Source organism: Vipera berus, assembly GCF_964194415.1.
Source record: "Vipera berus genome assembly, chromosome: 1".
Lineage (NCBI taxonomy): Eukaryota > Metazoa > Chordata > Lepidosauria > Squamata > Viperidae > Vipera > Vipera berus.
This window is the reverse complement of record NC_138202.1, coordinates 74648010-75176102: the sequence shown is the minus strand read 5'-3', so window position 1 is coordinate 75176102 and position 528093 is coordinate 74648010. Positions and strand designations below refer to the sequence as shown.

General features: G+C 39.1%; 1 protein-coding gene and 1 long non-coding RNA gene across 7 annotated transcripts; one reads left to right on the top strand and one right to left on the bottom strand.

The window, feature by feature from the left end:
- Positions 1-59122: 59122 nt before the first annotated feature.
- LOC308672403 lies at positions 59123-474616 on the bottom strand. Of its 2 annotated transcripts, none has more exons than XR_014027414.1 (4): positions 474235-474616; positions 59916-60019; positions 59430-59518; positions 59123-59207 (listed from the first exon to the last, which is right to left on the bottom strand). It is a non-coding gene; the product is annotated as an uncharacterized lncRNA (long non-coding RNA). The 2 variants fall into 2 exon arrangements; XR_014027415.1 differs by lacking the exon at positions 474235-474616 and adding an exon at positions 61017-61484.
- Positions 133439-245373, top strand: FUT8 (fucosyltransferase 8). 5 transcript variants are annotated; one of them, XM_081335122.1, is made up of 11 exons: positions 133439-134857; positions 136757-136849; positions 175672-176083; positions 182363-182478; positions 182588-182753; positions 194788-194902; positions 196850-197087; positions 221469-221715; positions 226686-226862; positions 229727-229877; positions 241032-245366. In XM_081335122.1, the coding sequence occupies exons 3-11, from the start codon at positions 175881-175883 to the stop codon at positions 241347-241349; spliced, it is 1731 nt and encodes a 576-aa protein (XP_081191248.1). In that variant the 5' UTR covers positions 133439-134857; positions 136757-136849; positions 175672-175880; the 3' UTR covers positions 241350-245366. The 5 variants fall into 5 exon arrangements, with proteins under 5 accessions (XP_081191248.1, XP_081191250.1, XP_081191247.1 ...); XM_081335121.1 differs by lacking the exon at positions 133439-134857 and adding an exon at positions 134945-135232; XM_081335123.1 differs by lacking the exon at positions 133439-134857 and adding an exon at positions 136074-136138.
- Positions 474617-528093: the final 53477 nt, after the last annotated feature.

Sequence of the window (528093 nt, the reverse complement as noted above, 5' to 3'; positions counted from 1 at the left end):
AGATCCAAACTTTGTGACTGTAGTAAATCCCGCTGGTTAGATCTAAGAAAAGATAACATCTAATGCATTTCTCCTGCTCCAGTATTTAAGATTCTAATGACAAGAGGCCGAAACATGATTCGTGGTCACTTTCAATCTGAGAAAAAGCCTGTCAGTCATTGCAAAGACATGAAGTTCTGTACACTGTCCTTCTTTCACACTCATTAAAACATCACTCAGTCAGAAGGCCTGGAGGCTGGGTTCTCTCGTCTGCCATCTCTGTCTCTCCCTGTCACTTCAAAGCTGGTCTATTGACATCAACAGTCTACAGATTCAGAGGACTCCTTTCTTCAGAGCCAAAGAATGTCTTCAGTGGCAACTTGGTATTGCCGACATGCTACTGCCATATGCACTCATCCTACATCTAAGCAGAGAGAAATTCAGAGGAAATACTACTTACTCAGGGTTCAGTTTCTTTGGAAGATGTACACTGGAGGGTGACAGTATATCTTTGATAAATCCTGTATATGATGGTTCACCAAAGGACAATGCTCTCCAAGAGATTCAAGAGAAATTCCAGAACCAGAGGTTTTCTTAAGGGAAACCAGTGCAGCCTGATTCCTACCACACATTTCTAGTCTCAATCTCAGGGAAACAGGAGCATGATAAAGGAAGAAAAAAAGGAAAAAATCTCTATTCTTATTGGTTCATTCCACTATCCAAACTACTTTTGGGGGCTACTCCAATCATAAATCTCTGTGGGCGCGCCGGATTTATGGAACCATCTTCCGGTTGAGCTCCGGATGGCACCCGACCTTCGCTCCTTCCGGTGCGATCTAAAGACCTACCTGTTTGAACAAGCCGGCCTGGCCTGATGGGTGATGGGGTTGGGTTTTATTGCTTTTTATGTATTTTAACTTATTGTTATAGTTTTTGGGCATCTTGTTTAATCTCTTTTAATTTTTGTATTCTTGCCTTTTAACATGTATTGCCCTGTTCACCGCCCTGAGTCCTTCGGGAGAAGGGCGGTATACAAATAAAATAATAATAATAATAATAATAATAATAATAATAATAATAATAATAATAATAATAATAATAATAATAATTTATTATTATTATTATTATTATTATTATTATTATTATTATTATTATTATTATTATTATGCAGAATGGTTTTTGATTGAAGAATGTTAACTTTGCAGTACTCTTTTAACAAGCCATGATAAAGCTCATAACTGAATCCAAGAAAAAATGAAATAAAGATTCCACTCTTGAGTGTGCTTTATCCATCTTCTCGCTCTTCCTATGACTGTGCCTTGGAAAAGATATCTTGCACATTTCTGGTCTTTTAGCCTAGTTATAGGTTGGAAAGGACTATTGCAACAGCAGGATAGGGGTGGTGATGGAGATCTTGTCCCAAAGGTGCTTTTTCAAGAGGCAACTGGACTTTGTTTTTCTTTGAAGATGTTTCCCCACCATCCACTCAGAGCTGAAGAGGCTTCTTGGATGAGAAGCGAAACTACTTCAAAGAAAAACAAGAAAGTCCAGTTGCCTCTTGAAAAAGCACCTTTGGGACAACCATGACCTGGATGACTGAGAATCTCCATAGACATTTAGCAATGGAAATCTTGTTTAAGTGCTTTTCATTTGTAAACATGTTCTTTAGACCAACGTTTCTCCACCTTGGTGTAGACTTCAGCTGCCAGAATTCCCCAAGTAGCATAATTGGGAATTGACATTTACATATCTTAAAGCTGCCCAGGTTGAGAAACAGTGCTGTAGATCAGAGGTCCCCAACCTATGGTCCGCGGCCCAGTCCCGGGCCGTGGCCTATTGGCCACCGGGCCGTGGGAATAGCTGGCAAGCTCCCCCTCACAGTAGCGCCGCTGCACAAGTGCTAGTGTTCCCATTTGTGCATGAATGGGTGTGCCAGCAGCCTGTTTGCGCATGTGCACAGGCATCAGCATCTCATTTGTGCATGAGCATGGGTGCCAGCAGCCTGTTTGCATGGGTGCCAGTGGCCTGTTTGTGCATGTGCATGCACGCTAGTGCCGCTGTCGTGCATGCGCCTGTTTGCATGTGCGTGCGTGGGGACTGCATGAACGCACATTTCCTTGCTCCTTCCTTTCCTTCTGGGCTGCCAAGCTGGAAATGTTGGGGAACTCTGCTATAGATCACACCTCTGTTGGCAGTTTTAGGGCAATCCTTGTTTTCTTTTGCAGAGCAAATGAATTACACTTGGAAATATTGAAATAACAGGTTTCCCACACTTTGAAATCACTGCATGAAAGAGCAAGCTATAATTGAAATAAATAATAAAATATATGAGATCTACTTGACAAAAGCATAATGTAAAGGAAAAAGGTCATTTTTTTCACGTTAGATATTAATACTGGATTAGAGAACACATTTGGGTTCAACCAACTCATGTGTAATGGAATTAGAAGTGATTTGAAAAATGTTATTTACCTCAGCAAAACTTACGATGAATTCCTATTTTATGAATAGCAATCATTTTCTTTCAACTATCTTCTTCCTTTTGAAAAATCTCAGTTCATTTGGCTGAGGGTTTTTTGTGCATTCAGAGATGGTGATGGCAAGACTTTCTTGAAACCCAATGTCATGTATTTATTTGTTATATTATATTACCAAGCAGCTATTTTAAGATGGATTAAAGAATGGATAACACTTAGAGATAAAAGACTACTATACCTAGAGGGGCATGACCTGCAGATTGGCTGGTATGCCTTTCTGTGGTATGGGAAGAATAAAGTGCATAGATATTTCCAGAACCACACCATAAGAAATGCGCTTCTTTTAGAATGGGAAAAAATAAAAGAAAAAATTTATATTAAGATACCTGAATGGCTTTCAACAATGGAAGCCCTTGCTTACCCAAACTTAATTAACTATGATAAACTTGTAACTTATAAAGACTTACTGGATAATGAAGGAAGATTGAAATCTACAACAACAAGGTATTGACCTACCATGGTGGCCATACCTAGAAATCCAAAGAAGATATGAAAAAGACATGAAAACAATGGGACTCTATAAAGAACAGACAGAACTCGACCTTATATTGTTAAAAACAGATGAAAAGCTGATTTAAAAACTCTACAGATTTCTGCTTAATTTAAAGATGGAAGAAGAACAAGTCAAAGAAACAATGATAACATGGGCAAAAAACTTTGGACATACTATAGAGTTTGAAGAATGGGAAAAACTATGGGACAGAAATATTAGATTAACTAAAGCTGTATCATATAAAGAAAATTTGTATAAAATGTTTTATAGATGGCACATGACACCAGCGAGATTAGCGAAAATGTTTAAAAATACTTCAAATGTTTGTTGGAAATGTAATCAAAGACCAGGTACTTATTATCATATTTGGTGGACATGTCCTAAAACTAAAAGGTTTTGGCTTAAGATACACTTATGGTTGGAGAAGATGATTAAAATACAAATAGAATTTAGACCAGAATTGTTTTTGTTAGGAATGATAGGTCCCAACTATGATAAGGAGAGCAGATATTTAATATTACATGTACTAACGGCAGCGAGAATTGTATTTGCCCAATATTGGAAAAATGAAAACTTACCAACAGAAGAAATATTAATTAAGAAAATATTTGATTGTGCAGAAATGGATAGACTAACCTTAGAGATTAAAGAGAAAGAGCATTCAGTTTACTATAGAACTTGGAATAAATTTTATCAATGGCTAGAAAAACAAATTAGAGAGAAAGGAATGTAATATGTAATTTTGACATTATCTTAGCAAGAAAAATACTATGGATTGAAAACTTAACATTGTTTATGATAATTTACTATACTTACTATTGTTATCAATCATTAGTTTTATTACTCTCATTTATATGTATCTACCCAGACAATATGCTGTTTGCCAAATATTGAATGTTAATGTGGGAAACCTCAACCCTCACCCCAACCTCCCTTGTACCCCAACCCTAATCCCCACCCTACCATTCCTTTCCCAACCCTATAAAAACTAATATTTTTTTTTTTAAAAAGAAGGGGACGACAGAGAATGAGGTGGCTAGATGGAGTAACTGAAGCAGTAGGAGTGACCTTAAATGGACACCAGAAGTTGGTAGAGGACAGGAAGACCTGGAGGAACATTGTCCATGGGATCGCGATGGGTCGGACATGACGTCGCAACTAACAACAACAACACCTGTAGTTTTATCCACTGACTGTTTCCACCATATGCACAGTATAAACTCTCTTGTCGCACCTTGAAGATTAATTAACGTATTATGTGTGAGGGAGGGAAGTTGGGATCACTGTCAGCATTTCTGAAGAGTTGCTGCAGTCATGGATAACCCTTCCCATCCCTCCGCTTCCCATTCTTATTTTTGTTTAGTCACAAGCATCCATGGCAATGTTCCAGCTGCCGGGCTAGTTTAGCCTCACTTTGGTGTTTTCAGGGATGCACTGATGTCCACCCAGGTTTTTAGTTTGCAAAGCAAATGTTAAGACTGAGTGAGGAGGGGTGCATGTAGCAGTAAAGGTGATAGCAAATGGCACAAAGACGGGGAAGCGGAGGCAGCATCTGGAGGTTGGCAGCTACTATAAGCAGGCAAGAGGAATATTACTCAACTGGCAAGATCACAAGCTACAGTGAGAAGCATATCTTGTCATGGTGGTGCAGGGGTTAGAATGCAGATGTCATGGTTCCGATGAATGAGACAAATCAAACAAATTGCAGGCATATTATTTATCTAAAAAGTCTTAGCAATGAAACGAAACATCGGCACTCATGGAGGGATGCCAGAATCTGAAATCTCCTCCCCCCAAACCCATCATAACACACACACAACCCCCACCCTTATCTACACGTCATAAATCACATTATCCAATTAGTTTTACATATGAGGTCTCTCCTCCCATTCTGTACGTGGGCTTTCTAATCTTCTCAAAATAGTCGTTAGAAAATTCCCTCCCTTCAAGATTCAAAGTGAAGCAGTTTAAACAAAAGGCTGTCTCTTATAATGTCAGTGCAAAAACATGTCAATGTTTGCAGCATTGACAGCAGCATTGCAGGCTGACTCTGCCAAGTCTCACTGGCTCAAGGTTGACTCAGCTTTCCTCCTTCCGAGGTCAGTAAAATGAGGGCCCAGATTGTTGGGGGCAACGTGCTGACTCTGTAAACCTCTTAAGAGAGTGCTGCAAAGCACTGTGAAGCAGTATAGAGGTCTAAGTGCTATTACTGGGAGTCCTTCTTGGAGCCTGGATCTTGCACTGGAGCTCAGCAGCAACTAGAAAATGGAAACACTGAAACAGCACCCCATCCCAACTAGTGCAAGAACTTCTGGAGAAAAGGCAAATGCTGTATGCTTCTTTGAGACTTTTGTTTGACTGAGTATTAACAGCCTGAGTATTAAAGACATAGTTACATGGCAGCATCACCTTGCAAAGTCCTAGAAGTGTGGACTACACCCAGAGCAATAGACTATTGATGGGGAATGTGCGTGCTGCAATAAAGCATTGTGAGCAGACATACTACACTGTGTTCAGTAGTGGGATTCAAATATGTGAACAACCGGTTCTCTGGATGGATGCCGCTTCCAGAAGTCCATTCTGGGCCTGGGCAACAAAAAATTAGCTACCAGTTTTGCCAAAGTGGTGCAAACCGGCTGAATCCCACCACTGACCGTGTTGTGTCCACTCACTGGAAAGCAAAGAACCCTCCCATGACAGTTTATGTTTTGTGGTCTGATTATCAGAAGCCGATGACCATATGCGGTGCTTTTTTTGTAAAAGAAAAAGGTGCGGAACTCACACATGTCATACAACCCACCTTGCCTACCCTACCAGGTTCCATCCAAAAAAGGTGCCGGAACTCCGTTCTGAGCGTTCTATGAGAAAAAAAGCCCTGACCATATGTCACTAATCTATGTAACAGCACAGGACAATGCTTTGTTTACCTTTGCTGAAAAGTCCCAAAGCAGGAGTAATTCATATCATTTATGCCTGATAATAAGGTACCACATGGGATTTCAAGGTTAATATGCCACAGTTGAATGAGCAAATCCTCTATAAGTAGTTTGAAGAAAGCCTAATGCTTTCGCTTCAGCGTTTTTTGTACATTCGATACAATTATTTCAGCAGTTGCTGAACAGCTTTCTGGCCCCAGAGAGACCCTCTCTTCATATTAAACATTTTTTCAGTGCTTAATCAGGGCAGAAATTCTCAGCTGTTCCTTCTGGTACCAGAGGACCTTTAGGTCTCCCAGAACATTATTTAACTGATGGGAAATGCTAATGCTGGCAAAGAAATGACTTGTCTCTCTCTCATGAGAATTCTAAAGAAATCAAAATAAAATAAAACTCTCTCTTTACTCTGGATGTTTTCAGGATTTTAGAGCATGTATATAAAGAGACATTTTGCTAGTATTTGGACAATTCCCTCTCATCCTGTAGGCTTCTACAATTCCAGACAATTCTATATAGGAAAATTCTGGAGAAGATTTTTGGAGGGCAATTCAGGAAGAAGTACATTCCTCCCAATTTCTGCTGATAGGAGCATTTGGCTTGGAGAATTCTTCTCACAAGCTACTCACCATTGAAACCAAAGGCCAGGAACAGTGTGACTATGATGCCTTGCATTCTCAAACCTGGCTTCCTGTAGTTGTATTAGACCCACAACTCTTAATCATAATCATAATAGTAAAGTTGGAAGGGACCTTGGAGGTCATCTAGTCATACCCCCTGCTCAGGCAGGAAAACCTATACCATTTCAGAAAAATGGCTGGCCAGTCTCTTCTTAAAAACTTCCAGTGTTGGAGCATTCACAGCTTCTGGTGGCAGGTTGTTCCACAGGTTGATTGTTCTAACTGTCAGGAAATTTCTCCTTAGTTCTAGGTTGCTTCTCTCCTTGATTAGTTTCCATCCGTTGCTTCTTGTCCTGCCTTCGGGCGCTTTGGAGAATAGCTTGACTCCCTCTTCTTTGTGGCAGCCCGTGAGATATTGGAACACTGCCATCATGTCACCCCTAGTCCTTCTCTTCATTAAACTAGACACACCCAATTCCAGCAGCTGTTCCTTATATGTTTTAGCCTCCAGACCTCTAATCATCTTTGTTGCTCTTCTTTGTACTCTTTCCAGAGTCTCAACATCTCTTATCTGAGGACAGATTGTGTAAGCTTACCAATGACTGCCAAGTTTCATTTAGGTTTTATTTCTTGCTTTAACTGACAACTTAAATAATATCCACAAGACCAATTATTGTTGCTAATCGCTATCTCAAATATTCAAATGCAAGCTTGTACTGTATGTAGCTCAAACAACACAGGGAGATATTAACAGACTTAATTGGGGTGAGAGACAACCCAGGGCAGACTTCCCCATGAAGTAGGTCAGCAAAGACCGAGTACACAGCAGGAGAGGTTGTGAAATGAAGAGCAAGGTGAGTAGCAGGGGTGTCCGAAATAGACATGAAGAATATACAAAGCTTCAATTATACAATTTTGGTCGCCATCTTGTTTTGGTTTTTTTAACCTACTCTGTAGACTCCCTTGGTTGGTAAAGGGCAGAAAACAGAAGAGAAGAAAAATGAAATGCTATTGCATTCCATTTTCCAAGATTTGATTGCAGGTCACTGTTGTTTGTCACAGCACTATAAAGGGTCACCATTAATGTCTTGTTTCTTTGCCCAGAAGGTCAGTGGGCACAGTTACAAAAATGCTAGCCTCATAATTGGACTGACAGTCTAAGCCGGAAGGCCTTTTCTGTTCAATAACAGCTTTTTATAGAATTCTAAATGCTGTTATGAGTGTATCCAGATTGAATGGTTGCTTAGTGAATAACACAGAGGAGGATGCTTGTGTGTTTGTGCATGCGTGCAAAGTTTTTTCTGCCAAGAGGTGCAGATGTTTAGCATAAGGGATGAAAACTAGGGCAGTGATCTCATCAGTCCGCCGGGCCTAGCCTACTCACAGTCACCACTAGGCCTGGCCGAATCCTGTGAATAGATGTAAAATTTGATGCTTGCAAATCTGTTTTCTCCAAACACTCTCAGAACTGATAAGACCATTCAGGGTCGAGTTGGTTTAGTTTGAGTTTTTGTGGCTATTTTTTAAAATAATGAAATGTAGTTGAGGTGGAGATTTGTCATTAGATGAGGTACAGACAGTCCTTAACTTATAGCAATTCATTTAGTGACTGTTCAAAGTTACAACAGCACTGAAAACAGTGACTTATGACTTTCCCCCACTTCTGACCATTGCAACATCCCCATGTTGGGTGGGGATCAAAATTCAGATGCTTAAGCAACTGACTCCTATTTATTGCGGGCTGCAGTGTCCTGGGGTCATGTGATCTTCTTTTTGTGATCTTCTGACAAGCAAGGGGAAGCTAGACTCACTTAACAACAGTCTTACTAACTTAGCAACTGGAATGATTCACTTAACAACTGTGGCAAGAAAGGTCGTAAAATGGGGCAAAACTCACTTAACAAATGTCTCACTTAGCAACAGAAATGTTGGACTCAGTTATGATTGTAAGGCAAGGACTACCTGTATTAAGAGTGAGATACAGATTGTCAATTCTTTCTTCCTTTGCTGTTCCCACATCTTTCCCCAGATGCTGTATTTCAAGGGTATGCGGATTTCAGTACCCAAAATGTACCATGTGAAAACTAGTCTATGTAATTTAATTTAAAGGGCTTATTTTCCTGGATTTGCACTATAGCATTGTTTCCTCTGAGTGTTTGGTAAATTATTTGGTGGCCTCTGTGCACTGCTTAGGATTCTATATCTTTCAATAGAATACTGTTCTCTTTGCTTTCTCATATAATAAAAAACGGGAAAAATCAAATGCACAGATATAGTATAGGTCAGACATGTCAAACACAAGGCCCGGGGGCCGTGCTTTCATGTGGCCCGCGAAGCCATCCTGGAAACAGTGAGGGAATGGCCCCCACTGCCTTGGCCCTGGCCCAGAGACCCTCCTTCTGCCAGAGACCCCCAGATCTGTCCCACTCCTGCCCAGGCCCCCATAGGCACCCTTGATGCGAACGATGTAGAGCTGACCATGCTCACCCAGTAGGCCATAGGAACTCTAGCCACGCCCACCCAGTAGGCCACGCCCACCCTGGCCATACCCACCCGGCCCCCTGAGGGCAACCGCAATGCTGATGCGGCCCTCAATGAAATTGAGTTTGACACCCCTGGTATAGGTGGTACCTTGCTCAATAGTAGTAACTGTGAGAGGGATCTCAGAGTCCTAGTAGACAATCACTTAAATATGAACCAGCAGTGTGCTGCAGGTGCCAAAAAAGCCAACACAGTGCTAGGCTGTATTAACAGAGGGATAGAATCAAGATCACATGAAGTACTAATACCACTTTACAATGCCTTGGTAAGATCACACCTGGAATACTGCATCCAGTTTTGGTCACCACGAAGTAAAAAAGATGTCGAGACTCTAGAAAGGGTACAGAGAAGGGCAACAAAGATGATTGGGGGACTGCAGGCTAAAACATATAGGGAACGGTTGCTGGAATTGGGCATGTGTAGTTTAATGAAGAGAAGGGTGAGGGGTGACATGATAGCAGTGTTCCAATATCTCAGGGGCTGCCACAAAGAAGAGGGAGTCAAGCTATTCTCCAAAGCACCTGAAAGCAGGACAAGAAGCAACGGATGGAAACTAGTCAAGGAGAGAAGCAACCTAGAACTAAGGAGAAACTTCTTGACAGTTAGAACAATTAACCAGTGGAACAGCTATTTGCCTGAAATAGTATAGGGTTTCCTGCCTGAGTGGGGGGTTGGACTAGATGACCTCCAAGGTCCCTTCCAACTACTACTACTACTACTACTACTATTACTACTTCTTCTTCTTCTTCTTCTTCTTCTTCTTCTTCTTCTTCTTCTTCTTCTTCTTCTTATTATTATTATTATTATTATTATTATTATTATTATTATCACACAATAAGGCACAATACTCAGCTAATTGCCATGAAGTCTTGTTTGGTTGAGGACACAAAATTCAGAGGTTTTCATATTTAAATGACTTTACAGGTCCTGTTGAAACCAGCACACTGCCACAAAATTTCTCCTGCTCTAATGACATTCCTCCTACGCCTTTTGATCAACCGTCAGACTAAAGATAAATTACATGCTTTCTAGATCAAAGAATTTCCTTCAGCAGCTTCTCTCTGTCATCCAATACTCCCTCTTTCTCCAAATCTCCATTGAACCTTCTCAACTTCATGCTGTAGTCAATCAGCACACTTCCTTAGTAATCTTCCAGTTAGAAAAAAATCAAACTACCCCTTCATATGAATTAACATTTATCAGTTCAAGAGTAGCGCCAGTCTAGTTACTTTACTGTATATTTCTTACTTAATTCATGCCAAATAACCAGACTGTAACAATAAGTCAGCTCCATGAAATGTATTTTCTCAAATAGATTTATGCTTTTGGAAAATTTCAGATCTGAATCTGAGTCTTAGTAGTACAAATCCATTGCCCTTGACAGATACACTTACTGTACTAGCTCTTCTATATTATTTAGAAGAATATATTTAGGAATTAAGGTGTGAACTCCACAAGATTGTTGAGGTCAGATTAGCAAAAGATTCAATCCAGAGATGCAAAATATATAAAATTATTTGACTTACAGATCAGTTTCTTTTTCTATAAGAGTAAAAATAAATAATTAGTGATTCATCCTTATCTGCATTGTCCTTCTGATGATTTTGTTAGCAGCAATAGCCTTTATAAAGTTGATAAATAAATCAATCCATTTCAACCCCCCCCCCCCCCCGATTTTAATTTTTGGAAACTTAAATGCAGCATGTTCAATTTATTTATCAGTTTGAGAACTTAAAGGAAAACAATGTACACTTTCATACTGATGTTCTGACAATCCTTTTCAAAATCTGATTTTCATTAATATATTTTCATTTGTTACTCTCATTAATACAGGGATTTATGTTTCTCTCCCAGGAAACAGCAGTGCAAAATCCAAAAAGGCTATTTCCAAGCATAATTTCAAGATGAGTTTGGCTGAGAGACAGAATGTCTAGCCCAATGTCACCCAGCTGGGTTTCATGCCTAAGGTAGGACTAGAATTCACAATCTCCTGCTTTCTAGCCTGGTGTCTTAACCACTAGATCAGGGGTAGGCAACCTCGGCTCTTTTATGACTCATGGACTTCAACTCCCAGAATTCCTGAGTCAGCTATGCTGACTCAGGAATTCTGGGAGTTGAAGTCCATGAGTCATAAAAGAGCCGAGGTTGCCTACCCCTGCACTAGACCAAACATACAAACCTCCATGTGTTTCCATTTAGGAATGCTGGCCCAGGCTGCATGGATGCCAAGCTCAATCAGCAATTTTCCTGTAGTCAGCATCTATTCTCTCTTTGCCTGTTGAAACCTAATCAACAGTTGTGACCTGAAAAAGGTGTTTTCACATTTCCCAAGGGCTTGAGGCTGTCAGTGGTGTTAAGGTGTCAGTTGTGTTAAGATGTATGCGTGGATATGTGTAATACAATGATGAAGGTGAAAAATTTCTCCCTCTCTCCCTCTCTCCCTTTCACACACATACACACACAATCTGTCAGATGCTTTAATATTGTGATCATTTCCTTTTCCTGGCTGAGTTATTCCTACTGGAAGCCTCAACCCTTTGATCTGACACAGCAAGAATTTTCTTTCTTGTTCTTTACTCATTAGAGCAAAGGGGATTAACTTACACAGTGACAGTAAAATGTTGGAACAGGCTTGAGAGAATACATACATCAGTAGGCCTGGGGCATTTCTTAGTAGTATATTTTACATGGCTGAGTGTAAAAAAAGAAAAAAAAGTGTTCAACAGTCTGAATACTGTATTTGTACGTGGAAAGCTAAACTAATTAAGTAAATCTCAGACTCTAATGTGGCAATGTTGGCATTTCAAGATCCCACCCAGCATCCCATTGTGTTAATAGGAAGAGTTTTACTTGTCTTACTCATTGATCCCTCTGATTCTGCTCTAGGGCTTGCATCCTGACCCCCAATAGGATAAGGTTGTGCTACAGAAGGATCCTTGGCTACGCTGGCCAGGAATTACAATGGACATAGTGCAGGAATGAGAAAGCTGGATCATTGTCTTTAGTTCACCAACCTCTGTGGTCCTTTCAAGTGCCTCCTAAGTGAAGAAAAAAAAAGGTATGATGGGGGGGGAGGGAGGATATTCCCAGTCATTTCTTCATTATTTGGATAGGCTGCTATAGAACAAGGCACAAGATCAAGCTTTTAGATAGCAATATCTTTCTTATTCATATCACAGAGCAATCTGAGCTTAATTTCTGCTGGGAATCTGATGAACTCTGGAATTTTTCAGGAAATCCAGAAGAAAGAGGAAACAGGTCCAAACATGAGAGTGGGTATGAGTAAAGTCTGTGCTGATGTGGACCTTCCATATTCACTCTGTAATTGCAACTCCCTAGTAAGTAGCCCATTCTTACCAAGGCAGTGATTAATAACTTGGCCAAATGCAGTATTGGTAGGCTAACTTTTCTAATAAATAATGTGATGCCTACAAGCAGATGTGGAATATTCCCAAGCTTTTATTGTTGCCTCTTCTCATATCCCTTTTAGTTCTTCTAATTATTGTACCATGTTTCCCCGAAAGTTAGACCCAGCCCGATAGTAAGCCCTAGCTTGATTTTGGGGGGTGGGCCTAATATAAGCCCTACTCCAAAACTAAGCCCTAGTTTTAAGGTGAGGTGTACCCCTAAAAATCAAGCAAGAGGCGGGCGGGGGGAGTGAAGCTGCCCCATGTGCCCTGCAACCACTTATCTTACTGGTAGGACCAGCACAACCAGGTCTCCCACATCCCGACACCTGTCGTGCCGCTACTTGACTTCTTCTGCGGCCACTTGCTGCCACTTGTGGCTGGCCGCCATGTGGTGCATTGCACTGTTGCCACTCCTCCCGGCAGGATGCTGCATGGTGCTTTGTGTTGCTTCCACTGTTTGTGCGCTTCAGGCTGCTTCTGCTGCTTGCACAGTGCTTCGAGCCACTTCTGCAGCTTGCGCAGTGCTTCAGGTTGCTTCCGTTGCTCGTGAGCTTGGGGCCACTTCTGTTGCTTGTGGCAGGAGGCCATATGGTGCTTCAGGCTGTTTCCGCTGCGGAAACAGCCCAAAGAGCCATGCAACATCCTGCCGCGAGCAGCAGAAATGGCGCAAAGCACCATGTGGTGTCCTGCCAGAAGGAGTGGCAATGGTGCAATGACCCACATGGTGTCTGGCTATAACAGGTGGCAAGCGGCCGCAAAAGAAGTCAAGCAGTGGTGTGATAGGTGTCGGGATGTGGGAGGCCTGGCTGTGGTGGCCCTAAGGTAAGACATTCTCCGAAATTAAGACATATATATATATATATATATATATATATATATATATATATATATATATATATATATATATATAAGACCGGGTCTTAATTTTGGGGAAATATGGTAATACAAGAATATAGAAATGAAACAGGCAAAAATCCAATTAGGTGAAATCTAATTTCTGTTTGCCATGTTAAGTTGGGTTTGGTTCATGAAGAAAAAATCTTCCCTAACATGGTTACTTCCAGATAAACATGGACTTGTGACTCTCAGATGGAGTTCTCACCTCACAATCAGGAGGCTGTGAGCTCAATCCTAAGTAATGGCAGATATTTCTCTTTCTGTGTGCAGTGAGTAATTGTCTGCTGTGAACTCCACATAGGCATCAGGAAGGGCATCTGGCCGGTAAATGCTCAAGTTCTGTTCAGTCGCTCCAACTTCACCCCAATGCAAGGGATTATAGGGTTGTTAAAAGGAAAAAAATGGGGAAGTTCTGAGCATTTTTAGCATTGGCTAACTTCAAACTGAATAATAACACAAGAAATGCTACTTGTGGGTTACTTTAGTTCACAAAGAACTAGACAGCAGTGCTAAGTTCAGATTTTAGTTTCTTGAATTGAAAATGTGAAACACCTATAAAGTTGATTTAGGAGAAGAAGCATAAGAATTAGATGGTAGGCATGACTTAAGCTGTGCCTTACCCAATGTACTAATTGCTAAGTGCCATTAAAGTGAAATAACATAGAATAATAGTATTGTAGGACTGGAAGAGACCTTGGGGATCTTGTAATCCAATTGACTGCCCGGGACAAGAATCCTTGGACCATCCCAGACAAATCTCAAACTAGATGATTAAGGCGGTTGTTTAAGATTGGGCCATATTTGCTGTATTTAAGAAGCAGGATTCCCAGAAGATTTGCATAAATGTTTATGGTTGGATTCAATCAGAAGTGTCCAGTCTATAAAGTATTACTCAATTTTACATAATGCTCTTAACATATGGGCTAATTACAGAAGAAGCTGCTTGGCTTCTTGCTGCAATATTGTTTATTTTCATGAAGATGTATTAAAATCAGTGGGGAGATAATAATTCATATAGATTGCAAGACTTTAATCTGTTTTTTAAAGAAGACATTTTTTGCTGGTATGCTTAGAAATGCCTCATTGGTTCCAATATATCCAAATAAGTAGTAAAGTTCAAAAGAAATTATAAATGCAAAATGGAAAACATAGAGACTTGAGCAAATTTGAAAAACACAACACAAATTCAAAACATCTATCAGGGCAAATGTTATTGAATCTGTTTCAGAAATTGAATGAGTCAGAAATTACATTATTATAGTTTTGCAACTTAAACAGGGCAATTGATATACAACAATGGGAACACCAGCAGAAAGTAAATATTAAGTTTACTGTGATTATTGCACTCAGAGATAACTGGAACAAGATCCTTCTTTCTTTAATATAGAAGTCCAGTGTTGATTCCCAAAATATCTCCATATTTTTTTTAAAAAAAGAAGGAAAAAGATATAGCAAGGCTTTTTTTGTTTGTTTGAAAAGAAACTTCTTGACTATGAGATTTCTTAAGAATATCAACTTCCACATAAACATACAAAACAGCCCTTAAAGCAGTAGAGAAAAGCTTGGAAACATGTGGCCAATGGTTATATTCTTGCCAAATTGTTGCTGCCATTTCATCATCATCATCACCATCATCATCATCACCATCATGGCATCTTTTTGGACTGTCTTCCAGGATTAGGATTGTGGGCACTGTTTTGTAATGGTTCTGCTTCTTCCTTAGGTAGCAGTTTCATTTGGAAGAGCAGATCAACCCAGTAGCTGTTTTCTTGTGCGTCTTCTCTCTCATTTTCTGCTGGGACCTTTCTCCATTCCTATATAACTTTTACCTGAAGTAACTGGGAAAGATCATCTAGTGGTCTGGAGTTTGGTACCAGCAATAAGCTGATAATAACAAGACAGAAAGGTGATACTGTTGAAATCTGTGAGAGTCTGGATATGATGGAACAGGTCTAAACTGACATTTAGGATGGAGATGCTGTTTGTTCAGTAGGAGACAGAAATGCTTTTCAGATATTCTGTTCCGGATGGCTTGTCCAGCTGTAGTATTATTCACCTTGACAGAGACAACACTGGCTCTTCATCTCTTCCTATTTTGATCCCCATCCTTCACCTCTTCCTTCCACTTCATAACACTTCATTTTGCCAAGAAGTGATAAGACACAAACCTTAAATGGGCTGAATCATAGAAGTTGAGTAGATTTGCCTCCATTGATTATATACCTATTAATTCAGTTTACTGAAACTGGATGCTACTCTTATAAAAACAAAAGACAAAGAGTGAAAGAATGCCAGATGAGGAAGTGTGACTAATTACTGGTCCAAATTACTTAACCAAGATTTTATGGATTATATTTCAGAGAACTGAATGAAGTAACAGATGAGAGTACTACCATAAGTATGTTCAGAATTCCAAAATACCAATTTGTTATTCTGGTTCATGAAATCAGAAAATATCTGAGTTGGAAAGAACCGGATCTGAGAGGTTATGGATCTTTTAAAAAGATATTAAAAGAAGTTATATCTGCTAAGGATGAAAACCAGTTTGATGAGGTGGTGAAGGCATCAAGCTAGAAATGGGAAGGTGAATTCCAGTCCTGCTTTAGGCACGAAGCCAGCTTGGGTGACCTTGGTTCTGTCATTCTCTCTCAGCTCTAGGAAACAGGCAATTGCAAACCACCTCTGAAAAACCTTGCCAAGAAAACTATAGGGACTTGTCCAGACAGTTTCCAAGAATTGGATATGATCGAATGAAAAACAAAACAAAACACCCCAATCAGGACTGATTCCTGAGGACTCCTGCCTCTGCTTTCCCCTCGAATGTCAAAGGTAAATTTTAAGAGTCTCATAGTGAAATACAGAGCAATCTAGAGCAGAGGTCCCCAACACCCAGTCTGTGGACCGGTACCGGGCCGCAGCATGCCAGGAAACAAGCAAAGCCCCATCCATGGCATGTAGGCAGCACACAAAACTATGCACTTCCGGTCCATGGAAAAACCTTTTTTCACGGAACCGGTCCCTGGTGCCCAAAAGGTTGGGGACCTCTGATCTAGAAAACAATCCAGGCCCAGCTTTATTTTCTTACTATTATTTGCCCTTCTTTCTTTCATTCATTACAAACACTGCAACAAGACGGTTACCATATGGCTGAATGGGACTATAGCCTCAAAAAGAAAAACAAAAAACAAAACCCCATAAGCCTCTTGTTATACATCAGATCCTGGGAGAAGAGAAGCTGCTGGAAATGACCGTAGCATCAAAATGAATAATTGAAGCAGAACACATTCAATTCCTGCATTAAATACAGAGGTCAGAGCACAACTTCCTAATCATTTTACAGTAGCTGTGCAAAAAACTCAGGAAGAAAGTGCTGGATAATTGCCCCACCCTTAACCCACAAAAGAAGCTGACCTACGTATCTTCCCAGCAACTTTGAGAGAGTTGAGAAAGAGGTCATCGCAAAAACTGTGACCGTGTAATTCTGCATTTGACCAACATTTAAATCAGAAGACAACCCTTTTGTAAAGCTGTAGCGTGCTGGTGAATTAATTCAGTAAGAAACATCACCTTTTGCAGCTCCTTGACTGCTTGAAAAATTGATGCTTTGGATGATTAGGTTTAGCTCCAGGACTGAATGTGGTAATTTTCTGCTACAAATGAACAGAACTATCTCCTCCCTCCAGATATGTTCTATATTCTATCATACCCCAGAATGTCCAACCTCTCTCTTATTATAAATCCCAACCCCGCGTGAGAAAAAAGGCGAGCAAGAAAGGATAAAGAACAGGTGGTGTCCAGTCCCGATGTTACAGATAATAGTTTGGGGGTTCTTGAGTTGCCAAGTACCTTAGACATAAGATATGCTTTCAGTATTTTAGAAAAGGCTCTTTAATTTTATTGAAGTGATTGCTAGTCTGTAATGTCCACCTTTCCTGCCAGCTGTATATGGGAGGCTGGTCCCTTCTTTCTGCCCCCACCATCTCCTTTCGGTATGCATAACTATACATCATGCTTTCTTTTTGACATTTTATTAGGCAGCTTGCAGACAAGGAGGAGAAAGGCAGATGTAAGTGCAAAGGGGACACCAGGAGAAAGTGTCCTTGGGGTGTGTGTGTGTGTGTGTGTGAATAGATAAAATCCGACCTAAAGACCAGACATATATAGTTTGATGTGATAAGAGAGACAGAATGACCCCTGTTTTTCTCCTGCTCTGGCTCAGATGCCAGGAATCTGCATGGGGATTAAATCCATTTGATCCAGACCCAATTCCAGATAGAACAAAGCCCCATAAAAAACAAATCATGCATCCAACGGTAATCCCATCTGTCCTGATTTCCCAGGCACTCCCTCCTCCCCCCCCACCACCACTTTTTTCTTTCCTCCATAATGAGATGCCCCCTTCCCTTTAGAAGGATAACGGCCAGGAGAACCCCAGGTTCTAGGCAACCCTTCGCACACCCTTACACAAAATTCATCCGAGGAGGAAGGGACCACTATATGTGAAGAGGGGACGAAAGAAGGGGGAGGGGTCCATGAAAAGAATCCAGAGTGCTCGTGTGGGGGGGGGGGCTGTCTTTTTTTTTCCTTTTTCTTTTACCTTCCGTGCTCAGGATCAAACATTGGACTCAGGAGCCCCGGGAGCGCGCGGGGTGTGTGTGTGTGTGTGTGTGTGGGGAAGGCTGATGCGGCGGGGCTGGGTTTTGCCTACCTGCTGCCCAAGGCGTCGTTTTCACGCGCTACAGAGACCTGGAGGGAGCCGGCTGGAGAGCTGCTGCCGCTGCCGCTGCTGTTGCCGCCTCTCCCGCACTGCCTCTCTTTTGAGGCGCCGTTGCTAGGAAGGGCGGGAGGGAATGGGCGTAGGGAGCGCAGCGGCTCCGGTGCAAGATCGGTGACCGAAGGTGGAGCCTGCCCGGAGAAGGAACAGAGGTGGAACGGCGGCGGGGCGGGGGGGAGCGCGTCTGCCAGAGCAGACGTGGCTACACGTTACACATCTTGGAGATGTTGTTAGTTAACCCCGGGCGGGAGGCGCCTTCCAATGGTGCAAGGAGCCCGCTTTAGGTCTGCCTTCTCCCCTGCGGCAGATCGTGCCGGTGCAGAAAGCCAACAGGTGCAGCTCTCTCTGTAGCCGGAAGGTGCAGAAATGGGAGGCTGCACCAGCTGAATTTCCCGTTCTCGAATGCATAAGGGATGGCTGGTCGTTATCCCGACTTCTTCCTCCAGCCGCAAAGCGGCTGTCCGTCAAACACGGATGGAGAATTGCCACGAGTCAGGCTTATTTGGGGCGGGGGGGGGGAGTCGGAGTTGCTTTCACCTCTCCCTCCACACATGCTTTGTGACTGAGCCCGCTGGAGATGTGGCGTGGCAAATTCTCACTACACTAATATGGGTGCTTGTTACTGGCTGCTGTTGCATCTACAAGACCGGCTGAACCGCAAATTAGCCAAAGCCCTTTGAGCTTCCACCTTGTGCAGAGGTAGCCGTTGATGAATGGGTGGAAAAGCTTAGTGGAAGCAAGAAACACTGTTGAATTAAAAAAAGGATGAACTTAAGGTTCCTCCTCAAGTAGATAAGAAAAATATTGTTGTTGTTGTTGTTGTTTTTAATATATTTTGCTGTAGTGGATCACCAGAGGTACTACTCCTTCCTCAACACCCCACATACCCATTTTCTATATTGTACAATGAAATAATTAAACACATACCTGAGATGTGACATGTCACAATTATCTTCCAGCCACCTTTAATATCCAAGACATCATTCTGACTGTGATGGAGTTTATCTCATTTAGCTTAATCTATTAATATGTACAGTACATAGTGCTATTATTCACATTGCAATATAAGTATCCTGCCCAAAATAATAGAAATGTATCAGTAAATGTTTATTTTTTATTTTTATTATTAAATTTATTGACCGTGCATCTTGCCACAAGCTAACTCTGAAACATACATTCTACAATAGTTTTGTACCATTCCATATGTTCTAAGCTCTTGCATATGATAGCACTACATATTGCCTGTTCATAAGCTTTCTAGTAGCTGCAGTGCCACAAATGTCTTTTGCAAAATGAGTAACATAATGTAGTTTTCTTTAAACTTATTGTAAACAAGATACATATGCTGCACTTTTATTAGTGCTAATCAAGACAGCTTTGAACCACATAAGAAGCATCTACTGATATAAGAGAATATATGTATCTCAAGACAGTCCCACCAACACTGACAGAGTAAGCCACTTGTATCTCTCTCATCTATCTATCTATCTATCTATCTATCTATCTATCTATCTATCTATCTATCTATCTATCATATATCTGTTTGTCTGTCTGTCTCCTATTAAAATGTAGCAAATATATGAAATATTAAAATATATCACTTGCTGTATCAAGTTGGAACTATTTAAATGAAAAAAGGCTGGAACTTAAGAAAATGGCCTTACTTAAGAATATTGTGACCATCATAGAAGGAACTTGTTCAAGCCATATCTAGTTGATGTTATCTGCACTAAGCCATGTGCCCAAGTTGCATCTATTTCTCCCATTACTCAGTCTGAAATTGTTCCTGCATAAAGAAAATGAATTCATTCATTCTGATTAATTTCAGCAGCCCTGCAAAAAATTGGAAACTTAGTTCATAAGGATAAGAATTGTCTTCTTTCTCTGAAATCCTTACATGTCACTATAGATTTAAAATGAATGTGTGTATGTGTTTGTGTGTGTGTGTGTGTGTGTGTTGTATATTTTATTTTTAAACTTGACACATAGCATGCTGGATGCAGGAACACTCTGCTTCTGATAATTCTCTTTTCCATCATGTCGTAATTGTTCCAGTTCTCCATCCAAAATGCAGCTGAATTTTGCTTGCCCTTTGCACAATACTTGGAAACTATGTGAGTGGTTTCCGTTCGAGGTTGCCTTTTATACCTCCTAATAGTATTCTAGCCAATTGTGCTTAGTATGTTGACAAGATCACTGTGTATTAGTGTGCTAGTGTTTCAATTGTACTCAAAATGTCTTTTCTGCTATACTGTTTGCCTTAGGTAGTGTTCAACAAGCAACTACAGTAAAAGTAATACAACCAATGCACATAATTTAAATAAAACATGTATAAAAATCATTTCCTTCCCTAATTATTTGTGTTATTAACTTCAGTGTATGTTTAAACTGACAGCTAAATCTAGACTCTAAATTAGTTACACATAGTTAATGGTTAGAACATTGGACAATTCTAATTTAGGTTCCCTTGGGTAAAATAAGATGTTTTCATGAGTAATTTACCTCTTTGGGCCATACCCATCTAAGAGTTTCTAAGAAGATAAAAGCAAAGGCTTTATTTAGACATTCTTTTTGTATACAGCTATTTTACACATTCTTTTTGTATACGGCTATATGTGGTAATATTCTATTCAAATCTCTGCACCTTTTATTTTCATAGAAGAAGTACAATGGGATGAATATGCTTTTTCTTGTGAAGATTTGTCCCCTCCTTTAAAATGAAGGAAGCAACTCAAAATGTGAAGTAACATATATGAATCAGATTAATTAAACTCCTTACAGGTACAGTAAATCCGGCCCTCCCCATGGCTTCAGTTTAGCTATACAAATCCAAACAAAAGCTATTCAGCTTTTGGTTTATCTCCATTAGCAGTTGGACAGCTAAATGGCCATTATCCAGAGTTAAAGTACCCATGTAGAATCATCTTTCAAGATTAGGTATACATTTAGATATATAATAGGTTTAGATTTACTCCCTTTGCACTCTACTTGCCACCCATTCATCTTTTCGGCTGTCATATTGATGTATTATCATTGGGTTCTTTTTTATTGTTTATTTTATTATTCTAGTATTTTACTTCTGTTCTGTTTACACTCCTTTCATTTTCATTTACTATTGTAAGCTGCCTAGAGTAGCCCCATGGCAAGATAGATGGCAGAAAAATTTAACCAACAAATAAATAAATCTATGCCTAGTGGAGGCCTTGGAAAGTATATTCAGATATTCAAATGTGGTGATGTGTCTTTATCTACAAAGACCAGAACTGTGCAAGACATGGCATTTCCAATGTACTCTATGGAAGCAAAAGTTGGAATTTGAATAATAAGATAGGAAAAGTATTATTGCTTTTGTGTTGGAGAAGATTCCTAAAAAGACCATGGACAGCCAAGAAAACAAACAATGGATCATCAAACAAATCAGAGTTCTTACTCAAGGCACAAATGAGAGTTCAAGTTATTCTACTTTGGATACATCATGCAAAGCCCCAGCTCTCTGGAGAAGGCTCTAATGCTGGGAAAGATGGAAGGAAAGAGAAGAAGACAACCTGAAGCAAGATGGGTGGACTCCGTTACAGTGGTGATGTACAGTGGAAGTGTCACTGAAAATGCTGAAGGACCAGGTTAAGGAAATATTGTCATGGAGAAAATCTATGAGGATGCTAAGAGTCAACAATGACTTGATGGCATTTTGGCAAATATATACCAGACCTCACTATTTGCAGTAAAGGGCTTTGCACTCCCATGAGCTTAGGTACATAGTTCTGAATCTATATGTTCATCCTCATCTTGACAGAAAATTTTATTTCCTTCACAATTAGAGCACGTGACAAACAGAACTCTGCTAAAACATGTAGCAAGTACTATTGCAGAGTGGGAAAGTGGAGCTGTTGGATATGTTGATTTGTAAAATAATGTGACATCTATTACATGCCATTACAGTATCAATGAATCTACTGTCTCTTCCATAAGTAAAAGAAAAGCAAGTGTCAGTGTAAATATGGTGGTAGCCAGTGCTTTTTTTGTAAAAGGAAAAGGTGCCAGAACTCACACATGTCATACAACCCGCCTTGCCTACCCTACAAGGTTCCATCCAAAAAAGGTGCCGGAACTCCGTTCTGAGCGTTCTATGAGAAAAAAAGCCCTGGTGGTAGCATGTCTCAAGGGTATTCCATTCATATAATACCCACAGAGAACGAATGGACAAAGTTCTCAGCCTACAGATGGAGGTCTACATTCAGAAACCAGACTAGGATTTTCTGAGAAAGCATTGTGGTTCTACAAGCAGTTTGTGGCAGATGGTTATTAAGCAGAAGGAACATCTGAAGGGATACAATATGATTACCCGGCCAATAAAGGCTGATCTGAAAGATTTAAGCACATCTACAATCTACGCAACATAAATATGGCAAAGTAAGTAGCAATGGTGGACCACAGGATGGTACAAAGATTAGGGAAGGAGACTGAGGAAACCTTACAATATCACATTGTTGGAGGAACTAGGAGGACTTGCTGAAGAATGGAACAGCAGAAGTTCTGAAATTATCAAGGTACAGTGCTGGGTTCCATCCTTATTTTTTTTTGCTTTTGTCCTATATTTTGAGGTGGGGTTTTTTTTAGCCATTTTTCAGTGCTCTGAAACTTCATGTCTCAATTCTCATTGACTCAAGGTCGTGCTATCTGACGCTTCATTAACTGAAGTTGTAGGTTAGAACGAAATCCCCACAGACAGCAATAGCATTAGCTCTTATACTGATATACCGCTTCACAGCTAAGGTCATGACAATCTGCTTATTCCTTGAGAGAAAGAGAAAAAAATGTGATTGCCAGGTAGGGATGCTATCATTCCTTCGTTACAAGTAGAAGCTTCTTATAAGCTACCAAGGTGGAATGACAACAAGCCAGCATTACTGAAACCAGGAGCTTTTCCCGCTGTTGCAACCATAAATTATTGAGATCCTTGGAAAGGGGGAAATACATTGTAAGCAGTGGTGGGATTCAGCCGGTTCGCACCACTTCGGCAGAACCGATAGCTAATTTTTTGTTGCCCAGGCCCAGAACGGACTTCCGGAAGTGGCATCCACACAGAGAACGGGTTGTTCACATATTTGAATCCCACCACTGATTGTAAGCAATGCTTACAGACAAGCTTTCTGAATACGATGCTGAAGCTCTAGGGGAGAAATGAGGAGGAAAAAGAAGGATATTGCTAAGGCCAGGGAGACAGAATGAAGCAAGGGTTAATGGCCTGCCACGAGGTTCTGCAGCTCAATTTTTCAAGCCAATTGATAGCATGAGATCGGGCAGATCCAAGGCTGGTTCTAAATGGTTGCCAAAGCCACCTATACTTACAATCTGCATCTATTCAAGGTAAATGCTGTATGCATGTTGCATAGCACCCGATCCAGAGGACTTAAAACAACTTCTTTTTGATTTCCAGCTTTATGCAAGTTCTCTCGGGAAAGTTATTACTGGATTTCTGAGAATTTTTACTTGCTATTTTTCTAATAAAGCTGATTATCCTTGGCAGGCTGGGGAATTCTGGAAGTTGAAGTCCACACTTCTTCAAGTTGTCAAAGCTGAGAAACACTGAATTAAACAAATCTTCTTTTTCAGCATTTCATGAACTAGATGTTGCTCCCCAGAAGTTCATGTCACAACTACTCTGGTGCTAGCTAGAGGGATCATGGTTGCTTTTTAAAAACAATGTTCTCACTACATCCCAGGAGTTTCTTGACACCAGGATTAAAAACAACCTTTACATTAAACAACTTTTCTTAACATTTTCAGAATGTCATTTTTTTCAGTCATGTTGTCTGTTATACTGACATCCAGTGAAACAAATAATATGTTGTTCTTACAGATTCATATAGCTTGCTGTGCTACGTGCATTAATGTCTAAGTTTGAATCTAGCTGAGAAATTGGCTATGGAAAGGAAAAACAACATTTCAGCAATTTGCCATTAGCAATTGTCAATCATTAAAGCTACTTTTCTGTTATTGTTTAAGGTTTGTTTGTTTTTTTAAAAAAATACGATTATGGCATTATGTTGCCAGAAAGCAGTAATCTGTTATTATAGTATTAGATATATTTTATGTTTATAACTATAGTACCAGTGCTTTTTTTTGTAAAAGAAAAAGGTGCCAGAACTCACACATGTCATACAACCCTCCTTGCCTACCCTACAAGGTTCCATCTAAAAAAGGTACCGGAACTCCATTCTGAGCATTCTATGAGAAAAAAAGCCCTGTATAGTACCATGTTCCATTTTGAAGTAAATTTCAATTAATTTCTTTCTTGTATTTATTCTTTTGATTGGCTTGTTTTCTGTTAGTTTTTTTACATGCCCTAATGGAAGGTGGGAATGAATGAATGAATGAATGAATGAATGAATGAATGAATGAATGAATGATCCAGTCCTTCTAGATTGGCATGTCTGTACAGTTTAGATAGAGATTATCTTCTTGTTCTTTGCTTTCTTTTTCATTTGGAGAAAATTAGGACTTCCAGTTCTCTATTTATCCAGTCAATATTCATAGAACTTTTCCAGTGTTGTACATTAATATATTAATTATACCTAATATTCTGGCTTTTCTTCCAGGGACAATTGCACATTCATTGTTGATCAGCTCAGATCACATTATTTAAATGAGTGTTCCTATTGTTGGCTAAGGCAGTTGTTGGAACACAGCAATATTATTGTTGCTCTGTTAATGCAGCTATTGAAAAGTAGCAATGATAACAATCACTGGCAGTGTTATGCCTCCTTTTCTACCTTGCCATCCAACCTCATATAGTTATTCCTTGGTTTTGTGCATCTTTTGTTGCTCAGAAGAGAAATAATGCTTCATGTGCACAGAATAAATACATTGTCGGAGAATATTGTCTCGTAACAACAACAAGAAGAAAGACATTTGTCATACAGTAGGACTTATACTGATGTAAACTCTGCTGATTGTTTTTGTTCAACTAGCAGCTTTTGAATTGATAAAGAACCTGGGAACCTGACCTAGGTAATGCTTTGAGGTATCTTAGCAGCAGCTATTGAAAATATAATTTGTACCAACTGAATAGAGAATTAAAAGTAGTATCTTTCCTCAATCATCCCAAAGATGCTTTTTCACGAGGCAACTGGACTTTCTTGTTTTTCCTTTGAAGACATTTCACTTCTCATCCAAGAAGCTTCTTCAGCTCTGACTGGATGGTGGGGAATGGAAACATTTATATGATTTATATGGTATAAATCTTTCCATTCCCCACCATCCAGTCAGAGCTGAAGAAGCTTCTTGGATGAGAAGCGAAATGCTTTAAAGGAAAAACAAGAAAGTCCAGTAGCCTCGTGAAAAAGCATCTTTGGGATAACTATGACCTGGATGACTGAGAATCTTCATAGACACTTTGCTCAATCACTATAGCAGAAAAACTAAACTTTATTTATGTCATTATTATCTGTGCCAACTTTGGAAATGGTTTATTAACCATTTACATTGCTTGTAGTCCCTTAGTTGGAAGATAACTATATTGTTTAATGATTTTCTGTCTCTCTAGATTAAAGTTTTGTGTATATTTTCTATAGTACTGTAACTTGGATTACATTCATACTCTCTTGTAGCTGTAACTATGACATCTAATGTTACACAATATTTACTTATTTGATTTGATTTCTATTTCAAGAAGTGATTCTGGTCAGTGTAGATCAAAAAACAAAAACAAATGAAAAACAATTAAAACAATACAAAATATATACAAGCACAGAATAGAACTACTGCCATGGATGTTAATGCAGCCAAGAAACGGGGTCCTTAATGCACTTGGGGCCTTGGCCTGGACACACAACCAAATCTTCATGGCCTTACAAAAGGCCAACAGGATCAGGGTCATTCTGATCTTCGAAGATTGAATGCTACAGAGGGCAAGGGCTATGGCAGAGACTCCTGGTTCTTGCCAGCCAATTTTCCATGGCTGAAGGGACACATAATTACATAATAATTAAATAATTAATATTAATTTCCAATATCCAAAGAAAAATAAACTTTGAGTTCCACCACTATTACTGGGTTGCAGAAATCTTAAGTGATCACAGATACAACATATTGATAATTGCAGGAAATTTAGGGTTAATTTCTGAAAACGAGCTAAGAACATAACCACACAATCCTAAGTTTTGATGGGCCTAGCCACCATTGATTTCCAACCCAACTTTTGAAATCATTGAAAAATAACATTGAATTTCATTCTTCTCCCTCCCTCCAAAGATGTTTACAGAATTTAAAAAATAATAATCTAAAGACTATTACTGCTCTATTCAATTCTGCAGACCTTTTAGGTCTGTAAAGAAGTCCACATGAAGAAAAAAGTCTTCTTTGGTCAGTTTGGATATTTGATTACTTCATTGATATAGGCTGCTTTTTTGGCAATAGTACATAAATGGTTTGCTATTGCTTTTATCCAGGATGTGTTTTCAACTTCCCAGTTAAATTTGTAGCCTTAATATATACTTTTTTGATAGTCACCCACCCAAGAACTAATCAGCTCTGATCCTGCTTACTTTTGGCTGTGAATTTCATCTGAAAGCAATTTTCTTCTAAATCATGTTTTACTGTTAGAATGTTAGAATGCTTTTTGCAGCAAAAGAAGAAGCACAAGCTTTCCTTTATGTATTAGTTTCTTTACTATGTGATTTACTATGTGATTTCTTTACTATGTGATTTCTTTTAGTCTCAATCCAACTGCTTTTGTTATTGCTTGAATCAATTTGGTTGACATTCTGTTCTTTATATTTCTCTGAAGATCAGAGCCCAATTTTTATAGCTTAGACATGCATTTATTCTGGATCCCATTATATTAGCTAAGAAGTACTTATTCACTTCTTTTTTTGTGAAATTTTTACAATAAAAAGAAGCTTCATTAACTATATCAATCATCATAAACATTATTTGATTTTATTTAACAAGGAACTGCACAGGATGCAGAAAAGTTTGACTGGAGTTATCTGGAATTTGGAGTTCCAGCTGGGAATCCAAGGATCTTGGTTTCATGTTATAAGTCAGGGGTCCCCAACCCCCGGGCTGTGGACTAGTACCAGGCTGCGGCATGTCAGCAACCGGTCTGCACAAAAAAGCAAAGCCCCATCTGTGGGATGCAGGCAGCACACAAAACCATGCCCCCTCCGGTGGAAAAACCTCTCTCCACAGATCCGGTCCCTGGCAGTGGTGGGATGCAGCCAGTTCGCACCACTTCGGCAAAACCGGTGGCTAATTTTTTGTTGCCCAGGCCTAGAATGGACTTCTGGAAGTGGCATCCACATAGAGAACCAGTTGTTCACATATTTGAATCCCACCACTGGTTCCTGGTGCCCAAAAGGTTGGGGACCTCTGTTGTAAGTTATATGTGCCTAATATAGTGTTACATTTTGTTTTTTGTTTTTGCAAATCCACATTTTTTTAAATCCCATTTATATCCCGCCCTTCTCCAAAGACTCAGGGCGGCTTACAATTTAAAGCACAAATCAATGTGCTTAGCAATAGGCTTCATTCTATGTATATGCCTGCTTATTGGGGCTTTCGGCCCCATCTCAAGCGGCATTATTACAAAGTCAGCTTATTGCCCCCAACAATCTGGGTCCTCATTTTACCTACCTTGGAAGGATGGAAGGCTGAGTCAACCTTGAGCCTGGTGGGATGCAAACCTGCACTAATTGTAGGCAGCTGGTGTTACTTGTTGTGTATGTAAATAGTTATTAACAAGGTACTTAACAGATTGCAAACAGATTGCAGCCTAGCAGGGTTTAGAGCGGGAAATAAAGGTGCATTCATTGGTTGCAATAACCAAGGAGCGGGAAAATAGACTCCATTGATTGGTTACAGTTCACTCACTTCTCATATAAAAGGTTGCAACATTTGACAGTTAGTCAGTTGACTTTGTGTATTCAATAAACTCGTTCATTGTTAAACCACTCTGAGTCCTCGTCTGTCAGAACCAAACAATTGGCGACGAAGGTGGGATAGACAGAAGACCAGAGAATCGGCGGAATTGTCGCGCAAAGGCGGCAAATTCAGAACGAGTCACAGTCAACCGAGCGGCCGCGGCAGAATAAAAAAATTCTCCGAATGGCGCAAATCGGGTCATTGAAGGAATTCGACCCAAACTTCCCCGAGGATTGGGAAGAATACATCGGACAAGTCGAAGGGTTCCTGTTAGTAAACGGAATCACAGACGACCGTAAAAAAGCGGCAGCTTTACTAACGATTTGTGGCACACCGGTTTACCGAATCGCTGTCGGACTGTGTCAACCGCAACCGGTCTCAAGCGTGCCTTATGCCGACCTCCTAGCCAAACTAAAGGTCCACTTTACACCCAGGAGATCCGAGCTCTTCTGGCGGCGCATCTTTGAGAAGAGGAATCAGAGACCGGGAGAATCCATACAAAAGTTTGTCGCTGCCGTCAGGGAAGCCGCAGTACGATGTAAATACGATAATCTAGAAATTAGAATTCGGGACCGAGTAGTACTGGGCTTGCGTGACGAGCAGCTACAAAACAGAATAATCGCCAAACCCACCGGCGATTTACAGGAAGTGATCGACGAACTTTTAACTTACGAGTCAACCGGGTATCGCGACCCCCCCCGCAGCAGCATGGCAGCAACGTCCGAGATCAACCAAGAGGGCTATGTGGACTGCGGGGAGGTGGACCAGCAGTGGGAGGAAGATATCGCTGAAGTCTCCAGGCGATTCGGAAAATTGGCGCCAAGACAACCCAGAAGTGAAGGGCCTGATCCTAACCGCCGACAACAAACCGCAACTCCGCAAAGACAAGCGACGGGGGCACAACGACCATGGAGGGACACCGCAACCAAACCGCGAGACATCGACAACCAGAACCGGTGCGGCAGCTGCGGCGGCAACCATCCCCGCGTCTCTTGCCGATTCCGAACCGCAAAGTGCAGGGCATGCGGCAAGACCGGCCATATCCAGGCCATCTGCAGGAGCCGTGCTCGCGACAACCGCCTTCACGAAGTCGATGTGTGGCCCGAGGGTAAGGTAACCCCTAATTTCAGTGGCAAGGAGACCCCTAAACCCCGGGTTAAAGTCCCAAATCTAGGGGAGGTGGCGCGAGTCAACCGGAGGAGACAGGGGAAAAGTCACAATTTTCCAATAGGAAAATTAAAAATTACAGTCCAGCTGCAAGGGGTCCCTTGCAGAATGGAAATTGACTCAGGGGCTTCAGTGTCAATAATTTCCACTGAAACCCTTGAGAGGATTGAACAAATAAGTGGAAGAAGAATTCCACTTAGTTCAACAAATATTCAATTAACTGACTTCCAAAAAAGCCCCATAAAAATAAAAGGGAAGACCAGCCTTAACGTTAAATTTAAGGGTTTTAAGGGGGTCTTAGAATTAATTGTTACGGAGGGACAGAGGACTAGTTTAATTGGACTTAACTGGTTCCCTGCCCTGGGCATTTGGATTGGGGGGATAAATTCAGTGATTAAGAAGAAGACCCTCGAATCAGTCTGCAATGAATTTGCAGACGTATTCGATGGATCTTTGGGGAAGTACAAAGGGCCCCCAATTAAATTTAATCTAGACCCCTCAGTAAAACCAATCAGGCTTAAGGCCCGAAGGGTACCGTTCGCCTTAAAGGGAAAAATCGAGGCCGAGCTCGACCGGCTTGTAGGCCAAGGGGTATTAGAGCCTGTTGAGGGTGGTTTGTGGGAAACGCCGATTGTCACACCCCTAAAACCCAATGGGGATGTGAGAATCTGCGCTGACTACAAAGCCACCCTGAACATTGGAATGAAAAAGCATGCTTACCCGGTCCCGACGGTGAAGCAGGTCCTCGCGACGATCCAGGACGGCGCCATGTTTGCCAAGTTAGACTTGGCGCATGCGTACTTACAGTTGACTGTTTCTGAAGAGGCTGCAGAAGCACAGACGATAGTTACCCACAAGGGGGCGTTCCGGGTCCACAGACTGCAATTTGGTATTGCAGCTGCTCCAGGCATCTTCCAAGAAGTGATGGAGAGGACCTTAAAGGGCATACCTGGTGTATGCCCTTACTTTGATGATGTCCTGATAGCTGGAAAAGATGAAGAAATGTTAGTAGAGCGGCTGGAGCAGGTACTGGGCAGATTTAGGAGGGCTGGATTGAAACTAAAAAAGGAAAAATGTAGTATAGGGGTTAAATCCACTGATTTTTTGGGGTTCAGGATTGACAAAAGTGGAATCCACCCTACCCCTGACAAAATTAAAGCAATAAAATGGGCCCCTGAACCAAGGAACAAGGCGGAACTACAGGCCTTCCTTGGCTTGGTAAATTTTTACCACACGTTTGTGCCACACAAGGCTGCCATTGCAGAACCCCTCCACAGACTCTTAGATAAGAAGACTCCCTGGCAATGGCTGAACAAACACAAAGTGAGTTTCCAAACGTTAAAAGACATTCTTTCCAGTAAATCAACCGTAACCCACTTTATAGAAAACAAACCAATTTATCTGGCGTGCGATGCTTCGCCTTATGGTGTAGGGGCTGTGATCAGCCACTTAGACAACCAAGGAATACAAAGACCCATTGCATATTATTCCCGGACACTAACCAAGGCAGAGCGGAATTATGCTCAGATAGACAGGGAGGCATTAGCAATAGTGGCAGGAGTAAAAAAGTTCCATGACTACCTTTATGGTAGGAACTTTACCATATTGACTGACCACAAACCCCTGTTGGGACTGTTTACCACGGATAAACAGACTCCCCAAATTATGTCGCCCAGAATGCTGAGGTGGTCCATTTTCCTCTCAGCATACTCATTTTCCCTCCAATACAGACCGGGCAAAGACATGGGACACGCTGACGCCCTTAGCAGATTGCCCCTTAGCATAACAGAGGAGGACCCTGCACCTGTGGGACAAATAATGTCCCTACAGGATATTCCTGATTTACCCCTAACTGCTAAAGACATAGCTGAGGCAACAAATAAGGACCACACCTTAAAGAGAGTATTGGCCTGGGTTATGAGCGGGTGGCCAAATGCCAACCCGGACGAAAAATACAGGCCCTATTTTAGAAGGAAGGATGAATTATCAGTTCATTTGGGATGCTTACTCTGGGGAAATCGTGTGGTTATTCCAGGAATTCACAAATCAGCTATTTTACTAGAATTACATGAAGGACACCCTGGAATAGTACGGATGAAGGCGTTGGCTAGGAGTCACTTGTGGTGGCCAGGACTGGACAACGATATCGAGGAATGTGTTGCCAATTGCCATCTGTGCCAACGTTCTAGGCCTGAACAACAGCACATCCATACGCATAAGTGGGAGTTAGCTAGGAATCCTTGGTCCAGGATTCATATTGATTTCGCCGGACCTTTCCAAGGGTTAACATTTCTAGTAGTGGTTGACAGCTTCTCTAGATGGCTAGAGGTAGTACCAGTCAGTTCAGTAACTTCAGCAAGAACAATACAGGCATTAAGGGGCCTCTTTGCCACTCATGGGTTGCCGGATTTAATTGTGTCTGATAATGGGCCACAATTCACATCTATTGAATTTCAGGATTTCCTCAAGGCCAACTCGATTAAGCATAAGACATCAGCACCCTTCCACCCATCCACCAACGGCTTGGCTGAACGGAACGTGCGGACCACGAAGGACGCTTTAAAAAGAATCATTCGGGGCGACTGGCATCAGAGACTGGCCGAGTTCTTGTTGGCCCAACATACGACCCCATGTTCTGCTACAGGGAAAAGTCCAGCTGAAATGAGGTGGGGCAGGAAACTGACTACCAAATTGGACAGATTACACCCTGACAGACTTCAATCAAACACTGAATTGGACATTCCTAACAGAACATTTAAAGTGGGGGATTTGATCTGGGCCAGGAACTACGGCCAAGGGGATAAATGGATTCCCGGGGTGGTGACTGAAATCTTAGGTCCCCTATCGTACACTATTGAGGGGGAAGGGAATAGGATCTGTAAAAGACACATAGATCAGCTGAGGAAGAGATCCAGTGGATGCTTGCCAGTAGAGGGGGACCAAAGTATATTGGGGGGAAACAGCACATCCAGATTCAGGGATAACAACTTGCTAGGAAGTGCGGTAGAGGAATGGCAAAACATCTCATCCCCTGGTTCCCAACAACAACAACATCAATTTAGTCAAATTGACTGGGAGGTACCCTTGCGAAGTAGGCCAGTGACCACTGATTTTCAAACACAGACTAATACACAAAACAGCAGCAGAGAAACATCAGAGCCTAGCAACCCAGAGCCCAGGTCCAATAGTGACATGCAGCCAAGGAATCAATCAGGAAGAGAGGTCCCTAGCAGCCAAAATAACAGATACCCTTCTAGAATACATAGGCCACCAAAATATTTAAAGGATTTTGTAAAGAAATAACATCAACTGGGGGGTAAGGGGTGTTGTGTATGTAAATAGTTATTAACAAGGTACTTAACAGATTGCAAACAGATTGCAGCCTAGCAGGGTTTAGAGCGGGAAATAAAGGTGCATTCATTGGTTGCAATAACCAAGGAGCGGGAAAATAGACTCCATTGATTGGTTACAGTTCACTCACTTCTCATATAAAAGGTTGCAACATTTGACAGTTAGTCAGTTGACTTTGTGTATTCAATAAACTCGTTCATTGTTAAACCACTCTGAGTCCTCGTCTGTCAGAACCAAACAATACTTAAGGAGGCATTAGCCTACTGCTCCACCAAGGCTCTTTGATAGAGCTGTTGTTATTCTTGTAAAATATTTGTTTAATCTATTTGTTACAGAGATTGAATTTTCTAGATCTTTACAAAAATCTACCTATTTTGATTGTTAGAAGTCTCTGTCATATCAGTTTTCTAATCTATTTTCCTCTATTCTGCTGTCCTAGGCAGGGCTTTTTTTCTCATAGAATGCTCAGAACGGAGTTCCGGCACCTTTTTGGATGGAACCTTGTAGGGTAGGCAAGGCGGGTTGTATGACATGTGTGAGTTCCGGCACCTTTTTCTTTTACAAAAAAAGCACTGGTCCTAGGTATTGGCACATCTACAAAATGCATTGTTTCTTTTCAAGTACCGTATTATTATATCTGATGTATTCTAAATGAACCTAATAAAATGTTAATATCGTTTTCAGCAACCTTCCCAATTTTGTGCTCATACCACTTTCAAGAAATTTCAAAATTATAATTTTTCCACAGATGCCAATGGATCACAGTGGGTGATCTGCCATGACATTGTTTATAATCAGTCTAAGCAATTCAGCATGTACCGAATGGCAGCAAAGCAATGCAGATTTTGTGAAGAAAAACATTGAAACCACAGATCACCTAATTAGTAGATTAGGTGATTCATGGTTTTACCTTCTTCTTTAAAGACTCTGAATATGGTGCTGCTTAATACATGTTGAATTCTTGATTTTATAATGTTGGCATGCAATGTTTATTCTTGAGATAGCAATAGCACTTAGAATTTTATACCGCTTCATAGTGCTTTATAGCCCTCTGTGAGCGGTTTACAGAGTCAGCATATTGCCCCCAACAATCTGGATCCCCATTTTACCGACCTCAGAAGGATGGAAGGCTGAGTCAACCTTGAGCCAATCAGGATAGAATACGGGAGTGAGCAGTGAGTTAGCCTGCGATGCTGCATTCTAACCACTGTCCCACCACAGCTCTGGTGGATGCATAATAGATCCTTCTGTTTCTTAATGGTGCCAGCTTGTAAATATTACCAATTCCTGATGTTTTTAATTTGTTTTATTTCTCCCATTTTCTTTTTTTATATTTAATTTTTTTGCTTCTGCTTCTTTTAAGTTTTTTTAAAAAAACTTCAATAAGTGTTTTTATCTTTTGTTGTCTTGGCATAATAATTTGATCCATGTTTCTCTTTTTTTGTCTTACTTCCATTAAATTATAGCCTATGACTTTTTTGAATATATAACTTGAATATTTGCTAATATTCTACTTAATAGGATGAACATTGACGGCAAGCAGTGTCGTTGTAATTGCTTGCAATTACACCTTTGTCTCTTTGTTTAATATTAAAACTGTTCCAGTATTCTGCAGCTTTTCCAGTTTACAATATTTCATTAAATTGAGCCAAAGTTTAAGCCAAAAGAAAATCATCAGACTTAAGTCAAACTTATGCTTCACCTTTTCCTGGTTTGCTCCAGTTTTTATCCTTTTTTGCTTTTTTGTTCCTTAAAAAAATCCTGTCTGGTGTTATGATTTACCATTTTAACTGAGTCAATATTCTTTTCAATTTCTCTTATCCATTTTGCTTTTTTGCAGTTTTATGGGTTTTTTAAAATTCTCTCAGATGTTACTCCAAAATTTTAATGTTTCTTGTTTATTAGGGTACTATTTATAGCAGGGGTCCCCAACCTATGGCCCATGGTCTGGTACCAGGCCATGGCCTGTTGGCCACTGGGCTGCAGGAATAGCTGGCAAGTCCTCCTCGTGGTAGCACCACCACCAGTGTCACATGGGTGCCACTGGCCCATTTGCACATGTGCGCAGATGTCAGCCACCCATTTGCATGGGTGCCAGCAGCCGGTTTGTGCATCTGCACGGGCACCAACAGCCTGTTTGCATGGGTGTGGAGAGCCTGCTTGTGCATACTTATGTACGCTAGCGCCACTGTTGTGTGCGCACCCATTTGCACGTGGGTATGCAGGGGCCACACACACGCACATTTCCCTGCTCCTTCCTTTCCTTCAGGGCTGTCAAGCTGGAAAGATTGTGGAACTCTGATTTATAGTATCTCCCAGCAATGCTTTATAAAACAAATGCTGGTTTGTTCAAAACTGCTGATTTTGTCCAAACTGATTTCACATTTGTTTGAATCATTGTTTTAATTAAAAATTATTTGAAAACTTTTCCTTTATTTTTCCTTCAAATTCTTCTAATTGTTGATACCAGGTTGTAATTTATCCATTTTTCCCAGCTGAGTATTTGGAGGTTGATTTTGTTGCTTTTATTTAATAGCATTATCTCCAAAGCCTATTATCATAGCTACTGTGCAATAAATTATTTGATTTGTTTCTACCATTCAGTTTCTTTATTTCATAACTTTTCTACTTATCTTTTTCAATGGTGGAAGTATTTTACTATACTCTGAATTTTTCATGTGTTAAATGTTTCAGTATTGCAGGCTAATTCTGCTAACTGCCAGCAGTTCGTTCCTGACTGGCTCAAGGTTGAATCAGCCTTCATCCTTCTGAGGTTGGTAAAATGAGAACCCAGATATGCAACATGCTGACTCTGTAAACTGCTTAGAGAGTGCTGCCTGTAAATGAAGTGGTATATAAGTCTAAGTGCTATTGCTATTGTTATTTTATCCTTTCACTTCCATCTCTCTCTGCCAGTGTAATGGTAAGTGAGAAGGACCTTGAGAAATAGGACGACAATATATAAGAAAGGGCATATCTTGCAGCTGCACAATGGATGGAGAAAGAAGCTCCTTAATTTCTTTGGCTGTAAAGGAAACAGCAGGAGATTTGTACTTTCAGACTTGCAATACATCTGTTAACATAGACTTAACAATGAAGTAGAATTAGCTCATCTTGTCATATTTCCTGTCTGGTATATAAGGGAAGGTTGACAGCTAGACAGATGATGTTCTTTATTCCTTTCCTCAGCGTTTTCATGCCTTCCCTCGTTGTTTCAGAAGTTAATAAAATGTGATGTTGCTCTTCATAAATTTCATTCTTTTGATGATCTTGATCTTTTGTTTCCTCTGCATTGTTGTGGGCAATACTATTGCCTGATTGTCTAATAAAACTAGCTCATTCCTGCAGCCTGTTTATCAACTGATACTAAGGGCCATAGAGCCAGATGGAGTCCTTATTGGCCAGGGTGACAATGGATATTTTCTTTTGTGGGTTTACTATTAAAATGGTTTTTGGGGGCACATTTCTTTTCACCTCATCTCACCTTTTCTTTCTTCTTCTCTCTGCACACAGAGAAATGAAAGGGATAGGAAGTTGAAGGAGGAAGGTGCCTTCCTCAATTGCAAGGCCACTTCTAAAAGGGACCAGTAAGAAAACAGATACAGTGAGGTGAGGCCTGGTTGTGGTATGGCCAAGCAAACTGGATGGAGAAATCTAGAGGCCTGTAATGGTATGCGGGAATGACCTTAAAAGACAGGAGGAAAAACTGCAGCCTATATAATTGTTGTGATTCAGGGTCAGCCTGTGGGTTCTGCAGTTGGGTCAGACGACTCAGAGGAGGAGGAGGGGGGTGTTGAAGAGCTTGCTGAGAATAATATTGAGGCTCCACAGAGCCCTCAGCCAGGCCCCTCCCACCTGGTCACGACGCAGACCCAGCTGTGTGAGCCTGACAGCATGGATGAAGATGGCCCACAGCTGGCCCTGTTCAAGGACGCCTGACGCAGGAGACAGTCAATCAGGAGTAAACAGCGGAAGGCAATGGGGCACCTCGGAAGGAGGCAGAGAGAAGCCACGCCCTGAATTGTATAAAAAGGGGAATGCGTGGGAGGGCTGGTTTGCTGAAGGCAACCGCTTGAATAGCTCCTGTTTCATGGTTCGTGTCTTGTTCTGTTTGCTTTTGAATCCATAAATTTGGCAGGCTTAGTTCCAGCCTCTTGCCTTCTTGTAAAAGGGGTTGTCCCTGCCTTTTCTGCAGGGCCGGTAGCAGGCTGGTACAGAATAATAATAATAATAATAATAATAATAATAATAATAATAATAATAATAATAATAATGATAATAATAATAATAATAATAATAATAATAATAATAATAATAATAATAATAATAATAATAATAATAATAATAATAATAAAGTTGGAAGGGACCTTGGAGGTCATCTAGTCCAACCCCCTGCTCAGGCAGGAAACCTTATACCATTTCAGGCAAATGGCTGTCCAGTCTCTTCTTAAAAACCTCCAGTGTTGGAGCATTCACCACCTCTGGAGGCAGGTTGTTCCACTGGTTAATTGTTCTAACTGTCAGGAAGTTTCTCCTTAGTTCTAGGTTGCTTCTCTCCTTGACTAGTTTCCATCCGTTGCTTCTTGTCCTGCTTTCAGGTGCTTTGGAGAATAGCTTGGCTCCCTCTTCTTTGTGGCAGCCCCTGAGATATTGGAACACTGCTATCATGTCACCCCTCACCCTTCTCTTCGTTAAACTACACATACCCAATTCCAGCAACCGTTCCCTATATGTTTTAGCCTGATAAATGTAATCTGAGTCCAAAGGAGGGGTGGAGGTGGAGAAAGCAATTCAGAAGGGACCCTCCCTAGTTTTGGGCGACAATAAAAGTAAGAGTCAGGTGGGGAAGGGGTACTTTCAGACTTGCAAATTTCTGTTAGTATAATCTTGCAATAAAAATAGTATTAGTTCCCATGGCTGTTAGGAGTATGGTGGTTCACGTGGTTAGGATGCTGGGTTAGAGAGGTTAGCAAGCCTGCGTTTGAGAGCTGTGTGCTGCTGTGGGATGGGACAATCTCTCGTCCTTTGTTCCAGCTCCTGCCGGGGACATGAAAGAAGCCCCCAACTGGGCATTCACCAGGCAATCCTTTCAATCCAGAAGCACCTCGGTGTTTCTGACACCAGTGCAATGCGACCCATGGCTGGGGCTTCTTGGCTGAATTACCTCAAGGGCTGACAAAACCAGAGCTGACCATGAAGTATATAAGCCTTGTTGCTGTCCCAAGATTAATCAATTCTAGCATTGCATAAGAACATAGGAAGAATAAAACTCAGCCTACTTCAGAAGTGAGTTTCCAGAGTGGTCAGCCAGATAACTGTAAAATCCACAATAAGCTTTTATCACTTGTTGCTTTCTAGAAACTCACATCAGGAAATGTTTTTTTTCCCCTAAAACTAATCAAGTTCTATAACTCTTGGAACAGCAAGAGTTAGTGTCCGTTACCTGTGTGAATCCAGTCCTTTAATTTGTATGGAGGGAAGCAAACGTAGCACAGGACTACAACTCTTTAAAATAGCCATGAACATATGGCTATTTTAAAGAATTGCAGACAGATGTTGTATTTGCATTCCCACAGACTCTTAAACAATTATTTGGAATCAGATCTACAGTACTGCTTAACCCTGACTTATTCAATAACTCATAATTATATAAATCATCCTTAATGTGATCTGGGAAACCAAATAATAATAATAATAATAATAATAATAATAATAATAATAATAATAATAAGAAGAAGAAGAAGATGAAGAAGAAGAAGAAGAAGAAGAATAAGAATAATAAGAATAATAATAAGAATAATAATAAGAATAATAAGAATAATAAGAATAAGTTGGAAGGGACCTTGGAGGCCATCTAGTCCAACCCCCTGCTCAGGCAGGAAACCCTATACCATTTCAGACAAATGGCTGTCCAGTCTCTTCTTAAAAACTTCCAGTGTTGGAGCATTCACCACTTCTGGAGGCAGGTTGTTCCACTGGTTAATTGTTCTAACTGTCAGAAAGTTTCTCCTTAGTTCCAGGTTGCTTCTCTCCTTGACTAGTTTCCATCCGTTGCTTCTTGTCCTGCCTTCAAGTGCTTTGGAGAATAGCTTGACTCCCTCTTCTTTGTGGCAGCCCCTGAGATATTGGAACACTGCTATCATGTCACCCCTCACCCTTCTCTTTGTTAAACTACACATACCCAATTCCAGCAACCGTTCCCTATTCCCAATTGCAGATAACTCATAATTAAATAAATCATGTTTAAAGTGATATGGGTAACGAAATGCAGATTTTATGTGGCAAACCATTCAAGTAGAACAGGCACGTCAAACTCGCAACGTCATTTGATGTTGTGCAACGTATCACAACTTTTTCCCCATTACCGGCAATAGGGTGGGTGCGGTTTCAGTATGATGTATCTGGCCCGTGGGCCGGCAGTTTGACATGCCTGAAGTAGAATAATTTTTTTTCATATCCTATTTAAGGATATATTCACCTTATGGAAACATGCAACAATTTGAACTCAGGATAAATTATCACTTTGCCACTTACATAAGCACACATATGTTCTGCAGTCATTTCTACCTTTGCAGAGGTTCTTTCAAACCTTCCTTATAATTTTCTGCTCTATTATGATGATAATGTTCACTGAAGCACAAAGATATCATAATTTCATTCACTTAGCTTTCTCACTCCTGCTGTGTGTTTTTGCATTGTGCAAGCACATACTTACAGTAGCAACTCTTATAAATGCCCACATATAAAATCCAGGTATTCTGGCGAGATACATGAATCTGGTTACATGTTGTGCACACTATAGACATCTTTTTGTATTGCCCCCTGGATTGATGAACAATTTCTGTATAGTTTTCTATTCCGTGAATATTTTGGTTTTCCTTATTTTTTACAGCTCTGTATTGTGAAATGCTGTTTGTGAACATTCTCTGGGCTGACCTCGGTAAATTTTGTCCATTTTAGATTTTTTGAACCAGATGGTAGATGGATTTCTCTGACAACCATGGCTTTAAATAAAAGAATACTAGGTTTGCAGGGGTTGGGGATCAAAACATAACATAGTGCAATAAGCCATTTTTAAGAGTGATGCTGTTGCTAATGCTTTGCTTTTGTATTGTCAAAATTTGGTTGAAGAAAATGGTAGAGGGAGGACTGGCTAGGAAGCAGAAGCTGTGTGACCAACAAGAGGGAAGGATGAAGGAATAGACAGGACACAGACTAAGGGAAAACCAGGAGGGCCAAGTAATAAGCCAGAATATAAGAGCATACCAAGAATCAAAATCTATTTTACTGAAGCATCTGATGATCATCACCAGCTGTCAGGTTGATAGTCAGAATCTTCTGTAGGGTTACTGGATGTCCAGCAAAAGGAGGAAATGTTTTTGTCTTCATGTCCTCTGTCAGAAGAATAATTTGGGGTTCCAACTTGAGCTGGGTCTGCACAAGAATAAATAAAAATGAGATCAAGACAGCTGCGAGGAAAGAAGAAATATTTATTCCTAAAAGCAAACAGTTTCCCTTTAGGGGCAGCTGCAGAGAAATGGCGTACAGCAGCAGACTTTTATAGGGGTGTGGATTTTATAGGGGAAGTGTCTATGTACTGATTCTAGTGTGACATTTGAGGGTGTGTGTGCGTGTGTGCGTGTGTGTATTATTGTGAACATGCAGTTCTGCTGGGATATCTAATTTAATTAACTCTATTTGTGTTTGGAGACATTATCCTTTGATATGTGGATTAGGTCTGCATAACTTATTTGGAGGTTTGAGGAAGATTGAGTAAAGGATTTTCCCATTTGCTATTTTTACTTGATTAATTTAGTTTCAGCTTGACTGTCAAATATGTAGTAGAGACAATGATTCTTAGACCATTGTGGGTTCTGTTAATGTTTTAAGGGAAGATGGAAACAGTATAAAGAATAAAATATATTTGATATAAAACTTCTCATACCCCCATGTGCAGGCATAGCCTTAAAATCAAATATCATCCATCTTTTGAGTACCTTGGAGGAAGGGATATTTGGGCTGTTTTCACAACAGTAATCATTTAAACTTTCTAAATTGTCTGCTTTTTTTAAAACTTTTCTTCATCTATTGACAGCCAAGATTTATATAATTTAACTTATTAGCTGATTCCAACAATTGGCTTCAAATTTATGATCATTGCAGCAGATAGATCACATGGCTCATTATACATTTCTGTTTGAAAAGCACATTGTCAATTCTATATTATCACTTAGAAAATGTTCTAGAAAGGAAAGATTGGCTGGGAAAATGTTGTGATTGAAAAACCATTCTTTCTGATCCTGGCAAAAGTAATTTCATATACAGGTAGGCCTAGGTGCATTTTTGTACAGCTTTTTGCTGTAATTTTGTTGCAGAGTCCAAGAAAATCGAGCAGTTATTGTGCTCCCCCTTTCCCTCCCCCCCCTTTGTCCTCCTTTCCAATTGTCCTCCTTTGCTAGGAACCTTAATCAGTCAATGGGAAGGCAACTCCAGCTTTTGAAGAGTATTCATTAGATACTTTCTCTGAAAAGAGAAAACATTCAAGCAACATTTGGCCATTGAAACAAGGTGAAACAGGACGACACAAAAATCACAAGGCCTTTTCAGGCTACAAGATCATATTTGTGAAAGATTTCTGGGTGGAATATAAAATACTGTTTTTCACATCGTCCAAATCTAATATGTAGTTTGGAATTTGTACAGGTAATTCTTGACTTATAGCCATTCATTTAGCAACCATTCAAAGTTACCACGGCACTGAAAAAAGTGACTTCTGGCTAGTTCTTGCATCACAGCATCCTACTCATCTGATCGAAATTTGGGTGCTTGGCAACCAGCATGCATTTAGGATAGTTGCAGCATCCCAGGGATCATGTGATCTCACCATTGGTGACATTCCCAACTGGCTTCTGACAAATGACCACTCGACTCACTTACCAACTGCTGACCAACTGCCTTGCTTAGCAACAAAAATTCTTACCTCAATTGTGATTGTAAGTTGAGGAATACCTGTATTCAATCAATCAACAATCAACATAGTACTTGGCAGTAGAGATTTAAGCAATAAACTAAGGTACGTTAAATGTACCAAGACTCCATATATTCTGTGAAATTGGTGAAAGCAGATAAGAAATATTGTACATTCTAGCCCTATAGCTGTTTTCCCAAATGATCTCACAGCTCAAGGAAGTGTTTTAAAAATGTTTTTCATGGAGCTATATATTTTAATGATAAAATGCATATCACCCACTATCTAAAATTAAATCTGTGACATTTCAAGTTGAAGTATTTTTGGAAACAGACTCTTCCAGTTGAATTCTTGGAGAACGGCTTCATTCCAAGGTTAATAATTCTGAGTGGAGAATCTCGCAGACGTGGTTTGTCCTTGTCTTATCAATTCAGCACATATTCTTTGACTTTGATAATTTAATTACTGGACTACTCAGCTGTTCTCTTAAAATTGCTTTGGTTAGGTTTGTGTATGTTAGTTGCTGCCTACTGATATATTTCTATAGTGTGCTGGGATTTTATAACTCAAGATCCATTTTATAGGATCAGTTTATGTGAAATTATTTATTTATCTTGATATGCTGGATGATGATGATGATGGCACCAATGGTGATAAGGATGATTTGTTTAATTAAATCCTGTCTTTTTTCCCCCAGGCTCAAAATTCTGGAAATTGTCATTTTAGCCTTAAATGAAAGATTCAGGATAAATTGTTCGTATTTTAAAGTACTGAAGAAGTAATGAAAAACAGTTAACCAACTGTATGAATAAAAGCATATATGGAAGTACAATATTTAGTTGTATATTTTGAAAAAATAGTTGTATATTTAAAAAATAAAACCAACTCTCCTAAATCCAAAACTCAGGAGCATTTGTGGTAACTATCTACCATCTGCTGGACAGTTAGGGAATTATTTCTGGAAAATTCAATCCATTAAGCGTTCCTTTAAATAATAGGGGATAGTAATAATTTCTAGCTTTTCCTACAAACATAGGTACTACTAATTACAATCAAATGACAAAACATGTCAAAATGCATAATGCAAAACCATTCTGTGTCTCCACATTAGGTACAAATACATAAACGGTAGAATATGTGTGATGATAGCCAATGCACATTTTGTCCCCACTTTCTGCTACTATGCCAGCGCTGTGCCTGCAGAGCATTTTTAAAGAGGGATTTAGTGCTCCTAAATGAAGGGAGGGGGTTGGGTTCGGCTGAGGGTGGAGGATAGATAGGCACTTGAAGTTATTGGCGTATTTCCTCCACATTCACATTGCTTTGCATGCTGTCTGATACATACCGTGTTTCCCTGAAAATAAGACCGGGTCTTATTATTATTATTTTTTGCCTCCAAAACAGGCACCAGGTCTTATTTCCAGGGGTGTGTGTCTTTTCTACTCATCTCCGGCAATGACACCCCGCCCAGCCGGCTCACTTCTTTTGTGGCTGAAGGAGTAGCTTCATTCTGCAGCTCAGAATGGAGCTCAGGCCTGTATTTTGCAGTCAGGCCTTCCTGGAAGGCCTCTACAGCTGATAACTGAGCAATGGATTCAATCCATAGCTTGGTTCTCAGCTGCAGAGGGCTTCCAGAAAGGCTTGACTGTGAAATGCAGGCCTGTGGACGCCAGAGAAGAAGGGGGCTGGTGAGGTGAGGCCTGGCTGCAAGGTAAGTGGGTGTGGGGTGGGTGGGGCAGCTTCAGCCTCCCACTCCCACCCCAGCTTTTTAAGTATGTGTCTCGCCCCCAAACTAGGGCTTATTCTGGGGGAAGGGCTTATATTAGACCCACCCCCAAAAGTCAAGCTAAGGCTTATTTTGGGGGTAGGTCTTACCTTCAGTAGTAAAAGCTTTGAGTGTCAATGGGCGGTCTTGAAAAATCATACTAAATTGTTTATTATGTTTATGTTTATTTCAAACCATAGTTTGAAAATGCAGGATAGGACAATGACTAATTTAACTATTTTTACTTATTAGATTTTAATACCAACCTTTGTTACTTTATTACTAAGTCAAGGAGGCAAGCATACATAATACTCCTTCCTCCTATTTTTTTTTTGCATAACAACAACTCTGTGAGGTAGCTTGGGCTGAGAGAGAGAGTGAATGACTCAAAGTCACCCAGCTGGCTTTCATTCCCAAGGTACTCCAGCACTTAACCACTACACCAAACTGGTTCTCTATCTATCAGGTTCAAAGTTCTGTAATATCCATAATGGCACAGTGAAAAAACATTTTAGGATTTTGTAAAAACCAGCTTTAATGTATATAGTAAAAATAGCTTCTTGCATTCTACTAGACCCTTCAAGGAACATATTGTAGTATGGGATTTATTTGCTATTATAGGTAAAGGTAAAGGTTCCCCCGCACATGCGTGCTAGTCGTTTCCGACTCTAGGGGCCGGTGCTCATCTCCGTTTCAAAGCCAAAGAGCCAGCGCTTGTCCGAGGACGTCTCCGTGGTCATGTGGCCGGCATGACTAGACGCCAAAGGCGCATGGAATGCTGTTACCTTCCCACTGTAGTGGTCCCTATTTTTCTACTTGCATTTTTACGTGCTTTCGAACTGCTAGGTTGGCAGAAGCTGGGACAAGTAACAGGCGCTCACTCTGTTATGCGGCACTCGGGATTCGACCCGCCAAACTGCCAACCTTCTGATCGACAAGCTCAGCGTCCTAACCCACTGAGCCACCGCATCCCTATTTGCTATTATAAAGGGTAACAAAAAAAAAGTTTAGGCAAAAATGTTCAGATAAGATAACATGCCCAGTTCTCCTTCCTCTTCCTATTTTCTTCCACAACAACATTGTGAGGTGAGCTGGACTGAGAAAGGGTGTTTGGCCCAAAGTCTCCCAGCCAGCCTTCATGACTACAGCAATTCACAGTCTCCTGGTTTCTATCCTGGTGCCTTAACCACTAGACCAAGCTGTCTCTCTTGGTGTTATCCAGTATACTAAGCCTCACTTACAAATCATAATGACTGAAAATATATGACTTGCTAAGCTAAACTGACTCTTATATGTCTATACCACTTGAGCCAATGACAATAAAAAATAATGCCTCAGAACTCTTCTTTGGTAACATAACTACAATATCTGGATTGCAAAAATTCACATAACCTCTGGATGATAGAAAAGAGCTACAGTATATACCAACTACGTGCTGCCATGTAGTAATTATCTGGATTATTACAGCCTAGCTGTGATATGTTCATAGTTTCAACTAATTCAAGTTAATTTCTCATTTTTTGGAAATAAAATAGGATTACTAAAGCATGTGCTCTAGATGAGGTACAGAGCTATTGATTGTGTGTAGTCCAACTCCTTAAGCAATAAATAATTTGGGTAAAATATTAACATATTGAGTCCTGATATCTTCTTTTTTTCTGGACATTCTCATTCTGGACAGAGAGGACCACTGGTTTGAAAGAGGGGTAAAAGAGGCCATCTATATTAAAATTGAACAGCCCTCTCTCAACAGAGGGGGAGGGATACAACACCACCTATCTCCTACCTGTATATACAACACAGTCCTTTTAAGCAGTTCCAAGAAGATTCCACACCCATTTGCACTATTCAGGTGACCCCGAGGGCCCAGATAGCTTCTCAGGGGGCCTCGATGGCTCTCAGAAAGCTAATGACCCACATTCAAAATGCTAACAACCAGATGACTGATTGTTGAAATCCTTCCATTCCCCAACATATTCAGTCAGAACTGAAGAAGCTTCTTGGATGAGAAGCAAAACATCTTCAAGAAGAAAAGCAAACAAAGTCCAGTTACCTTTTGAAAAAGTACCTTTGGGACAACCATGTCTTGGATAACTGAGAATCTCCATAGACATTTTTTCTCTCTAGAACTGATAGTCTTGAAAAGCTATATAAAACTGCCATAGCCATCTTCTCTAACAATTGTTGTTTCTCTAACAATTCTGTATATAATGGGCAGGCACAAGGCTATCTTTAGTCAGGGCTGCACTAAGGTTGAATCACATATAATGAATGAAATCACTAAAGACGATTTTGCAAAACAAGCCTTTAGAGAACAACGCTATTTATGTCTATTTAGAAGTAAACTGCACCTACGTTTAATGACTCTTATTACAGGAAAAGTGCATATAAGATTGAAGCTTCAATAGTAATTTTGCAATTTATTTAGCTAAGTTTAGCTAAATGGTTAATTTGTGCAATTGTCTGAGAAACATAGTTCCAGATTCTTTCTTCTTTCCTCCCTCCCTCATTTTGTAATCTGGCCAACAGTAACAGGGGAAAAAAAGGAAATGTCTAAAAATAAAAAGTGAATCATAAAAAAATGATATTACTTGAAAATTAACAAGGTAATCCAATTGCCATGGCAACATCAATTGGAAAGGAAAACTATTTTATTTTCTAGTTTTTCTTTAAGCCACACATATACCAAAAGGTTTAAAGGTTTAAAATACTTGCCCTCCATGTTGTCCTATCTTAGGTCTCATATTTTATTCAGGCATATGGCATAACCATGGTATTTCAGAGTTGTATCAACTGTTAATGGCTGTGTCTATGCATTACTAACAGTTTAGTGTGATATGAGCATCTGGTTCTTCTAAAACAAGAAGTAAGATGTAATTATTCTACATAATACAACATATAACATAATCACAGGACTAAGTCATTTATCTTTTGAACAGAAAACCAATGTGTATTTAATATTTGTCAGGGTATGTTTGAATGTCATGGGTTGACTCCAAAGCCCTTAAACCATCCCCTTTTAAATTTATGACTTTGGCTGCTAACACCTGCTTGATCACCTAAACTTGTGGTATGAACAAGACCATTTAATTTTAATGGAGATTATATTGTGTTCAGCATTGTTTCCTTTTGGATCACATAATAGAATGCCAGCTGCTGGATAGCAACAGAAAAAGAGGATTATTGCCTTCTGGTCCATGATGCAAGCATTCGATATGCAGCTACATAAGCTCTGTGGGACCCAGAAAGATGGAGTAGATTGATCCTTTGGCCTATTTAGTGAATTTTATATTATTTTTTGGCACTAAAAAGAGCTAAAATTAGACTTTGTTTAAAAAGTTTTAAATAGTAAGGAAATGATGTTCTTGATTCTAAAATCTGATCTTGATTCTTTTATCTTCCAGAATGTAAAACAGATTCTTTTTCAGAAATACAGGCTGTCCATTCTAATCGAATGCAATCCTCATTGCCAAAATAATGACTAGTCTGGTTCTTTTTTTTTCCAGAAGAACAACATTATACTTTCCTATTTTGATTCATGTTTGGGGAAGCTGGTTGGGCATTGCTGCATAAAAGAATCTTAGGTGGAGAGGCGAAGAAAAGACATTTTTTTTGAATCTGCCAGAACTGATAGAAAGCAGGAATGTATAGTCTTTTTTTAATAGAAGGCCTTCAGTGTGACAAGGAACCAGAAAAGGAGCAGGATCCACAGTGAAAAATGCATTTGATTTCAATTACCGTGTAATTAAGTACTGCTAACATGATTTTTCTTGCAGACCTAAGAGGTCTACCTCCAGTCATTACAAAGGCACTTTAGGAGCTGCATTCAAGGGCTGTTGTAGTAGAAATAAATCTTTAAATATCTACAATGTTACTTAAACTAATAATTGTTCTAAAGCAGGGTTTTCCAACCTTGGCAATGTTTAGACGGCTGGACTTCATCTCCCAGAATTCCCCAGCCAGCATGGCTGGCTGGGGAATTCTGGGAGTTGAAGTCCAGTTGTCTTAACATTGCCAAGGTTGGGAAACTCTGTTCTAAAGGACCACCATTCATGCACAATAGCTTTCTTTGAATGGGGGCTTTAAATGTGACTTATTGCCACAGTCCTGTCCCCTCATGAAATGAACTCCAAAGAGATATTTTGAGATGATATACATCTTTCACATTATACTCTCATTGGTTCCTCCGCCCTTAAATTTTCCTCCTTGCTTTTCTGTTGGCATTCCAGCTTTCTCAACATTACTGGATCTTTTCCCCACCACTCAAGAGAGCAGGTCTCTCTCAGAGGAGTTCAATTCAAACCGCAAGTACACATTGTTTAGCATTCTTCTTTTTTATACTCCTCATGACATCTGACCTACATCTCAATATATATTGTGAAGAGAGAATCAACCTAGAATTAAGGAGAAATTTCCTGACAGTGAGAGAACAATTAATCAGTGGAATAGCTTGCCTCCAGAAATTGTGGGTGCTTCATCACTGGAGGTTTTTAAGAAGAGATTAGACAGACTTTTTTCTGGAATGGTATAGGTTTTCCTGCTCTAGCAGAGGATGGGATTAGAAGACCACCAAGATCCCTTCCAACTCTGTTATTCTGTATTCTGTGTTATATCTAGTCTGATTTCTGTTAACAGGTCAGCTTCTTATATGCTACATTTTATATTCTCATTGTCATTTTTTATTGTTTTCCTTCCTTCATTTGTATTGTCCTATTGATTCACCTATGCAGAAGAAATGCATAAAACCCCCATCCCACAATGCTGTGGGAAGGAGGATGTAGCAAGGTAGACAGATAAATATTTGTGCTATACTTCACCCAATTTTAAAATTTAAGATAAAGTATCATTTCCTTTACCTTGTTGGAAAGTACTGCAAATTTCCTTAAGATGGGCTACAAGAACTGTACTCTCTAGTAAACCTAGCTAGCATAAAATAATGTGAACATGCTTGGAATAAATCTGGGCTTTGGTTACATTTGTCCCAAATGTGCCAAAACTGGCAGGTATTGACCTTTGTGTTGTAGCGACTGTTCCATGACAAGCAAGGCCAATTAAGATTGGTAACCTTAATTTCTGTGAAAGTTTCAGTTGACCAAAGCCATCATGAGCAGTGGATGTCACATCCATTTGGTGACAATCCAGGCCTATGAAAGATTGAGATTTGGAATATAAGAGTATGACTTAATGGATGAAATTAAAGAAAGAACAATTGATATTTTCTTTGTGAAACTAAGAGAAATAGAAATAATGTCACAGAGCTGAGTGAATGGAATGGAGTTGATGAAAGCATGCAGGGAAGTGAAGGTGTACATTTGATGAAGGATTAAAACATGTGTCAGAAAATGTGTAATTTAGGATATTATGTGTATGTGAAAGTAGGAATAGGTTAGTGACAGCGGCATGTTAAATTCCACTGACGGACTAGCCTTTTTCTTGGCAACAAGATATTTGCCTCTGCCTTTTAAAGGATATTTTTCCCAACTTCCCCCTGTAGCTTCTATTTCCTGAGGTCTCCCATCCAAGAGCTAGGTAGCCTTCATTCTGTTTACAAGTGTGCCTGCCCATGGGTCGAGGATCAGCAATCTCAGAAAGTGGGTGAGAGATCAAAGTCCCATCATTTTGGGCATCACACCCATTGTAAAAGGGGCAGGCTTTGAACTTCCAGATGTGTACACCATTTTGACATTGTTAAACCTCCCCTTCCTATAGATGGCTTTTTTTGAACTTATCCATCACTAGATGCTGCTATTTAACTGGCTGTAACTGCAGAAACTGTAGCTAATAGAAATATGACTAAAATTGCAAAATAGTAGATTTAATATATAATATTAGAATTCAAGTTTAAAGTAGATAATAATAATAATAATAATAATAATAATAATAATAATAATAATAATAATAATAATAAGAAGAAGAAGAAGAAGAAGAAGAAGAAGAAGAAGAAGAAGAAGTTGGAAGGGACCTTGGAGGTCATCTAGTCCAACCCCCTGCTCAGGCAAAAAACCCTATACCATTTCAGGCAAATGGCTATCCAGTCTCTTCTTAAAAACTTCCAGTGTTGAAGCATTCACCACTTCTGTTGTTTATTTTTAACAGTACTTTCTACAATAATGATGGATGGAGATGAATCATCACCATATATGTTAAGCAGGTCTGTATAATATCCCTTACTGTAAAATGCTCAGGTTTCTCTATGAAGTGTGTTTTCTAAAATATCCATAAGATGGAGACATTGTATGGTAAATTTTAATTTGTGGTGATTTGTTTATTTTGCCCAAAGAAAAATCCGAAATGAAATAGTCTAGTGATGGTTGTAGATGTATAGTGCAATACTTTGAAACTTCCTAGGGGAAATTTCTTGAAATTAACAAGATTTGCAGTATTTTTTCTTTTGAATCCCATCAAATTTGTCTTATTCTAATTTTTACCAGCTTTATTTACTGCACTGAGGAAAACCTTCGGATGTGTGTTTGTGTGTGCTGGAAAAAAGAAATCACATCAATGTTATTGAATAGAAGAGTAAAATGCAGGTTAAATTCAATTATGCTGCCTGGAACATCTACCACTTTTCATGAGAAATGTAAGGTGACTGCTATTAGTGAACTGGAAATTAAAGACAAGGCATTAATGTGATAAGATTGTGCATCTGGAATTAAAATAATGAAAAATTTCAATGTTGTAAACTGGGTGCACATACCCTGGTCACTAACTATAATATGGATTATTGCTCAAATTGAATTGCTAAGTCAGTTCATGATAGTATTTCCAATCAATATTGTATGGAACTCTAGTAGGTTCTCTTGAAATTCTTAAAGAAAACTTCTGGTAGGATAATTTGAGATATGACTTTGATGAATCTCATTGGAATCCTTTGTTATATACTGTAAAATTTCTTTTAAATCCATATTAGCAGTTCATCAAGAATTAATCAAGAATGTAATCTATGGGTGGATGATATGGAAAGTGGAATATGAGATTAGTCCTTTTACTTTAAAAGGTTTTGAAGAAAATGGAAAAATCATCAAGCAGCCTTTCCTAATAAAGCCTGCTTAATTAATTAGCTCCATTTCTTAAGACCTACAAATGTGATACAGATTAAGAAATTGATTGCTATTGTCAGTTGCCACATTTGTTCTAACTGTGAAATTAATACAATAACACTGAGATACCCTATAGATCAGGGGTCTTCAAACTCGGCCCTTTTATGACTCATGGACTTCAATTCCCAGAATTCCTCAGCCAGCATGCCTGGATGAGGAATTCTGGGAGTTGAAGTCCATGAGTCATAAAAGGGCCGAGTTTGAAGAACCATGCTATAGATAGTCCTTAACTTACAACCATAATGCAAATGACCCATAACAGTCATTAAGTCATTGCAAAGTCATGTGACTGAGCTGATTTTAAGACCTTTTTTTGCAGTGGGTTGTAAAGTGAACTTATTGATCACTATGGACTGTTTTGCTGAAAACTGTTGAGGACTACCTGTATATATTTATTCAAAAACAATCTTTTTTCCATTTTGGGGGGGGTGGGGTTAGAAACAATGAATCAGAATGCTTACAAGTTACAAGTTCTTACAAGTCACATATGTTCTCAAGGTTAATGTTTCTGATTTCTCTTTTCAGCTTTGTGGTTGATGTCTTAATGTTTATTTAGTTTAAAAGTATCGCTCCCATCTCTGTTTTCATCTGTACTTCAAGTTATGCATTATTTATTTGACTTAATACAAATAACTATGTTGAAATTTCTTAATAAATTTAAATATAATGAAAGATTTCCTACAAAAATGTGTGTTATATTGGTTTAGGTAGAATTGAATGGTTAAAGAAAAATTTAATTACAGAGGCTATTTTTTCTTAATAAAATAAGTTGACCTCTACTTATTTACAACTCTATCACCAACTTCTTAATGAACGATAAATCATTTCCATTAAAGAGATATTATATGAATAAATCAGGTATCTTGGTACAGTACCTGATGCTGCAAATTATTAAAAGGAGACTACAGAATCTATTAAGAATACATTTGCATGATTTTATGTATGTCCTCAGAGGATCTGAAAGAAAAGATCAAAGAAAGTGTAGCTAATTCAATAATAAATTTAAGATTGAAGTTACATAGTGAATGGAACAATGGTGAAGGTTTTAATCTAGAATGATTAAAATTATCTGGAAAAAATTGTATGTTCTTGGCTACCTAGTAAATTTCATGGCAGAAGAGGAAGGTTAAATGGGACAGAATGTTACAATAAAATTTGGAATATGTTTCCTAATTGGAACATATGAAAACCTGCTAGGTGACTTAAGATAAGTACCAAATTTGGATGGCATGCATAGTACTATGCCATGCAGAGAGCTTCTACAATATATGAGCTAATTGTAATCCACAGCCTTGTAAAACAGTTTGGGGAAGATTGCTACAACATCAGCTGATATTATTTTCACTCCTATTGCAAGCAAGGAGAATGAGGCTGAGAGAAAATGATTGTGAGGTCATGTTGGCCTAGACATTAAGTAGTGTAGTACCTCATATTTGACAACCTAGATTGAAAGTAGGCACAAACAGGCATTCAAGGATGTAAACAGCTCAGCTAAGTAGATAGATTATAGGTAGTCCTCGACTTAAGACTCTACATTTAGCGACTGTTCAGATTATGATAGAACCCAACAAAGGGACATATGGCGCCTCCCCCTGAACGTCTGACCATTGCTGTGACAAATGTGACAAACATTTGGGGGCTTGTCAGCATGCCTGCTTTTTCAACTGTGGGAGCACTGCAAGTCTCTCGTTCTGCTCCATGGGTGGCCTCAGATGGCCTCAGAAGTCCAACAATACATGAAAACCTGGAACATGTCACTATGTTTGGAGGCTTTTTCTCTGGAAACATCACAAGACAAGTGCCAGCCCTAGCAATGTTCTGAGGCTCTTTCTACCTTCAGAAATTTTGTGTTGGCCAGCTTTCTATAATAGCTGTGCCTCACATTGGCTCAATGTGTTTGTCAGCAGCTGCATAGAAAGGGAAGGTAAAGGTTGGGCAGGGAGGGGCCTAAGCCTTCCAGGAGAGTGGGGGGATGAGGGGGAATCACCAAGCTTTCTAGGACGGTGGTGGGGATGGACAAGGCCTAAGCCTTCTAGGTGAGTGGTGGGCAGAGAGAAGTGTTAGATACTGGGTTCGTTGCTTCAGGGATGAGACGAGGCAAGTGAGTTCAGCAAAGATCATTGTTTATTGCTTGCAGGATCTGAACTGAGAAACAGGGCTGCAAATGCAGCAATTTATACCCTGGCCTCTAGCGGCCTATTGCCGCCCTAGAGGCAGCCAATGGTGGCACTGGAGACGGGTTGTCTGAGGAGCTGGGAGCTGTTAGCCAGCTTCCCTGCTTAAGCAACCTTCCAGCAATTAACCCACATGGTGTTCCCTTAACAAGACAAAGCCCAATACATTACAAGAAGATCCAAGCCTTCCAGGAATGGTGGGAGGGGGGAAGGCCCACACAAAAGTGGCCCTAGTTGGCTGAGGCCTACCAGGGCCTCCCCCAGCCCCTGAGATACACAGTCATTTAGTGATTGCAATGGGTGGAGATGAGCTTGTGATTGTTGAGTGAGGTGATCATGTGGGCACCTTGCTTAATGGCTGCAGTGACTTACCACGCAAATTATAGGAAATTCAAATTCAAGGACTACCTGCATAGAAAATGAAATTGCTACAAAACAATTCTATTGACCCCAAGCCCTACTTTTATGGAAATCAAGGTTTACATCTTGGATATTTCCTGTTCCCTGCCTCTCCTACAATGTAACAAGCTTGGAGCCCTTTTATTTTTTGCAGAATGGATGATTTCCACCTGGTTTGTTGGTCCCGGAGTCTTTGCTTTTGACTTTGTAAAGACTGACTCTCTCAGTGGTGTTTGGTTTTGGCTTAGTGTGCTTTGTAAACAGCCAATCTGGTTTTGTAAATCATAGTTTATGGCTTGAACTTTGGGGAAACTGAACTGTTCATTGTTATTTAATAAATCATAAGTTAAACAAACTATTGGCTAATGTAGGAATTGACCCCTTTTCCAAAGGGGAAGTGTCATTGTGATAGCTCTCTCTCTCCTCTCTCTCTCTCTCTCTTTCTCTCTCTCTCACACACACACAGACATTTTTAAGGTAAAGGTAAAGGTAAAGGTTCCCCCGCACATGCGTGCTAGTCGTTTCCAACTCTAGGGGCCGGTGCTCATCTCCGTTTCAAAGCCGAAGAGCCAGCGCTTGTCCGAGGACATCTCCGTGGTCATGTGGCCAGCATGACTAAACGCCAAAGGCGCACAGATCGCTGTTACCTTCCCACCGGAGCGGTCCCTATTTTTCTACTTGCATTTTTATGTGCTTTCGAACTGCTAGGTTGGCAGAAGCTGGGACAAGTAACAGGCACTCACTCTGCTACGCGGCACTCGGGATTCGACCCGCCAAACTGCCGACCTTCTGATCAACCAGCTCAGCGTCCTAACCCACTGAGCCACCGCGTCCCATACATTTTTAAAATTGGCTAAAATCTCATGAGTTTTCAAAGTAAAGTTATAGAAATCTCAAGAGAATTTTTCAACTTTGTGAGATAGTGGCAATTAAAAGAGAAATAAAGTAAAGAAATTACATAAGTTCCATAGTATGAATCCAATCTCTGATAGCTCACAGAAAAGACAAAATATAAACTGTGCCACTTCAATTCTGCTCTTTCAGGTATCATCCCAATGGGTCATAATGTAGACCTGCCTTCCATGGACTTGAATTAAAGCAATTATTTCAAAGAAAGGGAAAGCCTGTCAAGTGTGAGTGAAGTTGTGAAATTCATAGACAGCCTTCATAATGTGCAAAATGTGTACTTTAATACAATCACAAATCCTTGAAAGAAAAAAAAAACCTGCCTGCCATTTTGGTTTTTAAAAAGCAAAAAAGATTACATTTGTTCTGTGGCAGAAGTCGCATGCAAGAGAAGAGAATCAAAATGCTAATAATAGCTTAAGTTCAACTGACGGTTCTGAAGTGGATAGCAGACTAGCTTTGTTGAAAGATCATGAATAAAAGGTTGTCTTAAGTAGACTTTGTGTTACTCTAAAACAATAATTAAACTAACCCTATCCTAAGGCCTTCCTGCTGATGCTTTTATCTCTCATCCTGCTAGAAAGAATCTGTTCTCCTCACACCCACACCAGCAGGTAGGAGTTCAAGCCCACTTTGACTGTTATGCATTTCAGAAAGAGTTAGTATTTTCAGCTTCATAGACCGCGGGAATAAAAGCTTCACTTAGGTTTTCATTTATTCTCAGTCTTGTTTTGGGCGTTATAAAAGCTGTGTGCTCATTCTTTGGGCAATTCCACCACTGCATGCAAAACTGCACTCTTTCAAGCCAGCACGGGATGAGGCCAGAGTCATGACAAAGATAAAAGACTGGAATAACAACAACAACAACAACAACAACAACAACAACAACAACAGCCTTTTGATGACTCCTAAACAGATTCAGAAAAGGCACTGAACTGCTTCCATTGACAATATTTTCTTCCAGAATGTAAAAGACATAGTATTAATTAATGTATTAGCACTGGTACACATGACTATCATTATTTCAACTACTATTAAAATCAAGCTTATTTATAAATTCCCTTCCTGCAATTACAATGTTCCAAAATGTTTTTCAGCAGATAGGAAAAACAAAGATAAGGGTCACCTTGGATGGAAAGATGGGCAGCATATAAATTAAATTAAATAAGCTATTACCAATTGTGCTCCTTGCCAAATGAAGAATCAAAACTAACCTAAATTCAACTAATAGTTTTAAGAATCCATAGAGGAACATTAAGTCCTTAACATTTCATTATCTTGGAATAAGCAATAGCACTTCTGTGAATTCAAAAACAGCACTTTGCAATTTGTTTATCCAAATTAGCCAAAGTCTTTATCTTTATCCATGTATTTATTTTCATTCTTCCATTATGATTGCCATAAAGTTGGGGTCAACTCTTACTGACCACATAGTTTTTCTCCATAACAATCTGTCCCTAAGAGCTGTGGTGGCACTGTTGTTAGAATGCAGTATTGCAAGCTAACTCTGCTCACTTTGCCAGGAGTTCGGTTCTTTCCATCCTGACCTGCTCAAGGTTGACTCAGCCTTCCATCCTTCCAAGGTCAGTAAAATGAGGACATAGATTGTTGGGGCAATATTCTGACTCTGTAAACTGCTTAGAGAGGGCTGTAAAGCATGGTGAAGTGGTACATAAATCTGCTATTGCTATTGCTAATTTGGTCTTTCGGGTGTTCTAATGAAGCGCTCATTGCCATTGTAACTTCCATCTGCCTTGCTGCTGGTCATACTCTTCTCTTTGCCTCCATCAATCCTAGCATCAGAGCCTTCTCCAGACAGCTAAAGTCTACTAGTCTTCTGCCTTTCTGGTGGCTATTACAGTCTTTGTAAGGATTATATTTATGAACATGGGGTAGCAGTCAGAACACTTCAGAAAAACTTCTTAAACCGACAACACATGGACAGACTCGACCACAGTTTCAACTGGGAAATTCTTTTTATTTTAAATGAAGCCAAATCCAAAAATTCCTGACACCCTAGCATTTCAGACAAATCAGCCATCAATGAACAGATAGTGATGAAACACATTTACTGTGTTTACCATTCAAAGGTAAGGCCACACTTAGAATACTGCATCCAGTTTTGGTCACCACTATGTAAAAAAGATGTGAAGAGCAACAAAGAAGATTAGGGGACTGGAGGCTAAAGCATATAAGGAACGGTTGCTGGAATTGGGTATGTCTAGTCTAACGAAGAGAAGGATGAGGGGTGACATGATAGCAGTTTTCCAATATCTCAAGGGTTGCCACAAAGAAGAGGGAGTCAAGCTATTCTCCAAAGCACCAGAAGGCAGGACAAGAAGCAACGGATGGATACTAACCAAAGAGAGAAGCAACCTAGAACTAAGGAGATTTTTTTTTGACAGTTAGAACAATTAATCAGTGGAACAACCTGTCTCCAGAAGCTGTGAATGCTCCAACACTGGAAGTTTTTAAGAAGAGACTGGACAGCCACTTGTCTGAAACGGTATAGTGTTTCCTGCCTGAGCAGGGGATTGGACGAGATGACCTCCAAGGTCCCTTCCAACTATCATCATCATCATCATCATCGAAGGAAGGAAACAAAAAGATTAAAATAATCCTGTCCACCAGTCAACACTCAGATAAGAAGGGATCGATACCAGACAAACAATCAGGCAAAAAACAATATCCTAATCAAGGAACCACCAAAGAGGAAACCACACCCCACTGAAAGTGGCAGGGCAAGTTACTATACTGTACATAAACAGACATACTTACTTGTAGTGATGATGTTATCTACGTAGTTGGGTAATGAAATGTTTGTTAGCAACCAGCCTTCAGAGAACACCAAATATTCCATAGTTCAACCCAGAGCTACGTTTATATTTTTTTCTGTTGGATCCAAGACCCCAAAACAGTTATAATTTTACAATTCATAAAGCTCTAAATCCATTTCTAACCCTTAATTAATACTGAATCTAATCCCTAAAGACTCTTAAAATGCTTGTGATAAAATATATGTTTTCAGTTTCCTCTTACACTAAATTAAAGCCACCCAGAATCACTTGGCTAAGAAGGGCAGCTATACAAATTGAATATATATACACACACACATATATATATATTATATATATATATATATATACACAAATATATATATATATATATATTCAGCCTGGACTGAGGGATTTTAAATTTTAAAGTATTTTAATTAAATCATATTAAATTAATTTTAAAATTTTAATTTTATTGTTATTATGAATTGTGGGCTTGTACTAATTTAATTCCATTTTATTCTCTTTTTGTACTGTTTTCACTGCCCTGTGAACTGCCCTGAGTCCTTCTGGAATAGGGCGATATATAAATTCAACTAATAATATATATAGAGAGAGCCTTGGTGAAGCAGTGGGCTAATGCCTCCTTACATAACACCAGCTGCCTGCAATTAGTGCAGGTTCGCATCCCACCAGGCTCAAGGTTGACTCAGCCTTCCATCCTTCCGAGGTAGGTAAAATGAGGACCCAGATTGTTGGGGGCAATAAGCTGACTTTGTAATAATGCCGCTTGGGGTGTGTGTGAAAGCCCTAACAAGCAGGCATATACATAGAATGAAGGCTACTGCTAAGCTTGTAAGCCGCCCTGAGTTCGGAGAAGGGCGGGATATAAATGTAATAAAAATAATATATATATATATATATATATATATATATATATATATATATATATATATATATATATATGTATGTATGTATATATATATGTATATATATGTAAATTTTTTTGGATTGCTAACAAAGAGTTAAAGGGAGACTGTTAGCAATCGGGGAAAAAAATTACACAAATATGAGCTGTCACTGTTGTGACTACTGCCTGTGGATGGCCTTGGGTTAGGCTGAGATTTGTCCCGTGTTTGGGGCCTAGCAAGGTATTCTAAATACTTAACAAACACTCACTCACACACACACACACACAGAGAGCAAATGCCTCATGGGCTGGGGTGGAGGTGTTAATTAAGTATAGAAAGACAAGAAAAGCAGACTAACTACAAGTGGCTTCTGATTGTTCTTGGTTACAGCAGTCTGAGATGTCTTGTTGAGTCTGTCAAATGTCAGAAGAACACATTCAAGGCATTTGTGTAACAGCAACCCCAAAGGTATGTGGTTTAATACCACTCTCCCTGCCTTTTTGTGGTCAGTCATTATGAAAATGACCTATAGTATAAGATGACCATAACTAAGAAATATTAAGATATTCACTATTATAAGAAGAGGGTAAAAGGTTGTTTTTTTTAAAAAAAAAAAATGTCGCCGAATTATTATTTGACACTTTGTGTGAAATACATATATCATAGAGATTTCCATCAGCATCAAGCCGGAACCACTGAGAAGGAAATGCAGTAGCAAGAGTTATGAAAATTGAAAAAAACAGTATAAGGCTTTTTGTTTGTTTTATGCCCAATGCAGAGAAATTGCAATAATCAGGAAGAGATGTAGAATGGGAGCAGAGGCACAAGATCTTGATTTTCCAAGTGAATATCCAATAAGTGGAGTGTGTTGTTTTTTTAAAAAATCTTCTTTTTATACACAGAACTTGCAATATTTTACACAAATCATTACATATAATATATGTATATTACCTATATTATTACACAATGCCTGTATAATGCTACTGTGGGAGATGATTGCATTGGTGAGGAGGGCTAGCTCCATTTTTCTGTGTGTTTTTCTATATGAATGGCATTTCTTTGACAGATCATTGTGTTCAGGACAGCCAGGCAAAGTTTCAGCTTTCCCCAAATACATAACACGTACATCCTCCTCACTTAATTTCTCACCCAGCTTCGCTCATGAATATTATCTCTTCCATTTAGAAGTGCTTTGTCAAGGCCGGTGATCAGATAGGGAGGGCTGAAATGGAAGCGGTCTCAGATAAATCTTTTTATAAACTACTGGGCCCAGTGCTTTTTTTGTAAAAGAAAAAGGTGCCGGAACTTGCACATGCCATAAAACCCGCCTTGCCTACCCTACAAGGTTCCATCCAAAAAAGGTGCCGGAACTCCGTTCTGAGCGTTCTATGAGAAAAAAAGCCCTGACTGGGCCACTTGTCTCAACTGCAAATATAGGTAATTAGAAGGATGAGTAATTGCAACAGAATAGTACATAAGCTTTCAGAAACCTACCTGGGTTTTTGTTGTAGTTGAACTCCAGTATGGGTCTGCCAAAGATTGGACTCACTTTCAAATTCAACTCTGGATTTGAGATCTGATGTTCTAGAAGCATTGGAAACAGATGCAATTCAATAAATGGATAATTCAATAAAGATTGTTTATTTCAGACTTATTATTACTTTACTTGCTGTTCTTTTAGGAGTGGCTTTACATGGTCACTGGTAAGTAGGTATTAGTTTGTTGTCATGCTTTGCAATAGCTGAAAGATCTGAGTCATTTATTAGGGTAGAGTGTACTACTACAGTAATCCAAGCAGCAACTTACCAGCAGAGACAATACAGCAGCTGGTCCACCCCTCTGAGAAAGGGTTGTAATCATCACATCAGAATAGGTGCAAACTGTTGCCAGTTTCCCTAATGACAATATAACGTTTGTGCTTTTAATCTTGTACGATGTTATGTTAGCAATCACGCTCTGTATAGTGACCTAACAGTATGGCAAGAGACCTTGCCACAGCAGAATATACATGGATGTATGTTTGGGGCTCATAGAAAATAATCTCCTGTAGCATTGCCTTCTGCATGCACCAAAATTGACATGATGTTAAGCAAGCAGTACTGTTGTAACTGAGCTGAGTTTCATCTAAAAGTAATTATATCAGATGGTGCCTGGAGCTACATCTCTCTTGTGTCTGATTGTTGTTTCCTGTATGTTGCTAAGGAGAAAGAAATGGAGAAATCTATCGGTGGAAAGCAAAGATAATATTCATTTTTCCCCTTTAATAGTTTAGTCCGGCTTTGTTCCCCTTGCCTCACGGCTTTCCTTGACCTTCTGAAACACAGCAGGTCCCAGCCTTGCAGACGGCAACTCTCCAGTCAGATTCTATCTTCTGCATTCAAGATAGGATACTCTCCCTAACAAAGTAAACAAGAAATAATAAAGATGCATTGAACTGCCAAGAGAAAAGCCACTGAGAATTTTAGCATGTGAAACTGCTTCATGGATAGAGATAAAATCAGATACATAAACAGGTGGCCACAGAGATCTGTCTTAGCAGCAAGACTTCAGGAGCGTGCCTGCTTTTCTTAATTATGTCAAGATCAATACCGTAGCTCGCTGTGCAAGGCAAAAGATGGGCAGGGCAGATGCTAAAGCTCTTATATTAAGAGCAAAGGAAGCCATTGAATGACACTGTCACAGTCCAAGTTCTACCAATTGTTATTGCCAGGGTTATTCAGTGGCTTCTACCAATTTGGACCTGGCAGGCAGCTCTCATAATATTTTAGCAAGTAAGCCTGGCCAAGGAAGAGGGAAGGGAGCTCCATAAGGAATGGGAAAGCTTGTGAGCTGCCTTAACACTTGCTTTTTTACTTTTATGTTAAGAATGTGTTGGGATCACCCTCTTAATCAAGGAGATTTTGTAAGCAATGAAAGGGAGTGATTAAATATTTTGATCTGAATTAACACAGGTCTTAATACAAAGCTGTATTTTTTTAATAAAATTTTTATAAAATTTTTATAAACTATATAGGAGTTGTGTGTAGAAATGTGTAGAACTTCAGACTGAATTCTTATCTGCTTCAGAGAAGTTTGAAAAGCCTGCAGAAATTGCAAGGTTATAGGTCTTCTTTTCAGTTCCTGCATGAATCCTGAATCAAAGGGAGAAATTTCAGCCTTCAGTGGAAATCTCAATAATAGATCCCGAAATATTGAGCTATTACTTCCTGGTTCTAAATAATAATAATAATAATAATAATAATAATAATAATAATAATAATAATAATAATAATAATAAGAAGAAGAAGAAGAAGAAGAAGAAGAAGAAGAAGAAGAAGAAAGAAGAAGAAGAAGTTGGAAGGGACCTTGGAGGTCATCTAGTCCAACCCCCTGCTCAGGCAGGAAACTCTATACCATTTCAGACAAATGGCTGTCCAGTCTCTTCTTAAAAACTTCCAGTGTTGGAGCATTCACCACTTCTGGAGGCAGGTTGTTCCACCGGTTAATTGTTCTAACTGTCAGGAAGTTTCTCCTTAGTTCTAGGTTGCTTCTCTCCTTGACTAGTTTCCATCCATTGCTTCTTGTCCTGCTTTCAGGTGCTTTGGAGAATAGCTTGGCTCCCTCTTCTTTGTGGCAGCCCCTGAGATATTGGAACACTGCTGTCATGTCACCCCTCACTCTTCTCTTCATTAAACTACACATACCCAATTCCAGCAACCGTTCCCTATATGTTTTAGCCTCCAGTCCCCCAATCATCTTTGTTGCCCTTCTCTGTACCCTTTCTAGAGTCTCAACATCTGTTAAATACACCTTTATATTTTCCAGCCTAGGAAATAGATTTAGAAGTGCAATAATTGGTTGAGTTCTGCTGATAATACAGACTGGACCTACCTTCTCTACTAGAAGAAGAGAAAATAAATGGCAAGGGCTTTCAGACAATCTCAGCCAGTGTCTCTAATAAATTTAAAAATCTCTTCCAAAGCCATTATCCCTACTCCTGTGCAGGCTGCTATATATATATATATATAGCTGTATGTACACAATATCAAATGTCTATTGTGTGCCAGTACTGCTTCAAATGGATGGCCGTTCGGTGTTCAGCACAAGGCTTTTTAAAAGAAATTGATTTTAGGTGAGGGACATGTTACAAAAACAAGCAGATTTTTCTCCTGGTCTCATGGAGCTTCGCAATGGAGATTTGCTGGAGCTCAATCTCTTTGGCTTTGTTGTTCTTTGGGGGTAGATGGGGAAGATCTTTGGTCCTAAAAATAGTCTTCCCTAACGAAGGGAAACGTGTATGGTGCTTATTGTACTGTATATGGTTTTGCAAGCTTATTCACAGAAACAGCAGTTAAGGTTTCTTGCAGATGGAAGTATGCACAGCTGAGATTTTTACCCCCAGAATTGTTCGCCCGGTACATAGAAAATGAGATATAATGTAACAATGAAGAGCTTTCTCCCAGATATCCTAGTGTTATGTGTGCACAATTATATAGGAAAGAGACCCATTTTGGTCTAGTCTAGTGCTTAAGCCACCATGCTAGAATCCTAGATGGAGATCCTGCCTTAAGCATAAAAGCCAGCTGGATGACTTTGGGCACTTACTCTCTCAGCCCAACCCACCTCACTGCGTTATTGTGAGGAAAATAGGAGGAAGAGGGAGCACTAAGTATGTTCACTGCCTTGAGTTATTTATAAAAATAATAAAAGTGGAATAAAAAACTGAAATAAAAAAAATAAAAAGACCACCCAATAGGTCAATGCCACTAGCAATGGTTGTCCCAATGTTTGCTATATTATATTGTATATTTTTGGAATTTGGGTTATTGAAGTGGCTATTTCCTCTGAGAAAATAAATCTATCTAAGCTAAGACATAAAGGAGGTCACTGGAAGCTGAATTAGTTCATCCTTCTCAGTCTTTTATACTTTGGAAGGTCCAGAGATGTCAGAAAAATGTGACTTTTCAAGCATAGCCACTTAAAAAGCTAGAATGATCGAAAGTTGAAATTCTCATATTTACATAATGAAACTTCTCACAATGGGTTAACAATGCAATCTTCCGGTATCACTAATATAGCAAAAGCCATGCTATGAATATCAAGTGGATTTGTGAACAAAAGGAAATAGCCACAGAAGGACAGATTCTTAGCTAGTGCTCATATATAGTGTGAATTCTGCATGTGACTTCAAACATTATTAACTGGTAGAGATCAGTTTGGGCTGTTCCCACATAGCAATTTCTAAAAGGATGTTTCTGTTAGAAGCACTTTACATTTGCACTTTTATTGGGTTTATTGCTATGTCTCTAAGCCATCATTTGTTTTAAATTCATGGGCTGGTGCCTGGTACCTTGACCCCAGTTTCAGTCTGAGAGAGATGAAAATCAGAGACCAGCTGGGTCCTGTAATTAGGAATATGCTGGTGCATAATTGGGCAGATGAGAATCTGAATGAGCTCAGCATGACCATAACTGAGAAGATGGAGCATAAGAAGGCTGAGATCATAAATGTTCCCAATGACAATGGTATTTGTAGGGCCACTTATTAGCACTCAGCATCTTTTTTTCAAAAGTCTGGATGGCATGTTTACTAGGACTGATCAAAATAAATAAAAAGATCTCCAGAGAAGTTATCAGAAAAACAACTCTTAAAAACTGGGGTTAAGGAAGAAGCAAGAAAGCTCAGAAGTTAGACCAATGTATAAGCCATGAGATCTGCAATTCAAGCCCTAAGATTTTCCCCATGGATTCAACCTGGCAATTGTTGCTTTTTCTGTTTGTAAGAGATTCCTTTAAAAATAAATAAAATGGGAAGTTGGCATGGTGCTAATCACCAGTCTTTAGTATGATCCTTATTTTCAAGGAACATACTGGGCGTACATAAGCTCCAGATGAATATTTAAAAATAGAAATGGTGGTGGATGAAGGTAAGAAAGAAAGAAGACAATGGTCAGCTGGATTGGTAGAGAACCATCTTGTGAGGCTCAAGAAATGGCAGAGAATATCTCCCCCAGTTTGTCTTATGGCTTTGACAATGGTGGCTTGTAGGCTGCCCCTTTTAACCATGCTTCATCATTCACACATACATGTAGACTGTAGGCATAAATATCTGATAAAGATCAGACTAGAGGAATCTTTCTAAAAGGATGGCTATGCACCTGTTTCAACAACTATATAAAATGATTCTTCAAGTTGGATGTATTAGTGTGTGAACAATAACATATTGCAAATTTATTTTATTACCAATCCAAAACCAGACTTTTTCAAGGTGTTGTGGGTAATACACAGAAGAGTATGCTACAAAGCACTGCAAGCCACTTCTGAATCAAAAATAGATTTTTCTGATAGTGAATCAAGCAAATTAATGGGTAAAAGGTAAAGGTAAAGGTTCCCCCGCACATGCGTGCTAGTCGTTTCTGACTCTAGGGGCCGGTGCTCATCTCCGTTTCAAAGCCGAAGAGCCAGCGCTTGTCCGAGGACGTCTCCGTGGTCATGTGGCCGGCATGACTAGACGCCAAAGGCGCACGGAACGCTGTTACCTTCCCACCGTAGATGGTCCCTATTTTTCTACTTGCATTTTTACGTGCTTTCGAACTGCTAGGTTGGCAGAAGCTGGGACGAGTAACAGACGCTCACTCTGTTACGCGGCACTTGGGACCCGCCAAACTGCCAACCTTCTGATTGACAAGCTCAGCGTCCTAACCCAGGAGATTTTAAAGGAAAATTCTAAGTTTGGGAAAGTAGCCAAGGAAAGGGATTCTGCAGGCTAGAATAGCAATAGTGCAAGCAAAGGAAACAATGTGCAAGAGCAAAAATTCATAAATCATTTTTCTGCCAGTTGCCTTAATTGAGCTTTGCTGATTTATTATGGAAAGGCTGGCAGTGTTTTAAAAGCAGAAAAGAGAAAATGCATCAAAAACATTGGGATATATTATAAGGTTTACATGATTTTTATATTTATTTTGAAATAATTCCAGAGAAAATGACTAATATAGGAGGTTAATAGAGAAAGATTTCTTCCTGCTTTGCATGTAAAATGAATTCCCTGGTGTTTGAACTATGATCAGGAGCCTGTAATTGTGCAAAATTTTTAATGCAGCTCCGTTGGGTCTGTGGATGGGCAACTTTCAAAGCAGTGGCTCTCTTCAAGCTGACACATCAAAGAAGCAGATAAATAAAAATCCAGAATCATCTCACCAAAAGCTTGGCCACTACCTTGTCCTTTCTGAAGAGAAGAGGAACTTTTTATTTTCACTTGGGGAAAACAGGAAGTGCCAGCTAGTCTATTACTAATTAACTCTTATCAATTTCTTTTGTGTGGGTGAATACTGAACTCATAAATAAAAATTGCAAGAAAGGCAAGGCAAGAGACCATTTTGGAAAGAACTGAAACAGCCCAGATCAATCTTAGACTCGATATGGGGATCAGAAGACAAAAAGGCTGAATATCTGGAAGTACCCAGAGAGGCAACTGCAACTGACTTTCAGTGGCTATAGATCACAAAGTATTTTGCTAACATTAAGGGCAAAAACTGGGCTCCATTGTTTCAGTTATCAGATAACAGTGTTAATGAATTGCTGCTGCATTGTTCTCAAGTCAATATTTGTCAGGTTACTATGGCTAATTCTGTCATGAAGCATGATTTAATATCCGATTAATGTGAAATGCTCACTGCTGCATGTACTTGCTAAACATGCTCCATTTAAATTAGAATTATATTCTGTCTATTTCTCAAATTCTGCGTGCCCTGGTTCAGGATCATGGTTTCAGCTGGGTGGTTACTCCTTCCTATGTTAAACTGAATTGTATTTTCCAAACGGGCTAGGCAGGCAAAGGTGGACGCTGCAAATTTATTTATTTATTTATTATTTAAACTTATATACCGCCCTTCTCCCGTGGGACCCAGGGCGGTTCACAAGGCAATTAAGACAATGTAACAATACAAAGGTTAATAACAAATTAAAATAAATTAAATTATCCTTGATTAAATCTAAAACCCTTAACTCTAATTAAAACCCCAATTACAATAGGTTAAAAATTAAAAGTTCTCAGTCCTGGCCGGAAAGCTCAAAGAGCCAGGTCTTCAGGTCCCGGCGGAACGAACGAATGATCAGATGTTGATTCAGGTGGGAGGAAATAATAAGATAATGACCAGCCTGAAACAGAGAAAAAGTCAATAATTAGTGAATAATTAGGTGCATATTGAATGGATAGGAAATAAATACACGTTTCATATGTTTTTGTTTTATTTTCAAATACGCTGCATTTCAAATAAGGGTGGAATATATGTGTAGACTGTAGAGGATATATATTTTAAATGTAGGTCATTGAAGAATCCTATAGTACAATAGATCTGTACTATAGGTTGCCATGAAATTAAGTATCATCAGTATGCTGATGAAACTCAGACATACATTTCCACCCTTGTTGACAAAGTGATGTCCTCAGGATACTTTCCCAGCATTTGGAGGCTGTGAGGTTCTGGATGGCAAAGAACAACTTAATTCTAGTAAGATGGAGTAGCTCTGAATGTTACAGTCCCTGCATCCAGGGATTTTCCACCTCTAGCTGCCCCAGACAGAACTTATATGCACTTTGGATTCCTCTTAGACTTTTGGTCTTGCTGGAAGAACAAATAGCAGCTGAGGCCAAAAGGGCTTTGCACAAGTTCACCTTGTTCCTAAATCAGGATGCCCTACTCATAGTTACCACATTGTTTCTCCCCCCCACCCCCAGCAAACTTTTAAATCAATATTTTTAATTAACTAAAAAAAAGGAAGATTTCTCCTGTCAAATCATGTTCAATTCTAAATGCTTATTTCCATTTCCTATCCAAGGTAGCCAGCAATGTCTGAAGCCGCTTCAATGGCCATGTGGCTGGCATGACTGTTTGCTGAACTGGTGCGAACTGGCTGAATCCCACCACTGCTCATAACCCATAATACCAGCTTTGTTCTTCATCTATCACGGCATGAATTTCTGTAGAAAGAAGAATGGAATCTCAGAAACCCAGTCTCATTTGGCCGTCAGCTATAACAATGCCACATCGTGGTTTTTCTGGCAGGAGGACAAGTCATCCCAATAATATTTTCTTAATAGATGCTGTCAATATTTGCTATGGCATCAGACCTAGTCTCATCTGAAACTGGCTTGGACAATTTAAGTTCATGCCTTTCTTTAATCTACCATCAAACACTAAACCAATGACAACTGTCAAAAATGAGTCTAAGACTATTTGTGTCAATAGAGGCATGATTCATTATAGTCATTTGTAGTTTACCTACATTAAACTCACAACTTGATTGCTTCCCAACTGAACTATTACAATAGGATATCTACATGGGGCTCTCTTTAAGGCAGACTGGAAGCTGCAGTTGGTACAGAATGCAACCTTATAGGTAGTTATGGACACATCATGAAATGCTGATAGAATACTACTGCTCCAGAAACTGCACTGTTTCGTAATAAGCTTCTGGGTACAGTTCATGGTTATCTCCTGTAAAGCTCTTCATGGCACAAATCCAGGTTACCTATGAGACTGCCTATCTCCAACTGCTGTCTATCCCATGATATTCAACAGGTTGGGCATGTTCTGGATCTCCTCTATAAAGCCCTGTCATCTTTATTACGTATATTGCCTCTGAAAGGGCATATCTCTTGAGATTTGGATGGTGTTGATCCTATTCATATTCTGTAAGGCCTTGAGGATTAGGCTTTTCCTCTGGGCATTGGGCCAGGATGCCAGATAAGTCTGCCAGTAATAATTGGAAATTTAATTATTGCTGCTTGACCTCGATTACCTTATATTTTGAAAGCAGGGTAGCCATATAAATTGATTAGGTAAATAGGTGATAAATAGATACAGTAGATAGATAGATAGATAGATAGATAGATAGATAGATAGATAGATAGATAGATAGATAGATAGATAGATAGATAGATAGATGATAGATGATAGACAGACAGATAGACAGATAAGGAGAGGGAGAGAAGGAGAGAGGGAGAGGGAGAGAGAGATGGCAATTAACTGTAGCACAATGTCAAATTGCAACTGAACTTGAAAAAGCACTTTAAGATCACAAATAGTCTTAGACTCATTTTTGACAGTTGTCATTGGTTTAGTGTTTGATGGTAGATTAAAAAAAGGCATGAACTTAAATTGTCCAAGCCAGTTTCAGATGAGACTAGGTCTGATGCCATAGCAAATATTGACAGCATCTATTCAGAAAATATTATTGGGATGACTTGTCCTCCTGCCAGAAAAACCACGATGTGGCATGAGACTGGGTTTCTGAGATTCCATTCTTCTTTCTATAGAAATTCATGCTGTGATATATGAAGAACAAAGCTGGTATTATGGGTTATGAGCAGTGGTGGGATTCAGCCAGTTTGCACCAGTTCAGTAGAACTGGTAGCTAATTTTTTGTTGCCCAGGCGCGGAATGGACTTCTGAAAGTGGCATCCACACAGAGAACTGGTTGTTCACATATTTGAATCCCACCACTGGTTATGAGCCTAGAAATATAGCAGAAATTTTTCATTTCAGTGAGACTTGATGAATATTAATATTTTTGTGTTTTGTTTTACTTCTGTCTCTAGGACAATGTGCATATTATAATTAGTAGAAGGGTTCAAAATTGCAAGGAACTTTATGGGGGTGGAACAAAACATCCTTTTACAGATCTTTAGTCAGGCATTTGCCATTTTTGAAGAAGTTGATGCACACAGCATGTGATATGCAAAAACATTTACTTTTTGAGGTTCTCTGCTGAAGCTATCGACAGTAGTTTTACATTAATACAGGAACTCTAAAACAGTTTGCATGATACAGTGGGGAAAAGCAGTTCAGAGGGTGTTATAGCACTGTAGCATATGTTGGAATATAATATTTGCAAAACCTTTGGGATTCAAACTCTGCAATGCACTTGGCTTGTAATCTTGAGCAACTAACTTCTTTTCACTTAGCCAGCTAATCAGTTGTCAAACAGTTCAACCACAAGGCTCTTATACTATATAGATTTGCCAAGATCAGGGTGCAATTTCAGGGTTGCCTTTTCAGCAAATGTGTGTTGCTGCAGAAGATCGAAGACACCTCTATTAGTCCTGTATTCTCAGAAGATGAGGAAATGGCTTTGAAATGATCACTGCAAACTTTCAGAGATATACACCAACCTCAGTACTCTTGAATTTAAAGGGGAACTTCACAAATAGTACAACTGTTAACCGGGTTGTAAGTTACAATAACAATTTCAATTAATACCTCAACCAGGTAGGTAGAGCTGTGTCAAGTTACAACATACTTAATTTTTGCCTTTACTCTTCCCAAACAGCTCTGAACTGAGCAGAGGTTTGGAAGGAGACTTAGGTTCAGGGGGGGGCAGGGGGGGTAGTGCAGATGGGCTGCGTGGCAGAGATTGAGAATGTGGTTTACAAAGACAAAGCTCTATTCTTTCCTGAGACTTCTGGGTGGGGTTTGTGGGAAGAAATGCACAATGATGAAGGGGTTCAGTTATGCCACACTTTGCAGAAATTAGAACAACTATTCTTGGTCTATTTGCCTCTCAATATCAAATATTAAAAGTGGTTTTTGTTATGGCATAAAATGTGAGGAATTTTGTTGTAATAATATTTTGTTGTAATTTTGTTGTCAGGATTCAGACCAACTAGCTGAAAGAATTTTCTGCAAACGATTGTAATGGTTGTATTCTTTCACATTTCTTACTATGCTTTTCCTGAATGTGGTGGAGTCGATTGCTATAGATTAAAATGAATTCATAGATCTTTTTCAATTTTTTTTTAAAAATTGCTAGGTCACATTAAAATAGTTGTAGAACTTCCTCAGACAACTGCTTAGGACAGAGTGACAATATGGTGCAATGAATGCTCAAAGAATTGACCTTTTCAGTCTGAAAATGTTCCACATTGTAACACACTCTAGGATTAGGGCAACCAACGGAGGGCGCCTAACTCCATTTGGAAGGATCTTTTTGATTTCATGGCAAAACTCTCAGTGGTTAAAATGCAGTATTGCAGGATGATTTTGCCCACAGCCAGGAGTTTGATCCTGACCAGCTCAAAGTTGACTCAGCCTTCAATCCTTCCAAGTTTATGTTAAGTATTTGTTAAGTATTTTAGAATACCTTGCAAGGCCCAAATACGGGCCAAATCTTATTGCCTGTATCAGCCTAACCTAAGGCCATCAACAAGCTGTAGTCACAACTGTGACAACTCATTATTTGTGTAAATTTTTTGGATTGCTAACAAAGAATTAAAGTGAGACTGATATGGCCATTTCAAACTCATTTGTTCTCATCAGTCAGCCATACCCTTCTGAGATTCGAACCTGGGCCGATTGCACATACATATATCCTGAGTGCTGTGTAACAGAGTGAGCGCCTGTTACTCGTATATATAGGTATATGTATATATAGGTAAAGGTAAAGGTTCCCCCGCACATGCGTGCTAGTCATTTCCAACTCTAGGGGCCGGTGCTCATCTCCGTTTCAAAGCCGAAGAGCCAGCGCTTGTCCAAGGACATCTCCGTGGTCATGTGGCCGGCATGACTAGACGCCAAAGGCGCACGGAACGCTGTTACCTTCTGTTGTGATTCACGGTCAGCCTGTGGGTTCGGCAGTTGGGTCGGACGACTCAGAGGAGGAGGGGGGTGTTGAAGAGCTTGCTGAGGGGGTTGAAGATCTTGCTGATGAGAGCCCTCAGCCAGGCCCTTCCCACCTGGTCACAACGGAGACCCAGCTGTGTGAGCCTGACAGCGTGGATGAAGATGACCCACAGCTGGCCCTGTTCAAGGACGCCCAACGCAGGAGGCAGTCAATCAGGAGTAAACAGAGGAAGGCAATGGGGCACCTCGGAAGGAGGCAGAGAGAAGCCACGCCCTGAACTGTATAAAAGGGGAATGCGTGGGAGGGCTGGTTTGCTGAAGGCAACTGCTTGATTAGTTCCTGTTTCATAGCTCCTGTTTCATGGTTGGTGTCTTGTTTTGCTGTTTTATGTTAATAAATTTGGCAGGCTTAATTCCAGCCTCTTGCCGTTTGTAAAGGGGTTGTCCCTGCCTTTTCTGCAGGGCCGGTAGCAGGCTGGTACAGAACACCTTCCCACCGTAGTGGTCCTTATTTTTCTACTTGCATTTTTATGTGCTTTTGAACTGCTAGGTTGGCAGAAGCTGGGACGAGTAACAGGCGCTCACTCTGTTATGCGGGACTCGGGATTTGACCTGCCAAACTGCTGATCTTCTGATCGACAAGCTCAGTGTCCTAACCCACTGAGCCACCGCGTCCCTTAGTATATGTGTGTGTATATATATATATAGGACGCGGTGGCTCAGTGGGTTAGGACGCTGAGCTTGTCGATCGGAAGGTCGGCAGTTTGGCGGGTCGAATCCCGAGTGCCGCGTAACAGAGTGAGCGCCTGTTACTCGTCCCAGCTTCTGCCAACCTAGCAGTTCGAAAGCACGTAAAAATGCAAGTAGAAAAATAGGGACCACTCCGGTGGGAAGGTAACAGCGTTCCGTGCGCCTTTGGCGTCTAGTCATGCCAGCCACATGACCACGGAGATGTCCTCGGACAAGCGCTGGCTCTTCGGCTTTGAAACGGAGATGAGCACTGGCCCCTAGAGTCGGAAACGACTAGCACGCATGTGCGGGGGAACCTTTACCTTTATATATATATATATATATGTACACGCACACACACACACACACACACACACAAGTGCTATAGCTACTGATCCCATAGTTCCAACTGTCATCTCCATTCTAATTTGTTTTATCTTAATGATCTTGTCTCTTCCTTTAATTGCTAGATTACTGCCTTTAGCACATACTGGAACTTTGGAAATTGAAACTTAGTAAAAGCTCAGAGGTGGAACAAAATATGCCCTTTGTTACAGGGAAATAAAAATCTGCCCTGAATGATCCTGCTCTACTTGATGATCTGGACTTTAGTCAAATCTGAGGCACTGAGGTTGATAAAAAAACAATAATATAATTAAAGCACAAATAACAACTTTAACCTACAAAAGAATGAAAAAAAATCTAGGATTTCCCTATCTTCAGCAGCCAAAATCTGTTCTCACATATCCAGTAGAAATATAACACTGAAAGAAAGAATGGGACACCTGACAGAAAGACAAGTTTTTGCCAGGCTGCTTCGATCTTCCGAGTGTAAATGCAAACTATCCCGTTTAAGAGAAGAAAGTAAAATGGTAGACTGCACTAATGGAAAGAAGTTATGAGCCTTGGTGGAGCAGTGGGCTAATGCCTCCTTAAGTAACACCAGCTGCCTGCAATTAGTGCAGGTTCGAGTCCCACCAGGCTCAAGGTTGACTCAGCCTTCCATCCTTCCGAGGTAGGTAAAATGAGGACCCAGATTGTTGGGGGCAATTAAGCTGACTTTGTAATAATGCCGCTTGGGGGTGTGTGTGTGTGTGAAAGCCCTAACAAGCAGGCATATACATAGAATGAAGGCTACTGCTAAGCTTGTAAGCCGCCCTGAGTCTTCGGAGAAGGGCGGGATATAAATGGAATTAAAATAAAAATAAAAAAATGAGCTAAATCTGCTTCTTTGCTCTCTTGTTTAGAGATGCTGGGAAACCCTCTGCATAGTTTTATCTTGGGTTCTGTTTCTTCCTTGCTTTAAGTTAGGGAGAATATGGTCTGGTGTTAAAACTGTCAGTGCTGACTCCTGGTGGCTGATTGATATTTTGTAAAGTGACAGATAATCTTTATTTAAAAATATAAACCATTAAGGATAAGGATCAATATAAGAACATACTTGGGGATTTTTTTTTTGTATGTGAAAAAAGAAGTAATCAAAAGTCAAGAGAAAATCTCGTACCTATCACTGAGAAAGACTTCTGATTTAAAAGATAAGGAGATCTGCAGCTGCTCTATTTTATAATAATATGACCTAAGCAGATCTTCGGTTTTTCTAGAGTTTGGGACAATTGCTATAGCAAAGCCAGTTTATAGGTGGATTTCACATATTCTTGGAGGATCTTAATACAGAATAACATAAGAACAGAATAACAGAGTTGGAAGGGACCTTGGAGGTCTTCTAGTCCAACCCTCTGCTCAAGCAGGAAACCCCATACCATTTCAGACAAATAGTTGTCCCATTGCTTCTTAAAAACCTCCAGTGTTAGAGCATCCACAACTTGGGCCACAATTGATGCTTTCCTCTTTGACTTTTTTTGTTATCAGATCCCAAAGATGCTTTTTTTTTTCCCCCACGAGGCAACTGGACTTTGTTTTTTCTTTGAAGACATTTCGCTTCTCATCCAAAAAGCTTCCTCAGCTCTGACTGGATGGTGGGAAATGGATTTATACTCCTTGCAGACAGCTGTTCAAAGAAGAAAGTCCAGTTGCCTCGTGAAAAAAAGCATCTTTGAGATAGCGATGGCCTGCATGACTGAGAATCTCCATAGACATTCAGATATAAAGATGCTTCCCAAGTCCCAGAGAATGCTTGTCCCACTTGAAGGAGCTTTAATCATTCTTCCCAGCAGGGGGCAATCAAGTATTTAAAACCAACTGATAAGCATTTCTTAGTTCCAACTGAATCTGACTTCTGCTCCCCCCCCATCGGAAATCATAGCTGTTAGGTCTCTCATACCTGGATATCACAAATCTGGATAAAGACTACATACTACCAAGGGGATCAGAAAGAGTTATTCTTTGCTGCATCCCATTCCTGATTTTTGCAGCTCAGATATGGTAGCGCTAACAGTACTACACAGAACATAGAATCATAGAGCTGTAAGGGACTTAGGAGATCTTTTAGTTAACCCCCCCCCCCCCTGCTCAAGCCTTATGCCATCCCAATCAAATGATTATTCGGTCTATTTTGGAAAACCCACAACTCCTGGAGGCAAGCTGTTCCACTGATTAATTGTTCTTAGGGTCAGATAATTAATTATTGCTAGGTTGAATCTCTTTTTAACAAGCTTCCACCAATTACTTCTTGTCCTGCCCTTTGACTTATTTGGAGAATAAGTCAATCCCTTCTTCCCTGTGATAGCTCCTCAAGTATCGGAAGACAGTTATCATATGGATGATGCTCATTGGAACTTAATATTGTCTAGGACACTGATTTAGAGCATTTCTGTTACAAAACGATGGCCCATTTAGCATCTAGACTGGGGTTATTAAACTTGCCGCATCACGTGACGTGTTGTGATTTTTCCCCTTGCTGGAGCTGGGATGGACATGGCTTCCACATGACGCATCCGGCCTGTGGGCTGGCAGTTTGACACCCTTGATCTAGACAATGGATAGCTCAGATAATTAATATGGACAATTTATCCTATTTTGTGTGGGGCATCAGAGTAACACTATCTTCCATTTGGAACCCTCACATCTTTGTCACTGATCTTTTTCCTTTCCACAACATCAGAATGAAACCGATGTTGTCAGGCTGCAGAAGACGGGATAGCTGCCCAAAGTATTAGATCTCATCCATCAGGAAGTACCTGGAGAATGTTTGGATTCCTCTCACTGGGAGAATTTTCCTTGGGTCCAACAGATACATGTTGTCTAGATCAGAGGTCTCCAACCTTTCCGGGCTCGCGGGATGGAGGGATGGAGAGCAGCTTCAAAATTGGTGTGTGGGTGTGGGTGTGCGCGTGCATGGGGCCATGAACATTGGCACAGCATTAGCAGCCCCGTTCATGCATGTGGCATTCGCTGGTACCATGCGCATGCACAAATGACCATGCACCGCTGTGGTAGCTAGTGACCGATTCACACATGTGCAAATGGGCCATGCAACCCACACAGGCTGGCAGCGCATGCACAAATAGGCCATGGACACCTGCCCCTGTGATAGTGTCTCTGTTCGTGCCTGTGTGCATGCCCAAACAGCCATGGGCGCTAGCGCAAGTGGGGTGGAATGCACGCCCATGTGTGCACATACCAGCCAGCCATTTCCATGGCCTGTTGGCCAAGACCCCGTGGCCCAGTCCCGGGCCACAGCCCATAGGTTGGGGGCCCCTGGTCTAGATAGGATTGCCTATGAAACTGATCACATTTACAAGATCAGGTTATTAACATGTTTACTCACAGCTTAGAAATTGATTAATTAAACAGAGGCTCTAATTAACAGAGCAAAATGTTTTGTTTAAAAAAAAGACCCCATTTTAATACAACAAAATTTGAAATAGCAACAAATGTAAGAGGCATTCCCTCTTCTTTCTTACCACGGATAAAATGCTTAGAAGATCCATCCATTTCCATCTCAATATTGCATCTTTTACAGCCTTTTTCTACGTTAATTTACTGATTATGAAAACATGCATTGGTTTATGAAAACTTGCATTTGATTCTATCGTACGAATTTGTATACTTTTTGCTAGTTTTTCAAGTTGAGAATTCAATTGCATAGGGTTTTTTAAAAAAATAAAATAAAATAAAATCCAGAACTCTGAAGAATAACCGTTTGGTTTCCACTTTGTCAAGGAGATTCAGGTTCAGCTTAATACAATCTGATATATAGATCAGTAACAATCCTCATGAATTACCAGCTTGACATTTCTCGAGGGAATTCTCTTTCTGTAATGATGTCCACTGCAATTTTGAAAGTAATTTGGTTCTCATTCTAACACAAGCTTATCCATATCTTAGTTTTTGGATTTTGAATAATTAAAGACAATTTTTGTATTATATATACAGTTACAAATTAACATCTACATTGTCCCAAATATTGTAATGCAGTTCAGAATTTTAAGTTACAGCATTAGAGAAAAAGAGTTTAAAAATATAATTCTGGCATTATGAGAAATAGTTTGAAGATTGCCAAATGTGAAAGCATTTGGAGAACAGTCCTCTCAAAAAAAAAACAAAAACAAAAGAACAACAATAATGACAACACCCTATGCAAAAATAGGATTAAAAAAAACAACACCTATGACTGAAACCTGAAGAAATGGAGAAACTCAGACTTGGTAGATTCAACCATTTTTAGCCTCAAGCATATCTGCATCATATTCAAGCCTTTTTGCTTCTAGACAATGTATTTGCTAATATGCAATTACAAAGATATGCACATTTAACTCAAAGAAATATTTATTAATCAAATAAAACAAAAAAGGATGTTGAATGCAACTGTGTTTTTAGCATATCTGGTCTTTAACAGCTCCAGGATTAGCTCCATGTCCCATGGGAAGGGGGATTTAAACCTCAGTCATTGATCCTGTCCTGCAGCCTTATCTTAAACCTCTTTCTTCTCAAGAAAACACCTTTGTATTCAGGAAAAACCACTCACGTGTACTTGCAGTCCCAACAGACACTTGCATAATTGTCAATTGTTGAACTGCACCCAAATGGCATGTTTCTACCCAAACACGCACACTGTGTACAAAACATCTTGCCTTTGAAGTATTATTGGTTCCAATGGATTCCTAACTTGGAAGAACTTGAGAGAACTCGTTGCTGGCCTTTTGCCTTGGCTGAGCTCCTGAGGAAATGGATGCGGATAAGCAAGGAGCTATGTGTCCAGCTGTGAAAAATTGCAATGTTCCTGAAAGATCTGTCAGCAATAGATTTGGATGCCTTACTGCACAGAATAGTTTCACGTTTTCAAACTTACCTTCTTGTAAGGTACCAAACTTAAGGACTAGAAACTTGAAAGGGGTGCTGTAGAGTGTATTTGCAGTGGAGCAGGGGAGGGAAGCCTAAACAAGCTGCAGATGCTATGACACAATGTTCTCTAATAAATATATAATATAGGTAGTCCTCAACTTAAAACAGTTCATTTAGTGACCATTCGAAGTTGCAGTGGCACTGGGAAAAGTGAGTTATGATTGTTTTTTCACACTTATGACCGTAGCAGCATCCCCATTTCAAATGATTGAAATTCAGGGGCTTGGCAACTGACTCATATTTATGAATGAGATTTTTATTTGCCACCTTCCACACAAGCAAAGTCAATGGGGAAACCCAGATTCCCTTAACAACTCTTGTTACTAACTTAACAACTGCAGTGGTTCTCTTAACAACTGTGGCAAGAACGGTTGTAAAATGGGGCAAAATTCACATAACAAACATCTCGCTTAGCAACAGAAAGGTTGGGCTCAACTGTGGTCGTATGTTGAGGAATACCTATATTCTGAATCAAATCCTGAACTGCAGAAAATAACAGATCACATACAATGTTTAAAATAGCCAGAAAAACTCTAGAGATCTCCTCTGTTTCTACTATACAGGCTTGTTGTTCTGAATTGATTTATTGTATATGGCATTTTCTTTGCTAAGAGTGAGACATCCAAGATTTCTTATAGAAAAGGCTCAGGAGGACTAAAAACACTTCCAAAGCAAGGACAAGACTACCATAAATTCTTTTATTGTCTCTCCCTTCTTTGCAATTGGCTCAGCTTAAACCCCTACTTATTCCGATGGCCCTGCAGGCTCTTCGTTCTCTCAGTCTGTTCTCCTAGCTTGAACTTTAAATTTTGTCCAAATCATTCTCTTCTTCTTCTGCAAGACTTGCTTTTGTGGATGTGACATACACGTACTCCTCCCTTCTTCAGAATCCCTACTTTATCCATGTTTTCTTTCCATTCTAAGAGTCAGCATTTTCCTGGTGAGCAGATTATGCACGGAAGCCAATGGCCTGGGGTTTCCGTTCCTTCAGAACCCAGAGAGGCAAAGATCAACAGTTGGCTTAATGGAGGTCCCGACAGCAAATCTGCCACTTGTTGACATCTGTAATGGCTGCTGGACAACTGCTTGCAAGCATGCGCTTGGACAGGGGGCCCCATACACAAGAAGAAAGGAAAGCCATGGAAAAAGTGGGCTGCTACAGGATAGCAAGGGGCTGGAAGAAGTTTAAGCGTCCTATTGTCTGTTCTGGCCTGGCATTTTCTTTCTCCAAAAGCCTTCAAAACAGCTTTCTCCCAGCCTGGCTTTTGAGAGGGCTGTCAGGACCTCTTAGCTTCCCCTTGGTGCCTATCAGCTGGAATGTATACTTTCCTAGCTCCTTGATGTAAGGAATTATGGCAAGGGGATGGGAGGGAGGCAAAGGATAGAATGCTTTTGCCACCCCCTTGTTTAATTGAGTTTTATTCTCAAAGTCTGCTGGACAAGTCCCTGCAGTGTCCTTGACAAGGTTTTTCAGAAGCAGTTTTCCATTGGGCTGAGGGAAAGCGACTGACCCAAGGTCACCCAGCTGATCTAAGGCCTAAGATCACACTCATGGTCTCCCAGTTTCTAGCTTGGCGTCTTAACCACTAGACCAAACTGGCTTTCGCTGTGCATATTACCTAAGAATAATTTTAGAGTAACTCTGGGGGGGAAATTATTTTTTTTCCTCTTGAACGGCTGGGAAGTAGGGCTAACCCTCCATTAAAAGGGATGTTATCATCTGGGGGGAAAGGTAAAGAACCGTCTGCTTCCTCCTCTTCCTCCTCTCTTCCGTCATTAAATTTGTATACCACCTGATTCCCAACTGACTGTGGACGGTTCATGGCAGGTGATGGTGGTGGTGGGTTCAGGTTTTAAAGCAACCTCCTTGCATCTGCTCATCCTCAGTTTGGAGGAGGAGGGGGAGAAGGAGGAGGGGGATTAGATCAATATTCTGCCTTTATCTCATCCAACACAAAGTGATATTCATAATGTTCCTGCCCCTATTTTCCCTCAACAACTTCCCTATGAATTGGGTAAGGCTCAGAGAAGGTGACTGACCCAGATTCACCCAGCCAGTTTTTGGTCTTAAGAGTATCCATGACCTTCCATTTCTAGCCCAATGTCTTAATCCCTGTGCCAAAGTATATAACACAAATGTTGAGTATTTAAAGCAATTGTGTGCTGTAATCCTTGAAGCTCTTCTCTTGGGGTCATGGATAAAGAGTAGCCAACTTTTTGAAGTACACTGTATTGGCAAATAGAGAACTGAGATTTCACTGCCCATATGTCAACATTTCTGAATTAATGATCTCATATGGAAACAAAAAAATGAGGCTTTTGTAACAAATAAGACTTTTGTAAGCCTGTTAAAGGCTTACTCTGTGGTTTGGCAGAATGTAAGACATGAATGTAGGGGGAGTACAGACATCTCAGATTCCAGCTCTCTCTGAGGAAGGAACAAGTGTGTTCTTCTGTGGTGTATGTAGAGGTGGGCAGCCCTTTTGGTTCAAAGGCAACCAGATCCTTTAGAGCACAGAGGCAGCTCTCCATAACTCCTTAAAGCAGCTGCTACTTGATCCAAGGGATATTTCAGTTGAGGAGTGACTCTCAAATGCAATTTCTACTGGGCCTGCGTGCTCTTAAGCAGAGCTGCCCATTTGTAGAAAAGGTCAAGATGGTGGTCACACTTACCACCATTGAAGCCCTGCTGTCTTTTTATGTGTGATGCAACTTGCATTAAAGGGCAGGGTTTTGATCATATCGTTGTAGCTACCATCTTGACTTTTTGACTCCCCATCCCATCTTGAAGATGCCCCTACACTGAAGCACTTGTTTGCCTTTGGTAGCCAAAGTATCAGGAGTCTACTAGCACCTTTTCTGGCTATTAGATTTTATTAAAGGCACAAGCTTCCCAAAGGGCATATGCAGCAGCTCACAAAACTGCAGGCTTCTTAATGAAATATGGTGCAATAATAGAGAAAGAGCTAATGGACTCCTCCTGATTTTTGACTCTTGTAGGCTAACACAGTTCTCCTCTTATAAAGACAGCTTTTGAGTTTATAATCTTAAATGCTGCACAGTCTCTGTGCATGTGCATAGTGTCTATGTATATAGATAAATAGATGGTTATTTATTTGTTTAATACAGGGCATTTTGCTGAGTTGTATTGCAGAAAAGAAAATCCTAATCTCTAAATACAATCTAAAACATGCTGACTGAAAAATTCTGGGAGTTGAAGTCCATGTGTCTCAAAGTTGCCACAGTCTAAATTCTAGCAACAAAAAAGACAAAACAAAGCAAGAGAGTCTGTTTGGTGTAGTGGTTAAGGTACAGGTCTAGAAACCAGGAGATTGTGAGTTCTAGTCCCACTTTAGGCAGGAAAATCAGCTGATTACTTTGGGCCAATTATTCTCTGTCAGCCCAACTCATCTCACAGGGTTAATGAGAAGAAAAAGAAGTGATATCAATGTTACTTATACAGTAATAAATACAAGATAAAAAACATCCTAATAAATAAAATAAGATTATATGCAATTAGTTTTTTTATGTATGGTTATAATTTGGATTATGTCCTGACTCATATTTTACTACATTTATCTTCTCATTCTTCTGGTTAGCCCCAGGTGCCACACTTGCACATCACTGTAACCTCCTCCTAACAATGCCAGATATAGGCTAAGTAGGCTGTATAATAATAATAATAATAATAATAATAATAATAATAATAATAATAATAATAATGATGATGATGATGATGATGATGATGATGATGATGATGATGATGTTGGAAGGTACCTTGGAGGTCATTTCCTGCTCAGGCAGGAAACCCTATACCATTTCAGACAAATGGCTGTCCAGTCTCTGGGATCTTGGAATTTCAGTATATCTTTATCCTGCCCAGTCATGCAGCAAGAATATTTTTTTATAAAACAAGTTTTATTGGTTTTCCAGTTTAACAACTATATATTTAGAAAGCATCACGGTGACTGGGTAATCAAAAATTCAATAACAGAGTTTTTAGTACATTGTTCAGGTTACATTATCAGAACATCCTTCTCTATTTTCCTTAACATTTAATACAACATGTTTAAACTAATAGATTTGTTCATTCAGATTCCTAGGTTTCATTTCAGATTGTCAGTTTAATAATCAATTTCCTAAAGAGGGCTTATTTGCCTGTTACAAATCAGGCTGACACAGAGCAAACTTTAATGTTTGTCCCCGATTTCTGGCAGTCAGAGGTAAACTCTTAGCTCATAATTATAGGTATGAAAGAAACCTTGAAAAATATCTCGTTCAGACTCATGTTCTGCTACCCAGTTTTGGTCTGCTTCAATCCAGTGAATCCTTAAAGAGGGGCAGAATTAGAATTTTCTGAGCCTCTTTGCTACTTTTGGATTTTAACAACCAAGTACAGGTGCAGGGTGAGTGGACATTTTCCTTTTATTAGCTTAGTAATAAGTAAATAGAGGATCTTGTAAGCTATGAATGTACTTTAGCCAGATTTCACTGGCTAAAGTACATTTCACTCGCTGCCTTGGAAGAGTGAGGAAAATTCTCAGGGACGACTCACACCCTGGACGGTATTTCTTAATCTTTTACCATCGGGTAGGAGATATAGGAGTATAGCCAGCCACAGCAACAGGCTGAAAAACAGCTTTTATCCACGGGCTGTTAGGCTTTTGAATGGGAAATAATTTTTATAAACTTTATGCAGAATTAACTTGCGAGGCTGGTGTGTTGTGCAATTAGTTCACATGGTGTAATAAGATGGAGGGTTTGTTGTCACTGTGAGTTGGGGGTGGGGGCACGAAGGGAGGCTCAGCCAATCTCAATGTATACATGGTTGTACTTTGACAATAAAGGTTCATTCATTTAAAGTACATTTCACTGTAATGTCTTTGCCTTCACTACATTTTCACATAAAATCCCTGCTGAAATTCTGAAGCCTGATTTTTCCATCCTGCTACAGAGAATATCCCAGAACTTCCCTTTCGGAAACTGTTGTATTAGTCACATCATCCCTAGGTATACCAAGGGGATATGCCTACTAACTCATTCACAAGTTCCTTCAACACCAGGTTATCTGTCTATCCCCTCCTTGCCATTTTTTCCACCCATCCCAAAACTCTGAAAATTCTACCTTACCCAGCCCTGGAAGGTCACACAAAATGGAACAAGAGAGAAGCCTGTGCATCTCAGAGGCTGCCACAAAGAAGAGGGAGTCAAGCTATTCTCCAAAGCACCTGAAAGCAGGACAAGAAGCAACAGATGGAAACTAATCAAGGAGAGAAGCAACCTAGAACTAAGGAGAAACTTCCTGACAGTTAGAACAATTAACCAGTGGAACAACATGCCTCCAGAAGTGGTGAATGCTCCAACACTGGAAGTTTTTAAGAAGAGACTGGACAGCCATTTGTCTGAAATGGTATCGGGTTTCCTGCCTGAGCAGGGGGTTGGACTAGATGACCTCCAAGGTCCCTTCCAACTACTACTACTACTACTACTACTACTTCTTCTTCTTCTTCTTCTTCTTCTTCTTCTTCTTCTTCTTCTTCTTCTTCTTCTTCTTCTTCTTCTTCTTCTTCTTCTTCTTCTTCTTCTTCTTCTTCTTCTTCTTCTTCTTCTTCTTCTTCTTCTTCTTCTTCTTATTCTTATTATTATTATTATTATTATTATTATTATTATTATTATTATTATTATTGTGTCCCTCACTGACTGGTGCTACCAGTTACTGTTTCTCTGTTGTGGTAACAGAACGATGAGTTATCAAGTTCGCTGAGGATTTTGCAAGAAAAGTTACTGTATTAAATATTAACTGCATAGTATATGAAAAAAATGCAGCTGGTATTTTGACAATCAATTATTATGCTCCTTTAAATGTAGTGAAATATATGATTAATGCAGCTGCTTTTTAAAAATTAACTTATCTATGTCATATTCTCATTTTTCTTGGCATTGAAAGACTAGCATGTCTTACTTTCTAAGTAAGAAGTCATAAGATATTTTCTTTTAAGACTATACAAAGTTCACTTTTTATTTTATTTATTTATTTTTAACATTTCTAAACTACCTATCTCCTTCAAACAGGGACGCTGGACAATGTATCACTATAGCAATATAAATGTTCTGAGCATTTTAATTTTATTGCAAGCTACTTTGGAATTTCTATTAGCTTCGTTCTGATTTTTGTTACTGCTCTTGTGCTTTTTTAAAAATGAAGTCTTTGAAATATGTTATGAAGAAACCTTAAATATATAAGGTAAACATAAGAAAAATAAAATTGCATATTTTCTTTAGGTGATCTTAATCTATTCATAGATACAGATAAATTCTACATATAGATTAAATGGTGTATTATTTATTTATTTTTCATTACCTACTCTATTACTGCTATACATTTTTCTTTTTATCTTTTATAGTCTGGAATCTTGGAATTCCAGTATATCATCATCCTGCCCAGCCATGCAGCAAGAATCTTCATTCAGATTCCTAGGTTTCATTTCAGATTGTCAGTTTAATAATCAATTTCCTGAAGAGGGCTTATTTGCCGGTTACAAGTCAGGCTGTTACACAGCAAACTTTAATGTTTGTCCCCAATTTCTGACAGTCAGAGGTAAACTCTTAGCTCATAATTATAAATGTGAAAGAAACCTTGAAAGATATCTTGTTCAGACTCATGTTCTGCTACCCAGTTTTGGTCTGCTTCAATCCAGTGAATCCTTAAAGAGGGGCAGAATTAGAATTTTCTGAGCCTCTTTGCTACTTTTGGATTTTAACAACCAAATTCAGGTGCAGGGTGAGTGGATATTTGCCTTTTATTAGCTTAGTAATAAGTAAATAGAGGATCTTGTAAGCTATGAACTTACTTTAGCCAGAGTTATTGGTTGTACCTTTGCCTGCTAGAAATAATACTTTTTAATACCTGCCAGCAAAAGCTACAGGAGTTGACCATAAAAAGTTGACCATAAAATTCTACATAATAAACTATGCTTGCATGACATATACACCAAGTGACAGGATTAGCATTTAACAGAACCAGTGTTTACTCAATCCAATGCTTAGGTGCTCAAATGTCACTGATCTATTAACCAAACATAGTGGCCAGCTTCTGGCAACACTGAGCTACAAATGACAAGAATGACTTTTAGTCTAGTGGGGCATTGGAATCTAGCCAAAGATCCCACCTGTGTATGGACGGTGGCAGACTATGACCCTTCTCCCCCCAATACCTAGGTTTCTAGACAGAAATTTTGACCATACTGTTATGTACTGAGCTTTTGGGGGTTTAATCACATGTGCTGCTGGAGAACTACCGGTTCTCCAGCAACCCAGACAGGATGTCTCCAGTCCTGGCAGCAGTTAACTTGGCGGGAATAATGGGTTCAATCTGATTGGTTGTCATAGTACGTTGGACCATATATATTGTGCAACGTTACCCCAAAGCCCCAGTACAGTTCAGTCGCATTACAATAAAGCTATGATTCTTCTGTACTCATCTGCCTGGCATCTTCCCTGCTCTTCAGAACCAACAACACAACACATACCCTGTTCTTTAAGGCCTAAGGCAAAGTCCTTAATTCCCCACTTTCATTGGGATGGAACTTGGCATGAAGAATAAGAGAGCTGGTGGAAGTGGTAAGACATGCTAGCGGGGAACAAATCTGTTCTAGTTCTGTATCATATAATGAAGATTTTGAGATAGTGAAACTGGCAGATCAAGTATTTTATGGCACAGAGTTAAAGATTATTGCTTGCTGATTGCTCCAAACCAAGCTGCAGTGAGAGGGTCCATCTGAGAGGTGGATAATTCTAAAAACAAAAGGAAGCATTGTTTCCCTTTCACTGTATTGGGAGATCCAATATCCTAGTTATTTAGGGATGTATGAAATGGAAGAAACTTGGGTTCTGTTGTTCATATATTATGGTGCTTCATATCTCACTTGCTCAATCATGGTTTACTCAATTAATTTAACTGCCTGGCATATCAGAAGACAAAATTAACACATTGATTGGGCTAGCATGGGATCCCCATTCCGCACTGCAAAATCAGAATAAATACATGAGAGCAGCAAAGATGTGTGGATTTTTCCAGGGCAGATTGGTTAGTGTTACCAAATGTGGCCCAAAAGAAGGTCACATTTCAGTTTAGGTCAGGTTATGTCAACAAAAAGGAAGAGATTGCACTTGGCTTCTTAATTCCTGCTACCATCCAGCAGTCATCTGGGATTTTGCTGCACTGATGTGGGAGCTCTAGATTTGCACATAAACTTGTGTTTATGCCTTCAAGTCCATATGACCCCTGACAACTGCCTTGGACTAATCCCTGCAGGGGTTTTTGGCAAGATTCTGCAGAAGTTGTTTGCCACTGCTTTTTCCCAAAGGCTGAGAAAGGAGTGGCCCCAAATCACCCAGCTGACATCAAGCCTAAGGCAGGACTAATTTAATTTAATTTAATAATTTGATTTCTATACCGCCCTTCTCCCGAAGGACTCACGGCGGTGAACAGGGCAATACACTAAAACTCATGGTCTCCCGTTTTCTAGCCTGGAGCCTTAAACTCTGTAACAAACTGACTCTCACTGCACATAGACTAGTTAGCCATATTTCAACTTAGGGCCTTGTGCAGATCAGCTATGACCTTGTTGTCGACCCTTACATTTGTGCCTGCTGCAGTGGAGAACGGATGACAAAAGATCAGCTTGGTGTCAGAGGTATAAAAGGATGTCCTGTGAAAAAGGGGCGAAGAGGAAGAATGAACATAAAGATCAATCTAAACTAAAGAAAAGGCGTAAAAAAGCTGTACAGTCCAACAGAATCCGTTGCTGAACCTGCCCAGGTTGTATTAATTAGAGTTGGCTGATAATTCAGTTATCAGCCAAGTGTGAAAGAGCGAATCTCCATCTCTCTCTCTCTCTCTCCCTTTATTAGCATTGGAAGGTATTACAGGTAGTCCTCAGCTTATGACCACAATTGAGCCCAAAATTTATGTTGCTAAGTGAGAAAATTGTTAAGTGAGTTTTGCCACATTTTATGACTTTTCTTGTCACATTTGTTAACTGAATCACTGCAGTTTTTAAATTAGTGACGCGGTTGTTAAGTGCATCTGGCTCCCCCACTGACTTTGCTTGTCAGAAGGTCGCAAAAGGGGATCACATGACCCCAGGACACTGCAACTATCATAAATGTGAGTCAGTTGTCAAACATTCAGATATAAATCACATGATCATGGGGGATGCTTCAATGGTCATAAATGTGAAAAATGGTCATAAGTCACTTTTTTCAGGGCCAATGTAACTTTGAACAGTCACTAAGTGAACTGATTTAAGTCGAGGACTACCTGTATAAGACCACAAGGCATTATAAAAGCGCAAAATATGAAACAATGCTGAATGAAAAGCTTCCCACTTTTGGCAGAGTTGCCTATTCTGATCTGGAAAAATAAAACAAGAGATTTCTAAATCTCCTCGATGGAATCTAATACTCCTTTGGATTTTAGTAGCCCGAATCTAATCTGAATGTTTAGTTCAGAGCACATAACGAACGGTTGAGTAAGATCACCAGCTTACATTTTAAAACCATTTTTGTTGCTTTGTGCCGCCGCCAAAGTGAAGAAATTACCGTCAATGTTTTCAAGTAGCAGTAATTGTATGGTCACAAAGAAGTTAATACTGTATCTGTGCAAAAATCTGTAAACCAAGCTGTCATTAAAGGCAGAGGAAAAGAGTTTAAAACAAGTGGGCAACAAACCCAATTAATGGACACTGACCCCATATTCTTAGTAGCCAGCTAAAAGAAGCAGCAGAAAGAAGGATTATGCAGCTATGAATGGAGACCGCTTCACCTACTTTATTTACGCATATCAGGCTATTGGTAAAAGGCAGAGGGGCTGTCCGTGTTTCTTGAAGCAGGAGCTGTGTAACACCTACAGCTGAGGTCAAAGACACCTACTGCACATTGTCTTTGAATAGCTCCTCTCTAGCTAGGCTGCTCATTAAAGCAATTTTATCTGTCTGGCCTCAGATAATCTTCAAAAGAGTGGATCTCCACGTTCTGCTTCCTCATCTGTCCCTCATCAATTTTCAGGGTCTTTTGTGCCCTGCGTGTTCTGTTCTTGCAACATTTCATCATCTCACACAACAAGTAGGGCAACTGAAGAATGTTTCCAGGCCAGCCTGCCGCTACAACTACAATTAATTGCCCTGGCTCTTTGGACTTCCTAGGAGAGTTTTAATGTCCTGCTTTTAAATAATTAACTGAGAAAGGTCATAAAATGTAAAATATTCATCTTCCAGTACTCTGGGCCTCATGGACAACAGAGAATAATGCTGATGCCAGTCCAAGCATTTGTCAGAAAGAGCCTGGTTTGCATCGTGTCCTGAGGTTTTAGGATACCTGTTGGAGATTTGAACTGAAAAGGTATGAGTGACAGCAGGAGACCCATGTGTGTGTGTGGGTGCATGTGTGTGGGCAAGTTTAAAGTGTGATGGAGAGGCCAGATCTTCAGGCTACTACCAAGCAAAACTGCAGCTCAGCTCTTCCATCATTTTCTCCTTTCTGATAAGAGGAAAGAAATCATGATTAAATTAAAGGTCGGATTCAAATCAAGATATTGTTTGGAGTTGCCACCTCCCCACACGCACATAAAATTCCTTGTTGCATAATGGCAGCACAATTAAAGTATTGTCTGGAAGCATTCTTCTCCATGATTGCTAAAGGCGTTCTCTGTACAGATTATATTTCAGTTTTGTTTTAAAGGGCAAGATTTAATTATGGAAAGAACTTGTTTTAATTAGGCCTGCAAAATTTGAGGGTAGTCAAACTATATGCAGCATTCAAACAATACAGCAGTCCATTTGGGACTCAACGAGTATTCGTTTTTGTTCTTTTGCTCAATCAAGGCTACAAAAAAGCAATGATTGTCAAAAGCCAGCAGAAAACAGTATATGGTTGCTTTTGTGATTTTTTTTTAAAAAACCAGCTTCTGGTTTATGACCAGCTTCTGTGATCTCTAATGTGAGCTGCATCTCTCAGTGGTTGTTTCTTGATTCACATTTTCACAAACTTCACAAGATGTGATCAAGTCACAGACAGGAAATGATAAAGTAATTCCAAATACATGAAAAATTAAAATCCAATTTTCATGCAAATAGAAAATCATAAAGATGAGAGATATTTGAAAGAGAGACAGAACTTAAGTACTTTAATGTTTATCAGGTTTTTCAATTAACAGCCCTACAATACAGCTAGGCCAGGAAGGACGGGAAATGCCACCCATCTGTCTTACTCACCTTTTCTTTTGGAAGATGGCTGGAAATACTTACTAATCATGATTCTAGTTTTTAAAATAATTTTCACTTTCTGGATTACCTATTTGAAAAGCATGTTATCCCACAAAATGTTTTTATCCATGTTTTTGGGGCTGGAGCACTTTATAAAATGATTGATCTCAGGACGTTTCTCCTTAATTCCAGGTTGCTTCTCTCTTTGAGAGAAGTTTCCAGCCATTGTTTCTCGTCCTTCCCTCTGGTGCTTTGGAGAATACTTTTACACCCTCTTCTTTGTGGCAGCCTCTCAAATACTGGAATACTGTTATCATGTCTCCCCTATTTCTTCTTTTCTTTAGACTAGCCAAACCCAAGTCCCGCAGCCGTTCTTCATATGTTTTAGTCTCCAGGCCTTTGATCATCTTAGTTGCTCTTCTTTATAGTAGTAAACAGAAGAATTTAAAACATGAGATAAGAAAAAAAAAGAAAAGGAAAAAGAGCTAAATGTAATTTACCCCAATATAATTTCCTATAATTCTCTCCATCTTTCTATTCTTGCAAACCACCCTTGTTTCTATCATACCAATACCTTTTAGAAATCATGTATCAGCTACATATGAAATCCTTCCAGAATAAATATAGTTGTTGCTGTGAAGCATGGCTGCGTGTTATCTTTGTAAGCCACAAAAGAACACGAAACATGTCACAATAAATACAATGTTTTTAATGGTTGTCCTTGGAATGTACTTTTTTGGTGAGTGTTTTCTGTAATAATAAGTGGCATAGTTTGTTAAGTCAGTTATGTACAATTCTACATTTGTTTTCCTAAGCTTTGTAATTGCTAAAAGTCTTTGATGTTTTGGTATGCACTTCAATAAAATGTTTAGAATAAGCTGCATTAATGTTGAATAAGGGCACATGCTACAACTTTTGAAATAATACAAATCCCCTTATACAACTAGATTAACTGCATCATGTGCTTACCACCTATGAAGATGCTGTTTCACTGTTTCTCCATCAAAGCAACAAAACTTTTGGATTATTGTAATTAAATTTAATAGGAGTATTGTGTCATCTGCACATTGTTTGAAACATACTTCTTTTAAGCATGGGGATGCTATTTTTAGTGCTTTTTCACACAATATTCCAACTATCTTCAAATATATCTGTCCAAAATCTGTTTTCTGTACCTGTATTAATAATAGGTTATAGATTCTTGAAATAATACCTTTTGGATTATTTTTTAATTGTGCATACAGGAAATCAACTTCTGTTAAAGGCATTTAAAGGTGAATTATTGATTCATAGTTTATGATGTTTGAATGTGAATTTATTTTTATGTTTTTTTGGATGGCAGTGATTCTACTTCCATCTAAGTCTTTGGAGCAGCTTATTTATTTCTGTGCTTCTCCCCTTTTCAAATAAATCTTTAATATGCAGTGAGATTCTTCTGCCCTGTTTTTATATTGTCAATATTTGTCTGGATGATTGAAGTTGGATGATTAATGACATGGTATTCCACTTTGCCTCAATATTAAACATCATTGTTTTAAAACATTTTGATTTCAGGTATCATAATTTCTGGATAGTGAAAGCTCAACAGAGCACAATCATTAAATATATTTATAGCATGTATATTTTCATATACTGTAATGGCTTAAATTTGGGGGTTAGTTCAATTATTGTCCAGATTTTGATTATTACAACTAATAGCCTGAGGATAATGAACATGTCTGGTGCCTCTGTCTAGTTTATTATTATTATTATTATTATTAATTTTATTTATATACCGCCCTTCTCCCGAAGGACTCAGGGTAGTGAACAGGGCAAGAATAAAAAATACAGAGTTACAAAAGTTAAAAAAGGATTAAATATATGCCCACTAAAAACAGTAAATACAATATTAAAATAACAATAAAAAACCCCACCAATCCCCCATCAGGCCAGGCCGGCTTGTTCAAATAAGAATGTCTTTAGATCGCGACGGAAGGAGCGAAGATCGGGCGCCATCCGGAGCTCAACCGGTAACTGATTCCATAGCTCCGGGGCGCCCACAGAGAAGGATCTCCCCCTGGGGGCCACCAATCGACATTCTCTGATCGGTGGCACCCTGAGGAGGCCCTCTCTGTGGGAACATACAGGGCGGAGGGAAGTTGATGCCGGCAGCAGGTGTTCCCAAAGGTACTCTGGACCCATGCCATGTAGGGCCTTAAACACCATTACTAGTACCTTGAATCTCACCCGGAAGACAACTGGCAACCAATGCAGCTCACGGAGCAGAGGTGTGACATGGGAGTATCGGGAGACTCCCAACACAACTCTCGCGGCTGCATTCTGTACCAGTTGGAGCCTCCGGGTGGTCCTCAAGGGCAGCCCCATGTAGAGAGCGTTGCAGTAGTCTAGACGAGAGATCACAAGCGCGTGAGTGACCGTGCATAAGTCATCCCGGCCTAGATAGGGCCGCAACTGGCGCACCAGGCGAACCTGGGTGAAGGCCCCCCTAGTCACAGCCACTATGTGGTCTTCCAAAGTGAGCCGTGAGTCTAGGAGGACTCCCAAGTTGCGAGCCCTATATACGGGGGGTAATAGTTCACCCCCCATAGAGAGAGATGGAATATCCGGAATAACCCAGGATGCAGGTATGCAAAGCCACTCAGTCTTGTCGGGGTTGAGCTGAAGTCTGTTCCTCCCCATCCAGACCCGAACCGCCTCCAGGCAACGGGACATCACTTTGAGGGCATCACTGGGGTGGTTTGGGGTCGAAATGAAAAGCTGGGTATCATCAGCGTACTGATGATACCCAACTCCAAAGCCACAAATGATCTCACCCAGCGGTTTCATATAGATGTTGGAGAGGCGAGAGGACCGACCCCTGAGGAACTCCACAAACGAGAGACCTCGAGGTCGACCTCTGCCCCCCTGTCAATACCGACTGTGAACGTCCCAGGAGATAGGAGGAGAACCACTGCAAAACCGTGCCTCCCACTCCCAATCCCCTGAGACGCCGCAGCAAGATACCATGGTCGATGGTATCGAAAGCCATTGAGAGGTCTAATAGGACTAGGACAGAGGAATATCCCCTGTCCCGAGCCCTCCAGAGATTATTCACCAGCGCAACCAATGCCGTCTCCGTGCTGTACCCGGGCCTGAAACCCGATTGGTACGGGTCTAGATAATCCGCTTCATTCAGGACCAGAGGGAGCTGATGCGCCACCACACTCTCAACAACCTTCGCAAGAAAGCGAAGGTTGGAGACTGGACGAAAGTTGTTCAACACAGCTGGGTCCAAGGCAGGCTTCTTGAGGAGAGGCCTCACCACCGCCTCTTTCAAGACGGCGGGGAAACTACCCTCACTCAAATTAACTGATTCTAACACATTCGTTTTAACTAAGGTACTAGATTGGGAGTAAATGAAAAAGAAATGCTAAAAATTAAATGAAAAAGAAATGCTAAAAATTAAATGAAAAAGAAATGCTAAAAATTTATTAAGAAAGTAAACATTGAATACAAGGACCAATCCAAAGCTTCCTAATATCAAGGGTAACAGAGCTACTATGACTTTAAAAAATGAGATTGATAAATAATTGACCCTTGCTTATTTCTGTGGGGAATGTCTCCAGACTAGTTTGGTGGAAAAGAGGACAAGAGTTTAGCTAAAATGTTGGTTTTAGAGTGCAAACGTTGGGTTGAAACTTAACATTAAGAAAACCAAGATCATGGCACCTGGCCCTCTCAATTCCTGGCAAATAGATGGGGAAGAAATGGAGGTAGTGACAGATTTTATTTTCCTGGGCTCCAAGATCACTGCAAATGGGGACTGGAGCCAAGAAATTAAAAGACTCTTGCTCCTGGGGAGGAAAGCCATGGCAAATCTAGACAGCACACTAAAAAGCAGAGATATCACCCTGTCAACAAAAGTGTGTATAGTCAAGGCTATGGTCTTCCCAGTTGCAATGTATGGCAGTGAAAGTTGGACCATAAGAAAGGCTGAGCGCCAAAGAATTGAGGCCTTTGAACCATGGTGCTGGAGAAGACTCTTGCGAGTCCCTTAGACTGCAAGGTGATCAAACCGGTCAGTCCTAGAGGAGATCAACCCTGACTGCTCTTTAGAAGGCCAGATCCTGAAGTTGAAACTCAAATACTTTGGCTACCTAATGAGAAGGAAGGACTCACTGGAGAAGAGCCTAATGCTGGGAAAGATTGAGGGCAATTGAAGAAGGGGTCGACAGAGAATGAGGTGGCTGGATGGAGTCACTGAAGCAGTAGGCAAGAGCTTAAATAGACTCCACAAGATGGTAGAGGACAGGAAGGCCTGGAGGAACATTGTTCATGGGGACGCGATGGGTCGGACACGACTTCACAGCTAACAACAAAATGTTGGTTTCTCTTAAGATGAATAAATTCTCTCTCTCTGTCTCTCGATGGGTTAAATAGGTTGAAGGGATATGAGCCTAATGTTTTTTGTAATGGTTTATAAAATTCACAGTCCAAATATCACAACTTGCTGTCCTGTAATTCTTCAATTCTTTACTCATTTCAGTTAGTTTTCTACCCAGATTTGCTTGTTAAAGACTTTTTGATCATGCTGTCTACAAGGGTTTACATTTATAACACACAACTAAAATAAAGTTCTCAAATAAAATAAAGTCAAGCTCAGTTCTGATGATTTACATAGTTTTTTCCATGCCATGTTCTTGGAATGATGTAAAATTAGTTTATTATTCTGTTCCTGCAGGATGTTTTTTTTTACTTCCTATGATTCCCAAATACTTTCTCCATCCAAATCATCACAGGAGCCACTCCTATTTATTTATTTTTAGCTGAGCTAAGATTGGCTAAGTACAGCTACTCATGTACCTCAATTGTTTAATGTGTAGAATTTTATTGAAAAATACACAAAAATTGCACTAATATCTCTGAATTTGATCCATTATATGTTATTGTCATTTGGATACTTGATTTATTACTTCATTTTTTTAAAAAAACAACAACAACAGTGCTATTCAGCAGTTCTGAAAACTTATTTTTAAGTTGAGATTTATGATCATACATTTTAAATTCAGTTGATTTCCAGTGCTTCAAGGTAACACTTTAAAGAGCTTATGCTCCCTCCCACCTCTTTGATGAGACTCTTCAAATAAACCATGCTTTTTGGATGTACTGTTTTCATATCTGTATGCATTGTATTAGTGCATAACGTCTTAGAAATACTGTCATGATGTCCCAAATATTGCTGATTGCTAATCCAAGTTAAAGGTAAAGGTAAAGGTTCCCCCGCACGTGCGTGCTAGTCGTTTCCGACTCTAGGGGCCGGTGCTCATCTCCGTTTCAAAGCCGAAGAGCCAGCGCTTGTCCGAGGACGTCTCTGTGGTCATGTGGCTAGCATGACTAGACGCCAAAGGCGCACAGAACGCTGTTACCTTCCCACCGTAGTGGTCCCTATTTTTCTACTTGCATTTTTATGTGCTTTTGAACTGCTAGGTTGGCAGAAGCTGGGACCAGTAACAGGCGCTCACTCTGTTACGCGGTACTCGGGATTCGACCCGCCAAACTGCCGACCTTCTGATCGACAAGCTCAGCGTCCTAACCCACTGAGCCACCACGTCCCCTTAATCCAAGTTAAACCAGAATAATATTGAAGGTATTCCTAGGGACTGATCTTATATGCCTTTAGAGTTATTGGGGAAATATCAGAAATTATACATGAATCCTATTTTGTTATTTTTAAGATAGCATTACATAGGTACTGAAACTAAAAATTAATTTTCAAAGTAGATACTGTGTCTCTGACGGTAAAAAAGGACACAATTTCTGACATATGACTTACTACTTGCACAATACATCGCTTAGTCTGCAAAAATGTTATATCTAATAATTCAAGAATCGGGGCCATTCTTTATAAACAAAATTTTGGAGGAGCCATGAAATGCTAGTGGGTGTTCAGACTCTTAAAGGATGTTATATAGTAAACGTAATGTGAAATCCTCTATTAATGTGAGCACATCACAGAATGAAGTTGAACATTGTTGCCTATGAATCAACTAATAAAATATAAGAAGAACAATTCAGGAGTCTTGGACTCCTGCCTAGTATAACAAACAAGATTTTAGAAATGACATAACTAGGGGTCTTACAGACTGCTATATAAGTGATCTGTGGTCTTCTATCATCCTCTGAATCCCCAGAATTTAAACTTCTTGTAATTACCACACCCCAGGTAAAAATTTGCCACACTGTTAATTGATTTGCTGAGATACATATTTGACAATGCAACACAAGCCAGCTATAGTAATTTAGAAGCCACCCACACAAGAACCCAGTTCAAATACACTATAAATATATCTCCTATACATATGTATTTATCTATATTCATGTTTTGATTTTTCATTAAAATATCAAGAGCAAGTAATCAATATTACAACTAATAATTATTCTATCAAGTGGCAAATCTCTTTAAAAGCTAGCTAAGCTTTTGATATCCTTTCTTAGCTTTTAATCCCATGACTTCTTTTGTGTTCCCACCATTAACTTTTCGTTATCATTAATCCCTAATTTATTTTTCTCGCTGTGTTTCTTGCTATCCCAGATCAATTGCTTTTTAAACAAATACCTGTTAACTGACTTTCTTAAATTTCTCAATTTATATTTTATGACCATCTTTCCATAATCTTCCCAGCTGCCAATTATTTTTCCACCTAGACTGGATTCACAAATTGCACAAGGCCCTGGTTTGCTTGTGTACTACGGCAGCCCAGTTTCTGAGAACAAGGCAAACTCCCATTTCCCACTCTAGATATTTAATTTGTAATACAAGTAGGCCTCACTGAATGATGGTTAGACACTGCAATGGTTGGAAATCTGGGCCACTTGCTGAACACCCAGATTATGAACACATGACTGTGTGTGTGTGTTGCAACAGCCAGAACTTTGAGAGTTCTACGTGCCACTCATTCAGCACCACTGTTAAGTCTGAATGGCCACTAAACAAGCGGGCATTAAGCGAGGGCCATTAAGCGTATAATGTCTGACCTGTGATTTATTTCAACATATTCCATTTTCTCAATACGAACAGACAGTTCTCGTGAAGAGACAAGTCACATTAACTGCTTGTAATCAGCTTACTGATATTTATAATGGGTAAGATTCTTTGAAAAAAGAGCAAATTGTTCAAATATAAACATAAAGTTTACCTTGAATTGGGGATTTCCAAGTTTAACAGTAAGTGTGCAACAAGTAGGTAGGTCGAGTATGTTGTGTCTGCATTACTTGGCTAACAGAGCAAGACCTGTGCCAGTGGCTTAATATTTGAGAACTAGAAATATGTTCAAGGCTTTTAAAAAAAACTATAAAACGCAACTTATTCTCAATATTAACCTCCTAAATCCTTAATTAGGCTCCTGGTGCATGGACAAATCACATCGTTTATATTTAATGGGCTCACAATGTAGGTCTAAATGCCTAATTACCTGGAGTTAACTTTTTTCTCTGCCTCCAAATGTATTTTCACTGTGTCTGTTCATTGATTAGAGAAGAGCAAAAGCCCAGAGGCACAACCATTACTGATGGCAGTCAGAATGGTTGAATGCTGATGTTGGAAAAATGTTTTTGAGATATGGCCAAAATCATGGAAGGAATAAAGAGGATGTCAGGCTTTTCACATGACCCTTCAGGGAACTGGTGGTTTCAGTGGGGAAAGCATAAAAAGCAGGTCGCTTGGGGTGGTAAAGCGTTGAAAACCTTATGAGGTGCAGCTTGGAGAGAAAACATTCATTCACTGTTAAACTCTGTTTCCTTCTGCCCTCATACAATCTGGATGTTTAGGGTCTTGTCTAGATCCCTTCCTTTTCCCCAGACTGTCCTTCTCTGTTGCATTTTTGTTCTGTCCAAGTGATACATCACTGGGTGGTGGCCGTAACCCTTCCCTGTGGAAAGGGAAGGTTTTTATTTCTCAGCACTTATCTACAGGTAGTCCTCAACTTACGACCACAACTGAGCCCAAAATTTATGTTGCTGAATGAGAAATTTGCTAAGTGAGTTTTGCCCCATTTTACAATTTTTTCTTGCCACCTGTGTTGATAGGGCTCACAACTTGGGCGTCCTCCTGGATTCACGGCTCAATTTTGAAGATCATATAGGAGCTGTGACCAGGGGGGCTATTGCCCAGGTTCGCCTGGTGCGCCAGTTGCGACCCTATCTGGACCGGGATGCCCTACGCACAGTCACTCATGTGCTCATGACCTCCCGTCTAGACCACTGCAATGCTCTCTACATGGGGCTGCCCTTGAGGACCACTCGGAGGCTTCAGCTGGTGCAGAATGCGGCCGCGCGAGTTGTGATGGGGGTTTCCCGATACTCCCATGTAACACCTCTACTCCGTGAGCTGCATTGGCTTCCGGTTGCCCTCCGGGTGAGATTCAAGGTGCTGGTGATGACCTATAAAGCCCTGAATGGCTTGGGTCTGGGATATCTGAGGGAACACCTGCTGCCGGCATCAAGCTCCCTTCGTCCAGTGCGCTCCCACAAGGAGGGTCTTCTCAGGGTGCCGCCGATAAAAGACTGTCGGCGGATAACACCCAGGGGAAGGGCCTTCTCTGTGGGTGCGCCTGCCCTCTGGAACCAGCTGCCCGTGGAGTTTAGGACTGCCCCTGACCTTCGCACATTTCGCCAGGACCTGAAGACCTGGCTCTTTGAGCTCTCCGGCCCAGGCTGAGAATTTTTAACTGGGGTTTTTAATTTTAGGGATGATTTAATCTTTTTTAATTTGTTTTTAACTTTTGTACTGGTTGTTTTAAATGCCCTGTAAACCGCCCTGAGTCCTTCGGGAAAGGGCGGTATATAAATTTAATAAAATAAATAAATAAAATAAATAAATGAATCCCTGCATTTGTTAAATTAGTAAGACGGTTGTTAAATGAGTCTTATTTCCCTATTGACTTTGCTTGTCAGAAAATTGCAAAAGTAATTAAATGGATAGAAACTTAACAAAGAGATAGCCAAGGTAGAAATAGGAAGATATTTCTTGACAATGATTTCCAATGAATCAGTGGAGTGACTTGCTTCCAGAAATTGTGGGTGCTCCATCTCTGGAGATTTTTAAGAAGAGATTGGACAGCTATCTGTCCAAAATAGCATAGGGTCTGTTGCTTGAGCAGGGGTTTGGACTAGAAGATGTCCAAGGTCCCTTCCAACTCTTTCATTCTGTTATTCTAAGTATAAACATAAAGTATGTTTCTTTTCCATTTTCTGGTTTCTTTCATTAGAAGTGAAGGCCATTCAGCTAAAGCAGATAGCATGAGTGATATAAATCTTCTTTCTCTAGCACTGGTCTGCAGATGTCTTGGGAATTGGTTACAATCTCAGTACATTCGTAATGGTAGCATACATCATCATCAACATCATCAATAACTTCATCATTATTCTAATAGTAGAAAGTTGTAAGGTGGTGGTTGGATACTGAGGTTCTCACCTGGAACACTGTTTATCTTAGGACTATGTCTTGACAGAGACCCAGCTTGGTGTAGTAGTTAAGGTAGCAGGCTAGAAATGGGGAAACTGCAAGTTCTACTCCCACCTTAGGCACAGAGACAGCTGAGTGACCTTGGGCCAGTCACTTTCCCTCAGCCCCAGTAAGGAGGCAATAGCAAACTATTTCCACAAATCTTGTCAAGAAAACTGCAGGGAATAATCCAAGCAGTTACCAGGAGTTAAAGGAAGTACGTGCGTACATACAGTCTGGACAGGGAGCAAAGATCAGAATATATGGGTGGAATAACTAGCTTTCTTGGACACAGTTTTCTATTAATCTCTGCTTAGTCAGAAAATGTTGTGGATGGGTTGCTTAACAGTTTTTTCCATGAACAAACAAACATGAGCAACTGTCTTTTTCTTAGGACATTCTAACATAAAGCAATGGTTTTACAAAAATTTTGATAAGTATCCTAGTGCTTTTGATAAACTGATGAGATAAAATAAATACATATTTTGACCACTTACGTTTAAGAATGAACCAATTTTCCAGACAGCACAATCCTGCCCTCACAACCACTAATTTTCTGTATCCCAAATTTCTGTACAGAGGAGCAATAATAATTTTCTCAACAATTGCTTGTCTCTAAAAAAGGGATTTCTTCATTCATGATCCAGACTTTTCATTTATTTTTTCTTTTGGCATTCAGACAGATTTCAGATGAGATCAACCATCTGAGTAAACTCATGTACACAGGTGCACGTACACAAATCCCTTGCATGAAGGGCAACTCCCAGTGCAAATCCCATTCATGAAGGCTTTTCCAATTAGGTCCTTATGAGAATTTTGAGAATTTAGGATCAAGCCTTCCCCCCTGCCCCCGACTTGATTAAAATCAAGGTCACAATAGGTGGAGAAACACAGGACCAATCTTGACTGATTTTGATAATGATATCATGATGCATATAGCACCATCATGGCTTCTCCTGGATATCTGTGCACAGTATCCAGAACTGTAGTTACCAACAGAAGGGTTCAACTTGAGAGAGGTGATCACAGTTGAAAACTGAAAATATTCCAGCTATATTATTCCATAATATTCCATCTATAGAAGGTACATGTTGCTTCATAAATATATTTGCACCAATGTGCTTTGAAAAGTGCCCCCTTTTTACATGCTTTGCACAGCCATTTTGGGTATGACAAAAGAAATTCTAGCATTCAAAACATATTGCGTACAGATAACAAAAGGAAATGGCTGGATCCTTTTTTTGTAGCCATCTGTACCAATAAGTTTCAAACTCCCTGTCTTTTCAGATTATATATAAGTATCTACATTTTCTCCTTGTTAACTGGTACCAATCCAATCATATTCCTTTCTGTAGTTCTTTCTGACAATCAGTTTGGGCAAGGTCAAGAAAGTAACAGCTGGTGAAATTTCAAGTTCTCACTGTTCCTGTTCATAAGTTGTTATTTAAACAAACAAGAACACACACAAACATCCACGCTCAACAATCTGCTGGCTGTTATGTCCAGTATTGCACATCTCCCGTTTTCATCTTCTCCTGCAGCATATGCTGTTCTGTTTTAAGCTGCAGAGAATCTGTAAATACACATATTCCTCACTGCTGTATATGTCGGGAAATAAGGATGGGATATTGTTTTATTTTTATGTTTTCTGGTATGCATTTCCACAGGATGACATAGATGAAGTTCTCCCCTTTTTAATATATATATCCAACCCTAGCTTTTCACCTAATGGGTATGAGCCATTCTTTCACAAATGACATAGAGTGATTCTGGGTCAGTAGGATTCCCATCACTGATCTAGAGACAGTTAAGTTGAGGTGTTAAATTTAAGTTCTCCTTTGAATGTTCCAACTTCCTCATCACTATTGGTTCCCTTTCTCTCAGCAAAATCCTCACTACCTTCCACAGGGCACAGTATGGGAGACTCACTACTTCAGGGGTCTTCAAACTCTTATTAATGTCTTATTTTAGATATTATAATTTGTGCACTGACATAATGGAAATTTGGTTTATAGATTCCACGTTTGATGTTAAAAGATGTTTGATTATTCTATTTAAGAATTAAGAATTAGCTAAAATGGTGGTGGCTCAGTGGGTTAGGATGCTGAGCTTGTCGATCTGAAGGTCGGCAGTTTGGCGGGTCGAATCCCAAGTGCCACGTAACAGAGTGAGTGCCTGTTACTCGTCCCAGCTTCTGCCAACCTAGCAGTTCGAAAGCACGTAAAAATGCAAGTAGAAAAATAGGGACCACTACAGTGGGAAGGTAACAGCGTTCCGTGCACCTTTGGCGTCTAGTCATGCCGTCCACATGACCACGGAGACGTCCTCGGACAAGCGCTGGCTCTTCGGCTTTGAAACGGAGATGAGCACCAGCCCCTAGAGTTGGAAATGACTAGCACACATGTGCGGGGGAACCTTTACCTTTACCTAAAATTTAAAACATAATCTGGTTGTGTATAAATAGTCGTAGATTGATAAACATAGGCTGTGGTCCTGTCAGTAATGTGTGATATATTAGGATATGAAACAGACAATGTTTATTAGGTAGAACATAGCTACTCAGCCACTGTGTACATATTAGATGCTATAGTTTTTGCTGTAATGAAATAAGGGAAATTTGGGTTGTGAATATTATTTGGGATGTTAAAGGCTAAATTTGAATAATATAGTTAAAATCAAAATTAGGTAAAATTTAATAACAGGACATAGATATGTCTCAATGAAATTGAATGGACAAATTTTTTAACTGACCAGGCTATTTCTAGAAATTTATTAATTTAAACTGGTTGTACGAAATGTTAAGGGAAATTGAGAAGGATGTTTTGATAATGTAACCTGAATTATGTATTGAAAACTCTGTTACTGAATCTCTGATTACCCAGTCACCATGATGCTTTTTAAATATGTAGAATTTAACTGGAAAACCAATAAAACTTGTTGTTGTTTTTTTAAAAAAAGAATTATGTGATATCCTTGGAAAATGTCCATCTCTTGATAACTGGCTTTTCTTTGTGTGGGTTAGAGTGACTTCCTGGGAATACAATCCCGTGTAAATACAACCAGCTTTTTACCTGTTGAAAAAAAATGGCTCAAAGTTTTGCTTTTCATCATTGGAGAATGCAAGCACTTTGTTAATTGTTTATGAAAGGGAAAAGAAAAAAAATCATAGAGCCTGCTGGGTTGTTATTTCAACTGGGCATTGCATATGAGCACTGTGGGAATTGTTGACAGATATGAGAATCAGATAATTAAATGATTATATTCCTCTTTGTGGAGCAATAAAAGACATCTGCTTTGCCCAGCATAATACTCTCCATCTGTCTAAGACTGCAGTTCCCAGCATTCCAGGTTGGTGTGGAACAGAGGTAGGCAACCTTGGCTCTTTAGTGACTCATGGACTTCAACTCCCAGAATTCCTGAGCCAGCTTGGCTGGCTCAGGAATTCTGGGAGTTGAAGTCCACAAATCATAAAAGAGCCAAGGTTTCCTACCCCTGGTGTGGAATGATGGGAGTTGTTGTTCTAAACTTCAAGAAGGCATCAGGTTGGTCAGGGCTGCATAATACCAATGCCAAGAGTTTCTGGTTTCAGCATAATCTACAGTCCCTCAATGCATTTTATAACTGCTGATTTAATAATTTTTGAAAGGTCTCTCATCATCCTTTGTGAATGCTAATTATTTAAGGCTTTGTTCTCAAGGTTCACACATAGTTTACAATGCGTGCATATATTGAAACAGGTATGAAGGGCAGAACGTACTTAGACCTCAACCCTTTCCTTTAAAATATGCACAAACGGTGATCAAGAAAATTACATGCATTTCAAAGAAAAACTAATCACACAAATTATTCATGACTATATCTGATGTGGTTTGAATGTGTTCGGAACAAAATAGTAACTGTTGCACGAGAAAAGCAGACAACTATCATTTTTCATTTTTTTAAAAAAGAAATCACATTGGTTAGTATGATGTGGAGTCTCTAGCGCAGCATTTCTCAACATTGCCAACTTTAAGATAAGTGGAATTCAACTTCTAGAATTTCCCAGCTTAGCTCAGCATGATTCTGTCTCCTTAGTCTGAATGTTGAATAAGGATGACCACAGTGGTGGGATTCAAATATGTGAACAACCAGTTCTCTGTGTGGATGCCACTTCTGGAAGTCTATTCCGGGCAACAAAAAATTAGCTACCGGTTCTGCTGAAGTGGTGCAAACTGGCTGAATCCCACCACTGACGACATCCCATGTGAAGTCTGAGTGATGAAGGCTAGAAGGCAAGGCTTTTTTTGAAGGACCCTCTATAGTAGTGTTTCTCAACTTTGGCAGCTTGAAGATGTGTGGACTTCAACTCCCAGAATTTCCCAGGCAGTATTGAAGAGTTGAAGTCCACCTAACTTAAAGTTGTCAAGGTTGAGAAACACTGCTGTAGTGAGAATAGTGCTATTATATGTATGCAGATGCACATGTGGTCAGCATGCAATACAACTGAGCTCCAATCGTGCTAAAGAGACAAATAATCTTTCCCAGTGATATTTATAATTTTGAGTACAACCATCCAAGCTTTCAGAAGATGTACGGTATATTCAACCCAGCTAATATGGTGTCCTGATATCTTCCTGATATCAGATTCAATTCAGAATGTAGGCAAGAAGCATTCCTTCTTTACTTTGGACTGGCTTCACAATATTTTTTGTGACATCACCATGAGTTGAAATGAGAAATATTTTATGGCTGTAGATTCACAAGAAAAATGTTGACATTTGGCACAGCATTCCTTCAGCCTCTTCCAAACTAATAGTCACGTGTAACTGGTCAGTTTGTCACATTTGAATATTCCTAAATTGTTGACCATGGTCTTCTATCAAAAGAATGGCAGACATTATGCATAATAGGGTAATTTGGTGCTGTCACATCAGACTGACAGGAAGAAAACAATCAGAGAGCATTTTCAGTAAATGTGCATACTTCTACCTCTCTCTGTTATTTCATCTTGTGTGCTATCTGACTTACAGAACAAGAAACATAAATCATGGAAAACATGTTCATTAAAATTACATTGCCATTTAAAATGTTACTAATTATATTTTTGATAAAATTTATATTCTTTATCAAGGTGAGATTTTAAGGGGCAAATGAAATATACCAGTAAAAATCCATTAGGAGGGGGAATCATAATTGCTGTTATAATTTATGTTTGTTGCGTTTTACTACTGGATTAGAAAGAAAAAGCTGAGTGCTAATTAGCAATTATGGCTGCCCAGAGCTAGATATTATTCAGCCCCTGAATAACAGTGACATAGTTCAAGCGCAAAAATCTGCAGATCTAGATGATATTGGCTAATTAAACACCTCCTATTGCGAAACACCAACTCAGCAGTGCTGAATACCTTCCTTGGTTGCTTCTGACCAGGCAAATGATGGGTAAAACCTAACTAAACAGAATTGCAGATTAGCACTGTAGGTAGATCTGCTCTGTCCTTTCTGGGCTGCTGACACAGTGCCACCTACCATCCTCAAACATTTCAATTACAAAGAAGGAATTAAATATCCTGAGCCTGCAATCCAGGGAGAATAGTTTTTTTCTCGTGCAAGATCCATTTAAATTAATGGGGGCCATGTGGCAGTCTTCTTGAACCACTCCATGCCTTTTGATAGACATCCACAGAAGAACCACTCCCTGCATTCTGGCCTAAAGTCTCTATTCCTGAGATGTTTAGAGCGCTACTCAGCCTTTAGTGCTTGTAAATGATTCAAGATGAAATGATTTACAAGGGGAGGAACTTTGACTGTGTTCACATATTGCTGTTAGCATAAATGGAGTTTGTTGGAGTTTAGCTTAACATGATCTATGAACTGACCACTGTAAGTTATTCAATAAAACATACTTAACACCAAGTGAGTAGTAATTTGCAAACCTACTAAACTAGAGCTTCCATAATCTCTGCTGCAAAAACCAACAACAAAAAAACAATCACTGGGTAGGAGTAAAGAGCTACATAAAACACAAACTTTTTACCATCCTATAGTGCAGGAGTGTCAAACTGCCAGTCCGCGGGCCAGATGCGTCATCCAGAAGCCACGCCCACCCCATTGCCGGCAAGGGTGAAAAGGCTCTGATACGTTGCACAACGTCATGTGACGTCGCGAGTTTGGCATGTATGCTATAGTGACTGCCCAGGTTTTTGCAGTCCACTTATAGTGGCTTTCCATTGATTCCAGTGATTGGATAGCCATTTGTCTGGAATGGTCTCCTTGTCAGTCAGGGGGATGGACTAAAATGGGGGTCCCCAACCCCCGGTCTGTGGACCGACACCAGTCCCCGGCATGTTAGAAACCGGTCTGCGGAAACAAGCAAAGTGGCATCGAAGGGATGCAGGCAGCACACAAAACTATCCCCCTTCCAATCCACTGAAAAACCTCTCTCCACGGAACCGGACCCTGGTGCCCAAAAGGTTGGGGACCCCTGGACTAAAAGACATCCAAAGTCCCTTCCAAATCTGTTATTCTGTCTTCATAGATGGTCTACTAAACCAGTTCAGTTGGTTGGCTCAGCATTTTCTTTACATAGCCAAATCATTGTCGTCTATACCAGTAAGAGATTGGGTCATCAGCAACAATTTACTTGGGTGTTGTGTGAAAGCTGGCTATTGTATCAACACTTACTAATCATAGCATCATGTCTTACTGTAGATCTTCCCTTGCAAAATGCATTTTTGCCTCTGCTGATGGTTGGCCTAACATTACTATTGCAACATACATCTACTTGTAAAGCCATCCTAGGTCACTGGCTTTACCAGAATACGTAAATGAACAAAGCAGATAATTGCCAAGGCAAGGCTATTAAACAATTTTAACCCCTATGAAAGTGTAGGGTTGCTACCAGTGACCTGGATTTTAAGAGAAAGCAGTTTCATGCAAAGCAGGAATTCCAAAAGACAAACACTGTAAACTACAAGAGACTAAAAGGCAAAACAGAGACATGATCAAGGATTGCAATAGTTAAACTCTACACAAACTGCTGCACATGAGAATCAGGTTATTCAAAAATACAACAATCCAAGTGACCATTAGCTGGGATCAGATATACTGAACACCCTCACTCTTTGCTGCCATCTATGATGTTTTTGGTATTTCCACTGCCAATGTGGTGGGCTATTCATAGTCCTCAACTTACAACCACAAGTGGCACCAAATTTTTCATTGCTAGGCAAGGCAGTTGTTAAGTGAATCATGCTCAATTTTATGATGGTTTTTGCCACAGTTGTTAAATAAATCACTGCAGCTGTTAAATGAATTGGTGGTTAATCAAATCCGTCTGACTCCATTGACTTTGCTTGTCAGAAGACATCTGGAATTGTTGCAAATGATGATCATATGACCCTGGGACATTGCAACCCTGATAAATGCATGCTAGTTGCCATGCACCTGAATTTTGATCACATGACCATGAGGATGCTGTGATGGTTGTAAGTGCTTGGACCAGTCATAAGTCCCCTTTTTTTTAGTGCTGTTGTAACTTTGAACCATTGCTAAATGAATGGTTGTAAGTTGAAAACTACCTGTAACTTATATCCACATTCCACCCTGGCAGAACATGATGCTTCAAGGGCACATGAAGTCCTCTCAAACCATGAGCGTCTCCCTGCAAATTGTTATTCACACTTCTTTCCAACTTGGGTGGGGACAGAACCATCCACAGGGCCAAAGTGCTCTTTGAAGAAAGAATTTAGAAAATCTTCTTTCCTGGTCCTTCTGTAATCATTTCTATTCCACTGTTTACTGGAAGAAAAATGTTGCTTTCATATTTTGGCTGGGAAAATGGGACAGCAAAGGGTTATGTATGTATTTTGATGTATGTTTCTGCTGTGTATTTGGAAAAATCAAGTCATTAATTAAGAAAGGACATGAGTCTTTTAGAAGAACTCAAGTCACAAAGAGCACGGTTTTTGGAAATATCAATAATAGTTCCAAAGAGCTTGGTGAGGCTGATTGGGGCTCTCCAGAGTGGTATTGTGTTCTTAAACTTCAGTCTTGGTGGGTATGTACTTCACACGTTATGCTTTCCCCAAAATGCTTCCCAGGGAAGCTGAAGTTAACAAGTGGCAATCACACAGATAAAACTGTGCAATTGCTTGGCAGTAACAGTATGGAAGTATTGAAATGGTTTTCTATTGTTATCTTCTGTCAGTTTCCCCCCTTCCCCATCTAGTCTGTCTTGAGATTTCCTAATAGCCTCTTATCCAAAATATTAATCATGTCTAACTCTGCTTAGCTTTTTGGAGGTAAGCCAAGTTTGGCTGAGCGCTGTAACAGTGAAATACTGAGTTTTGAAATAAATTGTTTCTTTGTGATCTAACTAATAAGCCTTCATATAGAGTAAGCCAATTTTTAAGCAGTTGGACATTTTGCGGATGATCACATGTTATGCTCACCTGTAGTTATTTAACCTTGTTTTCTTCTGAATAAACCATAATGGATTGGTTTCTTACAACATAATTAAGCATATACCAAGGCTACCCAGTAGTAGCTATATGGCCACATGCCGTGCCCTTGATCTTTGGATGTGACTCCCCACTCAGGTTACTACCAAATTATAATGTTTGCAGTAATGTGTGAAAAGGCAAAATTATTCAATACATCAATAAGAGATAATTGTATTAATTATAGTGCAATTTATTTAATTTTCAATATAAATGAAATGATTTTTTTTGCCCTGGCTCCAACAACTAATTAGTCTCCGACATACTGCTCAGTAGTGCGCTGTGGCTATGGGAAAAAATGGACATCTTTGCCATGAACATGATTTATAATCTCAGACACAGACAAGCCACCTTGCAGTTTACTGCAATGTGCATGGCCAGGATCTTACCCAGGAGCAGGGGGCAAGAAGAGCAATGACCCACCTAAGACAACAGCAGGAAGGACTAAACTAAAATCACCAAATTTCCTCAGTGTAGGGAAAAATGGCATCAGTTGCCACTTCATCTGTTGTTTCTAAATAACCTCCCTTTGATTTCACTCTGCCTAGATTTCAGAAGCAGTTGAATAATAGGAGGAAATTCAAGCTGTGTGCATATCTTACAGAAATAAGAGATGGCTCATTTGTGTTGGCCATATCCTCCTATTCTCCTCAGCATAAAAGGTGAGGTTGGAGGAAGAATGGAAACTAATGATGCTTTTTCTCTCTATCTCCTGATTGAGAGCATTGGTCAGAACAATACCACCTTCACTCATTTAACTCCCCATCACACTTAAATCTTTGCAATTGGCTCAAGGACAGGATAGTAATTTTTTATTTTATTTTATTTTAATCCCATTTATATCCCGCCCTTCTCCGAAGACTCAGGGCGGCTTACAAGCTTAGCAGTAGCCTTCATTCTATGTATATGCCTGCTTATTAGGGCTTTTTGGGGGGGGGCAAGCGGCATTATTACAAAGTCAGCTTATTGCCCCCAACACTCTGGGTCCTCATTTTACTTACCTCGGAAGGATGGAAGGCTGAGTCAACCTTGAGCCTGGTGGGACTGCAGTCTTTGCTTTTGTTGAACAACAGCCTTAGATTTCTACACTGGGAATTCCTTGGACTCTACTAAACTTTTTGCGATCCTTTGTATGTAATTATTGTCTGTCTGTATGTAGTTATTGTCAAAAGGAAGAGCAAAATGTCATGAAATGAAAGGCAAAATAAACAATCTGATCTGCTTATCTCACTAAGGCATCACTGTTTACAGCAGCACAACATGCAGTGTCATAAATCTTGGTATACAAATAATAATATCTGGGTTCATACAACACACAAGCCAATAGCAAGCTCTTCTTATTACTATAGTAAGTGACATAGGCTGTATTCATGCTGGTGTGTCTAAGCAGTTTGAGATACTTGAGTAGGTATCACTTGGCTCCAACTCAACCCCAAAAAACTCATTTCACAACAAAGGCAAATTTTGCATAATTGGTGGCATAAAACATCAAACAACAAACAGTGCAACTGTATACAAATATATCCATGCAGGTCAATTGAATCTGCTATCTAAAATATAAACTGCTTGAATATTCTATATATGAAGAGCATTAAGGAAATCAGGTAAATTAAGCACACTGAAGGTGAAAGAATCCTGAGTAGTACTAACTAGTTGGTGCTAGATGCAGCTCCTTCTTCACTATGGCACATTGCTAAAGGGACTGTAATATCTAATCACATCTGTTTTCTTGCAAACTAAGGTAAATCATCTGGAAACAGAAGGAAAGCATCTTGACAATTGCAGGTAAAAGACATTTTTCATTTAGCTGTATCCATAATGTTCTTTTCCATCAAATTACTTGTCAATCTTTCTTACACTTAATTAAGCTAAGCCAGTCACACAAAGTTACTGCTATTTTTTAAAGACTTCTTGCTGGTTGCCAGCTCTTGACTTAATTTTTAAGATGGATAATCAAGACCTATCTCCTACAAGAGTTTAATCCTGCTTGTCAAAAACTGATTTCTTCAGAGGTGATCTCCCCACCCTGCAAGTCAAGTGCTTACTTTGCCTAATAGACTTTTTCCTTCATATCTACCTCTATTTCCATTTTTCAAACAGAGAGAGACATGTAAAACACCTTGATCTATAGTTCAAAGAAGTATGTCTTGAATTTGTAGCATAGAAGCTTTCCATTGGTGTCACTCTTTTCAAGAAGGATCTTTCATTTCTCATGGAGAAAGCTTAAGACAAAAGTCTTTGTTCATACAGTGATTTAACTTGCCTATGCTCTTTTGGCTCCCTATAATTTCAACAACACAGTGCATTTCTCTGTAGCTGCCAATCTGTGTAGGTGGGCTGAATGTAATTATCCAGAATGTAATTTGGCCAGGACACTGGTTTGAACATTCTCCTTTTCACAAAATTTAAAGAGAGTTTGAATAAGATCAGTCTACTATGGCTCATGTCCATGGTTAATCAAAATTCAACCCTCTACGAACATCGTGTTGCAGGATTGTTTGAGATAATGTCTCTTCCCACCTACTCCTGCAAAACCAACTACATCTTGTATTGCCAAAGTAATTTTCAACTTTAAAAGTTCAAGGCTGTTGACTCACCATCCATTTTATGCCACTTATAAAGCTTGAGGTGTTCATACCTAAAGCTAGGTTTTCAGAAAATAGGGCATTTTTTCTGAAGAACCATTCATTACATTTCTGGCATATTGGTTCATCACAACTGGTGGACTGGCTATTTGAACAAAATCACAGCAACTGAGTTGACAAATCTTACATGAGTGTTTTTAACTCTGGATTTGGAAAGAAATTTCTGTGGCTTTTGCTGGAGCTCATGTCTATGGAAGCATATAGAAAACACAGTCAAACAAGATTGGGTTTTTTGGGGGGGGAATCTGGAGTTTAGGGTATGCTCAGTTTCTTGAAAATTTGGGGTTCTAAGGTTCCCAGTTAAAATTAATTTATACTTACATCCTGAGTTCTTTGAACAAGTTGAAAAGAGTTTTGAAACTTCTGCTATCTTTCCAACTTTATACTGATGTGAACATGGAGAGAGGCAGGAATTGCTCCTGCAATAGATATGTCTATAAATGTCATAAAGGCAGACAGCAAGTAGAGAAAAGGATTTGTCTGAGATGGAGAGCAGCTGCTCTTCACTAGGACAAAAAGTATGATCTGGTGTAAGGCACTTTCTTATACTTCTTTCTTTGGGACGTCTTTATTTATATTCTCAGAGTACAAGCTCCGTATCTGTTTCTACATTTGTGAAAGAAGAAGGCAAAAACATTGCTTCTAGCTTTCCCTCACATTGCCTGCTTATCAAGTCAGGAGGAACAATGACTAAGAACCAAGATGGTCTAATTGTCACTTAAGCACACAGTCAAACTTGAATATGTTACACCCAAAGAGGAGACAGTTTAGATTTTAATGTCCAAATGTCTTCCTTGTTTCAAAGACAGTGTGATGTGACAGAGTTGTGTTTCCTTGTAGTTAAAATCAGGCCTCCCAGCTCCATACACTGCTCTAGTGAGGACTTTACGCCTAAACTGAAAATCTGATTCTATGAGATGTGTGTTTGTGTGTTGAGTTGTCAGACTTGTCAGATCTCCTGAGTGTCTATTGGAAGAAGTGGACCATCATTTCCATCCATTTCTTTGTTATGCTATTGGTTTTAATTATGGAATTAATTGGACTCCTTCTCTTAATTTGTTCAGTTCCAGTTGTCTCAAAGCAACTAACCTCCCAGTATGTTGTAGAAATTAAACATGCCAATGCCCCCAGGACACAGTACTTTCTCACTGTGGCTAATTGAAGAACAGAATGAAGCCTGGGGAAAAGAAGGTCACTCAGGATTAGCTTAATTCAAACAGTGCCCCCATTATAAAAATTAGCATCACCAGGATGGAAAAAAGGGTCTTGTCCCTTTGTCCAAGGTTTTGGGTTATAAAATACTCAAAATTTCATGGCTGTGTAGAAATAGCAACACCAAGTTTAGTTCAGGAAACAGATGTGTTTCCTCCTCCATTTTTCAAGAAAAGCTCTGTTTGTTTTGAAAACATTTTCACAATATAAAGAAAATAGATCATGTTTCATCATAAACCTTCATCAATTTTCTTCATTTACATGAAGCAAAAATTAGTAAGTACATATTAATAAGTACCCTTTGGTTGAGCTCTATAAATAGTGACTGCATGGACACAACAGTATGGAAATGGTTTGTTACAACTTCCAGTCCAGCCTATAGACCTGGTGTTAGGTGGTGGTGTCCCATCCAACAATGAACTCAACTTTGCTTAGCTTCAAAATTCATTTCAGTTTAGCTAAATACTGCCATGTAGAAGTGACAATATTCTATTCCTATGTTCTGGCAAATGGTACCAGTAATAGATATGAACTGTCAAGCCCCGTGGGGCCAACATTCAGTGGGGGGGGAGCTGGAGTTCCACATCGGAGCTGAAAGCACTGCCGTCGATCAGCTGTTCCAGGGGATGCCGTTGAAGGCAGCATGCCAGCCGGAGCTGGAGCCCGAGTCTACAACTCGTCAGCTGGGCCAGGGAGCGTCGGTGGGTGCCGCTGAGATGCAGATGATGCTGCCAGAGGAATGGAAAAGAGCTGATGTGGTTCCAATATTCAAAAGGAGCAAAAAGTGGATCCAGGAAATACAGACCAATCACCTGGACCTGGGAAAATCCTGGAAAAGATAATCAAGTAGAGGATTTGTGAGTATCTAGAAATCAACAAGGTGATTGCTGGAAGCCAGCATGGGTTCATTTAAAACAGATTATGCCAGACAAATCTTATAGCCTTCTTTGATAAAGTGACCAAATTAATGCATCAGGGAAATGCTGTGCATATAGTCTACTTGGACTTCAGTAAGGCATTTGACAAAGTAGACCACAGCCTACTTCTTGGTAAAATAGAACAATGTGGAATAGACAGTACCATCACCAAATGGATTCGCAGTTGGCTGATCAAACCCACTCAGCATGTAGTCCTCAATGGAGCTACATCTACATGAAGGGAAGCAAGCAGTGGGGTACCTCAAAGGTCAAAGTTCTATCTTGCACCCAATGCTCTTCAACATCTTCATAAATGATTTAGATCAGGGGATCAAAAGGGAACTCATTGCAGATGAGACTGAACTGCCAACACTTTGGAAGGTAGACTCAAGATTCAGAAGGATCTTGGAAGATTTGAGCATTGGGACCCATCCAATAAGATGCAATCCTGTGGTGAGAAAATTAAGGTCCCACACTTAGGCAGGCAAAATCAAAAGCATAGATATAGAATAGGAGGTAGCTGGCTTAAGAGTAGTAACTGTGAAAGAGTTGTAGGTATCCTGATGGATCACTGCTTAAATATGCATCAGCAGTGTGCTACAGCTGCCAAAAAAGCCAATATGGTTTTAGGCTACATCAACAGAAGGATATCGTCAAGATTTAGTAAATACTGCCTTGGTAAGACCCCACTTGATATACTGCATCCAGATCTGTATTGTACCACAATACAAAAAAGATGCTGAAGTGCTAGAAAAAACAACTAAGATGATAGGGGACTGGATGCTAAAGAAGAACAGTTAAGGGAACTAGGAATATTTAGCCTAATGAAGTAAAGGCTCGGGGAGATATGATATCAATCTTCTAATACTTGAAGGTCATGAAAGAGGGTGTTGATTTATTCTCCATAGCACCTAAAGGTAGGACAAAAAGCAATGGGTGGAAGCTTATCAACCTGAAAAAGAGGAAGAATTTTCTGACAGTAAGAACAATTAATCAATGGAACAGCTTGCCTTCCAGAATTGTGGGTGCTCTATCACTGGAGGTTGGACTAGAAGACCTCCAACGTCCCTTCCAGTCCTGTGATTCTATGAATCTAAGTATGTGGGAATGACCTTGGCAGTTGGGGGGAGGGAGAAAAAGAGATGTTGCCTACGAAACAAGCAGATAAGAGACAGCATAACCCACAGCTGCATAATGGGCAGAGAACGAAACTCAGAAGGGAACTTCACTGACTTATCAGGAAGATGGCAGGAGATTTGTACCATCAGACGTGCAAGATTCTGTTAATGTAGCCTTAGAATAGGTTGGAATTAGCTCATTTGTTTGCATTTCCTGTCCGATCTACCTGGGAATGCTGACAGAAGATGACTTCATCTTGGCTTATTCCCAGTATGAAAGAGCTCTTCAATCACGCTACCTGATTCATCAGCAACATTGTGGCTCATCCATGAACAAGTGCCTATCACGTCTGCCAGATCCAAGAGCCTCTTAAGAAAATAGGCATATTAATATGGCTACATGCACCTAATATCTATGTCATTTATACCTGTATGCTTTTTTATTTAAACTTTTAAAAAAGAAGATTAAAAACTAATACAAACTAAGATAAAGGAAGAAAAAAGAAAAAAACCGCAAAGACAAAGCAAAAAGTATAAACAAGAAAAAAGTATATCCAGAGCTTCTTCATGGTAGTTATATGTGCATTATATTGGTACAGGTTGTTCTTTTAAAGAAAAATATAGTATTCTACATGAACAATGGGCTTTTGTAGATATTCATTGAGACTGTTCAGCCATCACTAATATATCATGATAAGTTTTTCTGACACACACTCCTATTATTGGTAAGGCAGAATTTCCAGCAGTGACGTCTTTATTAACTATGTTATGGGAAGCAGAAATGGCCTAGGCTAAATTACATACGATCCCTAATTGTAGCATTTCAAGCCCCATTATTCTTGACCCTCCCCCCAGCCCTAGTAAGTGTGAGCTGTTTTTATCAACCTACTATGTGAATCAAAATCTCTAGTCTCCAGAGTAGTCTTGGGGGGAGTCAAGGACACAAATTCAGATTAGTAGAAGTAATGTCCAGTGTAGAGTATAATAAGAAAAATATTGCTTCTGAAATGGCTAGATTCCAGCTGAGACACTTTATAAGCAATTTTCTGCCTCACCTATTCTTGGCTTTTCATTAGAAGTGGTATTAGTAAGTAATCATAATCATAATCATAGTAATAATAGGGTCATGATCCAAATTATGTGTCTCTTCATGATTAAGATTTACAGATAACCATAATGCTGCCACCTGCTCAATGTGTCCCCTGCTTTGGACATATACTCTTAAGCCTGGATTAGACTTCTCCATCACTGCATGTTAGTACACTGCATGTACGTGTCTGTCATTTGGAAATGGTTGCATAGCTATTACATTTAAACATCTGTGAATGTTCGTTGGGGCTAGGGGGATACTCAAACATCAAAGCATAGAACAGGAAGTTGGATCAACCAATCAGCATGCAGGATGTGCACCTCTGCACAATGCACAGTTGGGATTTGGGATGTGTGTCAGCCCATCTGCAACCTCTGCTTACCCATCAACCCCTTTGCAGTGTAGCTATGAGGCGAAGCCTGCTACCACTTGTGGACAACTCTAAATCAAGCTTTACCTGTGTTCCTGGAATTTGGAATACAGTCTTGACGTGTTTGGAAGTGTGCAGTAGACCCACCCAGTTATTTTGAGTGCAGCATTGCCCTGGTGATATTTGGACAGAGATAATTAGCAGTATCTGACTCAGCTTACCTCTAATGGCCCTAGCACCAGGATAGAATCCTTTTCCACTAGATTTGGGGTTGTCCTATTAGGAAGGGGAAGTTAGGACACAATGATATGAAGTTGTTTATCAGAATCATCAAAGAAGCAAGATAATATTTTGTCCCAGGGAAATTCTCATCAGAGGACAAGGCTTAGCATCTTGCAAAAACATCTAGTTCTACAGGGTTCACAACCTGAAAATATCTTGGAGCCATTCCAAGGCACATTTCTGGTCTTTTGTGTGGAACGTATGGAGAGACAGTTCAAAATGACAGGCCCAAGCAAGTGACAGATGCCCAGCCCTTCTTTATGTCCATGCAATGTTTAACACATATTAAAAATGAGCAATGCTTTGATTGCCTGGTTGCTCTTGCTATTTTGATGCTGTTAAGCGCTCTTCTGGAAGTTCCTGAGCCCTTTGCCAAGATTAGAGGAAGCATTATCTAGTTGCAGGAAATGCAGGCATAAGAGGATGCATGGTGAAAATATAGTAGTAAACGAAGAAAAGCCCTCCTTGGAGTAAAAATAAATAAGATTCTGCTTCTGAGGAGGGATGCCTTCTAAATGCCTGATAACTGGTAGCTAAATTCCAGGTATGGTCTTGTGAGCCTGGGAAAACGTGGCTTCAAAGATTACATACAGGTGCTATATTTATGATTGTTTACTTATTTAATCACATTTATAGAACTGTCCAACTCAACTAACTCTATGTGGCTTACAATAAATCAAACAGTGCTCCCCCACCCCCAATCCCCCAGGAAGAAACCAAAAAGAAGACTTTATCATAGAGAACATCCAAGAAAAACAAGACCACATCCCGCGGCCAGAGAGCAGGTACCTTGATAGAGAAGTATGTTTTTTTTAGCACTCATCAGATGACATTGTTTCAAGGATGAGAACTGGATTCTGCTGGATCTTATTGGCTGGACAGAAACAATAGGAGAAAGGCAGTCCCTCAGGTATGTATGCCTGTATGCCATGCGGGGCTTTATAATTTTCCATCTACACATTGATCTGTATCCAGGAGCTCACCAGTGCAACTTGCACAGCGGAGATATCACATGGGCATGCAGCAGTCCAAACATGAGGAGATTAAGGCAAGAGTGTCTCTGAGAAGAAAGTCCTGGGCCAGGAAAAAGTGGAATTCATGCTACAGAGATATTCAAGACTCTCTTACCACAGCTGCTAACTGATTTTCAAGCTGGACTGAGAATCAGAAGGAACCTAAAATTGTGCACTAGTACTGTCCGAAGTAGCCCATATCCCTGATTCCAGGGAAGTTGGCATGCCACCTTATCAGTATTGAATTTAAGCCTGCTCCTCCTCCTCCTTTGCAAACTTCCAGCCATTGGGACATGACCTTGATAGCATTGTTTGATTGGCCCATAGATGAGATGTACAACTGAGTACCATTATTATACAGATGCTATTAGACCCTGTGCCAGCACATTACCTCACTCAGCAATGTCATGTAGATGATATCAGGAGAGGTAAGACAGTTGCACCCCAAATTACCCCCAGAAGTAAGGGTCTGAAGGCTTGACCTCCCCCCCTGCTAACACCAACCATGCTGACCAAAAGGAGAACTACCATAACCACCATAATACCCTGCCTACTTACCCTCCCATGTAGTTATCCCTGAAGGAAGGTGCTTTGAAATAAACTCCCAAGTGCTACATATCATCACTCTGGTAACCTGTTTCATGTTATGATTTCTGGGATGTGTTTAATTTGTACTTCACTGTTATAAACTGCCATGAGCACTATTCAATGACTAGCTAGGACTCAAAGGTATAGATTGCTGTTGACGGGCGATAAGGGAGCATAACTGATGGTTCTAGGAATGATGGTCTGATTTTCAGAAGAGGTTCTCTGGGATTTTGCTCATAACCTGATAGGTTTATTTGCATTTATACTGCCTAGACATTAAATGTGAACACTAAATGAACCCAATCATACTAATTTTTTTTTTAAATCAGGCTTCATGACCACATTTCTTTTTTTTTCCTTTTTTTTAAATCCTAGTGCATAGCTCATGATGTAGAAAACTGACACAAATTTTTGGATGCTTTTGCCCTAATGTCAGTCAGTTATGACATAATTTTTAGTAACTAAAGTTTTTGGAAAGTTCATGACATTACAGTACTGAACTGTTTAAGTATGTAATACATTGGCCTAGTACAGAGTGGGCCACTTAACATCCCACTGAGTACCACACTATTGAAATGCATGGAAATAATACCCTTGCCTGGGGAGAATATTCTGTAATTGGGCCCTATATTTGAGATGCCTTTGGAAAACTCTCACCCCACTTCAGCTGGCTGCAATATCCAGAGGAAATCCTTGGAGGATGGCAGATGGATGAAAGTAATCTTGAGATATTTTGACCCCAAGCCACCCAGGGCTTTGGAAGACAACACAATGAAGTTTATTGCTTCCTCAAATATGAAAGAAGCCTGAAGCATCAAAGTCTTCTCAAGATTAATTTTTATGATCAAGGCCTGAAGGACAAGAACGAAAGGGAATAGCTAAGCAGCAAACTTTTTGGTAAAAAGCCAAGAAGTTAATTTATATTTGTGCATTTCCTAAGTCACAATCACTATACTTACAACTACCTTAAAGAAACAATACATTACAGCATTTGGGACCTGAAAATAGAAAAGCAACTAGTGTAGATGACAAAGTACTGGCCTCGTATGGTCCAGTCATAGTTAGCTACCTTGCAGCTCCTTTTTGACAGTCTGAAAACTCCATACTGCCTTTAAAAGTAATCCACATAGAACAGATTGTCATCTCACAGCATGCATAATTGATAATACACTATTCTTGCCATACACAGATGCAGCTTACAGTATACATCAGTTTGAAGAAAAAAAACCTGGGGTAGGCTCATCTTTTCTACTACTTTCTGCTATTGGTATCTTATGATTATAATACTTTGTTGTTGTATGTATATTGACAGTTTGTGCACTGGAGACAAATTCCTTCTGTGTCCAATAATATTTGGCCAATAAAGTATTCTATTCTATTCTATTCTATTCTATTCTGTTCTGTTCTATTCTATTCTATTCTATTCTATTCTATTCTATTCTATTCTATTCTATTCTATTCTATTCTATTCTATTCTATTCTATTCTATTCTATTCTATTCTCCACAAAAACTCTTTGTATGTAAGGAAAGATCATAGTGGGTGACCAAAGCAGCTTCTGTTCCAAAGCCAGTCCAGAAGTCAGACTAAAATGGAACTAGAAAATGACATCACTGATCAAACATCACAATTCCTTTACCCATCTCTGGCATTCTGATTCATTTGATAATTTTAAGGACTTTTTTTTCTCCCCATTTAATTCCTTTTGCATTATTAATCCAAACTAAATGAGATTATGACATTTTCTCCAAGCCACAATGTAAATTAAGCTAAAAAGACCATATAACTGTTAAAGGCCATATCGGTAAATTAATGCTTGTCTGGAAGTTTGAACCCTGTTCTTTCTACTAAAAGTTTATTACTTTCTTCATTATTAAGCCTTGCCTAACCTGGACTCTTCTATATTTGTGGAATTACTATTCCCATAATACTCAATCAAGTTTTAAATAAAAGGATTAAATTACACTTAAGCTGATTTCAGTCCTGCGTTTTAAATGTTCATAAGCCTATATAGTTGATCTGTAATGTTCATTGATTCCTCAATTTTCTCTGTAGCTAGGCAGAATTTTGCAGCAAATGATCTGAAGAACCATCAGATAATTTGGTCAAGCAATTTCCCCATAACATTAGGAAACAATTACAACTGCATGGTAGCTGGCTTCAATTTCATTAAAACATTTTCACTTTTGGCTAATACCCATATTAATTAACCTCCAAGTATTTTTTTTATCTTTTACACATTTCAAGAGTTTACAAATGAACAAACTGTGTTGTAATATTCTCTTCTTGACTTTTTGTTGAAAAAGAAAAGAAGAAAGTCACATATCAAAGTTGAAATAGAGTTAGTTAAGTTCAGTTTAGATTTAAACAAGCTACTGCAAGTAGAAATAAATTCTATTACCATTTCACAGAACAGCCTTTCAAAGCTTAATATGCTTCAAAATAGCAAAGCAACTAATGAAGTAAACATTTACATTGTGCATATTAACAATTCCACCAGTATTGAGAAGAGTTCAACATTTTAATATTTTATTATTTTGGATGGTACATATACATTGGAATTACTTAAGTAATAAGATGCTTTTTCATATTATTTCTTTCCTTTATTGTTAATCTCCTTTAGCCTATTTTGTTGGTAATATCTGCCTGTGAGTATACCAAAAAAATAAGAATATAACTTAACCCAAGATCTTCCTGGATTTTCGTTATTTTTTTCTCAAGGATCCTATGCAAAAGCACTGGGAATCTTTTAAGATCTGGGTGTCTTAAATTTTATTTAAAAATTAATGTTGGTGTCCAATGAGTGCTATCTAGTAATATTGTGGATATCAAATTGTTGAATCCTGGTTTATTTAGCATGAATATATAATGACACTCCTAGCGCTCCAGTCCATGGTATAACTTTATGTGCAAAAAGAAATTCATGATTTCCCCTAAAAAAATTGATTGGTTGATAATTTTAACTTGTTAATAGAACATCTACTCAAGTTAGCATACAATTCCAAATATGCCATACATAGATCATACCTTGCTGCTTGAAGAGGTCAAGTAAAATCAATAGCAAAAGAATATACCAGCATACTTGGGTAAATCAGCACTGAAAAATATCTGCTTCATTTTACCTTCAAACTGAGCTTTTGCTGCACATATTTTTTATTGTGTTATTATAAAATATTTTTCCTTGAGAATTATAATTCCAAAATATTAGATAAAACAGAGATTAACAGTATATGAATATTACCAAAAAAAATCTAAATTGTGGTTTTATGTTATTATTGATTGAAAAATCTCACCTGTGTGGTATTTTATGAGGCTATGATCCAAGTAAAATTATGTTCTTAGTTTTGTTTTTAAAGAAATGCTCTTCAAATAAATTAGATAAGCTTTTCCCCAAACATGTTATGGAGCTTTGAAAAGGACTCATTTCTTTCTTGGTAAGCGACATATACTCTGTGAGAAGTTTTAAACTGAGAGCAAAATCATTCATATGCAGGTAGTCCTCAACTTACAACAATTCATTTAGTGACTGTTCAAAGTTGCAATATCACTGAAAAAAGTGATATTGTTTGTTTGTTTGTTATGATTGTTTTTCACACTCAGTTGTAGTCGTAAGTCGAGAACTACCTATATTTATCTTTTCAAGATCAGGAAAGATAGCCTCATTTGTCAAATACCTCACTAACCTGCTTTTGATTCCATGCTGTACAGCATTACTTATTTTATTTTATTTTAATTTTAATTCCATTTATATCCCGCCCTTCTCCGAAGACTCAGGGCGGCTTACAAGCTTAGCAGTAGCCTTCATTCTATGTATAAGCCTGCTTATTAGGGCTTTCACACACACCCCCAAGCGACATTATTACAAAGTCAGCTTAATTGCCCCCAACAATCTGGGTCCTCATTTTACCTACCTCGGAAGGATGGAAGGCTGAGTCTTAGTAGCTTAACTGAGTTCAATATGTATTCTGAAACAATACGTGCCCAATTTGAGATTTGAATATGAATTGGTAAATAAATGCTACAACCTAACGTACTCAATTTTCCATTTCCTTCGGGAAATGCAACCAAACTGTATCAGAACAGAGATATCATAATCCTTTCATACTCAGGGAATGGCATTTTCAGATGTCACCGAGAAGTCATGAACACTAAAATGTAAGAATACGTCTTTCTCACAAAAATGATAATTTTAAGAAAATTGACCCAATTTTCTGAGTTTAAGTCACTATGAAAAGCGTGAGAAGACTAAATATTTTTGAATGGTTGAGTCAGTTTGAAGGTGATTTTAGCGCTACCTCACTGCTCAACATCACCTTTTTCTTTTTAGAGCTGAATTGGGGGGGGGGTTCAACATTTTGGCTGATTCGTTTCAAAATCAGGCAATGTTTAATTTTTTTTCCCCTCACCTAAATAGAGCTTGTGGGTGCTTAGGTTTTTATAGGTGGGAATTCACACCTTGTCCCTTATCCTGGGTTCAAACAAACATTAATATTTTCCTCTTGCCCTTCCATCAACCAAGGTCCATCCTTTTATTCTTGAAGCCTCTCTTACACCATATCACTTAGAGTCTTAGACAGATTGAAGGAAACGCCTGACAACAAAAGTAATACATTCTTGTTTAATCTTCAAAGATTGCTAAATGTATGAAAGGAATGATATCAGGGCACCTTAAAACCTTCCTTCCTTCCTTCCTTCCTTCCTTCCTTCCTTCCTTCCTTCCTTCCTTCCTTCCTTTCTTCCTTCCTTCCTTCCTTCCTTCTCAAAATAACATGCCCCATTTTTAGTAAAAGAGGTCCTACCTCTCTTTTTTGGGAGTGGAGACTCTTGCATTTCAAGGTTTCTTCCTAACTCAGGGAATGTGCTATGGACTGAAAAACTATTCAGTGTTTGTGCTTACTTATTGTTCACCTAAGAAAGAACACTAACTGACTCATAGACCTCTGTATTCTCTTGGTGTTTGGGAGTAGGCAGGAAAGATATTTGCATGGTGGTTTCAAAACAATGTAGATGTTCAGAGCTTAAAGCCTTCTCTTCTCTCCCCCGCCTCCATGATTGTAACAAAGACTAGTGATCTGTTATTGCCCATCACTCAACTGATCGCCCATCACTCAACTGATCGCTGATCAACTGGGGCAGCAGGGGAAAGTGGACAAAGCTATCAAGACCCAATATATAGAACAAACACTGTCTTAACAGTACCTTCTGCTATAACTAACAATCCCAATCATTCAAATAACAAAAGTAGCACTTCTTTTGTCAGCTTTTATTAGTGCAGAATGCAAAAGTGAAAGAAAAAAAGTGCCATAATAGTGTGCAGTAATTTTAGATCCACCCAACAAGTTTATGTGTTAAATTGGTTTGCTTGATTATACCACAACCTTATAGCTTGCAAATGTCATTCCTAGAGTGAAGCTTATGATTAGCTTCATATTCATCAGTTCTCATCAAGGATTATGATTCACCTAGTGTAATAAATATGTACACAACCTTGTTCTCAAATTTTCAAGGAAACGGGAGATATAAATAGAATAGACATAGTTTAGTGGTTTAATATCTGGAAATAGCTTAGATTCCTTTGTCTTGACAGAAAAAAAGAAAGTAATGTTACCCCCAAAATATGCATGTGATATTTGCACATCTATTGCAATAGATTAGCATACTATAATGCAATTGTGAGGATATAGTTCTTACAAGAATAGAAAAACCAAGGTTTCAGTGAAACCTCCAAATGGTTTTGAACCCATCACTGTCTTGGTCTATTACCAGGTTATTATAAAGAACAAAAAAGACAACCACATACACCTTTTTGCTCATGCACAAAAGACCCTCATGCTTATTATTATAAAACTATCCAATTTGGTCATGCATAAGCAAAACCCAACAAAATTTAAACTACAGATATTTTCCAAGTTCATATGAAATGGTTTCATCATAGAAGGCCTCATCAATCTGGAGCCCTTAGATGTGAGATTCTAACAATTATATTTCCAATTTAACAAGATGGTAACTGACTGGGACAGGCTCCATTAGAGTAACACTAATTGTCTCAATCTAGGAATACATGAAAGCTTTTTGTCTGAAATGATTATATTTAAGTATTCCAACCATGGTTATGTAACAAGTGTGTTTTAGTGGAGGAAATGGCTTAGAAGTAGTTCCAAAAGAGGGAGGCACTTCAGGATTATTATCTCCTGTTCTGCAATCAGACATCTTTACTTTTGTATCATCTGCACAGACTGGGAGCAGAATTCTGACAACTTTGCAAATTAGGTTTAATTTTTTTTCAACATTCATGACAGTGTGTTTAATTTCATCTGTCATCACTCTGCTGCTTGAAAATGCACTCATGTAGAACTCCTTTCGAAAATTGCTGGGTATTGTTCAGCTGAAACTGTAATCAGAGAATACTGCACACGAACAACAATCAGAACAAATTCCAAAATAGCAATAGCAATAGACTTCCTTATATACCGTTTCACAGTGCTTTACAGCCCTCTCTAAGCAGTTTACAGAGTCAGCATATTGTCCCCAACAATCTGGGTCCTCATTTTACCAATCTCGGAAAGATGGAAGGCTTAGTCAACCTTGAGCCAGTTAGGATCCAACTGCGGAAATGCTGGCAGTCGGTAGTCAGCAGAATTAGCTTGCAGTACTGCATTCTAACCACTGTGCCATCATACCTGGGTAAAACGGGTACTGGATATCAATCCTGGAATCCTCTCTTTGGTCAAAGAATGGTAATAACCACTCACTAAAAGAAGCTGGACTCACTATTCTCCTCGTCAAGATAGTCTTTTGATGACTCCACTGCTAGATTGTATCAAAGGGCAGGTGACTCAATTATAAAATATTATTTTATAATAAATAAAATTAATAAAAAATATTTCAGTGCCTACTCAAGCAAATGCTGTACAGCCTGCAAGAGCCCTGGTGGCACAGTGGTTAAAATGCAATACTGCAGGCTACTTCTGCTGAATGCTGGCTGCCGGCAGTTTGGCAGTTGAAGTCTCAAAGGCTCAAGGTTGGCTCAGCCTTCCATCCTTCCGAGGTTGGTAAAATGAGGACCCAGATTGTTGGGGGCCCACAGGCTGACTCTGAAAACCATTTAGAGAGGACTGTAAAGCAGTATATAAGTCTAACTGCTTTGGCTATTATGTAGTGATTAGAATGCTATGTGCTCTTTTATTGTCTTGTGTGAAAGGGCTACAACATGCATGCATACAGTAGTCTGTAGCAAAGTAATGAAATGAGCTATTTATGCAATTATAAATGTACTACTCATAAAATAGTATTTATCTATTCATAAAAGCTCTGAGGAAAGTACCAAAAGTGCCATCGTTCGGGTTAACCCTGAATAGCTGAAGCATCATCAGAATTTGAATGCTTAAGGGCTACAGTGACTTGTGCAATTCAGTATTCACATTTTCAGTGAATAGTGAAACACTCTACACAGAGTCTCTACAATCTATGTGTAGACGTTAATTGGATCATCACCATTTTAAGAAATTGATGGAAACAGTTTAGATAATAGGCCAAGTGAAATCTTCAGGCTAGGACTGAAGCCAAATTTTTTGCATGTGTGCTCCTGGTTGGTTAGCATCAGAGACAGCAATAGTAGTGCCATGGTTTGTTAATAACAATGCAAACTTCCATAAACCTATTTTTTCTTGCTAAATTAGATGGGATTATCCTGACTTCCCCAAACTAGTTGTCTCAGAATCGTGGGATTGAACTCTTAAAACCTCAAGACTGAAATAAACTGCTAAGAGCACTAGTGCATCTGGATGATACCAGTTTAGGAGAATCAGTTAATCTATATATTACTAAATGCTTGTTGTCATGACCTTTAACTGGGTGAACAGTGTATCATAGAACAACGGTTTTTGAACCAAAGTAACTCAAATGGGCTAATTTTCAGAATGTGTCCAAAATGTGGGACCCTTGACTCCTAGGGGAATGAAATTTTGGGAAGTTGCTCTGTTGCTGCTGCTGTGATTATGTGATCTTCACTTGTAATGTTCTGTGACAGTTTCCCAGGCAATCTTGCAATCCCTTGCTCCCATCCGCATCCACCAGCACTTAGCTGCCTGCTGGAAAGGGAAGTGGGAGACAGGGAGGAAGGAACACCCATGCACCCATCCTGGCCCATGCCACTCCCTACAAGCCTTCCCTAAACTGTGCTACTTGTGTGCCTTCCCTGACCTGTGCAGCACCTCTTGAGCATTCCCAATGACATGCACCACTCCACACATGCTTTCCCTACTTGCATGGCACCTCTTGCACACTCTGAAGCACCCCCATGTACTCTTCCCAACCACATCATGTCTCCCATATCCCATTCCTGACTGGCACAGAACCTCTCACCAGTTACCCCACACACTCTTTACTTGTATTGCCCCCTATGCATCCCACATATCCTGTGTGGCATCTCATACACCCAATAACCCCTAGGTACCTTCTTGACCTGCACTGGCCCCCTCTTTGCCTTCCTTGACCCACGCAGCACCTCTTATGCACCCCCAGGTACCCTTTCTGCCTCCTACCATTGGGTAGGAGATATAGAAGTATAGCCAGCTGTACCAACAGGCTGAAGAACAGCTTCTATCCATGGGCTGAAAGGCTCCTGAATGGGAAATAACTTTACGTATGATTGACTTGCGAGGCCGGTGTGTTATGCAATTAGCTCACATGGTGTAACAAGATGGTAGGTTTGTTGTCACTGTGAGATGTGGTGGGGGGGCACAAAGGGGGGCTCAGCCAATCTCACTGAATACATGTTGTACAAGAGTACAGAGAAGAGCAACAAAGATGATTGGGGGACTGGAGGCTAAAACATATAGGGAATGGTTGCTGGAATTGGGTATGTGTAGTTTAACAAAGAGAAGAGTGAGGGGGTGACATGATAGCAGTGTTCCAATATCTCAGGGGCTGCCACAAAGAGGAGGGACTCAAGCTATTCTCCAAAGGACCTGAAAGCAGGACAAGAAGCAACAGATGGAAACTAGTCAAGGAGAGAAGCAACCTAGAACTAAGGAGAAACTTCCTGACAGTTAGAACAATCAACCAGTGCAACAACCTGCCTCCAGAAGTGGTGAATGCTCCAACACTGGAAGTATTTAAGAAGAAACTGGACAGCCATTTGTCTGAAATGGTATAGGGTTTCCTGCCTGAGCAGGGGGTTGGACTAGATGACCTCCAAGGTCCCTTCCTCCTCCTCCTTATTTTGATAATAAGTTCATTTCCCTGACCCACGCATTTCTAGTGCACACCCACACACCCTTCCAAACCCATGCACCTCTCACGTATCCCCTCACCCCCTCTTCCAGCTAGCAGCAGCCACTTACCTGCCTGCTTACCTGCTGCTTTCTCACCGATTTTCTGCCTGCAGACTTTCCACATGCAAAATAAATAAGAGAATTCTCAGGAGGGAGGAATTCTCTGGCGGGCGGGTGGAAGGAAAGGAGGAAAGAGGGAGAGAGAAAGGAAGGTAGGTTTCAAATGTTCTGTGCGTCCCACAAGGAAACTCAATGGGGAAGATGATAGGAAGTTGGAATTCGCTTCAGCGCCCACTGCTTTTTTGCCTTTCTGTAGTCATTTTGTTTCCTTGTTTAGGTAATGAAACATTAAGAATGACAACTCTGAGTGATAAAGAATGACGAGTTTCCAGTCACAGCCACACCCTTAGGTTGTACCTCAGAAGAATGCCAATATATATACCACACAATAAACTCACCTTGGCTACAAGTTATTGCTGCAGTAATCTGACACAGAGCTCATGTGAACTTGACCTCCTCAATATCTTGTATGTATCCTTCTCTTCCTAATTACTTAGTGATACTATGCTTCAGCAGTACAAAGTATTCCTACTCATTGTGTTTTGTTGTTTTTATTTTCTATGCTAGCCTATCTGAGTTTTCATCGGTTCTTCATAGAGTCACACAAAGGGGAGAAGAACGATCAAACATGCAACAGGTCCTTATTACATATGCTGATAAAATATTGTACAGGTAGTCATTGACTCACAACCCATTCCTTTAGCAAATGTTTAAAATTTTGACGGCACTGAAAAAAGTAACTTATGATCAGTCCTCACACTTACAACCATTGGAGCATCTCAATGGTAACGTGACCAAAATTTGGGTGCGTGGCAACTGGCACGCATTTATGATGTTGACAATGTCCCGGGGTCACCATGACCTTCCCAGCCAGCTTCTAAAGAGCAAACACAATGGTGGGAAGCTGGATTCACTTAACAATTGCAGTGCTTTGCTTAATAACCAGGGCGAAGGAGGGTGTGAAATCAAGTGTAATTCACTTAATGACCTCTTTGCTTAGCAACAGAAGTTCTGGTCCCAATTTTGGTTGTAAGCTGAGGTCTACCTGTATTGGAAATCAAGGGCCCACCATCCTGCCTAGTATATTACAAATTGGACAGTTATAGTTCTGAACATGCAGGATTAATCTTTTTGTCGGAAGAATCAAATACAGGTTGCGTGCTGTTTTTGCTTTTTACTAGTTGGCAGTGACTGTTTTGTAGTAAGGAAATTTGCCAGTCTTTATTCTTTTACAAAGCCCCTGATTCATCTGATTGTTACATTATTTTTAATTGCAGTTGTAGTAGTGCTGTATAACCTTTACTGTCTACCTTATGATCAGCAATACTGACAGTAAACAATAAATATGTTTATTAATAAATGATAAGCATTCTACCTATCCTTCTTTTCTAACTCCTTTGCATTCTGTCCAAAATCCAAAGTTATGTATATCTCTGCACATCTGTGGTTATTCTGTGTATGAATCTCTGTATTTACATCTAAAAAGCTGCAATATAGTAAGGACAAAAAAATAGTATGCCAATTTTTTTTTAAAAACCCAACTTTATGGCCCTTATATGCAAATAGCTGAGGAAAGGAGGGAAGCAAAAGGCAAGGGAGAAAAAGAAAGATACGCCCAATTGAATGCAGAATTCCAGAGAATAGCTAGAAGAGATAAGAATGCCTTCTTAAATGAACAGTGCAAAGAAATAGAAGAAAACAATAGAATAGGGAGGACCAGAGATCTTTTCAAGAAAATTGGAGAGATGAAGGGAACGTTCAATGCAAAAATGGGCATGATAAAGGACCAAAATGGCAGGGACCTAACAGAGGCAGAAGAGATTAAGAAGAGATGGCAAAATTACACAGAAGAACTATACAAGAATGAGCTTAACGTCCCTGATAATCAAAATGAGTTGGTCACTGACCTCGAGCCAGACATCCTAGAATGTGAAGTGAAGTGGGCCTTAGAAAAGCTGAGCAACAACAAAGCTAGTGGAGGTGACAGTATTCCAGCTGAGCTATTCAAAATCTTAAAAGACGATGCAGTAAAAGTGCTACACTCAATTTGCCAGCAAATTTGGAAAACTCAACAGTGGCCACAGGATTGGAAAAGATCAATTTACATTCCAATTCCAAAGAAAGGCAGTGCCAAAGAATGTTCAAACTATCACACCATTGCACTCATTTCTCATGCTAGTAAAGTTATGCTTAAAATCCTACAAGCTAGACTCCAGCAGTATGTGGATCGAGAACTACCAGAAGTACAGGCAGGATTTCGAAGAGGCAGAGGAACTAGAGATCAAATAGCCAACATACGCTGGATCATGGAGAAAGCTAGAGAGTTCCAGAAAAACATCTACTTCTGCTTCATTGACTATGCTAAAGCCTTTGATTGTGTGGATCATAACAAACTGTGGCAAGTTCTTAAAGAGATGGGAGTACCAGACCATCTTATTTGTCTCTTGAGAAACCTATATGCGGGCCAAGAAGCAACAGTGAGAACTGGACACGGAACCACTGATTGGTTCCAAATTGGGAAAGGAGTCCGGCAAGGCTGTATACTGTCGCCTTGCCTATTTAACTTATATGCAGAGCACATCATGAGAAAGGCAGGGCTAGATGAATCAAAAGTTGGAATTAAGATTGCTGGAAGAAATATCAACAACCTAAGATATGCAGATGATACCACTCTAATGGCAGAAAGTGAAGAGGAACTGAAGAGTCTCTTGTTGCGAGTGAAGAAGGAGAGTGCAAAAGTTGGGTTGAAACTAAACATTAAGAAAACCAAGATCATGGCATCCGGCCCTCTCAATTCCTGGCAAATAGATGGGGAAGAAATGGAGGTAGTGACAGATTTTATTTTCCTGGGCTCCAAGATCACTGCAGATGGGGACTGTAGTCAAGAAATTAAAAGACGCTTGCTCCTCGGGAGGAAAGCCATGGGAAATCTAGACAGCACACTAAAAAGCAGAGACATCACCCTGTCAACAAAAGTGCGTATAGTCAAGGCTATGGTCTTCCCAGTTGCAATGTATGGCAGTGAAAGTTGGACCATAAGAAAGGCTGAGCGCAAAAGAATTGAGGCCTTTGAACTGTGGTGCTGGAGAAGACTCCTGCGAGTCCCTTGGACTGCAAGGCGATCAAACCGGTCAGTCCTAGAGGAGATCAACCCTGACTGCTCTTTAGAAGGCCAGATCCTGAAGCTAAAACTCAAATACTTTGGCCACCTAATGAGGAGGAAGGACTCACTGGAGAAGAGCCTAATGCTGGGAAAGATTGAGGGCAATAGAAGAAGGGGACGACAGAGAATGAGGTGGCTGGATGGAGTCACTGAAGCAGTAGGCGTGAGCTTAAATGGACTCCAGAAGATGGCAGAGGACAGGAAAGCCTGGAGGAACATTGTCCATAGGGTCGCGATGGGTCGGACACGACTTTGCAACTAACAACAACAATGGCCCTTACAGCTACATGGACTTTTTAATATATATATTTTAAAAAACACACCTAAAAACAAATCTCCCAAACCACAGTGCCTGCTAGAAATAAGTAAAAAAAGTGAAGGTGAATTATGAGAAGGAAGCTTTCAAAATAAGCAAAAGTCATACATCATCATTGCTAGAGAGAATAGATTGGGAATAGATTCCTTTATAGATTCCTTTAGGTAAGCCTTAGTAAGCCTTGTGGCTATACTTAGTATAGAATTTGGGTCCAACATTTATCATTCTTGTAGACCTGGCTATTTAAGTATAATCAGTCTGGGGCCTTGCCGTTGTAATACTGTGCACAATTTTGTCTCAACAATTCTCCAAAGCATGCTGAGGAAGAGTTTGTGCCATTTACAGTAGTCTATACTAGGGTAGCTACTTCATGTATTTTTGAGCTTCACTTGCAGAACGTTTGCCAAAATGGTTGCCAGCTCCTGATGTGAATGTAAACACAGAGAAATTAACACAAGCAAAGGAAGATTAAGGAGGGGCAACAAGGGCAATTTTGGCAGGAGTGATACAGTTATGAAGACTAGTTTTGTCTTGAATGTGCAAGCATTTATAAAAAGTGTAAACAGTTTTAGATAGCATAGATTCCAGTGATTTCTCTTGGCATCCATCCTAGCTATCAACACTCTATGCTTCCTCCGCATGTAGACATAAGTAGGCACTACAGTACCATCTGAAATAAGAGAACAGAGTTGCAATAAAAGTTTTAAGCATCCTGCTGTTATTATCTAAATTTCCCTAACTGGAGTCATAAAATGAATGTTTGTTTAAAACAAACAAAAGGATATAATGGATAACTGCTGCTTTTGGATGGTCTCTATACCTAATTTTCACACATCTAGAACCATTTCAGGTAAAGACTAGATCTTTTTTAGTTGTATCTATGTGCTGATGGATATTGTACTGCTCGGCTACAATGCTTATCAGCCCCCAAGAGCATAATTAATTGTCAGGGATAATTTACCGGTATTTTAATAAAGGGATGCATAGTCTAATAATTGGAGACGAACAGCTTCTCTTTCTCAGTTTCGCTATTCATAATTAAGAGTATCTTCGTGAGCAACTTTAGCAAAAAATGTAACTTAGATCATTCTTTCTTTATCCTCTTTCTATTGTGTATTTTTTAGAATACATAACATTTCATACTCCGTGCCAGAAGGCATTTCAGAGCAGACAAACAAATCTAGCACCTTTTTACAACTCTTGTTTTCCTGTACAATCCCAAAGGAATATGTGGCTGCTTTAAAGAATTTTAGCTGTGTCTATTTCTTAGCATGTTGAATACCAAGTTACTTTTATGATAAAGATTCCTTCTTTCATCCTTCTTGAAATGGGCCTTAATGCTCATTTTATTAGCCTCTTGGATTTTATAGGTAATGTAATGGCATTTATGTCAACCCAGATATCATAAAATGGTTTAAGTTAAAATATACAAGATATAGAACAATAAAACCTAGTTAAGCCAAAAGAAATGAAATAATAGAAAACTAAATCAAATAAAGGTGTTGACTTAACTAAAATCTTCCTTGTTTAAATGTTTAACAAGCACATTTATAGGTAGATCCTGAAGCTAAAAAAAAATTGATGCCAGAAGAGGAATACTGAGAAATATACTTTATCAATAGTGAAACCAGAGTCATGGGCTGAACACCAAGAGCACAGGAAAGTGCACATATGATGTATCCTGCAATTTTTAAATAAATAATCTTATCTGAATTAATAGCACAACATTCTTAGCTACAGTTGTGATACAATGGGTCATCCCATTAGTATCAGAAGAGGGGGAAAAATCACACATTTTTAAATTTATTTTGTACCAGAAGCTAGTACCCCATACTACAAAAAGTTTCAGGATATGAGGCATAGTCATTCCATACCTTTGTGTTAACTTTTGGGAAATACAAATTAGAATGCTTATTCTTTGATTACAATTTTTCTTAGCCAGGATAATTCAACCTATGGCTCATGTTCTTGACTTGGGTCATACCAGATTGTGTGTGATGATCCAGCCCTGACAATTCCCAAATCAAACATATTCATACAATAAAATGGAAGATTCATTCGCTACACTATTTTTCAGCTGTGGAAATAGTAGGACAAATCTTTTTATATAGTAAGGATTTAATTATATGTTAGCAAACTCTGTAAGTTGAAACAAAATAAGTAATAAACTAGAAAGTGTTGAATTTTAATAATGGCTCCAGCCACTGATGCTCATCATTAGCTTACAGATTAATTGATATATTGGTAATATACAATATCCCCATAATGAATTAATTTGGTTTTTTTTTCACATAACTCATGTGCTCAATAATAGTTTTATAACAAATATTTTACATAGTGAATTTTAGCCTTTCATTGAATTCTCTCCGTTTCAGATACCCATACATACAGTATGAAGGAATAACAAAATGTATTTTTCAAATAACTTGATTATCCTCTTGGCATTGATTTAATAACTTGATTTTATACTGGGAAAATAAATAGTAACTAAAGGCAGATGCACTTCCTTTGGGTGACATGATTTCACCCCAAAGTATTTATTGTAACTGCAGGTGGTGATTCCTGCAGCTAAGATTACCCATGTCTTTATATGTTTGTCTGTTTGGCTTTAAATTAATACACAGAGCCTCAAACATCACTAGAATTTCTTTTCTGCAATATCTGAAATGTAGAAACAGCTTTATAATCAGAGCAGAAAGCAAACTTTTGTATTTTTTCTGATGTATAACAAAACGACTTAGTGCCATTAGAACATAGAGAAGCTATCTGATGACTGAATAACAGGACCCCTTGGTATCCTATGGACTGAGCCGTTAGTAGGCAAGAAAATAAAAGTGGCGGCTCACAGTGAGAAATCAGTGAGAATAGATTTCCAAGACTCAGGAAATTGTCCTTCAATGTCGGTATTCCAGCTGTTACCTGGTTTCATTTGTTTTGTTTGATTGAAATTGTCTGAACAATTTGTTTAGAAGATGACTGTAAGACATTTATATAGATGCATAAGAAAAGTCATACAAAATCAACCTGTAAAGTATTTTATTAGAACTAGTCAGTTTCTAGTCTATTAACAGTAAAAACACCCTTCATTATTTTTGCCTCTATGTTAATAAAACCAAGAAAAAGTTTTAAACCCATTTAGAACAAATTGAAATAGCAAAATACAAGCAAGATAAAAAATTAATTATAATGGGAACGTGCCAGGGAAATTACAACCAAGCCAAACCAAGAAGAAGTTGGCTGTTGCTAAACAGAATATAAAGTAGAGATGACACAAACCACCTTGGGAAGATACTTCAGAACCAAGGCATCACCAAGACCAGGGCTTTTCAACCAGTGGTACGGGTACCACCTGTGGTACATTGGCATCTGGCAGGTGGTACACGACTATCCTAGAAAAATGGTAGCGGGGGAGGGGAATGAGCTGAACTGGTGGCAGCACCGCAGAAGCCTGAGTGAGAGATGGCTGGAGCTGCAGGGCTGTCAGGGCTCAGCAGAAGCGCCAGGATCAGTGCCGCTTTCCAGCTGATTGGCACTTCTTCGGGGCTGTCAGGGCTCAGTGGAAGCGCCAGGATCAGCGCTTCTTCAGGGCTGTCAGGGCTCAGCGGAAGTGCCAGGATCAGTGCCAGGCTACAGCTGGAGCTTGGTGCTGATCTCGGTATGTCTGCTGAGCCCAGAAGAAGCTCTGATCAGCTGGAATGTTGCAGCATCTCCAGGGTCTTGTGATTTACATTCAGATGCTGGGCAACTGATTCATATTTATGACGGTCACAGTGACCCAGGGTCATGTGAAGTGACCAAAACCTGCTGCAACCACCCAGCAGAGGGGGGGAGGGAATAAAAACCAAACACCCCCCACCCCACCCCCCGCTACCAATCCTCAACAGAAACGCTCACAACAATGAAAACCTTGGACAGGAGGAAGAGAACCGCCAGGCGGGCAGGCAGCTGTCTTGCTCAGCTGTGGCTTGGGGGGCACTTTTTTCAGTGCCATTGTAACTTCGCACAGTCACTAAGTGAACTGTTGTAAGTCGAGGACTACCTGTACATCACTTTTTTTCCTTTTTTGGGGGGGGGTCATCAAGTTTTTGACACCTTGCTAGGCGACTGGTGGTACTCGGATGTTGCTATATCCTAAAAGTGGTACAATGGGTGAAAAGGTTGAAAAGCCCTGACCCAAGACAATTCCTTTTCTAGCAATCTAATCTCAGAGTGGGAGGAGGGGTGGTGAAGGTGGTCCTTAATTTTCTGCTTCTAAAATTCTAACAGGGATAAAATCTTGAAAAATATTAAAGAAGATAGGGCAGTATTATTTTTGTGTTTTGAGTCATACAGAAGATATACTGTATAAATTATATTTTGGTAGAATTTTATTTATTATTTATTTATTTTATTTATTATATTTTTATACCGCCCTTCTCCCGAAGGACTCAGGGCTGTGTACAGGGCAATAAATACAAAAACGGAATACAAAAGTTAAAAAGCAATTAAATATTATGCCCAAGTTTAAAACAGTAATTAAAAGAGATATTAAAACCCCAACCCTAACCCATCAAACCAGGTCAGATTGCTCGAATAAATAAGTTTTTAGTGATCTCAGCCCTCCGAGGTAAATCAGAGAGGAAACATGAGAAGATAAACTAATTCTACTTTAAGGTGACATTAACAGAAACTTGAAAAAGTACAACTTCCTGCTGCCACTTTTAGAAACTTGCAGGTGAGAAAGAACAACTCCCTGCTGTCAGCGTTAACTGCTTGATCCATTAGGCAGGTTTTCCTACATTTCTTTTTCCGACCCTTAAGCTAGGTGGCTCCTGCCCCTCGTCTGGTTGTTCCCTGGGCAGCATCTCTTTCTCCCTTTCCCCAAGGTCATGTGTGCATTCCATTACAGGTGGAGTCGGATGGGAGAATATTTACTTGTTTTCTTTTTCATATTAGCTTCCCAAATTTGCATTTCCTTAATAAATGTGAGCCATAATGCAGTTAAGCTTCATTGTTTATCCTTTAAAGGTTTTAAAAATTCATTTAGCATGCTCACGGAAAAAAGGAAAAACAGAATCAGCACAAGTATTTATTTATTTATTTATTTTATTTGCCTCCTATCCGGCTGTGGGGTTACTTGAGGCGGCTTACAACAATAAAAAGGAAGAAAAGTATGTGAACAGAAGATCTAGAAAAATAAAACAATGAATAAGTAACACAACAAGATTGACAACTATTAGGAACCATTGATCTATAATATGTCCAAATTGCATAAAACTCTCAAACAGATATAGAAACAAGGCAAATTATAGATTGGGGGGAAAAATGAGAGAAAACAAAATTACATGCTTGCCTAACTTTGTAACTCTGTAACTCTGCAGATAATTGAGTAGTTGGGACCAGATGGATAGGTAAGATAAGGAAAGTGAAGGGCATTTATTTATTTGTACCCCACCTAATTTTTACAAATAATTCAAAGTGGTGAACATATCCAACATGTCTTTCTCTACCTATTTTCCCCACAACAACAAATCTGTGAAGTGAGTTGGACTGAGACAGAGTGACTGGCTCAAAGATACCTAGCTGGCTTTCATAGTCAAGGCAGGACTAAAAGTCATGGCCCCCCTCTTTCTAACTTGGTGCCTTGATGCCAATCAACATACTACTGAGAAAGAGCTGAGGATCTTTTAGAATACTAATGATGTTTACAGTGCAGTCACATTAAAGCCTTTGGGTGGTTTAATTGTTGATTTTGATGCAAGGACAAAATTATAGAGAGAACATTGAACGTAAGAAGCATGAACAGGGAAAAGCTCTATACTGTGACTGACCTCTTGGCAGTAACCAAGAGGTAATCAGCACATTAAGATGTAATCTTAATGTGATCAGTAATCAGCACATTAAGATGTACTGGGACTGGACACTTCAGATCAGAGGACTGTACTAATCAGGGCCCCCCAAACAAGGAAGGAACAGTGTTGCTTTCACAATCAGGAAGAATATAACAAAGATGGCATACAAAAAGTATTGCAAAGAATAAACATGTGGTTTGAATTTAACGGTTTGGCGTTGGAGAGGAAATGACACAGAATTTACTAACCTCACCTGTACCGCAATGTGGCATATAGTTAGCTACAGAAGTCCATTGCTACAAATGATGGAGTCGGGAGTGCAGCAGTCAAGAAATTTCACCAATAAAGGCATATTGTTATTTAGAGAATATAGCACGATTTCAGCCGAAACACCCGCGCTGACTTTCACTTATCCCAAGTACAATTCAAAGTGCTGCTGTGATGGTTAACTTTGTGAATGGTTAGGACCGGACTCCGTGAAAAACTGACCTCTCCAGATTAATCCGCCAACGTATTGGGATCCACTTTAGAAGCCACAGCATCGATCTCCTTAATTCTGGGAGTCGGAAGTCCACACGCCTCAAAAGTGGCCAAAGTTGAGAAACCCTGCATGAAACGCAAGAAGGCACCACCGCAAGATGCTTGGCGACCTTGGCCAGTTTTAGAAGGGGGGGATAGATAACTCCGTCAAAGGGTGTCAGACACAACTCACTCTCGCACGGAGAGCGGGGGGGTGGGGGGGAAGAGAACCGACAACTCGCTTCCTGCTCCTTTCCAACAATAGTTTGCTGCGCGATCCCCGCCCTCTTTGCTCACTGCCAAAACGCACGTGTTGTCTCCAGCTGTGCAAGGCACCCCGGGGGAAAACCAGCACCGACGTCGGGGGGGGGGGGCTATAACACGCATGCGTGCTGCCAACGCTTTTTTTTTTCCTTTTCTTTCTTTTCCTCTCGCTAGTGCCTCCTTGGCCGCGAAGCTAACGTTCCTCCCGCATAGAGATTTTAGACTATTCTTCTCTCATTGGCCGCCTTCCTCCCATCACGCGCATCTAGTCCACGCCCCCCCTCGGGTCTATTCCCCTTTCGGAGGCAACGAGCGCCAAGGCCTTGCGTCCCTTCCCATCTCGCGCGCCCTCGTTTCTTTACGGTTCCTTAGCTCAGATTACTTCCTTCCCTCTCGCTAGGCTTTTCGGGCGCGCGGGTAGAGCCCGTCTGCGCGCGCCGTCTCTCCCTCCCTCCCTCCCCCCCCCGAGGGCGCTGTGTTCTGTCAGCGTCTCGCCCGGCTCCAGTCTCCCGGCGGCTCCGTTAAGCCGCGTTGGGTTCCTGCTTCCGTCTTCTCGCCCCCCCTCCTCTTGCCGCTGCTGCCTCCCCCGCTTCCCTCGCCTTCTCCTCGGGCGCGCCGCCTCCCGCTTGCCCCTCTCTCCTCTCCTCCATCAGACCCCCCCCCCCCGGGCAACTGCGGGAGCTTCGCCGGCGCGGAGACCGAAGCGGATTTTAGGTAAGGTGAGGCCGCGTCGAGGGCAATCTCCGAAGGGGAGATTTCCCGAAAACTTGAGAAGGATGCTCCGCTTGGGGCTGTGAGGTGGCTTTCTCTCGCTTCGAGCCGGCTCTTCGCGGTGGGCCCGGCGTAGAAGCAAGCGGTTTATTCAAGGCGCCGGCTGGGGTGCGTTCGCGCGCGCGCGCGTGCGCGCGGTTGTGGAGGTTGTCTCTCGTCAGCGAAGGCAGGATAGGAAGAGGAGATGTGTGCGGGCTCCGCCAAGGCTGCCGAGCTCTCCCGGGACGGGATCCTGAGGGAGGGAAGGAGGGTTGTCAGCCCAGCTTTAGGGCCTGGATTCCTTGAGAAGGCAAATGGGGGCGCTTGAGGCCAGAGAGATAAAGGTAGGTAGATGACTTCGCTAGCAGGAACGCTTACGGTTGCTATGTGGGCGCTGAATCCCGGAAAGCGGCTGCGGCTCAAGGAGCCCGGCGCCTAGAGAGGGGGAAAAAAAAGAACCGAAGCTTCAAGCATCATCCGTACAGGAGGCGCCTGGGAGAGTCGCGTCGAGCTCCGCAAAAAAACACAAAAAAGCCGGAAACAATCGGCTGCCGGTGTGCCAGCTGCGTTGTGCGGCTGTGGAGAGGGAAATGCGCGCAAACGGAGGGATGGGAAGGGAAAGCTGGGGGGGCTGCAGAAAAAGCGCCCTAAGAAAAGCTTCGGTGCTTGTTCTCGTCCTTTTTTTTTTTTTGGCCCCCGATTTCTTCTCTCCCGCGTCCCCGAAAAAGAGAAACCCTAAAGTCAGGAAATGCATCTGGTGGGTGGCTAGCGAAAGTGAAATGGGTAATTGTTCGGAACGACGAGATAAAGGATGTAATAATCGATAACCGGGCTTTTCTTTTTTGGGTGATTCACATTAAGAAACTTACGTTGAGTTTCATCAGTATTCACGGATGAATTGCGGTTATACCTATTTTATTCAGTGATCTAACCCTCTTTGGACAAGATGCTTTTGGGCTTCGTGTAATTAGATCTGTTTGTCTTTGGAGGTCTTTTACTTTGAATTTAAATTGTGCTATCTGCAAAGTGAACCTACCTAACACACTGAACTGATTTTTCAATAAAACCTGCTGCTATGTATTTTAAACGTAAGACTAGGTGTTTTTTTTTGCAGTGGAGGGAATCATGGCATGAAAATATCAAAGAATCATAAGTATTACATTACAAGGCCAAATCTTTTTTAGGGTCACTGAACTAGAAAAGTTTTCAAAACCACTGTTGTCTGCTGATCTGAACACAGCACTTCAAAAGTAAATATGAAAGTATACACTTTGTGTAATTCACTTTGGACCTTAAGTCTGCAAATATTTACATGCATACTTGTCCATTCATAGTTTGGGAGTGGTTCTTTTTAGTGGAATTGTCTACACTAAAACAAACTGATAGTATGTGTCTGAGGAGCAGGTTGCAACTGTTTAGAATTTATATTAATACCTGTAAGATTTGGTTTGGGAATGTTTTTTTTAATTTAAATGGTTTAATGATGCCTATTATTGTTAATAACAATTACTGGTATTTCTTATAGAAATTAATAATTTTATGTCTTATGTATCCATGTTTTAAAAATATTTAGACTTCAGCATCTAGTATGTAAGCTAAAAGGATGGCAATTAATCTTGAAAGAATATGCCTTCAAGGCTGTTGCCATGTCATTCCAAAATTATATTGATTATAAAAATAACACATTTTAAATTTATTAAAAGTAGATAGTTATAGATCATTTCTATAGTTGCTGATAAAAGAGATCTTAGAACTTTATAAGAAACATGTTACCCATTAATTTAGTATATGGTTAACTGTTAACTTTGAATAACAGTTTTGTTTATGCATGCTTAAATCTATTTTAACTCCATATTTAACTTCTGCAGATATATATACTTGAATACTGTAATGCCAAAGGAAAACCACCTTTCCCTCTTTCAGACGTAATTTTCATTGATTTCTCTGGAATTTATGTCTAGGTAAGTATGTACAGTATAGGACTGCCGATTGAATGTATTTTTTTGGAATATTTATGCCATCCATTCCCCTGAGTCTTGTAAACTAGAGTAAGATGGAGTTTTGTTTCAAGTTCAATATAAAATACTGTATAATACATTTTTCCAGTGTTTATATTAGGAGACTTGCTTGAGCTACATAATAAAATATATATAAGTGATGAGTTTTTATTAACATTGGTCAATAGCCACTTAGGCTGTCAAAAAAAGGTGTCATAAAATGGTCAAAGACCCCCTTGACAATGTAGGAATGCTATAAGATTATAGGGCAGCTAATTAATGTACATAAAATTGAATGTAGCAGGTATTTCTCCAGTTTGAAAGAAAGTTGTTTACTATTAGAACAAACATGAGTGTCAGAGTACATTTTGGTGTTTTGGAAATAAGGATAATATAAGTGATTTCTTTTAAAATATATTATTTTTTGAGACTGAATCATCCCAAGACTTGAATGAAAATGTGGATTTGTGGCTACTGTGGTGTTTATGATGAAAAAAGTAATTATAGTGTTAAGTTGGTCTGGAGGGGGAGCTAGTGCCAAAGCAAAAGAAAATTCAAATTTATGCTGCTATTTTTGAAACACAAGTTTCTTTCTAGCTTTATGATTGTATTGTTATAAAAATGTTTCTTGGCAAAGAAATCCTATGTAATTTATAACAGTAATATTTATATTATTGTATTTAATGCCCATTACAGTCAGTGCATTATTAATTAAAGAATTTGTATACAGTGTATTATACAATTCATAACAAGTTTGATTTGTCTGGATATTTCAGAACTCAATCTTTTATTTTTATTACCCCATCCCATTCCAATGGGCAACTACATTATATACTACATCATGATTATCAATTTCTTTTCAGAAATTCACAGTTTAAAACTACTTTTTATCGAAAAGACTTTTATAAACTGATAACATGAACTTAGAATATATTACTAAAATTGATTCAGGTACTTGACTACAGTTCAACTTTATTTTTATTGAACATGCAGCTTAAACTACTTCCTGGTTAACTGACTCATCTCTATATCTGGGTAAAATATATGATTTCCACGGATGCATTCTGTTAGAAAGCAGCCATTTTTTAAAAAAATAATAATCTTCCAGATGCCACAAAGAAGGTTGGGAAAATATCACTGTCTACCCTTCGGTTTTATTCCTCTTTGGAGGAAACGTAATAATTTATGGTGATATGATTAGGATCAGCATCAGTGTAATAGAGAAGCTAGAGCCACTGGGGGGAGGACTTATGTACCTCCATTCCTATGTGCTCCTTTTTTATTTCCCCTTGTGGCTGCAGGTAGCAGAGGGGAGTAAAAAAAATGATAATATTCCTATAGAAAATTTTGGGGGGGGGCTCTTTCTATGGTTTTATCTCAAGTTTGAAGGGATACTTTCTATGACTTTATTTCAAATTCAGAGGGAGAGTTTGGAGATCACACTTGACTGTGAGAGTCAATTTTGTCCCAACCATCTGAGCTGTTATAAATTAAAATTGCTCCCTAATGGTTAGCTCCTGGAATCACTTGACTAGGTTAAAGTGTTCTGACTCCTCCCTGACACAGTTAGGTTTGTTCTGTGAACAGGGTCATCAGCTGGCATGTTGGAAGATGCAGAAGTATGTTCTTAAAGAGAGGCCAAACTAGGTCTGAGCTAATATTGCTCATTACTTGTTTTATTTTGATTTTCATTCAGATAACTTCTTGAATTTAGTTGGGCTTTGGTCGCAACATTCCTTATAGCTCTTTATTAAAAGACAGATTATTGAGTTGGCAGTAGTGGTATATTTGTATTAATCATTTGCTTAATTTGGTTTACTGTTCTTTTTAAGAGATATAATATTTATTGTACTGGCATCTTGGTTTTGAAAAGTGATCCTGAGGTACAGTAGAGTCAAAGTATTTACAGAAGGCATTAGTGAAGAAGAATCTTCATAATCAGTAGCTCTGTTGCTATCAATTCTGACTTCCATGAGTTGCATTAGTGAATGCTAGGATATCCCTATTGAATTTAGAAAATGTCTTTTAAAGAGCTGAATTAATTTTTAAAAAATAAAAGTTAAGTTCTCAAAAATGACTGACTTAATCCATCCCAATAAACCACTGGTTTGTCTTAATCATGTTTTTTTAAAGACATAGAGGCCTGGTTTATATCATTTAATGTGGTAAACAAGCCATATTTGGAATCGACTATAATTCTGAGCCAATTAAAACTTGTATCTAGTTAAGGAATCTTTTGATTTCTTCTCTTTTAAGAAATGTCTGTTAATTGGTTTTTCAGCTAAGTAGACACCTTTATTTGCACTTCCTTGAACCAAACAAGATTTTTCTTGGGATTGTATTACAGCTTAGTGTAGAGCAGGCATGTCAAACTCATGATGTCACGTGACTTTTTCCCCCCCATTGCCAGCAATGGGGAGGGCGGGGTTTTGTCGTGATGCATCCGGCCCGCGCGGGCCAGCAGTTTGACATGCCTGGTGTAGAGGTTTAAGTTCCAAAAAAAAGAGAAGAATATTTGTAGCTCAGGGTTGAAATGAAGGTCCTTGGTGCTCTTTGAGATTAAGTTGCTGGCCTAGAAACCCTTCCTTAGCAGGTTGGTGACTTTGGCCAGTCACTCTTTTTCAGGCAGTCACTGTTGTTGTAGGGAAAATAGGAGAGGAAGAAGAACTATATATTTTCTCCACCTTGAGTTGCTTATAAATTAATAAAGATGGGATAAAAAAATCTTTAAAAAAAGATGTAATTGTAGGTATTATAGGAGTATATCTACTTGGTCTGGAGTACCATTTTGCCTTTAAATCCAAAGTGCTGCACAGTCCTTATGATTAAACAATCTTATTTTCAGTGTGCTCCACATACGGAAGTAATCCAACCTTAATAAAATTAACAGGTTAAAATTATACAAAAACAATATCCATATACATCATGATGCATATACAGTTACAGTAGAAATAATGAACACTAATTTATAACCATAACATTCTAAATTTATAAGCCTGATTTACCTGCCATCTAAATTTACTACTAACATTTACAACAAAGCAGTCTTACTATTTAACTTTACTAATTGCCATTCTCAACATATGCTTACAATCTTTTCTACCAGTTAGTTTACTTATTAAATAAGTTTTAAAACATTTCTTAATATTTGAAGTTATTTGTTCTTATGCTTTCTTCAGAGCAGTTAAATCAACCCTCATACGTCTGCCTTGTTTGCTTTATGCAAGAGTAAGGTAAATTACAGGATTACAGCTTTTACAGTTCCTTCCTCTTAACCATAATGACTGAAGCTGATTGGAATTGAAGTTAAAAACATGTAGAGGTCACCAGATGTGCATAGAGTTTTGGCTACTTACTGTGAACAAGCCAGTAAAATAACTTGTCTTATGGTTCCAATTTACTAAAGGTAAAGGTAAAGGTTCCCCTGCACATGTGTGCTAGTCGTTTCCGACTCTAGGGGCCGGTGCTCATCTCCGTTTCAAAGCCGAAGAGCCAGCGCTTGTCCGAGGACGTCTCCGTGGTCATGTGGCTGGCATGACTAGACGCCAAAGGCGCACGGAACGCTGTTACCTTCCCACCGGAGTGGTCCCTATTTTTCTACTTGCATTTTTACGTGCTTTCGAACTGCTAGGTTGGCAGAAGCTGGGACGAGTAACAGGCGCTCACTCTGTTATGCGGCACTCGGGATTCGACCCGCCAAACTGCCGACCTTCTGATCGACAAGCTCAGCGTCCTAACCCACTGAGCCACCGCGTCCCTTTCCAATTTACTAGGAAAGTACAAAACCTGAATTCTTCAGGTGAATAGGAATCTAAACAAAGCAGAGACAGTTCCAACTGGCTTTGTATAACTTGTGGCAGTAAGAGGACTTAAGCTTCTTGGTAAACCTGAACTCCTTACCATTCTGGTTTACCATTTAATCCCATGTTTTTCATTATGTAACAGATATTCTTAAATGTTACTTTAGATATAATACTTTTCTAGGCTCTCATTTTCTTTGCTATGTGCCAAAATACAGTATTTATTACAAATAATAAAAAAGCTTAGAAAATTCAACCTTGAAAACAATGGACAGGTTTTAGTCATTATTTACCAAGAAAAAATAGCCATGAAATTGTATAATGTATATACTTTTCCTCACTCCACAATGCTAGCACACATTAGTAAGCCATATAACCATCTGCCACATTAAAAAGTGGGGAACTATTGCCATCTGTTAAAGAACCTGGGGTATAATGTTAAAAAAGGCTAATAATTTAATATAAAAACTTATCACATAAGCTAACCAATTTTAAATGAAATAGTTAATATAGCTTCTGCAAAATGACATGAGGATACTGGTTTATTGTTGAACATTTTATTTACTTGGAACACTTGAGCATGCCAAATATTGTGAAATCAGAATAATTGTTCTGAGTTTTCTGAAGTTTTGTTCTAAGTGCAGGATTAAAGATTCATTCTTATGTCTATGACTGTGTCCCACCCTCAAATTCCCTTCCCCTCCAAATTTTCAGACTATGACCTTGAAAGTATATTACCCAATAAACAGGTCCCTATTCCATCTGTCATCCCTGGTTTGGGATAATTGAAGAGCAGATATGAGAATGATAGAGAATCAGTTAAGGCAACCATGTCATTTAGCAGTCCAGGTGACAAACTACAGTCCTCAGATTACAATGGCAAGTGGTGCTAGGATTGCCATCGCTAAGTGATGTGGTCAAATCAAATCCCTTTATTACAATCTTTGGCCAGCCTTTATAGTAAAAAATAGAAATAGTTTGACACAATAATTTATTATTGGGAAAAGAAAAAAAACAATTGGACAATAAAATGACATATCTGATTAGGTTTTATGCAGTTGCATAACTCGGTGAAGATATTTGGCCACCTGATGTGTGGGGCTAGCCTCCCTTAAAAAGTAATAAACATAAAATTTATGGCCCTCATATTTGAAAATCATTGGAGAGAACAGAGCATATCTTGGGGCATCACAAAAAGGATACCATATGAGGACATGTGCATGAGTTTCTACCATCCTGAATCCACAAGGGCAAAGTCTCTGCAAATAAGGAGTCCCATGGAATCTTCCCACCAGTACAGCTGATAGGAGGACATCAAAGCCAGCTCTGGAAAAGACCCATCTATATTTGCTTAGATTTAGATATCCCACGGTAGAGGACTTGTGACTAACTAGCATTTGGTGATAGAATTCAGTGGTATTGGTAATAACATTTTGATGATCAATGTCTCTGATTTTCTCTTTTACTATTGATTTGGCCTTCTCCAGGGTTAACTGGTGTAAATATTCATGAGAGATGCCAAGACAGCCAAGTTCTGTTACACAGATATGGTGCCAATGAAATTGGTAGCTAGCTGTCTGACAACAGCAGAGGAATTTTTTCTGCTGTTGGAATATAATTTGCCTCTGTTGCCCATGAAATTTAATTATTGTTTGTATGCTCTTTTGCGCAGTAGAAGTGGCATAATTTACCTGGGCTAAATTAATAGGTATGATATCACATGACCATATTACATAGTGACAGCAATCCCGGCAGTCCAATTGTCATTATAACCCCAGAATGTACAAGATGTTAAGGGGGGAAAGGCAGGAATCCTGGGGAAAGAGAATAGGTGGTGCACAGATTCTGTGGCAAGTGCTGGGGAACATGGGGGGGGGGTTGGGGAGGGGCTGTAGGAGGGCCAACAGAGACCTGTGGCTGGTCAACATAGTCCTTGTGAGAATCATAGCAATAGCACTGAGATTTATATACCACTTCATATTGTTTTACAGCATTCTCTAAGCAGTTTGCAGTCAGCATATTGCCCCCAACAATCTGGCTCCTCATTTTACTGACCTTGGAAGGATGGAAGGCTGAGTAAACCTTGAGCTGATCAGGATTGAGCTCATGGCAATGACCTGAATTAGCCTGCAATACTGCATTCTAACCACTGTACCATCATGGCTCCTAGGGTCTTAGCCAGGTCAGCTGAGATCATAGGAAGGGTAGTGGAGCCTACTGGAGGATTAGGTGTTATGGAGTGAAAAATTCCTGGATTTTCATACTCTGCAACAAGTTCCTTAGGAGGAAAAGCAGGAGTGACTTGCTGGGGTGACTTGTGACTTTCCCTGCTGGCTTCGCCATTGACAAGTGTCAGTCATGTGATGCAGCTCATAACTGCACACAACTTCAGCTAGAAATCACACACTTCTGTGTGATTTTTGCCTCTGGATGGTCAGCTACAGTGACAATTGGGTTCAAAGCCCATCTCTGAAGCACCTATAAAGCACAACTGTGAGAACAGCACCAAGTTCTATATTAAGATATAGAACTGTGAACCATAGCACAAAATGCACTGTTTCTAAACATTGCTTCCTGAGTGTCTCCATACCCTGCTAAGAGGAAAACTGGGATTTGTTGTCTAAGACTTTATTTTAATGGCCCGCATATGCCAGTATAACAGGGTCTATCTTATCCCACTAATAGAAATAAGAGGAGATACTAATTCTGTCATTTGCCGATAGAAATCTGAGTTTTATGCTTCTTCAGGCCACAGATTTAGCAGCTAATTATACCCATATCCAAAAATTCAGTTTAAAAATACAATAAATCACCGAACTGCAATCAATAATAATTAAGTCCTAAATAAAACAATACATCATAATTTTAACTGTCCCTCAAAGTGAAAGTCCTCAGCTAGATCCTAGAAATCTCTTAGCACCAGCCAAAACTTAGCACCAGCCACATTTTCTGCTTGGCCTAGGGTAGAAAGTTTCCTGCCAGATAACCAATACAGTCTCAATCCTGTACTGAGGATTAACTGCAATGGGAAAGAGGGTAGAACATCTATTTCATCTACTATAAAGATTTCTGTAATTGCTAGTTTGCCATCCTCTCAACAAGCTCTAAAAAGGGAAGGGAGTTCTTGAGGTGGCTATGAATCATTGTCTTCTTCCACACAAGCAATATCGCTTTGTCTCCCAAATAAATATCCATTTTAGCTTAGATACAGCCAAGCTATCAGGTCCACAGATTATGGAACTATAACCTGGGAATCAGAACCATTTTCGTTGTAATTAGTGCCTGATTACTCAGTATTTTGTTTTTAAAATAAATTGTTAAAATTCTTCATTGTGGATAAGTGAAAATTCATGAATTGTAATGTTCCTGTGTATATTGTGCCAAATTCAAATGTGTGCACCATGCATGTGCATTGTAATGTTATGCTGCTGATGTTTTAGGTTGTTATATATAAACATTATGTAGATTTTTTGAGCTTTTGCAGCAAGACTACTAAATGGAAAAAGTATACTGTACATGTGGATTAGAAAGAAACTTGAGCCAAGAGCCATAAAAGCAGTGCTTTTTTTGTAAAAGAAAAAGGTGCCGGAACTCACACATGTTATACAACCTGCCTTGCCTACCCTACAAGGTTTCATCCAAAAAAGGTGCCGGAACTCTGTTCTGAGCGTTCAATGAGAAAAAAAGCCCTGCATAAAAGTATAATTTTGTTGTTATTTTGTTGTGTGTGTGCTGTGATAATTTGTTAAAGGGAATCTATGAAGTTGTTGAAAAGAATTTGTGCTGGTGCAACTTTGCTGGACTGCAAGAAATTCAGGTTGCAAAAAGCATGCTAACTGTTCTGATTGTAGTAATGACAATTTTAAAAAGGTGTAAGGTTTTTGGTAAGTTTTTCTATAAGACAGCCTACCCAACTGTCTTCTCAGTACTTGCACTTTCATAGCTGTAGAATGAAAAGAGATTAAAAGGCTTGTTTCAAACTTCACTTGTTCATTATAACAGAATATGCAAAATGTTTCAAAATTTGTTCTGTCAGAACACAGAACAGAGAAAATATTTGTATAAGTTATTTAGTGAGCACAGAATAAAAGCTTTTTTCATCTTGTGCAGATCCTTAGGAGACTTAAAGTAAATCCATCTGCCAGGAATTATTGCAACATGGATTAACCAGTATGTAACTATGATATAGTTTTAATCTGAAAATGGGATTTCTTTTTCAAAAGTTTGTGTTGATCTTATCAATAATAAAATAAGGCAGCTACCATAGTAACCATAGTAATCTTTGAAAGGAAAAGTATTATACTTAGTGTGACTGATAGTATTAGAAGAAAGAATGAATAGTATTATAGTATTAGAAGGAAATAACAGTGAGAGGTGCATATTTTCTTAGTATGTTGGTTTTACTTTTTATGTATTCAGAACAAGCATCCTGAAGAGGTGCTTTACATTGTGTGGAAGTATGAACCAAGCTTTCTCTTCAGTTAACTAAATCATGCTTTTAACCAGATGATTAAAGTATCTATGTCTTTGTAAGGCTCATGAGGCTGTTTTGGAAATTACTATGTCTTCCTATTTGTGCATGTATGGATGAACAGATATTTCGCTTCCCAGAATGATATGTATATATACACATTTAGGATAGTTGGAAGCAGCTTTTGAAACAATTGTGTGAAACTTGGAAAAGACATGGATGCTTTAATGATTGAAGAGAAGAGCGGGGCTTACATTCTCATATAACATAAAGCATATATTTCAAATTATTTGCACAGCTCTTATATATTAGTATTGCTCATCTTAAGCCCTTGGAAGGTAGCTAGTTGAAATGTAAATAATAAAATACAGCATGCTGTTCCTTATCACTAGTATGCTTTGTTCTAAACACCTTTTAATAACAGTTGCTCTGGAGATGCTATGAGTCTTCTTGTCTCCTATAATTCTTACCATCTAAAATATTCTTGAGGGGAAGAAAAGCAGGTATTTCAACTTAATTACTCATTTTTAGGGAGAACAGAATCATTTTCTAGTCTATTCTAAAACCTTAATCTGTGTAATTTTAATGTTTTAATATTTTAATTATTTTTCTACTTGTTTTATAACTTGTAAGCTGCTCAGAGCCACCTTACAATAAATTTAATATTTTTTTTGCAGTAGGGCTATGCAGTGCTTTGAATTTAAAAGGAGAAATGTGGATCTGAAGATACATAATCATAGATATAGTACCTGTCAAACACACCTTAAGCATGCCTTTTCCCAGGATCATAGGTGTAGTTGTGTGTAGCCTGGAAAACATGCATCTGCGTTAAGATGCTGCTATACTCATAAAGTAGCGCACTTTCCTAGTAACAATTTTTCTCTTGATTCAGATGTTATGCCCCATTTTGTATTACTATATTACTGTAATTTTAAGTTTTATTTTCTTTTATGGGGAAACAGTTACTCTCCTATATTGGTCTACAAACAATGTTTTGTGAACATCTTTGCTTTTTTCTTATTATTTACAGTTCCAACTTATGACAGTGCTATACAAAGGGTGGTCCTTGGATTTCCAGCCATTCCAGCACCCCATGGTCATGTGAACATGATCTTGATTTACACTTAAAACTGCTTGTCAAGCACCCCAGAAAATCAATGGGAAAGTCAGCAGGGAAGATTGAAAATCTCCCGCACATGTGCATCCTCTATCAGCCCCTCTGAATTCACATTGTGTTGGCCACTAACTCCCCCCCCACACACACCCTCCCTGAAATGTGCCATGACTCTTGTGCACCCTCATACAAATCTCCTTGGTCTGTGATGTGTCTGTTGTGCACCCCCATGCACCTTTCCGGAGCCACTTGGTATCACACATCTTCCTGACTCACATGGTACACCTCTCGCACATGCCCTCACAATCTGTGCACCCTCCACCTTGACTTTTGCCCCTCATACTTCGTCAATCCATGCTGCGCTGCTCACAAACCTCTGTGTATCCTTGCATACCACTTCACATCTTCCCTGGCTTCATGGTGCCTCTCATGCTTGCTTTTACCCCCTTATAATATTGCACCCCTCCCCTGCTCCTCATGCACATGAGATAGCAAAGATGGATAAAATTAAAAGAAGCAGAGAAAATATAGAATGAATTTGATGGAAATTGTTTTGATGAAGAATGGATGTTTTGATGAATAGATGAAGAAAGTTAAAGGAGTGTCCAGAAATCTAAGTGGAATTAAAAAGTTAAAATTATTGTATAAAGTGGGATGAAATTGAACTGAGAATGTATTGGAAGGAACATTTTATAATTTATTAAAATAATATTTTGAAGAATGGAATGGAAATATGTGCTTTAAATATTAGTGCTCCAGAAAAAATATTGATGACAAAGAAATTCTAAATGCTCTGGGAATGTGGAAAAATGGTATGTATAGATGGTGCAACTAGAGAAATATTAATTCAGTTTTGCTTTGTTTATGGAATTATGGTGTGCCCAGTTTAATGTGTGTGTGAAGAATGCATCTGTGCCTGATAATTGGAAGAATGTTGTTTTTCACTTATAGGAAAGAATAGCAAAAATTAATGCAGGCAGTTGGAGGAAGTGGTACTTTGTTAAATGTGCCAGCGAAGGTATTTGGTAAATTTCTGATTTGAAGGTACCACAAGACATAGCAATGAGCAAAATTTGGAAAGACAGTTCTGCTTTTTGCTATGAAGGGAGAATTTTATTTTTTGGTAAGCCATTGAAAAACATGTGAATCTGAGAAAATTAGTTCATTGCATATTTGTTGATTTACACAAAGTGTCTGATAAAATTAATAGGCTTGAATTATGAAACCTTTGCATAGAGCTGAAGGTCAGTTCTGAATGCAATAAGAGTAATACATAAAGGAGGTAAAGCACATGTGACAACAAATGGAATGCTTAGTGAATGATTAACATGGAACAGGTAAATAAGACAAGGCTGCATGATGTCCCTTTGATTATTTAATGTATTTATGGATATAAGAAAAGCTTGTAGTAATATTAATGACATTAGTGTTTGGAGTGTGAATGAACAAATATTTTTAAATGTAGATGATACCAAGTTGTTGACTGAAAATCCAGTTGATTTGCAGTGAATGATAGAGTGATACAGTGAGGAACATGAAACTGAAAATTAATATATTAAGAACCAAGGTAATTGCATTTGAAAATGGTTTGAACAGGTACAGGTTCTAGTGAAAAATTCAATAGACTAATGGATATATGTACATTGGTAGAATGTTTTCAAGATGGGACAATGGATGAATAGATTTATAATATGCAAATGCTCATTGAGGGTAAAAAATGAATATTGCTGTAAAATGACTATGTATAAAAATTTGCTGCTACAGTACCCACTTTGTTATGTAGAAGTAGGACTTGGAGAAGTCATAAAAGTAAATTTAGTTAAGTTTCATTCCAACAGGTATATAGTACTTAAAAACTGTGTGTTATAAAAGGGTGAAGAAACCTGGGTGCTGAATGAATATAGGTTGAACTCAAAAGTGAGTGAACAAAAAGAAATATAACAATGTAATTTGGCCATATGGAAAGAATGAAGATCATATTGGAAGAGGATTATATGAAGAAAGGATGAATGAGTTTAAAGGAAGGGGAAGACTGAAAGCTATGGTGGATAGAGTTGATGAAATTATGAAAGGGGGTTAAGTAGTTCAAAGAACAAAATGCAGTGCATGAAGTGGTATATGGAAATGGCAAAAGCAATGATAATTTTTACTGTCAGGAAAGTATAGACAGGTATAGCGAATGCTCTTGGTATAAAGTAATTTTAAGTAAATTTCTTAATGCCTTATCACATGTATTTTAATTTATTTGCCTTAAAATCTCTTTTCCATAATTATGTTTCACATAATATTGCTTTCTCTGAAAGTGAATACACTGATGATATATATGTATTTGATACATTAATTCGTTATTAGAAAGCATGTTTTTCTAAGTTGCTTTCTAAGTTGAAGTTGCTTTATTTAATCTTTAAAAATACTTGATTAATTTAGAATACCTCAAATATACTCTAAATGAAATCTTTGGAGAGTTAAAGCATTAAGAAGTAATTTAGGACAGATTATCAAAAATACATTATAGAAGAAATATTTGACTATGTCCAAATTATCTGGGTTTCATTGGCTGCATTAAACAAATTTCCTTTGATACGTTTGTGACCTCTGAATTTTTAATTTGTAGTATTCAAATTTAATTCAGACTTTTTTTTGGAGTTCTTTAGGCGTATCAGTGAGGATTGGGATATATTTGGCTTTTTAAAACATTTTTTAATTCTCTCCACTTGCCCTGCTTAGCAATCAGTGATTCAAAAATATTGGTCTATGATAACTAAGTTAATTACAAGAAGGGGAAAACCATTATTAAAGAATTCTAGGTACTGCCAAATGTAACGTGCATGTCATGAATACTGAATTTAAAGTGTAAATTATGTTAATTAAATTAAATTAAATTTAAATTACTGTGGGTCTATACATATGTGTATATACTATGGTTAGGTGTGTGTCATGTATATGTTCCACTTTGAGAGCGAGCAACTAAATTTCATTTTTGATGTGTGCCGTTGTGCCCACAGTAAAAAAAATGACAAGGTTATCTTATCTTATTTTAAAATTTAAAAAAATTTAAAGTACCAAATTCAAGATTTCTCTTAAACCTTTGGTCCTGTCTGCATGGCTCAATAGCATCTTGCATATGGAAATGAAGAGGAACCTTTCCTGTTTCTTCTTATGGTAATAGACTAGTTTTGGATTAAGGCTGCTTGTTTGTGAGGTTGCTACCATAGAAAGGGCTGTGATGCCACACACGGATTCTAAATAGAATTTGAAATTCAAGGCAAAACAAGCCTAACGGCGAGCAAATATGGATTAATAATAAAGAATAATATCAAAGGGCTTAATGGAGAGGTTCCATAAAATAGTAAAATAAGAAGTAGGAAACTTAAATCATTAATCATTTTTGGTTAGGCATGATTACTGAAATAGCCACATAAGCAGATGTTAACAAATTATTGAAGTGAAAGCAGATTATAAAGTGTCCAAAACTAGGTAAATTAGCAATATGTGGCAAAAATAGCTCTATCCAAGTAAGTGATATACTTTGGGATAAAAATCAGTGTATCCTAATTTCATAGTCACTGTTGGGGTCTGAGATGTTAGTGGGTAATTGGGAAAATCTTGAAAGTATAGTGACTCAATTTAATAATTTGCTGTATCAAAGCCATGGTAGATTCATTTAAGAAAAAAAAATGAAATAAAGTTGCCAATGCTATAAATCTTTATACTTCTTTCCCCCTATCTTTTGCTTTCTAATAAATTTTATAACAGTCAAATTCGCGACGTCACGTGACGTTGCGAGACGTATCGGGACTATTTTGCTATTGCTGGCAATGGGTTGGGTGTGGCTTCCAGATGACATGTCCGGCCCACGGGCTGGCAGTTTGACACCAGTGTGATGAAAAACCACCTATGATAAGATTTGGCTCTTGAGGTAGTATTGAAGGTAGTAGTGTATCTATTTTGGTCACAGACTGTTAACAGTATTTGCCTAGATCAGGGGTCAGCAACCTGAAACAGTGAAAGAGCCACTTGTAACCGGTTCCCTCACAAAAGGAAAAACTGGGAGCCGCAAAAAATGTGTGCGCATGCACGTACATGTGCACATGCGCAGAACAGGGTTTGACTGAAGAGTGGAGCCAAGGCGAGATATGCACCTATCCTGCATATTTGAATTGACTGGTTGAACTTTTTTAGTCCCACTTTTTTTTTTTGGACTACACATAGCAGAGGACTGGGAGCCGCAGGAGATGGCTGAAAGAGCCACATGCGGCTCCAGAGCCGCGGGTTGCAGACCTGTGGCCTAGATGAAAAGACAGGTGTATAGTCCCAAATGTCCCTTTTTTCAAACTGGATTAGCTTGCTTCATAAAGATGGCCTTCTTTTAATCACCTATCAGTTTGCAGCACTAGACTGCCTATATTTGAATCCCTTTCTCCATTGCAGATTATACTCAGAACAGCCCCTCAGTCATGCAGGTAGACCTTCACTTGCCATTGTGAAGCTGAATTGAATTTCACACATAATTGCTTCCACCAATTTTGAGCTATATTTTAAGTATTCTTTACATGGAAATGGTAAGAACTACATAAGTTGCAAGCAAGTTGTATTCTTATCAAAATCTGTTTATTTTTTCTTTCCTGCCTTCTTCAAGGAAAGTTCTGAAATGTAATAACAAACTAAATAGTCTTATCCAATTGACTGAATGGTATAAAACATACTCTGATAAGAACACAGAAGCCATTTTTTTCTTTCACTGCTTTTTATTGCTGCTTTAATTCCTTTATCCTTAGAATTTTGTAGGCTGTCTTTTGCTCTTAGAGAACTGGCAGGCTGTAAATGTAAGTAAAATGGAAATATAGGTTTTAGTCATGATTTGTTAACCATGTCAGTTTTTCAGGATCTATTTTTCTGGATTAACTTTTATACTTTCTCTGGGACATCTTTAATTTTACTTTACTGTATTTATTAAATTATTTAGAACCTCATACCATACTATAAACTATAACAATTTTAACTATAAAATATACTATTATAAAACATCTCAGTCAATATGATTGCCAGTTGGGGACATTATATTGAAATATATGGCTAGGTTTGAACCAGTAAACTTTTTTAAAATTCTCAAATTTCTGATGAGCTGTAAAAATGCAGTTCATCTGCAGGTAGCAATTTGGGGAAAAAATCTGAGCTCCCTAATTTTTGTATTTGATGGTTTTAATGCTATTCCAGATTTTAAAAATATATTTAATTGACTTCCATGCTTTAGATATACCCTTCAAGTATTGGATATGCCCCCATCCAATGTCATCATAGTCTCACTTGATTACATACCAATCAAACCTGGTCATTTATTTCTGTTTATTAGTGTATGAAAAGAAATATAGGACAACATAAAAAATCTTTTATTTTTTTTTTAATTTGTGGAATCTACACTTTGTAATTAAAGTCACAGGTCTGAGTCGCTTGTTATTTTTCTATACTTATGTAGCAAGTAAAGCCAAACAAAGCTTAGGAATTAATTAAGAGAGACAACCTAGGAAATAAACGTCTTATAAGAAACAATAAAGATTCCTAATGAGCTGCAGTTGCAGTCTGACAAAGCTAATGAATACTATTTAAATTAGGATTATATTTTAAATTACCACAAAGCTTTCACTGTTTGGTATAGAATTATACCTTTTTACATTTTAGTGATCAGATTTTTTTTTTAAAAAAGCAAGATCTATAAGTGATAGGTTTGGTTAGAAATAAAAAAAAACAAAATAATGCTTTTCACTAGTTTAAGCAGTGAGGATTCCCTTGCTTTAAATCAGTCCATCCTGTTGAACACAATTACATGTGATAATTCAAGTATAGATGATACTAGTCAGTGTGGGAGCTGGTACTTGATTTATGCATCATCTTTATGACTTTGAAAAATAGATTGCTGTGTTATGGAAAAAATACTTGAACTATGTCAAGCACTTAATTTGTTTTTTTCTTTTTCCCATCTCTATGGGGGATGTGAATAGGTGGGTATTTGTGGCAAATCTTAACTTAATAAGTAGTTACAGCCATCTGCAATTACTTCCCCAGGGAGAAAACACCCAGACTATCCAAAGTTACCTTGGGCAGCTGTGTCATTCCCCATTCCCTCCATTTCCTAGTAAGTTTCCAGTTGACTAGTGCAAACTGCCAGCCCACGGGCCGGTTTCATCAAACTGAAGTTGCGCCCACCCCACTGCTGGCAATGCAAAAAGAATCATGATATGTCATGACACGTCATGTGACATGGCGAGTTTGAAACCCGTGGACTAGTGTGATCTATTCTTACAGAGGTTTTTTATATCTTACTTTGATTCTTTTTGTGTCTACTTCATAAACAAAACATGAAGTAATATAGAATGAAGCCATTTTAAAAATACTTACCATGAGTAAATGTAGGACAAACTCTTGACTCAGTTCATAAGTTTTTTAGAGTTCATGGTAACAGATTTAGTTAGTTTGGGGACACTGATTAAAAATGCTTTATCATAAAACATAAACATAAATTAAAACAATATAAAATAAATTATATAGGTAATCCCTGAGTTACGAACATTTACTTAATGCTCGTTCAAAATTACGTGATGAGCGCCCCCTAGTGCTTATGAGCAAGTCCCAAAGTTATGAACATTGCAGCACCACTGCAGTTGTTCGCCCTTATGAGCGACTGCAGTGGCTTTGCAACATTCACCCTGGTTATTCCCTCTCTCCCCACCCCCTGCCCCCGGTCCCCCTCGGCACCAGGCCTTCAATACTCACCCTACAAAGATCGAGATCCTTTGCTTTCTTGGCTGCTCCAGGCCTTTGGTGCATTCGCTGAGAATGGAGGCCTAAAGTAACACAAGATCACGCGAGATCAGTGGAATGAGATCTCATGGTACTTTAGGCCTCTGTTCTCTGCAACAGAGAACAGAACTGAAACTGGGGGACACTTCCACGTGCCTCTGAAGGCTGAATCCTGGTGTCGGAGGCCTTTTCCAGGCCACTGCCGCCTGGATCTGAGCCCAGGGGCCATTCTGTGCCCCGCTGTGGCCCGATCCAGGCTCTGGAGGTGTTTTCCAGACTGCTGCTGCCCAGCTCTAAGGTCAGGGAAAACTTCCGTGCCCCCCCACAGCCTGATCTGGGATCTGGAGGCATTTTCCAGGCCTGATCAGGCCACCAGGGGGGAGGGTGCGGGCTGTGGAAGTGTTCAGATCTGGGTGGCATTGGCCTGGAAAAGGCCTCCGGAGTGCAGATTGGGCCACAGGGGCCCACAAAAGTGTCCCCCAGCTCATAACCGCTTGGAGGCGGTTCGGGTCTGGATGGGGAGGAACAGGCTTCGGCTCAACCCTGACAAGACTGAGTGGCTGTGCGTGCCGGCATCTCGGGAAATATAGATCATTCCATCTCTTACTATGGGGGGTGAGTTATTACCCCCCGTACATAGGGCTCGCAACTTGGGAGTCCTCCTAGACTCACAGCTTTCTTTAGAAGATCATATAGTAACTGTGACTAGGGAGGCCTTCGCCCAGGTTCTCCTGGTGCGCCAGTTGCGGCCCTATCTAGACCGGGATGCCTTGCGTACAGTCACTCATGCGCTCGTGACCTCTCGGTTAGACTACTGCAACGCTCTCTACATGGGGCTGCCCTTGAGGACCACTCAGAGGCTCCAACTGGTGCAGAATGCAGCCGCGAGAGTTGTGTTGGGGGTCTCCCGATACTCCCATGTTACACCTCTGCTCCGCGAGCTGCATTGGCTACCAGTTGCCTTCCGGGTGAGATTCAAGGTTCTGGTAATGACCTACAAAGCCCTACATGGCATGGGTCCGGAATACCTTAGGGAGCACCTGCGGCCGGCATCAACTTCCCTCCGCCCAGTGTGCTCCCACAGAGAGGGCCTCCTCAGGGTGCCACCGGTCAGAGAATGTCGACTGGTGGCCCCCAGGGGGAGGGCGTTCTCTGTGGGTGCGCCTGACTTGTGGAACCGTTTACCGGTTGAGCTCCGGATGGCTCCCGACCTTCGCTTCTTCCGGCGTGATCTAAAAACCTACTTGTTTGAACAAGCCGGCCTGGTCTGATGGGTTTGGGTTTTAAATTATTGTTTTAATGTAATTTATTTATTGTATCGGGCACCATGGTTTAATCTGTTCTTAATTTTTGTATTTCTGTATTTTGATATTTATTGCCCTGTTCACCGCCCTGAGTCCTTTGGGAGAAGGGCGGTATACAAATAAAATAAAATAAATAAATAAATAAATAACTGGGTGGCAGCAGGAACTGTGGCAGAGAGGAGACTGATATTTTCCAGGTGAGTGGTGTGGCAGGAAGGGAGGTGGAAGCATATGGTATCTTAGTGGGTCGGGGAGGTCTTGGGGGCCTGTTCCATCACTAGGCCCTCCATGGCCTTCCCCCCCCGAGATATCTCATGTTCCCTTAATGAGCTGCATGCGTTTTAACGAGTAAGGGAGTGATCTCGTTTAATGTACGAGATTCACTCTACAAGTTTTCAAGTTATGAGTGGAATGGGTAGGCTCCATTACACCCGTAACTCGAGGACTACCTGTATGGTGGAATTAGTGTCATGTATTAATACAGCCAAGAAATAGGACCCTTAACACATGCACCTTTAGGTATAATAGTGGAATTGCTTGATTTGTTTCAATCTGTCTAGTACTGACTGTGTCCAAAGGGATGTAAAAGAAATGTTGAGTTCAAGCCACTTTTGTCAAACTGATTCCTCTTGCCCTTCCGGATTCAGCTGTCAAGTACTGGGACACTGTGACTGTCATAAATATGAATCAGTTGCCAAGCATCTGTAAATCACAAGACCCTGGAGATGCTGCAACATTCTAGCTGATTGGTACTTCTTCTGGGCTCAGAAGCACCAGGATCAGCACCAAGCTCCAGCTGGAGCCTGGTGCTGATCTTGGTGCTTCCGCTGAGCCCTGACAGCCCCGAAGAAGTGCTGATCCTGGCGTCTCCACTGAGCCTTGACAGCCCTGCAGCTCCAGCCATCTCTTGCTCAGGCTTGTGCAGTGCTGCCACCAGTTCAGCTCATTTCCCTCCCCTACTACCACTTTTCTAGGATGGTCGCGTACCACCTGCCAGGTGCCAATGTACCACAGGTGGTACCTGTACCACTAGTTGAAAAGCCCTCCACTAAAACACTGATAGACATGTTATTTGATACTGAAGACTGCAACTTATATAATGACATGTACAAATACCATAGATTAAAATATCAGTATAAGACATTGGATATCACACACACGCACACACACACACACACACACACACACACACACACACACACGAATATCCAATGAGTGTATGTATACCAATATGAATAAATATCAAAATGAATAAATTCTTTTTTAAATATATAGAAGAAGAACTGATCTTTCTGGACTTGAGATGTTTATGCATATTCCCATTCTTGTGTAATAGGAGAAAGTTGATAAAAAGGGAAAAAGCTGTAAATCCAGAATTAATTCTTCCTTAGCAGGTCAAAATCTCAGTTTTGAATATAATGGTAAACTGTGATTTGCTACAAATCAGGTAGTCAGCTGACTAAAGAGGGAATATAGAGATATATGCAAAATTGACCATTACTAATGTAACTTTGAATTGGTTCTTGATATGGAACAAGGCAAAAAAATATTTTTCATTAAAACAATGGAGAACAATTGATAATTTTTGTTTATATAGAATCTGATTTTAAATTCTATCCTTAAGATGTTGTTTAATTAGTGGGACCTAGATCATGCCAAATCTGTCTGATCGTACAGGATGGGCATAAACTATCAAAACATAGGTGACCTCAGATAGCCAGGCCCTAAGCTACAAAGGGTTTACTAGATTGTAATCAGTACTTGGAATTGCACCTAGAAGCCAACTGGTAACCATTACAGGTGTTGGAACAGTGATATTATGTGAAGATACTGCAAGTAATCCTTGATTTACAACAGTTCATTTAATGATCAGTTAAAGTTACAATGGCACAGAAAAAAGTAACTTATTACCGTTTTTGGCCTTGACACCTTATTTGGTGGAGAACAAGGACAAGCGTAAGGTGATATCTCATCTTCTTAGGCGGGCAGATAGACGGCCTACCCCGTACGTCCACAGGCAGTTTTTCCGGTCAGGATTAGGATCGGAGTTTGCTCAGCTCTCCTGTTCCTTCCCTCCCAGGTCTGACCGTCAATTTGACCGACCGGGGACCAGAGACAGACCCAGGTTGCAATTTCAAGCAAAGCAACCCTTTCGAGGCACGGGGGGCCGTCCTTTCAGAAAGTCTAAATGACTTCAGGACGGTCTCTCCAATTGGTGGTAGACTGGCATTGTTTGTTCAAAAATGGGAGGCCACCACCACAGAGGCTTGGGTCCTCAACACTATCAGGAGCGGTCTATCCCTAGAATTCATGTCCGTCCCTCCAGAGCACTTCATTCCTTGTCCGCTGTCAAAAAATGCGGTCAGGAGGGCTCTCATGTCAGAGGCTATTCAGCACCTCTTAGAAATAAGGGCCATAGAACCAGTCCCGGAGGGGCAGCTAGGAAGGGGGTTCTATTCCATCCTCTTCGTCGTTCCGAAGACATCTGGAGGATGGAGGGCAATACTCAATCTAAAGGGGCTGAACGCTCATCTCGCATACAAGAAGTTCAAGATGCAAACCCTACAGTCCATCTTGGCCAGCATCAGGAGGGGAGACTTCCTGACATCCATCGACCTCATGGAAGCATACCTTCACATTCCCATCCTTCCCACCCACCGGAGGTTCCTCAGGTTTTAATTTAATTTAATTTAATTTAATTTAATTTAATTTAATTTAATTTAATTTAATTTAATTTAATTTAATTTAATTTTGCTACAAGACTCACCATTTCCAGTACAGAGCTTTACCGTTCAGCCTTTCATCAGCCCCAAGAATGTTTACCAAGATCTTGGCGGCGCTGACCGCGCATTTGAGGTCCGTCCCAGTACGCATCCAGTGCTATCTGGACGACGTCCAGGCGGCTCAATCGGACCTGGCTTTGTCTATCAAGACTCTCCAGGACCATGGGTTCTCAGTGAACTTTCAAAAGAGCCAGATAGTTCCCTCAACCCGCCTTCTTCATTTAGGCGCTGTCATAGACACCGAACTGTGTAGGGTCTATTTATCTCAGGAATGTCAGGACAGCATCAGAGCTCTGGTCATTCAGGTCCAGAGGGAGCGTGTAGTCACCCTGGCCTTTCTTTCTCAACTGTTAGGGAAGTTGGTTTCCTGCATGGGAATAGTCCCATGGGCCAGACTACATTCCAGGGACCTGCAATGGTTCTTGCTCCCTTTTCAGAGACTGGGCACCAGCTCCTCCAACCAAAGGGTAAGGGTTGTGTCTCGGACCCTAAACTCCCTCCAGTGGTGGACATCGCCAGTGGTAGCCAATGGCTCTTTGTTCCAGGAGCCTGTTCAGATCACCCTGACTACGGACGCCAGCCTGTTTGGCTGGGGGGCGCATCTAGGGTCTCAGTTGGCTCAAGGCCGGTCTGATCTACAGCACAACATAAATTGGTTGGAGCTCAGAGCCATACATCTGGCCCTACGCCACTTCCGCAACAGGGTGGCAAGACAACATGTTCTGGTTCTCATGGACAACGTGGCGGCAAAAGCCCATATGAACCGGCAAGGGGGTACCCGTTCCAGGTCCCTTATGGCTGAGGCCCAATGGTTGGGCTCTTGGGCAGAGACCAACCTCTCATCAATCAGGGCCGAGCACATCTCAGGGGAGGCAAATCAGCAGGCTGACTTTCTCAGCAGGTTGACAGTGGATCATTCCGAATGGCGCCTGCATCCTGGTCTCTTCGAGGAGATATCAGAGAGGTTCGGTTGGCCAGTACTGGATCTGTTCGCTTCTCCAGCGAATTCCCAGCTTCCGAGGTTTTTCTCCTGGTTCCCCTCTCCCGGGGCAAAGGGAACAGATGCCTTCCGCAGCCCTTGGCCCGGAGGCTTGCTGTATGCCTTTCCGCCTCTCCCTCTGATCCCAGCAGTCAACTGCAAGTTACTGTAAGAGGTAATACTTGTTGCACCACACTGGCCTAGATGACCGTGGTTTGCCGACCTCGTGAGTCTGTCAATCTCTCCCCTGTGGAGGATTCCTTCAGATCGCATTTCACTCAGCCAGGGAGCTCTGCATCATCCAGAACCCCAGTGGCTCCAGTTGACCGCCTGGCACTTGAGCGGCAGCTCCTGACACATGAGTCTTATTCATCGGAGGTAATTACGGTGATTCAGGCCTCCAGACGGCCTACAACAAACAGGAACTATGACTCCACTTTCTGTAGTTGGTGTGCAAATAACCAGTTAGATCTTTCGGCTGTTACTATCCCGAGGATCTTGGACTATTTATTGGAGGGGCTCAACAAGGGCTTGGCACCCAATACCATCCACCAACAAGTAGCAGCTCTCTCCACCGTATTTACATGGGGCAATTCAGAGGCATTGGCTCAACATCCTATGGTATGCTCATTTCTCAAGGGAGCGACCAACACCAAGCCTCCAGTGGTTCACCGGTATCCCTCTTGGGATTTGTCAAGGGTCTTGTAGGCCCTTACCTCTCCTCCATTTGAACCCATGAGGACCTGTACTCTGCGGTTCTTGACAATTAAGGTGGCCTTCTTGATAGCCGTCACCTCGGCTAGAAGCATTTCTGAATTGGCAGCTCTCTCTATCAGACAGGACTTATGTGTTTTTCATGCTGACAGGGTGGTCCTTCAATTGGATCCCTCCTTTATTCGTAAGGTCAATACCTTGTTTCATAGAGCGCAGGAAGTCATTTTTGCCGGATTTTTGTACTCATCCATCTCATGCCTTGGAACGGCAATGGCACACTCTGGACGTCCGCAGGGCTTTACACCACTATATTAAGCGGACAGCATCTTTTCGCAAGTCTGAAGCCCTCTTTGTTTCCTTTCAACCCTCTACTATGGGGCGGAAGGTTTCTGCCTCCACTATAGGCAGGTGGATCAGGGCTTGTATTGCAGGGGCGTACCAATCTCATTCCCTGTCAGTTCCCAGGCGTATCACTGCTCACTCTACTCGTAGTGCTGCAACTTCTGCGGCTTGGGTTACAGAGGCGTCCATTGAGGACATTTGTAGGGTGGTGACATGGTCCTCGCCTTCCCCTTTCATGAGGCATTATAAACTAGATAGGTTTGCCTCCACAGATGCCTCATTCGGCCGGAGAGTTCTGCAACAGGTAGTGCCACAGGGTGGGACACAGGCCCAGACTGATTCCCTCCCATAGGGACAGGGCAGCTTTGGTATGTCCCATTCGTGGATTCTCCATCTATCATACTGGAGAAGGGGCGTTGTCTTACCTGAACGCCTTTTCTCAGCATGATGATGGAGAATCCACACCCACCCCTTACTGCCCGTTAGGTCCTGTGTTAGAGGTATGGGAACCAAGACGTCGGACTGTCGTCATTTGCTTCGCTTTTGTCATGACTGGGAGATGTCCTGGCCCAGGAGAGGCATGGCAAGTTTGACTGACTTAGTCTAATTGGGCAGGAAGACAGAGTTAACCCATTCGTGAATTCTCCATCATCATGCTGAGAAAAGGCGTTCAGGTAAGACAACGCTCCTTTTGTTTATTTTACAGGCCATAGTATTTTCTGATACTCATGCCTGATTGGAGAAAACATTATACAAGTAATATATGCTAGGAATTGTGAAAGTAAGCTAGTGGGATCAAGTCATAAATTGTTCAGAATATTTTGAATATTTCATATTTTTTGCCATGGTGAGATTAAACCTTGAGTGTTCTTCAGTATTGCTTAGATATCTAGGGACATGTCACACATTTCAAGGAAATTACAGCATCTGTCAAATAAAAGTCCCCCTCCCACATACTACTTGAGGCAAGTATTTAATTTGATATAGATAAAATGGGACTTCTAAGTAAGTACAGTGGTACCTCTGTACTCTACTTTTTCAAAACTGGACGAATTTGGTAGTCAATGCATTTTGAAATGAAAATATTGTTCCAGTATTCATTGTTTGTTTGGCATTTGATGTGCTGTGATAGGAAAAGGGGGATGGCCAAAGAAAATGGACAGGAAGTCCGTTCCTGACTGATTTTTCATTGTTTGCTTGCCATATTTCAGTAGGTATTCCATCAGTTCTGGTAACCTTCTGACTGGATAACAATTGGAGTGCTAAGCTGACTTCCTCTTCCAGTACGAGAATTTATTTATTGTAATTTATTTATTAGATTTGTGTGATACTCATTTTGTCTAGAGGTGACTCTGGGTAGCTTACAAACATTAAAAACTGGTCAACATTAAAATGCTAAACAATAAATAATAACAGTAATAACAATAAAAGATAGGAGGAATGGAACACGAAGTACATAGGGAGAGGTGGAGTCTTTTCTAATCTGATAGCCACCTTCATAGTCCCCATCCCCATTGGTACTCTAGGGCAACTGGTAGAGCCAGGTCTTCAGGCCCTTACTGAAGGTCAGGAGGGTGGATGCAGATCTCACCTCAGGCAGCTACGACATTCCAAACAGCAGGAGCCATGGCAGAAAAGGCTCTTCTCCTGGACCCCATCAGCCAAAATTCTTTGACCAACAAGGTCTCTCTTTCTGTTGGCATGGGTGGAATGGACCAATCCCATTGGGATGAGATGGTTGATCAGATACCCTGGAACAATGGCCTGAAGGGCTTTAAAACTGATAACCAACACCTTAAACTGTACCTGAAAAAAGCTGGCAGCCAGTGTAGCTGCGCGAGCTGCATTGGCTTCCGGTTGCCCTCCGGGTGCGATTCAAGGTGCTGGTAATTACCTTTAAAGCCCTACATGGCTTAGGCCTGGGGTACTTGCGAGACCACCTGCTGCCATTGTCAACCTCCCTTCGCCTGGTTCGCTCCCACAGAGTCGGCCTCCTCAGGGTTCCGTTGGCTAAGCAATGCCGGCTGGCGACCCCCAGGGGGAGAGCCTTCTCTGTAGGCGCGCCGACCTTCTGGAATGAACTGCCTCCAGAGCTGTGGACGGCCCCTGACCTTCGGTCCTTCCGCCGTGATCTGAAGACATGGATGTTCCAACAAGTGGGCCTGGACTGACTATGGTTTTAAATCTGGCTTTTATTGGGTTAAATTGTCATTTATTTATTACATCCATTGTTTTAATTCTTTTTTAAATTTTGTACTTTATGTTTTTTAATTTTTTATTGTTGTGAGCCGCCCTGAGTCCTTGGGGAGAAGGGCAGCATATAAATTTAATAAATCTCAAATCTCAACAGTGGTGTAATATGGAGCACCCTAGGAACCGCAAGAATTGCCTATGCCACCACATTCTGCACCAGTTGTAGCTTCTGCATAATCTTTAAGGGTAGCTCCTTGTAGTGCACATTGCAGTAGCCCAGGTGTGAGATGACCAGGACTTGAGTGACCAAACACAGGGACTCTAAATCCAGGAAAGCTTGTAACTGGTGCACAGCATGGAGTTGTGCAAAGGGTCTCCTAGCCATAACTGCCACTTGCTGTTTGAACAGGAGTCATGAGTCCAGGGAAATGCCCAAGTTTCACAACAGATCTGTCTGGGCTACTGCAACCTCATCCAAAGTCCTGAATCTCAAAGCTCCATCCATTCAAAGCTATTTGGTTTTTCCAGGGTTTAGTTGACGCCTCTTGTCCCCCATCCAGACTCCCACAACCTCTAGGCCAGGAGTGTCAAACTGCTGGCCAGTGGGCTGGATGTGTTACGTGGAAGCCGTGCAAGGGGAAAAAAGTCACGATATGTTGCGGATATGTCACGTGATGCGGTGAGTTTGACACTCCTGCTTTAGGCACTGCAAGAGGGCAGTGTAGTGTCTATTAGCATTTTTATTATACCAATGCAAGGTTGAAACGCTTTCCTTGTTTGCCCTCATCTTTTTCCTTCTTCTGAGTCTTTATAGCTGTTGTAATATTGCTTCTTGTCTCTTCCAACATCTCTGAAATATTTCGTTAAGTTGCTTTCTGAGATTTTTGTCTTTCTTGGCTTTGGCTTCCGTTTTCTTGGCAATTTCTATGATTCTTTTTCTGACAACCAGTTTGCTTTCATCTGTTTCTTCATCTTTGGTGATCTCTTTTCAGATTTATCCTTAATAATGCCTTTAAGTTCATTCCATAATTCCTCTAGTTCTCTGTAAATAAAATTCAGAATGTTAAAGTGATTCCTGATGCTCTCTTTGAAAATGATAGGTATAGGTTTAAGGTCATATTGTGGAAACTGACTGGCTTTCTCTTTTATTTAACCTTAATTTGGAGCTTGAGCAGTTTGTAAGATGTTCCAGGTCAGCACCTGGCCATGTCTTAGATGCTTTAATCAACCTCCTCCTTTCCTTTCAGCAATAATATAGTTAATTTGATTGCTGTATATACCCTCCATCTGGTGATGTCTATGTATAGAGGTACCATTTTGTTGTTTGAAGACAATGTTAGCTATGAAGGAATCATTGGGGTGGTAGTAATTGAGTATTCATTCTCCTGCTTCATTTCAGTTTCCTAAGTCATATAATTCAACTACATTTTCCTCTGTCATGTTTCCATATTTGGCATTCCAGTCTCCAATCATAAGCAATATCGTGTTTGCATGTTCTGTCCATTTCAGATTGAACTTTATTTTAGAAGTCATCAGCTTCCACTTCTTCTGCATCAGTGTTCGGAGCATAAATGTGAATGATTGTCATACTAAAGGGTTGCCCACAAAATCTAATCGTTATTATTCAGCATTGATTGCACTGTAATCAAGTACTGTTGTTGCTATATCCTGAGTATAAATGGTGTGATCTTTTAACTGGAAGTGTTTGATCCCTGTCTATCACAATTTGCTAATGTCTAATATGTCAATTTATAGTCATTTCATTTATTCTGTATTCAGGCTTGTTCTATGTTCCTACTGTAATTCTATCTTTGCAGCTTTGGATTTTTATTTTCTGTATGGCAGTATCAGCAGTTAGACATCCCAAAGACTTTAATCTAGCCTTGTCATGAACAGTATTAGTACTCCAAAACAGCCTCAGGACTTCTTCAGTAGCATATTGAGTCCCATTCCACCTGAGGGGCCTATTGGCCAGCATATTTTATATTTTCTATCCAGGTGGTTGTCTTGGTAAAAATACAGGAATGGTTTACCGTTGCCTTCTCTTTCATAGTGTGAATTTATGTCTTTGCCTTTGCTGCTAAACTGCCTCTGGCATCTCTTTATATCACTGCTGCCCATTATAGGTACCTGTTTGCTTTAGCTAGGCCGTAGGTGACCACGCTGGAAATATATACTCTTTACATGTACTCCCAACATTTTTTGTTCATCTCTCACAGGAGCAAAACAGGAATTTATCATTACCAGTAGAAAAACATTACATAAGAAATAGCTTATTTGGCCCTAAAAGCTAACCAGATTAGATTTATTGCATACAATCAGTTTCAGAGTATTGAGGATTATCTGTATTAAAATGTATTGTTCAGCTTGATCATATTATGTTGTTTTCATGTTCAATCACTTTTAGCAAATTGAAATTCTTCTCACACTCATTTCTCTTCCCGCCCCATTTTTTCCCCTTGGCCCTCCACAACAATACAGCTTTGAAAAAAGTACTATAGGATGTATGAGTATGAGATTTGGCGGTACATGATAACATTTCACTTTATCAGAAGACTAACTTTGTTGCTGCTGGCTGTATATCTTAAAAATTTGCAGTAGTACCAATGGAAGCTTTTCTTATTGTAACTCTTAGAGGCAAGTGCAATAAAGGAACAAGACCTCCCAGGAAGGGGTAGGGGGAGTTGTGAATATTCATTTCACTGCTTGTGTTTATGCAAAATTCCCATATCATATATATATATGGTAACAAAAGGGGACATATTTGCTTTTACAATATGAATTATGCTGTCCGCCAAATGTTTTGCTATCTTAGGGATGCCACAATTGATCAAGCATAAGCATCAATTGGAACATGGGTCACCAAGGGGAGATAATTGAAGATGAAAATTATGGCCCATAAGGTGATAAATGTAGCAAATGGAATTAATATCTGTAAAACTCTCTGAAATATATCCTTTTGTAAACCTGATCAACCTGTAAGATATACCATTATTGTAACTAAATATTAGGTGAAATCTTATAGTTTAATAAAAAAAATAAAATCCAAATCCTAGTGCCATTTATATTGTATTTGAGGTAAAAGGAAAACTGTCATTGCCTTGTTTGTTCCATATCCAGTTAAGAAAGATTTGAAAATATATTTCAGCGTAGATAGTTGTATTCTTGATTTATAAAAGAGTTTTCTGAGCTGACAAATTGTTTGAAACATCTCAGCATGAACTCTGGTGTGGTCATGCAGTGTAAACGTATTTCTTATGTAACAAAATTGCAGAAAAGTTACTGTTGTTTGCATAACCTTCCAGCCATTTTCTAAGATATATAACATAGGTGATGAAGATGGTGAAGATAGAATTGTCTTAATTTAGGGTTCTGATGGTATTCTCCCAGGAATTGTTTTGTTCTAGATGAGTTCTGATTCTCTAGGATAATATAGTACATAATTTAAATATCATGGTAAACATATTCCAAATTTTCTGGAACCCTCAAATGTCACAGAACCCAGTTATATAAACTGGCATAGGAAAACCAAGTATTTGTAGAATTACATAAAAGAATAATCCCTTACAATGGCTGTTGATCAAACTAGCATTTTTATATAAGTAACTGATTCATTCAAGGCATGGGTCAGCTGACAGACATGATGTCATCAGCACTGCAAAAAAATGTATGAAATAATGATTTGGGTTAGAAGCACATGTGTTGATCACAGCAAAAATAGGAAAACTATATTTGGAGATTTGCTTTGGAATGGGATATTTAAAGGACCATCTCAACCCTTCCATATCTGTCCATTCCGTCAAATCTGGCAGGAAAGTCTGCGAGTCCCATCTAATAAGGAAAGTTGCTTAATAGGACCAGGAAGAAAGCCTTTTTGGCTATAGTACCTACCCTTTGCAACTTCATTCCCCTGGAATCTAGATTGGCATCTACATTTCTTCCCTTTAGGAAAGTCTTGAAGACATAGTTGTGTTTTGGATTTCAGTAGGAATAGTGAGCCTCTTCAGTAGTTATACTGAATTATATGCATTGACTTTATTTGCCTGCTGATTGTGATTATACTCAGTTTATAGTCACATTTGTGACTTTGGGCAGCTTACTATTAAAATATAAATAGTTTTAAACCACTTCCAAAATAAAACAATTATATAAACAATACAAAACATTAAAAACAATTTAAAATCATACAGAATAATAGGGAGAGCAATATCATTCAAGAAAAGTACAGTATATTATGGGTGTCACATCACTGTCAGATCCCTAGACCAGATAGCGAAGTGAGGTCTTCATGCCTTTTTGGAAGGTTATAAAGGTCAGGGCTAGCCTGACTTAAGGAGAAATGATGCTTTATATCAGACGTGTCAAACTCGCGACGACACGCAACATATCGGGACGGTTTTGCCATTGCTGGCAATGGGGTGGGCGCGGCTTCCAGATGACACGTCTGGCCTGTGGGCTGGCAGTTTGTCACCCCTGCACATGGTGGGAACAACAACAGGAAAGGCTTCATCCTGGGTCTTATCAGATAACACTGTAGCGGACAGTAATCAGAACAAGTCTCTTCTGCTAGGTCTGATGGGACAAGTAGATGTCATTGGAGAGAGGCAGTCCCTCAATTAATTTTGCCACATGCCATGTAGGGCTTTATAAGTTATCACCAGCATCTTGAATTGGACCTAGAAGCAAATTGGTAACAAATGCAGCTCATGAAGCAGAGGTGTAATGTGCACAGTTTATGTTTTGAGTTTGAGTTTTTAATAATAGTGTTAGTATAGTTAGTATAGTATAGTTGTAGGTTTGTTTTTATTTACTATTATTGTTCTTGCTATCATTTTTCATTGTGAGCCACCTAGAGGTAAATGTGTGAGATGGGCAGCTATACAAATTGAAATAAATATAGTTTTGAAACAATATTAATGGACATACATTCTATCTGAAAATGTGAATCACAGAGTCTGTAGAAAGTAATAATCTGAAGGCTATTTTGGCTTTACTTAAGGCTTCTCTCATTATTTCCCAGAACACCTCAGAATATTCAGCATCTGCGATATTTCAACACTCAAGTATTAATGTCTCTGGCTTAATCCTAGGAAGTGTTGAAGATGGGATCCAAATCTGATTGTAACTAGACTCACTTGCTCTCTTATTTCCTTTCCCCCCCCTCTCTCTCTCCCCCTTCCCTTCCCCATTATTAGTTACTAATAAATATAAGTTGATGATGCAGTGATACTAGCAAACATTTTATTTTTATTAGTTGTGATTATGGTATCTAAAATTTATATCAGTTATTTATTGCTGAATTGGGCAGATTAGCAGATTAGTATATACTTTAAAAAAGAAACTGGATTTTGTAAATCAAGGACAATAGAAGATCAGTGTTTTGTCTTGGATTACTGGATGGGATACTATGTATATTAAGGAGTTAATTTCTGTGACATTCATAAACTATGCTCTGGTTTGATTTGGTAAATCAAGATTCTTTAATGTAAACTATCACAGATATTGATGAAAATTCGTGATAGTAATGCAAAACATGCAAAACAATTTTCATAAAAATAAAAGTGAGCTTCAGTAATTCCTTATTAATAAGATTTTGAGCACAAGGCATTCAAGAAGGGATGTCCATTGTACCAGTTTTTAATCTTTTTATGTAAGTAATATTGTTTAGGTTCTGTAATATTTTTAACATTTTTCTTACTCCATAGGTTTTTTTTATAAAGTGCTTGATACATTGATATTGGTGTTATTTCTGCTGCTGTAATTCCTTGGGTTGGGGACCATCTTCTTGATCTAAAAACATAATTAAATTTGAAGCATTTCATAATCAGAATGGTCTATTCCAATCTCACAGGAACTGTTGCGATTAAGGAGTTAATCTCTGTGACATTCATAAGTCTATGCTTGATTTGATTTGATAAATCAAGATTCTTTAATGTAAATTATCACAGGTGATGAAAATTGCTGATATTAATGTAGAATATGCAAAACAATGTTATAAAAACAAAAATGGGCTTCAGTAGCTCCTTGCAAGATTTTGAGCACAAGGCATTCAAGAAGGAATGTCCATTATATCACGTACTGTACTGAATGTTTCGCCACTCAGGTATTAATGTTTGGTTCCCAGACGTAACCCTGCCATTTAGAAGTGTTGACTCTTAAAGAGGGAAGTTGACCACCTGTAACTCTGATTAAGATTTTTTTTCATAAACTATGTTGAAGATCTTTTTTATTTTCTCATATAGTATAGAATGGTAAAAACATTTGAGTGTAAAAATGTGATTAAGGACCATAAAAGAAAGGAATAAATTAAAAATAAATTCTCATTCTGGATTTTTTTTTTTTACAAAACTGTTTGTCCAAAAGTGTGGAAGAAATATCTTGCAGAGAAAACTAAAAATTGGAATGGATCCAACAATCTTTTTATTCAATTTGATAAGCTACAGTGAGTCACTGAACTCTGCAGCTAGAATGAAGACTGCGAGGTAAAAGTTGTCACTTCTTTTTTTTTTTTTTTTAAAAATAAGTCTTTATTTACATTTCATGTTAAAAACACACACCATACACCAACAAAGACAAAAAAAAACATTTACAATATACAGAAAATGAAGAAATCAAAAAATTGGAAACCATTTCAAAAAAATCTAATTATATCTACTTCTAAACTGACAATTATATTCCACTCACTAAATCTCTTATAACTATCTAACTCCAAAGCTTATTCATTAACAAAAACTATATCACTTCATTTTTGACCAACCTCCAAGCCACCCTCATTTCTTTAATCTTTTATCCATCCAAATATACCATTTATTCCATGATAGAAACGCTGGTGTCTCTTGTTTACCCTTCAACTTCTTGGTCAATGTGTCTGCTTCTGCACAATCAAGTATTCTCCTAATTATAGCTTCATCCGGCGGGGTATGATTTGCCTTCCAAAATTGAGCATACCCCATCCTCGCCGCCGTTAAGATATGTAAAACCAAATACCATATTCCCCTCTTAATATTTCCAGGCCTGAAGCCAAGCAGATACGTCTCTGGTTTAAGATCAACTAAACACCCTGTAATTTCCTCTATCCATTTTTGGATCCTCATCTGATATCTAACCACTTCCGGACTTGTCTACCATAAGTGATAATACATGCCAATCCCTTTACCACACTTCCAACAATCGGCCGACAATCTGGGAAACATTTTGGAAAGTCTAGCCGGAGGGAGATGCCATCTATAAAGCATTTTGTATATGTTTTCCTTATATGACGTGGAAACCACCAGCCTCATATTAATCCACCAAATCTCTTCCCATTTCTCAAGTGGAAGTGCATAACCAAAATTCTTCCCCCAGGCAATCATCGTGTCTTTTACCACCTCCTCCCCTACTACCCTGATTAGCAACAATTTATAGCACTTAGATATCATCCCTTTCTCCGGACCCAGCAGAATCTTATCTAATTCCTGCAGATTCAGATAAATACCCCTTCCTTCCTTATCCTTCTTATACCTTGACTGAATCTGCAGGTAGGCCCACCACTCCAATTGAAACTCTTGCTGAGCCAGATCTTGTCGCGTTTTGAGTTCTCCCCCGCTATCTAAAAGTTCTTTGTAAGTTGGTCTTCTTCCCTTCTTGAGTAGGGTCGGATGGGTCAAGGCTTCCAAGGTTGATAACCAACACGGAATTTGCACATAGTACTTGGCCCTTATCTTATCCCAGTTCTGAATCAGTATATCCCTTATGTAATGACGAGTAAACTGTTTGCTTGGAGGAGTATCTTCCCGCCAAAGAGCAGCATGCCATCCCTGCAACAAATTGAATCCTTCCAAACTCAACAATCGATTATTCCTTAAACTTATCCATTCCTTGCCCCAAACTAAAAGGGCAGCCTGATAATAAAGTTCCCAATTCAGCAGGCCAAGGCCCCCTCTTTCTTTAATTTCTTGCATCATTTTTTCCCCAATCCTGGGCCGTTTCCCCTGCCATACAAATCTAGAAACTACCCCCTCTAACTCTTTTAAGAATTTCATCGAAAGTTTAACCGGTGCTGTCGAAAAGAAAATTCCATTTCTGCAAAATATAAGATTTCACCGTGGCTACCCTTCCTAATAATGAAGTTGTCACTTCTTATGTAACAGCAAAGCAGAGAGACATTGCTAAAGACAAAGGAACTGTTTTACCACTGATAAAGAAAACAGATAACATAATTTCAGTTTCACCGCATCCTGAGGAATATCTAGCTATTTGTTTTGAAATGCTGGATTGTTTGCTTTGAAATGCAAGTATGTGCTTGGTTACGAATCTGGTTTAACAATTTGACCCACTGCCTTACTTGTAGGGAGGAAGTAATAAACATAGTGGTTCTTGAGAAAGATACAGCATAAAGGTTCTTGAGAAAGATACAGCTTTCAAAGAATAATTTATTGCAAAGGGGGGAAAGGTTACATTGGAAGGTTACAATACATTGAGAGTTATATCAGAAGAGATCAAAGTTACATTCACATTCACTGCGCTCTTAGCATAGAGTAATCTGCTATAACCAAAGAAAATCTACATAGAAAGGGGATAAAGAAATTTTAGTCTCTAAACCGTGTCAACAGATGCCTGGTTTATGAATAAAATGCTACCAATAGATATTCCACCTATAAAAGAAATCTGGTAAAGATTTTAAGGGGTAGGTATATAAATTTTTAATGGGCATTTGCTTTGAACCTTGGAGAAAAGTATGTTTCTTAAAATTAGATATATTGTGGAGATTATTTCTTTTCCATGCTGACTTTCAGATCTGGGTATGCTATTATTGAACCTATTTTGTGAAGATAAATCATGTTGTGATAATTTTTTCTTTCATACCAGCCAAGATGTAATTCTGGCATCTGTTTGCTAAAAACAGTGTTCAACAAGAAGAAAAAGTCATAGATTGTTTCAGTGTCTTTTTTTTTAACTTGGGAAAGTTAATGCTATTAGAAAATATAAGTCTGTACCTTGGAATAGACTTTGTTTAGTAGCTGGTATTGGTTAATAGAATGAATCCCTAGATTGATTGCTTTGTATAAGTGACTGTGTGGCGTTACTTTGATGAATCATAACTTACAATAAACAAGAGACATGTTGGAGATATAATATCAGTGCCCCCAAGTGGACAAGCAGGAAAACTCTTAAATGAATCCCAATTAATATATAAGTTGATTTTACTATAAGATTTACTTTGTTAATTTTTAATGTTTCAACTATGCTCCAAAAGATTTCTAATGATTATTCTAAGGATAATGTGCATTAGTTTAATTATAATTTATGTATTGTATTGTTTAGTTATATGCAAATGGTTCTGTTGTGAGTATACATGTTTCAAATGTAGCAAGGTAATTTGAATTTATATACTTTAAGAAGTTAAACTAATACATTTCATAGCAGAAATTAATATTATATATGACTGTTTTAAAGAATTTATATTTTCTTCTAGAATATTTATTATTTATCAGACTAATTGTATAATTCTGCTCTGTTATGAGCTCATGACTATTATGAGAAAACACATTAAGAAAAACCTTAATCAAGAACATAGATAGCAGTGTCCCAAAGGAGATTTTCCAAAAGGTAACTGGACTTTCTTGTTTTTTTTTCTTGAAAATGTTTTACTTCTCATCCATGAAGCTTCTTCAGTTCTGACTGAATGGTGGGGGATTCCCTACTATTCAGTCAGAACTGAAGAAGTTTCTTGGATGAGAAGTGAAATGTTTTCAAGAAAAAAACCCCTCAAAAAAGTCCAGTTGCCTTTTGGAAAAGCACCTTTGGGACAACCATGACCTGGATGATTGAGACTCCCAATAGGCAAATAGCAATGTGAGTCTCAGGACATGTTGCGTCCTCGTTCGCATTCCCCACTGCTGTCTGGAGCCGGAGGACTTCCCCACCCCTTTTGCATCCCAAACGGCTACTATAAACTACTGACTATTATTGCCATGACTGCCTGGGGCTGCTAAGTACTGTCACGCACTGACTGCTGTGGTTGGGGCGGGTCATCTTTGTTCCTGTGAACCCCTCGATGACGAGTACCTGTCATCTCTTCACTCCGCGTGAACTCCCGCTAAAAGGAGATTGTTGCCAACGTTTGAGAGCGCAACTGTGAGCGAGACTAAAGGGGGAGGGGTAGGAGGACCTGGGCTTTGGTGGCCCTTGAGGGGGTAACGTTACAATTATATTTCAGTTTTTCTGTGTAGTAATTGCTAAAAATATAGAAAAGGTAAACAGACGCTGGCTTTTACCATAGTAAGAAAAGAGTCATGTTAGTTTATGGTGGCAAAAAAAATCGGGAAGGTGTTAGCACCATTTCCATGACTACAGCTATCAAAATGTTGATTTTTATCATCAAAATAATAATTATCTAGATTCAGGGATATCTTGTACAGATGGAAGAAAAGACTCAGGTGAACTCACTTTTAGGCTGGGAAAAAATGTATAATACTAGTTAAAATGGGCGGCAACAGCAACACAGACCCTTATACTCTGTCGATGATACAGCCTTTTACAAAATAGGGAACAGAATAAAGATGCTATTGGAGTAAAGAAAGACCTGGCTATCTTAGCAGCTAGCACAAGTGTTGAATATAGTGTTCAACTCTTGTTAAAACTAATGATGCAAATTGCTCTATAGAATGAAATATAAGGACAGTTCCCAGTTAAGAGTGTTAAATTCAGTAGTCTTAGACGTTTACTTCAAAAAATAGTTATTTCATTGAAGAACAGTTCTTTTATGTAAAATAATTTGGAAATCAACAAATACTCTTTGGATTTGCTGTTTGGCTTTTTTAAAATGGAATTTTGTGTGTTAAATTAGCCTCTGTTCTTTAAAAGATTTATTTAAGGGGTACTTTTGAAAGAAAGAAGGGACGCGGTGGCTCAGTGGGTTAGGACGCTGAACTTGTCGATCGGAAGGTCGGCAGTTTGGTGGGTCGAATCCCGAGTGCCGCGTAGCAGAGTGAGCGCCTGTTACTCGTCCCAGCTTCTGCCAACCTAGCAGTTTGAAAGCACATAAAAATGCAAGTAGAAAAATAGGGACCACTACGGTGGGAAGGTAACAGTGTTCCGTGCTAGTCATGCCGGCCACATGACCACGGAGACGTCCTCGGACAAGCGCTGGCTCTTCGGCTATGAAATGGAGATGAGCACCGGCCCCTAGAGTCGGAAACGACTAGCACGCATGTGCGAGGGAACCTTTACCTTTACCTTTGAAAGAAAAGATATATACACTTTTCATTGCTGTTGTTTCTCAGCAAGATAAACAGAGCAAAATATTTTAATATATCTTGATTATATTTACTATTTCATATCATCACTTGTGTTAAAAGTGAAGTATCTGATCCTCAAAGGTAAAGGTAAAGGTTCCTCCACACATGCGTGCTAGTTGTTTCCAACTCTAGGGGCCGGTGCTCATTTCCGTTTCAAAGCCGAAGAGCCAGCGCTTCTCTGAGGACGTCTCTGTGGTCATGTGGCCAGCATGACTAGATGCCAAAGGCGCACGGAACGCTGTTACCTTCCCACCGTAGCGGTCCCTATTTTTCTATTTGCATTTTTACGTGCTTTCGAACTGCTAGGTTGGCAGAAGCTGGGACAAGTAACAGGCGCTCACTCTGTTACGCGGCACTCGGGATTCGACCCGCCAAACCGCCGACCTTCTGATCGACAAGCTCAGTGTCCTAACCCACTGAGTCACCGCGTCCCTTGATCCTCTACTATATGGAAAATCTAATTCATTGATGGCGACAAAAAGAGCCATATTAAAAAAAAAGTGAAACAGTGTACTGGCTCTCAATAATGTTGGCAAAAAGATAACAGATAACAAAGAAAAAATAATGTTACTGAATCCTATTTTGTCTTTTTTTCTCCAACAAGAGATTATATGGCATTCTGAAGAATAGCAGGGTCAGGATTGAAGCTTCAAACTGATAAAAGCATGTTGGGGAAAAAGCTGTTTACTTTAAATAAGTTTACATCTTCAGAACTATATGCATTGTATTGGGGGTACATAAAGAACTTCATGAAAGCTTGACTGAACCATTTTATATTATTTTTGAGAACTCTTAGAGAATTGGCAAACTGCCCAATGGCTGGAAAAGAACAAATGTCACCTGAGTGGCATTACTGGTGGATAGAAACTGGCTTGAAAAATTGTAAGAGTACTCTTCATTGATTCTTTATTAATCTGCAGCAATATATCAAGTGGAATACTACAAGGTGCAGTTCTGGATGCTGTACTAAAACATTTTATTAATGTGGTCAAACCCAGCTTTCAATACAATGTTCAGTTTGGGGTATCATATTTTAAAAGATGTAGCCAATCTTTCTTTGATTTGGTCTGCAGAATATTATTTTGAGGTAGATGGAAAAGTGTTACAGTAGGTAACATGATAGGAGAAGATTATAGAGAGGTCTGTTTCATGCTGTTTCCAGTGGTAGGGGATAACGCCTGTTTTAGCTGTTTTCTGCTAGATTTGTTGACACAGTTTAATATTTGAAGCTCGTTTATTGAATCAGGGGTACTGTTTGTCTAGCCCACAGGTCTGCAACCCGCGGCTCCGGAGCCGCATGCGGCTCTTTCAGCCATCTCCTGCGGCTCCCGGTCTTCTGCCATGTGCACTCCAAAAAAAAAAAAAGTGGGACTAAAAAAGTTCAACCAATCAATTCAAATATGCAGGGTAGGTGCATATCTCGCCTTGGCTCCACTCTTCAGTCAAACCCTGTTCTGCACATGCACGCATGTACGCGCATGCGCACACATTTTTTTGCGGCTCCCAGTTTTTCCTTTTGTGAGGGAACCGGTTCCGAGTGGCTCTTTCACTGTTTCAGGTTGCTGACCCCTGGTCTAGCCTCTTAGGCAGAAATATTAACTAAGCTCAGTTCCCTGAGATTAGACTTTCTAAATGCAAATCTGTATGCTCTGTTAATAGCAAAGCTATAATTGTACAAGGCACATGTGATGTAATAGCATATGTCATCAGGAAAATATATACACCAACATTGTCTTAATCTATATCCTATAATATTACTATAATAATGGATATATAGTTTCCTTGGTGACTTCTCTGGTTAATTGAGCAGGGTTCATTTTATTTCTGTCAATAACCTTGTGAGAAAGAACTGGATTGAGGAAATGAAGGCTGACCTGAAGTCCCAGAACAAGCCTTATATGGTTAAATGAAGCTGGATCTCCCAAGCATCAAACTATCTCCTTAATCATTCCACACTGAAATTATCCTCAGTAGGTTCATGACATTGTTATCAATGTAAGTTTCCATTGTGTAAATGGACACAATGCCAGATGTAACCTTTTAGCAGTATTTTAGATAGGTTAAATCAATATAATGCTTATTATATTCTGTAACAATTTCTTATTTATAGTGGTTTAATAAGCACACTTTTAATAACTTGATACATGTTTTTTGCATTCAGTGAAATATTGTTGTCTCAAAATTAATGTTTTCTGTTCTCCCAGACTTTGCTATGAAGATAATTGCTGTTATTCTGCAATTACTGGAGACATGTTGCAGCTAAATATATTTGTATTTATTGAGACTTTCAACAGAATACCCATATTTATGATTAAGTGTAAGATCTTTTTGATCATATATTATAGCACAGTAACAGACCAGGGGGACTTTTAGAATATCTGTCTATTGGTGGTAGGGTAGTGTATTTGGATTAGATGTCATTTTTCTACCATGGTTCATAAGAACTGTTTGTCTTTGGTCAAGAGAGTTTGTTTATATCTAGCTGTATGAAAACTAGTAGTTTGAAAGTAGAGAAAAAATGATTATTGATTACATGCTATAGAGTCTTTGTCTTCTTTTAACAACCATATAAATTGATTTTCTCTACTGAATTACTCTAATCTACTGAATTAGGTTTCTAGTGCTCTCTGAACGTGGTTGTTTTCTTGCACACATTTCATTACCCAAGCTAGTAAATATCAGTGCTACCAAAGAAAACAATCAAGCTCAGAGAACAGCAAGGACCCCTCATTTCAACCCCGAGCTACAAACATTCTCCTTTATTGATAGGTTTCTTCTTATTTACATATGACTAAGGAATAAAGCCTATTGTTGTACAAGTGAAGGATGAATTCTCTTTGTGTTATTTTGTGTTTGTGTTATTATCACAGTATGTTATTCTTTGGTCAGATGCTGAAGTGGTATAAAGCCAAGAATTGATTTGCAATTCCATATGTAATAATTTGATCTCTATCTAAATACATAATTTTCATTAAAATATGACACTAACGTTTTGTTTCTTTTTTGCAGGCATAAAGCCAAAACGTCTGTGACCTGAGTACTTGGAATATTCATCATCCTGGATAATTATTCTGAAATTCTCCTATAGGATAAATGCCTTGAGAAGCACAAGATGATGATGAATAGCACTGAAACCTTGGAATCTTTGTATTGACTGAGGAATTACAATGTTTACTTTGTGAACAAAAAATACTTTGTAGTGGACAAAACATTTGAAAATGCGGCCATGGACTGGCTCCTGGCGATGGATTATGCTCATCCTTTTTGCTTGGGGAACTTTGCTCTTTTACATAGGTGGCCACTTAGTGAGAGACAGTGAGCATCCGGACCACTCTAGCCGTGAACTGTCAAAAATACTAGCAAAACTTGAACGATTGAAACAGCAGAATGAAGATTTAAGACGAATGGCAGAGTCTCTCAGGTAGGCTTTTAAAATCTTCCTCAAAACATGAGTGCTCTGGGATTTTGTTGTCTATATACAAACATAAGAACAAAGCTGAATTCATTATTAAATAATTTTCTGACAGATCCTGCAATTATACATTTAGAGCTGTGCGCATATTCTGTAATATTTTTTCTTGATATATATCTCTTTGTCAATGGTGGAAGCTATGGAAAGTTTAATGTTGATTTTTTAAAATATATTTGAAAAGTTAACGATGGCCTTAGAGCTAACTGAAAATTTTAAAAGATAGTAATTTTAGGCTACCAAAGCAACTTTATGCTCTCGATTTTAGGGATGTGCAGTTACGCTCTGCTTACAGTTGTGGCCAAAAAGTGGATGGGCAAACTTCCACTTTTTCCCAAAGACTACCAATTTGTCATGAAATAAGTTGAAACTGACATAAGTAAATGGCATCCACCATCCTTTACTCCATAGTCCATAGTGCAAATATTTGGCATTGATTTTTTTCTTTTCTTTCTTGGTTTGTATTTTTAATCTTTTCAAAAATGTCTTTTTTTAAGATTAAATGTTGTTTTGTTACAAAAAATAGAGATACCAAATGAATAACTGGTTCTCCTGGTTTCTAGACTGATGCCTTAGCATCACAACAACCTGGTTTTCCATATGTAGATTTTATCTTCCTGCATTTTTTCCTTACTGTTTTTGTTTATTCAGTTTGAGACATAATATATATCTAGTAAGTAAAAAATGGCTTTATGATTGAGATAAAACTTGAACTTTAGATATGCAGAGATATTTCCAAACAGTAGCGTTTAGTAGTTAGATGGATCTCTTTATGGTAATTAGTAAACTTAAGCCTTACACTGAGGTAGAATTTGCAATTAGAAATCTACGCAGTTACATTTATAAACATAATTTAATCTATATAATACATTAAATAAATCTGCGCCTTTCCATGATATTATCAAATATCATTTGAGGAAAACTTTGCTTCTTTTCTTTTGTAAATAGCATCTGATTTTGATGCCTTAAGATAGTTGGAATATTTCTGTTTTTTTAGTGAAGAGTTATTAATTTTATGAAGATATTTGTATTTAAACTTAGTATACTTTGAATAATGTCATGTAAAAATGCCGAGTTTTTAAAAAATGAATTATGTACATATGTGAAACTTTCTGGAAAGTTCATAAGGAAAATCTCCAAATTCACTTTTGTGAATATATTTGCAATTTTGTGGGAGTGCCACAGATGTTAATTTTCTCCCTCTGGTATTTAATATCTAGTGGGACATTCATACAGTATTTTGGATACCCAATTTTATATTGCCTATTTGGGCATAGCTACAGATGCTATAGGAGTCCTGTACTAGTACCTGGAAATTGTTAGATGTCTGTATGGGAGGAAATTGGCTAAATGTGAACACAAGCAGAATGTATTATGGTTTCTTCCTTGCAATTCTCTGGCAGCTGCAGTGTTACGTGGAGAGGATATATTGCTCTTGAGATGCTTTTCCAGGAGGCAACTGGATGAGAAGTGAAACATCTTCAAAGAAAAACAAAGTCCAGTTGCCTTGTAGAAAAAGCATGTTTGGGATAACTATGACCTGGATGACTGAGAATCTCCATGGACAGATTGAGGGAGAAGATTCGAATTTTGGGGGTCTGCTATATGAGCAGATGGAAGACGCCCTTTGCCCACATCCATTCATCATCCTGGAATGGGAGGACCTGACTACAATGATTCACATCTTTAACAATGCTCATAGTGTTGGGGGACTACATTTAAAGACAATAGGAAATTGTATTGGAGTCAACAGTACAATAGCTCACTTGTTAATTGGCATCAACCACTATGAACATTATACATATATTATATCTAATTGCTAGGATCTGCAGTGGTTGCTAATGTTTCCAAGTGTAAGTAAACTGCTAGTTTTCAGTGGAAAGCTCTATATGGCTTGGCATGTAAGTTCCTACAGAACTACTTATTCCATTTTGATTCAACCCAATATACCCAAAAGAAGTTACTTGAGATATTTTACTTACGTGAAGTGAGGAAGGATAAAACAATCCCTTGAGGAGCTATTGTGGTTCATGCTACTTGGATTTATTATTATATAGCTGTTGCCTCCGTTCTATGGTACATCTTGCAGTGAGGTTGGCCCCTACTCTGCTGCTTTTCCGGAAGAGTGTTGAGACTTGGTTCTGTCAACTAGCAAGGGAACCCAAGAGTGTGATGCAACCCTGGGTGGTGGGTGTCTTGAGGATGCTCTCTCCATCTTTTTAACTTTATTTATCTTTGTATGGATTTTTAGGAGTATAGATTTTGATCAATTTTTCTTTTAAACCCCCTAGTCACTTAGATAGCGAGATGGGCAATGTATAAATTTGATTAATAAAATAAATACATTAACAAATAAGTAACCATATACAGTATGGTGTTCCTGCCTGCATCTTAAACCCTGCCACTCTGTGTTGGACTGTCTCTGAGGCCCCTCTTCACAGTATCTTGTGCTGTATCTATTGTGGTATGCCTAGACCTCCACTTCTATGGATCTGGTGCTTAGTGCTTGTTCTTGTGCTGCTATCAGCCCTTTCCAGCCACTAGAAAGATATCAGCCATCTCAGCTATCTGTTAATGGTATATTCTATGCATGGACTAGTCTTGCCGTGACCCTTTCCCTCCCCCTTTCTCTATACGTCCGAGAGGCAGTTTGCTGTACTGGTTAAGGCATCAGGCTAGAAGCTGGTAGATTGTGAGTTTGTAGTCCCACCTTGGGTGTGAAGTCAGTTATTTGACCTTGAGCTAGTCACATTCGCTGAGCACTAGGAAGTAGGCGGTGGTAAACTACTTCTGAAATCTTGCCAAGAAAGCTATAGGAACCTATCCATGCTGTCTCTGAGAATTGGACATAACTGAATGGAAGAAAATATGTATAATTTACCATAATTATGTTTTTATTAAGTATTGTGTTTTAAGCTTTTATTATTCTTTGGTTGCTTTTATTGTAATTCTGGTCTGTTGTAATCTACCATTATATGTGCCATGATTAAAATATTTATTTATTTATTTATTTATTTATTAGTTTTTATAAACCGCCCTTCTCCCGAGGGACTCGGGGCGGTGTACAGAGGAAGGAAGGTATACAGATGAACAATAAAAATAATAAAAAACAATAGTGAAAACAAATTGGGACCCCAATTAACGCTATCATGCCAGGCCGGACTGCTGGAACAGGAAAGTTTTTAAGTCGCGTCGGAAGGTACGGAGGTCGGGGGCCATCCGGATTTCGGTTGGTAAGCTGTTCCAGAGGGCTGGCGCACCCACTGAGAATGCCCTCCCCCTGGGGGCCACCAGCCGACATTCCTTGAGCGGTGGCACCCTGAGGAGGCCCTCTCTGTGGGAGTGCACAGGACGGTGGGGTGCTGACATTGGCAGAAGGTGCTCCCGTAGGTAGTCCGGACCCATGCCATGTAGGGCTTTGTATGTCATTGTTAGCACCTTGAACTTCACACGGAAGGCAACCGGAAGCCAGTGCAGCGCACGGAGGAGAGGTGTGATATGGGAGTATCGGGGGGCTCCCAAGAGTGTCCGTGCCGCTGCACTTTGCACCAGTTGAAGCTTCCGAGTGGATCTCAAGGGCAGCCCCATGTAGAGAGCGTTACAATAGTCTAGGCGAGAGGTCACAAGGGCATGGGTGACTGTACGTAAGGAATCCAGGTCCAGATAAGGCCGTAGTTGGCGAACTAGTCGAACCCGGGAGAAGGCCCCCTTGGTCACAGCTCCTATGTGGTCTTCTAGGGAGAGCTGCGAATCTAGGAGGACACCCAGGTTGCGGGCCCTATCAACAGGGGGTAGTAACTTGTCCCCGATGTTAAGCAATGGGACGTTCAGAATATCCTGGCTTGCCGGAACGTACAGCCATTCAGTCTTGTCCGGGTTCAGTTGAAGCCTGTTCCTCCCCATCCATTCCCGGACCGCTTTCAGGCAGCGGGACATCACGTCTAGGGCATCACTGATATTGTTTGGAGTTGAGATAAAAAGCTGGGTGTCATCAGCATACTGATGGTACCCTACTCCAAAACTGCGAATGATCTCACCCAGCGGTTTCATGTAGATGTTGAACAGGAGAGGCGAGAGGACCGACCCCTGAGGGACTCCGCAAGTGAGAGGCCTCGGGGTCGACCTCTGTCCCCCTGTCAGCACCGACTGCGAGCGACCCTGGAGAAAGGAGGAGAACCAACGCAGAACCGTGCCTCCCACTCCCAGTCCCCTGAGGCGTCGCAGTAAGATACCATGGTCGATGGTATCGAAAGCCGCCGAGAGGTCTAATAAGACTAGGACAGAGGAATGGCCCCTGTCCCGGGCTCTCCAGAGATCATTCATAAAATATATGTGCCCTGTCATATGTGATTCTTCTGAAATGCAAGTATTTGTGTACATGCTTACCTAAAGAACATACTTTTAAATAGTTTTCTATTGAATATTGTTTTGTGCAGATTTTCTACATAAGATAATACAGTAATGCACATATTTTTGTTTAGAAAATTGCATCCAAATACAGAAAATGTGATTGTTTGTTTGTTTGTTTATTAAATTGTTAAGTTTATTTGCCACCTCTTGCTGTGGGGCTACTCTAGTTGGCTTACAATAATAAAAACAGAAAATGAAAAGAAATATAACAGTAACAAAATCATGGAACAGTGGAATCAACAATGAAAAAGAATACAATGAGAATACAGCAATATGAGAATAAAAGATGGGCAGATAGGGAAGCAGGTAAAAGAGGCGGAGTGGGGTTTGTTATCAGTATAGTAGGCACCTACATTGTGGTACTCCTGGATTGGGTCCCCAGGCTGACAGGTGTTCATGTTCTTACAGAAGGATGGGAGGATGGAGGCAGATCTCAACTTGGAGGGTAGGATTATTGAAGATTAACTGCATATTCCTTTCTGGATTTATTATTACATTGGGGAATTTGAGACCCTAGAGCTTGTTATTTTTATGTTGGGCTATACTAAATCTCAAAAAAAGTTTCTCATGCTATTTTTGATTTGTGCTGTACTTGCTCTATTCTGCCAGCTTGTCTCAGTTGACTATGAATCTGAATATGAAAGTAGATACTGATAAATTTTTACTATTTATTTTTCTCTCTAAGCTTGCTGTACCCAACTAAAGATGTTTAGAATGAACTAAAGGAATATATCATAGATCTTACCTTTTTTTGCATCCCATTGAGGTTGTTTTCATAGTGTTCCCATTTGATAAAATGGGCCTACTTCATTCCAACCTGACTGTTCCAAAGATGCAAGGGATTGGAGGTTATTAAATTTGATTCCTTCATTTTAAATGGGTGAGAAGGATTGTGCCCATTAGAACAGATGTGGGGCCACCCTGTTTTCCTTGTCTCCTCAATCGTAATCTGTTAAAATGACTTTCTTTTCAACTGTCAATCACCAAGAGAATGATCCTCTCCAACTCATTGTGAAATTAGTTATAAAAGCCTGTATTCATTGGTTACATTACCAAGCCAATGCTTGCAGGAAAAAGAATTTGAAAATTACATCATGTAAGGATATGAAGAGATCAATCTTTTCCTTAATTCAGATGAAGTTTTATTACTTTGGGATTCTATTTGTACTTAAGTGTTTCAGCTACTGAATGTAGTTTCCAGCTCCTAATTCATAGTATCTGGAGGTTTTCCTTACTAAATTCCGAATAAGAATATTAAAGCCAAGTATAACATTTAAGTTCTAATTTATGAATGTATGTAAACTGAATGACTCTAAGTATTTGGGATTACAGAGCTGATAGCACATAACCATCTACAGAAAGTTTGTCTAATAGAGAGGCTACTTTTGATATGTGTATACCTGGATAGTCCAAATTTGGAAAATTGTATCAAAATGTGGATGAGATAACATTATTTTATATTGAACTAAATTGTTCAGTAAGTGGTATTCATCCTGTGTACAATTATAAACAGAAGTGGCAGTTGTATGCCTTCTTCATATTTTATTGTGCTTAAAACAACATGAATAATTATTTCTCTTCTCTTGTCCTTTTATAGTGGTGTTGTACAATTTTTTTTATTTAGACTGCCAGATAATATTTACAAATTGCTCACTCCTCTGACATTGTAATTATCATATTGTAATTTATTATTGGGCTACACATTTTAAAAATTGATTGGTTAATTTCGTAATTGCAATACTAATTCTTGCAGTTTTTAACTAATAATGCAGTTGCATGTGTCCATTTAAATTATTTCACACACTTTTATTTTTGCTATAGGATACCAGATGGTTCTATTGATCAGGGCCCTGCTGCAGGAAGAGTACATGCTTTAGAAGAACAGCTAATAAAAGCCAAAGAACAGATGGAAAATTACAAACAGCAAACAGGAGATGGTTTGTATAGGAAAACATTTTTTATATTCAGATTAGTATTCAGTTTTGCAACATGTGTCCCATTTAGAGAATTAATGTTAACTACTCTTCACTTTCTTTATTTTATTAGTGGGCTTTGGAAAAGACCATGAAATACTAAGAAGAAGGATTGAAAATGGAGTCAAGGAATTTTGGTTTTTTCTCCAGAGTGAGCTGAAGAAATTAAAAAACTTGGAAGGAAATGAATTGCATAAACATATTGATGAACTTCTGTTTAACTTGGGTGATCATGAAAGGTACTAGTAGTTGTTATTAAATATTTGTTGCAGTTTCAAACTTGTTTAAATAGAGTAACATTATAAACCAGTGTTTCTTAAAGTCCTGGGGTCTTCTGAATGGTCTACAAAATCAATTATTTGCCAGCCTATGTTGAAAAATAATACAATATTAAAATCCCATTGAACAATTGTGAGAAGCGATAATAGCAGCGAAGGAATCAATTTTAATTTTTAATATGGTAAACATCAATAAATAGTGTCTGTTATGTTTCGGGTTCAGACGAGCAGGAAAGACGCCAGGCAGATGAGTACAGAAGAATAGTTGCTTTATTCATAACTTTAATTGTACTAAGGGTTAGGGATATCTATGCAGTCTTTATATTGTCTCCCAAAGTCTGAACAACCAATCAGATTGAACCCATCATTCCCGCCCAGTTGACTGCAGCCTGGACTGGAAAGTCCCATCTGTGTTGCTGGAGAACCGTTAGCTTTCCAGCATACACGTGATAAGTTCTTCCCAAAAGTTCAATACATAACACCCCTTCCCCTTTTAAGGAACAGACATTATAACCCTTGACATTTAAGGATTATGATTCACTCCCGACCTCCAATATTTAATTGAATGTTTGACCCCATTCAAGGTAGAATAATCATAGCGTGACCTTCACGGACATGCAATGTATAGGTTGCATCCAATGAGACAGACAGTTTTACTGTTCTGCCAGTAGTATCGCACTACCTAATAGTGTATAGTGGACTACAAAGAGATTAAAGAACGTCTCACTGAAAAGACTCTCTCTCAGTTAATCCCCTTTCAGTATGCAAATGCAACCTATTACATGTTGATTAACAAAATCCAAAAAACAATGGGCATGCTCACAAGCTGGTAAACCATTTACAATACTTTGTCTTATTTGACAACATAGTCAGCAAGGTATGCAGGTGGCCTGTGAGGCCGTGAGGAACGTCTTTGAGTTCCACCCACTTTGTGGTCTACCAACTTATCTGGCACGCCAGGTGTGTTCATGCTCTCCTGTGCTGGAGAATCTGAGGATGGAGGATTGCTCTGGCTGGCCTCACCCGGTAGGCCCACCCCAGAGTCAAAATTTGAAGCAGAGTGAGCGCAGTGGTCACTGGAGTTTGGCTGATCCGACTGATCAGGGGTTCCATGTTGCACCTCCGTGCTGTCTTGGTCCTCTTCAGACTCGAAACCTGCTGTGTGCTGAAAACACTGATAGGGAGGATAAGAGCTAGCCTGTGTGCCAGCTTGATAACTACGAGAGGGACTAGTACCCCCATACTCACTTAGTGACCATTCTGGAAATCTCTTCCTTGGTTGGCCCACATGCCGTCTTACCAGACGCCCTCCCTCCACCCCTACTGTGTATGATGGGGCCCTGATTTGTCAACCACCTTCCCCGGTACCCACAAATGTCCCGGCCCATAATTTCTGGCCCAGACCAAGTCACCAGGTTGTAGCCCCCTCAGGGGTTTGGGTTGAGCAGCATCTGACGCCACTCTGTCTGGATGGAGTCTGTCCAGCTTAGTGATGAGGCGTCTGCCCCAGCGAAGCTCCGCAGGACTTTTTCCTGTGGCTGTACAAGGTGTGGAGTGTTGACAAAGTAGAAAGTCTGCTAGTCTGTGGTGCCACTCACCTGTGATGATGTGCTTGAGTGCGTCTTTGGTCGTTCTCACCATTCGTTCTGCTTGTCCATTCGACGATGGGTGGAATGGTGCAGATGTGGCATGTCTGATCATGTTTGCTCTGAGGAAAGCCTGAAACTCAGCAGCTGTAAATTGAGCCCCATTATCTGAAACTATGACATCAGGTAGCCCATGTGTAGCAAAAAGTTTCCTCAGCACCTGGATGGTCCTAGCAGTAGTCATATTGGGGACTGGAACTACTTCCAGCCATTTTGAGTGGCTATCCACTACAACTAAGAGTAGCTGTCCTTGAAAAGGCCCAGCGTAATCAATATGAATCCTGGACCAGGGCGTGTGAGTTGCCTCCCATCTATGGACAGGTGCCTGAGGCATTTCAGCTCTTGACCTTTGGCAGATATAGCAACCGTGTACCTGCTCCTCAACAGCCTTATCTAAACCAGGCCACCACAGGTAGCTTCTAGCTAATGCTTTCATGCGCACTATACCAGGGTGTCCCTCATGCAAGGACTGTAGTACTCTGTCCCTCAAAACTGAGGGAATAATGACTATTACCCCATAACAAACATCCTTTGTGTGCAGATAACTCATGCCTCCTGATAAAATAACTCTGGAATTCAGGGCCTGTACTTCTGTCTTGCCATCCCGTGAATACCCACGACAATACTTTGCTTAGAATTCTATCTGTAGCAGTTTCAGCAGCAATGTCCCCAGCATGGAGGGGGAATTCAGGTAAATCCTGTATGGACAGTATTTGTGCAGCAGGGGCTAGATCAGGATCCATAAGAGGTAAGGGTAGCCTACTGAGGCCATCTGCATGGCCCATTTCCTTTCCAGGTTTGTGAATCATCTTGAAATTATAAGCAGACAAAAATATGGACCACCTGAGCATTCTAGGTGATAATATGTGGGGGGTTTGCTTATCTGTTGTGAATAAGCCCAAAAGAGGTTTTGTGATCAGTAAATACAGTGAATTTCCTTCCATATAAATAATCATGGAATTTTTTGACCCCAGCCACTATGGCTAAGGCTTCCTTATCAATTTGTGCATAATTTCTTTCAGCAACAGATAAGGTTCTAGAATAGTATGCTATGGGGACTTGCTTCCCATTTTTTTCTAAGTGGCTTAGAACAGCTCCCACTCCATAGGGAGATGTATCACAAGCAGTGCAAACAGGTTTAGATTCTGTATAATGTGTGACAGTAGATTTGTCTGACAACAGGCCCTTAAGGTCCTGAAAACTCCTCTCATGTACATTGGTCCAATTCCAGACAGCCTTCTTATCAAGCAGCCAGTGGAGGGGCTCTGCTATGGCTGCCTTATGAGGCAGAAATGTATGATAAAAATTCAATAAACCCAAAAATGCTTGTAATTCTGCTTTATTCTTGGGACTAGGAACCAATTTGATGGCCTTTACCTTTGATTCTGCAGGGTGGATTCCACTGGCATCTATACGGAATCCCAAAAACTCTGTTGCAGTGACCCCTATACTGCATTTGTTTCTTTTCAATTTAAGGCCCGTGTTGCGTAGCCTGTGCAATACAGCCCTGAGCCTACTAGCCAAAATCTATTCAGATTCTCCTGCGATGAGAACATCATCAAAGTATGGGCAAACACCCTGAATGCCCTTAAGTGTGCGTTCCATAATTTCTTGAAATATGCCTGGTGCTACGCTTACGCCAAACTGCAGCCGTTTGACCTTGAAAGCTCCTTTGTGTGTGACTATAGTTTGAGCCGCTGCTGTGGCCTCATCTACTGGCAGCTGCTGGTACGCCTGCGCCAAATCGAGCTTAGCGAAAATGGCGCCTCCCTGTAAAGAGGCGAGAATATGGCTGACTATTGGAACCGGGTAAGCATGCTGGTGTAAAGCTTTGTTTAGGGTGCACTTATAGTCCACGCAAATACGAACTTCTCCATTTGGCTTAAGTGGGGTAACGATAGGGGTTTACCATTCCCCCCTTCAACAGGCTGCAACACTCCTTGTTCCACTAATTTATCTATTTCTGCTTCGATTTTGTGTTTTAATGTAAACGGAACTCTTCTTGGTTTTATTCTGATTGGCATTACATTAGGGTCTAATTTAAACGAAATAGGCAGCCCTGTGTAAGTTCCCAACTTAGAATCGAACACATCTGCAAATTCCTCACACACAGTTCTGAGGTCAATACTTTGTGTTCGATTTATGCCTGTTATCTGGATTCCCAATGACTCAAACCAGTCAAGTCCTATCAGACTTGTTCGTTGGCCTTCTACCACTACGACATCCAGGTGCCCTAGAAACTTTTTAAATTTTACTGACAGGGTGGCTTCCCCCTTGATTTTAACATGGGCGTTCTGAAAGTTGGTCAGAATAATGCTTGAGGGCCTCAATTTCACCCAGTGATTGCTGCGGCTGCAAACAGTTAAATGTCTCATGCGAAATGATCGAGACTGCTGAGCCAGAGTCTAATTCCATGTTACATGGAATGCCTTGTAATTCGATTGAAAGTTTAAGCTTGGATTTAAGGGGACGTCGAGCCCCTGTGCGGCAGATACTCCTCCGGCTTTTAACCCCCCCCACACTGGTTGGACCCTGGGCCCCAGTACCTCTCCTTGTCGGCTCCCCCGACTGCTGCTTGTGTTGACCGTCTCTTTGATGAGCTCGGCATACAACTGCGATGTGTCCAGTCCTTCCACAGGCCTGACACGTGGCCATCCGGAACCTGCAGTTCACATGGGCATGGTTGCCGCCACAACCCATGCATCTAGGGAAGAGAACTGCCTTATAATTATTCTCTTTTTGTTGAAGTCTGCGTTCTTGTGTTCCTGCTTGCTTCTGTAGCTTGTCTATCTTTGTCTCTTCCTCTACTGTGGTTTTGCCGCCATATTTTGCGACCTCGTGTTGGATTGATTCTTCTGTTTTGAGAGGTTTGGTGGTTTGCACTACTTGTACTGCGCCTCCGGCTGCTTCGTCAGCCATTATTTCGTCTTGTGTCTCCAAAAGTGTTAATTTGGTTTTGCGAATAGTCTCTGTTGGAGGGCTTTATCGTGAAGGCCGCATACTAACCGATCCCTCAGGCGTTCTTCCAGGTTGGAGAATTTGCAAAGACGCGCGGCCTGGCACAGGCCTGCGATGAACTCCGATGCCGTTTCTCCTGGGTGTTGCACTTTCTGATCAAATTTGAATCTCCACGCCATTTTGGATATTCTCGGTTTAAAATGTGCATTCAACTTTTGCTTGAGGTTGGCAAACGATACTGACTCTATCGGCGTGGGGGCAAATAGGCTCTCCACTAGATCAAATGTTGCAGGTTCACATATGCAGAGTAGTGTTGCTGCCTTGAGGCCTTCAGCGATTTGATTTGCCCGTAGGTAATTTTCGATCTGCCCGAGGTACGACGGCCACTCTTTGGGGTGGCGAATGTCGAACTCTCAGAGCTTGCCAACCTTTGGCATCTTCTCAACTCCTGCATTCTGGATCCTGCTTTACGAGCTCAGACGGGTAATTCTGAGTGTGTGGCTGCTAGCGTATTAATACTAGCTGGCCAAAAGAGAAGGGGGTGAAAGATGCCTCTTCCCACCAGCATGTAAAGCCGACCCCTCGTGACTTCAGCTCTTTGCGAAGCAGGATCCCATCTTCGTTGCCACTGTTATGTTTCGGGTTCGGACGAGCAGGAAAGATGCCAGGCAGATGAGTACAGAAGAATAGTTGCTTTATTCATAACTTTAACTGTACTGAGGGTTAGGGGTACCCATGCAGTCTTTATATAGTCTCCCATAGTCTGAACAACCAATCAGATTGAACCCATCATTCCCACCAAGTTGACTGCAGCCTGGACTGGAAAGTCCCATCTGTATTGCTGGATAACCGTTAGCTTTCCAGCATACACGTGATAAGGTCTTCCCAAAAGCTCAATACATAACAGTGCCCATACAAACAAAAGCTCTTTTTGGAGCTACCATCTGTCTATTTATATGCTACTAAAACTCCTATCTGTAATCTTTACTTGGGCAAAACAGTGTCTCATAAGGCAAAACTTTTTCAACCAAGGTATATCCAATGATCTAATTTACAGAATGTATCCAAACTCCTGGACCCATGACTTCCATGGAACTGAAATTATGACATAAATTTCATAGATCAGTTAATTAGAAAATATGAAATTAACTGGGAAACTATTATATTATATGAAAAATACCCTGTATTTTAACAGAATGTAACATATAGAATGCAGTGGTTTTTAAAACAAATTTTTGTACCTTACAGGTGAAACTCAAAAAATTAGAATATCGTGCAAAAGTTCGTTTATTTCAGTAATGCAACTTAAAAGGGGAAACTAATATACGGTATGTGATAGACTCATTACATGCAAAGCAAGATAGTTCAAGCCGTGATTTGTCATGATTGTGATGATTATGGCATACAGCTCATGAAAACCCCAAATCCACAATCTCAGAAAATTAGAATATTGTGAAAAGGTGCAATATTCTAGGCTCAAAGTGTATCACTCTAATCAGCTAATTAAGCCATAACACCTGCAAAGGGTTCCTGAGCCTTTAAATGGTCTCTCAGTCTGGTTCCGTAGGAATCACAATCATGGGGAAGACTGCTGACCTGACAGTTGTGCAGAAAACCATCATTGACACCCTCCATAAGGAGGGAAAGCCTCAAAAGGTAATTGCAAAAGAAGTTGGATGTTCCCCAAGTGCTGTATCAAAGCACATTAATAGAAAGTTATGTGGAAGGGAAAAGTGTGGAAGAAAAAGGTGCACAAGCAGCAGGGATGACCACAGCCTGGAGAGGATTGTCAGGAAAAGGCCATTCAAAAGTGTTGGGGACTTTCACAAGGAGTGGACTGAGGCTGGAGTCAGTGCATCAAGAGCCACCACACATGTTGGAGATGTGGTGGCGAAGATGCAACGTATTTTCATATATGGTGGACCTGTAAAAAGGTTAAAGCTTTTTGGATTAAAATCTGGTGGAATATGCAGAAGATATTTAAGAAAAGGATAAAGTTTTGTCCGCAATTGTTTTTACTGGGCATAATTACTGACACTACTGTTGTGGACACCAAGTTGATGTTGAACTTAATTACGGCAGCAAGACTTTTAGTAGGTCAATATTGGAAGAAGGAGGAACTGCCGACTATAGAAGAATGGACTTTAAAAGTCTCTGACCTGGCGGAAATGGCAAAGATATCGGCGTACTTGAAAGACCATTCGCAACAACGTTATATTACGGAGTGGAAAAAATGGATTGATTACATCCAGAATAAATATGGGACTAAAAAGTTTCATTTAGCATTTGCATAAGTTTTGATGTGATACTAGTATTGCTTGTAGTCATTTTACATGAACTAGAGTGCGATAGACTTAATAGCTTATTTTTGTTAGCATATGGTTGTTTATGATTGTTTTTACTTTTATACCTTGTATTTAGCTCTGGGAAGTCGGGGACGGGGAGGGGGGAAGGGGAGGGGAGGAGGGTTGGGGAGGGTTGGGAAGGGGGTGGGGGGAGGGGTTGTTAAAGATAAAATGTATTGAAAAACTTTTCAATTAAAAAAAAAGAGACACCACACACAGACGGATCCTGGACATGGGCTTCAAATGTCATATTCCTCTTGTCAAGCCGCTCCTGAACAACAAACAACGTCAGAAGCGTCTTACCTGGGCTCAAGAAAAACAGACCTGGTCTGTTGCTCAGTGGTCCAAAGTCCTCTTTTCTGATGAGAGCAACTTTTGCATCTCATTTGGAAACCAAGGACCCAGAGTCTGGAGGAAGAATGGAGAGGCACACACTGCAAGATGCTTGAAGTCCAGTGTGAAGTTTCCACAGTCTGTGTTGATTTGGGGAGCCATGTCATCTGCTGCTGTTGGTCCACTGTGCTTCATTAAGTCCAGGGTCAACGCAGCCGTCTACCAGGAGATTTTGGAGCACTTCATGCTTCCTTCCACAGACGAGCTTTATGGGGATGCTGACTTCATTTTCCAGCAGGACTTGGCACCTGCCCACACTGCCAAAAGCACCAAAACCTGGTTCAGTGACCATGGGATTACTGTGCTTGATTGGCCAGCAAACTCGCCTGACCTGAACCCCATAGAGAATCTATGGGGCATTGCCAAGAGAAAGATGAGAGACATGAGACTGAACAATGCAGAAGAGCTGAAGGCCGCTATTGAAGCATCCTGATCTTCCATAACACCTCAGCAGTGCCACAGGCTGATAGCTTCCATGCCACACCGCATTGAGGCAATTAATTGCTGCAAAAGGGGCCCAAACCAAGTACTGAGTACATATGCATGCTTATACTTTTCAGAGGTCTGATATTGTTCTATGTACACTCCTTGTTTTATTGATTGCATGTAATATTCTAATTTTCTGAGATTGTGGATTTGGGGTTTTCATGAGCTGTACGCCATAATCATCACAATTATGACAAATCACGGCTTGAACTATCTTGCTTTGCATGTAATGAGTCTATCTCATATATTAGTTTCCCCTTTTAAGTTGCATTACTGAAATAAATGAACTTTTGCATGATATTCTAATTTTTTGAGTTTCACTTGTAGATACTTATAGCAATAAAAGAGCTTATCACAACTACAATTTGGTAAAAGGCTGTTTATGAAAAAATAATTAGTATTCAGTGTAATTTGGTATTTGTTAAAAATTGTATCATTTTTATTTATTTAGCATATGGCATCTACAGAGGTCATACAATCCTTGATATACAACACTAATAAAACACATGCACAAACATAAATATACGTTTACACAGAGCATCAACATATATGTAAAGTATGTGGACAATACAATAAATGAGATAAAGTATTAAATTAGGGTAAAACCATGATGAAATTGACACAGTATGGCGCCATAGAATCGCAATAGAATAGATGTTATAGTTCAATATCTAAGGAAGCTAACCATCTAACTGCTTCTGGTGTACTCTCAAAGAGATTGTTCCAGATACCTAGAATTTTCGTAAAGGTATATTCTCAAACTGTATATATATATATTTTTTTAATTTATATATTTAAACAGGTTTTACAAAGATAAATAAAACCCCCACTCAAGGTACAAAAAATAAAAAAAACACAGGAAATACAGTAGATGAAAAATCACCAACTCATTCTATTGCATATACATTCTATTGCATGTATACATATACGTATACATACATACCGTATATGTCTGTGTATCTCCTATCTATCCATCCATCCATCCATCCATCCATCTCTATCTCTATCTATCTACAAACATATGTGCATATGCATATACATATACATTTTTTTTAAATAGAACAGTGTGAGATATGAAGATGACGCAGTTGTTTAACATAATTTAACAGTTGATATGGTTATCTGGATTTAAATCCAAGGTACATAAAATCCCCATATCACTTTACTGATTGCTATTTTGATTTCTAAGTTCAGTTCAAGGACAGTCTCAGTAGTGCGTAAAGCCTTAAGCATTTTACAGGACCATCTATTTAAGCCAGTGTGTCCCATACTCTTATCATTAAATTACTTTTTTCAGATCTTATCAAGTATTTTTAATAAAATTATATGACTTTAATAATAAAAAAAGAAATAGTAGAACCAAAAAGGTGTACCTTTCCCAAAATAACAGAAAAAAGAGAACACAAACTTTATGTAGAAAGAAAACTATTCAATCCAGTAAATTTTGACTACGTGGAATAATACTGATTAATATATTCAATTGCAATTATTTGATTCACAGCCTGAGCAATATGTTGGTATTATTTCTGTAAAATCCTTAATAAAACCATAAGAATGAATAAATGCAGTAAAATATTTAATCACTTGTATTAAAGTATATTCTTCTGCATTACTTATAGCTGTTTTATCACAATTGTTGAGACTTCTTAAATCAAAAATATTATAACCATAACAGATCACCACTAATATATACTAGATCAACCTATCTGCTAGATAGGGAATCGTTTTCTTCTGAAAGAATATGAATTATAGAATGTATAAAAGAGAAAAGTTCCAGAAAAATAAGTTTAAGTAGAAAACTAAGATAAACTAAAAGACTTTTTAAAAGACATTCCTTTTTGTTTAGCTGCCATGTTAGAATAACTTCTATATCTGAACTATTAGGAGGAAGGAAAATTTTCCTTTCCTTTCCTTATGCTAAGGATGTTTAGAAAGCAAAAAAGTTTTTTTGTGGTAATGATTCTGGAGGTAGGTCACTTCTAAGAGATTTTCATTTTCTTTAAAACCTTTGGCACATCTGTTGCAAGTTGTTTGTTGGTTTTCAAACAGATTGAAAACAGATTTTTCAAACAGATTGTTACATGTGATTTGCTTATTCAGCTGTGCTTTTTTAAAAAAAATTCAAATGCCCTGATTTCTGATTCAGTTTAACCAGTAAAGTTTTATCTGTATATAAGTTTTATCTAAAATTTTGTATAGAGTAGGGATACTTTTACAGTGGTGAGGTTTTTCTTTTCTAAATTATTCTGAAGCTGTCAGTTGGCTAGGACTTTAGTAAGAAAATAAGAAGAGTCGACATTTGGGAGGGATCCAGAATTATAAATCAGAATATCCATAACAATCTGGAAGGCCTCAAATCCCACTGACGGCAATACTACACATTAGAGAGTACTCTTTTATCCTGGTAAAAATATATATTATAGGGAAAAAATGCCACGAGTTGAAGTAAATCTCCTGTTACATTTTTGAGGGGTCAAAACATATTAACTTTCCAGACATTTTAATATCACTGGTTTGCTTTTTCTGTTTTATATGTATCCTCTTTTTCCTTCTCCTTTTAATTTATATCTTACTTTTAACGCTTGTCATATATGTATGTATTATACTTTATAAACTATTCAGAACTATTCAAGGAGAGGAAGCATATAAATACAGGTAGTCCTCAAGTTATAACCACCTTTGAGCCCCAAATTTCCATTGCTGAGTGAGACAATCACTGCAGTTGTTAAGTTAGTAACACAGTTGTAAAGTGAATCTTCCTTCCCCATTGATTTTTATTGTCAGAAGGTTACAAAAGATCACATGACCTTGAGATTCTGCAACCGTCATAAATATGAGCCAGTTGTCAAGCATCCAAATTTTGATCACGTTACCCTGGGGATGCTACAGTGGTCATACGTGTGAAAAACAGTCACTTTTTTCAAGGCCATTATAACTTTGAACAGTCACTAAATGAATGATTGTAATAAACATTCATGGGATCTTGATCTACTGTGACTCAAGGCTGATACCTTCTTAGTCCTTTGACAGTTCAGTTTTTAATTTAAGATATTTCTCAGTTATTAAATTATTAAGGAGTTTATTAAATTATTAAAGATTAGTAGGAGTTATGGAAGATATAATTCTGCTTTCTGGAAATTGATACTAAAAACCAGAAGTTCTTAGTGTGTTTTGATTGATGGCCTTCTCTGGAATTTAGAGTGCCTGTTGTGGGACTCTTGGCCTCCATTGTAGAGGACTATGGGTATAACCTTACTTGAGGAATGCGGGAAGAAAGAAAATTAAAGGCCACTCCAGTCCTCGAAAAGGGAAAGGCATGAATTTGAAGCAAAACCATCAAAATACTGTAACCTTAACTTGATTCTGTTTGGTATAAACAGAAGGATTTTAATATTTTGTTATTTTGCCCTACAACAATGAAGTAGCATTCCTGTAATTCTTGCATAGATAGTGACCCATTCACCCATTCACAAAATAATGCCATAGTAGCTACGGCCATAGAATATTAATATCCCAGAACAGCAGTACTCAACCTTTCTGGGAACAGGGCCAATTTTGGAAGAAAAATTGTCTTCCACGGACCGGGGAGGAATGGTTTCACATGCAGTCTAGATCCTGTGCATGTGCAGATGAAGCTTCGCTTGCTCACCCACTGCTTTTGTGGCCCAAATCCTAGCATGCCAGGGTCCAATACTGGTCCACAACCTGGGAGTTGGGGACCTCTGTGCTAGAACATGAATTAATTAAACTAATTAATTGTGCAAGAACCTGAGTACATATTCAATACAGACATTGTTTTACAATCTTCCTATTATTTTGCTTGCTTTGACATGTTTCTGATAACGTTGAATATGTGAAGTGTGCATATTTTGTTTTGTTGCCAGTGACTCATTTCACCAATCTGCCCATCAAGAATTCATTCATTATGAATACTCTTTGGAATGGTTAGGAAGAAAAATTAAATCATGTGGGAATGTGATTGTTTAATAGAAAAGGAATTCCCATCCATTGTAATGTTACATCTTAAATGTAACTGTGACATTTATAGCAATAAAGTGGTAAATATATTTATTCTTATGTTAAGATGGTTTGGCAAGAAATACTTTGACTCTGTTACTGATTTTCCTGATAATTTCAAAGGTTGATTTGGAGTCTCTTTTTTAACAGGTCAATAATGACAGATCTGTTCTACCTCAGTCAAACTGATGGAGCAGGTGCTTGGCGAGAAAAAGAAGCCAAAGATTTGACAGAGCTAGTGCAGAGGAGAATAACTTACCTTCAGGTAACAATTCTGGGGAAAGACTATATAGGACATCTTAATATAATAATATACTCAAACAGTATTCAAAACTGTTAACGATTTAGAAAGAAGAACCCCATTAAGTAAATAAAATAATACATTTCATTGGTGGAATGAATTTCCCTGTTCCTTCCTCCTCCTTAGTCCAATCTGCTCAAAAATTTCAGGGGACTCTTCAGAGAAGTGTCAGGTATAATTGGAACTAGAGAAGAGAAAGGAGATGTCCCATTGTGTGACCAGATGGCCATTTGTTTAATATTGGATAGAATCTGATATTTGGTTAAAGGATACTCATTTTTTGCATTTCCAGTCCTTTCAATAATAAAAATCAGTATATTAATCGGATTCCTCAAGCATTTATTATTACTTAATCCAAAAAAGTGTCATTTTACAAAGTTCTGAAGCCACTCTGGAAATTTGTATACACAGTTGTTTGTGAATGAATAAATAGGACTGGAAATGCAAAAAAAGAGTATCCTTTAACCAAATATCAGATTCTATAGAAGAGAACTACATCTTACTTATTCTTCATTGGCAAAGAGTATATTATTTCATCAAGTACAGTTGCGCAGTGCTTTGGATTCAGATTCAGGAAGATGTTTTTTGGAGGTAGTATCTATCTGCATTATCCTAAAGCAGCTAAACTTTTTTATGTATTGCATGGCCGCAGCAGAAGACTGTTTGTTTCTAGCAAAAAATGCAGTTGCTTTAAAGGTTTGTAAAGAGGAATTCATTTCATGCTTCTATGTGCTTAGAAAAACTTTATCCAAAGCACTGCAGAGCCTATTACCAGATATTCCATGTTTGGTTATATCATAAGAATTATTCATTTCTTGGGAAGGTTCTGGAATTCCTAGTTCTAAGGAAAGTTTCATTTAGTTTTTTCTGTGTTGTTGTTGTTGTTAATAATAATAATAATAATAATAATAATAATAATAATAATAATAATAATAATAATAATAATAATAATAATAATAATAAAGTTGGAAGGGGCCTTGGAAGTCATCTAATCCAACCCCCTGCTCAGGCAGGAAATCCTATACCATTTCAGCCAAATGGCTGTCCAGTCTCTCCTTAAAAACGTCCAGTGTTGGAGTATTCACAGCTTCTGGAGGCAGGTTGTTCCACTGATTAATTGTTCTAACTGTCAGGAAATTTCTTCTTAGTTCTAGGTTGCTTCTGTCTTTGGTTAGTTTCCATACGTTGCTCATCTGAATGTTTATGAAATAGTGCTGCTATTTGAGTTAGATTTTCACAGTGAATTTCCGAGGTGAAATAACTTTTTTCACATTTTTTCTGTAACTCTCAAAACAGTTCAGGAAGCACTTATATATGTTTTAGATGAATTCGGATAATTTAATTGGTAATTAAGCATTTTACTCCAAGCATCTTCATATCTCCAGTTTTGTTTTGTGATAATTTATAAATACATCATAAGAATTGGAGGTGAACACAGATTATCCTAAGAATCTTCATATGTAAAGAAAATGTAAATTTAATAAATAACAATAAATGAATAAAATATATTAAAGCAAATGCATAACAGATGTCAAGGTTTCCTGTGAAATAATATTTTAAAAAGAGGTTGGAATAAATAAGAGGTTTTAAAGATAAAATTATTAATATCTGTATTTATTCCAAAGGCAAAATAGCATTGTCTTGTGTAAATTAAACATAACAGTCTTTTAGACAACCTCAGTGCAGGGACAAAATAAGTTCTAAAGTACTTTTTTTTTCTCTGTTACCTTAACACGTAACAGAGCAACAGAGGGAAAATAGCATTAAAAAAAAGTACAAAAAAATTCTAACAGATTAGAGTGTGTCATTTTCCAGGCAAATACATGGTAATTGTTAATTTTTGCTCATATTTATTTTGAAAAAAGTTCTTATACCTCTATTTTTTCTACATGTTCCATTTATTGTTCATAGAACCCCAAGGATTGTAGCAAAGCCAAGAAACTAGTATGCAATATCAACAAAGGATGTGGTTATGGTTGTCAACTTCATCACGTGGTCTACTGCTTCATGATAGCATACGGCACTGAAAGAACATTGATTTTGGAATCTCAGAATTGGCGCTATGCAACTGGAGGCTGGGAGACTGTTTTTCGGCCAGTGAGTGAAACATGTACTGATAGATCAGGAAGTACAACGGGGCATTGGTCAGGTACGTGTCATTGACTTATAGTTATTTCTTTGTATAATAGTTTAAGAGATATTTTTGTCAACCATTTCAGTAGTAATAAAGAACATTGAGGAAAAAGATTATACCTCTTTATTGTAGTTGTAAAGTATCAGATATTTTTATTTTGAAATAAAGAATTAGAAATGGAGAAAAATAACACATTACGGTATTTATCTGAATTTTTTAGCTTTTATTGGTTGAGTAGATAAGTCTGTGATAGGTTCAGGTGAGTGATGCAGAGAATTTTGTTATTTTTCTGTTGTATAGAACCATCCCAATTTACTGGGAAGACTCCATTTAAACTCTGATTTGTTATGATTTGTAGGCACTCCCTAAAATTTACATATTTGTACTTTTGAGAGATGGGGAAATACCTTTTCAAAATTAAAAGTAATCCCCAAGCAAGAAGGGCGGTATAAAAATTAAATTATTATTATTATTATTATTATTATTATTATTATTATTATTATTATTATTATTATTATTATTATTATTATTATTAAAGACATTTATCAAAGGCTATTTGGAGTACTTAAATTTGAGACCCTGGTCTGGGAAGTTGAGTTTTCCAAAGGAGTGAAATTGCCATGACTGGCTAAGCATAATGAATTAGTTCTTAATCTTGTCACTTATGTAATAATATTCTTCAGAACAAATGTATAAGTTATAGGATATAAAAATAAAATTATATTTTAATATGCACAGATGACATACCAATTTCTCAGATAAAGATGCAGTTGGTTTTAGGAGTAGCAGATTACTATGCAGTCTGAAGAACCTTTTTGCCTTTGAATCTAAAGTGGTGTAAAACTCATCCCATTGTGTTATTGACTGGAAGCTAGTCATACATTCAATAAATGTCATTGTAAAAGAGCGTGGTATTCTTTTTTCATATTTGGCCCAAGTTAAAGAGGTATGCCTCCTTGAACTCTTTATTTGATATACCATTTTCAAATGTTTATACATGTGAATCTGTTATGCTGTTTTTCTCTTCCTTCAGTGTGCAATAAGTAATATACAAGTACATTTCCATTGGTTTTCAGGAACCATTGCAAGAGAATGAAAAGGATTGCATAAAATTGTAAATCTCCTGTCTAACTCACAAAGTTTAAATGCCCTGCAAAATTTATAAATTATGTCCCAGTATTCTAAATAAGGCTTTTGGTTAGGAGTGATTAAATATAATTGACTGTCTTATGGAGATATATAATAAATTTTGGTATTTTGGATAAACTGAGGAAGCTTTCGTTATTTTCCCAAAGGTGTTTTTCAGGACTTGGATGATTGAGAATCTCTGTAGACTTTCATTATTTGTTCATACTATCTGAGGATAAGATGTATTATGCCTCTGAATATTTTGACTAATAACTATCTGTATTATCAATAGCATTTAGAATAATCTTCAATATCCTTTTTAGTATTAATGAACAGAAGCTTTTGGTATGTTTGCTAGAATTCAAAAATGCATTCAAATGAAGAATCTTTCTAATACGTCTTTATTGAAAATAAAATTTAGTAACAACATTGAGTGTTCAAACTATATAGAGCTGTTTTATATATCTTCCTCCTAGTTATTGCTATGCTATGGCAGGGTTCTGTTTTATATATAAAGTGCTTAAAATGAATAATAATAAGAATGACAATAATATCTTTATTTATAAGCCACCCAACTCCCAGCAACAACTCTGAGCTGTTTATAGTTGTTAAAAACATTAAACAGAATAGAGCTGGAAGGGACCTTGGAGGTCTTCTAATCCAACCCCCTGATCAAGCAGGAGACCCTATACCATTTCAGATAAGTGGCTGTCCAGTCTTCTTAAAAACCTCCAGTGATGAAGTACCTACAACTTCTGAAGGCAGGCTGTTCCACTGGTTAATTGTCCTCACTGTTAGGAAGTTTTTCTTTAACTCCAGGTTGCTTCTCTCCTTGATTAGTGTCCATCCATTGTTTCTTGTCTTGCCTTCTGTTGCTTTGGAAAATAAGGAGACCCCCCCCCTCTTCTTTGTGGCAGCCTCTCAAATACTGGAATACTGCTATCATGTCACCACTAGACCTTCTTTTCTCTAGACTGGTCTATCCAATTCCTGCAACTGTTCTTCATATGTTTTTGTCTCCAGATCCTTAATTATCTTAGTTGCTATTCTTCGCACTGTTTGCAAAATCTCAACATATTTTTCCTAATGTGGTGACCAAAACTGGGTGCAGTATTCCAGGTGTGGCCTTACTAAGGATTTATAAAGCTGTACTAATACTTCATGTGATTTTGATTCTATGCCTCTGTTTATACAACCAAGAATTGTATTAGCTTTTTTTGGGCTGTTGCCGCACACTGCTGACTGATGTTTAAGTGATCGTCCACTAGGACTCCAAGGTCCTAGGTCCTTTATTTCAAAATAAAGAATACAAAAAAAAAAACCTTGAAAAACAGCATAAAACAAAACCGCATACAAGAAAAGAACAACAATGGCAAAAAAATTGTTCAAGGAGGGGAATGAAAAGCAAGAAAGGGGTTTCAATCACTTTTGTCAGAGGCCTGGAGAAAGAACTACCGTAGGTCTTTAGTGCTCTTTGCGGTACCAGTAGCAGGGAGTTATTTGAATAATACAGTAGAAGCAACCAGTTTAGTAAGGATTGGAGTTGATCTTCTGCTTAAGAGAGGTCTGTAAATCATTTTCAACAGTTTCTCCTCCCCAATCCATTACTGCAATCTAGGCTCCTACTTGCTGCTCTGGAAGCTTAGTAGATTTCCTGGAACTTAGAAAAAGAGACTTCGTGGAAATTACTGCTCCATTGTCCTTTCTTCAGAGATATGTCTATGCTGTGTGCCAAACCCTGTATTCAAGAGGATCCAGCCCGGAGTACAGAATAGTTAAAATATAATTAGCAATCATTATGAACAAAAAATTCTCATTTTCGATGTTCCATTATAAAAAAAAAATTAGATCTAACCATGATCAATTTTCTCTCCTTGGAATTTCATTAGAAAAGTAGCAGAGGGTAATCATCTGTACTACTAGATAGCTGACTAAAAAACAATTGCATTGATGAGATTAATGTTCAGTAGAGATCTAAATGTGCCTATATTTTAGTTAGATTGTTTGTTGTTGTTCTTAACAAAGCAAGAGAACTAGCAGTCCCAGAAAAAAAATTTATTCCTCAAATCAAAGAAAAATAAATTATTTGTAGTTTGTAACCATCTGTTTTGAACCAGCTTGTAGTTTTTAAGATATCAGTTTGAATTCAATACATTTAAGATATTTTTGAATTGGGTTTAGTTCTGCTTCTCCTAAACAGTACTTTCTTGAACTGGTTTTCAGGTTTGTTTTCAGGTTGGGTTCCATTCCTTGAATTAGACTGCAGGATCCACCAAATGAAAAGCATCAACACATGTAAAGGTAGCTGGTACACATAGTTATCCTTATATCTAAAATATGTATGTATGTATGTGTATGCATGTGTGTATACACACACACACACACACATACATACATACATACATACATACATACATACATACATACATACAGTGAGGGGAAAAATATTTGATCCCCTGCTGATTTTATATGTTTGCTCATTGACAAAGAAATGATCAGTCTGTAATTTTAATGGTAGGTGTATTTTAACAGTGAAAGACAGAATAACAACAACAAAATTCAGAAAAATGCATTTCAAAAAAGTTATAAATTGATTTGCATTTTAATGAGTGAACTAAGTATTTGATCCCCTATCAGTCAGCAACATTTCTGGCTCCCGGGGGTCTTTTATAGAGGTAACGAGCTGAGATTAGGAGCACTTTAGTACAGGGAGTGCTCCTAATCTCAGTTTCTTACCTCTATAAAAGACACCTGTCCACAGAAGCAATCAATCAATCAGATTCCAAGGTCTCCACCATGGCCAAGACCAAAGAGCTGTCCAAGGATGTCAGGGACAAGATTGTAGAGCTACATAAAGCTGGAATGGGCTAGATGACTATTGCCAAGCAGCTTGGTGAGAGGGTGACAACAGTTGGTGCGATTATTTGCAAATGGAAGAAACACAAAATAACTGTCAATCTCCCTCGGTCTGGGGCTCCATGCAAAATCTCACCTCGTGTAGTTTCAATGATCATGATACCACCGGCTGAAAAGTCCTGTGTTAGGAATGGTAGCATACACCATCGTCAACATCATCAATAACTTTGTCATTATTCTAATAGCAGCAGAAAGTTGTAAGGTGGTGGTTGGATACTGAGGTTCTCACCTGGAACACTGTTTATCTTGTAGCAGGCTAGAAACTGGGAGACTGCAAGTTCTACTCCCACCTTAGGCACAGAGACAGCTGAGTGACCTTGGGCCAGTCACTTTCCCTCAGCCCCAGTAAGGAGGCAATAGCAAACTATTTCCGCAAATCTTGTCAAGAAAACTGCAGGGAATAGTCCAAGCAGTTACCAGGAGTTAAAGCAAGTACGTGCGTATATACAGTCTGGACAGGGAGCAAAGATCAGAATATATGGGTGGAATAACTAGCTTTCTTGGACACAGTTTTCTATTAATCTCTGCTTAAGTCAGAAAATGTTGTGGATGGGTTGCTTAACAGTTTTTTTCCATGAACAAACAAACAAACATGAACAGTTGTTTTTTCTTAGGACATTCTTACATAAAGCAATGGTTTTACAAAATTTTTGATAAGTATCCTAGTGCTTTTGATAAACTGATGAGATAAAATAAATACATATTTTGACCACTTACATTTAAGAATGAACCAATTTTCCAGACAGCACAATTCTGCCCCCACAACCCCTAATTTTCTGTATCCCAAATTTCTGTACAGAGGAGCAATAATAATTTTCTCAACAATTGCTTGTCTCTAAAAAAGGGATCTCTTCATTCATGATCCAGACTTTTATTTTTTATCTTGGCATTCAGACAGATTTTGGATGAGATCAACCATCTGAGTACACTCATGTACACAGGTGCACGTACACAAATCCCTTGCATGAAGGGCAACTCCCAGTGCAAATCCCATTCATGAAGGCTTTTCCAATTAGGTCCTCATGAGAATTTTGAAAATTTAGGGTCAAGCCTTTCCCGCCGCTGACTTGATTAAAATCAAGGTCACAATAGGTGGAGAAACACAGGACCAATCTTGACTGATTTTGATAATGATATCATGATGCATATAGCACCATCATGGCTTCTCCTGGATATCTGTGCACAGTATCCAGAACTCCACTGTAGCTACCAACAGCAGGATTCAACTTGAGAAAGGTGAATCACAGTTGAAAACTGAAAATATTCCAGCTACATTATTCCATAATGATCATGAGAATGGTGAGGAATCAGTCCAGAACTATATGGGAGGATCTTGTCAATGATCTCAAGGCAGCTGGGACCGTAGTCAGCAAGAAAACAATTGGTAACACACTGCCGTGAAGAACTGAAATCCTGCAGCACCTGCAAGGTCCCCCTGCTCAAGAAAGCACATGTACATATACATTTGAATGATTCAGAGGAGAACTGGTGTTGTGGTCAGATGAGACCAAAATCGAGCTCTTTGGCATCAACTCTACTCGCCATGTTTGGAGGAGGAGGAATGCTGCCTATGACCCCAAGAATATCATCCCCACCGTCAAACATGGAGGTGGAAACATTGTGCTTTGAGGGTGTTTTTCTGCTAAGGGGACAAGACAACTTCACCGCATCAAAGGGATGATGGACGGGGCTTCCTTCCCTCAGCCAGAGCACTGAAAATGAGTGGTGGATGGGTATGGCAATGACCCAAAGCACACAGCCAAGGCAACAAAGGAGTGGCTCAAGAAGAAGCACATTAAGGTCCTGGAGTGGTCTCGCCAGTCTCCAGACCTTAATCCCATAGAAAATCTGTGGAGGGAGCTGAAGGTTCAAGCTGCCAAACGTCAGCCTCAAAACCTTAATGACTTGGAGAGGATCTGCAAAGAAGAGTGGGACAAAATCCCTCCTGAGATGTGTGCAAAACTGGAGGCCAATTACAAGAAACGTCTGACCTCTGTGATTGCCAACAAGGGTTTTGCCACCAAGTACTAAGTCATGTTTTCCGAAGGGGTCAAATACCTATTTCTCTCATTAAAATGCAAATCAATTTATAACTTTTTTGAAATGCGTTTTTTTTCTGGATTTTGTTGTTATTCTGTCTTTCACTGTTAAAATGAACCCACCATTAAAATTATAGACTGATCGTGTCTTTGTCAGTGGGCAAATGTACAAAATCAGCAGGGGATCAAATACTTTTATCCCTCACTGTATGTGTATGTACTGTATATATATATATACACACACAAACTGTATATGCTGTAGCTATTGGGTCTGGTTGACCTTTGATGAAATGAAGGGGAAAGAAAACATACTTAATTGGAAATGACTATTTTTCAGTATTATTCTACACAATGTAGAAAATAATATATTGCTTATATTCTAAATCACATGATATCTTATGATGATGTATATATGAAGACCATGGAACAATTTTTTCTGGTTTTATATTTCCTAACATTCCATTGGCTATTAGGAATAAATTTTATTCCAGCTGCTTCCTAATGACACAAGAATTAAATTCTATGTGCTATAAACTTGCAGCTCTAATTCCTACATACAGTATAATGTTCTTCTGGAAGACAATTTAAAAAAAGTTATATTGAGATGCATAATAACTTCATTATTTGCTAATGATTCAGTATTTAATCTGGTGCATTTTGGGGTTTTTTTTAACTTCTGACTTGAAGTTATTTGTGTACAGTAGTTTCTTGTTTTATCTCAGTTTTCTTTTTTTGTTATTGGAATACATTATAGGATTGTGCTATCACTACAGTTTTTTTAATATAGAATTAGAAAAGTTTGGAAATCAAGTAGTAGCTTTCTTTCCCATTACACCTCAGGAAACTGATTTTTTTTTTGCTCCTATTTCCAAAATAACATGAAGTTAAGACATGACATACCGTATTTTTCGGACCATAAGATGCACTTTTTTCCCAAAAGTGGGGGAAAAAACGAGGGTGCGTCTTATGGTCCGAAGGTGATCCGTATGGCCAGCCCCAACCTCCGCAAGTGGAAAGCAAGGGAGATTGTCAGGAGCACGAATCGGCACGTGCTGAGAAACGCCAATCTCACGCTCCTGCACTCTCCCTCGCTCGGTTTCAGCTTCCCTTGTTACAAGAGAAAGCAGGCTGAAACGGAGTGAGGGAGATTGCCAGGAATGCAAATCGGCTGATCTTGCGCTGCTGCAATCTGCCTCGTTTCAGCCTGCTTTCTCTTGTAGCAAGGGAAGCTGAAACCGAGCAAGGGAGTTTGCAGGAGCGCGAGATCGGCCGATTCGCATTTCTGGCAATCTCCCTCACTCCGTTTCAGCTTGCTTTCTGCAAGACAAAGCTGGGCTGCAGGGCCGCCTCCGCGGGTACTGCTCTAATGCAGAGAGGGAAGGACAAAGAGGGAGGGAAGGAAGGAAGGAAGGAAGGAAGGGACAATGGGAGAGAGAGGGAGAGAAAGAGAGAGAGAGAGAAAGAGAGGGAGAGAGAGAGAAGGAGAAAGATTTTTTTTCTTGTTTTCCTGCTCTAAAACCTGGGTGCGTCTTATGGTCCGGTGCGTCTTATGGTCCAAAAAATACGGTAATTAAGCAACACAGTTCTTCGATGACTTTTCAAATTGGGCTATAGTAATGGTTTATTACAACTGGAATCTTTGGACTTAGTGTCAACTGAAAGGCTATTTACCATCTTCCCTCTACTGAAGGGAATTTCCTCTGAGAAAATTTGTTGTTAGTGAGGGAAAAGTAAAGATGATCCTCAAGTTACAACCATTCATTCAGCGACTGTTCAAAGTTGTGGCAGCATTGAATGAATGACACTTACATGCAGGCTCTAAAATGATGGCCACTGCAGAATTCCAGCAGTCATATGATCAAAATTCATATACTTGGCAACCTGAGCACATTTGTGGCTGCAGGGGTGCTTCAGCTCTGCCTACTCACCTATCTCCCACAATTTCAGATTTTGTGGCCATCCTGCACACTGGTACATGGGGCAGCACTGGACCTGAAGTTGAGGCTGGGAAGCCCCCAGTTGCACCTGCCTTCCAATTTCAACCATCACCACTGCCAAGGAGTGCTAACTCAAGCCCCATGCCACAACCAGCCACCCCAGTGCCATAACGCAAAGCCTCAGCAGCACCCATCGCCTTGCACTCTGCTCTCAAGGGCCAGCCCTGTCACTTTTTGCTCCAATCACCTTGCTGGCCTTACCAACCTGCACTCTTCTAGACCTACCAGCCTTGCAGCCTTGTTCTCTACTCACCCTGCTGGTGTCTGGAAGTGAAAGTTGGACTTTGGTATTGAAGAAGCCAAAAAGAAAAAAAGAGTCATTGAACAAAAGAGTCATTGAACAAATTAATCCAGAGTTCTCACAAATAATAATTATCCTGTTTCAGAACATTATGGAAACCATGCTCTCTGGAGAAGCTTTTAATCCTGGGAAAGGTGGCAGAAAGAAAGAAATTATATTAGTGCCAGGGTGGATGGATTCCATTGGAATACTTGAAAGACCAGGTTAGGGAATGTGGGGAAAATCCATCTAGAAGTCAAACAACACTTCATTTTATTTATTTATTTATTTTATTTTAATCCCATTTATATCCCGCCCTTTTCCGAAGACTCAGGGCGGCTTATAATTTAAGCACAAACCAATGTGCTTAGCAATAGCCTTCATTCTATGTATATGCCTGCTTATTAGGGCTTTCGCCCCCCCCCCCAAGCGGCATTATTACAAAGTCAGCTTATTGCCCCCAACAATCTGGGTCCTCATTTTACCTACCTCGGAAGGATGGAAGGCTGAGTCAACCTTGAGCCTGGTGGGATGCGAACCTGCACTAATTGCAGGCAGCTGATGTTACTTAAGGAGGCATTAGCCCACTACTCCACCAAGGCTCCACCATGGCACATAACCAATTCTATACTAAGAAATATGTAAACATTTCAACATGTTGTTACTGTAGTTATTTGCAATGTATATGCTTATACAGTGGCTCGCAAATTTGTACTTGGTTTGGGCAAAGCAGCACAAAAGATTTTTTCTGCAAACATTTTTTCTGCAAACAGCCTGTCAGAAATTAGAGGGAACATTCCCTATATCATTCTCATGACTTTTTGTGGGTTCATACTTTGCCTTTGGGTGGCCTTGTTTCTCTATCTCCAGTACTAAATTTGGAAGTGTTGTGCATATGTGCACATATATGTCTGTCTGTTTGTGTGTGTGTGTGTGTGTGTGTGTGTGTATGCATATATATGTATGCACAAACACACACATTCTAAATTTAGTGTTGGAAGAAATAAAGATTTTACTTTTAACTGAAATGTTTGCATTATTTTTATAGAAAAACAAAATGTACACAGTTGATCTCATTGAATTGACAGCAGTTCAGGTAATAAATTTTGTTTAATGTTGGACTTAAATAACTGCTACACAGCTTACAGTTGCCATAAAAAACAATTTTATGGCATATATTTGCCATAAAATTCAATTGTTTTAGTTGACTGAACTGTGTTATTACTGCATCCAGTAAGAAAACAAACTTTAGTTAAAATTGAATTTTCCTACCTATTGGGCAATTGAGCTCCTATAAGAAAACAAAAATAGGTGATTTAATGAGAGATTCTTGGAAATAATAAAGAATAGAAGCATCCATATTTGAGGGGCTGGTGGGGGGGGAGGTTTTATTTCTTCCCCACAATTTGTATAACTATCATACACCATACAAATGTCTTTAATAAACATACAACATTTCAGAAGAACCACAGTACTTAGCAAGCTAAAATTAATTAAAATGAATGTAAAGGTCTGCTCTGTTCTTTTCAGTAAGCACTAAAATCATGGAATAATGATCTAGAGCATTAACATGGTAACTGATGAAATATGAAACAATAGCCAGCATAGTTCTTGAAAAACCATTATTTTCCAAATATACATGCATTGTAGTAGCCTTCTAGTTCCCATAGACTCCCACAGAACCTTATTTTCAATGATCCTGTTCCTTAGAGAGGAGATGAGCATTTGTCTTGGATTATAACGCATGAAAGAAATAAGCCTATTTATGATGGTACCCAAATGCTGTAGGAAAAGGCTATTGAGAGTCCTTGAGGAAAAGGTCACAGCTATTGGAAGACAAAAACTGTTTTCATCAAGCAAGGCAGGGAAGATACCAATCATAGAACAAAAAAAGCTGCTACCGTATTGTGATAACACCAGCCTTCAGCAGGGTGTGAGATTAGTAAAAGAAATGAATTTAAGTCCCATTATGGGGAATTGGGGTTTATATAACTCTTTTTAGTTTTTCTCTGCTTGGTTAACATCAGTCACAGGGCAAAGGAGAGGAAGCTGCCAGAATTCAAACACGAAAAATAAATATAACTGTTCCCTACCCATTCACTCAGAGCAGCATATAGGAAACAGAGATGCTGACTCATAAATCAAGCACCCACAAGCTACAATTCTACAATGTAGGAAAGGTTTCACATGCAGGAAGTTCCATACTTAATTAACAGTGCTAGCATTGGTTTGTAATCTGTATTTTGTGTGGGTATTGATTTAATAGAAAAGTACTGTACAAATTAAATCCAAAATAATTTATTTTGCTAGAAAAAGTGGGAAGGTGTCTTTTTGGAGAATATATGAGTTTACTTAAAAATAGTTTTACGTGACCTAATATGTCTGTTGTAGAATATTAGTTATCTGTTTCCTAACTGTTTGGAGGACTACATTTTTGGAAATAAACTGTCTCTCCAAATCCACTCCTCAAAAGGTCAAGGTGGTTGTGCCTTTCCAAAGTTTTCCCATGTTGGTTTTCCTGTTTGCACATGTAGGAGACACTTCGTTTGTGAGTATCAATCAAGTAGTCCTCCAAATGGTTTGTATGATCTTAACTATTCTGGCTTATCCCAGCACTCATGTTGCCAATTTCATTTTGTACCAAAATAATTGTAAAAGAATAGTAGGTAGTGCTAATCAGTTCTGATGCCTCAAGACTTTTTTTCCATAGTAAGAGTGGGTTACAGAGTTTGAAGAAAATTCCCTTTATTTTCTTAATATTATTTGAAAACTTGTGGAATGATAATTTGTGAACCACCAATCCTGCTTTGAACCTCTAACCTTGATTTTATAATCTGGTAGTCTTCAGATAATTTAGACTACAATGTCTATCATCATCCATATACATTTTATTTATATCATTATTTGTTAGATTTATATCTCTATGTCCTCCAGGAGTTGAAGATAAGCTGCATAGAACCTCCTCTAATTTTTGTCCATAATCACTCTGTGAAGTAGACTGGGCTGAGAGAGAGTGGCTGGACTAAAGTTGTATTCTGAGATTTATTTTTATTTATTTACTTGCTTGCTTATTTTTACCCTGTTTTTATTATTTTTGTAAATAACTCCAAGGAGTCAACATATCTTATATTATTTGTTGTTCCTGTTTTCCCCACAACAGGTGTGGTGTTGAGGTGAGTTGTGTTGAGAGAGAATAATTGGCTCAAAATCACCCAGTCACCCAGCTAGCTTTCATGCTTGAGGTGGGACTAGATTGATGCCTACTAATCATTACAAGTAGTCCTTGATTTATAATCACAATTGGGATCAGAATTGTGGTCGTAAGTCATTGCAATGATAAATTGAGGAAACCACATATCCAAACCCAATTTTTTATCCGTTTTATAATGCTCATTAAGCAAATTACACAGTCATGAGTCTGAATCATGTGATCATTAAGCAAATTCATTCTTCTGAATGAGTGAATTTTTGCTGGAAGTTTTATGGTTTTTATGTAGTGGATTTTTAATGTTGTAAGCCACCCAGAGTCACCTGTGTATGAGTTGGGTGTTCATATAAATTTGTTTAATAAATAAATGATTGCAAATCATGAACAAATGATAACAGGATACTGCAACCAGTCATAAATGTGAGCCCTAATAAGCAGGCATATACATAGAATGAAGGCTACTGCTAAGCTTGTAAGCCGCCCTGAGTCTTCGGAGAAGGGCGGGATATAAATGGAATTAAAATAAAAAAAATAAATCTGCCTGAAATGCAGTCATGTCATCATGAGGGGCTCTCATTCCTATGAGTATCACACTGTGTTCATGTTCCTGTATGTATTTTGACGTTAGGTTTTGTATGTGTGTACAAAATCATCACCCCTGTTCTCTGTCTTATGGTACCCAAGTGTAGCTGATTTATTTATGTAGCATATGGCAAAAATATTAAAAAGTACACCACAATTACATTCTCAATGAGGAAATATGAAACTATTTGTTGTTGTTAGCTGCGAAGTCGTGTCCAACCCATCGCAGCCCTATGGACAATGTTCCTCTAGGCCTTCCTGTCCTCTACCATCTTCTGGAGTCCATTTAAGCTCACGCCTACTGCTTCAGTGACTCCATCCAGCCACCTCATTCTCTGTCATCCCTTTCTTCTATTGCCCCTCAATCTTTCCTAGCATTAGGCTCTTCTCCAGTGAGTCCTTCCTTCTCATTAGGTGGCCAAAGTATTTGAGTATTTGCTTCAGGATTTAACCTTCTAAAGAGCAGTCAGGGTTGATCTCCTCTAGGACTGACCGGTTTGATCGCCTTGCAGTCCAAGGGACTCACAGGAGTCTTCTCCAGCACCATAGTTCAAAGGCCTCAATTCTTTGGCGCTCAGCCTTTTTTATGGTCCAGCTTTCACTGCCATACATTGCAACTGGGAAGACCATAGCCTTGACTATACGCACTTTTGTTGACAGGGTGATGTCTCTGCTTTTTAGTGTGCTGTCTAGATTTGCCATGGCTTTCCTCCCCAGGAGCAAGTGCCTTTTAATTTCTTGGCTACAGTCCCCATCTGCAGTGATTTTGGAGCCCAGGAAAATAAAATCTGTCACTACCTCCATTTCTTCCCCATCTATTTGCCAGGAATTGAGAGGGCCGGATGCCATGATCTTGGTTTTCTTAATGTTAAGTTTCAACCCAAGTTTTGTACTCTCCTCCTTCACCCGCAACAAGAGGCTCTTTAGTTCTTCTTCACTTTCTGCCATTAGAGTGGTATCATCTGCATATCTTAGGTTGTTGATATTTCTTCTGGCAATCTTAATTCCAACTTTTGATTCATCTAGCCCTGCCTTTCTCATGATGTGCTCTGCATATAAGTTAAATAGGCAGGGCAACAGTATACAGCCTTGCCGGACTCCTTTCCCAATTTTGAACCAATCAGTGGTTCCGTGTCCAGTTCTCACTGTTGCTTCTTGGCCCACATATAGGTTTCTCAAGAGACAAATAAGATGGTCTGGTATGCCCATCTCTTTAAGAACTTGCCACAGTTTGTTATGATCCACACAATCAAAGGCTTTAGCATAGTCAATGAAGCAGAAGTAGATGTTTTTCTGGAACTCGCTAACTTTCTCCATGATCCAGCATATGTTGGCAATTTGATCTCTAGTTCCTCTGCCTCTTAGAAATCTTCCCTGTACTTCTGGTAGTTCTCGATCCACATACTGCTGGAGTCTAGCTTGTAGGATTTTAAGCATAACTTTACTAGCATGATAAATGAGTGCAATGGTGCGATAGTTTGAACATTCTTTGGCACTGCCTTTCTTTGGAATTGGAATGTAAACTGATCTTTTCCAATCCTGTGGCCACTGTTGATTTTTCCAAATTTGCTGGCAAATTGAGTGTAGCACTTTTACTGCATTGTCTTTTAAGATTTTGAATAGCTCAGCTGGAATACTGTCACCTCCACTAGCTTTGTTATTGCTCAGCTTTTCTAAGGCCCACTTCACTTCACATTCTAGGATGTCTGGCTCGACGTCAGTGACCACCTCATTCTGATTATCAGGGACATTAAGCTCATTCTTGTATAGTTCTTCTGTGTAATTTTGCCACCTCTTCTTAATCTCTTCTGCCTCTGTGAGGTCCCTGCCATTTTGGTCCTTTATCATGCTCATTTTTGCATTAAACATTCCCTTCATCTCTCCAATTTTCTTGAAAAGATCTCTGGTCCTCCCTATTCTGTTGTTTTCTTCTATTTCTTTGCACTGTTCATTTAAGAAGGCATTCTTATCTCTTCTAGCTATTCTCTGGAATTCTGCATTCAATTGGGCATATCTTTCTTTTTCTACCTTGCCTTTTGCTTCCCTCCTTTCCTCAGCTATTTGCAAAGCTTCGTCAGATAGCCATTTTCCTTTCTTGCATTTCTTTTTCTTTGGGATGGTTTTGGTTGCTACCTGTTCTACAATGTTGCGAACCTCTGTCCATAGTTCTTCAGGCACTCTGTCTATCAGATCTAATTCCTTAAATCTATTTGTCACCTCTACTGTATATTCAACAGGGATATGATTTAATTCATACCTGAGTGGCCTAGTGCTTTTCCCTACTTTCTTCAGTTTAAGTCAGCTCCTGGTCTTGTTTTTACTGACTATATAGAGCTTCTCCATCTTTGGCTGCAGAGCATATAGTCAATCTGATTTCTGTGTTGACCATCTGGTGATGTCCATGTGTAGAGCCATCTCTTGGGTTGTTGGAAAAGAGTGTTTGCTATGACCATTGTATTCTCTTGACAAAATTCTATCAGCCTGTGCCCTGCTTCATTTTGTACTCCAGGGCCAAACTTGCCTGTTATTCCGGTTATCTTTTGGCTTCCTACTTTAGCATTCCAATCCCCCATGATGATGACATCATTTTTTGGTGTTAGTTCTATAAGGTGCTGTAGGGCTTCATAGAACCTGTCAATTTCATCCTCTTCAGCACTGGTGGTTGGGGCATAGACTTGGACTACTGTGATATTGAATGGTTTGCCTTGGATTCAAACTGAGATCATTCTGTCATTTTGAGGATTGTATCCCAGTATTGCTTTTCCTACTCTTTTATTGACTATGAAGCCTACTGCATTTCTTCTGAGGGATTCTTACCCGCAGTTGTATACCTGATGGTCATCTGAATTAAATTCACCCATTCCTGTCCATTTTAGTTTGCTGATACCTAAGATGTCGATGTTCAGTCTTGTCATCTCTTGTTTGACCACGTCCAGCTTTCTTTGATTCATTCTTACATTCCAGGTTCCTATGGAGGAAAAATATTTACAGCATCAGACTTTCCTTTCACCACCAGACACATCCACAGCTGAGCGTCCTTTCGGCTTTGGCTCAGTCGCTTCATTCTTTCTGGCGCTACTAGTACTAGCCCTCTGCTCTTCCCCAGTAGCATATTGGACGCCTTCCGACCTGAGGGGCTCATCTTCCAGTGTCATATCGTTTTGCCTTTTGGTACTGTCCATAGGGTTTTCATGGCAAAGATACTGGAGTGGGTTGCCATTTCCTTCTCCAGTGGATCACGTTTTGTCAGAACTCTCTGTTATGACCTGTCTGTCTTGGGTGGCCCTGCACGGCATAGCTCATAGCTTCATTGAATTACGCAAGCCCCTTCACCACGACAAGGCAGTAATCCATGAAGGGGATGAAACTATTTACTCTATTTACAGATTCAAAGATAGACTATTTATATAGTTAGTACATGATGGAATTGCATCCAGAAAGTCTCTGGGGTTTCCCTGATATGCCCTCAAAGGGCACTGTTCCACAATATGTTGCACTGCCAGTATGTGCTTTGGAGTACTACAGCTACATTACAAAGAGAGCTTTCTCCATTTATGGAAGAGACTAGCGCACCTGCCACGTTGAGTCCTAATCCTATTGAAGATTGATCAGGTCTTATGGGGTAGACTGAATCCTTTTGGTTCACCTGTAAAGCAGGAAATGTTGTGACACTGTGGAAGAGCAATAGAAGGCCATTCTTGCGAAATGTTCAAGAATAATGCAGAAATTGCAGACAGACTTAATGAAAAATTTGCATCTGTTTTAGTATACGACAGATATGTGAATCTGTACTGAAATTTTCAGGAAAAAAAAGGAAACAAATTGAGTTAATGAGAAGATGTTCTTAGACATCTTGAAAGAGAATAAAGTAACAATCTACACTTTGATCACATCTACCAGAAGGTTATTAAACAGCTGAGATGTGAAACTGTGACCTTATAGCAAAACTTGCCAATGAAATCAAGCTCAGAGCCAATAAAATAAAAGGTTAGCAATGTGACACAAAATTTTAAAAAGGGATTCTGTGGACTTCCAGGAAATTACATACCAATAAATTATGTATCTGTTTCTAGCAAATTGGTAGAGATAATAATCTGAAAAATAATAGATACATAACAAACAAACCTGATGTTGTGGCCCCGACCCCCGCGCCTGTCCTAATCGAGGAAGAGGACTCTGAGAATGATGGGGAGGGACTGGCAAGGCCTCCCTCTCCGGGGCCCTCCTCTCTGGCAAGGCCTCCGTCTCCATCTGAAGGCTGAGAGGAGCAGCCTGGTAGTAGCCAGGCTGGGAGCCAGGCTGGGATGGAACTCGAGCAGCTGCAGCAAATACAGTCTAGTGAAGATAACTCATGGCTAGACCCTCGAGAAAGACGCAGGGCCAAGCGTTTGCAGCAACGTAGGTTGAGTAGGAGGGCCAGGGAGTAGCTGAGTCATTGAGCCACACCCCATAAGGTACAAAAGGGGGTGTGGCTGCTCTCAGAACTTTGTGACAAACAATAGTTTAAACAACTTCTGGTCACATCTTTGGAACTCTGCTTCTTGTTTGAAACCCTGGTCTGAATTCTTGGCAACACTTTGGTACATCTGCTTCTGGACTGTTTGTTTGGACGTTATCTCATTCCAGCTGACGTTTGAGGCCAAGGCCTTATCAGAAGGCAATTAACTAAAGCCTGTAGAATTAACTCTTACTAGTCGTGCCTGCTTGTCAGTTTGTTTGTACTCCGGGAGCGGGGAACAGAACACCTGAAGGAAGATCAGCAGATCTGCAAAGGTTTCTGACTTAGTGTGACATAGACTATGCATCCTTTAATTTAGCATTCTGAACAAGCTGAAGTACTGAGACATGTTCAAAATACAATAGTTTAAAAATTCCCAGTTTAGTATTTTCAAGGAATTCAGCTTGAATCTCAGTATGTATACTGTATTTATTGTGAGTAATTCTGAATGAAAATATATGGTAGTTACTGTCATAGTACACAAAATCTGATTCCCACTATGAGAATTAAATATTCATCTGTCTTGATGCCACATGGTTGGGAAAGATGGTGTATACATGTCATGGGTTCTTTTTTTAAACCATGCCCAACTGAATTGACCCAGACTCAAGACACACACAAAAGAACTGTACACTGGACAGGTGGTTTCTACATACTGACCTATAAGGAAAGGGGAGATACTGTATTTTGTAAAAACAAACAAAATAATAATAATAATAATAATAATAATAATAATAATAATAATAATAATAATAATAATAATAATAATAAAGTTGGAAGGAACCTTGGAGGTCATCTAGTCCAACCCCCTGCTCAGGCAGGAAACCTTATACCATTTCAGGCAAATAGCTGTCCAGTCTCTTCTTAAAAACCTCCAGTGTTGGAGCATTCACCACCTCTGGAGGCAGGTTGTTCCACTGGTTAATTGTTCTAACTGTCAGGAAGTTTCTCCTTAGTTCTAGGTTGCTTGTCTCCTTGACTAGTTTCCATCCGTTGCTTCTTGTCCTGCTTTCAGGTGCTTTGGAGAATAGCTTGACTCCCTCTTCTTTGTGGTAGCCCCTGAGATATTGGAACACTGCTATCATGTCACCCCTCACCCTTCTCTTCATTAAACTACACATACCCAATTCCAGCAACCGTTCCCTATATGTTTTAGCCTCCATCCCCCTAATCATCTTTGTTGCTCTTCTCTGTACCCTTTCTAGAGTCTTGACATCTTTTTTACATCATGGTGACCAAAACTGGATGCAGTATTCCAGGTGTGGCCTTACCAAAGCATTGTAAAGTGGTATTAGTACTTCACTTGATCTTGATTCTATCCCTCTGTTGTGATACAGTATATGAGTACTTCCTATATTCTGATGCCATCCCAACATTATTACTATGATAATTACTATTATAATATTTCAATACTCTTTAATTTCTATTACTATGACAATGTTCACACTGTTACCTATTACTCTATTACTACAGCATTACTCTATTACAATTACCAATATACTATGCTCTGTACTATTACTACTATGCATCACCATTTCTTTTTTAAACCTGTTCCGCCCCTTGCACAAAACCATACCCTCTTCCCCCCTCCCCCCGTGCCGGGCCACCAATCCGAGAAGGTTGGGCTACTTTGATCTAGAAGACCTCCAAGGACCCTTCCAGCTCTATTATTCTGTATTAGTTCAGATTAATTGAAAAAAATCTACCAATGTTATAATTGTGCGGATATATCCCTTTTAGTTCGTGACAACATATGAGTATATATTATGGTCAGGAAGCAAGTTATATTGATTTTAAAATACTTCCCAAATTTTCTTACCATATAAGAGAAACTTCTTTGGATATTAATTATAATCTAATGTAACCTAATCTAATGTAAGAAGACTTTAAACCATAACTTGAAATAATTATCTATTGAAGCAGTTCGGCATTTTAAAATAAAGTTATAATACCTGCATATTTGGAATTGATGTTACTGAGATTCTGTAATGGTATATGGGAATGACCTTGGGAGCCAAGGAATGGTCAGATAAAAGGCAACTTAGCCCACAGCAATAATGTGGGTGGGACAAGCAGCTCTGTAGAAAACTTCCCTAATTTCTGGGGCCGTAAAGAGAATGGAAGGGAATTTACTTTCAAACTTGCAAGATACTGTTAATGTAATGTTATATTAAAGTAGAATTAGTTTCCTATCTGTCAGCCGCGATTTGCCCGGGGAACGCGCGGGCCCCGAATGGCAGCGTGGAGCGAGGAAGCGGACAGCCAGGGCTTCCCCGAGAGCCGCGGCCACACAGGGTATTCCTGTGTATTCAGGCTTGCAAAATGGCGGATCGAGCCTCTGCTGGTGGCAGAGGCTTGCAGAGCGCGGATCCAGCCTCCGCCGGCGGCGGAGGCTTGCAGAACGGCGGATCGGCTTATACTCGAGTCAATAACTTTTTCCAGTTTTGGGGGGTGAAATTGGGGGTCTCGGCTTATACTCGAGTCGGCTTATACTCAAGTATATACGGTATTATTATTATTATTATTATTATTATTATTATTATTATTATTATTATTATTATTATTATTATAGATTATTATTATTATAGATTATTATCTGTTATAGACCATTGCACCCTCCAAGCATCAACAATATAGAACCTTCTAGATAAAGATTATGTGTTCAGATTGTCAAGTAAAAATGGAGAAATAATGGCTTACAGGTTAAGAAGGACAGTTTCTCCCTATTATAATCCAAACTAGAATTGAAGAAGTGAGGTTGCTGTAATTATATTTCTCCTCATTGTGACAGTTCTGTTCAGAGAATTTTCTCCTTTTTAAAATACATTTATGAATTGAGAAATGCCTTGAATTTCCAGGTATGTCTTAATTAAAATTGCAATATTAAACTGATGCTTTACTTTTAAGATAAGAGCAAGTATATTCAGTGGGATATAGGATTAAGTCTGCTGAAATAGCACTAACATCAAGTGAATCATGTCTATTTTAAGCCTCATTGATTTTATTAGTTATTTTCTAAGCCTGGTCACAAACAGTTGCAGTATCCAGCTGTTGTTGATTGATCTTGAAAAGCTAAACAGATGCAGACCTGAATTATACTTCAATTGGAGACTACAGGAAACCACAGGGCTGTAAACTAGATTACCAAGTCAAAACATCAAAACATTGTGGAAAAATGTATTGACAAATCACTGCTTTTGGGAAGGCAGGGAGATTTAACTGTATCAGTATCTTAACTTTTGGGGTTTGATCGTAATTTAGTAAAATCCTATTACAGGATTTGCACTTAGCAAATTTTATATCAATACCTGGGAGATTCTGGAAAAGATAATAATAATAAAAAAACAGATCTGTGAACAACTAGAAGCAAACAAAGTTATAACTGGTAGCCAGCACGGGTTTGTTAAAAATAGATCATGCCAAACCAATCTTATTTCATTCTTTGATAAAGTGACCAGATTAGTAGACAGTGAAACACTATGGACATAGTATACTTAGATTTCAGTAAGGCATTCAACAAAGTAGACCACAATCTACTGCTTGGTAAGCTAGAAAAAGTTGGAATAGATAACATCACCACCAGATAGATTTGTAGCTTGCTGACAAGCTGTACTCAACAAGTAGTCCTCAATGGTACTACATCCACATGGAGAGAAGTAAGCAGTGGGGTACCACAAGGCTCCGTCTTAAGCCCAGTACTGTTCAGTATCTTCATCAATGACTTAGATGAGGGAATAGAAGGGGAACTCATCAAATTTGCAGATGACAGTAAACTGGCAAGAATAGCCAACATGCAAGAAGACAAGCTCAGGATTCAAAAAGTTCTTGACAAATTGGAACAATGGGCCCTATCTAACAAAATGAGTTTTAATGTGGAGAAAAGCAAAGTTTTACATTTAGGCAGGAAAAATCAAATATATAAGTACAGATTAGGTGAGACCTGGCTCAAAGACAGTAACTGTGAGAGGGACCTCGTGGACGATCACTTGACTGTGAGCCAGCAATTTACAGCAGCAGCCAAAAAAGCTAATACAATCCTGGGTTGCATAAACAGAGGCATAGAATCAAGATCACGCGAAGTATTAGTACCGCTTTATAAAATTCTAGTGAGACCACAGCTCAGATACTGCAAGCAATTTTGGTCACCGTACTACAAAAAAGATGTTGATACCTTGGAAAAAGTTCAGAAAAGAGCAACTAAGATTATCCAAGGCCTGGAGACTAAAACAAATGAAGAACGGCTGCAGGACCTGGGTTTGGCTAGTCTAAAAGAAAAGAAGAGATAGAGGTGAAATGATAGAAGCATTCCAGTATTTGAGAGGTGCCACAAAGAAGAGGGGGTCAAATTATTCTCCAAAGCATCAGAGGGCAGGCAAGAAACAATGGTTGGAAACTGACCAAAGAGAGAAGCAACCTGGAATTAAGGAGAAAGTTCCTAACAGTGAAGACAATTAACCAGTGGAACAGCTTGCCTAAAAAAATCATGGGCGCTCCATCACTGGAGATTTTTAAACAGAGACTAGACAGTCACTTGTCTGAGATGGTACAGGTTCTCCTGCTTGAGTGGGGACTGGACTAGAAGACCTCCAAGGTCCCTTCCTATTTTGTTCTGTTCTGTTCTGTTCTGTTCATGATAGAAAGACAGAAAGAGAATGGAAGGAAGTATGTCAGTAAATTCATTTATAATACCTATATATTTAGGTAGAGAAATTGGGATGAGAATGAGAAAAATGGTTTCTACTATTTTATTCCTCAATTCCTTTCTCTTTTGTTTCTTATTTCACACACACACACACACCATTCTGGAAATGTAATAATAGCAACAGCAGCAGTAATAACAATAACAGTAATAGTATTTCTTGGGGGAAAATTAGTAGCTGGGAATCTTTGGGTAAACAAATTGAAGAAAGGCTTGTGACTCCCTATTATCTCTAAATATAATTTCAATTACAAATCCATGGCTTTATTGAGGTATCATGAGGCTTGCTTATTACATTGCATCCAAACTTAGTAAAAGCTAGAATAAATGATGCTCCTTTTGATGTAAAAATAACAGCATATACAGGGAGTGCAGAATTATTAGGCAAATGAGTATTTTGACCACATCATCCTCTTTATGCATGTTGTCTTACTCCAAGCTGTATAGGCTCGAAAGCCTACTACCAATTAAGCATATTAGGTGATGTGCATCTCTGTAATGAGAAGGGGTGTGGTCTAATGACATCAACACCCTGTATCAGGTGTGCATAATTATTAGGCAACTTCCTTTCCTTTGGCAAAATGGGTCAAAAGAAGGACTTGACAGGCTCAGAAAAGTCAAAAATAGTGAGATATCTTGCAGAGGGATGCAGCACTCTTAAAATTGCAAAGCTTCTGAAGCGTGATCATCGAACAATCAAGCGTTTCATTCAAAATAGTCAACAGGGTCGCAAGAAGCGTGTGGAGAAACCAAGGCGCAAAATAACTGCCCATGAACTGAGAAAAGTCAAGCGTGCAGCTGCCAAGATGCCACTTGCCACCAGTTTGGCCATATTTCAGAGCTGCAACATCACTGGAGTGCCCAAAAGCACAAGGTGTGCAATACTCAGAGACATGGCCAAGGTAAGAAAGGCTGAAAGACGACCACCACTGAACAAGACACACAAGCTGAAACGTCAAGACTGGGCCAAGAAATATCTCAAGACTGATTTTTCTAAGGTTTTATGGACTGATGAAATGAGAGTGAGTCTTGATGGGCCAGATGGATGGGCCCGTGGCTGGATTGGTAAAGGGCAGAGAGCTCCAGTCCGACTCAGACGCCAGCAAGGTGGAGGTGGAGTACTGGTTTGGGCTGGTATCATCAAAGATGAGCTTGTGGGGCCTTTCCGGGTTGAGGATGGAGTCAAGCTCAACTCCCAGTCCTACTGCCAGTTTCTGGAAGACACCTTCTTCAAGCAGTGGTACAGGAAGAAGTCTGCATCCTTCAAGAAAAACATGATTTTCATGCAGGACAATGCTCCATCACACGCGTCCAAGTACTCCACAGCGTGGCTGGCAAGAAAGGGTATAAAAGCAGGAAATCTAATGACATGGCCTCCTTGTTCACCTGATCTGAACCCCATTGAGAACCTGTGGTCCATCATCAAATGTGAGATTTACAAGGAGGGAAAACAGTACACCTCTCTGAACAGTGTCTGGGAGGCTGTGGTTGCTGCTGCACGCAATGTTGATGGTGAACAGATCAAAACACTGACAGAATCCATGGATGGCAGGCTTTTGAGTGTCCTTGCAAAGAAAGGTGGCTATATTGGTCACTGATTTGTTTTTGTTATGTTTTTGAATGTCAGAAATGTATATTTGTGAATGTTGAGATGTTATATTGGTTTCACTGGTAAAAATAAATAATTGAAATGGGCATATATTTGTTTTTTGTTAAGTTGCCTAATAATTATGCACAGTAATAGTCACCTGCACACACAGATATCCCCCTAAAATAGCTATAACTAAAAACAAACTAAAAACTACTTCCAAAAATATTCAGCTTTGATATTAATGAGTTTTTTGGGTTCATTGAGAACATGGTTGTTGTTCAATAATAAAATTAATCCTCAAAAATACAACTTGCCTAATAATTCTGCACTCCCTGTATGTGTTATGAAAGTTTTACCAAGAAATGCTAGAGTTTAAGGAAAACTATTCAAATTGTGTTGTTACAAGCTTTAGCTTTTTCCTAGCTACATTTTCTATAGATATTTTATGCATTTTAATACTTTATGTACAAGTAGTACTCGATTTACAATCACAATTGGGACTGGAATTTTGTTTGCTAAGCAATGCAGTCATTAAGCAAATCATTATGTGAACAGACTTGATTTTATGACTACTTTTACCTTGGTCATTAAGTAAATCACATGGTTATTAATGAATCTGGGTTCCCCCATTGACCTTGTTTGTCATAAGCTGCCTGCCTAGGTTGCAGATCTCAATGAGGTGACTATAGGGTGTTGCAATTGGTAATGAATCTGAACTGATTGTCAAGCGTCCAAATTATAATCATGTGACCATGGAGGTGGTGTGATTATTGTAACTTTATGAATGACTTATATGTCACTTTTTCATTGCTGTTGTAATTCCAAATCATCATTAAACAACGGGTGGTAAGTTGGGGACAACCTGTAGTGGACAGAGGTGAATTAGTAACCATGGCAATTCATTTTTATCAATCCATGATATTTCTTGCAAATGAATCTAAACCATGGTTGTCCAACCTTTTGGCTTGCCTGGGCCATATTGACTGAAAAGTCTTGGCCACATAAAAATATATAATATAGTTAATATATATTATATTCCTTTATTTTAAATAATTTTCATTATCTTGTTGGGGCACATTACTAGCTGTCCAGGACTGTGAGTTGAACATACCTAATGTAAAGTTTCTGTTCAGTCTATTGGTAACTCTTGAATTTGTGCAGTTGCATGCAAGACAATAATTGAAATGGATACTCAGTCTCAATCAGAAAGTATATATATATATATATATATATATATATATATATATATATATATATATATATATATATATATATATATATATATATATATATATATATATATATATATATATATATATATATATATATATATATATATATATATATATATATATATATATATATATATATATATATATATATATATTCTATATCTTTAATAAAATTTGTAAAATCACCTATTTCTGAAACATTTGATTCTGACCATGTCTTTTCTAGGTGAAATGAATGACAAAAATGTTCAAGTTATAGAATTGCCCATAGTTGACAGTCTACATCCACGGCCTCCATATTTGCCACTGGCAATTCCAGAAGATCTGGCTGATAGACTAATTCGTGTCCATGGGGATCCTCCAGTATGGTGGGTCTCACAGTTTGTCAAATACTTAATTCGTCCACAGCCTTTGTTAGAAAAAGAAATAGAAGAAGTCACAAGAAAACTTGGTTTTAAACATCCAATTATTGGGTAAGTGTTTTATTAAGTCATTAATTTCATAAAGATTGTCATAAACTTTGTTGTTGTTAGCTGCGAAGTCGTGTCCGACCCATCGTGACCCTATGGACAACATTCCTCCAGGCCTTCCTGTCCTCTACCATCTTCTGGAGTCCATTTAAGCTCACGCCTACTGCTTCAGTGACTCCATCCAGCCACCTCATTCTCTGTCGTCCCCTTCTTCTATTGCCCTCAATCTTTCCCAGCATTAGGCTCTTCTCCAGTGAGTCCTTCCTTCTCATTAGGTGGCCAAAGTATTTGAGTTTTAGCTTCAGGATCTGGCCTTCTAAAGAACAGTCAGGGTTGATCTCCTCTAGGACTGACCGGTTTGATCGCCTTGCAGTCCAAGGGACCCGCAGGAGTCTTCTCCAGCACCACAGTTCAAAGGCCTCAATTCTTTGGCGCTCAGCCTTTCTTATGGTCCAACTTTCACTGCCATACATTGCAACTGGGAAGACCATAGCCTTGACTATACGCACTTTTGTTGACAGGGTGATGTCTCTGCTTTTTAGTGTGCTGTCTAGATTTGCCATGGCTTTCCTCCCCAGGAGCAAGCGTCTTTTAATTTCTTGGCTACAGTCCCCATCTGCAGTGATCTTGGAGCCCAGGAAAATAAAATCTGTCACTACCTCCATTTCTTCCCCATCTATTTGCCAGGAATTGAGAGGGCCAGATGCCATGATCTTGGTTTTCTTAATGTTAAGTTTCAACCCAAGTTTTGTACTCTCCTTCTTCACCTGCAACAAGAGGCTCTTTAGTTCTTCTTCACTTTCTGCCATTAGAGTGGTATCATCTGCGTATCTTAGGTTGTTGATATTTCTTCCGGCAATCTTAATTCCAACTTTTGATTCATCTAGCCCTGCCTTTCTCATGATGTGCTCTGCATATAAGTTAAATAGGCAGGGCGACAGTATACAGCCTTGCCGGACTCCTTTCCCAATTTTGAACCAATCAGTGGTTCCGTGTCCAGTTCTCACTGTTGCTTCTTGACCCGCATATAGGTTTCTCAAGAGACAAATAAGATGGTCTGGTACTCCCATCTCTTTAAGAACTTTCCACAGTTTGTTATGATCCACACAATCAAAGGCTTTAGCATAGTCAATGAAGCAGAAGTAGATGTTTTTCTGGAACTCCCTAGCTTTCTCCATGATCCAGCGTATGTTGGCAATTTGATCTCTAGTTCCTCTGCCTCTTCGAAATCCTGCCTGTACTTCTGGTAGTTCTCGATCCACATACTGCTGAAGTCTAGCTTGTAGGATTTTAAGCATGACTTTACTAGCATGAGAAATGAGTGCAATGGTGCGATAGTTTGAACATTCTTTGGCACTGCCTTTCTTTGGAATTGGAATGTAAACTGATCTTTTCCAATCCTGAGGCCACTGTTGAGTTTTCCAAATTTGCTGGCAAATTGAGTGTAGCACTTTTACTGCATTGTCTTTTAAGATTTTGAATAGCTCAGCTGGAATACTGTCACCTCCACTAGCTTTGTTGTTGCTCAGCTTTCCTAAGGCCCACTTCACTTCACATTCTAGGATGTCTGGCTCGAGGTCAGTGACCACCTCATTGTGATTATCAGGGACGTTAAGCTCATTCTTGTATAGTTCTTCTGTGTAATTTTGCCACCTCTTCTTAATCTCTTCTGCCTCTGTTAGGTCCCTGCCATTTTGGTCCTTTATCATGCCCATTTTTGCATGAAACGTTCCCTTCATTTCTCCAATTTTCTTGAAAAGATCTCTGGTCCTCCCTATTCTATTGTTTTCTTCTATTTCTTTGCACTGTTCATTTAAGAAGGCATTCTTATCTCTTCTAGCTATTCTCTGGAATTCTGCATTCAATTGGATGTATCTTTCTTTTTCTCCCTTGCCTTTCGCTTCCCTCCTTTCCTCAGCTATTTTCAAAGCTTCCTCAGACAGCCATTTTGCTTTCTTGCATTTCTTTTTCTTTGGGATGGTTTTGGTTGCTACCTGTTGTACAATGTCGCGAACCTTTGTCCATAGTTCTTCAGGCACTCTGTCTATCAGATCTAATTCCTTAAATCTATTTGTCACCTCTACTGTATATTCAACAGGGATATGATTTAATTCATATCTGAGTGGCCTAGTGCTTTTCCCTACTTTCTTCAGTTTAAGCCTAAACTTTGCAAGGAGAAGCTCATGGTCTGAGCCACAGTCAGCTCCTTGTCTTGTTTTTACTGACTGTATAGAGCTTCTCCATCTTTGGCTGCAGAGCATATAGTCAATCTGATTTCTGTGTTGACCGTCTGGTGATGTCCATGTGTAGAGCCGTCTCTTGGGTTGTTGGAAAAGAGTGTTTGCTATGACCATCGTATTCTCTTGACAGAATTCTATCAGCCTGTGCCCTGCTTCAAACTTGCCTGTTATTCCAGTTATCTTTTGGCTTCCTACTTTAGCATTCCAATCCCCCATGATGATAAGAACATCATTTTTTGGTGTTAGTTCTATAAGGTGCTGTAGTGCTTCATAGAACTGGTCAATTTCATCCTCTTCAGCACTGGTGGTTGGGGCATAGACCTGGACTACTGTGATATTGAATGGTTTGCCTTGGATTCGAACTGAGATCATTCTGTCATTTTGAGGATTGTATCCCAGTATTGCTTTTCCTACTCTTTTATTGACTATGAAGGCTACTCCATTTCTTCTGAAGGATTCTTGCCCACAGTAGTATACCTGATGGTCATCTGAATTAAATTCACCCATTCCTGTCCATTTTAGTTCGCTGATACCTAAGATGTCAATGTTCAGTCTTGTCATCTCTTGTTTGACCACGTCCAGCTTTCCTTGATTCATGGATCTTACATTCCAGGTTCCTATGGAGAAAAAATCTTTACAGCATCGGACTTTCCTTTCACCACCAGACACATCCACAGCTGAGCGTCCTTTCGGCTTTGGCCCAGTCGCTTCATTCTTTCTGGCGCTACTAGTACTAGCCCTCTGCTCTTCCCCAGTAGCATATTGGACGCCTTCCGACCTGAGGGGCTCATCTTCCGGCGTCATATCGTTTTGCCTTTTGGTACTGTCCATAGGGTTTTCATGGCAAAGATACTGGAGTGGTTTGCCATTTCCTTCTCCAGTGGATCACGTTTTGTCAGAACTCTCTGCTATGACCTGTCCGTCTTGGGTGGCCCTGCACGGCATAGCTCATAGCTTCATTGAATTACGCAAGCCCCTTCACGATGACAAGGCAGTAATCCATGAAGGGGGTCATAAACTTACTCATGTTTATTCCCATTGAAATCAGTAGGATTTACTTTTGAAAAAAACATAATTTTCCTCAAACTCATCTTATTTCAGTATTTTCTTTTTCATGTCAAAGCTATTTGGGAATAAAGAAAGCAGTCTTAAACCACTTTTTAAATTTCAAGCTCACTACACAGAATGAGGATCCTGCCCTGTTCACCCCAACATGTTTAATTCAGAAATGCAATGCCCCTGATAATGGAGGCTTCAGTTAGCTTTTATAATTAATGATCATTGATGGTTTCAATAAGTTTAGAAAAACTTTGTTTAAAAGTTGAGAAAGTTATATTTTATGGTTCTGACAGTATAGACCAGCGGTGTCAAACTGCCAGCCCGCGGGCCGGATGCATCATCTGAAAGCCGCGCCCACCCCATTGCCGGCAATGGCAAAATCATCCCGATATGTTGCGCGATGTCACGTGATGTCGTGAGTTTGACATGTCTGGTATAGACAATAAATTATTGGCCTTTCAAATTATTTAGGAAATAATTCTCACCAACATCCAAGTGTCTAATCTTTGTTTTTAAATGGTATTCTTAGAAATGGTATATAAACTAGCAGAACCACATGATCTTGGTTATCAAAAGCACCTACTTATCAGTATTTAGGCTAGTTGACAGATCCTAGGATGTAGCCAGTTTAATCATTTAAGAACTATGAATTGGATTTTTGAAATTTCTATTTGATGCCCACTTTTTTAGAATAGCAGGCTATTGTTTAGGATCTAATCATTATCAAATGAAGGAAATTGCATTATTTTTTATAAATCACATAGGGATCTAATTGCATATTTTGAAGTGGTTTTATGTTTCAGCTCATAAGTATATGGCTATAATCCTAGATTGAATATTTCTTTAATTTTCTTGACTTCACTAAATTTTCTGTGAAATATATTCCTAGACTGCTTCTCTTCCACTTGTAAAAAGAGCTGTCATTTTTCAACATAATTGAAATAAAGTCACCTCTAGAAGAGATGGGGTGCACATAAATCAAATAAATAAGTTTAAAAAAATATTTGTTTTTTAAAAAATAAGTCAAAATAGTCTTATAAGCTATAGCAATTAATCTACCTTGCAGCAATGAATTTCACAAATTGATGATTTAATATATGTGAATAATAAATTCATATATAATAAATGAATAATAAATTTAATTTGTTTACAACCTAACCTAATCAATTTTATTTGGGTTTCTCATGTTTTTAGTTCTAGTATTGCAGTGAGAGAAAAAACACATTTCAATTACATTCCTCATTTAAGTTTGCTTAACTAAAATTTTTCTGACTTTGTAATATTTCCATGTGTTTGATATAAATTGACGTAATGAAGTATAATTGTATTTCTGTGTTTTCATCTGCCTTTTAGAATGAACTTTTACCATTCTAAGAGATAAAAAAATACATTTTCTTAATATGAGATATCTGTTATATATATATTTTTTAAAATGCAGATACATGCAGACCCATACACAGAACAGTCTATGGAATTTTATTCTGTTAAAAAGAGTAGTCTAAATTGAGACGTCACTCACATCTTGCTGGTTGAAAGAAGGAAAGATTTTTGGCAGTTCTTTAAAGCTTTAAGGCCTCCTGACTCTTACTTTTACTCTTGAATTGCCACAAATTATTTGTTCTGAATTAATAAGAGATGTATAAGAGAAATCCCAAGTATCTTTTTATTTTCCAGTATTCACGTCCGTAGAACAGACAAAGTGGGAACCGAAGCAGCCTTTCATCCAATTGAAGAATACATGACACATGTTGAAGAACGTTTCCAACTTCTTTCCCTGAAAAAGCATATTGACAAAAAGCGAGTCTATTTGGCTACAGATGATCCTTCACTATTGCAAGAGGCAAAATCCAAGTAAGGCATCCTGGTACACAGTTTCTGCAAAAGTGGTTTTACATGATGCAGTCATTTAAACAATATGATTTATTCAATGTTACTGTCTTGTTTCAAGGTTTTTCCAAATTTCAATAACTTTATCTCAACATTATTTGAAATCATATCCAAACATTTTTGGTATTTAGGATTGAGGGAAGAGGAAATAGCATTATTTACATCAAGTTTCCTCCCATGGTACTTGATGAAAAAAATTTCTACTAGAGGACTAGACCATAAGAGTACATTTTCTCTGGAAAGAAAAATTTCTTTGCCTTTGTTTCTCAAATCAGTTCATTATGTGTTTAATTTCTGCTGGAATCCTATCTCTATCAGTCACACTTATAAAAACCATTGCCCCCCCATCATTCTCCAGCTTCCATTGAGACATGACAGTGTAAATCATGATTTTCAGTTATACATTAAACCTGTAAGGAAAAATCAGACTGATAGCCCAGATTTCCTGCTTAATTGTTCCTACTCAAGAAGGATAAAAATAGAACTATTTGTCCCTAGGTGCAGAGGTAAGGAAAGCTGGTGGCTACTCAAGATGAAAACTGTTAGGAACTAGGATATAATACTAGAGAGAATATTTAATCAAGAGCTGAATTAGCCAGCCCTTTTCCTATTCTTACACTACTTGACAGAACAATCTGCTGCACTTTGATGGCAGTTTCCAATTAATTCTTATTTGGACATTGTTAGTTTTACTTCCTGTTTGGAAGAAAGACACTCAGATAAATTACAGTATTTTCTTTTAGTTTAAGGAGAGATATCTTCAGATAATTTCTTCCACAATAACTTCATCTGAGAAGTTTGTTAATTACTGGGTTTCATACATCATATCCTACCAGCCATTCGGTGCCCACCTTTGATGCAGCTTCACTGGTCTGCATTGGAATAACTTCTGTTCTCTTCCTATTCATTCTGGCGTAACTTTTTTAATTAATATTGTTTACAAATGAATGGATCATTCCAGCATGACCTTTCCATTAAGCCGATCTTTAATCATATAGTAAATAATGTATGTGAATATTTTCAAAGGTTTATTTGTTTGCTCAAATATGGAAGTTCTTTCAGGTTTGATAAACCACTCTTAGTCCTCTCATATAGTATTACAATAATCCAGGTAATTCCAAGATATAGTATCCTGGGTATGTATGTGATACTATATTTTTTCAGTTGTCCTGGGGCCCACTTTCCCATGTGGAGACTAGAGATTAGTTCTGTGAAAACTGGCTCTTTGTTTCCAGAGTTTGGCCAAAAGGATGATGATGATAACAATAACAACAATGATATTAAAACTGTATAGGTCAAGCTTTCCAGTTCATGAACTGAGTAGCTATTTTTATTTTGAAAGAATAAAAAAAACTTAAAGTCACAATTTTATTGGAAGCCTCACGCATACATATATAGCTTCCATGGGAAGACCTGAACACCAAATGACCAGCAAAGTAAAGATGTCACCACTCCCTAGAACAGGATATTCCAAACTGTGAGGTGTATCACCCTTGGGTAGGTGTAAACAGACTCCAGAAGAACCTTTTCGTTAAACTGTGACAATAAATCCACCTTTCCCAAAGTTTCCCAGTTTCATTACATTGTTTTCATTGTTCATTTGTGTTCATTTTTGTGCTTGGATTTTTAGGGGAGGTATTGGGTTTCCTTAAAAATAAGACCTATCCCCAAAATAAGACCTAGCTTTATTTTTACGTATGTGCCTAGTATAAGCCCTAGTTTTGGGGTGAGGAGCACACGTAAAAATCAAGCGGGGGTCGGGGATGGAGCTGCCCCACGTGCCCCGCATCCGCTTAACCTAGGACTGCTGCAGCCAGGCCTCCCACGCCCCGACACCTGTTGCACTGCTGTCCAAGGAAGCTGTGTGGCACACCGGCGTGCTGCGCCACATGGCGTGTGGCTGTCAACGGCCGCAGAAGAACTTGGGCAGTGGCGCAACAGGCGTCGGGGCGTGGGAGGCCTGACTGCGGCAGTCCTAAAGTAAGCAGGTAAGACATCCCCTGAAAAGACCTGGTGCCTCTTTTGAAGGCAAACAAAATATAAGAGTGGGTCTTATTTTGGGGAAAAAATGGTATATACATTAAGAATCCACTAAAGGGAGGTGTGATAGCAAAAAGTTAGGATCCACTGTGCTAAAATCAGGAGAAAGGCTCTAGCCAAGCAGCTGTGGAAATACCATTAATTAGCAATTAAAATATCTGATCAACCTATCTGATAGTGAAGTAAATTCAAACATTTCTAAATTTCTTGCTGATTCATCTTTGCATTATTTGAATTCTTTCGTATAACAGTAGACGAAGCATAGTTTTCAACCTTAGAAGTCTCCTTTCTTCCCGGTGCCCTTATGGAAGAAGGGCAAACTTGTAAAGAACATACTCAGTTGCAGTGCCTGAGTCCAGTTTCCTGTTGACCAAATGCTTCTCCATGTCTGGATTTAATTTCAGCTTTTTTCTCCCATCCATGTTATTGCACTGATTGTTTCCTTGCTGGTAAATGACAAGTAGCATTTAATATGCATATTAATGATATACAGCTTTAGTTATCTCTTTCAGCAGAAAGGTACCATGATTGATTGTATAAAAGGCTGCCAAGATTGATGGTATAAAATGCTTCAGATACAAGTAGGTTTTATTTCTTATGGAATACAGTCAATTTTCCATTTGTTAGTAAAACTTGTACCAATAAATTAAGTGGCCTTCCTTATTATTCTTAAGTGTCAGTTCAGAACAAGACATCAGAATTCAGTCTTACTTAATAAATTGTGCAAAGATACTACACTCTTCCCTAAAGAAAACTAAAAGCTTGATGCTGTGATGCATTTTTTTCAGATATCCAAACTATGAATTCATAAGTGACAATTCCATATCGTGGTCAGCCGGTCTTCATAATCGATACACTGAAAACTCTCTGCGGGGTGTTATTTTGGATATACACTTCTTGTCTCAGGCAGACTTCCTTGTGTGCACTTTTTCTTCACAGGTAAGCTAATTCCTGTTGCAAAACTTGAGGCAAATTAAAAATCCATAGCACACAGACATAAAATAAAAGATAGTTTTAAATTAACAATCAATAATAATAACACAATAGAATTACCAATAAATTGGTATTTTAAAAATTCATTGTAGAAATTAACAAGAAAACATATCCTTTGCAAATAAATATAAAACAGTTGAAGGGTTCTCTTTCTGAATAATCATGGAAATTGGAAAGAATAAGTAGAATTTTAATTTTTTAGCATTAGTAAAAACTGTTATTTTGCTGTAGTTTGGGACAAACAAACCAAATGAAGTATTTCTTAATGAATCTTATATCTGCGGTATTGCTGCAAAATGGCTAGTATTTTAACTGTTAGTAATAGCCGCTAGTTTAGAGGATGCCAATGTATATTATTACATTGATATTTCAGAATCAAGGGCAAAAATATGCTTCAGACCATAAATGTACTACCTGGTTACAGTTTCTTATAACCAAATATATATTTCCCTGAAATTGCACAGCAGCTTCAGAGCTCAGTTTCATGAATCTGGTAAAGGGACCTGCAGTCACATCTTACACATCTTTGAATTGTGAAGCACTTTTTGCTTTTTGCAACTGAAGTACTAAAGGCAAAATTTTAATTAATAGATTATCTGCCTCTTAAAAGTGTATTACCCAACTGCACATGATAACAACATAGAAGCATTTCCTTTATCGAATACTATGGATGATTTGCTAGGAACATTGTGATCACTAGTCCTGGATATCTCTAAGTACACTAAACAAAATTGGACTGTATTACCAAACAATTCATTGATTTTTGTTTTTAAAAGCAATATATTCTGAAGCATAGGCATCATACCAACTTTTGATTTGTATCTACAGGACAATATATATCTGTTTTGAAATGCCAGGTGTTCTTTTTTTTATTTATCAAATTTCAGTTAAGTTACCCATTGATTATAAATGGATTGTTTCAACATTTTATCTTTTAAAAAATAGTACTTCACTGTGAACATCACAGAGGTATTATTGCCGAAATAGTTTTTATAGGTTTTATATCTTGTGTGCTGGGGAGGACTGAACGTTCTTGGTTCAATTCTGTCTTTCTTTCCGCCTTCTTGTCTTTCAGCTCCTGGCTTTTTAGCTTCACTATATTTGGGGTTTTCTTCCTATCTTAGTCTGCCATTGTTCCTAGCAAATCATCCATAGTATTCAATAAAGGAAATGCTTCTATGTTGATATCATGTGCAGTTGGGTAATATACTTTTAAGAGGCAGATAATCTATTAATTAAAATTTTGCCTTTAGTACTTCAGTTGCAAAAAGCAAAAAGTGCTTCACAATTCAAATGTAAGATGTGACTGCAGGTCCCTTTACCAGATTCATGAAACTGAGGCTTGAATTTTAGCCAGATTTCCAGTTTTTCTTTCAACAAATTTAGAGTACATATTTGATTTCCGAAATCACACACCTTTCTGTATGCTCAATGACAGATGCTTCATTGTAACAATTGTAATATAATAGATTTAAAACTTCCTTAATAGCATCTATCATGTCTCCCCATCTATCATGGTGTCTGACAGAATATCAGATAACCTCTGCATAAATGATGTACTCCTTGATTCGTTTTTCATGCTTTTTACAACCTTAGTAGTTTCACTCAGGAACACCTAACAGATGGGCTTCTTGTTTTGCACAATTTCTGGAAAGTGTGCTTAAATAAGCTATTAGGAATACTAGAAACTCATTAGTGCTACATCCTAGCAGAGAATGCTTTGATCCTCACAATCATCAGGAACAAAACAAGCACAGTTAGTGGGGGGAGGGAGTGAGAAAGGCTCTATTTGCACCATCAGCTCTCTTCCTCTGCTTTGCATCCAGCTTTAAAATTCCATCATAGTAACACATGTCTATGTTAGTGCCTTTGAGTTAGCTTTTTGACCCCAGGCGACTGCCCGGTCCAGCAGTTTTCTTGGCAAGGTTTTTTGGAAGTGGTTTGTCATTGTCTCCTTCCTGGGCTTGAGAGAGAGTGACTAGTCCAAGGTCCCCCAGCTGACTTTGTATTTAAGGCAGGGCTAGAACTAATGATCTCCCAAGGCCTGATGTGTGGCCTTAACCAGTAGATCAAACCTGCTCTGTACTTTAACATGGTATCAGGAAAAAAAACACACAGTTTGGATCTGCTCAAAAACAGCCAATTTACTTTCTGTTGTTTTTCATTTGTTTGTTGTGGTACAGTGTAAATTAAAGTGATCTCAGGCATAACCGCCTGAAGATGGGTTGGCAGCATAGGTTCTCAAACAGTATGTGGTAGACTTCAGGTCGGCTTAGAATTTTACAATTAAAATAAAGTAGGTGCAGGGTTCAATAAAGATGATAGCTGTCAGAAGAATTTTAACCTATTTTCTCTTTCCCATGATCCTGAAGGATAAAGCTCTAGAGCAGGGGTGTCAAACTCAATTTCATTGAAGGCCGCATCAGCATTGCGGTTACCCTCAGGGGGGCGGGTGGGTGTGCCCTGGGTGGGCATGGCCAGAGTGCGTATGGCCTACTGGTTGGGCATGGCCAGCTCTACATCGTTGGCATCAAGGGTGCCTATGGGGGCCTGGGCAGGAGTGGGACAGATCTGAGGGTCTCTGGCAGAAGGAGGGTCTCTGGGCCAGGGCCAAAGCAGCGGGGGCCATTCCCTTACTGTTTCCAGGATGGCTTCGCGGGCCGCATGGAACCAATTTGCGGGCCGGATCTGGCCCGCGGGCCTTGTGTTTGACATGTCTGCTCTAGAGCTGTTATTTAAGCAGGGCAGAGAAAATTACCTCATTAGAATCCATTACAAACTTTACTTCAAAGTAGAGTTAGGGAAGAGAGGAGTTTTTATGTAGAGCAGTGTTTCTCAACCTCAACCAACTTAAAGATATGAACTTCAATTCCTACACTTTCCCCGCCAGTACAGATGGTCCTTGACTTATAATAGTTCATTTAGTGACCGTTCAAAGTTACAATGGTACTGAAAAAAATGACATGACCATTTTTCACATTTACAACTGTTGCAATATCCTTGATCAAAATTTGGGTGCTTGGCAACTTGTTCATATTTATGACAGTTGCAGTGTTCCAGGGTCATGTGATCACCTTTGCGACCTTCTGACAAGTAAAGTCAATGGGGAAACCAGATTCACTTAACAATTGTAGCAAGAAAGGTCGTAAAATGGGGCAAAATTCACTTAACAAATGTCTCACTTAGCAACAGAAGTTGCTAAGGTTGAGGTTGTAAGTCAATTGAGGTTGTAAATCAAAGACTACCTGTGTGCATCTTAAAAGTGCTGACATCGAGAAACACTTATCTAGACCATGACTGGAATGGAAAGGTTTAAAAGGCATCCCCAAATTCATAGTCCAAATTGTATTCTTTGCTCTTGTTCTTTTATTTGGCAAAGATGCATTTCAGCTAATATTGTGACATTAGCTCACATTACTAATGCTGTAGTTAGAATAGTCTTCTTTTTTTCTCCCAATCACCACAAATGAGATTATTTTATTTAAAAAGGGATTAGGAGAAATTGGAACTTAGCCTATGAAGAAAGATTGAAGGAAGCTTAGTCGTGAGGTCAGGTGTTGATGTAATATGATAGAACCCTTTAAATATCTGACATAGGATGTGAAGACATGTTTTCTCTCATTTCAGAGTGCAAGACAGCTAAATGTTAAAAAAAGTTTCCTTATACAGTAGCTCATTCATGGAGCCAGCAGTTATGCTGAGAATAATGGACTCCCTTTTATAGAGTATATTCAAGTGGAAGCTATAGAACCATTTGTTTTGCACGTCATCCTGACAGTTATCTTGGAGTTGCCTGTCATGCAAGATCTCATGTACAAGAAGCAGAGGTCTAGGTCCCTTGAGTCTGGGACTACTGCAACGCTCTCTACGTGGGGCTTCCCTTGAAAACCACTTGGAGGCTCCAGCTGGTACAGAATGCAGCCGCGAGAGTTGTCTTGGGAGTTTCCCGGTACTCCCATGTTACACCTTTGCTCCGCGAGCTGCATTGGCTACCAGTTGTCTTCCGGGTGAGGTTCAAGGTTTTGGTAATGGTTTTCAAGGTCCTACATGGCATGGGTCCGGAGTACCTCGGGGATCACCTGCTGCCGGCGTCAACTTCCCTCCGCCCTGTGCGTTCCCACAGAGAGGGCCTCCTCAGGGTGCCACCGGTCAGAGAATGTCGGCTGGTGGCCCCCAGGGGGAGGGCCTTCTCTGTGGGTGCCCCGGCTTTATGGAATCAGCTGCCGGTTGAGCTCCGGATGGCACCTGACCTTCGCTCCTTCCGACGCGGTCTGAAGACCTACCTATTTGAACAAGCCGGCCTGGCCTGATGGGGGATGTGCTGGGGTTTTTATTGGGGATTTTTATATTATTCTACTGTTTTTAGCTCGGGCTCTTATTTAATTCTTTTTTAATTTTTGTATTCTGTATTTTTATATGTGCCCTGTTCACCGCCCTGAGTCCTTCGGGAGAAGGGCGGTATACAAATATAATAAATGAAATGAAATGAAATTCTGAGAAATTGACGAAAGTCCACTCAAAAACTGAACTTGATCCAATAGAACTATATGATAAAGATTCTGTAGGCTCCATTAATACTCTGAATGGTTTAATGAAGGATATGTGCTAATTTTGTTGTAGCAAGGTTTTGAAGAATTATAAAAAAATCAGAAGGGAGCTATATCAGACTTGTAAGCCTATCAAATGTAGAGCACTGTGACTGAAGTCATCACTGTAATCATGACTATTTAAGGGAAAACATCCATTCTTAATAAATTAGAGGTGAATTATTAACAAGTAGAATGGATTGAAAACAGTCAAACAATACCTCCTTGTTCTGTACCAGCCTGCTACCGGCCTTGCAGAAAGGCAACCCCTGTACAAACGGCAGAGGCTGGAAAACGTCTGCCAAATTTATTATACAAACAAACAAAACATGAAACAAGATACCGGAGCTTGATCCTCTATCGGAGCGGTTGCTTTCAGCAAACCAGCCCTCCCCCAAACACTCCCTTTATAAGAGTTCAGGGCGTGGCCTCTCTTTGCCTCCTTCCGAGAAGTCCCACAGCCTTTCTCTGCTTGCTCCTACTTGACTGCCTCCTGCGTCGGGCGTCCTTGAACAGGGCCAGCTGTGGGTCATCTTCATCCACACTGTCGAGCTCATGCAGCTGGGTCTCCACCAAGTAAGAGGGGCCTGGCTGAGGGCTCTGCGGAGCCTCCAAGCCATCATCAGCAAGTTCTTCTTCAACACCCCCCTCCTCCCCCTCATCTGAGTCATCCGAGTCATCCGACCCAACTGCCGAACCCACAGGCTGACCCTGAATCACAACACTATCCCGCACCGCAGGGCCCTTCCCCCGGGGCTGCCGATCCGGATGCGGACGGGATGGGAATTGTTCATGAAAAGCAGTCACCAACGCAGGGGCATGAACGGCGGTCGCGTCTTCCCAGGTGAAGTCCTCTGGTCCGTAACCTTTCCATTCGATCAGGTACTGGAAACGACCTTTCAGCCAACGGGAATCCCTGATGCTGGCGACCTCGTACTCGGGGGTGCTGCCTCCATCACGAGGTCCTGATGGGGGAGGTTCCGCTCGGCGGAGTGGACAAGCCGGTTGCTCGGGGACCAACAGAGACCGATGAAAGACTGGGTGCACGCGCAGGGAACGTGGCAGAGTTAAGCGATAGGCGACCGGATTGATGACAGCCTCGACTGGGAACGGTCCTAAATATCGGTGATCTAACTTTCTCACCGGCCGTGTTGACGGTAGGTTCCTGGTGGACAACCAGACCCGATCCCCCACCGATAGTGGAGGCGTATCCCGTCTTGACCGATCAGCAAACCTTTTGTAATCGGCCTTGGCCTTCTCCAACTGACGTCGCACCAATCGATGGATCGCCTGTAACTCTGCCATGAAGTCGTTCGCTGCCGGCTCCGGTGAGTCCACGGGAGAAAGGGGGAAAAACCGGGGGTGATAACCCACATTGGCCAAGAACGGTGTCATCTGTGTGGAGGTGTGCTGCGAATTGTTAAATGCAAACTCAGCTATGGCCAGATAGTCCACCCAATTGTTCTGCTGCAGATTGACGTAGCAGCACAGATATTGTTCCAGGATACCGATGACCTTCTCGGTTCCCCCGTCAGTTTGAGGATGATGCGCGAGAGGCAAATCTTGATATCCAACGCATGCATCAACTCCTGCCAGAAGCGGGCTGTAAACTGGGCCCCCCTATCGGAGACGACTCTATCAGGGAGGCCGTGCAGCCGATACACCTGCTGAATGAACATACGACTAGTGGCGCGGGCTGACGGTAAGCCGCGACAGGGGATGAAGTGCGCCATCTTGGTCAGCATGTCCACCACCACATACACTGTCGTGAAACCAGAGGATGGGGGTAAATCCGTCAGAAAGTCCATGGACACAGCCCCCCAGGGTCTTTTGGGTGTTGGCAAGGGCTGCAGGCTGCAAGGGCTGCAGTAATCCAGGCGGGGCCCCTGTCGCTGACTTAGCCTGCCTGCATGGGATGCAGGAGGTGACATAGGACTGGACGTCGTGTCGGACTCGGGGCCACCAGAAGGTACGGGAGACCAGGTTCAGGGTCTTGAACAGGCCAAAATGCCCCGCTGCCGGGTTATCGTGACACTGGCTGAGGATGAGTCCCCTGAGTGGCCCTCCCGGAACATAGAGCCGGTCACGATAATACAAGAGTCCATCCGTGACCGTCCAAGGCGAATCTGGCCCCACCTCCTCCTTCCGCTGAGCCACCCACACCTCCTGCTGCTGTGCCTCCCGGATCCGAGCCCGTATATCAACCGGCTCCCGTACCGCAGCAAAAGACTCAACGGGGATCACTGTCCTGGGCAGAAGCTTGTCTTCCACTCGGGTATATTCGGGCTTCCTGGACAGAGCATCCGCTCTTTGATTGTGCCCGCTTGGTATGTACCGAACCCGGAAGTCAAACCTCGCAAAGAAAAGAGACCACCGGATCTGGCGTTGGTTCAAATTCCGAGCGGTCTGCAGGCTTTCCAGATTCTTATGGTCCGTCCGGACCTCGATTTGATGCCGCGCTCCCTCCAGATGATGCCTCCAGGCCTCGAACGCCGCTTTGATGGCCAGCAGCTCCTTCTCCCAGATCGTATAATTGCGCTCCGAAGGGTTCAGTTTTCGTGAATGATACGCGCAAGGGAAAAGGGTACCGCTGGGCGTCGTTGCCTGGAGTAACACTGCCCCAATTGCAATGCCGGAGGCGTCCGCCTCCACGACAAACGGCCGTTGCAGGTCAGGATGCTTCAAGATGGGCTCCTTCATGAAGGCTTCCTTCAAAGACTGGAAAGCCTGTTGTTCTGGTGCGTTCCACTGGAACCGAGTCTTCTTCTGCAGGAGCCGGGTGAGGGGGGCTGTCAAGGCAGCAAACCCAGAGATGAAAGTTCGGTAATAGTTGGCAAATCCAAGAAGTCGCTGAACATCCTTCACGCGACGCGGGGGTTGCCAACTCTGCAAAGACTCAACCTTACTCGGCTCCATGACGATGCCCTCAGGAGAAATGCGGTGACCCAGGAAATCGATGGTCACCCGGTAGAACTGGCACTTCTCCAACTTGGCAAACAGCCGATGTTCTCGGAGTCGCTGCAGGACCTGACGGAGATGCTGATGGTGCACCTCACGCGACGGGGAGTAGATCAGGATGTCGTCCAAGTAGATCACGACAAACTGGTCCAACAAATCCCGGAAAATGTCATTCATGAAATGCTGAAACACAGCGGGGGCGTTGGTCAGGCCAAACGGCATCACCGTGTACTCGAAATGTCCATAGCGAGTACCAAACGCCGTCTTCCACTCATCACCCGGCCGAACCCTGACGAGGTTGTAAGCTCCACGCAGGTCCAGTTTCGTGAAGATCTTAGCCTCCCGGAGTCGGTCCAAGAGCTCGGGGATGAGGGGCAGCGGGTAACGGTTGCGCACCGTGATGGCGTTGAGTTTCCGGTAGTCACAGCAAAGCCGTAACTCGCCCGACTTCTTTTTGACGAAGAGCACGGGTGCAGACAATGGCGAGGACGAGGGCCGGATGAAACCGCGAGCCAAATTCTTCTCCAGAAAGTCCCGCAATGCAGCCAACTCGGGCTCCGACATGGAGTACAAACGCCCCACTGGGAGAGGCGCATCAGGGACTAAATCAATGGGGCAGTCATAGGGCCTGTGCGGGAGTAATTGATCCGCCTCTGTCTCGCTGAACACATCAGCAAAGTCGGACAGTTCGGGAGGCAAGGAAACCCCTGGGGAACCCTCCACCTGGCCGGCACAGATATGGCGGGAGTGGTCCACGCACTGCAAGCTTGGGAAGGTGACCAAGTTCTGTGACCAATAGATCTGTGGGTCATGCGCCCGGAGCCACGCCAGTCCCAAGACCACGGGGAAGTGCAGATTGAGGTGATATAGAACTGGATGGCCTCCACATGGGAACTGATGGCCATACATAATGGTTGCGTGGCGGCCGTAATAGGCCCAGACAGGAGCACTCGACCATCGATAGTCTCCACTAACATGGGCGGATCCACCGGGCACTGGGGAACAGCCCATTTGGCCACAAATGCTGAGTCCATAAAGTTTGTGGTGGCCCCAGAGTCAATTAAGGCATGGACTGGAATCCCCTCTGGCTTGCCAGGAAGGATCAAACGTGCCTCCAAAATCAAATGCCGAGGAGGTCCACAGGCAGCATCGGAAAGACGTCGCTCAGTGTTGTTGTGGGACGCCCGATCTATCACACCGTCTAGATCGGGCTCGGGGCGTTTCCCGACAGAAAAGTAGGGGACTTTCTCGGGGCAGGCTCGGTCACTGATGCCCGCTGTCGCTTCTTTGGGCAAAAAGCAGCCAAATGTCCAGGGTCCCCACAGTAAAAACACAACCCCCCCGATCGTTGTCTGTTCATTTCAGTCACCGATAGACGAGACCTGGCGGCACCCAGCTCCATTGGCTCCTCCCTTTGAACTGGGGGCTCACGCACAACAGGGGCAGCAGGGGTCTGTGGGGTGGCACGGCGACTCCTTCGCTGCTGCAACCGAGCATCGATCCGCAGGCAGAGATGGATCAGCCCATTCAAGTCTGAGGGAATATCCACACGGGCCAGCTCATCCAACATCTCCTCCGACAATCCATCCTGGAAGGCATCCACGAGCGCAGCCTCATTCCAGGCGGAATCCTGGCTAAGCAGCCGGAAATCGCTGATATAGCCCTGTAGGGGGCGTTGACCCTGCCTCAGAGCTTTCAGACGTCGAGTGGCAGTCTGCGTCTTAATAGGGTCCTCATACATCTGACGCATATGGTCACAAAACCCCACAAAGTTGTCCAACAATGGGCTAGGTTGAGCCAGCAGAGGCGTGCCCCACCGAGCTGCATCACCCGAAAGAAGGCTTAACACAAACCCCACCTTATCCCGGTCAGTGGGGAAATCAGCTGCTCTCACGCTGATAAAGAGCTGGCATTGTCCCAGGAAAGCAGGAAACAGTTCTGGAGTACCTGTAAATTTATCCGGCATTGCAACTTGGCATTTTCTCCTGGGTGGGGGTGCAGCATGAACCTGAGCTTGCAGTTGAGCCACCTGAGCTGCCAGCAAAGTGAGTTGCTGGGTGAGCTGGGCATTCTCGGCACGTAGCTGCTCCATAATATTAGTAAGGGGTGGGAGGCTGAAAGCAAACTGTTCTGTACCAGCCTGCTACCGGCCTTGCAGAAAGGCAACCCCTGTACAAACGGCAGAGGCTGGAAAACGTCTGCCAAATTTATTATACAAACAAACAAAACATGAAACAAGATACCGGAGCTTGATCCTCTATCGGAGCGGTTGCTTTCAGCAAACCAGCCCTCCCCCAAACACTCCCTTTATAAGAGTTCAGGGTGTGGCCTCTCTTTGCCTCCTTCCGAGAAGTCCCACAGCCTTTCTCTGCTTGCTCCTACTTGACTGCCTCCTGCGTCGGGCGTCCTTGAACAGGGCCAGCTGTGGGTCATCTTCATCCACACTGTCGAGCTCACGCAGCTGGGTCTCCACCAAGTAAGAGGGGCCTGGCTGAGGGCTCTGCGGAGCCTCCAAGCCATCATCAGCAAGTTCTTCTTCAACACCCCCCTCCTCCCCCTCATCTGAGTCATCCGAGTCATCCGACCCAACTGCCGAACCCACAGGCTGACCCTGAATCACAACACTCCTAAAATAGTAGCTGATAGAGAAGACACATTAGATGACAGTTTCAGGATTTTGTACATTATGAAATATAGTACAGATAGTCCTCGACCATAATTGAGCCCATTGCTAATCAAGACAGTTGTTAAGTGAGTTTTGCCCCACCTTTCTTGCCACAATTTTAAGTGAATCATTGCAGTTGTTAAGTTAGTAACATGGTTGTTAAGTGAACTTGGCTTCCTCTTTGACATTTGCTTGTCATAAGGTTGCAAAAGTGATGACATGACCCCAGGCTATGGCAACTGTCATAAATACATGCCAGTTGCCAAGTGTCCGAATTTTTACCAGCCCGTGGGGATGCTGCAATAGTCATAAGTGAAACAGTGATAAGACGCTTTTTTCAGTGCCATTATAACTTCAAATGGTCAGTAAATAAACAGTTGCAAGTCGAGGATTACCTGTAAAAGAGTAAGGAGAGTTGCATTCCATTACATTATTGAATATGTGTTAAGAATAAATAGAAGAAAAATATATTTCAGTTTGGAGGAGATGGATAAATTATATTCAGAACAAATATGGGACTAAAAAGTTCCATTTAGCTTATGAGTAGATTTTAGTGGGATATTGTTATTGGTACTTTGTAGTTATGTTAAAGGGGAGTTAAAGCACATTATGAATTTGGTTAATTGTATATTATGCATAATTTTATTTTAGAATATGATTATTGTAACTATAATCCTGTATTTAGCTCTGGGAAGTGGGGGGGGAAGTGGGCGGGTTTGGGGTGGGAGGGATTTGGGGATATATTGTAAAATTTTGTTTTTGTAAAACTTTAATAAAAAAAGAATAAATAGAAGAAAAGTCTAATAATACACATTTCTTTTAGATATGATTAATTAATGGGCAAATGCTAAATAATACAAACCTGTTAATATTTTCTCTTTATTTTTCTAGGTTTGTCGAGTGGCTTATGAAATCATGCAGACATTACATCCTGATGCATCTGCCTATTTTCATTCTTTGGATGATATTTATTATTTTGGGGGACAGAATGCCCACAACCAGATTGCAATTTATGCTCATCATCCTCAAACTGCTGATGAAATTTCTATGGAACCTGGAGATATAATTGGTGTTGCCGGAAACCACTGGGATGGCTATTCCAAAGGCATCAATAGAAAATTAGGGAGAACAGGTTTATACCCTTCCTATAAAGTAAAAGAGAAAATTGAGACAGTCAAGTATCCTATATATGAAGAGGCTGACAAATAAAGGCAAGCAAAATAATTCATAGCAACTTTTACTTTGAACTATTACAACCAACCATATTGTTGACTTTTGTAGGATGTGAATTTGCATTTTAACATATGGTTAAAATGAAAGCCTTTTACTGTTCAGACTGGATGCACAGCGTGGAACAATTTGATAGGGCACTGTTTGAACTTTGTTATATGCACACTGCACACATGCACACTGATACACATTCAACAGGAACTATTGTTTTATACTCTGTCTTTCTGAGAATATGTCCCTCTCATGAATCATATATGAATTCTGGGCTCAGTTCTTTGCCATTAATAAACTATAAGACTTTTAACATTGCTGCATTATGTAATTTAAGTGACATGAGCATATTTTGTATGTGCAGAATATAAAATATGGTGCCTCTTTTTGAAAGACCAGTGACATTTTAGAAGAGCCATGTCTCGTTCTCCTGATGGGCAAGAATTATGCTTGCCTTTCACTGATGTTGTTTTGTCCACTCAATGTGCTCCAACCAACAGATTTAAATAATCAGAACAGATATTTCTTTACAGGATTTTTGTTAGCAATTTCATTCATTAATTCACCTCATCATTAATTAAAAAATACATCCAACTATACAATAATTGTCTGGTAGAAATTTTTGTAAAATTATGCCATGAACTGATTCTTTAGTACTGTTTCTGGACATTGTCTTTGATAACAAAAAATAAATTAAAAATGAATGGTTGGAGTGCTACAAGTAATATGTTTTTAAAATTAAGAAGACTTTGTTGAATGGAATATATTTCTATTCTTTTCTTAAGAAATCTCTGAAATTTCATGCAGTATATTTTGGTATCCTTGATTAGTACAGAGGCTGTCTGTGTCTATTGATTCCTTATTTGGCAGAGAGCCAAAGGCCCCGTATCTTCTCTTACAAGTATTGTGTTGAGAAAATCTTTTCTATTTCTGATGTGTTGTTTTCTATACTACTTCTATACTATTTAGTCAGCATTGCCAAACATGGAAAATCATAAAAATGGAGGTCCAACACCAACTTAGGGATTGCTGCTCTTCTGATTTTGTATTAATATAGCAACAAATGGTTTTCATAACCTCTTACGTAGTAGGCCTGGGTTGGCTTTCCCCATTACTGCACAGGGACACCAGTGAGATAATTTCTATCCATCAGGGTAGAAAAACTGGTGGGCAGGACAAGATAGAAATTCATCCTTGAATGTGTCAGAGGTTCTTGTAAGAAGTGGGTTTTATCTGCAGTTGATTTTCAGCAGTGATGGGTTTTCCCCCCTCCCAGTACATAACTATGGAGTAAATTGATAGATTTTCATTTAAGACTTTTTTTAAAAAAAAATGATGCCCTATCTTACCCAAAATCAATTGAAAGCTCCATCTGCATATTGAGGTAGTTGGGTTCTTGATTATATATAACCTGTCATGACCTTCCCACTTATTTTAAAAGGAGTTATACTGTCCAGGTTAATAGATGAAATTGTATCACAGATATTTTTTTCTACAAATAGAGTAGAGAAGAGCAGTAACTCAGTCCCAACATAGAATGCCTGGAGGTAGTGGAACAGGTAGGTTTCCGTAACCTTCTATGGCAGACATGTCAAACAGAAGGCCCGGGGGCCAGATCCGGCCCGCAAAGTGGTTTCATGTGGCCCACGAAGCCATCCTGGAAACAGTGAGGGAATGGCCCCCACTGCCTTGGCCCTGGCCCAGAGACCCTCCTCCTGCTAAAGACCCTCAGATCTGTCCCACTCCTGCCCAGGCCCCCATAGGCACCCTTGATGCGAACGATGTAGAGCTGGCCATGCCCACCCAGTAGGCCATACGCACTTTAGCCACACCCACCCAGTAGGCCACACCCACCCGGCCCCCTGAGGGCAACCGCAATGCTGATGCGGCCCTCAATGAAATTGAGTTTGACACCCCTGTTCTATGGTAACTGTGTTTGGAAGTTTACCCCCTTCTTTTTATATCAGTAGAACTATTTTCTCTAATTATTTGCATGGAAGGAAAAGTTACATTTGCCTACCTCTCTCTGTCTCTTCTCTAGCATTATTGTTACTGCTTTCATATGTACATACAGTACTAGTCCCTCTATCTTTATCCTTTTTTTCAGCTGCTTGCTTCCCTGCCTCTCTGAATGTGTTTCCCCCTCCATGCCTTTTATCTTCCTCACATCTGAGAGAAAAGAGCAGTGGGAGCATAACTTTGCGTCTCCACAATTACCAGTTTCACATAGTCATCCTTCCACCCCTTTCAATCTTATCAAGAATGCTTTTTAATAATGCCAAATATGCCGACACATACCCCAAATGTCACATATCGTTCAGTGGCCTAAAGTGACATTTGTTTTAGATAATGAATCAGAAAAACAAAACAGTTCATTACTATGGAATAGTAAAAAATACTGTTTGGGACTGATTATTAAAATATATATTTCTGTTTTTAAAGTGCCTGTTAATATTGAAGCTTAACCTTTGAATTTAGATCATGCTGATACCAATTCGGTGTCAGAATGCAGTCTTCATCTCTCCATTGGATTCAGATGCCCCAAACATGTATCTGTGCTTTAATGTTCTGATTCTTGGATAAAGTGTCATTTGCTTGATGCAGTTTACAGAGTGTAATTTCACCTCCTGATGATAAGGGTTAATGGAAAAGCACTTCTAGTATCATATTAGAACTTTCTTTGAACACATGAGCACTTTGTAGCATCAGCTGTTCCAATGTATTTTTATTTGAGCAAATATATCATTTTCCCTATGTTTATGAAATTACAAATTCTAATTACCATTAGCAGAAAAGCACTGTGTTTTTGATCATCTTCTGTAAATATTTTTAAATATTATTAAGAAACATAATTTGGTACTTTGATAAAAGTTATGGTTGTGTTGTAACTGTTCACATTTCAATGATGACTTATCCTGGAGAGACAACCATCTCCGAGATAAACTTTAATTGTGAAAAAAAGTTGTTAATTTAAAAGCAGCATGTTAATTCAGAAATCCCATCTATTTAGGTTTAAGGATATCCATGTGATCTATCCTAGTGAATATACATCAGCATTTCCTCCAGATGTGTTGTGACTATAAATCCACTCACTCTCAGCTAAGAGGACAGCAGGTTGGGAAGGGTAGGTGCAGATGCGCAGGCACAACATGAAAAACATTAACTCAGTCTCCCTTTCATGAATGTGATGAGTAAAATGTGTCCTCTTATAATATTTATAACAGCAAGTTGTGAAGCCCTCAAAATTGGTAAGTTTGATGACTACATCATTCCCATCAGAAGATTAGAGTCACTTTAGGAAATCAGCATAAAAATAAACATATGCTTGTTTTTACAAATAGTCCAATTTTGAAGTCTTAATCCACTTCTACTTTCCACCCAGTCAGTTTCTTTGGAATATAGCAGAAGTGACTAGCTTTTCTCATAGCAGCATCAGAGTGCCCCTCATATCACTCAGCATGCCCCTCTCACCAGCCTTGTCCAAGACGCAACAACATGTAAGATTGCAATGCCAGTATGGTCCTTTGAGACTGAATTTCAGATCTCCCAGATTTTTCAGAGTCATTTGTGCAGTTTTCCTTTTTTTATTTACTTGAGAATAAGGCCATTTTATCATAATTTTCTTGGTATGTGATAGTAGTAAGAGCTTCTTGGCTTACTCTCATATATGCATTGAAGCTTATTGCTCCTCTCTAAGTCAGGGAGCCAACTTTTTACATGTATAAATTATTTATTAGCTCCACTCCATTGAAAAATAGCTTTTCCCTGAGGAAATGGCAGAAAATGGATCATGTTTGAATAGCTGTATGATCTACAGTATTATGATCTATTTCATTAAGACTATTCATCAGATCTTTATAAATACACCCAAAAACTCCACAGTCACCCTACTCTATCATAGCAGTATTGGCCCTTGCAGAGAAAATGTCCAAAACTCATCACTGGGTGACATACCACCCAAAATGACCCAAAGGTGCTGTTTTTTTAAGGAGGCAGCTGGACTTTCTTGTGTTTCTTGTGAAGATGTTTCGCTTCTCATCGGAGAAGCTTCTTCAGCTCTGATTGGATGGTAGGGAGTGGAAGGATTTATATTGCTTGCAGACAGATGGTCATTTGCGTTCCTTTAGAGAATGTTGATCATCTGTCTGCAAGCAATATAAATCCTTCCACTCCCTACGTCTAGTCAGAGCTGAAGAAGCTTCTTGGATGAGAAGCAAAACGTCTTCAGAAGAAACACAAGAAAGTCCAGCTGCCTCCTGAAAAAAAACACCTTTGGGACAACCGTACCTGGATGACTGAGAACCTCCATGTACATTTAGCTATGCACTTTGCGATAAACACCCAAAATGACATTCCCCTCTCCGCCTCCCCCCCCAAAAAAAAACCCCCCAGCAAGTTTTCAAATTCATCAGGCAAGATTTCACTAAGAAGAGGAAAAAAGGCAAGGCATACCCAAAAGCAGGCCAGAGGTTTTAAAATCATGAGGCCCGTAGACCAAAGATGTTTCTGGGCTAAATACAGAGCTGTTGTTAAGTGATGTTAATACAGGTAGTCTAGACTTACAACCACAATTGAGCCAAAAATTTTGATTGCTAAATGAGTTTTGCCCCACTTTATGACCTGTCTTGCCATAGTTGTTAAGTGAATCACTACAGTTAGTAACATGGTTAAGTGAATCTTGCTTCCCCATTGACTTTGGTTGTCATAAAATGACATGCTTGTAAAATGAAATCACATGACTCCAGAACACTGCAACCATCATAAACGCATGCCAGTTACCAGTGTCTGAATTTTGATTCAGTGACCATGGGAATCCTGCAATGACTGTAAATATGAAAAATGGTAGGTAATAAGTCAGTTTTTTCAGTGCCATTGTAACTTTGACCCATTACTAAACAAATGGTTCTAAGTTGAGGACTTAGAATTTTACAACCAATCTTCAGGGATAAGGAAAATAAGAGCCTAATGGAAATACATTCTCCGCTTTTGCATTTTCACATTGTTGCTTCTGTTTTTTGCCACTAAATGTTTCATATGAATCATAGTACTAAAGGTAATGAATGGACAAATGCTACAGTTTGGTGCTTGTTTCATTTTAAAAAGTTATTCAACTGGGATGGCCAGTGTGGAAAAGTCACAGATATAACAAGTCTGGAAACTCATTTCTTAACTTCCACTGTTGCACTGATTGAAAGACATAATTTCATGATGGAGATAGGATGGCCACATTTGGGCACTTTCACTATTGATCTCATTAGTTATTAGAAGTGCACAGTTCAAAATTATCCAGAGAATCATAAAAACATCCAGCAATTTGGAAGTGTTCCAGATTTCTCCAACTCTGAGGCTAAAGAGGAGAACATACAGTAGCTGACATTCAAGAGGCAATAAGAGTTTCTGATTGATAAATCTGGCTCAGTACAACCAGTCATAGATTCCACTAATAAGGAATCACAGACTGTCCTTGGGAGTTTACCAAACCCTAAATCATGTTACCAGTTAAACTTTTTTAGTTTAGACTGAGAACAGTCCAAACACAGTAAATCTGGAATTCTTTGTAGATAGATTATGTGCCAACAGGTCAATGTCAACTCTTAACAACCACTCAGATTTCCTCCATGACAATCTGTCCTTAATCTGGTTTTTAGGGTCTAAAAACCAGATTATCACCCATCATCACTGTAATTTAGTTTATCTGCCTTGCTGATTGTCCTCTCACCTTTCCTATCATGACAGCCTTTTCCAAAGAGCTAGGTCTTTGCATAATGTTTCCAAAGTAAGATAATTTCTGAGCCTTCTGGTCATTTGTGCCAATTTATTGGAAAAAGATTTAGCAACAAGTTCAAATTTTAAATCTTAATTTCCTTCCATAAGGCTGGTCACCAGAGTAAGCATATTCAACAAATAGGAAGCTGCCAAAGACAGGATAGCATAGATTAAAGCATATGCATTATTTTACCTTCAAACTGATTGCATCTCTAACAGAAAAACTTTAACAAGTAATCTTTTGAAAGCATTCACTGCAGAGTCCAATAAATTAATTCTTTGGTGAATTAACTTTTAAGTATAATTATAATTAAGGTTAGCTGTCCTATTTTCAGCCTATATATTTTATATATAAATGGTATTTTAAAATAAGAATTTACCCAAAGGGACATTTTATCATGAAAGCAAAGATCAAATATTAATTTATTTCCCATCAGTGTCCAAATGTGTCTGATCATCCTCAATGGTGGAAATAAAACCCAGTTCCTATTATTCTTAGAACCAAAAAAATGAAATCTTTATTATGGTTATAAACCAGCATAAGGAGGGTGGAATAGAAACAATATTTTTTTTAAAAAATTTTTTTTAAAAAAATATGAAAACAAAAGACACACAAAGTTAAAATGCATAACAAATTTAATTTATTTATACACATTTTGAACTGCTCATTTCCCTCAGAGAGGAGATACATTTAAAAAGCTAACACACACACACACACACAAATATACATGTGTCTGGGTGTCTATATACTTATATCTACACTCTTTTAGAACCTAGTGTTGGCCAATATTTCGGATATGCCACATATGGGCCCATATACTGTATAATCAATATCATTTAGTTCCATACAATATAGAAACAAAGAAATATGCCAAACCATATAATTAACAAAAAATCCTGCTGAAGTTATAACTGGAGGTGTTCTATCTTTGACTTATCATTTTGTTTACAAAATTTAAGCAGAAGTAACATCAACATCCCTCTTAGAAAATAGATCATTTCTGAAATAATATTCACAATATTTTCACACTGACTCCCAGAAATTGCTAGGTATTTTTAAACAATCTAGTAATATCACCTCTGGGTTAAACAATTTGAAATACTGAAATCTACAAAGAAGGGTGTTTTCCTATGAGTATTTATAAATATGTAATATAATCAAAACAAAAGACAAAATGTAATGTTTCCTGGGTCCTTAGGAAAATGTTAGATTGATTGTAATATAGTTCAACAAATCTGATGCAAAGTTGAACATACAACAATTGAAAGAAGTTGTGCTTGACAGGATAGCATGGAGAGCCTTGGTGGAGCAGTGGGCTAATGCCTCCTTAAATAACACCAGCTGCCTGCAATTAGTGCAGGTTCGAGTCCCACCAGGCTCAAGGTTGACTCAGCCTTCCATCCTTCCAAGGTAGGTAAAATGAGGACCCAGATTGTTGGGGGCAATAAGCTGACTTTGTAATAATGCCGCTGGGGGGGGGCAAAAGCCCTAATAAGCAGGCATATACATAGAATGAAGGCTAAGCACATTGATTTGTGCTTTAGATTGTAAGCCGCTCTGAGTCTTCGGGGAAGGGCGGGATATAAATGGGATTAAAAAAAAACAAAAAAAAAACTTGCCTATAAAGTCAAGAAGAGTTGGACACGACTAAATGGTTTAAAACAATAATTTCCAGACTGTAGAATATACTGTACTGTAGGGTTTTTTTAAAAAAAAAATATAATTTTTTTAAAAAGGTCCAAAATATAGAAGCCATTTGCTATAACTTCAGCTTCATTTCTGCCATCTGCATGCTTTGAATATCGCAAAAGAGTCTAATAAGCAAGTCAATGGTTCCAGCGCCAAACTATATATAAGAGGAGATGAGGAACAACCTTGATGAGTTTCGCACTAAATCTTAATGGAAGGAAAACAATCCCATTAGAAAGTTCTCTAGCAGAATGACAAAAATAGTGTTAGTCCAAGAAATAAAACTTTTTTTTTTAACTGCTGTTCCAAAAATTTAATTTGTGCAATATTGAAGGCTTTTTCCATGTCCAGTAAGACCACTATGGCCATTTCATATTTCTCAGATGGTGCTGCTGAAATATCTACCAATAATCTCATTTTATCAGAATTTTTTCACCCTTTCAGAAATCCAGATTGTGTAGGATGACTGATTTATGATAACTTCTGTAATCTTCAAGCCAGGTTTGCAATAAAAATTGCTGCATCTACGTTTTAAAAAAAGATACCAATAGCTTGCAGAATTTATAGAATTTCTATCCTGTGTTCATAAACCCGACTATAAAAATGAAAAATAAAAGGCTGACTTCTTTTTCCCAAAATTCTCTTTATATGTTTCTAACAATATAAGAGCTGGACTCTGTATTATAGTAAACAGTTCTATAGGAAGCCTAGATGGGATAAATATGTAAAGTGTGAACATTTGTTAAAAAGCATCTAGCTGTTTCCACATGGCTAGTAGAAGCCGTTGTATTGCCCAAAGTAACTAGACTATTGTCCTTTCTTTTGCCTTTGCTTGTTTTTTTTTAAAAAATCTTTTTTCTGCTCCATAATGTGTGGCAGTGCCCTTTCCTCCCACAGCTTGGTAGATCTTGGAGAAAGCCCTGCACTACTATATTGATTGAACTTTAAATCTTGGGTGCAGATTCAGAAATTCAGGGCTCCTTTGAGGCTTTCTATGGAGCTCCTGCCCTTTCTTCATCTGTGATGCCAGTTTTATTTTTTTTTTATTTATTTGTTTATTTATTAAATTTTTATACCGCCCTTCTCCCGAAGGACTCAGGGCGGTGTACAGGGCAAGTATTAAAAGACAAAATACAAAAGTTAAAAAACAATTAAATATTATGCCCGATATATACAATAATTAAAAACCATGTTTAAACCCCAACCCCAAACCCATCAAACCAGGCCAGATTGCTCAAATAAATAAGTTTTTAGATCCCGCCGGAAGGAGCGAAGGTCGGGGGCCATCCGGAGCTCAACCGGCAAGCGGTTCCACAGGTCTGGCGCGCCCACAGAGAACGCTCTCCCCCTGGGGGCCACCAGTCGACATTCTTTAATCGGAGGCACCCTGAGGAGGCCCTCTCTGTGGGAGCGCACTGGACGGAGGGAAGTTGACGTCGGCCTCAGGTGTTGCCGTAGGTAATCCGGACCCATGCCATGTAGGGCTTTGTAAGTCATTACCAACACCTTGAATCTCACCCGGAGGGTTTTCACTAGACCACAATTATATCTCCTCATCTTTCTCATCTGAAGACTGAGAAAGAATGGATAGCAGCATGCAATTAATTAATAGACTAAATGGATCTTGAGAAAACTATTGTTTGTGCTCCAGGGTGATCTATCTATGTCTGACTTTGACATATCCATGTTTTCTTTTGCCACATCCTTATGCAGCTCCTGGAATATTTCACAAGACCATATAGTCTTTAACCTTCCCAAAATATGCATACATGTATTCTTCAACCACAATTTGTCACTCTTAATAGCAAAGGGTGGCAGCAGACCTGAGAGAATGATATTTGGTGGAAATGAATGGAAATAGACAACATCTGTAGGAAATCAACTTGGCATGTGAAAGAAGTCGTCATCTATGCTAGCTCCAGATTTGGATGGCCCTTTAGGCCAGAGAAATGAAATATCTTTTGTTGTACTTCCTAGGCTGATAGCATATCCAACATATGACTAGAATGCAGACTTAAATAGACGTCATCCAAACCCACAGAGCCTGGCATCTTTCAATTTATCTGCCTATCCTAATCTGCTAAAAGCTTGCTCAGTGATACACAGATATCAGTATGTGTAAAATCAGCTAGGTTTGGGTAGATTAAAACTTGGGTAAACCTATGTAAAATATTTTAATATGTTATCTTAGGTAGATAACACTACTTTTCATTCTTCTAAATATGTAACTTATTTGTTTCATGTTACTCCAAAAAAATAAAAACAGAATTAGGGCATGTTTAAATCCACAAGTAAGGGATTCTCCATCCATGATTGGGGTGTTTTTGGACTCCCTCCCCCAAATCAGGAACCTTCCCAGGTGTGAAGAGGGAAGCAATTTGGCTGCAGGTGAAGCTGAGTCTATTGCCAAAAAGGGGGGCTTTCTCCCAGATCCCCAAAATTGGCTGAATGAAATTTCTCAGCCTTTGAATCAGTTTCTTCTCAAGGCAGAGGAAACAGAGAGAGAGAAGGCAGGGAGAGAGAGGGAGGGTGAGAGAGAGTATGAATATATGTGGTTGTCATTACTATACTTTTAGTAAAGAACGTTTAATGAAATATTTTGATTTTTTTAATGAAGAGTTGAGGTATGGGGATAATTTTATTATGAGTATTTTATTTGAAAGTAACCTTCGACCTAGCGTCTTTTTTTAGAGTTCAAAATGTTTTTGTTGCATGCAGAAATAAAAATTTGTTTTCTTTGTAGCAGTTCATTGATTTCATAAATGCAACACACTATAGTTTTTTTATACACCGCATAAAGGTAAAAAAATGATATATGCAGTGTTATCTTCATTTTAGATGTCAAAAGGGTTTTGTGGCTCCCAGTGTTTTCTTTTCTGTGGGAAACGGGTCCAAATGGCTCTTTGAGTGTTTAAGGTTGCCGACCCCTGATCTGGAGGATTCCAAATTAAGGAAGAGTATTTTCTGAAGACTTTTATTTATATTTCACACTTCTTAACTGCCCATCTCCCTCAGAATGTGGCTTTTTACTTTAGAAGGTTTGGTTTTAAGAAAAGCTATTTTAATTATTGCTTGTATAGTTTGAATATTCCTATGACCAGAACTGACTTATATTGTGAATGTATGTTTCAATGACAGAGTTTTAAGTAGTAGTACAAATTTTGTCCACCCTAAATTTAAAATGCCTTTATCTTCTGAATTGTAATTTGGTGTAAGCTATTTTGAGAAAGTTTCATTCTCCTTTCAGTTCATCACTTCAGTTGCAATGCTGAGTGAAACAGTGCAGTTCTGTTTGGGATAATCCAAAGAGATACATCAAGAAGGCATCTTGGGTAAAGGAGGAAGTGAGAATGAAAACAAGCTGAAATGAAGGAACTTGTTATAACAGCAGAAGTGATGGAGAAAAGAGCAAAGAAAATCAAGAAATGGTCAGTATCAGGTAAAGATGAAGTCCATGCTTTTTGGCTGAAAAATCTGACAGGTATGCAACCACTCATTGCCAACCAGTTCAACAACATAATGCAACGAGGTGAAATTGAAGATTGGTTAACATATGGCAAAAATCTACCAAATAATGGAAGTTCAGCAAAAGGGGCTGCATCAAGCAACTAAACCTGATTACCTGTTTACCAACAACTTTCAAAATGCTAACTGATGTAGTATCTGGTGCAGTCCAACAACATCTATTTGAAAACAAGCTCTTTCTACCTGAGCAAAAAGGAAACAGCAGAAGAACAAAAGATCAGCTCCTAATTGATGAGATCATTTTGGAAAGCTGCAAGAAAAGAAAGACCAACTTGAATGGAGCATGGATTGATTATAAGAAGGCATTTGACTCCCTGCCACATGATTGGATAATTAAGTGCCTAGAAAAACAGAAGTTGGTAGAAACATCAGACATCTTGTGCAAAGATCAATGGCACAAAGGAAGACAGTTGCTGGTCAGTGGTAATATACTGGGAGAGATTAGTATTAAGAGAGGATTTTTTCAGGGAGACTCACTACCGTCACGACTGTTATTGCACTAATTCCTTTGTTAACAATACTGAACGAGTCAGACCATGGCTATCAAACATTAAAAACATCTGCCAGGCTATCACACTATTAGCTGGATGATATGAAGCTATATGGAAAATCATATCCAAGATATTGCAATGAAATTTGGACTGAACAAATGTACCACCCTTACCTTCAATAGGAAAAAATAAGGGAAAACTAAAGGAATCAAGGTGCCCAATGGAAATAACATGAAGAGTCTGGATGAAGATCACTATAAATACCTGGGCTGGTAACACATGCACTGAAGTGAAGTAGAAGGTTAGAAGTGAATACATCATGAAAGTGAAGAAGATCTTAAAGTGTAAAATCAATGGCAGAAATACCACTAAGGCAATTAACACTTGGGCAATTCCAGTCATTATATACTCAGCTGGAATAGTGGACTGGATTCAAGCAGAACTCAAAGCTTTGGATTGGAAGATAAAGATAATGAATCATGCCCTTCATCAATGTAGTAAAGCTTACACATTCATTTACCAAGGAAAACAGGTGGGTATGCAAGTACACCAGGCAGTTGAAGAAGAAAAAAGGGCATTGGGAGAATATCTGAAGGACAGTGAAGAAGATGCACTGAAGCTAGAATACAATGAAGGTTAATTGAGTTCTGGAGTGTCAGGCCCAAAGAAGCAAGAAGAACATGTGGAGTTACTTCTGAGTAGTTCCCTTATTGTTGTTCACCTTCAGACAGAAAGAATCTTGCCAGATTAAAACAATAACTGCAATAACTATAGATATACAGTATTTTGTAAATTGCTAGAGAGGGTCCAACCTTGCTCTCTTCCTGTCCACTCAATATTCTAAGTTCTGCAGTTTCTTTGGCCTTTCTAAAGGGTCTCTCTCTCCTGTGACTCCAGACTACATTCTACTACATGGAGAGACCAAACTGGCCTACAAGAACAATCAAATGAGGAATACTTAAGAGACTTGACAAAGCAAAGTATTACATGGCCAGTGAATTAAAAAATAGGCTTAGGAGATAACAAGGTATGACAATGACTAAGAGCAGAAAAGAAAGAAAGAGACAATTGCACAAACTGACTACGTACAAAGGCATGACAAAACGGTAACATGGTGTATTGGAATATCTACAAGAAATGCCATTTGTCTGCAAGCAAAAACTGAGACCTCGAAATAGACAATTAGAAAATGAAGATGCTAGACTGCTCTGGGACTTTAGAATTGAAACACACAAGCACCCGAGGCATTTAACAATTGTTGATAAAAAAAGGCAAAAAAATCTGGATAGTGAATGTGACAGTCACTGGAGACAGCATAGAAGAGAAAACCACAAAATAAAAACGTTTGCAAATAGAAGCAAAATAACTGTGGCAAAAGAATGGAAAAATGGTACCACTATTAATCCCAAAACCTCTGGAGCAGCACTTGAACACCATCGGCATTGATAAAATCACCATTACTCAATTGCAATAGGCAACTTTACCTGGAATAGCTTACATCTTGCAACAGTACCTTTCACACCATCAAACAACAACATCTGCCTACCTCAAGCTCTTGGGAAGAACTCAATAGATGGATAAAAATGCCAAATCCAGTCTAAAGATCTGGTTAATTATGTAGCCAATCATAATAATAACAACATATTAAACTTTTATACTGCCTGACTCAATTAATCTGATGTTCTTTCTTTGGTTTTCACTTTATAACCCTAACAGCATTATCAAGAAATTGGGCAGCTTTATAAATGTGGAAAGCAAATATCAGCTCCAACTTGTTATTTTTTACTTCTCTTTTTCATATTTCCAAGAATCAATCTGGCATTTTTCTTAAAATTATTTTAATGAAAATTATTTTTCATTAATATCTCTCATAATGATGTGCTAATGAAGCTGGTGAATGATCTCTGGCGGGCTCGGGACAGGGGTTGTTCCTCTGTCCTAGTCCTATTAGACCTCTCAGCGGCTTTTGATACCATCGACCATGGTATCTTACTGCGGCATCTCAGAGGGTTGGGAGTGGGAGGCACTGTTTTACGGTGGTTCTCCTACCTCCTGGGACGTTCGCAGTCGGTGTTGGCAGGAGGGCAGAGGTCGACCTCGAGGCCTCTCATATGTGGAGTTTCTCAGGGGTCGGTCCTCTCGCCTCTCCTGTTCAACATCTATATGAAGCCGCTGGGTGAGATCATTCGTGGTTTGGGGGTTGGGTATCATCAATATGCTGATGATACCCAGCTTTTCATCTCTACCCCAAACCACCCCAGTGATGCCCTCGATGTGATGTCCCGTTGCCTGGAGGCGGTTCGGGTCTGGATGGGGAGGAACAGGCTTCAGCTCAACCCCGACAAAACTGAGTGGCTGTGTGTGCCGGCATCTCAGGAAATTCAGATTATTCCATCTCTAATCATGGGGGGTGAGATATTACCCCCCGTAGATAGGGCTTGCAACTTGGGTGTCCTCCTAGACTCACAGCTCTCCTTGGAAGATCATATAGGAGCTGTGACTAGGGGGGCCTTTGCCCAGGTTCGCCTGGTGCGCCAGTTGCAGCCCTATCTGGACCGGGATGCCTTGCGTACAGTCACTCATGCGCTCGTGACCTCCCGTTTGGACCACTGCAATGCTCTCTACATGGGGCTGCCCTTGAGGACTACTCGGAGGCTTCAGCTGGTGCAGAATGCAGCCGCGCGAGTGGTGGTGGGGGTTTCCCGATACTCCCATGTAACACCTCTACTCCGCGAGCTGCATTGGCTTCCGGTTGCCCTCCGGGTAAGATTCAAGGTGCTGGTAATGACCTATAAAGCCGTAAATGGCATGGGTCCGGATTACTTACGGGAGCACCTGCTGCCGGCATCAACCTCCCTTCGTCCAGTGCGCTCCCACAGAGAGGGCCTCCTTAGGGTGCCGTCGGTCAAAGAGTGTCGACTGGCGACCCCCAGGGGGAGGGCGTTCTCTGTGGGCGCACCAGACCTTTGGAACCGTTTACCGGTTGAGCTCCGGATGGCTCCCGTCCTTCGCTCCTTCCGCCATGACCTAAAAACATACTAATTTGAACAAGCCAGCCTAGTCTGATGGGTTTGGGGTATTTTAATATTATTGTATTAATTTTATTGTAATTGGGCTGCATTATTTAATTCTTTTTTAACTTTTGTACACTGTATTTTTATTGTATTTGCCCTGTACACCACCCTGAGTCCTTCGGGAGAAGGGCGGTATAGAAATTAAATTATTATTATTATTATTAACTGTCTGCAGGGAAAGTAAGGAGAAATACAGTATACTGTTTTAACAAAACTATTCAACACACACAGCTAACAAAAGCTGTTGAAATGTCATTTCATATTCCATAGTTATGGATCACAGAAAGCAAAGCTGTTGATCACCTGATGTTGCATATGCTAACATTTATTTTTACTATAACCTGCATTGCCTCTGGAGGAATAGAAGAATAGTCAGCATGCTTGTCTAATTCTGAGAATTTCTGTTGACTGTTAAAAAAAATTCACCCTATAGCGTTATATCCATTTGTCTGGGATTAAACTCTACTGAATATGATATGGCTTACTTCTGAGTGGATATATAAAGGATTGATTTCTTAGGGTTTAATGGGCTGTGTGGCTCTTCAGAGTGGCAATAAGTTGTTTTGAAGTGGTTTGAGATGAAAGTGCACTACCTGTCTGCTCTTCAAAGCAGCTGCATCATTTTGCACAGCTGCCACAGGATTCTTTGGGGAAAAAATCCATTACTTTAAAAAGTCACAGACAGATACTATTTTTATATCAATGCATATTCCAAAGCATCTATTTGAAAATGAATCCAAAATACTACACTGCCCTGTTGTGCACTATTCATATATTTTAGAAAGCTGATGTTGTGGAGGTCAGTATACCCTTGGCACTGTAATTTTGTAGCCCAATTATAGTCTTTTGCTACAAAGTGATTGTAGAGAGAGGGAAAACTTTGTGGTCAGTCTCCAGGGGGAAGACCCGTGACAATCGTACGACATTAGCACTGGAGAGCAGAGCTGAGGAAAGCACTGAAATTCACAATAATATTAAAGATGAAGCAAAGAAAATATGCTGAGATGCAAAAAGTAAAAGAATATATAATATCTGTCTCTTGATCCATTGGGAATAGTTGAAGAAAGGCAGAAGGCAAAAGGGAAGAGAATGCTAGGTTTCAGAGAAGAATGAGAAGAGACAAGAATTATATACACAAAGAGTCGGACACAACTTAGCGACTGAACAACAACAAAAAGTAATGCAAAGGCACTGAGGTTAATAATCAAATATGTAGGCAAGATTTTTATTGAAGAAAATAAAAAATCAAGGAAGCTGTTTCCACAAAGATGAGCACAATAAAAGAAGGAAAGTATCAACTGAGCAAACAAGATTTTTAAAAAATTGCAAAAATATATGAAAAACATGCCTCAAAAGTATTGTATAGTGATTAGTGATAAGTCCAAAGCCTTGATGGGTAAATCCTATTATGTCCTAAAGGTCATGTCCTGCTTCTCAGGGGTTGTGGCTGATGGCTATTTTCCTGTGTTGGATGGGTGAGGGGTTGCTGGTTCTAATCCTATCACTCTGCTATTGTTAGCTACCAGTTTTGCTGCAAGGGATTTCAAAATATTTTGTCTTGAATGGGCTTCTGCCTGCTCCTATTTGCTCATGAATGGGGCCTCAGTCTTTCTGAATGGGATTATCAAATCTGCATTTCTACAGAGCTGGCCTGCTTAGTTTCTGTTTGCGACTATTAAGAAAACCTGGGCCTGCTTTCCTTTGGGGAAATATAATATTCTGCCTTTTTAAATATGCCCAAAATATTTCCTTCTCTGTGGGAGGCTGACTTCCCATAACAGTAAATGCCATTGCAATTTATGATGAACATCTGAGTGAGTTTTCTTTCTTGTCTCCCCCTCTTCTGCCATAGGGGCAGCTACAGTGGGGGCAACAGGGTGAAAATGGCAGGCCAATCAAGCCCTAACTCTTTTTCACTTGTATGGTATACATCACAGGCATGTAAAAGCAAGGGGGTTTCAGCTGTCTGCTTGTGTTTTCCCTTGGACCCCTGGCCCCACAGTCATTTCTTTTGCTCTACAGCACAATTAGATAATATAAAAAAGCAAACCCTAATGTCTCTAGGAATTTGATTTCTGATCCATATTAAGCACTGCTTAAGGAGGAATCTGACAAAAATTTTGTCTTCAGGAGGACTAACTTGCTTTTAGTTTGTTATATATTAGGTTTCTATAGCCTGGGCCCTTTAAATGAGCAGTTCTGTTTCTTTAACATGACACATTTAAGTAGGTCATGACATATGCTTAATTTGTTCCTCGGGAGGGACTGTAACTCCCCCCCCTTTTATGGATTCAGCAATAAAATGAATATTCCTGTTTCCCTAAGGCTATATTTATTTTTCTAATAGCAGTACTGTTTTTTTCTACCTTAAAAATGAGGTCAGTTTGCCTTTCATCAACGAACAATATTAATATCCTGCAGAACAAAATTTGCTATTAACATAGTCTATTCAAAATTTTGAAAACCGAGGGAGAATAATCTTTTTTATTATTCCCTTAACAGAATTGAAACAGTTTTGGGCAATTGGTGAAAATGGGGATATTTTCATTTAATAATAAAGTGATTTGAAAAGAAAGCAAACCAAGGCTTGTTTTCCCTCACTCTGGTGATTAGGATTCCCAGAGCTACTGAATTATGGTCAAGTTGGGTACTTAACACAAGTTGTTAATCACATTTTTTTTAGAAACAGAGGAGTGATTCTGAGACTTTGGAGAATAGGCTACAGCCTGTAGAGGTGAAGTTGTGCATCTAAATAGGAGCAATTCATGACTTGTTCATCAAGCAGCTCTCGCATTTATTTCTTGGCAAGGAGTCACTCAGCTCCATGTGTTCAGTGCAAGCTGGCTTGGCCTGTTTGGACACTGCAACAAGGCAAACGCGGCTGTTTTTAATGATTAGCATATGGGAGGTGTGAAAGGAGAATTATTCAGGCTCCAGCTTTCTTCCTTGCCTTTGATGTCACTTTACTATCACCACATAATTCAATTAACATACATTTATGACTCTGCCGTCCTTTATGAAACATCCCCAGAGAGATTGTAGCTTTAGCAGGAAGGGGGCTCCTGCTGAGGTTTGATGAGACAATGAAAGCATGACATTTTTATGGTCTTTTAGACCTTGGGAATCCCTAAACACTTCATGAGATAATAACCAATCTCTTTAGAATCTCTGTAGAGGAGAAAAGGTGTACAATTGACCAAATATTAAACTGGGAGAGCAGAGGAGATTGAGGAATATGTAGTTGTCAGAATATGACCAGAGAGAACCAGGTTCAAATTCCCACATAATCCTGAAGAATGCTGTTACAGGTAATCCTCGACTAACAACAGTTCATTCAAAGTTACAACAGCACTGAAAAATGTGACTCATGACCGTTTTTCACAGTTACAACCTTTGTAGCATTCCCGTGATCACTAGATCAAAATTCAGATGCTTAGCAACTGGTTCATATTTATGACGGTTGCAGTTTCTCAGGGTCATGTGATCACCTTTTGCGACCTTCCGACAAGCCAAGTCAATGGACGAGCCAGATTCACTTAACAAATGGCTTCCTAACTTATCAACTGCAATGATTTACTTAACAACTGTCAAGAGAGGTCATAAAATGGGGCAAAACTCACTTAACAAATGTCTCACTTAGCAACAGAAACTTTGGGATCCGTTGTGGCCATAAGTCAAGGACTACCTGTATTATTTAATTTAATTTAATATTTGCATTTGTATACCGCCCTTTCCCTGAGGACTCAGGGCGGTTTACAGGGAATTAAAAATCAAAACATACAAAAGTTAAAACCAATTAAAAAGCATTAAATTCACCCTGTACATTAAAACCCCAGTTAAAATTTTCTCCTCAGCCTGGGCCCGAGAGCTCAAAGAGCCAGGTCTTCAGGCCCCGGCGGAATGATCGGAGGTCGGGAGCAGTCCTCAGCTCTACCGGCAGCTGGTTCCAGAGGGCAGGCGCTCCCACTGAGAAGGCCCTATCCCTGGGTGTCACCCGCCGGCAATCTCTCACCGGCGGAACCCTGAGCAGACCCTCCCTGTGGGAGCGCTTTAACCACTCCCTTTAACCTTCCTCACAGGGTGGCTGTGGGGATATCAAGGAAAGGGGGCTAATTTCTGCAGTGGCTGTGAGTGCTAAGACTATGGAAATCTGCACGTGCAGCACACTTAAAAAAACCAGGTAGAGTTTTGGGGCAGATGCCATCCTGACTTTTTGAACATATGCTACAGACAACCTTGTTGCTGGGAACTGCTTCTTTTTCCTGTGGCTTTTAATAACCAATTGTCACTGGACCCTAGGCAATATCAGTGTTTTATCAAAGCTGGCAGCTTTCAGATATGTGAATTTCAATTGTCGGAATTCCCAGATGGCGGGGGAATCCTGGGAGTTGAAGTCGACACATCTCAAAGTTGCCAACTTTAAAAAAACACTGGTCTACATAAAAATTGCGTGAATCTGTCATTCATATTTGGTTGCTGTTTGGTTTTGAATAAGTTACTTTGAGTCCCCTGGTTAAAAAATAGGGAAAAAATACAGTAATGTAAGAGAAAATTGCATGAGGGTCAAAAATGTCATGATGGCAGCCATGACCATGTGATTTACACGTGTTCCTTGTAAAAAAAGGGGGGGTTGATTACATTGTTGTGATGATCAGCTTGACTTTTCTGTGCATGCCTGTTGGGAATGCTTCTGGAGAAGTGCAAGATGATCTGAACAATGGGAGGTCCCCACCATCTTAGAGAAGATTTCTGTTTATGTGAATCTATCTAACCATCAAGGCATCTTAAAAGGACTGCCACACCACCTGAAGGGAACTTAGGCAGAGGCTGAAGTCTGGACTGTTCAATTTTGGGAATTTTCTCACTCAGATTTTTAACTGATGCTGTCTTGATTCTCTTTTCTTCACCTGGTAAATAGCTTGTTATTTGCCTCTGCCTGGTTAATTTACTTTTGCATTTCTCTTCTAAAAAAATGGTTCCATTTTTACACTTTAATTATTTTTATGCTTTATGCTTTAGATGTTTTGTGTTAAGTGCTTGTTTTTCCCTATAAGCTGCTCAGAGAACTTTGGCTGGGGTATGAATAGCAAATAATTCAAATCAGTGTGGAAATAAAACAAGCCAAGCAAATAAAACCCAATCAGACTTGTTTGTGTTTGGCTTAGCATAACCAGAAAGAACTATGTTTTTTGTTACACAGTGGGCAATTTTGAACATTATGCCAAACCAAAAGAAAATGGACTGCATTCTGGTTTAGCATGATATGTGCAAACAAGCCATTAAAATCATATTCATGTCACTTACAAGCTTTTTTGAGTTTGAGCATGTTTTGTCTCTTCCCTCAAATCATAGCATTAGGAAGGATGAGGTTTAAGAGAATGGATATGTGAGTAATGAAAGCTATGAAAACACTGAACTGGGAGGCATACGTGGAATGTGATAGTGAAATATACACACACACGAGAGATGGAGACAGAGACAGAGTTACATATATCCAAAATTATATTAACTTGGTATATAGAAATAACCATCATAAAAAATGTACAATAGAACTAAAGTGACTGGTAACTACAATTAGATCTTCTCTTTAAAATGTGAATTTCAGTTGAACCTTCCACTTTTTCTCTCACATCAAGTGAGGACTAAGGAAAAGTTAACCCTTTCTGGCAATTGTTAAGACTTCTTTGATATCATCACTTCACAACATTATGCTGTTCCAAGAATTTGAGGTCGAATGCACCACAGGTGGGACACATAACCATGTAACATTCTACTAAGTTCCGAGTCTATTCTAACATGATGGTCCAAATGAGCTCCTTCAATATTTCCCAAATTTGTCTAAAAACTTGGAGGACCAACTCTTATCTATTAGGGTTAATTATTGTTAATAGACACCCTAAAATGTTTAATTGTTTCCCCTAAATATAGAACAAAATAACATCCTACAGCACTATTTTAAATTTTAAAAATGTTTTGTCCTGGCAGTTTAGCATGTTAATTGTGGACATTGATTTTTGTATTTCCACCTTGGCTCCTTAGAACCAGGCATTATGCTGCTTCACAGCCAGAGTGTTGTAGCAATTTAACTCTTGGACCAAACCTCAAGTCTACAATTATTAATTTGGACTTGACTCTCAACAAGCACCTGGTGCCAATCATTTGCCAAATATCAGACCAAAGAGAAAAAGGATGCTGAAAAAAAGACCAGTAAAGTATAATTCTCATGGGTCTCTGTTTCCTCCCCCAAAAAAGAGAAATTGTGGGAGCTTTCTCACAATTTCCTTTGATGCCATGTATTCCATGGAAATGCTCTGATTAACACAACAATGTTTATTTTAAAACCAGCCTTTGCCGTCCTTGTCCTCAATACCAATGGTGCTCAGAGCATCTGGTCTCAGTAGTTGTAGGCAAATACCTTGTGACAGAAAGAAGGGGAAGATGGAGTTTGGGGATACCACTGTATTCCCTTCTTTCAGCAGGGGATTGGGAGCTTTATGGCATATTGGCTCCCAGGAGTGCCCTAACAAATATATCTTAATTTTGTTTCTTTAGTTAGATTTATATCCTGCCTTCCCTCCAGAGACTCAAGGCAAGACCATTCCTTCCTCCATTTTCCCCACCAGATCAATCCTGTGAGAAATGCTGGGCTGAGAGAGAATGACTGTCCACAAAAAGATGACATTTTTGTGACTGAAGATGGTCTTAATCCAGGGGCCTCTGTTCCTGGTCTAACAGTTAAGGATTATAGCACACTGGTTGTCTGCTTCAGTTACCTGAGTGGGTCAATGAGTTAGAAAAGCCATTCAAGTTGAGCAAAGGGCCACGGGACCTGACTGCATGGTTCCACAGACAAAGAACAGAAAATTGAGCAACCATAGTTTTTTTTGCTCTACCTTCTACTATATACTGCGAGCTAGAAAGTCAAAGATGAAACTTGGTTTCTCTCTTCATCTGTTCAAGGATAAACTGGTATATGTTGGAATTTCTTCAGACTTTGTTCTTTTTTGCCTAAATAAGTTATTGCTTCCATTATTATGTGATAAAGTTACAGTTTTATAAGGACTTCTTCAAGGTCTATTGTCTAGAATTGTTGTAAAACTTGGAAGTCAAATGATCTGCTAGACTCTTGGCTTGTAGAATTACTACAATATATACTATAATCAGAGCAACATTTATTCTATTTTCACTGGTATTAAAAGTCATGGTTTAAGTAATCCCCTGTGCCTTCCTTAATGAATCTCCTTCTTGTCTACTCCAAAATTAACAACAATTTATGCATGCTAAATTGATGTTCTTTTAGAAATAATTACAGTAATTTATATTAAATGGCCTCCCACAGTGAGGAAACAAGTTGTAAACAGGTAGTTTATTTAGTTTAGTGTATTGTTTAGTCTACAGTATTCTCCAGTTTCAAAAATGGTAAAGTTAAAAAAAATCTTTAGCTCATTCCAAATAATAAAGTATTTCATTCACTTCTTTGTCTCACATATACTTTAGCTAAAGCCTAGCAATGGCAATCCCGTGACATTGGTCCTACAAGACCATCTACTGAGTCCTACACCAATTGAGCTTTTGGCATGGGACAAGAGGGCACATAAAGAGAAGGCCAAGGGCTCACCTGTAAAGCACCTTCCCTAGGAAAATATACCTGTGCTCATATGTGAAGTATTTTGACACCTGTCCCTGCTGGCTCCTATTTATCCTGCTATTTCAATCTTTTAAATGTTGCTTCATTTGGTTTACCAACAATCATTCTAGTACATTAGTCTTCCTAAAGGTTTATAATTTAGTTTTCAGTGTTAGATTTTAAGATTTAAGTTTTAAGACTAACATAAAATAATAAGCACTTAAAATGTATCAATGAAATTGAACATTATTTGGTTCCCTGCAACTTTTGATCCATGTCAAAGTCTACCCACTAACTATCTGACCTCCCTCCATTCTTTGTTTAGAGATTGCTTTGTTTAGGGACTGTTTGTTTAGCGACTGTTTGCAATTATGATAGTGTTGAAAAAGTAAATTTGTGACCAATCCTTGCATTTATGATCTTTGCAGGTCTGCAAAGCAAAGGAAAGCTGAAGTAAGATCAAGAGCACAATTGCAATTTCACTTAGCAACTGTTCACATTAAAGACCAAGTTGCCAGTCCCAATTCTGGTCACTGAGGACTACCTGTAGTCCCAGAAAAAGAATAGAAATAGGATGTTATGAAACCCTTTTTTAAAAAAAATCAAAGTTTGCAAAAGACAAAGATAAAAAAACTAATACAAACTAAAAAAATGTAAAAAGTAAAGAAAGAAGAAGTGCAGAGATAAAAAAAGAAATACTGTAAATGATGAATTCCCCTTTCCTATAGACAAGTATAAACAATTTCAGTAACTTAACACCTTCTCAAATATTTAATTAAAAAGATCTCTTCTTGCCACATCTCATCTCATCCCATATCAATAATCAAATTATAAAAGCTCATCATTCAGTCCTAATCAGCAAAAGTTTGTTAAGAGCTATCAGAAATAGTAAAACACCTATTTTATCCTTAGTCAGATAAGTCCATTTTGTATTCCAAATTATCACTTTCTGTAAGATATAAAGCAAGAAAAAAAATCAACTTTCCTCATTTATAAATAGATCTTCAAAGCCTTTTCATTCAATCCTGGTAGAAAAAAAATTCCATTAATTGTTACCAGAAGCCACCACTGATATTTTGTTTCTTCTTTATCTTTTTTCTGCTTATTTTTAAAAAGCTTGATCTTTAATCCCATCAAATAATGTTCCCCCAAATTTTCTCTTTGTCTGCTGGGCAGCAGGATTGTCTGACCTCAGTACTAAGTCACGCAAGTAAGTTGTAAAGTTGTAAAGACAGCATTTTATGTACTTTTGCATTTTCCTTCCATTGCAGGGATGAGAGGGAAGCATATTGGCCTTTCAAATGGAGACTCTACAATGAATGAAACAATCCAACAAAGTAGGCAAGGGTATGTCAGGTGAATGGGTGGGGCTGGGATTCTCCATTGGAGTGGTTAGAATGCTTACAATATAGAAACCAGTGCCAAGATTTAAGCAAGTGTTGCAATCACTGAGCCGTGGTGGCACAGTGGTTAGAATGCAGTATTGCAGGCTACTTCTGAGGAGTGTTGACTGCCAGCAGTTGGATAGTTCGATCCTGACCAGCTCAAGATTTATTCAGCCTTCCATCCTTCCGAGATTAATAAAATGAGGACCAAGATTGTTGAGGGCAATATGCTGACTGTAAACCGCTTAGAGAAGGCTGTAAAACACTGTGAAGTGGTTTATAAGTCTAAGTGTCGTTGCTATTGCTATTTTCTGCCAAAAAATAGCAGACGATTGCACTATCCCACTTTGGTGGCATACTGGAATTTTGGCAGGACAGTTAGAACCTATCAGAATGTTTCTCTTTTTTTCCAGCTAGGGTATTTTATATGTGCTGCATCAGCAAAATGGAAAAAAATATATTAGGGAAGCATGTTTAACAATGAGCATGTTTAACAACCACCTAGCAAGATAAGCTAATGCGATTCCCCCACCTTGCAGGAGGATATAGCTATCTTCAGCCCATCTAATGAGTTGAAAATGAAATACAAACTGAGAATTCCCTGATTAATTTGGCTGTAATCTTGTCTGTTTAATTGGGAATAAGTCTTGCTCAACAATGAGCAGGACTCATTTCTAAACAAGCTACATCGTGAATCAACATGTTCATTTCCAAATATTGTCCTGTCCGTGTTAATAGAATCTGTCCTTTCTTCCCCCTTCTTTAATAGTGTAAGAAGCTATCATGTTTTCTTTTTCTTTGAAAGAAAGGATTGGAAACAACTAAACCAGTCTCTGCTGGCATTTTGTAACTGCTAATTAGAAATGTCCCTTGCTTGCAAGGCAGAGACTTTAGCAGAGCTGCTAAAATGTAAAATTAGTATTGTATAAATTAAGGACGAGTTGAAATTTCTCATGAAATATGCCTTTGAAGAAGCAACAAGTTGTAACAGGTCTTTCATGCACTGTGAGTTTCTGGCAGACTTCTCTTGATCAGGCTTTGGTGTTCTTTAGATTAAAATAATAAATTTACCAGCTGGATTTCAGTCTGCTTTGAATTTTTATTTTACACTGGGGAGTACAGTTTTTATTAGAGCCCCCGCTTGTCTTATACCTATGTGATGTGTAGGACATGATTTGTTATCATCTTCATGTCACAATACCCAGGATTAAGGGAAGTGAAATTTATTTAGATTCTTGATTGGCACAGGCTGGCCTAAGCAGTTTGGGATTGTTACATTGAATGATGGTGACTTGAGATGATTTAGGATTTTTAAAGTTGTGAATTGGAGCACTTTACCAGATTTCCTGCTTGCATTCCTATCCTTAAAAGTATGAAAAAAGATGAAAGAATGGGTTGAAAAAATTCAATCCTGCCCCTCCTTGCAATATCATTACAATTCTCAAACTGGTTTGGAGACGTTTGTGGTCTCCAGTCCTGCAAAAGATACCTGTTTCTGCCCGCCCATTGGAATTGTTTGTGGAGAAATGGCTTGCTTCAATTAGGTGTTTCAGCTAGACTCCACCCCCCACCCCGATTTCTGGCACACTGCTACACTTCAGGTGTCCTTCCTCTTGACCTGATTAATCCTAGATTCTGGCTTCCTTCTTAATCCTCTCTCCCATTGGTTGATCAGTGACTCAATTTTATCATCCCCTGTTCTCCCAATTTCTCCTCAGTCTGCTTATACAGAACTCCAAATGTGAATGTCAGTTTGCAGAAAACAAATGCAAAAGCCTGAAAAGCTTGGAAAAGGCCACAGAGAATGCTTTATTGCCAGTGAGAGTTTGGTCAGCATTTGGATTTTTCCTATATCATTGGCTCAGGTTTTCTTTCCCCTAAAAACTACCTTGTAAGCTAGTAATTAGAACAGTGTAAAATAGTTAACTGAGTTCCCTATTTAGTCCTGAGTTCATTCAGTACTATTGGCCAAGGTAAAAATATCAGAAATAGATCTGATACAGATGATAATTTTTCTATATTAAACTCAGCAATTGACATGGTATGATGGTCCAGTTGCATACTGGTGGCTAGCGTTCTGTTGTTTTTATGGATTGGATTTTATAACTTGTTTCTGTGGCATTATTGTGCTGTTTAATTTGCACATAATTTGGAGATGCTTTGCAGGTCAGTTATCTAGTCAATGTACAGGAAAGAAGCCAGGAATGGATTTGAGGAATGATGTCCTGGCCACTGCAGATAGTGGCTAAATTGTCACCCAGATTGGTAGACCCAGGCTGACCTGGCATAAGTATCTGGACTGATGTGGCCATGAAGATGTCACCATAGGTTTGTTTGTTTGTTTGCTTGTTTATTTAAAAAGTGTCTTATAATTGTATGGTGAACTACTGGGTATTTAGCTCCATAATCAGTATTTGTTCCCATTTTGTCCAATAAATTCCACATCTACAATGGCTAACTTGCACCTCTGAGGAACTGATTTCACATGAGCATCCATACTGAATGAATGACTGCAGATTTAAATAGCCACTCAGATAGCATGGCCTTGGGAAATTACTAAGGGTAAATAATGACAGTTATAGAGTTTATAGATGCAACCATTTTTAAGGATTGGAGGAAGAGCTGTTAGCAAGACAATGGTCAAAGAAGCAAGACTTTTGTCAGGCCAAGCAGCTAACTTGAGAACAGTCTCAGACAGGATCTTCCTGGTTCACATGAAGATAATGTGAGGGAGGGAGGTAGCCCATTCAGACTTGCGAGATTCTGTTAATATAGCTGTCACAATAAAAGTAATCCTGACCTATATGGCACTGGTTTTTAGGGCTGAAAATAGTTGAGAATGCGAGGGGGGGGCACAATATGAATGAACTTGAGAACATTTCCACTATAAATGTATTACGTGGTATGTGTTATTCCCTTTTATGTGTGTGATGTACCTTTTGAAGAGAAAGGAGATCAAATGTGTAGTTGGAAGACTCTTAATGGAGACATTAACAGTCTGAAAGTGTTTGAAAGGGAACAATTGGGAGGATGTGCCCAAAGCTTCCTTAGTTAAGCTACAAGGCTTAAAATTCCCCCCCCCCCACACCCCGGCAAGCTAGAGGAAGCCAATTAAGGCCAGAGTAGATCAAATAACCTTTATTAAGCTAAAGTATCTTGTGCTCACATCTGTTAGCTACCTTTGAATCTGTTCTCAGAATGGGCAGCTGTAAAACGTCTATTGATTTTCAGGCAGGTAAATTTGAAACCTTAAAGGTCAGACCACACTTGAATCAAAGTTCTCTGAGGCTATTAAATTTAACATTTGCTGCCACTTATGTGGCTATCTAGCCCTATCATCTCTAGGATGGTGTGAGGATATTGTGATTTTTAAAAAATAAAAATAAAATGTTTACATGAAAATTAACCAGTTAAAATGTTTCATTGATCAACTCCATTAAGTTGAACAAAATTATGTATCATTTACTTTATTATATTCTACCCTTATTATTTTTATAAATAACAAAGTGATAAACATACCTAATACTCCTTCCTCATCCTGTTTTCCTCTGTGAGCTGGGCTGGGCTGAGAGAGAGTGACTTTCATGCCAAGGCAGGGCTAGAACTCATAATCTCGCGGTTTCCAGCCTTGTGCCTTATCAGCTAGACTAAACTGGCATCTCATTCTGTAGATACTGAAGAAAGTGTTTAGTGTTTTATCTTAAATGCATTGATTTGTTTTCCAGTATTTATATGCCACACAATGTAGAAATAGTTGACAGTTTCCGAAAATAAAAATTCAGCATATTAGATTAGAATTAAGAATTTAAATGGAAGCAGTAACCAGATATTAAGGGACGCGGTGGCTCAGTGGGTTAGGACGCTGAGCTTGTCGATCAGAAGGTCGGCAGTTTGGCGGGTCAAATCCCGAGTGCCGCGTAACAGAGTGAGCGCCTGTTACTCGTCCCAGCTTCTGCCAACCTAGCAGTTCCAAAGCACGTAAAAATGCAAGTAGAAAAAGGTAACAGCGTTCCGTGCGCCTTTGGCGTCTAGTCATGCCGGCCACATGACCACGGAGACGTCCTCGGACAAGCGCTGGCTCTTCGGCTTTGAAACGGAGATGAGCACCGGCCCCTAGAGTCGGAAACGACTAGCACGCATGTGCGGGGGAACCTTTACCTTTACCTTTAACCAGATATTAAACTGGAATGCAACGCATCAGATACTCATTTTCCAAAAGCTTGCTGGAAGAGCCAAGTCTTAACAACTATCTTATAAATAAGAAGTATGGAAACCATCCACCCATCCAACCAACCATTCCAAAGTGCTAGTCCAGTGTTAGAAGAAAAATCAGGTCCATTTCCAAGCTGGGAGAAAGATGCTGAAATAAAATGGAAGCAGGCTGCAGGAAAGAAGGTCTCTGTTTATTTGGTAGCCACAAATTTCAGTGACAGGAGCATATTTTTGGGGTGGCTGAAAATATGGGGTTGAGAGTGGGTGGGTTTTTATATATTCTTTGGGGCTTTGTGATTGAGATGCCTGTTCCTGTGTAAGAATATGTTCTTTAATATTTCAGTGACTGTTGCCAGATTCCTATGGGGTCAATTAGAGGGTCATGGCTTGCTCTTCAGGCAAGAAGGGAAATGCAAATCCTGGTGTTTTGTGTGTTTGAGGTAATATTGTCATTTTGGGCTCCTTTTCCTATTGTGTTGCTTATTTAGGGTTTCTGATGATTCTTTGTTTATGAATAGTGTGGCCCAGCTTTCTGAATGGATGCACAATATCCATTCCTAAAGACCAGCCTCTTCAAGCTTCTGCTTTGAGGCTGTTTTCCTATAGGAGGAAGGCTGGGGCTGCTTTCTGCCTTTGTTAGGATTTTTCTCCTCTTCTCCTTTAAGAGAAATATTCTGTCCTGCCTCTTTTAATGTCCTGTAGAATATTTTTATTGGGGGGGGGGTTTCTCACACCAGTTTCAAGGAAGTTCTTTTTCCCAGCCCAATGATCTCTTTCACATCCAGAACCAAGATACCTGTAGTATCTCATCCAAAAGACTGAACAGTGTGGAAAGAATCAGTGTGGAAGATATGGTCCTGAAGTCACTCTGGGCCCAAGCTTGCAGCTTGATATCAGCACCTTGAACTGGAAGCTGATGTTGTACCCACTTCATAGATGCTGTATTCCTATACCCACTCTCATCTATCAGGCTGTTGGCTCTCCATTCTACACCACACAGTTTCAGAATATTCTCCAATGGCAGCCTCAAGTAGAGTGCACAATATTAATGCTATCTAGAAATAATAATAATGGTAGAAATAGCACTCAGGCTGATATACCACTTCACAGTGCTTTACAGCCTTCCCTGAGCAGTTTACAGAGTCAGCACACTGCCCCCAACAACCTGAGTCCTCATTTTACTGACCTCGTAAGGATGGAAGGCTGAGTCAAACTTGAGCTGGTGAGAATTGAACTGCTGAACTGCAGGCAGTCTGCAGTCAGCAGAAGTAGCCTGTTGTGCTGCATTCTAGCCACTGCACCACTAGGGCCCAATGATGTGAGTTAATTGTTGCCAGAAGCTTCCACTCCCAAAAAGGCTGCGGTGGTGCACCATTTTAGCTGAGCAAAGCCTACCTTCACCACAATTTCTAGCTCTTGATGCAAATTGATTTTTGGACCTGTCCCCTGGACCTGTGATTCCAGGGGATTCTCCAAGTTGTGGATCTGATCCTTCAGGAAGAATGTCCTTCTCCTCCTAGAGTCAGCCAGGGGTATGGTGGAGCAGATGGGCAATCAACTACTCTACCGCAGTATCTCCTCTTCAGCTTCAGGACATGTATAACCAGCTATCATCAGTATTTGATTCAGACAGCATATTAAGAATATAGTAAAGCAGGGGTCTTCAAACTTGGCCCTTTTATGACTTGTGGACTTCAACTCCCAGAATTCCTCAGCCGGGCACGCTGGCTGAGGAATTCTGGGAGTTGAAGTCCACAAGTCATAAAAGGGCCAAGTTTGAAGACCCTGTAGTAAAGTCTCTCCTCCAGGTTCCAGTCATCTACTTTTGTGGAGAGCGGGAGAAAAAACTGACAGTCTCCTTATTGTATTAGTAGACACTTCCTTCACAGTCTGGTTAATTTGGCATCCAAGTTATCTTAATAAAGTAAAGCAAATTGAATTTTTATTATCCCAGAGATGTTTAAATAGATTCAATGTAATTAAGTTTATGTTTCATTTGACAAAGTCTTCTTTGGTGAGCCATCCTGAAAGGCAGTACTGACATTTTTAAAACGAAATAAAGAATGCAGTTGGATAAATGGAAAGATACAACTGATCTGTATGGAAGGCTACCTTCAATCTTTTCCATTTTATTCAATTTGGGAACAGAGGCATGCTCTGATTTCCAACGCTGGGGTCACACCAAAGTCAAAGTGGCTTTTGCAAAGTGGCTTTTGATTTAGGACTGAAAAACATGCCAGGTTAGGAAATGAATTGATATTAGGTGTAATTCTAGGAAATCATATGTGAACTTATGAATTGTCCATACAGCCAGAGTACAGACTCCAAAAACATCAGGTGTTTCTACTGATAACCTAGCAAAGTAGGGTTTCTTTTCCTTTTCCATCTAAAACTATCCTAGGCAGTTACTCATTTAATTTATTCTAAGATTTTTATGCCATTGGATACCAAACTGGCTCTGAGCAGCATAGCCATTCACTCCGGCCAATTTATTATCTGTGTTAAAAACTTTTAAACTCCCCTTTGATTGCTTGTGTGTATATTTGCATCATGCTTATACACCATCTCAAGTTGCAGCTGTTGATTTCAGCTGAATTCTTTTGGCTTCAATTGTTGTGGCTCTCCTTGCTAGAAAGAGAAGATGGAGAGTTTGACTAGGAATTAAAAACCAGCTGAAGTAAAAATGAATGCCACTCTCATAGACATTTGCTTTATAATGTCATCCTCACTAATTAGCCTGGAGGTGTAATTTGCCATTAAAGTTTTCCTTGACTAACCTACCAATAAAATTGATAACGGCTTCTTTGTTCAGAGCCCTTGAAATCAAACCAGATAAAAGTGCATGCTAGAAATCTCTACATGGCAGCCAATTAAGATGCAGTAAAGTATTTGGAAGTTTCCATGCATTGGTTGTCACCACCTGAGATTATAGCTTGGAAAATCTGAATTAGGTCAGCATAAAGCTTACTGACATTTTACGACATTGATTGCTTATTTGTTTTGCCTTAAATTACATATTTGCAAAAGTGTTTCTCTGGTTCCTAAAAGATTAATAATCCGTAATGTTCTTGTATAGCTACAAGATCTTCCTGTTTTCCCAAGTATTGTTCTGATTCAGGGTCAGCCTGTGGGTTCGGCAGTTGGGTCGGATGATTCAGAGGAGGAGGAGGGGGGTGTTGGAGAGGTTGCTGAGGGTGTTGGAGAGCTTGCTGATGAGAGCCCTCAGCCAGGCCCCTCCCACCTGGTTACGACGCAGACCCAGCTGTGTGAGCCTGACAGCGTGGATGAAGATGACCCACAGCTGGCCCTGTTCAAGGACGCCCGACGCAGGAGGCAGTCAATCAGGAGTAAACAGAGGAAGGCAATGGGGCACCTCGGAAGGAGGCAGAGAGAAGCCACACCCTGAACTGTTTAAAAGGGGAATGCGTGGGAGGGCTGGTTTGCTGAAGGCAACCGTTTGAATAGCTCCTGTTTCATGGTTCGTGTCTTCTTTTTGCTCTGTTTGCTTTTGTGTCCATAAATTTGGCAGGCTTAGTTCCAGCCTCTTGCCTTCTTGTAAAGGGGTTGTCCCTGCCTTATCTGCAGGGCCGGTAGTAGGCTGGTACAGAACAAGTATATTCCAAAGATGTTAGAAATATTGACTGCATTCACCCATTCTCACACACATGCCGTTGTAGTACATTCTAGTTTGCAGGTTTCTCCCAGTCATTCCAGTGAACTGTTTGCTTTCAAGAAAGTAATGGACAGGGAATTGTCCCCAGATGAGAGCTTTCTAGGGACAAGGGATCCAAAAGTTTCTGAGATTGTACATTTTAGGAGTCCTATCACTGGAACTTGATTTCAGGTTCAAAAAAACCTCTTGTCTTTTTGAGAGCACCTAGCCAATTTCCTGTACTCTTGGAAGCTAAATAGAGTCAAGTCTGATTGATGCTTGGATGAGAACATCAGAGCAAAATACAGTAGACTAGGAAATTTACAAAAAAGAATCAGAATAAGGTAATGACCCACCACTTCTGCACTCATGCCAAAACAACTGCATGGAGTCAAGTTTAATATTCAACAAAGAACAGCAGGAAGTTGGTGAGGCAGACAGAAAAGATTTGTGGAACAAAGAAGAAGTGGTATGAATTAAATCAACTATTTGACTGTCATACAGATTACAAAGTTCAAATTGAAAGGTGAGGCCTGCAGTCTTATATTTTCTCTCATGCCTCCCTTTGATCCTTTCTCTGGCCCATCTCCTGAAGAATGGGAGGGCTCAGGAGCCCTTAGGTAATAACCCCCCCCCCCCCCGAAAGAAATCACATTCAGACTGTGAGAGTTGACATTCAGTATTTGAGTTTTCCTGGCTAGTGGGAGATTTCACTTTAAAATATTGATCAGAATGCCAAGTAGTATAATCTTTTAAAAATTAAAATTGCAAAAGGAAGGAAGCATACGTCTCACAAGAGATGGTTTAAAATAAACCAAAGCAAAAAGCAATATACATTTAAATTGCAGGGAAGTCTCCTTCAGGCAGCATAAGAAGATAAATCCACAAATACTATGAGATCAATATCAACACTGTGCAAGGCAGACAAAGAAAACTGAAGGAACAGTAGCAGTAGAGATAGAGGTTTTAAGAAGCTCTATTATACAAATCAATCTGTCTTTGTTTTAGTACAAAAAATAGAGTTCTACAGGTCTTGTGAAGGACAGTTATAATGAAATCTAAACACTCAGGCTGAATTGGATGCTACTGATTCCTGGCAACTATATGAACAAATGCTTGCCATCTCAATTTGTAGCCCCTTTCTGGACATTTCAGCAATTCCATATATGTTCTGTATATCTGAATAGAATGCTCCCAGGCAAACATGTAAAAGATTGTGACTTTAATGCAATAGATGAGAAATAGAACTGGGAGAACATTTTATGTTGCTTATAATGGGGAGACAATATTCTGGTTAGAGATACCGTTGTAAAAAAAAGATGTGCAAAAAAACAACAAAAGAACCCAAACGCCGACTGATGAAATCTCACAACAATTCTGAGCATGGTAATCTGGATGAAGTTTCATTGCATTTCCCACTGCATTCCTTTATCTTATAAAATACATTGTGTTTTAAGTAAAAGATCTCCATCCAGTTGGAAGGCAACTATTTTTTCAGAGAGGTGAGCAATTTGGCAGAGCTGGGCTTGTAAATAAAACAAAACAAAATTCTATCCTTAATTAGGAGATTGATCTAAGAAAAGGGAGAATGTATCCAGCCAGCTTCTGCTTGATTCTTTTCCCCATGGTTCGGCTTTCTCTTAGGGCTACCAGATCGGGACTGCAAAACATTCTTACCTACAGGTTGGCCTTACTTACTGACTTATTTATTTTATTTTATTATTTTATTTTATTATTTTATTTTATTATTTTATTTTATTTTATTTTTTTTTTATTTTATTTTATTTATTTTATTTTTTTATTTTATTTTATTTTATTTTATTTATTATTTTATTTTATTTATTTATTTGCCACCCATCTCATTTCAAAGCGATTGTAGGCAACATAAAAACATTAAAATCATCAAATATAAATATACCAAATAAAACCACAATACAAAAAGAATAAAAACATTGACACAAAATAGAGAAGGGGGCAGCTGGATGCACTGGGAGAGCAAGGGGGGGCGGGGCTAGCACTTAATTAATCACCTCCAGTGTGATGCTCTCCTGTTAGGCCTCAAGCCATCTGGCAGAGCTTAAGGCTCTTCCAGAAAGTCAGAAGGCTAGGAGCCAATCTCACCTCAGAGGGTAAGATGTTCGAAAGGGCAGGTGCTCAAGTCTGCTAGCCTTCGCCTTCCCTAAGCAGGCACTCTGAAGTTTGAACTGAGTGGGGATAAGCAGATCAGTGGAAATTACATGAGTCTCAGTTTAAAACCTAGAGAGAAAAAATGTGCTAGCTTATTTTCTGCCAGAGGGGGAAAAGGTAACATTATTTCATATATCTGAGTTGGCCAAGAATCTTGAAAACAAATAGTCCAAGGACTACTGGGGAAAGAGCTACTTATGATTTTCTATGCTCTAAATAGGTACTGCATTTCAGCTGGATTTAGGTCTTTTAAAGAGGAAAGCACACTTTGTTCCTATTAACCTTTGTTCCACTGGACATTTCTTGGGATCAAGAACTAACAGTTCTAGGCTGCGAAAAACTAGACAACCAGATTCTGCAGTGGTACAGAAATACACAGTTCTTTGTTGTCAAGTGACAGTGACTTATCGAGTTTGACATCCGTGCTCTAGTTGCAATCAAATAAATAACCCAGGGTTGATGACGTAACACATCCCTAGATTTCATAGAAGGCTGGTCTATGCTAATTTTCCAAAACAAACACTTTCTGCCTTTATCATCATCTTATTCAATAATCAGCCTATGTGTCAAGGAAAATAAGAAGGGAAGGAATGATGAGACAAACATGAGACTACATCATTGTGCATATCCCAGATGTGTATATTCTTATTTTGGTACCATAATAATTTGTTGTGGATGTAGCTGCTAGCTCCAGCAAGGAAGATCTATCTATTTCCCTTGTTATTTACCAGATGATACTATTGTTCTTTCTCCAGAGATAATTCCCCTTCTGCTATAGGAGGACACTGACTCTTCTACTGTGTCCTATGTATGTTTCCTGGTAAAATACATGAGAAAAACCTATTTGTGAAAATTCCACTTAGGGTTAGATCACCATGAACTCAAAGAGCAAAATGGACATCGCCCACAACCTTGGAGTGCTTGGGAATGGTTAGGAGGGTACGGACTTTTCTAGGCTTTCCTATCTATGTTTCCTGTTAAAATACATAGCAAAATCCTATCTGGGAAAATTCCACTTAGGGTTAGGGTTAGGTCAGCATGAACTCAGAGAGGAAAATGGACATCGGCAATAAATTCAGAGTATTTGGGAATGGTAAGGTGGGCACTCACTTTTCTACCCTACCCTATCTATATTTCCTGGCAAAATACATGGGAAAATCCTATTTGGGAAAATTCCACTTAGGGTTATGGTTAGGTCTCCATGAAGTCGGAGAGTAGAATGGAAATTGTCATGAAAATCGGAATGCTTGGGAATGGATAGGAGGGCACTGACTTTTCTAGGCTTTCCTATCTATGTTTCCTATTAAAATGCTTTGAAAAATCCTATTTGTGATAATTCCACTTAGGGTTAGGGTTAGATCACCATGAACTCAAAGCACAAAATGGACATTGCCCACAACCTTGGAGTGCTTGGGAATGGTTAGGAGGGCATGGACTTTTCTACGAATTCCTATGTTTCCTGTTAAAATACATAGGAAAATCCTATTTGGGAAAATTCCACTTAGGGTTAGGGTTAGGTCAGCATGAACTTGGAGAGGAAAATGGACATCGGCAACAAACTCGGAGTGCTTGGGAATGGTTAGGAGGACACTGACTTTTCTACAGTGCCCTATTTATGTTTCCTGGTAAAATATATGGGAAAATCCTATTTGGGAAAATTCCACTTAGGGTTAGGGTTAAGTCAGCATAAACTCGGAGAGGAAAATGGGCATCAGGAACAAATTTTCCCAAATAGGATTTTCCTATGTATTTTAACAGGAAACATAGATAGGAAAGCGTAGAAAAGCCTGTGCCCTCCTAACCATTCCCAAGCACTCTGAGGTTGTGGGTGATGTCCATTTTGCTCTATGAGTTCATGGTGACCTAACCCTAACCCTAAGAGGAATTTTCACAAATAGGATTTTTCCATGTATATTAACAGGAAACAGATAGGGCAGCCTAGAAAGGTCAGTGACCTCCTTACCACTCCCAAGCACCCCAAATATGTTGCCAATGTACATTTTACAATTTGATTTCATGGGGACCTAACCCTAGCCCTAAGTGAAATTTTTCCAAATATCATTTTCCCGTGTATTTTACTAGGAAAAATAGATAGCGCAGCTTAGAAAACTCAGTGCCCTTTTTACCAATCCCACGCACTTCAAATATGTTGCCAATGTCCATTTTGCTCTCCACATTCATGCTGACCTAATCCTAACTCTAAGTGGAATTTTCCGAAATAGTATTTTCCCATGTATTTTACCAGGAAACATAAATAGGACACTGTAGAAAAGTCAGTGGCCTCCTTACCAATCCCAAGCACCCCGAAAATGTTGCTGATGTCCATTTTGCAGTCCGATTTCATGGTGGCCTAACCCTAACCCTAAGTGGAATTTTCCCAAATAGGAGTTTCCCATATATTTTCCCAGGAAACATAAATAGGACACTGTAGAAAAGTCAGTGTACTCTTAACCATTCCAAAGCACTCCCAGTTTGTTGCTGATGTCCATTTTCCTCCCTGAGTTCATGCTGACCTAACCCTAACCATGAAATCAGATTGCAAAATGGACACCGGGAACATATTAAGAGCCTTGGTGGAGCAGTGGGCTAATGCCTCCTTAAGTAACACCAGCTGCCTGCAATTAGTGCAGGTTCGCATCCCACCAGGCTCAAGGTTGACTCAGCCTTCCATCCTTCCGAGGTAGGTAAAATGAGGACCCAGATTGTTGGGGGAAATTAAGCTGACTTTGTAATAATGCCGCTTGGGGGTGTGTGAAAGCCCTAACAAGCAGGCATATACATAGAATGAAGGCTACTGCTAAGCTTGTAAGCCGCCCTGAGTCTTCGGAGAAGGGCGGGATATAAATGTAATAAAAATAAAATAAATAAATAAATATTCGGGGTGCTTGGGGATGGTAAGGAAGGCACACTTTTCTAGGCTTTCCTATCTATGTTTCCTATTAAAATGCTTTGAATAATACTATTTGTGAACATTCCACTTAGGGTTAAGGTTAGGTCACCATGAACTCGAAGCGCAAAATGGACATCGCCCACAAGCTCGGAGTGCTTGGGAATGGTTAGGAATGCACTGATCTTTCTAGTATGTCCTGTCTATGTTTCTGGTAAAATACATGGGAAAATCCTATTTGGGAAAATTTCACTTAGGGTTAGGGTTAAGTCAGCATGAACTCAGAGAGGAAAATGGACATCGGCAACAAACTCAGAGTTCTTGGGAATGCTTAGGAAAGGGGTTGGGAACCTTAAATCTTCAAAGAGCTATTTTGCTTGGGAGCCACAAAACCCTTCTGCTTCCCCCCACATGGAGTGCCCCGCCACCACTGCTTGCCCCCCACCCCCCAACAGAGCGCTCCACCACCACTGCTGCTTGCCCCCCACCACACGGAGTGCCTCGCCGCTGCTTCACCCAGTGGCAAAGGTGGAGTTTGGGAGGCAGTGGCAGGGTGTAGCCCAGGCATAGCAGCAGCAGCAGCAAAGCTCATCCTCCCCACTCAAGAGACCACCAGTGGCTCCTCAGCTCCATCCAAATTGAAAAAAGTGGAGGCGCAGCAGTGGGATTGCTCTCAATAAGGTGGCCATACACGAGCAAGCAGTGCACTGGCTCTTATTGTTTGAGAGCAATCCCACTGCTGCGCCTCCGTTTTCTTAAAGTTGGCTCCGTCTGAGACACCCAAGCCACTGGTGGCCACTTGAGTAGGGAGTGCAAGGAGGAGGAGAAGAGCGGTGAGGCTTTGTGCCAACTGGCCAGCCAGGCAAGGAGTAGGTCAGGTGATGGTGGCTGTCTGGCTGGGGAGGAGGGATCATGGCTGCTCAGGGGGGATCTGCCAAGCCTCATGGCAGTGGCATTTGCAGATCCCCCCACCCGGCCTTTTTCCCCGGCTCCATACAAGATGCTTGGCAGAACCCGCCCCCCCTTCCCGCCCTTGTTCAGACCCACGCGGCACCTTCTTTCCAGCTCTGACATGGTCCTCCGTCACTTCCTCTGCTGCCGTGTACAGTCCCACAAAGAAAAGAAGTTTGTGGGACAAAAAAAATAATCAATTCCAACTTTGCAAGATCTTTTTTTTTCTGTAAGAAGTTGGAATTGATTGATTGAACTTTTTTTTTTTAGTCCCACAAACTTCTTTTCTTTGTGGGACTGCACACAATGGCAGAGGGCAGGGAGCCGCAGCAGAGAGATGAAAGAGCTGCATGCGGCTCTGGAGCCGCGGGTTGCTGACCCCTGTGCTATATCAATAGACTTGATTTCTAAAGGCGAAGTTGCTGCAAAGTTCAGACAAAATTATTGATTCACTTATTATGCATCATTAAAGCACTGACTTTTAGCAACCACATAATTAGATTTTCCCCAGGAGGATGTGTCCTCAACAGTTCACTCTCTGCTGCTATAATTGAGTCCAGTCATTTTGATGTTTGTTGTCCTTCCTTCCACCTTTTTTAGCATTACAGATGTCTTCAGAAAGCAAGGTTTTCACACAATATGTACAAAGAAGCCAGATCATTTATGCCTTGTGTAAAAACTGTGGGTTGGTTTGTTGGCTCTCCATGTTATTCTCAGAGTCTTCTCCAATCCCCAAGTTCATCAGTGTTAGTGTTAATATCTGATATGTCATTCTTATTTGTTAGTCAGGAGATTGTAGTTTCCCTTGATGGTGGGTTATACAAAGCCAAATTTCAATCTGAAGATATTTCTACACAGATTGTAGTTTATATCCGGACAACTGTGAAAATTGGATTAGTCTGGGGAAAAAAATCCTCTGAATTTCAATAAACTGTAAACTACTTATGCAGAGACAGTTATCAATTACTGTTTCTGTTAACAGATCTGAAATATAACATTCTAAACTATTTATTTATTTATTTATTTATTTATTTATTTATTTATTTATTTATTTATTTAATTTGTATACCGCCCTTCTCCCGAAGGACTCAGTGCGGTGAACAGGGCAATACATATTAAAAAACAAGATACAAAAATTAAAAACGATTAAACAACAATGCCCATGAATAAGTTAGTACACATCAACTATGTTGATGATTTCTTATAATGACCCCAAATGACTAAATAAGAAAGGAAATATTTTTTAACCCAACTGCTTAGACCATGACATAATGCAAGAACAAATCCAGGAGGAATCTACCATAGTGGCCTTAAATTAGCACCCTTGGGATAGATTTTATCAAAATACAAAATGATTTTGACTGAGAGTTTTTGAGTTTACAGCAGGTACCATCTAGAAGAAAGCTATACTACAATACATTTAAAAAAGGACTGGCAGGATACTTGTTAGTTTTAGGTCCTGTCAAAAAATGCTTCAAGATATCATCTTTGCATCTTGGACAATAATTTCAGGCCATAAATGCTAGGCTTGATCTTACTAGCAGAAACATCTCTCTTTTAAAATGATAATCACAATAAGTCAGAAGAGACATTGTGTAATAAATTTAGATGCCAATGCTGCCTCCATTATTCTGGCAACACTGCTAGACAACCTAATCATTTCATTCAGTTCCTCACCTTGCAATGTAACACATTTTATCATTTGCCAACAATACTATTCTATATAGGGCAAATAAAATAGACCATAAAAGTCTAAGGTCTAAGTCTATAAAATGCTGGTTTCATGCTCCAGGTGAAATAGAAAAACAAACACTGTTTGTTTGACAGCCACTGTGGATCACATTATATTTTTCTCACTGCTCTGATATACAGTAAAGTAGCAGGAAGAAGAAGGAATGCAACATTCCTCCTAGCAAATCTGATCAAGATTAATAGGAGGAAAGGAATCAGGTCTGAGGTGCAAGATCTTTTTCATTATTAAGCATCTCCAGCTGATTCTAGATTCTACTGAACATTAAATATGCACTTGCCAACTGGAGAATACGTAGAGCTCTCTTGGCCCCAAGTCAAACCTCCTATACTGTAGTGAGAGAGCACAGTCACTATCTCCTCCTTTCCAGTTTCCACCCTTGAGTTATGTAGGCGAAAGGAAAGAGAGTCATATGGCTGCTTCTTCCCTGCCACCACGTCAGTTGTGGGCCTCCAAGGCTCTACTTGTACCATATGGTGTAGCCCCTCCTTGTTCCACTTCCTTGTGGTTGAACTAGAAGCAGAAGAGTGTGGTGTTGCTGCTTCTGCTGATAGATGCAACAGCTAAGATTTAGAACACAGAGGAGGAAGAGGAGGAGGAGGAGGAGGTGTAGCATGGTGATGGGTCTTCCCTTATTTGTGTCTTCTTTCTTTCCAGGCTATTCCTATTGGAGCTCTGTGCAACCTGACTGTTGAAGGATGGGAAAGAGGCAGTTGCCCCCTTTGCCTTCACTCTTTCTGTAGCCCTACTGCCAATAACCTATAGCGCAACTCAGCCATCTGGGTGATAAAGTATTATTTCACACATCTGTACAGTGCCTTTGGTTCCTTGCAAGCTAAACTGCACATGTTCAGTTACCTGATTTATTTATTTTTAATTCTTCAATATCTTTGGTAGTTCATATTCAAGATGGCATACGATTTTCCTTTAGGTAGTCAAAGGATTAGGGAAAGACGTGTAAGCGTATGCTAAACTTTTGAAAATTTCCAGGCAATATAAGGAGGCAGGGGCTTGTAGCCCAAAACAACTAGAGGGCCATCTACATGTAATTTAAGTGGGAGTTGTTTTTCTTTCTAGCGATCTACTATATGGGTTGCATCTGAATAATAAAACCATCCAGGCAGTCATTCCCAGGGAAGCTAATATTTCAGTCTTTGGAAAAGGTCATAAAATCTTAAGGACACTGTGCTCGATCTTCAATAAATAACTTCTTGGCTATGGCCCATCCTGGTTATCTCTATCCTAAATTGTATTAAATCCATTTGCCGCAGGTGATGCTCACTAAGTCTGGTGCCTTGCATAAGAGAAATAACTCTTTCAAGGTGGCTGGGAAAGATTAGGGAGTGTTTATTTAAAGCCAAGTTCAACTATGAAGTGTAACTTTTTCTGTTTAAATTTTCCTTCAAGCTGACAATACAATGTTTCTACATTTTTTCCTGTGTAACATTGATCTACAAATGTCTTTCCTTAGGTACTGTAGTAATTAATAAAGCCACATACAATCTTACACATTCTTACAAACTTTGCAGTTCTACAGATTTGTTCCTTTGCTGCAGAATAAGCTCTGTGGAATTTTAAATCATTCCCTCTTATTCCGTTAGACAGGTAAAATTGGGTTTAATGCAATTAACTCTTTTCTTCACCCTAGGTTTTTTTTTTTAAAAAAAATGCATTGCTCCCCATTTTGCAAACAAACAAGTTGAAAATAAAATGTCTTGCCACAAGTCTCAGAGGAATTCATTAACAGGGCTGATGTGTTATAGAACCAAGCTGTCCGCTTAACACGCTTCATCAATCCAGTGTAATATTATTCCCAAACCAACTGAAAGACTTATTTCTGGAATTATTTGTTGAATACTGCAAAGCTGCCTCAGCTAAGGACTGCAACAATAATAGAGACAATAAAAGCAACTATTAAAGCACAGACACACATGAGAATAATATATCGAAGTAAACATTTCACTTGTAAATAAGAAGCTTTGTTCAAATTGAGAATTCCCCCTTGACAAGAAACTATACTTCATTTTGTCAATTTTCAATTACTAAGGTTTTTGAAAGTTGGAGGCTCCTATCTGTCTCCTCACTTTTGAAAACTATAAAGTGCTATGCACATTGTATGGGTTCATCATGATAAAAGGCGGCACTTCATTACATACTGATGTATTCCGAGGTGAAGTGGAATGGAGAGGTGCACCAAACAAAAGATAGATAGACTGAACTTCCTGGTTTCTTTAAAACTCTTATATTACGCTAGACCATATTGTCAATCTTACAGATTAAACAGCACAATCTTGCAGAGAGATAAATTAATGTACCTATCAGCTATGCACTCTGGACATGTTATTTAAATTATATTGAATGGAAAAACCTTGCATTCCAGTCCTTCAGTTTCACTCTACTGATGGTTTTCATTCACCGAATTTTTCAGCCTAAGAGTATCAATGCATTGCACTTTCTCTAAAGATGTGATCCATCTAACAAAGCAGGTAATTATCTCTGAAAATTTCAGCCACAGTGAACCACATCTAGTCTAGACCATTTCCTGTCTAGTCATTTGCTGTTTCAGACTGAATTGGCATTTCTGAGAAAAGATTAATTGTGCTGTACCAAGGATGGCAACCAAATGCAACTTCACAAAAGCAGCTGGTTGGCACAATAATGAAACAACTAGTTTATAGAAATGGAAAGCTGGAAGTTCAAACGTCAGTGATGACACAGAAGGATTTTAGCCTGACTCAAATCATTCAAGTGTTGATATTTATTTTATTTATTTGTTAAATTTATTCGCTGCCTAGCTCGCCTTGGGGCTACTCTAGGTGGCTTACAATAATGAAAAGGAAGAAAATGAAAGGAGTGTAAACCGAACAGGAGTAAAATAATAGAACCATAAAATAAACAATAAAAAAGAACACAACAAGAATACATCAGTAGGGTAACCAAAAAGATGGATGGATGGAGAGCAGAGAGCAAGAAGGAGGGGGGGGGACTTCTTTGAATGCCCTGTAGAACTTGCAGTGAATGTACATCACAACTGCTGAATTGCTAACAGGCTGTATTGATGCTAAGCCATGCGAAGTGATTCAGTTTTGTTGAACTGTGGGTCAGATTTAAAGTGCAGAGTTGGATTCATAAAACCCATCATGCTTTAATTCCAGAATCACCTGTTTAATGTTGCCAATTGTTTTTGCCTGCCCAACATGTTCCAGCAGAGTAAGTATACTCCAGCGCCCTCCATTAGACATTGCCATCTTGCGGGATGTAGGAAGCATGATTTCTCTGTTGTGGTCCCCACCCTCTGGAACTACACCCCCCATCCCCCGGGCTTAAAGAGGGGACCTTCTTTCCTAGGAAAGCTTTGAAAACTTGACTTTGATCCCTGGGTTGGTACTTATTATTTGTCTAGGCCTCTGTTATGTTTTGTTGATTTTTGTTCATTATTAGTTCATTTTAGTCTGAGCTACTTGATGTAGTAATTCCAGCTGTTTTTATGTTTTTTTTCTTAGTTTTGTATGTAGCCCAGAGTTTATTAAAGTTGGGTGACCAATAAATCCAAATAAATACATGAAATCTCCAGTAGTGGTTTCCACCACATGAGAGAAAATATTCACTGCTGAAGGAAGGTGTTTCCTTGTGGCAGTACAGGACAATTTGGTGGGCCTTCTCAGTGGCAGTAAGAGTGGTGGTGTCTAAAATTTAGTTGAATGTATTTGAGGCATCTGACAATGAACTCTTAATTCAATGGTGTTAAGCTGCTTAACTGAAGACTTTATATCACTGCTCTATTCAACCTTTTTATCACTTTGCAACTTGTATATCCTATTTTATATCACTGTTTACACTTCATTTTTGTTTATACACTTTCTTTGTGCCTTGGTAGTATAATGAAAGATTAGCACTCCATCCTAATGAAAAGTGTACCCTCTGATGCCGTAATAAAAGGAAACAGAAATATTTCACTACAGTTCTAACGTTTACCACATTCTGTTCTTCGGTCTGTGAGATTAATTGCCTTTCTGAGGAGTAATACCACTGATGCAGTAAAATAGTATTGCATGGAAGATAATGGTCCCAATACAGATAATCAAAAGACTATAATTAATTATTGGAAAGCTATATATTACTAGTAAACTCTTTTTGGAAGACTATAAATCATGATTAGAGAACCAAAGTTCTCTAGATGATACAGACACAGTATCCCAACTCTCAGCAATCCAAGCTAGCATAACCAATTATGAGGCACAATGTAAGTTGTTGTAGTGTAACAAAAAAAATAGGATGACAATATTCCTCACTCTTATCAAAATTTAAACATTTTTCAGATTCTACTGTATGGCTATCATAACTCATACCAAGTTTTATTGAATAAACCTCAACTGGTTTATTCACACCTATTGAGCTGTAAACCCCAATCACAAACCACAACAGCTAGTTTTGCCCATCCTAATAATCCATAAACACATATACTACATTGCAGCTTAACTGATACAGTATGTGAATCAGTTGTGAAACAGAGAAAACATCTGATACAGATAAGGATTAGCTGATGACATTCATATAGTACAATTTAAGGCCCAAACTCTGGTTCCACAAGTAGACTTTAACAATGATTGCTGATTCAAAATTATGAAGAAATCTAGGGTAGATTTCTGGAGAAGTTTTATATTTCTCTGTATGTCTGAAAAACCAGATCAGGACAACACTAGAATTTATACCACAAAGCTGAAGAACCTTGGGGTCAAAAAAGTAATGATCCCTAACAAGACTATCTACTTTCTTTTCTGTTGTTGTTAGTTGCGAAGTTGTGTCCGACCCATTGCGACCCTATGGACAACGTTCCTCCAGGCCTTCCTGTCCTCTACCATCTTCTGGAGTCCATTTAAGCTCACGCCTACTGCTTCAGTGACTCCATCCAGCCACCTCATTCTCTGTCGTCCCGTTCTTCTATTGCCCTCAATCTTTCCCAGCATTAGGCTCTTCTCCAGTGAGTCCTTCCTTCTCATTAGGTGGCCAAAGTATTTGAGTTTTAGCTTCAGGATCTGGCCTTCTAAAGAGCAGTCAGGATTGATCTCCTCTAGGACTGACCGGTTTGATCGCCTTGCAGTCCAAGGAACTCGCAGGAGTCTTCTCCAGCACCATAGTTCAAAGGCTTCAATTCTTTGGCGCTCAGCCTTTCTTATGGTCCAGCTTTCACTGCCATACATTGCAACTGGGAAGACCATAGCCTTGACTATACGCACTTTTGTTGACAGGGTGATGTCTCTGCTTTTTAGTGTGCTGTCTAGATTTGCCATGGCTTTCCTCCCAAGGAGCAAGCATCTTTTAATTTCTTGGCTACAGTCCCCATCTGCAGTGATCTTGGAGCCCAGGAAAATAAAATCTGTCACTACCTCCATTTCTTCCCCATCTATTTGCCAGGAATTGAGAGGGCCGGATGCCATGATCTTGGTTTTCTTAATGTTTAGTTTCAGCCCAAGTTTTGCACTCTCCTTCTTCACTCGCAACAAGAGGCTTTTTAGTTCCTCTTCACTTTCTGCCATTAGAGTGCATATCTTAGGTTGTTGATGTTTCTTCCGGCAATCTTAATTCCAACTTTTGATTCATCTAGCCCTGCCTTTCTCATGATGTGCTCTGCATATAAGTTAAATAGGCAAGGCGACAGTATACAGCCTTGCCGGACTCCTTTCCCAATTTTGAACCAATCAGTGGTTCCGTGTCCAGTTCTCACTGTTGTTTCTTGGCCCGCATATAGGTTTCTCAAGAGACAAATAAGATGGTCTGGTATGCCCATCTGTTTAAGGACTTGCCACAGTTTGTTATGATCCACACAATCAAAGGCTTTAGCATAGTCAATGAAGCAGAAGTAGATGTTTTTCTGGAACTCTCTAGCTTTCTCCATGATCCACTTTCTTTTCTACACGGACCCTTTTATTTTTACCTGCTGCAATATAGGCAAATAATATAAAAAATTCTCTCCTCATGTCCTTCGCTTGCTGAAGATATAGGTACATATCTTCAACAAGTTGATACAGTTGATAATGTCCTCCTTTTAGCTGGAAATTCTGGAATCTCCATTATTTATACATCTGGAAGACTTATTTTTTTAAAAAAATATTAATTTTTAAGTATTACAATCTTTAGAGCTTAGTAAACAGCATGTTGTCTGGGTTCACATATTTAACATTAACGTCTTCAATATACAGTAAGTCTATTCAGTACTGCACAATCCAGTATTTTTTACCTGATCCTCCTTTCTTCCCCATATTTTTTCTATTTCCCCCTCATTACACAATTACAATTCTTGGTACTATTGATGTGTACAGAATTAGATATAAACATCTTCATCATATTTTACTAAAATTATACAAATAACAGTAATATCATTTCATTAATCACTATCCTGTTTTTCATGCTTTTGTTAAAAGTTTAATTTCCCATCAATATTTAAAGTATCTTTGTCAGATATGATTTTCTCAATATTAATTACATTTATATAACTAAAAAGTTTATTCATACCAATCCTCTTATTCCCCATTAGAAAAGAAGAGAAAAAAAACTGCTATTTTAATTCTAAATCATATCTTTCATTATAAAGGCCTAATTATATCTAAGAATCACCCGTTCTTTTAACCATATTCAAACAAGTACTTAAAAATATGATGCCCCCTGTAATAGATCAAATCTTCTATTTTTTAAATCTAGGTTGCGCTTTCTTTCTTTGCCAAGTAGCTTTCCAAGCCAAGGCAATTAAATTTCCTAGAAATTTTCTTTCTAGTTTTATGAAAGTTGCTTGGCATGAGGAAGACAGTTTAGGTAGGGTATTTTGAGGGGGAATTCTGCCCATTTATGTTCCTTAAGCAACTCCCACCTTCCTTCTCCCTCAATTTCTCCCCTCATCTTTTGTCTCCCAAATTGTAACATTTCCCCTGACAGCTCTATGTTCCATTCCTCAAAATCTTCTTCCTTGTCATCAGTGCATCTTGCATGCTTAAAGGATAAAGGGTCTTTTGCAATTTCATTGTTATGGATAAGTCTTGTAGTATTTTATTTGTGTATGGTAGTTTATATTTCCCTTCTTTCATCTCTTCTGTCTCTAGATCCATTTCCTCTGCTTCATCTTTGGTTTATTTGTTCATACTGTATAGTCATTGCCTGGGAACTTTCTAGTTGTAGATTTAATTTGGAGATTTGCTCATTTATATTATCTAAATTATTTTTAGTCTCATTGTGGTTTCTTTTTATGTCCTCTTTGTATGCAACAATTGTTTGGTCAATTAGTTGTAGCGTAGAGTATATTTCCTTCTGAAAGGTGTTTTTTTTTTCTTGAGGCATTATTCCTGGAGATCCTCTAATATCACCAGTCTCAGTAAGAATAGAACAAAGTTTCCTCTAGCTTTCTGGTCATTATATGCAGCCTTTATAATCCAATAGATTTTAGAATACAGGTCGTCCCAAAAGCAGTATTTTATAGTGATCCTTTGTCTCAGGCATCCAAAAATTGTCAGTCAGGCAAGGTTATAATCTACAATGTTCAAAGTGTTCAAAGTGTTCAACCTCCCTGAAAACAGTTCAAAAGTCTTTCCCAGCCAGATGTAATCAAAGGTCAAGTTTTTCCTTTTCTTCCACTAGCTCTTGAGATTAAAAGTCCACGCTCAGTAGGTGTTTATAGTCCAACAAGATCAGAGTGATAAGTATGCCAAAATATTTTCCTTTATTGCCAGCTGTTCTCCCTTAGGCTAAGAATCACAAGCAGGCAGGAAGCTACTGTAGTTATAGTGCTGTACTCAGATCTACCACTAGATGTCATTCAAAATCCATTTCCCACTCTTAAAACAAAGGATTGATTTCTTATGTTTCACCTCAATGTTTTTTTTCCAAAGAGAAAATCTTAACAATTATCTCAGTTCTCAAATTTCAAAACTATAGCTTTATGTTATTTCTACTTCAATATTGTGTATTTCTGTCCCCCATAGAAATTAAAACACCGCTTCCATTTTAGCTTCTTGGGAGCCTTTCCCAAGACATTCAGTTGTAAAGTGGTAAAGAAAGGATCAATATTCTCACCCAGTTCCAAACATGCTGTTTACGATGTGTTAATTGGTGCTTTTCTTCTTCAGTTGTCAGCAGCTAATGGCTGGCCATAGGAATGTAGCCAGTCTTTTCACTACCAGTTTGGAGGGCTTTTCTCGGATTGAATGGAAAGACCATTGTCTCTCTGTGATCAATGAGACAGCCCTCCTTCTTCATCACCTCTTCGGGGTGACTTTAGGCCCTTTTTAGGGCTCCCAGCAAGGCGAAATTGGGCACAGAAGGCAGAGCCCGGCCTTCCTGTGTTCGTCTCGCTGTGACACAAAACTGGAAGTCCTATTTGGAAGACTTTTCTGATGGGAAGAAACTACATGACATCATCAGATAACCTAGCAAGATAACCAGCAATGTGTTGATGACATCAATAGGAATGGAATGGGAAAAAAAGATATGTGGGTGGGTGGCCTTAATTATCTTCTCTAGCAATCCAAGGATTATTTCCTGAAACTCTCTGCATGGCGTGTACAAGGAGACTAGTCAGAGATCCCAAGGTATCTCTTGGGATGTTTGTGCTTAGATGCATCATCCTATCTTTTGTTGAGCCCCAGGATACAGACATTTCACACACTCCAAACCAGTCAGTTCTTAATTCTGCTGGCAAATAACATTACATAAATCTAACAGGGCATAGAAAGGGCGTTTTGCTCATGTTACACATTACTCTGGTATTAATAGAAGAAAGGGAAGCAAATGCATGTGGAAATCTTAAGAGCAGGGTTTGCTGAAAGCCCTGGAAGAAAGGAAAATAATACTCCATAGAATATTCACATATTCCTTGAAGGAACAAAGAAACCCATATCTTTTGTATTATTCATCTTGCCTAATGACTGGAGAGATATGGGAGACTCTTTAATTTAATTAAAGTGCAAACTTCTACTTAATAATAGGAAAGATAAGGAAACTTTAATCATTTTCATTAAAGTGCAAACTACCTCTTGTACAGACTCTGTGTTTGCTTTGGTGTATGGAAAACCCCATGCTGATCAAATAAAGTGGTTATATAAAACGTACAACTTTTTAAAATTTACTACAGTTAATTAATTTACTCTTTTCTTGAGTAACTGTGGTCCAAAACAAAGATTTTCTTGTTCTTTCCAGAACAAAAGAATTTACCATGGTAGCTTTCTATGGCATACATGGACATCTAACACTTGATCATCAAGTCCTTTTCACCTCTGGATTCAACTGGAAACCCATTTCCAGTGAGTTTAGGGAAAATGTTTTGCATGATGACAATCCAGGTAGTAGCAGCAGTAGCAGATTAAAGCTGCCTGTTGACTCAACTGAGAGGGTGAGAGGCAGACCCCAGTTGTCACAGCAACTGCTATGCAGTTAAAGAAGAGTTGCTGGAGAATGCATTAGAGAAATGCAGGTTTTCAAATTTACCATGAAGAAAATAAGCCAGTGACACCCCAACCATTTGCCCTTCATGCTTTATCTTCTAGAGACCATTAGGAAAGCAATTAAAGATTCTAAGTGCCATTGCAACTTTATTGCCAACCCCTGAAGTCATTATCCAATTTTCTTTATTTTTAACTCAAATAAGGCCAAATCTATTGACAAATCCTTCTTCAGCTCTAAGCCTTCCCCAGTAAATCAAAGTAAAGAAAACATACAATATTCAGCAAAAACTCTTCAGTTGAATGTGGACTTACCATTGCATCCCAGATCCATCCAGAAATAAACATGGCTAATTAGATATATATAGTTGCACATTTGGAGAAACTGTAGCTTTGTGGAAAGGCACACCTTTTGCACCCGCATGTATGTATCATGTATGTATTATTTTTATAAATAACTCAAGGCAGAAAACATACCTATTCTCTTTTTCCCTCCTATTTTCCCCATAACCTCTGAAGTAGGTTGGACTGATAGAGTGATTGGCCCAAAGACACCGAGCTGGCTAAGGCAGGACCAAATTCATGATCTCCTGGTTTCTGAAACCTAGATATCCTTTGCGAGTTAGAGGAGACAACCTGGGTTATGTAAACCCAATAGTAGTTTGATTTGATCTACAGCACCTTCATTTGTTTAATTTGTCAGTAATACAAGCAAGTATTACATTCAAAGATCCAGCCCATAGTTGAATAAAGTAATAAATAGAAATATAAAAAGGGAGAGACTTTGATCACATGTTCATGGCTGCCATCTTGACTTTTGTCACCCAACCCTGTGGGCATTTCTGTCAGACCTTCTTACCGTATATACTTGAGTATAAGCCGAATGTTTCAGCCCACTTTTTGGGCTGAAAAATTCCACTTCGGCTTATACTCCAGTCAACAAAAAAAACTTACCGAGGACTTGTGCGCGGCCGAGGCTTTGGTGCTTCCGGGATCGCGCGCACCTCTCCCAAGCCACCGCCGTCCGGAGACCTGCCGAAGTTTGAGGAGGTTTGGGGAGGTGCGCGCGCACCTCCCCAAACCTCCCCAAACGTCGGCAGGTCTCCGGACCTCCGCGCCCTGCCTGCCTGCTTCTTTCCACTGCGGAAAGAAGCAGGCAGGCAGGGCGCGGAGGAACGGAGACCTGCCGACGTTTGGGGAGGTTTGGGCGCCTCCCCAAACCTCCCCAAACGTCGCCGGGTCTCCGTTCCTCCGCGCCCTGCCTGCCTGCTTCTTTCCGCTGCGGAAAGAAGCAGGCAGGCAGGGCGCGGAGGAACGGAGACCTGCCGACGTTTGGGGAGGTTTGGGCGCCTCCCCAAACCTCCCCAAACGTCGCCGGGTCTCCGTTCCTCCGCGCCCTGCCTGCCTGCTTCTTTCCGCTGCGGAAAGAAGCAGGCAGGCAGGGTGCAGAGGTCCGGAGACCTGCCGACGTTTGGGGAGGTTTGGGGAGGTGCGCGCGCACCTCCCCAAACCTCCCCAAACTTCGGCAGGTCTCCGGACGGCGGCGGCTTGGGAGAGGTGCGCGCGATCCTGGAAGCACCGAAGCAAGTCCTCGGTAAGCTCCGGGCGGTCACTTGCTTCGCGTCTCCTGAGGGAAGGGGGGGCGACTGGAGCGGGCGTGTTTCCTCGCCTGCTGGGCGCCACAATTTGCCCGGGGAACGCGCGGGCCCCGAATGGCAGCGTGGAGCGAGGAAGCGGACAGCCAGGGCTTCCCCGAGAGCCGCGGCCACACAGGGTATTCCTGTGTATTCAGGCTTGCAAAATGGCGGATCGAGCCTCTGCTGGCGGCAGAGGCTTGCAGAACAGCGGATCGGCTTATACTCGAGTCAACAACTTTTTCCAGTTTTTGGGGGTGAAATTGGGGGTCTCGGCTTATAGTCGAGTCGGCTTATACTCAAGTATATACGGTATGTTCCTAAATGTTTCAGAACATCAGTATATTTGGCTTCTTTCATTCCTTTGAAGCTCTGCATTGAAGCACTTCAGGTTTTTTTTCTTGAATATGTATTTTCTTTCAGAGGCACCATCAGAAGTACTTTTCTGAAGCACATCATGCAAACAGGAGGCTCCAGTGCATTCCCTCTACTGTGCCTGTTTACTCTCTTATAATCCCTTGCTCTCCAATAAACATAAAATCAGATATCTGTCTTGCTAATCTCCCAAGCACCAGGGCGATCATTCTAAAGGATAAGAAGTAAGGAAATTGGCTATAAGATTTGTCCTGAAAACCCAGTTTCTTCTAAGTCAAATTCTGGAGACTTTCCTTGCTCTTTGGGCTCACCCAGAAGATCAAGGAGGCCCACTCCCTGATTCTGTGAGGGGGGTATTTGGGGAATTTTTTTAAAATAAACTTCCTTTGAAAGTTTGGTGCTGATCTTGTGTTTCCCTTGGCATTCTCATTCTTTGGTATTTGTCCTGAAAATCCTACATTAAATGTTACACAAATTAGCAGTAACATTTTTAAAGAAAAGTTGAACTGCTTTTACAACAATAATCACTGAAACTTTCTTATACAGTGACCTTGTAAATTGTCTGCTTCTTTCTTTTTCATATCTGTCAACAGACTCAACATCCTACAATAGATTTACATGATTTAATTTGTTTATTGATTGCAGCCATCAGCTTCATTCCAGGCCCTTCAAATCTGTATCAATATAATTGGTAGCTCACAAGACTCATATATTTCTATGGTGAACTTTGAAAAGCACATCTTTACTGATTCTATATTCATGCTAGCATATGTTCCTGCAAAATGAAGATTTGTTGGAAAAATATTGTGATTGAAAAAGCATTTATTCTGATGCTGGAAAAAGTAATTTCATATATACAGGTAGTCCTCATTTAACAACCAGTAATTTTACAACAATTCAAACTTGCAATAGTCACAGAACAGGTGCTTTACGGACTGTATAGCCCTACCATCCATCATAAATAGTTGTGCGTTTCCCCCTCCCCCAGTCACTTGACCTATGTTGGGTGTGTCAGCTTTAGGACTGTTGTTGCTTTCCACAGTCATGTGACTATGATTAGCAATGCTTTTTGTCCGTTTCCGGCACAAAACACCTAGGTTTGCTTAATGATCACTGTACAAAAGGCCAGAAAACTACATCTGGTTACATGGATGTGACTTACAACTGTAATGGCTTACAGCTGTAATTCTGGACTGAATTATGGTTGTAAGTCAAGGACTATCTGCATGTAGGCCTAAGTACATTTTATAAATGAAGGATAATGTTGGAGAATTCGATCTGGGTTAGTCACCAGGACCAGTCTTCTGAGCTTTTGGACTCATGCCAGAACCCATCCTCAGGGATGTACATTTTTTGCTGTTTTTCTCTGTAATTTTGGTTGCAGGTGCAAAGAAAGTGAAACAGCTAATGTGTCCTCCTATTTTCCCATTTGCCTTCCTTTCTGTGCCCACCCCCAATCCCTGGTTCCCTGGTCAAATATCTGATACTCTTAATTACTCAACCTTCAGTGAACTAAAAAGCATATAAAGTCCCACTCTTCTTTGTTCTATCTTCTTGCAAAACAAATTAACAAGCATTAATTCTTTTCATTTTTCCAATGGCCTGCTAAGAAAAAGCTAAAACACAAGAACTACCTATGCAGATCAGGAAAATAATACACATTTTTCTGTCTTTTGCTACTCTGTATGCTTCTGCATATGGAGCACTGGAGCACATAACACCAGACATGTCACTAGAAGAAGAAGAAAAAATCACAAAACTGCATCTCACTTATTTTGGCCATTTCATACTGGGGAATTCATTGGAGAAAGCAATTCTATTGGGAAGAGTTAGTGGCAAAAGTGGTCAACTAAGCCACCAAAGGACATGATGGCTGGGCACCATCAAAGTGGACACAAGCCAAACCATAGAAGAAATCAAAGAAGCAGTGCAGATTAGAAGATGTGAAGAGACCTAGCCCATAGAATTGCCAAGAGTCAGACATGACTGAATGGATAATATATCATCATCATCATCATCGTCATCATCATTATCATCATCATCATCATCATCATCATCATCATCATCATCATCATCATCATGTCACTTGCAAGTTGTACAAAGCAAATTGTAAACTTGCCTTCCCCGTATAATCCTGGTTAGGTTGTAGCTATTGGAGAAATGCTTTAAAAAGCCTTTGCTGACAAGCAGGAAGTCATCAGCTGCCATTGGCTGTTACTATATGTTAAAGCAGAAGCCTCCTTGGGATGGTAAAGGCCCAAGTCAGGTGTGCTATAGTCTGCAAGCCTACTAATGTTATCGTTTCTGAAGTATAATATAGCAATTTGCTACCAAAGCAATCCAAATTACATTGTCATCTATTTCTTAAGAGCTATGTGTTTGGCCTGCAAACACCCAGACAACCACTAGATCAGACGTGTCAAACACAAGGCCCGGGGGCCAGATCCGGCCCGCGAAGTGGTTTCATGCGGCCCGCGAAGCCATCCTGGAAACAGTGAGGGAACGGCCCCCACTGCCTTGGCCCTGGCCCAGAGACCCTCCTTTTGCCAGAGACCCTCAGATCTGTCCCACTCCTGCCCAAGCCCCAGTAGGCACCCTTGATGCGAACGATGTAGAGCTGGCCATGCCCACCCAGTAGGCCATATGCACTCTAGCCACACCCACCCAGGCCATACCCACCCGGCCCCCTGAGGGCAACTGCAATGCTGATGCGGCCCTCAATGAAATTGAGTTTGACACCCCTGCACTAGATGGCAAAAAAGGAGATAGAGAAAACATAATTCTTTTTCAACAGGCCGACCTGGACTGATGGAAGGGAGGCTTTCTTAATTTTGTTTTATTGTGTTTTTAATTGGACTATTTATGGGATAATTTGATTTGATACCTTTTAATGTTTGTATTTTGTGTTTTTATCGTTGTCAGCCGCCCTGAGTCCTTTGGGAGATAGGGCGGCATACAAATCCCATAAATAAATAAATAATAAATAAATAATTCTTTGCTGTCATTTAGTAGTCATCCTTATTTTTCCAGCACGGATTCCATAGCCCTACTATTTATATCTGACAAAGCAGTTCATGGTTGGCCATTAAACTAGGCCATTTGCTTTTAATTCCTTCGTGTCCTATCTTTTCTTCCACTTGGCACTTAAGACAGGGCATGGCATACAGTTGCAAGACAATTTGGAGGAAAAATGGTCGAAAGGAACTGTTTAATAATGATTTCAATAATCCATACAAAATTGCTTGCCCTATCAGTTGTATGATGGATAATAAAGCCAGTCATGCATTTTAAAAGGCCAGAAGGATAAAATAAAAACCATTACAAACAGGCAAAGGTCAATCCTGAATAGGCTGTTTCTTTAGCAATAAGTCCTTCAAATGTCAAAACTTGCAGTCTTCATTATTAAAGTGAAATGCCTACTGAAATTAATTAAGGAAGAATGGCAGCACACTGCTGACCACATGCCGAATTCAGGGGAAGAAATGTGAAGAGCACTATGTTGGCATAACCACAATTTAGGACTAGTTTCTAGTAGCATCCAGGGATGAGATCCTGAGAAGGGAACTTTTGTGTTCATGCCTTAATGCAGGGGTGTCAAACTGCCGGCCCGTGGGCTGGGTGCATCATGCCAAAATGTCACGTGACGTTGCGAGTTTGAAACCCCTGCCTTAATGTATAAATTAGTAGGTTGTGATTTAGCCAGGAGATTACTAGAATTTCTAGGATTAAATGGCTGCCTTATCTTCAAAGCTTCAGGTGTCTGCCTTGTAGTGATTGTTCTTTAGCACCACCCAGGACACGTGTGTGACTTAAAGAATGTCATAGATGCGAACAATTGTTGTCCCCCTCGTATGTGAATGTGCCATACAATCAATCAATCAATCAATCAATCAATCAATAAATGGATGGGATGTATGAAATTTTGTTACTCTTGATTTCCTTTAATGTGCAGAAAGAATGAACGTGACAAGATGAAAACAATAAGGCACGTAGCTGCCAAATTTCATATACTGTAATACCGGTAGCAGCTGTAAATGTTTTGGGTCGACTTTTACTTTTACAGCTTTGTTACTACTGGGCGAAACAACAAAATACAACTCCTTCCTTGGATTTTTGTTTTCCTATGTTTCCTATGTTTTTACCAATTGAGCTTCTTGCTGTACTTCAACACTTAGAATTCCTAAGATTTTAACACTATGGTTTTAATATATGATATCAGACTTCTTGGTGGAAAGGAAGAGGGCATCTGCTAAGAAAAGCTACAATATGTTGAAGAGAAGAGATTCCATGATGAAATACTGTCAGTTCCTGGGCATTGTATATTTGCAGATAATGTTTGACATGTCAAAAGACAGGCAGATTATAACTTTCACTCAGCTGAATGCAGCCATGATGACTGGAGGAGATCTTCTCTGTCCCAATCGTAGCATCTGGAAGATTGACAACTGGAATGTAAAGGGGAGTAATCTATTAAGAAATGAAGTAAATATATCATTAATTATGAAGTTAAAGGGCTAAAATATATGTAAAGAAGTATAAATGGTGTCATTTAGATTGCTGTGGGTATATATAAAAATAGGAATTCATAGTTTAATGGTAGTGTCAGGACAGATTGGGGCAGCTTATAAATGTCAACATAAAATAATAAAATGTTGTGCATGCTCCAGTTAGCAAACACAATGAAAGAATTTGGAATGATTTGTCAAAAGAGCTCTACCACATTCTGAATTAATGGTTTTCTGCTTAAGAAAAGGTCTGCTTTGAATATGTGGTTTGAAGATACCTTTATGCAATTTTACAAATAATGAAGAAGTGAATATCAGTCTAAGAGCATGATTTACCTGATTATTATGATAAAAGTTTCAGGGAATTCATGAAATTTAAAAGGATTTCAAAAGCTTTTGAATGTAGGATAAGCATTTTTTTTGTATTGTTAAGACCTCATCTCGGGGGAAAATGAATATAGAAAAACAAAACAAAAGTGAAAGAAGTAGGAATGAAAGCGAAATATTGCACAAAGTAAAAATAAGGGACCTATATGAAAGCATATTACAAGACAAAATAAACTCCCTCCACCGTACAGGGAAAGATAACATAGAAGGTGCTTAGAGCCTTAGAACAGACTGTCACAGAAATGAGTGGGGGAAATACAAAAGAAAAAAAAATGATTCTTGGAATTATGAAAGAGGCTGGAGATGAGAGAAAAAAATGTTGGCTTCAAAAAACTGAGATTGAAAAAAATATATTGTGTCATGTACAAAGACAAAAAGGAGAACCACAAAGAATATAGTGAAATAGGATAAGACAAACTTCACATTAAAAAGGCAGAAAAATGCAAGTATTAACTATGATCAGGGCTTTTTTTCTAAAAAAAAAAAGGTGCCGGAACTCTCATCTTGTTAATCTTTTATTTATATAATTTTATTTATATATTTATTTATATAATTAAACAATTATATATTCAATTCTTAACATACATTTAATTTATTGTATTTAAGGCAAATGTTCATAGAAAATTCCAAACTTTTGTCCAATTCTCGTCTGGCAAATCTTCTTGACTCCTTTCCTTGCTCTTAGTATCTATGGCCGAATGTCGTCCTCTGAGTAACCACAGATCAACGTACTTTGAAGGATTGGAAAGTCTCAGAGGTGGTCCGACAAGTTTGATGAACAAAGTGCTGAAATTGACTTAGTCTTTAAACGAAGCTCTTGTTGGGGTGGCAATTAGATTCATCTGTGAAAACCCACGTTCACATTCACTTGAAGAAATAGGAATGGTATTCAGAGTCCGTATCAAATGCAACAGTTTTTCTGGATATGTCTTTTCGAGAATGCATTCATGGAATCCACGAATCATTTCTCTTTCATTTAGTTGCAGTCTGATTGATAAGTTTCTAATTTCCACTTTTCCAAATGTCAGTTGAGTATTAACATCTTCAGGCCAATGTTTCTGACCAATATGCCAACTCATCGTCTTTGCTATCAAGTAATCTTTTTTCAATTGACTCTTTCAATTTTGTATAAAATATACTTGGGTCAATGGGAGGATCCTTTTTTGAATCTCTTTTGTGAAGTAAAACTCCACGAAAGCGAAGATCACTTACAGCAGCAACAGCACATTTATAATAGGGCCCAAAGTTCTGTCTTCTTTCTTCAAAATCTTGTACCAGTATTTTTATTTTCTTATTTGCCTTATACAAGTCGATGTTGCAGTCCTGTAGATCCAAACTTAAATCTGACAATTCTTGGAGAGCGTCACACATCAATCCTACGTCCAATAAAAATTCTGTAGATGTTATTTTTCTTTTCAAGCCATCATAAGTGCATTTATCATTTTTATCTCTTGTAGGATCATTCATTGCTTGTTCAAAATGATACACAAGGGATTCAAAATTATTCCATACAGCCAAAACTGTATGCAAACTAGATGACACCCCATCGGGTACTTCACATTCTTCCAATTTTCAGCAGCTCAGTCCCCAGTAATTCTGCACATGAATACAACTCTCTGCTATTCTTTGGTGAAGCATGGTATATGACATAGGTAAAGGTGAAGGTAAAGGTTCCCCCGCACATGAGTGCTAGTCGTTTCCAACTCTAGGGGCCAGTGCTCATTTCTGTTTCAAAGCCAAAGAGCCAGTGCTTGTCCAAGGACGTCTCTGTGGTCATGTGGCCAGCATGACTACATGCCAAAGGCACACAGAACACTGTTGCCTTCCCACCGTAGTGGTACCTATTTTTCTACTTGCATTTTTAGGTGCTTTTGAACTGCTAGGTTGGCAGAAGCTGGGACGAGTAACAGGCGCTCACTCTGCTACGCGGCACTCGGGATTCAACCTGCCAAACTTATTTATTATTTATTTATTTATTTATTTTTATTACATTTATATCCCGCCCTTCTCCGAAGACTCAGGGCGGCTTACAAGCTTAGCAGTAGCCTTCATTCTATGTATATGCCTGCTTGTTAGGGCTTTCACACACACCCCAAGCGGCATTATTACAAAGTCAGCTTAATTGCCCCCAACAATCTGGGTCCTCATTTTACCTACCTCGGAAGGATGGAAGGCTGAGTTAACCTTGAGCCTGGTGGGATGCGAACCTGCACTGATTGCAGGCAGCTGGTGTTACTTAAGGAGGCATCAGCCCACTGCTCCACCAAGGCCGGTCTTCTGATCAACAAGCACAGCATCCTAACCCACTGAGCCACCGCGTCCCTGGTATATGACATACAGTTTATCAATAAATGATTGGAATCTATCTATCACCTACTGATAATTCTAGTCTGTGATTAGCACAATGCCAAACTATAACAGAAAGAAAACGTTCTAACAGCATTTTTTTCACTCCACTTTTACATCCCATCATCACAGCGGCACCATCGCATGCCAGAGAAATCAAATCTTTTTTCAAATAATCTTCTGTCATTCCACAAGAGTAAAGACATTGGAGTAAGGAATCAAATATTCCTTCTGCTGTTACTTTTTCAAGTTCTATCAAGTCCAAAAACAAATTTACTGGTGAATTCATTCCCATACCTTCGATACAGCATCGAACAAACACTATGAGGGTAGTTTTTTGCTTATTGTGGTTGATTCATCAATTATCAATGAAATTTTATTATTGGATCAAACAATTTCTTTAACCACAGTTTTCCTCATTTCTTCACTTATATGATTAACAATATATAATCTTAAAAGGCTTGCCATTGTGATAGAAGATTGCTACCACTGCTCCAGGGTTTGTCTAACCTAAATATACACAGCATAATTAGATTTATTATTGCTGCTAAAGCTATAGATTACAAATTCACATTTCCCATGGATTGTCTTCTGTCCATGGGAGGGAAGCTTGGTAGATTCTAAATTTCATAATTTTAGTTATTCCTTTGTGGCAGGGTATATATGAGAACAAGCTGCAAAGGTCTTTAAAAACATGTTTCTCACATATTTATATTTTTGAATCATAAATATTAAATCTTGTTTCTCTCCAATGATCCAAACTAATGCTTTAGAAATATAATTTCCAGTTTTAGCTACAGTAAACAAGCAAATTACACTAAACCTAAATTTAACGTTACTTGTTAAAGATATTTACTATATTTCAAAATTAGTATTCTTTCAGTCACAATCTTATTCCTATTCAATTTGGCTGATTTTAAAATGTGATGTAAAATCATAAGCACATAAAAAGAAAACAGCAGAAACAGCTGCAAATTAACTCAACAGTTCTATGCTTAGCAACATTTCCATTTAATCAAAGTCCTTGCTCTTTCCAAATCTATTTCAGGGTTTACTTTCTATATACACAAACAATGGGAAATGAGTTTCTGGGCTGGTTCAAATTTTTTACACATTCCCAAAATTTCAGATAATGTATCTGTTCCATATAAATATAAAAGCATGATAGGCTCTGTATTTGTACAATGGCCGATTATCTCAGTGTGCAGAAATGTGGATAACTACAAACAGAAGTTGCAAACCCTCTCCTTGACTTCAGAGTCATCCTGGTAAGATAGTCAGCATATAAATTTAATAAATAACATTTTTTATCCAAATGCCCCTATCAGGAATTGAATTTGAATGAAGTTTCAGAAAAGCAAATGTTCTGTGCTGGTGGTACTAAGCTCCCAAAGATCTAGCATGGGATAAATGAATTCTTCCTAATAAAAATAACTTCCTGCCTTTTTCTAATCATCATTTCTTCTCTACAGCAACTTTAAAAGTAAAACAAAGTGAAGCAAACCACTACTCCCTCCATGCAGGGAAAATTTCCTTGAGTCATACTTGGATATCCTATTTGCAAATAATATCTTACTTACCTAGTTGAGATGGTGTAGTTGAGGAGCAAAGTTCCTGCCTTCTTGCCTGTGCAACATTTGCCTGCAGGGTCTTTTGGCAAGCTCAGCAGCAATTCCTATTGGCTTCCAAAAGCCAATAGCATAGCTGACTCAGGAATTCTGGGAGTTGAAGTCCATGAGTCATAAAAGAGCAAAGCCTGCAATAGGCTTAAGCCAATAGCAGCACAGCTTGTGCAAAAGCTTTTTTTTCTTTCCAAAAAAAGGGTGCCGGAACACCGTTCTGAGCATTCTATGAGGAAAAAAGCCCTGACTATGATGCTATAGGAAGCTGTACAAAAAAATAGCTTGTATTTAATGCATGTGTGTGAGTATGCATGCACATACACAGCCAGTATGTCCAGGAAGACCCTCACAAAGGAAGGAAAGCAATTGGCCATTGCTTTCATGGAACAGAAAAATGGGAGGGCACAGCATCCAATGGGAGGGGACACAGTAGTCTTCAGTCTGCACTGAATACCTTGCCAGTTTTTGCCAAATGTCTTGGTCCAAACATGTTTTTTTAAAGTGGGTTTAGAGTCAAGCTAGCAGTGATACAGGAAGGAGCAGCTAGATGGTAGTTGCAGAAATGCCTGTTGTGTTATTGCTTAACCGAAAAGTGTGATGCATAGACATATATAAAAAATGAAAAGAGTTTTAGATATGCATTAGAATTGTTCTCTAGCTTTCAGATAAAAAGGCCACAAGCATGCATTCAGTACATTGGCAGGATATAATGCTTGTGTAGATATTTGTTCTGGTCAATTTATACAATCAGAATATTAAACAAAAATGGATGAATAAGGAAAAATGGGTGCCTTTCTGTCTCACTATTAAACAAGCCCTGTTGAATAGCTCACTTTTCTGGACTATCTATTGGGGCAAATGAAAAAAAAAACGGTTATCTTCTTAGCTTTCCATTTTAGAGACCTCTTTCTCAAGATAACTATAAAATATTGTGTATGATAAGATAACATAACCTTTATTGTCATTTTTTTCACTGTGAGCACAATGGCCCACATTAAAAATGAAATTCTGTTGCCTGTTCTCAAAAGAAAGTATATATCTACCCACACACATACATAAAACCAGGGCTTTTTTTGTCATAGAATGCTCAGAACGGAGTTCCGGCACCATTTTTGGATGGAACCTTGTAGGGTAGGCAATGTGGGTTGCATGACATGTGTGAGTTCCGGCACCTTTTTCTTTTACAAGGAAACTTGAGAGTTCACAAAGTTGATGCTATGTGGAACAAAACTGTGACTGAATCTGGATGTTCTACTTCGGATACCACAAAGCCTCCTCCCAGAAGGTAACAAGGAAAACAGGTCATGTAGAGGAATGTGTAGTGTCCCAGACAATCTTGCAGACCCTGCTCAAGCATTGCTTATATCCTATGTCCTGGATAGAAGGAAGTGAACTACCAATAATATTTTCTGCCATCCTCACCACTCTCTGTATCGCCTTCCTGTCTGAAGCAGAAATGCTTCCAAACCAGACAGTAATGCAATATGACAGGATGCTCTCAATCGTCCCTCTACAGAAATTGGTAAGGACAGGGGAAGGAAGATGTATTTTTCTCATGCCTCACAGAAAATGCAGGTGCTGCTGTGTCCGCTTCACCAATGTCTCACTGTTGAGCAACTAAGCTAACCTACTTGTTAGCTGCATATCCAGAAACTTGGTGCTGCTAACCACCTCCACAGATGAATCATTAATACACTGAGGTATGTGGCTATGCCTGCCTTTTCTGAAATTGACAATGATCTCTTTAGTTTTTCCTACATTTAAAATGAGGCTGTTTTTGTCACACCAGCTCACCAAACCCTCTACTTACTTGTGGTAAGCACTCTCATTGTCATCTTGAATAAGGCCCACTACTGTTGTATCATCTGCATATTTCACAATATAGTTGGTGGCAAACCTAGCACAACAGTCATGGGTCAACAGGGTGAACAACAGCAGACTTAGGACACAGCCCTGAGGAGAACTGTGCTCAAGAAAATGGTGTTAGAAATATTATTCCCAACTTTCACATACTGGGACCTATCAATAAGAAAATCAAGACTTCAGGTGCACAAAGGAGTATTAAAGCCTAAAAGGCTCAGTTTGTCTACTAGATGCTGAGGAACGATTGTATTAAATGCCAAACTGAAGTCAACAAATAGCATTCACACATGAGTGTTTCTTTCCTTTAAGTGTGCCAATCTCAGATGGAGAACAGAAGAAATAGCATCCTCTGTAGAGCGATTTGGATGGTAAGCAAACTGAAGCGAGTCAAATGCTGGAGGGAGGCTGGATACGATAATGTCCTTTATCAGCCTCTCAAAACATTTCATAATGGTGTATGTAAGTGCAACTGGATGGTAACCATTGAGACCCGTAAATGTACTGGCACTGGAAAAATAATGGCCATCTTAAAATATGATTGGACTACTGCCTGCTGCAGTGAAAGACTGAAAGTATCTGTAAGAACAGAAGCCAACTCATCTGCACATTCCCTAAGAATACACCCAGGGATATTATCTGGGCCTGCTTCTTTTCAAATGTTAACTTTCTGCAATGTTCTCTGGACAGAGGTAACATCAAAGCTAAGCACTTGCTCATCAGGATGGGCCACAGCTTTCCTCACAGGGATGCTATTTGATGCCTCAAATCTACCCAAAAAATGTGTTCATTTTGTTTAAAACGCCTGTGTCACCCTTAGCACACAATGGAGCCACCTTATTGTCTGTAATGACCTGGATGCCTTGCCACATACGCCTGGTGTTGGGTCCTGAAAAAAGTTCTGAACTTTCTGACAATGGGCTTGCTTTGCTCTTTTTTATGGTGCTTTTCAAATTGGCTCTGGCTGTTCTGAGTGCCAGCATATCACGTTTAAAAGCCACGTTCCATGCTTCCAACATCTTGCAAACCTCATATGTCATCCATGGTTTTTCATTAGCCATCAGAACAGTGTTTTTAAGGACACAGACACAGACCTGAAAAAACCCCGCACAACAGGACTGGGTCTTCATGTTGAATGGCATCAAACACCAATATGTGTAACAGTTTCAAGATTGAACTTATATTTTATTTTATTTTATTTTATTTTAATTCCATTTATATCCCGCCCTTCTCCGAAGACTCAGGGCGGCTTACAAGCTTAGCAGTATATAGTAGTATAGCAGTATATAGCAGTATAGCAGTATATCCCAGCTGTAATGAAAAACTTGCTCAACTTTGTGGTGAATATTAAAAAAACAACAACTCTAGATTAATTCTATACAGGAGATTCGGTATATAATTTCATCTTGGAGATTTGTATTCTATTTCAGTGTCCTTCAACTCCTGTGGGACATTGTTTATAGCACTTTCCAGCTGATTAATCCTTTCCTCAAGAGAGCCAGTAACTATCTCTTTTAACTTTTTATCCAAGGTATCCAAAATCAGTGTAATAGCATCTACTGATTTTTTCCCCCTGCAGGTAGTCGATGGTTTGTAATATTGTTTATCACAAGAGACATGTTTTAAAGCAACAAGATGTTCCAAATTAGTTACGTATATCCTATCTGAAATCTATAATGAATCAGGGATTTAAATTGTTATTTTCAATTTATCAGCATTAGCAGCTGCATTGGTGCTTTTTGTAAAAAGGCTGTTCTCCTTCAGTTGTTGAAGAATGCAAAGCGGAATGGGTATTTTTCCTCTGATGTCCCACACATACATAGTCAGGAAGGTGTATGCCAACTGTACAGAAATTTGTGAACAGTTTTGAAAGACTGGAAACCCTTTTTGCTGAAAGAAATGAAATGATGGTTCTATGGATTTGAAGATTAAGAAAAACATAGATTAAATGAAGGGTTAAAGGGAAGTGTATAACCTCCAGAAGGGAGGTGGGATAATAAGATTGTAATTATGAATTAAAAAGAAGGCCTGATGTCATTCATACATTCCTTAACTTAGGTTTTTTTCTTTCTCTTTTAATTCCTGCATTTTTTTCTTTTTTTCCTTTCAATTTGTCTTTTATTCTGTGAAAATCTTCACATAAATAAATGAAACATTAGGAGACTTGTATGTATACAAAGACTCCCCCACATACTTTTAATCCTCATACTTGCAGTCTAGACATTTGCAAAAGGCTATCATCTGACTTCTAATTAGGTCAAAATTGTTCTTTCTTTCTCAGATTATTCTCTCAATAGGGGATTCTTAATACACTCTGAAATTAAAGCCTCAACTCAAGTAGGTAGCATTTATTGATTTTTATTTGGTATTCTAATTGTTTAACTGTTATCTCCCTATTTATTTGTTTGCAGCATTTACATTCTGCTCTTTAGTCAGGGAGACTTACCAATCAATAAGGAGTGACTTACAGGCTTAAAAACACAACAGAGAAGACAAAAGAAAAAGGTGGGGTGAAGAAAAAAGGAAAACAAAAAGATACCAATTTATAAATATATTAATATAATGGCTATGAAACAGCCAGTTTAGTGCTGTAGTTAAGGCACCAGTCTAGAAACCAGGAGGCTGTGAGTTCTAGTCCCACCTTAAACAAAAAAAGCCAGCTGAATGACTGTGGGCCAATCATTCTTTCTTAACCTTAAGTAAGGAGGCAATGACAAACAACTTCCAAAATCTTGCCAAGAAAATTGTGGAGACTTATGCAGGCAGTCACCAGGAATCACAGCTGACTTCAGTGCACCTCCCTCTTACCTCCAAATATCTATAAGGCAGCCAGAAAATTCAATTCTTATCACAGCCACCTAGAAGTGAAAGATCTGAAAAGCCAAGAACTCAGCTAAGCTGACCTAAACCTATCTGGTATTCCTGCTGTCCTCTCTACTGTAGCCTGATCAAATGGCCGCTGCTCAGCCAACAAACTGAGGAAAAGATGGCTTCCGGTCAGTGGCGTAGCGTGGGTTGTCAGCACCTGGGGCAAGGCAACCGGAAGCGGAAATAGAGGGGCGGGCGGGCGGTGACGTCACGGCACCGCCGAAAAGACGCGCCCCGCAGCGGCGTAGACTTTCCAAGAAGAGTCGCGCGCATGCAGGATGCTTCCGGGTCCCTCTCGAGGGTGGCTGGGCGGGGCTCCGACCTGCAAGAGCCGCTGCATTCAAGCTCGCACGTGAGCCCTGCTAAATAAAGCCACGCATGCGCACGAAGCTAGGCCAGCCGGCCGGCGGGTCCGTCTTCGCTCGGCCAAGCCTGCCGGGGCGCCTGCGGGGCGCTTGCGGTTGGCCTGAGCCTGGGTGGAGAGTTGGGCGCTTCTATTTATTTTATTCAGTTTATGTGGCCGCCCATCTCACCTGCCGGACTCATTTCGCTTTGCAAGAAAGAGCAGCTCAAGAGCGGAGCCAAGCCAACTCTGTGCAGCCCTTGGGGCTCCCTGAGCAGCTCAGTGCGAGCGCGCCCCCCCCCCAGATGTTGCGGCCGGTGCGGCCGGCCCCCCCTGCACCCCCCACGCTACGCCACTGCTTCCGGTCATCCACACTTTACGGAGAAACTACTCTCCCTTGTTTGTTTTACACTGGGACATTTGGCTGCATTGTTTGAAATGTGATTTCTCACACAAATCTTATTCTAAAACCATCCAAAATTGCAAGCCTGCCTCTTTTGGTTTTTAGAATGCAGCATTTTTTTAAATATATCTGTTATGTCTGGAGCTCTGGACAAATCACTTTTTAAATCTAGGCTAAAAAGAGGCATTGATGTCTAAAACTACAATTGAAAAAGTTACTATTTGGTATTGTTGGAACTATTGGCTACCTCTTAAGTTTCTATACAGGGAAGAACTTCTTTGAAGAAAATATTTAGAACTCTTTGTGGAGATGCAGTTTGTCATCAACATATGGTACAACCCTTAGATCAACTTTTCATTTTTATTAATAAATGTAGATGGATATTAGGTTTATAAGAAATATTTAAATAGTTTGAAATAAGATCTTTGCCTATCTAAGTTCAAACTTCTTTTTTAACTCACATCTTGTAGACTTGTTTTACATTAAGGTTGCATAAATTCTGTTGAGTTTTCAAAAAAGATTTAACCTCCTTGAATCAGAAGATAGTAATAGACTGGCAATATTTTTCTATGGATGGCAAAATTTCTGAACTACATATTCAAAATGGCATTTTTTTGTGCATTTTTGAATCAGCTCTGCCTTGAGTTAGTTAAAAACTACTCCAAATTATATCAATCTGCTCTGGATTCAGAATTCATCATCAGTTGATGAATAGTTTGGGGCTAGAGGATTTTTTTTTCTCTCTCTCTCTTTAACTACACTCAACAACTCTAGCTCATCTGTTTTCACTGATGAGTTCCTTCCAGCATTGGTGTTGGATATAAATTATAAAGAGAGTGATGAAAGCGTGTCCTGTTGCAAACAGGCTACTGAGACATAAAAGTTATAAAGAGCATCCTGACACCTTTAATAGCATTTTAATTCTTTATTGCCTCTCCATCTTAGCTGCCTGCAAAGTGATCATTACAATCAGCTATTTTATACAGCTACTCAAGTGTGAGCGTCCTTTCAATGTCCTTTGTCTACACATCTCCTTTCTGAAGGCTTTGTAGTAGGAAATAACACAATTGCAAAGGATTAATACAATTCACATGATCATCAGGATTTTGATGATAACTTGGAAGTGTATAGGTATGTATCACACACACACACACACACAGAGAGAGAGAGAGAGAGAGAGAGAGAGAGAGAGAGAGAGAGAGAGAGAGAGAGAGAGAGAGAGAGAGAGAGAGAGAGAGAGAGAGAGAGAGAGAGAGATATGGAGGGTCACATCATCAATCCCTAGAACAGTGGTGGGATCCAGCTGGTTCGCACCAGTTTGGCAGAACCGGTAGCTAATCTTTTGTTGCTCAGGCCCAGAATGGATGTCCGGAAGCAGCATCCACACAGAGAACCGGTTGTTCATATATTTGAATCTCACCACTGCCCTAGAATAGGGGAGGGAGTCAATCTATTCTCCAAAATACCTGAAGGCAGGACAAGAAGCAACAGATGGAAACTAACCAAAGAGAGAAGCAACCTAGAACTAAGGAGAAACTTCCTGACAGTTAGAACAATTAATCAGTGGAACAACCTGCCTCCAGAAGCTGTGAATGCTCCAACACTGGAAGTTTTTAAGAAGAGACTGGACGCTCATTTGTCTGTAATGGATAGGGTTTCCTGCTTGAGCAGTGGGTTGGACTAGAAGACATCCAAGGTCCCTTCCAACATTATTGTTATTGTTATTATAGAATATATTTTATTTGTGGCATGTGACACATAAAGTTATAGACTTGGATTTTTGGAAAAGAGTATAAAGTTAGCTTGACTGTTAAAACAAAAACTGAACCTTTCAGATTAATAACAGAAGGGAAGTTATCCTTGCACTAAAAAAACAAAGAGACCCCAATTAAACAAAGCTAAGAAGGGAAGCAGAGCCTCGTTTTGGGAATTGTTTTCAACCTCTTCATAGTTTTACTGTAGATGGGGGTCAGCAGTATCCCAAACCTGTGCCCAACTTCTGGGATTATTTTTTTCTGAGCCCCCCCCCCTCCCGATTTGACCCACCTTCTGACTAGCACATAGAATGCAGAGTTGCAAGGGTCCTCATAGGTCTTCTAACCTCTTGCTTGAGCAGGAGATCCTATATCATTTCAGACAAATAGTTGCCTGGTCTCTTTTTTGAAAGCCTCCAGTGATGGAACACCCACAACTTCTGAAGGCAAGCTATTCCATTGGTTAATTGCTCTCACCATTATGAAAGTTCTCCTTAGTTCTAGGTTGCTTCTTTCCTTGTTTAGTTTCTAACCATTGTTTTGCATCTTGCCTTTTGGTGCTTTGGAAAATAGTTTGACACCCCCCCCCCCGTTGAGACTCTGGATATTTATTTCTAAATAAATAAATAAATCTAAATATTTATATATTTATTTCTTTGCTGTTAGTTCCCCCACATTAAGTGTGTTTCTTTTTCTGCTAGGTTCTGGTGGAGACATCCCACTGACAGGTAGAGTTCCCACCCTCTTGATGTAATTTTGGGGGGGGGGGGGTTGGACAGAATAAACAGGCACTATCTTTTCCTCACCTAATGCTTCCATTCAGCAGGTCCATAATGTAGCTGAATTATCCTGCAGGACACGCTTCAATTTCCATTTCTCAGATTTCAAATCGGGGTAAAATATTTAAATGCGGGAAGTTTTTGGCAAAGAAGTCCCATTGAAGCCTGGCAGCTTAAAGTAATGAAATAATTACAAGATAAAATTCAGTGAAAGACAACTATTAGTATAGGAGATGACTGGGTTGAGCCTGAGGAAAGAGTCAAATGCATCATCAGTCTCAAGTCCCTTTGCACCCAATTCTCTTTGACTCTTATCTACCCCAGTAGTTCAGATTCTTGTAGAGAACATAAGCCTGCAATAAATCCTTATAATCGTTTGAATTGCCTGGATCTTCTGATTTCCCTGGCAATTAGTAGGTTTGGTTTTTTTTAAAAAAAATAGGTGGAGAGCAGAGACCTTTTCCTTTTGTTCCCTGTTTCTGATCCAGTGGCCTACCTCTTTGTACCAGAAGAAAAACTTCAATTTTGGGGTTTCATTTTTGTTTTATTTTGTTTCTGCAATGGGAGCTTTCTCCCAATGCAAACAAGCAGGCACAAGTGGGACTGATGCCTATGTTGGGACTCCAACAGAAAGAACAGATTAAAGAAGAAAACGTCATGCTTGCCATGCTGAGATTCTGCTCCAAATAGAAATTCAACAATAAAAGTAAATGGCTGTCCTATTTCATTTGGAACTCCTGCATAAACAAATAATAGAAATAACAAAGCACAAGTGCAATTACTAATTTCAAGTAGACTTTTGCCTTTGAATATGTATGTGGAAACTTCTGGACAAGGCTCAATATGTCTGGTTTGCCCTTTTATATTGTTTGTATTTTTAAAAATATAATTGACTGAGACTAGGAATTATCCAAGGGGTGAGAGATCTGGATTTTATGCGCCCAGGGGAATTTGCAAGGCCCTTAGCTGCAAAGGCAGATTTTGTGAAATGTGCTGAGTGATACAATCAGTTGGGAATAGCTCCAACACAAGCTTCGTCTGTGACCTTGAGGCTTTTCAATTCATTTCAAGGTATTTCAGCAGATGGTTCCCAGTCATTTTGACTTAATGCAAGGGAACAGCTTGTACTAACTTTAAACATTTTTGCCAAATATAGGGTATTTTTTCAAAGTAAAAGAACAATGGCAGAAGATATTGCTGTTCATTGCTTAGAGCTTTGTTTCTACAGCTTTGGGGAGAGTGAAAATTCACTCCAGGTGAGTTATCAGAGAAGTGGCGAAAAGTTAGGTGTGATCAGAACTTGATGAATATCAGAATATATTGGGGGTTGGGGGGGGAGAGATTGTTCTAGAGAGATGAGGCAACTTCAGCAAAAACAATATTTCTATGGTGTGTGAGAATGTACTTAAGAGAAAGAGTCAGAAAAGAGGGTAGGGTAGGGAATGCTTATATAAGAGACACCTCAGCCTGCAGAAGGAATGAGAGGTATGGCAAACACCTCAGAAAAAAAACCCTTTAATTTCATGGACTGCAAAGGTGAGGGAGAGAGATGTATTTTCAGATTTGAAAGATTCCTGTTATTGTAACCTGAAAATAAAGGAAGAGTTAGTACTTGTAATGTAGTGGGTCCGACGCAAGGAAGAGACGCCAGCCGGAGTACGTGTTCAGCTCTTTATTGTGGGGGGTGCGTACTGGAGAACAAGGGCTACCCGGCCTCCTTATATACCTGGCCCAGTAGGCGGCCAGCCAATGGGGTTGGCCCTAGGTTTCCCGCCAAAACTAGGTTTCCCGCCAAAACCGTGCAGGCCAACGCCCCCTAGTAGCTGTTGCTATGCAGATGCCTGCACCTGGATACATAACACCACTCATGGTTAGTGTTTCTTTTATGGACTACCTCTAAGGACCGACACAAAAGATATCAATATTTAAAAGAAGGAACTTGAAGCATGCCCTCCCTGTGGGAGTGTTTGGAGCAGTCATATGTTCTTGGGGGATGTCTTCTTAAAACATTCATTCATTCCCCAACTTTTACCAAACTGACTCTGGGCCTCTAACATGAAATTAAAAACAATAATAAAAACCAATAGAAATAAATCCAGAACATACATTCTGGCCATCATACACATCATAAGGTCAAGAGATGGGCACATCTAGCATTCTGTTCCAAATGCCCAGGGGGTTGGGACTGGTTTTTAGTTCCTTTGGAAAGACTACCAAGGCTGGGGTCACTTGAATCATGAGGGGAGATATTCCAAAGGGTGGGTTTGGGGCACAAATGGCAATGCTTCCCAAGTATAACCAGATGACATGGATGCAAAAAGGGGACTACGAACATGTCCAGCCTGAAAGAGTGTGTGGAATGTGTTATTCTGATATTAAAACTGAAGACAAGTAGTCTTGCAACTAACCTGGTCTTGTGCCATGTAATTAAACAGCATCTTAAATTGTACCTGGAAGCCCAAAATATTTTATACTGGCTTGTTGAGCACTTGCTTCATTTTTAAAAGGCATCCTGAAGCTTAACATCAGCAGGCAGGGACAGAGTACATTATATCCACGCTCTACAATTAGTCTTCGACTGTAGAGCTCTCAGCATTATCAGGATACACGTATGAAGCACAGCCGTGTATGCATACTCTTTAAGTATATTTCTTTGCCTGGATCCTTTTGAAGGCTACATACAGGAAAATACATCCACATAAAGCCCAGTTTCTTTGTGACAATCTTTTATAAAATAGCAGTATCTCACCTTCCAGACAGGCAATGATCTGCTCTTTATATGTCTGGATTATAGTCCTCTGGCTTCTAGACCACATCTATGTGCAATATCAAGTATCTGGTTTTACAGCCAAAGTGTTCCCTCTGTCCCCAGCTGGTCACTGCAACCTAACAACTTCATGGTCAAACATGAAGGTAGATAAACTATAGGAATGAGCTGAGAGTTGGTAGGTAAGTACCATGGGAGAGGGGTGCTTTTTCTATTACAACTTGGGTGATGTAGAGCAGGGGTGTCAAACTCGTGACGTCACATGATGTGTCGCGACGTATCGCAACTTTTTCCCCATTGCCGGCAATGGGGTGGGCGCAGTTTTGTCACGACGCATCTGGCCTGTGGGCTGGCAGTTTGACACCCCTGATGTAGAGACATCCAAGTGAGATACATCAGGTTAGTGGCAGTATCATCCAGGTTTGTTTAGTGTTTTGAAGAGAATCACCTAGAATCTACATCTCTTCTTGACTCAGGTGATGTGAGTCTGGAGTTTATACTTCTTTAAGCTGGCCTTGGATGGCATTAAGAGGAAAATATTTGCTTACGATCATTGGGACATGGCAGAAAAAAGGGGTTGCCAAGGCATGTTTGGGCAGTGGTCAGATGTAAGAGAGGAAAAGCTCCATAGTAGTTTCCTACAGTCCAAATGCCACATTGTTGGAAGATAACCATAAACTTTAATGATTTTAAGAAACGATTAGGCAAATGAGTAGTCAGGAAGTCTGTTAGGGAATACTAAGTGTGCTCACTAATGATACTGTACATAAACAGGCATTGTATATCACAAAATATGGATGTTGGTTCCCAAAGTCATTATTTGTTCCCGGGATATTAAACTGACCAACTTTAGATTATTGAAAGCTGGACTATTTTGTTTATGGCAAAGAGCTATTTCTGGCAATATAAGCTCAGATTTGCTGCACAAACATCTGCATGGTTTGCAGTTTGTATAATAATGTTATTGTACCACTATAGACAATATCTATATTCCTTGGCTCTGCTATCGCACTTTGATGGCCTCCCATTTCCCTGTAAATTAGACTAGAGGGGGATGCCTGTAGCAAATGCTCATCGCTGCAACTCCTAGTGCCTGCTGCAGGTTTTTAATTGGCTGTGCGGCAAAGTTTGTCTTAAATGTACTTGATCCATTTCTCATTCACCACAGGCTTAACCAGCAGGCTATTGGCATACAGCAATACTTTCTCCCCCCAGCTTTGTACTTTCCAATTTATTCTTGACTGGAATGTACATTGGACCTATTTCAAGTCTTAGGTAAAACATTGTTAACAGCAATGACTCGTTGCTAATTCAGTCTCTTATATGTTCCAATCATGCAATTGTAACCTCATTACTCTTTTCTACTCAGTATTTATTGTGTGCATCATCTCCCTCTATTTTTAGTTCCTCAAGAATTAACAGTTGCATATTGGAGGTGGGGGTGGATATGTTTATGATTGGGTCAACCATTCTTGTCTAAATTACAGGTATTTCGGTTTCCTACTGATCTTTCACATGAGCATATTTCCATGCCCTGAAGGTGAAATTGCAAACAACATTTAGCGAGAATCTGATAACTGCTTGTAAAATAGTTTCTGCTGTTTTTCTTTTAAAAAGTACAGTTTTTGATGAATCTTCTGCCAATCCAACTTTCAGTGGCGAAGGCAGATCGTCACTACCAGTATGAAGCCGCTGTAATGAATCCAAGCCATATTTACTCTGATGTAACTCCTACTTAGTGCTATAGGAATGGCTTCCATGTAGATAAGAATGAAGTTGCAAAACCATACCAGTAATACAGAATCCTTGGGGGCAACTAAATCAGGCACTCCTTTTTAAATTCAGATTTGGATGGTATGTGGTTTTGGAATCTTTCCTCTACCCCAATCAGTATAGTAGCTCATGAATGGCTCGTGTTGCATTGTTTCTCTCATGACAGACCAAAGTCAAAATAGTTGCAGTTTTTATTTCATCATTCTTGGAGCGCAACAGATAAGCTCCGTAGCCTGTGTCAATCCAATAAAAGCAATTACTGGAGGGCCCGTTCTGCTTGGCAGTTATTTTGTGGCAGATCTTTGCAGCAGATGGTTGCAGGGTGCCCAAATAAAAGATAAATTAGATTTCCAGATGATTATATGATGGCTGTACTAAAGCTGCCAGTCCTTTTGGCTCATCCTTCCTCATAGTGCTATTTGATTGGAAGAAGTGAAAACAAGCAAGGAAGACAACATAGAAGAAGAAAGAATAGTTGGATAGGAAATACTTGTACTCTTTCTCAATTATTCAAAGTACAATTAATTAAGATATGCTTCACAGATAAATATGCAGTCTATTCTGCATCCTTCTAGGCAAGAATCTAAATATTTAACATTAACAGAGAACAAGGACCCTGTGAATTCATGCAACTATGGCTTCCTTATCCATGGATTATTGACTAAAGCACATGATGGATTCATATAACATGACTTAAAAAAAAGAATATTGTGTGCAAACACCAATGGATTTCATTAACGTGCTAAGCCAAAGATGAAATAAGCCACCTCATGGCCCAGAGTGATATATGAAGCTGACTATCAAACATGAGAATTTGATAATTTTCCATTCCTGACTCTATTGGACTTACAAAGTACATGTCTCCTGATATAAATATGTATTTCAAGTTATCACTTGAAAGCCAAATTCTTTTGGTATCAACCATGGGTCAAATTCAGGCAGGTTAATTTGTGGTTTTTAAGAAGAAAAAATTGCACTTAATGGCAGAACCTTATAGATGTAACTCCTTTTTCCATTGCTTAAAATTGGGTGGCCTTCTCTGTGTGATGTGTTTAAGGCTGCTAACATTTGTTTTTGTAATTTACATAACTCACTGAATATGTGCAATAAAATTTATTTAAAATCTTCTTCTACTACAAGCAATTACTCAATTTCTTAGTGAACAAAATGAGTTATAACTGAAAATGTGGGCCACTATATAAATACCTACGTATTAATTTATTAGAACAATTTATATCCCATCTTTCACTTACTGCCGTAGTGTTCCAGGCAACAATCAATATTCAGAAAATTGGTTAAAAACATTCATTATGAAAAGATTAAAATAAAAGCTGAAGCAGCTTGTCAGATAATTAACACATCACTGTCAGCTTTGAATTATTATGTTTCATATATTAAAACAAACTTGCCTGAATAAAAGTGGTATTTGGGTTATTTTCCCTGTCCCTGATCTTGGGAACATATTCTTTGTTGGAAATGGACATTTCAGTGGCATTTTAAAAGTCCTCCTCTTCCCCACCAACACCCCAAAACAATGTACAAACATTTAATGCTTATGCTTTAATAGAGTACTTAAGTTTTTGTTGTAAAGTGTACTCAATTATGGAAGTTGGTGGTCTTAAATATTTAATAATGATAAAGCCACCCATAAATACCCATCCCGTAGAAGTGTTTGATGATAAGAGTGTGGCCATAGACGTGGTCCCTCTATTCATCCTGATTAATTTATAATACTGTAACCTGCAGGTTACATTGGATACGATAACACAGGAGAAAGTAGATCTTTAGATGGCACAATGAATGGGACTTGCTCGGTCTCGACCTATCTTGAAAAGAATTAAACAAGACTGATTTGGTTAATAGAAGGTTAGTGTTCAGATCTCCATGAAATCTTAGAGCTTTAGATGAGATTAGCCTGGAAAATTGAAAAAAAACCCACCACTTAGTCTTTTCTATATTGCTACTAAGAGTTCTAGTCAAGTTCAGCTCAAAGGAGAGTTACCTTGAGCTCATCCTTTCATCTAGACTTCAAGCCACTAAAGACAGCATAGTTTGCTTTATGGTTAAGCAACCACTGCTTTAAGGGTTGAGCAAAATATGAAATATTATATTTAGACTGTAAAACTCCAGACCACCAGTAGATGCCAGCAAGAGATTAATGATTTTGGCATCTCTTTTCTGCCATTTCCTAGCTATTTCCTGGTCACTCTGGAGGTGGCTCTAGACTGACAGCAGATTCCCCTTTCCCTTCCACTCTCTGTTCCCCACATGCCCATCTTTTTTTTTTAAACATATAGATGGGGAGAGGGTTGGTTTTCTTTTTGTTTGTTTTATCATTCTCTTATTTTGTTTTTGCTTTGTTTAAACTTCGTTTTTATTTCTTCATTTTTATGGTTGTGAGTCAACAGAGCAGCCCAGCGTGAGATAGGCGGCAAATAAAAAAATAGAAAAGGAGGGATAACATTAAAAAAAAGTTTTGTAACATTTGGCAAGCCTGTTACTTTAATTTAGGAGAGCAAAATTTCTATAAATATTCAAGCAAACAAGATGAATGCTAACAGAAATCTATCAAAGCTTGCGACAAGCTTTCAGACAATTCATCTAGATTTCTGTACTTCTAATTTTTAAATTTAAATTCAAATTTAGACCATGATATAGCAAAGGAGATGCGGGCTTAAACATTTCTAAGATTTTTTTCCACCCAAAATCATCTTTTTCTTTCTCCTGCACTATATAAGTAGGGAAATGATACAAAGTCAATAATTATAGCCAACTCCCTATATTGCAGTGCCCAGGGATGTCTGCATGGTATGGTCAAAAAAACATGAAGCCATGAATTTACAATGAAAGGTCCACTTGTTTTTATGGGTACTGCACATAAAACATAGGCGAACCTTTAATTGCAACATTGCAGCCGCCATCTTTTTTTTCCCTTTTTTCTTTTTATCATTCTCTGCAGATACCCCTGGTAATCTCAATTGGGGGCTTCCCATTTTGTGATTGCTTCTTGCAAAGAAATAATTGGAACTCTTTATGAGAGATGGAGAGAATTTACAGAGTGACAAGGGGAATCAGCAGGTTACAATGCTGCAATATTGCAATCCCTCCTTTTTTTATATTTGCACTGTGTGATTCTGCACCCCAAAGAAGCATGGCTGGCAAGGCAACAACGCAATGCCTGAGAGTGTTGTTGAGTTAAGTTATTGATTCAAGTCCAAATACAAGATTTCTATTGAATGAAAGAGAATTGAGATGAATCACTAGTTTATTCTCCTTCTCATCTGTGACTTTTTGCTGTTAACAAAACAGGTCTGGACTGTTTCCAAATCCTACCCAGATATAGATACTACAAAAGATGAACTGGAATTATAAAAATAATAGAATGCACCTTCAGAATAACATGAAGTTTGTCCCTTCGTATCCTCTAAGACTTGCTTTCTTTTTGTGCATTGACTCTTTTATAAGTCTTTCCCTTTGCTAAAGTTTCTTCCAGTTCCAGCTGTTTATGAAAAATTTACATTTTCTTTAATTTTTTTTGTATCTGCATGAAAACCCAGTGTGCTTTGTATTTTTTGACTATTCTTTTAAAACATCAGCTGTAATTTCTCTAAACAAATGGTCATAACATGGAATGTGCCTCTTAGCCTTTGAGAAGAGTCAAAATTGTCTTAACTGCTCGAGTTCCAACATAGGATCTTTAAAGTAAAATGATAGCTGCTTTTTGGACCTTTTTTTGCATCTGTTTCATTGTTTGGTGAGATTTAATGAAAGAGAGTATGGTTAATACAGTAATTTCTTCTGTGAACTGGGATTGCTTCAACTCCCATGAAAGTTTAAAATGATTCTCACCCATATATTACTCTAGTGAAGCTTTTCTCTGTGTAAGTACCTTTGGATTGGATTTGCTTTCTCAGATTTTTTCTACAGATTTTTTTAAACTGTTGTGATTAAGAAGCACATTTATGATTACCTGCCACAAAGACTTGAGAGAAGAGGAGGAGGTGCAGCTGGTATGCAACACATGACTTCAAGCAGTGAAGGCATGGAAGATGCTGGAAAGATTGGTGGGCATGTGGGCTGGCTACTGTTACACAGATCATATGAAAGAGGAAATAGCACTTAGCAAATAGCGCTTAGACTTATATACTGCTTCACAGTGCTTTATAGCCCTCTCTAAGCAGTTTAGAGTCAGCGTATTGACCCCAACATTCTGGGTTCTCATTTTACTGACCTGGGAAGGATGGAAGGCTGAGTCAACCTTGAGCCAGTCAGGATCGAACTCCTGGCTTTAGGCAGAATTAGCCTGAAACACAGGTGGACCTTGACTTATGACCACAACTGAGCCCAAAATTTATGTTGCTAAGTGAGACATTTGTTAAGTGAGTTTTGCCCCATTTTACGACCTTTCTTGCCACAGTTGTTAAGTGAATCACTGCAGCTGTTAAGTTAGTAACATGGCTGCTAAGTGAATCTGGCCTCCTCATTGACGTTGCTTGTCACAAAGGTTGCAAAAGGTTACCACATCATCCCAGGAAGCTGCAACTATCATAAATATGAACCAGTTGCCAAGAATCCAAATTTTAATCACGTGACCATGGGGATGCTGCAACAGTTGTAGGTGTAAAAAACGGCCATAGGTCATTTTTTTCCAGGGAAGTTTTAACTTCTAATGGTCACTAAATGAACTGTTGTAAGTTGAGGACTACCTGTACTGCATTCTAACTACTGCACCACCAAAGGTGGAGGGACAGTATGTACTAGCCTTGCCTTACTCATCTTGCAAGGCTCCTCCAGAATTTATTTTGGCTGAATCATGTCCCATCCAGAATGGTTTAGCCCAGGGGTAGGCAACCTTGGGTCTTTTATGACTCGTGGACTTCAATTCCCAGAATTCCTGAGTCAGCTATGTGGCCACTGATGTGGCCACTGATGAAACAAGAAAAGAGCAAAGAGGGAAAGATTGTAGGGAAGGATCTTGTGTGTGTGTGTGTGTGTGTGTGTGTGTGTGTATTCTTCTCTGTTGGTTAGACATAAAAAAGAGTTTAGTATCCTTGCTAACGATAGAATTGTGCTTTAGGCATGTTCAAAGACATTCTCTTTTTTATGATTATTTAATGGTTGCATTGCAGACAACACAGCAGATATAAGGAAGCAAGTTGGCCCCAAACAGCATATCTAAATGGGTTGAACTATACACATTATATCACTCACCCCATCACCCATTTGTTATTCTAACAAAGCCATTATGTTACACTCTTGATTCTTGGATTTTCAAAAAAGATTTCACAATTAAGCACAGGCAATCCTTGTTTAGAATGACAGAAAAATCTGTGGATATCACCCTTGAGAGTGCAACTGGCTTTCTCTTAAATTCTAATTTCATAGCATTCCCTGCTTTACTGCTGTACTCTTATTCTGCCATTTGGACAATTTAATGTTAGTCCAACTGAAGCATAATGATGTTCTCATGGAGTGATATATTGCACATGGCTTGGTTGAGATGAACAAATTCTTGTAGTCAGCTGGTTATAAGTAATCAGACTTTTAGCAGAGTTATCCCTGTTTTGCACCAACTGATATTTTGCCCTTAAATGTCAATATGATATAATGCCCAATTTTAGCTTTGTGGGCAAAGTGCCATCAATGTTAGCGGAAACAGAACTGAGAGCACAATTTGTCCATTTCCATTTATACTTTCATTTAGTGAGGGAAAAATATTTTACATCTACTCTACTCTTCCCACATCTGCTCTGTATTTCACATTAATTTTCACTGACATTTTATATATCTCCCACCCCGCCTCCTTTCTCTCTGTCACTGAATGTAAACTAAATTCCATGTCCTTTGAAATTCCTGTTCAGGTAGTTGGTCTACACTGCTGTTCACCATATTCAGTATAAGAACATCCACCTCTGAATTTCAAGTTTCATATGCTCAGTATACATTTAAAACGTTTAAATTAAATGAGAGCCAGTGTTCCATTTGGGTCATGGATCCCAAACTCTACCAAATTACCAGGCTCATTTGCCTGGCTAAGCTGCTTGGAATGAATATTCTCAAACTGCTGGTAGATGATACCACTGGCCATCCTGAGCTATAAATGTTGTACATGAAATAGATTCATCAGATGACTGACAAGGAGGAATTGAATAACAATAACAATAGCACTTTTTATTATTATTTTAATTCCATTTATATCCCGCCCTTCTCCGAAGACTCAGGGCGGCTTACAAGCTTAGCAGTAGCCTTCATTCTATGTATATGCCTGCTTATTAGGGCTTTCACACACCCCCAAGCGGCATTATTACAAAGTCAGCTTAATTGCCCCCAACAATCTGGGTCCTCATTTTACCTACCTCGGAAGGATGGAAGGCTGAGTCAACCTTGAGCCTGGTGGGATGCGAACCTGCACTAATTGCAAGCAGCTGGTGTTACTTAAGGAGGCATTAGCCCACTGCTCCACCAAGGCTCTTAGACTTAGACTTATATACCGCTTCAAAATGCTTTACAGTGCTTTACAGAGTTAGCATATTGCCCCCAACAATCTGGGTCTTCATTTTACTAACCTCTGAAGGATGGAAGGCTGAGTCAACCTTGAGCTGGTGAGAATTGAATTGCTGAACTTCTGGCAGCTAGCAGTCCTGAGAAGTAGCCTGCAGTACTGCATTTTAACCACTGCACACACCACTGCTCTTTTAGAGATATGTTGTTGTTTCCCAGGAATTGATGATACTGTACATAGAATTTTATATTCTTATGTAATGGTTGAACATATAATACAGATTTTTTGTTTTTCCATTCAATCATGTCCAAATCTTGGAGAATGCCTCAACAAATTCCTGCAATTTTCTTTGCAAGTTTTTTCTTTTCTTTTTCAGAAGTGGTTTGCATTGCCTCCTTCCTAGGGCAGAGAGAAAGTGATTAGCCCAAGGTCACCCATCTGACTTTGTAGCTAAGGTGGGACTAGAATTCAGTCTCTAGATTAATTCCTTAACCACTAGATTAATACAGAATTAAGCAGGCATTTAATTTGGTCACTGAAAGCTTACACATGGGTATACTTCATTTTCCCTCGTTCTGGGTGGGACATCTATTGGGAATAGAATGATTTTTCTCATAGTCAGTCAAAAAACAACAACAACCCCTTAACTTGGACATGGTCTCATTACCACCTAATGTAAACAAATATTACTTGGTGGTCTTATTCTTGGCAGGACAACACCAAATATTCCAAGCAGCAGATGACATACTTGTCCTTGGCAAACTCAAGTGCGATGAGACCAACAAAACAGGTATAATGATGGTTCAAAGCTTATGTAAGCTAGTTAAAAATTTTCAAGGAATGGAATTTCAGTGTCAAAGAAGGATAATGCTGCATGTTTTCTGGCTTTGAAGGGGTCCACTTGCATCAGGAGCCTTGGTGGAGCAGTGGGCTAATGCCTCCTTAAGTAACACCAGCTGCCTGCAATTAGTGCAGGTTCGCATCCCACCAGGCTCAAGGTTGACTCAGCCTTCCATCCTTCCGAGGTAGGTAAAATGAGGACCCAGATTGTTGGGGGCAATTAAGCTGACTTTGTAATAATGCCGCTTGGGCCCCGAAAGCCCTAATAAGCAGGCATATACATAGAATGAAGGCTACTGCTAAGCTTGTAAGCCACCCTGAGTCTTCGGAGAAGGGCGGGATATAAATGGAATTAAAATAAAAAAAAAATAAAAAATAAAAATCATCTCTTGATGTCCCCTGATTGGCGGAAGAGGTGTAATTTTTTTCATTCTTTACCTTATTATATTTCTATTGTCTTGAATGTTCTTATATTACTATCTGTTGTCATGTAACATTCTTAACTATTCTTTTATTCTTTTAACATTCCTATTTTAACATGCCTAACTATTTTTTTTTATTACAGTCTGATGTTATGTTATTTTCCTGTACTGTTCTTGGAATAAAGCCTTAAATACTCGTATTTGTGTGGCCATTATTTCTGAACTGCAAAGAATCTATGGCTCACAGTGCAGTCAGCAGGGGTCGGCTGGGGAAAACAATGAAAACACCATTAAACCAGCTCTGGTTTCTTGTTTTTTGTTTTGTTTTGGACATTGCGACATCAACACATTTACAAAACAAAACAAAACAAAGATGAAAGCTCTTTTTACAACAGTGTAACAATGCTTTCAGTCACAATGGTCTAACATGAGCCATGGTGGTGCAGTGGCTAGAATGTAGTACCACAGGCTACTTATGCTGCCTGCCGGCTACCTGCTGTTTGGCAGTTCAAGACTCACCGGCTCAAAGTTGACTCGGCCTTCTATCCTTCTGAGGTCAGTAAAATGAGGGTCCAGATTGTTGGGGGCCATATGCTGACTCTGTAAACCACTCAGGGAGGACTGTAAAGAAGTATATAAGTCTAACTCAGGGGTCTTCAAACTTGTCCGCTTTAAGACTTGTGGACTTCAATTCCCAGAATTCCTCAACAATGTAACAGTAATGTTTTCATCACAACAATGTAATAGTAATGTTTTCATCAAAACGAAGAAAGTATTTATTATGTTTTTCATTATAAATGATGTATTTATTAAGTTTTTCTACTCACTGAACGAGATTATCTTCTGGCTCATCTGTTCAGAGGATAGCACAGAGGATACTACCCTCTGGATCTACTACCCAGAGAATATCTCTTGCAGTGAGTAGAGAAGCTGTTAATAAATACTTATGTATACCTTCAGGACTATCTGAATAGAACAGAGAGGGTTTAATGTGAATGTGATGGTCCTGGAAGGCTGGGGGACTCCTGTGTTATCCCTCGCTGGGTAAAAGGAAGTTATAAGAACCAACATTTTTATCCAATGCTTTTTACCATCTGCATGAAATTCCTGGGAAAAATCACATGAAGGCTGGGTTATCTTCCTCCTTCACGTTAACCTTCTGATCCAGATGCAATGCCAGCACACACAGTCACTGCCGGCCATTCTCACCCTAATTACTCATAGCAGCAGTCAGGACAGATCGGGGACCAGTTTGCCATCTTGCATTTGTCCAGTTCAAATTTCAATCATTATGAGACACTGGAACAAACAATTCCATTTCTGGAGCATTTCACATGAGTCCTACATAGTTTGGAAACATACAGTATTACCTTAAGATAGCGGCTCCCAACCTTTTCTATACGCTGCACCCCTAGATCGCTTCTGATATATTCTCGTACCCCTGACAAAAGTTTGAAATAACAGCAATGAATTATGTATATACACTATAATTTTGAAATGCAACTTTTCGCAGCCCCTGGAATATCATCTTGCACCCACAGTTGGGAACCCCTGCCTTAAGATTTGCTTCCACCCACCTACTGAGACTTTGCCTGACATTTTTCAAAGATAGCACTTAGCCTTTTCTGCAGTGGCCTAAAGTTTCTGGGACTCTTTGTTGAATGAATTTTCAACCTGTTTGTTACTGCTGTTGCTTGGCTTTCAATGATTAGTAAATATATACCTGCAGCAGATGAGAGCATCCTACAGTCTATAATCTCTGTGTTGCTCCTGCTGCATTGATGCAATGTTATCTGTAAAATCTCTTTCTCATTTAATGATGGAAATTGATGACAGGATCTGGGGAATCATTAGCAGCATTTAAAATATACTAAAAGTGTCACCTTTCCTTTAGACTGAAGATTAAGGTGAGTAAAAAAAATAAATCAATAGCTTCAGGAACATTTCCTGAACATTATACAGATTCATAAAAATTATCTTGGCCCAGCCTAATTCTTTGAGTGCCAGAGTTATGATGATCCCAGAAACACAGCTAAGAAATCTCAAACCATCTTTTGTAATAGATTTGCACTCAGAATCAGCACTCTTCCAGGCACAAAGTACTACTTAGCTTAGTTATAAGCCAAATTGTATATTTCATACATAATGCTAAGCCATAAACATAGTTACAAGTCACAATGCTCACACACCACAATGCTTGCAAATCACAATACAACATATAAATCAAAACAAGGCAAACAATTTTATGACATTGTATGGCTATGTGAATTCAGTATATGTATTGTTTAACCCCAAACTGATTTAAATGAAAGTTCTATTCTAATCAAAAGAACCAAATTTTCCTCGATAAATTCCCAGGTGTTGACCACAAGCAATGGCTCTGTTCTTTCTTTGATATCAAGGAGGATAGAAGCCATTTAGTGGTGCTGTTCTTTCAATTAAGAAAAAAAATAATAATCAAGGCCTTCACCCAGGACTTCTTCAAATAGCAGTGTACAGTTTACATGTAATAAATATTCTGATATCCCTACATGAAAATGTTCCATTTCATTCTGTGCCACACAAATATTCAAGAATAGATTTGATCATGATGACTTTAGTTATTTTACATTGAGTGTGGCAAAAAAAATAGAATCCAATCTTTTTCTGATTATAAAAAGCTCATTCTTTTAGAAACCTTTCCTGAAAAAAATCTACTTCAAAAAGCTGACAATGAAAGACATTATTATTATTTTATGTAGTAATAGAAAACACAATAGTTTATTGTACTGTTATACTGTGATCCATGACTTATTGTTTAAATAAAATATAAGATGGCGTTTCATTAGATAAAAAGCAAATAAAGAAGCAAAATAAATGTGAGTTTGTTTAATGAATGATAAATGCATCTGAAATCTTTGAAGAATTAATAATGACTAGAAATAATTTTATATTCATAACCCCCTGGAAAGGTTTTAAAGTTTTTAACAACGGCAAATATTTCGTATTGGGATTATTACTGAGAAGCAATAAGGCTTTTGAACAAACTAGATGGAAAAATGAAAATGAAAAAAAGCAGCTGTGTTAGCTTTTCTAGGGCAAGATTGGGCAAAGTGTGATCACCAGGTAGTCTCTAAGTTCCCTGAAGTCATACTGTTATAATCTGGAGGTTAAATGGTTGATTTTCCATAGTATTTATTTCCTTCTTTTGCTTAGAAAAAGGCAGAGAAGGTGACTAAAGAAATTTCTTTCTTTGCTTCATCCATTCCCATAAATCCTTGTGGGTTTCTACTTGATTTTTATTCATATAGGTTGTCGTAGGACACCTAAGGAGATTTTTCTTGTCAAAACTGGGTTTATTTTCTGTTCCTTCCTCAGAACTTTTAATTTACTAATTCCCTGATTAAATATTTCTTGGATGAACTGATTCCATTCAGCATCCTTATACCTGGCTTTTTAAACTTCTTATTTACTTTTTTCCCCTTTTCTTTGTAATTCATTTGCCCTATCAGACATCGCAGAGAAGATTCAACAGCAGGATAAGTTGGATCAAGCATTGATATTAATTTTATATTGCTATTTGGCAATTTTTAAGCTATCTGACTTTAACCTACAAACTCTGTTTGATAGTGCTGCAGAATTTTTTATGAACTAGTGAGGAAAGGAAAAAAATGTATTTAAAATTAAAACAAAATTTGTGTTAGTTTCTAACACCAGCTTAAACAGATTGATGGAATTAATTACCATGACTTATTCAGAAACCTTTGAAGTGTTTGAATATATTATTAATCTTATCAAAACAACAACAGCAATAATTGGTTGTTTGCCATCAAGTTGACTCTAGATCAGGGGTCCCCAACCCCTGGACTGTGGACCAGTACCAGGCCGCTGTATGTCAGCAACCGGGCCGCATAAACAAGTAAAGCCCCATCCGCAGGATGCAGGCAGCACACAAAACCACGCCCCCTCCAGTCTGCGGAAAAACCTCTCTCCATGTAATCGGTCCCTGGTGCCCAAAAGGTTGAGGACCTCTGCTCTAGATACACTTTCTTCAGGATGATCTGTCCCCAGCCTGTTCCTTTAGGTATTCCAATGGTGTATCCATTACGAGTATAATAGAGTCCATTCAACTTACTATTTAGTTGTCCTCTTTTTCTTCTCCCATCCAACTTTCTCATAATTATACTTTCTCAAGGGAGCTTGACTGCTTTGCTGTTGATAGTCAGTCCTAAAAGGAAGGAGCTATCTATCACTCCAGTCTCTTCACTGTCAGTACTAAGGGTGCTTGTTATACCTATAGCCATTACTATAGTTTGATTTTCTTTATATTTAATGTGAGTCCCATTTTTTTTACTGTACTCCTGACGTTCCATTATTAAAGCTTGCATATCATCTGTTATCAGCGTAATGCAGGTTACTATTGTTTCATCCTCTAGGATTAAAGCTATGCTCATCTTCTTCTAATTCAGCCTCCACTGACATATTGATCAGCAATGGAACTGAATTACCTAAAATGATAAATATCTTTGAAGTGGTTTTTTTACATGAATAGTTATGTGCAATATGTTTTAAAATCTACTATGCTAACAATTCTATGCATCCTTATTAAGGAACCTATGTAAGTTTTATTAGAAGTAAGTCCAATTATTTTTAGTGGGACTTCTCTAGTGGTATGCTGGAGCTGGTTTGCAAGAGCCCATTCTTAAATTTTCAGAAATGTTATGAGTTAGTTTGGAGCAGAGATAAGCTATAATGACTAGCTTGCTGATCATAGCCAGTGGAGTAGTTTGATAACAGCATTGGAACCAATTCTTAAACATTTACCAGCATACCACTATAGAAGTTCCACTGAAAATAATTGCACTTGCTTCTATTAAAATGTGCATAGGTTCATCCTAGCTATGAATAGTGCACTGTTTCTCTGTGGTTTTTATACGTGGATGGTAATTAGATACTTTTTAGTGTTTAGGTTAAAATGTATAACACAGGAAATATATGCTCCAGCAAAGAAGAGATGGGAATGCCATTAGAGATTCCCTATTTTCTTTTTGCCAGTTAGTTAACTATTGCTTAGCTGCCCTGTCCAGTGGCATCCAAACATGAAATGAAATCTACAAGCCAGGATCAGAACTGTTAGGGACACTCACAACAGAAGGGGAAATAAAAGGAAAGTCAGCCTAAGTCCACCAAGGAATTAGAAATGGCGGCAGCAGCACAATTAGAGGAACAGAAGTGGAGTACAATCAAGAAGAAGACTGAGGTTGAAAAATTGGGCAAGAAAGCTTAATTAAACCTAGGTCTGTCTGTCTGTCTGTCTGTCTGTCTGTCTGTCTGTCTGTCTGTCTGTCTGTCTGTCTGTCTGTCTGTCTGTCTATCTATCTATCTATCTATCTATCTATCTATCTATCTATCTATCTATCTATCTATCTATCTATCTATCTATCTATCTATCTAGCTAGCTAGCTAGCTAGCTAGCTAGCTAGCTAGCTAGCTAGCTAGCTATCTAACAGCCAGGGTGAATTCTATATGTTTAATGTTAAATGTATTTGCTATTTGGGCATTTTCCCCCCCTTTCTTGAACACATTTTTTTCTTTCGATGTTGTTAGTGTTTTTCTGTTTTGTATTTTATTTTTATTGATAAAACAATATATATCTCCTAGTTCCAAAGGAAGGTGGTAGCAGACATTATCTACAACGTATGACTACTTGTAGCTAAAGGCTTTTGGCAATGACAGAGAGGTAAATGCAAAGTCCAACTATGTTCATTAGCTCTTATGGAACAGGACATATTCCTGATTCTGAAGTAAGCCTTTACTTGCTAGGAGCCCAGTTTTGAAGCTATGCAATTCTTCATCACTAAGTTTGTTGTCCCATCAGATAGCAGCAACACCTTTCTTGCAGATCTCAGAGAAGGGTAGGTTCCAAAGAGATGGAAGGAGTTGTTCTCTGCCTCAAGAGAAAGTTAATTTGGTTGATCAATAGATTTCTCCAAAATCCTTCTTCCCCCTTTTCTTCTGATGAGGAGTCCTGTCATGAAAAAAAAGCTGCTGGAATAAATTCTCTTGATTTTTTACACTCTTTGGTAATGTTGAGTTTATGCCTCTTCCTTTTTTAAACTTTGTAATAAAATAATCCTTCTTTCCCCTTCATGGATTACTGCCTTGTCGTGGCGAAGGGGCTTGCGTAATTCAATGAAGCTATGAGCTATGCCGTGGAGGGCCACCCAAGACAGACAGGTCATAGCAGAGAGTTCTGACAAAACGTGATCCACTGGAGAAGGAAATGGCAACCCACTCCAGTATCTTTGCCATGAAAACCCTATGGACAGTACCAAAAGGCAAAACGATATGACGCTGGAAGATGAGCCCCTCAGGTCGGAAGGCGTCCAATATGCTACTGGGGAAGAGCAGAGGGCTAGTACTAGTAGCGCCAGAAAGAATGAAGCGACTGGGCCAAAGCCGAAAGGACGCTCAGCTGTGGATATGTCTGGTGGTGAAAGGAAAGTCCGATGCTGTAAAGATTTTTTCTCCATAGGAACCTGGAATGTAAGATCCATGAATCAAGGCAAGCTGGACGTGGTCAAACAAGAGATGACAAGACTGAACATCGACATCTTAGGTATCAGCGAACTAAAATGGACAGGAATGGGTGAATTTAATTCAGATGACCATCAGGTATACTACTGCGGGCAAGAATCCCTCAGAAGAAATGGAGTAGCCTTCATAGTCAATAAAAGAGTAGGAAAAGCAATACTGGGATACAATCCTCAAAATGACAGAATGATATCAGTTCGAATCCAAGGCAAACCATTCAATATCACAGTAGTCCAAGTCTATGCCCCAACCACCGGTGCTGAAGAGGATGAAATTGATCGGTTCTATGAAGCCCTACAGCACCTTATAGAACTAACACCAAAAAATGATGTCCTTATCATCATGGGGGATTGGAATGCTAAAGTAGGAAGCCAAAAGATAACCGGAATAACAGGCAAGTTTGGCCTTGGAGTACAAAATGAAGCAGGGCACAGGCTGATAGAATTTTGTCAAGAGAATACGATGGTCATAGCAAACACTCTTTTCCAACAACCCAAGAGACGGCTCTACACATGGACATCACCAGACGGTCAACACAGAAATCAGATTGACTATATGCTCTGCAGCCAAAGATGGAGAAGCTCTATACAGTCAGTAAAAACAAGACCAGGAGCTGACTGTGGCTCAGACCATGAGCTTCTTGTTGCAAAGTTTAGGCTTAAACTGAAGAAAGTTGGGAAAAGCACCAGGCCAGTCAGGTATGAATTAAATCATATCCCCGTTGAATATACAGTAGAGGTGACAAATAGATTTAAGGAATTAGATCTGATAGACAGGGTGCCTGAAGAACTATGGACAGAGGTTCGCAACATTGTACAAGAGGTAGCAACCAAAACCATCCCAAAGAAAAAGAAATGCAAGAAAGCAAAATGGCTGTCTGAGGAAGCTTTGCAAATAGCTGAGGAAAGGAGGGAAGCAAAAGGCAAGGGAGAAAAAGAAAGATACGCCCAATTGAATGCAGAATTCCAGAGAATAGCTAGAAGAGATAAGAATGCCTTCTTAAATGAACAGTGCAAAGAAATAGAAGAAAACAATAGAATAGGGAGGACCAGAGATCTTTTCAAGAAAATTGGAGAGATGAAGGGAACGTTCAATGCAAAAATGGGCATGATAAAGGACCAAAATGGCAGGGACCTAACAGAGGCAGAAGAGATTAAGAAGAGATGGCAAAATTACACAGAAGAACTATACAAGAATGAGCTTAACGTCCCTGATAATCACAATGAGGTGGTCACTGACCTCGAGCCAGACATCCTAGAATGTGAAGTGAAGTGGGCCTTAGAAAAGCTGAGCAACAACAAAGCTAGTGGAGGTGACAGTATTCCAGCTGAGCTATTCAAAATCTTAAAAGACGATGCAGTAAAAGTGCTACACTCAATTTGCCAGCAAATTTGGAAAACTCAACAGTGGCCACAGGATTGGAAAAGATCAGTTTACATTCCAATTCCAAAGAAAGGCAGTGCCAAAGAATGTTCAAACTATCGCACCATTGCACTCATTTCTCATGCTAGTAAAGTCATGCTTAAAATCCTACAAGCTAGACTTCAGCAGTATGTGGATCGAGAACTACCAGAAGTGCAGGCAGGATTTCGAAGAGGCAGAGGAACTAGAGATCAAATTGCCAACATACGCTGGATCATGGAGAAAGCTAGAGAGTTCCAGAAAAACATCTACTTCTGCTTCATTGACTATGCTAAAGCCTTTGATTGTGTGGATCATAACAAACTGTGGCAAGTTCTTAAAGAGATGGGAGTACCAGAACATCTTATTTGTCTCTTGAGAAACCTATATGCGGGCCAAGAAGCAACAGTGAGAACTGGACACGGAACCACTGATTGGTTCCAAATTGGGAAAGGAGTCCGGCAAGGCTGTATACTGTCGCCTTGCCTATTTAACTTATATGCAGAGCACATCATGAGAAAGGCAGGGCTAGATGAATCAAAAGTTGGAATTAAGATTGCTGGAAGAAATATCAACAACCTAAGATATGCAGATGATACCACTCTAATGGCAGAAAGTGAAGAGGAACTGAAGAGTCTCTTGTTGCGAGTGAAGAAGGAGAGTGCAAAAGTTGGGTTGAAACTAAACATTAAGAAAACCAAGATCATGGCATCCGGCCCTCTCAATTCCTGGCAAATAGATGGGGAAGAAATGGAGGTAGTGACAGATTTTATTTTCCTGGGCTCCAAGATCACTGCAGATGGGGACTGTAGTCAAGAAATTAAAAGACGCTTGCTCCTCGGGAGGAAAGCCATGGCAAATCTAGACAGCACACTAAAAAGCAGAGACATCACCCTGTCAACAAAAGTGCGTATAGTCAAGGCTATGGTCTTCCCAGTTGCAATGTATGGCAGTGAAAGTTGGACCATAAGAAAGGCTGAGCGCAAAAGAATTGAGGCCTTTGAACTCTGGTGCTGGAGAAGACTCCTGCGAGTCCCTTGGACTGCAAGGCGATCAAACCGGTCAGTCCTAGAGGAGATCAACCCTGACTGCTCTTTAGAAGGCCAGATCCTGAAGCTAAAACTCAAATACTTTGGCCACCTAATGAGGAGGAAGGACTCACTGGAGAAGAGCCTAATGCTGGGAAAGATTGAGGGCAATAGAAGAAGGGGACGACAGAGAATGAGGTGGCTGGATGGAGTCACTGAAGCAGTAGGCGTGAGCTTAAATGGACTCCAGAAGATGGTAGAGGACAGGAAAGCCTGGAGGAACATTGTCCATAGGGTCGCGATGGGTCGGACACGACTTCGCAACTAACAACAACAATCCTTCTTTTGGATTGCATATGGTGGAGATATTTCATTGTACATTGCCTTGGTCTCAGAACTTTTCTTAATTCTTAATAGGAATTAATGATTATGGAAATCAATAATACAAATGGCAGACAGAGAGAATAGAATAGAATAGAATAGAATAGAATAGAATAGAATAGAATAGAATAGAATAGAATAGAATAGAATAGAATAGAATAGAATAGAATAGAATAGAACAGAACAGAACAGAACAGAATAGAATAGAATAGAATAGAATCTTTATTGTCACTAAAGTGAATTCCATCTGATAAATCACAGACTTTCGTTATAGAAATGTTCTGTTTAGGCCACCAAGCAATGATTCACTCAAGTACTATTTCCAAATGCTGATTCTGAGAATATTGCCTTGAAATGTGGGCAAAGGACAGAAATAAGTATGCATACAAGAGCTGCTTGTTTCATATAGTGATTGTTTAGTATTCAAGATGGAGCCTGCGTGGGCATGTAGTATATTCAGCTTTGCTTATAGATTTTTCTCGGTTTTGAAAATGGCAAATCTCAGATAGAAATTAAATACAAAACAATGCATCAGAATCAGCTAAAAACAGGCTGCTCCTTGGACCAGCCAAGTGGGCTGTATTATCAATACCACAAAGATGAGTGCCTTCTGTTACTTTCAGCATTTCTTCCAATTTAGGTTTTTAAGATCACTATGATTATATATCTATGTGTATAGGTTACAGATGACGTCCAGAATTATGTGTGGCTTTAATGAGAACACTACTAGAAATGAAATGAAAGGGATATTGTATATATAACCCAAATGACCAATTTGATAAAAAAGCTAAATGAGCAATACCACAAGTAATGAATCTGAAGTTTTATCCAACAAGTGACAGATATCTCTAGTTACATGGCTGCAATAATTTTTATTTAGATTCCCAAGGTGGTATGTTTAAATTTTATATTTTTTCTTATGTTGAACTAGGCGAACTCTCAAAGTGGAATGTTGGCATTTTCAGAACTAAATCTTTTTCATTAGAGATATATATATAATACAATGAGCAATTATTCCTTCAAATGATGGTACCATAAGATCCCATTTAATTATGCCCCATTTAGCAGATGCAGAAGACAACATTTACATCCAAACATCTGAAATAACAGACAGGTCCATGGCATCCAAAGAAGGATGGATATTCATTAAGTCTATCCTTACTTTTATGACAACCATGGCTTTTTATTTATGTAGAAAATTTATATAGCTGTCCATACATAACTCTGGGCAGCAAACCATACATGCAAAAACAATAACCATAACTAAAATAGTAAAATGCACAGAAAAATAAATAAATAACCATACTTGCAGAAAACACACATGTATCGGCCCTAACTCTTGGGGAAAAGAGCTAAGTTTTAACAGCCTTCCAGAAGGGTGAGAAGGTTGAGGCTATCAAATCTCAGTGGGCAGACATAGGGCATGCCTCCTCAGTCCCATAAGATGGCACTGTTTGCTACAGGGATTCTGGAGCTTGCCTATTCTGTAAAATCTGATGGAGTAAGCAGAAAACCTCAGAGATACATGATCCTATTCTGTAAAAGCTGATGGAGCAAGAAGAAATCCTCAGAGACCAATGATGTAGGGCTTTAAAAGTGATTCCAGCAGCTTCAATTGCAGTTGAATCACAAATGACACAAACTATGCAGAACAGCAATGATAATAAATTGACCCAAACAATATACTTTGTATTTAACAGACCTTTGGGAATAATGGAACCCATCCTGCAATGAGTTCATTAAATCGTGGTTTTATTGTACTATGAGTCCACTAATGCATCACTTTCTTCAGGATAACAAAATGCATTTTCTTGATTCTTAAAAAGAGTAAGGAGTGATTATTTTCTGGAATGGTCATTCCATCATTAGAATAGCCTTTCGTGGAGGGTTCTTTTGTGGGTGGGTGTTGGTGTATATGTGGATGTGTGCATGTACATGTCTTTCAGTCAGTCTTGACTCCCGACAACTGCCTGGAGAAATCTCTGCAATTTTCTTGGCAAGATTTCAGAATTGGTTTGCCATTGTCTCCTCGCTAGGCCATAGAATGTGTGACTGGCCCAAGATCACCCAGCTGGTTTTGTGCCTAAGATGGGACTAGAATTCCAGGTGCCCCAGTTTCTAGCCTGGTGCCCTAACTACTACACCAAAGTAGCTCTCGATGGAGCTGTCATGAAAATGACTACTCAAGCGTTTCCAGTAACAAGAGTTTCATTTATGAACTATAACTTTAATTGTATTTCATAGAATGACACACATATACACATAGCAAACAAACTCATTTATGCACATACTCAAATCTACCCCAGTGAATTCAGTGGAATTATGGATTACTCTGAGGAATCTGGGTATAGGATTGCAGTTTAAAAGTTTGAAGAACAGAACTTTAGACATCAGGCAAGGAAGATGTCCTCTTTCTTTTTGTTACCAGCTTATGTTCATTTGAGAGCATCTGAAGGTTAGTTTTAATTTCTTTATGACTTGTACTTTATAGAAGAGATTTATGGTAAAGCTTCAAACTGGAAGGTTACTTTGAAGGTTGAAATATTTCAGTAATGAAAAAATATCAAATTTAAATCTTAACTCTCATTCATAGTGATTTGTAAGCACACAATCATAAAGAAGAGTAGAAGGACCTAGGAAATTTTCTAGTTTGACATCCTGGCTAGTGCAAACCACCCCCACCCCCCACCCTACTACAGTATTAATGACAAATGACCATTTAGCCTCTCTTTAAACACCTTGGGGGAAAAATCTACCTCCTGAGGTAGATTGTTGGCCAATCAATTTATACTTGTTTATAATTTAAGCTCATTCTTTCCGGTCTGCCTTCTGGAACAAGTCTGGACAACCCTATCTCATTTAGGGATTGCCTGTCCCTGATTGTGTCTACCTGTTCCATCGTCCAACAGGAGAGACTTGCTATTGATCCTTTCTAATAAGAGAACCTTTGCTGTTGCAGTGCCTGGTCTTTGAAACATCCTTCTCCCAGAGATCAGATAAGCCCCAACCCTGGTGGCCTTCTGGACAGCTTTGAATACTTAGTTATGTCATCAGGCATGAAAGTCAGAATATGTGTCAGAGCCCATGGCATGGTTGTGTTAATGGCTGGGATGGTTGTTTTTCTTTTTTTTAACCTTGGTTGCTAAATTATGCTTATTATATTATCATTATTTTATATTTTGAACAGCTGCAGGAATAAAGATGAGATAGACAGCCATATACATTGAAATAAATAATACTAAATAGATAATATTCTATGTGACATTTTTTTAATTACTTGAGACAGTTATTGTGTCACCCTGTAATCTTCCCCAAGCTAAATATAAACAGCATCCCCAAACGTTCTTCGTAGTTTTTCCTACCAAAACCCTTGCACTCACTATGCAGTCCTTAGTGGAACTGCATCTACGTGGAAGGAAGCATGCCATATAGGGCACAGGGTACTACAAGGTCCTGTCTTAGGTCCAGTACTTGTCAACATCTTCATAAAGAATTTAGATAAAGGAATAGAAGGGAAACTCATCAAATTTGCAAACAACTCCAAGTTGGGAGGAATTGTCAACACTTTAAAAGATAAGCTCAAGATCCAGAAAGATCTTGACAGACTTGAACACTGGGCCCAATCCAACAAAATGCAATTCTGTAGTGAGAAAAGTAAGATTTTACACTCAGGCAAGAAAAAACCAAATGCACAGATATAGAATAGGTGGTGCATGGCTGAACAGCAGTAACTATGAGAGGGATCTAGGAGCCCTAGAGGATGATCCTTTAAATATGAGCCAACAATGTGCTGCAACTGCCAAAAAAGCCAATACAATCCTAGGCTGCATCAACAGAGGGATAATATCAAAAGCACTTTATACTGATAAGACCACACTTGATATACTGTGACCAGTTTTGGTCAACATAATACAAAAACGATGTTGAGACTCTAGAAAGAGTATAGGGAAGAACAACAAAGATGATTAGGGGACTGGAGGCTAAACCATACGATGATGTTTGTGGGAACTAGTTATGTCTAGTCTAACAAAGAGAAACATTAGGATGCCAGGGAAAGAGGGGGACTCAAGGCGCCGAATTTGAAATTGTATTATGATGCGGTTGTCTTGACGTGGGTTAGTGATTGGCTTAATTTAACTAACAAGAGAATACTTCATCTTGAGGGATGGGATTTGGTATATGGATGGCATGCATATTTGCTTTACGATAAGAAGGTGGACAGGGCTTTTAAATCCCATATTCTTAGAAGTGCTTTATTGCGTGTCTGGGAAAAGTATTATTATAAGTTAAATTATAAAATACCGATTTGGGGAATTCCTGGACACGCGATAGAGGGCGTATCTATGGGAGTGAGTATGGATATGGTTTCTTATAAGGAACTACTAGATAGCAAGGGAATGATTGGCAACTTAAATCATTAGAGGAGTTAAGACAAGAAAACATAAGTTACTCTTGGTTTCAATATACCCAATTGAAAGCTAGGTGGAAGTCAGATCAAAAGTTTGGCATCACAATTACAGATCAAAATTTAGTAAAACAAATTAGAGATTTAAATTGTGCACATATAAAGAGGGTATATAATGCTTTAATTGAATTGGATTCGGAAACGGAACTGGTTAAAGACTGTATGATAAAGTGGGCACAAAATATTCAGGAACCAATTTCGTTGGACACCTGGGAGATAATTTGGGTCAGAAATGTTAAATTTACTCAGGCTCAAAACTTAAGAGAAAATTTTTATAAAATGTTTTATAGATGGCATCTGGATCCCAAGAAGTTGTCCAACATGTATCCTAATTTACAGTCTAAATGTTGGAGATGTGGTAGTTTAGAAGCTACCTATTTTCACATGTGGTGGACTTGTAGAAATATAAAAGCTTTTTGGATCAAAATTTGGTGGAACATTCAAAAGATTTTTAAGAGAAAGATAAAGTTTTCTCCGCAATTGTTTTTATTGGGTATTGTTGTAGATTGTGATGTTAAAGAAACTAACTTGATGTTGAACATGATAACAGCAGCACGGTTACTGGTGGGACAATATTGGAAGAAGGATAGTTTGCCCACTATAGAAGAATGGGTGTTTAAAGTTTCGAATCTTGCAGAAATGTCTAAGATTTCTGCTTATTTGAAAGATCATTCACAGGAAAGATATATTTCAGTTTGGAGGAGATGAATAAATTATATTCAGAACAAATATGGGACTAAAAAGTTCCATTTAGCTTATGAGTAGATTTTAGTGGGATATTGTTATTGGTACTTTGTTTGTAGTTATGTTAAAGGGGAGTTAAAGCACATTATGAATTTGTTTAATTGTATATTATGCATAATTTTTATTTAGAATATGATTATTGTAACTATAATCCTGTATTTAGCTCTGGGAAGTGGGGGGGTTTGGGGTGGGAGGGATTTGGGGATAAATTTTGTTTTTGTAAAACTCTTTAATAAAAAAAAGAGAAATATTAGGAGTGACATGATAGAAGTCTTCCAATATTTGAGGGGCTGTCACAAAGAGGAAGTGGTCAACCTATTGTCCAAAGCACCTGAATGTAAGACAAAAAATAATGGATGGAAACTTAACAAAGAGATATTCAACCTAGAATTAAGGAGAAATTTCCTGTCAGTGAGAACAATTAATTGCCTCCAGAAGTTGTGCCTGCTTCATCATTGGAGATTTTTAAGGAGAGATTAGATGACCATTTGTTCAGAATCATATAGGGTCTCCTGCTTAAGCAGTGGGTTGGACTAGAAAGACCTCCAAGGGCTTTTCTGACTCTGTAAATTGTTCTGTCATAATTAGTCTGTAATTTCGTAAATTCCTCTTGACTGCTGTCCTCTGGTTATGCTCTAGTCTGACAATGTCTTTCTTAAAAGGCAGTATGCAAAACTGGACATAGTTAGAATACAGCAGACTGAATGAGTATCTTTTGAATAATAGACAACTTCTAACATTAGCCACTACCACCACCTGGGACAGGATTAAAACAATTGCACAGTGAAGCAGAAACCTCCAATTTCTGTCTTCCATTTCTCCACAATATAACTTGATCAAGAGCAAAAACAATGTCTCAAGTCAAGGTCTCAAGTCTTGATGAATCTTTGGATGTGTCTATTTAAGGAGTAAAATAAATACCTGAACCAAGATCTCTAGACTACCAAGAACCCTGAACTCAATAAGCTGACTTTGTAATAATGCCGCTTGGGGGGGGGGCGAAAGCCCTAATAAGCAGGCATATACATAGAATGAAGGCTATTGCTAAGCACATTGGTTTGTGCTTAGATTGTAAGCCGCCCTGAGTCTTCGGAGAAGGGCGGGATATAAATGGGATTAAATGGGATTAAAATGGGATTAATAGCTCACAGGCATTTGCAGATGCTGGCTTGTGAGTTATCTTGAACAAGCACTTGTATTTTTGAATGGGAACTAAGAAGTAACTAACCGCAAAAGCTGACTTGTGCCAATCTCCACTTTAGTATGTATTCTCACTATCAGCAGATTATCTTAATGCATATTATCGGAAATAAGATGATTGCCATTTGACATCATTTCTGATCAGCATTTATTATGTAACTATTTAAAGTTGTTTGTGCCCTCCTTAAGTAAGCAGAATTTTGTTGTCTGTCCCAGCACTGTTTAGATACACTTGTCTTAAGAAGATCTGTGGTCTCACCTAATTAAGTGGATCATGGAGAATTTTCCCATTCACTATGGCAAAAATTTAGAAATGGTTTTCCATTGCGAGAGAGAGAGAGAGAGAGAGAGAGAGAGAGAGAGAGAGAGAGAGAGAGAGAGAGAGAGAGAGAGAGAGAGAGAGAGAGAGAGAGAGAGAGAGAGAGAGAGAGAGAGATCACACCCCATATTTTCCAACAATCATATCTTGCTTGGATTTACTATCAGGATAGCAGATAAAATTAATTGTTACTCCAACTTGAAAAATTAGGAAAAAGATGACAATGTAGCTACATTCTGCTTATTGCTGGACCTAGAAAAAGCAGAGTCTTTGCAGCTAACAATCCCTTACACCAAAAAATCCAACAGTCATCAGCCCCAGCCCCAGGAAAGCAGGATATGACCTTTGGGACATAATAGGATTAACTCACCACCATCAGAATACCAGAAAGGCACACTCAGACTCAGGTCAAAGTTCATGCCACAGGAACAACTCCAAACAAAAGGTCAAGAAGGTATAAAAACCCACCACTCTCTACTACATGTGGTCAGCTTTCCCAAAGCAATTTTTCTGTCTGGCTCTCCTCTTCAATTAACTACAACCTTCTTTCTAAAGCAGTCTCCATTTTGATCATTCCCAGCTTGGACTGGACCCTGATGAAGATTTTTCATTCAACAGATGACAATGTAGCTACATTCTGCTTATCACTGGACCTAGAAAAAGCAGAGTCTTTGCAGCTCCAAGAACCTATTTTGGAAAGCTTGTTACCCAATGAGCCTGTAGACCTTTCAGGTTTGTCAGGCTGTACTTCCGAAATAACATGTTGAAAAACTTATTGTAAAATATGCACCTGTCAACATTTTGCATTCGCTAATGGAGATGTGTGAACCTTTGAGAAAATTGATCTGCAAGGAATGAACAACAACAACATAAAGAAAGCTACAGAAAAAGGCTTTTTGAGGAAATGAAAAGGAATATAAAGCAGCCTCCAGTTCTGAAGCTTTATATAACACAAAGAAGCTGATGTGATACATCAAGGATGGTACTAATTCAGTAAGATGAAATGCTGGTATTTGCCAAACAGTGTATTAGTAATGGCTTAAAACAGGCACAATAAAAAGTTGGGCAGTTAATGGAGAAAAAAATTAGCACAAAGTAGCAATGTCAGTTTGCTTGAACACAATGTCCTCTTGCATTTCAAAACTTTTTAGGCTGCACACTTACTTCAGTCCAGAAGTCAGTCCCATTGTGCTTCCTGAGACATAATGTCCAGGCTACAGGCATGACCTCAAAGCACACTGCAGAAGCCCCATGGTGAGCAAATGCTCTTATTACTTAGAAACTAAATCTGATCTCAAAGGGAATTCTAGACTCTGCTTACTTACTTGCTGGATCTTGCTAGCAATGGAGACCAACATCTGAGTCACCAAGGCACTCCTGTTTATTACTTAGCAGCTGTTGCAATGGCAATGAGAAAAAGAAAGAGGAAGATACAGTGGAGTTCATCTTTTTCATTGTCTAATATTCCAGATGGCTTAAGATGGAAAAATTCAGCATTGTGAGATCAAATCTAGGTTGGCTGCCGGGACCAGAGGTTTACTCTTCTGAGCTTTCAGACTTGTGCTGGAGCCCATCTTCAGGGAACTTTTCTCTACCTGAATATGTACTTTGGGCTATTTATGTTGTGCCTTCCTATTGGTTGATTGGTGTGTTGATGGGCTGCCATTGGCTGTTGTTTGTTTGTGCTGCCAAATTCGGCATTACCCACCATGGAGGAATGGTTGGTGAAATTTATAGAACTTGCTAAGATGGTAAAACTGACTTCTTTCATTAGAGAAAAGTCATTAATGACATTCATCAATGCCCTTATGGACTTTTTGCATAAAAAAGAAAATTATTTTCTGACCTATGTTTTTTATCATTAGAAAGCATAGTTTATAAAGAAAGGAATGCTAGAGAGAGAGAAGTTGGATTACAATTACATGAATAACTGCCAAGAAGAAAATCAGAAACCACTTTATATATATATTTGATGTTTTCTGTCCTGTTTTTCTGTTTCTTTTAATTTTTGTCTCTTTCTTTCCTTCCTTTTTCTTGTTTTTTCACCTATACTATATTTAAATATTTTTCTTTGAATTTCTTATTCTATTACTATAATTTCTTATTAATTCTTATTAAGTTCTTTTAATAAAAACTATTTTAAAAAAGGAAAAAGGAAAAGGAAGGTTTAATGGAGTTCCGTCACTTCCTCTTCTAATAATCAGGATGGCACCATGCACCAATTAAATCTGAACAGAAGCAATAATGGCACGCAAAGGGAATCCAATCTTAGCAGCTAATTTCATGCTGGTATAATTTTCTGCTCCCTTGGGATTTGTTGTCATACCTTGCTGCAGTAACTGCAGCAGGAAGATGCTTCACTGTTTCTTTTTAAAGGATATGTCTTCGTGGCCCAGCCCTTGTCTTTTCCCCAGCCTATTGGGAAAGCAACCTAACGTTGGTCACAGTTGTTCCAGTTTAAAGATAGCATTTCCCATCTTCTCTCAATCAATCTGCAATGTCTCATTCATCATCTGGGTGATGACACCAAACAATTGCCAAGCTCCTATTGGTCAACTGAAGTTACTGTAAGAAATCAGGCCCTTCCATGGCCCTTCCATGGCCATGTTAGATTGAGTTGCTGGAGAAATCAGGACCTAGTTTTCACAGCCATGAAATGCATGATTGGCAAAGCATAATTTAGTGGCCTTTAAGTTTCCATTAGTTTCCAAATTCTTCCAAAGTGACAGGTGGATGGACAAACTGATAAATTTTTATTGCTGACAGGTTGGTAAATTGGAAGATGAACAGGATGATGCATTGCGTGACTTCCCTCCCACTTTAACCCATATATTTTTTTCCATTCCACAATCTGTCAGTTTGTCTGTTTTTGGATACTAGAGTTCTAGTTTTTTAGACTCATATTCTGAAGTAGCCTGACTCGCATTTCTATCAGCAGCCAGTCACTTACACGTCCACCATACTTTAAGGACAGCAATTGGTGGTGATATTTCCTGAAAGCTTCTGCACTGAATAGGAGAGGGAAGAAAACCAGGGGAATCTTGAATTGCCTTTAAATTGGCCCACAATGAAGCTGGAAGAGCAACATTCACATGCCTCACACACAGAGGAAGATTGCAGCTCATTTGCCAGGAAAGAACAAATTACACAAGGATATTTTTCTGCCAGTTCAAGATTTGGATGAATGCAGGCAAGGAAATGCCCTCACAGAGGTCTAAACTGGCAATGAGAAAAGCCATTGAATGTGGGGGATCAATGATTCTGAAGTGTTTAGAAGTATAAAATCTTCAGTAGCTGCCATTCCATAATGAAGAAGATCACAGAGGCATGGTAGTAAGGGAAGAGGACAAGGAAGAGATAGGAAAAAGGGATCTGCAGGAGGATTAGAGTGGTCCCTTTTCCTTATAAGAAGTTCTTCTGAATGAGCCTAGCCTAGATTCCACTGCTGTCCAAAAATTCTGAAGCCGTCTTTGTGGAACTTGCCTTTCAGAGCAGGGGGCCACAATGGCCTTTGAAGTGCCAGACGTTGGGGACAGGCTTTTAATAATTATGATGCTGCAGACATTTGGGAAGAGTTTCTAAATGAGGCTGCATGCCAGGTTCTGAGAATCTGAGGAGATGATGCACCTTCATTACAACATATAGCATTAGAAATCTCAAGCCCATTTCAGCAGGAAAACTAGATAAAAGCTTTGCTATACATTCAGCAGACTTGCATTATAATCCATGAATCTAAATGTCCTAAGTGATAGTCAATGTGATGCCATCTTAAGGCATTGAACTGGAACCAGGGACACCAAGGTCAATTCCACTGTCAGTCATGGAAGCTGACTTTGAACTAATCATTGTCTCTCAGTCAACCCAATTCTAGAGGTCAGTTGTAAGGGAATGGAACTAGGCAGATTCTAGTTAAAGAGCCATGTGGGAGGGGAGGGGAAGAGTGTACATATGCTTGCTGAAAAAATACAATCTTCTTCAAGTTGAGTGTGGGTCTTGGTAACCTCATGGACACAACCATGCTTTTATTTGGCAACAGTATTATCCTTTTTCCAGGGTGATGTTTTGGTCTAGTCCAGGGGTAGGCAACCTTGGGTCTTTTATGACTCATGGACTTCAACTCCCAGAATGCCTGAGCCAGCCAAGCTGGCTCAGGAATTCTGGGAGTTGAAGTCCATGAGTCATAAAAGACCCAAGGTTGCCTACCCCTGGTCTAGTCTATAGCTCTGGAATTCCTTGCTGATTCCAGCCCAAACCTGCCTTGCTTTCCAACTGAAATCTGCAAAGTCCACACAATTACAGGGCACTGAAAGAGTTCTGTGGTTATTTTTCATCATTACTAAGGATGTTTATACTTAAAAAAGAAAGAAAGAAGCAAAGTAACTGCCAATAACTTTTCAATTACTCTGGGGAATTGAATAAAATGTGCAGACTTGTTTGCATCTCCTAAGAAGGTGAAGCCTGACAAATTCATCTATTCAGATGAACAGACTCAGCATTTTCACGAAGAAGTGACTTTACTGTTGTGAAACTGTTTCCAAACAGGGAGTTTTTATCCACTAACTTTTGTTGCTGTTGCTGTTATTGAAAATAACAGTCAACAGTATTTAGATACCTGACAGAGAGGCATGATGGCCTAGTGGTGAAGACACTCACTTCTCACACGGAAGATTGAGAATTCAATGCTGGGTAGCAGCAAATATTTCTCTCCTAGGGTATTGCTGCAGACTCTGTGTAGGTGTCAGGAAGGGCATCCGGCTAGTGAATACTCAGCTCCATCCAGTCACCCTGGCTCTACCCTGAATAGGGACTACAAGGTTGTAGAAAGGGAGGGTTTTTTTTAAATGGATACCTGACTCCCAACTGGCAATTTGCTACTGTGATATGTCACCAAGTAGATCAACATCTGAAACATGATATTGTTGACTTGTCAAGAATCATGATAGTTTTGGTAGCACTGATATGATTTGTTCTTCTTGCCTTGCCATCAAGTTGTCTTCTTTAGTGTTTACCTCTAGTGCTAAGGGTCTCAAAGAGAAAGAGGAACAAATCTGCTGTCTCTGCTCATCTCTTCACCAGTGCAATAATTAATTAGTCGGTTGAGGTTTTTTTTTAAAGACTCTTTTTATTTATAACTTTTTCATTATTGTGGGTTTTTTTTTTAGTACAAGAAGAAATGCTTCCCTTAGGATACCTCCTTGCCTAAGCTCTCTTGCTCCCTCTCCTGTAAAATCACTTGCGTTTATTAATTAAAAATAACTCTGCATGTATAACAACAATTAAAGATTTGAGCTCTCCAACCTTTGTATATTGAATTGAGACACTTTGTTGGTTTAAATAGTGGCAGCTGGAGGATTTATAGCCTGGAGTGTTAAACAGAGCTTTTAATAATTATTTAAATATGCTATTAAATCTTTTTAAATTGGAAACTATAATACATTGCTTTCTATTCACAGTTTACTAACTGTGGAAACTAACTTATGTGAAATGGGCATTCTTTTTGTTATTGGGGACTAATTTCATTTCACATTACAGGAAACGTACTGTGAACCTGAAATGGCTTACAAAATTGTATTCACATAATGGCACCATTTGATGCATATGTGTCCCTTTTACTCCTTAAAAATCTAAATAGCTATTTAAAAATCAGATAAAAATCTGATGTAGCTATTTCAAGCTTCTTTGCTCTCATCAGTCAGCCACACCCTTCTGAGATTCGAACCTGGTTCGAATCTCAGAAGGGTGTGGCTGACTGATGAGAGCAAAGAAGCTTGAAATAGCTATATCAGTCTCCCTTTAATTCTTTGTCAGCAATGCAAATTTATTTAATACAAAGAATTGTCGCAGTTGTGACTTGCTGCCTGTGGATGGCCCTAGTTTGGGCTGATACAGGCAAAAGATTTTGCCCATATTTGATTTTTAAAAAAACTAACAATCATGTTGTCTGGGTTCACATTTCACAACAATTAATAATAGTCAATTTCTATTATATCGTACTCTACATAACAGCTTTCCTTGATTTTTTCTTTTTCCCATTTTGCAAACAATAGCTTAATACAGTTCTTAATATTTTAGTAACAAAGTGGTTAAATATAAACATTTTTCTAACATTTATCCAATTGGCAATAGCATCAGTTTAGAACTTCTTTTCTACTTAGTCCTCTTGGTTGCATTATATGTCCTGTTTTCAACATTCTCATTTAGACTTTTTCCCCACAAAATTTAAATCATTTTTATCTGTTAAAATTTTCTCATAATTGATTTATGGTTAAATATCTAAGCTGTTTCCCTCACAATAATCCTCCCAACAATTACATTTCCCATATCATTAAAAAAATACAATACTACTCAGAATAAGAAAGAAGAAAAAGAAAAACATATCTCTCTCAAACTAAAATTCATTTATATCCCCCATTTTTTCATTTTTAACTCTATTCCATTCAATATTTACTAATTAAGTAATCCATGTTATATTTTAACCATATTCAAACAAATATTTAATATTTAAAAATTGCATCTGATAAGACAGTTACATTTCTCATATCATTAAAAATACCTTTTAACTCTATTCCATTCAATAGTTTCTGGTTGAGTAGTCTATATTGTATTTTAACCATATTCAAACAAATGCTTAATTTTTAAAAATTGCTTCTGATAGGTCCAATCTTGTGATCCCTTGGATTAGATTTTAGTCTTTTTCTTTCACCAAATGGCTTTTCTCATCTATCTATTCCAGTTAGTTAAAAAGTCTTGCCATTTTCTTGTGGATGTTGTTAAGAACGGTAGAGGCAGATCAGGTAAGATGTTGATTTCCTTTATCTTTTTTTGTCTCTCAAGTTGTAGGTTTTTTAGTATCTCTATGATCCATTTTGTCAGGCTTTTCTTCTTATCTTCAGCTTTGTTTTGTAATTCTGGGGTGTGGACTACCTCTTCCAGTTATGGTGCTTCAGTCATGTCTTGTTTTCCTCCACCTGCATTAAATCACAATCCCTTCCATTGGTAGATTCTTTCATTTTCTGAAAATTGTTATGTTAATATAGAGATATGTCCATTTATGTCATCAAAGTTGTCTTTAATTTCATTGTAGTGTAGAGCCATTGTTGTTTGGATTAGTTGCAACATAGTGAGCATTTCCTCCTGGAAAGTATTTGGTTTTTCTTGACAAGTTCTTTTTACAAGTTCCTGAGTTTCCATGATAGCTAAAATTAAAAAAAATGTTTCTCTGAAAACAACTTTAAAGGCACAGTCAATAGGTGTTTATCATCCAGGAAGGTCAGTTATGTTTTTTTGCAATTATAGTTTTTTGTGTGTGACTGGCCCAGAATGTTTTGTTTTGCTCTTTTTAAAGATCAAAGAAGTAGGTTATCTCATTCTGGGCATCCTGCCAATACTTATCACAAAGCAGCTAAAGTTATATATTCTCTTCCACCACTAGATGTCAGCAACAGTGTTTCTGTCCCCCTTAACAATTTAATTTGCCGCTTCCTTCCGTGGGAGGGTGGGGCTAAGCTCCCCTTTCTTTTCACTTTCAGAGGCTTTTTTTTTTGCTTCTTGAGGTATCTTTTCCAAAAGTTCAGGATATAGAGTAGGAGAGAGAAGATCAAATTTCTCACCCAGTTTCAGCACGCTGTTCACCGATGTTCTGGTGAGTAATTGTGGACGTCAGCTGCAAGTAGCTTGGGCTGGTTCCTGAGGTGGAGCCAGCCTTTATTCTGTCAGGTTAGAGGGAATTCCCAGATTGAATAGGATGACTGCTATCATTCCTGGGTTGCTGGGGCACCTCTCTTTCTTCGCCGCCTCTTCGGGGCGGCTTTAGACTCAATTAGGGTCCCAGGGCAGGATGAAAAAAAGCCATGGGAAGCAGAGCTTTGCAATCCTGCAACCGTGCGCTACTGCACAAAACCAGAAGTAAAAAAAATCTGAGCTTTTGACCATGCATATAACAGAACTCTTCTGGCTCCATTGCAACCATTAGAAATTAAAATTTTAGTTTTTATTTTAATTTAGTGAAAATGTATACTTCAAAATACAATGACTTGTATGAAACTCTGACTTTGCACAAATGGGAAGCATTTTGTTTAGCTGAGATCTTTCATTTTTTCCTGATCGTCCTGTGATATAAATCTGTACCGGAGCTTCCGGTGGCTGCGCGGCGCCGGAGACAGCCTTCCCGGGCTGCCCGCGGCTCAGCTGAGTAATTTTCACCCGAAACAGCGTCGATCAGCTGTTCGGGTGAATTTGAAGCCCCCTCCTCGGGAGAAGAGGAGGGGGTGAGGCCCCAGGTAGGGGTTGAGTTCTCCGGGGCCGCCTGAGCTTGTAGCTTGGGCGGCTGAAGGATCGAACTCCCCCATAGCCTGGGTTGCTCCCAGCTGGCCAGCGTCTCTGCTCCGGATTTCTTGGAGCAGAGCCAGGCGTTTGCGACCACCCCTGCCTGAAGGAAGGACTATGGAATAAAAGGAGCAGGCAGAGCGGTACAAGAGGAAAGGATGAAGAGGATTATTATATTTTACTCTCGAGCTTGATGGACTTTTTTAAACTTAAAGTGAAAGTGCGTCACAAGTGGAAGTAAAAGATGGCGGCTAAACCTCCCTCAAAAACTCTTCGGAGTGCTGGAACTTCTCCGACGCAACAATCATCATTGCAGGCGTTGCATCCTCCTGATGTATTGACACCGAAGGATCTACAAGATGCTCTTGAAAAACATGCCCAGGTAATTCTGGAATCAATGGGTGATAAATTTGCACGGATGGAGGAGAAATTGGAGAAATTGGAGGAGAGAATGGAAGAGAGGATGGAACAGAAGTTCAGTGTGATGAAGGCAGACATTTTGTCTTCAGTGTATAAAGTGGCTGAATGTGTGGAAGACCTGGATGAAAAAGTGGAAGATTTGACTCAAAAGAATGCCATATTAGAAGCAAAAGTATTGGAGAATGAAGATTTAAGAGACAAAATGGACAGAGAATTGAGTCTTGCTCAATATTATCAGATGCAGTTTGCTGTTAGAATCAGAGGCTTAAAAGAGAATATTAAGGAAGATCTAAAGCAGCTGATTTCTGAGGCTCTGGAAGTGGTATTGAACCAGCCAGCATCTGAAATAAAGTGAGGCATGGATAAAGTGTTTCGTGTGAATTCATGGATTGCTAGACAGAGAAAGCTGCCTAGAGATGTGGTGGTTTATTTTGTAAAGAGGGAAATTAGAGATGAAGTTATACAAGCTGCCTATAATTCTAAAGTTGTGATTGCTGATCAAGAAGTTTTGGTTCTAAAAGAACTTCCTCCAAAGATTTTAAGGAGAAGGAAGGATTTTACATTTCTTGTGCAAGAGCTCAAACAACGAGATATAAGGTTCAGATGGGAGATCCCAGTTGGGTTGATGGTGATGCACGAAGGTAAAAGGTACCGTTTGGTTACTGTGATGCAGGCGCGTGATTTTTACAATAACGTTTTAAAAGCAACCCCATTATTACTTTTGGAAGCTGCAAAGAGATCTGGAGAAGGAGAACATCAAGAGGCTGAAGATGGACAGACAGAGGAGAACGGTGCTGGAGGAGATCAAGCTACAACTTCTTTGGATGATCTTAGAGAGCAGAGGGTGACGCGTGCTGCTTTAAAACGATTAAAAAATAAAAAATAAAAGAACAAGATCAGCAGAAGTCTATGGAACTTTCACAACGTACTTATAGCCAAGCAGTGGGAGGAGCACGGCCTAAAAAAGATAGTCCTATCAGAGCAGCGCTTTAAGAGCTTTGGGATGATATGCATGACAATTAAATTTTTAACTTGGAACGTTAATGGACTAAATTCACCACAGAAGAGGCAGAAAGTTTTTCAATATTTAAAACAATTCAAGATAGATGTTATATGTTTGTAAGAAACGTATATTAGGGTTGTGGATCAAAAGTATTTACTGAACTCAAGGTTGGGTACGCGATCTGTTGCTTCTGCAATGAATAAGAAAAATGGAGTGGTTGTTTATGTTAAAAGTGCTTTAACAGCAGACTTAATTGAAGCAGATAAGCATGGAAGATACGTTATGATAGAGCTGCTGCTAGAAGGCAAAAAGACGCTTTTAGTTGGATTATATGCTCCTAATTAACAACAAGCTGACTTTTTTAGTTTACTTTATACAAAGCTTACCCAGTTGGATTATAAATCTGTTATTTTTATGGGGGATTGGAATGGTGTTTTGGATGTACAGATGGACAAGGCTGGAGCTTTTAAGCGCGTCCCAAGTCATGCTAGATTGCCTAAATCCTTTTTTTGAAATGAAGATTTTATATTAATAGTGTTTGTAGTTATTCTATATGAGCTAGAGAGTGATAGATTTTAGAGTTTACGGTTGTTAGCATGTGGTTGTTTATGATTCTTTTTTTGTTTTTTATACCTTGTACTTAGCTCTGGGAAGTCGGGGGGGGAGGGGGGGAGGGGTAAGGAGGGAGGGATAGGGGAGGGGTAGGGGGGTTTGTTAAAGATAAAATGTATGATAAAACTTTTTAATAAAAAAAAAATCTGTACCAGATTTTTTTTGCCATAAGAAATCCCACATTAGTTGCTATTAATCATTCAAGTCTTGTACTTCTAAATCTTCCTTAGATCTATAATTTTGATGACCACACTGTATGCCTGCCAAAAGACAGCATCCTTTGAAAGGAAACCTGTGGCAAAGGTAATAACTGACTAAATAGCTCTTTTGCAGGATGAGAACTGAAGATCTATCAAGTGCAACTTGTTGGTATATAAATTACATCTTTGGCTAACTAGCTACATGCTGGATGTAGTATTCTGTTGGCCTAGTGCTGGTGATCCCAAAGTGTAAGAATTGGTTGTTAGATTACACTGTGATCAGTTTTAAATTATTGTCTGCACAACAGCCACAATCACCCATGCCCTACTCACCTCCCACTTGGACCACTATAATGCACTCTACATGTGGCTGCCTCTGAAGAGTATCCAGAAGCTTCAGATGGTTCAAAATGCAGCAGCCCACAAAATTTTATGCAATTCAACATTAGCACATGTGTCACCCCTTTTGCAAGAGCTGTACTGTTATAGATTTGCATCCAGGTGTAATTCAAGGTGCTGGTTATTACTGGGTAATTGAAGGACCATGGTTATATTGACCCTGGTTATATTTACCCAGCCTCAGGAAGGAGAGGTTGCATTCCAGAGAAGTAAGAGGCAACATAGCCCAGGTACTATATGTGACAGAAAGAAGGTGAAGACTGCATCCTCCCTAATAGTTCACATATTGTAGATGTATCTAGTGGAGTGCTCAGTCTGGCAAGATTTTGTCCAGACAAAATCTTATCCCAATAACATGGAAAGAAATGGCAGTATTTCTCCCATGGTATTTCAGTAGTGTAGAGAATAGAATAGAATAGAATAGAATAGAATAGAATAGAATAGAATAGAATAGAATAGAATAGAATAGAATAGAATAGAATAGAATAGAATAGAATAGAATAGAATAGAATAGAATAGAATCTGGAAGGGACCTTGGAGATCTTCTAGTCCAGCCCCCTGCTCAAGCAAGAGAACCTATATCATCTTAGACAAGTGACTGTCCAGTCTCTTCTTAAAAATCTCCAGTGAAACTGCAAAGAAAAAAAAACATAATTCAAAATTATATGGAATCAGCATTTTGCTGTTTGAGTCCATCAAGTTCCAGCAAAATGCATGAAGATTTACTTTCATGTTGAATTATCAAGATCTAAGTCTTCACATCCAGTTGCTGGAAGGGATGATAAATAGTAAATTCTGATGGCATCATACACTTCACTTCTGTTCGGAGGCAGCTGCATCTTGTCATGTTCCTTAGGCAACAGAACATCTTGGACTCACCTTATTAATTACACATATACTTCAGTTTTTCAAAGCTCTCGACATTAGCATGTTTATTATTGTCCTGGGGAAATTACATTTCTCATGGCTCCTGGAAGCAGTATGCAACTGTGTATTGGGGGAGGGGAAGGGGAGGGAGATGTGCAAAGAAAGAGATAGAAGTGAGAAGGGCAGAGAAAAATGCCACTGCTTTTTTTTTTATTAAAGTCATGGTAGCTGCTTGGGAGAAAGCAGATAGGGAAGGGCAAAAAAGCAATTATCTCCTTGCATTGTTAATCACTAGCAGTTGTTGCAACAGCTATGAAAGATGTATTAAGCGAGACGGGCTGAGGAGCTGGAGAGACAAATTGGTTAGGTGAGCAGTTACTAGGGAATTAGTAGTGGGAGGATAGGCTTATTTCTTTTTCCACATTTTCCTTTGAAGGGCTGGTCCCGATCCAAAAAGACCTGAGCTTTGGAGAGTTAGTTATTAGGAGAACTGACTCTGTGAGGTGCTTTCTAATGGAGAAAAAAAATGATGCTTTGGGATAGGAAGCGCATTGGGAGTTATTAATATTGATCTTTTAGCATCGTTTGAAATTACTTATGAATAAATCAAACATAATAAAGGTCACAGGCACTTTTTAATCTATTTATATTAGAAGTTAAATTAATAAAGCATCCACAAGTAAGACTGGTATCTCTACATGGAAACATCTGGGCATGCCTTTTTCTGGTTGTTTTCCTGTTTGTTTTTTTACAAACTCCAGATGAATCTAGCTAAATTAATCTGGTTTAATTCATAAATTCTCGTTTTTTTTCTGAATAGGAAAAAAAACAAGCATTTAAAATATTCCCATATACCGGTAGTTATACTCCCTAGGCACTTGCTTATATTACAGATAGTGGTTGGCAATAATGTTGTACTATGCCCTAGTTTAATCCCTCTCTTCCTATTTCCTTTACTTTCTATTACAGCCTGGCTCAGTGTAACCATTGCACAATTTCTATTTTCTACTTTAAATCCCACTTCTCTTCCTATTGTTTCAGTGTAGAATATTGGGTAAACTGCTGTAATTTATGTAGAGTTGGTAGAAGATATTTGTAGCTTGAGGCAGATAGCATCTATTCAAGATGCATCTCTTGTTGCAAACTGGGTCAAAGTATTTTGGTACTTAAACCATAAAATCCTGTCCCACACAGGTAGCTGTAGTGAATGGGAAACCTGCATTTGTACAAAATAGGCATGATAGTCCCTTCTCTCTTCCTCATTCAATTATACAGCCAAAATACAGATCTCTCAGAAAGCAGCCAGAAGAATTCAAAATGACTTCAGGTGCAAGCATATATATTAGACCTTGCCCACACCCCTTCTTTGGGTAAAGGAAAACAAAAGCTTGGGAGCTAGGGGAAGCCTGATCTCCAGAAAGGAGGTGGGGAAAAAAGAGTTTTGCCTGAGTAAAACATTCAAGCCCTCTCAACTCCTCCTTTTATCTTTAAAATGCTTGTCCTGAATGTAAGGACCTACCTCAGCTAAGCCACCCAAGAAAGCAGAACTCTTGAAAGAGGCATTGTCTCAAAAGGAACTTTTATTAGGGGCTAGTGATAGCCAGGAAAACAAGGCAAGGTCTGAGGAAAAACCCACGCAAGCAATATATTAAAAGCAACATTCAATATTACTCCTCCCCCCAGAGTCCCAGTGTTCATTTGAATTCCAGTCAATCCACAGATGGCATAGTGCAGAGGTGTCAAACTGCTGGCCTGCAGGCCAGACACATCATGAGGAAACTGCGCCCACCCCATTGCCAGCAATGGAGAAAAAGCTTCGATACGTCGTGCGACGTCACCTGACATCGTGAGTTTGACATGTCTGGCATAGTGTTTTGGTAACTGGATTCTTTTGTGCATTCTTTCAAGGTCTCTCTTGCTTTTGTTTCCTTCTGGCTCCCAGCACAACTGTCTCTCAGATAACATTCCATCCCCTGGAGAAATAAGAAGGGAGATGTGGAACTAAGGAGAAAAAACTACTGGAGGGAAGAGAAGGAAAGGTTGCTGAAAGATGTAAACAAGGTGAAGATTGGAAACAGTGACAGGATTTTGGTGCGAGCTAGTTTCCAGGAGTAGGAGAGAGCTAACTGATGGTCAAGAGGGAGGACACCATGATAAGAGCAAAGATACATTTCAACAGGCCAGGAGGAAAAAAAAGGTATTGAGTTAGACCCAAGAAAAATTTCAAGGGACAAAATACTTTTGGTATGCAGTGAGGAGGCTCTGGGGAAACAGAATGAACTGTCTTGGTCTTAAGAGAGAGCAAAATGTCTCTAGGCTAGAGATGAGATAAGGAGCTGCTTGGAGACTCAAAAATCTCTAGGGAGTCAGCAGGAGCTAAGAGGAATTGTTCCAAAAACTTTAATCAAAAGTTACAATCTAGGTGGACTAGAAATTAATCAGGTTTAGCTAGAGGGAGAAGTGTACTGGGGAAAATCTGTCTTCTCTCAGGTAAATGTTAGAGGCAAGGATGTGTAGTCAGATTCCTCTAATCTGCCTTGTGGATTCTGATATTTTGAACATACTATTTTTTTTAAAGAAATTGCCTCTGATTTATATATCCGAATTTTACGATATTCTGTTCAAACTTGGTTTATGTGTGTTTCTGCTTCAGATTCCTATTTATCTTGGATTTATGTAAATCTCCTCTTAGCACTTATGGGAGATTGAGATGTTTGCAATGTTTATGATTTATCAGTGACAATTAAATTTTATCCAACTACTATTCTCACCTCAAAGGGATTAGGATCAAGAAAATGATGCTGCGTATGTTTCTCATCACTGTTGCCATCATTATTATAGTCATTATGCCCAGTTTACTGGCAAATCATTGCGAGTGTGAGATCCTCTATTTCCTACAGGTTGGAGGAACATGGACAAAATATATCCTTCCTCCCAGAAAGTGAGTAGAAGACCTATATAACTGCAAACCAGAAGCTGCACCAAACCATCAGGAGAGGGTAGCATTGAAGGACATGCTCAGGAGGGCCAAGACTCCTCTCATTGCCTATCAATGTATGTCTTTCCACTAGCTGCTTCTACAGCAGCATAAAAACATATAGAACAATGCAATACCACTTAGCTGTGCTTTCACAGTACCTAAATTCATTTTTTAAGTAGTTCTTTCACTCACCCTGAATTAGTCCTCAATTATCTTTCAGCTTTCAAGGCTTTCTTTTCTGGTTTTTCTTTTTCTTACGATGATCCTCCTCATTGACTGAAGTAAACAGTTCATTTCCTTATTTTCCAGCCAAAACAATTATGGCTATACTAACCATTTCAAGTCAAAGTATCACTTCTCTATAGTTTTTATTTTCATAACCAACACAAAAACCTCTTTCTTGATAAAGAATCTAATAAAGAGTAGACATCTGATTTCCTGTAGCCTAATCATTAATTTTATCTCCTGTTTTGAAAATGTACATTTCCAAGTATACTTAAAAAACAACAGACAGGGGACTTCTGGTTTGATATAATGATGGGACGGGTGAAAGAAACCAGAGCTCTGGCTTCCTAGCCCGATTTCACTCTGTCTGGAGACCCCAAGGGGTCAGAAAGTTGCCCTGGAGAGGCAATGAAGAAGGGAAGCCTTGGGAGCTTGGAGCAGATGACGGTTGGCCCAAACGAACTGAGGAACCTCTTCAAATGGAAGGAAGAAAGGCCGCCTGTAATGCACAGGAAGTTCAAGTCATAGACAACCGGGAAAAAAAGTGAAGGACCACGGCATGCCATGGCATGCCGCCAAACAGCTGATTGTCAGCAATGTGCTGAGAACTGGATGAGACTGTTTCTTTTTATTCCTCTTCCCTATGGACTTGGAAATAGAGATCCCCTGATTGGATAAAATTTCCAAAGCAAAGACCCCCAGGAAGATTTGGGAAGAAGGGAGTTAAAAACAGTGCAAAATTTTAAATGGGGAACAAAGTTAATAAACACAAAGGAATATATAAAAATGGAATTGGAACTGATTTAAATACAATTTGGTTAACTCTAACAGCATGGAAAAAAATTTCTTTTTTTTTATTGAAAAGTTTTACAATACATTTTATCTTTAACAATCCCTCCCCCCCTCCCCCCACCCAACCCTTCCTAACCCTCCCTAACCCTCCCCCCACCCCTTCCCCCCTCCCCCCTCCCCAACTTCCCAGAGCTAAATACAAGGTATAAAAGTAAAAACAATCATAAACAACCATATGTTAACAACAATAAACTATTAAGTCTATCGCACTCTAGCTCATATAAAATGACTACAAGCAATACTAATATCACATCAAAACTTATACAAATGCTAAATGAAACTTTTTAGTCCCATATTTGTTCTGGATGTAATCAATCCACTTTTTCCACTCCATAATATAACGTTGCGAATGGTCTTTCAAATAAGCCAAAATCTTTGCCATTTCCGCCAGGTCAGAAACTTTTAGAGTCCATTCTTCTATAGTCAGCAGTTCCTCCTTCTTCCAATATTGACCTACTAAAAGTCTTGCTGCCATAATTAAGTTCAACATCAACTTCGTGTCCACAACAGTAGTATCCGTAATTATGCCCAATAAAAACAATTGCGGACAAAACTTTATCCTTTGCTTAAATATCTTCTGCATATTCCACCAGATTTTAATCCAAAAAGCTTTAACCTTTTTACAGGTCCACCATATATGAAAATACGTTGCGTCTTCGCCACCACATCTCCAGCATTTAGGTTGATAGTTCGGGTACATACTTGCAAGCTTTTTAGGATCTAAATGCCATCTATAAAACATTTTATAAAAGTTCTCTCTTAAATTTTCAGCTTGCGTAAATTTTACGTTCCTCACCCAGATCTTTTCCCAAGTGTCCATTGTAATAACTTCTTGAATATTCTGAGCCCACAATCTTTAACAAGTTCTGTTTCTGAGTCAATTTCTATCAATGCAAGATATATCCGTTTGATATGTGCTGGACCCTGATTTCTAATTTGCTTTACCAGATTTTCATCAATCATTGAGAAACCAATTTTCTGGTCTTCTTTCCACCTGGCCCATAATTGACCATATTGAAACCAGGTTTGAACAATCTTCTCTTCTCGTAAAAGATTGTACGGCTTCAAACACCATACGTTCCTCTCCAAACTTAAGATTTCCTTATATGTAGTCACATCATGTTTGAACCCAACATTTATGTTTTCTATTGCATGTTTCGGTATTGCCCATAAAGGTATCTTGTAGTTTAGTTTATATCTATACTTTTTCCAAACTTTCAGCAATGCCTGTCTTAAAATATGCACTTTAAACACATTATCTACCTTCTTATCATACAATAAATATGCATGCCAGCCAAATAACAAATCGTGGCCTTCAAGATTTAATAATCTCCCTTGTGTTAAATTAATCCAGTCACTTATCGCTGACAACGCAGCAGCTTCATAATATAATTTAAACAACAGACAGGGCACTTCTGGTTTGATATAATGATGGGACGGGTGAAAGAAACCAGAGCTCTGGCTTCCTAGCCCAATTTCGCTCTGTCTGGAGACCCCAAAGGGTCAGAAAGTTGCCCTGGAGAGGCAATGAAGAAGGGAAGCCTTGGGAGCTTGGAGCAGATGACGGTTGGCCCAAACGAACTGAGGAACCTCTTCAAATGGAAGGAAGAAAGGCCGCCTGTAATGCACAGGAAGTTCAAGTCATAGACAAGAAAATAAAAAAGAAGATACAACATTACAAAATGTATGGGATATAGCCAAAGCATATTTTAGAGGTGTAGCTATAACATATATGATGGGAAAAAAAATAAAGAAAAAAGACAACAACATATACTGTTAAAGAAAGAATTCAAAAAGCTAGAATTAGAACTACAAATAAATCCACAAAAGAAAATTCTGAAAAGATAAATGGAAATAATAAAACATAAATTAAACATGAATCAGAAAAATTGGCACAGCACATTAAAAGAGCAAAGCAATTTTTTTTTTGAAAATGCAAATAAACCAGGAACACGGCTACCCTACAAACTTAAAAAATAGAAGGAGAAAAAACTGATAAACGATTTACAATTTAAAAATGAAGAAATAAAAAATATAATTAAAGAATATTATGAGAAACTGTATGATATAGAAGAAATTTCGTGGGAGAAAATGATTTAATATATGGAAAAAATAATTTACCAAAAGTCTCAGAAAACTTCAAAACTATGTTAAATGAAAAAATAACAATGATGAAATTGACAGTGGCTATAAGAAGACAAAAAATGAAAAAACACTGGGACCAGATAGGCTACCGACAGAGTTGTATAAATGTCTACAACAGACATGGAATGCTAAAGTAGGAAGCCAAAAGATAACTGGAATAACAGGCAAGTTTGGCCTTGGAGTACAAAATGAAGCAGGGCACAGGCTGATAGAATTTTGTCAAGAGAATACGATGGTCATAGCAAACACTCTTTTCCAACAACCCAAGAGACGGCTCTACACATGGACATCACCAGACGGTCAACACAGAAATCAGATTGACTATATGCTCTGTAGCCAAAGATGGAGAAGCTCTATACAGTCGGTAAAAAAGAGACCAGGAGCTGACTGTGGCTCAGACCATGAGCTTCTCCTTGCAAAGTTTAGGCTTAAACTGAAGAAAGTAGGGAAAAGCACTAGGCCACTCAGGTATGAATTAAATCATATCCCTGTTGAATATACAGTAGAGGTGACAAATAGATTTAAGGAATTAGATCTGATAGACAGAGTGCCTGAAGAACTATGGACAGAGGTTCGCGACATTGTACAACAGGTAGCAACCAAAACCATCCCAAAGAAAAAGAAATGCAAGAAAGCAAAATGGCTGTCTGAGGAAGCTTTTCAAATAGCTGAGGAAAGGAGGGAAGCGAAAGGCAAGGGAGAAAAACATAGATATGCCCAATTGAATGCAGAATTCCAGAGAATAGCTAGAAGAGATAAGAATGCCTTCTTAAATGAACAGTGCAAAGAAATAGAAGAAAACAATAGAATAGGGAGGACCAGAGATCTTTTCAAGAAAATTGGAGAGATGAAGGGAACGTTTCATGCAAAAATGGGCATGATAAAGGACCAAAATGGCAGGGACCTAACAGAGGCAGAAGAGATTAAGAAGAGGTGGCAAAATTACACAGAAGAACTATACAAGAATGAGCTTAACGTCCCAGATAATCACAATGAGGTGGTCACTGACCTCGAGCCAGACATCCTAGAATGTGAGGTGAAGTGGGCCTTAGAAAAGCTGAGCAACAACAAAGCTAGTGGAGGTGACAGTATTCCAGCTGAGCTATTCAAAATCTTAAAAGACAGTGCAGTAAAAGTGCTACACTCAATTTGCCAGCAAATTTGGAAAACTCAACAGTGGCCACAGGATTGGAAAATATCAGTTTACATTCCAATTCCAAAGAAAGGCAGTGCCAAAGAATGTTCAAACTATCGCACCATTGCACTCATTTCTCATGCTAGTAAAGTCATGCTTAAAATCCTACAAGCTAGACTTCAGCAGTATGTGGATCGAGAACTACCAGAAGTACAGGCAGGATTTTGAAGAGGCAGAGGAACTAGAGATCAAATTGCCAACATACGCTGGATCATGGAGAAAGCTAGAGAGTTCCAGAAAAACATCTACTTCTGCTTCATTGACTATGCTAAAGCCTTTGATTGTGTGCATCATAACAAACTGTGGCAAGTTCTTAAAGAGATGGGAGTACCAGACCATCTTATTTGTCTCTTGAGAAACCTATATGCGGGTCAAGAAGCAACAGTGAGAACTGGACACGGAACCACTGATTGGTTCAAAATTGGGAAAGGAGTTCGGCAAGGCTGTATACTGTCGCCCTGCCTATTTAACTTATATGCAGAGCACATCATGAGAAAGGCAGGGCTAGATGAATCAAAAGTTGGAATTAAGATTCCCGGAAGAAATATCAACAACCTAAGATACGCAGATGATACCACTCTAATGGCAGAAAGTGAAGAAGAACTAAAGAGCCTCTTGTTGCGGGTGAAGAAGGAGAGTGCAAAACTTGGGTTGAAACTTAACATTAAGAAAACCAAGATCATGGCATCTGGCCCTCTCAATTCTTGGCAAATAGATGGGGAAGAAATGGAGGTAGTGACAGATTTTGTTTTCCTGGGCTCCAAGATCACTGCAGATGGGGACTGTAGCCAAGAAATTAAAAGACTCTTGCTCCTGGGGAGGAAAGCCATGGCAAATCTAGACAGCACACTAAAAAGCAGAGACATCACCCTGTCAACAAAAGTGCGTATAGTCAAGGCTATGGTCTTCCCAGTTGCAATGTATGGCAGTGAAAGTTGGACCATAAGAAAGGCTGAGCGCCAAAGAATTGAGGCCTTTGAACTATGGTGCTGGAGAAGACTCCTGCGAGTCCCTTGGACTGCAAGGCGATCAAACCAGTCAGTCCTAGAGGAGATCAATCCTGACTGCTCTTTAGAAGGCCAGATCCTGAAGCTAAAACTCAAATACTTTGGCCACCTAATGAGAAGGAAGGACTCACTGGAGAAGAGCCTAATGCTGGGAAAGATCGAGGGCAATAGAAGAAGGGGACGACAGAGAATGAGGTGGCTGGATGGAGTCACTGAAGCAGTAGGCGTGAGCTTAAATGGACTCCAGAAGATGGTAGAAGACAGGAAGGCCTGGAGGAATGTTGTCCATAGGGTCGCGATGGGTCGGACACGACTTCGCAGCTAACAACAACAACTACAACAGACATGTCAAACACAAGGCCCGGGGGCCGGATCCAGCCCGCGAAGTGGTTTCATTTGGCCCGCAAAGCCATCCTGGAAACAGTGTGGGAACGGCCCCCACTGTCTTGGCCCTGGCCCAGAGACCCTCCTTCTGCCAGAGACCCTCAGATCTATCCCACTCCTGCCCAGGCCCCCATAGGCACCCTTGATGCGAACAATGTAGAGCTGGCCATGCCCACCCAGTAGGCCATACACACTTTAGCCACGCCCACCCAGTAGGCCACGCCTACCCAGGCCATACCCACCCGGCCCCCTGAGGGCAACCGCAATGCTGATGCGGCCCTCAATGAAATTGAGTTTGACACCCCTGGTCTACAAGATATACTAAGTGCACTGTTGAAAGATGTGTATAATGAACTTTTGTTGGAGGCTAAACTCCCAAATATATGGACAGAACCAAATATTACTTTAATACCAAAAGAAGACTCAGATTTGAAACAGATAAAAAATTACAGACCGATATCATTACTAAATGTGGACTATAAAATTTTTACCTCAATAATAGCGGAGAGATTGAAAAGATTTTTAACTGAATTTATACATCCAGATCAAAACTGATTTCTACCAAATAAAAAATAACTTAAGAGTTATAATGGACATATTGGAATATTATGAAATGCATCCAGGGAAACAATTGGCACTAGTATTTCTAGATGCTCAAGGGGCATTTGATAAAGTTTCCTGGCAACAACTAAAAACAATGGACTTTGGACAAAACTTTATAAATATGACTGAAACAATATAACACAAACAAACAGCAAAAGTGATTGTAAATGGAGATTATACAGAGAACTTTGATATAAGAAAAGGTACAAGACAAGGATGTCCACTATCTCCATTGTTATTTATCCTAACTTTGGAAGTTTTAAATAGTAATATTAGACAAGGCACAGAAATTGAAAGACTAGAAATAAAAGGTGAAACTTATAAACTGCAAGCATTTGCAGATGACTTGGTATTCCTTCTAGAGGAACCTTTGGAGATGATCCCTAAATTATTGGAAAAGATAGAACAGTTTGAAGAGTTAGCAGGACTGAAGATAAACAGAGAAAAAACTAAAGTGAAAGTTAAAAATCTTACAGATAAACAAAAAAAAACAAATGTCAGAAAAAAATATAATTACAAATAGTCAAAAAAGTTAAATACTTGGGAATATATCTAACAGCAAGATGTTCAACAATAAAAGAAGATAATTATATCAAATTACTGAATCAAATAAAACTGGACCTGAAAAAATGGAAAAACTTGCAACTGTCGATGTTAGGAAGAACTGCTATGGTGAAAATGAATATATTACTAAAATATTGTTTTTATTCCAAACAATATCTATAAAACTGGAGATTTTTTTTGAAGATTTAAATTCACTAATTCTTAAATTTATTTGGCAAGAAAAGAAAGCTAGACTCAAATTGAAAATGTTACAAGAAGCTAAGGAAAATTGAGGTTTCGGCTTGCCAGAGTGGGTTTTATATTATCAAGCATCAGTACTAACATGGTAAAAGAATGGATAACTCTTAGAAATAAAAGGTTGATCTATTTTGAGGGACATGATTTACAACTTGGTTGGCATGCTTTCTTCTGGTATAGGAAAAATAAAATTCATAAGTATTTTCAAAACCACTATATTGTTGTTGTTAGTTGCGAAGTCATGTCCGACCCATCGCGACCCTATGGACAACGTTCCTCCAGGCCTTCCTGTCCTCTACCATCTTCTGGAGTCCCTTTAAACTCACGCCTACTGTTTCAGTGACTCCATCCAGCCACCTCATTCTCTGTTGTCCCTTTCTTCTATTGCCCTCAATCTTTCCCAGCACTAGGCTCTTCTCCAGTGAATCCTTCCTTCTCATTAGGTGGCCAAAGTATTTGAGTTTTAGCTTCAGGATCTGGCCTTCTAAAGAGCAGTCAGGGCTGATCTCCTCTAGGACTGACAGGTTTGATCACCTTGCAGTCCAAGGGACTCGCAGGAGTCTTCTCCAGCACCATAGTTCAAAGGCCTCAATTCTTTGGCACTCACCACTATATTAAAAATGCATTATTACTAACATGGGGAAAAATAAAATGTAAAGTATACTTGAAAATTCCAGGATGGCTTTCAACAATGGAAACATTTGTACATCCAAATTTAGTCAGTTTTGAGAAAATATGGACATTTAAAGATATTCTAAATTCTGAAGGGAATTTAAAATCTAAACAAGAGATGGAGAATCAGGGTATTGATCTATCAGGTTGAGCATATTTACAGATGCAAGTTAGATATGATAAAGACGTTAAATTGTACAGATTTTATAAAGAGCAGACCTTGTTTGATCAGACATTATTAACCTCTGATGAGAAATTAACTAAGAAAATGTATAACTTTTTACTGAATTTGAAAATGGAAAAAGAACAAGTTAAAGAACAATAATAACATGGGCAAAGAATTTTGGATATAATATAGATTTAGAAAAATGGAAAAACTTGTAGGAAAGAAATTATAAATTGACAATGTCAACTTCTTACAAAGAAAATCTATATAAAATGTTTCATAGATGGTACTTGCCACCAGCAAGATTAGCAAAAATGTTTAAAAATATGTCAGATAGATGCTGGAAATGTAAACACAAGTCAGGTACTTATTATCATGTATGGTGGACATGTGTTAAAGCAAAGAGATATTGGACAAAAATGTATACTTGGCTAGAAAAGATGTTGGGAAAACATGTTGATTTTAAATCTGAACTTTTCTTATTAGGTATAATGCCAGAAAAGATTGATAAACAAAGTATATACTTGATTCTACATGTGATAACAACAGCAAGAATCATATTCACACAATATTGGAAAAATGAAGAACTACCACCAGAGGAAGACATAATTTAAAAAATACGAGAATGTGCGGAAATGGACAGACTTACTTTGAGGTTGAAAGAAAAAGAAGAAACAGAATACTATACAACTTGGGACTTATTTTATCAATGGCTGGAGAAAAGAATAAAGGTTTAGGAATTAAATTTGTATTAGTGAATGATAAACTCAGACAACATGTTTGTTGAACAAGTACTACTGAACTGTATGAAAAAATCAGTAAAAAAACTTTAAAAAAACAACAGATAAATATATGGAAATAAAAATTGCTGTCTTAATTCAGTAAAATTAATTATACACATAGAATCCAGTTTGATTTGGATTTGAAAAAGAATTATTTTTTTTTCTTGCTTCTATTCCTTACCAGAGTTTCTTTTTGTATTTCTGAAATATTTTATCTTGGTCCTGTTTTCACTTAGCATTCTTTTTCATTTTAAATAGCTGTTAGCATTTTTTTCAAGTTTTACTTTAAAATTTTATGCTTTTGTGCTTTATTATAGGATAGTTGCACCTTTCAAATGTAAATGTCAAGAACGTAGTTATCCAGGGCATCTGCTGGAGGACTAAATGTGAATTTACAGATCTGTGAAAGTCATCGAGAGATAAGAAAAAAAATTATGACATTTATGGGATGATACGTTTATGTCACCATTGTAAGACTTTGTTTTTATAATTTTGTTTTATTGTACACTGCCCTGGGTCACACTCATGAGATGGTCAGCTACGTATAGTAAATCTGATATAAATAAATAAAATTTGGCATAATTCAATTTGCAGCTGATGCAACGGTAGTCATCTTTTGATCTGCATTATTTCTTCAGTGAAATAAACTGGAGGGTATGGTAAACATTACAAATTTGTTTAGATCCTGACTCATCCATATAGTTGTCTTGGCAACAATAGGTAACTGGGTTACCATTGCTACCTTTCACCTAAGTATTAAACAAGGTCAACCTGCTTTGTTTTTTTCAAGATTAGTGAAGGTCAGCTAGATTCTGCCACCTGCCATCAATAACAAACCTGTCTACAGGGCATGATTAAAATTGTTTTTCCCCAGGTCTGCTTCTTTCACCTGGCATAGTGTGACATCTTGGGCCCCTTTTCTCATTCATTCGAGCCAGCATAGGTCCTTCATAATCTGCTTTAATATTAAATGGAATGAAGTGGACATCTCCCATGAAAGGCACACAATGGTGGTAAGATGTTGGAAGACTGAGTTTTGCTGATAGCATAAACTACCTTGACCTCTCTACTTTGCTGAGCATAAAAGAGGGTGGTGAAGTTGGTCTAATTGGCAATATGTATGATTTGCCAATTTTAAGTGCCTGGCAAACCAGAAGGAGCTCTTATTTTCTGGGGAAGCAGGGGCACCAGCACACTCAATTATATAAGAACTCAAAATCAACTACTCCAAAACAAACATGGTTCTGATGACTGTTGTGCAAACTGCCATCACTAAGTGGAAAATTAACCATTTACAAATCAAACTGACCAAGGCATTAAATGCTTGAGAGCCTGTTTTCAATCCTCCTTTGCTTTTTTATTTTTTATTTTTTTAATCCCATTTATATCCCGCCCTTCTCCGAAGACTCAGGGCAGCTTACAATTTAAAGCACAAATCAATGTGCTTAGCAATAGCCTTCATTCTATGTATATGCCTGCTTATTAGGGCTTTTGGCCCCATCTCAAGCGGCATTATTACAAAGTCAGCTTATTGCCCCCAACAATCTGGGTCCTCATTTTACCTACCTCGGGAGGATGGAAGGCTGAGTCAACCTTGAGCCTGGTGGGACTCGAACCTGCACTAATTGCAGGCAGCTGGTGTTATTTAAGGAGGCATTAGCCCACTGCTCCACCAAGGCTCTTTGAGATAGCTTTGTGACCTTTCAACCCATGCTCAAAAGTTTTCACATGCTCTAATGACTTTTGCCTGATGTAACCTTCATAATTGTGTTCCAGCTGCATACCTAACACATCTTTCCATTTAGAGCTTGGCTTTGCCTCTGTTGAAACTCACATGAGAATCTTTCATTAAAAATATCGGATAAAAATTGTATTTGGTGGTGGCTTCTATGCTGTTCCTCTCTGTTGATAGATTCACCTCTGCATTGAAAAAGATGAATTCAAGAACGTAGCCTACTGCACTCTTTCCACTGAATTTCTGATCATTCTGGTCCTGCAAAAATACTTGTATAGAAACTAATCAAGCAGTCCTTCACTTGAAACAGCAAAGAAACAAATTTAAAACCTCAAACCATTCTAAGGCAGATCCACTCTGCAGGGCTTTCTCTACACCTAAATATATAGGTTATTCTAAGCCTTTCATGTAGTCTTATCCCATAAGGTGCTGCAAGAAAAATAGAGTAGTAGTAGTACCTCCCCCTTAGAACATTAATGTCTAAGCCTGGATGAAATATAAAAACAGGTGCTTATGTAATTTTGTACTGCCCCTTTTTTAAAAAAAAAAATAGCTGATACTCCATGCTAGCAACTCCCCTCCTCTCTGAGTATTTAGGTTGGACTGAAGAGCGTCATATTTTAGAGATTCAGTCCTCTAATACCTGCACAACAGTAGCTCCATTGCAATTGCCTTCAGGAATTTAGCTTTAGGCTCTTTTATCTTCCAGGGGATCCCCATTTAGCAACTGCCTCATAGGGGACACTTATCACATAACTTCAAACAGTCGCTAAGGGAACGTTTGTAACTGAGGGATTACCTGTACCAGTCAAGCTGGATCAGTTTTGTATAGCCACTAGGTAATCCGATCTTGCCTTACACTGTATATCTTGGTTCTTGCTTTATAGGCATCATACATATTCTGTTTAATTTCATTTGTCCAAACCTCTGATTCATTATCCATAATCAGCTACCCTTCCCACTTCTTATATTCCAAAGGGAAGTAGAGACAACAAAAGGTCATAGTGATGAAAATTTGATCCAACTGAATGACTGCAGTCAGATATACGTTGGGAAACTGCCAGCTAGATTGGAAGGGAGGGAGTGAAAGATGGGCTTAGCTTAGAGTCCTTGCACAACTGCAAAAGGCAAAAGCTTGACTACCCATTCCAGTCTAGCTGGCAGTTCCCCAACAACATATTCACTATTGTGTTGAAAAATGTACATTATTAGAAGATTTTTGAAAACTCATTATTTAAGGATATTTCACTAACGGTTGATTTCAAATAACTTTTTGGGAATCCTTCCTAAGATATCATACCACAGGCTTGGGGTTTACAGTAGTAGGGGTTTTTATCTGCTTCATAGATTTGCCAGTAAGTTTTGCATTTTAAAACATTTTAATTAAATTCTTGTTTATCATAAATCTAACAAACTTAGACTAATGATCGGCAAGCTCAATGTTTTTAAAAGATTCTAGTTCATTTTTTAAAAACCAATAAAATGTTTACCGTCAAAAGGAAAAATAAATATACTGTCAATATTGTTTACCAAACCAGCTAATTGGTTTGCTTAATGATTCCAGTGAAGTCAGAATTGTTCTCTTTATCAATTTCTCTCTCCTTCCATGTCTGAAATTAATTTTGAAGACATTCCTCCATACACTTGTTTACTATTCTTTGGGAAACATTTAAAAAGCTGAATAGCCTTAAAAGAAAAATAATGGTTCCCTTTTGTATTTTCTCTAGATTGTTTCTTATATAATGCCTGATGGAACACTGATTTTTCTTAGCATCTGCGAAGCACAAAATACTACACTGTCTTTTCTTTCAATATATTTTTGTGAAAACTGAATATGCTCACTGAAACCAAGACTGAATAATAAAGTTGGCTGAATTATTATCATTATTTATTAAACGTTTATGCTGCCATCTCTCCTATAAGGTGACTCTTAAAGATTATAAGATAAATAGAAAAGTAATTAAAATATTAAAAATAGGCAAATTAAAAATTTAAAAGTGTACAAAAAAACAGGACTAAGAGACAGGTATCACAGGGATCTTCTTCACCTCCAGAGGTGAGTGCCCCATTGCTAAAATTAAATTTTAATACCCTTCACAAGGCCAAAATGGTGGAAGTAGTTCTCACTACTGGTGGTAGAGTCTTCGACAGGTATAGCAGAAAAAGCCTTTTCCTTGACCCCTCTCCCACCAGAATTCCTTAGCACAGAGGCTACCAACCTTTTCTATACCCCGCACCCCTAGAATGCTTCTGATATATTCTTGCACCCCTTACAAAAGTTAGAAATAATGGCAATGAATTATGCATATACACTATAATTTTGAAAACCCAAGTTTTTGCACCCCCTGGAATATTGTCTTGCATCCCCAGGGAGTGTAAGCACCCCCAGTTGGGAACCCCTGCCTTAGTAGATGGGGTCCGTCTTCTTCCACTGGCACAAGTGGGGCTGGCTAGTCCCATTGGGGTGAGACAGCTCTTAGATATCCTGGATCCATACCATAGAGGGTTTAAATGGCCATAACATCTTGAATTGGACCTGGAAGCAAATTGGTATCCAATGCAGCTTGTGTAACACTGCCACCCTGGGGAGGGGGGGCAGGACTGTGCACACCACTGCGTTCTGCACCAGCTGTAGCTTTTGAATACTCTTCAGAGTAGCCCCATGTGGCAATCCAACCAAGAGATGACTAGAGCTTGAGTCACTAGAGCTTTTATCACATTGAACCTCCTACTTTCCAGTATCTAATGTTATGGGTAGGCCATCTATCTTTGCCCTCATGGATCTCTTAGCAGCTTTAAATAACTTAAAACCTGGCATCCTTCTGTATTGGCTCCTGATTTGGTTCCAGTTTTATAATGGGTCTCCTCCTTCCTCAAAGGCTGGATATATTTGGAGACGTCTAGCTCTAGACCTGTACTATGTAGGGTGCCTCAGGACTTAACTCTTTCTCCCCACCTATTTAACATCCACATGAAGTTGAACCAGGACATCTGTTGGCAGATATATCTCCCCACTCTGAGCTTTATAAGTGATGTTGTCAAAGTGTTTATCCAGCAGTGGAGACAGTGGGGGGTTTTGGATGGGAATGAACAAGTCATATCCTAACCTTAGCATAAATGAGTGTTCCTCAGATTTTGGGTCTCTGGGTTGTACAGCTATTACATCTATACTTTACATAGGATGGTGCTTCCCCAGATAAAGTTGGTAGGCAATCTGGGGTCCCCTGGAACATAGCTTTTGCTTGTGGAGCAGGTAGTAGTATGTCTGTCCTAGTCCTATTAGACCTCTCAGCGGCTTTCGATACCATCGACCATGGTATCCTGCTGCGGCATCTCAGGGGATTGGGAGTGGGAGGCACGGTTCTTCAGTGGTTCTCCTCCTATCTCCTGGGACGCTTGCAGTCGGTGTTGGCAGGGGGGCAGAGGTCGACTGCGAGGCCTCTCGTTTGTGGAGTCCCTCAGGGGTCGGTCCTCTTGCCTCTCCTGTTCAACATCTACATGAAACCGCTGGGTGAGATCATTCGTGGTTTTGGAGTTGGGTATCATCAGTATGCTGATGATACCGAGCTTTTCATTTCGACCCCAAACCACCCCAGTGATGCCCTTGACGTGATGTCCCACTGCCTGGAGGCGGTTCGGGTCTGGATGGGGAGGAACAGGCTTCGACTCAACCCTGACAAGACTGAGTGGCTGTGCGTGCCGGCATCTCGGGATATTCAGGATATCCCATCCCTCTCTATGGGGGGTGAGTTATTACCCCCCGTAGATAGGGCTTGCAACTTGGGAGTCCTCCTAGATTCACAGCTTTCCTTAGAAGACCATATAGTAGCTGTGACTAGGGGGGCCTTCGCCCAGGTCCGCCTGGTGTGCCAGTTGCGGCCCTATCTAGACCGGGATGCCTTACGTACGGTCACTCACGCGCTCGTGACCTCTCGTCTTGACTACTGCAATGCTCTCTACATGGGGCTACCCTTGAAGACCACTCGGAGGCTCCAACTGGTACAGAATGCAGTTGTGAGAGTTGTGTTGGGAGTTTCCCGACACTCCCATGTTACACCTCTGCTCCACGAGCTGCATTGGCTTCCAGTTGTCTTCCGGGTGAGATTCAAGGTGTTAGTAATGACCTACAAAGCCCTACATGGCATGGGTCTGGAATACCTTGGGGAGCACCTGCGGCTGGCGTCAACTTCCCTCCGCCCAGTACGCTCCCACAGAGAGGGCCTCCTCAGGGTGCCACCGGTCAAAGAATGTCGACTGGTGGACCCCAGGGGGAGGGCGTTCTCTGTGGGCGCACCGGATTTATGGAACCATCTTCCGGCCGAGCTCCGGATGGCGCCTGACCTCCGCTCCTTCTGGTGCGATCTCAAAACCTACCTTTTTGAACAAGCTGGCCTGGCCTGATGGGATGGGGTTGGGTTTTATAAATCTGTTTTAACTTTTTAATGTGTACTAATTTATTCATAGGCATTGTTGTTTAATCACTTTTAATTTTTGTATCTTGTTTTTTAATATGTATTGCCCTGTTCACTGCCCTGAGTCCTTCGGGAGAAGGGCGGTATACAAATTAAATTAATAAATAATAAATAAATAGTAGCTGATGTATCAGCTCTGTTCCCAGTCATGAACACTTTAGTCACTTCCCATTTGGATAAATTCAGTGCACTGTACATGGGATGTCCTTGAAAAGAATTTGGAAGTTTCAACTGATCTAGAATGTAGTGGGGTACATGATACAGAGTGCACTTTCATTTGCCCTGCAATGAGATACATTGGTTTCCAGCAAACTTCCTCTTATAATACAAGATACTAATTATCAGTTTTCAGCTGCATATGGCACAAGGCCACATTTCCAATAGTTTCTGTCTGCCACACCAGATTTGACAGGATGGTCATGCTTCAGGCCCCCCCAGTGAAAAAACCCCCACAATCTTATGGGACTAAAGAGTTGTTCCTTCTATGGCATAGTGCTTGTCCTATGACACAATATTCTGTGAGATCTGGATGGCTTGGCTGTTTGCATTTATTGTATTAGTTTTCAATTATATTTTTTTCATTCTATTTCATTTTGGTTTTGTTAGCTAACCACCTAAAGGCTATTTACTTAAGATGCATAACTTTTCTAAAGAAATAAATAAAAATGACAAGGACAGCCTCTGACATCAGCATAAATTGGGCTGAAATTTCCCTTTGTCCAAGGGATTCTCTTAATCCCATGGCAATCAAACTAAGTGCTTAGTATTTAATATTATTATTAAATGTGACACTTAGCCTCAAACTTTTATGCATGAATTCATGTTTATGCATTTTTATTATTATTGTGCATAGAATCAAGGAATCCCATGCCACTTTAGACAACATACAATCAATATTCATGAATGGAAGGAGGTATGGGTGTGTAGCTGAAAGCTCTGAGTGATTTTTCTTAGCAACAAATAGTGCTCTATCAAGAATTTTGAAAAGTGGAATAACATTTGAGATACTCCACTATATAGTTTTAGGGGACATACTTGTTTTTTGGCCACAACACAAATAGCCCAGCTACATTTGCTTCCTTGTCCTTTTACTCCTTGCTGTTTTCTGGCAGCACGCGGTCCTTCAATAACCATGTTTTTAAGCCTCCCAGACATTTCCAAGGATGTTAGAAGGTTGCAATGTCCTTCCCATTTTCAGCCTTATTTTGTTTTTAATTTTGTACGGGAGAAGAAGAAAAAAAATCCATGGCAATACAATCAGGATTGATGCTCCCATATTTGCCGCATACAGTGCACATGTACATACAATTTCGGCTGGCAAAAAGTGCTGACTTGCAGTGTAGGAAGGTATCAATTATTTGACAATTGTAACTCATGTTTGTTCTACAATGACTTTAATAAAAGTTGAAGAGTGATGCGTGCTCCCCCAGCCACCTCTGGACAACTCGGCCTGTAAATCTGTTTCTCTCCTTGGAAACATCTGTAACGATGCTCCATCCCCATCTAAAAGAAGAAGCATGGGGAGACAGATTAGACGATGAAAGGTTAATATAATCCTAAACGGTTGAAAAACACAGCTTTTGTGCTTACCAGCAAACTGGTAATTAGCCCCCTCTGATGCTTTGTAGCAAAATGTGTGTGTTCAAAACTGTAGGGTTTTCTGGAAGAAAAAAAAATGCTCCTATATGAGAAGGGAAGGTGGCGGCGGGGGGGGGGGGGAGAACCATCTGACTGAAGAAAAATAAAACTGAGGACAAACACCGTCTCCTTATAAAATTTCCCGTTCTTATCTTTACACACCTATCATGATATCTCATGTTGATTTATCCAACTGCAGTAGCAGAACTCAAAAAGAAAAGGGGGGCACATTTTCCAAAAAGGTGGATTTCGGGTTGCAGTTAACACCCTCCCCCCAACAGATCTCTGCAGTACCTTTTGTCTGCTCCTACGTGGGAGGCACATACATGCATACATACATTCCTACAAGTAGGAGCTATATAAAGCTCCTACAGAAAAAAATCTGTTTGTCCTTGAAATGGCAAAGAAGGACGCTTCTGTTTTTGAAATATTGCTTTTTCTCTCTCTCTCAATTATAATATTTGGCTTTATAGAATGGATTCTATTAGAAAATGCTGTATGCATTCTCTGTTTAACATTTGTATACGATAGGTATATGATTTGTATATATATTGTATATATATTTATGTATATCCTGTATAAATATATGTATATATTTGTAATTGTGTTTTGTCGATCAAAAAGTGGACCTTGCATCTGTAGGAATAACACTAGGAAGATGATGATGATGATTGATGATTGATGATGATGATTTGTATATGATATATGTGCCAAGGATATTTTAATGAGCTGTCAGAATGCAGTATTTCAGGCTAACTCTTCCAGTTGCCAGCAGTTCAATCCTGACCAGCTCAAGGTTGATTCTGCCTTCCATCCTGCTGAGGTCAGCAAAATGAAGACCCAAATTGTTGGGGGCAATATGCTGACTCTGTAAACTGCTTAGAGAGGCTGTAAAGCAATATAAAGTGGTATATAAGTGTAAATGCTATTGCTATTGCTAATTCTAAGCCCAATGTATAGCCCGACACTTGTTTTTTCTCTCTCTCCAGCTTCTATACTGCCTACTGGCATAGTTCCTTTTTTCCTTCCTCCCTTGATGTTTTTATTCAGTATTTTTTATGAAGCACAATATAATCTGCCCACACTTTCTAAGAACAAATAAAGGTAAAGGGAATAGTAAAGATTTAAGGCAAAATAATAGAGAGGCTTGTGGCATCTTAAACATAAACATATTTTTATGGCTTAAGTTTTGTGGAATACAGGCCGTTCAAATTGCTCCCATGTACTGTATGTGAACTTAATTTTCTATTAAACCAACTTGCAGTGGCTGGCACATCTGTCATATTCCTGTCCATTTTAATGTGCTGAACCAGCACATCTGGGAGCTGATCATTTAAAACTCAGAAGGACTAATATTTAAGTTCCAGCTTTCATAGCCTTTCTTCCTACCAGTGAAGAAAAGAGAATTTGTTACAAAAACTAACTGAACCTGCAAAACAGCTGCATGGCTAAATGAGAACCATCGCTCAGCATTAGACCATAGGTTCTGTGTGCAAAAGGTTATCCGTTTCATCCTCATTGTTTTCAGGTAAGGTTAAGCAAAGTTTTTGAAAACTGCTGCAAGTCAGTGCAAACTTCCTTGGACTAGATCAGACATGTCAAACTTGCGATGTCATGTGACGTTGCGTGACGTATCGGAGCTTTTTCTCTATTGCCGGCAATGGGGTGGGTGTGGTTTCCTGGTGACGCATTCGGCCTGTGGGCTGGCAGTTTGACACCCCTGGACTAGATGGAATAAAAATCTGGCTCAGAATAAAGCTGATGCCTATTTTATTGTGAATTAGAGAAGTTGGGATAAAAATTGCTGCACAGAGAGACAGGCAGAGCATCTGCTTGCCTCAGAGCTACATATAATAATATATAATCTCTTTTAAAAAATGTTTTCCAGGGTAAACCCATTCAAGGTATGCACGCAGTAATTTTGATATTTTTAAAACAACTTTGGAAAAATAACACTTTTCATCGAGGCCGTTACAATGCCAATTCTAATCCTATTAAAAGAGATAAAGATCAACCTTAACTCCATTCACTGAAATAAAATAGGCAGTTTTTAGAACACGTTATCCAAATCCTATGGTCATCTCAAGACCTCCAGTGTTGTTCTATTTATATGTTATTCAGTTACTTGGGAAGTCCTTAAATAAATTTTACCTAGGACCAACTATCAAGACATGGAATATCATGAATCACACATCATTTTCCCTACTACATCACCTTCATGTAAAGTTAAAAGCTTTCTTGAATAGTTTCCTAGTGGCTTCTTTGATAAGCCCATGCAGTTTTATTGGCAACAAATGGAAGTGGCTTATCCTTGCATTCTGCTAGGATGTTTTTGAGATCCCATCCTAGTATGAATAAGTTCTCATCTTGCTTAGCTTCCAACCAATGGTGGGATTCAAATATGTTAACAATCGGTTCTCTGTGTGGATGCCACTTCCGGAAGTCAATTCTGGGCCTGGACAACAAAAAATTAGCTATTGGTTCTGCTGAAGTGGTGCAAACTGGCTGAATCCCACCACTGCTTCCAACCCTAGACAAGGTCAGGGTTTGGCTTCTGGTTTGTGCGCGCGGCGCTTCCGGATGCGCAGGAACAGTCCACTTCCTGTGGTCCGTTTCTTTCTTTTTTGGAGGACCCTGAAAAGGGTCAAAAATCACCCTGGAGGGGCGATTACCATGAGGAGGCCTTCCCTGCAATCGCAGAAGGGTGGCAGCCCTATGCTTGAATCCGGGACAATCTCCTCTGGCCTGAAGAAGAGACCGGCCATAAAGATGGCCATTCACTAAGCCGCTCCCTGCCGAAAGCCAAAAGCACTACCTAGCACCAAGAAGCAATCTGGAGGACCTGGGTGAGCCTTTACCTTTCCTATTCCCTTAACCATCTTCTTGTGGGACTTTCCTGAAAATCTCTTTCCCCATTTTTTGAGAAAACGGCGAATATCTACTCTGGGAACAAATCTTAAAGCCTTAAAGCTTTAAAAGAAACTTAATTAATTCAGCAAAGAAACTAAGCAATTTCATCTGTATCTACTAAAAAGATCCTATTTTTTTGCTGGGGATCCACTATCCTATTTTCTTTCTAAGCTGTGAATTAAGGAAAAAAATTGGACTAATGCTACAAAAGTTCTATATTAATTTGGGGAAAAAGAAAGTTTTTACATTACATTTTATATGTTATTGATGACATCTTGTGGCGAAACCTGGTACAGCAAGTAAATTTCTTTTTTCTGTTGTGAGAGCTGACTGAATAACAGAGCTGTCCTTGACATTATTTTAAAGATAAGTGTGGGAACACCTGGCACTGATAACAACTCTTTCAGAGGTGGATAATTCTTGACTCTTATTAAAATAGTCTCCATGGAAGATTTAACTGCAAACAATAATGAAATGGAAGAATATATCCCACCACTTGACTATAAACTGATACTGGACATGATTTTGACAATGACAGAGCCAATTAAAGCCAAACTGCAAGAAAAATCTGACAACTCAAAGCCACCAAATCAAATTCTGACTTTAAATGAGGAAAAGATAATCCAAAACCAAATAGAAGTGGAAACTAACACTAAAATAGGAGACTTCAAAGAACAACAAATGCAACCTACAGAAAACTTTAAAGTCCAAACTTTAATGGCAACAACAAAACTTACAACTCAAAAAGCAACAGCACCTGAAGAAAGCAATACTAAGAGTGAAGACACTAAAGGCCTTCAAATACACTATATTGAGAGTTCAACTAATCAAATGAGAGCTACTACCTTCTACCTAACCCAGCTACTACCTTCTACCTAACCCAGATAGAATTGGAAGAAGAAAAATACTTGACTGATATAAAAACAACTATATTACATCAATCATCAAAAACTGAATTATCAAAGCAAAACTACAATGGTTACAAAGGGGACATTTTCCTTGCAAAATTGACATTGGATACACTCCCTGGATTCAGATATAGGGTATAGGAAGAAAGGGAGATACATTTGAGAATTTAAAGATGCCAAAAGGGAAGCCTGATTGGCACAAAAGGAAGGCAAGAGTTAGATTTAAAAAACTGAATGTGTTTCTTTTTTGGGATTCCTAAAGATAGAGTACAAAAATATTTTTTCAATGGATTAAGGGGAATCTCTAAAAAATACAACTGATTTTACATTTAGGTTTTAGATCTGTAAGAGAAAACAAAAAGTAAGCTTTTAGAATACAATTCTGAAATATATTATAGAATTTAGAATGATATATCAAAAGATAGTATTTTAACAATTGATGTACGGTTAAGACGACTTATAGAATATATTAGTTGCTACTTTTGAACTATATTATAGAATCTAGAATTTTATATATAAAAGATAGTATTTTAATAATTGTTGAACGGTTAAGACAAAAAATATCTTTCTAATAATTGGTGATTTGTTAAGATGAAAACTAGACTTTAATGGTAAAACATAACAATGTTTTGTAATGAACAATGTAAGTTTTGTAGACAAGAGAATTATTCTTTATTGAAATAGGGAATTGTGGGTTACCCAAAAATTAAGCTTTCTTTTGTATATTATAGGCGATTCTAGAATATTCTATTGCAATTAGATAAAATTTAAAAACAGGATATTGATATGTATTAGTGAAAATATTTTGAAAATTTTGTTAATTGACTAGGTTACAACTAGAAGTGTATTAACTTGACTATTTTGACTATGTGATAACTAAGGGAATCAGACAGGGAATCCCTGTTGATGCAACCTTAACTATTTACAACGTTATTTGTTATTTTGAACTACCCAACTACCATGTTGTTGTTGTTGTTGTTGTTAGCTGCGAAGTCATGTCCGACCCATGGCGACCCTATGGACAACATTCCTCCAGGCCTTCCTGTCCTCTACCATCTTCTGGAGTCCATTTAAGCTCACGCCTACTGCTTCAGTGACTCCATCCAGCCACCTCATTCTCTGTCGTCCCCTTCTTCTCTTGCCCTCAATCTTTCCCAGCATTAGGCTCTTCTCCAGTGAGTCCTTCCTTCTCATTAGGTGGCCAAAGTATTTGAGTTTTAGCTTCAGGATCTGGCCTTCTAAAGAGCAGTCAGGGTTGATCTCCTCTAGGACTGACCGGTTTGATCACCTTGCAGTCCAAGGGACTTGCAGGAGTCTTCTCCAGCACCATAGTTCAAAGGCCTCAATTCTTTGGCGCTCAGCCTTTCTTATGGTCCAACTTTCACTACCATACATTGCAACTGGGAAGACCATAGCCTTGACTATATGCACTTTTGTTGACAGGGTGATGTCTCTGCAAATCAATTATATATATATATATATATATATATAAGTTTAGGGACGCGGTGGCTCAGTGGGTTAGGACGCTGAGCTTGTCGATCAGAAGGTCGGCAGTTTGGCGGGTCGAATCCCGAGTGCCGCGTAACAGAGTGAGCGCCTGTTACTTGTCCCAGCTTCTGCCAACCTAGCAGTTCGAAAGCACGTAAAAATGCAAGTAGAAAAATAGGGACCACTACGGTGGGAAGGTAACAGCGTTCCGTGCGCCTTTGGCGTCTAGTCATGCCGGCCACATGACCACGGAGATGTCCTCGGACAAGCGCTGGCTCTTCGGCTTTGAAACGGAGATGAGCACCGGCCCCTAGAGTCGGAAACGACTAGCACGCATGTGTGGGGGAACCTTTACCTTTACCTTATATATAAGTTTGGTGGGTCGAATCCCGAGTGCCGCGTAACAGAGTGAGTGCCTGTTAGTCGTCCCAGCTTCTGCCAACCTAGCAGTTCGAAAGCACATAAAAATGCAAGTAGAAAAATAGGGACCACTACGGTGGGAAGGTAACAGCATTCCGTGCACCTTTGGCATCTAGTCATGCTGGCCACATGACCACGGAGACGTCCTTGGACAAGCGCTGGCTCTTTGGCTTTGAAACAGAGATGAGCACCGGCTATAACACCTCACATAGCAATAATTTGGAAGAGCATTAGACACTTTGGAAGTAAAACACAGACTCGGTAGGATCACTACTGTGTAGTTGTTTTTGTTCGCTCCATTCTTTATTACTGTATGCTACAGTCTCAAAATGCTTAAATATTGATAACTCATGCCTGCTTTCCCTCACTTTTTTGGGGGGAAAAGGACACTTCTCTTTTAGGCTCAGAATCAAGATCTCTGACCTAATGAACTCTCTTCAAGTTATGTATGGTTTTTACTAAGTTCATACACATGACAGATTGTTTTCATGAATGATGCCAACATCCATTCCTGGTTATTTATTATTGATTTTTCTACCATCTGCTCTTTAGCCAAAAAGAGTCCCAAAGTATTTAACAAATATCACTAATAAGACAATCTCTGCCTTCAGATTTATAATCCAAAATACAGTACACATCAAAGGAACAGACTACGGATGAAGAAAAAGGAAATCGAGCTTCTCTTCTTTTGATATTCTAAATCTGAATGGCCAGGTGAACAGTTTATGTCACCAGAATGGCAACTGTTAAGGAAAAGACAATGACAACTTCTTTCTCCACTAGGCAGTAGAATAAACTTGCTTCTCTTCTATCTGTTTCATCTTCACCATTGATCTTCTACCCACACTTCCCAGTGAAGTGAATGAATTGATTGAATGACTGAGAAGAACTCTAATCAAAATTTATTACTGAAGCCTCAGTGGTTACAAAATGCATCAGCAGCAAAACAAGATAGAATAGCAAAACTTGCTTCCCTGCTTGATTCCTATCTGCAATGTCTGATAACTAAACCTCCATGCATGAGCAGACCAATCCTAACCGGAGTGAGTGGGAAGAGTAGGGCAGATGACTCACCACTTCTAGTGTCCTGTGGGGTCTTGCTGGCTAGGGCAAAAGGCAGCAGCAGTTTTTCCTTTTTTTTCCCTCGGGAATCCTATCCTTCAAGTTTGGATCCAGTAGATTATGCCCCCATCTCCACCATGTCTACTTGATCTACACCTTCACATCTTTCTGCTAGCTTGTCATGAATGCTCCCTTCCATTGCTGCCAATGAGCCCCTCTGTGCCAGTTAAGAATTACTTTTTTTTGCTTCCAAGTTGGAACCAGTGGTGAGATTCAGCCAGTTTGCACCAGTTCTGCAGAACCGTTAGCTAATTTTTTGTTGTCCAGACCCAGAACGGACTTCCGGAAGTGGCATCCACACAGAGAACCAGTTGTTCACATATTTGAATCCCACCACTGGTTGGATCCAACCTGTTGATCGTGCCCTTTGCATGTACAATTAATGATTTAAAAAGAAGCAAAAAAGTAAGTGAAAATGATAGAGGCAAACATCATTTCAATTCAGAGATGATGTTTTCCCATGTGGAGATAATTTTGGTGGATGTGAACGTACGCCATAATCTAAAAATGCATGTGAGTCAATTGTACGTTGATTTTAAGCCCCAGCATTTTAAATTTTGGCAATACTTTGATCATTTATTATTTTAATTGGCAAAGAAGTATTTTCATTTTGTAACCCAGTATTCTGAAAGAATGTCTATGATCTCATTTCAGCATTAAACATTAAAAGAAGGCATGTTTGCATTTGTGGCATACATGTGCCACAAAACCAAACATGCCTCCTTTTACCACATTTTTAAGGAAACAAATCTATTGTGCTTTCGTAGGTATTGTAAAAATGACATTGCTCCTGGGCATACCTTATTTTGTTGACAAGTTATTATCCCAAGCAGTTCCCTCTTATTTTGATAGCAGTGGAACAGCTACCTTTCTAAATTGCCTTGATATTTCATCGACAGAAAGCATTATAGCTTTTACTGATCACTGTCATGAACTTCATATATTTCACACCCACTTCAATATGAACACTTCAGAACAGATTAGTTCATTTTCTTGGACTGCATCCTAAGTCCATTTTCACTGGCTGCATTTGCAATATATGGGGCAAAGACAGATTGGGATAGACGGCACAGCTTGGGAGCAAACTCATTCACTGAGGACAGGTGCATTATTCCTCATTCCACTTACTCTTCATTTATTTTTTATTATTTTTATCACTAGATTTATATCCCCCTTTATTTCGTACAACACAAGGAAGCATACATAATGTGTTCCCACCTAGTCTCCCTGCAGCAACTGTGCGAGGTTCCTTGGGCTGTGAAAGAATGACCCAAAATTACCCAGCTGGTTGTCATGCCTAAGGGAGGGAACTCATGGTAACCTGGTTTTCAGTCCAGCACTTTAACCATTACACCAAATGGCTGACCTTACCATAACAAAGTATTATGAGTGGACTGAACATTATGTTCCCCAGGCATAGAGACCACCTCCTGTGACCTTCAAACTATTTGTCATTTATGCAGTTGTTGCTACAGGGTAATTCTGAGCACTGATTTTATTTTTATCTGAAGGAAAACACACTGTGAGAACTTTTCTTTACCGGGAGGCAAAAAAACAACAACCACTCCTTAAATCAGAAGTAGCAAGCCAGTGATTGTCCAGATACTATTAGATATGCTGAACGGGACTAATAGAAATAAGCCACAGGTCCCTCAGTCCTCGCTTAACAATGTGTGGTTGCTACTGGAGACTGTTCAAAAGCTACAGTTCAATCCTTGTCCTCATAAGACCTCTCAAAAGCTCAACTGGTGCAGAAAGCAGCCATATGAGCAGTGATGGGCAGCTGTTGAAGTGCCCTGCTTAATAGGCTGCACTGGTTGGTAGCCAGTTTGCTTCTAGGTACAATTTATTTGCTGGCTGTGACCTATCAAGCTCTATAGGGTCTGGTTCATTAAAAAATACCCATTTCCTGTGGTTTGATCTGGCAGGCTGGCACCCTTTGGGTCCCTTTGACCAAATAGTGTCATCTACTAAGACCCTGGAGCCTGCCCTCTAGAATAAGATTTCCCCCTTTAAATCCCAGTGGCTCCCACCCAGATAACATTCCTTAAAGACCTGACTTTTATCCAAGGATCTGCAGTAGACTAGTGGCTGGAGCCCTTAGCTGGATGTGGAGTATACATTTTAATGTTTACTGTTTCCTATTTGGGCTCTACATTTTTTTATTTTGTTCATATACTTTGAGCTCAGCTAGGTAGACAAGACAAGGAAATCAACACCACAGGAAGTCTAAAACTACAGGTAGCCGTCGACTCCCCATGGTTGCACTATTTATATTTGGATGCTTGACAACTAACTCATATTTCTCAGGTTTGCAATGTCCCATGGGGTCATGTGAGCCCCTTTTGTGACCTTCTGACAAGCAAAGTCAATGGAGAAGCCAGATTCACTTAACAACCATGTTACTAATTTAACAACTGCAGTGATTCACTTAACAAACATGGTGACAAAAGTCATAAAATGGGGCAAAAACTCACTTAACTAATTTGGTCACTTATTTTGGCTGTATAAAATGGATTCAGTTAAACCTCTACCAGTGACATCAAATCTTTTGGGCTCATGGTGTCAAAAAAATATTTTTAAAAATGTACAGTCCGATCATTTGTTACCTTCAGGCAGTGTTCTCTTTCTTTTGACAGACCACGGGGCCCACCCAAGGCAACTCTGGGTCACATAAGGCCTTCATTCTTAGCTTTGGAGAATGGCTCCTCTGTGGCATCTGCAGCCTCCAAAACTCTGCAGGAGAAGGAGTGGAAGAACATGGGTGTGGAGTCAAAAGAGGAATTGGCCTAGAAACTCTAAATAGTCACAAACGGACTACATTGAACTCCTCCTAAATTTTGTTGGCCCTTATTTAATACCAAGATAGGGCTACCCATTAGTTGAGTAGATTCCTGTGCATACCCATGATTGAATTTAATTGAAGTTTCAATTAAATCAATTTAATTGGAACTTCACATGTAATCCTGATCTTTTATGCCTGACAAAACCACATGAAAGCATGTCCTGTTCTCACATAATTTTTGGAGGCTCCAGAGGTCAAGCAAGAGCAAAGCCCTCTCACATGACCTCTAAAGGGTCCTGAGATTCTACAGCCTCTGAAAATTGTGCTAAAATGGGACCTGCTTTCAAGAATAACTGTTGTCAGGTGTTGCTGAATATGTCACCTAAAATGTTGTGGTATGTCACCTTTGATACTCCTGTTATAGATTTCCCATCACTGCTCTAAGTAGAAAGAAGAAAAAAAACAGATTGCAAATATTCTGAGAATCTGTTGTCTGGGTAGGCCTCTGTGAATCAAGTAAAATCCAATTTGAACGGTCTATTTTATTTGCAAAATCAATCCAATTTGACTTGACAGTTTCAATGGATTTGGAAAATAGATCTAATTTAATTTGGATGTTCAAATCAAATCATTAAATTGTGTCAATTTGATTTAGAAAATTAGTATTTTTTGAAAAAGTTGTTTCTATGTGTACGTAAAATGGTTTCTATGTATACATAAATGATTTGGAGCCATTTGATTCAAGTCAATAGTTTCAATCAACTTTCTCATTTGATTCAGAAAATTGATTTGACTCAAAGACGCAGTCAAATTGGATGTCTAAATTGAATATTTGCATATTTCTATAAAATTACTATGAGATGAGCAATGTTTGAATAATCATGGTTTTAGGCATGAGAATAAGAGCAAGAGCTTCTTACCCTCGTCCTTAACTCCTCCAACTTCTGCACAATGAGCCCATTTAGCAGCACATTTTCAGGGTGCTTAGGGTCACAAATGGTTACTGGGAAGCACATAAAGTCTGTGGTCTATAAGTCATCCACTCCTGCACTAAAGTATATTCAGTCTCTAATTTTCTGAGTCCAATGAATGGATTGAGTTAGACCAGGGGTAGGCAACCTTGGCTCTTTTATGACTCGTGGACTTCAACTCCCAGAATTGACCCATGGCTGGCTCAGGAATTCTGGGAGTTGAAGTCCACAAGTCATAAAAGAGCCAAGGTTGCCTACCCCTGGGTTAGACCTATACATCTTGATTATTATGTACCTTTGATCTTTTTCCCCCCTAAGTGTCATCAGGTACCTTTCTAGAAGTATACGTTGTCCTTCTGTCAAAACTCGTTAAGATTATCTTCAAATTCTATTTAAAGATACAAGTAGGTTATACAATGTAATTTTTTTCAGCTATTATGAGATACATTCTGCAAAGGGAATTTTATACAGGATCCAATCTGAATTGGTAAGAATTTTAGTCTTCCAAGTTTTCGGACTATGTAGTATAGAATTGTACTACACATAGAACAGCCCAGTGCACACATTCTGGAGAGACAGAAGTTCCTTGAGGATGGGCTCCAGCACTAGTATGAAAGCTATAATTGGTCCTAGTGACCGATTGAAATTGGACCATGCAACATTATCCTGGGACACGTATATTCGCCTTCATTAGTGAGGGGATTTTATTCCCAGAGTTGTGATTGTATGAACGTGTCTTAAACAGAGCTTCCAAAATTCCCGATCTCTGTTGGGAACATTGAATAACTTGCCAGTGATGTTAAAGAAAGCCTATTGCTATAACAATATTAGATCAGTACATTATTTTCCTATGTGGAAAATTAAAATGAGAATAGTGGAAAGATTTCACAAAAATATTTTCTCCCTGCCTGTGAGTAGATGGCAAAGCACTATCTTGATTTTTGAAGAGTGGAGTTGAGAAGTTTCATATTTGTCATGGAGCCAATTCTATTTCAACAGTTTTCCTCATACTGTGATATCTCCACCATTAAATCATAAAATCCAAATACATTTGTCTTATTTTGCTCGCTCTCCAGGCTTCCTTATGTAGTTGTTAGCGGCTTTAGTTGCTACATTTTAGGTTTGTAAGCTAAAAGATTTAGGCTTCCCTTTTTTTCCCCACCATGATTTTCTTTATCTGTGTTGTTGGGGATTTTTTTTGTCTCAAGGTAATTTTTTTCTTTAATCAGATTAAACCAAATGGGGTTCCCTAACTAGAAAAAAGCACTGTTGCAGCTCTTTGTGGCTGAACTAATTTGCACACAGCAAAGGAATTTCCTTCCTTCCTCTGGTGTCTTAATTGTAAGCTTATTCTTTTGATTTGGACCTAAAGAAATCAGGATTGTCGTGGTGGGAGTTGAATGTATTTATTTAATACAGGGAGAAGTAGTTATATACTTTGTTTAGTCCATACTGCTATCACAGTGGCATCTATTATGCTGATTTATTCCCCCTCCTTCCAAAGGAAAAATATTTTCCCCACAAAACTTGCTATCCTGCCTTAGGCTTAGCTTGAGGCTTTTAAAATATGTTTTAAACTTTTTTTTTCTTAAATGTGGCATGCATAATTTTAGTTTGGTTTGTTTCTAAATCAAAGGCAGCTTGATCCATTTGTCACAATCATCTAGGCCATCATTAACCCCTTAAATCAGTTTACAAATAGTGCTGACAAACAACAAATCCATTTGGACAGAAAAGAAAAATGGTCATTGTAAGGATAGAGATTAAACAATGGCCTTATACTGGTCTTTGGAAGCCTGGCTCTAAAGAAGATAACTTTTCTCTGTCTTTCTGTCTCTCTCTCTCTCTCACACACACAATGTATTTACAAAAGTACTCATATGACTATCTGTCAAATCTCTTACAACATCTCCTTATCTGTTTTACCCAAACAATACAAATATTTAACAAGAAGGCAATATATTCAGTGTATTCAGAAAATATTCAGACCCTCTTCACTTTTGTCAATTTTGTTATGCTGCAGCCTGATTCTACAGTTGTTGAAATTCATTTTTCCCCCTCATTAATCTACAGCAGGGGTGTCAAACTGCTGGCCCGTGGGCCGGATGCATCACGCCAAAACCACACCCACCCCATTGCCGGCAATGGAAAAAATGTCGCGATACATCGTGACACTGCAAGTTCGACACGCCTGATCTAGATTCAGTACCCCATAATGACAAAGTGAAAACAGAATTTTAGAAATGTCTGTAAATTTATTAAAAAGAAAAACTGAAATGTCACATTGGCATAAGTATTCAGACCCTTTGCCACAACACGTGAAATTTAACACTGATGCCTCCCATTTCTCATGATCGTTGCTGACATGTTTCTACACCTTGATTGGACCCCATTTTTGATAAATTAAATTGATTGGACATAAAATTGGAAAGGCACACATGTCTCTATAGAAGGCCTCACAGCTGACAATGCATACTGTAGCAGAGCAAAAGCCATAAAGTCACAGGAACTGCCTGCAGAGCTCAGAGACAGGATTCTTGCAATGCACAGATCTGGGGAAGGCTGCAATAAATTTTTTGTTGCACTGGAGGTTCCTAAGAGCATAGTAGCCTCCACAATTCTCAAACAGAAGGAGTTTGGCACAGCCAGGACTCTTCCAAGAGCTGATTGCCCAGTCAAACTGAGCAATTGGAGGAGAAGGGCCTTAGTAAGAGAAGTGGCCAAGAATCCAATGATTTCACTCTGACTGAGCTCTAGAGATCCTGTGTGGAGATGGGACAGAGTTCCAGAAGGACAACCATCATTGCAGCCCTCCACCGATCAGGGCTTTGTGGCAGATTGACTAGACCAGGGGTCAGCAACCTGAAACAGTGAAAGAGCCACTCGGAACCGGTTCCCTCACAAAATGAAAAACTGGGAGCCACAAAAAATATGTGCGCATGCACATACATGCAAGCATGCGCAGAACAGGGTTTGACTGAAGAGTGGAGCCAAGGCGAGATATGCACCTACCCTGCATATTTGAATTGATTGGTTGAACTTTTTTAGTCCCACTTTTTTTTTTGACTGCACATGGCAGAGGACTAGGAGCCGCATGCGGCTCCGGAGCCGCGGGTTGCAGACCTGTGGACTAGATGGAAGCCTTCTCAGTGCAAAACACATGAAAGCCTGCTTGGAGTTTTTAAAAAAACACCTAAAGGACTCTCAGACTGTGAGGAACAAGATTCTCTGGTCTGATGAAACCAAGATTGAATTGTTTGACCTCAATACTAAATACTACGTCTGGAGGAAACCAGACACCATAAATCACCTGCCCAATACCATCTCAATAGTGATGCATGGTGATGGTAGCATCATGTTGTGGAGGTGTTTTTCAACAGCAGGGACTGGGAGATTGATCAGGATTGAAGGAAAGCTGAATGGAGCAAAGTACAGGGATATCATCAATGACCACCTGTTCCACAGTGTTCAGGACCTCAGACTTGGCCAAAGGCTCACTTTCCAACATGACAACGATCCTAACACACAGCCAAGACAACATAGGAATGGCTTAGGGACAACTCAGTGAATGTCCTAGAGTGGCCCAGCCAGAGCCCTGACTTGAACCCTACTGAACATCTCTGGAGGGATCTGAAAATGGGTATTCACCGATGGTTGCTGTTATGTACTGGGCTTTTGGGTACCACACCACGTGCGTTGCTGGAGAACTAACGGTTCTTCAGCAACTCAGACAGGCCGTCTCCGGGCCTGCAATTGGTCAGCCTCAGGCAGTGAGCACAGGTTCAATCTTATTGGTTGCTACCATAGGGCTTGGCTATATATTGGGGCTGGGAGAGGCCCAAGCCTAAGTACAGTTCCAGCTTGAATAAAAGAATGAGTTTCTCTGTACTCAGCTGTGTGTCTTCATTCCTGCTCACCAGAGCCCACAACTTAACAGTCGCCATCCAACCTGACTGAGTTTGAGAAGATTTGCAAGGAAGAATGGCAGAAAATCCAGGTGTGCAAAGCTTGTCACATTATATCCAAAAAGACTCATGGCTGTAATTGCTGCCAAAGGTGCTTCAACATAGTACTGAGTGAAGAGTCTGCATACTTATGCCAATGGGATATTTCAGTTTTCTCTTTTTAATAAATTTATGACATTTCTAAAATTCTGTTTTCACTTTGTTATTATGGGGTACTGAGTGTAGATTAATGAGACAAAAATAAATTTCAACAACTATAGAATCAGGCTGCATCATAACCAAATTGACAAAAGTGAAGGGGGTCTGAATACTTTCTAAATGCACTGCAATAGATGGGGTTAATGGCAAGACCATTGAGTCCATAGTGAGATAGCATGCAAAGCAAAGGAATTGACAGAGGCCCAGAAATAGTATCTCTCGGTATGTGCGAAAACACCAGGCCCTATATCAATAGTCCAAACCAGAGATCTGAGAACCAATAATTGGTTCTATGATAATGTAATAATAATGAAATAATGTAATAGTCTTCATAAGGGAAAGGAAAATTACTGTTTGTACTATGGAATCCATAGAGGAGGTATTCACGATTGACCTAAATTTCTGCAGAAGCATTGGACTTTTAACTCCCACAATTCCTATCCAATATTTGCTTAGCATATAGTATATAGTTACAGCACTTTGATACAAACAAATGTTTACCCGGCATCTTTTGCTGGTAAGGAGAGCTTAAGAATCAAAATCTTGGTTTTATGGTTTATTTTCAGTAGGAGCAGATGAACGCCTCCTGTGTGGATTAAATACTTTCCTTACCAAGAAATTAATACAAATATCCCTTAACAAGAAGTTAGGCTTGTTCTGCCACCACACAAGTAGCATACTAAGGGGGGAGGCCCAAGATCTAAGTTCCCTACTTATGGTAATCAGCTCTCCTAGAAGGGTGTAGGCACAAATAACAGCCAAGCCTAGCAATCCTCTTTATGCTGATGTGGTAAAGCAAAAATGGCAGTGCCCCATGCCACCAATTGTGTTAAAAATGCTATTACAGAAAGCTCAATTATGCCAGTTTGCCTAATGCAGAGGTGGGGAACTATGGTCCCTTTATGACTTGTGGACTTCAACACCCAGAATTCCTGAGCCAGCATGGCCGGTTCAGGAATTCTGGGAGTTGAAGTGCATAAGTCATAAAAGGACCATAGTTCCCCACCCCTAGTCTAATGGATGGGATATGGAGGCCTAGTGAACTAAAATAAGTTTGAGTCAGTCATTCTCACTTCCTTCTCCTGAGAATTCTAGATGGGGCGAGTATAAAAGATTTTCCCCACAAGTGATTTTACTCATACAAATAGCTTCCATGGCCATTTCATTTATCACACTGGCAACTTGAATAAATCCCTTGACTCAGTTATCCAGTGCATATGAATAAAAAAATATTTGCAATATGTGACTTGCTCTCAACAATCTATTTATGTTCCATCAAGACATGTGAAATATGAACCACTTGCCTAAGCTCATCACAGTGGTCACTGGATGGCAGTCCTGTACTTTCTACCTCATCTTTAAAGAGCTAATGGGCCCATTTTGCCCAACATTCCCTTTCTAAATTGAAATGGATAACAGAATTTAACTTATGCATATGAAGCTCCAAGGTGTTATAATTGGATTTCAGCCTGTGCCAGCCTAAACTGCTGTTTACTATACAGCTGTTGGGATCGTGGATTTTGTACAGATCCATGAGACTCTCCAGTTCATTTCCAGCTTCTCAGTCACATCAGTGCTGCTGGAGATTAAAATCTGTTCTACTATTTAGGAAGAAACAGGCAAACTGAGACCTGCATTTTTTATGAAATCCCCACCCAGGGGATTGAGATCGTGCTGCCATAATTTGATGCAATTGGAGAAAAGTAAGTGATGCAGGAGACTTCATAATCATATCCCTACTGTTAACTTCCCACTCCCACTCTTGATCCATCCTTCACAACAGTCAGAATTCCTGGCATTTTTTTGGCCTATTTTTCATTTTTTTGAAGAAGAAAAAGGGATTCTAAGGAGAGGAATAAGAGCGAGAAGTCTCTGGAAGGTAGTGTTGCCCATCCTTACTTAAAACCTCTATTCTGGGGGAAAAAAATGGTGGGAAACCAGCTCAGGAGCAGACATTTTCCTAGGATTAGAGGGAAGAGATATCTGAGTGGGTTGCCTGCTCTGATTCCCATCTTAAAAGAGGCCCAAAGATCTTCTTCCTTGCCTCTTCGTGATGATATGACATCACTGATGGAGCTCTGGTATCCCTTTATTAAGTCAGAAAGTGAGTTCCGCTTCTTTCAAACTCTGCTTATGCTTGGTTTGTGACATATTTCTTTTTTCTGCCACATGTAAATTCTTCAAGGGTAGTGCATATTGTGTGTTTCCAGTGATACATAAGCAACGAAGGAGTAGGAGGCTTAAATCTTGTTTTGCCCATCCAACTGTAGTTCTAGGAAAGACATTGGCTTTATAAATATAGGCTTCAAATTTAACTACTGAAGAAAATTGTAGAACATTGAATTGTGTCCTCCACAGGAATCTTGCAATGTTGCCTAATTATTAGATCAGTAATAACATGAAAGAGTATTTCATCTTCATTCCTTGTCCAGTTGCAGAGATGCTTTGATATTAATACGATATCACAAGAATATCAAAATAGGGTGCAGAAATAACTGTGCAGGCAAAACTCTTTTTTCACTTCAATCAAATAGCTAAATCATTCAGGTTAACTCCTTACGAGAATGTTTGGCTAAGAATTCAGTTCATTCAACTTTTAAGATTGGTCTCTTTCAGGTAAAATCTTAATATAACTCTCATTTCACATACGAGCAATTATAAATTCAAATTAGTCCTTCATTAAAATGATACAATTACCCAGTGATACCCCATACCCCTTAAAGACTTTTATACATTTTCTAAATATAGTTTTGTGCCAGGCCCAAGATAGCTACTATACTGGGCTATGCGTAATTGAAACACAATTTCTTTGACAATGACTTCAAAATATACTACTTTTTTCCCCCCAACTCTCCCTCATACATATCAGCAAATATACCGTAATATTTTATCAAGTATTAACATACATTCTTTTTACATTCTTATCTATAGGATACTCTTAATAAAATAAATAAAGGTAAAGGTAAAGGTTCCCCCGCACATGCATGCTAGTCGTTTCCGACTCTAGGGGCCAGTGCTCATCTCCGTTTCAAAGCCGAAGAGCCAGCGCTTGTCCGAGGATGTCTCCGTGGTCATGTGGCCGGCATGACTAGATGCCAAAGGCGCACGGAACGCTGTTACCTTCCCACCGTAGTGGTCCCTATTTTTCTACTTGCATTTTTACGTGCTTTCGAACTGCTAGGTTGGCAGAAGCTGGGACGAGTAACAGGCGCTCACTCTGCTACACAGCACTCGGGATTCGACCCGCCAAACTGCCAACCTTCTGATCAACAAGCTCAGCGTCCTAACCCACTGAGCCACCGCGTCCCTTAATAAAATAAATACATACACATAAATTTTGGTGTTGCTCGTCCATTTTCCCTTTCACCGTATCCACACTCCTTCTCTCTCTTCCCTCTTCTCTACCTTCTTTCTCCCTTTCTTCTCTTTCTTCCCTACTTCCCTCTTCTTCCTCTCCTCTCCTCTTTCCTTCACATCTCCCCTCCCATTTCTCCCCACTTCTCCTCCTCTTCTCCTCCAACCTTCCTACTTCCTTCCCCCTCTCCTCTCCTCTCTTCCCTCTCTCCTCTCCTTTCTTCCCTTTCATTCCTCTTCAGATACAGTTCAGGGGTGATGTCCGAGCAGCTCCTCTCCTTACATTTTCAATATCTAAGCATGAAAAGAAAGGAAGGGAGGGGGAAACATACATGTTCAGTCAACTGAGAGAATCTTTGAAACAGCTGCATGAGTTCCTGGAAAGAAACAGAAAACTTCACTTGTTCCTGAGATATAAAAACAAAACATAGCATAATTTTGCCTTATTAGAGTGAGCCTAAGTCCTAAGCACTAGTGCTGTTTTTGAAGATTTTTGATTACAATAGTAAAAGTAAATATAAGCCAAATTCAGAGAAAAGGAGAAATAGAAAGAAAAAAAAGAAAAAGAGTAAAAAAGGAAAAAGAAAAAGAAGAAAGTAAGAAAAACAAGAAGAAAGGAAATATATGACAAATATATGACTTCTGATCTTCATCACAACTATAAATAAATTTGATAACTCTTCACTCCCATAAGGTTACAAATATCTCTTCTTCTTACAACCCATCTCTTAGCTATACTGAAATCCATAAGACATTAACTTTTCAGTCCTGGTATCAACAAAAAGTCCATAGATAGCTAACAGACCTTTATAGAAACATGCGTTACTATAGCCTTGGCCAAACAAAACAATTTTATATTTCTTCCTTTTCTTCTGACAATCTTGATCTTTAATTCATTCAGGTGTTGTCGTAGGATTTGGTCTCTGTTCAATTTCTCTTTTTTCCAAAAGGAAGCCTCCTTTGAGGCTTTAACAAATCTCTTTTGTAAATCCAGAAAAAGTCTTTGTTCAGGTTATTCTCTTGGCTTGTCATTTGTATTTCTACTTTGATTTTCAAAATTCTAGCCAACTTTTTTTATATAAGCAGTAGAAAGTCCTTATATGGGTCATTCTCTTGGTTTACATTTCTGTTTCCACTTTAGCTGCCTTATAATCTATACTTTTTATTGTTTAATATTTGTGGTTATAATATTTCCCCCTTTTTTGTACGTGTCTTAATGTTGCATGCACACATATAAAGGGTGGACCTTGCATCAAGGCTTTGCAATGCTTGTTTGTCTTATTGATGAAACCATTGGATTCTACAGAGGCCTCTGATTGTCAGTTTGCCATTGTCTAAGGAAGTTGACAAGTAATCTCTAAATTGAATCACCTAGGCTAGTCAAATTAGCCAATTAAGAATATGGAAAGTTTAACAATTAACTGATGTAGCAACAAGGAGATTGAGTGGTACAACATCTTCATACATCATCCATGCAAAGTTGGACGTGATTAATTGGTAGTGGGCTCCTTCTTCCACTGACATTGTCCTTTTAGCTTTGCATTGTCTTATGCATACTGAGCAAAGTTTTGAGAAGGAGGCAAAGCGATTCAGGGATGTTTTTCCATTTAAACAAAAAGCATTGTTTCTTCCTCTTGTATGGAGGACCAGACAGACAGACAGACAAACTAGCCCCTTTGAACTTTTGCTCAATTTAAGGAATTGAAAGCAACAGAATTATTACTATGTGGTTGATCATAAATGGGGTTATTGTTTTAAGCTGTTTACAAAAAATGTGTCTGGCTTAAACAAATCTTTCCAATTCTCAACATTTGTCTTTTTGAAATATTCTTTTCTAGGTTCTTGACAATGTTTTTCTTCATAACTTCATGCATTTTCTTTGCAGCTCATTCTACAATTCAGGTGTTATCACACAACTACAGCTTGCCAAAGTCATCTATATAAGTAAAGTTTCGGGGGTCTGATTGGCTGCATTACCTATTAATTCTTTTTGACTGATTTCTTCAGCAAAGTTTTCTGCAGCAAGTTATACTTACATTTCTTAACAATAGAAACTATCTGGCTTAAAAATTGTTATGTTAATTTAGTCTTTCTTTAAACCAAATTGACTTTCTATAAATGACTACATTTTATGGTACAAGGTGAAATTTCAGTATATATACAGGAGGGTATTTGCCTTTGATGTGAGGCTAGTTGATTTTTTTCTTTAAATAGGAAGGTGTGAATCAACCAAGATCCAATTAAAATTAAGCCTATGAAGGTGATAAGGTTCTATCTTAATTTCAAAGACAATAAAATTAAACTAATTTTAGATCTAAAATTTAATTTCACACACACCCACCCCCTGCCAAAATATATATACAATAAAATACCTGTATTGCTTCAGTTTTGGGCTGAATCCAATCAAAATAGCAGGTATAGTAGGCTTTTTAAAGAACATCAATTCTTTCAAGTTTCAGCTAAACAGTTATTTTATCACAATAACTTTTTAAAATATTTTCCTTCCATTTTCTTTAGCTACTGAGACATTGTGCTGAGCCAGTGCAGAAAGTCTTAAAGTTCAACTTATTTTTTTTAAAAAAATAGAAGCTGTGTAAAAATAAACTTTTGTTAAAGTTTGACAAATCCATCATCTTTTGAGCACTTGATTTTCTGAGCTGGCAGGGTTAGAATAAGTTGTTGACAAAGATAGGCAGGGGTTTTTTTGGAATAACAAAAACAAAGGTTGTTTGAGCAACTTTTAAAAAACTAAGGTATGTTTTTGTACTAATGTTTGTATGCATACAGTATGTATTTATTATCTCAGAGTCACTCACACAATGAATGAAAATCACTTACAAAGCACAAGACAAGGTTAAACAAATAAGTAAGTTTAAAAAGTAGAAGAAAGTAATTCCTTGTGTATCTGTGGAGAAAATTAAGTCTCTTCCCCAAATATTCTGATGGGCAGGTTTGAAAGGAAGATGAAAGGCATTGGTTAGGGCAATCATGTTAGTTTTAGCCTCTCAAATTGGTCAACCAACTTATGGGAAGAGTCTGACTCTTGAGGCTCTCTGAAGAAAGAAAGCATTGGAAAGTCCACCAAACCTCCAAATTGCCTTTGAATCTTTCTGAATGATTCCAAGCCTTCTGATTCACTTCAAAGATAGAACATTTGAAGTTCATTCAAACTGAATCATCCCCGTAAAGTTTTACACAAATAAAACATTTTCCACATGATTATTGCCACAAGAAATCTTACAACTGAAAAAATAGATTTTCCATTGAATCATTTCCCCTAACTAGTGTATAGTATATATAGTATATATAGTATAGTATATATAGTATATATAGTATATATAGTGTATAGTATATATAGTTAAGTATCCCTTAACTAGTATCTGGTTAACATATGCATACATACATACATACATATATATACATATATATATGTGTGTGTGTGTGTGTGTGTGTTAAGTATTTGTCAAGTCTTTTGAATACCTTGCTAGTTAAATCTTCTTTCCTGTTTCAAACATATACATATACATATACACATACATACATACACACACACACACACACACACACACACACACACACTAATAGCACACACACACACACACAATAATAGCTACCTGTTTGGAGGGAAAATCATTAAATAGGCTGTCTTTAGAGATTCCTAATTTCAGGGGAACCTTAAAAAGTAGAATGTATTTTTAGTAACTGTCCAGACTAATTATCATCTAAGATATTGGTGGTAGCCCTTATTATTTTTGTTTATGACACACATTGTTTTAAACCTACCAACAACTTATACAAATCACTTAGTTCCAACCTTAATTTTTATTCAAGAAGGCATCCACCAGCTTTCCCCCCCCCCAATTTTCTGACATTCTCCAACTTATATACCCTGGGGGATAGAAGAGAACCTTTAAAGAGCTGGAACAAAATGCTTCTTCAGAGTGTAGTATTTGACTCAACATTTGCTGATTTAATGATCTGTCACAAATTGTGCTGTTTTCACGTGCAGGCTTCAGTAAAGGAAGAAAACACCCATGTAATTGATGACAGGCAAAGTGCAGGCATGATGTGAGTGTTATGGGTGAGACTTGAAGAAGTGTTGGTTTGGAAAAAAAAAACACTGTGGAAGGAGTAAAGCAGGGGTCTTCAAACTTGGCCCTTTTATGACTTGTGGACTTCAACTCCCAGAATTCCTCAGCCAGGCCTGGCTGAGGAATTCTTGGAGTTGAAGTCCACAAGTCATAAAAGGGCCAAGTTTGAAGACCCCTGGAGTAGAACATTTAGGACTAATATGGTTGCAGCAAGGCCTGTAAAAACAACAGGAAGGCTTGTCTGTAGAGATGGCAACAGCCAGGCAGAGGAAAGCAACAGAAGAATAATTGGGGAAGGAGAAATAGCATGTGTGTGCATAACAGCTTACTAGATGCTGAGGAGAAGGTCTAATCTGAATTAGAGAGTCTGTAGTCAAATACCACACGACCGCTTGAAAAGTACTGAAGGAAGGGCCAGAGACTTGGTCAGGAAGGCACCAAAGTTGAAACAAAGCAGGAGTCAAGAGCAGAAATTCACAAAGCACACAAGCAGATGCCAACATTGTTTCCAGCAATGGAAGGCAGTCCCTGCCCAATTTAAATCTTCTCTCTGCCTAGTGTGCACAGCTGAGGATTTCCCTGCTCAGTGGATGCCAATAATGAGGGACTGGATTTGTTTGTGAAGTCAGTACCTTGCTGCTTGCTTGCAAGGTGCTTACTCTGAGGGGTGCAGAATTCTCAGGTTGGAGTGGATTCCTAAGCTTCTTGGCACCCTCAAACAAGGAGTCTTTTTGTCTAGTAATTATATTATAAAGTGTCAGACTGAGGCAGTATCAGCATTTTTAAAACCAGAGGTAAACTCCCAAGAGGACAAAGAGATGACTGAATTAAATAGGAAGCAATATCCCAACTGAAAGAGCATATACTGAATATATTGAAAATTTTAATTACATTGATAAAAACTAATAGAAACTAAGCTCAGAGAAAGGAAAAGGGGTAGAAAGAGAGTAAAAAATGCAAAGAAGGAAAAATGAAACATTGAGATAAATAAAAATTAAAAAATTAAAAGAGTGATTTCCAATCTTCATCATAACAAGTATAAACAAATTTGATAGCTGTTCCTCCCTATAAGGTTACAAATATCTCTTTTTCATATAACCCATTCCTTATTTATAAACAAATCCATAAGATATCAATTTTTCAATCCTGGTGTCAGGAAAAAGTCCATAAAAAGTTGCCAGAACTTTATAAAAATGTGTCTTATTTAATATTGATCAAATAAATCAAATTTATATTCCTTCTTTTTATTTCTGAAAATTGAAGTTATGGCCTAATATGAGCTACAATTTAAGAGACTCTTATACATTTCATGAAAAATTGTCCAACTGAACATACAATATGTGCTATCACATAATGTAGGCAGAAACCACATAATATTGTTAATGATGATCTAACCAGACCATATTAGATACAAAAAGGAACAGGACAAGGATGCCCCTTTTTAGTGTATTTTTCATCTTAGTTTGGGAGGTATTAACAGAGACATAAGACAAGATGACCAAATTAGAAATTTGTGAATGAAGAAAGTGACTTACAAATTGAGGGCTTTTGCTAATGATTTAGATTTGGTACATCAAGATCCACAGTGTTAGGCATATGGTGTTAGCCTACAATGTTGGGTTGAAAATATATTAACCATAATGCTATGTCTTTAAGAAGTTAATTGGCCAATGGGTGTGTAAGTGTTCTCATGGCCATAAGAGGAAGCTAGGAACGTAGCTTCTCTCTCTCTCTGAATTCACTGATCTCTACTATTACTGTTTTTGCTCTGCTGTTGGTTTACTACTGTTGTAAACCTGAACTGTGTATTGACCTCTGGACCGGTAAGAAGACTTTGTAGTTTGGATTACTCCTTGGACTGTTGCTATTGTTTATGACTTGGACTGTTTATTTCTGACTGTGCATTTTTGTTCTTACACCACCTCAAAGTAAAATACTTTTTGTTTTTATAACTCAGTGTACTCCTGTGTGTGACTCTTGCTGCTCTCAGTACCCTTCCTTGTCTGTGCAACTCTTTGGTAGCACAAGGAGACCTCTGCACAACAAATTCCTTAACACTGGTTATGGGCCCAGGCCTGTACTGAGAGTTAGTGCACACAGTATTTCTAGCTGAGCTTGTGTTAGCTATTTTGGTGTAAAATGGCACAAGAACTGTTGTCAGGCATCTCCTGGATAACCCGGTTGGATGGGACAAACTATGTTTCCTGGTCCACGAAATGCTGCTTGCTTTTGCGCAAGGAAGGACTATGGACTGTTGTAAATAACCCACCAGATACTACTGCTTGGGATCCAGATGACGAAGAGGATGCAAAGAAGATAGACGACTTTAAACGTAACAATGAGAAAGCTCTTTGCATTATTGGACTAACACTGAATGACCAGCAGCTTGTCCATATTCGTGGTGAGGAGTCTGCTGCTAGGTGTTGGGGCATTTTGCGAAGGCTTTATGTTCGAGACAGTGTGGGTGCACATATACACCTTACACGTAAGCTGTTTAGGGATCGTTTGCAGAAGAATGGAGATATGCTGACCCATTTAAATTACATGAAGGCAACTTTTCAAGAGCTTCATGAAAAGGAGCTGATTTTTTCAGAGTTGCATCAGGTCTACATTATTCTGTCATCTTTGGATGAGAGTTATGATGGGTATGTTTCTTCTTTGGAAGTCCTGACCAGAGAGGAACTGACATTGACTAACATTACTGGGAGACTGCTGGAAGAGTCCAGAAGAAGGCGTGACAGAGACCAGCTGAGAGAGACACAACCACGAGAGGAGCAGCCATTTACCACTGCTTACAACGTCAAGAAATGTTATTCTTGTGGGGCTAGAGGGCATATAGCCAAATTCTGTAGAAAGGGTAAAAAACAGAATGTGAATAGCAGTGGGAAGGTTAAGAAGGGCATTGGTTTGGCTGTTTCTGGTGAACCAACATCCAGAAATAATGAATTGTGGGTTGTTGATAGTGGGGCTTCACAATGCATTACTAAAGTGAAAAAGAGGTTTATTAATATGAAAAACAGCAACCAATATGTTTCACTAGCCAACGGTTGGAGGATGAAGGCCTCTGGTGAAGGTAATTCCTATTGTCCATGCATTGATGAACAGTTACCTATGTTATATATACCTAAACTAAGATTCAACCTGTTATCTGTAAGGGAATTGGTTAAAGTTGGGTTTGTGGTAACATTCAGAGGGGAGCAATGCACTATTGAGAGGAATGGAACCTGTGTAACTGCTAAATTGAAAGATGGTTTATTTGTTCTCACAAGTAACCAGGTTAGTACAGTTAAAGCTAACTCAATATGTGAGAACAAGAAGCCACATGATGAGTGTATACATTTATTGCATAGGCGGCTAGGGCATGTGAACTTTAACTCACTACGTAAAACAGTTGAGTTAGTAGAGGGAATTAAACTGAAGCCATGTAGTAAGTATTTGAATTGCAATGCCTGTAATCAGGAAAAGAGTAAGGCAACTCCTGCAAACAGGTTAAACGGCTTCAAAACAACTGTACCTTTGGAAGTTGTATTTGCTGATTTAATTGGACCCATGAAACCAAGTTTAGGAGGGTCATGTTATATTTTAAGTATACTTGACCATTACTCTCGATATGGATTTTGTTATCTGCTTAAGTCAAAGGCAGACACTTTCCAACAATTTGCAAACTGGCTGAAGTTCGTGGAGAGAAAAACAAAGAGAAAGGTTCAGTGCATAATTACTGATAATGGCACTGAATTTACAAACAAGCGCTTTGTTGATATGCTACAATCAGCTGGCATTGAGCATAAACGTTCAGCCCCTTATAGGCCTCAACATAATGCATTTGTTGAGAGACGTGGGCAAACGTTACAAGCCATGATGAGAACCATGTTAAGAGATTCAGGCTTAACAGATAGACTGTGGGGGGAGGCAGCAAAATGTGCAAACCATGTTCTGAATATAGTTGTTAATACTTCTACTGGTAAAATACCATATACTATATGGCATGGTAGAAGACCAAACCTTGATTACCTGCACACGTTTGGCACCCCAGCTTGGGTCCACATTCCTGCACAACTCAGGAGTAAAGGCCAACATAGGGCTAGGCAATTATACTTCGTAGGTTACGAAGCTAATCACAGATCATATCGTTTCTGGGAACGAGGCACAACTAATGTATATAACAGTTCTAGTGCAAAATTCCTTGAACACGTTGGTTGGGATAGGTTAGAGCAAGTAACTGTTAATACTGATCCTCTAGTGTTTGAGGACTCCTCTGATAACGTAACTAGTAATGATAATACATCTCCTGTAAATATAAAAGATGAAGAGGAGATAGGGGAGATAAAAGATGAATCAGAGAAAGAGGAAGGAAAGGAGACAGAAACTCAAAGCCCTGTAATTCCTTGGCGTTCAACGCGCATCAGACGTCCACCTGATCGCTATGAAGCAAGTGTAATATGTCAAGTTAGTTCAGTACCATCTAACTATGATGAGATCAGGATGTATCCTGAAAAAGAACAGGCATCATGGAAAGCTGCAATGAACAGGGAGTTGAAGTCTTTGCAGGATCTTAAGGTCTATGAGAAAGCTAAACTGCCACCTGGTGAGCAAGCTATAGGTTGCAAATGGATATATAAAATAAAGAAGGGTGTAGATGGGACCGTAACCCATAAGGCACATTTGGTTGCACAAGGTTTTGCCCAAACTACTGAGGATTATGACGAGGTGTTTGCACCCAGTCTGAGGGCAACTACTTTAAGAGCAGCTTTTGTATGGGCGGCTAAAAACCAATATATGGTTAACCATGTAGATGTTGAAACTGCATATTTACATGCTCCATTGCAACATACTATTTATTTAAGACTACCACCAGGATTGACCAATGATAGAGACCATGATTGTTGGGAATTAAAGAAAAGCCTCTATGGATTGAAACAATCAGGCTATGAGTGGAATAAATGTATAGTTAATGAGTTAAGTGCAATAGGTTTTGTAGCCAGTAATGCTGATCCTTGTTTGTTTAGAAGAGAACACAACGGAGCATTATCTTTTCTTTTATTATTCACAGATGATATTGCAATAATAACAAAAACTGAGTTAGAAGCACAAACTATCATTTCAAGATTGCAAAATAAATTCACAATTAGAAATCTTGGGAAAATAAGCCACTATTTGGGGTTAGATATGGTGAAAACGAATAGGGGTTTTAAGGTGTCGCAAGCCAGTAAAATATCTCAGTTATTAAAGAGATACAATATGGAAATGTGTAAACCAGCTAAAACTCCGATGGCTATGGATTTTAAGGACACTAATGTTGAGAGTCCTGTATTTGATAAGGCTATGTACCAATCTTTGATAGGAAGTCTTATGTATCTTAGTAATTGGACTAGACCTGATATTTCTTACTGTGTAACTCAATTGGCTAGGTACAACAATAATCCTACTGTTAGACACTGGCAATCAGCTAAACGAGTATTAAGGTATTTGAAGCAAACTATTCACTACTCGTTATATTTAGAGCCAAATCGTGAGTTAATCCTTACTGCATATGCAGATGCGAGTTTTGCCTCTGATACAAACACTCGTAAATCTACCTCAGGGTTGGCTATAATGTTGGGTGATTCTTTAATTGGATGGAAGTCCATTAGACAAAAGCACATAAGCTTATCTACAATGGAGGCTGAATTTTCATGTCTATCAGTGTTATGTACAGAACTGCTAGTGTACAAACAATTATTGTTAGATATGGGTTTAAATGTAAATGATCCATTCATTGTGTATGAGGACAATCAAGCTGCGATAGTGTTAGGCATATGGTGTTAGCCTACAATGTTGGGTTGAAAATATATTAACCATAATGCTATGTCTTTAAGAAGTTAATTGGCCAATGGGTGTGTAAGTGTTCTCATGGCCATAAGAGGAAGCTAGGAACGTAGCTTCTCTCTCTCTCTGAATTCACTGATCTCTACTATTACTGTTTTTGCTCTGCTGTTGGTTTACTACTGTTGTAAACCTGAACTGTGTATTGACCTCTGGACCGGTAAGAAGACTTTGTAGTTTGGATTACTCCTTGGACTGTTGCTATTGTTTATGACTTGGACTGTTTATTTCTGACTGTGCATTTTTGTTCTTACACCACCTCAAAGTAAAATACTTTTTGTTTTTATAACTCAGTGTACTCCTGTGTGTGACTCTTGCTGCTCTCAGTACCCTTCCTTGTCTGTGCAACTCTTTGGTAGCACAAGGAGACCTCTGCACAACAAATTCCTTAACACACAGAATGGTGATGAACATTTAATGAAGACGTTGATACACTGGCAAAGCAGACGGCTTTAAGATTAATAAAGAAAAGGCAAAGATATTGGTTAAAAATAGGAACATTCAAGAGACAGAGAAATGAAAAAGACTATTTTTAAATGGAGGTTAAATATTTAGGAATTACCTTAACTAACACGAATTGTGTGCTATTTCAGAATAACTATGTTGTGGTATGGAATGATATTAAAAAGACCTAGTGAGATAGGATAAATTATATTTGTCACTGTGGGTAGAATCTCTCTAATCAAGATGAATGTTTTACTAGAATGTTATTCTTATCTCAAACCATACCAGTATTGATAGATGATCTACCTTTTAAACAATGGCCGAAAGACATTTCCCAATTTTTATGGCAGTAGAAAACCAAGAATTAAATTTAAACTGTTGCAAAATGCAAAAGAAAGAGGTGGGCTAGAACTACCTGATTTAAAATTGTACTTTGAGGCATGCTTTTTTGGTATGGACAAAGGTATGGGTGATTTTAAAGAATAGGTGGCTATTGGAGTTAGAGGGACATGAGCTGAGATTTAGTTGGCACAGCTATTTATGGTATGATAAATTTAAGATTAACATAGATTTTAAAAATGATTTTGTAGCAAGATTGTCTCCTAAAATCCCTGTAAGGTTGTCAGAACCTTTCTTTGGAAGAGAAATGATGGCTACTCAAACTTGGTTGTCTTATACTGATTTATTGAGTTTTATTCAAAGAGAACCTACATTAAAAAAGAGAAAAGAGTTGGAAAAGGAAGGTAATATTTATCAGTACTTTACTTATGCACAATTGGTACAAAGATTTAAATTGGATAAAAAGAGTTTTTGTAGATGAGGAAAACAGATTTTGAAAGGAACTTGTGTACTAATGATGAACATCTTATTGCAAAAGTATTTAAACTGTTTTAAATGAATCAGGAAGATGAATATATTAAAGACTGTATGATTAAATGAGCAAAAATATTTGAATATAATATTTTGCTAGAGCAATGGAAAAATATGTGGATTCATGGCTGATATTCTCATTGCATTATAATTTGAAAGGAAATGTTTATAAAACAATGAATGATTGGTATGTAATTTCTGGGAAATTGTCAAGGATGTATAAGGGAATATCAAACAGTGTTGGAAATGTAATAAATGTGAAGGTTCCTTTTATCATTTTTGGTGAACATGTAAATATGCCAGGAAGTATTGGGATCAAATAGGTGGTTTGATTCAGAAAATATTAAAAATTGATGCAAAATTGAAACCACAACCTTTTCTTTTAAGTATCATGGATAAGCAGATTGAAAGGAAAGATGGGACTTTGTTTCTATATATGACAATGGTCGCGAGATTTTTATATGCACAGATGGAAAAATGCACAAATTCCCACAAATGAAGAATGGATTGTGAAACTACTAGAACTGGCAGAAATTACAAAATTGACTACTTTGATGAAAAACAAAAGATTATCTATATAGATCCACTTCTGGACTTCTTCCTTGAGACAAATAAAAATGGGGTCTTGGTTTTAAGATTTGTTATGATTATAGAATTATTGTATATCATTACTAGATTTTATTACTAGATATTGTACATTATTAAGGTTTATGCTTAGAATAAGTGGTTACTTTGCTATACAGTTTTAGATGTTTTTATTGTTAAATTTGTATATTGTTTATATAATGTTTTTGCTTTAATTTAGAATGAGGTTATTTTATTATATATTTGTACTTGTACTGAAGAAAGTTGAGTCAAATTTGTTTTGTACTTTTTGTCACTTTTTAATCCTCCCCTTTAATATTCCCTTCTTTTTAACCTTTTCCAGTTTTTTATCTTTCTTTGAAACTTAATAAAGTTGAATCTTTTTTTTAAAAAAAATCTATGTACTGAAAATATTGCTTCAAAACCTGTAGAATCTGTTCCTTCTGGAAATCACATCTTCATTATGCTTCAGGGCAATCTTTAATCATTACTGTGGGTAGAGTATTTGGGTGGTTTTCATGTCACAGTATAATAAGTTTATTTTACTCTGTATAATTTGTATGATTCTTTGTAATATTGCTTTCTCTAATCCCTTGGGTTGAATTAGTTTAAAATGTGATAGTAGTGATGATTGATCCAAATCTTACAAAAATAATCTCCCTGCCACAATAAAAATTATTGAGATGAAACCAACAACTTTAAAATTTTACTTGTCACAAATAGCATAAGTGGAAATCAAGAAAAATGAGTTACCTTAATGTACAAATTTGGAGCTGCCTCCAAAATCTTTATCATTGGGTTTTGTGTATATGCTTAAATTACATATAAGCTTGCTATTTATCATTGTTCAAAATTATTTATTATTATTATTATGCCTTTAATTCTATTATTAAGGGACGCGGTGGCTCAGTGGGTTAGGATGCTGAGCTTGTCGATCAGAAGGTCGGCAGTTTGGCGGGTTGAATCCCGAGTGCCGTGTAACAGAGTGAACACCTGTTACTCATCCCAGCTTCTGCCAACCTAGCAGTTCGAAAGCACATAGAAATGCAAGTAGAAAAATAGAGACCACTATGATGGGAAGGTAACAGCATTCTGTGTGCCTTTGGCATCTAGTCATGCCAGCCACATGACCACAGAGATGTCCTCAGACAAACGCTGGCTCTTTGGCTTTGAAACGGAGATGAGCACCAGCCCCTAGAGTTGGAAACAACTAGCACGCATGTGCGGGGAACCTTTACCTTTACTTTTTAATTCTATTATTATTCATTATTATGCAAATAATTCTATTTATTTTTTTATTCTATTAATTAAATCCATGTAATTCTACATAGTGGCATTAGTATTTCAAGTATAATATTCAAGAATATTATTCAAGAATAATATAATAATAAAATCAAGATCACACAAAGTGTTAACACCACTCTATAATACCATCGTAAGACCAGACTTGGAATACTGCATCCAGTTTTGGTCACCATGGTACTAAAAAGATGTTGAGATTGTAGAAAGAGTGCAGAGAATAGCAATAAAGATGATTAGGGAACTGAAAGCTGAAACATATGAAGAACAGTTGCAGGAATTGGGTATGTCTAGTTTAATGAAAAGAAGGATGAGGGGTGACATGATTGCAGTATTCCAATAGTTGAGGGGCTGCCACAGAGAAGATGCAGTCAAGCTATTTTCCAAAGCACCAGAAGGCAAGTCAAGAAGCAATGATGAAAATTAATCAATATAGAACTAAGGAGAACTTTCCTGATAATTAGAACAATTAATCAGTGGAATGACTTACCCAGTAGTCTTTTATGGATCAGAGTGCTGCCCAAGCGATGGCAAAGTACGAGCAGGGCATACATGTGATGGAAATGCAAATGCTCTGATGGTGCCATGGATTAATGTGATTCGACAACACTAAGAATGACATCCAACATTGACTGGGACTCATCCCAATCATAGCAAAATCGTGGGATGGAAGGTTTAGATGGTACGGATACATTGTACGCAGTAAAGAATACTTGGTGGCAAGGACAGCCATGTGTCTGGACTCTGATGGCCAGCGACCTCATAGCAGACCCAAGAAAAGATGGATGGATGGCATCAAGGAGGATATGAATTACTTGGATGTTGCCCTGAAGAGGCCCTGGATAAACCCGAAAGGAGGTGGTTTTGCTGACAAGCAGACCCTGCCATAGCACGAGAGTAATGTTAGGAAGAAGAATGAGTAGAATGACTTGCCTCCAGAAGTTGTGGGTGCTCCAACACTGCAGGTTTTAAAGAAGAGATTGGACAAGCTTTTGTTTGAAATAGTATAGAGTTTCCTATTGAGCAGGGAGTTGAACTAGAAAACCTCCAAGGATTCTTCCAACTCTGCTATTCTGTTATTATTCTGTTATTCTATTCATCAAATAAATTTGTTACAAGATTTACATCCTGCTCTTTTCAATAGATTCTGGAAAGCTAGCATAAAAATACCAGAACCAACAAAAGCAAACAATAATTAAGAAAATTAAATTTGACAGTAAAATTGAGTAAGATCCAAACTAAATATAAAAATGCCATTTAAATCCCAAATGCATAAATATAAAATATCATGTCCACACTTAGTATGTATTATGCTAGTAGCTTTTGTTAGGATTTATTATCATTAGTCATAAAGAAAGTGGTTGAAAACATCTAGTCTCACCAACTTGCAAGTAGAAGACATATTCTTCTGTATGGAAAAACATCTCTAGCACCTCAAGTGGACCAAATTGTGAGCAGGATGTTGCAAAACCCCTCCCCCCTTTTTTGGGAAAATCTTTATCTTTCCCCAAGCTATTTTCCCAATCTAAATATCTCCCTTTACAAAGTGCTAGATGGAAACACCAGTTATTATATTTATCTAGAGTGTAAAATATTAAAATCTATTGGAAACAATGAAGATAAATACAAGCAGCATCTAATGAATGGCCTGTTTGAGAGTCCAGCAGTGGCAGAAAGTGTATTCCAAACTATTAAAATATTGAGAGTCTGCCCAAGGAGCCACTTTATAAATAATGCTATAACTTCTGTTTACTCCCAAGATTAGGAGGAAGTTGCACCAGAATTTGCTATTTTTAGCAAAAGAATGTATTATCAATAACATCCAAGATCTTTTAATTAAAATCAGGTTGTTGTTGTTATTTTTTTTTTAAAAAATAGTTCTTGCTTATGCAATTGGGCAGTAACAGAACAGTTCGGAAAATGGCTGTTTTCTAATGCTTTTAAGTTTTTCATCAAAAATACTTTGAGGCTTAGGCAGTGCTCCAAATATGTAGGAATAACAGCCACACTGTATTTGTCAGGCATCATAAATTTGAAATATGATCGGAGAAGAGAACTTTAGTGTGGCTCTGCATCACTAAGCTTTTTATGAAACTAACCATCAGCTGATTGTCACTCCAACCAAATCAGAGTTGGCACTGTCTGGGACTGTTAGGAGGTTCAAACCATTTACTAAATTCATCACTTTACCCTTCACAGAATCTAGCCATTAATGAGACAAGACACCTTCCCAGACCCTGTTTCAGATATCACTTGCTGAACTTGATCGAGATTTCCCCTTGTTTAACTAGTTTTCTTTGTTGTTTTCCCTTGGACTAAGTATGATTCTTTCTTGCATTTTTTTCACTTGCTGAATCTGATATAGCATCATCATAAACAGCCTGAGCTTTTGATTGCAGCCAAATTGATCAGCTTCTTGACAAAACAATTTTATAAACAATCTCAATATTCTTCCAAGACCAGCTTGGATTTCTCCAAGGAACTCAAAAATAAGGAGATCCAGTCTGTCTGTATTGTTTGCACTCATAAGATAAAATATTTCAGCACAGAAATTGATTTCTAGATTTTTTTCAAAATGAAGATTAATTTATAATTATTCATATTTAACATATTTTGAAATTCCAGATTGTGATTAACCTAGCTGGTAATGTAAATTGCTTATTTTTAAATGTAAACCATCCTACCCCTTGACAGCTACATGTTAATTTTTTAGGGAAATTACTCCAGAGTAAAAAACAACAACCACAACAACACCCTTATATTTTGGGGTTGGGACCAATTTTTATTAAAGAAAAGTAAAAAATGAAAAGATTTCATTTAGTACTGCAAAATCAAACAGGACTAAAATGTCCAAATGTGCATTCATTAAGTATAGTACTTGTAAACTTGTAGTTTCAGCCTTTCAATTTCAGCCTTCTGTCAATTTTGTATAGAATCTTTCACCACTTGTAATCTTTAACAGCCTAAGCTGCAAAATTGAAATTCACATCTCAAATAAAGGAGGCAGGACCAAGCCCGCTCTGCCTCATAATATAATTGTGGCTTATTCCTTTGGTGCAGATGAAATGGAAAGCAGTGTGAATTAAATCACAAAGCCATTTCCTGCAATTCTCTGCACTTTGCCTGTGGACCACTCAGTTTAGGATTACCCCTGCCTAAACCTAGTTTAAAAACAGAAATCTGACAAAGACAGCATAGTAAGGGATAGTTAAAATAAACAGTTTGGCATTACCCATCCTGTGAAATCCAGATGATGGATTCAGGTTCAAGGCAAGTTTGAAATCCAAAGGGGAAGAAATGGTCAAAAACGTATGCTAAATATTAGCATCTTTGCTATCCATTCTTATAAAATCCATTTTCATTCATTTTATTCTCCATCAATAAAGAGACATGAAGCCTCCCCAAGTCCCCAGGAGATAAACATTTAATCTTTTATTAAATGTTTCTATTATGTGCATCTCAGGAAATGATCAGACTCAGAAAAAACACAATCAGAATAAGCAAATGTCCAAAGGTTATATATTACTTTCCCTGAGATATACTATCTAATAAGTTGACTGAACCTGATCCCTTCAGCGACCACAGCATAATCAGATCTACTTCCAGAACTGATTATCTGTGCTAGCATTGATTTCCTGACTGCATATACATGCATGGAAATGAGATAAAAGAAGTTCAATGCATTCTGGCATCTTCCTGAGTTGGAAGAAAGGAAAGAAGTTCTATCTTCAGCAGTTCTTCAATCTTTTGACCTTCAGATATAATGATTTTCAGTCCCCGTGATTTTCAGGAAGGCTCTGGCTAAGTCATCTCAGTTTAGCTCTAACTGGGGACTGTGGCAACTGAAAGATACATTAGATTCTGTTTAATTTTTTCCTATAGATTCTGTTGTTGTTGCCTTGCCTATTTTCTATTGTGAAACAAGGTTTCCAAGACATATGCTGTGTTGAGAAGTCTAATGTTCAGTGGCAAATCCTTGAATGCATATTGCCATTGTGGCACTGTGAACTCTCGTCTCTGAATCTATTAGTGCCCATTGCTGCTTGGGGAAGAAAGGACAGCTCAGTGTAACGAAAATCAGCAGGTTACAGCAGAAAGCAGCAGTTCAATCTCATTTTCCCCCCTTCTTCCTCCCTTCCTTCTACTGCCAGAAACATAACTTTTCAATAAAAACTTTTTTACTGTCTTCTCTACCCATTATTTTCTTCCTGTGTGTCAGATCTATAAACTCAGAAGCAAGAGTTAGTTCTCTTGACACTGATTTTTATAAGCTGTTTTTGGAAAGCTTTGGGTTTTTTGTTTTGCAAACAGAGCAGGGAACATGATAAACTTAAATAATAAAATAAATCCAGCTCTGGGTTGGAAGCATGCTAAAAACATTTGGTGCTTGGTGGGAAACCAAGGATAGGAAAGGATGAAGAATCTGCATAGAGAAAAGACTCAGAAAGCAGTGTTTTAAAACCCGCAGCAGTTTTCCATTGCTCAGAAAAGACCAAAGTGGGACATTCCAGTTCTTGTGCAAGTAAAGTATATTTAAGATGCTGGGTGCAAACTTGGGGGTAGGGGAAAGCAACAAGTAATTCACCTTTTCTTGAAAATTCAAGAAAACAGAATTGCTAATAAATATTAATTCATAGACATCCACACTCACCACCACCACCCCTCTCTCTCTTCAGTTCTTGCAGGTTTTGGAAATCCTTGTTTGCATAGTTGCTTGAGAGTTGGATAGCTCCACAAAGTCACCACAAATCTAATCACTGCTTTGGGGTGACCTACATTCAGGTCCCATTTTCCTTCATTTTCCCCTGCTGAGCTCTGAAAGTTGTAAGGGAAAGTAGTCTGTACCAACATCTTATTCACTGGTCTGATTGCCGCACACATACACACACACACAAACACACACAGACACAAATGTTGGCTTGGTCACATGGTCTGAAAAGTGTATGGCCAACAATTAATGTAATACTTGGACTAGAACCTCACCAGCATCACTAATGAAAATTTTGTGTCATTTTCTCTTCTTTACATAATTCCTCCTTATTTACATAATTCATCCTATTCTTTAGTTAAGCATTCTTAAACTGTTTGACCCAATTACCCCTTTTCCCAGTTTGAAATAATGACATTAAAACCTACCCTTCCCAACCCCCTCACTGTAGACTCTGCTATTTACATAAGCATCTCAGCTGTGGCAGTCCCAAACTGAATCTTGACTCACAAACAAGCAATTACAAATTGTTCCATTACCCCCAGGATACAGGTTCCCTCATACTGTTATTTTATTTTAGGTATTAATTAGACCTGTTTGACTCCAATTGGATCCTATTTCAGAAATAAACTTTTTCTCTTATTCCCTTGTTTTTCCCCTCCCAAAATTGTTTCATAACTCAGTAAGCAATCATTAGGGAGTCAGATTGGACAATTCAAGCTTGTTTACATTTCGTTTAGTCATAAGAGATTGTGCAAAGATTGCTACTTTGGACTTGAAAAAGAACAAAGAACTCAGGGTCATCCAGGGCTTTTTTTGTCATAGAACACCCAGAATGGAGTTCCAGCACCTTTTTTGGATGGAACCTTGTAGGGTAGGCAAGGCGGGTTGTATGCGTGTGTGAGTTCTGGCACCTTTTTCTTTTACAAAAATAGCACTAAGGGCATCTATATATTTATATATCATCTATGTATTTATTAGGGACGCGGTGGCTCAGTGGGTTAGGACACTGAGCTTGTCGATCAGAAGGTCGGCAGTTTGGCGGGTCGAATCCTGAGTGTCGCGTAACAGAGTGAGCGCCTGTTACTCGTCCCAGCTTCTGCCAACCTAGCAGTTCAAAAGCACGTAAAAATGCAAGTAGAAAAATAGGGACCACTACTGTGGGAAGGTAACAGCGTTCCATGTGCCTTTGGCGTCTAGTCATGCCGGCCACATGACCACGGAAATGTCCTCAGACAAGCGCTGGCTCTTCGGCTTTGAAATGGAGATGAGCACCGACCCCTAGAGTCGGAAACAACTAGCACGCATGTGCAGGGGAACCTTTACCTTTACCTTTATATGTATTTATTATACCTATAACATAAAAGGCAAACAATATACAATAGATTGTATACGTTGAAGCTCATGTATACAATGTGATTCTGCTAATAAGAAAAGGATGGGTTAGATGTAATTATACCACAACATGAATTTTCAAAAAATCCATACACTAATGTTTTAATTTCTTAATGATTATTCACTGGTTTTTCAGATTTGTTTCAGGTTATTTTATGTTTGTGTTAAACCTATATACATGAAGGATCAGTCAATTAAAAGAATAATTCATGAATCCATAAACTATGGCTCAAAACCTTTTTGCTTCCAGATAATCAATCAGCTTCAGCCTATCATTGTACATCCAGGCAGTCACAATTTCCGAAGCAAAGCTCTCCCTTATTCTTGCCATTTGGAACCCTTTAGCCAGAGATTTGAAATGTGGCTTATATGCACAATCTGTTGTTTGTTGTTAGAGAAGTGTCCTCTAACATCATCATAATGAATCTGGGCATTTAAACTGAAAGATAACTATTGGACAAATGTATACCTATAATCTTAGCAGATGGCAGAATCTGCAGCTTTTCCTCAGGCAAAAACCTCACCAGCATCACTGATAGTTCTTAAAATGAATGAAAAATGCCCCTCCAGACTTCATCCTACATTTTCCTCTGCTAGTGCAGAGTTCACTTTTTTTCAGAAAAAGTGAAAATTGATCAACTAATTATGACAGGAATCGACTAACTAGCTTCCCCCCCCAAGCATAATAATATGGGGTGAGAGAGAGTGACTGGCCCAAAGTCACCCAGCTGGCCTTCATGCCTAAAGTAGGACTAGAACTCATAGTCTCCTGCTTTCTAGCCTGATGCCACTAGACCAGACATGTCAAACTTGTGACGTCATGTGACATCACAAGACGTATCGGGATTGTTTTGCCATTGCCGGTAATGGGGTGGGTGTGGCTTCCGGATGATGTGTCCAGCCCACGGGCCGGCAGTTTGGCACCCCTGCACTAGACCAAATTGGTTCAAATATATAATACATCTATAATTAACTATAAGTGATATTTGATTATATATATAATATAAATATATATATTAATTAATATATAATTTTCTCATCCCTTAGGTGTGATATGTGTTTTCCTCAACCTGGGGTCCTCTAAGAGGGACCTGAGAGTTTGAGGGTTCTATGCAGTATCTTGGTTGTTCCTAGCATTCTTCTGGACAGAGAACTCTAATGTTGGCAATCTGTTGAAGCCAATGTCCCAGCTTAGGAGTCACATTCCCAGTGCCATGCAGTGCTGTGCATGAGTATACTACTGGAAAATCTTGGAAGTTGTTTTCCAACACATCCAAAGTCCCAGTTTGGGGAAAGGGTGAATGGACATTTTTCTGTATTGCAAAAGTTTGTGTTCGTTTATCGAAGCAGTTTTATCTCAATCTTCAGCTGGCAAAACTCCCAGATGTATTCTACATAAAATAAATGGGAATTCTAATATATCATAAAAATAATATAACAGTATTAAGATTCCTATTTACACATCCTCAAGAGTTGTCATAGTGATCAATATGACAAAACTATGTCAGAAAAAAATCATTAATCATTTTTTCATTAAAGAAAAATTCAGACACTCTATCACTATAATTTTATCAGGAATACATGAGTCCCAAAGTCACGAGCAAGTTGAGCAAGTGTAATAGTACATTGTAACTATTCTTTTAAATCCTCCTATTATACAATAATGTGACTGTGGGGTACTTAATTCCATGGAGATTTAAGGTACTGAACTTATGGGAACTGCAATTCTTAAGTACGAAACAGGAGAAATTAATATCTTGTGACAATGATATACTGCCAAAAAAAATTCCCAGAGTTAAATAACTAAGTTGTTTTATGTACATATTACATAAACAGAAATACAATGGGGACAGGAATCTCTCCATAGTAATGGAGTTGATTTTCTCCCCAGCTATAGAGTGCAATTTTCATCATTAATTAAGTATAGCTTTGCAATTAATTTATAATTGTATTTGTGCTCAACACACTGCATGATCCAGGAAGAAAATTGGGGAAGCTACTTACTTCTGGGATTTTTATCCCACTTTTATTATTTTTACTAACAACTTAAAGTAGCAAATATATCTAATACTCCTTTCTTTTTTGAATTTTCTCCCAACAATGACCCTGTGAGGTGAGTTGGGCCAAAGTCACCCAGCTTGTTTACATGCCGAAGGCGGGACCAGAACTCACATCCCCCTGTTTCCAGCCTGGTGCCTTAATCACTAGATCAAGCTGGTTCTATATGTATCTTTTACATACTGTATATCTCTACAACTGAAATATACAAATGCATACAACATTATTTTGGCAGAAAACAAAACTATTCTGTCTATATTACTAATATTCACAAACACCTCTTTTTAAATTGACCTCTGATATGCACATCCCCTTCATGGATTACTGCCTTGTGGTGGTGAAGGGGCTTGCGTAATTCAATGTAGCTGTGAGCTATGCCGTGCAGGGCCACCCAAGACGGACAGGTCATAGCAGAGAGTTCTGACAAAACATGATCCACTGGAGAAGGAAATGGCAACCCACTCCAGTATCTTTGCCATGAAAACCCTATGGACAGTACCAAAAGGCAAAACGATATGACGCTGGAAGATGAGCCCCTCAGGTCGGAAGGCGTCCAATATGCTACTAGGGAAGAGCAGAGGGCTAGTACTAGTAGCACCAGAAAGAATGAAGCGACTGGGCCAAAGCCGAAAGGACACTCAGCTGTGGATGTGTGGTGGTGAAAGGAAAGTCCGATGCTGTAAAGATTTTTTCTCCATAGGAACCTGGAATGTAAGATCCATGAATCAAGGAAAGCTGGACGTGGTCAAACAAGAGATGACAAGACTGAACATCGACATCTTAGGTATCAGCGAACTAAAATGGACAGGAATGGGTGAATTTAATTCAGATGACCATCAGGTATACTACTGCGGGCAAGAATCCCTCAGAAGAAATGGAGTAGCCTTCATAGTCAGTAAAAGAGTAGGAAAAGCAATACTGGGATACAATCCCCAAAATGACAGAATGATCTCAGTTCGAATCCAAGGCAAACCATTCAATATCACAGTAGTCCAAGTCTATGCCCCAACCACCAGTGCTGAAGAGGATGAAATTGACCGGTTCTATGAAGCCCTACAGCACCTTATAGAACCAAAAAATGATGTTCTTATCATCATGGGGGATTGGAATGCTAAAGTAGGAAGCCAAAAGATAACTGGAATAACAGGCAAGTTTGGCCTTGGGAGTACAAAATGAAGCAGGGCACAGGCTGATAATTCTGTCAAGAGAATATGATGGTCATAGCAAACACTCTTTTCCAACAACCCAAGAGACGGCTCTACACATGGACATCACCAGATGGTCAACACAGAAATCAGATTGACTATATGCTCTGCAGCCAAAGATGGAGAAGCTCTATACAGTCAGTAAAAACAAGACCAGGAGCTGACTGTGGCTTAGACCATGAGCTTCTCATTGCAAAGTTTAGGCTTAAACTGAAGAAAGTAGGGAAAAGCACTAGGCCACTCAGATATAAAATAAATCATATCCCTGACGAATATACAGTAGAGGTGACAAATAGATTTAAGGAATTAGATTTGATAGACAGAGTGCCTGAAGAACTATGGACAGAGGTTCGCAACATTGTACAACAGGTAGCAACCAAAACCATCCCAAAGAAAAAGAAATGCAAGAAAGCAAAATGGCTGTCTGAGGAAGCTTTGCAAATAGCTGAGGAAAGGAGGGAAGCGAAAGGCAAGGGAGAAAAAGAAAGATACGCCCAATTGAATGCAGAATTCCAGAGAATAGCTAAAAGAGATAAGAATGCCTTCTTAAATGAACAGTGCAAAGAAATAGAAGAAAACAATAGAATAGGGAGGACCAGAGATCTTTTCAAGAAAATTGGAGAGATGAAGGGAAAGTTTCATGCAAAAATGGGCATGATAAAGGACCAAAATGGCAGGGACCTCACAGAGGCAGAAGAGATTAAGAAGGGGTGGAAAGATTACACAGAGGAACTATACAAGAATGAGCTTAATGTCCCTGATAACCACAATGAAGTGGTCACTGACCTCGAGCCAGACATCCTAGAATGTGAAGTGAAGTGGGCCTTAGAAAAGCTGAGCAACAACAAAGCTAGTGGAGGTGACAGTATTCCATCTGAGCTATTCAAAATCTTAAAAGACAATGCAGTAAAAGTGCTACACTCAATTTGCCAGCAAATTTGGAAAACTCAACAGTGGCCACAGGATTGGAAAAGATCAGTTTACATTCCAATTCCAAAGGAACTAGAGGAACTAGAGATCAAATTGCCAACATACGCTGGATCATGGAGAAAGCTAGGGAGTTCCAGAAAAACATCTACTTCTGCCTCATTGACTATGCCAAAGCCTTTGATTGTGTGGATCATAACAAACTGTGGCAAGTTCTTAAAGAGATGGGCATACCAGACCATCTTATTTGTCTCTTGAGAAACCTATATGTGGGTCAAGAAGCAACAGTGAGAACTGGGAACGGAACCACTGATTGGTTCAAAATTGGGAAAGGAGTCCAGCAAGGCTGTATACTGTCGCCCTGCCTATTTAACTTATATGCCGAGCACATCATGAGAAAGGCAGGGCTAGATGAATCAAAAGTTGGAATTAGGGTTAGGGTTAGGGTTAGGGTTAGAAATGGAGGTAGTGACAGATTTTATTTTCCTGGGCTCCAAGATCACTGCAGATGGGGACTGTAGCCAAGAAATTAAAAGACGCTTGCTCCTTGGGAGGAAAGCCATGGCAAATCTAGACAGCACACTAAAAAGCAGAGACATCACCCTGGAGAATGTGATTTATGACAGCAATGAAAAGGAGGAGAATTGTGTTTAACATATTGTGCTAAGGGGAGGGAATTCAGATTCCAGCTTCTACTAGCAAGGATTGCCAATGTTATAGCACTCTAATAAAGGACTTTTTAAGTTATGCTTAAAATCCTACAAGCTAGACTCCAGCAGTATGTGGATCGAGAACTACCAGAAGTACAGGCAGGATTTCGAAGAGGCAGAGGAACTAGAGATCAAATTGCCAACATACGCTGGATCATGGAGAAAGCTAGGGAGTTCCAGAAAAACATCTACTTCTGCTTCATTGACTATGCTAAAGCCTTTGATTGTGTGGATCATAACAAACTGTGGCAAGTTCTTAAAGAGATGGGCGTACCAGACCATCTTATTTGTCTCTTGAGAAACCTATATGTGGGTCAAGAAGCAACAGTGAGAACTGGACAGGGAACCACTGATTGGTTCAAAATTGGGAAAGGAGTCCGGCAAGGCTGTATACTGTCACCCTGCCTATTTAACTTATATGCAGAGCACATCATGAGAAAGGCAGGGCTAGATGAATCAAAAGTTGGAATTAAGATTGCCGGAAGAAATATCAACAACCTAAGATATGCAGATGATACCACTCTAATGGCAGAAAGTGAAGAAGAACTAAAGAGCCTCTTGTTGCGGGTGAAGGAGGAGAGTGCAAAACTTGGGTTGAAATTTAACATTAAAAAAACCAAGATCATGGCATCCGGCCCTCTCAATTCCTGGCAAATAGATGGGGAAGAAATGGAGGTAGTGACAGATTTTATTTTCCTGGGCTTCAAGATCACTGAAGATGGGGACTGTAGCCAAGAAATTAAAAGATGCTTGTTCCTGGGGAGGAAAGCCATGGCAAATCTAGACAGCACACTAAAAAGCAGAGACATCACCCTGTCAACAAAAGTGCGTATAGTCAAGGCTATGGTCTTCCCAGTTGCAATGTATGGCAGTGAAAGTTGGACCATAAAAAAGGCTGAGCGCCAAAGAATTGAGGCCTTTGAATTATGGTGCTGGAGAAGACTCCTGCGAGTCCCTTGGACTGTAAGGCGATCAAACCGGTCAGTCCTAGAGAAGATCAACCCTGACTGCTCTTTAGAAGGCCAGATCCTGAAGCTAAAACTCAAATACTTTGGCCACCTAATGAGAAGGAAGGACTCACTAGAGAAGAGCCTAATGCTGGGAAAGATTGAGGGCAAGAGAAGAAGGGGACGACAGAGAATGAGGTGGCTGGATGAAGTCACTGAAGCAGTAGGCGTGAGCTTAAATGGACTCCAGAAGATGGTAGAGGACAGGAAGGCCTGGAGGAATGTTGTCCATAGGGTCGCGATGGGTCGGACACGACTTCACAGCTAACAACAACAACAAATGCACATCAAATTCTTATTTTTACTGGAAGTGAAACAGCCTTTTAAGAAAAGGAATATTAAAAAAAATCATTATTTGTCATAATGGTATGTTACAATGAAATGGAATTCATGTGTTGAATATTCATGCAAGGACAATCTCCTTCCCTACTTTAGCAGTGCATATGCATGTATGTATACTTCTCAGCTGAAATGCTACTTCAGTTTAAGGGTACAAGCAACTAATTATATTGTATGATTATTCTATCCTTCCACTTTCAGCCAGATATCCAAGACGTTTGTTTATTTATTTAATAAATTTATATGCCAGCTATATCCTTATTCAGAATTAATCCAAGTTAATGAAAGATTATTGCTTATAAACTGCGCAATGCCCAATCACACAACTTATTTGTTTGTTTGTTCAATTTCTATGGCCTCCCATCTCAGTCAATAACTTTGGGTAGCTTACAGTTCAGAAATATATTATAATTAAACATAAAAAAAACATTTTAACAGAATAAAACCAGTAAAATCAGTTAAAAAACCCCCATCCAAACCAGTAAATCCAATAAAAACCTCTGGTTCGCGATGCACAAGATATTTGGCTCGTTAGCCATAAAGCCAGGAAACGGGGCCCTTGGCTCAGTTCAGGGCTCCAGGCTCAGGAACGTAACCAGGTTTTTAAGGGTTACAAAAGTCTAACAGAGTTGGGGCCATTCTGATCTCCAATGGAGGATATTCCATAGAGCAGGAGCCACTAGAGAATTACATTTCATGCTTGTCATAAGCTAATTACTATATAAAATAGACTTTCTCTATTTTTTTTAAAAAAAGAAACACCTTTTCTCTTTGGTAGTACCTTTAGGGTTTTGAGGATGGCTTGCCTATTGATGCTGAATCTCAAATGGATCATCCTTTGACATTTCTCCAGGCTCTCCACTGGTAGCTCTATTTTTATCTCTTTGGATAATTTGAAATCCCTTCTCAGCGTGAAATAAGGAATAACTTCGGCAGACAGAGAAACATTTCATTATTAACGTTGTTATATTTCTGGGTCTTGCCTTCCTCCACCCTTTCCAATTATTGTATTCCATGTTACTTCCCAGCCGGTTTGGGTTTTTGTTTCCTTGACGTTCTAGGTAACAACTTATGCAGGGTTCTGAGTTGAAGTAATAAGCACCATACATTTTATTTAAATATTTAGAGAGTCTTGGATGGCTAGTATTGTCCAACCTTGGTCTTTTTGGGCGTGAATAATTCACAGTGCCACGCGATATTTTCAAGAATGTTTTGTGATTTTTCCTGCAGTTTTTTTAAAAAAAGATATTATTTGTACTTCTGCAAACTGCATGATATCTCAGGTCTGTCATGATCTCTCTTCTGAGCCTGAAATCATTTTTTCCCAGCTTCTCTGACCTTCAAGATCCAAACCCAAGGATATATTCCTTCAATATACAATCAGTCCAGACCATTTTTCTTCATTTTTTATTTTTTTGTGAATGAGTGAATGGTGTTGATAATTGATCATTCCCATAACACTGTTCTATTGTCCCAATAGCCTTATACTTATAAAAAGAATTCTCACAATGATACCTCAGAAAACATATTTTTTTAAAAAAGAAATGCCTTCCTGTTCATAATATGGCACTGTGGATTATTCACGCCCAAAAAGATCAAGGTTGGACAATGCTAACCATCCAAGACCCTCCAAATATTTAAATAAAACGTATGCTGTGTATTGCTTCAACTCAGAACCCTACATAAGTTGCTTCCTAACCAATCAACAAAAACAGTCCTTTGCTCAATAGCTTTGTATTTGAAAACCACCTACAATGAGCTTGATTCATTTTCCTTGGCAGCAGAAAATGTTAACCCTTACTTCACGGGAAAGAAGAGATCAGAAATCTTACAACAGAAGAAGAAAGACAATAGAAATTAAACAAAAATATAAAATGCATTTACCCACTCATCACCGAGAAAAAAAAAGGGGGGGCTAAAAAGGAAAAGAAGAGCTGGGAGGCTTGCCAGATGTGAAAGGTGCAAGAGGAATTCCACTGACAGTCTCATTTTCAGCAGGAGATTGGTATGGAGAAGCCATCAGTGAAAAGAAATGAATATGAATAAACTGAAGTAGCCTAGGTCTTTGATGATGTCATGTGTGCATTTTCACTTGTCACACTGCCTCATTAGATTTTTAGTCCTGAATCTTACATGCAGCGCTTCTGCCACAAGCACATTTTGCTCATTAATGCAGTGTATCCTGGCACCAATAATTTTAAAGCTAAGCCACCACTGAACTAATCCTTTCCTTAGCTAAAAAGACAAAATAATGAGAACTGAAATTAAAGTAGATAGTTTGCTGGGGAAAATACTAAAATGAAACATTGGTAGGCACAAAGCAACGATTCTCATCCTTTTATTTCCTGCAGATCACTACATCCTTGTCAAAAACTTTCAAGGAGTGTCATATAAGCTAGAGATCAACTATGTGATATGTGCAAGACCAGTGGAACTGTATCTGCATAATTCCTTAAAAATTTTTAAAGCTCACAAGTCCACAAAGTTGATTTATATCATAAAATTTAGATTAATGCCAAAAGTCTTGCAAAAAAAATTGGGCCCAAATACAAAAATCTTGAAATAGAATAGACTTCTTTATTGGCCAAGTATGACTGGACACACAAGGAATTTGTCTCTGGTGCATAGGTTCTCAGTGAACAGGCAAACAACTAAGTGATAAATCATGGATCATAAATCATAAGATACAATCATGAATCACAAGATACAAACAAGTGATAAATCATAAGATACCAATAGGAGAAAGTAGTAAGAAAGATGATAAGGTGAGAATGATGAGAAAACGAGAAGGATGAGAAGATGACTAGGATAATAGTAATACAGCCCTAGTACTTGGGTAGAGATAAGACAGTGCTGAGGGAATTAGGTGTTTAGTAGAGTGATGACATGGGGGAAAGCAACTATATTTATGTCTAGTTTTGTCATGTGATGCCCTATAGCAGTGTGCTGACGGGAGCAGTTGAAACAGTTTGTGTCCAGGATGTGAGGGGACTGTAGATATTTTCTGGGTCCTCTTTTTGACCTGTGCCATATACTGGTCCTCAATAGAAGGCAGGCTTGTTGCAACTGTTTTTTCTGCAGTCCTAACTATCCAGTCTGTACCTGTCCTGTTTGGTTGCTGTGCCAAACCACACAGTTAAAGAGGTATAAATGACAGACTCAATAAAAAAGAGTTAGTAAGCTTCAGGTTTCAGCCATCTTTTTATTTTTTAAAACAAATTGTTCCCTGCACTTGTCTTTGCAGTTCACGGGCATGTGTCACTTGGCCTATTTTCTAGGCTTTAGATTGTTTGTGTGGATCTTCTTTGAATTCTCTTTGCTGGTTTCTTATTCTTCAAGCATGAAAAAAGGAAATAAATATGTCAACAGCTGTCTCCATCTCTTCTTATATCTATTTCTGAGCATGCTTTGCTATGCTCTTTTAAAATGCATTGCCATGAATACCCAAAAGTAGGCTGATTTTTATTAATAATTCTGACTTATTTTACTTAAAGATGGTCTCGTATGTGAATTCTTGAAACAAATTCACCTTTAAAACTTGGAGTTATAACAGTTTTCACACAGAGATGTCACACAACTCTTTAAAGTTTTTCCTCAAACAAATAAGCAGAAACGTTCATTTGCCACCAAAATGAAGAATGGATAATTCAACTAAGCTAACAACAATATTGTGGTTTTTTAGAGAAGGTACAAAAGTTTGTTAAATCATGGAGACCTGGCTAGCATTTGTATAAGAGTGCAGCCTACTAAATTAAATAGGAAAGCTGTTAATTTTAATTTATTAAGTAGAAGTAAAGATGAAGTAAAGATGAAATCAGTCCTAGAGATCAACCCTGACTGCTCTTTAGAAGGCCAGATCCTGAAGTTGAAACTCAAATACTTTGGCCACCTAATGAGAAGGAAGGACTCACTGGAGAAGAGCCTAATGCTGGGAAAGGTTGAGGGCAAGAGAAGAAGGGGACAACAGAGAATGAGGTGGCTGGATGGAGTCACTGAAGCAGTAGGTGTGAGTTTAAATGGACTCCAGAAAATGGTAGAGGACAGGAAGGCCTGGAGGAACATTGTCCATGGGGTTGCAGTGGGTCGGACACGACTTCACAACTAACAACAACAACAAAGATGAAATTCCTAATGTGCATTTTTCCCCAACCTTCACCACATTAATAATAATAATAACAACAATAACAATAACAACAACAAAACAACAACAGCAACAACAACAATAATAATAGTTGGAAGGGACCTTGGAGGTCATCTAGTCCAACCCCCTGCTTAGGCAGGAAACCCTATAGCATTTCAGACAAATGGCTGTCCAGTCTCTTCTTAAAAAATTCCAGTGTTGGAGCATTCACAGTTTCTGGAGGCAAATTGTTCCACTGATTAATTGTTCTAACTGTCAGAAAATTTCTCCTTAGTTCTAGGTTGCTTCTGTCTTTGGTTAGTTTCCATTCATTGCTTCTTGTCCTACCTTCAGGTGCTTTGGAGAATAGCTTGACTCCCTCTTCTTTGTAGCAGCCCCTGAGATACTGGAACACTGTTATCATGTCACCCCTCTTCCTTCTCTTCATTAAACTTCATTAAACTAGACAACCGTTCCTTATATATTTTAGCCTCCAATCCCCTGATCATCTTTGTTGCTCTTCTCTGTACTCTTTCTAGAGTCTCAACATCTTTTTTATATCGTGGTGACCAAAAGTGGATGCAGTATTCCAAGTGTGACCTTACCAAGGCATTGTAAAGTACTTCATGTGATCTTGATTCTATCCCTCTGTTAATGCACCCTAGCACTGTGCTGGCTTTTTTGGCAGCTGCAGCATACTGCTGGTTCATATTGAAGTGATTGTCTACTAGGACTCCGAGATCCCTCTCACAATTGCTACTATTGAGCAAGGAACCACCTATACTATAGCTGTGCATTTGGTTTTTCTTGCCTAAATGTAGAAACTTTTTTCACCACTGAATTTCATTTTGTTAGATAGCGCCCAAAGTCTTTCAAGATCCTTCTGTATCTTAAGCTAACTGGGAATTTTAAGTTGTAGTTTGAACAGAACAGTGTTGAGAAAGAAAGTTAACATAACATAATTGTTGGAATGCATTGATTGATATCTGCATGTGCTCCTAATTATCTGCTTTGCAAAAATAGATAATTGTTAAGATCTGTGGTTGGACTTTTACTCTTGAACAGGATGAGCAAACTCGTGCCTCCAAATGTCTTTATCATATTCAAGCATGGCTAATAATATGGGATTCTGGACTGTATTTGAATATTTCTGGAGGATATCGTTTTGCCTATTCCTTTTATAGCAGAGCAAAGTATATTTTTACCACCATTTATTAATAGTCATTTGATTTCAGGCCTGAAAGTTCAACCCCTTAAATAATGTCTGTGAAAATACAGAATCACATTTGTACCTTTAGTGCAATTAATGCAGCAATGTGTCAAAAGATTTTGTCTGTTCACCTTGGTCTGAGACTATTTTGGCACTTTTTGGAACAGTAGATATATTCCACCAATCCATAAAACTCTTTCAATATTTCATTCCCTAATAAAGATAAAACTGTGTGATCCATTTTCCTATTACACAAAGGAAGGTAAATTCTAGACTAAAATTAAAACATTAGTCCTCGAATGAGAAATATTTGGAAAGTTGATCACAATTTCCTGTCAATTAAAACATGATTTTTTTTCTGATTCAGGATTGGGGATTTGGTTTTGTTGTTGTTTTGTATTTTCACATCAGTCTTGCCAAAGGCAGTAAGCAGCAATCATTTTTTTCCATATGAATCCACTTAGAGAAGCATCTAAGCTTCTTCAGAATGTTTGTCTTCTTCGTGGTTATGCAGAATAACCTTGCTGTTTGCAGTACTGCTGAAAAAATTCCAGATCTCACTACAGCAGTGTGAATGCAGACATGGTAAGGCAAAAGGAAAATGTGCCTTTCAGAGATTGAAGAAAAGTTTTTGATATGATCAGACTGAGGAAGCTGAGAACTGAAGGAAATTTCATTTTATGTGTTCCTAATACTTTGTTTCATAATTACATCCACAGTATTTTATATGCTGGTGCTGAATACACTGAAAAAGAACATGACAATTATTCTACAGATTTGACAGGCGTGAATTGAATGTAAATCTATCAGAAATAGCTTTCTTCCCCATCTGACACTTACACAAAGGGTTTCATTGTCTTATATCACATCTTAGACCAGATATGAAGATAATCCTTACCTTACTACTGTATGAACATGTATGTCATGCAGACTTAATTTTGAAGCAAGCCCTCTCTTTTACAAACAGAACTCAGCAACCATGTAAAACATGGAAGGTCCATCGAAGATAATCAATTCAAGCTTATAAAATATATTCTGTACTCTCCGTACTAAATCCCAACATAATCCAAAGAACGCATTGATAGCTTAAAGATGCAAGTTTAAGCATGATTTTCCTTTCATTTTTCATTATCCGTCATCAAACTGTTGTCAATTTTTAGTGACCACACAGATCGATTTTCTCCAAGATGAATTGTCCATACCATGATCCTTCAGGTCTTCCAACGGTTCATCCATTGCCACTGTAATTGAGACCATTGCAGCCTGTCAAGCCCAGTAGAGATGACTCACCGAGATCATTACTAACTCTGAAGTTTTGAAGGGAAACTCTGCTTTTTAATCATTTATCTCCTTTCAAACAATCCAACATTTTCCTGGATGCAGGTGAGACCCAGTTGCCCTTTCTGAATGCAATGTGCCACCTTCTCTTGTTCTCTCTGTTTCTCTGGATTCCCCACCCCCCATTCTCCCAAACACATGCACACCCAAAGACATATTTATATGATGTTAAAGTCCTTAACTGCATTGCCTTATGAGTTCCTGAAAATGTTTCTGCTGTTTGCAATAGTGTGGCTTCATATGCATTTTGCTGTGCAAACACAGTGAGTACAACAGTCCACTGCATCTATCCGCACGTTTTGCATACTATCAAAACTATAAATATTACTGAGAAAATTATTGTCTAGCAAAACCTATTCTTTCTGAGTTCATTGTTTGAAACAAACAAACAAAGAACATGGAAGGAAAGAAACCCAGAATATATGGGACATAGCTTCAAAAATCATTCCTTTCCCTTTTTCACTCCTTCTCTTTCTTCAGCACATATATCCAACCATACCCATTCCATGGATCTATGCATTCATACAAGACATATGTCAAGTTTCCAACAGATGAGCTCTTCAACTGACTCTGAGGCATTGTTTACCTTAAAAGTCCTTTGTTGTTGTTGTTGTTGTTGTTACCTGTGAAGTCCTGTCCTCTACCAACTTCTGGAGTCCATTTAAGCTCACGCCTACTGCTTCAGTGACTCCATCCAGCCACCTCATTCTCTGTCGTCCCCTTCTTCTCTTGCCCTCAATCTTTCCCAGCATTAGGCTCTTCTCCAGTGAGTCCTTCCTTGTCATTAGGTGGCCAAAGTATTTGAGTTTTAGCTTCAGGATCTGGCCTTCTAAAGAGCAGTCAGGGTTGATCTCCTCTAGGACTGACCGGTTTGATCGCCTTGCAGTCCAAGGGACTCGCAGGAGTCTTCTCCAGCACCATAATTCAAAGGCCTCAATTCTTTGGCGCTCAGCCTTTTTTATGGTCCAACTTTCACTGCCATACATTGCAACTGGGAAGACCATAGCCTTGACTATACACACTTTTGTTGACAGGGTGATGTCTTTGCTTTTTAGCTGTCTAGATTTGCCATGGCTTTCCTCCCCAGGAACAAGCATCTTTTAATTTCTTGGCTACAGTCCCCATCTGCAGTGATCTTGGAGCCCAGGAAAATAAAATCTGTCACTACATCCATTTCTTCCCCATCTATTTGCCAGGAATTGAGAGGGCCGGATGCCATGATCTTGGTTTTTTTAATGTTAAGTTTCAACCCAACTTTTGCAGTCTCCTTCTTCACCCGCAACAAGAGGCTCTTTAGTTCTTCTTCACTTTCTGCCATTAGAGTGGTATCATCTGCATATCTTAGGTTGTTGATATTTCTTCCAGCAATCTTAATTCCAACTTTTGATTCATCTAGCCCTGCCTTTCTCATGATGTGCTCTGCATATAAGTTAAATAGGCAGGGTGACAGTATACAGCCTTGCCGGACTCCTTTCCCAATTTTGAACCAATCAGTGGTTCCGTGTCCAGTTCTCACTGTTGCTTCTTGACCCACATATAGGTTTCTGAAGAGACAAATAAGATGGTCTGGTATGCCCATCTCTTTAACAACTTGCCACAGTTTGTTATGATCCACACAATCAAAGGCTTTAGCATAGTCAATGAAGCAGAAGTAGATGTTTTTCTGGAACTCCCTAGCTTTCTCCATGATCCAGCGTATGTTGGCAATTTGATCTCTAGTTCCTCTGCCTCTTCGAAATCCTGCCTGTACTTCTGGTAGTTCTCGATCCACATACTGCTGGAATCTAGCTTGTAGGATTTTAAGCATAACTTAAAAAGTCCTTTATTAGAGCCCTATAACATTGGCAATCCTTGCTAGTAGAAGCTGGAATCTGAATTCCCTCCCCTTAGCACAATATGTTAAACACAATTCTCCTCCTTTTCATTGCTGTCATAAATCACATTCTCCAATTAATTTGAAGGGTCAGTTTTCCCTTCTGTTAGACAACCTGCCAAATTCTTATTTTCTCTTATTTTGAGACAGCCTTGAGACACATTCTTCCTCCCCACCCCCGCAATAGCTGATTTAGCTCTTAAATTAACACATAAGTTTAAATATGAAATAGCTGCTTCTTCATCTTTTGTCAAAACAAGAAAATTCGATGTTAGCAGCATTGACAACATACATATGTAACCATCCAACCTTATAAAAACTTGCTCTGCTTCTTCTGACTTGCCCAAAAAGTGCTGGAAATGGTGTGGGAGGACCTGCATTTGTGGAAGTAACACTAACGGAGGCACGAACTTTTCCATAAGCCTTCTATCACTGTATGCCAAAGCATTTTTTGACAATATTTCCAATACTTGAATATCAAGAATTGTAGTTTTCTCAGGCATGCAGATTGGTTAAAAGAATGAATATACAATTTTGGAAGACAACTTCTACACTTGATTTGCAACCATGGGTTGTTTGTAAGGGTTGTTTATCATATCTGAATTGTCACTTTGACAAGGGAGCAGGGAAGAAAAATGTTGTGCACTATAGCCAAGTCTGGGCATTTTTTCTTTTTATTGATGTACTCACCATTGCTAACATTGTGCAATATATATTAGTTCTTTTCTTGATCCATTTATTATCATAAAATAATGAAAAATGTCCATTGTACAATCCATTGAAAAGAAGGCAGGAATTTAAGAGGATTTAGGCAAAGACAATGAGCAATATTTCAGATTTCTATGAATTGCCTATAATGTTTTGTATTGAATATTAAAATCATTAAGATTTTTTAAAAATGGGTTTGAACATTACTGGGAAAGGTAATACATATTTCAACTGTTTTATGATTATCATTTCAGTAATAATTGAAAGTACATGTTGAAATATGAGAATGAGCAACATGCTATTCTATTGTGATTAAGAAATCTTCAAAGAAAACAAAGGTTGTTTTTCAAATTAAAACAAGCTTTTACAACAAAATGATGCAGTTCTTTTTTCACCCCAAGCTGGGAGAGTATACCATCTCTCATCACAAAACCTCAGGGTCTTTGTGAACCATGTAACCACCTGAAGCAAACTTGCGAAGATTAATGCTGTAATGCTTGGAGACTTATTCCAATGAAAGCTCTTGAGAGCCTGTTCCACTGTAGCTTAAGGTTATAGGCTGATTTAGTTGACTTCTCTTGTCTTTTCACAGCTAGCAGTGACCTGGAGCAACTCAGAATACATGTGTGCCAATCAAATCAAAACAAAACAAATGCTCCACGTATTTAAAATTCAAAAGAATATCTCTGAAGGGCAGTGGGGAAGAAGCATTTTCTGATTTGAAATAAGAAATATAGCATCTTCCAGGAAAGAAAAAACTTTATTATTCAGAAAGATTTGCTTTCATCTTTATTCTTTTCTTAAACTAGATTTAGGAAACTTGATTAACATGGATGTGCAATGAAACTCGTTTTGTCCATTAGGCCTAGAGGGTATACATAAGAAGCAATCTGCAAAGGACATTTAGTTACAAAGAGTTAGGAAGCTGAAAAGGATAGTCATAATTTCCCAACACTGTAAAACAATGTTCAGGAAGTGTTTCTCATGGTATTGTTTCTTAATAATATTATATATACCAAAACCCACACTAGCTATTGGAAAACAACCTTGCTTGTATTTTTTTTTCCTGCCCTGAAGCCACTGAGGCACAGAGATAATTACATGATCAGATTTAGTTAGGGCAAGAGGGGAAAAAGGAAGGAATACTTACATTTTATTGTAAATATTTCAGTTAGTCAAGTTGGTGTTTATTATAACTTAAGGATAGCATTTAGAAGGTATCATGTTTTTACAGGTAGGCAGCTGCAATACAGGTAGTCCTCAACTTATGACCACAGTTGAGCCCAAAATTTATGTTGCTAAGTGAGATGTTGGCTAAGGGAGTTTTGCCCCATTTTACGACCTTTCTGGCCACAGGTGTTGAGTGAATCACTGCAACTTGTTAAGTTAATTACATGTTAAGTGAATCTGGCTTCCCCATTGACTTTGCTTGAGGTAGATAAAATGAGGAGCCAAATTGTTGGGGGCAATATACTGCTAGGAGGATTAGTTTGAGATGGAAGGTCACAGAGTCCAGCAAAAGATCCCTTAGAATTTCCTAATCAACTGCTATTCTGGACACTCTTTTTAGATATAACACCAAGTCCCAAGAGTTTCTGCTGAAGATCACAGCATGACATTTTATGTTTAATGCAAGCATCGCAGTTCACTGTTCTCTTTCATCACTGAACAGAATATTATGTTCTGAAAGAAGTCACCTTCTGCTTAATGGTGTGAATGAATTAATGCGCACATCAGTTGGAGGAGAGGAACAACCAGATGTGTAAGAAGCAACAGAATGTGAATTATCTGCATTTGAGAAATCTATTAACAGAGTTACACAGATTACAGCATGAAACCAAAAAAAGACATCAGTTAACATTAATATTTTATTTAATATAACTGCTATGATTGTAAAACTTTTTAAAAATGGTGCCCTATAGTTCTTACCTCTGAACACTCAAACCTATTTGCACATACCTTGGGAAGACACCAGAGGCAGAAAAGATTCAGTCTAATACAAAATTTTTAAAATTCTTTTCGTTCTTTTTGTCTGGTCCCTGGGAGTATAACAAAGAAATGGAGCAAGATCACTGTTCTTATTATCTTTCCAAATTATCGGCATTGGTTTCTATAGACAGAATTATGTGATACATGTTATGTACTGGGCTTTTGGAATATCACTACGTATGTTGCTGGAGAACTAACGGTTCTCCAGCAACCCAGACAGGACACGTCCGGGTCCTGCAATTGGTCAACTCTGGGCAGCAAACATGGGTACAATCTGATTGGTTGCTTCCAGAGGGCCTGGCTATATATTGAGGCAAGGTGACTCCAAATCCTCAGTACAGTTTCTGCTTAAATAAAGTATGAGTTTGTCTGTACTCATCTGCGTGTTCTCATTCCTGCTCATCAGAACCCACGACTTAATAATACCAAAATATAAAATAAAATGCTGTCAGACCATCCAATGTTTCCTCTCTTCTTCTGATAATATACATTTTCCCACATTAGGCAAATACAATTCTTATTGCTATTAATATATATACAATTGAATATCAACGTTTGTTACATTTTCCTAATAATATCAAAAGAGTCAGTTTAAAATATCTTTTCTAACCAAAATATATCTTAATTGCATTTGCACTTAATATCCATTTGTTCAATTAATTTGTTTTCCCCACTTTTTTTAAATTTTAATTCCCCATCAGTGTTCAAAACCTGCTGACATTTTAAATGTTTTCCCCAACTATATATCCTCCTGAGATATCTTTGACTGTCCCCAGAGTTCCTTCCTAGGAAGTTGAAAATGGCTAATTTAGATTGATGTGCCCCAAAGGTGGCTTTAGGTGACTGAAAACAAATTAAGAATGATCTAGAATTGAAAACTGGAATCAGTACAAGAGGTTGTTGCCCAATTGCCTCAAATGAACCAATATTAAAACGTACTGGTTGACAGAAAGTAATATGTAGTCTACTGAATGTGATCTTGAGATAATAAGGCTATCAAAGCTTCTGTAAGAAATGGTTGTTTCCAGTGCTTTTTTTGTAAAAGAAAAAGGTGCCGGAACTCACACATGTCATACAACTCGCCTTGCCTACCCTACAAGGTTCCACCCAAAAAAGGTGCCGGAACTCCATTCTGAGCATTCTATGAGAAAAAAAGCCCTGGTTGTTTCCCCCCCCATCTTTATTATTGAGAAAAATATACCATTTGATTTCCATCTTTCACACCAATTTCTCCTTTCTGGTGTCAGGGAAAGGGCTCTGAAGTTAGTGGAGAAAATCCAATACTAGCAGAAAATCCTAATTATAGAAAGCTCCAATCAAAGATGGCCTAGAAGGCACTCTGAATCTTACCTTATAGCAATAGCACTTAACACTTACAGTATATACTGCTTTACAGTGCTTTACAGCCCTTTCTAAGTAGTTTACAGGGTCAGCATATTGCCTCTAACAATCTGAGTCCTTGTTTTACTGACCTCGGAAGGATGGAAGGCTGAGTCAACCTTGAGCCAGTCAGGATCAAACTGTTAGCAGATGGCAGAATTAGCCTGCAATATTGCATTCTAACCACTGCGCCACCATGGCTCTTTCTATTTGTTATTAATAACAAATAATAATCAATAACATGTATGAAGACAACAACCACTTTTCTGCAGATCTGCTGAGACTTCGCATGATGGAACAAAGTAATTGTTTTAAAATACCAACAATTCACTTTCATGAATGGTTTGCATGAAGATCTGTTGGCAGATTGGACTTGGGCACATCATGAAGATTTGGATAGTAGATACACATCAAAAGAGTACTTTAAAAAAGTGAGGATACTTTATCCAAACCAATGTACTTCTTTGTAGGAAATCATTGTGAAAGCCTTTATTGAAAATATTTGTTTGCCTCTATTATAAAACCCTGACTCTCAAAATCAATCACCACCCATCAGCATTGGCACCCAGGAAGGTCAAACATGTAAATAAAATCTTTGTGCTTCTCTATATAGTATAAGACACGGTGGCTCAGTGGGTTAGGATGCTGAGCCTGTCAATCAGAAGGTCGGCAGTTTGGCGGGTCGAATCCCGAGTGCCGCGTAACAGAGTGAGCGCCTGTTACCCGTCCCAGCTTCTGCCAACCTAGCAGTTCGAAAGCACGTAAAAATGTAAGTAGAAAAATAGGGAAGGTAACACTGGGAAGGTAACAGCGTTCCGTGCGCCTTTGGCGTCTAGTCATGCCGGCCACATGACCACGGAGACGTCCTTGGACAAGCGCTGGCTCTTCGGCTTTGAAACGGAGATGAGCACTGGCCCCTAGAGTCGGAAACGACTAGCACACATTTGCGGAGGAACCTTTACCTTTTACCTTTACCTATATAGTATAAAGGGAAATTTTACCCCATCATAATATTTAGAGATATCTAGATTTGATCCACACATCTGCCATAACAGTCTGAGAATTCTGTATCAAAATTGGTGGCTGCCTTTTTCATGTACTCGGCCCCAAATGAACATTGTATTCACCTCCATTTAGCTCAGCATTCTCTTTCCAACAGTGGCCAAGAAAACATGGCTAAGGGCCCTGACAGGTTAGGCATGAGGTTGGCAGCCTTCCCCAACTTGTTTAGTTCCAGCATTCCCCAGGTCAGGAACATAAGATAAAGTGGCAGATGGCTACCCAACTTAATAGAAGCAATCAAAGTCCATTTCAATAAAGACTTCCATCTCTAAATATTTAATGTATTTTCTCTCAATATTTCAATAAACTCGTTCAACAAGAAAGGGAATATTGTCAAAGATTTCTGCTACAAAACAGGCTATTATTTCTAGATTTCTTTAAAATGCTTGAAGTGTGTTAATATGCAGCAATCAGTAATGTACAAGTTTGCTGGAATGATGGGAGGGATAAGGGGGAGATACAGCACATATAACATCCTGGGATTGTTTTATTATGAAAAAGAGGGAGTCAGCAGGACATATCTTTCTTCTTTAAGATCTGAACATTCATGCAATCAGCAGGTCAGACACAAGGAGAGCACTACCTGAAAATTAATGTTATATAATGGGCAGAAGAAACAAAATTCCCACTAAATGGGTAACCATGCCCAAACAGAGGAACTAACATGAACCAAATCAGAAAACAATCATTATTCTAATAAGTGCTCCTAATAAAATACTTCTGTCATGCTACATTTATTTTTCCTTCTTTCCTTTCCTTTCCTTTCCTTTCCTTTCCTTTCCTTTTTTCTCTTTTTTCTTCTTCCCCTCCCTCCCTCCTTTCCTTCCTTCCTTCCTTCCTTCCTTCCTTCCTTCCTTCCTTCCTTCCTTCCTTCCTTCCTTCCTTCCTTAACTTTCTTACTTATCTGAAACTTGCTTCTTCCTTTAATTATGAAAAAAGAATAACAATGGAAACCAAGAAAGCCAGTGGACTGCTGCCTAAAAGGGAATTAATTAAAAATCTAAGTTTTGGACAAAGATTCTCTATCAATATTTTAAGCAGTCCTTAAAATGCCCTGCAGCAATTTACTTCTTTCTGATATTGGCATAATAGCTGATGTATCTTCATGGAGGTTAATGATTTTGCAAGTGCTTACACTCAGAATACTTAAATAATCCTTCTAGTACCATAAGAATGTGGGTCACAAGAATCCTTTGGCTCAGATAATCTAGCTGATTTTTCATAGACTGATGAGGAATGAGAGAAGAAGCAAATCATTAGTATTAAATTTAAATGGTAATTGGAAAATAGTTCATTAAAAAGATAAATATAGAGCTGCAGAACACTTGGAGGCAGTGCCTTGATTTAATGAAAGTGGATCACCTCAACAAAGTAGATTCACAACTGAAACAAGACCCCAATTCAGGGTAGAGAACTGAATCATCCCTTTGCATTTCCCATTGCTTCTGGGTCACTGCAGACACTTCCATGCATGGGGGAGACTGATTTGGGGTGGGTGGGTGAATAGTATAATTTGGCCTCTGACCTCAACAGGAATACAGAATAACAGAGTTGGAAGAGAACCTGGAGCTCTTCTAGTCCAATGCTTTGCTCAAGTAGGAGACCTACAGTATAACTTTTTAGATAAATGGCTGTCCAATCTCTTTTTAAAAACTTCCAGTGATGCAATATCTACAACTTCTAGTGGGAAGCCATTGCACTGGTTAATTGTTCTCATTGTCAGGAGATTTCTCCTTAATTCTAGGTTGGGTCTCTCTTTGATAATCTTCCATGCATTGCTTCTTGTCCTGTCCTCAGGTGTTATGGATAATAGGTTGACCCCCCTCTTCTCTCTGACAGCCCCTCCAATACTGGAAGACAGCTACCATGTCACTCCTAGTCCTTCTGCCTGCTAGAGTAGACATACCGAGTTCCTGCAATGGTTCATGGTATACTTTACCCTCCAGTCCCCTAAGCCATTTTGTTGCTCTTCTCTACAGGGAATAAAACAAGGAATAAGTTCAGTTGCTTTGTTAAACTGTATGCCTGTGAGAGTTCTTCTGATGTGGCAAGACTACCATTCTTGCATCTTCATTCACTTTCTCAATTCTCACCATTACCACAAGGCCAACCACAAAGATTAATGTTATAATTCCTTGTGTTAATCTTATAAATCTGTGGTGGTCCTTCCAATGCAGTTGGGGACTCAGCTCAGATTTAGCAATCTGAATAAAGACTAGGTCAAATTTTAATTTAAACTCTGATTAATTAGGATAGGCTTAAGTCTTTGACAGTATGTACTAGTATTTATATGTACTAGGTCAATTCACAGCTTTTATACTTTATACTGTCCTTCCTGGCACTTCACACACCTAGTGATTAGAAGCAGCAGAAGGAAAAATCAATTAGCATTCTTCCAGATTATGCACACCAGAAGAGGAAATAGAAAACTGATCACTTTTTTAAACAATTTCTGAAATGTATTAAGTTTAAGTTGGTTAAACTCTGGGGAGATTTAAGGAGAAAAATATCCCCTCCCCCAACCTCTCAAAATTAAAGAAATATGAAATGATGGACCTAGCAATTTGAGAGCTTTAGGGGATTCAGTTAGGATATTGGGATGTGTGTGTGTAAACTTTGCTCATTTTGGCTTACAATCATTCATTTAGTGACTGTTCAAAGTTACAACAGCACTGAAAAAAGTGACACATGGCTGTTTTTCACCCTTACAGCTGTGTTGCAGAATTCTCATAGTCACATGATCAAAATTCAAGCACTTGGCAATGGGCATGTATTTATGACACTTGCACTGTCCTGGCATAGGTGAACACCATTTCTAACCTTTCCAGCTGGCTTCCAACAAGCAAAGTCAATGGGGCAGGCCAGATTCGCTTAACAACCTCATGATGCCTTTAACAACTTCATTAATTTGCTTAACTGTGGCAAAAAGATCATAAAATGGGACAAAACTGTCATGCCTAGCAATGGAAAATTCAGGCTCAATTGTGGTTAAAAATCAAGAATTACCTGTGCATATCTATGGTTTAAGAGAATATTTCTCAAAATTCAAAAGTGTGAACTGATCAGTGGTTACATATAAGGGCCAAATTAAGCTTGTACTTATTAGTTAATCTGCACAGTGTGCCTGTTTTCTTGCTAACTCCAGGTTGCAATCCAACTTAAACTGCCTCAGTGTGTCAGTTCTATTATTGATGCCAACAAAAAAAGCATCCAAATCTTTGGAGCAAAACATGGAAGGGAGATAGTCTTCCTGAGTTTCTATTTCATATATACTGTAAGACAGACATCTTTGAAAAATGAATCATATGAAACCACAGTCACAAGCAGAACAAATACAGTTTATAAATTATTTTTTCTAGATTATCTCTTCATCTAGACCTCCTTGAAAACATAAGGCAAGTGAATTATATAAGCAATAATTTTACTTAGGAAAATAACAGAATTAAAAAAAACATAAGTGGGTTGACTTGGATGAAGCAAATTTTTATTTAGCTATTATTAGATGATACTATCCATCTTAATAAGGGACGCGGTGGCTCAGTGGGTTAGGACGCTGAGCTTGTCGATCAGAAGGTCGGCAGTTTGGCGGGTCGAATCCCGAGTGCCGCGTAGCAGAGTGAGCGCCTGTTACTCGTCCCAGCTTCTGCCAACCTAGCAGTTCGAAAGCACGTAAAAATGCAAGTAGAAAAATAGGGACCACTCCGGTGGGAAGGTAACAGCGTTCCGTGCGCCTTTGGCGTCTAGTCATGCCGGCCACATGACCACGGAGACGTCCTCGGACAAGCGCTGGCTCTTCGGCTTTGAAACGGAGATGAGCACCGGCCCCTAGAGTCGGAAACGACTAGCACGCATGTGCGGGGGAACCTTTACCTTTACCTTTACCTATCCATCTTAATACATCAGAAGTCTTGACCTCATTTGAGGTCCAGAAACTTTTTGCCCAAAGAATACGGATAAAGAATATTGTTGATTACTGTGTTAACCATTTTTAGTTTTAAATTGTTCAGAACTGTTTATAGTGAAAGACAAACCACAGAACCCATAATAAATTAGTACAGGAGTGATGATTGATACATAAAACTTCCTTATACTATGTCAGTTCTATGCTCCATCTAATCTATCACTGGCAGTAACTTTTCAAGGCCTTTGGAAAATTTCCTAATACAGCTACTGATTTTTTTAAAAATTGGAGATGGCAAGGCTAGAAGATAGGACTTATTGCACAAAACAGCTAGAACTTGTCTAATTCTGAGTATTAAGCTACTATAAAAGGAAGGGGAGGAGAACCAAAAGAAGGAATGCATGAAGATACACATGAATGGAAGTCATTTTATAGATCTCAGTCAACAGCATGTACCACCTATGCACAACTATTCAAAAAGTGGTGTACTATTGATTTAGTTGGTAAGAATAACATCTGGGTTCTGATGAATGATTCTGACTGCAATTAAAGTTGAAAAACATGCATGCTAATTTAAAAAGCAAAAAAAAAGTTAAGTGGAGCAGCTAAGGTGAGTGCATGATCATCCCTTAATAATAAACAAGGTAGCCAAGTAATGTGAAGTAGGTTCTTGCGAAGGAATCTTGGAGAAGGTGTGAGAGAGCTTTTAAGGGGACACTTGGAGAAGAGATTGCATAGTCCTGAAACTGAAGGAAGTGTGGGAAATAAATTCAAGCAACCATGCCTTGATTTTGTTTAGTATAAGATGGAATAAAGACAAACTTGGACAGGCTTTCAAGATCCTTTTATTCCTGGAATCTATTTCTTGAGTTGACCTGCTTCAAGGGCTGTCATCAATCCTGAACACCCCATTACTCTCTCATCAGAGAGACATCAAAATCTGTTTCATAGACCTGCATTACAATGATGAATTATCAAGATTGTCTACAGAATAAGTTGCCAAGGTATTGCTACAGCATCAATAGCAAGTGGATATACAAACAATTAACTGGCATTGTTTGTGGCAGATGAACACAAGATTTTTCTACAAATAGGAGCAAAGTCACCTATGTTCTTAATCTGATAAAAGAAAGGCAGCTAGATGGATCATACCTCTCATTAGAGCAAGCAGAGAGGGTAGCAGAGTCAGTCCATTGTCCATTGCCCTTGATTACATACCTAGCCTGTCTTGAAAGGCAGAAGAGGAGACTGCAGTAGTTCTGATGGGATGGTGATGCAAAGGAATTTAGAGCTGCTCTTGTGGAAGGAAGGAGTGAGTTGTAGAAGGGACACTTGGAGAAGTCCTGAGATTGGAGAAAGCACAAAGAAAAAAATCTCAAAGAAACCCCACCTTGATTTTTAGTTTAAAATGGGGCAGAGAAAAATTTGGGTGGGTTTTCAGGATTCTGTATTCTACTGCACTACAATAAAGAGAGTTTCTGGAATCCCTGCCATATCTGTTCTTTAAATGCCTCTATTTTAAAATTATGACTTCTTCTTTTATTACATATCTGAGGGATATGAGTGGTTTAGAAATAGGAAATATAAATATAAATAAATATCTGCTTTATCTGGATTGAGTTTTACTTTATTGGCTCTGTCTAGCTCACTATTGACTCCAGACATCCAGATTTCATACTATAACTTCTACTGCCAAGCAGCTTGGCCTAATTAGCCAGAGTGTCCAAGGTCCAGCTGAGCTCACATTACACTAGTGGATTTTCTGCTGAACCTTTCCCAAGGCACAAGAGGGAATTAAATACCACAAAAAACAACACAGAGGTATCTTCAGGCTGGCTGGGTGTCATGCCAACATTGGAGGCATTTTATTAGAGCATGAAATGATCTCCCTAGAGCAGGGGTGGGGAACCTTGGCTCTTTTATGACTTGTGGACTTCAACTCGAAGAATTCCTGAGCCAGCGTGGGGTTGGGGAACCTTGGCTCTTTTATGACTTGTGGACTTCAACTCCAAGAATTCCTGAGCCAGCATGGGGTTGGGGAACCTTGGCTCTTTTATGGCTTGTGGACTTCAGCTCCAAGAATTCCTGAGCCAGCATGGGGTTGGGGAACCTTGGCTCTTTTATGACTTGTGGACTTCAACTCTAAGAATTCCTGAGCCAGCTATGCTGGCTCAGGAATTCTGGGAGTTGAAGTCCACAAGTCATCAAAGAGCCAAAGTTCCCTGCCCCTGCCCTAGAGGAAATCACCAACAGCCCAGAGGTCTCGTGGCAATCACCAACATCTCTCTAGATTCTATATAGGTGATGCTTTTTTCCCTTAGGAACATTCTATTGTATATTCAGAAACCCACTGAGAAAGGAAGATTACAATAAACACAATATCATGTTAAATTTAACCGTTAATTGATTTCATTAAGCGACTAAAAGTAATGATGTCACTATTCAGCTAATTTTTCTTTACTCTTTTTTATCTTGATGATGTGACTTTGCTGTTGGGTGACATTGGATTTGGTGTCCCTGAGATGCCTTTAAAAAGCTAGCAAAAGATGGACTTCTTTGCCCAAGTATAAGTGAGATTTGAAAACGGTGTGACTTGGTTCTTCTCTTTCCCCATTTTTTATTCACCTTCCCTTGTCTCTTCAGCTAGCATTTCTATCTGTTCTTCTGGCAGATATCTCTGCAGGTAAATCTTGATTTCACCCAGTCAGTTCAGTCAGCAAAGCGGGGAAAAACATGGATAATGGAATATCATTGGCGTACTCCTCACACAGTGTTTAAAATTCTCAACATAATGGTTACTGCCGTAATTGTAAATTCACTGTAGAAATTTCACACACACATAGACAAGCACAATTCAGACTCAAATGTTATTTATTTATTTATATACAGGAAAATTGCATGCACACACACAAAATTGGTCTCTTTCTTCTCCAAACATTAAAAGCAATAAGAGCAATAGAGTGATAAATAACTTTTAAAAACTCAGAAATAATAAAACTTGCATCAAACAAGATTTTAAATATCTGGGGGAAAAACCCCAAACACCTATAAGTGTCCTGTCAAAATGACTTATGAACCAGTAGCATCTCTCGCACACAGCTCTCTGGGGAGGACATTAGAAAGACAAGATACCAACCCCAACAGAAGCTCTCTCCAATTGTCCCCAGGCTAATCTCTGATAATGTATTTGACTGCCAGGATCAGTAAAATTCCTTGCAAGGGCAATATTTAAGACAGCAATTCCCCATCCTGGCCATGGGCATTCTCAAAGTTGTTGTGCAGCCCATTTTAAGGATGACAGATTAGGGAAGGCTGCTATAAGAAGATTTTCTGCTGTAGTTATCTATAGCTAGTGCACGTGTGCATTGTGTATGAGAGATAGAAAGAGAGAGCGAAAGTCAAGAGGGCCTGATGATCACAATTCTGTCCCCCTTTTGCATGCACTGTGCATGCCACACATGTAAAAGGAAATGGAGGGGGATTAATTGTGGTCTCCCTCTTGATTTTTTCCAACTTTCACACTGCTTATATTTTCAAAGTGTGAATTAATTGCTAGAGATGGAGCGAAGTCACTTAAGGCTCCGTCACAGTCTTCTGACTCTCTTCATTGCCACTCCAAGGAAATGATCGTGTAAATAAACAAGGGAAAGGTTAGACAATCTAAATCTAGTTCACACCAACATCATTTACTTTATCTCTCCATACCTTCCTATCTTCCTATCAAACCATGGTTCCACCACCTCCACCAATTCATATGTGGACTTTTCACTTTAATCATGATTTGTAGTGAAACAATGACAGATAAAATAATCAAAACTTTTTTAAAAAAAACTATCCAAAGGACAAATGTTCTCACCAAAACAACAGAAACATTGGATGTTACTCTTTCCTATTGTCATGGTATAGCCCCCACCCCCACCCCCCAAAAAAATTCAACCTTGTCAAAATCCCAGGAAAGAAATGCTACCATTACAGCTGGAGTGTATCACTAAAAAAATAGCTTTGAAAAAATAAAAAAGCTGCAAATGTCAGATACCAAAATATGATTCCAAAAATATAAGATAATATTATCATGGCATTGTATCTGTTTGGATTTTATCATTTTATTGTGAAATTACATTGTCATGTAACCAGAACTAATTCCTACTAGGTTGCCAATAATCAGGAAGCATGTAAATTTAATAAATTATAATCCTGGTTGGCTGCACAGTCAATAGAATAGAACAGAACAGAACAGAATAAACAGAACTGGAAGGGACCTTGGAGGTCTTCTAGTCCAACTCCCTGCTCAGGCAGGAAACCCTATACCATTTCAGACAAATGGCTGTCCAGTCTCTTCTTAAAAACTTCCAGTGTTGGAGCATTCACAGCTTCTGGAGGCAGGTTGTTCCACTGGTTAATTGTTCTAACTGTCAGGAAGTTTCTCTTTAGTTCTAGGTTGCTTCTCTCCTTGATTAGCTTCCATCCATTGCTTCTTGTCCTGCCTTCGGGTGCTTTGGAGAATAGCTTGACTCCCTCTTCTTTGTGGCAGCCCCTGAGATATTGGAACACTGCTATCATGTCACCCCTCTTCCTTCTCTTCATTAAACTAGACATACCCAATTCCAGCAGCCGTTCCTTATATGTTTTAGCCTCCAGTCCCCCGATCATCTTTGTTGCTCTTCTCTGTACTCTTTCTAGATCTCAACATCTTTTTTACATTGTGGTGACCAAAACTGGATGCAGTATTCCAAGTGGGGTCTTACAAAGGCATTGTAAAGTGGTATTAACACTTATGTGATCTTGATTCTATTAATGCGGGCTAGAACTGTGCTTGGCTTTTTTGGCAGCTGCAGCACATCACTGGCTCATATTTAAGTGATTGTTCACTAGCACTGCAAGATCCTTCTCACAGTTACTACTATTGAGCTAGGTACCATGGTCCTATACTATACTTGTGCATTGAGTTTTTCTTGTCAAAATGTAGAACCTTAATTTTGGCATTTTTGTATTATTGTAATAGTAGTAGAAGTTATCATCATCATCTTCTTCAATTCTATTCACACTGGGACTGGTAAAAACTTAACAGTTCCAAGTCCTAACCAAGGACCTAAGAGCTATTAAAGTTTATTACTATTATTATTACACAAGTGAATAAATCTTGGCATGAACCGCACATCTACAATGTTTAGGATTTCTCCTTCTTTACTTGGAAACAACTGAGAAAATAAGTACTGATTGTTTTATAATAGAATCTGAATGAAATGATTTGCCATGTGGGATCTGATAATTAACTCAATGAGATTTCTGAAATAAGCAAATCTAACTTATTTTTATGGCTGCATTAAAGTGTGAATCTTAAACAAAACAAGATCATCAATCTTTTCAGAAGCTGCTATAGCAAAAAAAAAATCAAACTGGTTTTGTAGACCTGTGAATGCTTTATTGAAAGCTATAAAGCTTCTTACTTGGCAGTTGAAAAAAATGATAACCATAAAATCAGTTTCAGTTTAATGATTTAGTAAATGAATAAAATATTTTTGTGTGGAATCCTGGAGGCTCCTGACAGCTGTTCACAACATCACTTTCTCCTTGCTGACAAAGGGTATTGGGCTATTTTTTTTAAAAAAATCATTCAATTTATAGGATGGCTATCTCACCTTAATAAAAAAGTGACTATTGGTGCATTTTTTTTACAGATATGATTGTTAAAAATCATACATCATTTGTTCACAAATATATTTGCCTGTTTTTATGTTAAAGGTACGAGTGACATAATCCAAAACTCAACCACTATCTGAACCCATCTTCTTAACTGAAGTCTTGACCTTATTCTTGGAATGTACCATTTCAAGAACATTCATTTGTTCTTCTGTAGAAAGAGAAAAAAAATGGTGTTCAAATAAACTAGGTCTCAACCAGAACTTTAGATTACTTTTCTCACTAACATTTAATGTTTAATATGGACAATCCTAGAGGAGATCAACCCTGACTGCTCTTTAGAAGGCCAGATCCTGAAGCTAAAACTCAAATACTTTGGCCACTTAATGAGAAGGAAGGACTCACTGGAGAAGAGCCTAATGCTGGGAAAGATTGAGGGCAATAGAAGAAGGGGACGACAGAGAATGAGGTGGCTGGATGGAGTCACTGAAGCAGTATGTGTGAGCCTAGATGGACTCCAGAAGATGGTAGAGGACAGGAAGGCCTGGAGGAACATTGTCCATAGGGTCGCGATGGGTCGGACACGACTTCGCAACTAACAACAACAACAAATGGACAATTTAAGTATGTGTTCTTTTTAAAGACATACTTAAAAGACAGTGGCATGAATATGTGTGGGAAAAATAATGAAGGGTCAATGCATGTCTACCATAAATCTTCAGACCTTCAATTACTCAAGCTTTAGACACCTACGACAAGGGTCATTACACTGAACAGGGAAGATAAACTATAGTTACCTTACATAAGAAGTATAACAATTACATTGTGCCTCTTCCTCTCTGTGCTCAATGAAAGGCCATGTCTTTGTGGAAGACACTATAATGCAAAAGTTTGAAAGAAATTGTTCCAGTTGTTTTAAAAAGTAAACTTTCAAATGAATTTATACTCTATGAGAAAAAGAAAGAAAGAAAGAAAGAAAGAATGAAAGAAAGAAAGAAAGAAAGAAAGAAAGAAAGAAAGAAAGAAAGAAAGAAAGAAAGAAAGAAAGAAAGAAAGAAAGAAAGAAAGAAAGAAAGAACTCTTGGCTACCACCTAGAAGACATCTGGATTTTTTTCAGCCCAGATATGGTGGAAATAGGATTCAGTTTCCCAGTTCAAAGCTCACCTGTTATTTATCTATTAACGATGTCATAAGCCAGTCCATGCACTGAGTTTTTCCTGAATAGTCATACATTTTAAAGGCAACTATTTTTAAAAAATCATGCCACATAGAGCTATTTATGGCTCACAAAAATGTTTAAACGATGATAGAGTTAATGGTAAAGTCTAACTTCATTCCTGATACACACATGGACATATCCAGGTATTTGGGGCTAATGTGCAGACCAGGTTGGCAGTGCCTTTGCTTGCTTGCTTGGTTGTTTACTTCCCAATCCAGTCTACTTCCCTGGCTTTTCCTGGTGGAAAGCTCCTTTCCCAGCTTTTCCTATCTAAGTACTTGCCAAACCAGGCCCTACTTAACTACTGATAGGTACTACTAATAATAAATAATAATAAATAATAAACCTTTATTGTCAAAGTACAACATGTGTGTACATTGAGATTAGCTGAGCCTCCCCCCCCCCCCGCTCTCTCCCCCCAACACACAGTGACAACAAACCCTCCATCCCACCACACTATGTGAACCAACTACACCACACACCGGCCTCCCAAGTCAATTCTGCATAAGATTATGTCCCATTTAAAAGCCTAACAGCCCACGGATAAAAGCTGTTTTTCAGCCTGTTGGTACGGCTGGCTATATTCCTATATCTCCTACCGGATGGTAGGAGAGTAAAGAGATACCGTCCAGGGTGTGAGTCATCCCTGAGAATCTTCCTCACTCTTCCAAGGCAACGAGCCCTGGCGATGTCATCCAGTGGTGTCAGGGAACAGCCCACAGTGTCTTGTGCTGTGCTCACTACCCTCTGTAATACTTTCCTGTCCGCGGCTGTCAGACCAGCATACCAAACCACAATACCATACAAGAGGACGCTCTCTATGGTAGACCGGTAAAAGAGGGTCATTAGCTGTTGTTCTACCTTGTTCTTCCGCAAGATCCTAAGAAATAGCCCAGATAGGTACAGAAAACACAAAGAATAGAACACAACTTATTGAAAATAAGAAATACTGGCAAACAAACAAACAAAATCCCTCAAAGACTGCTTATTCGAACTCATTAAATAATTTCTTAGAAATCTGGGGAAGTAAAGGTATTTTGGGAAGCACTGGAAAAGTAGTGTAGTAGGCAGGAGGACAACCATCCTTGGAAAAAGCATTTCAAAGACAAGGTTCCACAGCTATTCTGTCCCACCAGCAGTAAGTTAAATATAGATCTTGAGTCACTTGGCAGAAAGCCTCCCCACACACAAGCACTGCATGGACTTAAGAGACTGCAGTAAGGACATCCACACTAAGTCTTGCCAAAAGGGGATGCTGCGTGTAACCTTGTGAACTAGTCCACTTTTTTCTTTAGATGTTTTTATTGATAATCTTGTGCAGATTCTGTACCTTTCCCTTTGCAACACTGAGGAGTTGACTGCAGCTACGTCAGGCAGACAATTGTCCTCTACAAGAGTCTGATATTACCTTTTAGAAAAAGAAGAGCCATGGTGGTGCAGTGGTTAGAATGCAGTATCGCAGGCTAACTCATTGCTCACTGCCAGGAGTTCAATTCTGACCTGCTCAAGATTGACTCAGCCTCTCATCCTTCTGAAGTCAGTAAAATGAGGGCACAGATTGTTGGGGGGGCCAATATGCTGGCTTACAGCAGGGGTGTCAAACTGCTGGCCTGCGGGCTGGATGCGTCATGGTGAAAGCGTGCCCACCCCATTGCCAGCAATGGGAAAAAAGTTGTGATATGTCGCAACACATCACGCGAAGTTGCGAGTTTGACACCCCTGGCTTAGAGAGTGCACTATGAAGTGGTATATAAGTCTAATTGCTGTTGTTATTGCTAAAAGGAATGTGGAAGAAGGGGCCAATTCTACAATACAAAAATCCAGTACATTTACCTGATGTCTAAAGAATCTTATTCCCCCACAATCTTCTTGAAAATCAGTGCAAATATTGATTTACTGAACAGCAAGAGAGAATGACCCTGAGAAAGATAATCAAATACACATTGCAGTCAGTTGTGTGCTCCTCTTTAGACTTCACACTCAAGTGAACAAGTTATTTTCTGGTCTAAGCTAGCACATCCCCAAATTGAAATCCAGAGAACCATGAATACAGAAATAGCCAATCAAGGTGGCTAAAGTTAATCCTCTGGACAAAATATCCTGACCAGAAGCTAAAGCTATGATTAAATATACTAAATCAACATGATTTTGTATATGAAATAGCATTTGTTTCAATTTCTCCCCCCCCATAATATATCTAGCATAAGCAGTGACATTTATTAGAAGAAATAGGCTGAGTTTCAAGACTGTGCCAAAGTAGACACTGTTGATGCAGGGCTGTTTAAATAGAAAATACAATGGCCTCTGAACTCTGTGTTTATTTTTAGAAAGTTTAAATCACTCACAAGCTTTAAACATTAGACTGTGTTCCTAACTTTGAAGACTTGTCAACACAAGTTTCAGGCCTACTCACAAAGTCCCCATATCTTTTTTTTTTTTTGAGCCATTGCTAGTACCATGTTTCCCAAAAAATAAGACCCAATCTTATTTATTTTTTTTGGCCTCCAAAAAAGAGACCACAGGTCTTATTTTCAGGGAGTGTCTTTTCCATGGTTTCACCTCATGGTGGCAACATCAACAGCCCCACTCAGCTGGTCCACTTCTTTGCAGCTGCTCACCACCGCTCACACGCATCACCCTCAGCCTCCATTTCACTGTCAGAGGCCTTCAGGAAATGTCTCTGCAACTGAGAATAGAGCTCCAGATTGACATGCACAGCACCCCCTGGCCTGCATTTTGCCATTAAAGGCTTTCAGGAAATGCCTGTGCAGCTGAGAATGGAGCTACAAATTCAATCCAGAGCTCCATTCTCAGCTGCAGAGGCATTTCCTGAAGGCCTCTGATGGCGAAACGGAGGCTGTGGGGGACGTGCATGAATGGTGGTGAGTGGTCATAGAAGTGGGCTGGCGAGGTGAGGCAGATGTTGATTCATGGGAGACCTGACTGCAACAGGGCACATGGGGCAGCTTCAACCCCCACCCCCACCCTAGCTTGATTTTTAGGTGTGCACCTTACCCCAAAACTAGGGCTTATTTTTGGGGTAGGGCTTGTATTAGGCCCACCCCCAAAAATCAAGCTAGGGCTTATTTTGGGGGTAGATCTTATTTTCAGGGAAACACAGTAGCTAAAGTAAGAATCATGTTATCATAGAATCATCAAGAGGAAAGTAGTCATTTAGACCAGAGATCCCCAACATTTTGGGCACCAGGGACTGGTTCCATGGAGAGAGTTTTTTCCACAGACTGGAGGGTGCATGGTTTTGTGTGCTGCCTGCACCCCATGGATGGGGCTTTGCTTGTTTGTGCAGACAGTTTGCTGGCATGCTGCGGCCCAGTACTGGTCCATGGACCGGGAATTGGAGACCCCTGATTTAGACTACTTAGATCAATCCCCTACTAAGTACAAAAATCCAGATTAAAACATCCCTGGGAGATAGCTGTGTAGACTCTGCTTGAATAATTTAGTGAAGAGGAAGGCTCCATTATCTTTGGGTTACTAATTCTACTGTCAAACAGCCTTTATGGCTATTAAGTTTTGTGGGAAGAATCTTAATAATCAGTAGTAATCATAGCAGATTCTTTCCTCCACTGTCTCAAATAATTGACCAAGACTAGAAACTACATTGCAATCAAATAGGTACAGTTTACAAAGATCAGTGCATATATCACTGAAAGCACATCTCTGTTAAGCAATCAACTGATAAATAGTAAAGCCAATTAACTGGACAAGAGTAATTAACCAGACAAGGATTCATCCACAGTTCCCCAGTCCCACGAATAGGTTGCCCAAAACCCATCTACTCAACAACGGCAAGCTGACAGACAAAAGGAAGGACAATTAAGAATGACCTTGTGACAGAGTCACACACTGGAATCAATACATACACTCACCTACACTCTTCAAGACCACACCAAGGACCAGTTCCCCCCATAAAATAACCTCTCTGTGCCTCATTTTCTCTGTAGCTACCCCCAGAAGCGAACCTCTTTGGTTTGTGGAATAAAAGAAATCATTTTGGCACAGTTTGTTTGGATTTCATTCTGATTTGTTCTTACACAACCTCAGCTTGAATTGGGAGACCAAATTATTCTTCTGACCGTTTCTTCCTGACTTTCAGTTGATATCTGACTTGCTGTAATTTAAATACATTATTCCATGTGTTGCATTCTGAGACAAGAGACAATAAGTCTTGACTTTCCAAGTCACATTATTTGGTATATTTGAGACTGATCCTATCTCCCCTCAATCTTCTATGGCTAAACATACCCAGCCCCTTCAATATTACACAATTTCAAGACTTTGGGAACACAGTCTTAGCCTATAAATTCATATTTTCCTTTTGTTATTTAGAACAAAGCTGAGATTGAAATACACACATTCTTTTCTCTATTTCAGAAGCTTTAAATGTGAACAAGTACAGGAAAACTTGTTATTTCCCCCATTCGATTAAAACAAACATAAGTGAGAAGACTTTGTTCCACAAATTGCTTGGCCAATACATAATTTGCATTTGCTTGAGGCAACAAATGGGGATCATTTAAAAAAAACATATAATTTATTTATTTGCCAGTAAAAGCAAACAAATTGCCTTTATGTAAGAAAAAGACTCACAGCATAGAAAAGACAATTTCAGATTCTATCATCTATATTTAATTCCCCCATTTGCAGAATTTGGTTAGCTTAGAGCAGCCAAAGGTCTGATATTATAAATATTTTTCTAATATAACACTTATACCAAAAGATAATTTGGAGCCAAGCTCAAACTGATTAACTGGTATGGAATGGCTCTTGGGATTTGGAGAAATGCCTGCAGTTGTCCAGCCTAATCAAATTAGCCAGTTACATCTTACTAGTTACCACTGTCTAAAAATTTCATTTGTCTCTGGTCTAAATCCAAATAACCACCTGATAAGTAAAGCAAGCTTTTCTGTCTTCTCACTTTTGCAGTGCTTGGTTGTTCAAAGATACAACACCCATAAAAAAGAGCAACAACAGGAGGGTTCCAGGCATTAGTACTGGGCTCCAGCTCCTTGTGTAACTGCACATTTGACAAATGTCCTAAATGCTCTCTTCAGATATCTATAAAGACTCATCATTTCACCCCCAAACACTGGAAATCTGTTTGTATGTTAAGCTCATGTGCCATTACTGATAATCCATGTGTTCCTCTTGGAATACACTGATAATCCATGTGGATCCTTGGAATACTTATTATTTAAACAGTGATACGTTTATTATTTGTGATAACATACATAATGGTCATATTCCCATGATTTCACTAAGCACAAGGAAGGAATTATTTTCATCAACTTGAAGGAAGTAAAACAGAATCTTGCCTGAGTGTGTTTAACATGGTGTACAGCAGAGGCCCCCAACCTTTTGGGCATTAGGGACTGGTTCCATGGAGAGGTTTTTCTGAGAACTGGAGGGGGCACGGGTTTGTGTGCTGCCTGCATTCTGTGGATGGGGCTTCGCTTGTTTGCGTGGCCTAGTTTCTGGTATGCTGCAGACCAGTGCCAGTCCACAGACCAGGGGTTGGGGACCCCCGGTATAGAGGATAAAAGAATATTTGCATAGTCTGTGGGCCTTTGATGGACTAGACATACCAACAATTGCAGTGGTATGTCAAAAGCAACTTGTTATGATTTATATAGTGGATGCCAATCCTTGGGTGAGGCCAAGACAAAAGGTAAGATTCAATAAGAAGGTGGAGAAAGTGGGGCAAAAAGGAATAAGTCAAGGATTAACAGGATTTTTTTCATTTAAATACTTTTGAGAAACTATTGAGAAATAAATATATGAGCATTGCTTCATTTCCAGCAGGCCTCTTGAAGTAATCCCATACTGCTTCTGCCCTCAGCCATAGTTTCCTTCTATCTCTGTCCTCTTTTGCACACATAATCCATGCACAAATGACTGAAGTTAGCAAATGTAGCTGGGATTTGTGGGTTGCCCTCCAGCCACAAAAAGATGAACGGAAGTGTCATGTTCAGAAATAATGTACTACTGGGAGCCAGATGCTCAGTTCACAGGTGGCCTTCAAGCCCTGCTTGTGAGTTGCTGAGAGCACTGGATAGGCCAACATTGCAAAAAGAATATTGAACTACACAACCATTGACATATTCCAGCTGTTGTGTTTATCTTGTGACTTTGTGGTGGGGGTGGGGGTGGGGACCTATGAGTTCTTTGGCAGATGAATAGTAGGAAAAAATAATCAAGATAAGAGCACAGTTTCAAAAAATGAGTGAGAAATAGCAGATTCCCTGCCTTCCTCATGAAATGTTTTATTTAGAAAGTTTGCAAATTAAACAGGGAAAACAACATTAACAATTAATGGGACACATTAAAAACAAATTCGTTTGATAGTGGCTGCAATTTCCCCAGCGGCAATTGCAGACTTGAAAAAATTAGGCTAAGGGGAAGCCAATATTTCATGCTTGATAAAGCAGCTACTACATTATGAAAGGACCTGAGTGATTCTTGAACTAATGTACTTCAGCCTTTCTGATACAGGTTTTTGATGTACCGAGGAAAATCCTTTCCAATGTACATCAAAGCTACTTTTTATTGCTTCATTGTTGCACAGCTTCAAACCTTTGGAGAAATGATCTTCAAATTCAACAGTTTCTTGGGCCGATATATTGTCTCTTTCAAGCAAGACACATTAACTAATATTTTTGCTTTAGTTTTTGAGATACATTGTTTAAAAATATGCTATGTAAATAGAAAATTAGGAGGGAGGGAGGGAGGGAGGGAGGGAGGGAGGGAGGGAGGGAGGGAGAGAGAGAGAGAGAGAGAGAGAGAGAGAGAGAGAGAGAGAGAGAGAGAGAGAGAGAGAGAGAGAGAGAGAGAGAGAGAGAGAGAGAGAGAGAGAGAAACTATTTTAGCCCTATTCTGCTAGAAGAGAAAATTTAGGTTGTTGTCAGTCCAGGGCAAGTACATGAATGCCAACTGGAGGAGACCTATCATTCTTTGTTTTTTCTTCAGTTGAAAGTATCCAAGGGTTTGGAAACACAATGGGAACTACAGTTCTTAGAACAAAAATATAACTGAGGGACTACTGTAAAGTTAGTTCTGATCCAAATCCATCCTCAAGCTCACTGAATAACGTGAGTTAATAAATTATCTAGTAAACTAAAGAAAAAGTATGAAATTGTTGGGAATTTCTAAGAATAAGCAAGCTTTGAAATAAAATTGATATCCATATTCACATCTATTTATACATATCATGGGGTCAGGGAGATAGCATTGCCAGTCACAAAAATTCATTTATAGATTAGACTTCTTTTTACAGCATACTCCTTTTATTGATTTTTTTTATTTTAAAAATGAAATAAAACAGTAAACATTATACATAAGTATGGCAGTTATGATGTTGATTGCCTATTCAAGAATTTGTGTCTGTGTGTCTGTATGCATGGGCGTGCGCATGTGGATGGATGGATGGATGGATGGACAGACGGACAGACAGAGGCAGACAGATGATACATAGATTATAGATAACAAGCCAAAATAGACTCCCAATGTTATCAGCAGCATTGTCAACCGCAGCTGGAACCAAAACTAGAGGTTCTCCAAGTCCATGTATGCATTTATATATCTGTGTGTGTTTACAGAATTAATCCCTGATAAATTGCCTATAAAATAAAATAAAAAAATCCCATTTATAAAAATTAATTGACTTTCTATCTGCAACTATTCTTTCTCTTTCAGGTATTACAACTGTATGTGCACAAAACACACACACATTACCTTCCTTCCTTTCAGCAGAAATGGCCAAGAAACAGTAAGTAGATGAGCTAAGTGGGAGAAGTCAACATGTTGGGAAGGAAACATTGAATAGCAATGGAAATGAGGAAGGACAATGAGAAAAGGAAAGACAGAAAACAGAGATGCCCTTGGGGTATGGTAAAAAGAAGTCAAGATGGCAACCACAAGGTGAGATTGAAGTTACACTTGCTTTTCATGTGTGTCTTACATAATAAATAGGAAGAGCTTCGTTGTGGTCATTGTCTTGACCTTTTTGAACATATTTGATCATTTCCTATAGGAAGAGAAAGGGGAAGTCTGCTTATGCTTTACAAAAAAAGTTACATTTATAAGGCAAGCAACTCTTCCCAAGCAATGGCTAATGATCAACAGCAGTGTATGTTTGAACCTCTGGCCAATTACTTAGTTCCAACTCTATGAGTTTTAACCAAGACTTTGAAGTCTGCTATTGTGTCAGAAAAGAGATTGGTGGTCAATGAATGTACTTTTAAGGAGAATAACCTATTCTGTGTGATAGAATAACATTCAGACTGTTCAGAAATGGGCTGGATCGGCTGACGTTTTTGAACACTATTTAGAAAGCAACCTCTGGACAACATGTTAAAGAACTCAATTGGGATGTCTTCTATTCTTCTCAGCCAATATTAAGACAACCCACCCATAATATGCACTGATAATCAGTTGGGGAAATACATTATAGATTTAATTCTCGGGTCATCTCCTATGCTTAGTCAACTGTTGTTGTTTTCATCTAGAGTTGTATTATTCTGGAATCTTCAAAAGGTGCCCCTGGATTGTTGCCAGCATCCGGCAGCTTCCTTGTCCCACAGAGCTTTTCAAAGATTTATGGATTTATTTTGTTACTTATTTAAAATAGGGCTTATACTGTTCTTTCCCTGTAGACTCAGATATGTTTAGATATCTTCATGAATTCAGACACACAGTGTATCTGTGAGGGCATTTGCATACTTTAATCATAACCATTCAGAGAGATGTTTTAGTTACATCCCAACTGGATTCTTTAACATGTTGTCCAGAGGTTGCTTCTAAATAGTGTTCAAAAACTTCAGCTGATCCAGCCCATTTCTGAACAGTCTGAACATTATTCTGTTACACAGAATAAGTTATTCTCTTGTTAAAGTACATTCATCGATTACCAATCTCTTTTCTCACAATGGTAGACTTCAAAGTCTTGGTTAAAACTCATAGAGTCCTACACTCTTTGGAACTACACTAACTGGAGGATTGTATCCTTCTTTACACTCATTATGAACTTCAGGAGAGCATCTTTTCTCAATCCTACTACCCATGAAAGAAATATTACAGGAATACAAAAAATGATCCTCTCACAGTTTGCTCTTAGGATTTAGTGCTATCTGATAGAAGAAGCCAAGATAATTTATTCTCTGTTATTCTTTGGTCAGCAGGTAAAAGCATTTTTACTTAAGTAGACTTTTGACATCTAAGCAAATGTTTACCTAATGGGCTTTTTGTATATTTCAGTATACTTTTAAGGCATTATTTTAACTATACTTCATTTATATCATGTTCATTTATTATCAGCCTTCAGTAACATCCATTGGGAGAAAGTAGGGATATCAGTACAAGTAATCCTCAACTTACAACCATTTGTTTAGTAACCATTCAAATTTACAACAGCACTGAAAAAAAGTGACTTATGACCATTTTTCACATTTATGACCATTGCAGCATCTCTGTGGTCACATATTTGGATGCTTGGCAACTGGCTCATATTTCTGACAGTTGCAGTGCCCCAGGGTCACGTGATCCCCATTTGCAAACCTTTTGGCAAGCAAAGCCAATAGGGAAGCCCGGTTTGCTTAACAACCATGTTGCTAACTTAACGAATGCAGTTTTTCATTTAATAATACATTCAAAAAATATCACACAGCCTCATGGGTTGAAGAAGGAAATATCCCGACAGAATCTTATCTTCATATCCATTTAGATGTCCTATCATATTGTGTATATCCCTGTTAGTTCCAAATCAGCCTTTCCTTTCCATCCTTCCAATTTTACCTGCTGATTCATTCAACAACTCTAACATGGCATTATTATTTTTTCTCCTGTTGCTTCAAAGCTTTTAATTGACATGTTATGTAGTTGGGCAGGCAGGATAAAATTGCCTTAGTATGGCTAAGAAGAAACAGTAATAATATGTTAGATATTAACAATTAATTTTCTAGTTCAAATGCTATTGTTATACCAAAAACAGCCCTGGAGGAATTATAAATGAGAACAATTTTTTTTTATGGAGCAATAAATCCCAAGGACTAAATTCAAAAATCTACCCACCTGCCTTGAGAGGCAAATTGCCAGCAGATTATTAAATGCTGGCAGATCTGTTAAGGTCATTATCGCCCTGGTATTCTTATGGTGACAACAGTAAACCCCTTTATGTGTTTTACACAGACCTTTAGTAGCAACTAAGGAATGCAATAAAATCTGCCAATAGTTTTCAAATAAATTTCAAATTTAATTTTCAAATAAATTTCTTAGTTTCTTTAAACTACTTTTCCCAAACCCTCAGCACTCTTGCCTAAATGGAAGTGGCTGCTAGATTGATGGCAGACTCTACCTTCTCCCCTTGGTCTCTACTCTCTGCCCACCCATCTTTTTGGTTAGCATATTGATGTACTTATTCTCATTGTGTTTCTTTGTCATTATTTGCTTTATTGTTCTATTGTTTTTCTTCTGTTTACATGCCTTTTCATTTTTCTTCCTTTTTATAATTGTAAGCCACCTAGACTAGCCAGAGATAGGTGGCAAATAAATTTAGTAAACTTTTTTATTTTAGCAAATAAAATAATAATAATGTTCTCCACGTCTGTGGATTACAGTTGTTACAATTTCCAGAGATTGTGACCACCTCTTTGTTGAATTATCCCCAAAGGAAAAATTAAGAATAGATTGCAAGATTATCTAAAAGATAGTGTGTGCTTCAAATCAATATGTCTAGCCATGTGTAGCTACAACAAATAATCATGTAAGGGAATATTCCATAACTGACCTCATCCATATAGTATACTGTATAATAGAATCCACTACACCAGGCATGTGAAACTCACGGAGTCACATGACGTCGTGCAACGTATTGCGATTTTTTCCCCATTGCCGGCAATGTGGAGGGCGCGATTTCGTGATGTATCTGGCCTGCGAGCTGGCAGTTTGACATGCCTGCACTACACTATTCTGCAGAAGAAATTCTATAGCTAACATTCAAGAATTCTTTGGTAAACAAGTTTCTTGTCAGCACTGCGACAACTGAGAAACTGTAGCCATTTTACCTTTTCCTTTCATTGTGGTTTTTTGTTGATGTTGTTTGGCATTTTCAGATGGAGAAGGAGGGAGGGGGAAATGCTTGAGCTGCTTCAGTTAGCCATAACAATTGCAACTGTGTGAGAATCAAGGTCAACATTAGAAAAAGTTTTGGCGGTTTGAAAAGTTGGGAGGAGAGCCCGCATTTTAGAATAATTGGTGAATGTGATTTCTGGGGTGACAATTGCAACTTGTTACTTTGTAACAGGGGGGAGGGGTTGGGTTCACCTATGTAAGTGCCTATACTTTGTTTCCTAAATAAAATGTTCTTTATGGAAGAAATCTTTGCCTTGAAGTTCTTTTAATTGGTTTCATCTATCAGAACCATGACATTTCTCTTTATACAGTTAGGTGGGGGAAAAAAAGAAAATCACAAACTTCTCAGGTTTGCAATTAGCTAGAAAGTTCATTTCACAATGTATTATTTATTCATCAACTCTATTCATGGTTTTTTCCCCAGAAAATAGTTCACTCAGATTTTCTATAACCTTCAAAAACTGTGTGTAGGATTACCACCATGGAGTACTGGTTATGGCTCAGAGCACCAGAATGTCATATGGATATAAATAGAGAGAGGGGGAAAAAAAACTTGCTTTCCCACCAATTAAATTCTTGCAAATGTTCCTATTATTCAGGAAATAAAGAATCTCATATAGAAATAGCAGTGAACACTTTAGGAATGTTTGCAGTATAGCAGAATATAGCTATGGTGTTCTAAAATTCTATCACATTAAGCAGTACATCACTCATGTTTCCCAATTCAAAATAACTGAAAACAGAGCTGTCACTCCTGGTCATGGGCAGAGGGATTTCAAGACAGGTTTAATTTAATTTAATAATTTAATATTTGCATTTGTATACCGCCCTTTCCCTGAGGACTCAGGGCGGTTTACAGGGAATTAAAAATCAAAACATACAAAAGTTAAAACCAATTTAAAAAGCATTAAATTCACCCTGTACATTAAAACCCCAGTTAAAATTTTCCCCTCAGCCTGGGCCCGAGAGCTCAAAGAGCCAGGTCTTCAGGCCCCGGCGGAATGATCGGAGGTCGGGAGCAGTCCTCAGCTCTACTGGCAGCTGGTTCCAGAGGGCAGGCGCTCCCACTGAGAAGGCCCTATCCCTGGGTGTCACCCGCCGGCAATCTCTCACCGGCGGAACCCTGAGCAGACCCTCCCTGTGGGAGCGCACTGGGCGAAGGGCGTTTGATGCCGATGGGCGCATTATTATTAAGAATTATTATACTCATCTGCAGAGATAAGATTGCCTCCTACTTTGACACTCTTTTACAAATTCCTGAAGACATGGTTCTGCTAGCAATCCTGGGGACTCCAGAATGATGTGGAGCCCATCAAGGTGGCTGGTCTGATTGTTGTTGCCACAGCAGTAGGGATTATATTGGGTTTTGTACTAAGGTTTTATTTTTGTAAGCTGCCCAGGGTTATTTATTATTTCTCAATTAATTAATTAATTAATTAACAAACAAACTGTCAATGTATGAAAATAAAGGCAGATGAACTAGTATCTGTGACTTTTAGTGAGTGGATCAGGGATCAGTCACCTTTCTATGCCCCAGATGCTATGACATCATTTACAATGGCTGAAGAGTATTCTAAAACTGCAGAAATCTAACAAGATCACTAAGTGTCCACAACCTTAAATATTTTTATTCTAAAATCTCTTGAGGTGTCTATATCTGTCAGAAGAGGGTGTGGCATTATGATTCAATTGAGCTGCTTTTGCATGTACGTGGCCTATCTGTGGAGGTCCTAAGCTAAGCGGGTAAGACATCCCCCTAAAATAAGATATGGTGCCTCTTTGAGTTCAGGCCTGGGTATTGTACTGAGAAAGCATTGACTGTTCTCTTGGATTACCTCAGAGGGGAACAGGATGAGGGAGGATACATCTTTCCTTGCTCTCCCTGCCCTTTCAGTGAGCCTTGATACCACTGATCATAGTATACTTCTGGAGTGGCTTGGGAAGTTAGGGGTGGGCAGCAAAGTATTGTGCTGCTGCTACTTCCTCCAGGGTCAGCTCCATTCAATGTTGATGGGGAGGAGAAGTCTAGCCTACAACCCTTCCTTTGCAGGTGTCAAAGATCTTTCTGATACCTTCTCCCCTCTTGTTTTGCATCTACATTTCACAACTGGTTGAGGTCATCTGATGATTTGGAATGAGGGATCATCAGTATATTGATGACACTGTGCTGTCCTGCTCACTCACACACATGTAATGGTGCTTTAGTGAGTTTATTATTATTCCCTAGCAATTCCCTTCACCAAAAATCCAGAACTGCCCCAATTACGTCCAGCCAAAAGAAGGCCAAGACTAGTCCACAGAGCAATGGCCAATGAGTCCACAAACTTTCCCAAACAAAATAAACCCACCAGGCAAAATTAAATCCACAATACAAGGGGGTTCACAAGGGTTCACAAGGCAAGAAAAGTCCAGAGTTCATAAGGCACAATCCAAGTCAAGGCCCAGTGTCAATCCAAAGCGAGGCAGGAATCACAACCAAGAAAAACATAGCTAGGAAATGAACATATTCCCAGTGAGTAATCAGGCTGACCTTTGCTGCTCCTGCCTTTTCTCTGCCCTGTGTGTTCTGGGATCAGGTGCAGAAAACAGTTCCTCTTCCTCATCACTAACCGGCTGCAGCTGCGTGCTTTCCTCACCTGAAGCCTCAGGGCTACGCTTCAACCAAATCCCTCTCAGATAGCTGTTCAGAGCCACTGACCAACTCCCCTCCAGACATCCTCCTCCAAACTGACCTCCGGAGTGGTATCTGGGGAAGCATCCAGGAGAGTCATCATAGATACTCTGCTTTATATATCCACTCCACCCCTGAGTGATGCTGTGGAGACTGTGGGAGTCTGGGTGGGGAGCAACAGGCTTTGGCTAATGCCAAGCAAGACAAAGTGGCTCTAAATTTTGGAACTTCTGGTTCTGGGGACCTTCCATCTATGGTTCTGGAGGTCCTCCTGGACTCTCAGCTACTACTCAAGAACTATATTTATTATATGGAGTTTTCAAAACTTTTAATTTGTTTACAAGTGAGGCAATATGAGGAAGAAATTCTTTAAACCTGGTTCCACCATCTGGCCATTTGGGGAGGGCACATGCTAGGGCCTTCTGTCACATCAACTACACTCTTCTGCTTCTGCTCTCCTGTCTTGCTCTTGGGACTTGGCCACTGATTTCTCCTTTGTTCCATTTGTTTGTCTGACCTCCCTCTCTCATTTTTCCTCGTTGTGCCTTCTTCATTCTCTTCCTGTCTGAGCCCTCTTTTGCTCACTCACTCTTTCTCATTGTTTTTTATTTTTGTTTTCCCATCTTCTTTTGTTTGCCTTTTGCCACCCTTCTCATTCGTCTTATGGCTTCCATGCACGGTGAAGCTCTCATTTATAGCTCCAGAAGTATCTTTCTGAAGTTAACTTGATCTTTCCACATGCTGTTTCTCCCCATTCATTTCCTGCTGACATCACACAGGACTTTTTCCCTCTCTCTGCTCAATCACCAAATTCTAATCCCTCGCCATCTCTGCTGCCCACTTCTTTCTCTTCATCTCAGTCACTGTTCTCATCATCATCTGTCTCTACTCTTCCATCCGTGGCTTGCCCCTCTCTCTTTTACAGTCTTTCTGTTTATCTTATAGAATGTCCTTCTGTATTTTTTGTATCATACAGGTAGTCCTCGACTTATGACCACAACTGACCCTAAAATTTATGTTGCTAAGTAAGACATTTGTTTAGTGAGTTTTGCCCCATTTTATGACCTTTCTTGCCACAGTTTTTAAGCAAATCTTTGCAGTTTTTAAATTAGGAACAGCCAGTGGTTTTTTTGTAAAAGAAAAAGGTGCCGGAACTCTCACACATGTCATACAACCCCCGCCTTGCCTACCCTACAAGGTTCCATCCAGAAAAGGTGCCGGAACTCCGTTCTGAGCGTTCCATGAGGGGAAAAAAGCCCTGGGAACAGCATTGCTAAGTAAATCAGGCTTCCCCACTGAGTTTGCTTGTCGGAATGCCGCGAAAGGGGATCACGTGACCCTGGGACACTACAATTGTCATATTTGCCAAGCATCCAAATTTTGATCACATGACCATGGGGATGCTGCAACAGTCGTAAATGTGAGAAACAGTCATAAGTCACTTTTTCAGTGCCGTTGTAACTTTCAATGGTCACTAAATGAACTGCTGTAGTCAAGGACCACCTGTACTTTCCTTCCTGAAAGAAAAAAAATCCTCCCTTTCTAAACATCTACTATTTTATTTTTAGGGATTTTTTTTTCTCCTCCTCCTCCAAGGTCTCATTCTAGTTTTATTTGTCTTTTTTCTCTTCTTCCCTGGAAGGACTATTTCATTTTTCTCCTTTCTTCTTTCCCAATGTCTTCCTACCAAACTGTCTGGGCTGGTATATAAATGAAAAGCCACCCACCATACATTTCTTTTATTATAAATAATAAAAATTCATACAATATTTCAGGAATCATAGAAATTAGCTGTGATGTCAGCAAAGGAGCACTGGTTGTAAAATACAGCTTTCCATGTACCTGTCTTCTTGGTTAAGAGGAATTCTATGGAGGCAGTTTGCAAATGGGAACGAGGCTTTTGCCTACATCCCAAATAACATGATTAAGATCTATGATTAGGCAGCTTGGGGAAGACAAGGCTCTTAATCTTTGCCTGTCAGCTCTAATGAGCCCAGTTGGTCAGGATAATTGTAACTTGATATGCTAATAATCAGAATGAAAAGATTCCTAGGATTCCAGCATGATGCAGGGTGCAGAACCTTTATTGGGATTACTAAATTAATCCAGCTTCAAGCAATGCGATACAGAGGATTCTGAACTTAATACAGTGGGACAACATTTCCCCCCACTCCTGGGTTAACATCTCAGTTTTTTATGTTGGTGTTCTTTGAGTTGAAAGGGGAAATTTAATTTGCATTTTCTTATATGAGGCCGACAAAATTAGCTCACCAAACAAACTTGTTTGTTAACTGAGAAAATACCTGTTCGTGCCTTACACACCCCTGCACCCATTAAAAGAATTTAGAACTTCAAAGAGAAGATGTGGGTACGGAAGGTAACTGGGTCTCTTAAGCTTTCTGAAAATTATATGCAAACTGATAGAAGTTTGCTAAACATTCCTTGTCAATCTTAATTCATTTACAAGAGGGCCTAATGTGACTTCTTTCATCAACCTTTCTGTGGTTACATGACTATGATTTCTGACCAAAAAAGACTGACTTAACAATTGCGTGATTCACTTAATGACCACATGATTTACTTAACAATTCATCATAAAACAGTAGAAAAATTAGGTCTGGTTATGTGATGCCTCAACTTACAACTACAATGTTTTATGACTGAAATTCCAGTCCCAAATGTGGTTGTGAATTGAGCACTGCCTGTACTTAATAACCTATCCCCTGCTCTGTTATGTGCCTGTGCATATGCACACCCACACCCACACATGCACACACAGACAGAGAGAGTTTGGAAACAACTGCCCTAAAAAGGGCAAAGTAAGACAATACCTATTTTTGCATTTGCATTTCCTGAGCCTAAATGGTAACGAGCTAAAGAAGAGAAGAATCTGAAAGCTTTTATCCCTTCCCCTATCAGATTTTCATTTTTCTGAACCACAAGGGTGCATAACTTTTAGTTCAATCCAAAAAAATAAAAGAAAGTGTCAGCTTCATAACCAAATCATTTATATTAAAGCACATTGGTGTTTATGGCGAGCAGACTGGATTATATATGATCTACTTGAGACAAGGTTGGGCACAGCTATCACAAGATTCTTCATGAAAACTGTTGACAAAGCCAGGCAAGGTCATTTAGGAAAGTAACTATCAATCTCTCTTTGGTTGATGTGCTTAATAAAATTAGCTTGATTGTCAGCTAAGGTTTACATTGTTCGTCATTTCAAAATGTTGACCAGCTAGTATGATATTTTTTTCAGGATGGGTGGTAGTGCTAGTATTTTCCAAAGATTTTAAGATTATATAGCACCATGCTATATAATATTTGTATATAGGCAGAATGCACTTTGTTGCCGTCAGATGCTCAACAGAAGCAGCTCACAATGAGTGAAAGCTTGCATTTATTTATCCACAGCAAAAAAAAAACATAAAAGGAACCCTATTTATTATTCAGAATGTACTTGAGGTATCAAGGAAGGAGAAGTTGACTATATAACTCTCCTCTTGTTTATTCTAAGTATTCATCATAATTCTTCCAAAATTGCTCACAAGTAAATAAGTAAAATAAATGTGTATAAGAGGGGCACCTGGGGAAGGAAGCTTTCAAGTCCTATTACTCATCTTGAAGGACTAAAATGAAAGAAAATAGTGATCCAAGTCTTGAATGCATTAAGGGCAATATCTTCTAAAATCTAATTTGTGATTTAAAGATAGCAGAGAAGACTAAAAATGTCCTGTAGTTATGTTACTGTGCTAAGCCTGGAGTTAGGGAATTTAGTAAGCCATGGTTTATATCCTTGGGAGAAAATATGCAATGCTAAAATGGATTTGATTTCCATCAGTATTTGTATGCAAACTAACTTCACGGCAACAATGCAACAAAATTCAACCATATCAATCTGAAGTTCTTCACCTTAGCCAAAAAACAGTTACCCAAAAGTGAAGTGGGGACTTTATATCATATAACATATTTTTAAAAGTGGTTGCACCACCACTGGTAACAAAATAAAAAAAACAACCTCAAATTTAGCTTAGTTCCTGTTGGTTATCTGAATACATCTTTTTAAGCTTTTTGACATGAAATGGAAGTGGTTAACATTCTTTTGTGTGTTTTTTTCCAAATTTTCTTTACAATCTGTTCTTTCTTGACGATCTAACTCAAAGTACTAATCAACAATGATTAGCTTTTTGAAACCAGTCAAAATCAGCTACGTATTGCTACTTAAGTCTCCTTCAGGTCCTACATATCCATTTAGATACACCTATATAGTTTTTTTTGGCATTAATAAAACAGTAGTTTAGAATTACTGTACAATTCCATGGAGTTGAACTTTTCCACTGTTCTTTAATTACAGAAATCAATGATCAAATCAATTATTATGTTCTATCTCTTTTATCAACATTATTGCTATTATACTAAGTATGTAGGCTCCCCACCCCACCCCAGTATTAGATGATTTTTATCCATATAGTACAATAATTTGAAGGAGTAACTTAGCTTACAATTCTAGTTATTGTTGTTGTTAGGATACAGTTGTGACCCACTAATCATTTTCATCATTTGCTATTATTTCTTTTTGATCCTCTATTGATCTAATTGATTTTTGTTATCTTTTCTTATTCAAATTTTCTTCTTGGACTGTGAGTAGCATAGATTACATTTCCAAGTGTAGAAGAAACATTGCACTCTGTTACTGATTCTCTAGTACTAGTAGAAAATTATGAAAAATAAGTTAGAATCATAGTTGAATCAGGCAGAATAAGTTTCAGGACCATTTTTGACAAGAAGCATTAAATCATTGTTCTGTAGATTCAGGGAATTATTAATCACTTAATAGACAAGATTAATGTTTGGTTACCACTGCACGTGTGGTAATGTGAACTGGTAATGGGAATTAATCTCAATAGTGAAGCAAGAAATAAGTGCTCTATCACTAGATACTCCTGATACTGGATGCTACAATTTTGTTGGCAGGCAACAAGTGAGGCAGAAATTAATAGGAAGGAAAAAATAAATCTTTTCCAGTTCTGGGACATATTATTCTGGGATATATTATTTATTAGCCATGGGATTGTTGAGGGACCAGAATGTCTTTGAATTTTGTGGCTTTGTTAGCTGAGAAGCAAGGGAGATATGTGTTAAGTTTTTGTTAAGTATTTAGAATACCTTGCTAGGCCCCAAACACGGAACAAATCTAACAAAGCGAGAAAGAGCCAGTGGCCTAAAGGTTAGAACAATTGCCTAATGTGCAATCGGCCCAGGTTCGAATCTCAGAAGGGTATGTCTGACTCATGAGAACAAATAAGTTTGAAATGGTCATATCAGTCTCCCTTTAATTCTTTGTTAGCAATCCAAAAAATTTATATATATGCACAGTATATATATATATATATATATATATATATATATATATATATATATATATATATATATATATATATATATATATACAGTATATATATATACATACAGTATATATATACATACAGTATATATATATATATATATATATATATATATATATATACAGCATATATATATATATACAGTATATATATATATATATACAGTATATATATACAGTATATATATATATATACAGTATATATATATATATATGCTGTATATATATACAGTATATATATATATATATATATATATATATATATATATATATATATATACTGTATGTATATATATACTGTATGTTTTCTGAGGTTTTCGCGGGTGTTTGTATGTGGATCTTTGGTCATTCGGGTTTTTTCCCACGTAGAATTGAAGGTGTAAAAGCAACGTTTCGACGGAATCCCATCCGTCATCCTCAGGCTGGTGGCTTCAGCTTCCTTCTTCTGGGAGAAGCATGTGGTAGTGGCTGTTTGTTCCTCTTTTTTAAACTGCCAGAGGGGGTGTGTTCTGTGGGTGGAGGTGTGCTCTGATTGGGTGGGGGGTTAGGTGTGTTCTGATTGGGTGGGAGTGTGTTTTGAATGGGGGGCGTGTTCTGATTGGTTGGGGGTGTGTTTTGAGTGGATGGGCTGGTCTTAGCTGCCAGCCTTAGACCTGAGCTGGTCAGTTGTGCTGCTTTTGTTCGGCTTCGTGTTTGTGGTGGTGCCATGTTTTTATAGTGGGTGTCAGTTTGCTTATTGTGTGGTTTGGAGGGGTTTAAAGTGGCTGATGTTGCAGCTGTAGTTAGGTTTCTGTTTTGTGGTTGTGCATCGTTATCATTGTGGGTTTGGATTTGCTTTTTGAATGGTTGTGTGGTGGTGATGTCATGTGATGTTATCATGAGTTTGGGTCTGGTATCATTCTTGGTGGTTGGGACTCGTCTGTCAATCAAGGCGGGTTTCCAAATGGCTGGTAGGCGAGAGGTATCATCTCGTTTGTTCATGCTGTGGGGGCGTTTTTCTATCTCAATGGCTTCTCTGATTATTCTGTTGTTAAAATGTTCAATTTTGGAACAGGGATGAAGTTTGTTCTCCCTTTCTGAGTGAGTTTCTGTGCTCTTCAGTGCGTGCACTTATTCTTCTGTTGGTCTGTCCGATGTATGTGGTGGGGCAGGTGGTGCATGGGATTTCGTATACTCCTTGGTTTTCTAACCCAATTATGTCTTTGGGGTTTCTTAGGATGGTGGATATTTTTCTGTCTGTGTAGAATGCTGTTTTGATGTTGTGTTTTTGGAGGATCTTGCTGATTCTGTCTGTGGTCCCTTTTAAGTATGGGAGGAGGGCTTTGCCATTTTCTTGTTCTCTGTCTTGGGTTTTTGTGGGTGTCTCTCTTCGGATTAAGTTGGTAATCATGTTTCATTGGCTGTTAGTACATTAGTGAGAGTGTGTAGTTCGGTTTTATATATATAACAATACTAATCAATATACACTGGAGTTTTGATAATTACTTTTACATTTTTTGTGCCCATGGTGAGTTCAGGAAATTAAACCAGATAATCCTCAAAAATCTCTTATGTTTTTCATTGGATGACTGTACTATGAAAGTGACTCTTGAGAAAATCATTACTTTAAGTCCTCTATTACTGAACTCTGAATAGAAAAATTATTTTTTGGTTATTGACTGTTTTCTACAGCAGCAGAATTAAAATGTGTGTTTTAAACAGTTGGGTTCTTTTTTGTGGCATGAAGAGCTAGTTCCTAACAAAAGCTTTTCCCAAATTACTTTGCAATCTGATTAGTGAGAAAAGCATCTTCTTCACAGCATGCCTGAGAAGATTTACCTCTAGTTAATTAAAGATCAGCTCACAGTTTTGTATTTTTTTTATTTAACATATTATGAGAGGTGCTTTCTTTATGTGGAATTGATAAGAACCCAATTGTAGGTAACCACAGAGAGGTGAGGAATGGGGGTGTGAGTGATAGGTCAGTCTGTTAAGCAGAAGAATATCCTCTTCAGAAACCAGAGAGATTCCTCCTTCACTATCTTTCACATTATGTCAGAGTATCTGACAGTCTTTAGAGCTTTAGATCTAATGCTACTTTAAGATGAAAGCTACCTGGAATGATCAGTGAATCAGTCATCTTTCTCAAAGAGTTTTATTCCCTGTCATGCGCCATTTCCTCCTATTTGATGAAAGCAATATATTTTCCACATCAATCTTAAATTTATTTCAGAAGAAATACAACGCCTTTTGACTAATGCACGGCTATGATATAAAGGCTGGTTCCAATTGCAATTATCAGAGACTATATACCCTGGATATTACACAAGGACAAGGAAATCACTTAATTGTTTATTTAAAAAATCAAATCCCAGAATTTAAAGTTTTATCTATAACTAATACACAAATTCTAGCAAACAATATCACGTGGAAAAAATATTTTAAAGTAATTTTTAAGGACTTCAGACCTGCAGCTTGATGATAAAATCCTCATGTTACCAACTACTCAATAAAATGAAAGCAGATTAACTAGTTATCAGAATAGGCGTGCTAGAGCATTACCTGCATCTGATGCTAGTCTTTCTTTCTGTCCCACATTTGTATAAAAATGAAAGGCGGTAAATTGTATACAATAGTATACAAATACTAAACATTTTATGACCCTTTAATCCCTTTTATTCAGGGTGGAGTTGGGGTGACTGAATGGAGCTGAGCATTAACTGGCTGGTTGCCCTTCCTGATGCCTCTGCAGAATTCACAGCAGACATTTTCTCTTTGTGCCCTGACAGAAATATCTGCTGCTGCTGCCTAGGATTGAACTCTCAACCTTCCATGTGGGAGGTGAGAGTCTTCTTCTCTAGGCCACAGTGCCACTCAATACACTCAATACATACATACATGCATACATACATACATGTATATGTAATATTACTCAGTGTCCCAAGCTCTAAATCAATATCTGCATGCCATGGAGTATCAGCAAGACAAAGAAGAGACATGATACTCTTCAAATGGGGCACTAAAGTCACTTCAGTGCTTCAACTAGCATTTCCAGTAGCCATTCAGAAGCCTCTTTTGAGGATCCACTTTGCTTTTAGAAACAGAAGGGCAACATTGCTTTGAAGAACTGTTTCCCTGAAGCTTCATTGCAACAAAACATCTCCTTGAAGCTTTACACACTCCTACTAATTTTGTTAATTAGAAGAGGGTAAACAAATTAAGTTTATGCTGACAAGACACTGGTTCTTCTAGTCCAGGAGTAGGCAACCTCGGCTCTTTTATGACTCGTGGACTTCAACTCCCAGAATTCCTGAGTCAGCTATGCATAGCTGACTCAGGAATTCTGAGAGTTGAAGTCCACGAGTCATAAAAGAGCCGAGGTTGCCTACCCCTGTTCTAGTCAATCAAAAGATACATCAGAGAATATGGAATCTAGCTGGTCTGAACAAAGTTTGCGTTGAAATCAGAGGGGAATATAAGGCATCAATTCTCAAAGAATTTCTGGTCCTAGCCTGTTTAGAGCTTCGTATATAAAAAAGCTCAACATTTTGGCTAGGACACAGAAGGCAAATGGTTGCCTTTAGAGATACAATAATGTTGATGGTATATAGACATATAATACTTATAGCCTAAAAATATAATAATCCTATATATTCTGAGGTGCTATTCCAATTCATATTCTTTACTTTCTACCTTGCCAATCACACCATTTTTATTGTAAACATAAAAAACATGTTTACCAAATAATTTTCCTACTACTGTACATGCCAACAATAGCTATATATATTTTTTTCAAAAACAAATAACTCAACTTTTTCTCATCCTATAAACATTTCCTTGGGTGATTAAGCTTCATTTTTAACTCAAGACTCCCATAGCGATACTTTTAAAGTGCTTTTACACTATTTATCCTTGTGTCTCTCAAAATGTATGTGCTTTCTTTCTTCTAAGGTAGTCTTTTGTTTACATTTCCATTAATTAGACAGAACAAAGGAAGTTTAATGAGAATAATTAGCCCCATTGTGTTGGCCAAACCCTTTTTTCTATCCTAGATATTTTTTTTAGATGGTGATCTTGGGTTCCTGGATTATCCATAAAACTCTGACTTGCTTATTTTAGCAGGATGGATATACTAAATATCCTCAGACGTTATTGTCAACCTCTAATGCTTAGGATTATATTGAGAAAGTTCAGTGGATCTGATGTCAAAATAACCACATCCTGGGTGAATGGCAGCACACTGCATGTATCTCCTAAGTGTTGGGATGGAAGCAATACTGTGTTTGCTTGCAAGGCAGATTCTAAGTTAAAGAACTTAGTTTTCATAGAATAACATGAATGTATTAGAGTAAATCTGGTTTTGGTGATGCTTAATAATCATAATAGTAAAATTGGAATGGACTTTGGAGGTCATCCAGTCCAACTCCCTGCTAAGGCAGGAAACCCTATACCATTTCGGACAAATGGCTGTCCAGTCTCTTCTTAAAAACTTCCAGTGTTGGAGCATTCACAGCTTCTGGAGGCAGGTTGTTTCACTGGTTAATTGTTCTAACTGTAGGAAGTTTCTCCTTAGTTCTAGGGTGCTTCTCTCCTTGATTAGTTTCCATCTGTTGCTTTTTGTCCTGCCTTTTGGTCTTGTCTTCGGGCACTTTGGAGAATAGGCTGACTCCCTCTTCTTTGTGGCAGCCCCTGAGATATTGGAACACTGCTATCATGTCACCCCTCGTCCTTCTCTTCATTAAACTAGACATACCCAATTCCAGCAGCCGCTCCTTATATGTTTTAGCCTCCAGTCCCCCAATCATCTTTGTTGCTCTTCTCTGTACTCTTTCCAGAGTCTCAATAGCTTGTGATATGCTAGCCCAAATAAACTGGGGGTTATTTTCTTAACAGCAAGATATGCATCATCTGATTAGGATTCAGCTAAGACTGTAGTCTTTTCCCTCTCTAATCAGGAAAAGTGTTTTAATTTTGGAGCCACTGACATTAGAATCCCCATTTTCTACCATTTTCCCCCTGAGGATTTACTAGATTGTTATTGTTTATATTGTATATTGATTGTTTTTAATTTATGTTGAAAATAAATTGTATACCTCTCAAAGTCTGATTTGATTGGGGCAGCTTTTCAATTGGGTAAAATAAATAAAAGATGATGATGATGATGATGATTTGTGCAAGCTTTTTCTTACCAAATATTGAAAAATATTGAACAAATCTGACCAGATTTAGTTTTTTAGATCAAATTGCCCCATTAAATTGAAACTGTATATCTGCTATTTCCCTGTCCTATGAAGGAGAGACTGACTGCCCTTCTCATCCTTTCTGCTTAGCCTGTGCCTCAAAGAACCTGCAGATTATAATTGTTATGATTCTGTTTATTGTTATTAGAAATAATGTCTATGACTCAACAAAACTTCATTAGCAGTATTTCAGCTACAATATGTTAGTTATTGTTGCTCTGAAGAGTACCACACTCCCAAAGATTCATATTGTTCTTTAAGAAAACCCTTCTCCTGCTAGCCTCTGTTGTCATAATGTCAGACATATTAGATACACGAGAGAAGGTTAATGTAGCCTCAGCAAAGCTGAGAAACCCTGTTGCAAGGGAAGTATTTATAAATATTTAGAAGTTGTTAGCCAGATTACTGGGTCTCACATTTTTAGAACCATTAAAGTGCATGCAATTACCATTTCTACATTTGAATATAGTTCGTTGGGAGTCGGTTATCCATGCATGTCTCACCTCTCCCACCTCTACTGCTTTAGCCTAACCTTTCGAAAGTGATAATGAACAGTGTGTGATGAGATGTGGAAAAACTATGGGGTTTGAATAACAATTTATAAACCACCGTACATAAGTTCCCTGTTGTTAAAAATAACCCAATACATTGACTTTTCAGCTATTCTTTAAATTATGTTTTTTCTTTTTTTCTTTTTCTCAAAAATGTATGACTAATAGGATCCAGAGAATAGCAGAACCAATGACACAGAGAAAATCTAATATATAGGTTTAGGGAAAAATAAAGATATTAACATTAGGGGATGCAGATTTAAAGTTTCTTGGTAATAATCCCCATAAAACATAGACAGCTGTGAACATGGGTTTGCATACATATAACTCATGTGATATTCTGGCCAAGGCCTAAGGGGCACAGAGGTATCAGGTTGGCCTAAGGGGCACAGAGGTATCAGGTATATTTGGCAGGCAGTTCCATTACCATCTCCTTTCTTAATTTAGCAGCAATAACTAAATCAAATCAGATATGCATATTGTAGAGATGAAGGCAACCTGCTCTTTTAAAACATTTTATTGCTTTTTAATTAATAACAGAAAAAGGTAAAGAATAAAACACAAATATGATAATGATGGAGATGCATACATTATCAAAGAGAAAGAGGGGGAAAGAACACGTGAAGGAAACTTGGTTAGGACCAGAAGATCCTAAGGGTACTATCTGTTTAATGTAGGATCTGCTAATGAATTGCAGACATATCCAACATCTGTATGAAGACCTCCAATACTGCTGAACATAACATTCCATGAGACAACCTATTCTAATGACTGCCAACTCTTACTATCAGGAAATGTCTTCTAATATATACAGTAACTGGAATCTATTTCCTTGTAATTAGTCCACTGATTCTGACCCTGTCTCTGGGGTAACAGAGTGGCTGTGCATATCGGCATATCGGATTAACCAGACCATTCCACCTTTAACGATGGGGGGTGAGGTGTTACCCCCCATTGATAGGGCTCACAACTTGGGCATCCTCCTTGACTCCCGGCTCAACTTTGAAGATCATATAGGAGCCGTGACCAGGGGGTCTTTTGCCCAGGTTCTCCTGGTGCGCCAGTTGTGACCCTATCTGGACCGAGATGCCCTACGCACAGTCACTCATGCGCTTGTGACCTCACGTTTAGACTACTGCAACGCTCTCTACATGGGGCTGCCCTTGAGGACCACTCGGAGGCTTCAGCTGGTGCAGAATGCGGCCACGCAAGTTGTGATGGGGTTTCCCGATACTCCCATGTAACACCTCTACTCCACGAGCTGCATTGGCTCCCGGTTGTCCTCCGGGTGAGATTCAAGGTGCTGGTGATGACCTATAAAGCCCTAAATGGTGAGGGTCCAGGATATCTGAGGGAACACCTGCTGCTGGCATCAAGCTCCCTTCGTCCAGTGCGCTCCCACAGGGAGGGTCTTCTCAGGGTGCCACCGGTAAAAGATTGCCGGTGGATAACACCCAGGGGGAGGGCCTTCTCAGTGGGTGCGCCTGCCCTCCACTGGAACCAGCTGCCAGTGGAGCTTAGGACTGCCCCCAACCTCCGTTCATTCCGCCGGGACCTGAAGACCTGGCTCTTCGAGCTCTCTGGCCCAGGCTGAGAATTTTAATTTTAACTGGGGTTTTTATTTGTTTTTAACAATTTAAATTGTTTTTAACTTTTGTATTTTTCATTTTAATCACCCTGTAAACCGCCCTGAGTCCTTCGGGAAAGGCCGGTATATAAATATAATAAAATAAATAAAATAAATAAAAATAAATAACAGAGAAAAATCCCCTCCCTCCTCTATATAATAACCTGAAGATTGCTATATCCCTGCTTTTCTTCTGTAAGCTTAATGTTTCCAGTAGCAGTCTTCATAAAACCTGGTTGCCAATCCCCTAATTCTCTTCATAGCCTTTCCTGACCTCTTTCCAGTTCATCATTGTCCTAGCCAAACATTTTTGAGAAGAAAGGAGATATCATTTGAAGAACAGGACACAGTATCCCAAATGGGGCCTGACCAACAGAGAATTGAATGGGTCAATTAATATAGGATATAATAGCCTTTTCCTTTTTTAGCCACTGCATCACATGGTTCATGTTTATATTTAACTTGTGATCTATTATGTCATCCAGATTCTTTTCACATGTATTACTGCAAAGCCAAGTCTCCCTGTATTCTATACATGTGCCTTTCATTTTTATTCTTCAGTTATCCTCTGTTAAAATTCATTCAATTTTTGTTGAATCAGCTTGTCCACATCTTTTTGGATCTTCTCTTTCTCTAGAGAGAAAGTCATACCTTTTGGTTTTGTATCATCTGCATCTTCCTTCCTTCCTTCCTTCCTTCCTTCCTTCCTTCCTTCCTTCCTTCCTTCCTTCCTTCCTTCCTTCCTTCCTTCAAAAAGGGTGAACAGCGTAGAGGTGAGGGCAGAACTAATGGCATTTGACTCAGTTTTAATCTCCAAGTTGCTATGGAGCCACTCATGAGTACTCTCTGGATACAATTATTCAGCCAATTATGAATCCATCTAACAGTTACATCTATTCCACATTTCATTCATGAGTATACTGTTAGTGTTTTCATTGGTCAGAAGTATGGCATCTGCACAATCTATTAAAGCTAATAACTATCAAAAAAGGAGAAAAAAGTAGTCAGGCATAACTTGCTTCTGAGAAACATACATTGTCTCTCTTAATTATTGCATTACAGTTCAAAAGCTCACAAGCAGGCTGTTTGACAATAATCTGCCTGAAGACCTTGCCTAATAAAGAAGTCAAGCTGACATGTCTGCAATGTTTAGAGTCCTTCTCTTTCCCTTTCTTGAAGAAAGAGGCAACGTTGCTCTTTATAGGTTTCCTGGAACCACACCATTTTTCCATAAATTCTCAAAGATTACAGTTAGCAGTTCTATAATCAGCTCTTCTGGTTCCTTTAATATTCTCAGATGTGACCATCTGGCTCTGAAGACTTGAATTAAATTATCCAAGTGTTCTTTTATCCTCTCCTGCTCTATCCTGAGCCCCTCCTTCCAGTAGTGGCATAAGTATGGCCAGACAGAGAGCTGTTTTCCTTCTGAGAGAAGACCCATATAAAATATAATTTTAATTTTTAATTTAATTTAATAATATTTATATACCGCCCTTCTCCCTGAGGACTCAGGGCGGTTCACAGGGCAGAATAAAATACTAAATACAAACGTTAAAACAAGATTAAATAATTGCCCATATTAAAACAGTTGGAATCAAGTTCTAAAACACCAAGTTAAAATTAAAACACAAGACTAAAAACCCCACCAATCCCCATCAGGCTAGGCCGGCTTGAACAAACAGAAACGTCTTGAGATCGCGACGAAAGGAGCGAAGATCGGGCGCCATCCGGAGCTCTACCGGTAGCTGATTCCACAGCTCCGGAGCGCCCACAGAGAAGGATCTCCCCCTGGGGACCACCAATCGACATTCTCTGATCGGTGGCACCCTGAGGAGGCCCTCTCTGTGGGAACGCACAGGGCGCAGGGAGCTTGATGCCGGCAGCAGATGTTCCCCAAGGTACTCCGGCCCCATGCCATGAAGGGCTTTAAACACTGTTACCAGTACCTTGAATCTCACCCGGAAGACAACTGGCAACCAATGCAGCTCACGGAGCAGAGGTGTGACATGGGAGTATCGGGAGACTCCCAACACAACTCTCGCGGCTGCATTCTGTACCAGTTGGAGCTTCCGGGTGGTCCTCAAGGGCAGCCCCATGTAGAGAGCGTTGCAGTAGTCTAGACGAGAGGACACGAGCGCATGAGTGACCGTGCACAAATCATCCCGGCTAAGATAGGGCCGCAACTGGCGCACCAGGCGAACCTGGGCGAAGGCCCCCCTAGTCACAGCTCCTATATGGTCTTCCAGGGTGAGCCGTGAATCTAGGAGGACTCCCAAGTTGCGAGCCCTATCTACGGGGGGTAATAGTTCACCCCCCATAGCCAGAGGTGGAACATCCGAATAAACCCGGGATGAAGGTATGCAGAGCCACTCAGTCTTGTCGGGGTTGAGCTGGAGTCTGTTCCTCCCCATCCAGACCCGAACCGCCTCCAGGCACCGGGACATCACGTTGAGGGCATCACTGGGGTGGTTTGGGGTCGAAAGGAAAAGTTGGGTATCATCAGCGTACTGATGATACCCAACTCCAAAGCCACGAATGATCTCACCCAGCGGTTTCATGTAGATGTTGAACAGGAGAGGTGAGAGGACCGACCCCTGAGGAACTCCACAAATGAGAGACCTCGCGGTCGACCTCTGCCCTCCTGCCAACACCGACTGCGAACGTCCCCGGAGATAGGAGGAGAACCACTGTAAAACTGTGCCTCCCACTCCCAATCCCCTGAGACGCCGCAGCAAGATACCATGGTCGATGGTATCGAAAGCCGCCGAGAGGTCTAATAGGACTAGAACAGAGGAATATCCCCTGTCCCGAGCCCTCCAGAGATCATTCACCAGCGCGACCAATGCCGTCTCCGTGCTGTGCCCGGGCCTGAAACCCGATTGGTACGGGTCTAGATAATCCGCTTCATCCAGGACCAGAGGGAGCTGATGCGCCACCACACTCTCAACAACCTTCGCAAGAAAGCGAAGGTTGGAGACAGGACGATAGATTTCTGCCTTCTGGCTATCACTTAATATCAGTTTACCTTTTTCTTCTAAAGCCTTTTATCTTTCTATCTTTTGCTGTTCTGGACATTTTTGCACACCTCAGCTCATTCTGAGTTTTAGCCTTTTTGACATAACCCCTTTACAATTCCTTTCTGTGACTGCCTTGTATCCTTCTTTGGTTATAAGCCCATCTTTACATTTCTCTTGTTGTCTGGTTTCTTTACATATCTTCCATTTTTTCTTCTTATAAAAATTGTTTGGGATTTTCATTTCCAGTATCTCATTTTGCAGATCTTTCATCAAAATGAGTCCATTTTTCCAGGACTCATTCAGGATTTTAAGCCATTGGAACTGATTTACCATTTATCTTAGTTCATCAAAATCTTTGCTTCTGAAATACAAATCTGAGTCTTCTCTATTCTTCTTCTCTTTGATATCCTCATATCCTGAACTCAAGAAAAACACTTTCTCCTAAGGCTGTGGTCACCTTTCTCACTGTTGGTAGGGTTAAATCCAGGTTAATAGATCCCTTCTTCCACCTTCTGACAAATGAAGTTACCAGCTAGAGAGAAAATAAATTTGTTGTATGGTTGACACATGGTGGAGTTACATTTTCAGGAAATTTTCATTGTCAAAACTTTTAGAAAATGGTAGGTGAGAATGATCTTGAAAGATGAGGAGAAGAGATGCAGCCTAGGAAACAACCAGAGCTTAACACAGTTAAGAAAGAAAAAGAAACTTTGGAAAGACCCACCCAAATAGATGAGACAGTTAAAAATGTCAGCAGCATATTTATGGTTTCAGGCTTGCCTTACAGTAAAATAGAAAATTTGTGCAATATTCAGGTTAAGGAAAAAGCTACATGAAATAATGGGTGGGGGGAGGTGAGAAAGAATAAGAATAAAGACAGCAACAGACAGCAAATGCCACCTCTGCAAAGCTGAAGAAACAGTGAACCTTCTGCAAGAATGTTAATTAGCAAAGAATCAGAATAGAGCTGAAAGGGACCTTGGAGGTCTCCTAGTCTAACCCCCTGCTCAAGCAGGAGACCCTATACCAGGGGTAGGCAACCTTGGCTCTTTTATGACTCATGAACTTCAACTCCCAGAATTCCTGAGCCAGCTATGCATGGTCCATGAGTCATAAAAGAGCCGAGGTTGCCTACCCCTGCCCTATACCATTTCAGATAGATGGCTGTCCAGTTTTTTTCTTAAAAACCTCCAGTGATATAGTATCTACAATTTCTGAAGGCAAGCTGTTCCACTGGTTAATTGTCCTTACTGTTAGGAAGTTTCTCCTTAATTCCAAGTTGCTTCTCTCCTTGTTTCTTGCCCTGCCTTCTGGTGCTTTGGAAAATAATTTAACTCCTTCTTCTTTGTGGCAGTCCCTCAAATACTAGAATGCTGCTGTCATGTCACCCCCAGTCCTTCCTTTCTTTAGACTGGCCATACCCAATTCCTGCAACTGTTCTTCATATGTTTTTGTCTCGAGGCCCTTAATCATATTAGTTGGTCTTCTTTGCACTTTTTCCAGTGTCAACTTCTTTTTTGTAATATGGTCACCAAAACTGGATGCAGTATTCCAGGTGTGGCCTTACTAAGGATTTATAAATCAGTACCAATATTTGACATGATGTTGAATTTATGCCTCTGTTTATACAACCAAGAATTGTATTAGATTTTTTTTGGCTAATATTATATATAATAATATTATAATATATAATATTAGGTTTTTTTGGCTAATATCACACTGACTGACTACAAAGAAAGTAGCAATAATGGTGTATTGGAATATCTACAAGAAATTCCATTTGCGTATAAGCAAGAACTGGTGGGACCACAAAGTAGAGAAAGTAATAGGAAACAAAGAAGCTGAAGTGTTTCTGGGACTTTAGGATTCAAACAAACATTTGCTACATAACACCTCAGGCTTAACATTTGTTGATAAGAAAGATGGGGAAAAAGTCTGAATAGTGGATGTGTCAGTATCTGGAATCAGCAGAATAGAAAAGCACAAAGTACAAATATTTGCAGATAGAAATATAATGACTGCAGCAAAAGAAAGCAAAGATAATACAATAGTAACAAGCACCTTATGTGCAATCCCAAAAAAACAGCAGCACCACTTGAACACTATCATATTGAGAAAATCACTATCAGACTTTTTTAAAAAAACAACAACTTTACACACAACAGCTTTCATTCTGTGATGATACCTTTAATACTATCAAACAAGAACCTCTGCCTTTTCAAGGATAGAAGGACAGAAGGATAAAAATGCTAAATCCATTCTAAACATCTGACTGACGAGGAGGAGGAGGAGGAGGAGGAGGAGGAGGAGGAGGAGGGTAGCATGTAGATGAATCCCTTTGATTTGTTCAATGTTGGGGGTCCAAATGCAGAGAGAAATATCAGAGGAATTAATCTATTTGATTCTGCAATACTTAAGAGCAGACTGCTTTGAAACTAGAAATCTCAGATTCAAAAAACATAAATTTGATACTAAATTTAAATGAGAAAGTACAACCAGCTTCAACCTATTGCAAATATTTGTTTTATATTAAAGTAGACATCTGAAATGGATATTTTGCTTCTTCTTCTGTGGTAGGATTTTCAACCAGGAATCAAAGTTTTTCTGAAAAAAATAAGATAGTCTAGAAGACACTTGCAACTTAAACTTTGTTTAATTAAACTTACCTACTTACTTATTAAGCAAGCATATGGCATATCATACATGGACTAACAATATATATTAACATTTCACCTAGAACACAGTAAAATATAAATATAAATATAAAATATAAGCTGATTAAACTGTAAGAGAGAAAAATGTATGTGTGTGAGAGACAGAAAGAGTGTAGGGGTGGGGAACGTGTTAGGAGGGTATCTGTCAAGGATTCTAAAAAGTACTTTGATGAGACCTATGTCTATATTATAATTGTTAGTTAATAGCACCTAAAATCCCAGGTGTACGTTCTACTGAACTACAAATAATGAACATTTCTTTCAATTCCTAATGTTTGATTCTTAGAATAGTATGTGAATTTATTCTGAAGATGAATTTTTTTCACATCAAGGGCCTCCTTTTTGTTTTTTATATCCAGAAACTTTTTTAAAAATCAGTTTAGACTCTGCTACTTGCTATTATAATTATCTTTTGCAGTTCATCTCATTGCTTCATTCTAATACAGAAATTTAGCATATAAAACCATGTTTTGAAGAATGCAATTGGAAAATTTGCCACCAGATATTCCAGAGAAGATGCAGTCCCCTCAGTATGATGAAAAAACAGCCAGAGCCTTAGTACGGTATTATGCAGACATTTTTTGATGGGGGCTATGAAAATGGAATATGTGCTGTTAAAATTCATAGGATTGATTTCTGAAGACCAGGGAGCCATTACCTATTTTGCTTCTTTCAAATCTTCAGTTGTTCATTTCTAAACTGAAGTGGAAAAGGCCATAATATTCCTTGGAATCCCTCTTTTTGGGTAACTTTTGTTATGCATCATAACATTCTGAAAAAAATGTTGATTTATGTATATAATTGTGTTTTGGAATGCGTAAAGGTTTGAGAAGAATGAATTGGGACAATTCATGGAAATCTCAATCAAAAGATTTCTACTACACACACAAATACATCAATTGTAAAGAAATTATCAGTGTAGTGGTACTATAGTCTGCACATTTTGAATTTCATTTCATTTCTCTTTAATCTTATTTACAGTCTGACCATCTCATGTACTTAATATGTCTACCTGTCTAACATGGATACTATTATTTAGGTCTATACAGACTATTTCTTTTATCTATAAAATATATTCTTATGCTATGAAGGTCTGTAAATGTGTGTAAGAAATTTTATGAACTGGAATAGCCATAGCAACAAACCAGCCAATGAGAACTGCTTTTGACTAAGACACAGTATTGGCTGTGTGAGGCATGTGATCCAGCCTAGGTCTGGGGGTGTCTAAGTCTTCTGTGTTGTTTTCTGATCTCCAAGTTAAGAGTTGTTGATGTTCCCCAGAGCTGAATGAAACTGTATATATCATGTTTATATATATTTTATAGATAAAGTTTTTCTAAACTATGCCTCCTGCTCATTTTGAATGTGTGCTTATTTTTTGGGCTTATTTTTGTGCTGGAAAGCTGTGAAACTCTAACAAGATCTTATTAGAAACAGCCTTCAAGTAGCTATTAAAGGTTTTTAAATATGACATATGGAATTTCAGATATGAAATTACATATTTGGAGAAGGTTCAATTCAAAGCCTGATTTTGTTAGATTTATTATTTCTCAGAACAGAATGGAACGCAATGGAGCGGAATGGAACAGAATAGAAGTGAAGCTATAGGTATGTGGATGGAGAGAGGGAAAAAACTTAAGCACAATCTTGCAAGGTTGATATGCGGATTCACGTGCCATCTATTTCTAGGAACCTTCCAACTTTAGTTTTAGATAGGGTTTCACTTCTCTATTTAAAACTGATATGCAGTTTAGAGAGGTTTTCCTGGATCTTCAGCCCTGGTCTCAGAATAAGTGGTGGTCCTCATCAGGATGGCTTTTGCATGAATCTATCCTCTGAGCCAGCTGTGCCTCCTTTTAGGTCAGAAGGCCCTACAGACAGTTCGTGGTCAACTTGCATGTGGTATTATAATGCACTTACCTGCAGCTGGTCCAGTATATAATATCAAGAAAGTTGTAGGCGTGTAGGAAGACCCCACCCCCTTGCCAGATTAAAATATTCTTTATTCTTAATATTAAAAAGAGGCAGAATGTTATATTTCCCCAAAGGAGGAATGGGGAAAAATCTTAAAGGCAGAAAGCAGCACCGGTCTTTCTTAATAGCCTCAAACAGAAGCCTCAAGTCTTTAGAGATGGATATTCTGTACCTATTAAGACTAGGCCAATCTGTTCATAAACAAACCGCCTTCAGTCCTCACAGCTGATAGGATTAAGAATTTACATTCCCCCACCCAATATCTAAGGACAGGACAGGACCTTTAGGACATAATAGGATTAACCCAACACCCTCTTCAGACTAGCAAAAGACACAAAAGCCCACCTCATTGCACAACCGAGAAACATTTCCACTTCAAAGTCTTAGAGCCCCATGAAGACCCATCCACTCATTCAGCCATTTTGTCAGCTGTCCCAGACCTACATGCTGTTGTTGGTTCTGCTCATCAATAAACAGGAACCTTCTTTCCTAAGCAGTCAGCCTCCATTTTTTTCCTCCTGGCTTGGAACTGGACCTGATTTTTCTTTCAACAGGCATGTAACAACTTTGCTGAACTGGTTGCCAGTTCAAGGTATTAATTATCACTTCTAAATACTTACATGGTATAGGGCTTAGCTATGTGAGGGACTGCCTATACCTCATAATGTCTGCCTCTCTTGTTTGATCCAACTAAGTTGGCATGTTTGGGATCAATGTTGCCTGATAGGACACCAGAAAAAGGCCTTCTCTGTAATGCTGCTGTCTTCTGAAACAGCATCCCCAGGATCCACATTGCCCATACTCTACCTTGTTTAGATGGGCCCTGAAAACCAAGCTTTTGTCCAGACATTGGTCTGTATTGGGTAGGAGACCTTTGGGAGAATGTTGCATGTTGAGATGAAGTTTGTTTTATTCTTACCTATCCATCCTTTTTTTCTTTCTTGTATGTTCTTCAGTTTGTGTCTGGTATTATACACCGCCAAGTCTGGAGTCAGGCAGCCATATAAATTTGATAAATGAATATTTTCCCTAATATAATGCAAACATATATGTTATTTTCACAAATGCACCCTTGTATACTTTTTATTTAGTTGCATACATTTTTACAATTTTTAATGTACAGAATTTGTTTTGGTCAGAAAAAGAAAATTATAATCCTGAATTATTGAATTTCAATTCACATATAGTTTCAAGAAAATAGAAATGGGGCTCAAAATGCAAGAGTTCCCACCACATATATAAGCTCTTGCTTGTGGAAATTATATTTTTACCTGCAAAATTTAGTTTATGCCTTTGGTTCACTTACAATCACTTTGAAAAAGTACAAGTTGGAAATTTTTAAAAACTGTTGGCAAATAAAATATTTATTAAAACTTGCATTTTCCAATTAGAGTTGAATCAAATGATACTAAAAAGAACAGGTGCAAGATGCATTTCTTATGCAAATACTTTTCAGGAAACACAATTATTTTTCAAATTGAAATAACATTTCATTGGGAAGGAAGTTCTCCCTCACTGTAAATCTCTTCAACACTACCAGAGGAACACTACGCATTCTCCTTTTGGTGGAAAAAAGCTTGCTTTTTTTTCCAGGCAATATCAGCTCTTCAGGGGTGAAGCATCACCACATGGAGATCAAAATATCTAGTCTTTAAAAGAGGTACTAAGTCACAGTTAAGTTCCAGTCACTGAAATACCTGAAATACTTCTTCTTTTCGTTGTTATGAAGTGAATGGGATAATGTCATTATTATTTATTAAAATATTCTAACTTGCAAATTTCTACATAAACAGGAAGAAACATAGCACAATAGTTAGAATGCTACAGAGAGAGCTGAGTGATGTTATGCAGTGCTAGTATATAACGTGCTCATGGATCATCAAAAAAGAGCTTTTCTTATGGATTTTCCCCATGAATACAGAATATGAAGGCAGAACAAAGTCTTCTATTTGTCACTAGTAATCATAGCTGCCATGATGCTCAGTAGCCATTTTCCACACAATAGAAATACAAACAAGAAAGAGGATCACAATAATTCTTCATTATGTAAGGAAGGGTTGTGATAATCTGTGGTTCTATCCAGTTTTTTTTTTCTTTCTAACTCCATTGGATGAAAGAGAATTTGAAAAAGAGAAATCCAAAATAATCCATGTTTCACCTTTTATATTTAGTAATGAAATGGACTTGGAGTATCCGCATATAATAATTGGTTTTTCATAGCTTATGATTTGCATTTACATGGCTTCTTACATTCAATTAAATCTCAAAGAAATCCCGTTCTTGAAAATGGTTGGTCATTTCTTTTCTTCTATTTTAGATCAAGGGTGGTGCAGTGGCTGCAATTTAAGGTAGAAAATCCAGATTCAAATAACATTGGCTATATCCATTTCTCAACCTAGGTTTAACCAGGAAGGTTTAAAAAGATAAATTAAGCCAAGTTAATTTTTATTTTTCCATACAATCATTTTCCCCCCAAACAAATGAGTCTAATTTTGTTGTTGTTTAGAATAAAAAGCAGGTCCATGAGCTTTCACAGGTTGGGAAAATGAGGAAAGAGTGATGATGTCACTTTTGTAATGTCATCAGTCATATACTGCAATGCAACTACATAATTTTTGTATGATAAAGTTATTGCATTTGTATGATAATATTATTGCATTCATGTTGTCATATTGACCTCATCAGTTTGTGGCAGATACTATAGTATCTCATGAAGAAACAACTGACTATATTTTTTAATACCATTGTATTTTCTGAAGCATTTTGGAAAAACGGGGAGGGAAAACTGCTCAGGCTGCTGAACTACAATTCCTGGAGGCCTCAATCAAATAGCTTTTGGAGAGAAATGAGTGTTATTTTCAAGCATCTGAAAAGCTCAGATTCCCTAGCCTTAATTTATATGCTTCCTATTGAATTAATTACAAATTAATTAATTTGACACAAATATCTTTACCACACTCGTTTATGCAATGGAAAGTTATATCGGAAATATTCAGATAGTGTAATAATAACAATAACAATAATAATAATAATAAGAAGAAGTAGTTGGAGGTCATCTAGTCCAACCCCCTGCTCAGGCAGGAAACCCTATACCATTTCAGGCAAATGGCTGTCCAGTCTCCTCTTAAAAACCTCCAGTGTTGGAGCATTCACCACTTCTGGAGGCAGGTTGTTCCACTGGTTAGTTGTTCTAACTGTCAGGAAGTTTCTCCTTAGTTCTAGGTTGCTTCTCTCCTTGACTAGTTTTCATCCGTTGCTTCTTGTCCTGCTTTCAGGTGCCTTGGAGAATAGCTTGACTCCCTCTTCTTTGTGGCAGCCCCTGAGATATTGGAACACTGCTATCATGTCACCCCTCACCCTTCTCTTCGTTAAACTACACATACCAAATTCCAGCGACCGTTCCCTATATGTTTTAGCCTCCAGTCCCCCAATCATCTTTGTTGCCCTTCTCTGTACCCTTTCTAGAGTCTCAACATCTTTTTTACATTGTGGTGACAAAAACTGGATGCAGTATTCCAGGTGTGGCCTTACCAAGGCATTGTAAAGTGGTATTAGTACTTCACGTGATCTTGATTCTATCCCTCTGTTAATGCAGCCTAGCACTGTATTGGCTTTTTTGGCAGCTGCAGCACACATTTTTTTCTTGTTTTTTTATATGTTGAAAGAAGCTTTTTTTTGTTATTTTTGACTTTGGTCGCAAGCCTTAGTTCATTTTGAGCCTTAGCTTCCCTCACTTCATCTTTGTAGGCTCAGGTTATTTGCTGATATTCTGCCTTAGTTATGTGCCCCTCTTTCCACTTCTTATACTTGTCCTTTTTATCTTTCAATTTATCAAAGAGTTCTTTATGCAGCCATGTTGGTTTTTTTGAGAGCTGTTATTTTTCTTCTTTGTTGTTATTGTGCTAGACTGGGCCTTCTCACTTTTCAAAATTTCCCAAGCTTCTTAAGTTGTTTTCCCCTTTAGGATTCTCATCCATGGATAAGTGTATAAAATCTAGACATTTTTTTTTAAATAATACTGTATTTCATGCTAATTCTTTACTTCAGGAATGTTTATGTATAATGCAAACATCAAGAAGTTTGGAAGATTAACTATTGCAAACACTGCTGAATGTAATAATCATGTATGAAAAATAGTGACTCAACAAGCCAGAGTATGCAAAAAGGATATAAGTTATTACTCTATAGTTAAATGAATTATCAACAAAATAAATATTTTCCAAAGGAAAGGGGAGAATGAAACACTAGATATAACAAATTTTCCTTATTTTAGTGGCAACTCTCCAGAGTATAAATTTAGAATACAAATGAGAAGCTAATAATTGAGGGCTCACATTGATCATGAAGATGTCTGAAGCATTTTGTAATGGTGACGATTACAAATCTCAAGTGGCAACACCCCCACTCAAAAAAATCTATATTTTTAAACTGTCAGATATCTCCTGTCCAAAAATGTTTGGTGGATATGCTTTGAAATCTATTGCAGATGAACAAATACAGCAGATGCATTTTAACAGATAGGAATGGAATGTGTTTCAAAGATTATTAACAATGCAACCCAAGATAATCTTTTCCAGTGAATTAGGAGTCAGATGGAGGAGGTTGGAGCAGAAAAAAAAGATACAGAAATACAAAGCCTACACATTTTGGCCTCCATTGTCACATGAGATTTCAGACAGCAGTCATTTGAACCTATAAAGTTAAAATTCTGCTTGACTTTGCCCGGTGCTGTCTATGGTCCTGATTAAGGAATCGGTCAGGTGTTTTCCCAACACTACAACAATACCTACATCTATTTAAAATTGTTAAATACCTACATCCTAGACCCCCTAAAGACATGAAACCTAGATATCTATAACCTACGATCTACAAAAATCATGAGTTTGCTTGGTGGTCAGGTTTAAAGGCTTTTTTCAAGCAGAAGCAATTTATGAAAATTACTCAATGCAAACCGTTCATTTTATTTTCTGTGAAGTTATATAAAAATAATAAATATAATTGCAATTGTCAATGGGCACTTTGGTTAGAATTAGTCAGATGAAAACAGGTTTGATATTTTTATCTTTATAAAAGAAAATGACCTAAATGCTAACATAAAAACAGTTATGGATTACATTAAAACAGAAATCATACCCTAACCTGGGGCTTATTTTGTTGCATGGCAGATAGATAACACAGGATAAATTACTGATGCCACTTTTAACATAGTTACTGCCCTGCAGAAAAACATAAAGCAAATACAAAATAGCCTAGAGCATTTTCTGCAGATGCACAAGCAAAGGTTTCTGAATATTCAGTTAAGCTTCTATCAAGACTGAAGTGATAGATATCTGAAAATCTGTAAAACAATAAATAATTGATGCCTAAGGGCAATAGCTCTCCTGCTATTCCCCTCAAGGTACTGCTATTCAGTAGCACTTTTCCTCTGAATATGAAGTTATTTTTGAGGAATTAATCTACTCTCTCAGGAAGCCAGAAGATTGACCTGGATTCAGATGAATTATTTTCTCTCAAATTTGGGGTATCAATTTGCTGAATCTCTGCTAACCTGGAATACTTCAAACTTCAGATGTCTCAATCCATAAAAAGTTGCAGCAGAGACCTGTTCTAACCCTGAGTTCCTATAAAGCTCCAGCTACATCATGCCTGTGTGTGTGTGTGTTCTGTTGAATTGCAATATTGTAAGAAGTATTCTGAAAGTACATTCTTGATAGTGGCAGTAAAATTTGAACGACTCTTTCGTTCCTTATTATCTGGATTTGAGATATAAAATCACTCCTTTAATCTCCAAGGATGAATCTGAAAATGTGTCAGTGACCAATATAGCTGGGTTTCACAGAGAAAATTGAGTGAACTCCAGTGTACTCTACAAGAACCACAGGTGATGTTTCAGCAGACAGGAAGAGAGAGCAGTGGAGCAGAGAAGAAGATAAAATGAAAAATGGAGAACACGCTGTGTCTCAATATTATGTTATGTAAGTTTTAGTATACTCTAGAATATGTATTAAGAACCCTCTGTTTTATCAAGTTTCAGGGCAGTGGTATGGCAATTGGTTCTCTTGGATCCAGAGGGAATGAACACTCCAGTAAATAAAGGGATTTTAAGCTTTATTGTTAGCTCAAACTAGCAGAATCATAACATAAAAAGCACATACCAAGCAAGATGAAACCCAAATCTTTTACAAGCTGTCAGGAGCTCCTTAATAATGACAGCAAAGATACCTCAATGGCAGCCAGTTTCCACAGTACCCAAAGCTAGATTCTGCGCAGAAGATACCTGCTTGAAGGCCAATACTATGGTTTTTATTAATACTTGGCAGCATAACTTCATGGCTTTGCGCCTATGATCAAGAGATTGGAAGACTGGCCCTGACCATGAGGCACATGATTCAAATGTCTGAAACTTTCATGAATAAGAAAAGCTTTGTGACTTCTCTCTGCTTCTCCTTTATTTAGCAAGCAAGAGTGAAAAACAAGCAGATTAGCTCAGAATGAGCTCTAAACTTCTAGATTGTTCTCAATATGAAGAAAAATCAAAATATGATGCTAAATCCCTCAAAACAACAATGGTCTTTTGCATTGCCACCCCAATATTAAGAACAAAATAATTGCAAAGGATACATAAATGATGAAAAACCAGTGTAGGTAGTGTGTGTGTGTGTGTGTGTGTGTGTGTGTGTGTGTGTGTGTGTGTGTGTAATGAATGTTTATATAAATGACTTTATGTAAGTCATTTAGACAAGATTATGGTTCAGTCCTTTATGTGTATTTGTGTGCATGTTCTCTCTCTCTCTCTCTCTCTCTCTCTCTCTCTCTCTCTCTCTCTCTCTCTCTCTCTCTCTCTCTCTCTCTCTCAATGTATGTGTGTGAGAGAGGTGGGTATGATCTGAGAAAAATAAAAGTAAGTTAAATGCAGCAGGACTTGGAATGCAGTCTTTGGGATATAGGATCAAGAGGGAGATGGGCAATGCAGAGATGTGAAACAATAATACAATACAATACATGATATAGATGTATATTATGAATATAGATTGAATACAAAAGTGGGCAGTTGGTATAAAAAAGGAATGTTGAAGTGGTTTTTTTCATGTAGAAGAAAGGAGGATGGAACCACAGCCAAACAATGAATAGACACTGTTGAAGCAAGAGTAATGTTCAAGAATATAGAAGTATGGAAGAAATCTAGTTAATGATAATAATATAAACTAGTTTTAATTGATGTTTCATTTTCTTCTCTGATGCTGTTAACTTCTTTAGCTTACTATCCCTTACTATTCTGCATTGTACAAAAAACGTAATGAGTAGGCATGTGTGTACATTCTTCAAAAATAACATGAGAGTACACCATCTAAAACACTGATATTTACATGCCTAATAACATGAGGCACAGTCTCTCAAGTGCCAGTAGGAAATAATATAATGCATAAAAGCATTTTAGATAAGTCCCTTGTCAAAAGCACTACAAAATAAAAACAAATAAATATCTCATATCAAGTTATATAGGTATGCAATTGGAAATTAAGCTGCTTAGTACCATTTTATTTTATGTTCTTCATAAAGTTTTTTTAATACTCTTCTTTGTTCTCTACCTCAGAATTATAGCTCTAAAATTTCAGGTCTCTTTTTTCCATAAAAGAGTTTATTAAAAAGACTACAAATCTCTGAAATTTAATGTCTTTCAATTCTAACTTTTAGGGGTTTCTTAGTTTTGTTCACAGAAATTTTGAGGGGTTGGCCTTATGTAGTTCTCATTTGTTTTATTTTTTTCCTCTGAAATAGTCAGCACATGAAAATTCACATGTACAGTGTCAAAAAAGTCAAAATGACAGCCAAAATCCTACAATCAAAGCTCCACCCTTTTTTACATGCATCGCAAAGCACATTAAAAAAGATAGAACTTTGATTGCATGTTTCTGGCTGTTATTTTTTACTTTTTTTTACCCCCTTCCTTGTGTTTGTCTCTATATAACATAGTCATTGCTGATAAATAATGAAAATAACACCTTTTCCAATCCACTACATTTGTGAAAAAATGTTTTATTTGAATACTTGCAATAAATGCAATAGACATAAAGGAAGTTCTGCATGGATACCGAATTTGGTTTTGTGACAACCTATTATATTTAAATCACTTCTAATAAGCATATCTTTCAAAACTTCCATTTTTGTCTAAAATGTGATACTATATTCAATGGTGGGATTCAAATACCTGAACAACCGGTTCTCATATTTGATGCAGGCCTGGGTCTCCGATGCCTAGAACGGACTTTTGGAATTGGCATTGTGCACTTCCGGTGGGCCGTTCTAGGCCTGGGAGGCCTCCTCCAGGCCTTCGATGCCTACAATGGACTTCTGGAAGTGGCATCTACACACTTACAGTGGGCCATTCTAGGCCTGGGTGGCCTCCTCCAGGCCTCCAATGCCTCCTCCAGGCCTCCAAGGCCTAGAACGGACTTCCGGAAGTGGTATCCATGCACTCCGGTGGACTATTCTAGGCCTGTGAGGTCTCCTCCAGGCCTCTGAGGCCTAGACTGAACTTCTGGAAGCCAGCTGGTTTTCCGAATTCAGATAAATTTAGCTACCAGTTCTCCTGAACTGGTGCGAACCAGCGCGAACCGGCTGAATCCCACCACTGACTATATTGCATCTTGATATATTTCTAAACTGTCCCCATTATTTCTTCATATTAGACTGCAATGACTTTCTGGTATGATGAAAAATCAACACATATATCACGTGGCCCTCTGCTTTTATTCTTGAGTTTCATGGAATTCTTTATGATATTTCCCTTGCTTTCAAAGTTGGCACTCATTCATGACATTTGATTAAGCCAATTACTTTCTATAGCAATTGTCATACTGGATGTCACTGCGTTTTTTAAGTGTTTGTCAGCTATGCATGTCTCACTCTGTTTTTTCTGCCAGCTGCATAGTAATCTTATCAATGTAACCAAGGTGATTGTCACATGTCCAGCCATGTTATGGTTTCAATCTGTTTTTTTGCTATTAAGTGCGCATGTCTACAAAAGTTTTCTCTTTTTACTTTTTTTCTTCTCTTTGTATTCTGTCTGATGAGAGGATGTAGTCAGTTAAGTTCTTTCTTTGTCTTCCAATTAAAGTTTTATATACAGTAGAATATGCCTCGGGTTTCTTTATTTTTACCTGATGTTTACCATGCGTCAAATGGTGGAGCAGTCGGCTAATGCCTCCTTAAGTAACACCAGCTGCCTGCAATTAGTGCAGGTTCGCATCCCACCAGGCTCAAGGTTGACTCAGCCTTCCATCCTTCCGAGGTAGGTAAAATGAGGACCCAGATTGTTGGGGGCAATTAAGCTGACTTTGTAATAATGCCGCTTGGTGTGTGTGTGAAAGCCCTAATAAGCAGGCATATACATAGAATGAAGGCTACTGCTAAGCTTGTAAGCCGCCCTGAGTCTTCGGAGAAGGGCGGGATATAAATGGAATTAAATAAAATAATAAAATAAATAAATGAACCACAGTTCATCGCCCTCTGATAGGGAATTATTGATTTATTTCCCTGACAATGGTAGCAGAGGATGGTTTGTTTTTATTCTTAAGATTTATTGCTGCTGATAAGTGTATAGGCTGTTAGTCAGTTAGTTAGTCCGGCGACTGAGGAACACTGTGATTAATTGCTGCAATATGCCGAAGAAAAAGAAGAAGAAGGCCCATTATCAGTCTGCTGTGGAGGAGACAGTTACTTCACAGAGACATCTCCCTTCCAGTTTACAAACTCCGCTCGCATCTGCTACACGTCAGTCACACCGTTTTCTGATTTTACAAGCCCTCAAGCAGACACTCCAGAAATAGTTTACACTGATGGAGCCCAGGCTGTTTTTGAGAGGCTTGGTGCCAGACCTAAATTTCCAATAGGAAAGGAAATGATTCATTATCCTGCTAGCCCTGAACAAACTATGCATGAGTAGGCTGTGCAAAGTTATTTTGAACAAATAGAAGCGTTTGAACAAGAGCTGCAACAGGCAAAGGCATATGTATCATTGGTTAAGAAGCAGGAGAGAGACTCTGCCGGTATTCACATTCCAGAATCTGCCATACTGCCTTCTTCTTCAAAGCCAAAGCCAAAGCCACTCCCACAATTGAGTGTTGTGTCAGACGAATGGGAACAGGAAGCTCCTATGTCACAGTCTCATGATTATGTGCAGTCTCAAATGACACACAAGGCTACAGTGATGCCTGAATCTAATGTTATAGCACCATCTGCTGGTGAATCTGTTATACAAGATAGAAATGAAGTACTGTCTGTATTACAGGAGAAAATGCAAAGATTGCAGCTCTCTTTTTCATCATCATTAATATCTCCCTTGCAATATCTCTCTTGCTATTAATATCTCCCTTCTTTGATAGCTATGTTCATACAACATCATGCAAAACAGAACATTTTTATCTTTTTGTTCAAATATGAGTACATTTCCTGCTTCTTGTAATTTTCCTCTTCTTGTATACTTTGTCTTGCATTATTATATTGTTTTGTGGTGGAATTTCTAAAGGTTGTAGTCTAATGAAGCAAAGTTCACTTCCCTGTCATTCAAAGGGTCACCATCCCTATTTATAGAGACAATTATTCTTCTAATTCCTGTTGAAAATCCAGGTTCTCCTACACAGATCTATCAACTGTAAGTATAATTACATATAGAAAATAGTCAGAAGACATTAATAAAGAGATTCTCTATAAGAAAAAACTCTAATGAAAAGGAGAAAAATATTTACGTGCATCAAGGTTATTGAAGAAAATTTGCTAGCTTATTTGTCCAGTAAAGTTTAGTCTATACAGAAATTAAATACTCTCAACAAAGTTACATGAGTTTGTAAAAAAAAACACCTACATATATCATTTTAAATTCTTCAGACAAAAATAATTATAGAATCTATACATTATTTAAGATAATTACAGTATTTGAAAGTCACATTATACAGGAAAGGAGCATAAGCAAAGAAAGCAAATTACTTATCCAAAGTGAGAAATAATTGACCATTAGAACTATTTTCCATATTTAATTATAGTTACAATTGATACAATCAGGTACAGTTTCTTAGAGATAGATTTCCAATTGTAATCAGAGATTGTAAAGCAATAATTATTAAGCAGGCAGTATCTAATAAAAGTTGTGAAAGTCAGTTTTGAAAAAGCAAATAGAAAATCACATTTAGTTCCCAGGGACTAGATGAAGACATTCTATATTTATGATTGATCTGAGTCTTGCAGTGCAGTTTTTCTTTTTTAGCTCCCTCTTAATTTTTTTTATTTCTTTATCTTCTTTTTCCAAAGTTGTTATACTTATCAGTTAAGTTTGCTTTCCTGAAAGAACAGAATGACCATTTTCTGTACAAAAACTAATTAATATTAGAATTTAAAACATTTTACTTTCATAAAAATTGCTAGTGTCTCCTATCAAATATAAGTACAACATGATAAACAAAAATATGCCTCTATTTAATATTCTTTGTAATAAAACTTTATTACCAGGAAAAAAAATTGAGACACTTTTAAGGATATTTGAGAATTTGAGACTTTATTATTGAAAAGTTTTATCATACATTTTATCTTTGACAGTCCCCCCTACCCCTCCCCTATCCCTCCCTCCTTACCCCTCCCCCCCTCCCCACCCACCCCCCCGACTTCCCAGAGCTAAGTACAAGGTATAAAAAACAAAAAAAGAATCATAAACAACCATATGCTAACAACCATAGACTCTAAAATCTATCACTCTCTAGCTCACATAGGATAACTACAAACACTATTAATATAGAATATATTAAAAAAAACAGAAGAAAAAAAAAAGAAAGGAAGACTTATTCAAATACTACATGAAACTTCTTAATCCCATATTTGTTCTGGATATACTCAATCCATTCCTCTTGACAGTTTAATAGCCTCCTTAAACTTCACAACCTCTAGATTCAAAATCAAAGCCTTTTCTTTTTCCTTTATTTCATTCCCCAATTCTTCCCTCCTAGCTTCCACAGCACATCTATGTTTATTGTTCATATATATCAACACCCCTCTCGAATAGGCCTTGCTAGCATCCCAAACCATGTCCATAGAGGTGCCCTTATTCATATTAATTTCAAAAAAAAGAACCCTTCATCCGCTGTTTACATTCTTCCACATTTCTCTGGTTTCTAAACAAATTCTCCTTTACGCGCCACGAGCGCCTATCTCTATTCTCCTTATAAATCTCTAGCCAAACTGGGCTATGATCAGAAATAGTTCTTACACATATCTTCACCTTCTTAATCCTTAAAAAAAAGTCATTAGTCAACAAAATAAAATCGATCCTGGAAAAAAATTGATGTCTGTCAGAAAAAAAAAGTATAATCCTTTTCATACGAATGTCTTTCACGCCAAATATCTCGCAGTTCCAAGTCATCCTTCATTTCAAAAGAGGATTTAGACAGTCTAGCATGACTTGGGCCGCGCTTAAAAGCTCCAGCCTTGTCCATCTGTACATCCAAAACACCATTCCAATCCACCATAAAAATAAAAATTTTATAATCCAACTGGGTAAACTTTGTATGAAATAAACTAAAAAAGTCAACTTGTTGTTGATTAGGAGCATATAATCCAACTAAAAGCATCTTTTTACCTACTAGCAGCAAGTCTATCATAACGTATCTTCCATGCTTATCTGCTTCAATTAAGTCCGCTGTTAAAGCACTTTTAAGATAAACAACCACTCCATTTTTCTTATTCATTGCAGAAGCAACAAATTGCGTGCCCAACCTTGAGTTCAATAAATACTTTTGATCCACAACCCTAATATGCGTTTCTTGCAAACATATAACATCTATCTTGAATTGTTTTAAATATTAAAAAAAAATTTCTTCCTCTTCTGTGATGAATTTAGTCCATTAACGTTCCAAGTTAAAAATTTAGTTGCTTAAATAGGACTATCTTTTTTAGGCCGTGCTCCTCCCACTACTTGGCTGTAAGTACATTTTGGAAATTCCATAGACTTCTGCTGATCTTATTCTTTTATTTTTTTTTGATCGTTTTAAAGCAACACGCGTCTCCCTCTGCTCTCTAGAATCATCCAAAGAAGTTGTAGCTTGATCTCCTCCAACACGATTCTCCTCTGTCTGTCCATCTTCAGCCTCTTGGTGTTCTCCTTCTCCAGATCCCTTTGCAGCTTCCAGAAGTGATAGTGGGGTTGCTTTTAAAATGTTATTGTAAAAATCACGCGCCTGCATCACAGTAGCCAAACGGTACCTTTTACCTTCATGCATCACCATCAACCCAACTGGAATCTCCCATCTGAACCTTATATCTCGTTGCTTGAGCTCTTGCACTAAAAATGTAAAATCCTTCCTTCTCCTTAAAATCCTTGGAGGAATTTCTTTTAGAACCAAAACTTCTTGATCAGCAATCACGACTTTAGTACCATAAGCAGCTTGAATAACTTCATCTCTAATTTCCCTCTTTGCAAAATAAACCACCACATCTCTAGGTAGCTTTCTCTGCCTGGCAATCCATGAATTCACACGAAACACTTTATCCATGCCTCCCTTTATTTCAGATGCTGGCTGACTCAATACTACTTCCAAAGCCTCAGAAATCAGCTGCTTTAGGTCTTCCTTAATATTCTCTTTTAAACCTCTGATTCTAACAGCGTACTGCATCTGGTAATACTGAGCAAGACTCAATTCTTTGTCCATTTTGTCTCTTAAATCTTCATTTTCCAGTACTTTTGCTTCTAATATGGCATTTTTTTGAGTCAAATCTTCCACTTTTTCATCCAAATCTTCCACACATTCAGCCACTCTATACACTGAAGACAAAATGTCTACCTTCATCACTCTGAACTTCTCTTCCATCCTCTCTTCTATTCTCTCCTCCAATTTCTCCAACTTCTCCTCCATCTTTGCAAATTTATCACCCATTGCTTCCAGAATTACCTGGGCATATTTTCCAAGAGCATCTTGTAAATCCTTCGGTGTCAATACATCAGGAAGAAGCAATGCTTGCAATGATGACTGTTGCACCGGAGAAGTTCCAGCACTCCAAAGAGCTTTTGGAGGAGGTTTAGCCGCCATCTTTACTTTCACTTACTACGCACTTTCACTTTTAAATTCATAAAATCCATTAAGCTAGAAAGCAGCAATGAAAATCCTCTTCACCTTTTCCTCCTGTACCGCTCTGCCTGCTCCTTTTATTCCATGGTCTTTCCTTCTGGCAGGGGTGGTCGCAAACGCCTGGCTCCGCTCCAAAAATCACGGAGCAGAGACGCTGACCAGCTGGGAGCAACCCAGGCTACGGGGGAGTTCAATCCTTCAGCCGCCCAAGCTTTAAGCTCAGGCGGCCCCGGAGAACTCAACCCCTACCTGGGGGCTCACCCCCTCCTCTTCTCCTGAGGAGGGGGCTTCAAATCCACCCGAACAGCTGATCGGCGCTGTTTCGGGTGGAAATAACACAGCTGAGCCGCGGGCAGCCCGAAAGGGCTGTCTCCGGCGCCGCGCCGCCACCGGACGTCCGAGAATTTGAGACTTTATTGAAAGACATACAATTGTGTGATATTTTCAAGCCATGGTTTAATTAGCTTAGCCTTTCCTAATATGTAATAGTGGACAGCTTTCATTGGCCTAATAGGTTGAAACTTATATTATATCTGCCTATTCATATATATATATATATATATATATATATATATATATATATATATATATATATATATATACTGTATATGAAACTCGGAAAATTAGAGTTTCATGAGCTGTAAGCCATAGTCATCACAATTATGACATGGCTTGAACTATCTTTCTTTGCATGTAATGAGTCTATCTCATATATTAGTTTCGGCTTTTAAGTTGCATTACTGAAATAAATGAAATTTTGCACGATATTCTAATTTTTCGAGTTTTACCTGTTTTACCTCCAAGGTCCCCTCCAACTTCTTCTTCTTCTTCTTCTTCTTCTTCTTCTTCTTCTTCTTCTTCTTCTTCTTCTTCTTCTTCTTCTTCTTCTTATTATTATTATTATTATTATTATTATTATTATTATTATTATTATTATTATTATTATTATTATTATTATTATTATTATTATTATTATTATTAAATCCACTTGCAATGTTTTATGTTTACATGTTTGATGACAAACAGCCTTATGTTTATAAGTGACAGTTTTCCTACTAAGCACCTGCATGTCATAAGCATTTGAATTAAAATTACCATATTAAAATCAAATCTGATGTTTTTTAATTTTTATTTGGTGTGCGTTGGAAGAGGGGTAGTCTTATACGGCGAGTATAGCCCAAACCCTATAAGTTAACAGTAAATGTAGGGGGTCGTCTTATACGCCCATTTACCATCAGGAGCGAGTTGCCCTGTCACCATCCCAGTTGCCCGTCTCCTCACCCAGGAGCCATCAGGGCACAATGCAGCACCCTGAAGGAGAGGTCTTTCTCCCCAAGCCCAGGTATGATTGGCAACTTGCCAGCTCGGATGTGGATAATAGTCCCCAAGCTTGGAATGGTGTGTGTGTGTGTGTGTGTGTGTGTGTGTATGTATATTGCATGTATAAAATTATGCAAACTGGTTTGTTTTTTGTAGTACTCTTGATAAAGTTTCTATACAAAACTGTTGTGATTCAGGGTCAGCCTGTGGGTTCGGCAGTTGGGTCGGACAACTCAGAGGAGGAGGAGGGGGTGTTGAAGAGCTTGCTGAGGGGATTGGACAGCTTGATGAGAGCCCCCAGCAAGGCCCCTCATCTGGTCACGATGCAGACCCAGCTGTGTGAGCCTGACAGCGTGGATGAAGATGACCCACAGCTGGCCCTGTTCAAGGACGCCCGACGCAGGAGGCAGTCAGTCAGGAGTAAACAGAGGAAGGGAATGGGGCACCTCGGAAGGAGGCACAGAGAGGCCACGCCCTGAACTGTATTTAAGGGGAATGTGTGGGAGGGCTGGTCTGCTGAAGGCAACCGCTTGGATTGTTCCTGCTTCTTATCTCGTGTTTTATGGTTGGTGTCTTGTCTTGCTCTGTTTTATGTGAATAAATTTGGCAGGCGTAATTCCAGCCTCTTGTCGTTTGTAAAGGGGTTGTCCCTGCTTTTGCTGCGGGGCCGGTAGCAGGCTGGTACAGAACAAAAACATGCTGGGTTTTGAAACAGTAAATTTGAATTTAAAGCTAGTATTAGAGATACTCTAATACTTGTCTTTGCTTCCCTTATTTGTTTTCAGTACTGTCCTCTTTTTCCTGGTGATAACATGTGACAACATTTCAGGTACGCATTAGATGGCTTATATGAAGTCATATCAGAGTGATTCTCACATTGGTATTCCTTGCCTTATCTCTCTGAGATACAATATATAGACCCCCAGATCTTTTTTTCCCGTTTCCATTCTCTTTTTGTACCATAGGCTGCATTTTGAATATTCAGCTGATTTTCTGTATCTAGCAGTGTCAGCTAGTAATAATGGCTGGAATGTATGTCACTAAGCAGAAATCATTATCTAAGCATTTCTACATAAAAACTAAAATGGTTAGATTTGGTTTGATCTGTACATAATGTTTAACGGGACATTGTTAATGCTCATTCATTTTAGTAATACATTCCATTTAATGGAACCTACTTACTGGTAAATATGCTGAGGTTTGCAATATTAAGAACAATGTTATGTGATTTTAAGTAGCAGTTGAGTGTCTTCTCTCAGGAAACCAATTCGACAAACTGGGAGATATTGTAGTGAGAAACTACTTATTTGCCCCCAAATAATTTGCCACATGCTGGTGAAATAAAGATGTTCCAATGCTAAGCAAGGTTTTATTCCTTACCTTTCCCAAAATAAACGGACAAGAAAACCCCATGAAATCTACTTCTTTTCCAATTATATATATTCAAAGTAGTAGTATCAGTGTAGATAATGTACATTAATTATCTTGATCTACATGAATGGACATTACAAACTTCAGTATATTCTGCCCAATGAGGAAACTTTATATCCTTGAAGAGAAGCAATCTTTTTTTTAAAAAAATGTTATTTTTCACAGTTTTGCAATCTAATAGCAAAGTAGCATCTGTTTCTCAGGCCAAAGAGAATCTTAAAACATCAATTCTGTTTAATTAATGTTTTTCAGACGTTCTTTTGTTTATGCTTTGGGTTGACTAAAAACAGATAATACTGAAACGGCTTTGGACAGAGAAAATGCATCATGGATTTGGATCTTGTTATTTGTACCTGACTAATTTTGTGGGAAGAAGACTGGAGTTGCAAATGGAGGCACACTCCTCCCCTCGCAAACAATGTGTGACAGCAATGGCAGCAGAAAGGATGCTTGGCTCCTTTCACAACATCACCATCTGATCTTTTCCTTTGCTTACTCAGAAGTGAATTGTTGCCATGTTCTGTGTTAGGAGAAAATAAGTACAATTCATCAGAGTGGCAGGCATTTCACTAACAATCAAGTAAATACTTCTAGCTGTTTTGCTTCCATTCTAAACAGATATTTCTTGTGCCAGGAAGAATTGCATACTTCTTGCGTCCAACCCTGAGGTTCTAAAAGCTGCACCAGTATAAATTTGAAAGGGTCTAAAATGGCTGGATTATTGGTATGGTTTTGATTGTAAGTATACTGTAGCATCTTGCTAATAAATGCCTCCTGTAGGATCATTCAGTCACAGGGAATGTTCATCATTTTGTTGTTGTTAGTTGCAAAGTCGTGTCCGACCCATCGCGACCCTATGGACAATGTTCCTCTAGGCCTTCCTGTCCTCTACCATCTTCTGGAGTCCATTTAAGCTCACGCCTACTGCTTCAGTGACTCCATCCAGCCACCTCATTCTCTGTCGTCCCATTCTTCTATTGCCCTCAATCTTTCCCAGCATTAGGCTCTTCTCCAGTGAGTCCTTCCTTCTCATTAGGTGGCCAAAGTATTTGAGTTTTAGCTTCAGGATCTGGCCTTCTAAAGAGCAGTCAGGGTTGATCTCCTCAAGGACTGACCGGTTTGATCGCCTTGCAGTCCAAGGGACTCGCAGGAGTCTTCTCCAGCACCATAGTTCAAAGGCTTCAATTCTTCGGCGCTCAGCCTTTCTTATGGTCCAACTTTCACTGCCATACATTGCAACTGGGAAGACCATAGCCTTGACTATACGCACTTTTGTTGACAGGGTGATGTCTCTGCTTTTTAGTGTGCTGTCTAGATTTCCCATTGCTTTCCTCCCGAGGAGCAAGTGTCTTTTAATTTCTTGGCTACAGTCCCCATCTGCAGTGATCTTGGAGCCCAGGAAAATAAAATCTGTCACTACCTCCATTTCTTCCCCATCTATTTGCCAGGAATTGAGAGGGACAGATGCCATGATCTTGGTTTTCTTAATGTTTAGTTTCAACCCAAGTTTTGCACACTCCTTCTTCACTCGCAACAAGAGGCTCTTTAGTTCCTCTTCACTTTCTGCCATTAGAGTGGTATCATCTGCATATCTTAGGTTGTTGATATTTCTTCCGGCAATCTTAATTCGAACTTTTGATTCATCTAGCCCTGCCTTTCTCATGATGTGCTCTGCATATAAGTTAAATAGGCAAGGCGACAGTATTCAGCCTTGCCGGACTCCTTTCCCAATTTTGAACCAATCAGTGGTTCCGTGTCCAGTTCTCACTGTTGCTTCTTGTCCGCATATAGGTTTCTCGTTCATCATTTACAAAGGCATTTTTGAAACAAAGCTTTCTAATTCTTTCTCTTGCTCCTTGAAAATTGTTTCCAAGAAGGGGTTTTCTAGAAGTCTATTGCTCCCCCAAATTCTACAGGATTAATGCTATCCACAAAATGCCAAGGGGGATAACTACTTCAGAATCTTCCAGTACTAGCATTTATAGACCTGCAATAGTACACAATAGTACATTATTAATCAAGCTGTAGCCAATAGCCAACTCTTTTGTTTTCGGTGATATTTGACATAATGAGCATAATATTTTATTTATTTATTTTAATAATATTTCTATACCGCCCTTCTCCCGCAGGACTCAGGGCGGTGAACAGGGCAAATTTGACATAATCCAGAGAAAATGAAGTGTGATCTCCAGTACTGCAGCTACCTCTAACATCACTGGCGTGGTTTATAATTTTGTCATCTAAAACAGGCATGTCAAACCCGTGACGTCACGTGCTGTCGCGCGACGTATCGGAACTTTTTCCCATTGCTGAAAATGGGATGGCCGCGGTTTCTCCGTGACGCTCCAGCCCGCGGGCTGGCAGTTTGACACCCCTGATCTAGAAGAACAGTTCTGGTGAATTGTCAGCAGGCAGATTGCTGCAAATAAACAAATACACCCATCCACTATATTGGTTTATATCTAATTTGAGAGTCTCTCAAATATCTCCTGCTTGGCAGGACAAAAAAGAAGGCACAGCCATCTATGTCATTATGGGAAATGTAACTGAAACAAAAGATTGGGCAAGGGGAGGGTAGCTAAAGGGGAAGAAATATAAGAACATGCGCTGGTAAAAGGCCAATATTCTCCTTTGCTAAAACCATCTTTTCCCCTCCTAATGGCTTTTCTGTTTCCAACATATTGCTTCCCTCTTGAATGCCTCATTTTGTTTTCAAAGGAGTCCTGTGCATTGCCCTATAATGAAGTGCTATTTCTATTCACACCTGCAAATGACCCTATTTGTGAATTATTATTCTTCCCCCTTGTCTCTTTCCCCAAATCAACAGTCACACAATGTAATTATAGTTAGAATGGCTCTAATAATTCCAGTTGGTTAAAACGTTCATTAAGACACTTGACTAAAAATATCATTTTGCTGTCCTCCTTTTCAGGCCATCAAATAATACTTTATGGCTGAAAGATCTTCATTCTATAGCAGAGTTACAGTTGTGTTTTTGTTTAACAAACTGCTCCCAAGGCCAAAATGATACTACTTAGAAGCTGAAGGCCTGGCCCATGCTCATGAAAGTCAACACTATTTTAGCTGTCCTCCAAAAGCTTCAGCCTAATTTTTTGTTGTTGTTAGTTGTGAAGTTGTGTCTGACCAATCGTGACCCCATGTACAACGTTCCTCCAGGCCTTCCTGTCCTCTACCATTTTCTGGAGTCCATTTAGGCTCACGCCTACTGTTTCAGTGACTCCGTCCAGCCACCTCATTCTCTGTCATCCCCTTCTTCTCTTGCCCTCAACCTTTCCCAGCATTAGACTCTTCTCCAGTGAGTCCTTCCTTCTCATTAGGTGGCCAAAGTATTTGAGTTTCAACTTCAGGATCTGGCCTTCTAAAGAGCAGTCAGGGTTGATCTCCTCTAGGACTGACCGGTTTGATTGCCTTGCAGTCCAAGGGACTCGCAGGAGTCTTCTCCAACACCATAATTCAAAGACCTCAATACTTTGGCGCTCAGCCTTTCTTATGGTCCAACTTGCACAGCCATACATTGCAACTGGGAAGACCATAGCCTTAATATATGTACTTTTGTTGGCAAGGTGATGTCTCTGCTTTTTAGTGTGCTGTCTAGATTTGCCATTGCTTTCCTCCCCAGGAGCAAGCGTCTTTTAATTTCTTGGCTGCAGTCCCCATCTGCAGTGATCTTGGAGCCCAGGAAAATAAAATCTGTCACTACCTCCATTTTCCCCCCATCTATTTACCAGGAATTGAGAGGGCCGGATGCCATGATCTTGGTTTTCTTAATGTTAAGTTTCAAGCCAACTGCCTTTCTTTGAAATTGGAATATAAACTGATCTTTTCCAATCCAGTGGCCACTGTTGAGTTTTCCAAATTTGCTGGCAAATTGAGTGTAGCACTTTTACTGCATTGTCTTTTAAAATTGTGAATAGTTCAGCTGGAATACTATCACCTCCACTAGCTTTGTTGTTGCTCAGCTTTCCTAAGGCCCACTTCACTTCACATTCTAGGATGTCTGGTTCAAGGTCAGTGACCACCTCATCATGGTTATCAGGGACGTTAAGCTCGTTCTTGTATATTTCTTCTGTGTATTTTTTCCATCTCTTCTTAATCTCTTCTGCCTCTGTTAGGTCCCTGCCATTTTGGTCCTTTATCATGGCCATTTTTGCATGAAACGTTGGTCCTTCCTATTCTATTGTTTTCTTCTATTTCTTTGCACTGTTCATTTAGAAGGCATTCTTATCTCTTCTAGCTATTCTCTGGAGTTCTGCATTCAATTGGGCATATCTTTCTTTTTCTCCCTTGCCTTTTGCTTCCCTCCTTTCCTCAGCTATTTGCAAAGCTTCCTCAGACAGCCATTTTGCTTTCTTGCATTTCTTTTTCTTTGGGATGGTTTTAGTTGCTACCTCTTGTACAATGTTATGAACCTCCATCCATAGTTCTTCAGGCACTCTGTCTATTAAATCTAATTCCTTAAATCTATTTGTCACCTCTACTGTATATTCGTCAGGGATATGATTTATTTTATATCTGAGTGGCCTAGTGCTTTTCTCTACTTTCTTCAGTTTAAGCCTAAATTTTGCAACGAGAAGCTCATGGTCTGAGCCACATTCAGCTCCTGATTTATTTTTTTTACTGATTGCACAAAGCATCTTTGGCTGCAGAGCACATAGCGAATCTGATTTCTGTGTTGACCGTCTGGTGATGTCCATGTGTAGAGCTGTCTCTTGGGTTGTTGGAAAAGAGTATTTGCTATGACCATCGTGTTCTCTTGAGAAAATTCTATCAGCCTGTGCCCTGCTTCATTTTGTACTCCAAGGCCAAACCTGCCTGTTATTCCAGTTATCTTTTGGCTTCCTACTTTAGCATTCCAAACCTCCATAATGATAAGGACATCATTTTTTGGTGTTAGTTCTATAAGGTGCTGTAGGGCTTCATAGAACCGGTCAATTACATCCTCTTCAGCACTGGTGGTTGGGTCATAGACTTGGACTACTGTGATATTGAATGGTTTGCCTTGGATTCGAACTGAGATCATTCTGTCATTTTGGGGATTGTATCGCAGTATTGCTCTTCCTACTCTTTTATTGACTATGAAGGCTACTCCATTTCTTCTGAGGGATTCTTCCCCGCAGTAGTATACCTGATGGTTATCTGAATTAAATTCACCCATTCCTGTCCATTTTAGATTCATGGATCTTACATTCCAGGTTCCTATGGAGAAAAAATCTTTACAACATTGGACTTTCCTTTCACCACCAGATACATCCACAGCTGAGCATCCTTTCGGCTTTGGCCCAGTCGCTTCATTCTTTATGGCTCTACTAGTGCTAGCCCTCTGCTCTTCTCCAGTACCTTATTGGATGCCTTCCGACCTGAGGGGCTCATCTTCCAGCGTCATATCTTTTTTTTCCTTTTGGTACTGTCCATGGGGTTTTCATGGCAAAGATACTGGAGTGGGTTGCCATTTTCTTGTCCAGTGGATCATGTTGTGTCAGAACACTCTGCTATGTCCTGTCCATCTTGGGTGGCCCTGCATGGCATAGCTCATAGCTTCACTGAATTATGCAAGCCCCTTCACCACAAGGCAGTAATCCATGAAGGGGTCGGCCTAATTAGAAATGGCTAAATTTACACCCCCTTAGAATGCTCTATTGGTAGACCAATGTGATTTTCTGTGTAGACCTGGTAACAAGCCTAGTTTCTGGCAGGTATACTATATATATGATAGAGTACACAGAGAATACATGAAATGAGCATGAACATTTAAAACATAATCTGGCAAGGTTTGTGTGATTAACAGGAAACTGGCCCAGAAAATTATAGTTAAAAAATGTTGCACCTCCTACACAGCCAAAAAAAAAAAAAAAGGATTGGACTTTAAGAAAATTGGCAAGTGGCTAATAAAAGCTTTTTCTGAAAGGCAAGATGATCTAATGAGAATGTAGCCCAGAGCTGTTATCTCTGTAATCTTTAATAGATTTTTGCTGAACAGGACAAAATGATGAAGCTTTAAATTTTATTTATAGATAGATGGAAAAAAGAAATCATTTAAAACATTAAAATTTTGAAGAATTTTGTGAGAAGGGACAGGAAAAAAGGAAAAGAAATCAAGTTCTAGGACATTATTTGAGGGTATAAAAATAAGATTGTTGAAAGGAAAGGAAAGGAATACAAAATTGGTTTATTTGATCAAGGTTAAGATATATATGTTATTATCTCTAGTAACCCTTAATGGATTTTTGCTGATCAGGATTGAGGTTTTAAAGATTTATTTAAAGATTAGAGATGAGATAGGAGAAGAAGAGAACATTGCTTATATTTTAAGAGAAGGTGATAAGTTACTAAAGCTGTATATACTTGTAATTAAGAGGGGAAGCCATTTCATTATATACAGTATTTCTTTATTTTTTCTTTACTGTATTATTATTTCTACTTTCTTTTCTACTTTCCTTTCTGTTTTTTTAATTTTCTGCACTTTGTATTTTGTATTATTTATTCTTTTATCTTCCTTAGTCTGTATTATTTAGCTTTTATCTTTTTAATTTTAATGGTCAGTGAAATTGCTGTATACTGTCCAGAGAACAAATACAAGCTCTGGAGTCAAAGAAAATGATAAAATTTGACAAAGCTAAAACGTTAGGACAACAAATTGCATATTAAGCTAAAGTTCATGAGCAAGTACATATACCACACATGTGTAATACCGAATATGCAAAAAAACCAAGCAAAGTTTTCTTTTCATACCTGTACATTATGACGTTAAGAATGTTCCACTTCATTTCCTCCATTCCTCTTCGTTTTGTTATGTCTGAAAAAAGAGGTCCATGTTTCCAAATTTTTCTTCGTAAATCATTTTAAAAGACCCTGAGAAATTCATTTTCTTTTTTTCTAATGGATGCGGAATTGTCTTCATAAACAAGATAGGATGCCCTTGAAGTTGCCAAGGGCTTTCCCCCCTACAAACGTGGCAAAAAGCAAAACAGATTCATCTATCTAGACAAAAAGAGTTTGAGCATTTAGCTTTCAAATCACAGCAAAGCAGCATTATTTGCAGGGCTGAATTACTTTTGTTCTGAAGATAGCTAGGAATTTAAGAGTTTTAAAAATATGACATTATTAAAAATCTTCATCAGGGTCCAGTCCAAACTGGGAATAGACAAAATGGTGACTGCTTTAGAAAGAAGGCTGTAGTTTATTGAAGAGCAGAGCCAGACAGAAATGTGACTCTGGGAAAGCTGACCAAATGTTGCTGGGAGTGGTGGGTTTTTATACCTTCTTGGGTTGTTCCTGTGGCATGAACTTTGACCTGAGGTTCTTTTGAGTGTGTCCTTTTTGGTATTGGTGGGTTATTATGTCCTAAAGGTCATGTTTCCTGTCCTTAGAGTTTGGGTTCAGGATGTAGATTTTAGGGGTCTTTGTCTTTCTAATCTTATCAGCTTCTAGCTTTCTGGCTCCAACCTTTCTGAATAGGATTATCAAATCTGCATTTCTACAGACCTGGCCTCTGCCTGGGGCTATTAAAAAAATTGGGCCTGCTTTTCTGCCTTTAAGATTCTTTGGCAGAATATAATATGCTGCCTTTTTAATATTCCCCAAAACATTACTTTCTTGGGGGGGGGAGGGTGCTGTCTTCCCACAATTTAATGCATTTGCTCTGGGATGTACATGAGGGCAAGTGTTGGTCAAAATCTGCAAAATGTTGGTTGCAATATTGTGAAGAAAGCCCTACCCCTTCTGTGCCTAAATACAATATATAAAAGGGTCTGGGCTTCAGCCACAAGACCCCCTCTCCCATCTTGCAGATTTTGAACTCTTCTGCAAATAGAACTGTGTTTACCAAAACTTACAAAGCCCACACATTTCTTTATAAGTGGGATGGAAAGAACCCAAGCATTTAAAAAATTGAATACTGTACTTGAAAAAGGAAAACTGACAAATGCATCTGTCAACTGTTTTTAAAGAGCATTAGCAAAGCTTGTCAATCTTCTGCCTCTGAGGCCGGGCATAGAAAACGCCTTAAACAAAAGCATCTGCCTGTACAGCTGTGTTAATGTGTAATATTTATGTCATTCATACAGAGAGAAAAAGAAGAAGAAAGGTAAAAAGTCTTTTTATATAAATTGACATTTTTAGAAGTTGCAGCAAATTTTAACAGAGTTGTAGTTTTTTTTTAAAGAAAAACTTAATTAACTTGCTGCAGCAGAACTCTAACCATTCACTCTGGCAAAACTCAAGAGAATGGATTGTTGCTGATGTGAATAAATGATTTTGAGCTATGAAGTTTCCAAAATGGATCTTGGTTTCTAACAATTTATTAGATGAACATATTGCAACTCCTTTATAAGGGCTGAGCTTCCACACTGTGTAAACCCATGATTGATTTAACCATGATTTATTGAATACATCAGAGTTGGCTGAGCTCTCACAGACACTAAGCTATAAAAATGGTTTTCAAAACACAATGTCTCAGTTCACACTAAATCACAAAGTAGCAAAACAATTATGTTTTAGTGCAATGCGAAAACCCAGTCATCTGGCTGGTTGCAGAACTATTTTCAGAATTTCTGAAAGGCAGCTTTTTCAATTTTGTCTAGTGAATGAACCTCTACTTTCACATAAAAAAAGATTTTCTTTTACTCAACCATGATTCTTCTCTCCTAAGAGGGCTTTTGGCAAGGATGGGCCATTATATATATATATATATATATATATATATATATATATATATATATATATATATATATATATATATATATATATATATATATATATATATATATATATATATATATATATATATATATATATATATATATATATATATATATATATATATATATATATATATATATATATATATATATATATATATATATATATATATATATATATATATATATATATATATATATATATATATATATATATATATATATATATATATATATATATATATATATATAATGTGTATGTGTGTGTTATGTATGTGTATGGATAGATACATACTTTCTTTTGAGAGGAGGCAACAGAATTTCATTTTTAATGTGGGCCAGTGTGCTCACAGTAAAGGTTATCCTATCTTATCTTCAAAGTTACAGTGAAACAATTTATGTAAACCATTATGAGCAGCTGAAAACTGTATAGAAGTGTAAAATATTTTCCCCCTTTAACAAATTATTTTGTGTGTTTATAAAAAATCCAATATATCCATATTTGCAATATCTGGAAAATTATTATTTTATTCTTAACAAGACGAACCAAGAATGGGTTAAACAAATGTTAACAAGAATGTCCTGTCTCACAAAAGCTATAAAATATGTATGTAATATAAAATTCCTATGTTGAATCACATTACAGGTAGTCCTTAACTTATGACAGATCCCTTAGTAACCATTCAAAATCAGGACAGACCCCTGAAAAGTTAGTGATGACCCATTCGAAAGTTCTGACATCTGCTCCGCCTCCAGTCCCCTAATCATCTTTGTTGCTCTTCTCTGTACTCTTTCTAGAGTCTCAACATCTTTTTTACATTGTGGTGACCAAAACTGGATGCAGTATTCCAAGTGTGGCCTTACCAAGGCATTGTAAAGTGGCATTAACACTTCATGTCACCTTGATTCTATCCCTCTGTTAATGCAGCCTAGCACTGTGTTGGGTTTTTTTGGCAGCTGCAGCACACTGCTGGCTCATATTGAAGTGATTGTCCACTAGGACTCCGAGATCCCTCTCACAGTTACTATTGTTGAGCAAGGTACCACCTATACTATACTTGTACATTTGGTTTTTCTTGCCTAAATGTAGAACCTAATTTTTTTCACCATTAAATTTCGTTTTGTTAGATAGTGCCCAGTGTTCACGTCTGTCCAGATCCTCCTGTATCTTAAGCCTGTTTTCTGGAGTGTTGGCTATTCCTGTCAGCTTGGTGTTGTCTGCAAATTTGATGAGTTCCCCATCTATCCCCTCGTCCAAATCGTTGATGAAGATGTTGAAGAGCAATGAGCCCAGAACAGAGCCCTGGGGTACCGCACTACACACTTCCTTCCATGTAGATGCAGTTCCATTGAGGACCACGTGCTGAGTATGGCCAGTCAGCCAGCTGTGAATCCATCTGGGGGTGATGCTGTCTAACCCACATTTTTCTATCTTATCAAGTAGTAGGTTGTGATCTACTTTATCAAATACCTTATTGAAGTCCAAGTAAATTATACCCACAGCATTCCTCTGGTCCACTAATTTTGTCACTTGGTCAAAGAATGCAATAAGATTTGTCTGGCATGATCTGCTTTTGACAAACCCATGTTGGCTTTTAGTAATGACTTTGTTTGCCTTTATGTGTTCACTGATTCATTGTTTGATTATCTTTTCCAAAATGTTCCCAGGTATTGAGGTCAGGCTAGGTCTGTAATTTCCTGGATCCATTTTTCCCCTTTTTTGAAGATGGGAACTACATCAGCTCTTTTCCAGTCCTTTGGTGGTTCCCCAGTGCTCCAGGATCTTTGAAAAATATAGTTCAGTGGTTCTGAGATCACATATGCCAGTTCCTTGAGAACCTTGGGGTGTAATCTATCTGGTCCTGGTGATTTGAACTCATCTAGGCTGGACAGGTACTCACTTAGCATTTTCTTGCCTATCTTAACTTGTGTTTCTATTCTGTTTTTATGACACTGTTTTTGATAGGTTGGACTGTTTTTTCCCTTTGTGTAAAGACAGATGCAAAAAACAAATTAAATAATACTGCTTTCTCCCTGTTGCTTGTCACCTTCTTGCCACTTTCCCCCACTAATGGACCAATCATTTCCTTAACTTTTTTCTTGTTTTTTACATGTTGAAAGAAGCTTTTTTTTGTTACTTCTGACTTTGGTCACAAGCCTTAGTTCATTTTGAGCCTTAGCTTTCCTCACTTCGTCTTTGCAGGCTCAGCTATTTGCTGATATTCTGATTTAGTTATGTGCCCCTCTTTCCACTTCTTATACTTGTCCTTTTTATATTTCAATTTATCAGAGAGTTCTTTATACAGCCATGCTGGTTTCTTTTGAGAGCTGTTCTTTTCCTTCTTTGCTGGTATTGTGCTAGACTGGGCTTTTATTATCTTACTTTTCAAAATTTCCCAAGCTTCTTGAGTTGTTTTCCCCTTGAGGATTCTCATCCATGGAATCCTTTCCAAGCCCTCTCTAAGTTTACTGAAATTAGCTCTCTTAAAGTCCAAGACTCTAGTTTGACTGTGTTCTATTGTTTGTGCTTCCATAATGTTGAATTGCAATATTGCATGATCACTTCCCCACAAGGTTCCTGTGGCTTCAACACCTTCTATCATTTCATCTCTGTTACTGAGAATTAGATCCAATATGGCTAATCCCCTAGTTCCCTTTTCTACTTTTTGGGAGACAAGTTGGCTGCTAGGTTTGTCAGGAATCTGTTTGATCTTCCACTTGGTGCATAGTTTGTCTCCCAGTTGATGTCAGGGTAATTAAAATCCCCCATTACTATTGTGATGTGCTTCCTACATACCTTAGTTAGCTAACTAGCAAAAAGTTCATCTATTTCCTCTGTTTGGTTGGGTGGCCTATAGTATACACCTATGGCAATGTCATTTTTCCCCCTTTTATATTGACCCAAATGTATTCAAGACAGTTTTCATCAATGTTGTGCTCTGTTTCTATAGAGATGTAGTCATTTCTTATATAGAGAGCAACTCCACCTCTTTTATTTGGTCTGTTTGTTTTGAATAATTTAAATCCCTCTAGCTGTGTGTTCCATTTGTGGGTTTCATCCCACCATGTTTCCATAATGGCAACAATATCATATCTGCCCTTATTAACCTGAATTTCTAGTTCATCCTGTTTACTCTTCATACTCTGTGCATTGGTGTATAGACATTTGAGTCCTTTAGGAGTGACCCTGTGTTTACTTTCTACATAACCTGTGTGGTGGCTGAGTTCCCCTATTTTCTTACCACCTGTTTGCTTAGTGCACTTTGTGTGGCACTTGCTATTAAAATCTTGATTTTGCTTGACAGCAAGGTTGATATTCTTGTCCACATACACATCTATGTTACATGCACTGATAGCCCTATAATTTTTAGATTGCTGGGGACAGGGATGTTCTGTATCAATTAATTCACTGTCACCGTTGTTTAGTTTAAATATTCCTCCAGAAAATCTGTGAATTTATTGCTGAGTAACTCAGTCCCTTCCTTTGATGGATCCAAACCATCTCTTTTGTACATTTTTTCATTGGACCAGCTACAGACTTTGTGACTAGTATAACGAAAGCCTTCCCCTTTACATCACTCCTTTAGCCACATATTGAATTCTGCTATATGCTGGCCTTTTCTATTTTGCTCCTTATACACTGGTAAAAGCTCTGAAAAAGTAAGCCTACAGCCTATCCTAAGTTCCTGCCCCAAGCTCTGGAAACCATTCTGCACAGAGAATACATCTTTTTGGGACAGATTGTTGGTGCCAAAATGTACAATAGCCTCCACATCATAGGCTGGCATTCTTGACTATTTTAAAAATACACTTCTTGTCCCTACTGGAAGACACCTGACCTCTTTCAAAACCTCTGTGTCCTTTCCTAAATTTACATCCCTAGATGCTGGAAACCAGCATCTACTTCTAGTTTCCAGAAAAAAATGTCCCACAGTGAACAGTGAGTTTGCTTATTGACCTCAGCTTTCATTTAACAAGCTCTGCAAAAGGTCATAAAATTGGGTCTAGTCAGCCCCTTTTTACAACCACCACAACTTACGACTATCATTGCCACACTCAATTATGGCTGTGAGTTGAGGTCTACCTTTAGAAGATTCTTCCTGGGGGGAAATGCTTTATCAAATAAAGGCAGATTACTTTTGTCTTGTTCTTACCATCTTCTGCAAATACATTCAATTCCAGCTGAACAAATCTAGCTGTATACAACGCAAATCGATCAGAAGAGACCTAGATTTGTTACTTCAAATAACCTATCTTTATCATAGGCTTTGGATGCGATTGTGACAGATTGAAAACTAGCTGCAAATGGGTTTGAGAAAGTGTTCATGAAAAAAGCTCTGAATTTTAAGCTCTTCAAACTAATCATTGCTATTTTAATTTCCACACCGTCTTCTGCTAAATGGAGAGATACAAGAATATTGGCTATTAAGTTTTATCAAATCACACCCAGTACTGCTTATTAAGCTTTGATAACAGCTTAATTATAATTCTAAAAACACACTCCTTTTTAATCATCTAGTACATTTTAACCAAAACAGAGAATTATATCTGTGCCTTGGGTCATTTTAATGCAGTCTTCCTTTGAGCTTTCTCCTCTTATTTTTCATATCCTGGTCTCTGCTTTTCCTTCCCCTGAGCTTTCATAATGTACTTACAGCTATTATCCTTTCTCCTAAATAATCCTTCATTTTCCCTATTCTGGGAAGCAGTGATGGCTAAAAGATTAACCTAGGCTGTAGTTTCTAATGTCTTTCTATAATGGGTAAAAACCTGTCCTGAGATTTGGCATTCAATTATGTTGACCTTATAAGGATTACCAGAGGACATTCTGTGGTCCTTCATTTTTTCTTCTTCTAACAAAAAAGGGTGCCTTTCAAATTTTCTATTTGGTTAGAAAATCTTTTAAGTTATTTAAGCCACCACCACCCCACCAAAAAAGTGTTGGGCCCATACATAACCTATCCATTGAAATTAAAGAGATTTAACAGAGCAACCCCATACAGATAGTCCTTGACAATTGAGCCCAAAATTTCTATTGTTAAGTGAGACATTTGTTAAGTGAGTTTTGCCCCATTTTAGGACATTTCTTGCCACAGTTGTTAAGTGAATCACTGCAGTTGATGTCAGTAACATGGCTGTTATATGAATCTGGCTTCCCCACTGACTTTGCTTGTCAAAAGGTTGCAAAAGATGATCACATGTCCCTGGGACACTGCAACAGTCATAAGTATGAACCAGTAGCCAAGTGTCTGAATTTTGATCACATGATCATGGGGATACTAACTGTGAAAAATGTTCATAAGTCACATTTTTCAGTGCTGTTGTAACTTTGAATGGTCACTAAATTAACAGTTGTAAGTTGAGGACTACCTATACTTACACAATGATTGAGCAGGGGACATGCCTCAACTAACCAGCAAGATAGGTGCCACCATATTGAGCTATTAGAATGGGAGGAGAAACACAAAGAGGCAGAAAGAGATCAGAAGAAAGTGACCTTATCTATGCTGGAAATCCAAATCTAGTGACATGGACACTTCAGCACCTACTGACCAATAGGGGACATTGGGATATAGATAGAAAACATCACTAGATGGTAGAAAATGTCCGGGTTTTTGTAGCTGAGCATAGTTATCTTAGAATGATAATACTTCACTATCCCTGAAAATACCATCAGAACCCACAATCAAGAGGTACACAAACAGTGATGCCCATGTGTTATCCACATTTTGAAGAAATGAATAGAATAGAATTCTTTAAGTATGATTGGACACACAAGGAATTTGTCTCTGGTGCATAAGCTCTCAGTGAGCATACACACAACAAATGATAAATCATGATCATAATCATAAAATACAATCATCATAAATCATTAGATACAAACTCAATGATAGTCATAGGATACTAAATAAACAAACAATGTAAATCATAGTAGGATACTAAATAAAGGCAATCACCATAAATCGTGAGAGACAAACAACAAAGAAGCTAAGTAAATAGGTAATAGGAAAGACGAAAAAATGAGAAGGATAATAGGTAATATAGCCCTGCTAGGTGGTTTGAAATCCTAGGGCATAGACAGTGTTGTGGGAATTAGTTATTTAGCAGAGTGATACCATGGGGGGGGACCGTCTTTGTGTCTGGTTGTTTTGGTGTGCAATGCCCTATAGCATTGTCTTGAGGGAAGAAGTTGAAACAGTTTATGTCCAGGATATGAGGGGTCACATGATTTCATAACATTTCATATTTAATAATGATTTCATAATATGAATACTCACCCTAACTTGCATATCTTCATGTCATCAACCCCAATACAATAGCCAGCAGTGTCATTGTTCTTGCTAAAATCGGGCCTCCCTTAGTAGGAACTAGTATCTCCTTAAATAATTAACAACAATTCTTTCAGCAGCAAAAGCAAAGGAGACACCATATAACATAGCACTTACAGTACTTTATTTTTGGAAGAGGTCATGTGAATATCACAACTAACTCTGGAACAAGAATTTGTCACACGCAGGCGAGGAGACTCTTGCCAAACAGTGGAGGAACCAGGATATTCAGTCTGTGGTGATTCGCTTACTACAGTCTGGAATTAGAAAACTTATTCTAAAATTGATATCCATAATACTCCAGTTTGAAATAAAGAGAACATGCTCGCAACTTGGGCGTCCTCCTGGATTCACAACTCAATTTTGAAGATCACATAGGAGCCGTGACCAGGGGGGCTTTTGCACAGGTTCGCCTGGTGCGCCAGTTGCGTCCCTATCTGGACCAAGATGCCCTACGCACAGTTACTCATGCACTTGTGACCTCCCGTTTGGACTACTGTAACGCTCTCTACATGGGGCTGCCCTTGAAGACCACTCGGAGGCTTCAACTGGTGCAGAATGCGGCCGCGCGAGTTGTAATGGGGGTCTCCCGATACTCCCATGTAACACCTCTACTCCGCGAGCTGCATTGGCTTCCGGTTGCCCTCCGGGTGAAATTCAAGGTGCTGGTTATTACCTATAAAGCCCTACATGGCCTGGGTCCGGGGTATTTGAGGGAACACCTGCTGCCGGCATCAAATGCCCTTCGCCCAGTGCGCTCCCACAGGGAGGGTCTGCTCAGGGTCCCACCGGTAAGAGATTGCCGGCGGGTGACACCCAGGGATAGGGCCTTCTCAGCTGCCAGCTGCCAGCTGCCAGTGGAGCTGAGGACTGCCCCCGACCTCCGATCATTCCGCCGGGGCCTGAAGACCTGGCTCTTTGAGCTCTCGGGCCCAGGCTGAGGAGAAATTTATTTTAATTGGGGTTTTTAATTGTACAGGGTTGGTTTAATCTTTTTAAATTGGTTTTTTAACTTTTGTATGGTTGATTTTTAATTCCCTGTAAACCGCCCTGAGTCCTCAGGGAAAGGGCGGTATATAAATGCAATAAATAATAATAATAATAATAATAATAATAATTTTAAAAATCCTGGTTAAAGAGTAGTTCATATGAATGGGTAGGGGAGTGAAACGAATGCATAATAAAGTGAAAACATAATACAAATATGCTAATCCATCATTTCTTGTACATGAGTCATTCTTATGCCCCCACAGCCAGAAAGAGGGCGCTGCTAATACCTTTGGCATCATAGCTTATGCAAATAAATTCTTTTCCTTCGAATAGTAAATCTGATGATATTGTCAGGTAGCACTTTCATACATATTATGTATCACTGGGGTTCAGCCACCACTTTTGCTGGCAATCACAATAGGGCCCTCACTCCTTTCCAATCTACTCATAACACTGACCTTTTCCATTCCACACACTAACATTTATTAACTATAATTCTAGTTCCTCTTTCACTCACTTTTTATTGATTTATTGCTGCATTCAGAACTGAGTGCACTTGTTTCAGACAACAAACATTATATCAGGATTGATATGTGATGTACGGTAAAATCTCTTTGTAATGTGTGCAATGAATCTGATTCTAGCTTGATCCTGTTGGCCAGATGATGCCCACACTTGCAATCTAGAATCCAATTCAGGAGGGAATGTGCCTCTTGGGTGCAGACATCAACACATGTGAATAAGAAAACCTGATGCACAGATGCAGTACAGCAGTTCGCAAGAACTTTTTTTTTTAATCCCAGCAATTTTTTCCAACTGTAAATATAGCATGTGAATGTAATTTTATGCATTAGGAACATATTGAAGAGAATTTTTTGCCTAGTTCTCTATGTAGAATAGCTCTGAATAAATAACAGTTGTCCAAGTAGATTACTGGTTACAGTTCTTCCTTCCCAACAGCTATTCAGATCAGCTGAAAATTCACACATTCATCCTGTGTTGACACAGATGTCTGGTATCAGTAAGCCTTTCTTTTAAATAAGCAAATATGTAATTGTAAGCTTAATCATAGAGTTGGAATGGAGCATTTCTTATTCATAGCTTATTGCAGGAATCCAAATTCAAGCCTACATGATAGAAAGGGGAGCCAAGCTGGGTAACTGATTCTACCATAAACCTGAGCTTCCTATTAGGACGCTTTCTCTAATGTTCAATCACATACATTCTCCTGTACCTAAATCTGCATTCTGCACTTTGGGAGCATTATAGTGGCCTGCTTCATACTGACAACCAGTGAAGTCTTTGGAGAGTACTGTTAGACTTCTCCTCTCAAGGTAAAACTGTACAGTCCCCCTACTCTTTCCTTATAGGATTTAAGGTACCTCCTCAAAGTGGTCTTTGCACCACTCCTAAATTAGCACTCAGACTGTGGAATCCCAGGCTGTGGAATCCATATCTCTCTTCCTGTAGAATTTAGTTCTGGCTCAGCTGTAGTGCATTTCAAATTGTACTGCAGCAATTTCCCTTTTGTGATATGAAAGCTATAAAATGGAGTTGGGCAGACTCTTGGCAGGAACATTTTACATCTGTAGGTATTTATTTGCTCAATTTATTTAGCTGCCCATCTCTCACATACATCAGAAAAAAAATCCAACCAAAATCATAACAACTAAAGACCCTTAAATCTTTAAAACAATAGTAAAAAAAATCATTAAGAAAAGGTGAGTGTGAGCCACCTTCAAACTTGGTGATGATGTAGTTGCCCTCTGTTCCAGTCCTCTGAGTCTCATTGTTTTGTCTAAAATTGTTCCTGTTTGAGCCCTTAAAATGTGATGTTCAGAAATAATATAGTGTTTGAAGTAGGATGTGATCAGTACAGAATCAAGTAGAATTCTTACTTCCTGTGATTTGGAAAATATACCTCTCTTGATACAGGCCAACAATACATTTGCTTTTCTTCCAGTCATATTATATAGTTCACTTATATTCAACTTGGGATCAGCTATAATATCCAGCATCTTTCTTCCATGTTCTATTGCCAAATTCTCTTTTATGCTTAGTATTCTATTTCTTTTCTCTAAATGAAAAACTTCATATTTGTGTCTCTTGAATTTCATTTGATTTCTTTCATCCTGTTTCATCAACTTATCAAAATCATTTTAAATTTTGTTTTTCATCCTCTTTATTTCAATTATCAAGATCATTTTGAATTTCAAATTGATAAGCATTCCTTTCACCTAATCATCTAAGCCATTAATAAATTTGAGGTAGGAACCAAACTGTGATATCTCATTCCTATTTTTTCACTCTGATGAGGAATCCTTGATGAGCTTTCTTTGAATATAGTTTTTTTCATGTTATCTATTGATCCACCTAATACTCATTCAATCTACATTTGTCTAGCTTCCATTTCATACTGCTGAAATCCAAAATTTATTTTGTCTATAGTATTTCCATAATTTCCTGAAGTAATTAAAAAAGAGATGGGGAGGGAGGGAGAGAGAGAAACTGTACGGCATTTCTTCTTGATACTTCTTATCATCACTGAATTATTGTCAAGATGTTTATAGCTCAATCACTTATTGGTCCACTATAGATTTTTTCAGATAGTGATGTCCCACTGATTATAGTTCTTAAGGGGTTTTTTTCTTTCTATTTGAACTTTTACAGAATTTGTCAAAGATAATGGATACTGATTCTGCCAGCAAGTTCCTTTAATATTCAAGGATGTAAATTAATTGCTTGCTATTTTGTTCCTTCATATGCCCATGTAGTAATTTATACTGTGTTTGTAAGTCCATGACTTCTTCCCATTTCAGTCAAGTTGAAATCAGAAGATAAATAAATCCTGTAACTATTTGTACCAGCACTAAAGTATATAGTCCACTGAAAGTGAAAATTACTTCAGAGTAAACATATATAGCAGACATGTCAAACACAAGGCCCGGGGGCCAGATCCGGCCCGCGAAGTGGTTTCATGCGGCCCGCGAAGCCATCCTGGAAACAGTGAGGGAACGGCCCCCACTGCCTTGGCCCTGGCCCAGAGACCCTCCTCCTGCCAGAGACCCTCAGATCTGTCCCACTCCTGCCCAGGCCCCCATAGGCACCCTTGATGCAAACGATGTAGAGCTGGCCACGCCCACCCAGTAGGCCATATGCACTCTAGCCACGCCCACCCAGTAGGCCACGCCCACCCAGGCCACACCCACCTGGCCTCCTGAGGGCAACCGCAATGCTGATGCGGCCCTCAATGAAATTGAGTTTGACACCCCTGATATATAGGGTCAAGACTGCAATTGTATGCACACTAACTAATAAAGTTCCATAGTGAATATGTACTAGATCAGAATGCATACAAATGAAGAATAACAAAAATGGTAAAGAAAGAAGAAAAATAAGCTATAGAGCAATATTAAAATGTCTACTATGCATCCAAGGTAATTTAGTTTGCAATTTTTACCTAAAGAATTAGATCAAGAAATATAAGTAAGCCAACTATTCTCTGAAAAACTAGGTGGGAATTTTTCCTATGCTTATTAATTACTAATTTGGGGATTTGTTGCAACTTTCTCTAAAGCATCTGGCACTGGCCACTGGCCAAGACATGATTTTAGACCAGATGGATTGCTCATCTGACTCAGTATGATAATTACTATGTTCCTGAATATAATAGGTTTTTCCTTGTGTTAAGAACATTTGGTGGTAAGAGAGAGATCAGAATATCACAGATATTTTAGTTGTACAAATGCAGTGACAGTAATTAACTGCAGACCTATGACAAACCTACTTGACACTACTCACATGTACATCTACTATTCTTTCTATTATCACTAATGAACATGCATTCAGCATATGTAAGTATGGACTTGATTTTTTTTATTTTGCTATGTGAATTATGACATCAGAAAGGCAGTTCATGAACTGGAAAAGAAAAACAGCAGGTGACACCAAGCAAGTGGCCAAATTAGAAAATGTGGTTGTTGGTAAACACAAATTAAGCAGCTTCTTTTTTAATCTTCCTAGTGTCCAAGAATTAAAATAAAATGGGTAGAGTGTTAATGCACAGTTTTCAGAAGAGATACAGTAATATAAAATGTTTACTGGGTTTTAACACCAATTTTATTGGGAGATGTTATACTAATCAAAAAATAGATCTGTGAACAACTAGAAGCAAACAAATTTATAACTAGTAGCCAGCACCAGTTTGTTAAAAACAGATGATGCCAAACCAATCTTATTTCATTCTTCAACAAAGTGACTAAACTAATAGACCAGCAAAATGCAGTGGATGTAGTATACTTAGACTTCAGTAAGGCATTTGGTAAAGTAGACTACAACCTACTCCTTGGTAAGCTAGAAAAAGGTGGAATAGACAACATCACCACTAGATGAATCTGTAGCTGGATGGCAAATTGTATTCAATGAGTAGTCCTCAATAGCACTACATCCAATGGAGAGAAGTAAGCAGTGGGGTACCACAAGGTTCCATCTTAGGCCCAGTACTCTTCAATATCTTCATCAATGACTTAGATGAGGGAATTGAAAGGGAACTCATCAAATTTGCCAAACTGCCAGGAGTAGCCAACACCCCAGAAGACAAACTCAGGATCTAAAAAGATCTTGACCAACTTGAACAATGGGCCCTATCCAACAAAATGAGTTTCGATATGGAGAAAAGCAAAGTCTTACATTTAGGCAGGAAAAATCAAAGATACAAGTACAGATTGGATGAGACCTGGCTTAAAAACAGTAACTGTGAAAGGGACCTTGGAGTCCTAGTGGATAATCAGTTGACTATGAGCCAGTAGTGTGCAGCTGCAACCAAAAATGGTAATACAGTCCTGGGTTGTATAAACAGAGGCATAGAATCAAGAGTACATGAAGTATTAGTACCGCTTTATAAAATCCTAGTAAGACCACACTTGGAATACAGCAACCAATTTTGGTCACCATACTACAAAAAAGACGTTGATACTTTGGAAAAAAATTCAGAGAAGAGCAACTAAGATGATCAAAGGCCTGGAGACTAAAACATATGAAGAACAGCTGTGGGACTTGGGTTTGGCTAGTCTAAAGAAAAGAAGAAATAGGGGAGACATGATAGCAGTATTTCAGTATCTGAGGGGCTGCCACAAAGAAGAGAGGGTTACGTTATTCACCAAAACACCAGAGGGCAGGATGAGAAACAATGGTTGGAAACTGATCAAAGAGAGAAGCAACCTAGAATTAAGGAGAAACTTCCTGACAGTGAGGAAAATTAACCAGTGGAACAGCTTGCCTCCAGAAATCATGGGTTCTTCATCACTGGAGATTTTAAAGAAGAGACTGGACAGTCACTTTTATGAAATGATATAGGTTCTCCTGCTTGAGCAGGGGACTGGACTAGAAGATCTCCAAGGACCCTTCCAGCTTCTATTCTATTCTATTCTATTCTATTCTATTCTATTCTATTCTATTCTATTCTATTCTATTCTGTTCTGTTCTGTTCTGTTCTGTTCTGTTCTGTTCTGTTCTGTTCTGTTCTGTTCTGTTCTGTTCTGTTCTGTTCTGTGCTATGCTATGCTATGCTATGCTATGCTATGCTATGCTATGCTATGCTATGCTATGCTATGCTATGCTATTTCCTGTTTACAATCTTCTCCAAAGTTAATGAGAACTGAATGGACAAGCTACTGATTTAATTTCCAGTCATTTTAGGAACCACTCACTTAAGTAGCTGATTTCAGTTAGTAATGCAAAAGGTAAAAAAAAATCCAGAAATGTTATCAACAATGCCTACTGTATATGAATGACTAAGCCAGCAACATGCAGATATAGAAATGTCAAAGTGGTGATTTTTTCTCATCCTCTAAAGATAAACTGAACTTACCAAATCTCTGTTTCTATGCACCTCTTTCAGAGTAAGTAGCTTTTGCATTCTTATCACATACTACAAGTTATGCTTTATTGAAGTGTAATAATATAAATAGAAAAATGAAACTGTTGAAAGGGGACAGCTCAACTCAGCTCATGGAAGGGTTCAAACAAATTGCAAGGGTGATCAAATGGCAAATGGAAGAATGATCCTGTACCAGCTATAATCATTTTAAGGAAGAGATTCCAAAAGAAGTCATTTGTGAAATACATCTGTCGAGATTTCATCTTCTGTCCAAATAAGGAGAGAGAAATTGGAAAGGTTTGAGCAGCATTTTTTTTTAAAAAAAGCTGTCCATCCTATCTTCATTCCTATAGTAACATTCAATGTGTCATAGAATTAGAGTTTTCATCTGCCCTTCCTTCTTTGCTTGATGAAAGTTTTGTGTACTTAATGTACCAGAAGGCAAAAACTAGTATATCTTTTTCAATTATAGAAAAACAGTAAAAATGACATTATTGTCCAGCAAACATTTGTTTAAAGGACAGACATTGCTAAATAAATATCAATGAATAAAAATATTATATTGTCAATTATAAATAAGGATGTACTCTTTTTTCTAATCTGAACCTAGATGTGGATGTCCACATTATAAAAAAGTGTATCAGATAGTTTTATATATAACTATAAATAGTTTATTTGACACAGACATTGTGCTAGGATAGCAACTCATGAAATTGCTTTAACCATTCAGGGATTTGAAGCCAGAACACAGTTAAAGGAAAAAAAAATTAGAAAAACCAGTTTTGACCATAACAAATGATTAAGCCTGCATGAGTAAAAAGCTTGATTTGTAGGACATTATTTTTCATAATATAATTATGGTTGGACCATAAAAAGGCTGAGCACCAAAGAATTGAGGCCTTTGAACTGTGGTGCTGGAGAAGACTCCTGCGAATCCCTTGGACTGCAAGGTGATCAAACCGGTCAGTCCTAGAGGAGATCAACCCTGACTGCTCTTTAGAAGGCCAGATCCTGAAACTAAAACTCAAATACTTTGGCCACCTAATGAGAAGGAAGGACTCACTGGAGAAGAGCTTAATGCTGGGAAAGGTGGAGGGCAATAGAAGAAGGGGACGACAAAGAATGAGGTGGCTGGATGGAGTCACTGAAGCAGTAGGCGTGAGCTTAAATGGACTCCAGAAGATGGTGGAGGACAGGAAGGCCTGGAGGAATGTTGTCCATACAGTCGCAATGAGTCGGACACGACTTCGCAGCTAACAACAACAACAACAACAACAATTATGCAATGTTGATTGGTATCACATGCGCATGATTGATTGGTATCATGTTGATTGGTATCACATTGGTATCACATCACATCATATACATACATACATGCACACATATATGTATGTATGTATGTATACACATATTCTCTAGAGATAATACTATTCACATTCAGAAACAGAAAAATAAACAACTCATCAATGACATGTCAAAAGTAAAAAAGGCATGTTTAAAGTTCCTGATTTGCTTGCCCTACTTGATAAAATATCTGAAAAATTTAGTAGAATGTGGCAACTGTTTTCATTACAGTAACAAAGTAAAGGCTAACTTTCCATAATTCAAAATAAAATTATTCTAACTAGGATAATTCATAATCTGATTTAAAGCAGCTGTCCAAAGTCCTGAAATCCATCAAACCAAAGAAACTTAAGATTGACTCTAGATCCTTATGTACAAAAAGCATGTACTCTGATATTGGGCTATGAACTCTTTTGTGAATATTCAGTAATAATGATAAATTTCTCATATTTGTTTACAGTAGTTAAATTTTTGAAATGGTAAATTGGGGATGTCAGAAAAAGTGTTTCCTAACAATCCCATTTTCCACAACTTGAATAAGAATTATGAGAATTGTTCATCTTAAAAATATTATATTGTTCCACTAACCAAAGTTAATTCTATTTTTTTATTACTGGCTTTGTTGTTAGCCCATCTGGGCAATGACTAGCTTCATTACAGATCACTTTGTGATACTGTTGACAAAAGGTAATTCTTACCATAGCCCATATCACACAATTCCAGAAAGGAATGGCTCACCCATGCATGCTCATCATCACATATTACCTGCATATGTAAATAAACACTAAGTCACAATAGACAGTCCATTGGCCTGTTTTCAGACATACTGCTTTCCATCTGAATTAGTTCTCATATTCACCTGAAAATCAATGCATGTAAAGAAATTGCAAGATATTGGTATTTGTAAACTATAGACTCTAAATGACATGGGTCATTTGAGCTAGGATCTTAATCCTCATTTTGGAAATAAACTGAACAGCAACATCCAGAAAATATGATTCAGTCCAGAGAGCCTTTCTATTTTGCTTTGTTCATTTAGTTGTTTCTTTTGTTTTGTTTTGTTTTTCGTTTTGTTCCTATTATCCACAAGCGAAGAAACCTAATTTCTTGGAAAGAAATATTCTGTAACTACTCATGAAATAGGAAAGCAGAAAAGCAGCAGAAAATATCTTCCATGGATGCTAGGCTGGTTGCTCCAGGCAAAGGGAGAAGCAAAACAACAGGCAAGAGTGATTTTGCTCTTTTCTTTAAAAACAAACAAACATACTTTTGCCTTTTTATTTTAAAAAAGGATGCATCTATTTTAAATGAGATTAACTATCTTGAATATATATCACAGTCAGGCATGAATATCCAAATGGCTTGCAATTTAATGCATTTTGAAACATGTCTTATCATTTACAAAATATTGATATGATTTTGTGCTCTAGTGCCTCTGATTCTCTGAGGGATGGGGGTTTCTTCCAACTTTGAAGAAATGGAAATATAGGATAATTAGATATATTGAAACATAATGTTTAAAATCTAAATCTCTCTTAGAAATGTCCTCTGTAGATTTACAAATAAATTCAGTGAATATTTATATTCAAGAACTTCAAAACAGAATAAGTTGCTAAACAGAATGTTTGCATCTAAAGTAAATTATTCCCCAACGTGTGAATTCTTCAGATGCAGGGGCTTCAATTTCCAAAGCTCCACAATCAGAATGGCCATTGTTGAGAATTATGGAAGTTGAGGTTACATATCTGGAGGCGACCAATCCATGGACAGATGACATCTTTACTCTGCATAACCCACAAATGGCCTAGTAGATTGACTAATTATATTGGGCTTGAAGTCCTGATAATTAATTGAATATATAGCAGCTTAGACGTTATTCTCAAAGAGTGCTCATTTTCTGGTTTAGCATCAGACTGAGAGAGATTGAATGGTGTGCCCCAGTATTCAAAGACTTTGCTTTACACCACATTGAAACTCATTTTGTTGGATAGAGCCCATTGTTCAAGTTTGTCAAGATCTTTTTAGATCCTGAGTTTGTCTTCTGGGGTGTTAGCTATTCCTGTCAGTTTGGTGTCATCTGCATATTTGATAAATTCCCCTTCAATTCCCTCATCTAAGTCATTGATGAAGATATTGAAGAGTACTGGGCCTAAGACAGAACCTTGTGCTACCCCACTGCTTACTTCTCTCCATGTGGATGTAGTGCCATTGAGAACTACTCATTGAGTACAGTTTGTTAGCCAGCTACAGATCCATCTGGTGGTGATGTTGTCTATCCCACCTTTTCCTAGCTTACCAAGGAGTAGGTCATGGTCTACCTTGTCAAATGCCTTACTGAAAGTTAAGTATACTACGTCCACTGCATTTTGCTGGTCTACTAGTTTAGTCACTTTATCAAAGAATGAGATGAGATTGGTTTGGCATGATCTGTTTTTAACAAACCCATGGTGGCTACTACTTATGTCTTTGTTTGTTTCTAGTTGTTCACAGATCTGTTTTTTGATTATCTTTTCTAGGATCTTCCCAGGTATTGATGTTAAACTGATTGGTCTGTAGTTTCCTAGGTCTGTTTTTTCCCCCACCTTTCTTGAAGATGGGGACTACATCAGCCCTTTTCCAATCCTCAGGTACTTCCCCGGTGCTCCAGGCTTTATGAAAGATGTGGTACAGCAGTTCTGAGATAACATCTTGCCAGCTCCTTCAGAACTCTGGGTTATAGTCTGTTGGAACCCAGTGATTTGTATTTGTCAAGGTTGGATAGGTGTTCCCTTACCATTTTCATGCTTATTTTAATTTTTGTTTCTAGTATGTCTTTTGCAGTGATTTTTTGGTGTGTTGGGCTATAGTTTCTTTTGTGTGAAGACTGACACAAAGTATGAGTTAAGCAGCTCTGCTTTCTCCCAGTTGCCTGTAATTTCCTTGCCATCTTCTCTCTTTAGTGGGCCTACAGTTTCCTTGATTTTTTTCTGGTTGTTAATGTGTTGAAATAAACTTTTTTTATTGTCCTTGATTTCTGTTACAAGTTTTTGTTCGTTCTGAGCCTTTGCTTTCCTGACTTCATCTTTGCATGTTCTGGCTGTCTGCTGATAATCAGCTTTAGTTATGTGCCCCTCTTTCCATTTTTTGTATTTGTCCTTTTTGTCTTTTAGTTTGTTAGGGAGATCTTTGTGCAGCCATGCTGATTTCTTCTTGGATTTCTTGTTTTTCTTTCTCAGTGGTATTGTGTTGGTCTGGGCTTTTGTGATCACATTTTTCAAGGTTTCCCATGCTTCCTGGGTTGTTTTCCCCTTTAGGATTTCCATCCATGGGATTTTTCCTAGATTCTCTCTGAGTTTGTTAAAGTCAGCTCTTTTGAAGTTCACGACAGTGGTTGGATTGTTTTCTGTTGCTAGTGTTTGTGTTATATTAAATTCCAGTATGACATGGACACTTTTGCCCAAGGTTCCAGTAATTTCGATTGCCTCTATGACTTCTTCATTTCCTAACACTGTAATATAATTGAATTTTCTTCTCTCAGCTGAGTTCAGAGTGAGGTTTACTAAGCTGAACTAACTTAAGTAAACCACATCCATATATTTATACAAATCTTTACCTTTTAACTTTCTGCAGCATTTGGATGAAGGGATTGGATTCCACTTATTCTGATGTAGCAATAAACAAACTAAAATATGCAAAGAAAGTAAGTACTGAGAGTCAAAACCTCCTTCCCCACCTGTACATTTATCCCATGAATCCAAATTTTCAATCATTATGATCAACCTGAATGTCTTTTAGATATAAACAGAATAGCAGTAGGAAATTAATGGCTGCATTCAACATATGCAAAATGTACTAGCTTGGTGAAAATGATTTAAACCATACTGTAGAAGTAATATAAAGGAATTATTTGATAATTTAATTAAGCAACTCAGGCATGGATCTCATAGTTATAACAGATGTTGATCACTATACAGAATAACTGCATTCTGGGTGGATGAGTTAAGTGTTATTGAATTATGCTTCCACTTGGTGAGTGCACAGGAAAGTGTTCACCTTCTCAGTCTTTCTCTGATATAACTTTTAGCTTTTCCAAGAATAGTTCTGTAATTATGAAATATCCTTCATCCATATTTTCTGTTGTCCGCTTACTTATTTCAATCTTGCCAAACATAAACATTTTTCTAGTTCATCAACGGGTATTATGTGACCAAAATATGTGAATTTCTACTTATTCATCACCTCCTTAAATCTTCAGTGGATTGTTCTATTTGCAGCTCATTGTACTCATAATTGCCTCCCACTAGATTTCATAATTTGAAGGCATCTATCTTCTTTCCCTTCTTCTTTCTCAATGCCAAGCCTTACATACATCTGCATGGGCCATGTAACTATTTCAAAGACAGAAATGAAAGAGTTAAATCAATATTTGGGGGAGGAACAATGCTCTGATGAGTATCCTTGATGCTCATTATGCATACTGATTTGCCTTCTCTACGGTTTTTAATTAGGCTTTTTACTGGGTTAAATTGTCTCGTAATTTTGCATTTATTGTTTAATTCTCTTTTAAATTTTTTACTCTATGTTTTTTTTTAATTGTTATTGTTGTGAGCCGCCCTGAGTCCTCAGGGAGAAGGACGGCATATAAGTTTAATAAAATTAAATCAAAATCAAATCAATCCCATGCTATCCATGCATACATTACCAATATCCAGAAAGAGGGCTTACCTGTGCATACATCTAAATAAAGAAAAAAAGCTGTATGTAAAAAATGCAAAGTAACTCCATGCGATTTTTATGTCTCCTTTTTGTACACTACTGACTTTTGTTTTCCATGTAACACAGAGAGAATTTATAAGGAACAGGAAACCTGTTTAGTATGTGTTTGCAAATGAGATGGAGGGTCAATGAGGCAGAGACACAAAATCAGATTCTTAACGAATGCAAGCAAATGCATAAGAGAAACAACAGCATTACTGAAGAGGATGAAAAACCAGCTCCAGGTAAAACGTGGGGTGGAAGTTAGCTTCATCTGTTCAGTTGACTTGGGCACAGAGAGGCCACTACCAGCTTAATTCATAGCATTGCGGAATTAGAATGAGCCCAAAGTTGCATGCTTTAATTTAAAAAAATCTTTTTGAAAAATTTTGCATTCTATGACAAAGTGAACATACAGATTTTAGATTAGCTATGTTTGTAAAAATGTTATTGTCAGTTAGTAAGATAAGAATGGCGTGGATAAAGTGTGGGGAACCTGCAGATTACGGTGAGGTAGGATGCTCCCATTTTACCACTTCACTCTCCCTAAAATATACATATAGATGCACAGACTTTGGTTGCCATTAGTTCAATGGGATAGTAAAGTTTGCATTTTACCTAATGACTGCAATTCCTGCCAAATCATACATTTGCTTTTCTTGTAGCTTTCCTAAACTGGAAGGGAAGCCGGTTGACATTTGTGATACCCTGCCTTCTAGTTTAACTCAGAAAGGAAGAAGGCACAAGGTAGAATAAAAGCAGAATTGGAAAGAGGGAAAGTTTTAAGCAACGAATAGGTAGCTTCAGAGCAGATAAAACAATTCCACTAATCCACATTCCACGAACCCTTCTTCATGGCATTCAGAATGTCCTTTATGACCAGAATGACCTTTAGGTGTTTAGTTTATATACAATGGACTTGAAAATAAAACTACCAGATCTAGGCTGCAAAAATCTAGATGGCAGCAAAGAAGTAGAATTGTGTCTCTTTGCTGCCATCTAGTGACTATCCAGACTTTTGTTGTCCAAATTTTATAGTGGTGGTGGTGGTGAGGAGGAGGAGGAGGAGGAGGAATGATTAACTAATGCAGTTGATGTGTCACAACAGTTAGCTAAAAACTGTTACATAGCAAACCATTGTTTTCTTTCTTCCACTAAATAAACAGACATTAAAGTTGCAATCCATTTCACTTTTAATTACAAAAACAGCCTTATTTATACTGAGACTTGTATTGAATAGCAGATATGGAGATGTTCCTCATTCAATAAAATTGAGGTGACCAAATCTGTTGTTGCCCCCAAAAATGCTGACCATAATTCTGAGCAGCTCCACCCGAGAGCTAAGGTTGCCCATTCCCTCACCCCCCCCACCCCCCACCCCAAAAAAGGCTAGTAAATTTTGTGAGCTTCTGAAAGTGATTGCACAAATAGCAAGAATCAGATTATTTTCACATCACAAATGAGCTGGAACTCTGTTTCTATCATGAACGGTCAATATTCTGTCATGAAATAGTCTGCTTTACCCTTTCAGTACAGATTAATTAAAGCTTCTGCATATTTAAAAGGAAGAAAAATAGCTTCTTTGAATCAGAAGCCTTACAGAGAAGCAAGAAAAAAGGATACAACCTCGCTTGAGCTTAAAGGGGGGGGAAGTAGATGTTTCCTAAATGACTCCTCCTGCTGTATAAATAAATAAATGAACTGCTAAAATTAATTAACAAGAAAAGAAACCTGGTATTTCAGTGTTCTCCTTTGTCTTCAAGGCCCAGTGGAACATTCCACAATCTTTTCTCTAATCTATTCATTTTGCTTCCACGAAGGGGAACATAAATACGGAGAGACAGCTTCTAAAGCCAAGACCAAGTCAGCACAATTTCCTAATTTTGCTGTGGAAAGCAGGAGTTAATGTTCTCCATGTTGCTGATTTGTCTTCTGGGACAAGCTCCTGAAATTAATCCTTTTCATGCTGGACTAATGTTTACATTTTTCTGCTGACACTTTGAAAGACTGTGGACCAGGCCTACAGTGGATATAAATGGGCAGAACTCTAAAACCATTCCACCTATCTGGAACACATTGACTGAAGACCTAGCTTATCCATTTGGGGGAAAGAAATAGATGTGGATAATTTAGTTATGTAAAACCTGGGGTGGGGCATACCTATCATATTTTATAAGAGATAAAGGTCAACACTGACACGATAATGCAGAGTCTCAGAAGCCATCTCAGGGAAAGGATTTTCTGGTTTTCTACTTTAGAGAGGGAGAGCTTAGGGGTTGTTGTTTTTTTAATCTCTTCCTCTTTGTATGTATATTGAGCCATTTTATGACTCTACAGCAGGTGTGTCCAATTTTTGCCTTGCCTGGGCAGTATTGAGTGAAGAAGAAATGTCTTGCACCGCATATAAAATTGTGTGTGTGTGTTTGTCATTATCAGGTACTGAGTGTAGATTAATGAGAAAAAAATGAATTTCAACAACTGTAGAATCAGGCTACAGCATACCAAAATTGACAAAATTATATGGATAGTAGATAGATAGATAGACATTCACCCTATTCCCCTTCACACTCCTCACAACTGGTTCCTCTTCCCTTCCTGCTGCAGTTTCTTTCCCTTTGAAGGAGAGGAGAGTCAGCTTGGAAATGCTTTTTGTGCCAAGAATGGAAGTTTCTGGAGTCCGTGATCTCGTGCAAGTGTTTGAGGTTGTGCCATATCACAGACCTCCGAAATTTTCTTTCACTGTGCAAAAGGTGCCTGTCTCCTGCTCCTGCCCCCAACTCCTTTCTTCCTGAGGGCAGGCCTGAAGCCTTCAACTGAGGCAGAAGGCCAGGCCCCTCACACCCACATCCAGCCCATCGGAGCTTGCCACGCTGAAGGAGAAAGTGACCCTGTTGTCCCCAGAGCCTTGGAGGCTTCCTCCAAGCCACCTGGATCAGAGGCTGGGGGAGGCTTCTGCATGCCTCCAGAGGTTGGACACAGGCCTTGAAAGACTGCTCCAAGGGTCTGCCACCCAGAACGGAGCTTCTGGAGGTTGGATCCAGGCCTTGGAGGGGTCCTCCAAGCCGTTTGCACCTGGAACAGAGATGACAGTCTTAGGCATATAAAAAGAGATGGCTCCCTTTTTTTCTGGGTTTAAAACACTTGTGAAAAGATATAATGCAAATTGAATTCTTCTGGTCAGTCCAGAATGACAAATCATGAAAGCAAAATCTTTTGTTTGTGAGAGTAACTAAAATGATATTTTTCATTATTCCTCTGTTCTCCCTCCGATACAGGAAGAGGGGGAGGAACATGGGTATTATCTTCTCACTAGCAGTTATTTCAAAGGCAGAAAGGCTCATTAACTGTAGAGATGGAGTTGGCACTGTTTTTCCAATACTTTGTCAGGTATCCTTAAGCACCAGGTAAGGAGAAAAGGCAATACAGTAGCAGATTTGACAAGCCTGGAATGTATCTGGTATATAAATGTATTTGCCAAGTAATTGTCCTCCCACAATATAATTGCCAGCTCCTGATTTTGCAAAGCACCATGCCTAGCTGGAAGCAGCTGGAAAAAGAGTTTTGCAGACGCAGAGAAGAGGGTTTTTTGCTTCAATTGTGTCTCCACAGCAAGCAGCCTTCAATCTGTTAAGGGAAAATTGTTACAATCAGGCAACCAGACAGAGAAAAGTGCACTTAGGCCTCATGCCGGAATTTGAAATAGTCTTCCCTGGCTTCTAATAGAGCGGTTTTCCAACTGTTCCATGATTATCAAGAACAATCGTAGCATAGGAATGCTTGGAATATTTGTGACCTTTTTATGGTTGTGATCAAAATGCAGGCTGCTTTCCTCAGAGAGCCTTTGTTTGTTTGTAAACAACCCAATTTATACTCTTTAAGCCTTTTTCTATTTCTTTTCTTCCAGGGCTAGCCCAATATTGCAACAATATAATTTTGTATTATCGAAGTAATTACATTCATAATGTCTTCTGCTCCAGAACGAGAGCCTGAACAAATAAGGTGCTGAGAAGCCTGGATCACGAAGAGGGGAAGAGACAATTGGGTGGATACCTTAGTACTCCTTTGGGGTTTAGACTCTTTCTTGGACAGTTAATACAGCAAGACATAGTTTATTCTCTCTTCTCCTCTTGAAGGCCCAGGACCTGATGAAGCAGGCCAGAACTAGGGGAGAACTAATGAAATTGGCCAACAGATTCAATCATTTCATGGTTTCTTAAGTTCACTGATTCAAGCTTATTTAGGTATATGTGCCAGGTATAAAGAAAAGGACTGCAATGGATATTTCCAGCTCTTCCACTTTCCTGGATACTTTCTCTTTGTGCTAGGCTTGCTTTACCTTTCTCCACCTGGCCGTCCCATCAACAAGCCTGAAATTTTTATTTTCCTTTTAATGGTGTAGGCTAGAATCCTAGTGATAAAACTGTTCTTCATTTTTTTCCTTTTTCTGACAGCTGTACTGCTCCCAACTGTTGAATGTTTTCAAACAGGTGTGGTCTCTAAATAATAAATAAACAATAAACCTTTTTATTGTCAAAGTACAACATGTGTACATTGAGATTAGCTGAGCCTCCCCCCGTGCTCTCTCCCCCCAACACACAGTGACAACAAACCCTCCATCCCACCACACTATGTGAACCAACTACCCCACACACCGGCCTCCCAAGTCAATTCTGCATAAGATTATGTCCATTTAAAAGCCTAACAGCCCACGGATAAAAGCTATTTTTCAGCCTGTTGGTACGGCTGGCTATATTCCTATATCTCCTACCAGATGGTAGGAGAGTAAAGAGATACCGTCCAGGGTGTGAGTCATCCCTGAGAATCTTCCTCACTCTTCCAAGGCAGCGAGCCCTGGCGATGTCATCCAGTGGTGTCAGGGAACAGCCCACAATGTCTTGTGCTGTGCTCACTACCCTCTGTAATACTTTCCTATCCGCGGCTGTCAGACCAGCATACCAAACCGCAATACCATACGAGAGGACGCTCTCTATGGTAGACCGGTAAAAGAGGGTCATTAGCTGTTGTTCTACCCTGTTCTTCCGCAAGATCCTAAGAAAGTGAAGCCTCTGTTGGGCCTTTCTAGCCACCTGGGTTGTGTTAACTTTCCAGGTCAGATCTTCACAGAGGTAGACTCCCAGAAATTTAAAGGAGGAAACTCTCTCTACACAGTCCTCCCCGATGTAAAGTGGGGCAGGTTCCTCCTTTTTTCTCCGGAAGTCTAACACCATCTCTTTCGTCTTGCCGATGTTTAGGTGCAAGTTTTTGTTACTACACCATATGGATAGTTTTTGTACCTCCGCCCTATATGCTGTCTCATCCCCACCTGTAATAAGACCCACCACAGTTGTATCATCTGCGAACTTGATTATCGCAGTGGATGGGTCATATGATACACAATCATAAGTGTATAAAGAGTACAGGTAGGGGCTAAGCACACAGCCCTGTGGCGTGCCGGTGCAAAGCTTCAGGGGGGTGGACAAAGCAGACCCGACCCTCACTGTTTGTACCCGATCCCTAAGAAAGTCTTGAATCCAATCGCAGATAGCGGGGGAGAATTTCAAGTCAGTCAGCTTCTCGATGAGAATGCTCGACAAAATGGTGTTGAAAGCTGAGCTGTAGTCAACAAAAAGCATCCTGACGTAACTTCCAGGTTTCTCGAGATGACTTGCTACAGAGTGTAAGGCAGTAGCTATGGCATCGTCTGTCGACCTATTTCCCCTGTAGGCAAATTGATGTTTATCAAAGTCCAGTGGGAGGCATATCCTAAGATGTTGGAGAACCAATCTTTCGAAGCATTTCATGACTACAGACCACAAATTTCATGACTAAGGCCACAAATGCCATCCAAGCTTCTTATTTTGTGGGTCTCAAAAGCCATCTCTAATTACTGTCACTGCAAATTGGTAGTACCATTTCTCAATGGTTTGTGACAGGAAACACTGCTAGTTCTACAATAGGCTTAACAGAGACTCACCCAGTTCCTACACAAACCAAGGAGAATCAATTAATCATGTTTGAATCATGTTTACGTGATTGCTCCAAAGCTGTTAGATACTTCTGTTGTGAGAAAAAATGCCAGGTTGGAAATTTAAAAATACAGCCACTCATTTAAGTTTAAACTACTCCCACAAGTGTGAGTCCTTGAGTCCTTGGGGCTCAAAACCAATGAAGATATTGGAGAAGTTTCAAAAATTGCTCTTTTTTCCTTCTGGACTTTACTGGTTACATGTCTTCAAGGGCAGCGTGAATCTGTTCAACTTGAGTAGCAGGCTTGGGACTTAAGTTTTATTTGCACTGAGAGACATAGATGGAAAGCTAGAAAAGAGATATCTGATCTCCTCAATGACCAGCACTTTAGTGCTTGCTGTTATATATGTGTATAAATTTCTTCTGGTATTACATCAATATAGCAGTCATACAATTTGCTAGTTTTGTCAAGAAAGTGAGCCATTTGTCTTTTGCAAGAGACTCTTATCGATCTCTATTGAGTCAACCATTTTAACAATATGATGAATTGCTACATTCTCAGAAACTCTTAGAATTAACAAACTAAAGGTTGAAATCATTGGATGCCTATTGCTAAAGCTTTCTGGGATCTTATGCTTCTTTACTTTGAAATCAGTCCCACTGATCTCAATGGAGTTTACTTCTAGGTAAATATGTTTAATACTGTAGCCTTGTTTTCTCATATGCCTCGTTCTGCAAGTTCAAGTGTAATGCAAGTGGTAGTGTAATTCAGGGAAAGTCATGATAGAAATAATTTAAGATAGCTATTCATAATTTAATTTGCACATAATTGAAATTCTCACATTTCCTTGGGCTACATATTTTCCATGGAAATAATTCAGGAAAGGCTATTTAATTTCATTTTCCTGAAGATGAAAGACTCATGGCCCGTTTCATCCTGAATTTATTGTTCTGTGAGTGAATTTTGACACTTACGATTTACATGGATGCTTTTAACTTACAGCTTCCCCTCCTTACTGATGTGCATCCACCCATCCATCTATCCATCTCCAGTTTAAATTGCAATCACATCTCCTTTTTAATTTTATTTCTTTAATATACAGGAAACTATAACATTTTTAAAGAATAAAACATCAAATTTACAAATATGAAACTAATGGGACAGTATGCATGGGTGCCCTTCACTATTTCAGACTTCCATCATAATAGGCTTGATAGCTGACCCTTTTTAAACATTTTCTGAAGTCTCCAATAAATATATATAAAAAATTGAATGCACATTATTTAAAATTGTAAAAATCATACTCAATATTCTTTAAGAGCTTTAGCCATTGATTTATTAATATATTAATATAGGTTATTCCAACCCTTTATTCCAAAGTTCTTGCAAATAATTAATACTCACTTGAGCCACACTCCTTAACTGTCAATAAAAAATACTGTAGAGACTTCCGGTGGCGACGCGGCGCCGAAGACAGCCGCCTCCGGGCTGTCCGCTCCGCAGCTGTGTTTTTCCATCGTAAACAGCGCCGATCAGCTGTTTAGATGGATTTGAAGCCCCCTCCTCGGGAGAAGAGGAGGGGGTGAGGCCCCAGGTAGGGGTTGAGCTCTCCGGGGCCGTCTGAACTGAGAGTTTGGGTGGCTGAAGGATTGAGCCCCTCCCGAAGCCTGGGTTGCTCCGAGCTGCGCAGTGTCTCTGCTCCGTGATTTTTGGAGCAGAGCCAGGCGTTAGCAACCACCCCTGCCAGAAGGAATACTTTTGAGTATAAAGATGCAGGCAGAGCGGTACAGGAGGTCAAGGTGATGTGGACTTTTATTTTTACTCTCTAGCTCAACGGATTTTATAGCTTTAAAGTGAAAGTGCGCAATAAGTGAAAGTGACGAAAGATGGCGGCCAAAACTTCTAAAGCTCTTCGGAATGCGGGGTTTTCCCCGGTGCAACAGACCTCGTTGCAAGCTTTGCTTCCTCCTGTACCTCCTCCGGCGTTGACGCCTAAGGATTTACAAGATGCCCTTGAAAAGCATTCACAATTAATATCTGATATGATGGATGAAAAGTTGAAAAAGCTGGAGGAGAAGTTGGAGAAGAAGATGGAAGAGAAGTTTAGAGCAATGAGGGTAGACATGTTGTCTATGATTGAAAGTGTAGCTGAATGTGTGCAACAGCTGGATGCAAAAGTGGAGGATCTCAGTCAAAAGAACTCTATATTAGAAGCAAAGGTATTAGAGAATGAAAATATAAGGGATAAAGTGGACGGAGAATTGAGCCTCGCTCAGTATCATCAGATGCAGTATGCTATTAGAATTAGGGGCTTAAAGGAGAATTCTAAAGAAGATTTAAAGCAGCTGATCTCTGAAGCTTTGGAAGCGGTATTGGGCCAGCCAGCATCTGAAATTGAGGGAAGTATGGATAAAATTTTTCGTGTTAATTCATGGATTGCAAGACAGAGGAAGTTACCCAGAAATGTGGTGGTCTATTTTACAAAGAGAGTAATTAGAGATGAAGTCATTCAAGCTGCTTATGATACTAAATTGGTAGTTGCTGAGCAAGAAGTCTTGGTTTTAAAAGAGATTCCTCCAAAGATTTTAAAGAGAAGGAAAGATTTTGCATTTCTTGTACAGGAACTTAAGAAATGTGATATTAAGTTCAGATGGGAGATTCCAGTTGGACTGGTGGTGATGCATGAAGGTAAAAGACATCGTTTGGTTACTGTGGATCAGGCACGTGATTTTTATAGCAAAGTGTTAAAAGCAATCCCCCTACCACTTTTGGAAGCTGCAAAGGGATATGGTGAGTGAAAGCTTCAAGAAGTTGCAGATAGACAGACAGAGGAGAATGGTGCTGGAGGGGATCAAGTTACAGTCTCATCGGTTGCTGCAGGAGAGCAGAGGATGACGCGTGCCGCCCTAAGACGAGCGAGACGAGAGCAAGAGCAAGACCAGCAGAAAGTTATGGAACTTTCTTTAGGAGCCTTGGTGGAGCAGTGGGCTAATGCCTCCTTAAGTAACACCAGCTGCCTGCAATTAGTGCAGGTTCGCATCCCACCAGGCTCAAGGTTGACTCAGCCTTCCATCCTTCCGATGTAGGTAAAATGAGGACCCAGATTGTTGGGGGCAATAAGCTGACTTTGTAATAATGCCGCTTGGGGGGGGGGAAAGCCCTAATAAGCAGGCATATACATAGAATGAAGGCTATTGCTAAGCACATTGATTTGTGCTTAGATTGTAAGCCGCCCTGAGTCTTCAGAGAAGGGCGGGATATAAATGGGATTAAAATAAAAAAATACAAAAAAATTCTATATAGCTATCCAATGGAATTATTGTTCAAGTTCATATATGCTTCCAAGAGATTTATATAACTACCATACTTTTGTTAACCTACTGTATTTTGTAAAATGAGTCTCATATTTCCAGAGGTGCTTTTTCAAAAGGCAACTGGACTTTTTTGTTTTTCCTTAAAGCCATTTCACTTCTCATCCAAGAAGCTTCTTTAGTCAGAACAGAATATTGGTCTTTTTGGCCATCATAAGGATTGGGATTAAGAAATTTTATTTAGCATTTGAGTAAAATTCCTTTTCTGTTTTCTTCCTTTTTTTTCTTATCTGTAATATTATTACTGTTTGTAATCATTTTACATGAGCCAGAGGGTGATAGAATTAATAGTTTATTGTTGATAGCATATGGATGCTTATGTTTGTTTTTCGTTTTTATACCCTGTATTTAGCTCTGGGAAGTCGGGGGGGAGGGGAGGTGGGAATGGGGGAGAGGGATAGGGAGGGTTAGATGGGGGTGGGGGAGGGGGGGATTAAAGTTAAAATGTATTGTAAAACTTTTTAAATAAAAAAAAAATACTGTAGAGTTCAAATAATCCAAACACATTTCTGTGCTGATTTTTTTTTTAATTCAGGAGTTTTACATGCAGGTAATGCTCTTGGGCTAAATTACAAAATCAAAGGATGTTCTAGATGAATATATCATCATTTTATAGCATTACACAATTCAGTATCCTCTTACAACAACTTGAAAAATCTAAAATATTAAGACCCTATTCACCCATGAATTACAAATGTACTTAAAAATGTTTGTAATTATATATAAATATATCTTATGAAAAAGGCTGAAAAGGTGAAAAATGTTTCCATTCTCATATCTTTGAAATATGCCTTACATCTTTTAATAATGAAAATACAATATAATTGATTAAGAAAAGAACCAAGACCTTGCCAGATTTCCTAGGGGCCATATAATAGCCTAATTCTGCCAATAGAGCACATGCACATACCTGATTATCATTTGACAATTGTAGTTTAGATAAAGAAAATCCAGGGATTCATGATTCTCATGATGTCTCTACACCTACAATGATCAGAACTGTGCAAACCATGATGTTCCCTGTGGCACTCTATGGAAGAAAATTTGGGCTGTGAGGAAGCAGAATTGGGAAGGGTGTTAATGCTCTTCAACTTTGGTGTTGCAGAAGATTAATATCATGGGCAGCCAAGAAAACAGACAACTGGCTCATCAGCCAAGTTCTCAGTTGAGGCACCAAAAAAAATCAGGTTCAACTCATCCTACTTTGGAGGCATTATGTAAGAACCTAGCTCTCTGGGAAAGCATCTAATGCTTGAATGTGAATTTGAATTTGAAAATTTGGACAAACAATGTGATATATCTGACTTAGACCTCTCAATAGCCATCAGGGCTAATTTTAATGGTTCTCTTATTTCCTGAACAATTAAACATGCAGCTAGATGCAGATCATGCAAAATCATATGAAGAGCTATGTTAATTTCAAAAAAAAATGTTCCTCAGTCAGCTTTCAGTTAGGATTGTAACAATGGAAAAAGTTGTAATTGTATCACTTAGCTGCTGCTGTTTGAACAGGGAAGCTCTCAGTATCTTGTCTTATGAAATTCAAAGAATAGTCTACATGAGATACTTAAAGGGAATTAAGTGCCACTTTAGCACACGTGGAAAGTTTTATAGTTCTGGGATACGTTGTCTTGTGTAGAGATTTTTTTTAAAAAAATCCATAATTTTATTTCTAAAACTTTCTTTTCCAGATTTTTAAAAATTCTTTTTTCCACAAAGCATGTTCAATAATATCTTCTTCCCATTCCATTCCAAATATCGTGGTTTGCCAAGATATTTGCAGGGTATGATTTTATGCTGGGACAGTCAAAACTGCAAAATGATGGCTGTGATTATATGCTCATTTTTTCATTCATTCTCTTTACAGTCACAAGGCCAACAAAACCTGAAGTCTTGTCAGGTTTTTTTTTATGTATTTTTTTTATTGCTTTGTAAAATAATGGCAAAATTGGGAAAAAAACCAAGAAAACAAAAATAGAAAAACATACACTATCAAGGAAATAAAAACCATATAGAAAGTGCTTTTTTTTAAAAAAAAGTGAAAAAATATAACAAAGAAAAGAAAAGAAGGCCATAATATATTAATTTAGCAGCAAATAGTTGCAATTCTTTAGGAGCCTTGGTGGAGCAGTGGGCTAATGCCTCCTTAAGTAACACCAGCTGCCTGCAATTAGTGCAGGTTCGCTTCCCACCAGGCTCAAGGTTGACTCAGCCTTCCATCCTTCCGAGGTAGGTAAAATGAGGACCCAGATTGTTGGGGGCAATAAGCTGACTTTGTAATAATGCCGCTTGGGGTGTGTGTGAAAGCCCTAATAAGCAGGCATATACATAGAATGAAGGCTACTGCTAAGCACATTGATTTGTGCTTAGATTGTAAGCCGCCCTGAATCTTCAGAGAAGGGCGGGATATAAATGGGATTAAAATAAAAAAATACAAAAAAATTCTATATAGCTATCCAATGGAATTATTGTTCAAGTTCATATATGCTTCCAAGAGATTTATATAACTACCATACTTTTGTTAACCTACTGTATTTTGTAAAATGAGTCTCATATTTCCAGAGGTGCTTTTTCAAAAGGCAACTGGACTTTTTTGTTTTTCCTTAAAGCCATTTCACTTCTCATCCAAGAAGCTTCTTTAGTCAGAACAGAATATTGGTCTTTTTGGCCATCATAAGGACACAGAGAATCCATTTATGTTGTCCAATTGTCAAATACCAAATACTATATATGTCAGGTGTCTTCGGGACTTGGCCCTC

What these genes read in the sequence shown, in the direction of transcription:
- FUT8 (XM_081335124.1), top strand. Translation starts at nt 175,881, where the DNA reads ATGCGGCCATGGACTGGCTCCTGGCGATGGATTATGCTCATCCTTTTT. An exon ending in CGAATGGCAGAGTCTCTCAG is followed by an intron (nt 176,084 to 182,362) that starts GTAGGCTTTTAA and finishes TTTTTGCTATAG; the next exon opens with GATACCAGATGGTTCTATTG. An exon ending in CAAACAGCAAACAGGAGATG is followed by an intron (nt 182,479 to 182,587) that starts GTTTGTATAGGA and finishes TTATTTTATTAG; the next exon opens with TGGGCTTTGGAAAAGACCAT.